The sequence below is a fragment of the Pinus tabuliformis genome, chromosome 3_2, assembly GCF_031772625.1.
Source record: "Pinus tabuliformis cultivar Carrire ecotype Pingquan chromosome 3_2, CPIR1, whole genome shotgun sequence".
In the NCBI taxonomy this organism is placed as follows: domain Eukaryota; kingdom Viridiplantae; phylum Streptophyta; class Pinopsida; order Pinales; family Pinaceae; genus Pinus; species Pinus tabuliformis.
The window spans coordinates 1,249,526,696-1,250,103,411 of NC_142302.1; the positions used below are offsets into that span (position 1 = coordinate 1,249,526,696).

The 576,716-nt window shown below is 40.0% G+C and overlaps 2 protein-coding genes and 1 pseudogene across 8 annotated transcripts; 2 read left to right on the forward strand and 1 right to left on the reverse strand.

The window, feature by feature from the left end:
• Positions 1–5,247: 5,247 nt before the first annotated feature.
• LOC149185263 (putative ABC transporter C family member 15) lies at positions 5,248–11,764 on the forward strand. The gene is made up of 10 exons (XM_089417866.1): positions 5,248–7,754; positions 7,945–8,031; positions 8,177–8,875; positions 8,979–9,143; positions 9,424–9,718; positions 9,833–10,047; positions 10,142–10,447; positions 10,591–10,654; positions 10,998–11,237; positions 11,342–11,764. Exons 1-10 carry the CDS (start codon positions 5,373–5,375, stop codon positions 11,431–11,433), a joined length of 4,545 nt encoding a protein of 1,514 aa, XP_089273992.1. The 5' UTR covers positions 5,248–5,372; the 3' UTR covers positions 11,434–11,764.
• Positions 11,765–113,381: 101,617 nt separating this feature from the next.
• On the forward strand, positions 113,382–475,293 carry LOC149185264 (uncharacterized). Of its 7 annotated transcripts, none has more exons than XR_016257369.1 (12): positions 113,384–113,637; positions 191,733–191,828; positions 206,255–206,434; positions 206,663–208,204; positions 269,882–271,711; positions 323,124–324,317; positions 366,998–367,102; positions 367,492–367,581; positions 417,856–417,966; positions 418,143–419,276; positions 473,690–473,800; positions 474,042–474,157. XR_016257369.1 is itself a non-coding variant. In XM_089417868.1 (10 exons), the coding sequence occupies exons 2-10, from the start codon at positions 206,336–206,338 to the stop codon at positions 474,081–474,083; spliced, it is 5,124 nt and encodes a 1,707-aa protein (XP_089273994.1). In that variant the 5' UTR covers positions 113,383–113,637; positions 206,255–206,335; the 3' UTR covers positions 474,084–475,293. The 7 variants fall into 7 exon arrangements, 3 of the variants coding, with proteins under 3 accessions (XP_089273995.1, XP_089273994.1, XP_089273993.1); XR_016257371.1 differs by lacking the exon at positions 191,733–191,828 and adding an exon at positions 452,700–452,796; XR_016257370.1 differs by lacking the exon at positions 191,733–191,828 and having other exon boundaries at positions 113,384–113,645.
• Positions 242,110–242,643, reverse strand: LOC149185265 (xyloglucan endotransglucosylase/hydrolase protein 9 pseudogene; annotated as a pseudogene).
• Positions 475,294–576,716: the final 101,423 nt, after the last annotated feature.

The window sequence follows — 576,716 nt, forward strand, 5'->3', positions numbered from 1 at the left end:
CGAAGAAGGGAGCTCCAACATTATTTTGGGAGGCGATTTCAACCTTATCCTCCATGCCAACGAAAAGAGAGGCGGCAATTTCACTTCTGACCCCTATAGCACACATCTGGAAAACATCATGTAAGAATCTGATCTTGTGGACATTGTACCCAAAAACCAGCAATACACATGGAGCAATCGCAGGATTGGCGCAAGTAATATTATGGAGAGATTAGACAGAATTTTAATCAACGTTTCGCTTCTTTCCATGTTCTCTGTTGGATATGCCAGCGTTTTGAAATGCTCTGTCTCGAATCATTTCCCTATCACGCTAACGCCGGAAAATCACAGCAACTTTGGGCCTATTCCCTTCAGGTATAGCTCCCTTTGGAACGACATACCAGCAGTGGCTGAAATCGTCCTCAGTACCTGGAGACAGCATGTTGAAGGGTCCCCTGGATTCATCTGGGAGTCCAAATTAAAGAAAACCAAACAGGCAATTAAAGAATGGGCCAAAACGAGCTACAAAGAGCCTGAAGAGGTAAAAAAGGAGCTTAAAAACAACCTCAATAGCACGCAAAGGGCAATAGAGGAGTTTGGCCTCTCTCAAGAAAGCAAACAATAGGAAAGTGACCTCTATTCACAATTGTGCCGAGTTAAGAGAGCAGAGGAATTAAAATGGAGGCTAAAATCGAGGCAATTGTGGCTGCAGGGAGGAGACAGGAACTCAGCTTTTTTTCATAAACAAACAACAGCCAGAAAGATATGGAACAACGTGAGCTCTATTACAGATGTTGAAGGTAACACACAAGTAAACCAAGATGCCATCCGGAGGACAGCAACAGAGCATTTTCAAGACCTCTTAACAAAAACTAAAGATCAGGAGGATTATACTGAGCTATTACAACATCTGCCTGCAGGTATAAGTAAACAAATAAATGACAGTTTAACCAAAGAGATTGATGAGGAAGAAGTTACCAGAACGTTATGGGCTCTTCAGTTGACAAAGCCCCAGGCCCTGATGGCTTTCCCATATGTTTCTATCAAACATTCTGGGGAATCATAAAAAAAGACCTGGTAAAAATGTTAAATTGGATCCAGCGAAAATGAAAAATAGGGGGGTACACCAACAGCACTCATCTAGCCCTCATACCCAAAGAAAACCGGTCCTCTTCATTTGCCAAATTCCGTCCTATATCCCTTTGTAATTCTTCCTACAAAATCCTGTCCAAAGTCATCGCCTCTCGCCTCAAACCCTTTCTTCCATCCCTCATTTCTGAAAATCAAGGGGGTTCTTAGCCAATCGACATATAACTGACTCCATCCTCCTAGTACAAGAAGCCATTCATTCGAGCCAATCCAGGAAGGAGAAAGGATTTGTTCTTAAACTTGATTTGGCCAATGCTTTTGATAGAGTGAGACACTCCTTTCTCTTAGCCGTCTTGAGGAAGATGGGTTTTGATGCAAGCTTCCTTAACCTCATCAAAGCCTACATTTCCGGGCCATGGATCACCCCTCTTGTAAATGGCAGACCAGGTGAAGCTTTCCAATCCACCCGTGGTCTAAGACAAGGTTGCCCTCTTTCACCTTATTTTTTTATTTTAATGGCTGAATCATTTAGCAAAGCGTTGGATTTCCATCGGAGGGTCGGTCTCATAATAGGAATAAAATTTGGGAATGGAGTCAAGAATATAAATCACTCTCAATTTGCAGACGACACCTTGCTAATTGGAGGGGCTTCTATCACAATAGCCAGGCGTTTCAAAGTTCTTCTGGATAAATTCATGGATTACTCTGGTGGTCTGGTCAATCAGCAAAAAAGTTGTATTTACGGTTGGAATACAACATCGCAGGTCCTTCATAATATTGCTGCAACATTTGGGGTCTCATGCCACTATGATTGGACTCATTTTTCATATTTGGGCATTCCGGTAAGCGCAGGGCCCTTGAGGGCAGAAGTCTGGGACACCATAATCGATAAGATGAAAAGGAAAGTACAGCAGTGGGGTTCAATATGGCTTAACCCAGCTGGTCGCCTCATCCTTCTGAAATCCAGTATATCCTCTTTGCCTTTATACCAATTTACTCTCCTTCAAGCCCCTGCTTCCTTTCATCACAAAATGGAAGGCATCCTCCGCCATTTCTTGTGGCAAGGAGGGAAGCAAGACAAAAAGAAGTTTAATTTGATCAGCTGGAAGCAAGTAATTCAGCCCCAAGATCGAGGTGGCCTTGGCATCAGATCCCCCAGATATCTTAACTTAGCTTTTGGAGGAAAAATGGTTTGGAGATTCATAACTGGTCTCCCTGCATGGTGGAAAAGGGTATTGGAAATTAAATATCTGAATTTTCCAAGGCATCAGCTCCTCGATCAAGACATCCCCAACAGAGACTCCACCAAAATCTGGCGCTTATGCAAAAAAGCAATTCCTATAATTGCCCAAAATACTTCCAAAATTCCTAAGGGAGGAGCAAGCATCAATATTGGAGCGGACAAAATCATGGGACAACAACCTATTAATACGCAAGCTGGAGTCAATCCCATCCTCTCCTTTTTTGAAAGAACTGGCATCCATCATTTGGATCAAATCTCACAGTGGGATCCTTCATCCCTACTCTGGTCTGGATGGTCCTTCCCCATTACACCCAATGATCTCAGAGATAGTTTGTCAGCTCTCCAATCTCACTTGCATAGCATAGCCCCTGTCAAAAAGAATACCTCAGATGGATTCAGTTGGGACCCTTCTGGATCTACTTACACCATTAAGGCTGCCCATCAATTCCTCTGTAGCAGCAATCATCCCATGCCAATCTGGAATCATTGGAAGGCTATTTGGAAGTCTCAGGCCCTCCCAAAAATCAATTTTTTTATATGGACTCTTCTCAAAGGGAAAACTCTTGCAGTCGAAAACTTGGAAAAGCGTGGAATTATCGACCCCTCTCGCTGCCCCAACTACTTGGCTGCTGAGGATCCGTCCACCGTCTCTTTATTGACTGCCCCTTCACTACCGAATGTTGGGGAAAATTGTCTCAGAACAATCAGACTCCATGGACCAGCCAAGATACCATAGGAGAAATTCTGTACAAGTGGAAAAAGAATTACCCCTGGCAGCGAAGGAAGAATAGCATTGCGAAGAGGGTTTGGGATATTCTCCCTTACACCATGTTATGGAATATTTGGTTGGCCCGCAATCGAAAAGTTTTTAAGGACAAGGGTTCGAACACCAGAAGTCTATGCAGCAAAGCAAAGGGTCTCGCCCTTGAAACCATATCAGCTAAGAACCAAAGGAATGTAGACATCACCGAGCTCAATGTGGAAGAACGAAGCTTTATTGGTCACTTGTTGGACAAAAACAACAGCAGACAGATAGGTAGCACCGCTCACAATAGGCAAAATGTTGTCCCTCTCAATTGGAAAATTAGACTCAAAGAAAATGAGTTTGTTGCTTGGATCCAAAATTGCAACAGGTACTGTCTTTTTTTCGACGGAGCTTCAAAGTCGAACCCTGGGGCTGCAGGGGCTGGAGGAGTGATACTAAATGCTAATGGGGACATTGTTTTATCATATGAATGGGGTCTCGGCCACATTTCCAACAACAGGGCAGAAGCCCTGGCCTTATACCAAGGACTTATTCAGCTTGGGAAGCTTGGTACAGAGGCAGCCTTCATCTTCGGAGATTCGACAATGGTTATTAGTTCAATGGTCCAGAAGAGAGATCCCATATATGTGTTTCTCCAGCAGATTTTAAGTCGCTGCCACATTCTAGCTCAACCTATGGAAGATCTGCACTTTCATCATATTCTGCGCAGTTTAAACAAAAATGCTGACAAACGGGCCAACAAGGCATGTGCCAGTCCTCAGGGATGTCTAGTTTGCAACGGAGAGGAGACCTATCACCATTTGCCATGACTGTGAAAAGATTTTCCCTCAATCAGCTTTGCAATAAGCTTGTAAGTTCTGACACGATAGAAGATCCAATGAATTATAAATCTCTCACTGTGACCAAGACATACAGAGGTACCTGGCGCACTCAGGAATTTCATTTGCATGAAATATCAGTCAGTCGACTGTTCCCTCTCTCCCTTCAGGCCCTCCCTTGCACGCTCCCCTGTCTCAGCCCCCTCTCGCCCTTAATTCTTCCTTTTCCCCTTTCTGTCCAATTGATCGCCCGATTCCTGCGGACCTGCATAAAACTTCTGTCCCAAGAATCCCCTTCCTATGGAATTTTTGGACGCTCCTCCTTCAATGATCCTCCCTTCGGGCAGCTCATTCCATTTGCATCGCTCAAAGCTCAAAGTCACCAAGCCAGCGCTCCAGGCCTCTTCTTATCTGGATCTTTTCTCAGATATTTCCTTGACGCGGGTCAGACAGGCATTACAAACAGGGATATCATACATCTCTTCATTTTTTGACGCGGATCAGCCAGGCGTCTCAAGCAGGCACATTAGGTCTCTTTCCATTTATCATAGTCAGGCTATCAACCATTTCATTTTTTGACAGATAATGTTCTGCAAATGTCGTCTTTTAGTGCTCCAATTTGTCAGGATATATCCCAGTTTAGCTTTCATTTTAAAGCCTAAGTGGCAGGAACCCGGAGGATCCTGTTGTTGTAAATCCTTCTTCCCTAGCTTCACTCGGTGAATAACTATGTACTATAGGGGAGCAGTTTCCATCTCCCTCTTTTTTCGAAAAGCAATATAGCGACCGATGATGTTAAAAATAAATAAAATAAATTTTAATGTAGTTGTAAGTAATAAATTTAATAAAATTTATATATATATAGAAATTATCAATTTAATAAAATTTGTATATATGTATTTTATTTTATTTTATAAATTGTTAAATTTTATGAGAAGGGTTGAAATTGGAAATTGTAAACATTATAATCATTTAAGTCAATTTAATTTAATAATAATATTAAATAAATGCAGCACCGCCGCCACCACCTTCGGCGCCGCCGCCAAGAGGTTCACCCTACTCGCAACTCAATGCCGTTAAAGGCAGAATTTGATGTTTCCCAGAGGTATAGTATACTAGTTATGGCTGGATTTGACTTAAGTATAATACTGACCCAGCTGCCAATTCCTTCGTTAAAAATAATAATATTATTAAAAAATAAAATAAAATAAATATTTTAACAAAGCAAATCAATTGATACTCCAATTTCTCTGTTCTTTTAAAAGGTTGAATATTGCCAACCACAATGAAAGAGGTAGAGCGCATTAGCCAGGTGATTCAATCTCACCATCACGCAGTGCTAGTATCAACCTGTATGTGCATTTATAAATGGTAATGGTAACCAAGAGCTCTGTTACAAGTTTTTTCATGTGGGAACTGAAGTAGATATACTCAACGCACTTCGTTGATATTGTTAGTAAATTATTTGCTTGCAGTCATGGAAGCCATAGGGACATTAAACAAGAATAACAATACCCTCTGGCTGGAAATGGGTGAAACAGTTGGGTGGGGCGGACTAGGGCCTATTTTTGTAGGGCAATTCTGTCGGCATTCACTTGCAATTGGGCTTGATTTGCTCTTTCTTGTTTCTGTCATCCTTGAATTGTGTTGGAGAAGGTGTAAATTTCGCACACCTCGGCCACCTACACCTGCTGTTCCATTTGACAGCTTTTCCAGTAAGTTTAAACTGGGGATTATGCAAAATCTGGCTTTAGGTGGTTGCATTTTTCTATGTATATGCTACAGCGTTCTCGGGATATGGGGTCCTGTGTATTGGTGGCTGAAGGAGAGGCCTGAAGGTTTTGCAAACGTGGGCGAGTATATTGTCCAGGCTCTGACTTGGTTTACAATGTCAACTTATGTTCATCGCTCCATCAGAAAAGAAGGTAAGCAGAAGTTTCCACTTTTATTGCAGTTGTGGTGGAGTCTATCATTCATTCTGCAGGCTTTCTTCATCGTCCTCGACATTCAACGGTTGACAAAACAAAGAAGCGTTGCTGTTGATATCTTTGTTGAAACTATGGTTGTTCTTATTTTGGCTTGCTTGTGTTATACTAGTTGTTGTGCCAGAAGTGGTGTAGAGTCCCCCTCACAGACCATTCTAGAACCTCTCTTGAAAGACAATTCCCAAAAACGTGGAAACATTAAGGCAGTCTCTACTTATGCAACAGCCAACCTTCTCAGTCGGTTGTCATTTTTTTGGATGAGTCCTTTGCTTGCTGCTGGTTATAGGAGCCCTTTGCATATTGATGATATACCCCAAGTTGCAGAGGTTGACAGGGCAGACCAATTATACCATAAATTCAGAGATCAGCTAGAGGCCAAAGGTCATACCGGGTCATTAGCAAAAGCCGTATTCCTATCTTTTCCGAAGGCAGTACTTTTGACTGCATTCTTAGCAGCACTGGAAACTTGTGCATCATTTGTAGGTCCAGTTTTGATCAAAGACTTTGTTAACTTTCTACAAGGAAATAAAAAGTTTGAAAGTCAAGGCTATGTGCTAGTTTGTGCATTTTTTGTGGCAAAGGTATTAGGGTCTTTGTCGCAGCGACAAGGGAATTTCAAAAAACAACAATTAACTTTACGGGCTAGAGCAGCATTGACAGCTATTATATACAGGAAGGGCTTGTTGCTTTCCAGTCAGTCAAGACAGAAGCATACAAGCGGAGAGATTATCAACTATATGAGTGTAGATGTTATGAATGTTTCATCTTTCTGTTACTATATTCATCAGATTTGGATTGTGCCTCTTGAAGTTGTTCTGGCCTTTATTATTCTGTATCAATGTTTGGGCTTGGCAGTATTTTCAGCGTTGGCAGCCTCATTGGCGGTTATGTTGCCAAATTTCCCAGTTGCAAAATTGCAAAAGAAATTTCAGAAGAGAATCATGGAAGAAAAAGACAAAAGGATGAAGGCCACATCGGAGACATTAAAAATTATGAGGATCTTAAAATTGCAGGCTTGGGAGACAAGATTTCTTCGCAAACTAGAAATTTTGAGGCAGGCAGAATATAGTTGGCTACAAAAATATGTTTACGCATCAACTATCACAACATTTGTTTTCTCTGTAGGAACAGCATTTGTCTCTGTTGCAACTTTTGGTACATGTATGCTTATAGGAGTGCCTTTGACAGCAGGAAATATTTTCTCTGCACTTGCAACCTTTGGGTCACTTCAGGGAGCTATAGGCGTTCTTCCCTTCTTAATCTCCATGTTTGCTCAAGCTAAAGTGTCAATAGATCGCGTTGTGGCCTTTCTGCGGGAGGAAGAGCTGCAACACAATGGGGTAGAAAAGGTATCAAAGGAGTCAACAAACTTCGCGATTCAAATCCAAGGAGGGATATTTTCTTGGAATCCCGATTCCTCTAGTCCGACTATAAGAGGTTTAGATGTCCAAATAGAGAGAGGCATGAGGGTTGCAGTATGTGGAACTGTTGGTTCAGGAAAATCGAGCCTTTTATCCTGCATATTAGGTGAAATACCAAAAATATCAGGCTCTGTTAGCTTAAGTGGTACGAAAGCTTATGTTCCTCAGTCTCCTTGGATACAAAGTGGGAAAATTAAAGACGCTATTCTCTTTGGGAAGCAGATGGATAATATTAGATACAATAGTGTACTTGAGGCTTGTGCATTGAAGAAAGATCTTGAACTTTTTCCCTACGGGGACGAGACAGACATTGGAGAAAGAGGGTTAAATTTGAGTGGTGGACAAAAACAGAGAATACAGATTGCCTGTGCTTTATATGAAGATGTAGACATTTATATTTTTGATGACCCTTTTAGTGCTGTGGATGCACATACTGGAAAACATATTTTCCAAGTACGTTTCTCTTATCCTTTACATACTGTAGGTTTCCTGAATTAAGTAGTTTTAATGTTTTGATGAAATGATGAAGCTCTACAGTAGCACTCTGCAATTCATTGTTCAGTCTGAATAATATACATTGCTGGTTGTGCTGCTGCAACTTCATGTCCATAAACATCTAAGAAATTGAACTTCCTTGTTATAGGAATGCATACTTGGTATTCTGGCTTCAAAGACTGTAGTCTATGTAACTCATCAGGTCGAGTTTTTACCCTCAGCTGACATCATTCTGGTAGGTTTGAATTTCTTTCATCCTGTGCTATTGGTATTAAATTTTTCAACGTAATTGGTATAGAGACAATGGGTTTACTGATCATTTATTGAGAGGAGGAGAGAAGGGATCCATATTTTGTTGATGTAAATGATATTCTTCACAGGTAATGCGAGATGGGGAAATTACTCAGGTCGGTAGATATGATGACATCTTACAATCAGGCACAGATTTTGTTGAATTGGTTGGTGCACATCAGAAAGCTTTGAAAGCTATTTCTGCTATGGAGAAATCTGAAGTGTACACATCAGAGAGATTTGTTGAAAGCTCATGTCCTGGCAATAAAGCTGCAGTGAAAAATGTCACTGCCAGTGAGACACAGAAGCAGTGTGGTGTTCAGAACTCAATAGATGTAGAGGAAAAGATTGAACCAGAAAACCACAAAGAAAGATTGGATAAAGAGAATAAAAATTCACAGCTTGTACAAGAAGAAGAAAGAGAGAGAGGCAGGGTAAACATGTCGGTATACTGGTCTTACATTACTGCTGCATACAATGGTACTCTGATACCTATAATATTACTGGCCCAAATAATAAGTCAGGTACTACAAATGTATAGTAGCAACTGGTTGGCATCGGAAGCCCCTACAAAAGAAAATGAGAGTTCCTCTGTGAGAAAGTCCCTTATTCTGGTTTATGTTGCTTTGAACTTAAGCAGCTCCCTGTGCAGTGTTGTGAGGTGTATGATTCTTTCATTGGTTGGACTTAAAACTGCCAATCAGCTTTTCAGCAATCTGCACAGGTGTATATTTCGTGCACCAATGTCCTTCTTTGATGCAACTCCATCTGGGCGAATACTCAATCGGGTCAGTTGACATTTATTGTTTTAATAGGCTAATACCTTCCCTGGGAGAAAAAGAAATCATCTGATTCTAGTGGGTCAATAACAAACTCTCTGTTTCTTGGCAGGCATCATCTGATCAGAGTGCAGTGGACAGAACGATTCCTACTGTACTAGGATATTTGGTTGTTGAATTGATACAACTTTTGGGGATCATTGCAGTGATGTCTCTCCCTGCTTGGCAGGTCTTCATTGTGTTTATACCACTGGGTGCGATTTGTATATGGTATCAGGTATTCTCTTACTTCTCAATAATAATAAATACAAACTTCGCAAATTTTAGTTTTTTCAGAGGAACATAAATTGGAGATAAGAGAGTTTGATCTCTACTTCAAGGTTTGGTGTAGGTAGAGCCCATAATCTGATTGAAAAGGATGTTATCAAAAAGATAGAGTTGCATCAAGATTCTATCATGGCAACTTTTTATCTGTATTTCTGTGTTTCCATGCTTTTGGGTTTTTAGGCAACGAGTAAAAGAATTCTTGTAACTCCTCTGACCTTCCTTGCATGCAGAAATATTACATACCATCAGCTAGGGAACTGGCTCGGTTGGCATCAGTTTGTAGAGCTCCAATCGTACAGCATTTTGGAGAATCAATCTCTGGAGCAGCCACCATTAGAAGTTTTGACCAGGAGTCTCGATTCATGGAAAGAAATCTCGATTTGACTGATATATATACTAGACCTAGTCTCCACAATGTTGGAGCCACTGAGTGGCTTGGTATTCGGATAGATTTTCTATCAAATCTTCTGTTTGCATTCCTTTTGGTGTTCCTCATTCTCTTTCCTGAAGGTGTAATTAAACCAAGTAGGTATAGAAGGACTATCTTGGCATGCCATTATTTTTCCTAAACTGATCTCAGCAGACTAGACATATTCTTTATAATAAAATATGAAAGTAAATCAAATGGCACCTTAACAGGTATTGCAGGGTTGGCAGTAACATATGGTCTACAACTGAGCACGACACAATCCTACGTAATAATGTTCCTTTGTTCCGTGGAGACCAATATGATCTCAGTGGAGAGAATAATGCAGTATTCACGTATTGCCAGTGAGTCACCAGTGATCATAGAGAATTGTAGACCAAACTCCAACTGGCCTTCTAGGGGAACAATAGATCTAACTGATTTGCAGGTCAGAACTTAGTACAAATAGACTATTTTTTTCACGCATTTACAGCTCATAATTTGCATGTCAGTTCATCTATAGATTCGATCCATACAATCAGGTGCGTTATGGACCACATCTTCCGCTTGTCTTGAAAGGCCTTACATGCACTTTCCCTGGAGGTACGAAGGTGGGAGTTGTGGGGCGAACAGGAAGTGGCAAATCTACTCTTATTCAATCCATTTTTCGCGTTGTGGAACCAACGAATGGCAGAATTGTCATTGACGGAGTCGACATCTCATCCATAGGCCTCCATGACCTAAGATCCAAATTAAGCATTATTCCCCAAGAACCAACAATGTTTGAAGGCACTATAAGAAATAATTTGGATCCTCTCGAAGATTACTCGGATGATGAGATTTGGGAGGTTAGTTCTGCTTCATATTCTATAAGCATTTGTATCAATTTTAGCGCCAATTATTCTTGCCTTGAAGAATATAGATATTTCCCGAGGATCTTGCTGTAAGTTAATTGTTTATGAATCTACTTCGATTTTGCTTGTGCTTTCAGGCTTTGGACAAGTGCCAACTTGGTGAGATTGTACGAGCAAAAGAAAAGAAACTCGATTCCTCAGGTCTGTATGTCTTTATCACATTCAATGGAAGTCCTGAAGGAGAAGAGGAGAAGCTTTTACAGTGGCTAATTCTGCTATTTACTTTCCATCTTAGTGTTGAGGTTTATGTTATCTTTTAAGGTCCTTTGATTCCCACCTGTTCTCTCCGGCGCTTTTCTTGGAATGAAAATCGAGAATCTAAAGCCTCTGATTTCACAGTGTCTAATTTGTTATTTGTTTTCCATCTTAGTGCCGATGTTTAAGTTTACCTTTTTGTTTCCTTGAGACCTACCTGGTCTCTAGGACCCCCTTATTTTAGAATCAAAATTGAGAAACGAATCTAATGGAATGTTCTCTTGTACAGTTGCTGAGAATGGAGGAAACTGGAGTGTGGGTCAATGCCAGCTTGTCTGTTTGGGACGGGCACTACTAAAACAAAGTCGGATACTGGTCCTTGACGAGGCAACTGCTTCAGTTGACAGTGCGACTGATGGATTTATTCAGCAAATAATTCGCCACCAATTTTCTACCTGCACAGTCATTACTATAGCACATCGGATTCCATCTGTTATTGATAGTGATATGGTTCTCCTATTAAAGGATGGTATACCATTTATAAGCTGTTTATTTCCTATTGTTTTGTTACAGTTACTATTTTTTTTGGACACATTTCATTTTTACTTATACTATGTATTTGTTTTGAATCAGGACAAATTGCTGAGTATGACACTCCATCCAAACTACTCAGCAACAAATCTTCTGCATTTGCAAAACTTGTTTCAGAGTATTCCATCCAATAGATATAAGTAGAGGTTTGGACATTGGTCATATTGGGTTCACAATAGAATGGAGAAAAACCTTCATTTCCCTGAAACTCAAGCAGAATAAATTCAATTATTCAGCCTCTATAACATCGCTATGAGTATCATGTAAGCTCATTATTTTCTGATAATATTCTATATTTAGGTCGTTCAGAAGAGTTCAATTAGTTTTATCAGTGACTTTGACTTCAGACTTAAGTTATGATTTTTCACTTGTTATATACCAATGGAAATGGAGTTTAGCCTTTTTCCAAGGTAACTTTCTTCACTTTAACAAGGTAATCAGAACTCCAGACAACTTGGATTTGTATGTGCAGTGCAGTTTGCTATAAGGTGTCTCTAACTAATTTGTATCTTTTAGCTCTAATTTTGTTATTTTCTGTTTCAGTTTGGCATTTTTTTTGTTTTATTTTAATTCTGACTAGTATATGTAATAATACTGTGCCAATTCACATAAACATATTATTCTCATTTCTGCAAGACAAGCTATGTTATACTTGTCAAGATTTATAGGTCTTGTTAATAATAAGTGATGGCTTGTGTTTTTTTCCTTAATCCAGGAGCCAACTTAATTTTATTCATAATATTTTGTAATCATAAATTTTTTATCTAATATTTCAATAAATAAGAATTTGAGAATTCTACCATCTAATTACTAGATATGGCCAAAAAAGGAAAAAAAATGGGAGAGGTACAAAATGGCTATTTGAGTTTAAAAAGTACTTGTTTTTTTTTAATTTATTTTTGTCAATTTCTTCTATAAAAAAAAAAACTTTTCTTTTGAATATGGATGAAAATCTTGCTTTGAGCAATTGTTTTAATTAATTTTCAGTTTAACAAGTTTAATTTAGTTTGGTTGTTTTTTATTTCAACTTTAAAAAAGATATTCTACATCAACTTTTAAAAAAACTTCTAATTCACCTAGTGGAAGTAACCTTTCACTTTTATCAGAGTTAAAACTTCACTTTAGCCACGGGAGGAGCTGTGATAGAAGTTCAAAATTATAAAGAGTTAAAACTTCACTTTAGCCACCGGAGGAGACTTCTAATTCACCTAGTGGAAGTAACCTTTCACTTTTATCAGAGTTAAAACTTCACTTTAGCCACGGGAGGAGCTGTGATAGAAGTTCAAAATTATAAAGAGTTAAAACTTCACTTTAGCCACCGGAGGAGCTAGATAGAAGTTCAAAAATATAAAGTATCTTGCTGAAATGAAAAGTTTAGAATGCACAAAGAGTTAAAATTGAAAGTTTGAAAACAATTCCATGAGACTGTAGGGAGTTATCTTCTTAGTTTAATGTTCTTTCCATGCAAATTGAAATGTAATAAGATCATTCCAAAGTTTCCATGGAGTTCATACCTCACTTTCTCCTCTGTTTAAAATTTTTTGTTAAGGGTTTTTTCTTTCCATGCCAATTGAAATGTAATGGGATCATTCCAAACTTTCCATGGAGTTCATACCATACTTTCTCCTTCATTTAAAATTTTATCATCATTGCCAAGGGTTTCCTTTATTTTTAGGTTTTATTGGAGTGAAATTTGGAAATTAGGACTATTGAAGTTCAAAAGTCACTTCCTTAATATTGCTAAGTTATTTAATGGTGTTCCTTCACTCCCTTATTATTGCTAACTTATGTAATAGTGCTCCTTCACTATAATTGTTTTTTCCCATTAACAACTTGATGGTTTTGTCTAAAACAAACGCATTTCCATAGCTTCACATTTTTCTCCATCTATTGATTACATAATTCATCATTGCTATCATTTGAATCAAAGTTTATTTAAATATCAAATACACATATTTGTCTTCAAAGGAAAGCTATTTAGTAAAGTGTCGTATCAATGGAGTGACTCAAAGTGTTTGGTGTTCTAAGTGCTTTCACACTGGAGTAAGCTCAACTCTTGTATTTTCTTGTGATTGTCTATCAATAGAAGTAAGTATCACTACATCACATCTTTTTCATTTTCATTACTAGATCTTACTGTTGATGGTTGAATCTAACATGAATTTTGTTGAAATCCTTGCTATGAAGGTTCTTTTCTATTAGCAATGCACAACTAGATGTAGTAGGTTTTGGTTAGAATAAAATTTTGTGTAGATAATAATTTTAGGATTAATTTTCATCATAGATAGTATGTCTCTATTAGGTCCCAATACAATCAGAGCCTACATAACAATAATATTGTAGGGGCACAACAATAACAATAGTGGGCTTCTATGGGGCATAATTATAACAACATGGGGACTATATGGGCACAATAATTGGGACCTAACAATCTCCTATAAGATCCACTTTTAAAACTCCGAAACAATCTGCCAAAGAGAAAAATTGGTCCATATTGGATAATTATATTGTTTGTCATCTATCTCAATGCTTTTAGAGTGGAAAAAGTGGAGGAAATCATTTCTCAGGACCATTTTTACCAATGGGACCTAGTTTGGAAAATAGGGGTTTGAAACCTTTCGGGAGTGTTTTGAGGCATCAAACGAAGTTTTTTGGGGGTAAAAATTTGCCACTTTAGCACGACGCCTTTTTTTCCTGTTATACACATAGAGACCTTTCCAACAATGCAAGAATCACATCAATTGGAGTTTGTATGTGAAAGTTATTCCACTCAGATGTTGACCTTCATGTTTTCACCACCATAATTCAAAAGGATGCCACGTCAGCCTCCATTATTCATGAAAAAAGGGTTTCACATGATTACGATGTGTACGTCTCTAGAAGAGTCTATATTGTAACTTTGGTTAAGATTTTTGGTAGTTAAACCTAATCACTAGTAGGCTATCAGGTTGTGTTATAACCGAGCCACTAGGAGGATAAGGGGTTCCATTCTTTTGAGTTCGTTTGTTCCATCATTGAGCAAAACTGGCCAAGAGAGATAGGAGGTAGAGCACACAGAGGATTTGTGCGCTGTAGAAGCCAACGAGTCATGGGTCCTACTTCTTTCTACTCACTCACAACCATATTTCCATTCAGAGAAAGAGAGTGGAGCGACCTCACCTTCTAGTTGGGTTTTTTTCATGAAAGGGTTTCCCAGGTCACGTCTTATGTCAAATGTGTGTGTGAGCCTTTGTTTCACTATTCTCTGTTTTCTGCATAATTTTAATTTGCGTGCATACATTATCAACAATAATCTACAGATCTATAAACCTATAAATCGAAAGAGAAATAAAATTGTAATAGTGTAATCTTTGATTTTTAAGTATATTTTATCAGATCTATTATGACAAACTATCATGTAGAATATCCATGTCAATTTACGGATCACATTGGAATCAGAGCAGGTTTCTTTGGATATATTGTGGAGATTTGTAGGGGATCTAGATCAGTTGGGTCAAGAGTCATAAAACCCTAATCATGGCTGACAAATTTGTGAATAACCATCATGACCATGCAGAGGAGAGGGTTTCGTTGCTAGAACAACAAGTTGCAGATATAAATCATGATGCAAATATCCTCATGGCATCCTTGAACATAAGCTTGGGATATTCAGAGACGAAGGGGATTTTTTATCCGGATTTAAACAGGAACGCAAAAAATTATAGATATAACCAGAAATATAGAGATGCAGCAGCAATAACACTTCATTTCATTAATATTAAATACTGAAGTATGCTTACAAATAGAATGGAAATAACGCTAGCTCGGATGATGGTAGCTTATCTCTCAGAAGAGATGTGGTGGCTACATGGCTCTGAACTCAGTTACAATGAGGCTCAAGGGCCTTTTTGTTAGTGAACAATAAGAGAAAATCCTAAACAACCAAAACCCTAACCTAAGGAGATGTAACACGGAGAGTTTATGGGCCTCGTCGGGGTTAGTTGGGAAGCCAACTTCCCAGGGTCGTAACTTGATCATATTATCTCTATTTGACGTGTATGATACCTCGTTGGAAAGATATCTCCGAGGACTACAACTTTTGATGTGATTTCTTTAAAAATTCTGAACAAATTTTACCAAAAAAAACATTGTTTAGGGCCTCAAAACGGCTCTGAAAGTTAAGGACCCGAAAAAACTGCCAAAAATATTAAACTGTGCTACAATTAAGGAAACTGAAAAGAATGAAAGAAGCAATAGTGAGGGTCAAAGTGGAATAGGTGGGTGGCCACCAATATCCACTTGGATCAGTCCTCCCCCCTTATGAAGTAATGGCCCCCATTGCATTGAGTTCCTCCATGAGATGAATAAACTTCTGTTTTACTTGGTCCCTGGTGAGCCATTTGCCTTGGTGTAGGAGTTGGTCGACTTTGAAAACTGATGTTTGGATCTTCCGCTGACAAGTGTTCTTGATTTGCGTGTCCATGATCCAGTCAGTTGCAACTTGTTCCATGGAGTCTAGATTTAACTCTGTTGGTGTGAGTTGTTCTACAATGTCAGATGTGTCGAGTAAAGGTAGAAAGTATGGTTGAAGGCTATCCACATTGAACATTGGGTGCAGGCCAAGGTATGGGGGAATGTTGGGCTCAAAAGAATTATCTCCAACAACCTTGGTGATGGTGTATGACCCATATCAAAGCGGGTGAATCTTGCAGTGGGGCCCAACAAGGCGCTCCTTCTACAAATGTAGCCAAACTTTGTTGCCCGCCTGGAACTTGTGTGGCACCCGATGCTGATCAGGTCGTTGCTTGTACTTAACATTGGCTTTGTCCAATATGTCATGGACTTGTTGGCGGATGTGTTGAATGTGCTCAATGAAGTTATTTTCCTTGTCAGCTTCGGATTAGACATGAGCTGAATCTGCCTGAGTTGCTGCAAATGGTATGGCCACATCAATGGGACATAGTGGTTGGATTCCCAAGCCCACCTGAAAGGGAATGTGGCTAGTCAAGGTGTGGAGAGCCCGGTTATAGTTGTGTTGCACATAGGGCAGGTTTTCATCCCATGTGTGTGGATGCTCTGGGTTGTACATGCGCAAAATGTGTACGATCATCCTATTGACGACCTCTATCTGGCCATCCGTTTGGGGATGGAAAGTTGTGGACTTAGTGAGCTTGGTGTCCAACATCGACCAGAGACTGGACCAAAATGTACTGAGGAACCCGCTGTCCCGATCTGAGATGATACACTGTAGGATCTCAAAGTGTACCAACACTCATTCAAAGAAGAGTTTAGCAGTGGCTTCTACTATGATATTCTTCTTGCAGACCGCCATAATGGCCATCTTCGAGAATCCGTCGATGACCACAAAAACACATTCGTTGCCATGCTTAGTAGAAGGAAGGCCCAACATGTAATCCATGGAGATGGATTTCCAAGGTCGACTTGGGGTAGGTAGTGGAGTATAGAGGCCTTGCTTCTTGATGGTTGGTTTGGCAATGACGCAGGCAGTGCAATATCTGACGTACTTCTCGGACATCCTATTGAAGATTCGGCGAATAGAAATACTTTTGTAGTACTGCCACCATTTTCTCGACCCTGAGATGCCTAGTGGCCCGACTATATTGCGCTTCCCAAGTCATCTTGGCACACTCGCTTGAGGGAACACAAAGGTGTCCCAGGTGGCATAACAAAGCATCTTGGAGGTGAAAATTTGGAACTTTTTGACCCTCCAAGAGCGTATGGTACGTGTGACCAAATTTTGGGTCACTTTTGTAGAGAAATGGCCAATCAGAAGTCTCGTGCCCACAAGAGTTGAGCACGGTGGTTAACGCCATGATCAGCGGTTCGCTGAGGCAGTCTGCAACATTATTTGTGCTGCCCTTCTTATACTTGATATTCAAATGGAACTGTTGCAGGTATGTGGACCACTTCTGACAGCGATCATTCTGCAACTTCCCTTGCGTTTGTATGAACTGCAGGGGTTGGTGGTATGTGTGGATGACTGTTTCCTTCCCCAAAATGCAATGCTTCCATTGTCGGCAGACCTGCACAATGAAATACATCTCTTTGTCATAAGTGGGATACTTTCGTATTGTGTCTGAAAGTGTTTCACTGTGATATGCCACTGGATGCCCCTGTTGAGTAAGGACTTCGCCAATATCATAGTCAGAGGTATCTATCTCGATCTCAAATGGTTGTTGTATGTCAGGTAATGTGAGCACTGGTGCAGAGAAGAGACGATGTTTCAACTCTAAGAATGCCTTCTATTGAGATTCAGACCAAAAGAATTTTTCTTGCGCTCCTCCCTTGGTGACTTGACTCAAGGGCCAAGTGATATGAGAGAACCCCAACACGAACCTGTGGTAGAAATTTTCAAGACCCAGAAAACTACGGAGCTCTGTCAGAGTGGTTGGGGTTGGCCAATCCCAAATGACTTGGATCTTGGTTGGATCCACATGCACCCCACTTTCATCAATAATGTATCCCAAATACCGAACCTAGGTCATGCCAAAATTGCATTTCCCCAAATTGGCACACAACTTGTGTTGCTGCAGTTTTTGGAGAACCGGTCAGATGTGGTTGAGGTGCTCTTCCCAATTCTAGATGAAGATTAGGATGTCATCCAAGTATACCACCACAAATGAGTTAGTGAATGGTCGCAAGATGTCATCCATTGGCCTCATGAAGGTTGCATGAGAATTCATCAACTTGAAAGGCATAAACAACAATTCGAAAAGGCTCTCCTTGGATTTGAAGGCAGTGTTCCACATATCAGAGGGTTTGATTGGTACCTGGTGATATCTAGACTTCAAGTCGATCTTGCTAAAATATTTCCCCCACCCTTGACTTGGTCGAGAAGGTCATCAATCCATGGGATTGGGTACCTATTCTGGATAGTGATATTTTTTAGTGCCCGATAGCCAATACAGAGTCTCCAAATTCCATCATTCTTCTGTATTAACACGATCAGGCTCCCACAAGGTGATGAACTCAGCCGAATGTGACCTTTCTATGGCAGCTCCTGAATCTGCCTCTTGATTTCATCGTTCTCTAGAATGAAGCATCGATAGATTGGTCCATTTGGAAACAACACACCTGCGGTCATATTGATGGACTGCTTGACTTGACAGTGTAGAGGCACCCCTACAGGGGAGGTGAAGATGTCCTCGTACTCCTCCACGACCTTGTCCATCTGTTTTTGTCGTGCGGAGGGGCCCTTTCTGGTGGCCGTGGCCACCGTCTTCTACTTTCCCTGAGGGTGTATCATCAAGAAAAAAAATCTCAGTTTGGAATGAGTTTACTGCATTATTTTGTAGTAACCAGAGAGATGGCAATACGTGGTGCTACCTCCGGTATCTTTTACAACTTCTTTCCCAAGGTAACAATAATAGTGTGAGGCCTTGACTCATACACAACATGTCACTTCCACAAGTATGGTTGGCCTAATAATACATCACAAACATCAAGGAGAGAAACGTCACATAATACCTCATCTGTGAAGGGTTGATGCTATATGGAAAGCGACACTATTGGCTCACGCGAAGATCCGTCCTTAGTGAAGCCACCCGATGGTGTACGACTATGGGTGTTCTGTGGTCGGTAAGCCCAGCCACTTCACGACCTATGCTGAAATGAAGTTCTTTTAGCTCTCGTTATCGACAATGAACTATACCAGGGAACCCTTTACCCACATTTGGGAGTGGAAGAGACGCTCCTCCTCCTCTGGATCTTCGAGTTCCTCCTTTTATCTTCGTGGTGGCAACGGTGGCGTCGGGCTCCGCATCGATAATCTGCTTCCCTTTTTCATTCCACTTGTCGGGTTTTGACTCAAAGTCGGAACATGCATCTGATTCTGAAGCCTTCATCTTGGCCACTAGTGACTGCTTGGCCCGACACTCACTTGTGTTGTGAGTGGAGCTCTTATGGAAATCACACCACTTTCGAGTGTCCTTCTTCGGTTTCGCAGTGTTTTCCTTTACTTGTGGCCTTGGTGAGTTGTCCTGGGATGTCCCGCCTTGGCTTTGTCCTTTGTTCTGCAGTTTGGGGTACCTTTTCCTTGCTTCAGATTCACAGATCGAAAGTCTCGCTTCTTCTGTTTAAACTTCTGCTCGATCTTGACGGTGTGTCGATACGCCATGTCGAGCGAGGAGATGTCCAGGAACTCCATCTCGTCCTGGATATATCTATGTAGGAAGCTACGATACTTGAGTACCAAATGTTTCTTAGAATCTTTGATACCCAACTTCGTGTAAAGGGTATAAAAAACATTGGTAAACTCTGACACATCTTGTGAGTCTCCTACTCAATTTTTCCATTCACCTTCTTGGTAAAACCCTGCAACTTGCATTCCATTAACAAATAAATGCAAATAGATGTGATACATTTCTTTTCACATAAAAAGATCTGCAACTTTAATTAGATAAGAATTCTAACCATTTCTTACCAATCCATTTCAAAGGTGCTACCTTTGTCTGCACATCAACGTAAACATGTGAATCATCCTGAAACACATCAATCATGGAATCTTTCTTTCCATTCCTTCCATTCTCTCTTTCCACTTTCCTGCAGGTTTAGTTTATTTTCCATAAACTCTTCAGATCCGCTTGCTTGTAGGTTTAGCTGTAAAATGTGTTGATCTCCTTTTGATCCGACAGCTGACAATGCTCATCGCAATTGACCCATCGCAAGTCTTCATGCCTTTGGTTAAGTCCTCCTTTTGGCTTTTTGCGATGCGATAAAATATTGCCCGATTTCCTTTTTTACCAATAAAATAGGGCCACGTGGCCCAATCCTAGCCTGCCATGTGTCATTTGTGGATTGGCCTGTGACCCTATACCAAAAATCAACATTTTCAATATAGTTTGAAGATTAATGAAATTGCCTCCTTTTCTAAGGACATTGGACAATTTTCATTTTACTATAACTCCATCCGGAGTTCGTTTTGGTCCATTCCAATTGCAGTAGATTCAGAATGAAGAGATCTATGCAATGAGACTATTTCCAAGAGCATCCTTTGACTTTCATTTTTATCATTAAAATTCATCAAGGATCATTTTATGATCAGTGCAATACCAAGGCTCACCACTTTTTGGTGTTGTTTTTGGGGAGGCGTGTAAGTAGATGTTGTTTTTGCTTAAGCATTGTTTTTTTTTTCATAAAGTTTTTGCAAAAGTAAAAAAAAATTGTAAAAGAATTTTTCTTTCATGCCTCGTATGAGTAGGGATAATCAAGGAAAATTCTTACCAAAAACCCCCACACCCTCAAATAGTCAACCTTCACTCTTCTTCAGTGACTATGAGCTTCTCTCTTTAACTACAAGGGAGTTAGAAGACCCTCTAGGTGAGCAACCTAAAAAATTTGAAGAACCTATTCGGGAAGAAGAAGAACCCACTTTACCTACCCAAAGTATGGCTGAAAATAGGGACAATGAGGTTTTCCCTATCAGGGAGACCAATGGAGAGGCTAGAATGAAGAACATAAGCCCTACTACCCTTCCACATTTCCATGGCTTAACCTCTGAGAATCTTGATACCTTCATGTTTGAATTTGTTGTTGTCTGTAGGACCTATGAATATGCCATTGATGAGTAAGAATTGAATTTATTCCCCTCTACCCTTAAAGATGTAGCCTTGCATTGGATTATGGGTCTGCCCGGGGGTAGCATCACTACTTGGGCCAAAATGCAACAGGCATTCAATAGAAAGTACAGGGAATACTGTACGTTCAAAGAAACCAAGGAAGAAATATTGAAGATCACTCTTGGACCTAATGAATCCCTAGAAGACTATGAGGAGAGATTTTAAATCAGTTATAGGAGGGCCAACTGCGCCCTTAATTCTGAATCACTTAAACTAGTCCTTCTCTAAGGGATCACAGAAGATATGTTTTAAACCCTCAACATGTTGTTTAGAGGAGATATCTATCAGTTATCCTATGATGAAATTAAAATTGTGTTCAAGAATCACTCTAGGGCTACCAGGAAGAAGGGTAGGGCTAGTCAATTCTTGGTTAGTTCCTCTCCCTCCACAACATCCATTAAGAATGAGATAGGTAACATGTTGGAGGATTAAAGAGTGAAATGTTTCATACCTTTGCATTGCAAATGGATAGCATGCCAATCAAAAGAAAGCAGGAGGAATAAAAAATGGCACTAGCTATTTTCTGCCTAAGATGCACCAAAAGGCATCCTAGGAATGAGTGCCCATTGAATGTCATAGAGGTCTACCTAGTCCGTGAAGAAAATCATGCAACAGAAAAATTCCCTTCTTTGCCAGAACTAAAATCTATATATCAAGGGGCAAAAGGAGGGTCAAAGCAACTCTATTTCATTAAACAAAGAAGACCTCGACCATATCAACAAGGCATGCAAGGTGCACACTACTCTTATTATAATCCAAATCAGAATGCACCCTTGCAACCTTGGTACTCTTCCACTCATCCATCATGGCCCACACGTCCTTCTTGGCCTTATGCTCCTCCACATCCTCCTTGACCTGTCAACCATCCTTTTCAACCATATCCACCCCAATCTTCTCAATGGGGAAACCCATCACAAGGGTGGAGGCATCAAGTTAACCAAACTCATGATTTACTATTTCCACCCCAACCTCAACCACAACTCACTCATACTACTCCACCTAATCAACGTCAAATGCATGCTCAACCAAATTTGAACCCGAATAACAAACAAGCACAACAGGTCTACAGTGGAGGGACATCTTATCCTGCTGATGCTGTAGAAATCTAGGAGATCAACCTTCGGTCTGGGAGAGCACTTCCAGATAACCATCCACCTTCTCCACCCGAAGAGATTGAATAATAGAATGAAGAGAGTGTTCCTAGAGTCAATCCACCTAATTTTCCTCAGAGGTTGATCCACCAGAGAAGGAAGAGAGTGTTCCTAGAGTCAATCCACCTACTTTTCCTCAAAGGTTGATCCACCAGAGAAGGAAGAGAGTGTTCCTAGAGTCAATCCACCTACTTTTCCTCAGAGGTTGATCCACCCTAGCCAGCACACCCCAAAATAGGTTGAACTTCTGGGAGAATTGAAGGATTTGTGTGTTAAAATACCCCTTATCTAGGCTATTAAAGATGTTCCCATCTATAATAAGCTCATCGAGGAAAAATGTTTCAAAAAGCCTGGGAGAAGAAAAAGAGACACCTCGCCATAAAAGTTGTTGGAAAATTATCTAATTTGATGCTTGGGAGGGTGATCTTCTCGAAATATCTAGACCGTGGAATCCCTGTAGTAGATGTGCACATTGATGGCCTTATAGTCCCTAACACCCTGATTGATATTAGGGCTACAATCAATATGATGACTAAGGAAACCATGCTAAAGCTAAACCTCCAAGGGGTTTTGAGAAAGACCACCACAGTGTTGCAACTTGCAGATAGATCCATAGTAGCTCCAGAGGGAGTTGTTGAATATGTTATGGTCTCCATTGACTCCTTAGAGTATCCTATTGATTTCATGGTTCTCCAACCCAAAAACAAGTTTAATGGCTATCCTCTCATCTTGGGAAGGCCATGGTTAGTCACTGTTGATGCTTACATTAATTGTAGCGTTGGGAACATGACCATTAAGAATGGAAATTTGTCTAAACAGTTGGTATTGTATTCTCCTACTCAGCCTTCTATTGAACATGACTTACCCTTGTGGCTAGAATAGGAGGAAGAATATGAACTGTATCACACCATCCCCCCCCTGCACTTTGGATATTATTACAGGAGGGGGGAAACCTGATGAAGATGATCTCATTGACCATATCCTTCAGAATCAACCTCCCACTCCCATACCAATTGATGAGTTGATGAAAGAATCTGGGAGTAATCCTTGGGATGACTTATGCCCTATTGACTCAAGTCCAAACCATGTCAATATTGTAGAGTTTGGCCCATCCAGAACCTTAAAGATCAACCCTTCTCTCTCGGCCAAATAGGAAGAACAATTGTGCAAAGTGTTGAGGCAACACCTAGATGCTTTTGCTTGGGACTATAAGGAAATGAAAGGTGTGCATCCCTTAGTTTGTACTCACCATATTTACATCAAGGAGGGATGCAAGCCTATGCACCAACCCCAGAGGAGGATGAACCCAACTCTTAAGGACATTGTGAAAGAAGAACTGCAAAAAATACTGGATGCAGGGTTCATATACCCCATTTCAGATAGTGAGTGGGTGTCACCTCTTGTGTTAGTTCCTAAGAAGAATGGGAAGTGGAGAATCTATGTGGATTACCGGGAACTCAACAAGGCTAAAAAGAAGGACCATTTTCCCTTTCCCTTCATTGACCAAGTCCTAGATGGCCTTTTAAGGAAGAAATTCTTCTCCTTCCTGGATAGATTTAGTGGACACAATCAAATCCATATCAACCCCAAAGACCAAGATAAGACCACATTCACATGTCCTGGGGTACCTTTTCTTATAGAGTTCTTCCATTTGGTTTATGCAATGCCCCTGTTACTTTCCAGAGGGTAGTTTTGAGTATTTTTGCTTAATTGGTTCATGACTTTGTTGAAATATACATGGATGATTTCAGTCCTTATGGATGTGAATTCCATGAAGCTCTCTCCAATCTGTATAAGGTTTTGAAGAAATGCATTGAAATGAATCTCTCTCTAAGCCTTGAGAAATTTGAGTTCTTAATGATGATAGGACTACCCTTGGCCATTCCATCTCCAATCAAGGGATACAGGTAGACCCAAACAAAATCGCCATCATCAAAAGGGTCCCTACCCCTCAGAAGCAAAGAGATGTCGGGATCTTCTTGGTACTAGTTGATGATTATAGGAGATTCATCTGAGACTCTAGTAAAGTGGTTTCACCTTTGTTTGGTCTACTGGCCAAAGATTTAGATTTTCGTCGCCCTTGAAGTGTTGAAATAAAAGTGTGCCATTACACCCATCCTAAGAGGTCCCAACTCGACATTGCCTTTCCATATCCATATTGATGCATCAAATAAAGTTGTGGGGGGAGCCTTGGGACAAGTAGAGCATAAGTTTCCTTATGCTATTTACTTCATTATTAAGAATTTGTCTAAAGATGAGCTAAATTACACTGTCATTGAAAAAAAACTCTTAGTTGTAGTACATTCTTTAAAAAAAATTAGGCTCTATATCACTGGGTACCAAATTTTTGTTCATACTAATCATGCAGCCATTAAATATTTGATGAACAAGCTTGATGTTAATGCTAGGATAATTAGATGGTTTTTATTGTTACAACAGTTTGATTTGACTACTATTGACAAACTAGGGAAAGAAAATGTGGTTGCAGAATTTTTGTCCATGTTAACCTTACCTGCATGTAATGAAGAGATGGTGGATGATCAACTGCTAGATGAGCACCTATTTGCCATCTCTGTGTTTTATCCTTGGTTTGATGACATAGCAAACTACTTGATTGCTGGGAGGCTCCCTCCTAATCCATCATCCTAGGAGAAAAGCAAGATTGTAAGGAAAATCGCTCCTTTCACTTGGATTAGGGGCAGTCTTTTTAGATTGGGATCAAATGAAATCTTGAGGAGATGTGTAAGATAATATGAGGTCTTTGACATCCTCTCAGCATGTCATGATGGTCCTTGTGGAGGTCATTTTGCTGCAAAAAGGACAACCTTTAAATTTTTACAGGTTGGTTACTATTGACCCACTTTACATCAAGATGCAAGGAGATATACCACTAGATGTGATCAGTGCCAAAGGATGGGAAAACCCACACCTAGGGATGAAATTCCCCTACAACCTCAAGTGGCCTTAGAGCCATTTGACAAGTGGGGAATGGATTTCATTGGGCCAATTGATCCACCATCAGGACAGAAAAAGTACATCATTGTGTGCATTGATTACTTGACAAAGTGGGTTGAGACAAACGCAATCAAAGCAGCAATTGAGCATAAAGTGGCAAAATTTTTAAGAGAAAACATCTTCTACAAGTTTGGGTATCCAAGGGAGGTATTCATTGATCAAGGAGCACAATTCACATCCAATTTTATTGAATATCTCATGAGGCAGCACCATATCAAGCACAAGATATCCACTGCCTATCATCCTCAAGAAAATGGGCAAGTAGAGGTCACAAACAGAGAATTGGAGAGCATTGTCACCAAGGTTGTTAGCAGCAGCGGGAAAGATTGGGCAGAGAGGCTAGTAGAGGCCACTTGGGCCTACAATACCACTTGGAAAAATACCACCAAATTACTCCATATGATTTGGTTTATGGGAAGAAAGTTTTTCTTTCTATTGAGTTTGTATATAACACTTTGAGAATGGAAACTCAGTTGGACTTAAATGTCACCACAGCACATCAAGAAAGGTTGCTCCAAATAAATGGCTTAGATGAGTTTAGAACGCAAGCTCTCTTACACAGTGAAGTCATACAACTGCAAAGGAAGGTCTGGATTGGGCTTGGTTATATGATTCTAGGTTCAAATATTTTAAAGGGAAGCTAATGACAAGATGGTTGGGTCCATACCTAGTGGAAAAGTGTCATGTAAATGGATTTGTCCAGATCATAACCATTGATGGGGAAGGCATTCCCTTCCTTGTAAATGGTTATAGGGTGAAGTTATATAGAAGACCTTTGTCCGAGGAATTTATCAATTCAGTCAACAAAGAATTAAATGTGATTGGGAGTTTCATAGCTTCCAATCCACAACATTCCTAGAAATTTGAAAAAAAATAAAATGGCTTGGATGAAAACCTATATAAGGCATCTGAGGCCAACTCCAGGGTTGAAAACCTCTATGAGGCATCCCAGGAAAAAAAATAAAAGATCCCTAGGTGAAAACCTCTTTTGAGGCACCTAGGAAAGGCATGCAAGTTTAAAACCTCCTCTGAGGTAGGCCGTGTGTCTCAAGAAAAAGAGAAAATAAATAAATAAGAGAAAATAAAAAGAGAACAAGGAAGAAGCTTATATGATATTTTCTAACCTTTTTTTTTTCCAAATTGTACACAATGGATGATTCCATGGCTATAGGCCAATACCTACAAGCTATCATTCATTCCTCCATCCATACACCTCATATCCATCCTCTCCATTCATATTACTATCTCTCTCCACCATCCCATCATCAAGAAATCCAAATTTCATCTCTTCTTTATGATGCTACAAGAAGGACATGTATTGCTACAGGAAGGTCATGTAATGTTATATGAGGAGCATTTGGAGCTACAAGAGGGAGATCCAAAGAGGAAAACAATCCAAATTACCATCCTAACTCTAAGAATTGATAAATAATGTCCTCTTATGGATTTTCCATCGTCCATCCATCATCCATACACTCATTTCACCAAAAAAATTGCTCAAATTCTCCACTTTTCCCTACCTTAAGAAAAAAACACAGAATCCATTATTTTCTATCTCTACAGTGTCTACACTACTCCTCCATGACTCTAAACCTATCCTCATAGCTTATCATCATCTCTCTCATCTCCCTCACGCAAACTAAAGACTTCAAGGGAAGAACAAAAGACTACTACAGGAAGAAACTCCTCCTATAGCAGCCTGTGCATCCACACAACAATAAATGATATTATTTTTTTCCACCACCAAAAATGATGTTGAAGATTTGTTTGCGGCTATAAAGAGACACCTAATTCTCAGGGGGGCTTTCCACCAATAGCAGCAACTTGGATATCAAAAGAGGCACATGCAAACACACAACAAAAGCAACAATCAGGGTAGCATCAAGAATGAAGATATGCACAGGAAATAATTCAAAGAGGTCAACCCCTTGATCATAATTATATATGGTCCAGCTCTAGCATGCAACCCTCTGCAGCAAATCGATCCACAAGTATGCTAAGGTATGGCAACCCTAACCTCCTCCCTCTGCATAAAAATGACAAAAATGTGTTTTAAATGAGAACAGGTGTTTTAATAGGATAGAGATGGCGAGTGGACTTGGCCACCCTCGACTAGTAAACTCAAGTATGAGTTAAGTCAACCATGCAACATGGAAATGTCAACTCAAAACGAAGTGGTGTCCTCAAAGAGTGGGGTGATAATCATGAGGAGGGTGAAATGATTACAATTAGTGGGGACAATGGTCCAAAATAGGAAACTCGTTAATGCCAAGTCACTAGAGCGCTCCAATATTTTAACCAAAAGAGGATATTATGTGTTGGATCAACTTCATTTACACCATCACTCATTCCAAAAATAGGTAGAGGAATGACGAGCTAGTGCATCGAGCATCTTAGAGTGCCACTGAGGAGCTTCAAACCCTGCCTGCAAAGTGTTATAGGAGAAAGCTACATGGAGGCTTGCAATTACTACAGGAGGGCCGAGAGGAGCTACAGGAGGAGTTGGGAGCAGAAGAAGGAGTCACAGTGGCTCGATATTGTCTCAAAACTTTCATGCACACCCACAATTTCTCTAATAAGAAGTAAGTGATACCCCCCTTCTTTTTTCTACACCCAATTTCATGAGAAGTTTGCATAAAATTAAGAGCCTATAGCAACCAATTGATCATTAGGGGATCCTTTTGGAAGTTTGATGTGGTTAAGACAAGAGAAAATAATTTGGTTCATATTGATTCGATCACCCTTCTTCCTCATTATCACCAAGCATTGTGCCACTGTTTCATCATTTTTTGTGCCATTGTTTCACCAATAAGACTATTTGAATTTTTTTTTAATTTTGTGCCCACATAGCATCAAGGAGTAATAGAGAAGAGATGGTGAAGTATTTAACAGAAGGGAACCCTCAGACACCAAGAGAATTCACCAACACCCTCTCATAGTTGACATCTTCAAAAACCACCAGTGGTTGGGTTTCTTTGAGCTGCTAAAGGGGTATGATGATGATCTTGCCCATGAATTTGCCATGGCATTACACTCTCAAGAGGAATATAGTGCCACAACTGTTGTCAGAGGGTTGGCCATCTCTCTCAATCCTGAAACCATCATTAGAGTGCCCACCTTGCCTCTAAGAATTAGATGGAGCAAAGAAAACAAGTGTCACAACTATGAAAAACTTCTTCCTTTCTAAAGAGAAGCCTGTAGAAGACAAAAATGGAGTGAGAAGAGAAAGTCTTCCATACCCTTAGGATGAGGTAGCTTATCATATCCTTAAATATATATCTTGTGAAGGTAGATTAAGTGTGGTTTATGCCTACCACTTCAGGCTGCTCCAGGAGCTAAGATTCAAGGCAAAATTACCCCTTTCTCAAAGACTTAGTGTCCCTCATTTCCTTCTGCAACCAATCATGGAGATGAGTCAGAAGGTAAAGGAAGGAAACACCATCATTGAGCTCACCATGGCCTCATTAATTTGATAGTGGTGGATGCTCTGAACCACTTGAGAATCACAGTCATATGTAACAAACTTGTGGACATGGATAGGGAGAGTTTCATAAAAACACAAGCCCTCACACCAGGAGAGACTCCAGCCTTTAGTATTGGAGGAAGAGAAGGAAAAACATAGGAAGAAGAAGGAACAAAGACAGAGGAGGAAGACGCAACAAGAACAGAAGAAGAAGAAAGAAAAATAGAGGAAAAAGAGGCAGCAGAGATAGAGGAAGGAGAAGCAGAGATGAAAGGAGAAGAGGAGGAGAAGAAAGGAGAAGAAATAATAAGCCCTGAGGAGACTTTTCCACCCCAAGGAGCAGAAGACACTGAAAAGGAAATAGCTGCAACCTTGGCTACAAGCAATCAAGACCAAGTCAAATGTATCTCAGAATCAAAAAGAGCACTAGAATTAGACAAGGGAAGCCACAAACTCTTGCAAGGGTTCCTATAATTATTGATGAATCACCAAGAAAAAAGGAAGAAATAGGACCCAGTGAAGGAAAAAACGAGGAGGTCACTACTCCTAAAACCAAAACCAAGTCACCAATAGCGCATGTGAGAAGGTCTACCACTAGGTTTGTCACCTTCAAGAAGCCAAGGACACAATCTGCCTTTTAGGAAGAGGAAAAATAGAAGCTACAGGAGGATCAAGGTTTGCTACAGGAGAGACAGGGTTTGCTACAAGAGGGGAAAAGTCTGCTACAGGCAGGACAGGGGAAGCTATAGGAGCACAAAAAATATGCATAAGAGGAAGCCACCACCTCAAAGACTTTTGTAAAAGACCTACAAGAGCTCCAAGAACCTATTCCACAACTTAGCTTGAGTGCCTACTACAAATTCATTGAAGGAGGAAGGATTATCCCTGAAAAGTTTGCAATCCCACTACTTTATGAGCTGGAGATAGAGAGAGGTAGAACCCACAAGTGGATGCAAATTGCTAAATCTCAAAAGGTAGAGGATGTAGGCGTCATGGAAGAAAATGTCATTGAAATGGATCAACAAAATAAAAGAAAAGATAGATCAACGACTGCAAAATAAGCCTCTTCGAGGGGGAACCTCATTTACATTACACAAATGAAAAATTCTTGGATGATTCAAAAGACAAAACCTCCTTTCTATATATAAGAGTCCAAGGCATCACAATATAATCAGATTCGACATAACAATAATAATATAAGGGCACAACAATAAGAATAGTGGACTTTTATGGGGCACAATAATAACAATATGGGGACAACAAGGGCACAACAATAACAATAAGGGGCTACAATTACAATAGTAATGGGGGAATCACTATTATTATAGGGACCTAATATGCCCCTCTCCTTCAAAAAAAGTTTGTCCTCAACGCTTGAGTAGTTTTGGATGCTTGTGTATAAAATTCTCATCCTCCCATGTGGAATCTTCAGTGGGTAAGTTCTGCCACGATGAGATACTCTGAAATTGATCGATTTCGTAGTTGCCAAGTTCTTGTTTCTGTGAGTCCTTCAGGTTCTAATATGATTTTTCCTTCCTCATCAATTTCTTGAAATATTGTTTGAACTGGGAGTTTGTCACCTATAACCTTCTTTAAGCATGAAACATGGAAAACTAGGTGCACTTGGGAAGATGCAGAAAGCTCCAACTTGTATGTCCTAGTACCAATCTTTTGCAACACCTTGTACGAACCATAATACTTTGGTGATCATTTATTATCCTTCTTAACTTGTTTGAGGGACATTTGTTTGTATGGTTGTAGTCGTAGAAATACCCAATCACCTACATCAAAACTTCTTTCACTGCAATGTTGATCTGCCTGTTGTTTCATTCTATTATGTGCCAAAGTGAGGTTATCCTTTAAGAGTTGGAGAAACTATTGTTGATGCTCAATGTGATCTGCCATTGCTTGAACCTTAGAATTTTCTCTTAAAGATGTTGTGATAGACGGTGGATGATATCCATAACGTGCCATAAATGGGGTCATTTTTGCTACAGTATGAAAGGAAGTGTTATACCACCATTCAGCCAGAGACAACCACTTGACCCATTGTGTTTGTTTATCAGATACAAAGCAACAAAGGTATCCTTCCAAACATTTGTTCACTATCTCAGTTTTCCCATCAGATTGAGGATGATAAGATGAGCTATGAGCTAGCTGAGTAACCAGACAAGAAAATAATTCGGTCCAAAAATTTCCAGTGAAAATGGGCTCTATGTCGCTTTCAATAATCTTGGGGTTTCCATGTAGCTTTTGAATTGTTTCCGTAAATGCAGTAGCAGTTGTACTAGCTTTAAATGGATGAGATAATTCACAAAAGTGTGCATACTTGGTAAGTCTATCAACTACCACCATGATGACACTCTTTCCTTTGGACTTTGATAAACCTGTGATAAAAGCCATTGAAACCTCCTCCCAACGTTGACTTGGAATGGATAAAGGTTTTAACAAACCTCGAGCCTTAATTGTCTCAATTTTATTTTGTTGGCAAACCAAACATTCCACCAAAAACTTTTGAATATTAGATTTAAGGCCATCCCAAAAAAATTCCTTCTTAATCCTATGGTAATTTTTTTTAAATCCTCAGTGCCCTCCTAAGGGAGAGCTGTGAAATTCCAGAAGAATCTTTTGTTTGAGTTGGGAATTCTTATAGAGGTATAAGTGATCTTTGTACTATAACGAAACATTTTTCCAGCTAAATGTATCAGATGTACTCGGATCTTGCTGCAACTTTTGAATGAGAGCCCACACTTCTTCGTCATTCTTCCATTCATCCCTTACTTCATTTATCCAATCTGGTTGGATGATAGATATGGCATAAAGCAATGCTTTCACATCCTCATCCTTTCTTGAGAGTGCATCTGCAGCAACATTTTGCTTCCCTTTTTGTAGATGATTTCAAAGTCATAACCCAACATATTTGTGACCCATTTTTCCTGCTCTTCTGAACATAATCTTTGTTCTAAAAAGTATTTAAGACTATCATAATCTGATTTTACTTGGAAGTGTCTTCCCATTAGGTAAGGTCGCCATTTCTTAAGTGCATGTAGTATTACCAACATTTACTTCTCATAAATAGCTTTTAGTAAATACTTTCCTTTGATTTGACGACTTTCAAAAGAAATGGGCATTCCTTCTTTCATTAAAACATCACCAATTCCATTTCCTGAGGGATCACATTCCACAATAAAGGTTTTTGTGAAGTCTGGCGTAGCTAAGACCAGTGCTTGGCACATTGCCTCTTTAAGATGTTCAAAGGCCTTCGTTTCTTCTGGAGTCCGTGAAATTGCATCTTTCTTCAGTAATGTTGTTAGTGGTGCTGATATTTTCCCATAATTCTTAACAAACTTGATATAATACCATGTCAACCCGAGAAATCCTCGCAGATTCTTTATGGATCTGGGGATTTTCCATTCCTTAATGGCTTTAATTTTGCTAGGGTCTACCTTAACACCTTCATGAGATACAATACGACCCAGATATTCCACTTCCTGTACTCCAAAGAAACATTTGGAGGTTTTTGCATGTAATTGTTTCTCCTCCAATAGTTTGAGCACCCTGTCAACATGTTGAACATGATCCTTCCAAGACTTGTTGTAAATAAGTATATCATCAAAAAATACTAACACAGTTTTTCTAAGGGTGGGTTTGAAAATGGAATTCATCAAACCTTGAAATGTAGAAGGTGCATTGGTAAGGCCAAAAGGCATGACCAAAAATTCATAATGACCCTCCTGAGTTCTAAATGTTGTTTTCAAAATGTCTTCAGTCTTCATTCTGATTTGATGATATCTTGAACGAAGATCCAACTTGGTGAAGTAAATTTCTCCATGTAAGTCATCCAATAATCCATCGATGACAGGAATGGGAAATTTATCTTTAATAGTGATCTTGTTGAGTTCCCTATAATCCGGACACATGCGCCATGATCCATCCTTCTTGTGCACCAATTCTACTGGAGCAGAGAAAGAACTTTGACTAGGTTGAATTATACTAGCCTCTAACATTTCTGCAACCATACATTTAAGGCCTGATGTTTGGATGAACACTTACTGGAATAAAATGAATAGCATGATCATGATCACAAATAAGTGGGATGCCTTTGGGAGTCTCAAACACCTTGGAATGACTGTCCAAGACTTTTTGGAGATCTGGATAAATAGATGATTTCAATGTGGGAACTTCTAGTTAACATAATTGTGCAATTACGCCCCTTTTTTCTTTCTTTAGAAGCTTTGTCATGTCGTTAGAGCTAATTATCTTTCCTGATTTCCCTGTGATACCCCTTAATTCAACTTCCTTTCCTTCCCAAAAAAAAATCAAGAAAAGTTCTTGAAATGGACTCCTAGTACAACATCAGCACCACCCATTGGAATAGAAATCATAGGACTATTCAATACATATTCTCCCATGGATAGGATAGGTTGATATTATGGCACTTTCCCGAGCAATTTATGGTTACTCCATTTGAAACCATCACTTGAAATTTTGATGCTGGATATAGGAAGCAATTCAATTCCTTGGCTATCTTACAATGAATAAAATTATGGGTGCTACCCGAATCAATCAACATTATTACCTTTTTATTATTCATATGTCCTTCTATCTTGAGAGTTTGAGGAGTGGTAATTCCTGCCAATGCATTACAAGATATGGTCAGATTCATTTCTTCTTTCTCGAGGATTGATTCTTGGTGTATATCCCCTTCTTTTGACGTTTCTTGTTCTTTTTCTTCCTCCTCTTCACAATCTATGTAAAATAATATATTCTCATCACACTTATGACCTTTAGTGTATTTGTTATCACAACTATAACAAAGCCCTTTTGCTATTTTTTCTTCCAATTGTTGTGGTGTCAACCTTGTAGGTTGTGGAAGGCTAGGGGAAACAACACTTCCATCTTTAGAGTTGTGAGTGGTAGACTTCCTTGTTGCCATAATTTTGCTTTCAATTTTTCTTGCAAACCTGAATGCCTTCTCCAATGAATCAGGTTCCCAAAGGCGAAACTCATGTTTTATGTTATCTTTTAAAGTCCCTATGAACACATCAATCCTATTCTCCTCTGGAATATAATTTACCCTTATATTCAATATTTGGAAGTCTTCTATGTGCTCCACCATTGAACCCTTTTGTTTGAGATTTATCAATTGGATAAAGAAGGTGTTGCTCTTTGTATCCTCATAATGTGTTATCATTTTCTCCGTAAAAATTGACCAAGTGACAATTTGTTTACAAGAGCAAAGTCATCGATACCATGCAAACTGATTGGTTTCCAAATATAAAGTTGCAATGCGTACCTTTTGTGTGTTTTTCACATTATGGAGATCAAAATATTGTTCCATCTGTAATATCCATGTTACAGGATGCTTGCCATCAAACTTTCTCATATCGATATTTGGAACATGGTGGGTTTTCATTTTAATGTTAGAGTCTATGAAATCATGATTAACATTTCTTTTGTTCTCATCATGAGTTTCCTCTACTACCTTTTCGCCATTAGGAATCCTTTCATGTAGCAACTTTGTAAAACCTTCTTTCAAACCTTCCACGTCTTTCTTCAAATCTTCAATGTTGTCATTCTTCAAATCATGATTGACATTTCTTTTGTTCCCATCATGAGTTTTCTCTGCTACCTTTTCGCCATTAGGAAACCTTTCTTGTAGCAACTTTATCAAACCTTACTTCCAACCTTCCATATCTTTCTTCATATCTTCAATGTTGCCTTTCATACCATTGATGCCATTTTTCAAATCATCCATCTTAGCTTCTGTTACTTTTTGTGAGGGCGAAATTTGTTGCACTTACTCTCGTAATTTTGATATATAATGTTGCATTTATTCCTCTTGTTCATGTGTCATAGTAGATATTTCGGGTTGCTTACTAGATGTTGCCATTTTCTTTCTTCGGGGCATAAACTAATGATAATTTTCTTCACTATTCCCTTTTAATCACTTCAAACTAATTTTTCAAACAAAACTTATGCAAATTTTTAAAAGACTACACACATTTTTTCATTTAGTAGGAGCTTGATATTGAATCTATTGTATCTCTATAATTTCTGATTTCCAAGGTATGAAATTTCATCCTGCAGTATCCCTTAGAGTCCTCTTTCCAATGCCATGAGTCTGATCAAAATGGGATTTTCCAAGAAAGAGTTATGCCCATTCTCCCACAATGACCTCAGTATAGATTAGTTTAGTAGAGTGAACTTGTACGAAGTGCCACATGTCACTGTTTCAACCTTAGCCCCTAAAAACAATACCCAAAAACCTACAATCCATCCTATTTCTATCGCTTTTTACAAATTTGAATTTGATGCTCAGATAGAAAGTTATGATGATTTTCCCAAGGCCACTTGTTTGAGATGGAATTCGGGATCCTGAAAAAACCCTAACTTCCTCAGTTCATATCTTCGACAATATAGTGAGAAACAGTCTGAAATTCATCCACGACGTTCATCACGATTTCATCTCAAATGGGTTTTTTTCAGCTTCTAAAGCTTAGTAGAACAAAGGTTACAACAAAAATTCCACGATGACTTGTTTGAAGCAGCAAAACCTTAGAATTCAAAGCTCCAATACCAAACGTTATGCAACCAATGCCCAAAATAGAAGAAAAGATAGATCAACGACTTGAAAATAAGCCTCTTCGAGGGGGGAACCTCCTTTACATTACATAAATGAACAATTCTTGAATGATTCAAATGAAAAAACCTCCTTTCTATATATAGGAGTCTAAGGGGTCACAATATAATTAGAGCCGACATAACAACAATAATATAAGAACACAACAATAACAATAGTGGGCTTCTATGAGGCACAATAATAACAATATGGGGACAATAGGGGAACAACAATAACAATAAATGTAGAAATTTTGAATAATATGACACTTATTCACAGAGATTATCCTGTTTATACACTATTGCGGAATACATGCATAATACATAACCTCCTCTACGTTGATCATCAATTTACAGAATCAGAAACAATAACATGCGCACATAGGAGCATCAATCACACATATCAACACAGTATTTTCCCAGGGAAAGCATCTCGCTAAAAACCCCAACTATCTGTATATTATATTGATTGAGAACATGTAACAAACATAGTACAATACTCCTCACAAGTACTCAGTACTATCTCCACCTGTTACACACAATACAGCTTAGATCTGATCTCCAAATCTCCTCCGCTACTTGCCTGCCTCCACTGCGCAATCCTGCAAGAGAATGAATAAGAATGGTTGATCCAAACTCCTATTTACCTTGTGAAAATCACCCACACTGTAAATCACGTGAGCACAAGCTATATTTCACTTGGTATTGGCCCACACTACGCAGAGATCATTGGCATAACTCAATCCCATGCATGTGCACAATCTCATGCACAACTGATAGCAATCTCAACCTCTAACACCTGTCTCCACTGAACTGTACATGCACTGAGTTAACTGATGTATTCTTCAGTTGCATTATGAGTTAATAATTAGTGAATTAATTAATAACTAATTCACACAACTCATCACTTAGTCTATTGATCAGTTAGACTAAATACAACTAGTTCAACTAAGTCAAACTGAACACAACTCCATTAACTGCTCATCCAACTCCACAGAACTCAACCACATGAGTTCTAACTGATGTCATGCATGCAACAACTCGATTAACTCATAAGGAAAGCGTATTTCCTTATGACAGTTGCATGTGCCACATCTGTAGCTCAAACTGAAGTGCTCCAAGAGGATAAGATAAAGTTTATAGTCTAAATATTATTATGAGACAATAATATTTGACTTTTCTATTTTTGACTAGCAGTCTAAAAATAGACTCTGATCACTCCTGTTGTGATCACTCCTGTTGTGGTCACTCCTGCTATGATCACTCCTGATGTGATCCAAAAATAGACTTTGCGCCATAATTTGCCTACGGGCCCACTTAGTGAAGGCGACTCCTTTCCACTAAGCTCCATCATCTTGTTGCATTCTCAACAAGCATTTCTTGTTGCACACTTTTCAACACTCCCTCTCAACAAGAAAGGCTTCCTCTCAAACCCGATCCTGAAACTCTGGAATGTTCTGCATGCAACACATCTGCCCGGTCCACTTTGCTCCAACAACACTTGGAACAAAAACACTCCCAACTGACCACTCTGTTGGGCTAGGAACATACTCTGATGTTGAAGCTCTACCTGTTGCTGACAAGTGCTCCCTCTCTGACATCTGTGCTACTGCAACATCTCCATGCATCTCACACCATTTCACACCTCTCTATGCCACCTAGCACTGTGAAAAACACTTGTGCCTCTCGCATTGCTGCAGCCTGCATGTTATGCGATGTCCTGGGATTCCCTACACTGTTGCTCTCTCTGCCGCTCCATCTGCATCTGTCTCTACCCAATCAATCAGTTCCTGCTACTCCACATCGGGGCTCCCATAGCAAGGCCTCATCCAAGAGGTTGGGTACCTCAAGGATCTTGCCCCTCCTCCTTGGGACGATCACTCTATATCGCCCCACCTCCTACCTGGAGGTATGGCTACATGTGATCCCTCAGCCCACCTGGCTTGAAGTTTCCCCGTACTGGAGGTCTCTAGATGAGTAGATGTCTCTACTCGATCTCCTCTCAGCTTCCCCTATTGTGGCTGCTCCACAACCTCCTGAAGTTGCTGCACCAATCGTGGCTCCTCCACAATCGTCTGAGACTTCTTCTGACTCTGCATGTTGGGAAGTAGTATGCCCTCCCTCTCAACCACCTAGTCTCCATCAATTGCCTCACTACTCAAGGCTTTTCATGCATCTTGAACCTCAAGAGCATACAGGTTCTTGACTCGTGAACCCTCCTCATGACAATGAAAGCATCTCACCTTCGACTTGTCAACCTTCTTCCCATCATTGGAAGAACTAGATTCGGAAAGAGAAACCTTCTTCTTTCCCTTCTTCACCTTACTCGCTAAGGCACAACTCTCCTCATCATGCATAGATGAAGAACTGTCTCTGGTGCTCCATCTAATCTCCTCCTGCATCAAATCTGACCATAGTCGTTCCCAATTTGGCAGTTTCTCCCTTCCATTCACCGAGTCCTGGTAGCTATACCAACTCTTAGGAAGTTCAAGGAGTGCTAGACTCACCATCCTCATCCGACAGTCACTCCCACACTTCCCAGTTCATCCCAGCATTGGGTGAACTTCGTGAGATACTAGGGCATACTGTCTTCGTTCTCACACTTAATGTTTCTGAGTTTCTCTCTTGCTTTGGAATTAAATTCGAATTCCACCAGTTCAAAACTCAACCTCTTCTGATCTAGCATTCGTGAGAACAAAGTATTTCTTGTATAGAGATTGACTATCTGGGCATTCACTGGATATCTCACCTTCCAAAAGAAGGATGAATCCAGAAGCTATCTGGCCTGATTACAGACTCTGCCTGAAGAAATAGAATGTAAACACTTCCTGAATAATAGATCCAATGATCAATACAGCATCGATATCATGTAGAACTCCTTCTGCAAATCAGTTCGCTCAGATACCATGTAAAATTTTGAATAATATGACACTTATTCACAGAGATTATCCTGATTATACACTATTGCAGAATACATGCATAATACATAACCTCCTCTATGTTGATCATCAATTTACAGAAGCAGAAACAATAACATGCGCACATAGAAGCATCAATCACACATATCAACACAGTATTTTCCCAGGGAAAGCATCTCGCTAAAAACCCCAACTATCTGTATATTATATTGATTAAGAACATGTAACAAACATAGTACAATACTCCTCACAAGTACTCAGTACTATCTCCACCTGTTACACACAATACAGCTCAGATCTGATCTCCAAATCTCCTCCGCTGCTTGCCTGCCTCCACTGCACAATCCTGCAAGAGAATGAATAAGAATGGCTGATCCAAACTCCTATTTACCTTGTGAAAATCACCCACACTGTAAATCACGTGAGCACAAGCTATATTTCACTTGGTATTGGCCCACACTACGCAGAGATCATTGGCATAACTCAATCCCATGCATGTGCACAATCTCATGCACAACTGATAGCAATCTCAACCTCTAACACCTGTCTCCACTGAACTGTACATGCACTGAGTTAACTGATGTATTCTTCAGTTGCATTATGAGTTAATAATTAGTGAATTAATTAATAACTAATTCACACAACTCATCACTTAGTCTATTGATCAGTTAGACTAAATACAACTAGTTCAACTAAGTCAAACTGAATACAACTCCATTAACTGCTCATCCAACTCCACAGAACTCAACCACATGAGTTCTAACTGATGTCATGCATGCAACAACTCAACTGACTCATAAGAAAATCATGTTTCCTTCTAACAGCTGCATGTGCCACATCTGAAGCTCAAACTGAAGTGCTCCAAGGGGATAAGATAAAGTTTATAGTCTAAATATTATTATGAAACAATAATATTTGACTTTTCTATTTTTGACTAGCAGTCTAAAAATAGACTCTGATCACTCCTGTTGTGATCACTCCTGTTGTGGTCACTCCTACTGTGATCACTCCTGCTATGATCACTCCTGCTGTGATCCAAAAATAGACTTTGCGCCATAATTTTCCTACGGCCCCACTTAGTGAAGGCGACTCCTTTCCACTAAGCTCCATCATCTTGTTCCATTCTCAACAAGCATTTCTTGTTGCACACTTTTCAACATAAGAGGGGCTACAATGATAATAGTAATTGGGGAATCACTAGTATTATAGGGACCTAACATCCTACTACAAATTCATTGAAGGAGGAAGGATTATCCCTGAAAATTTTGCAATTCCACTCCTTTATGAGTCAAAGACAGAGACAGGTAGAACCCACAGGTGGATGCAAATTGCTAAATCTAAGAAGGTAGAGGATGTAGGCCTCATGGAAGAAAAGGTCATTGAAATGGGCAAAGAGTTAAGAGATTTGAGAATGAGAGAGTCTATGATGAAGGAGCAACTATAGGTAGAAAACATGAGGTTGAGAGAGAGGTTGTAGGAGAAAGAAACAAAACTTGCCACCATGGCAAGTCTCTCCATGGAAACACTGCAATGCAAATAGCCATCAAAGTCTTATGCCCTCTTTCTCAAAGAACAATGTCTGTAGTTCTAAATCCAAACTTTGGCACAATATGGATCTCTGCCTTTTCAAGACTACAGGCAGTTCATTGAATTTTGCAAACAATCTAACATGGAAGATAAAGAAAAATTGGTTGAATTTTACATACAAAACCTCACTTTGACAAATATGAACTTTTGGGATCCCAATTCAAGATTGGGAGATATGTAGCTAATGGACTGATATCTAATTATGTTTCTTTGCCACCCAAATACATTGCTACCTAGGGGCAAGCCATTCTACACTTTGAAGACACATTCAAGATGTTGGGAACAGAAAATCTACAAGCTTTCTAGAGGAGATGGCATGCCTCACCCCATAGTTTATAGATCAGAGAATATCACTCTTCTGAAAGGTTAAGGAATGCCTTAAAGAGAACACCATTGTAAGAGAGGATCATGCTGAGGATGAAAATCAGGTGGATAGGACTCAAGCTCAGTCCACCCTTGTTGATAGGCTTACAAGAAGGAAGAGATGAAGCAAAAGAGAAAAAGGACAGGACAAAGATAAAGAGGAATGCAGTTTTTTACCCCCAAGAGGGCACACCATCCGAGGAGCCTTGGGATGTCAGGGAGGCCACCAGGGCCATGAAAAATTTGCACATGGACGACTGAGTTTCTTAGAGGATGAGCAACACCTTCAACAGGTGGGTGATGATGAGTCTCATCAATAGGTACATTTTGAATATCAACATGCCATCCTCCAACCTTAAAACTATCCTTCTCTTACATTAATTCACATTTTTTATTATATTATTCTTAGTAAGAGGAGTAAAAGGTGTTTGTCATAGTATGTGGCCTAATGTGGTTTAATTGCAGGAAAGTGAATCATTTTTAAGGCCATTACCATGCAGGGGCTTGATGGAGACAACTAGGAGAGAATACAGGGGGGTTTTCCACCTCCTTAACTCCCTAAAATCGGCTTGGGATCACAATATCCTCTCTCACCAGTTCGAGTTCCTTGGCAACCAATTGACTCCTAGTCCAAGTGAAGATCAAGAGGGACAAGATCCATCATTTTTTAGATTAAGGAGGGAACCACTCCTACTTTCAAGGGAGTTGCTTCAATTTCCCTTTTGTATAAATAAACTATAAGAAGAGATCATTATGATTCAAAGTTTATGTTTAGGTAGGTGTAGCTATTGAGCTTCAATCTTGACATTGTTATTTTAAAATTTTATGTGATGTATTAGACCTACACTTTTTGATAATGAGAAGTTGGATTTTAAGTTGCATTTGAGTTAGTTCAGAGGGCTAAGACCCTTGGGTTTGGGCCCAACCCAAAGGCTTTGGTCCGTCTTCTTGTACTTATGTTTCTTCTCGATTCCAAGCAATTCATAGTTTCTTGCATTTCAGTATATATTAATCTATAAAATCTCATGGTTGCAGCCTCTACATCACCTCTCTTGTGGGAGAATGAGTGGAAGGATTCACAACCACAGTCCAAAAAGATTGTGTTTATGATTTCTTGGAAATAGATTAGTGTTAGTTTTCCTATTTTACATTTGCTTTTTGTATCTTAGAAGTCAGTTTAGTGATAAGATAAGTGGTATTGCATGAATTAGATGTTATTTAAATTCAACTCATCTTTTCCATCATAAGTTATTTCATTTTGTTAATGATAAATGGATGCATGCACGTGATTGATTGTAGGGTTGGTTGATCTGCAGGTGTAGTGTTGTTTTAATCAACCTTAATTGACTCAGACTGCAACATTAATTATCAACCCAGGGTAGGTATTTCTCTTTCAACGGAGTTCGCACTGTTAGTGCCGATACACTCCAACCAAACAGAAGAAAATGCAGAAAATTCTAAAAGATGTCATTGATCTAAATTGCTGAATCAAACCATGTGTGTAGATATAAAAAAAACACTCTACATAATTAAATCACAACTCACAGCTATTAAAGTAAGGGCACACCACACAAGAACTAACATCTACTCCAGCTGGTTACTACCACTCTGTTGATTAACTCAGTGTAACAGCATAAGATAAATAGAAACAACAACGAATGTAATCCATGATTTGTACAGCAACAACGAGAAACCATAAATCAATGAACTAAACTAGAATGTACACTACCTATATCATTGCAATCCCTACCAAAGAGGAGGGCCCTTCCTCCTTAGTAGGGCGCAGGAAGAACACGAAAGTGATTAACGAATCAGTTGGAAAGCAGTAACAGCATCACTGTGCTAATTGATATTAAAATAAATTTAGAATTATAGAAACAAAGTAACGGTACTCTTCTATATGTTGTCCCTTGATACATAAAAAGTCGAGTCTTTTATAACTATTACAACCCAAAAATTAGAAACAGATCAGTCATGAGAATCTCCCGATTCTCATGCTGATCAAAAATAAAGAAGTTACAACCTATTGCTAAATAAATATACATCAGTTGCAACTGCTGGATTTTTGTTGCTTAAAAAATAAACAATCCCTAATGTCGTCAGCTGTTATGTGGAATAGTACCCACATTTCCAGCTTCGGTGCAACAATATTGAGCAAATGGTGGTTCAGGATGACGCAGCATAACTGACGACAGCACTGTTGGTGTGACGGTGGATCAGCGCGAGGTGTAACAACATCCAATGTGTAACAGCAATTTGTAACAACATCCAATGTGTAACAACAATCTGTAACAGCAACAACCTGTAATAGCACCTAGTGTGTAGCAGCAACCTGCAATAGCACCTAGTGTGTAGCAGCAACCTGTAACAGCACCTAGTGTGTAGCAAAAACCTATAACAGCACTCAGGGTGTAACAGTGAACCGTCCTACCCTTTCCCGCAATTAATCCTTGTTTCTTGTCTACTTCATAGCTTCGTTCTCACGAGCCAACACCTGAAAAGATGAACTTCCCAAAATACTTCTTCAATGCTCTCCCAGTTAGCCACAAAAAGGAATAAAGCCTCACATTATTCGGTAAAATATAGCAAAGTAACATGACGATAAAATGGATTAAAAGAGTAAGAAAACGGGGAGTTTGGTCATATAAGGGCACATGTTTGGAGGACAAAAAGTTCAAAACAGGGGAAAGAATGTGCAGAAAACAGGTAAAAAACCACACCCAACATCTCCCCCCGACTGAAGCAACTGCATGTCCCCATGCAGAATGTCAGTTCCTTCTACTGTGCCCCCGATGGAAATATGTGAAATTGTTGGCACCAATAGTATCATCGCCGAGAGCTCTGAATCCTTGATCATCCATTAACTCCCGTGGCAAATATTCCTTTTCGTAATCACATAACCGATAATCGGGCTGATACTCCTCTAATGGCAACCATATCAAAGGAAATTTGAACCTAAGGCCAATCCAGGACGCCCCCAGTGTCAGTACAATGTGAGCTTATTCCAGCACCCGTGTAACAGCAGCCACAAAGTTCTTGTACTCAAAGGGTCCCATTCCTGCAACTCTGCACTACAGGCCTCAGTACACTTGAGACATTCGACTAGCGCTTGGCTCTTCATATTTGCAAACAAGTTGATGCGGATCCTCACGATTCTTCTTCTGTAAATGGTCAATTGATCTCTAGTTTTTGGATTACTCAGGAACTGCCCGAACTCTTGCCGGAGTTCGTAAGCCATTCCTGGTTCAGCCCTGACCAACAATGTTGTCTTTTCCTTGTTGGCCTCTATTGTTTTCTTGGCTAGTTTCCACTCAATCTGATTCCTCATAAATGAGAGGAATGCCCGCAACTGCAAGTCTCCCATGAAATAAAGGACACTCGCCACCATCCTCGTGCTCACATGTTCACACATCATATTGTGCAAGAACAGCTCGCACAACAAACTCTGATCATCAAAATCACAGGAACAGAAAATTTCCAAAAAGGTGTGGGTTAAAGAACCCATATAGGACATGTTCTCATAAATTGCCCTTAACTGAAATAAGTAGTAATGTTCCCATAGGAACATAGGGTATGACAGGGACAGTCGCCTACATGCTAGCAGGTTTAGAGCAAGGTCACGGAGTTTGGTCTTATCAAACGTCAGGTCGGAGACCTCCCGATGCAGCTGATACAACTGTTCATCCTTTTTCTTCATAATTTATTTATGCCTTTGTGCCTCCTCTTCTCTTTCCCATTCTTCTTTTAGCCATTTTTCTCTCAGGGAATCCATCATTCTTTTATGCATCTTGAGTGGAATCACTCCCTCCTGTAGAGAGAGCGCCAGCTGCTTCCACTTTTGCAGCTCTGCCAATAACAACAATTTCTCAGAACGCCATCCTTCATCAGGACCCTACATTCTTCCACATGCACTATCAATTGAGGGTGTAGCAGCCTCCTGAGGGTGAAACTGTCCCACCTTGGCTGCTGGTTCTTGTGTAACAGCAGCTTCGTCAGTGGGTTTTATCACAGTTTCTTTACCTTCCTAGTCAGCTTCCATTTTCACTACTAGTTCTTGTGTGGCAGCAGTGATATCCTCGGGCTTTTATTCATCGATTTCCTCCAGACCAGCTTCGGTCTCTATTGCTAGTTCTTTTGTAACAGTAGCATTGATCATCGGCTCATGGATATTATATTTATCTTCCTACTCTTGGCTAATTTCCTCCTCCACTACTGGTTCTGATGAAACAACAGTGTCAGCCAAGGGTTCCTATGTATCCATTACTTGATCACTCTCTATGGATTGTGTTGTCTCGGTTGCTGGTTCTTGTGTAGCAGCAACGTCCATGACAACATCTGGTATAACAACTTCCCAGATTTCAGTTTGAGTCCCCCTCGAGGTAGTGTCTGTTGCACAGACTTTGAATCCTGCTTCCACCAACTTCTCAGCATAGGCTACACACAGAGTGCCCAGGATTTCTCCCCTTCTGGCCCTGTCCATGGCCTCTGCCAAAGTATCTAGCCCTGGGGCTCTTGGCTCTACCTTTCCTACTGCTAGCTGTTCCCTCAATTCTTTAATTTCTTTTTCTAAAATTTCAATTTTCGATAGCAAAGACTGGGTTTCGCTCTTACCAGGTGAAGGAGGTTTTTCTGGTTGAGCTTGCTCCTCATCCTTCTGCTCGACTGCTTCTTTGTTCTTTCTCGACATGGATGGGGACTCTAGGTGCCCGCTAACCCTTATTCTCTGCTTTGGCCTTCTGTCGCCAATCATTTTATCAACCGACTTCTTGCTGACCCTCACTGTTGAGGACTGGGGTTGCTCCTTTGTCACCTCTGGAGTTTCCCCAACCGTCTCTGTTTGCCTTCTGCGAGTGGTCTTGGGCCTTTTCCACATGAACTCTTCCCAATTTTTTCCCTGTCGGCTCAAGGCGTCGAACACAATGAGTTTAATAAGGCCATGGTTAGTAACACACGTTTCTGGATGTGCAACCATTTTCATAGCTACGGCCATGTGCTTAATATTGCCCAGCAAGAAATAAGGAAGCTTAATCAGTTGTTGATGCCAAAGATGGTTCAACAATGGAAAGTGATAATTAAACATAATTGTTGCCCTTCCCTCACAAGTAATGTACTTGATGATGAAGAGAGAAACATCCGCCCATGGCTGGGGGAGTGACAGTATACCAATTCCCTTGCCTTTCTTAACCAACGACTCGCTTCCTGGAGAAAATCCCCTTTCAGTGAGGGGTCATTAACCTTCGTAGTAAACCATCTCTTCCCTTTCGCTGGCAATCTTATTACTCTGGAAATAACTTCTTCCTCGACCTCCAATTTCAACCCTTTGACTTCCGTCTGGTTTCTCTCCAGATTCTTTGCAAATTCCATGGCTATACCACTGTCTAATCCTTCCAATCTCCAAAAGAATTTGAACCAGCCTGCATCTTTGAAAACCTGGCATGCTTCAGGGCAATCTTCCAGGGCTTCTGTAGACCCTGGCTCGTGTTGTATTGCTTCTCCTCCCATTTCTTATGCAATTCAGTGTTGTTTCACTTGCTTATCCTTCCCTTTGACACACACTCTAGCTGTTTCAACATGTACTATTATCTTCCTCCTCTTTGAACACTTTGAATGGGGATTCAGCGCTTCCAGCAGGGGTAAATGGTAGGGTGGCAGGGTGGCGCAAGTGAAGATTTTGGATTAGGATTTGGCACGCATGGTTCATACTGCACAATGAATTTTGCCTTAATGGTGAGTCATGGGGAGGTCTCGTCGATGGTGCACTTACCCTTTTTGGTATGATTCGACATTAAGTAACAATAACTACTGGGTCACATGCCTTAATTGCTAGATTTTTCAAATAATTACAAATCATGTGACGGTCATGTCGCAATATGATTCGTTCCCCCCCATCTTAATTATGACAGTCGTCCTCGGCCGTCAATAGTCATGTTAAGTTGCCATAATTACAAAATAAAATGAATTCAATATTACCTTTTTGATGACATACCTAGGTGACGTGGGGTGAAGTAATGCGCGGTGTGACGTCGAATCATACTCGGGAAGTGGGACACGCAAACTTAATTCTGATGACGAGGATCACAGTGATGTTCTTGATATTTATTACAATAAAATATCTTGTTTTATTCTTGAAAAGTCGCCAGTTGTTACAGATGTAACAACCAAGGCGACTGATATATATTAATTTAATTTCTACAAAAAGATAAAGAAGAAAAGATCGTGTAACAACACTTATCGCATGATATACTTTGGAATAACAAATGTTGTTACAGAGGGTGTAATAGCCGCCACCAAGTGGTTTTCAACTGCTACAAAAGTGTATGTTTGCACCTGAGAAATATTTTCACATCCAGATTATTAGTATTATTACATTTTTATTTTTTTTTAAGTTTGAAGGTGTAACGGCCGCCACCAAGTGGTTTTAAGCTGTTACACTTATTGGAAAAATTAAAATTTTTGCAGCACAAGGGGGCTTTCCCCTGTTCCTGTAACCTATAGATCCGAATTTGTGACAATGTTGACAAATGAATCCTTCGAGGTAGGTTTGTGATACAACCAAATATAGTGCCCATTTGCAAGTAATGGTGTCCTCGCAATGTCAAGGGTCACCATATTTACAATCCCATTGGAAAAGACTGCATTTACCCCATAAGGGCCTAGCCATCTGGTGCAGAGCTTACCCTTGAAGTATTTAAACCTTGAGTCATATAAGAGAGCCCAATCTCCTTTCTAGAACTTCTTCTTCTTTATAAATCTGTCATGCCACTTAGCTCTCTGCTACTGGATAATCTTTGTTTGCTGGATAGCAGCCAACCGTTTTTCCTCCAATTCATTGAGCTAGTTCAATCTCTGCCTTTGTGTTGTAGCCAAATCCAAATTGACCTGCAATGTTGTCCTTAGTGTCTTAATTTCAAATTCAATGGGGAATAAAGGGTTCTTGCCATACACAAGTTCATATGGTGAGAATCTAGTGGTGTTCCTCCATGTAGTCTTGTATGCCCATAACACTTCTGGAAGTTTGTCAGCCCAATTTCTTCGATGACTGGCCACAGTCTTAGTAAGGATCCCCTCAATGACTTTGTTAGTGCTTTCTACTTGGCCATTTTCTTGTGGATGATAAGGCATTGTGATTCTGTGATGGATTTTATATTTCTCAACCAACTCCTAGATCTTATGAGATGTGAATTGTGGCCCTCCGTCTGTGACTATCTCCTTGGGTATGCCAAACCGGACGAAGATGTCTTCAAACAGAAAGTCTGAGACAGCCTACTCTGTGGCTCTGGTTAGTGCCTTTGCCTCAACCCATTTTGTGACATAGTTAGTACAGACCAAGATGTAGGATCTCTATCTAGATGAAGGATTTATTGGTCCCACAAAATCTAGAGCCCACTTCTCAAAAGGTTCTATGATGATCTGGGCTGTAACAACATCTCATTTGATTGTAGTGGTTGGCCCATCCTTTGACAACTATCACATCCCTTCACAAACTTCTTGGCATCCTGGAATATTGTCGGCCAGTAGTACCCTGTTGAAAGGACTTTGTATCCTATCTGTTTGTCTGCGAAGTGTCCTCCGCAAGGTTCCTCATGGCAGGCTTTGAGAATATCAAAGACCTCGTCCTCTCTAACACAATGTTTGATCTGGAAATCAGGTCCAGTGTGGTAGAGGTTCCCATCTATCCAGGTATATGTATCACTTTGTTGTATGATTTTCCTTTTCTCCTTGGAGAACAAATACTGGAGAAAATTCCCTGCAGCAAGATAATTGGCTATATCTGCATACCAAGGTGAGTGGGTAAAAATAGCAAAAAGATATTCATCAGGGAAAGAATCTTCAGTAGGAGTGAAAATGTCATCAATAGTTAGCCTAGAAAGAAAGTCAGCTACTACATTATCTTTTCTACGCTTATCTACAATAGTGATATCAAATTCTTGTAACGTCAATCACCAGTGTGTAATCCTACCATTTGTAATTGGCTTATTAATTAGAAAACAAATGGCATAATGGTCAGTGTGTACAAATACTTGATACTCGGTGATGTAATGCTGGAATTTATTGATGGCATGCACGACTACTAAGAACTCCTTCTCGGTTACTGTGTAGTTGAGCTCAACTGGAGTTAGATTTTTACTTAAGTAGTAAATAGCGTATGATTTCTTATCCTCCAGTTGGCCCAAAACAACACCTACAGCAATATCTGATGCATCTGTAGCTATGTGAAATGATAGTTCCCAATTAGGTCCTCGCAAGACCGGAGCTGCTGATACATAGCATTTTAGCTTGAAGAAGGCCTGCTCACACTTCCCTATCCACAAGAAATCAACATCCTTCATGAGCAAGGAAAATAATGGCGATGCAATTCTTGAAAAAAAATCTATAAATCTTCTGTAATACCTTGCATGCCCCAAGAAACTACGTACCTCTTTCTGTGTTTTGGGGGTTGGGATTTTTAGAATTACCTCTATTTTTGCAGGGTCTACCTTGATTCTGTCAGTAGAAATGTAATGTCCAAGCATGATCCCTTCAGTCATCATCATGTGACATTTCTCAGTGCTCAAGGCAACATTATTCTGTACACATCACTCTAGCACTTTTTCCAAATTAACTAATGTTTTTTCAAAAGCATCTCCATAAGGTGTGAAATCATCCATGAATATTTCCAGGCAGTCATTCAATAAGTCCAAAAAAAAAATCCCAGTATTGCCCTTTGAAAGGTTGTTGGCGTATTATAGAGCCAAAAAGGTAGCACTTTGTATGCGTAGGTTCCCCAAGGACAAGTAAAGGTCATTTTATCCTGGTCGTCCAGGGCAATCTGTATCTGGTTGTAGCCACTAAATCCATCCAAAAATTAAAAGGATTTCTTTCTAGATAGAGTATCAAGGACCTGATCTATAAATGGCAATGGAAAATGGTCCTTTTGAGTGGCCTTGCTGAGTTCTCTATAATCAACACAGACTTTCCACTTGCCAATCTTTTTAGGAACGATGACAAGCGGTGCCACCCAGTGACTGTCAGATATAGAATAAATAAAATTAGCACTCAGGAGTCTTTGCATTTCTTCTTTCACCACTTCCTTTAGTGCAGGGTTCATGCGGCGTTGTGGCTGTCTGACTGGTTTGCAGCCATCCTTCAAATAAATACGGTGAGTGCATAGGTTAGGGTGGATCCCTTTCATATCTATATAATCCCATGCAAATGCCTTTTTATACTTCTGTAACAACTGTAACAGCCGTTGATTTTGTTCAGCAGTCAAATTGGGATTAACATTCAAAAACTTTCCAGATTCAATCTCAATTAGACTGCTAGCAATATTCGGAGTGGTTCTCATTTGTTCAAAATCTATATCTTCCACCTCTTCCTCCTCATTTTCATTTTTAACAGAAGCAATAGAAAGTGAATTACTAATAAAACCATTAATAACATCATCTTCTATCTCATCTTTGAAATACTGGGCTTTCCCCAGAGTGAGGAGTGGCAGGGAAAGATCTGACTTAGGCTCAAACTCATCCCACCAAGGGTTGTACACATCCATATTTGGTTTTGGGGGATAAATATTAAGGTTCTGTGTTTCCTGGCCATCCGATATCACCATGGATCCCATCCTGCAGCCTATAAATGCATCTGCAGTGGCCAGCCAAGGTCTCCCTAGGATCAAAGGATGCCCCCCCAAATTGGATTTGGGCTGTAGGATAAGGAAATCAGCTGGATATCTCCAGGAAGCTATCGTAATCACTATATCTTCTAACATCCCCTCGGGTTTAACATGGGACCTATCTGCCAATTCCAGCACAGTAGGAGTGTGTCTGAGTCCCTGTAGCCCGAGAGCGATAAAGAGATCTTTCGTCATTACATTAATGGCAGCCCCAAGATAAATCAATGTATTGGCTATGGGTTGATCATTAATGTAGACAATGATTGTAGGATTTCCTGGATCATTGTACTTAGTAAGGAGAGGCTGATAAGAGATTAATTCGGATAATTTTCCCATCACATGTATGGTGGCAGGGTCTTTAGGCTTCCTCCCAGGCTTCTTGATGCACAAATCTCTCACTGTCTTGGCATAGATGGGTACTTCTTTAAGGGCTTGCAGCAGAGGAATTCGTACATACAAATTTTGCAACTCCTTAAGAAAATCATATTCAGGTTGTGAAGCCATCCTAGGTTCGGCCAGTCTCTGAGGGTATAGGGGGTCCTGCGTAACAACAGTCGAATCTGTTGTTACAGGTGTATCAGCCTTCCCCGAATTAGCTGTTACAGATGTAACAGTTCTTCGCAGGTTGGTTGTTACAGATGTAACAACTTCCTCTATATCAGTTGTTGTAGGTGCAGTAGCCGCCTCAGAGCCTCCGACTTCTCCTCTGGATGGTTCACAGTCCTCCTCTGTAATGATAGGGGAGTGACTAGGGTTAATTATCATGCCCGATCGCAATTGTATTTCATTAAGTTCCATGGGGGTAATAAGGTAGGTCTGGAAGGTCATAGGAGCCTCCGTCGCCTGAGTTGCTTTATTGTTTGGGTTTGGGTTAGGTTGCACAGGTAGTTGGGGTCGCATAGGTGGTGGAGGAGCAGGAGCTTGGAAAGGAGGTAACTGCAGCTATTGCTGCATGGGTGGTGTAGGCAGAGCTGAATTCTGGGCATTTCCTCTCCAGTTCTGGTTCCACGGGTATGGTTGGGATTGAGGATATTGAACAGGAGGAGATGGAGACCATTGGTTCCAGGGTGAAGGGAACTGTGCTGAAGGAGGGGCAGAATATTGCCATGGATATTGTTGGTTATTATATGCATTGTTCCACGAATTGAAAGAGGAAAAGTCTTGAGACATACCTGGAGGTCGCGGTTGCCATGGCCTCCTTGGTGTGATGAAGTAAGAGGACTGCACCTCTTTGCTTGATTCTTTGAGTACTGCCTTTAGTCTAGGAAGCTCCGAACACTTCTCTGTCGAATGCTCCAGCTCGCAGATATTACACAGGCTGATGTTGTTCAATTCGCATTCCCTATAAGGATGTTTCTTTCGACAAGTCAGACAGAACATAGCCAGGGGTGTATCAGCTTTTGCTTGTGTCTTTTTGATATGTGTTGTTGTTATCTGGGCTGAGAGAGTACTGAGGATATCGGTCTTGAAATTTTTGAACAAATTTCTGATCTCCGCTCTAGTTACTCCTCCGCCTGCAGATTTTTGTATGCGAACAGAGGCATCCCGAATTGTACTTCTTCCTTTAGACGATCCTCGAGAGTATCGTAGGCAGAGCTTTACGAATTCAGTGAATGGCTCTTGTGATATATCCCCTTTTCCTAATAGGTTCAAGGTGTTAAGGCAGTCATCCCTCATTCCTCTCATGAATATAGTCTTCAAGATTACCGAGTCTAAATCGCTATGTTTCGACCTCCGCAGATTTTAGTGTAACCATTCCACATAATCTTCCAGGCTTTCTTCCTCCTTCTGTGTCATTCTAAATATCTCTTCCCTTAAGTCCCTGGTCCCATAATAGTCCTGGTACTTTGACAAGAACGTCTCCTTCATAGCATTCCACATTGAAATGGAAGCGGGGCCTAATCCCATGAACCATCTCAAGGCTGCTCCTTTTAAGGTAGCAGGAAATAGCTTTAACTTCTGAGCATCTGATGTATAATCATAACTTCTACATAGGATATCAAACTCAAATAGAAATGTATCTGGATCTTCCACAGTCATTCCCTGAAAGGATGGTAAGGGTGATAGAGGAATATTTTTCGTAGGAGCTTCACCTCTGATATTCCTGATTGGGAACTCAAAGGTAGTGTTAGTGGTGTCTGTTTTAGCATTGTTATCATTGTTTTCTCCCATCATTAATTCTTCTAACCCTTTTTGTAGCAGACGTTCTTCGAGCTTCGTTTGTGATGGCCCTACAGACGTGATCAGTGCCTCAGATACCCCTGGGGCTGGCCGTTTCACTACACTACCCGTATCCGGAGATTGATAAATCAATAGTTTCTTTTCCATCTTAGGTGTCCTATGTTCCCCCTTGGTCCTCAAATTCTAATCCGAATTGGATCCATAGAAAGACTGTCGAGAACCATGATTGAATCAGGTCGAATAGAACTCTAAAGAAATCCAAAATAGTATCAAAAACACCCTGAACCAGTGTCCATGGCAGCCGACATGGGACGACGAGGACCTCGGTCAAAGCGCACTAACCGAGACCCATGGAGACTACGCAGTCGGCCAAAGTAGCCCCTGGGAGCCCTGGAATGGGAAAAGGACAAGGTTTTTGATGCGCGATTAGCGCTTAGGCACTAAGCGCTGGGCGAACAAGGCCCTGAAGGGGAAGCCCCAGCACTCGGTCACATCGGGAGCGAGGAAATCGTTGGCAGAAAAGCGAAAAATGCTAACGTACGAAGGCGGGACCTGCGCACTAGAAAATCGGCGGTTTTGATCGAGGCACCCTTGAAAGGTAAGAGGTTTTGGACAAGAGCAGAGCGATTCCATACACCAATCGACGCATGGCAGACGGAGGTGAGAGAAAACCATCGTTGATCGCGCGCTATCAGTCAAGCAAGTCAACCGCACGAAACGTGTGTATGACGTCGGATCTGGAGGGCTCAAATCAGACGGCTGAGATTGCACCCAATGGAAAGAAGCAGAATCGACAGGAAATTAAGCCGCATTTGAAGAGATTTGGAATCCGTTTGACCACCACGATGGAGGAAGAACGCATCCATGGCGTAACTGAAGAAACAAACTGACGAAGCATGTTGGCGCCATTTAGAGGAGGACAAGTGGCCACTCCCTGAGCATTCATGATGACGCCGAACACAGGGAACTCCAAGCGCAGCCGTAGAAGGTGAATCGGCACAGGCAGAAAAGGAACCGAACAGGCATAGGGATCGAATGGCTAAAGCCATGAACAAAGACAATCGAATCAAGAAAAAATAAGAGATAGAAGTCGAGAGACGAAGAAGTGAACAGTGAACCCTGAGAGGAGGACTGAACACAGAGAACAGTAAAGCTAAGCAGAAGAGACAGAGGGCCGAGCTAACCATAGGCGGCGTCAAGCACCAGAGAGCTTGAAGATTCAAGCCTTCCCATAGAGGAATCTGTCCGGATTGAGCATCACATTTGGCTCTTTCCACTGTAGACCAAAAGGTCACAGAGCTAGTAGGAAGAAGAAGAGTCTGTGTACTCCAAGTGGCTGGAGAAATCTAAGAACCACCCTACCAAGCAAAATCTGCTTCAGGAGAACTCATATTGAGTCCCTGTATTGTAATTTCTCTGCTTAAAGACACAATAAAATAAGGCCACCACTGAAGCTGGACCGGAGACGTAGCCCTGGAGAATAGGGTGAACTCCTTATTAAAATTGCTTGTGCCTTTATGATTGCTTACTGTATTTCTCTGTTGTCCTTCCATCTTATTTTTCTTTGTATTAGCAATCTGATCGATCTTTTGTTTCAATAACACAGAACACACACACCAGCGCATGAGTCTGTAATACCTTATTTTAATAAATCGTCAACTGATGTCACTCATAGGGTGCATATCAGATCAAGTGGTATCAGAGCTGCAGGCTGTAAGGTTAGACAAGCTTGTGTTGGTATAGCTGTGAATGCTCACAAGATCAAAGCTCAAATTAGGAGAAGGAGAGTTGGTGGAAACTAATCCTAAAATTGGGAGAGTCTATCCTCAAAAGACCATGTCAGAAGAAAGTTCTATGGGGCCAGACCTTCAATTCATAAAGAGTTTCCTAGCTATAAAGTCTATGGTTGAAGAAATGTACAGAGACTTTAGAAAGAAAAAGGTGGAAGATGCATTAGGCTCTAAGCAAGAGAAAGAAGAAGATGAGTCTCACTTCCATGACAACTCCAAAGGAAAGGGGAAAGAGGAAACTTTCTCACACCTCCTAATAGCCCTGTACATAATAAGAAAGCATCTTTGGTTAAGTTAGATGTTAAATTTGATTTGCCTATATATGATGGAGAGCTAAATGCTGAAAAATTGGACAATTGAATTAGACAAATTGATGTGTATAGCAAGGTACAAAACAAAGACTCAGACAAGAGTAAGATTCAGCTGGCAAGCCTACACCTAGGAGGCACTGCCTTGGTTTGGTGGGAAGGTAGAACCCAAGCTGACATGAAAAGACATGGCAAGACCATCTTTGTCTGGAGTGACTTTGTTTCTGCAATCAAAAAGCAGTTCTATCCATTGGCCTACATGAAACAAGCCATGATGAGTTGGCAAACTCTTCGGCAGCTAAAGGGGCAAAGTGTACAAGGGTATACTCAAGAATTCAGAAAGAGAGCATTGATGTTGGGTATCTCACTAGATTCACCGGAGACTCTTTTGAAGTACACTGGTGGTCTACACAGCGACATGAGGCATACCATCCTCATGTTTAATTCCACTAGTATATATGAGGTATCTGTACAAGCTACTCATCTAGAGGCTAGAGGAAAGAATGGAAATCCAGAAGTTGGGGGACCATCGCAACCCATTGTAAGCAAGAGCAACGAGAAAAGAAAACATAAGTGGAAAGCAAGGAAGGCTAACACTGCACAGAAAGCTAAAGCTTCATGCACTCACTGTAAAAAGGAGGGGCATGATGATGAGCATTGTTGGATTCTGCATCTAGAGCTGAGACCTAAGAAGTCCGAGGGCAAGAAGAAGAAGACAGCTGTAGCTATTTAGAGAGATTTGGGGTCAGACTCGGGAAATGAGACAACTATAGCAACCACAGGTATAAAAGGTAAGAATTCTGAAGCATCTACTAGTAATTATGCTCAATCTGTTATTGATGAATAAAATGAGAGAAAAAGACATGAGCTTTTCCATATTCGAGTTATTTCCAAAAATCAAAATATTGATACTTTGTTTGATAGTGGCTCTCAAGTAAATTTGATTTCTGAAGCAATTGTAAAGAAATTGGGATTAGCAACTACACCTCACAAGAAACCATACCCATTAGGATGGTTGAATGATAAAGCACAACTACAAGTGACTAGACAGTGCAAACTCAAGTTTTCTTTTGGGTCAGCGTTTGTAGATGAGGTTGAGTTAGACATAATTCCTTTGGATATATGTGGAATTGTTTTAGGAAGTCCTTACTTGTATGACAGAAAGGCTATTTTCTATAGATCTGAGAACAAGTATCTACTGGTTAAAGATGGAAGCGAATACTTTGTAAGAGCTCATAAGCTCAAGAATAATTATACTCTCATAAACTCAGGACAGATGAAAAGAATAATTAATTCATGCAAACAATTCTTACTGATGGTTGTGTTATCACCCCAAGAAACTCTCCTAGGTTGTATCTCGGAGATGCTCGGGAACATTACAAACTCAACATGATGTTGGAAATGGATGAATGGAAGGAATGATGCTTGTTCAAGCCAGATAACCACTTCTACTATGCTTAACTATAGACATGGGTGAACACCCCCAGACTACAAGGCTTTAGACCACCAATTACTCACAGTTTGAGGATTAGGTGAAAATGGAGAATACTGACCACACCAGCAGATGCACAAGACCATGTGATGGCCGGCTGAAACCAGTAAAGAGGTCTGCAAATCTATTTCTTAATACACAGACAGGATGACATCTCTCTGGCATTAAGTAAATAAAACCCTAAATAACGCATTCAATGATACATACTAGACTTCAACACAAAGGTGGGATGACATCCCCTGAAATGTTAAATATCAAAAGCACATGAAAAATGCATTACAGGCACAGCCTGTAACAGAGAAGAAGTGGAAAGTGAGCAATTAACAGCAAAAGAAGCTTATATTAGCTGAAAATGAAGACCAGATGTTGCAAGTATCAAAGTAGTTACAGTCTCTAGAAGTTGAGCCTTACATAAAATACAACAACCATCGACCCTGATTACATTTAGTTTTCAGCCTTTTATAGGCCTTTTACAATGATACTAACCCCTCTGAGGCTTCAGAGGTCTTTATCTGTCCCCCTATCTCATTAATTGTTTGATTCCCTCAATCGGCAAGCCTAGCTCGACAGTTTTCCTCCTCTGACAAAGGAATAACCACATTCATACATTTTGGGTAGTTGTTGCGCCGCCTGGGAGCTCTCTTGTGCCAGAGATGCCCCATAATCGATTCTGTTTGTTTTGGGCAAGCTGCGTTGTCTGCTCCATGACCATTATGTTTGTTTGGATGTGTTGTGCATGTTGTGTTGCGTTGTGCTACTCCATGACTGCTTTGTCGGTTTGGGATGCGCTACGTGTGTTGTGTTGTCGCCTTTCCCCTTCCAGCCTTCTGTCTCTTTCTTGAAATGGCTATTCGGGTTTTTGTTTTCCCTTTAAAATGTTTAATAATGATCGTTTTCTGTTTTACACAGAAAACACTGTAATAATGTAAACCCTGCCCTTTTCTGCCTCTTTCGAACTTCAAAAGTCCTCAAGTATGGTTTAATTTTCTATCGGGTCCGCCCTTGGGTCGCTGTCGCATGTCGCACTTGGCATGTTCCCTTTGTTCCCTTTATTCCTTGAAATACTTGAAAAAACACGAGAAATACATAAAAAGGCCTCCCTCCGGACTTCAAATATTATCAAATAATCTTTTAGAATACCGTCGGGTCCGCATCATTGCACCACTTTTGGAGCTTAGGCGGTAATCGTACGCGGGCTCGCGATACGAGTCACCGGGCGACGCGTGGCGGATGTGACGGGAGGAAAACCGCCGTGCTCGTGAGTTAATGTGTGGGCAGCTTACGAGAGCAGGAGGAGCGAATGTCGTTGGATCGAATGGATGGACGACGAAGATCTGACGGTAGGAGGTATCGGGAGATGTGAGAGTGAAGCATATCACATCGGACCTCCGCCGATTAACACACAAAATACATTGAAAATGGGCTTTGGCGGACGTGAAAGATTATACATTTTTCTTCTGAAACCCATCGGGTCTGGGTCTTATCGCATCGCGCACATACATGTAAAGGTCGTGCCCCTTGGTTTTCCCGATAGCGATACTGCGATGCGATCTGGGCCATCGATCTGCACGTGTGCGATCGATGGTCCACATTGCATCGTTGATCGCAATCGCAATGCCCCTCCTGTCTGCGCCGATTGCCACTACCTGCCTGCCGATTGCGATCCACCGATTAGATCTGGACCGTTGATCGGCCAGATCGAACGGCTGTCATGCATTTGGACTGTTAAGCCTACGATTTGGGTTTTTGACTGTTTAAATGCGTTTTTTGCCTCCCGATAGTGTATTTCTGCCCTTCCAAGGGCTCTTGGCATGCGATGGTTTTGACTTTGAATGGTCCTTAAGAGGATCTTGAAGACTTCAAGAGCATATATGGATCCATTGGCATGATTTCAAGCAAATTTGGAGACTTTGGGGCATATTTGGATCCATCTTTTGGGCCATTTGCCAACAAGGCTAACAGGTTGAAAAGGAAAAGAAACCTAATAAAACCAATGTATTTAAGGGTTGTAATGTTGAACAGCAAGCTGATATAGAAAAGGTTGTTTCAGAGTATGATGTCTTGTTTCAAGAATCTAAAGGTCTGCCACCCAAAAAGGGAATAGTACATGATATTATTTTGCAGCAAGATGTTCCATTGCCTAACATTGGGATGTACAGGTTGTCTGCTTTAGAGAATGCTGAAATCAAGAAGCAGGTGCAAGAGTTGCTCGAGAAGAGCTTCATCAGGCCTAGCACATCACCATGTGGATCACCAATTGTTTTGGTGAGAAAGAAAGATGGCTCGTGGAGGATGTGTATAGATTACCGAGCACTAAATAAGATAACAATTAAAAACCGTTATCCCATTCCTCACATAGATGATCTTGTAGATCAATTAAAGGAAGTTGTTTACTTCACCAAGCTGGATTTGCATAGTGGATACCATCAGGTCAGAGTTGCAGAGAAAGATGCATGGAAGACTACTTTCAAAACAAAGCAGGGATTGTATGAATGGCTAGCTATGCCTTTTGGCTTAACCGATGCTCCTACTACTTTCATGAGATTAATGAATGATGTACTCAGACCTTTTCTTGATGATTTTGTTATTGTGTATTTGGATGACATTATTATTTTTAGTAAAACGTGGGAAGAACATTTAAAGCAGGTTAAGCAGACATTAGATGTTTTGAAAAGAGAAAAACTTTATGTTAAACTCTTAAAATGTGAATTTTGCAAAACATCTCTAAACTACTTGGGTCATATAGTAGGGGGAGGTGAATTGAAAATAGATCCCTCTAAAGTGGCAGTCATTGTGAACTAGCCTAAAACCAGGTCTGGTACAGAAGTGAGAAGCTTCTTAGGAGTAGCACAATATTGGAGGAAGTTCATTTCTAACTTCTCCTCGATTGCGGCTCCCTTACATGCTTTAACAGGATTGAATAAGGTGTTTTAGTGGGGAGGCAAACATCAGAAAGCCTTCGACACCTTGAAAGAGAAAATAAGTACAACACCTATACTAGCACTGCCAGATTTACAAAGACCATTTGAGATCCAAACTGATGCTAGTGACTATGCCATGGGAGCTGTGTTGACACAGCACGGTAAACCCATATGTTATCATTCTGAGACTTTTAATCCTGCAGTATTTAACTATCCTACATATGATAAAGAATTGTATGCATTAGTTCAGAGTGTGAAAAAGTGGAAACATTACTTAATGGGCAAAGAGACAGTAATACATACTGGTCATCAGCCACTTCAATATCTACACTCCCAAACTAAGTTGCAGCAATCAAGACATTACAGATGGATGGGTTTTCTACAATAGTTTAACTTAGTCATCAAATATAAAAAGGGTAGACATAACAAGATTGCAGACATGTTATCTAGACCCATTATAAATGCATCTACCATACTTAAGCATAATTATGTGCTACATGAAAGCTACATAGAACAATATGCTCAGGATATGGATTTTAAAGATGTATATGCAACTTTGAGTCAAGGCAAAAGAGTAGAAGAATTGGACTATCATATAAAGGACCGACTCTTATACCATTGTGGGAAACTCTACATTCCACAAACTGGGAGGATAAAGATAATTAGGGAAGCACATACTTCTTTGATATCAGGTCACTTTGGGGTAAGAAAAACAGTTGAACAACTGCAAAGATTCTACTATTGGCCGAAAATGAATGAGACAGTTTCTAGATATGTAAGAGGGTGTGCTATGTGTGCTAAAAGCAAGCCCAGCAATAGAAAACTAGGCTTGTACACTCCATTGCCAGTTACTTCTCACCCTTGGGAAAGTGTTTCCATGGATTTTGTTGGAGGACTGCCTAAATCTAGGAAAGGTCATGATTATCTATATGTTGTTATGGATAGGTTCAGAAAAATGTGTATTTTGATGCCTTGTAGTAAGCAGATCACAGTTGAACAGACTACAAAATTGTGATTTGAACATGTATGGGTTCATTTTGGATTATCGACTTCCATTGTATCTGATTGAAACACCCGATTTGTGGGGAAGTTTTGGTCTAGTCTGTGGGAACTAATGGACACCAAGTTAAAGAAAAGCACAGCTTTTCATCCACAAACAGATGGCCAGACAGAATTAGTAAAAAAGACTGTGATCCAGTTACTGAGAGGTTATTGCAGTAAACATCCTAAGCTTTGGGATGAACACTTGTGTTATGTGCAGCATGCTTACAACAAAGGCAAACACTCTTCTACACAGAGATCTCCTTTTGAGACCTGCTTTGGTTTCACACCAAGGTATCCTTTAGATTTTGTCTTTGGTAAAGATACCATGGTTGATGGACATAGTGATGTGGACAAGGCAACTAGGTTCATTGAACAGATCCAGGAGATCCATCAGGCACTACAGGAACAGCTGGGAAAGAGCCAAGCCAAGTACAAGGCTAGGCATGATAAGCATCGGATGGAACATAGTTTTCAAGTTGGAGACCAAGTCTGGCTGTATATCAGTGAGGACAAGATGCAAGGTGAAGGTAAAAAGCTAAAGCCTATTAGGTATGGACCTTTTAGAATACTTGAGAAGATTGGTGAAAAAAAATTTCGCCTTGATCTACCAGCTTACATGCACATCTACTCGGTCATAAATGCAGACTGCTTGAGACTATTTGAACCTTCAATGATTGAGGACCCTGAAGAGAAAAGTCAATTGCCTTCTATTGATGACCTGCTACATGAATACCTCAATGAATTGCAGAAAGACACAGTGCTAGATAGGAAGGTGAGGACAACACACAGGGGAGAAGTTGAGTACCTCAGGATTGGGCTCAAAGGTTCAAAGCCGAGCAGCGCAAAGTGGATTGAGATTGGACAAGTGAAGAAACAGTATCCTCACTTAGTCGATGCTTGAAAACCAACTTTTCTTGGTCCAAAAGCTTTTCAGTAGGGAGGTCGTGATCTGAATTGGATCCATATAAAGACTATCGAGAACCATGACTGAATTAGGTCGAACAAATCTCTAAAGAAATCCAAAACAGTATCAAAAACACCCTGAACCAGTGGCCATGGCAGCCAACGTGGAATGACGAGGACCTCGGTCAAAGCGCGTTGACTGAGGCCCATGGAGACCGCGCAGGAGGCCAAAGTAGCCCCTGGGAGCCCCGGAATGGGAAAAGGACGAGGTTTTTTATGCATGATTAACGCCATCGCTAGGCGAATAGGGCCCTGAAGAGGAAGCCCGAGCACTTGGTCACATCGGGAGCCAGGAAACCGCGGGTGGAAAAAGCGAAAAACGCTAACGTACGAAGGCGGGACCCGCACACTGGAAAACCGGTAGTTTTGATCTGGGCGCCCTTGAATGGTAAGAGGTGTTGGATAGAAGCGGAGCAATTCCATACACCGATCGACACGTGGTAGGTGGAGGTGAGAGAAAACCGTCGTTGATCGTGTGCTATTGGTCGAGCAAGTCAACCGCGCGAAACGTGCGTATGATGTCGGATCTGGAGGGCTCAGATCGGATGGCTGAGATTGCACCCGATGGAAAGAAGCAGAATCAACAGGAAATTAAGCTGTGTTTGAAGATATTTGGAATCTGTTTGACCACCACAGTTGAGGAAGAACGCATCCACGGCGTACCTGAAGAAACGAACCAACGAAACATGCTGGCGCAATTTAGAGGAGGACAAGTGGCCACTCCCTGAGCATTCATGATGACGCCGAACACAGGGAACTCCAAGCGCAGCCGCAGAAGGTGAATCGGCACATGCAGAAGAGGAACTGAACAGGCATAGGGATCGAATGGCTAAAGCCATGAACATAGATAGTTGAATTGGGAAAAAAGAAGAGACAGAAGTCAAGAGACGAAGAAGTGAATAGTGAACCCTAAGAGGAGGACTGAACACAGAGAATAGTAAAGCTAAGCAGAAGAAATAGAGGGCCCAGTTGAACATAGGATGCTTCGAGCACCAGACAGCTTGAAGATTCAAGTCTTCCCATAGAGGAATCTGTCCGGGCTGAGCATCACATTTGGCTCTTTCCACTATAGACCAAAAGGTCACAGAGTTGGTAGGAAGAAGAAGAGTCTGTGTACTCCAAGTGGCTGGGGAAATCCAAGAACCACCCTGCCAAGCAAAATCTGCTTCAGGAGAACTCATATTGAGTCCCTGTATTGTAATTTCTCTGCTTAAAGACACAATAAAATAAGGCCACCACTAAAGTTGGACCATAGACGTAGCCCTGGAGAATAGGGTGAACTCCTTATTAAAATTGCTTGTGTCTTTATGATTTCTTATTGTATTTCTCTGTTGTCTTTCCATCTTATTTGTCTGTTTATTGGTAATTTGATCGATCCGTTGTTTCAATAACACAGATTACACACACCATCACATGAGTCTATAATACCTTAGTTTAATAAATCTTCAACTGATGTCACTCATAGGGTGAATATCAGATCAAATTCTATCTACTAACTTCGCCTTCTTGCTCATAAATCAAATCTTTTATCTTGGGGGTATGAGTGCTAGCCTTAGAATGATACGGTCCCGAGATGGAGGGATTGGAGGTTTCTGCTTTCACTATGGGAGTAACAGCCTTCTGCGGCCTTGTTTTCTTTGCATTCCTTTGAGAGCTGGACTGTTCTTTTTCTGCCTTGGAGATTAATTCCTGGATAAATGTCTTCCTTCCCAAATCTTCACCCTTCTTTTACTTTTTTCGACCCATCATTCCTGTGACTTATTATACTGGGGGTGTTTTCAGTATCTATGTAAGTCCTACAAGTGCACACATGGACCCTCTTTGTATTAAATCACACTCTAAGTGTCTCAGTCTTCGACAGTGGTGAGCCCGCCCAGGTATGTTAGAGCGATGCGCAGGGTCTTACCTCTTGTCTTACTGCCCAACGATGAAAGAGCTGAAGACACACTAAAAAAGCATCAAAATGTCCTAAGTGTCCTAGTAATCACAATGGTGAGCCCGCCCAAGTATGTTAGAGCGATGCGCAGATTCTTACCTCTACTCTTACCACCCAGCAACTGTGGAATAGGAGCACTCTATATCAAACAAATGACTTGGATGACTATATCGTCAACTTGCCATCCCCGGAAACGGCGCCAAAATGTAGTTTTGTTTTAATCAACCTTAATTGACTCAGACTGCAACATTAATTGTCAACCTAGGGTAGGTCTTGATATTTCAATGGAGTTCGCATTGTCTGTGCTGATACACTCCAGCCAAGTAGAAGAAAATGCAAAAAACTGTAAAATATGTTGCTAATATATTGTTAAATCAAACCATGCGTGTAGGTATAAAAAAACACTCTACAGAATTAAATCACAACTCGCAGCTATTAAAGTAAGGGCGCACCACACAAGAACTAACATCTACTCTAGTTGGTTACTACCACCTGTTGATTAACTCAGTGTAACAACATAAGATAAATAGAAACAGCAGTAAATGTAATCCACGATTTGTACAGCAACAACGAGAAATCATAAATCAATGAACTAAACTAGAATGTGCACTACTTATATCAATGCAATCCCTGCTAAAGAGGAGGGCCCTTCCTCCTCAGCAGGGCGCAGGAAGAACACGAAAGTGATTAACGAATCAGTTGGAAAGCAGTAATAGCATCACCATGCTAATTGATATTAAAATAAATTCAGAATTACAGAAACACAGTAACGATACTCTTCTATATGTTGTCCCTTGATACATAAAAAGTCAAGTCTTTTATAACTATTACAACCCAAAAATTAGAAACAGATCAGTCATGAGAATCTCTCGATTCTCACGCTAATTGAAAATAAAGAAGTTACAACCTATTAATAAATAAATATACATCAGTTGTAATTACTGGAGTCTTGTTGCTTCAAAAATAAACAATCCCTACTGCCGAGAGTTGTTATGTGGAATAGTAACCACATTTCCAGCTTTGGTGCAACAACATTGAGCAAATGGTGGTTCAGGATGACGCAGCATAACTGACGACAACACTGTTGGTGTGACGCCAGATCAGCACGAGGTGTAACAACAATCTTTAACAACATCTAATGTGTAACAACAATTTGTAACAACAGCAACCTGTAACAACACCTAGTGTGTAGCAGCAACCTGTAACAGCACTCGAGGTGTAACAGTGAATCGTCCTACCCTTTCCCACAGTTAATCCTTGCTGCCTATCTACTTCACGCCTTCGTTCTCTCGAGCCAACACCTAAAAATATGAACTTCCCAAAATACTTCTTCAATGCTCTCCTAGTTAGCCACAAAAAGGAATAAAGCCTCGTATTATTCGGTAAAATATAGCAAAGCAACATGACAGTAAACTTGATTAAAAAGGTAAGAAAACAGGGAGTTTGTTCATATAAGGGCACAGGCCTAGAGGACAGAAAGGTCAAAACAGGGGAAAGAATGTATAGAAAATAGGTAAAAAACCATACCCAACAGCAGGGAAGGGCACCTTCACCACTTCCATCTTAAGCTCCTTCATATTCTCCTTCCACTCCCAAACTCTTCCCAAACCCCTGTTTCATAAAACATTATGCCTAGTACATTGAGAGCACTCATCCTAGTGCAAGACAGGCCTCTAAAAGGTCCTGATCTTGGCTAGGGGCTCAAATCAACCTCCCTCCATTTGCTTCAACTTCCATCCACCTCTCCATACCCTCAAGATAATGTTTTCACCTTCAAAACCACTCGGATGCCCTCCTGTAGCATTATAGGCCTACTATAGAAATCGCTACTAGAAAACTTGTAGTAACATTTTTCTTCATTGGTTTTGATCCCCACTACAACTTTGACTTATTATAGAAGCATAATAACCCGCAATTGTTATTTATGATCTGTTAGTGTCAGTCTTTCCAGCCTTCCTACAGTGATCAAATGTGCTCTTACAAAGTGATTTTGAAGTGTCAAGGTCAAATTTTGTCATTTCAGTGAGTCTTCAAGCAAAATTTGGTCACTAGGCATTAGGTCTAGGGTTTGCCCAAATGTCAGTCCATGTCACCATTCAGCTGAGTTTATCATCATTCGTAGGGTTGTCATTATCATGTCAGTGTCTAATGAGTCATTTTACACCTTGTTCATGCTTCATGTTGCGCCCAGGCAAGGTCATTTCCCTCTCCTAGGGTTTTGAAGGCAATTTCTCTTGGATGGTCAAATCACAGGCAAAACTTGTTTCCTGATGTTCATACACCTTCCCCTATCCTTAAAGTACCTTATCAAACACTTCCAATCCCTCAGATCCGCCAAATTCCTCATTTTTGCACAAACCCTAGTTTCTAGCTACAACCTGGCAATTTTCTAGGTTTGGCCTGTGTTTTGTCCTTTTCGACCCCTTCCCCTCACTCAATCTCTGAGATTCCACTTTCCCCTGCTTCCTAACATCCCTCCCCACTCCCAAAAATTTCCCCAAGAAATTAGAAGCCCTCTATCCCCTTCATTTCGCTCCATTTCGACAAAATCCCTTGTTTCACACATCGGGACAAGTTTCACTCAAAAGCTGTTTCTGAGCAATCAAAGATGAATTTTGCAAAACTGAGAGAGGTTTTTGTCCACAACATGACGAGGAAGAAAAACCTCTTTCACTTTTTACACAGGTGTCATGGTTTGAGAGAAATGTCAAAAATACCGGCGAGAACGAAGGTGCTCCAAGGACGGTTGGCCAAAGCACAAAAACGAAGGAAAACGCCTGATCCACTCCAAATTTTGGCCAAAGCCTCTTTGACTGAGCATGGTTTTGGCCGTTGGAGTGGTCTCACCCCGCGCGCGACCACTCGTGGGGACAGCTCAGAACAGGGAAAACTCTACATTTTTGGAATTGTCATGCAAAAATGCACTTGCCTATGGATGGACTTCAAATTTTATGGAGATTTGGGCTTCCAAAAGCTCAAAATACATGCAATTTTTGACTTTCTGCCCCTATTTAGAGTTGCAGAAAGCTGCCTTGGGAGAAATGACTTTTGAGGGGTCAAATCAACTCCAAATTCAGAAATTCCAGTGGGGTTGGAAAGTAGACTCATAGACCTTTCCAACAAGCTATCTTGCACTTGATTTGGACACCAAGAAGGCCCTCAAATACAGCTGCCAATGTGCACGACCACTCCAAGGGAGGGGCGCGACCACTCAGGGAAATTTCACCATTTTGACTATTTCGGCCTGCAAAACACTGTTTTTACTTTGGTTGACTCTTAATGCATGTAAATGATGGATTGTTGGGTAATTTTCATGGCACATGGATACATTTACTCTCCTTTAACACTTCTAGAAGTTTCCTTGATGTAAATAGTGAATATTAAATGCATGAATGGGTTACCTAAGTTTTAGAGGCAAGTTGTTTTGTCTGCCTATTATCTAGTGCTCAGTTTAGAATTAGTTCAAACTGCTCCTAGGAAGCTGAGCTCGACCCCTAGAGGTGGGGAAAGGAGTTAGATTATCTATATTATGCCTTCTCTTGCTCATTTTCATGGTTGGACTCTTGAGGGAGAAGCTCTATTGTATATTTTACTTATATCTCTGCAATTTGAGGAAAAGGAAGGCCAGGGTTTTGCAGACATCATTGTGGATTCTTGTGGATTATTGTGTTGATGGTGTGTTTCCTACTTGTCATTGTAAGTGTGTTTATGTGTTCCATCTCTTATTCTATTGCTGCTAATTAAACAAAGGAAGTGATAAAGTTTGAATTCATGCATGCCATGCTCAGCTTTCAATTTTGTTTGATATTTATGTTTTCCACTGTCTAAAGAGGATTCAAAGCCATTGTTTTCCCTCTTTAGCTCCCTCTCTTTCTTCCTTGACCATCCATCTCAGCTTAAGGCATCAGCACAAACTCCTACCTTGCCCCAAAGACCCACCTGCAAAAACTGAGCTCAATCCCCGCACCCTGAATTGCACTCCCTCCAATTGCAGTGGGGTTGGAAAGTAGACTCATAGACCTTTCCAACAAGCTATCTTGCACTTGATTTGGACACCAGGAAGGCCCTCAAATACAGCTGCCAATGTGCGCGACCACTCCAAGGGAGGGGCGCGACCACTCAGGGAAATTTCACCATTTTGACTATTTCGGCCTGCAAAACACTGTTTTTACTTTGGTTGACTCTTAATGCATGTAAATGATGGATTGTTGGGTAATTTTCATGGCACATGGATACATTTACTCTACTTTAACACTTCTAGAAGTTTCCTTGATGTAAATAGTGAATATTAAATGCATGAATGGGTTACCTAAGTTTTAGAGGCAAGTTGTTTTGTCTGCCTATTATCTAGTGCTCAGTTTAGAATTAGTTCAAACTGCTCCTAGGAAGCTGAGCTCGACCCCTAGAGGTGGGGAAAGGAGTTAGATTATCTATATTATGCCTTCTCTTGCTCATTTTCATGGTTGGACTCTTGAGGGAGAAGCTCTATTGTATATTTTACTTATATCTCTGCAATTTGAGGAAAAGGAAGGCCAGGGTTTTGCAGACATCATTGTGGATTATTGTGTTGATGGTGTGTTTCCTACTTGTCATTGTAAGTGTGTTTATGTGTTCCATCTCTTATTCTATTGCTGCTAATTAAACAAAGGAAGTGATAAAGTTTGAATTCATGCATGCCATGCTCAGCTTTCAATTTTGTTTGATATTTATGTTTTCCACTGTCTAAAGAGGATTCAAAGCCATTGTTTGCCCTCTTTAGCTCCCTCTCTTTCTTCCTTGACCATCCATCTCAGCTTAAGGCATCAGCACAAACTCCTACCTTGCCCCAAAGACCCACCTGCAAAAACTGAGCTCAATCCCCGCACCCTGAATTGCACTCCCTCCAATTGCCACCAAAAACCCCAAAAACTTTAAATCAACCCTCCTTATCAGTTTACTAGCCTAATATCAGTGTTCCTAATTGGGTCAGCTCATCCTATTGAAAGATCTACCGAGTTTGACCGGAGAGAGCCTTCTCATACCCCGTAGGGCTAGCTACGAGGTGAAATGGTTTGATGTTGCCTTGAAGGTTTACCTTCTTCAGCCTAGGGTGAAATCTCAAGCGCTAACATGATCAAGGAAATCTCCTAGGCCACTCCAACCCTTCCTTTTCTTCACTGCAAAAACAAAGTAGAGATAGTTTCTTTATCATGCAAGTAGGTTACTGATTTATAAGCAAGTGTGAACTAGGTAGATGGTACATGCAATTTTGAATGGTAGTTTGATGAATTATGCAAGATAAATTAGCTTCTTTTCTGTAGGTAGATGTGGTAATTTGATGAATTTTACAAGATAACATAGCTTTATTTCTGCAAGTAGATTAGCATTTGTCCTTTCATGAATTGATAAGTTAGCATTTACAAGTTGATTCAATGGCATTTCTATTTTCATAGATAGAAGCAACTTCCAATTGTACCTTTATCAGCAAGCTTTCATTCTAATTAATTAGAAGGAAAGGTCTCTAGCACTTTTGATATAATGTCATAAATGAGGGTGTCATGAGTGGAATCTTATCTGCTGTACATATAACATTGTCACCTTGAAGTTTATACAAACCCCGAGTTGATAATTTGGGTTGAGTAGCCCTTGGGAGTTGCAACATTCTTGGTGCAATACTAGGGCTCACTAATAATCATGCCTACACAAGTTTAAAAATAGGTCTTTTATAAAAACCATCAACATTAACTACAATTAACCTCCTTACCAAGGCTAGCAACAACAATCGAATACCAATATCTTTACCAAGCCTATCATTATAAAATTTTAAAACTCACCCTTTAGCATTTTTTTAGTCAACCTTCTTTTCCTAGGTCAAGAACCATTGCATCTGCAATCTCAAGGGGGTCTGTTAAAAAAACATGTCACATTAGCATCTACCATCTTATAATAGATATACCACATTTATAAATGTATCATGGTTATGTATGTAACCAACTCATGACCATTCCATCACAATGATACACCCAATATTCACTTACACAAGGAAACAATCAACAAGCAAGCCATGACCATAGTGTTGTAACCAACACCTACAACAAGTAATGCATTTTCATAGTCAACCTTCTTTTCCTAGCTCAACAACCATTGCATTTGCAATCTCAAGGGGGGTGGTTAAAAAAACATGTCACATCAACATCTTCCATCTTATAATATATATATCACATTTATAAATGTATCATGGTTATGTATGTAATCAACTCACGACCATTCCATCACAATGATACACCCAACATTCATTTACACAAGAAAACAATCAACATGCAATCCATGGTCATAGTGTTGTAACCAATGCCTACATCAAGTAATTATCAAACCACTTGACTCTCTAATAGTTTCAAAAACATTATGCCTTCATTTCTTCTGTAATAGATCCCATCTCGTCCAAATGTTGGACCTGGAAGCTCTAATACCACTCTGTAGCATACCCCTTACTATCCCTAGCCCCCACTAAGGGTAGAAGGAGGTAGTTATTAGAATGACCCAACCTCCAAAGTCATGTGATGGAAACAAGGTCTAAATTTTCTCACCTTTTTCGACTCCCTCAAAACCAAAACAAGCGACATTGTTGATGTATGTCTCATCGAGGCCTTTCCAATGATATAAAATTTTCCTCAATCTGACTCCCAGATCAAAAGATATGGTCAATTTAAGTCTTCATTAATGAGATTATGCCATGTCATTAGTCATGTCATTAGTCATGCCACATGACACCCATGTGGCTATCCATGTCATAGGCCACGTGGAAGCTACAAACTTGCTCATACACCATACCCTTCCAAACGATTGAACGCTCGATTCTTTCGGGGGTAAACCTTTCTCGGGGGGGTGTGGATATCCCTGTGGAACCTCCTCCACATGTTACTTTGATAATCGTTGTGGCTTCACTCATGGCTTTTCCATGCCATGTCTTCCCAACCCGTGCTAATTTTGCCATCGTTCATATATATTAGGGTTACTTGGAAACTTGCCATGTTTATCGTCACCTCAAAACAATTTAGGCAATTGTTGTTGTTGCATTTTTCCACGCATGTCTATGTGGGACTTAATCTCCACATCAGCCTGGGGGAGAATCCCTACAGGGCTACACCCGACTCCTTGAGAAATTATAGGGGAAAAAGTGTCGAGGTGATGTCACCGACCTTTTATGTTAGGGTGACGTCACCCTCCACATGGCTCCAATCTAAGCATGCCATGTGTCACTCACTTTTAGGCCACTTTGGGACCCTCTAACCCTCAAAATTGGTTGCCACATGTCTCGCTCTTCAAATACCATGTGGCTTTGAGACCATGTGACCTGCCATGTTGGGCATGGGTCTGACCTGGTCCTTCGCACGACAAAATTAAATTTTCCACATTATAAGTGTTTTAGGTTTTCTGCAGTGTATTATGCCAACAATTTAACATCTGAGCCTCACCGTACTAAGTCACCACATGAATAAAATCCTAAGAGTTTCCACTTGGGGATCCCCTCAAAATTTTCAGGGTACCAAACCTTTGGGACACATGGGAAACTCTAAGATCAAGACATCTAACGACTAGGATCCCTCCCTCCTATGCCCTTAGACATGGCCCCTGGCCATATGGCGCTTATGACATGAGTCTCCATGCTCCACCAACCCTAGAACCATGACACAAGTGTAAGGTTTTGGGCTTTTTATCCCTTGTTGCTTGGTTACAGTGCCCACACATATGGACAAGACCAAGCCCCTTAGCGCCTTCAACATTGGCCCTACTCGTTTCCATACTTGTATAAATAGGCATAAAGCTTAGATCTCATGGCTTTTCAAGGGCTTATCCCTTAATGCTTGGCACTGTTAACAGACTTATGAGGAGCCCTTACCCATATATCTTACACACAATTCATAGATACATATATAAAAATAGATACACAAGCCCATCGGAGCTATCCTCCTGAGCTTGAACTACTTTAGCCCAAATTCAGCCAACAAAGACGGAAATGGACTATGAGTTCATCATATAGATATATAGCCATCACTTCCGATTTTAGTAATATTTAGAAAGGGCTTGAATAACAATTTCCTTTGATTCTATAACACATACACAAGGGTATACCCTTTCATTTTCATTATGACCCTTTCAATAAATTTTGAAATCATAACAATTCAACAGGCTATAAGACTCTTGACTAATAATAAATAGAAAACAAGCCCACAGGTACATACATGAAAACTTTTATTACTCAGGACATATACATAAATTCACCTTTCCTTAAGCAAGTAGAAAATAATTTTTCATGTCATATCACACGTATTGAACCAACACATTAAATCCATATCAATACAAGCCTTAGGCCAACATACGAACTTAAACCATTCCACATCCATGTTAGTTTTTGTAGCATCAGATGGTGTTCTAGTCTCAAACTTTGTGGAGAGGCTAAAACACATGAATCTCAAGAACCCATAAATCGTTTCTCGAAATTCCACCTAGAGATAGCTCAATTAAATTAATTGATTGACAAATAAAAATACCTAACTCTAACTTAGGCAAACTGATTAATTAATAGGAATTAATTGAGAAAGGTGATAATTCTCTAGAAACTCACATGGATCGACTTAGAGATGATCTCAACCATCGATACCCATTTAATAATGGTCGTTGAAGACTCAATTAGAGATTATAACAAGAGGTCGATGGGGTTTATGGAGAACACATAGAGTGCATATACTTAGTGATCTAGGTAGATCTATTTTCTAGTAGTTGGTGATTCAACAATGAGATCAATCCAGTGATCAAGTAACAGGTGGCAAAGGGGCAAAGTATCAGATTTTCGAAGGAGTTTTATAATTACAAAAGAGTCAGGAGAGGAGGATGTATTGTTTCTCTAGGAGGCTACATAGGGGTTGCACAAAGCCTCAAGAGGGTAGTTCGGTTTAGATGAGCAGGAGGAGGATTCAATTACCATATTCCAGGATAATTTTCCAGTGGGCTAGAGAATTCTTTCCAAATAAATCTATTTATTGTCACCTACTACACCTTTTTCAAATTGTGTAAAATGATGTCAAATGGTGGCCAAAAAGGGGAGCTGAAGTGGAAAAAGATCAAAGAGGAGAGCAAATATCGAAGGTCGAAATCGAAAAAGGAGTGTCGAAATTTGGGACCCAATCACGTCAGGATCCAATATCTGGAACACTGGCAAGAAGGCATTTTGGAGGACGTTTTATCGGATGTTGGTGGCATCAGAACCTTTTTAAATCTCTTTTCGAATAGGTTCTGATGAGAGGGGTTTCGATATAGGCTGGAACTTGGTCACAAACGTTCCAAAGGATCAAGAGCATAAAACAACGCAGGACCTCAGAGCATATGCCATCGGAACATCGGATTTTTAGAAATCCTTAACAAATGCATCTCTTTGGAATGCACCAAAATCATGGAAGAAAGGGAAATACAAAGGGGACTTTGAAAATCCAAAGTCCCTAGGGACCTTTTCTCTCCCCTCCGAATAAGGCACCTGGAAGATGGTGAGCAGTCCTGAAAAGCAGACATGACTGGTGACATCAACATGACGTGGCAGAATGGTCAACACGTGGCAGTCAATTTTGGCATTTTTTAGGGCCTAAAGGGCTAAATCTAGGTGACACGTGTCAACACTCTGGATGTGGCACGTGGAGATGATGACGCCAGCATGATGTCACTTCAGAGGTCTGCATTTCAGAGGAAGAGGCCATCGAAACTCTTTTAATTCCTTTTTGAAAATATTCTGATGAAGAGGGGCTTCGATGTATGCTGGCACTTAGTCATGAAGACTTAGTAGAACCAAGGGCTCGGACCAAGTCCAAGCACCCAAGCATTACAAAGCATTTCGGGGGGAAAGGCCATCAAAACTTTTATTAGAAGAAAATATGATAGAAAGAGCTCCGAAATCATGTGGTAGTTGGTCACGCAAGCTCCAGAGAACCAAGGGCGCAGAGCTGGGGCCGAGCACAGAGAGATATGAGCCCATTTGAAGTGGTAGCTTTCATAACTCCAATATTATTTCTCAATTTGAAAACTTCCAATGAAGGGGGATTTGATAATATATGGAGCCTGATCATGGGAACTCTAGAGTACCAAGGGTTGAGGGAAGATTTAGCACCTAAGCACTATTTGCCATATCAGGGATGTGAATATCGTAACTCTTGTGTAAATTCAAATTTGGAAAAGTTACGATGAAGAGGAGCTCCGATATGTGGTGACACTTGGCCATGACCATCTAAATAAACAAGGGTGAAGCACAAATTATAAAGGGAGATAGGCCCCTGATAGGAGCCCAAAGGATTTAGCACCCAAGCGTTGAGCATAAACTCATGACACCTAGTCCCATGGTTTAGAAGCGATAAAGGAGCTTAAGCAAGAGGAGCTAAGAGTGATTAGAGTTCTGTGTTTTTGTAATGATCTTTTATAAGAGTTACGAGATATTGGGTTTCGATATTATATCCTAGAGTGTATGCAGATGGATGGGTCAACAACTATGTTACAGAACACCGTTAATTCCACCACAAGTTGATCGCTTCCAATTCTAGAAAGGGGAATTCAAGAAGTTAAGGGGAGAAAGCGACAGGCATATCGGCTGGTAGCTACAAAGGAACATCGTGGCATAGACGTGGCCTGATCAGAGGTGATCACAGGAATTGGCATGGAGATATTTTGTTGTGGCCATCATTCAATTTTTCCATGTTTGTTATTTTGTAGTTTGTTGTATTTTAAAGAAGGAATCAATATGTTGTAATCATTTAAATATGCGCACGTCGAGAAAACTAGTCGATCAAACAACTGTAACATTAGAAGATATTTTGTAACTATTGTTTCAATCTTCCCCTCTCCTTATAAATAGGGGGAAGAAACTCATTCTAAAGGTTCCCAAATCCTATTCCCAGAGGTCTGAAATTTGTTTTTGTAGGTGTTCTGAGTTATATGTATAGAAAGAGGTTCCAACTCTTGGTTAAATGACTTGTTCATGAGGTGTTAATGCTTATACAAATGTCAAATATGTTGGACCTATGACATGGACTCCAATAACAAATATTAATGAAGCAGATTTGGTGATTCCAAGCAGAGTAATGTGTAGTATGTGTTCCCCTTTGTTTTTCATTTCATGTATGTTTATCTTCCTCTAAAATTGTGTAAAGAATTTGTTGGCTTCACCCTAAAATTATGGATTTACTTATGTTATAGGGTAGTAATGGTACCTGTTTAATTACAGATTTACTAGCTTTATATTGTAGCCAACATTACTTGTGAGATCACAGATTTCCAATGCTATATTGTGACAGAATGTACCCATGAAAATATAGAGCTCGAAGCCTTAATGCGCTCCACAATTTATGCACTTACATCTCCTTATTCTTCCATACTTTTGTTGGGATTTGTTGCTTAGGATTATGCGTTCTCCAACCCTCTGCATTGAATTATTTTCCTTACTTTCTCTCTCTCCATTTGTACTACAACAACAAATATTAAGCTGCATTTTATTGTGTCTCGGCCACCATATCAGGATATTTATCCTTCGGATGAGCGTTATCTGCGTACATATACATATGTGTATGTTTAAGTCTACCTTGGTGAAGAGTGATTGAACCAAATATTGAATCAATCTATTTCCAATTATATTAAATATGGAGTGCAATACAAATCTCAGCAAATCCTCAAAGCACTCCTCTAAGATGTCCTAGGAATTGACCCTTTCCTCAACCCGGGGGTTGTCTCTAGGAGCTACAACACTATTAGAGGCAAATTCAAGGCAGGATTGGGTTGAGCGTTTGAGGGGTTGCATAGAGGAGTCTGATTTTTCTAGTTTGGGTGGCTAGACTAGGCCAAGATTGCTTGTGAAGGAGGGTAAAATTCCCTCAGTTATTTTGCCATTATTTCTCTAAAAGAGGATCACAAATTTGGCATCCATTTTGGTGTACTCAAAATTTTTGCTGACACATAATAATAAAACCCTCATCTATTGCACTGGTTTTCCCATGTGGGTTTTTTTTCTATTGGGGACAATTGTCCAAAAACCATGATGTCAATTTGTGTGTGTAATTGCTCTAAATTTCTCAGTTCCACATATTTTATTTCTGCAACGTAATTTTATTTGTGAAGAATTTCAGTGTGAATCGTTCGTTGTTTATCGTAGAAAATAAAATGCTTAATAATTAACCAATTAGAAGAATGATTTCCAGTGGTTCAATTTCAAGGAATTTTCACATAATATCAGAGTGATTTTGATTGGATCAATAACTCAGAGATGAAGAGGTAGAAATTTGTTATTCAAAGGGAGAAACAACACAATTTATTTAGGGTTTTCATAGGGCCTAGCTAGGCAGTGCGAGTAGTAGAGAAGAAGTTCAATTTCCAGTTGCAGAGTGGCACCAAAAGTTAAAATTGCTTAGAATAGAGCTCCAATAGGTAGAGGTGGAGTTGGAAAGTAATTCCAAGGAGAAACACAACATAATTGTTTAGCATATTTGAACGGAAGAGGAAGGGAACAACACTCAGAATTATACTTGGCATGTCTTCAATAGATTCCTCATATTTATCCGGTATGGTCATAGATAGATTTGATATTCAATGCGCTGCAAAATTCTCTTCCATATTGGAAGACAAAGTTGCTCAGATAACTTGATTATCTAGAACAACTTCATAGGGTGTCTAGTACATAGACAGTAGAGCGTCAACTCACATGATAGGTGGTAGATAATATTTATCTAGTTACAATGCAGAGCAGATGTACTTCCAAATAACAATGGGTAATAGGACCAAGTGTACTCCAGTGGGGAGAAGTACCATCGATCTTCAGAGGGAGTCAAGAGCAAGTCAATGTTACAAATGTACTACATGTGTCGAGATTGCGTACGAACTTGATTTCAGTATCTCAACTACAAGATAAGGGATATGATGTCCACTTCATAGGGAAGAAGGTGTTCATCAAACACACAAACTGGAAGAGGGTGAAACATATTGGAGTTCGAAACAACAGGTTGTACATGTTGCAGCTTGATTATCCATGAAACTAGTAGGTAGCAATAATAATAGTGGGAAAGACCTAAATGAGATATGGAATAAAAGGATGGGACATTAATACCATGGGGGTACTCAGAATGCTTAGGGAGATAGTGACAGGTGTGACAGAACTTGGCATAAAACACGATGATGTGTGTAGAGGGTGTGTGCTTAGGAAATGTGCTAAGACAACATTCCCAAGAAGCGACAATAGAGTAGATGGTGTGTTGAAACTTATACACTCAAACATTTGTGGCCCTTTGTCCAGTAGATATCTCAGTGGGGCCAAGTACTTTGTCACCTTTATTGATGACCATTCTAGGAAAACCTAGATCTACTTCTTGAAGACTAAGGATGAAGTCTTCAGTCACTTTAGGGAATTTAAGGGCTTAGTAGAGAATGTGACAGGGAAGAATATCAAGGTGCTTCGCTCCTATAATGGTGGAGAGTACACAAATAAGGACTTCAAAAATTTCTGTCCAAAGGAAGGCCTCGAAAGTGAGTGGAAAACTCCATACAATCCACAAAGGAATGGGGTAGCATAGTGGAAAAATAGATCTATAGTCAAGGTTGCAAAAGTGATGGTATATGACAGGGATTTGCCTAAGTTCTTGTGGGAAGAGCCATGTAACACAAAAATGTATATTTAGAACATGATTCCTTGTAGGGAATTGGGGAAGATAATGCCACACTGGGTCTTCTAAGGAAAGAAGCCAAAAGTTAGTCTGATCTAAAAATCACCCTATGAGTGATCTCAATTAAAGATTTATTAAATGAAGGTATTACAGACTCATGTGCTGGTGTGTGTTTATGTTATTTAGGCAATGGATTGATCAGATGGCAAATACACAGACACTTGAAATGGAAAACAGCAGAGAAATACAGTAAGCAAATACAAGACACAAAATAAATTAATAAGGAGTTCACCCTATCCTCTAGGGCTACATCTCTGGTCTAGCTCTCAGTGGTGGCCTTCTTTTATTGTGTCTTAAAGCAGAGAATTACAATGAAGGAGCTCAATGTGAGTCTCTTGAAACAGAATTTGCTTGGCAGGGTGGTTCTTGGATGCCCCAAGCCACTAGAGTGCACAAAATCTTTCCCTTACCAGCTTCTTTGACCTCTCTGATCTTTAATGGAAGGAGCCCAATGTGGTGCTCAGTCCTGACAGATCCTCTCAGGGATGGCTTGAATCTCTCAAGCTCTCTAGCACTCGATGCTGCCTTTGGTCAGCTCGGCCCTCTGTCTTCTTTCTACTTTTAGCTTCACTGTCTTTTCTTTGTTTCCTCTGTCTTCTTTCCTTTCTTATCTTTCTCTGTCTTCTAACTTCACGTGTCTTCTACTTTTTCTGTTCATGGCTTTAAAGCTATTCGATCTCATGGCTGTTTGATTCCCCTTCCACTTCCATCAGATCGCCTGCTGCAACTTCGTTTGGAGTTCCCTGTCTCAGCGTCATCATCAGGCTCACAGGGAGTGGCCACTTGTCCTCATACGACTGCGCCAACTTACTAAGTCGGTTCGGTTTTTCAGTTACGCCGTGCAATGAGTCATCTACCACCTTGGCAATCAAATCAGATGTCAAATTATTATAGATCGCGGCTTAATCCCCTATCGATTCCGGCTTTCCCATCGGGCACGATCTCAGCCGTTAGATCTGTATCCCCCAGATCCAATGCCATTCGCTCATTTCGCGCGATTGACTTGCTCGACTATTAGCGTGCGATGAGCAGTGGTTTTCTCTCTCCTCCGCTTGCCACGCGTCAGGCGTTGAGTGGAATCACTCCGTTTTCACCAAATGTGCTTACTTCCCAAGGGTTCCCCCGATAAATACTGCCGTTTTTTTTTTGGAGCCCGGGTACCGCCTTAGCCTTTAGCCTTTTCCCCATGGTTTTCCCGGCTCCTATGCGACCGAGCGCTCTGGGCCTCTCCTTCTCGAGGGGTTTTTCCGCATCAAAAACTGCCTCCATTTCCCGATCTGGGCTTCCCATGGGCTAGTTTCACCTCCTGCGCAGTCTCCATGGGCCTTGGTCAGCACGCTTTGACCGAGGTCCTCTTCATTCCACACTGGCTACTAACTGCCACTGTTTAGATGTGTTTCTGATCGCTGCTCTTAATTCTTTGAAGTTGAAGTTTTGTCCTGATTTGATACAGTCATGGTTCTCTGGTTTTTATTCATGGATCCAATTCGGATCACAACCTTCCCACTAAAAAGCTTTTGGACCACCAAAAGTTGGTTTTCAAGCATCGAATAAGTGAGGGTATTGTTGTCTCACTTGTCCGATCTCAATCCACTTTGCACTACTCGGCTTTGAACCCTTAAGCCCTATTATGAGGTACTCAACATCTCCTCTACGCGTCGTCCTCACCTTCTTGTCCAAGATGGTGTCTTCTTGCAATTCATTAAGATATTCAGGTAGCAGGTCATCAATAGAAGGCAATTAACTCTGCTCTTCAGGATCCTCAATCAGTGAGGGTTCAAACAATCTCAAGCAATCTGCATTTACAACTGAGTAGATGTGCATGTAAGCTGGTAGATCAAGGCAAAAAACATTCTCACCAATCTTATCAAGTATTTTGAAGGGTCTATACCTGATAGGCTTTAGTTTCTTACCTTCACCTTGCATCTTGTCCTTGCTGATATGCAGCCAGACCTGGTCACCAACTTGGAAACTATGCTCCATCCGATGCTTGTCATGCCTAGCCTTGTTGGCTTGGCTCTTTTCCAGTTGTTCCTATACTGCCTAGTGGATCTCCTACATTTGTTCCATGAACCTAGTTGCCTTGTCCACATCACTGTGTCCCTCAATTGTGGTATCTTTACCAAAGACAAAATCCAAAGGAGACCTTGGTGTGAAACCAAAACAGGTCTCAAAAGGAGATCTCTGTGTAGAAGAATATTTTTCTCTGTTGTAAGCATGTTGCACATAACACAAATGTTCATCCCAAAGCTTAGGATGTTTGCTGCAATATCCTCTGAGTAATTGGATCACTATCCTATTAACTACTTCTGTCTGACCATCAGTTTGTGGATGAAAAGCTGTGCTTTTCTTCAATTTGGTGTCCATCAGTTCCCACAGACTTGACCAAAACTTCCCCACAAATCAGGTGTCTCGATCAGATACAATGGAAGTGGGTAATCCAAAATGAACCCATACATGCTCAAAGAACAATTTTGTAGTCTGTTCAGCTGTAATCTGTTTATTACAAGATATCAAAATACACATTTTGTTGAACCTATCCACAACAACATATAGATAATAATGACCTTTTCTAGATTTAGGCAGTCCCCCAATGAAATCCATGGAAACACTTTCCCAAGGGTGAGAAGGTACTGGTAATGGAGTGTACAAGCCTAGTTTTCTGTTGCTGGGCTTGCTTTTAGCACACATAGTACACCCTCTTACATATCTAGAAATTGTCTCATTCATTTTTGGCCAATAACAAAATATTTGCAACTGTGCAACTGTTTTACTTACCACAAAGTGACCTGATATCAGAGAAGTGTGTGCTTCTCTAAATATCTTTACTCTCTCAGTTTGTGGAATGCAGAGTTTCCCACAATGGTATAAAAGTCGGTCCTTCACATGGTAATCCAATTCTTCTACTCTTCTGCCTTGACTCAAATGTGCATATAGATCTTTAAAGTCTATATCTTGAGCATATTGTTCAATATAGCTTTCGTGCAACGCATAATTATGCTTAAGTATAGTAGATGCATTTATAATTGGTCTAGATAACATGTCTGCAACTTTATTATGTATGCCCTTTTTATATTTGATGACTAAATGAAACTGTTGTAGAAAACCCATCCATCTGTAGTGTCTTGATTACTGCAACTTAGTTTGGGAGTGTAGATATTGAAGTGGTTGATGATCAGTATGTATTACTGTCTCTTTGCTCATTAAGTAATGTTTCCACTTTTTCACACTCTAAACTAATGCATATAATTCTTTATCATATGTAGGATAGTTAACTACTGCAGGATTAAAAGTCTCAGAATGATAACATATGGGTTTACCGTGCTGTGTCAACACTGCTCCCATGGCATAGTCACTGGCATCTGTTTGGATCTCAAATGGTCTTTGCAGATCAGGCAGTGCTAGTACAGGTGTTGTATTAATCTTTTCTTTCAAGGTGTTGAAGGCTTTTTGATGTTTGCCTCCCCACTAAAACACCTTGTTCAATCCTGTTAAAGCATGTAAGGGAGTTGCAATTGAGGAAAAGTTAGAAATAAACTTCCTCCAATATTGTGCTGCTCCTAAGAAGCTCCTCACTTCTGTAACAGACTTGGGTTTAGGCCAGTTTACAGTGACTGCCACTTTAGAGGGATCTATCTTCAGTTCACCACCCCCAATCACTGCCACAATAACAAAATCATCAAGAAAAGGTCCGAGTACATCATTCATTAATCTCATGAAAGTAGCAGGAGCATTAGTTAAGCCAAAAGGCATAACCAGCCACTCATACAATCCCTGCTTTGTTTTGAAAGCAGTCTTACATGCATCTTGTTCTGTAACTCTGACCTAATGGTATCCATTGTGCAAGTCTAGCTTGGTGAAATAAACAACTTCCTTCAATTGATCCAAAAGATCTATGCGAGGAAGGGGATAACGATTTTTTATTGTTATCTTATTCAGTGCTCGGTAGTCAATGTACATTCTCCACAAGCCATCTTTCTTTCTCACCAAAATGATTGGTGACCCACATGGTGATGTGCTAGGCCTGATGAACCCCCTCTCGAGCAACTCCTGCACCTGCTTCTTGATTTCAACATTCTCTAAAGCAGACAACGTTTTATACCTGTGGCTACAATGGTTGTTTCATCTCTCGAGTCTGACCCCAAATCTTTTTGAATAGCTGCAACAGTCTTCTTCTTCTTGCCCTCGAACTTCTTAGGTCTCAACTCTGGATGTAGAATCCAACAATGCTCATCATCATGCCCATCCTTTTTACAGTGAGTGCATGAAGTTTTGCTTTTCTGTGTAGTGTTAGCCTTCCTTGCTTTCCACTTCTTCTTTCTTTTCTCCTTGCTCTTACTTACATTGGGTTGGGATGGTCCCCCAACTTCTGGATTTCCATTCTTTCCTCTAGCTTCTAGATGAGTAGCTTTTACAGATACCTCATCTATACTAGTGGGATTAAACATGAGGATGGTATGCCTCGTGTAGCTGTGTAGACCACCAATGTACTTCAACAGAGTTTCTGGTGAATCTAATGAGATTCCTAGAATCAATGCTCTCTTTCTAAATTCTTGAGTGTACCCTGTAGAAGTTTCACATGTAGAACAAACCGATATATTCAATGTCCTAAAGCATAATACTTGTTCTACTTCTACAAAACATTAAGCGGAAGAATAATCGAATTCATGAGCAACATCAAGTAGAAACATGCATAACTGATCAAGAAAATTAATCACACATAACACAAGATATATCTAGGGGAAAGCAATAGCATAAAACCCCAACCATGTATTATCAATCAAGTGGAAATCCTCTTCACAATACAAAAAGAATTATCTCTCAAGCTATTCAGTTCTCAATGAACTATGAAGATATGAAGATATGTCTCATGAACCAACCAAGCCCTATTTATATAGGCTTTACCTATGGTCCTTGCGTAGTTTGCTTAGCAAATAATAGCAAAAGCATATGCTATTAATTCCAAACCTACCAAATTAACCAATGGTCCAACTACGCAATCCTTGAGGACACTAGTTCCTCAACCATGCAAAAACTACTTACTAGAAATAGTCAAGCATCAGATAGTACACTATCCCACATCTGATCTCAACTGGGTCTCTGACAGAACTAACATGCAACAGCTATCCATGAGTGAATCCTCAGTTATCTAAAATAATAGTTGTCACATGCATACAAGCATTAACAAACTATATTTTATTATTTTAACAACTTGTTAAAATAATCTAACTAGACTTGACTAGTTAGAACTAAGTCAACTCATTCTCTCATTATAGAACTCATACTTATTCCCTCAATCAGTGGAGGAAATTAAGGATAAATTCCTCAATCAGTTGGACAACTCATGTGCATGCTCACAAAGACTTCAAATTCGAATTTCCTTAACTAATTAACTCAACTGAATTAATTAATTAATATTTCCAACTGCTGTTAAGACCAAAATTAATTTTACTTCCTATAGATAGACTAGGGACTGTTATAAATAGGAAGGGACCTAGAAATTCTATTTTTATAACTTTCTATTTTTAGCAGTTTCACCTCTCACCCAATGTGGCCAATGACCTCACTGGCCAAACTGCTATTTTTAGACATGCTATTTTTAGCAAGTCTATTTTTAGCACATTCTAAATTTAACATTTCTTGTTGCACATTTTTCAACATACCTTTGCACACTTTTCCCTTTCAATTGCTGAAGAGTTTGCCAACTCATCATGGCTTGTTGCATGTAGGCCAATGGATAGAACTGTTTTTTTACTACATAAACAAATTCACTCCAGACAGAGATGGTCTTACCATGTGTTTTCATGTCAGCTTGGGTTTTGCCTTCCAACCAAACCAAGGCAGTGCCTCCTAGATGTAGGCTTGCCAGCTGAATCTTACTCTTGTCTGAGTCGATGTTCTGCACTTTGCAATAAACATCAATTTGTCTAATCCAATTGTCCAACTTCTCTGCATTTAATTCTCCATCATATATAGGTAAATCAAATTTAGCATCTAGTTTGATTAAAGATGCTTTCTTGTTATGCACAGGGCTATTAGGAGGGGTGAGAAAGTTTTCCTCTTTCCCTTTTCCTTTGGAGTGGTCATGGAAGTGAGACTCATCTTCTTCTTTGTCTTGTTTAGAACCTGATGAATCTTCATCCTTATGCTTTCTAAAGTCCCTATACATTTCTTTTACCATGGATTTTATGGCTAGGAAATTTTTTATGAATTGAGGGTCTGGCCCCACTGAACCTTCCTCTGACATTGTCTTCCGAGGATAGACTCTCCCAATTTCAGGATTAGTTTGGACCAACTCTCCTTCTCCTAATTTGAGCTTTGATCTAGTGAGCATTCAACAGCTAAACCAACACAAGCTTGTCTAACCTTACAGCCTTGAGCTCTGATACCACTTGATCTGAAAATCACCCTATGAGTGATCTCAGTTAAAGATTTATTAAATGAAGGTATTACAGACTCATGTGCTGGTGTGTGTCTATGTTATTTAGGCAACGGATCGATCAGATTGCAAATACACATACACTTGAAATGGAAAACAACAGAGAAATAAAGTAAGCAAATACAAGAACATGATAAATTAATAAGGAGTTCACCCTATCCTCCAGGGCTACATCTCCAGTCCAGCTCTCAGTGGTGGCCTTCTTTTATTGTGACTTGAAGCAGAGAATTACAATGAAGGAGCTCAATGTGAGTCTCCTGAAACAGAATTTGTTTGGCAGGGTGGTTCTTGGATGCCCCAAGCCACTAGAGTGCATAGACTCTTTCCCTTACCAGCTTCTTTGACCTCTCTGGTCCTTAATGGAAGGAGCCCAATGTGGTGCTCAGTCCTGACTGATCCTCTCAGGGATGGTTTGAATCTCTCAATCTCTCTGGCGCTCGACACTGTCTTTGGTCAGCTTGGCCCTCTGTCTTCTTTCTGCTTTTTGCTTTTTGCTTCATTGTCTTTTCTTCGTTTCCTCTGTCTTCTTTCCTTTCTTCTCTTTCTACGTCTTCTGACTTCCCGTGTCTTCTACTTTGTCTGTTCATGGCTTTAAAGCCATTCGATCTTATGGCTGTTCGATTCTCCTTCCACTTCCGTCAGATCGTCTGCTACAACTTCGCTTGGAGTTCCCTGTCTCAGCGCCATCATCAGGCTCACAGGGAGTGGCCACTTGTCCTCCTACGACTGCGCCAGCTTACTTCGTCGATTCGGTTTTTCAGTTGCGTCATGGAATGAGTCATATGCCACCTTGGCGGTCAAATTGGATGTCAAATTCTTATAGATCACGGCTTAATCCCTTGTCGATTCCAGCTTTCCCATCAGGCACGATCTCAGACGTTAGATTTGGATCCCCCAGATCTGACGCCATTCACTCATTTCATGCGGTTGACTTGCTCGACCATTAGCGCGCGATGAGCGGCAGTTTTCTCTCTCCTCCACTTGCCACACATCAAGTGCTGAGTGGAATCGTTCCATTTTCGCCAAATCTGCTTACCGCCCAAGGGTGCCCCCAATAAATCGCTGATTTTTTTTGGAGCGTGGGTCCTTCCTTAGCCTTTAGCCTTTTCCCCACGTTTTTCGCAACTCCCATGCGACCAAGCGCTCGGGGCCTCTCCTTCTCGAGGGGTTTTGCCGCATCAAAAACTGCCTCCTTTTCCCGATTCGGGCTTCCCAGGGACTAGTTTCGCCTCCTGCACAATCTCCATGGGCCTCGGTCAGTGCGCTTTGACCAAGGTCCTCGTCATTCCACGTTGGCTGCTAACTGCCACTGTTTAGAGGTGTTTCCGACCGCTGCTCTTAATTCTTTGAAGTCAAAGTTTTGTCCCAATTTGATACAGTCATGGTTCTCTGGTTTTTCTTCATGGATCCAATTCGGATCATAGTCACTTCAGGATATTCAACAACATAACTTATTGCCATTTTCCAGATGAGAAGCACACCAAATTGGATCAGAATGCAGAGAATGGGTTCTTTGTTGGGGATTGTGAAACCTCAAAGGCATACATGATCTGCATTCCTAACAATAAGAAGATTGTAGTGAGATGGGACATAAAGTTCATGGATGATAGAGCCTTCAAGAGATCTCGTGAGATGCTTGCAGGTGATCGGAATCAACTAGTGGATGCTCCATTGGTCTAGGCAGGGTCTAGTGCAGATGCGACAAGGATATTAGTTCCAAATTGTTGCAGCAGGACCATATCCTTGCTACAGGGTCCAAAAATATTCAGTAGTAGGAGGATTAATGTTAGTTGGTGCAGTCAATTCTAGAGTGATAGTTGCATACTAGTTGCAGTCAGATACTGAGGGGCGCATAGCAGTGTTGATAACAGTGTGGGAGGCACAATGTAGAGTCAATAACAATGCAAATTTCCTAGTGGAAAGTGTAGAGGCTAGTAGGAGTCAGAGACTCAGGAAATAGTTGAAGCACAGAGACACAATTGATTCAGATTCTTCTCATTTGCAGCAACAACAACAACAATGAGAAAGTGTGTTAGTTGGGATGTAGTGTAAATGTAGGGTTGGCAGCAATACAAGTTGTATAGTGCAGTGTTAGCAACAACACAGATGAAGCATGGTTCAACTACAATCAGTAGCAGATGAATTAGAGTTAGCACAGTGGTTGATGGACAGTGGTAGGGAACTACAATTGTCAGACATCAGCATCGTGTATGGGAGGATGATGCAGAGACATGGCGTTGTACCAGTGCAACACTAGAACACCTTCCTCGCTAAGAGGGAGTGTTAGTTTTTGTAGCATCGGTTGTTGTTCTAGTCCCGAAACTTTCTAGAGATGCTAAAACACATGAGATCTCCAAAACCTAGAAATCGTTTATGGAAATTCCACCTAGAGATAACCCAATTAAATTAATTGATCGATAATTAAAAATGCCTAAGTTTAACTTAGGGAAATCAATTAATTAATAATAATTCATTGAGAAAAGTGATAATTATTTAGGAACTCACATGGATTGACTCAGAGATTATCTCAACCATCGATAATGATTTAATCATGATCGTTGAAGACTCAACTGGAGATTATAAGAAGAGGTCGATGGGGTTGATGGAGAGCATACAGTGCAGATACTCAGTGATCTAGGCAGATCGATTTTCCAGTAGTTGGTGATTCAACAGTGATATCGAGTAGCAGGTAGCAGAGGGGAAAAGTAGAAAATTTCTGGAGAAGTTTCTAGTTCCCAAAGAGTCAGGAGAGGAGGTCGCATTATTTCTCCATAAGGATGCACAAATCCTCAAGAGGGTAGTTTGATTTAGCTAAGCAGGAAGAGGATTTAGTCGCTGGAGTCCGAGATAATTTTCCTATGGGTTAGATAATTCTTTACAGAGCAACAACAGTCAATCAGAGGTAGATTTGAGGTAGGATTGGGTTGATCGTTTGAGGGATTGCGCAGGGGTGACGCAAGGGATGCGCATAAGAGTCTGAGTTTGCCAGTTCGAGTGGCCAAACTGAGCCGAGATTTCTTGTGGAGGAGGGTAAAATTTCCTCAGTTATTTTGCCAATATCTCTCTCAAAGAGGATCACCAACTTGGCGTCCATTTTATTGTACTCATAATTTATGTTGTTGGATAATAATAAAACCCTCATTTGCTGCACTAGTTTTCCCACATTGGTTTTTTCCGAGGATAATTGTCCAAAAATAACTGTGTCAATTTATGTGTTTGATTGCTCTAAATTTCTCAGTTCCACATATTTTATTTCCACAACTTAATTTTTGTTTGTGAAGAATTGTAGTGTGAATTATTTGTTGTTTCTCGTAGCAAATAAACTACTCAATAATTAACTAGTTAGAAGAATAATTTCCAGTTGCTGCATTTCAAGGAATTTTCACAATCCATTCCTTTAAGGCAACAATGTTCAATTAGTTAGGGATACCTCATTATTCAGCATTACAAGCCATGACAAAACAATGCATTAAACAAGCATAAAACATATAGACATGAGAGTCATAAGCAGACACTTACCTTTTATAAATTGAGCTGACAACTAAGATTGTGACTTCAACCCTCCACCCAACTTTAAACACACTGCAACCAAGCCTTTCTTGCAACTGTCATCCCCGAGCTAGATTCCAAAGCTTGAGGTAGAGTGATTTCAGAGGAGTTTTAAAACAATAATATCATCTGAAACATGGTGTCTCGAGGCTGCCTCACCTTCACCCATCATTTATAAAAATCAAATAACAATGTGAACCACTTCACTCACATACTGACATCATCCACTCAGGGGATAAAACCAATATCATCAACCGAAATAGGTGTCTCATGGCTACCTTGCCTTCACTTACCAACTATTCAACAATTTCATATCAGAGAAGGAACATTTTATTTTATTTAGAGGGACTTACAACATCCCAACATCTCTAGGGATTTAGACACAGAGAGTATCAATTCATATGTGGGGAGAGAGATATAATTAATGATAAGGAGGTTTTATCCATTGTATTACCTCTAATGGAACAAGGGTGCACTCTCTAGTAGCTTAATGGAACTTCAACCTGTGTTCTTAGCCCAATCTCATGGAACTACCATTAGGTGTTATCATCTCGCTAGCCCTGGTGCCTCCACCTCTCAAAATTTATCAACCAACATAGTCTCTAATGGATTTATTAGCCTTCCAAGGCACAATCATGGCTTTGTGATTACTAGTTTAAAAGCCTCATGGGTTTCTCAACTAATATCATTAGAGTTATTCTTTGTCATTGTCAGTCAACAAGCCTCATTGGTTTCTCAACTATCTATCGTCAAAGCTACTCTTGTCCGTAAATTCTCCATGTCCTCATATCTTTTCCTATCCTCTCATTGAATCATCTTACTCACCAGGAACCCCTTGCCCTCCCTTTTTCCTGTTCCCTTGCTTCTTTGCCTGCATGTATGAGTCATGAACGATTGCTTTTCCCCATAGGAGCCTCTCAGCCTCCACTTCTTTCTTCAATAGGAGCCTCTCAACCTCCACTACTTTCTTCAACAAGAGCCTCTTGACCTCCTCTGTTCATTTCCACAAGAAACTCCTGGTCTCCTCTCTTGGTCCTTATTTCTTTATGTGAATAGGGTCACTTCCTTTCGCGCGTGAAAGAATTTCCTCCTCCAATGTTCTCCTGCCTCTTGACCATGATGGTTCTATCATTCTGAGTGGTGTGCACATTCTAACCACCCCTGACAGAGCAACCCATAATTTGCATCAAATGTTTGTCCTTTCTTTGCTTGTAACTATTGCCCAAAGAGAACATGGGCACATCCTTATTTTCGGCAGACTTAATAACACAATCAGGTTGATTAAAAACCACTCAGTCAACCCATGAATGTGGTTTAAACCAACTAACTTCCTCAAGTAATCTCCCTCCTCAATAAATGGAATTTTTGTCCCTCTCTCCGCCATTTTAATTTATAATTACATAATTAAAAGGAAAAAGTTTTACAAGGGGAATTAACCAATATGGGATGTCACACTCTCCCTCTCTCTCTCTCCTCTCCTTCTCTCTTTCTTCCCTCCTTCTCACCTCTCTCCCTCACTTTATCTTCATCCCTCCCTTGTCACTCCCTCTCTCTCTCCACCTCTTTCTCTCTATGCGGTGCAGGTAAATTCTAAGTGAAGACACAAACAATTCCTCTAGCCCAAGAGCGGGTCTAGCCACAAACACGACATTCTATGGAATATTTCCTTAGGTTAGAACCAATTAATAGGGCCTACCTCTTATTACGCTATCCGTTTGATGATGACCTTGCTTCCTTGCTCCAACTATCTTCTGTTTCTTCTTGTGAACACCTGAAACAAGTAAATAACAACCATGATAATATACAAATTGTATTCAACCTACTTAACAAGTCAAGAAAATTTAAGCCATAAACATGTGAAATGACATCTTATGTAGGAAATCAATTGACAGTTGCATATTTATTAAATCAAGAAGATATTACAACTGGCGTTTTGACGTTGTTGTTCTCCTTTGACAAATCTAGGTTCCCACACACTTCTGCTAGCATTCCATGTATGGCCTCAACAATGATAGTCTCAAGGCTCTTCCCTTTAGGCTTCAAACCAAACCAACTCACAATTCTCCCTTAAACACAAACTAGAGAGCTACAAAGTATGGATAACTTGCTGATTATTCCAAGCAAAACTTAATTAGCACTGGCACACACACACTAACACTAGCTTGTGCTTGGGAAAAGTGGAGGTTTATATAGCTTGAAGGGATGGGAGAAGGTCTTATCTCTTGAGGTAGTTCCATCCTAATAGGGGAAAGGAGTCCAATCTTACCTCCTCGGCTCCATCCGGCCTAACCATTTACCAGACTTCCGTTACGAAGCTTCAAGAGTTGGAAGCTTCGGCTCCATATTTAAAAAACTTTCCAAAAGAGGATCAACGCGACTGAGAAAGGGCTCAGTCGATCCGATTAGCGCTAGGGACAATTGTAAACCTTGCATATCAGCGTGAGGAGGACACGGGTCATTAGTGCCGGTCTTGTAAACTGGCATAAACAGAAGATTTTTGGGAAATGATGGAAAAGGGAATTGTTCTGCTCATGAAGAAGGACAAAATGGGAGTTTCTTCATCATGTGAAAGCATGAAGCGCTCACTGTAGAGGTCCTCCAGGATCAAGGAACTGGGAGTACAAGGACAGTGACAAAATGTTGTGTAACAGATGCCCCCTAAAGCGTGAAGGTCGAACTAGAGTGAGGGGTTAAATGCTTTATAACCCAGTGCGGGGAACCAGAGTTTGTTGTCGGAAAACATGCAAGCAAGTACAGATACATATACATTACTGAAAACTTTGTCAAATGATACATGAATCATGGTATCGATGCAACCATCCAGAGAATGATCATGTAAATGGATCTAGGCATGGACGCAGCCATCCGATAAAGGGGATCATATCAAAACCAAGGTATGGTCGCAACCATCCAATAATGAGAAGGATCACATATGACAACTCATGGTATGGTCGTAGCCATCCATATGAAAGAGACATGTATATCAACATGATCATGTCACATCGCCTTGCAACCTAGACTTTTGTAATATGAGCCCAGGGTCTTGCACTCCAACACAACCCAATCAAAGTACAGATTCTAACATGTGAATAGATGCATTAGGGTCGAACATGCTAGAAAATCACTTGATTACAAGTCAATGATGTAAACTGTTAACAAGCGTGAGAGAAGCCACCAATAATGACAATGGTTCTCAAGGTACTAGCAGCACAATTCACGGAATGTGAATCAAGGAACTGAAGTCGAACACCCATGAAATCACCCGATCGAAAGCGAATGATGTGAAATTATCATCGAGTGCAAAGAACTTGTCGTTAGGGCATGCAAGCTTTAAGGTACTAGAACGGAGTCTCTCAGCCAACTTCCTGGATAATGAGTTGAAGTAGACAGGAAGTGACCGTGTCGAAGAAGGGCCATGATGTGTCCCACATCATCGACACGAGACAAAGGGATGAAAATGATTTGGGATGATACAGAGAATTAGAGGTAAGGGTAACTGTAGAAGGACAACCCTTGAACATATCAGCGACACGACGTGGAGTTTGGCAGCCTTTAGATCCATAGGATCGGTGGTCATGATGACGTGACAGAGATCAAATGGATGGAAAAAATGAACGGCCCAACCCAGGAAGGTCAATGTCTCAACCTGATACGAAGTAGAAAGTGTCATGTTCAATAGTGAGCCACCAACACGACTAATAAAATTTCCCAATTCCCCCACCATTTCTGGCACGTACCCCAATTATTTTTTAATCGCAAGCTTGAAGGGGATAGCATATGCTTGCACTATAAGTTCATCCTTTGGATGAATCCGACCTAGTAACTTTAATGAGTCATGGGAAGGAGAAGCTCATGATCATCATGGAAACGAATTCAAAGTCGTTTAATGTTTTAACGAGTCCAACAAAGGTGTAACTCAGTATCTTTTCAATGTTTAGAGAGTTTGAAAAAGACACGAAAAAGAAAACACCACATGGTCCCTTTTCGTACATTTGTGTCTCTTGAGCCCGAAAAGGTAGAAAACAATACTTGAGAGAACTGCTTGACCATGTCAGCCAAGGAGTACCTTTTTCGTAAATAGTGCATCCCAGCCCGAAAAACGGGTAAACGTATATGGGTAGGCGACATTTTGTAGCCTTTAACGAGTTCAAAACGACAAGAGCTCAGCAATTTTTTCGTGTTTAAAGGGTCGAAAAAGAGCTTGAAAGCGGACCCCCCATTGTATTCTCTTTTACAAGTCAAAAGGGAAAAATACTCGGCAATCTTTTCATTTTATTTTTATGAGTTGAGAAAAGAGCTGAAACGTGACTCAGTACCATCGTCGAAAATCCGTGACCTGTCGCTGCACAAAAGGTAAATGCATTATCCAATTCCTAAGGCAAAATAGGTCAAAAATACTTAAAAACCCTAATATTTCATGAAAAAATGAATAAAAGGAGGGAAAAGTAATTATTTTTTACCATTTACCATTTTACCTTTGTGTGAAGAGCTTTTAACCCACTTTTGCCCTAATTTTTCCGTAGCAAATTGTGGGAGATCCAGGAGGTCATTCATCGAGTTGTCAGTTGCATGTAAGAGCCAAGACCTTAAGCTTCATTTTCACACTACTTTTTCCTATTTTTATCCATTTTTTGGATTTCTGAGGGAGGTTTTAGCAAAAAAATTGCCCTCGGCCGATGCGATTTCTGGGCACGGAATCGCGCCGATCGAGGGTGGCTAAAACTGCCAATCACGCCGTCGGTGTCGTGAACAAAGGAATATTTGTATTTTCTCTTTAATTCATTGTTTACATCCAAATCTCTGTCAAAAAATTATCATTGACTTGATTGAATGGTTGTTACAGGAAGAAAAGCGTTGAAAATGGTCGATTGGAAAGAAAGAGAGCATGAGGATATCGATACCCAAGCCATCGTTGATCCAAATTGCTTAGAGGCTTTGAGGAACTGTGGGCTCTTCAAGTTCTTTCTCACACCAGGGATGCAGGCTCAACTTGAGCTACTACAGTACCTGATTAGTCTCTGGGACATAAATTGGGAAATTTTTATCATTGGCGACCAAGAGCTAGAGCTAGAGCTGGAGACTTCAGATATTTATTTCATCATAGGACTGTCCCAGAGAGGGGAACCAGTCAACCTATATGGGTCGAGGTCGATTGGGGCAAGCGTTTCCATGTTACTTGCCGAACATTGCCCAGAAGCCCTCAAATCCAAGAGTGGCAAGATTGAGATCGCGACTGTTCGGGATCTTGTATTGAGAGTGTTACTGTTGACCATCAACAGAGTGGTTGGGTCCCAAGCACCACATGATACTAACAAATCAAAGTTCCTATATGCTATCGAGTGCACAACGCCCACTATTTTTAACTCAGCGGAATCTATGAAATTCAACATGAAGCGCTAGCTATCAAAAGCTAAGGCGAGAAACCTGAAGCAGTTTTGCTTTGGGCCGGTGCTAGTGACATCTTCTTGGAGCGGGTTCCGTTGTTCCAATACCAGCTGACCGAGGTGGATCCGTTAAAGTCACAAGACCTGCGGATGGTCCATTGGAGCGAGTTGATGCCCAACGTTACAGGGCGCCAACAGATGTCTTACAAGCCCGCCTTCTTCTCATGGATACGATGATAGCTGATCGTAGTGGAGGATTGGCCTTACAGCGATACCGACTTTTTCAGAGATCCAGATATGTCGCTCCTAGAAGGAGAGAATTTTGATGATGGAGGTAAAAGCAAACAATTTTTGAGTTTTTGATGTTTTTACTGTTTTTGAAATATATGTGTTCATGACACTTCGATTTTATGAATGCAGATGTTGGACCAGAACGCCTTGTTGGGATGTCCCCTATCAACAAGCGCGTTGCTCGACAGTTTGATGTCACTCCTTATCAGGAGGAGAGCAACAACGAGGAGGAGATTGCACGGAATCTCGAGGGTTTGACCCATGGGATCCTGGAGTACGCTCGAATGGGCGATGTCCTACGCCAGTACCAGAGGCATACGGTGGGGGTGTCAGATCGGATCCACCAACTGCTCACTGGCGTAGTCCAAGAAGTTACATGCTATCATGAGCATCATGTTGTTTAGTGCATAGGTCTAGCATAACATTCCATATTTTTTAGGCCTGCGAGCCACGGATGCATAAGGCCTGCGAGCCACCAATGGATTTTGGACACACATATTATTTTTTGGGGTTTTGGATTTATCAAACACTATATATATGTGTGTGTGTGTGTGTGTTGTATTTTCTTGCTTAATATGGTACAAATGATTTGTACTTGCTTTTCACATGTTTCGCAAATGTCTATCCAGCACATAATTAACAAATGCATCTGTCAATGTATTCGTATGTCTAGGAATATGATGATATGTAATATAATCAAAAGTTCTCTCCAGTAGACGAATACGTAGATACAAGTTCAATATCTAAGGATTTTTTACGGAATATTACCCATTGAGTTGAAGGATGACAAGCTATGAATCTAGGTTGACAACCAATTCCTGAATGTCAAGAGTGATGGCTTCTGACAACAATTCGACAATTTCGTTGTACTCAACAATGTTATTGGTTGTTCGACCTAAACAAATACCTTGAAGATCAGTCAACTCACCATGGGGGTCATAAATGGCCCATGCTGCGGAGGATAAATTTCGGGTACTACGACAAGCACCATCAACGAAACCAATGTGAGGAGTCACAGACATCTGCAAAGAAGGCAAAAACATAGTGAGCATGAAAACTGCTTGAAAACCAACACACCAAACCACACTACACAAAAATGAATGACACACTAATGTACATAAGTGACCATGCAAGATAACCTAAGCATAATACTTTTTAAGATAGAGCCCATTTCGGGGCTTATCTAAAGGATTGCCTTCATAATCAATTAGCTCATAGGCCCCTTTTTGTAACACATGTTTAACTATGTAGGGCCCGTTCCACATAGGTTTGAACTTGCTTGGCCCCAGCTTATCATTAGTCTAATCGTATAGTAAAACCAAATCTCCTTCAGAAAACGCGCGAGGGGAGACCAATTGATTGAAATGGGACTTGACTCGCTTCTTTTGTGCTTCTATGACCAAAGCAGCAAGACGACGAGTCTCATCCAGCCGTTCTAAATACAAGAGGCATTCTTCTTGAGGTGAGGTTTTGGGGAGAAGTTCGATAGCTAGCTTGAGTGAAGGGATTTTGCACTCAATTAGTAACATTGCTTCCAGACCGTAGATTAGTTGGAATGGTGTGAAACCAGTTGCGTCCTTGGTCGAGGTTTGGTAAGCCCACAAAGCTAAAAAGAGCATGAGATGCCAATTTCACTTATGCATCTCGATGGTACGTTAAAGCATTATAACCAAGACCTTGTTCACAGCTTCAACTTGGCCATTGGCCTGAGGATAGTACAGGGTTGAGCCATCATGGCGCAAACCCAATGTAGAGGTCAGCTCAGCCATCATGTATTCTCGGAAATGGGAGCCATGGTCGGCGACAATGGCTTGAGGGACGCCGAACCTAGAAATAACGTGATTGAATAGAAATGGAGCCGTTGTTTTACAGTCTGCAGAGTATGTAGGCATCACTTCGTCCCATTTGGTGAAATAATTCACAAGAATGATAATATAACCATGCCCCCCATTCGAACGAGGGTTACATGTCATATAGTCAATACCCCATTTGGTAAAAGGACCAATGGTAATAATGGGGTGTAGGTGAGCGGGCAGGGCCCGCATCTTTCACTAGTAAATTTAGCATTCATGACACTTGCGATGAACAAGGATGCAATCCTTAAAGATGGATGGCCAGAAATAACCGGCGGGAAGGATATTTTGAGCAGTAGCATATCCAGATATATGACCGCCACATGCCCTAGAATGGCAGTCATTGAGAAATCGCTCAGCTCCTCAAGAGTAAGACATTGACGAAGAACTGAATCGACACCGACACGGTATAAAGTATCTCCAATAATACGGTAGGGTTGGGATTGATGCCGAATGCATCGGCGATCATCCTTAGTCAACGCGGACCGGAACGTGGACGTCTGGAGATACATTATGATATCACCGTACCATGGGTCGAGGGTGTTAATCAGCAAAAGAGTCTTGTCTGGGAGTTGCTCATCGACACCAGCGGGGAGAGACGTATAAGGGAGGGAGCAAATCAACTTGGCAAAAACTAGTGATTTCTTAGATTTGGTAGTAGTAAACACCAAATCGAATTCTTGAAGGATGACAATCCATTTAGAATACTTGCCCCCCAGCAACTAACGAGTCAAGATGTAGGTCATGGGGTTGCATTCAAAAATCACAGTGGTAGTGCGTAAGAGAATGTAGTGCCGAAAGCGTTGAACAACCTATACAGCAGCCAAAGCCAACTTCTCGACATGAGCATAATGTGTTTTGGTGTCGAGGAGATTGTGACTGAGGTAGTAAATAACATGTTCATTTCCTTCGTCATCGTCTTGTACCAACACCATAGCGATGGTACTAGAGGTTGCAGCTAGATAAAGGAAGTAATCTCGATGATAATTCGGGGGATGCAGCAAAGGAGAATTTATGAGGACAACCTTAAGGTCATTAAAAGACTTTTGGGCAATCTCATCCCAAACAAAGGGCATTCCTTGCTTGAGCAATTGGGTAAACCCTGAAGCTAGCTCAGCATAATTGGGTACGAAACGACAGAGGAAATTTGCTTTTCCCTGCAAGCTCTATAGTTGGTGCAACGAAGATGGAGGGGGTAAATTAACAATGGCCTCAACTTTAAGCGGATCAAGGCGAATGCCTTCCTTAGAGACAATAAAGCTGAGGAGTCATCCGGATTCGACACAAAAAACACATTTATGCGGATTCAACCGAATGTTGTAGTGCCTACAGTGAAGAAAAATCTGCCAAAGATGATCAGGGTGATCATGGTGCTTACGAGAATGAGCGAGAAGGTCATCCAAGTAAGGTTGAACAATGTTTCGAATGTCGTGAAACACATAGGACATCGCCCTCTGAAATGTCACTCCATAAAGGAAAAAATTTCGCTCCCAGCACATTCATTAATGATCTGATCAATGAAGGGAGTGGGATAGTTATCCTTTGGACAGGCACGATTGAGATCACGGTAATCGATGCAAACACGAATCGTTCTTTGTTTCTTTGCCACCGGTACAATATTTGACACCCACTCTATGAGAGGGATCAAATAAATAAATCCAGCTTTGAGAAGTATTTCAACTTCACCCTTGATAGTGGCCGCGTTCCTAGGGTGCACTGGGCGGATCTGTTGGCGAACAGGCTTTGCGTGAGGATAAGTCGGTATTTTGTGCACGACAATGCTAGGATCAATGTCAGGCATTTCCTCATATGACCACGCAAACACATCACATAATTCTTGGAATAAACGAGTATAGAGCTTGATCTCATCTGGAGAACAAGTTACCCCGATATGGACATTTTCAATGACACTAGGCTTGACAGAAATATCAATTGGCATTGTTTGGGTATTGTTACCCAAATTTCCTTCCGACCATACTTCATGAGTCATGATCGGTGCCTGAAGCGGTAGGGAATGGAACTAAGAAGAGAACTCTTCAAGACAAGTAGACATGACCGCCAGGCTAGGCAGGAACGAGGAACGATGATGAGTATTGTTCCAAGGTGGTTCCTCCAGAGACATTACTTCCACGATACTTTCATCAGAAAGAAAAGTATCGGCTAAGGGATCAAGAGATTCCGAAGCACTAAGCCACGAGGATTGAGAATATGTATTGAGAGATATCCTCAAAACAGGAAAATCAGAGGATACGAAACTTGAGGCCGAAACAATTTCCACATAATTGATTTCGGCAGGACTAAGTGGCATAACCTCGCCCCAGGTATCAACAAGATCTGGTGAAGGTATGACCCAAGGATCAGATTTGACCGAGATCATGTTGACAGAGGCAACATGATGAGGTGGGAGCGAAAAATTCCCATCAAATCAGAATCTTTAAAAAGTCTCACCCCCACACTCTCGTAAGGAGCACCAGTATGCTTGACATACGGAACGTTGCCATCTGAAGAGGAAGAGGTAAAGAAAGACAGTTGGTCAACTGTGACTATCTTCCCTTGATGGGGAAAACGAATTACGCAGAACAAGGAGGAGGCTACAACATACATGGCATGGGTCCAACTGCGTCCGAGTAGAAGATTATAATTGAGATCAACATCAACAATCTCTACCTTGACATGTACTATCTTGCCTTCCAAAGTAATGGCAAGGTTGGGTAAGACACCGAATGGTCGCAAATCGCGCCCGTCGAAAGCTTCCAAAGTGTTAGGGGATTGATTCAGAGTAGGAGAACCAATTGCCTTCCAACAATTGACTAACATGATACAGGTAGAGGCACCTTCATCCATGACAATCCTATGAATGGTTTTCTCATTAATGATTACCTGAATGAGAAAGGTAATATGATGAGGCAAACATGGAACGTGATTCTCTAGATCAAAACATATCAAATTAGAATCAGTAGGATCAATACCCCCAATAGTCGACAATAATGACTTCCACTGGGACGGACAGCTTTGAAGTACCTCGAGAGCAGACATAGCTAATGGCGCCTGAGCCAAATCCTCAACAATATTATAATGTTGAGCGGCTCGAGCATTGGGTAAATGTTTACCAGACTTTCGTTACGAAGCTTCGAGAGCTGGAAGCTTCGTTCCATATTTAAAAAAATTTCCAAAAGAGGATTGGCGCGACTGAGAAAGGGCTCAGTCAATCCAATCGGCACTAGGGATAGTTGTAAACCCTGCATATCGATGCGAGGAGGACATGGGTCATTAGCGTCGGTCTTGTAAACTGGGATAAACATAAGATTTTTGGGAAATGATGCAAAAGGGAATTGTTCTGCTCATGAAGAGGGACACAATGGGAGTTTCTTCATGATGGGAAAGCATGAAGGTTTCACTGTAGAGGTCCTCCAAGACCAAGGAATGGGGAGTACAAGGATAGTGATAAAATGTTATGTAACACTTTATGTGCTTAGTCGATCCGATCAACGCTAGGGACAGTTGTAAACCCTACATATTGGCGCGAGGAGGACACAAGTCATTAGCGTCGGTCATGCAAACTGGGATAAATAGAAGATCTTTGGGAAATGATGCAAAAGGGAATTGTCCTGCTCATGAAGAGGGACACAATGGGAGTTTCTTCATGATGGGAAAGCATGAAGGGTTCACTTTAGAGGTCCTCCAGGATCAAGGAATGGGGAGTACAGGGATAGTGACAAAATGTTGTGTAACACTCTATGTCTTTGTTCTTCTCTCTCTCTCTCTATCCCTCTTTCCTTCTCTCTCTCAAACCCTCTCTATTTTTCTCCCCCTCTCTCCTTGTTACACATCATTTTTTCACCATTAGGCAAATGACCACCAATCTAGATCTCTCGCTATCCAATGAAATGTTCCAAGCATTCCCCTACAAAGTTGGAAGTAAAACAATCCCAAAGACTACAAGAATTTTGGATTGCATTGCTCAAAAACCTATTTTTAAGCACATGCATAGTTTCCCTGGCCATTACTCGCACAAGCACAAATTTGACCATTGTGGCCTACGTAAGTCTACGCATTGTCTTCCACTATGAAGTGTGCAAATCTCTTAACGAGAGTAAAAATAAAAAGTGATTTCTAGAAGCCTTGTTGGAGGAATATTTCCCAACTGAAGGCCTCAAGCCTCTACATACTTGGGCCTCATCCCTTTGTTTATGGAGCAAACTCCCTCCCTTTGTGGAACCCTAGTCCCTATATTTATGGATCTCATCCCTTGAGAAGAGGATCTCAAACCTCCTCCTCTTGGCCTATAAATTCAACACAGACCAGAGGACGAAGAGAGGACTTCTAAATGTAAACTTACGTTATTAGAATAGGGCTAGAAAGCTTGTCACCTAAGGGGAGGATTGGAGACTATTGGGAGGAGGCATACATCATCAAGGCCAAGGTTGTAATGCTTCTTCTTGTTCAATAGTAATACAAGAACTGTTCTTCCTACTTGCACTTGTTCTAATGCACTTTGCAAAGCTCCTTGATCCTCTGCATGGTATATAACTGAATATTGGTTTAATCTTGTGATTTATGCTATGTTGCGATTTCCATTCATGTTATGTTTTACCTTTATCTATGTTATGCTTTTATGCCTTGTTTGTTTATGTTCATACAAATGTTCCTTTGAAGCAACAAGGGGAGGCTTTTGAAAGCATCAGAAGGACTTCCACAACCATTTCATAGAAAATGTAAGGGGCTCTTGCATACTTCACATTTCATTCTTCAGTTATGAATTAAGGAAAGGTAGCAGTTGTTTGTCTGTTTGTTACTAGATCTCTTTTGGATTTAGGGAGATCGCCCTTGTCCACAAGAGCAATTAGTCTGCCATAACAAATTGGCGACCATATTGGGGAATGATTTGTTCATCATTATGTCCTCTTGTGATCCATGATTGCTTTATGTAGCCTTGTTTCACTGTGATCTGAACCTTGGAAGCTTAAAGTTTTGGATTTTTAGCTTTGTTTGTTTTTTTTTTTGTTTTTTTGTTTTTAATTAAGTTTTATTGGCTTGCGCACTTTTTCTTTGGCAACAATATGCAAATTTGCACACTTTTCCTTTAGCGACAGTGCATCTGAGCACCGGACATAACTAGTTACTTGCGCAAGTCTCTTAAATTTTTGAAAAATTAGAGTTTTAATTTGTTGGGTCCAATTTTTTTTTATTGATGTACTTTCTTGGATCTGTTTACATTCTGGAAAAGTCCACTCTATTTTGATTTGATGTTTTGAGTTGCCTTCTTGAGAAATTACTTATCTTTGCAAACTAGGGTTCAGGGTTTGATTTGGTGAATTGTTGATTAATCAAAAGAAATATCAATCATTGTTGAGATAGCTTGAGTCTGTCCTTATTCTATCAAAAGATCAGATTAAGCACTTTGTTTTCATCATTGCAAAGAATCATTACTATTGGTAAAAAGTTAGGGGTTTTCAAGGCAACACTTGTGATTTGGCATTTGTTGTTTTTGTCGAAGTGAATAGTGGTTATTCCTTTCTATAAGGCAACACAATATTATGCTTATAGTGATTCGTAATTCATTACATCAAGTTGAAATTATGGCTTGTGTCTGTTGAAGGAAGAATTAATTATTTGATTTTGGGTATGCAAGAAGTTGTTAAGATTAAAATTTTGCATTTTGTAGCTTGGATTTTAAGGAAATTAGGTGCCAAGAATAATGTATTTTGCATTCGCTCTTATTTGCATTTTGAAAACGACTCATTGATTCTTGCATTGTTGAAAAGTGAATGAAACCTCTCTCCTTACTTTAGTTACGATTCATTGAAGTGAAAAGATTACATTATCATGCTCGATTGCATTTAGTTTTGAGTCAGGTTATAACACCACCAGTTTCACATCCATCAACCTACTAAGTAAACAACAACTTAAAAACAATGCTAATAAAATAAATTAGATTTTTTATATTTCTAGGGCTCATTACACCTACATTAGATCAGATTGTAGGGCTTTGGAATAGGAAAGTGAGTTAACTTTCCAAAGTTGCAAACAAACAATAAAATCTTGTGGTAGGGAGTAAATCCATCTATTACAATTTGACTCTAGGAAGCTCCTCTTACAAGGGAGTTAAGCACGAGATCATATCGGACCCATTGAAGTGATCGACCCCACTTCATTGGTTACGGTAGCGCGATTTGTGCGCATTAAAAATGGTGCTGAAATGTGCTTGGGAGTCACTTGAAGGATAAACCTCAGATTGACCATGTTGAGGAACCTTCAAGGGGATTGAGCTTTGTTACTCTGCCCTTGCATGTACGTCTGATCTGCGACTATTCCCCCAGGTTAAATTGTTGTATGTGGTAACCTTAGATACCATTATCTTAGGGCTTTTTACCCAAGATGACACCGAGGGGGAAGTCCCTGCTGTACTTGGAGTAGACATTGACTAGACTCACTTGGACCTTTTTGGAGGGTATTCTTCACTCGAGATGGCATAAGTGAAGTTACTTGCACCAGATCGTGCCCATTAAGCAAGTTGTCAGTGTAACTGATTCCACCTACTCTATATCTATCCACTTTTCACATTGATCTCTGCGACGTTGGGTTTCATCACCAACTAGTGATTTCGCTATGAAAAGGTTGTTTGCATGGTTTGAATCCTTAGATTTATTGGCGCATGTTGTTTTCTTGTTTTACTTTTTGTAGACCAGAGATGTGGATTGTGAATTTAGATTATTAATATTGTTTAAATTCTTATAAACTTATTAAAATTGAATCTTATGACAACAATTCCAAAATTAACTGATTAAGGAACCCCTTTTAACGGGAATCCTAGTCCTTTTCCTAGCTTTGGAAATGTCGTTCCTCCTTATATAACTATATTGTCACTTCCCAGATTCATGATAGGTTTACCAGTGTGGTTATTTTCAACTTCTTTTGTCCCAAATACCCAAAGTCATCCACCTCAACCGAGTTACAAAAAATAAAAATAAATAAAAGAAAAAAAATATGTAAATAAATATACTTAGAGTTACTTCCCACTATTATTTATGTTTTCCTCAACACTTATGTAGGAGTAAAATTGTTAATATGTAGACTTACTAGTGGTTTCTACCTACAAAAAGTTATGCAAGTTCTTCTGCTTGAGCAAACAATTTACTTATCCACTTCACATTTCAATTTATTAGTTCTTGCCAAAACAAGACTATACAATGATTTGCCTATGGACCACTATTAATTTAGCATTGACCAATGGCAATTATAATTATTTATGCAATTTTTTCCAAAGCATAATTTCTAAACTGAGTTGGAGGGGCTAAGTTACCCTGTAAAACAAAATTACAATATAACAAATTGAATTTTATTATTTTATTAATTTTAACTTTTTATTATTAACTGAGCCAACATTTAAATGTTTGCACTCATTTATGGACACTACAAAATCTCCCTCGTATTTTAATTGAGCCAATATATAAATGTCAAGTGTTTACAAACATTTACACCACTGCCATATAGGCCCGATATTAGACTATAGAACGCCACAACTCAAAGCAATGACAAGGATACAAATTCCTTTTTATGTCACTAAGTAAACTAAAATAATTTAAATATTATACAAATAATGTAATAAAAAATAACAAAATTACACTTAAACATAACTTATATTAATTATTTCCAATTTCTCCATACCCAACTGACAATTGTCCAAATTCTATAAATTTCACAAAATGAATGTAATAAAAACTAATAAGAAAACAACTAAAACCTAATAATAATGAAATTATAACATCTCCATTGAAACAAGGCCGCATAGCTAGCGTTTCCCTGCCGCTTAGTTCAATTATTGAATTTTGAAATGTATGAAATAACTATTGTATTTGAACAAGGGCTACTTTGTAGATATTTTTGCTTATTTTAAGTATCCTTAAATTAGAGTATGAATGTAGGAATTTACAGGGTAAGTTCCTCAGACAGAACACCAAAGGACACCTCTCACAAACAGATCACACATCAATACACCAGTATTCTTGATGTGGTTAAAACCCTCAAAGAGGAAAACAGTCCACGGCTTGAGCCAATGCGACCACTTCAGGCAATTTATTAATAAAAGAATGAAAATTTACATAAGCTTCTCTCATGAATGGTTACCCTACAAATGACCCTCCATGCTCTTTAAATAGAGATCATGGACCAATCGGGTGTTAAGCCACGGATCAAGTGTCGGTAATACTGAGGAGAGAATGAACAGTTGGATCACTTCATGTCTAGAACATATCGTGACTGTCAAATTGTAAGTTACAAAAGTAGATAGTAAAGAAATACACTTTACCTAACTCTACACTAGACCAAGTTATACTTAACTATTCCCTACGTGTCGGAATATCCTAACATCCCCCCTTAAGAACAACTTGGGATAGGATTGAAGGATGTACAAATATGACACAATAGGAGAAGGAAGGAGGCAGTAGAGCATATCCCCCCTTAGTGACAACTTCCTGAACTCCAACCATAAATCAAAGTTTAATAAACTTCGCCTCTGTGAGAGCCTTTGTGAAGATGTCTGCGACTTGATCAGCTGTTGAACAATATTGCGCTTCATGAACATGGTCACGAATGAGCTTTCTAATGAAATGCATCTGCAGTTCAATGTGTTTGTTGCGCTGATGTTGGACTGGATATTTGCATAGTTGAATGGCACTTTGATTATCACACCAAAGTGTAGTCAGATGATGTTGCTTAAAGCCAAACTCTGACAGGACCTGAAGAAGCCACAGGGCTTCCTTACTAGCTTCTACCGCACCACAATACTCTGCTTCTGCTGAAGAAAGATAAATGGCACTTTGTTTCTTGAAAGCCCATGTAATAGGTCCTGAACCAAGAGTGAACACATAACCTATAGTAGACTTCCGATCATCAGGGTCACCAGCCCAATCAAAATCAGTGAAACCAACCAATAGAGGATATGCTTCTGCACTGTAATGAATCCCAAACTGAACTGTACCTCAAACATAATGAAGTATTCTTTTAGTTGCTTTCTAATGACTTTCATGTGGGTTTTGCATAAACCGAGCAATAAGGCCAACAACAAAGGAAAGGTCAGGACGAATATGGTTCTGATACAAAAGTTTTCCTACAAGTTGACGATAAAAGGTAGCATCAACTTCAGAGGAAGTACAAGTGACTGAAAGTTTGGCTCCAGACTGAAAGGGAGAAAGGGTTGGCTTACAGTCTTCCATGTGAAAACGTCGTAGAATATCACATGCATACTTGGACTGGGAAAGGAAAATACCTTCCTTGGATTGCAAGACTTGAATACCAAGAAAATAATACACGTGTCCTAAGTTTGTCATTTCAAACTTCTTTTTAAGGCTGGACTTCACATGGTTTATAAGGTTGGGATCACTACCAGTAAGGATAAGATCATCAACATAAAGAACAAGAATGATAAGAGACTTTCCCACTTTCTTGGTGTAGACAATATTGTTAGAATGACACCTAGAAAAGCCAGTTTCTAAAAGAAAGCTATCCATTTTGGCATACCAAGTCCGAGGGGCTTGCTTGAGACCATAAAGAGATTTTTCAAGTCGACATACAAGGCTGGAATCTATTTGTATAAAGCTAGTAGGTTGTTCCATATAGATTTCTTCATGCAAGTCCCCATGCAAGAAGGCAGATTTAACATCCATCTGATGGACTTCCCATTTGAAAGAAACAGCAAGGGAAAGAACAAGGTAGATAGAGTTAATTTTGGCAACAGGGGAGAAGGTTTCAATATAGTCAATGCCTTCAACTTGTGAAAAAACCTTAACAACAAGAAGAGCTTTATGTTTATCAACTTTTCCATCTGGTCCATACTTGGTTATGTAAACCCATTTGCATCTAACAAGTTTTCGTCCCTTTGGAAGAGGAACAAGATCCCATGTATCATTTGCCAATAATGAATGATATTCTTCATTCATAGTTGTGTCCCAATCTGGATGGCCTAAAGCTTCTGCAAAGGTGTCAATATCATAATTCGCTAAAGCTTGAGCTAGTAAAGAAGAGGCTCTATAGAACTGAGAATGTGTACGTCGTTGATCTGTAAGATCACCGGCAAGAGCACCTGTTGCATCCCAAGTAGCACATACCCATTTTGGAAGCTGAGGAGTTGAAGGAGGATCCCGAGAAGGTGGGGGAGGATTGTCATCCTCGCTATCATCATCTGAAGAAGAAATATTTTCAGAAGTAGAAGGGATAGAGAGAGGTGGCACATTTGCCGAACTAGGCTCATAGGCCGATATATTTTCAGTAAACTTTACATCTCTTCTAATGATAACATTTTTGGACTTAAGTGGAATAAGTCTATATCCTTTTACATCTTCAATATATCCAATAAAAATATATTTTTCACTCTTAGGTTCTAAAGCTTTATGTTTCTCATCCGGAATATGGGCCCATGCTTCACTTCCAAAAACACGAAAGTGACTTACATCTAGTTTAATTGAGCTCCATGCTTTTTCTGGAGTGATATTCTTTAAAACCTTAGTAGGAGTGCAATTTACTATGTAATTTGCACAGTTAATTGCTTATGCCAGAAAACTAAGACTAAGTCCTTTAGATTGAAGCATACAATTAGCCATTTCCTTTAAGGTGTGATTCTTCCTTTCAGCTACACCATTTTGTTGTGGAGTATATGGAACAATATGTTGCATTTGAATTCCATTCTCAGTGCAAAAGTTGATGAATTTTTTGTTAACATATTCTTCGCCATTATCAGATCTTAGCTTAAGAATTTGATGTCCAGATTGTTTTTCAACAAAGGCCTTAAAGGCCAAGAACATGTTAAATACTTCACTCTTGAGTTTTAAGAAGTATACCCAAGTGTGTCTGGAGAAATCATCAATGAAAGTTAAGAAATACTTGTAGCTAGAGAATGGAACAACTGGAAGTGGACCACATAAATCACTATGCACAAGCTATAAAGGGGCTGAGGCGTGCCAAGAGGCACGTTTTTCAAAACTACCCCAATGATGTTTTCCGAGAACATATCCGAAACAAACACCATCTCTGCAAGATACCATTGGAAGACCTGTCACCATATTTTCTTTACATAGAGTCTGAAAGGAGCGATAGTTTAAGTGACCAAATTTCTCATGCCAAAGTTTGCTCTCTTCATCATTATGAGCAAAAAATACCGAGAGAAGATTTGATGACCCAAAGTTGTTAAACTTATACAACCTTGTAGAATCATCAGCAATGCCAGTAGCTAAAATCTGTCTAGGATCTCTTAGGTCCTTAATTACAACATCGTGAGGTAAAAATTCAACGATTTTACCTTCACCTGAATGAGTTATCTGATATACAGATAGAAGGTTACAGGATAAGGTTGGAACACATAATATATCATTGAGATGACCATTGTCTAGATGAACAGTTCCAGTCCCCACAACACTAAGAGATCTATCATCACCAACATATATATTTTTGGTGTTACAATCATTTAAAGAAGAAAACATGGCTTTATTTTTTGCCATGTGATAAGAAGTTCCAGAATCAAAGAGCCACTCATGAGAATGAGAAGAAGAAGATACATTTAGTGCATAACCAGACTGAGATGCTTGACAACCACATGCAGAAAGTTTTATTCCTGAAGATGAAGTTGAAGTTGAAGAGTGCTCCAAATGGATGTTATTCTTCTTCATCGCTGCTTCCAAGGCTTCCATCTTCTTAAAGCATTTGGATTCTAAGTGGCCATATCGATTACAAAAGTGGCAATCTCTATCAATCTTCTTCCCTTTGTTTTTATTTGTCTTATCATTTTGTTGAAATGATTTTTCATTTTGAGACTGAAATTGCTTAGGACCCTTGTTTGGTTTAGGACCATTCTTTTTATGATACTGCTTCTTAGGATTCTTTGAATTTGGTTGTTGCTAGGCGGCTAAGGCTTTCTTATAAGAGTTTCCAAGATTAAGAAGTCCAAGATGTAAGAGCTTTTTTTGTTCTCTTATTAAAGAATCATAAAAGACATCAAAAGAGGGGGACTTGTAGTCTTGTCTTCGAGAAATAAAGGCTTCTCTAGTAGAATGGAAGGTGGAAACAAACACAGAGTAGGCCGGTCCCAACTTAGTAAGAATGGAATAGATAGGGCTACCATCTTCTTTATTAACCTTAACACCTTCCAAGAGAAGTCTAAGGGTCTTGAACTTGGACAAAAAAATCTTCAATGGAAGAAAAATTATTAGGGTCCAATGTAAGCAACTCATTTTCGAGTTGATGGGCTCTAATTTCATTTTTAATTCCAAAAAAATTAGTGAGTTGTTTCATTGCTTCATTAGGAATATCAAGTTCTGCGATATGGAATCTAAGGTCTGGAGAAATAAACATCCCTATCAACCCACATGTTTGATCTTGCCTATTTTCCCATTTGGTTGTCTTATCTTCATCTTAAGGTTTAGTTTCTTGGCCTGAGGCTATTTTGTAAAGACCTTTACTTCTAAGTAAATCCACAATGTAGGACCACCATTGGAAGTAGTTGGTGCTGTCAAGAATAACTTGGCATGGAATTTCCGTTTTATCATAAACTGAAGCTGTAGATGTTGAAACTAAGTGTTCCAATGGAAATATCTTGAAAAATTAGGTTGATTAAATAAAAAGGGCTTTGAAAACGGCTTCTGGATGAAGAAGTTATGGCTTTTTGAAGAAAAGTTGTTGACGATGCCGACGAAGTGCATGAATGTGCAAAAATGAATGATAATGTTATATTTAAAAAAATCCCACCCCCTCCCCCCTTTCCAAACTTAATCTAATTAGCTCACTTAAAAAAAAAAATGTGTGACTCACTTTTATAAATAAGTGAAAGTCACTTTTACAATGGTACTTTATGAGCTACCCACTAAATTGTAACTTAAATAAAAGATAAAGAGACTTTAGAATTACAAGTGACTCACTTTTTATAATGGGTGAGAACACTTTTACATAAAGTAATTTTAAAACATAAGTTACATGTGCTTTTTAAAAAAGTAACTCAACAAAAAGAAAGACTTGAACTCTATACTTCTATTATCATAAAGTAACTTTGGACCAAGTGAGCTAATTTAAAAGATTAGTGATTTTTAGAAAAGAGGAAGGGTTTTTTTTTTTTTTTAGTCATTCAAAGTTGGGGTGCGTGCTTACTTGAAAAAAGCTATTTTTTTGCCTACAGAACAAAAACTACAAAATCCAACACGGACATACAAAAAAAAAAACCTTACGCTTTGAAGTTAGCTTTAGCCGAAAACTAAATATTTTCCTCAATGTTTCTGATTTTCCGAGATCACACTAAGGCGTGGCAGAAAAGAGCATATGCATGAGAAAAATCCTTCATTTCTATTTCTGATTTGCCCAGATCGCACAGAGTCGTGGGGCAAAGAGCATACGTAGAAATGAAAGGTATAGATCCGATAATAAAAAACAGAGAGCTAAATAAACCGAAATAAACAAATAAATGAATAGTTATCACTGCAAATAAAGGTTGTATACCTCCAGATCTTAAAAATGACATAGCTAGGGCTACCAGAAACCTTTGCACGTGAATCGAAAGGGGTTCCTCACTGGAACAGATGCTCCTAACACAATAGAGCAGTCCTCTCGGACTGAAAGCAATCAGAAACAATATATCTAGGAAACGACAGTTGGATGCAGTTGTACTGGCTTCAGATTTGGATCACCAACATATGCGCCTTCAAATAGCTCTAATACCATGTAGGAATTTACAGGGTAAGTTCCTCAGACAGAACACCAAAGGACACCTCTCACAAACAGATCACAGATCAATACACCAGTATTCTTAACGTGGTTAAAACCCTCAAAGAGGGAAATAGTCCACGACTTGAGCCAACGCAGCCATTTCAGGTAATTTATTAATAAAAGAATGAAAATTTACATAAGCTTCTCTCATGAACGGTTACCCTACAAATGACCCTCCATGCTCTTTAAATAGAGATCATGGACCAATCGGGTGTTAAGCCATAGATCAAGTGTCTGTAATACCGATGAGAGAATGAACCGTCGGATCATTTCATGTCTAGAACATATCGTGTCCGTCGGATTGGAAGTTACAAAAGTACATAGTAAAGAAACACACTTTACCTAACTCTACACTAGACCAAGTTAAACTTAACTATTTCCTATGTGTCGGAATATCCTAACAAAGAAACAAATAAGACATACATGAATGAAGGAATAAAAAGTTTTTAGTAGCCATAAAATATTGCTAATGACCGGAGACTTAGTACTTGAATGTTGAAACCAAAATTCTAGAACCATACTTCCAAACAAAAAAATGTTTCTACCAAAAGTGGTAAAAAAAATATTGATATCGAACATTGAAACCAAAATTCTAGAACCATACTTCCAAACCAAAAAATGTTTCTACCAAAAGTAGTAAAAAAAATATTGTTATCTTGCATTGGAAATCTGCTAACTAAAACTGCTAACATATACATATATATAACCTCTCATCAAATTCTATTTTTACACAATATTACATTTGTTTGAATACATATGAATATGCTCAAGATAAACATCACAAATATATATGAATATACTAAATATGAACAAAAAGTATATGTTCTACACAAGTGAAATGAACACTCAAGTAGAGATTTTTATCAAACACAATAAACGAACTAATAAATTAAGAAAATATTGACGTTGTAATGTTTTATGTAGTAAAGACACAATTACCTTATTAATTTTAGGTGATATAATTTTTAACAAAATTATGATATATATATTTTTAATAATGTGTTTTTGAATGCATAATAATTTAAAGATATTTCAATTAATTTTTATTTGATTTTAGGCAAAATTCACTAGTGACAATTTGACCATGACTTACATAACTAGATTCCAATGTATTGTAAAAAAATATAAAAAATTTACATTTGCATTAATTACCTTATGACATTTCAAAATGAATAAAGTATTTGGCAAAACTGATATTAAAAATGTCATTTAAACAATATAAAATTATAATTTAACTAACCATTATATCAAAGACTTTGAAAATAAATATGATTAAAATCTAATAATAATTTAGCTAACTATTACATTTTTAAATAATTTCTATATTTCTCAAAATGAAATGTATTATTTATTATTTGATAATTTATTTTTTATATGATGTAATATGTTATTTGATAGTATATATGACAATTTTATAATTGTATCATTCTAGAAATTGAAATTTAATATAAATTTTAAAATGCAAAACAATTAGATAAAGATTGAAAGATACAAAATAATTAAATACAACAAAAACTAAAAATATAGGGCATATTAAATTTTTTAGTTAAAAAAAAATAATTTCCAAAATATTTAACATGAATTTGGGGAGACACTTAAGCCCATTGCACCTTCTTACTTTTACTTTTAGTTGAAAACCTCTGCTTGACAATAGACAAAATTCACCAAATCCACTATTTAAAGAAACCTGTATTGCTGGCTTGAAAAATTGCTGAAACCATTTGTAGCATCACCAGTACAAAACATTTTATCGTGACTTCCCTGTCTAACCAGATTTATGATATTTGATATTTATTAAAAAGCTAGATCACTACAGAATAAGACTCTAACCAATTAGAATGTAGAAAAGTTACATTTAAAAATAAATAAATAAATAAATATTAAATTTTTTCAAAGGTAAACATTAGATAAGATCATTTAATTTTTGGTAAATTTAAAATTAATGTCAACGTCAATGTTTTTTGAATACGTTATTACCCTGCTACAGTGGTGAATAATAACAATGAAAAAACATAAATAGTAACCCTAATAACTATTCTCCTATCAAATTGAAACTCAAATTATAATAAGTTTTTATTAATTCAAAACACTATTAATATCGAAACTAAAAAACATAATTTAAAAATCAAAATAACTCGAATCCATATGATTCATATAATACTCAGGCATAACGTATGAACAACAATAAAATACTAATACGTGTATTTATAAAGTCCCTTAATGCCACATGTACTTGAGTTTGCTTGGCCCATTCATTCCACAAATATAATAAATGAATTCCTAATACTTTAATGTTATGCTGATTTCTAGTACAATGGAAGAATAAATGTAGACGTTGAGCTTGTCAGCGTACACAATACGAAACCGCTAATGTTAGCCGATGCTTGTGAAGGTACACAGTACGAATGTTCTTTCCTTTGATTTATGAAAAGGTTCAATCTGTCAACATACATATTATCATTACAGAATAAAACTCTAACCAATCAGAATGTAGAAAAATTACATTTAAACAAAATTAAATTAATATTTTTCAAAGGTAAACATTAGATAAGATCATTTAATTTTTGGTAAAGCTAAAATTAATGTCAACGTCAATGTTTTTTGAATACGTTATTACTCTGATGCGACAAGGAATAATAGTACAGTTTATATAATTTTTTTATTACTAATTTTAATGATAATAATCATATGTTTATATAATTTTTCTATATTTACACACATGCATTTACTCTGTGGACTTGGGGTGAGCAGATACTGTTCACCCCAACCAATAAGAGTCCCTCAATTTCGTCCTCCTCACACCTATTCAAAGTTGACACATGCCTATTTCTTATTGCTCCAATTACTTTTCGTTTTCTTCTCTCGCTAGAAGGTCCTTCTCGCGTTGAATTCATGTTTGAAGGCGCTAACGTCCATGGGTAGTAGACGATGTTCCCTCCTTGTAGAGGCATGACCCATCAGAACGCCTACTAGAACCTTGCCGCAGCACCAACCCCATGTTCGAGTTGCGATCAAGCACTAGCGTCAATACTTCGATGTTATTCGACGCCGTAGTGGCGTCGCCTAAGGTCCTAAGTGTGGGTAGGTCGGCACCATAGCGAGTGAAGTTAATCAGGCCTACAAATAACAAGAACAACCATTAAACTCTCAAATTGCTTAATCAAAACTGAATTTTTCTTATTTAAAACACAACATACAAAAATGGATTTGAATTATGTGAGCCATGAATTTTATTTTGATGTTTTGATGGTGCTAGAGATCCTTTCTTGTACAACCTAAACTTAATCTCATGATTCATTCAAATATGTTACTCTCGATCTAATCTTCTTTCTAAATATTCGAGATACCAATTGCACTTGCAAACAAAATAAAAGTTAATTGAAATCAATTCATAAAACTCAAATTAACGCAACTAATAGACCATTCCAGAGATTTGATGGCCAAATTCCTTGTTGGAAAACATTTTCTATTTGATTTTATTTAAAGTGCTCTGAATTGCCTCGGGAGGACAAAATTGCTCTCATAACCTTGTGCGATAATAGAAACAACAACCATAATAAATATTAAGCAAAATTGACAGGGCAAGTGGCGATGTGTATAATTATATTCTAACATTTTACAATCCACGTTTTATAATATCGATTTTTTATGATCATAATCTCACAAACATGGAGGAGGATTTGCATAATGACGAAATGTATGACAAGAAATATGGTGGGAGGTTATTGATCCCTTCTTCAAACTGCCACATGTTAGATCTGTAAAAACATTTGTCACCCTCATATCTCAACATGTCAATGCATAATCATTCTCAAACCGAATATTTGCATAGTTTCAATAGGATGAGGTGTTTTTGCTTGCGTTGTTATTCATTCTGGTCAAAGGTCAGAGCAGTGAGGGAGAAAGAGTAAGAACATGTAGTGACCATGGCAGTGGGAAATGGTATGATGGTTTCAACTTATTCCAAAACATATCTCAAATTGACTAGGCACATAAAAGATCCATTGGAAGTGTTTTGATAGGTTCATTGTCGTGTTAAATTAACCATTGAATATATATATCAATGCCCAGTCAAAGTTGACACTCATTGTAACCATATTTCATGAGAGCTTATTTGTAAAGACGTGCTCCTTCACATAATCTTTTGTGTAGGTTGGAAAATTCTATAATTTTTTTTCTTATTACGTAGACTTACTGTTGACATGAGCCTCACGACATATGACTAATTAACATCTCACATATAGTGGTGGTATTTGAAACAAGTTGCGAATAATATACTTAGTCAGTGAATGACATGGATGGTCAAAAGGAGTGCCAAAGAAAACTTTGTCCATGAAGTATAATTCGATGAACATCGTAGAGGGCGAAAATGTGCATAAAATTTGTTATAAACTATATTTACATATACCTCCACTTGTACGTTGAATATGAAGCAATGAGAAACAAAACACTACACATGATATTCACAAAAGGTTCAATCCTAAAATGGTTGGTCTGCCAAACATTGTCGGTGCTCTTTGAATTTCCTGCAAAATAAATGAAACCAATGTTAACTAAAATACTAGATTGATATAAACCTTGAATATTCACGTAACACAATTTATGACATAAGGTATGGTGTCATTTTGTTTCATTTAATAAATTTAGGGGTGATGAAGTGTTTGTAAAATGTGGATTAATAATGACTTTTATAACTCTTTGACCCTTTGGTTTGGTGATACCTGTAAGAGTATTTGAAGCTCATGAACCTATGGATTTACATTCTATCCCCATAAAATTTAACATCAAGTACATTTTTGAAATTATTATCACGTTGGCACATGGTCTTTAGATCAAACATTAGATACAAGCTAACTGGCCTAAGGGAGAGGTAGATCTGCTAATAGGCCTGACAAAGTTTTTCACAATTATCTTTTCCAATTTGGAAGATAAGGAACATATTTTTGAAGGAGGGTCGTATTTATTTAATAATGTAGGACTTTACATCAGGAACTGGGAAGTATGCATATCAACTAAAAAAGAAATATGACGAGCTTATTTAGATTTTTTAAAAGTTTGTGTGTGTGTGTATATATATATATATATAAAACTACCAAAATAAGATCTAGAGGCTAATCTAATTATTTATATATAAAATGATGCAAATTTTAAATTTTAAATGATTTTTTTTACTAAATCTCACCTACCCATCTATTTTTTTTTATTCCATATATTTTTTTTCTATTCAATAAATAAAAATTTTAAAAGCACTATTTGGAAATAAACATCCCTATCAACTAAAAGACAAATAAGACAAACTTATTTAGTTTTTTTAAAAGTTATATATATGTATGAGTAACTATCAAAATTAGATTTAGAGTCTAATATAATTATTTTATATGTCAAAACTATGCAAATTATAATTTTTAATATTTTTATTAAATCTAACCTATCCATCTAATTTTTCCTATTAAAATCACTTTTTCCAAATAAACATGTCTATCTACTAAAAGAGAAATATGAGGAATTTTTTTTTTTTTTTAAGTTATATATATATTAAAAGATTAATTATTTTTATAATATATATTTTCAAAATTTTAAGAAAAAATGTTTATCTTTTTAATTTTTTAAGTATAAATAAGGATAAATTTATTTTAAGTTTGGCTTTCTTAAGTGTAGAGATCAAATTTTATAGGATGTAAATCTTTTTTGAAGTATAAAATTTGAAGAAAAATTCTCATATAAAGAGATGTGATTCCTCTAAAATAAATCATAACTATAAACCTACAATAATTTTTAAATCCCTACTCCTCTTTTACACTTTTTTTAGTGTAATTGTTAATTAATAATGATCATATATTACACAAAATTTTGATTAAAAACACTATGCCTTAGTAAAAGATAAAGAAACCATATCATTCTTTAAATGAAGTTTTGGGAGAAGAAGAATGAAAATAAAGAAACCTTCTCATTAATGAGGTTTTGTTAGAAGAAGATTGAAGATAAAGAAACCATATGATCGATCATATGAAGTTTTGGTAGGATGCATATGTTTGATAACTATTTATATATTTTAATTGAAAAGGACGCTCATGCGGTTACTCATTCCCGCGCGGCTTTCTAGCAACGAAATCGGACGAATTTAGTTCAATTCAGCGGAAGGTATGTTTTGATTTTCACAGAGACAGTGATAACCTTCTGTTGTCCTCTGACCGCCTCTATCTCTTATCAACTCTGTGTCTGTACTTCGACACGGAGGAAAGACAAAAGGGCCTTCAGGCCCTGTTGGACAAACCCAAATCCGGACGAAAAACGTGATTCGGGGATCGATCTTGCGTCTCTTCCAGAAATTAACAGGTTAGTGGGTTAGCATCCTTATCTCGCTTGCATGCCTCAATTCATTTCTATGGGATTAAACACAACGTGATTAGAACCACCCAATACTAAAAGTTGCATGAGAGTATTGGAGTTACAGCTGAATCTGGCATTATACATGCTTACTGTCCTTTGTTAACGTACTTTAATTTGTCCTCCTTTTTTCTCCGAAATCTCCTTTAACTTTAAACCCTTTTGAACTGGAAAACGTACATAATTCTGTACAATACGTTTATGGCAAACTTTAGGCTGTAAAGCCACAAGCGAGGGGTTTCCATTTCTTCACTGATTTGGACCTTAGCCTCATCCTCAAGGATGGCATTAGCACAAGGATCAACACAAACTTTCGGCTATGAAGCCACCAAACCACCAGTGAGGTGTATCTATTTGTTCTTTCAAAATCACTCAGGACTTGCACCTGGCCTCATCTGCAAGGATAGGATTGGCATAAGGATCACCATTAACAATGTCTCCGCATTACCATGGAAAGGGTGTTTTTTGCTTATCAATGTTTATCTCATTAACATGAGCTTGCATCTTGGAGAAACAAAACTGGGTCAATTGCATTACCACAACCCAATAGACATTAGACATGCTCATGTTATGTTTCTACATAAAATTAATTTTCATTTCACTCTCCTGAGTTCCCCTAACCAAGAAGAGAAACGATATAGCAGTAATGTCTCTTGTCGTTTGCACTTATAAATCTGGCTTCGTTGTCATGACAATTACTTCAACTTATCGCTAAACCATAGCCAAATGGACATTAGACATGCTTAAGTAATGTTTACTCATACTGTTAATGTACATCCAGTCCTCTGCTATTGCTTTGATGGTGAAGATAAATCCTACAGCAGCAGTGTCTCTCGTTATAAGTTTGGTTTTTAATCACGGCAAACACTCTACCGCTAGACCACAATGCAATGGGCATTAGACATGCTTAAGTTATGTTTGCAATTACTGTTAATTTACATCCCGCTTTTTTTTTTTTTTATTATCCAGGTAGCATTCCCGAGGGAAACCTCCTGGGCACTTCCACTTATTTTGACACTTATTATGAGGATAGTACCCAGGGTAAATTCTAATTCTTTTGGGCACAATGCAAGGTCAACAAGAAATGAATAGATCGTATATGGCTCATTAAAAATCAGCTCACCAAGAGCAAATTGTCACAAACTGGGATTTGAACCTGAATGGGAAGGATGGCAGCTTTTCCTCAGAACCATTGGAGCTACACCCAATTGATTTCCTTCTTTTTGCTATTGTTCTGATTGAGAAGTGAAATTCTATGGCAGGAACTTCTTGTTTTTCACATCCACACCAGAGCATAATAAGGTCAATTAGGTTTCGTTCACACACTGATTTTTAAAAAATAGGATACTTATAAGTAATGAATTAATGCAAATTAAAGTAATTTTTATAGACATTACAGTCATCGTAATTCGTTCAACATAAATTTTGTGCTTGCATTTGTGATTAACATGGGGTATTGTTAAAATGCTTCAAGTGATGCTTTGGCAATGTTGGCTTCTGTGTGGCCAGATATCATCCGAGAGAAGCAAGATCATTTCTCCGTCCTGCATGGTGTGGGGGTGATCCATCAAGTCTCCATGTGTGTGTCTGCCTGTGGAACAGTGCATTGGATAGGGACTACCACAGATTCCATGTAAACCTGGGTCTCATAAGCACCTTGAGTTTGCAAGCTTGAGGCTATACCACACAAATATGAGGCCATTTATGACTCTGTGCTAGCTTAGTGAGAAAGGAGTCTTGAAGAAAATGAAATTTGCTGTATTCTGTACAAATTTATGCCAAAGGATATTCTGATTGGCCAACCCATGGCCAACTATTTCAGCAACGTATTCAGAAAGTGGTTGTTAGCTTTTACCAGCTGAGCCTTAGGTTGGAGTAGGTTATTTGCTTGAGCTGATTTTGTAGGCTGCAATGTCATAATTGATGGAAATTTTTGGCATTAGCACAAAACCGTTTTTAATGCAACTTTGCATTGTTGCCATAATTACTGATTTATGACACAGACAAATGTGTTATTATTGCTTGTATCTTGTTTGATAAGATAAGATAAAATAATTTTATTAATGTCCAATGGATGACCACAAAAGTAGGTCAATGGGACTAAAGGATACATCCAATACGAGTACAATGTGGGAGTGCAAATGCAACTACTAGAAAATGCCAAAGCTAAAACTAGGATAAAATGAAGTAAAGAAAGATACAACAATAGAATAGCCTCAAGGACGTGTATATAACCAGATCAAAGGCCCCCGATGATGCAAAAGACTAAGTGAATAAGTCCAGGGCTAGAGGTTGATGATGTCAAGAATGCTTGAGTCTAATAACTGATGGCAATGGTGGCAACAATGGTGCTGGCTCGTTATCGGAGTGCTCTAGATCCAATGAGGGGTCTGTCTGCACGATCTTGGGGGGTATGTAGGAACAAGGGATACTCCTAACATTGAGGCCAAAGGAAAGAAGCTTTGGATAAGTCTTTGGCTGTTCTGCTGGGGCTGGGGAGGAGTTTTTTGCGGGGGAGGAGGGCGGACCTTGCTCTGGAACCTTTTGGAACTAATCCCTCTAACGCTTTGGGTGTGAGTGAACTAATGTGATATCCAACACCTCCTTGGCAAAGGCATGTTCACATCCTTTATAAAGTTTCTAGAAGCATTTTGTGCAATATGGGATTGTGATTTAGGGAGTTGGCTTTCCATTATCCAAGAAATAGAAGGGATATATTTAGAACAAAAAATCTTAGAGGAGTGGTTCAAAAACCTAAAGGAAAGTAGTAGTGAAGAAAAAGAAGATTCCATGAAGATACTCAACCTACTTGTTCCCCTGAACCTTTATTGCAAGGCTTCGAGGATAATGATAAACATGACAATGTTACGACAAAATTGAATGTGACTCCTTAGGAAGAGAGTTGTAATGAAAAATCATGTCTTATTAAGGAGGATCGAGTGGTTGAAATAAAAGAAGATACTCTTACTTGTAGAGATGAAGAAGAGTCTCCTTGTCTTCCCATCAACAATCAGGAAATATTTGAAAAACAATAATATGAGGAGAGTCTGGATATCGAGACGATTCAAGAACCCACCCATCCTCCTCCAAATGAAAGCACTAGTTCAACAAGTTACTTTCCTTTCCAACCAATTGATCTTCATGACACATATCACATTGGTTTCAGAGAGGAAAGATTCAATGAATGAGCCTACGTTTGAAAAGGAGGAGGGTACAAAGAGCTTGAGTCTATTGATGTATTCCTCGAGATTACATATGTAAATGGGATTTTCGCTTCTCTATTATCACAAGTGGTCCTATATATGATACAAACACTGAGGGCTACCAAATTATGGAATTTTGGCACATGAGCAAGCAAGTTACCCCATTTATTATGTGTAGCCATATCAACTGATATAGGAGTAGGGATATGTACAAGTATAGAAAGGGGACTTCTACACTCGAGCTACAAAGGAGACTTTATAGTAGTGGATGTCCTTGACATGTGATTCTCAAATGTATAAGGATCCTTTTGACAATGACGATCTCAACCTTGCAGTGGTGGGCAGGGCAAATCATTTGCAGATTCCGACATACTTTAGCAGCTTTCAACCTCACATATCGAAACAATCAATTGTAAGCTATGTATTCCAATGTATTTTCAATTCTCATAATTTTTCTCATCATATTTATGTGCATGTGATTAGGGCCCAGGGTTAGCCAGGGAGGACAACAATTTTTATGTAGATTCCAGTTAGAGCTACCTTCAAAACCTCCCTTGCTTACTAGCATAACAAACAATGGTGGGGAATGGTGTGATGTGTATAATGAAAAATTTCCATATATTAGACCTACCTATTGACTTGTGGATGGAAGAAGCCTATAGTGGCATAGACAAACCTTAGTTTTTCCTTGATTTTCTTCCACATGATGAAGGTTTTCATGTCAATTTGGTATAAACTATGAAGGGAATTTCGAGAGACATCTACCATAGGTTTGATTTTTCATTAATAAAACCAAAGGTAATGATGAATTTATTTGTTGGTTACATTGATTGTATTGTTTTAACTAACATATTTTACATCTTAGATTATAGTAGGATAGGATGGATAAGCTCTTTAGCATGAGCATTAGATTAGTTCGTTGTCAATTTTGCTTGTGTGATTTCATTTTATTGATGTGTTATTTTCATGCTTTAGATTAGTTACGTATTTTGCCTTATCATATTTCCATTTTTGCTATTTACTTTATTATTGGTATAGTTGCTTTTTCATTTTGTTTTTTATTGCCATGTTAGGAAGGGATAGGACTTCGGTCCAACTCTCTCCCTTTATTTGATGTTGTATTGTCGAGCTTTTAGGTGACAGGTGGAGGTTCTAACATCCTCCTAGGTAGAGCATATGTCCCACATTTGGACACCACTGTCACCCCACATGTCAGTAGGGATACATATATATCAGTGCAACATTTGTCATCTCTATTGTAAGGCCAAGGTCACAGGGCAAAAGCGATGTAAAAACCATGTGAGGCCCTGTATTATGCATCCTAAACCTGTGTCTTTGTCATTGACCCTGTATTTTGTTGTCTTGGTTGGACCATGGCTGGTCCCTTGAAGTTTCACTTCAGGTTACTCTTGTCTTGTACAGGATTGGAGAGCCTTGGGTGGACTTTCTTGTGGACTCATGGTTTTTTGGGAGCTTGCATTTGTACGGGTGATCATCATTGTATGGGCTAGTCTAGTTCATGTCAAGGTGCACCTATGTCATTCCACATGGTTAGGGTTTATAGAGTCTGTAGATGGCCTTGGCTTGGTGCAGTATTCCTCATAACAACTCTTAGAGCATAACAAGCACATTTGCCAACATTTCACATCTTCCAAGGCAGTTCATGGTTTGCAATGCAAAGTGGTATGAATGGTAAAAAAGTCAACGTAGTCTTAGATTGTGCAGTTGATGAGAGGACTCCATGCCATGTGGAATTTTTTAGATCCAAACATCTAGTGGCTAGTTACAACTTGGTTAAAACTGGTCAATAAGTCGCAAAAAGTTTCCGAACAAGGGTAGCATTGGGTTGTTTGTGACATGCATTCCGTCAAAAGTGGTCTACTCATTGAGAGGAAAAAAATCCATGTTTCAAAGTTTGCAAATCCTCAAGAGTGTTAGAGATCATCCACTTGGGCGTGATGATGTGGTAGGACAAGTTTCCAAGAGACTTAATGGTGGCAAATCTTGATAGAATTTGACATGTGATATGTCAAAATTCGTTTATAGAAGAAGATGAACCAAACCTGTCTTTATGTTTTCCAAATTCCCAAGGGTATTAGAGGTCCAACACAGGGCATGATGATGTGGTACACAAGTGATGATGTGGCAATGCTGGACAAGATATGAGGATTTTGAGAGATACCCAATTTAGATCTAGGTCAATTTCAACAAATCGAGGTGTTAGATTTGTGAGAAAGCCAAGGGTTTTTGAGATCTAGCTTCCATGTAGTCAAGTAAAATTACTAAAGGGAAAATTCAAGTAACAAATAGTTGTTGGTAAAGTCAACTAGCCATTGGATGGTCTAACTAGTTGTTGAAGACCCAGTGGACCAATTAGTTGAGAAATGGACCAAGAAAGTAGTTGCTAGAAGATGAATATCTCCTCTAAAGGGCCAAGTCGAATTTTCAAGGGTGACCAAGTAAAACGTTAAGCTACTATTCTTTACTATTTTGACTATTGACCATCATGGACCATGAGCAAAGAGAATCTTGAGCTAAATTTTGGAAATATGTCCAAGTTGACTCTCTAGTGGGTGATTTAAAAATTATATTGTAATATTTTATGAATTATTTACTAAGTTTTCAACTTGTGGATCACTAGTAAAATATTTTCTTGAGGAAGAGTCAAAGCTCGTTGTTTGCTAGCCATTTTCTAGCAGTTGCAATTTTTTCTATAAAGGCTACCCTCATTGTATGGTGGTTGTCAATTGAGATAAGTGCTATCATAATAAAGGGCGCACATTCTACAAACCCTTGTGTAAATTTTATTTGTGCATTGTGTGGAATGATTGTTGTCTTTATTTTCTTTTTTAATATATATTTTGGGGCTAATTAAATCTATTTTTTTATGATGAAATAAAAATTTCTAATCTCGTGGGGGCAACTCAATTGGTTAATTCGAAATTTGTGAAATCGTTGAAAAAAGGAAGAACTAGGTTCAAATCCCCCCTGAAGTGACCCAGTTTATGGCAAGGAGGATAGGTCGTGAACCCCTAGAGGTTTACTAGTAGTTACGTGTCAGGCGGGCTGCTGGGTTCCTCTGGGATACAAAAAAATAAAATTTTTTATCTAAGACTAATAATTTTTGCTATTGAGGGGCTACCTAGTCATGTGAGGAGAGCCAATTAGGGGGCAACCTCACTTGAGTTTTCTTGGTTTTGTAGGTAAATTGATCCAAGCATTTGAATTTTCCCTTGAGGGAGCTTTAACTTGTTTTGAGATTTTGTATATACTACACACAACAATCGAAGGTTGGAGATGCCTATTTAAGGAGTGGTCGCTTCCAAGTGGATTTGAAAGTCATTAAGAGGGTTAAGCAATAGTGGGGGTGATTTCCATCTCGAACCAAACTCTCTACCTTGAAATAAACTAGCTATATTGATCCAATGAGATATCAACTTCACATTCCAACAAAGGTAATGCATAAGACATAGGTATTACACAACAATCACTCTAATTTCATAATATATATATATATATATATATATATATATAGTTCTTTCACTTGCTGATTTTTATTATTTTATCTTATTAACAACCTTATATCTTGGAGACAATAGAGTTTATTACCAAATCTTACCAAGAAAAGGTACAAGGTGATGCAGTCACAACCGCCTAAAGGCAATTTCCTTGGTTTCCACAATCACCTTATGTAAACATGTGGGTTATGGGCCACCTATACAAATCAGAAGCGTTTACATTGGTGGGTTTTAACACAAACCTGACCAATCACCAAACAACATTTCTACATATAATCCGCCAACAAACGCCGGTCCCACCTGAATGCACACAAGACTGGACCTCAAATCGCAATTGAACAACAATCGGGAATTGAACAACAACCACAATTGAACAACAATCACAATTGAACAACAATCGGGAATTGAACAACAATCGCAATTGAACAGCAATCGGGAATTGAATAACAATCACAATTGAACAGCAATCGCAATTGAACGACAATTGCAATTGAACAGCAATCGCAATTAACACTAGATCACTTTATGGCCGATATCATTGGATAACATGCGGTCATCAAATCTATGGCCTACAGGTCTTCAACTAGCACGCGGGTTAATTACAGGCCTAACCGTAGTTGACTGTGACGTAAGCATTGACTAGTGAGATCAATGGCTATGATTTAGTGCGAGCCTTCAACCACGGTTAGGGCATCCTGTACTCTCCTACCCTCGCTGCGGTTGCTTAACAGACTTCCTCTTGGTTTTGAACAGAGAATTACCATGTTGATTTCATTCCTAGAATGGTCGAATTCAAATGTTACCATAGATCTTCTTTCTTAATTCAACTGAGTTGTCTCTGAAAAAGAAATGCATGGATTCCATTTTAGTTCGACTTCCACCAATTATGTATTGTGTGAAGCAGAGTTCTCCTAGCTCAATCAGATCCAAATCTTTGATCCTCTCGATCCAAAGATCACTATAACAAATGGATTTAATGACTTAATATACACATAACTACTTTAACTTCGATCAAATCATCATGATGATCACGATCGCTCTCTCTCGTTCCACTGGATTCCTATACGGAGCTCTCGACTAATGATTCACACTAAACTTCACACAGACACAGATTCATCTACCAACCTTACCCAATCAAAGAATCGACATGTCATACATATATGATACTTTATTTGATTGTCGAACTCCTAACTTGATTTCACCTTCTTACTCTGCATAAAACAAAGTTCTCCTTCATGGATGTGACTCGATCTTCGTGGAAAGACAAGATACCTCCTTCAATGCTGTAAAGAAATTACCCATACGCACTCCAAATTCTTGAAACACTTTACACTGCTCCAATCACTAAGAGATCTCGTAATAGCTGGTCAAACTTCATGACCTCTGCAAATACCTTCTGCATTGATAACTTCAGCTCGGCGTCACAGGCTTCTTCAATGCATTTTTTCAGATCTAAAGATTCGACTTATTACAATGGTCTTTTAAAATGATAGAATTGCTTCAAAACGAACATTAAAGGAGCTAATCTCTTATCCAAGATTTCAACAGGAATTCAATCAATCAACAATCATCCAAGATGAAATAACCTAATGAAAACTTTCTTTCGTTTATCAAACTATATACATAAAATGCTTGGCCCGATTTCTACATTTGAAATGGCCCTCACACATTTCCTCACACCCATCTCCGTCTTTTTCTCTATCGCTACTTCTCCCTATCCTCTCTATCCTCTCTATCTTCATACGCAGGCTTACATTCATAGAATTAATTACATAGTTATGGATTATTCGACATCCATGATTTTCTCTATAGATCACTCAACTAAATCCCTAAAATATCTTATCCCTCTTTTGACTCAACTAATTTCTATTCAAGGAACTCATAATCCCTAACATATCTATACAACCCAACTCCTCTCATATTCTCAATTATAAGAGAATAAACCATACACTCAGATTTTCCTCTTAAAATGTACATAATTTATAAAATAATTAAGAAAAACATCACCCCCTAAATCAACCAAATAAACAATGACATTTGAGCAGGATGCTCCTGCATCACAAGGTTAATTTTAAGTTATTTTTACACTTGTATTTAACTTTTTGGCACTGCAGATTTGAAGATTTCAAGGCTGCACTAAATGGGATTTGCAATTTACAACAAGGTTTTCAACCCTTTAAGTTAGTAAAACCAACTTAGAACCTTGCTATTTTCTCTATAATGTCTAATAATATTTTCCATATTAAGAGTAAATTTTCATCATTTGCAGCCATTTAACTGCTAAATTTAAATCTGGAAATTTCTAGGTATGTAAACCAAGAGAGTTTACACGCAGATTTTTGAAAAGTAATTTTCAGCCTGTTGGAAATTCACTTTTCAGTCATATTTTGGTTGTGGAGAGGCTCCAAATGCCTCAATATCAACCCTCACACCATTTCTACCCGTAGACTAATCACCTGGAAGTGCTAAGGTACTTATATGGTGGATGTTATAGTTAAATCAGATTGCTGTCCCGATGGTTTTTTGCAAATTTTCAGTCTGCTACATAGGAAAGTAAGCTGTTGTGACTCATAACTCTTTAACTAGCAACCCAACTCATAGAATAATTACATATTTGGTTAGACATTTTCCCTTAGACCAAAATCCATAGGTCACACAACATATTTTGAGTGATTTGGTGCTACTAATTTTGCTGTTTAATTTTTTCTGCTATGGTCACATATTTTGTAGCTGACTGCTCATAGAAGTCAACACTTCCACTCTAGGTCACTGCATAAAAGGTACTGTTCTTATTTTGGAGTTATTTTGGGTTATATTAAGGATTTCTCCTTTGGCCATGTTACCGCTCAAACTAGCAAGGGGTCCTAGGAGGGGATCCTATAGAGCGACTACTAGGTCATGGGCTACAATTGAGCGATAATTCACTGTCACATCAGCTAAGGCTCCCTGCTCTTTACAGACTTTCACCGATGGGAGGAAACCCGACATGGGAGGAGTCACGATAATGAATATGTCAATGAAATGATGAAAGATGATTCCCAGGGCCTATTCTCAAGAGAGGCTCAATTGTATGGCTTTCTTGCTCGGGAAGCAAGATGATAGGCTCTGTAGAAAGGGCTAAAAGGATTCTCAAGGCTAGGGTTTGGGAATGTATCTTATAAAAGTGATTCCTAGACCTAGAAATCCTTGTGGAGGATTAGTCTTTGTATGATCTTTGTGAAATTGGAGTTGTTAAGTTGTGGGACACCACAAGGCCAAGCGGACCCAAAACTAGGTCAAGGGTATGGAGTTGAAACCAAAGATCTGATTAGGGAAGGGAGAGGATCAAAGAAATAACCTTCTTTTGATAATTTAATGCTATGATCATAATGAGGTTACTAGCCAATTGGGAACCAAGGGAAAAAATTGGTCTTCGTGCTAGGGCTTGAAATATCTCATGATCCCACTGTCGGAATTTCGTGAAATTTGGAGGGCTTCTAGAGGACACACTAGCGCAGTTGTGGGCAAGAGATCGAATTCTTTTGATGGCTAAATTGTGAGAAAAGTGATGCCCTAGGTGACCTATGGAGGCTAGGCCTAGAAAAGGAGGGGAAGGTGAGAGAAATAAGCTTTGAAAGTGATCACCTATGGAGGATTAGTGCCTTGTCCTTTGGGAGAGATGGAGTCAAGGAGAATTTATGGTTTGGAAAGAGTTCACCCAATCAAGGAGGCCTTCAAACAACTTCACATGGCATTAGGGCATGAGAGCAGTTGCTTCAAGGTCTTTATACTTCAATTTGCAATAAATGATGACTTTTCGAGATGTATTTAACATAAAATATCTCTAGGAACATTCACCCATTCATACATGGCCCATGACATGATGCAACGCTATAAAATATCACAATTTCCACCAATTTGTATAGAAAAGCAGTAAATTTTAGACTTGTATAGCAAAAATCCCAGCATCATTCATGTGACAAAAGTAAATAACAAGAAGAAGCACCAACAACATTCATGTGACAAAAGTAAATAACAAGAATAAGCATGAAAATAGCACTTACATGTATACAAGAGTATATCCAATCATCAAATTATGCTAATAGAGAAGCTCCAAGACAAGAGAGAATACCCAAACATCAAATTCTTCCATCTCATCCAAACTCATCCTACAAAAGGTATAGCGAAAATCTCACAAGAGATAATAACCCAATCCAAGTGATGATGAGAGAATGAATCACCTCTCATCTATTTATACAATCTCTAAAGAGTTTGATTTTTGGCCTAATTGAGTCTCTAAAATAAAATAATGTGCATAATAACAATACTTTTGGTGACAAGCCCACCAAATAGCTCAATAATACAAGAATAAACCTCTCAAGAGGGTCGAATGATCAATAAAGTGAGTCATTGGGCCTTTGAGGAGGCCTAATGAAGTCCAAGGGGTGCCATGATGTAGAAATGGACTCCAAACATAGTGGACAAGGGGTTGGCCCCTTGTTTTCCAAGTAAGAACCTGTGGTGCTCCCAAGTGGGTGTGGGGGCACAAGGACGTCCTCATGGTTCTCCAAATGGATCGAACATGCCTGTGGACCATTAGTAAGGGCTGGAATGATGACATAAGCCCTCCCTCTGCAGCGCGAGACAATGCTCTGGACCTTAGAACATTTGCCAAGTGTATGGTGCAATTGTGGAGTTGGCTGGGCATGGTGAACTAGGTGCATCATCCTCATCCAAAAGGTGGAACACGAGCAATCGATGAGCGCTGTTGGGGATCCATGAAGTAATCTCTGCTATAGTGGAGGCCCATGGCTCTTAATGCTCACCCTACAAGCGCTAATGTGATTGTTTGGAGGGCTAGGACCCCGTATAAGGATACCAAGCCCCAAATGGAGACCCACCTGCAATCCTACATAAGATCCAATGCGTCCCCTTTGTAACATTTTTTGGTTTTGGTAAGTTAAAATAAATTAGTCCAAAAAATGAAAATATTTTTCAAAAAAATGTTAAGCTAGGATATGGACAAAAAGAATACTGAATAAAAATGTTATGAAATATTTTGATAAATATGTCCATATCAAAGAAAATGTTAGAATAGATGCCCTAAAAAATGAAGGCAAAAATAAAATGTTAGGTTAGAGAGAAAAGCAAAAAGCAATAAACTCTAAAAGTGTTGCAAATCTAAATGCCACTACTTTTACTCTAATTCACTTTTGAAAATAATAGTTGTGTGCAATTTGTTTTTTTTTTACAAAATTGGTTGCTTGATATATTCAAAAAAGTTGGGGGAGTCTAAGCTCCGATTTTACAATAGATGGAATTACAGAAGTAGCTTGTTTTTGAATTTCATTGTGGCAGTACACATGAGTACCTTTACTGCTCACTTGTAAGGTCCTGGAACAAGTATAGATTCTTATGTATTGGGACAACAGAAGACTGGTTTTGCTGTACATTTAGACAATAGTGTTAGATCTGATGAGTCAATCGATGGAGGCCTCTGGCTGGCTGTTAAAAGTCACGAGTTCTGCTGAAGAGTATCTAATTTGATTTTTTTCCCAAGTCTTCAAGAATGAGAATAAACTGCGAAGACAGAGATTGCTGCAGATGGAGGTTAGATCAGACTCCTTGATAATAGTAGCGCAGTTCCTTGGAGAGTGGCGATTTGGCGCTGTCATATGGATCAAGGGATGAATTGGTGCAGGCTCGCTTGATTGCATAAGAGATTTCCTTTTTCCCGTGAGCTGGCATGACTAGCTCTCTTGTCCGCTTCCTGGTTGTTGGATCGAAGGACATGAAAAAATTGGCACTCAAAGTCCTGAGACAACATATTTTTACAACGGCTTATGATTTGATGGAGGAAGAGATTGGATGCTTGTCTGTTGCTATTCATTAAGCTGACTATTATAGCCGAATCGCCGAAGACGAGGGCTTTGTTGATCCTTTGGTTCTGAAGCTGCAAGAGACCTTGGAACAGACCCAGAGCTTCAGCTCGATTATTGCTTATTCTTCCCAGACCCCATTCAAAGGAGGACACCATTGCACCTGAAGGATCCAGAATGATGCCCCCTGCGCCAGCTGCTCCCGGGTTCGATTTGGAAGCTTCATCAAAAAATAAGGAATGAGTATTCTTTGAGAGAAGCCATTTACTGAAATCGTCTTTTGTGAGGCGGATTTTCCATTCTAGGTTGTCAGATTTGCCACTGTACTTACTGATCTTTGTTGCTGATATGGTGCTGGACCTGTCTACCAGACTCCAAATAAAGTTTCGCTCCTCTGTCCATAGACTGATGGGATTGATTCTCTTTGTTAGCTTGACTGCTATAGTTTCCGATGCAAGACTAGTAGCTTTAAGGATTATGTGCCTGGTTGTAGTAGCTTGGTCTCGGAAGATCAAACTGTTTCGGGCGATCCAGATGCGCCATAGAAGAACAAACGGAATGGCGTTCCAAACTCTTTTAACTGGGTTTTGGTTCGCTGAGTGCCAAGGATAGCATCTCCTCCAGTTGTTTAAGGCTTTGACAATTGAATGATGGGGATTCCAAATGGAGGGAGCAGAAGGTGCGACGCTGTTCCAGCAAGAGGCAGCAAAGGGACAAGATATAAATAAATGCTGTAAGGTTTCCTCCGCCGCTTGACAGTTGGGACACCTGGAGGGTCCGAAGATACCTCTTTTCCTGAGGTTCTCTGCAGTTAAAATTTTTCCATGGAGAAGAGTCCACATAAAAAATTTGATCTTTGGAATTGCTTCCGCTCTTTTTAGAATCTTCCCCTGAGCCCATACAGCAGTGGGGTATTCCTTGCTGCTCAGGTAGCTGTAACCTGCTTTGATGGAGTAGTTTGTTCCTGAAGGGTCCCAACGATACTCGTCCTCTGCGCCTTTGATGGTGGGTGCAATACTGTGTAGACTGCTACAGAGAGAGCCAAAGCTACCTTTGAGATGGTGGGGTATGGGTGGGAATTCCCATTGAACCCAGGCATTAGTTGAATCATTCCATTGAGAGATTTGACTCAGTTTGAATATGCCTTTGCTGTGGAGATAACGAAGAATAGGATCGATATCTGGAAGGCTGTTTATGGGAGGATTCCCCATGATTTTGTCCGAGCCTATATTCACTGTTTCACCTCCTTTTGGCACTTTAGAGACATTCTGCGCCATGAAGACAATAGCTTTTTTACAAAATTTCCATATCTTTGTACAGTGTCTATTAGGGATTTCAGCATTGAGGATTTGCGATCTTGGCTGGTTAAGATATTTTGATTCTAGGACATTTTTCCACCATGCTGGTTGATTGTCCATAAGTCTCCAAATCAGCTTCCCACCGAATGCTAAATTCATAATAGATGGGGACCTGATGCCCAGACCTCCATTCTCAGGGCTTTGTATAACCTGTTTCCAGTTTACTAAGTTGAATTTTTTCTTTTCATTCTTGCCCCCTTGCCAGAGAAAAAATCTAAGGATGCTATCCATTTTTCGGTGGAATGAAGCTGGAGCTTGGGCAAGAGAGAACTGGTATAAAGGAAGGGAGGAAAGCCCTGATTTTAGAAGAACCTGTCACCCAGCTGGATTGAGCCACAGAGTTCCCCATCTCTGAAGTTTCCTTTTCATTTTGTCCAGCGTTAAGTCCCAGACTCCAGTCTTTGCTTTCCCTATGGTTACCGGCATTCCCAAATAACTGAAACAGTCCCAATCTAACTTGCAGGGGACACCAAAAATATTGGCAATATTATGTATCATTTGGGATGAAGCATTCCATCCATAAATACAGCTCTTAAGGTAATTTATTTTACCTCCTGAATATCTCATGAACTTGTCAAGCAGGGACTTGAATCTTCTTGCAATAATGGTGGTCGCCCCCCCTAGCAGAAGGGTGTCATCTGCAAATTGAGAATGATTTATATTTTTAATGCCATCTTCAAACTTGATGCCCGTAATGAGGCCTGACTGCCTCTTTTGATCGAGGGCACAGCTAAATGATTTTGCCATGAGGATGAAGAGATAAGGGGATAAGGGGCAACCTTGCCTTAGTCCTCTTGAGGATTGGAAGGAAGGTCCAGGTCTTCCGTTGATGAGGGGGGCGATCCAAGGCCCAGAAATGCAGCATCTTATGACATTAATAAGAAGAGGTGAGAAGCCCATCCTTTGGAGAACTGCAAATAAAAAAGAATGCCTTACCCTGTCAAAGGCATTGGCCAGATCTAGTTTTAGAATGAAGCCTTTCTCCTTCCTTGCATGACTTGAGTGTATGGCCTCTTGGACTAAAAGAATAGAGTCTGAAATTTGTCTGTTTGCCATAAAGCCTCCTTGGTTGTCTGAGATCAGCATCGGTAGAAGAGGTTTGAGCCGAGAGGCTATGATTTTAGTGAAGATTTTGTATGATGAGTTGCATAAGGATATGGGCCTGAAGCGAGAAAAATTGGATGGCCGGTTCTCCTTCGGAATGAGAGCCAAATGGGTAGAGTTTGTATATCCGCCTATTTTGCCTTTTTTTTGGATCCACTTGATGTATTTTATGAGGTCTTTCTTTATCAACTCCCAGTAATCCCTGTAAAAGCTAATTGGGAACCCATTCGGACCAGGTGCCTTGTTGGGATGGAGGTTCCAGATTGCTTCAACGATTTCTTCCTCTTTTATTTCTGCTGTCAAATTTTTGTTTAGATCATCTGTGACTTTAGAATGCAAATGTTGTAACAGGTCATCATAAGATTCTTCCTCCTGCACTTCAGTTAAGAGGTCCTTGAAATGCTCTGTAGCTGCTTCTTTAATATCTACTTGTTCCACATGGTGTGTCCCTGCGCTGTCCGAGATGGCAGTTATGGTGTTTCTGACTTGTCTTGCGGTGGCTTGCTTATGGAAGAATGACGTGTTCTTATCCCCACTTTCCAACCATATTTGTCTTGATTTGGTGCGCCACTTTTCCTCCTCCTGCCTTTTAATTTTGCTCAGTTTATTGTACAACTCTTCTTCTTGAAATTTTTTACTGTGGCAGTAATCATTTTGCTCGATTGTGCACTGGAGTTCAGCGATTTGGAGCTTTAACTCATGCTTTTCCTGTTCTGGCTCCTTGTAGTGCGATTTGGCCCATTGTCTAAGCGCACTTTGCACATTCTTCAGTTTGCTCTCCCATATGTAGCCTGGGGAGCCTTCAACATGCTGCCTCCAGGTGAGCTGAATGATATTTCGGGCAGCTTGCTGTTCGCTCCAAATCTGATTATACTTAAAAGGCAGCGGACCAAGGGCGCAGTGGGTGTTCAAGGCGAGGGTAATTGGATAGTGGTCTGAGGCAGCAAAAGGCAAAATGGTGGAATTAACAGATGAAAAGGTTGACAGAAGTGAGATATTCACCAAAAATCGATCCAGCCTCTCCATGATATTGTGGCTGCCCAGCCTTCGATTGCTCCATGTGAACTTGCGATTTTTTGGAGCTATGTCTATCAGATCACCAATATGCATTACATTTTCCATTTGATTCCTGAATGGGTCTGGCAGAAAGTTCCCCCCTCGCTTTTCATTTGCATGCAGGATTAAGTTGAAGTCGCCGCCTACTATGGTGTTGTTGCTGTCTCCTTCCATGATGTGGTTACTAAGAGTTTCCCAGCATTTTCCTTTATCCCTATAGTGATTGGGGACATATACATTGAAGATGATAATCTGTTGATTGCTGATATTATTTCTCAGGACTGTTTTTATCCAATGCTGATCGATTATCTCAGCTTCACTTTGCCAGTCATTTTGATTCCAGATGGTTGTAATTCCTCCAGAAGCTCCTCTTGCTTCGCATATGCTTCCTTTGTAATTTTTATACTTTCCAATGATTTTGCTGATTTCTGATTCTCTTTGCTTTGTTTCCTGAAGTAATATGATGGATGGTTTCTCCTGCACTATAAGGTCTGTTAGAGCATTGATTTTAGCGGGGTGCCCAAGTCCCCTGCTGTTCCAAGAGAGTATTTTGATCATTTCAACCCTATGTTTCGAGGAGGTGCTCTGCCTCCCTTGTCTTTGCTTGCTGCTTCTTGATCTTTTGTGGCCTGAATGTAAGATTCTATTGGATGCTGCAGGCCAAGTGCTATGTCTTTCTGCGCGTTTTCATCCCTGTGCTGCTTTGTAGTCTTTCTCCCCGGCTTCTTTTGTCCATCAAAGGAGGGACCCTGGTCCTTAGAGTTGCTACGGGTAATTCTAGGGGGAAGAGGATCAGTTAAGAGAGGGGGATGGGCACTCATAGAATGAGGGGAGGAGGGCTGGTCAGGAGGGCTCGAAGTGGAAGGGTCATCTTCAGGGAGGGAAAGAACATGGAAAGGGTTGGTGGATGGAGGAGAATGAAGGGGGTTTTCAAGAACAGGGGAATGAGATTGATGAGGAGGGGAAGGCGGAGGAGACGGGATTTGGGCAGAGGTTTTAAGAGAAGAGGGACCAGGTTCATTGGGTAAAGAGGGACTAGGGGCAGATTTTTTTTTTTTAACCACTTCCCATTGCTGATCTTGAGTATTATTATCCACATTAATAATCTTAGTGCAGCGATTGGCAAAATGACCATACTCGTGACATACCTTACATTTGAAGGGGATCTGTTCGTAGTCGAGTTGTTGTATGTGCGACCATTCGTCGACTTTGATCTTGATAGCTTTTGGAAGTCCTTTGCCCAGATCGACCTCGACGTAGATACGGGCACATGCTTGCATGTTGTCTCTTGGTTCGCTTCTGTCGATATATTTGCCGACCGCATTTCCAATGGCTCACACAAAGTCGTCTTCCCAGCAGTGTAATGGGAGATGTGGGAGACGAACCCAAATAGGAACTGCATTAGGGATGTCAAGCTCTGGATCGAAATCTGACGTCCACTTGTTTAGGTACAGACCTCTGGAGTCCATAAAATATGGTCCATTGCGAAAAATCAGATCCTTGTCATTCTTTGTTTCGAAATGAAAGGTAAAGTAGCCCTTCCCGCAGAATCTAATAGCAATTTTTCCTTGGATTTTGTCCGACCAATTTCTTTCCACCCACCTCTGAACTGTTTTAGGTGAGGGCCAAAGACCAGTGAATTGTCCTATCAGACCCTTTTTCGGCCAGAGCTAGAGCAGCCATTCTAGGCAAAGTAGGAGGAAGGGAAACCTCTTGAAGTCCTTCTATTTTTTTAACAAATTTTGAAAGTGCTGGGCGATCTCGTTGAGGCGGCAGGGAGTTGACAAGGGCTGAGAAAGCCTGCTGCTGTACAACCTCCTCCGGAGGAGCCATCAGGATGAATGGGGGCGCAAACCAGAGGACTGTAGGCGGCAGGCGGCCGCGCGCGCGGTAGGTTTCTCAGGAGCGCGAAAAATTTGATGTAGTATCTTTTTAGTTGTGTGCAATTTGTTAATGTTTAGATGCCACACTAGTTTATTTAATCCAATTATACAGTTTAATCATAATTGGATTTGTTTTAAATTGATTGTCATAGGTAGAAAATAAAATTGGCTCAATAGTTTAATCTGAGCCAATGGAGAGAATAAGGTATAGAGGTAGATTATTCATGAAAAGAAATAAAGGGTCTGCTAGCTTAAATTCACCCAACTAAGTGAAGAAAAAAATGTTAGGGTAAGTAAAGGGTAGGTAGAAGAAAGGTTGCAAAAGTACAAGGTTGGTGAAGCATAAGCACATTCATCATGCTTGATCCAATGTTTCAGTGTTCAGGAGCAGTTATGAAAGTGAAAAGATGTTCACTAGCTGATTTGATTAACTTCCCTCATTTCATTTCACCCCCCCACTACATACTTATTAATTTCTCCATTATCCCATCATTTCTTAAGAATATACCCTTTTCCCTTCATTTTCACCTTTGCCTCTTGGTTTAACACATTTTCCTAGCAAATTACCCTCCAAAGCTCATTCTCCTACCCAAAAATCCCTTTTCTCTAGTGTGAAACCCTTTCCCTTTGAAATAATCACTTTTCCCTTATTAATTTCCCCATTTTTCCTAAAAAACCCATAAATACCGTTTATCCTAAAATTTATTCCCCCCTCTGCTTTATTTAATTAAACTTTGCCATTCATGTTTTTCCGACAAAACCCTTTTAACCCTTTTAACCCCTTTATCCTAAGTTTTGTCTCCCCCCACTTTATTTTAATTAACTCCGCAATTCACCATTTTCCCGATATAAAAACCTTTTAACCCACCTCCTTGGTGCGGTTAACAAACCCCACCGCTTTTTAACCCCGGTCCCACTGTATTAAAACCTGGTCGTTATATTTTTAACCTCGCCTTGTTCGTTAATTAATTACGGTTAAGTCTAATTATCCCCCGGGCCCCGCTAATCTTCGTCTGATTGCCCTCTGTGCAACTTTGTTGCGTGATAGCTGTTAGATCTTGCACCCCCAGATCCAACGACTGACATCCATATCGCGCACTCCCGATGTCTGACAGTTAAAAGCCGAGAGCACGCAAGAGCCGTGGTTTTGCTCGGGCCCCTTTCGGTTACGTGGTAGCTTTAGGTTAACTCGCGTGCTCTCATGAAAAAACCACCCGATGGCCAAAAGCGGTGCGATGAACCTTAATACCGCCTCCCCGCTTAGGCCGAAACCATCCACTGTTCACTTATCGATTTTCACACCAAATTTTAAACGTTACCCGTTTAAACGCTGAAGACCCTCGTTTTCACTCTTTTCGCTCGTTTTTTCACTGAAAGCTGCCTAACCCTTCCTGCACCACCTTGAACCTATGCAACCCAATTTGACCTCCGATTACCTTCCAAACACTGCCAAGACTCCGTCCACACACTTTCCTGTTCCCTGAAGCCATTATCACCTCCCTGCCAACCTGTGTTTTTATTAACTATTGGTTTATTTTTGCAGGTGATCATATAAGACCTGGACAAACAATTTTTATACTAGTTAAAAACTTGTTTGTTCCAGATTCTCAAGAAATGTATTCAAAAGGCTTCATTTAGTAGAAGTTTTGTGTACAAACCGAAAATCAAGTTTAAACCAGAGACAGAGGCAGTAACTGTTAAAACATAGATAAATCAGCGACAACATATCACATTTTCACATGAAGTCAAACAGGTCTTTAGTGAAATTCACTTTTACTAAAGTCATAAATGCAGGATAAGAGTAAAAGATACCAGATGATGTGATCTACTGTGACTGGTAAAAGTAAAAGCAGGTGACAGGGCATTCATGGTAAAAGACTAAAATAGGGGAGGCAGATAAAGACAAACAGATGAAAGTGTATCAGGTGGAAGGTCATCAATGAATATGACATCCAATGTGAAAATCGAACAACATTTAGCTTTTGGAGGAACAGTCAACCAGCTCCAACAATTTTCAGTTTTCCTTAGCGATAGTCACCAACAACGCAACATCAAAATAGTGCCAGATCAACTAGCAGTCTTTATTTTGATTTTATAATAATCTATTTTTGTAAAAATAGTTTAAGATATTTTCTTAGTTCTATTGTTGTATAAATAACTCTCTTCACGAGTTACTAAGGGTTGCACCCTTGATGAAGCATTTCTAAATATATGATGTACTGGACTTTTCTGGATCGTTAATACAAAGCAAAGGGTTTTGAATTCTGTTTTACACAGTTTGTGTTTCCTGTAAGTTTTTCCAGTATTACTCATTATGTTTTTCTTCGTATTCTTATGTCTTACAGAGATAACTAGGTAGGAATAATTAGGTTTCAATCTATTCCTATAAGCTTCTGAAGTGATAATCTATAAAGAGAATGAATTAATGGACTGTTTGTTGAATTAATTCCCTATGAATCAATAAATCATCAGCATCTTTTGTAAGCTTAAGCATATTCTCTTAAACCTTCTAAACATAGTTTAGAGGTTTTCATACTTATGATTATTTAATTTTCAATTTGAAAACTGTGATAGTCATATTATTTCTTTGTTTTTGCTCACCACCATACAAGCTATATCACTGTGTGAAATTTTATAGCAGCCCTTTGCTTTGATATTAATATTATTCAAAAGGTTAGGCATTATAGTGTTACATCTGTTACATTCATTGGTCCTCCAAATTAAAACAAAACCCCCAAAACAATTATCTTAGATACTCTAGCATAATAGCTGACCATTATCATCTCAGAGATACAACACCCTTGCCCTCCAATACAACAAATCATTAGAATAATCAAGTAAAAGAGCTTACAAGTCATGGAATCAATGGGGCATTTCACGGTGGCATGCCCTTCCATAGTGGGTTTTGGCATGTACAAGAGTCTCTAAGCTCAATAGGGGGTTAACTAAGGATCGTATTAGGTGGCTTCAACCTCTAAAGGGGGTAACATGTCCATGGTACATCCCTCAAATGGTAGGTGGCAGATGATATGATAATGGAGCGAAGTGGGGATTAGGGAAATCATCCAAATCACATGTCATGGTACAAGGGTAACTGTAATAGGGGAAGCTCACACCTAGGTATATGAGTGTAGGAGTGAACAAATCGTGGTACATGAGTTATCCTGGCCTTTGTTTTTCCACCCTTCCTCATATACCATTTGCCTTTCACTGATTTTTCTTCATAACTGCTTGGGGCTCTAGGGGATGAGAGCATGATGTGTAATATGTAGTAGTAGATACTCTTTCAAGGTGGGGCAGTTCATTGCCCACCAGGGGTTGGGACAATCATTGGTTCTTTAATGATGGAGAGGGCTCATTTAGGGCCCATAGGAATTGATGGCCATAGATAAGGGGTAGAGTTCATGTTTGGCTTTTGTCCACGTGCTAAATTTGTATGTCCTGGCCATCTTTTGCATTTTGTGGTACATTCCTGTTGAGAGTGGCCAAATTATGCTTTTTCTTTTCGTTTTAGCTGCATCAACCTCCGGGGCATCGTTTCAAGCCCAACCTAAGGTGTGGACAAGGGGAAGGGGAGGCTAACCTTATGTGAACCCAATGGAGACATGTGGACCCGAATGGGAAAATAGATGAATGGGGCTAAAATGAGTGGAAGGGGAGTGATGTAGGTGGTATCGGGATGCGGGCCCAGACATCCAAAATCGAGATTTCCCGTGTGGTGCCAATCCTGAAGCCAATGCCCAGTAAAGGAGATCCCACAGGACTAGGATACAAGGGTAACCACACAATCAGGCAGTGGAGACAAGAATATAGACCTAACCCATTCTTTCTAGCGAACCCCCCCACCAATCCATGCCCCAAAGGAAAAATGCGACATTGATGGCCATTCAGAGGAAAAATGTTGGAAGTTGCATCCAAAGCTAAACCCAAAGAACAAGAAGAAAGATAACAAGAAGAGAATCTCATGGCCACTGATTCGAGCAACCAAGTTGAAAGCAACTCGGTTGTGGATGAGAAGATTGTTTGTACGTCAGTACAGAAGGAGGTGGATCTGAGTAGCTTTCAGCAGCAAGAAGAGAAATAAATGACCAAACTCTTGCATATAAAGATACAGGCCAAGAAGACAAAGATTGATGTTCTATTTGACTCAGGATCACATGCAAATCTCATTGCAGCAGAGCTGGTCAAGGAGTTGGGGTTGGAAGTTTGTGATCATACAAACCCATATCCATTAGGATGGGTAAATAAGGATGCAAAGTTGAAGGTAACAAAAAAATGTAAAGTTAGATTTTCTATCAGTGTTGATTTTATTGATGAAGTAGACCTAAATGTGGCTCCCCTTGATGTATGTCGAATCGTGTTTGAGAGTCCATACATGTACATGCGTGATGCAATATTCATGAGGAGAGCCAACCAGTATCGGCTCGTAAGGATGGAATATTGTTCATCATCAACCCGCATAAAAGCAAGTAAAAAATCTCACTGGTAAGTGCCAACCAAGCCAAGAAATTGATCAGTGCCAGCAAGAAGTATCTTTTATTGTTTTTAAGAGAAAGTCAGTCTGAAGAGGAGTCAATAGGAGGCAAGGTGTCCCTGGAGGGGTGTACTAAGAAACAAAAACAACAATTGGAAGAGTTGTTAAAGGCATACAAGGATGTGTTTCAAGAGCCTAAAGGGTTACCACCTAAGAGAGAAGTGGAGCACGAGATCCAACTATTGCCAGACTCCCCATTGCCAAATATTGGACTTTATAGGCAGTCTGTTATAAAAGCAAGTGAGGTGAAGAAACAGTTGTAGTAGCTGTTGGAACAGGGTGTCATTCGACCGAGTACATCACCATGTGGGTCACCCATCATCATTGTGTCGAAGAAGGATGGGACTTGGCAAGATGTGTATAGATTACAGGGCATTGAATAAAATCATGCTCAAGAATAGATACCCCTTGCCCAGGATAGATGATCTGCTAGAGCAGTTGCAACAAGCAAAGTACTTCACCAAGTTGGACTTAAGTCTGGATATCACCAAGTTTGAGTCAAAGAAGAAGGTACATGGAAGACTGCCTTCAAAACCAGACAAGGTTTATATGAGTGGTTAGTCATGCCATTTGGCCTATGTAATGCACCAACTACATTTATGAGATTAATGAATGATGTACTGCGCCCATTTATAGATTTATTTGTTATTGTCTATTTGGATGATATACTGGTATATAGTGCTACCTAGGAGGAACATATGCCACATTTGACGGAGGTGCTGGAAACATTGAAGAAGCACCAACTGCTAGCAAATCTCAAGAATTGCGAGTTTGTGCAACAATCTTTTATGTATCTAGGGTTTGTGATCAGTGGAGGAGAACTGAAGATAGATCCTTCCAAGATGGAGGTCATCATAAAATGGCTGGTGCCTACTAATGTTTTTGAGGTCAAGAGTTTCATTGGGGCAACACAGTACCTAAGGAAGTTCATAGCCTCATTTTCAGCGGTAGCAGCACCGCTCCACGCCATAACAACAAGTGGCAAGAGTTTCCAGTGGGGAAAAGGTCAACAAAGGGCTTTCAAAGAGCTAAAGAAGAAGATCAGCCAAGCACCAATTCTGACATTACCAAACTTGCAGTGACCCTTTGAAGTGGAGACAAATGCGAGTGGGTATGCTATGGGAGCTGTCTTGATGCAGGGAGGAAGGCCTGTATGCTACCATTCTAAAGTATTTCATGGGACAATCCTTAACTACCCTACCTACGACAAGGAGCTCTATGCCATGGTGCAAGCTGTGAAGAAGTGGAAGCACTATCTGATGGGAAAGGAGACAGTAATCCACATAGATCACCAGCTGTTACAGTACTTGTAGGCCCAGAGTAAGCTACAACAGACCAGGCATTACAAGTGGATGGGGTTTTTACAACAGTTTCATTTGGTGATCAAGTATAAGAAGGGAAGCACAAACAAGTTGGCCGACATGCTTTCAAGGCCACCCACATCAAAGATTACAACTTTGGGGACTCTTATGCACATGGAACCATTCACCCATGATACATACAAAGAGGCATATTCAGAGGATGAGGACTTCAAGGAGGTGTATCAACAGTTGTAGAGTCATAGTCATGTGCATGATGGCGACAACACCGTTGGCTACCATCTCCAGGATGGGTTACTTTACAGGTTGGATAAGCTATGTGTTCCTAAAGGTGAGCGATTGTAGTTGATAGAGAGGCTCAATCCTCCAAGTTTGCAGGGCACTTTGGTGTAGGGAAGACCGCGACTAAATTGCAAAGGTATGTGTATTGGCCCAAGATGTAAGAGCGGGTAGCTAGGTTCATAAGATGATGCATGTTTTGTTGTACCAGCAAGCATAGCAATAGGAAACAGGGTCTATATCATCCCTTACCTGTACCTACTCATCCTTGGGAAAGCATTTCCATGGACTTTGTGGGAGGTTTACCGATAACTAGGAAGGGACATGACTACCTATTCATGGTAGTTGACAGGTTCAACAAGATGTGTGTTCTGATGCCCTGTAAAAAGACCATCAATGGGCAAGAAGCAATAAACTTGTTCTTTGGACAGGTTTGGGTGCACTTTGGGATGCCAAGGAACATCATTTCAAACAAGGATACAAGATTTCTTAGTGCATTCTGGACTACATTGTGGGAGAAGATGGACACAAAGTTGAAGAGATCTACAACATTCTATTAACAAACAGATAGATAGACAAAAGTAGTCAACAAGACTTTGGTGCAGCTTCTGAGGGGATACAATCAGAAGCATTCGAAGACCTAGGATGAAAATCTGGTATATATACAACATTCTTACAATAAAACAATCCACACTTCTACAGGAAAGTCCCCATTTGAGATTTGTTTTGGATATTTTCCACCTTCACCTTTGGATATTGCATATGGGCAACAAGGAGGAGTGAGGGCAGATCTTACAGGGGATGCTTTGAGGGCTGAAAAATTTATAGAGAAGATCAGGCAGATCCATTTACAAGTACAAGACACTTTAGAAGTCGTAGGAGAAGTATAAGCTAGGCATGATCAACACAGAACAGAGAAATTGTTCAAGGTGGGAGACAGAGTATGGCTATAATTGAATAAGGAGAGGCTGTAGGGGCTTGGTAAGAAAATCAAGGCTTTGAGGTATGGCTCCTTTGAGATCCTGGAAAAGGTGGGTGATAATGCCTATTGACTCAGTTTACCACCATATATGCGCATTTACTCAGTTGTGAATGTAGAGAATTTGAAACTCTATGAGCCTTCCATGCTAGATCAGGAATAGGAATAGGTCCTACCTTCTGTTGAGGATTTGGCACCAGATGCTCAGGCAAAGTTGACAGAAGATACAGTTTTGCAGAAGAGGTCCAAAACTACAAGACAGGGGCAGCATGACCTTTGGCAGATTGGATTGAAGGGACAATTTTCAGGCAAAGCTAAATGGTACACCAGAGAGAAGGTGGAGGAAAAATTTCCTCACCTCATTCAATAGAAGCTTTTGGGGACCAAAAGCCTCCCAAAATGGGGAGGTGTGATTCGAATTGGATCATTATATTGTTTTTCATCTGTCTCGATGCATTTAGAGTGGAAAAAGTGGAGGAATCAACTCACGAGATTGTTTTTACCGACGGGACCTAGTTTGGCAAAATGGCGTCCAGAACCTTCCTGGAGTGTTTTGAGACATCAAATGACGTTTTTTGGGGGTAAAACTTTGCCGCTTTAGTGCAGTACCATTTCATCCCGTTCTACACACAGATCTTTCCTACAATGCAAGAAGTGCTTCAATCAGAGTCTGTAGGCAAAAGTTATGCCACTAAAAAATTAACCTTCTTGTTTTCACACCTATAGTTCGGAAGGATGCCACGTCAGCCCTTGTTATTCATGGAAAAGGGGCTAGGCACATGTTTGTGATGTAAAAGACTCTAGAAGAGTCTATATTGTAACTCTAGTTAAGAGTTGATGTAGTCAAAATTAACCACTGGTAGGCTATCGGGCTGTGTTATAACTGAGCCACTAGGAGGAAGAGGCATTCCATTCTTTCGAGAGCATTTTGTTCCATAGCTGAGCAAAGATAGCCAGGAGAGATAGGAGGTAGAGCACACAGAGAGGATCTGTGCACTGTAGCAACCCACAGGCCACAAACATTACTTCTTTGTACTTGTAGCCATATTTCCAGACAAAGAAGGAGAGCGAAGCGACCTCACCTTCTAGTTGGTTTTCACCCGAAAAGGTTTTCCAGAGAGCATATATTGTGTCTGATGTGTGTGCATGAGCTTATTTTGTCGTTCTCTAATTTTTTGCATAATTTTCATTCGCATGCATGCATTAATTATAGTTAAATCTACAGATCTTAAAGTTTAATATAACTGTAATAGTCTAGAATCTCAAATTTTTAATATAATATTATCAAATATGTTGTGACGAACTGTCTAGTGGAATATCCACGATAGTTTATGAATGAATCTCTTACTAAGATTTTATTCTAAACCCTAGATCAAACATCAAACTCATACTAGGGTTTCTATTATGCGGAAGCTCATACAACTAGGGTTTCATTCCTAGGATTTTGACTATAGTAAGGATTTTTGTCATAAACCCTAAAAATCTATGGTTTCATCACATAACCAAGATATCAACGATAAACCCTAAAAGGCTAGGGTTTCTTCGTATCATTAACGAAATCCTAAACATCAAGATAGTAGGGTTTCATCATGAATTCTAAACTCTATGAAGACTAGCATTTCATTGTTAACATACCATAAGCACCAAAATACTAGGGTTTTGTAGCAAACCATAAAGATTAGGGTTTTATCAACATGAACAAATAACAAATGATAGTATGATAAGGGTAGATTCAATCTATTGATTAATCACCCTAACAAGAATCTTTATGATTCAAAACCCTAAACATAAGAAAGTTAGTAATACGAGACAAATTTTAAAATGACCGTACCCTATTAATGAAGAAGTTTAGCTACAAAACTTTATACATACCTTGAGATTCTTCCTTTACAAACCTTGTAGGGTTACCTTATTGAAGGACTCCCTTTGAATTATGACATCTTTATGGTTCATTTTCCTTATGATTCAATTTACGCCCAGGAATCTAATTAAATTTACCAAGTCTCCATTAATATACATCTGCAATATTTATTTGACAAACACAACCAAAATATACAAATACAATAGCGTAATATTTATCTAGTATTTTTATTACCTCTTAGAGAATGAATTTCAAGGGAATCTTGCCAAGGATAGTCATATATCTTGGACTATTTATACACCCTAGACAATTGTGAGATAGGGTTTTTAAGAGGCAGACTATCATAAGTACTAACCCTAGTCATTGACAATTTTAATGAGGATTTTCCATTCCTAGAATCATACTTGCAACTTTTTGTCGCTCAGATTGTACAGGCAAGACAACAACACTCAAGATGGGGTCTGTCACTCTAATCCCCGCTCTCTTCGTTCTAGCTGTCTCCCTACAACAAGCTATGGGGGGTAGTCCCTATGAAATGTGAAGATGGAAGATTCGTTGGCAACCAACAAATCCAGGAGACACAACTGAATGGCCTAACAACTTGGTTGATTTAGCAAGTTAAATGATTTGATTAGATTGTCGTGGAAGACCAATGCCTTAAATGGAGTCAATTACTTGCTTAAAACAAATTATTTACCAAGTCACCGGATGAATAGTTGTTGCTTTAAGGATGCTTCACTATCCTAAATGAGATGCAAATCCTACAATCTAGGTGAGATGTAGAATCTTGGTTTATTTTAAGTTATATGCCTATTCTAAATGTATCCTTCCTCTTAACTGTCTTGAAGCTAGTCTTTAGAGTAGGTTGTGAGAGAGAAGCCAAGGGGAAGCAAGCTAAGGCTTAATTAACGATACCTCCCCTTAGGTTCTAACCACCTGATGCCTTTGGCGCTGCAAAGACTGTGGCTCTGATGACTGCAAGGTCATCGTGTTAACCACTAAAGAGGTGCTAGACTTCTCAAGCTAGATGAGAAAGGTGGGCCTATTTCTCTATTGACAAGTTTATGTCTGGAAGTTAATTAATTAATGCAAGAGGCTACTCCTAAGATGCAAATGCAAGATGCAAGTGAATTCTCTTAAGTTGAGATTATTTAATTTCTTAAGTACTTATTCACAATGACCTTCAACTATAAACAATGAAGTACTTAAACAATAGATGAATGACAATCTCAACCACAAGAGAAAGTGCTCAAACTTATAGGTGCCAAAAAATGTTATAGGTAATATCAATAGATAGTTGCTCAAGTGATAAAGAAGACAAGATTAGTGCTTCTTAAGACAATTAGCAATCTTCAAGATTATAATTAATGAATCACCAATATGCCCATTAGATACAAAAAGGGATTCGAATTTCTTTATCACAACTATGATCCATGAGAGATATTCCAATTTAATTATATCCAATAATGTCAATAGTAATGAGAAACAATATCACAATGTCACTTAGAGCAATTAGCCAAACTTATTAAACACTTATCAACTTGATTAGAGCACTTATGTGTGTGAATGCAAGAGTGAAAATAGATGCCAATGACCAAATTTTAAGTCCAAATCACTTCAACCATAAATGATTATGAATTATAAGAGTTCTTTAGCCAATTTTAGAGACTTATATGTGATTTATTATTGCTGCAACCTTGTTTCCAGAGGTCTGCAAATTTATATTAGCAGTCAAGAAACAATGCAAGATGTCAAATATAAGCTAGAAAATCAATGCATTAAACTTATAATGATATCTGGTTGATTATGAGACTGCATAGAAGCTATCGATCAGACCTTTTATGTTCAGATCAGACCTCAAAATAACATATATTAGACTTGTTATAACTCAGAAAATTAATGATTCAGTCCTTCATAAGCCAACAGGATGCCAAATTATCAATGCCAAATAGGTTCCAATGATTAGCTAATTAAGTTAAGTGATTATTGAATGATATTTGGTCAATTTTAATGGTTTTTATCTGATTTATATGAATGCATAAATTGCTGTAGCAAAAACATAGAAGATAATGAGGGAAAAAGGGGCAAACCAAGAGGCCCAATAGCCTAGTTAAGGGTTAGTTTGACTTCCAATGAGCTTGGCTACCTGCAACCACCAGTTAGCTCTAATATTGCTGCAAAACCACAATTTTAGCCCACTCAAACAATATTAAAATCAGAGATGACTGAATACAAGGTTAAGGCAAGGCTTCAAGGCTAGGAAAACCCCAAGACTAAGGCTAGAAGAGGCACAAGGCAAAGCGAGAGGCCAAAGATAGGATGAATGAAGCCGAAAAAAGGGGCAACGAGCAGAGATGAGCCCACAAGGGCTGACATCAAGGGGTTTGAGGGGGCTCGAGAGCCTTAGGAGGCCCTCCAAGTCCACGACCAAGGGAAACCAAGGTGGCCGAGGCCTTTTTAGGCTTGTGGCTAGCCAAATCAAGGGGGCCAAGGCCTTGGAGGGGCCTCTAAGGGTTGCACTAGCCCTTAAAGGGCTAGCAACTCAAGGAAGAGGGAGGTCGAGGGCCTAATAAACCCTCTGGGCTCACGACTAAGGGAAAAGAGGCTAGACAACTAGGCCTAGGGCCTAAATTTTTTTCAAAACCCTGCAAACAAATTTTTTTCCACAAATTCGTTGCCAAAAGCGCTGAACGACTTCCTTCTTGGACTGGATGTTTAGCTTGGAAGCTAGATCTCGCCTTCCTAGGCCTAGATCTGCCTCAAAACCCTAGCAAAATTCTCTTGAGCAATTTTGAAATCCACTTGCACAAATGAACTAAAAAATGCCAATCCCCAAATATATATACAAAATGTAAAACTCCCAAAAAAATATAAAACCCCAAGTGCTGCAAAACATATGGGTTAGAAATAATTTACAAATAATTTACGAAATTTACAATTTTTACAAAATAATATTTTTTATGGCGAAATAATTTTGGATAAATGACAATGGATGAATATATTTCGAAAAATAGATATTGGCCAAACCTTCCTACAAAATTAAATACCAGAATGAAATCTCAGAGCCCAAACATAGTCAGCTCTTCCCCATAGTCTGTGAACTTGGAGCCCAAGGGCTAGTGTACCTGTAAATCTCTATAATATTCTCAAAGAAAATTGTTAGGTCATATGGTGAATTAGATCACCTAAGATAACATGTACCAATAAAATGTTCTTATCACCGACAAATGAAATAACAATTATTTAACAATATTCAATACAATATAGGATCACACATAGCTAACACATACCATAGATCAACGGAAGAAAAACACCATGAAATGAACCCCAAAGTCTTTCTATTATGATATAAAATGTTCCCAGCATAGCAACAACTCAATACCAACGTTCAAGAATTACATCATTCAAAGATACCTAATAGAAGAAAAATGACTTCTTTATATAGAGAAACCTTTTAAAGTGGAAAATAATGGCTAGTTGACTTAATCCTTGTCAAAACAATCTCGACCATTGAAAATAACTTGATCATCTTTTAATTTTCATCGTCGAATTTTTAATTTTGAGGAAAAATTCGATTTTTTCTTAAAACCTATTTTTAATTAATCCAAAAATAAATATTTTAGATTAATTTTTTCAAAAATTTGACTTTGACTTAACAACCAAGGTCTAAGGGCTTAAGTTTTCTTAAAATATCCATTTTTCTCTTGGTGGAGGCCTCCAAAAATTGACTTCTCTTTGACCCACGAATTTTTGATTATTTTCCACTTGGAGAAAAATTAATTTCTCTATAATTATTTTTCACTCAAAATTAATAAATTTTTTGGCTTAGGATTTTAATTTTATTTAGCCAAAAAAATTAATTAATTGACATTAGAGGGGATTAATAATTTTTTCTACCCTCAAATATTTTAGCCATGGTGTCTAAATATGAGGGACCATGCACTAAAATATTTTTTACATCAAATTATTACAATATCAACCCTTGAAAGGGGAAAACACATTTAGACTCAGACCCTCAATAATTTACGCAATTTTATGACACAATATGATCTAGTATAGACCAAGTGTGTTTGTAATAAAATAATTTAGCCAAATGTGCTAAAATTATTCCCAAACACACTTTTACAAAAGACTCGATATAACACTAGGATTCACCTAAGACCTTGTTAATGAATTCAACCCTAGCTTTGGGGTTTAAGCTAGAAGATAAACTCTGTCGATTATTTGTGTTTAGAAATGCACATAATTCAACGAGGTTAAAAAACTTCTTAGGATGAAACCCTTTGCCAAAATTAGAGGCTTACTTAAGTGTTGTTACATAATTAAACGGTCATACTAACATCATTTACAATACAATTTGCAGAAATTGGGTTTACAATGAGACAATAGTGTTGGCTGATGATTTTGAATTATGAAAAAAATTCTTCACGTCTTTGCATTCTGCTTCCTTGAATTGTTGACAAAGTATGGTCAACACAACTAACTCAAAAACATCACAATTTTAACAAATTATACACACCTCAAAACTTGCATACCTCTGTCTTTCATGCTCGAAAGATTGATATTCCAATGAGCATGATGCCTTTTCGTGGAAAACTGAAAAACATATGTTAGATGATTGAAACATAAAGAACAACAACGATACTTACTTGAATTCACTTCAAGCTTGTCTGCTTTCCAAGATATGTAGACAAGGTTTACTTCAACAAAAATCTGAAGTTGACTTCTTTGAATAGTGCTTCACCAATCACTGAATGTATAGTTATATATTATCACTTGGCCAAAGAATGTCCGCCAAGAAGTCGGTTCCTTCATCATATTCCTTTCTCCTTTGCAACGAATTTTTGGTTCGATGATCATGATATCATCTAGTGGGTCAATTACTTTTATTTATAGTCTTCTTCAAGGTGTTGGTTGTCCTTTATGAGGCCGACTTGGTGGAGGTGAGTATTTTGACATAAAACACATTTTTCTTCTTTGACATAATGATCCTATGAAAGGTCTTTTACATTATGACTTTGAATTTGGCTCAATATAAACAATCCTAGAGCACACAATGGGTGCTATGGCCTATGGACCAATGATCCAAGTATGAAACCTATGCTTTTATAAGTCAATAAAAAATTCTTTTCTTCCTTTTGACAAATACAATTATGAAGACCGACACTAGTTACATTCTTCAACATTGGCTTCTTCTCTTAGAAGACTTCTTTTGGTGTTATCTTCCCCAACACCTTGTGAGGAACCTTGTTTTGAATATACACAGCCGTGTTACATGCCTCTGCCCATAAGAACCTAGCCAGATCTTGGTCATATAACATTGCCTTTGTAGCCCCAACTATAGATTTGTTCTTCCGCTCTGCTACCCCATTCTCCTGTGGGTTGTATGGAGCTGTCCACTCCATCTTGATGCCTTCCTTTGCACATAATCTTGTGAAGTCACTATTTGTATACTCACATCTGTTATCTGAACGAAGCACCTTGATCTTTTTCCTTGTCGCATTCTCCACTAGAGCCTTAAACTCCTTGAAGTGATCGAAAACCTCATCCTTGTTCTTTAGAAAATAGATCCAGGTTTTCCTGGAATGATCATCAATAAAGGTGACGAAATACTCGTACCCCCTGAGAGATCTAGTGGACATAGGGCCACATATATCTAAGTGTATACGCTGCAACACACCATTTGATTTGCTGTCACTCCTTGGGAATGTTGCCTTAGCATATTTCCCAAGCATGCACCCTTTGCACACATCATCATGTTCTGTGCCAAGTTCTGTAACACCTATTACTGTCTCCCTAAGCATTCAAAGTTCTCCATGATGTAGATTTCCCATCCTCCTATATGCCATAACTCATTCATGTCTTTAATACTGTCACTGCTACTGCCAACTAGTGCAATTGGAGAGTCAAATTGCAACTTGTACAATCTGTGGCTTTGTACCCCAATCTATTTCACCCTCTTTTAGCTTTGGTGTTTGGTGAACACCTTCTTCCCTACAGAGTGGATATCATAACCCCTATCCTGTGACTGGGATACTGAAATTAGGTTCATACCTAATCTTGGCACATGCAATACATCTGTAACACTAGTGCTTGCTCCTGACCCCCTTTCTAAGTCAACAATACCCCTCCCTATTGGAGCACATTTCGTCTTGTTTCCCATTGTTATCTGGAAGTCCATTTTCTCCTCGTTATAGTTGGAGAAATATTCTCTAACTCCTGTCATGTGAGTTGATGCTCCACTGTCTATGTACTAGACCCCTGTGAAGCTGAGCTAGTTAAGCAAGCAAATTCGTCCTCTAATCTAGAAGACAATTTTGTAGCCTCTTGATTATTAAATTTGTCTATGGCCATACTAGAGGATTTTGGAAAATTTACTGGAGACATCTTGAGTATAATTTCGTGTGCTATTTCTCTTCCACCTGACATTAATTTGCTACTGCAATCACTGATGCAAATTAACTGTGCCCAAATCAAGAATCTGCTTTGCGAAAATACTAATATGCTCACCTCTGCCTGCTGGAATCACTACCTGGACAAATCAACCTTCCTGCACTTTGCAACTGGAAATTCGACCCTCTGTCCAACAATTTGCACTACCTGGCTAGGTCCCGTGTAGACTTGGAAATTGAACTGCTAGAATCCCTCTGAATCTGAACGATTTCCTCCTTCCGCCTCTAAGCTTCCTATTTGATCAAACTTGCTTTGATACCATGTGAAATTTTCTAATCTATTGCAGCAATTGGAAATTATTCTTCTAACTGATTAAAATTAAGTGCAATTTATTTGCTACGACAAATAAAGAATAAAATCACAACTGCAATTTTCACCATAAAAACACTGTAATTTTCTTTTGCTGAAAATTGACAAAATGCTAACACAAAATAAAATTGACACTGTTATTTTTGGACGATTGTCCTTGGAAAAGCCCAATGCATGAAAAGTGGTGCAACATATAAGGGATTTATTATTATGCAACAACATAAATTCCGAGTACAATTTGGATGCTTAATCTAGCAATCCAATTTGAGAGAAATACTAGCGAAATATCTGTGAGGCCAATACCTCAGCACCACAATTGATTCTACTCTGAAATCTGGCCAAACTGGTCCACACGAAATGCCCTTGCATGAACCTTTGCGCTACCTCCTTGCAGGTTAATTCGCATTACTTCCAGAACACGCTGAATCCTGTAGCTCTGTCTGTCTTTGCCTTGGGAAATGACTCGCTTGGCTTTCTGGAATTTATCTCGGCCCTCAACAACTGAATTGATGATTCCTTTGGCCGAATCAAACTCTCCTCTGAAGCCCTCATGCGCAGGCCTTGTGCAGCTTCTTGAGGAAAACTCGTCCTCCTCAACTGACTCTTTCTGATCTGGAATCTTCCTTTGGAAATCTGCGACTGATCTCCCTCTTGCTCCTGCTTCCTTCTGGATTAAATTCTTCCGGTTGAATGCTGCTCTCTGGAAATTCGATTTGCTAAGGAAACTCGCTCTTCTTGTGTCTCAAACCAACCCCATCAACCTCTTATAATTTCTCGTTGGCTCACCAATGGCTATGATTAAATCCTTATCAACGGCTAAGATCATCTCTGAGTCGATCCATGTGAGTTCTAGAGAAATCTCACCTTTCTCAATTAATTCCTGTTAATTAATAATTTTTCCTAAGTTAGACTTATGAAAATTTAATCACTGACTAATTAATTTAATTGAGGCATCTCTAGGTGTTTTCTCCTAAAAATTTTTCTGGGTTTTGGAGTTTTTGTGTTTCTAAACCTCTCTAACCAAAGTCGAGACTAGAACACTTGTCCGATGCTACTACCCAACCATAAAATACTAACACATATTTCATATGCCATAAGTGTGCCCAGGGTCCATGGAGTATTTGACCCATCTCCACCATATTTTAGCACCCAAACTTTGTTAACAATTTCACGGTCACGCAAACCTTGCCAACCTTTCATTTTTTTGGCAGACAGAGGGTGTCCCATTTGATCAACGACTATTTTTGCTTTAGTTGATTACCTCCCCATAAGAATGTTCTTTGCAAGTTTCTTATCCTCTTTAGAACCCATTTGGGCGCAACTAGGATTGAGAAGAGGTAGATTGGCATGGATTGGAGTGTTGAAAATGTAACTAGGTTCGGTCTTCATAATTATCTTTGTATTTGTATAAAAAAATAAATAAATTTATATAATTATTATTTTCCTAGTGAAATCATGTTCTTCATGCTCTTAGGGTCAATAAGAGTCAAATGAGTTTGTATTTGAGTCATGTCACATTTGACATTTGAAAGGAAAAAGAAAAGGATTTTATTTTGGTCAATAAAGTCAATCAAAACTCCAAGTCGGCCCTCTCTCTGTCAAGTTGGCTTGTATGGCAGTTATCCCCCTCTTGGACAACTATATAAAGGTGACACTTCGACATTAAGAGTCAAAGAAGTTTGTATTTGAGTCATGTCACACTTGAAATTTGGAAAGAAAAAAGAAAAGGATTTTATTTTGGTCAATGAAGTCAGTCGAAATTTTAAGTCAGCCCTCTCTCTGTCAACTCGGTTTGTATGGTAGTTTAGCCCCCTCTTGGACGACTATATAAAGGTGACACTTCGACCTCTTGAAACCAATCAATTTGAAGTCAGTTCATTGATGTTTTGAGGCAAGATGTGTGAATTTCTCGATGTCAAAAGATGTGAAGAGGATCCAAATTTCCTTTGACATGTGACTTGGAAAGGATGCGGATTCTTGAGGTTAGAACCCATGAAGATATGCGAGTTACTAAGGCTATCTCTGTGGTGACTTGTGAGCTCAATAAGGACTGTAATGTATAAAGAAGTGCGAGCTATAATGATTGTAATATGTGATTTAGAGGAGGACTGAAAAGACTGTAGAATGGAGCTATAGGAAGGACGAAGAATTTCTGTGGGACAAGATATCTTGTGACAGAGAGTGGAGGGTTGACTTGTAGCAATTGTGGAGTTATTGGTCTTGGTCTTGGTCTTGGCTCTTGGATATCTTACTTTGATTTGATTCTATAAGAATATGATTGTTTGGGTTTTCCCCCTTGTGTGGTTTTTCCCTAGCATGGAGCGTATATCTTGTGTTCATTGTCTCTTGTGATCTTCATGTTTACGTTTTGATAATTGTTTGATGAAAGAAGAACATAATAAACTAATAAAAGGCCAACAAATACTCACAAGCAATTATCACACAAGAGGAATCATCCCTAATCTACTAGGAACAAGATTTCTCAACATGGGATTAGACCTAAGTTGATGGAAGGACGTTTTGAAGATAACTCCTATTGGCATAGACAATTAGTTATTCCCTTTGTAATGGTTTTTGAAGAAATAATACAAGTTTTGTGGCTCCCTTTTGATGGAGTTCGAGCTCTCCTTTTGAGGTTCTGAAGCAGTCCAAATTACTTCTACTATCCGAGTTACCATTACTATAATACGATTTAACGGTGTTTTGTCATAAATATGCAAATGCGAGTTTTTTGTAGTTCTATCCTATCTGACAGAGATCCGAAATAAGGCTGACAAACAATTATGCGAAGAAGTAAGTTATGGCAGTTACTATAGTTATGCAATTTCTCCTCCTAGCTTTGACTGCAAGGCAAGTTTGTGATCCGAGTTTCTCCAAGGTTTTAATGGAATCCAAGTTCATCATTAAGTGATGTACTATGATACGAGATGCCTCTCCTTCTTGACAGTGATAAGAGTTCCTTCCAAGTAACAGGACCATGACAAGGAATCCGAAGTTTTTAGGAACACTTCTCTGAGGCAAAAATGAAGCAGTTGTATTATTCTTCCTATACAAAGAGGAAGGTCTTACCAACATCGATAAAGCAAACCTGTAGAATAGGACCGAGCTCCTAATCGAGAAGGAAAGAAAGAACGACACTGTGATAAGAGGTATCCGAACCCTCTATGAAACATCCTTCTTAACCATATATAATAGCGACAACATTTTTCGTAAAGCTAAAAGAAATGTAGTCTCAGAGTAGGTCGAGCTTGAGGCCAAGTAGGGCCACAAGGGAGGCTGAAGTTCTCCTCTAAAGTGCGATGTTATCTCAAGAAGGATGTCTAGCAAGTTGAATCTGTGAGCCTCATAATAGCCACAACATCAAGGGAGCAAGTGGTCCGTTTTGTTCTAAAGGTTGTTGGAGCTTAAGAGAGGTCTCGATTATGTTTCTTATTGCAGTAGAGTTCCTGTGAAAGAGAGGCTTGGTAATAGGCCGAGTTTCTATTAATATGTGGGAGGAAATAAGGTTGAAGATCTGTTGGTTTGAGTAAGGAGGGACAAAGCCCTAGTCTACTTGAAAAAGAAGCCTGAAAGGCTTGTGGGTTTGTGCATAAAGGAGCCGAACTATTCCAGGTACCAGTGCAGGAGAACAAGGGCTAGTTGGGCCAAGTTTAGGACTGCCATAAGCCTAATAGGCCAGGTCGTAGAATTGTATGAAAAGTTTGAAGTAATACAAAGATGTCAAGATGATTGGGTTTGTGGTAGAGCTGCAAAAGAGGATGACGTTCTGTGGAGATAGTTGCTAGGAGATGGAGGGATGTTCAAGCATTGAAAAGCAGAAGTAAAGAGCCCTAGTTAGGGTTTCTTCCCAGCTATATCATCTGTCTAAAGTAGCAGCCCTTAGATGTGTTTATCAACCCTAGGTTCTGTGCACAAAAGGAAGGCTAAGACCTTAAAAGAAAGGACATCTAATCTAAAAATTAGGGCCACAGTCTTCAAAAGTCAGTGTAGAGATATGAGTGGAGAGATTGAACCTAAGAAGGGCTGTAACTAGTGTTCCTTGTCAACTGTATGGTGTTGTTTGGACGAGTGAAAAAGGGTTGGCTTGAAGGGAAGAGTTTTGAAGTTTATGAACAACAACAAATTAGTGCAATTTGAGGGACAAATTGGAGAATAAGATCTGAATATTTGGAGCCGTATATCAGTCAACCATTCACTGTAGTTGTGTATATCTGGAGCCCTAGAAGCAGTCTTTCAGTGGAGTTGGAAGGATGTTTAGAGGGATGACTGTGCAAGCCTATGTGAGTGGCCAAATTGTTGACAAGATGAGTAGATTTGTAAGCCCTAAGGAGAGTGACAAGAGAAGTTGATTTGTCACAAAGTTAGGGCAATTTTGGTAGCCCTAGGAGCAATCTTTTGAAATGACCAGAAGAGTGACAAGTGGGAAAATCTGGAGGATGGGATGTCGTAAGTGAAGATCTCAAGTGCAAGATCATGAAAGAAGCCATGGACTGTTAGGAGGTAGCTTGGGAGCGCAAGTTTAGTGAATTGTAGTATGGAAAACTCAGCGATAAGAGGGTTGCTTGAGGAAAATACAATAGATTTCCATAGAATAACAAGTAGCTGATGTAAGGGAAGTATGAATACCACTGACACAAGCCGAGGCTTGTATATATGCTCTCCTTGTTTGAGAGGGAGTGAGTATAGATTTCTCCTCTTAGGGTGAGAGGGAGTAAGGTTGGACAAATGGTTCTCCTTGTGTCATGTACTACGATGGATTAGGATTGACATCCTAAGTCAAGTACATGGACATGGATAAGGAGAATGGTGGATTGGATAAGCATCTTGGACATACATTCTTGAGTCATGTACTATGGCAGATTAGGATTGACATCCTAAGTCAAGTACATGGACTTGGATAAACAATGGTTGAGTGGACAAACATTTCCTTGAGGGAAATGGTTTAGTGGAGGACATACTCCGGGTATCCTATGTGGAGTATGTGCCTTAGAGAGGCGATGTGCTGTCCTATGGAATACCTCCCAACGTTGTGCTTTGATCTTGTGGAAAGATAGAGTGTACCTATCAAAGGGTTGGTAATGTGACAATGTTGGCTATGATGATACTATCATCATTGATGCTTATCAATCCGAATCCCTTACGAATATTTCAACTTGAAATAGACGTGTTGAGTCATTATGAATACCTCCCTAGTTAAGAGGGAGTGTTGTAAATGTAACTAGGTTCAATCTTCATAATTGTATTTGTACTTGTATTAAAAGCAAAAAGAAATTTATATAGTTATTATTTTCCTAGTCAAACATGTTCTTCATGCTCTTAGGGTCAATAAGAGTCAAAGAAGTTTGTATTTGAGTCATGTCACATTTGACATTTGAAAAGAAAAAGGAAAGGATTTTATTTTGGTCAATAAAGTCAGTCAAAACTCCAAGTTGGCCCTCTCCATGTCAAGTTGGCCCTCTCCATGTCAAGTTGGCCTATATGGCAGTTTAGCCCCCTCTTGGACAGCTATATAAAGGTGACACTTTGACCTCTTCAAACGAATCGATCCGAAGTCAGTTCATTGATGTTTAGAGGCAATATGTGCGGATTTCTCTATGTCAAAAGATGTGAAGAGGATTCGAATTTCCTGTGACATGTGACCTGGAAAGGATGCGAATTTCTGAGGTTATAACCTGTGAAGATATGCAACAAGAGGTCGAGATATTCCACTAGAGGTTGTGCAGGCAGCTTTAGTGAGGTGGTTCAATTTGGCTGAGCAGGAGGTTGATTCGGAGGCCGGGAAAACTTTGTAGAGAGCCGAAGAATCACTTCTAGAGGTAGCAACAGGCAGGACGACTTGATCAGAGGCAAATTCAGGCTGTGTGTGTGAGGGTTTGCGCAAGCAGTGCATAGAGGCCTGCGCTAGGGTTCTTGGAGGGTTAGTTTTCTGAAGCAAGTTGTCTCGGGATTACTTGTGGAGAAGGGAAAAGTTTGCTTAATAATTTTGGCCAGATTATTTGAGGATTGGTTGTTTGGCATCCATATTGTACTCATAAATTTCATTGTTGCATAATAATAAGAATAAAACCCTCATCTACTGCACCGGTTTTCCCACAATGGGTTTTTCTAGGGACATTTGTCGAAAAATAATGTTGTCAATTTTATTGTGTGAGTGCTATCATTTTCTCAGTTTCCAATTTATTTCCACAATGTATTTTATTTGTGAAAAATCACATTGTGATTTATTCGTTGTTTGGCGTAGCGAATAAACTGCATAATTAACTAGCTAGAAGAATAAATTTCTAGTTGCTGCAGTTTTAAGGAATTTTCACATGGTATTAGAGCCAAGGTGAAGATAGATCAAGAGCTCAGAAGTGAAGGAGAAATTTTGTAGCTTCAGAGGGAGTCTCTGAGCAAAATTTCTAGGTCTGCGCAGAGGGCCAGCCAGGCAGTTCGAATTGCGGGGCAAGGGTTCGATTCCAGTTGAAGTTCAAACAAGCTCAGTGGCAGTTCCAACAAGTAGTGGTATTGCTGGGAAGCAGTTCCAGTGAGCAGATCAGATATTTCGTTGAGCAGATTTGGGCACAATTACTTTTGTAGCAGTTTTGCGGTTGCAAAATCAGCACTAGGTGGAAGAGAAAAGCACAGACAGAGGAATTTTCTGAGAGGGTTCCCAGAATTCTCGAGTATGGCCACACACAAATATGATATTCAGGGGGCTACAAAACTGTTTTCCAAATTGGAGAACGACTTTGCTTTCTTGACTAGTTCAACTTCACAGGGAGTCTGGTATATAGATAGTGGAGCGTCAACTCACATGACAAGAATTAGAGAATATTTCTCTAGTTACAATGAGGAGGAGATGGACTTCCAGATAATGATGGGAAACAGGACCAAGTGCACTCCAGTCGGGAGAGGTACCATTGACATTCAAAGGGAGTCAGGAGCGAGCACTATTGTTACAGATGTATTGCATATGCCAAGGTTAGGTATGAACCTGATTTCAGTATCCCAGGTACAGGATAAGGAATATGATGTCCACTTTGTAGGGAAGAAGGTGTTCATCAAACACCAAAACTGGAAGAAGGTGAAACAGATTGGGGTACGAAGCAACAAATTGTACAAGTTGCAGTTCAACTCTCCAATGAGACTAATGGGCAATGACAATAACAATGGGAAATACTTGAATGAGTTATGGCATAGGAGGATGGGACATTTACATCATGGGCCACTTAGAATGCTTAAGGAGACAGTAGCAGGTGTTCTAGAATTAGGCACGGAACATGATGATGTGTGTAAGGGATGCATGCTTAGGAAGCATGCTAAGGTAGTGTTCCCAAGAAGTGACAACAAATCAGATGGTGTGTTACAACTTATACACTCAGATATATATAACCCTATGTCCACTAGATCTCTCAGAGGGTACAGATACTTTGTTACCTTCATTGATGGTCATTCTGGGAAACCTTGGATCTTGAAGACCAAGGATGAGGTCTTTGGTTGTTTCAAGGAGTTTAAGGCTCTAGTGGAGAATGCGATAGGGAAGAAGATCAAGGTGCTTCGCTCAAATAATGGAGGTGAGTACATAGATAGTGACTTCACAGGTTTCTGTGGGAAGGAAGGCAAAAAGAGAGAGTGGACAGCTCCATACAATCCACAACAGAATGGGGTAACGGAGTAGAAGAACAGGTCTATAGTTGGAGTTGCAAAGACGATGTTATATGACCAAGATTTGCCCAAGTTCTTATGGGCAGAGGCGTGTAACATGACAGTGTACATCCAGAACAGGGTTCCTCACAAGGCGTTGGGAAGATAAAACCAAAAGAAGTCTTCTCAGGGAAGAAGCCAGGAGTTAGTCACTTGAGGATCTTTGGTAGCATAGCTTATTGCCATGTACCAAAGGAGAAGCGTACCGAGTTGGATCAGATTGCAGAGAGGGGATATTTCATTGGGTATAGCGAAAACTCTTAAGGCATACATGAACTATGTTCCTAGCAGCAGGAAGATTATCGTGAGATAGGACGTGAAGTTTATGGAGGACAAAGCCTTCAAGAAATCTCATGAAATGCTAGCAGGTGATCAGAGTGAGCCAATAGAAGTTCCATTAGACCAACAACAGGGGCAACCGCTAGGACCTCTGCAAGCACAGTCACAGGGATCTAATATAGTTACCAGTACCGACACGTCCTCAAGTGCATGAGATCCAGTGAGTTCACAACAGATGGAGCAACAGAGGCAGGATGAGGCGCTGGTTGATCCTCCCATCACTAGTGGTCAAATCAGTAGGGAAGTTCGTCAGACATTGAGAGATGCAAAGGAGTTCATTGGAGCTCCTAGGACGAACAAGAGAGAACACAGATAGCCAGACAGGTACCAAGATTTGGTGGCACAGGTTGTAGAACCTTCTAGCTATCAGGAGGTCGCACAACATTAGGTGTGCATAGATGCCATGGTGGAAGAATATAGTTCCATCATGACAAATGATGTTTGGGAGCTAGTGTTGTAGCTTGAGGATAGGTCAATTGTGGGCTCTTGATGGATTTATAAGATTAAGTACGTTGTAGATGACAACATGGAGAAGTACAAGTCTAGGTTCATGGCAAAGGGGTATGAGCAGAAGGAAGGCATAGATTATGAGGAGACCTTCGCTCCAGTTGCCAGATATACTTCTATCTGGTCAGTCATATCTCTAGTAGCTCAGATGAGTTGGCAGATTCACTAGATGGACGTCAAGACGACCTTCTTGAACGAGGTGATAAAGGAGGAGGTATATATAGAACAACTAGAGGGCTTTGAGACAAATGAGAGGGTCACATGTATGCAGACTGAAGAAAGCTCTATATGAACTCAAACATGCTCCCAGGGCATGGTATGGTCGGATTGACAACTACTTGTAGCAGATGGGATTCGACAAGAGTGATGCAGATCCCAACCTTTACTACTTGATGGTAGAGGATGAGCCATTCATCCTAGTGTTGTATGTGGATGACCTCTTCTTGACAAGGTCATCAAGGCTCATAGAGGACTGTAAGAGGAACTTGGCAACAGAGTTTGACATGAAGGACTTGGGGTTGTCGCATTACTTTTTAGACTTAGAAGAATGGAAGAAGGGTGGTGAAGAGATTCAGGATGCAAGAGTGTAGACCCTGTCTACACCTATGATCACAACTAGAGGAAGATCGGTGCATTAGAGGACGAGGACATTGACCCCACCTTGTATAGACAATTTATCGGTTCCCTCATGTATTTGGTCAACAGTAGGCTAGATATCTGCTTTGCGGTTAATGCTCTCATTCCATTTATTGTGGGACCAAAGGGAGTGCATTGGACAACAACGAGGCACATTTTGAGGTATTTGCGTGGCACAGTCGAGTATGGATTGAAATATACTTGAGGTGATAGTGTCAAACTATGTGGATTCACAGATGCAGATTGGGCAGGTAGTTTAGTGGACAGAAAGAGCACATCAGGATGCTGCTTCAGCGTTTGGTTAGGGATGGTTTCTTGGTGCAAAAGGAAGCAGAAGTTAGTAGCACTGAGCTCTGCAGAAGCAGAGTATATGGTAGCTAGCACAACCACGTGCAAAGCTATATGGATTTGGAAGCTGCTAGTGAGTTTGTTTGGTTAGAGGATGGAGGCGACCATTATCCACTGTGATAATCAAAGTTGCATCAGGGTCTCTGAGAATCGAGTGTTTCATGATAGGTTGAAACACATAGATATTTGATATCACTTCATCAGAGATTGTGTGCAGTGTGGAGTGGTCCGATTGCAACACGTTCCCACAGAAGAGCAAGTTGCGGATATACGTGTGAAATCTCTAGGGAGAGCTAAGTTGTATATTCCAGAGAACAAATGGGTTAGTGAAGAACTCCTTTCAATAGCAGGGACAAGAGTTTTGTTTTCAGTTGCAATAGTTGCAACAACAACAACATGAGATCAGTGAAGTGCAAAGTAGTGTTGGCAATAGTACATGTGGTACAATGCAATGTCAACAATAGTGAAAATGTAGCATGGTTCAACTACAAAGTGGCAAATGAATTAGAGTATGCGCAGTGGTTGGTGGGCAGTGGCAGGTTGTCACGGTTGTTAGACATCAACAATGTATGGGTGGATATTATGAGATAGAGAGAACACCTTCCACGCTAAGAGGGAGTGTTAGTTTTTGTAGCATCAAATGGGTGTTCGAGTATCGACTTTGGTCAGAGAGGCTAAGGAACACAGGATCTCTAAAACCCAAAAAAAGTTTCAGGAGAAAACACCTAAAGATTGCTCAATTAAGTTAATTGATCAACAATTAAATATTTCCTAAGTCTAACTTAGGAAAAGTGATTAATTAACTGTAATTAATTGAAAAAGGTGAGATTTCTCGAGAAACTCACACGGATCAAGTTGGAGATGATCTTAGCTGTTGATGGGGCTCTAATCATGGCTGTTGGTTCAGCAATGAGAGATTATAAGAGCAACTCGGTGGGTAGATGGAGAACACACTTGTGAGGTTGAGTTCCTTGGCAGATGGAGCTATCTAGTTGTAGAGATCGAGCAAGGGAGAGAGTTTGAGCTAGAAGGGATGCAAAGACAGAGAGGGAGCAACAAGAAGCCGAGTTATTCCACTAGAGGTTGGGAAAATTTCCAGAGCTAGAGAATCACTTCTAGAGGCAGCAACAGGTAGGACGACTTGATCAGAGGCAAATTCAGACTGTGCGTGTGAGGGTTTGCACAAGCACTGCGTAGAGGCCTGCGCAAGGGTTCTTGGAGGGCCAATTTTCTAAAATAGGTTGTGTCGAGATTGCTTGTAGAGAAGGGAAAAATTCCCTTAATAATTTTGGCTAAATTATTTGAGGATTTCTAGTTTGGCATCCATATTGTACTTAGAAATTTCACTACTGCATGATAATAATAAAACCCTCATTTGCTGCACTGATTTTCCCACATTGGGTTTTTCCAGGGACATTTGTCCACAAATAACAGTGTCAATTTTATTGTGTGTGCTATCATTTTCTTAGTTTCCAGTTTATTTCCGCAAAATATTTTATTTGTTAAAAATTGCAATGTGATTTATTTGTTTTTTGCTGTAGCAAATAAATTGCATAATTAATCAGTTAGAAGAATAAATTTCCAGTTGCTGCAATTTCACGAATTTTCATAGATATCGAGAAGCCCAAAATTTTGGTGATGTTTCTTTGGGTAATTGGGGAGTATTGAAGAAGAAGATCGTAGACTTTTCCAGATTGATGGTGATGCTTGATGCTTTTGAGAAGAGCTCAAGAATTGCTTTGATGGTTCTAGCTTCTTTGACTGAGGGGTGGTTTAGAAGAAGTGTATCGTCAACTAATTGTTGATGTGTCAGGGGGGTGTCATTGTAGAGCACCAGGCCTTTCAGGGTGCCTAGTTGTAGGGCTGCATTTATGCTTCGACCCAATCCTTCTGCCATCAGGATGAAAAGGAAAGGAGAGAGAGGGTCTCACTGTCTGATGCCTCTAGAGGGTTTGAATGTGTCAAAGGGATTTCCATTGACAAGGTTAGAGAAGGAAGTTGAGGAGACCAAAGACATGACCCAATTAGTCCATTCAATAGCAAAGCCAAAGGCTACACGAATGTTTTCCATGTAGACCTAGTTTAATTTGTTGGAGGCTTTAGAAAGATCAAGCTTGAGCAAACATGCCAGGTTTCTTAAGAGTTTTGAGGGAGTGAATGGTTTCATGGGCTAGGATGATTCCATCAAAGATTTGTCAGCCTTCCACATATCCAGTTTGCTTAGAAGAGGTGAAAGTCGACAGGATGGGCTTAAGGCGATTGGTGATCAGCTTGGTTATGATTTTATAAATGACATTACAAAGTGTTATAGGTTGGAATTTAATTGGGGAGGTCACATTTTCCTCCTTTGGTACAAACGTTAAGAAGGTGGCATTGAGGGCTGGAAGAATGTATCGGTTGGCTATGGAGTCTTCAATGATCTCTAGAATCTCATTATGGAGAAAATGCCAACATTGCTTGGAGAATGTTAACATAAAACCGTCATGCCCCGAGGCTTTTTCGTTCACCATTTGATGAATAGCCTCTTGGACTTATGCTACGCTAATAGGCCTCATAAGAGCTATGTTGTGGGCTTCTGTGACCAACTTTAGGATGTTGGCCGTGATTTTGCGTGGCTTCACAACATCGAGGCATAACATCAGAGAGCAAGTTTGTGTAAAATTTTACTAGTGTTTCTTCTATGCCTTCCTGTGTCTCCATATGTTCACCATTCTCGGATCTCAAAGAGGTGGTTCTATTGTTAGATCCGTGCTGGATGGTGGAGTGATGGAAGAAGGAAGTGTTGCATTCCCCTTCCTTTTGTTGAAGAATGTAACTAGTATTGGTCTTCATAATTATACTTGAGTAATGATGTATTATATTTATCAAAAGAAAGAAAAATAAATTTTATTATTAAATAAATTGACTTATTAAAGCATGGGTTTCATGCTTGGGTGAATTGTTTTCTAGGTCAAAGTCTCCATTGAAGACTTCTAAGGTTTATGTTAAGTGTCCTTGTCCATGTCACAATGTAAAGAACCCTTCTTGGGAATTATTTGTCAAGAAAGAAAATTATTTTAATGTAAATTAGGTCAATTAGGCCTCCTCTACCAAGTCAGCCTCAAGGAAGGACAAGTTGGCCTTCTTACCGCTCAAACTAGTAGGGGACCTAAAGGGGTTTCCTAAAGGGAAAATGCTAGGCCAAGGGCAACAAATGGAGACTTAGTCCACTGTCAGTTCAGCTAAGGATCCCTTCTATTTACGCTCTTTCACCGATGGGAGGAGGCTCGGTATATTATGGAGTCACTGATGAAGGATAAATTGACGAATGGATGTGAAGTGAACCAAATAATCCCCTTTCCAGAAGAGTTTGAAAGATGGAGCTTGCTTGCTTTCTAAGCAAGGTACTATGTCTTCTAGGAAAAGGAAGGGAGGATTTAAGGGTTAGGTTTATGGGATATGGCTTTTGAAGGAGTTTCTTAGTCCATAAAATCCTTGTTGAAATTGGTATCTCGGATGGTTCTTGAAGAATTGTCTCTCAAAGGAACGGGACCAAGTGGACCCAGTCTAGGTCAGGAGGAAGGAGTTTAGCAACCAATGATGTCCCTAGCCTAGACAAGGTAGGGGAAAGGATCAGAGAAAGAATATTCACTTAAAGGTGTTGAATTGATCTAGTAAGGTACTAGCCTTTGGGGATGCTAAGGCAAAGTTTGATCTTAGAGCTAGGGATTGGCTTTTCTCACAACTCCACCGTCAGAATGGCCTCAAATTTGGAGGAGGTCTTGAGGAAACACCAACACAAGAGGGGCTAGGAGATCGAAATTTTTGGAGGGTTAATGATGCCCTAGGTGACCCAATTTTGCTAGACCCAAGAAAAGATGAAATGAGTTCATTTAAGATGACCACTTTTTGGTAGATCAATGCCTTAGTTTTGGGAGAATGGAGTCTATGATGAATATGAGTGAGGTCCTTTGGTTCTTGGTCAAGGAGGCTTCAAGACTACTTCACTAGCCTTCTAGGTCAAAGAGAAGCAATCTTGCAACTTTTATACTTCGATGTGCAAGGGAGATGGCTTATCAAGGTCAATTCTTTGATAGAATTACCCCTAGGAGATTTCATTTACATTACATGGCCCATACATTGAGAGATGCTATAATAGAGACAAAATTCCACAATTTGAGCAGTAAATGCATGCAACAATTAGCCCTAAGAATAGCGAAAATCCCAGTCCAATGTATATGACAAAGTAAAACAAGAATAACATTAAAAGCATGTACGTACATGTAATAGAATATATCCAACCATCCACAATTGACAAGAGAGAAGTTCCAAGATAAGATAGACCAATATCAGCACATCAAAATTCATCCATAAAGCTCCAATTCATCCTCTAGAAAAAGCGCGAAATTCTTAAGAGAGAGAAAAGATCCAATCCTAGTGATCATGAGAGAATGAACTCATCTCACTTGTATTTATACACCAATGAGGAGTTCAAATTAGCCTCCTTGGCCTACACAAGCCCCAAAAACAAAATAATAATCTAACTTTTGGTGACAAGCCCAAAAAACTAGCTCATAAATGAAAGAATAAGCCTCTCAGGAGGTTAAGTAATAATATATGCATGTCGTAGGGCCCTCTAAGAGGCCTGATGAGGTCCATGGGTGCCATAATGAAGAGTAGGACCCTTAAAAGTGATGGACAAGGGGTTGGCCCCTTGTTCTCCAAACAATAAACATGTGGTGCTCCCAATGGGTGTGGGGGCACAATAATAACCTCATGGGTCTCCAAATGAGTTGAGGATGCCTGTAGATCGTCTGCAAGGGCTTTGATGATTGTGTAGGGGATGCCACATCATCTTACAAGTCCTGGGTCAGCTGTCAAGTGCATGGTACATCTTTGGGGCCGGCTGGTCAAAGGCGAGCCAGGTGCATCATCCTTGTCCAGTGGGAGTATCTCGAGCATATTTGACCATCCTCGGGTTTCCATGGAGTGCTGTCTACTGCTGTGGAGGCCCATGGCTCTCAACGCACACCCTACATGGGCCAATATAGTCCTCTGGAGGATTAGGACCCCGTATAGGGATACCAAACCCAAGATGGATACCATTTGCAATCTTGCATAAGATCCAATGCGTCCTCTAGCCTTCCAGTACAACAAGTCATTAGAGAAATCGAGTAAATGAGCGTACCAATCATGGACCACAGGTGGGGACTTCAAAATGGTCCGCCTTTCCATAATGGGTTTTGGGATGTGCCAATGTCTCCTAAACTCCAAATGGGGTTAACCAGGAATCCTATTAGGCAGTTTCTACTTCTAAAGGGGATAATATATTCAAAGTACATCCTTCAAAAGGTGGTGGCATGAGACAAATAGGTGGATGAAGTAAAGGATGAGAGGGGGTAACCCTGGGCCACATACTGGGGTACAAGGGTAGCTAATAAAAGGGAAACCCACACTTGGGTTTATAATGTATAGGAGGGAGCAATCGTGGTACATGAGGTGCCCCGACCTTGATTTTTCCACCCTTCTTTATATGCCTTTTGCCTTTTTATGATATTCTTTGATTAATTGCTTGGGGGCTCAATGGGTAAGAGCATGATGCATAAGATATAGCAGTGAATAACCCCTTTTAAGGTAAGGCGGTTCATTATCCACTAGGGGTTGGGACAATCATTGGTTCCTTTATGATGAAGGAAGTTCATAGAACTTGTAGAAACTAGAGTGATGGCCATGATGATGGGGTAGAGCTCATGTATTGGCTTTTGCCCACGTGCTAAATGTGTTTGTCCTAGCCATATTTTTCATTTTATGGTACATAATCTTGTTGAATGTGGCCAAATATGCTTTTATCTTTCTTTTTAGCTGCATCAACCTCCGGGCATCATTCCAGGCCATGACTAAAGGTGTGGGCAAAGGGAAGGGGCAAGCTAACCCTATGTGGACCTAGTGGAGGAATGTTGACCTAGGTGGGAGAAATGATGAATGGGGTAATAATGAGTGGAAAGAGGGTAATATAGGTGGATGAGGGAGTAGGACCACGCAACCAAAATCGGGGTTTCCCATGAAATACCATCCCTAAAGCCAAATGGTCAGTAAAAGAGATCCCATGGGACTAGAATACAAGGTTAATATCCAAAAGGGGTCTACGGGACAAGGGCACAGACCTAACCCATTATTTTTGCTGAATCCCGCCATTAATCCATGCCCAAAAGTGTCCATGATAAGCAAATTACAATACTCAATTACCAAATGACAGGGCATACCTTTAGGTTCAGGATGCCCACCTTCAAACTTACGATCAGGATAGATGGGCGAGGGACCACATGGCTGACTCAAGTGGTAGAGAAATGGCACAATGAGCTAGCTATTGGCTATCGGCTGAGGACCGTCTTGGAGAAAATATTTTCTCCTAGGGATGTTACCCACAAAATGGTGGGTAACAGGCCTCAATAGAATAATTCGATCACCTAAGATGACTATATATAAGCAACAACTCGACTCATTTAGAGGATATCTCACACAAGTTCAAATTGCAGTTGATGGGAAGCATAAAAAGTGTGAAGTTTAAGAAGGAAGTTGGAATCGAAGGTTTTGGGTCTCTCTTTCTCTCTCATGTGCAACAAAATTTTGAAGCTGCATCAAGTCGAAGCTCTGAAGCTGCATCAAGGTCGAAGCTCTGAAGTTGCTGCATCAAGGTCAAACTTGTGAAGTTGCTGCTTCAAGGTCGAAGCTATGAAGCTGTTGCATCAAGGTCGAAGCTGTGAAGCTGTTGCATCAAGGTCGAAGCTGTGAAGATGTTGCATCAAGGTCAAAGTTGTGAAGTTGCTAGGTTGAAGCTATTGAAATTGCTAGATCGAAACTGTAGTCCTGAAGTTGGGTCGAAGTTCTGTTGCTGGGAAGCTGAAATTTTTGGATTGTTGCTGGGTTGAAGTTGCTGGATAAGAAGAGACTACTAAATCATCTTGGAAGGCTGACTTGGTGGAGGAGGAAGGTCTGTTGGTCTAGGGTCTTGGTCTATCTCATTTGAATTACTGAAGGAAGAGTTCTTGACTGGGTTTTCCCCTATATAGGGGTTTTGCCTTGGCTGTGTGCCTACATCTGGTGTCCTTGATCTTCGTGTTTTGGTTTTGGTAATTGCTTGATGAACTAAGATAAAAGAACATTAAGAAAAACAATAATAACTCAAAGAAATCACAAGTAATTATCAACAAGAGAAAATCTTTTTGCCTTTCCGATTTTCCAACACCTTTAACCAGTTTATTCGGGACTACTGTTTCCAATATATTTCTTCCTGTTTGTGTCTTTCCTCTAGCCTTCTCGTGAGGGGAATTTCTTTTTCCTCTGCTTCCTTTGTTCTGCCATTGTTGATTATTTTCTGTTGGAGGGATTCCATTTCCTTTTCCAAAATTAGTTTCTCATAGGATATATTTCCAAAGTCTTCCTTGTTCCATTTTTTGAGGAGTTTTATTTGCTTAAGTTTCTATTGGAAGATGAACATTTTCAATCCCTCAATGAGGTTAATGTTTGCCACTATGCTTGGATTTTGCTAATTAAGGTAGGATTTGTTAACCAGAACTGTTCAACCTTGAATGATCTTTTTAGGGGTTTACACAAGGCCCTCCAAAAAAGACAGATTGGCCAGTGGTGAGAGCCAGTCGACGGGAAAATTTTTGCAGTGAATTCCTCTCCTCGGGTGACGAGGTACTCTGAAACAAGAAAGCGACGCAATTTGGAAGAGATTTGTGCGTTTCCTGTTCGCTTGTTATTCCAGGTGTAGAGCCCAGTGATGGTCTTCATATCCACCATATCCTTGTCTTCTATAAAGTCTTGGAAGTCCTCCGATTTATTTTTCAGGTTCTGTCGTTCCCTCTTTTTTTCACCTAAGAATGTAATCATGTTGAAATTCACACCTATTATCCATCTTTGCTTGTCAATTCTTGTGGACAAGAAGTGGAGGTTCCTGAGCATTTCCTGCTTCTGGGTGGGAGGTTGAGGGCCAAAGACGTTCGAGAGAAAGCCATACAAATTAGTGCCTAGGAGATGGAAGGAGACCATGAGAGTGAAGGACTCTGATCTGAGGAGAGAGCTTCAATATGAATCTTGGTCATATCCCAGGCTATATCTAGACTGCCTGGCGCCCCTTTAGCGTTCATAGTTGCAACTTTGTCTTTTTCCCAAAGGCGTGATATTATCAATTGAAGTTTGAACTAGTACATTTGGTTTCTTGGATTAGCATGATGGTTGGAAGTGCTTGTTGAATCTTCTGACAGAGAATGCGTTGTTTAGAGGGGGCTATTTAGACCCCTAATGTTCCATGATATTACCTCCATGAGGAAATTGATTTTTGAGAGGAGTAGCTCTCCGATATTTGCTTGTATTGGTTTGAGTCGACCAATGTCCTTCCTAGCGTATCAATTCTTTGGAGAGCTGTTTTTTCCTCTTTTCTTGAAATCTTTGTGTGACTTCTTGCCTTGTTTTATGGTAATACTTTGGACTCCTCGCTGCTGAAAGGCTTTGGCCTTTTGGAGTGCGATTGCTAGTGTTTTTGAGGGATCGCTTCTAGGCCATTGCGACGTCATGCATCTTCCATTGCCATTAGATCCAATCCTTTTTTGTCCATAAAGTCTTCCTTCGCAGTCAATATGGCCTCCTCCATCTGCCTTGGCTCATGTATCACCGGGCTTTTGCCAGGGATGGACTTGGGATTGTTTCTACTAGATGGTTCCATGGGTTGTTTGCCTTTGCTTTTTGAAGGTGCTTCTGGGGGAGGGTCTTGTGCTGGAGCCACTGAGCCTTCCAATAAGTTAGCTAGGACGTCAAAGTTGGTTGCTCGTAGCTTGTCTCTTGGGGGCATTGGAAGTGATGGCCTTTCTATTGTGGCGCCTTTTAATTGAGATTTTTGTAAAACCATCACCATCCTGGTCCCTTGATTCCTTAGTTTCCATTTTGGGCTCATTGAGAGGGCAGTCTCGGAACAAATATCCATAACATGACATTTTCTACACTTGTCATAGTCGAGGGTCTGTATCTAATCTATGTCCTCTGATTCTAGGGCAATGACTTCTAAGAGAGTGTTAGGAATGTTCATATATACACAAATACGAGCATAAGAGGAATGCATATCGTGTCTTGTTTGGTCTGATAGGCGCATGAACTCTCTCAACTTATTTCCAATCTCCTCCAATGTCTCAGGATCACAGTATTCATGAGGGAGGGAATCCATACGGATCCAAACCGATGCCCAGGAGAAGTCTTCTTTGTCTAGGTTGAAGCGTTCCACCCAGTGATGCATATACAACCCAACCGAGTGGAAGTAGGGCCCCCCTCTAGCATAACGCTTAAGTCTTTTGTTCTTGAGAAAGTTACTGTGAAGAAACTTTTGGATCCTAATTTTACCTCATAGTAAGCCTTTGGTTTCTATCTTGCAGCTACCCAGTGGAGGAGAGCTTTTTTCATTGGCCATATCCCTATAAACTTGCAAATCAATGCATCATCTTGCATGTGTTGGATTCTTGCATTTAACTTGGCAGGTTGGAGGTGATTCCCGAGATTTTTGCATACTTAGCGATGCAGGTGTTTGTGATATTTTGAGCTGGAGTTTGCTTAGGGTTTTGCTTGAGGTTCTCTGTAGAGCTGGACTTGATGGCCTTTATGGTGGTTGACTTGGCAATGTCAAGATTGACGAGCTTGGGGATTGGTTGGAGGGGTCAAGAAACCCTCCCGCTGGGGCCACCATTTCTCGAGGGTTGCCCAGTAGAAGATGACAGGAAGAGATAGGGTAGGCGAGTCGAGATGAGGATTGGGTTGCAGGCGTAGAGGGCATGAATCTTAGGGTTAGCTGCATCCAAAGCTGAGGTTGAAGCAGAGCGAATTTTCGATATATTAATATGATATTAATTATTATTATTATTAAAATTATTATCATCTAATAATATAATATAATAAAATATATTTAATCCAAGAGTATCTTATTTTGTTATAATTATGTAGTAATATATATATATATATATATATATATATATATATATATATATATATATATATTTGTTTGTTTTTTCGGAGGAATGAAATCCGCCTCCCTCTCAGCCCAAGCGCTAGAGTGAGGTTGTTGGTACTAGGCCAACCTACAGGTATACTCACTTAAGAGTTCACGAGGCTCGAAGCCAATACAACAACATTCACATGCATGAAGCCATTGCAACAATATTTATCAAGGGATTATTGCTCATCATGTCACTAGTGGGGATTTGAACTTGGGTGGGGAAGATAACAATAATTTTGCCCAACTGCCCGAGATAACCCCAATTAACTATGTAGTAAAATATAATTATGAATATATTGTTATTATTAATTAATATGTTAATAAGTTAAGTTAATATGTTTAACAAGTTATATTAAAGTAGTAATGAAAATAAATTAGTATAACGGTAAAATTAATAATATTAATAATACAATGTTAGGGTGATAATACTATTATTGAGTTATATAATTATTAGTTAAGTAATATAAGATGTAAAGATTTTATTTTTATTATACAAATAATTTTAATATATTATTATTATTAATTTATGATGATTATTATTATTATTAATGAGTATATGTCATAATAGAAAGTGTGCTTTTTTTTAGTATGTGGTTCACGGATGTTATGAATATAATATATAAAAATAATATAAATAGTAATAATAATCGCGAGATCACAAGAATAATTAATTAAATAATAATTAGTACTTAAGAGGCATGTCTTAAAGGACATGACCATTCATGAAGGGGCACTTGCCAAGTTATACATAAGCAGGCCCTCATTTGTAATCTCATATCATTTCATTTCTCTTGTACATTAACATTCTTACATTAATATATATCTTGTCCTATAATGGATATTACAATATTTCAGATATTCTGAATATTCCGTGCGTATACGAACCCTGTTTGTAACAGACTCAATGAGTTTAGTTTCCTTAACTTGTGGATGGATCAACAGATTTCAAAAACATTGTTTTTTTTTTACAAGTTTGCATTGATGGCTTCACTGGGATGACACAATTCGAAAAAGGGGCCTCTTTATGCTCGGAGGTTACTTGTAGATAATAGCCAGAGGCAAGCCCCCTTATTGTGAATCCATAAGACAACTGATGAACCAACTTATAAACTTTTGACCATATGCGTTTTTTTTTTTTTTTTTTTGTGTAAAGACTATTCTATTTAAATTAAAAAGAGAAAAAATATGTACAAAGAGGTTTGAACCTCTGAGGGCGCCATAGCCATCCCTCTGTCAAAAAACCGTTGCAGATATTGCTGTTCTCTCTGTTTACAAAAATATTGATCATAACCTTAAAACCTGAACAGACCTATATAGACCCAAAACTAAACAGTACATTACTGATTACTGTCCGTTAACAGTATTACAAGAAAGGAGGTCCAAAATAAAATCCCAGAGTATGAGCACCTACTAGCTAGTGTTGTCAGGTGCCGAGCGCACTGAGAATTAACCACGAGATCTGGAAATCCAAAAACTGATATACTGTCCTGAAACTGAAGGCAAAAGTGATTAAGCCTGCTGTGACTCACCAGTAGCATTATCGTTGGCCTTGTCCGGGGAGCGCTCCCAAGTAACCATTACCTCATCTTCGACTTCCATTAAATTGCCATCCGGAGGAGGCACAAGATGCAAGACACTTTCATATCTGTTCGCTGGCTCACAGGCAATGATATTCTCCTGTGGAGAGTCCATCTGAGTGCAAGCTTCACCCTGACAATCCTCTTCGTGCACCGCCGCAGAGACCTTGAGGACATCTTCCGCCAAGCTACTCTGAGAGGCACTGGCGTTCTGAGAAGGTGACTGATCCCCGGATGCGTCATCTGAGCTGGCGAGCTCATCTTCTTCCTCCGAGAAGATGACCGTGATTATCGCAGAGATGAGTGGTTTGTTGAGCCTGCTTTTGAATTTGAATCTGGAGGTGTGCAACGAACTGTTTAGGGATGGACCAGAATCATCTGAGGGCGGAGAAGAAGGCGAGGCCGTGGCTAACAGTGATATACGACGAGGTGCAGGGCTCCCCCTCCCCGGCGGCCCTCCCCGGGACCCCGAATTACTCCCGCGCCTGAGAATGCCCCGACGACGGGGGGCCATGGTCGAATAGGACAGCGGAGTGCAAAAACTCAAAGGCTGAGGGTAAGGGAAAAGCAACTCACAGATTGAAAGAATCTGAAATGAAGACCAGACTGTAACATATAAGACCCAGACTCTAAGCACACATGAGAAAGACCTGGCGAGCAGACAATACCCAGCCACGACCGAGAGAACCCAATTCCCAACCCAAACACCTACAGCAGGGGCAGAGACCCGATTCCTTACAGAGTATATGCCGAAGACTGACCTGAGACACCAGACACAACAGGCGAAAACTGACTTGGAGCACCCAACCCCGACGCAAAGATGCAGAATAGAATTCCTTAGGCTTATCAACTGGGGACTGTTATGAGTCCATGGCGGCTTCCCCTGAGACCAGGACCACCAGAAGAGACCTCTGCTTACCGAGAGCGGATACACTGCGATGCTTCCAGAGAGAACCAGAGCAATTGAGACCAGGAGAATGCGCGCCATCCTATTAACCTCCGTCTGCGTACCTTGGGCTCGTGCCGGCATTAATGAAACTTGAATGTCTACCTTATACCACCTACCCCTGCTTGTATGCTTGCCAGCTGCCGGCTGCGCATGCATGGGCATTAACAGCTATTGAAGACACCCGCATCCGGGTGACCATATGTGTTTTAACTACAATGCTCATAAAATAAAAGATGCTAAATGCAAAATATACTGAAAAACAGAATAGGACTGAAGACTCATCTTCACAAAATCTTGGCTAACAAAGTTCTGTTAAGTAATGCACTTAAAATATGTAGCCTTAAGTGTTGAATTCTCCTTTCAAAATGACCTGTAGAAATTTCTGAATGTAAGGCAGTTAATGCAAAACAGAAATTTCACCTCTAAACTAGAGGTTTATGGATCTTAACCCTAGTGCTGTTATGAAATATAAATAACACAGCAGCAACAACAGACATTATTTCACTTTTTACCAATTCTGATCAACATGGCGATCCAAGAGAAAAGATACCAAATGTGTGACAACAAGTTTCAACCCCCTATAGCAATCTTGTCATGCATAGCCATATCTGAAATTCAGTCTATGACAGCTGTAAACCTGCCATATCTTCTTCAATATTAATGTTAAACCAGTTAATAATTTCGGCCTTAACTTATGTTAAATCAACATGACATACTAGTGTGGGGAATTACCAAATCATGGAGAAATAGATAGCAGAAAATTAAATATACAGTGAGCAAATTATTGGGCAGCTGAAAAACTTCATATATGCATGTATAAAGATGAAGCTCATGTAAATACCATAGCCTCATCCCAAGGCTTGTACAATCATCTAGGTCTCCAAAACCCTTGCTAGGGAAAACCCAGAAAAACCCTAGCCAACACCAAGGAGCTCCAACAAGCAAGTATTACATTAACATGCCCTCTAAGGTAATATATCTTATTTTCTCTACTCGATACATACAATCTAGGGTTTAATCACAAAACCCTAGCCTTCACTGTCTCCAAGGATGAAACCCTAACCCAAATATTCAAGATGCTACAAAATCTTGAAGAAAGACTTGCGCCTCAAAGACAAGAGAGAGAAAGTACAAAGATGAAGATCTGAGAGGGAGAGAGGGAGAGTAGTGCATTCCTCTAGTCATATATCTAACATAAGAGTGATAAAAAATGAGGTATCATCATCATGTCCAAGGTCTTCTTCACAAGATTAAACCCTAGCATCTCAAAAGAATCCTCTAGCAAAGATGTCATTCTTCTTCATAATAACTCCTAGGGTTTTCTCATGAAACCTAACACCTTACTCCAAGAAGACAAGTACAAAGAAAATAATACATTGATAATAGTTAAAGGATTTACTCATTCTATATATATGAGAGGTAAAGAAGGCCAACAAACATATGTGGGCCTAAACCCTTATAAGCAACTTACAAAGTCACAAGTAGGCTCACATATGCGGAATACGAGACTCCAAGGGTACACATGTCAAGCTCGAAGGCCATGTCATATGCAAGCAAGGCTCCAATGCAAGGGCACTCCACGAGATGTGTCCAAAGGTCCTCCTACAAGCCTTCGAGGACACTAACACTCATTCTAAGCCATGTACTCCACCAGGTCCACTCCACTTGCATGAACTTTATCGTGTCTTGTAACCTAGGCATTCTCAAGTCAACTCTGTCTCTCCATCGATGCATTGAAGCTACCCCATGCTGTTTAGGGTTCAAGTATCTCCTATATAATGCAAAATACTCCTGCTCCAATGTAGGGCATTCTCCAAGCAAGCAACCTTTTTTAAGTGGCCAGCATGTAGGATCTCACCAAACTACCTGTAGTTCTTGAAGGAAGAATGCCATGCAGACATTCAACAAAGGTCAAGCAACCATTGAGTAAGTGTTCTCCAATGTGCAATTCTTGTTTGTCAACTTAGAGTTGCTTGTGGAAGCTTTTGATGTAGATTGTTGGTGCATTTCTTGTACAATTTTATCATCCTAGTTGTCTTCATGATTGACATCCAACCAATAATGCTCTGGCGATTGGATTACTTGAAGAGCTAAAAGCTAATCCTTTCACTTACTGCTGATGCTATAGCTTAATTGAAGAACTGTGCATATTGCCATATTCGTTATGCAATGAAACTGAGATACAAATTTGCTTATTCTATCAGCCAGAGAACCTCTTTGTCTTGCCCCGTCTTCCATTTCTTTGTGCATTGAATTTGAATTTATTATTTTCCCTCCAAGTTTTCAAGTCAACCTCAAATTGTCTTAAGTCCGCTGGCCCTGAGAGGCACCCAATCGACCCCCACAAAAGTCTATATAAAGAGATACTTCTCCATCATTTTTGATACATCGATATATCTTCTCTGTGAAAAATTATGCTGCAGTGATTGATTTATTTCTCCTACTTATTTACAATAATAAGTTATTTACCAATGCTTTAGTAAATATCAAAATAAATTCAGCTGCAGACTTCACAAATTATGAACTGAGAAAAGCAAGAGAAACACTAGCACATGAACAATCACATTGACACACTTGTTTTTGGACAATAGTCCCCGAAAAAACCCAATACGGGAAAATCGGTGCAGCAAATCAGAGGGTTTCTATTATTGGCAGTAAATTTCTGAATACAATCTGGATGCCCCAGAGAAATGGCAATCCATTCAGAGAAGATAACTGATAAAAAAATAGTGAGAATTTTCTCACACTGAATCTGGAGATTTTGCACTGGCCCCAGATCCTAGATGACCCACTGCGCGGTCTCTACGTGAGCCTACGCAATTACTATGTGGCTTCTGTGGGGAGACTCCCTCTGACTGCGTCACCCTTGCTACTGCTGCGTTTGTTGTTGAGAAATCGAGATTTCATCTGTCAATCACCCACACTGATTCTTGACACTGGTCTTTGCTATCCCCCAATAGTTTTGCGTCAACCTCCTCCAGTCGCTGCGCTGTCCCTCCTTGGCACTGCGCTGCCTCTCTGATTCTTCACTGTCTTCTCTGAAGTATATTCACTAGAACTGGAAATCACTTCCTTCTAGTACTGCCTTTGATCCTCGCTACTTGATCACTTGTTCGAATTCCTTAGCAAACCCTGCCCTAGGAATATCGAACTGATTGATCAACCCTTTGTTTGTTTTCAAATGAACCCCAAGCCTCCTTCTTATACTTTTCTCATTGAGACTTCAGTGGCTGAGATTAAGTCTCTAATCAACAACTAAGATTAAAACTTGACTTGATCCGTCTTCTAGAACATTTTCACCCATATTTTGATTAATACTCATTCATATTTTATTTTTTCCAAGTTTATACTTAGGAACCCCATGAAAAATATTAATTATCTTAATAAAATACAATCTAGGTGGGATTTCACCAGATGGTTTCTGGGTTCTTTAGAACTCACGTGCCTTAGCCTCTCCACCAATTTTCATGGCTAGAGCACATCTGATGCTACCAAAAACTAACATTCTCATGAGCTTTGCTCCATCAAAGTAGAGGAGGAAGAAGAGGGCTGAAATTGTAGGAAGAAGACTTGGCTTGGCATATCTCTTATTCTTTGGTACTTGTTGGGTTATTATCTTGATGATGGTGTTTCTGATGTATTGATGCATATTGATCTCTCTCTCTCTCATACACATAAGGAAGAATTTCGGGGCTTTCCCCTTGTGGGTTTTTCCCGGGCCTCAGGCCTAATTTTTGTCTCTTGTCTCATGGTTTCTTGGTGTTTCCACTGTGATTTTCTTCTACTCTATCATGTTCATGAATGGATTTTCTTATTACTGCTTCATGATGAAAAATGCTACATAAAACCTAGTGTGAATGATGATTATTTGAAGCTATTAAATTGTGCAAGAAAATTGTTCTAGCTTGTGCCCTAGTAAAAACTAACATGATATCAAAGCCAGGGGGCACTTAAGAGCAGGAGAATCAAACTTCTATGATCTCTAAGAGGGCCAAAGATTTATTGATTAAGGGTCCGAAGTCCTATACCTTGTGGTACAAATGTTTGCTCCACAACCTTTTACCTGAGCAGTCAAAGGATGACAAAAGTAGGTCGAAGTTCAGTGGTATCTCAAGAGGAAGGATGAAGGTATGGGTTTTTGTTTCATTGCAATCTGAGCATCTTGTTTTGTGATCGAAGCACTCCAAAGAGTGATATCTAGGCCGAGCCCTAAAGAGACAATGTAGGTCAAATATTCATTGATCCGAGTTTTTGTTGCATTAGGCCGAGCCCCAATACATCGATCTAAATGATTTGAGGTCTAATCTACATGATTTGAGGTCTAATCAGTGGTATGATCCACTTAATCCGAACATTGTTCTACTATAGGAGATTTGAAGTAATAAGGTCCAATCCAGTGATTGATAAATGGCCAGATATTATCTAAGGTCTATATCTCTTTGTCTTATCTCTCATGCGAAGGGTCTACTGATGGTTAGGTCTAGGGCATCTTCCTCTGTGATTGATTTAAGGCCAACTACTTTGAAGTTCGATCTTCTGAGGTTAGTTGCTCTACATGGCACCTTGTTGATATCTCTACTAGCTTCTTGTATCATGAATACGAACATCTCTGTTCGTTGTAGAGTGCTTGTGGCAAGCGAGGTTCTGTTGTGCAAGCGACCTATGACAACTGATTTCAAGATCTCTGTGGAAGGAAAAGGGCATTTTGGTCAAGGCTCATTGTACTATAAATAATTGTGAACCTATGTAAGTCTGAACTATGGAACTATTCAAGTCTGTGTGGCATCTGTGCTTCTATCCTAAGTAGTCCGAACCTTGAGAAATATGGTATATCTCTGGTTGACAAAGGTCTGAAGGTTTGAAGGTTCGAGGTAAGCTACAATAGTGATCCGAGTTTGCTATGGAATGATCCATCTAAGCTGTTACAGTGGATCGGTGACAACTATGCATATCTTTGAGGTATGTGTCTTTATATAGGCACAGTTAATGCAAGCCAGAGCCAACCTATCTAACTAGATGATAAAATTACAAACCTTAGCTCTTCTATTGATGTTCCTTACATATGATTCATCATAATGTTGCTTCTGGAGAACAATTCATTTTGTATGATGATCTAACCGTTGCATTGATATTAAATTGTGAGATATGTTTTTGAGCACGCTAGTGATTTAAGGCTTATTTCATATATGGACTACATCTTGGCATAGTTGTTACTTCATTTTGATTCATCTTTGTTATAACTCTTGCATATCTATGGAAGCACCAAATTCGAGTTTTTTGAAATTGATATCAAGATTGCAATATTGTGAAGGATTGAAAGATATTCATCAGGCCAAGAAAGCTTAAAATTTTGTCATACCTTTGTAGACCTAGAAATCTTGATATCTCTCAATTGCTATAAGAAGTTTGAGGAATCACTGAATTCTCCAATTTTTTAGATTTCATGGACTATCTCTCCTAGTGGAATGCTACTCTTGTGCAACCTAGCCCTAACCTGAATATGACACTTGATCTATTTTGTCAGCGTCTCAGTGGTAAGCTCTAGAACATATCTAGAGGAGAATTCTTTGGTAGCAAGGGTTTGAAAGGAGACTTAAAATTTGCCTCTGATATTCAGATAAGCCCTAGCCACATGATTATGGTCTGTCAATAGTAAATGTGTAAATTATATGTCTGATCTAATATCTATGCATAAGTGTTTGCTAATGTGTAGGTCATTGTCTTGAGAAACAAAAGTACTATATGGCAGATCGAGAATCTTGATAGCTAAAGAAGGTTTGAAAATTAAGGGTATTGTTGTATTTGTCTCTTGAGATTTTCTTGTTCTAATCCATTGTTGAGCAAGAGATACTCTTGATGTTTTGTATTGTTGTGATATATTCTGATGGGTCCTGATGACCAAGCAAAGTTGCACTTGATTTCATTCACCAAGGATAGTGGATGTTTGCTACGGTTATAAGAATTGATGCCTTGTATAGCTGTTGGTGCTAATATATGAGTGTAGAACAGTGTAGAGGATAGTATTGCTATTGGGTTTGTACTAACATATTGATGAGGATAGAATGTTATTGTTCTAATACTTTTTTGATGATCAAAGTTGCAAGTCTCGTATATCTTAAAATGAAAAGCCTTCACTATCATCTGTTGACATGGAATATGCCATATTACCTCAAAATAAAGATTGAAGATCATTGATGCCATCTATTGTTGTCTATGACATTATAAGATTGAAAGTCTTGGATTGCTTTGAAAACCCTAGAAAGGATTTAACTCTAGGGCTTGAGGACAAAACCCTAGGATTGTTGGATACAAAATGAATGTCTAGTATTTGTACACTCTAGACCAATCTTGAAGAATTTGTTAGAAACACTGAGAGGGAGGGTGAATCAGTATTCCTTTTTCCGACTATTGTTTTACCAGTTAAAACATATATATTCAGAACACAAGATGAACAACAAGAATAAATGCTTTTATAAATATAATCTTTGCAGTAAAATAGCTACAATATATAGATGGTTGTAATCAGTTGCCAAGCACCAACTTGGACTTTTGTGAGGCTCCAACTTCCAGAGCTCTAACTCTATTTCGCCAAGGCACCAATCTTGGACTTAGGAGCACCAACTCCCAAGGACTTCAATCCTTCCAGTTCCTGAGATACCAGTCCCAAGGACACCTATCCTTCTTACTTCTAAGGCACCAATCCAAGGACTCCAATCCCTCTTACTTCTGAGGCATCAACCCCAAGGACTCCTATCCTTCTTACTTCTGAGGCACTAGCCCCAAGGACTCCAATCCTACTTACTTCTGAGGCACCAGCCCTAAGGGTTCCGACCCAATCTTGTCAAGGCACATTTGATCGTAATGTTCTGCTCTCAGGACTCTTCATTACTAAGTTCTGTCTGTTTATGGCTTCACTGTAGTCTCCATGCTACAACATCAATGACAACCAGTCTTCTTATGAAGGAGTCTTTACAACTCCTCATACTGCCCCACACAGAGTCTCCAATAGCCTTCATGACCTCTGATAATGTCTTCACACAACTTTAGTCAGTCTACTATTAGCTGCACTAAGCTCTACATAAAGAACAACTTTCTGTTCAAGCATCTGTTCTAATGTCACAGTGAATGCTTCAGCATGACTGTTTCTCTGCTGGCTACTTCTCCCCTTCGACTATCTACTGTCCTGTTGGTCCTTCGACCCTCTTTCTGTTCTGCTGGACCCTCTTTCTGTTCTGCTGGACCCTCACTCTGTTCTGTTGGACCCTCTAACTTCTTTCAACAACGTTCAACAACACCTGTTCTCTGTTTTTTTGTTTTTATACATTCCTAATCCTTTGACTATTGGTTTCCTCTTTTTCGCTGGCTCTTTGGCTTCCTCACCGCTCACTTCAGCTCCCTCTGCGTTGGCTTACCCTTCGGCTTCCTGGCTTCTCGGTCGCTGTAGCTTCCTCTGTCTCTTCGTGCTCACAGGACACGTTCATTCATAAGAGAGGACCGAATAGCACATGGGGAACACATATTCCAAGTTAAACTGTAACAACATTCCTTTTTTTTTCAATCATCATGGACATACTCAGGACTTTACAATGTAATGGACATTCCACATCCCAATCGCAATCGCCATCGACTTTAGTTCAGCCTCCTGAACTATCGGAACCGTTATCATATGCATTTTTGCCTGCACACTGCGTGCAAGGCCAACATTCAAATACACAGAAAATATGAGAAAAACCATGAGTGAAGCGCTAAGGGCGGACTTCAAAAATATTACTCTCGCCTCTATCACTGCTTCGGGTCCGCCTTGTAATCGCAATCAGTAGTGGCCAATGGTCGATGGCCGATGGCCGATGGACACGATATGACATTAAGCCAAATTGCAATGTTCCATCGGGTCCGGTCTTGCAATTGCAATTGGCACTTTGCGAAGGACAGCCCTTTGGGCATTATGCGATGGGCGGATGTGATATCCATTAAACCAGAGCACAATGTTGCAGCGGGTCCGCATATATATATATATATATATATATATATATATATATATATATATATATACATAACAATATATATGAAATATTACCCAGACTTCACCTGTTTATATACCCGGACATATATGTCATTGGGTCGCATATATGTATCGCAATCGGGGGTTTGGGGTGATGGCACATAGCCGAACCGCCGATTTCCACTGTCGCCGATATTTATGCCCGCTCCGATACTGTATTCCGCGCACACATATATAAACCTGCCTTTCTGCTCCGATAGTGTATGTAGCCCTATCTATATATGTTTTTGCCGCCGATAGTGCATATAGCCCTATATATATGAGTTTTGCCGCCGATAGTGTTATATATATATATATATATATATATGGGTTTTGGCCTCTGATAGCTCCGTTATGCTCTTTGCTCCTCCGATAGCGTCCGATTGCTCTGTTTTGGCTCTGTTTGCTTCGTTTGCTCTGTTCTTCTTTGGCATATATATGGCATATATATATGGCTCCTCCTGTAGCTCTGATAGCTCTGTTTTGGCATATATATATATATATGGCTCCTCCTGTAGCTCCTCTTGGTTCTTCTTGGGCATGTATTACATGCAACGCTCCTTCGATATGGCTCCTCTTGCTCCAATGTGGCTCCTCTGGCTTGGCAGTGTCTTTCAAAGACCTCCTCTTATACCTTCATACCTTGATGGCTTCTGCCTTTTCCGATATGCCTCTCTTGCTCTGATATGCCTCCTTGCTCTGATATGCCTCCTTTGTTAACTCCTCTAGCTTATGGCTTAGCTACCCTAATGGCCTTGCTCCTGTCTCTTCATGGATCTGTTTTGCTTCCCCTTGGCTCCATATCATCATCTAGTATCTAGAATATTGCCATATTGACATCAATGACAACCTAGGTCAACAGAATTATCAAGACAAAAGGGATTGATTGCTTCCGTTTGAAAGAAGAAACCATAGCTTCTAGAAGATCTGACATCTTGATGATGAGTATTGTTGTCGCACAGAATGTCTAGGCACCGCGACAACGACTCAAATCGGGGGCTGTCACCCTGATCCCCAATCTCTCCGTTTAAGTTGTCTCCCTACAGTAGACTAAGGGGGTAGACCCTACAAAAATGAAATGAAGAAGGACCAGTTGGGAACCAACCAATCTGGGAGACACAATTGAGCGACCAAATACTTGTTTAGATCTAGCAAGACTTAAATGATTCGATTTAGACAATTGATACCAGTGCCTTGTGGAGTCAACTATCTTGTAAAAAATTTAGGACCAAGTATAGGATGGACAACTGCTGCTAAGGAAAATGTTATTATGATGAAAAGAGATGCAAGATGCGATTAGCAAAGGGATGAGTGAGTAGTCTTGAGGTAAGATCGTTTAAGGCTCAAGTACTTAGTATTGATTAACTTTATGACAAGAGTACTTAATGAAATAAAGAGACAATCTTATACAAGACAAAGTGCCAAATATCTCAAGTGCCAATAAGATACACAAGATAACCAAGATGACCACAAGATATATGCTCTTAAAGAAAGATCACTAATATGCCAAAAATTTATAATAACCACAAGCCAATAATGATATTAATGTCAAGAAAGAGAACTAGAGCATTTATCCAATTTATGCTTCAACGACAATTCTTCAATAAGATTATCAACGCTCCCTTTAGACAATTAGGATTCTTCCAAGATAATGCCAATGACAATTAGATTCAAACCATTCAATTATCTTCAGATTACTCAATATTATGCAAATGGAGTAAATCACCTTCAATGCTACTTAGCTCAAAGAGAATTATATTTCAATGCAATTACCATTCACAAGTCAAGGCACGAGAAATGCTTTAGAAAGATAAATATCGACTATTCCCAACTTAAATGTTCTTTAGGGCAGCAAGCTTATATATGTGATTTTGAAGTAGGAAATCAAAAGACAACAAACACTTAGACTTGAAATCCAAAATCCAAAAAACCACTAAAATTTGCTGATGTAATCTATGCAAACAACTACCCTTACAAATGAAACAAAAACACTTATTTTCAGAGATGATATCTATGACAACAGTTATGTTTTCAGAGACAATAAGAGCACCAAAAAAGAAAAAGATTTATGACTGTTAGTGTCAGTGTCTTTACATTACCATCAGTGATCAAAATCTGCTCTTTTGCATTTCATAGTAGGAGTCTCATTCTGATGAGGTTGCATTCCATTAGGTCATGGATCCACTGATGGTAGGGTTTGCCTCAGTTTTTTCCTCATAGTATGTACTTGTTGATCTACTTCCATACTTTTCAGTCATGATTCATGTTCATTTTGCAGTTCATTCCATCAATTACATAGGGTTTGGTGTCATTAGGTTTTAGGGTTCCACCATGGTTAAAATTTGATGATTACATGCCAATAATGATGAACAAGGACATGAGGTGGCCAATAATGACTGCTGCTCCTAAGCATCTAATGATGTTGCCAAACACTTGCGACTGCAAAAAAATCAAGTCGTCATGAGCACCAATTCACCTGCAAAAGCAAAGGAGAAACAAGCACTAAAACCTTAAATTCCTCTCCCACTGAGCTAGGGTTGGCTATGGGATCAGAGATATCTGAGCAAAGAAGGCATAAGGGATATTAGAAGGTATGAGGCCATCTCATATCATCAAACATCAGGTCTCCATCATTTGTTGCGAAATCATTCCAAGGAACAAGCCATTCACCACACATAAGGGACAATTTTTCTTCAAACTATGTTTCTGAGCAAGAAAAGATGAATTTGACAAAAGTGAGAGAGGTTTTTTGTCCATCATTGACCCAAGAAGAAAAACCTCTTTCAATTTTTACACAGGTTTCATGGTTTGGGAGAAATGTCGAAAACATCATTTGCCTCAGGAGGGTTACTGCACCTCTAGAGTGACCTTGGTAAAATCAATTTTTCTCCTAGATGGAATGACCAAATGACTTGCTTGATGAGTCAACTGATAAGTAGACACAAATAGCTTTCCAATGAGCTATCATGAGCTCAATTTGGAGTTGAGGAAGACCTTCAAAAGTTGACTGCAATAGCACTCTGCATTTAGGCAACTTCATTCTGTACATTTTGACCAGTCTTGAGAGATTTGACTTTTGGCAGGGCAAATGAACTCTAAATTGAAAAATTCAAGATGTTCTGGAAAGTAGACTCGACAAGCTTTCCAACGAGCTATCACACGCCCAATTTGGACATCGGGAAGGCTTTCAAAAGTGTCTTGCAAAAAGGTGCTACGCCTCTGGCAGACTTCCTCAGTGTTAATTTGAACGGGCGCTACGCACCTGGCAGCCAAGCCCCAAAACGCTCCAAAATCACTCAATTTGCTTCAAATCTCTCAAGTTACCTCGTGGCAAGTAAGTAAATCAATCCTTCTTGTTGAAAAGGGTTTTGCATCAAGTGTTTGGTGATGTTTTCAATGATAAATTTAAAACCCTAGTTTTGGCTCAAAACTGTCCCATAAAATTCACAAACTGTCTTATAAATTTGACAAGCTCACTCCCTCATTTGTTTTCCTATCTCATCCATTTCCTATTGTTCCCTAAACCCTACTACCTCATATATTTTCCCTAAATCCCATTCTCACATACAAATTTCCCAAACCCTATACATTCTCCCCAAACCCTACAAGCCCTACTCACATCACCAAACCCTACCCACTCTCCCTAAAACCCTACTCATCCCTAAACTCTATTCAACATACATTTTCACACTCCCTCTTTCATACCCTCTGCCCATTTCATTCCTTCACCTTATTTCCACACTATTATCCATAAAACATCCATATACAACCACATTTTGTAAAACCAAAGGAGAACAATGGAAAGAGACACTCAGTGATAGTTCCATGGAGAGACATAAGCAGGAAAGCAAAGGCAAAGAGAAGATGCACAAGGATGATATAGATGATGAACAAGAAAGAGAACAAACAATTGGAGGATGAGCAAAGCCTAATGGAACTTGAAATGTTGAAACTGAAGAGGCAAAATGACAAAGAGGACCTTGTCTCTTTGACTCCCATTGAGCAAGAGATTTGAACATGACCGGGAAACTCGGCTTGAGAGGGTAAACTTGCATCTTGAAGGACTAATCAACAAGGCCAATAGAGACAATAGAATGCTCCGGCACATGTCATATCATTTTATGACTCGAAACGAAATATGCAACATAAAGATGAGGAAGCTTAAGGCTAGGTTGAGGAAGGCCTTAAGGAGCAAAAAGGAGCAAGACAAATTGAAGATCTTGGCTGAAGCCTCACTAGCCCATCAAAGCAACTAATGATGGTGCCTTGTGCCAAATCTGGGCAAGTTTTGACAAATTTTGGTCATTTTCAATCTTTGAAATTGTAAACACAAAAAATTGCCCTAGGCGGTGGCGCTATGCTTTTTACTGGAGGACTTTTTGAAGAAATGGTTTACATATCTGGATTCAGCGTGATGAGAACACCAAACCCAGAAAATCTCAGCAATTTTGGAGCAAAACTTGGTCACCAAAAGGTAAAAAAACTATCAAAAAATGACTTCTCTGCCTTTTTCTAGACACACAGAAGCAGCCTTGGGAGATTTCACTTTTGAGGGGGCAAATGACATCCAAATGCAAAAATTCAAGATGTTCCAGAAACTAGACAGGAAGACCTTTCAAATGAGCTATCTTGGGCTTAATTTGGCTAAGGGGAAGGCCTCCAAAAGTGGCTGTGAAGCGGCGCTAGGCCCCTGGCTAGTGGCGCTACGCATAGAGCCAGTTTGCCCAAAATTCCAGTTTTCGCCTAGTTTCTTTGCAAATTGACTTTTTCTCTCTTCATGGATGAATTTATGATTGTAAATGATGCTATGCTATGTAAATGTAATTGTAAAATGACCTTAGAGGGTAGATTCATCATTTTGAGGTGGTTTGAGGGTCAATGAATCAGTTTCCATGCTTATAGAGGCAAGCTGTTCCATTGACTATATTCTAGTTCTTAGTTGGGAAATAGTTGAAACAACCCCTTTTCTCATGAATTCGACCCCTGAAGGTCAGGATGAGTTGTTTGATGTCTATATTATGTGTTTTCTTGGTCATTTGGTGAGGTTGGACTCTCTTGGATGCTCTGAGCTACATTGTACATCTTTACAGCAGTTTGGCAAGGAAATAAACCAGGATTTGCAGCTATTTTTGTGGGATACTTGTGATAAAGTGTTTTTGCATAGTTTCTTCTTCTGTTACTAGTTTTTCTTATGTGTTAGTGTGCCACAATCTTATTCATTCTTCTAACTAAATGAAATCAAGATAGATAGGTATAATACATTGGTTACAGTGCTCTGCCTTGGAAATCCATTTAGTTTTTGATGTTTTCTACTGTTTGAAGAGGGCTCATGATCTTTGCATGCTCTCCTTAGATCCTCACCAGTCTTAGACCTACCATCTCACTCAATTTCAAGTGCTAAAACACCTACCTACCTCGCCCCATAGAACACCCTGCATTCCTGACTTGATTTTCCGGACCCAAAGTTGCATGCTCCATTTGATCCAACAACAAAACCATCAAAATCAACCAAAAACCCTAGAGCTACTATACCTAGTCTAAAATCCATATTTGCAGTCATCTCGACTGAGATTGACAAGGAGAGAGCCCTCTCCCGACCTAGTAGGGCTAGCTACCAGGTTAAGCTTGGTTTGTGGTTATTCTAGGATTGTCTCCCTTCAGCCTGAGGTCGATCTAGGCTCTAACAATGACAACAAAGAAATGTTTGCTGCAAACAAATATATCAGTCCTCTGAAAACTTGTGACAGTCACCTTCACAATGATGTTAGAGCACTTAATTTTCAGAAATTGTTTTTTAGGACAGCAGTAAGAAAAACTTTAGGACAACAACAAACAAATGTTATGACAACAACAATATGACAATGAAAACAGTAAGTTATCAATGCTATCTTTATGCCAAAAATTTACCGAAATTTTTTCAAACTTGCCCACATGAACTATCAATTTTTTCAGCGTGTTATGATGTGATTTCCAGAATTATATCAGATCTGATATACTTATTACAGTCAGCAATTAAAATATGAAATAGGCTTAATGATGGATGCCCAACTCAAGAAATTAATTCCTTAATGTATTAGACAACTTAGGAACTGATTTTAGGCTAACCCACATGAAATTTTGCCACTGTTATATTTCAGACTTCAGAAATAGAATTATTCAGAGATAATAGTCACCCAAAAATGTAGATCTAGGCCAAATTTTTGATACCCATCAAACATAAGTGACTTATTAATATATTAGCAATATATATATATATATATATATATATATTTTTTTTTAATTAATTTTTTTTTTGTTTTGTTTTGTTAATTTCAAACCACTTATATATGTTTTTCACCATTATTAGAAAGGTATATGATTGACGTAGCAAACAGTGAGGAAAAAAGGGTTTAGAGATCAAACCCTTAGGCACTAGGCCTTGAAGATCACTTGCCCAAGTTGCCAAAAAAATTTCAATATTTTAAACACAATTTTTTACCAATTTTTTCTGCAAAAAACTACCAACAATCAACATCAAAAAATTTAAATACTCAGATCATAAATGGAGCAAGGGGAATCTAGGGCCAATGAGGGCTAACACTAGGCCTAATAGGGCTAGCATTAGGCTAAGAAATGACAGATTTGGGCTTAGGAGCCCCAAAACTTGAAACTCTTGTTTTGAAAAAAATTATTTTGCTTCAGATGCAAAATCTTCAATGGCTGGCCCTGTAAAAATTTTGGAAACTAGATCTTGCTCTCTAGGACCTAGATTTATCTTGAAAGCCAAAACTTCCTCAAATAATCTCAGATCTGAAGCCTTTAATGAAAGATATTATCGTTTCTTCCCTACAAACAAAAGTTTGAGGCTAGATCTTGCCCTCCAAGGTCTAGATCTAGCTCAAATCTGAAGATCTCCTTGGTTGATTTCTCAGATCTATTCCTACAAACAATCTTTGAGCCAAGATCTTATCCTCCAGGGTCTAGATCTAGCTCAGATTTGAAGATTTTTTTGGCTAATTTCTCAGATCTATTCCTACACAAGTGAAAAGAGAAAAACCCGATACCCAATATGTACAAAAATAGAGAAAATCCCAAAAACCCAAGTGTTAAAATTCAAAATTATGTTACAAAATTTCAGATCTACACAAGTAAATAACAAATCTATACAAATAATTTACATATCTATACAAAGAAGATAAATAATTTTTTATATTTTAGGTACCAGCCCAGAAAATCCCTGCAAAATATATTTCATTAGATAATCTCGAAGTTTTAATCTGAAAGGCTCTCCAGATCTTAAGTTTCAGGAGTTGGCTGGTCCAACCGAGGACTTCCCCAAACACCCAAAATCTTTGAATAAAGATGACTTTTGCACACTTAAAATATAAGCAGTCAAATTAATAGAGGTATAAAATAACAATTAAATCTTCAAAGATTGGAGATACCTGCCAATCAAATAAAAATCTTAATGCTATCTTAAAACCCAACAATTTAAGCAAGATACCTGTGCAATAAATTGATTTACAAGAGCTATTAACCAACAACTTATAAATAAGATCAACAAAAAATTAAACACACGTTACCATAAGATACCAGAGAGGAACATTGCCATCAAGTAAAACCCCAAAGACTTTGCGTTGTATTATTCCATAAAAGTTTACAAGAGCTTCAAGAGCTAGTACACGATCAAAAGATTGGATGATTTCAAATGACAAATGACCTCTAATTTATAGATTAATTCTCCAACGACTAGTTGACTTGATCCCAAATAAAGTAATATCGACCGTTAAAAAATATTTAATTATCTTGTAATCTTTTTTGTCGAAATTATTTTATTTTTCGAGGAAATTCGACTTTTTTATTTAATTGAATTTTAATCAACTCAAAATTAATTATTTTGGGTTGATTTTCTCAAAAAATTGACTTTGACTTAACTACCAGGCTCAAGGGTCTAAAATCTCTTGAAATTTTCAATATTCCCTTGGCCGGGGACCTCCAAAAATTAATTTATCTGGGACCCACGAATTTTTTAATTTGGAGAATTAATTTTTCCTAGGACACAAAATTAATTAAATTTTTGGCTTAGGATTTTAATTTATTTTTGCCAGAAAATTTAATTAATTAACTTAAATTTGACTCTAATTAATTAAATTTCTGGCTTAGGATTTTTTTAATTTATTTTTGCTAGAAAATTAATTAATTGACACATGAGGGGATTAATAATTTTTCCAACCTTCTAATATTTAGCCATGGTGTCTAATTATGAGGGACCATGCACTAAATATTTTTTACATGAAGATTTTACATTTTAATACGTGAAGAGGGAAAACCTGCTCGTTATAGACCCTCAACGTTTACCTATTTTTGCGACACAAAAAATGTAATCTAGTAGATCAAGTGACTTGTAATAAAATAATTTAGCCAATTAGCTAAAATTATTCCCAAGTCTCTTTTACGAAGACTCGATCTAAAACGCTAGGACTCACTTAAAATCTTGACGACAAAATCCACCCTAGCTTGGGGGCTAGGGTGGAGGGAAAATCTCTGGTGATCATTTGTGTCTAGAAACAGATGAATCAGTGAGACAAAAAACCTCCTAGAATGGAAACCTAGGCTGCTACATACAGACGTGGTCATACTAGCATTATTTACGTTATACATATGCAAATTGGGTTGACATCTTTACAAAATTGCTGACTAATGATGAAATTTGAAAGGCATGAACACTTAAACACGATAGATCCCTTTTGCGAAAAAAGGGGTGTACTGCTATGGGGTCGTTGACATAGAGTGGTCAACAAGAGGCTGAATTCAAGAAGGCTAAAGATTAAGAGGGAGCTGCTATGTTCTCAAAGATAAGTATCTTGATATTATTTTCTTAGATATCATCATTGATGATGTGAATTTTTGAAGTCCTTGATGATATGGATTTATGATGTGGACTCTTGATAATGATATGGACTCCATGATGATGCACAATTTCTTGAAGATGTGAATTTCATGATGATAAGAGGGAGTTGCTATGTTCTCAAAGATAAGTATCTTGATATTATTTTCTTAGATATCATCATTGATGATGTGAATTTTTGAAGTCCTTGATGATATGGATTTATGATGTGGACTCTTGATAATGATATGGACTCCATGATGATGCACAATTTCTTGAAGATGTGAATTTCATGATGATAATGTAGGCTCATTGATGATATGAATGATGATGTGGACTTATAATTCATTGATGATCTAAACTTTTTAATGTTGATGTGGATGACATTGACTCATTGATGAGTTGAACGAGATTGACTAGTCCCATAAAGACTAAGGTCAAGAGGGAGTTGACACACTCTAAAGAGATAAGTACCTTTTCTATTATTTCTATTATTATCTCTTGTCTTTGTATATCGTGCTTGGCAGTATCTCTTCCTCCATGGCTTCCTAGTGAGGATTGCAGGTGCATATTGAAGACTGCCAAGGTTGTGGCAGCAGATGAAGAAGGATGGAAGAACAAAGACAAGAAGACTCGTGATTGGATGAGTTTTTAGACTCAGAGAGAGTAGATAAGATCAACCCTTGTTCATGAAAAAATGAAGTCTGTCGTGACTTCCAAGATGTAGATGGCTAAAAGTTTGAAGAGCGACGCTGATCTGAATCAGCTAGAGATAAGCATGCCATGTGCTCATGACATGTTTTCGACAAAAGCATTCGTAAGATTGAAAGTATGGCATGAACTTGATCCTGGCATAATGGACTATGAGTCCATGAACACTTGATAAAATTTGCAGAAACTGCGAGACACTATCGCTGACTTGATTGATTCTCTCATTGCTGAATCTATCTGGATCAGATGAATCCTCGGCGCTGTATTGGTACGAATGACATGGATGGTCCTGATGCATGTAGCTCGTTTGAAGCTTGAGATGTAGCTGATTTGTTAAGTTAGTCGCTGATCTATTTGATCTTTCGTTGATGAGATGGTCTGTGTTATTTGCTTCTGTGAGAAACTTCTTATTGTTTGCTGGATCCAACCATGGTTGTTGATGTTTGCTCTTGGATTCGTCTATGACACACTTTTCTGCTGATAAGCAGGGAGCTGATACTTGCTTCTATGAGAAGCCACTTGTTATCTGTTGGATTGTTTGCTTCTATGAGAAGCCCCAATTGAAGCCGAATAGATGGATGTTGATTTTGCTGACTCTTCTGAGTGCCATGATAGCCAAGATGACATAGATGTTTCTGTTACATAGCTGATTTGTGATCATGATACAGATGCAGATTGATTGTTACCGGTAGGAGGAACACGTCAGGATGCTGCTTTAGCTTGGGATCTGCCATGGTTTCCTAGATAAGCAGGAAGCTAAGATCTGTATAGCTGACGTAGAGTATATTGCAACTAATATGGTTAGCTGCGAGGCAGAGCGGCTGTTATCACAATTTTAGTCAATAATTTTAAAGCGCTGACAGTTTCAGTGTCAATGCTGATTTGTAATAAATAGGGTTAAAACACTGACAGATAGAATATTAACGTTATTTTAAGTTCTAAAAAATAAAAATGCGTTGACATTCAAAGTAGTTGTGCATATTTTTAAAAATGGTCAGTGAAAACTCTGATAGCTGGAGTATCAACGGTAAAGGAAAAATTCAAATTTTGTTTTATGTCCAAATAATGTGCTGATGGAGCACACGTCAGCAGATGAATAATCATTTATCAAGCGAGCACTGACAAGTTAGATGGTGATGTGATGTGATCGGTATCCGGGTATTGCCGTTGAGAGGTAATGTTCGATTAAAAAGTCATGATTGCATGTTAAGATTTTTTGTAATTGCCTATCAACTTCGTTATATGATGTACCAGTTGCCACACTGTGAAATAATTTACTTCATGGTAAAACCCATATAACGCATGATTACGCTGTTGTATATTTTACGCCAAAAGAGGAAACCCCAGATCAAATCACAATCCCGCTTCTGGTGCTATTGTTTGACAGTGAGAGCTATGGCAAAGGGCGGAAAACTACACAAAAGCGAGCGCAAAGTACTCGACCTGCTTGAAGTCTATCCATAGATTCAACAATGTTTTCGAGAAGCAGGGTGGGAATAATTCTTCTCCCTCTGTACGGGTTATCATGATGGAGTTGCCAGAGCTTTCGTGGAGGGTTTCGATGGTTAGCAGGTTAGTGTTGGGGGAATCTTGTTTCCTGTCACTAAGGAGATAATTGGAAAAGTCATGGGCCTACTTGCAGATGGAGAAAGAGCCTTCAAGGGTCATGTTTTGGCCGAAATTGATGTGTCATTTTTCTTGAAGGATGAGTTTAAGGAGAGGAGTTGGCGCTCAGAAATTCAGAGGTCCTGGTTGAAGGACAAGTGGCATTGTCTCTTGCGCATTACTCATTCTTACTTTACATGCGAATGACACTACAATTGGGTGAACCTCTACCATTTCTGGTTCCTAGCTCACATAGCAGGTCAGTTAAGGATGAACACTCCCTATTTTCTGTTAGAGAGTTTGAAGCATATGTCTACTAGGGTTAGGGCAAGACCAAATGCATCTACTCATTTCATATATCATAAAGGTCTGATTAAACTATTGATTGAAAGCCACTTGAGAAAGGTAGGGAGGACTTGGGAACATTTTCTATTTTGGGGAGGGTTTGAACTTCAAACTGTAAAACCAAAAAGGGGTAGAAAGAAAGGAAGCAAAAAGAAAGCTAAACAACCCCAAAACCTAGAATAGGGGACCTCATCTATGCAAACAAGGAGTCAACAAAAAGTAGAACCGGTTCCTCCTTTAGTTCCCGAATTACCAAAGGTTTATACTAGAAAGAGTGATAGGCTGAGAAAAACAAAAGATGCCCCTTCTCCCACTGTACCTCTACCTGTAGAAACAAAAGTGAGCAAACAAACAGAGAAGGGCAAGGGCAAAATGATTGAGCCTGAAACAAAGCAAACACAAGTTGACAAAGAACCCACCTTAGCAGAAATGTTCAAAGGTGGTGTTGCACAATTTTTGTCAAAGTTCTAAGGAAGTGGAAGTACTAATTTTTTCAACAGGATCGAATCATCTATCAACAATTTATGTGTCATTGTAAACCCATTCTGCAAGTTATGTAATGTAAATGATGCTAGTAAGACCGTGAATATATGTAACAACTTAGGTAAGCTTATTATTTTGGCGAGAGTTTCATCCTAGGAGGTTTTTCATCTCACTGATTCATTTGTGTTTCTAAACACGGATGGTCGGCAAAGTTTTTCCTTTCAACCTCACCCCAAAGGTAGGGTGGAATTCTTCGTCAAAGTCATATGTGAGTCCTAGTATTCTAGTCGAATCTTATGAAAAAGTCATTTGGCAATAATGTAAGCTAATTGGCTAAATTATTTTATTACAAATCACTTGGTCTACTAGATCATATTGTGTCGCAGATTGGGTATATATTTTGAGGGTTTAGGTCGAATGGGTATTCCCCCTTTGTGGGTTGAATTGTAAAATATCTTATGTAAACAATATTTTAATGCATGGTTCCTCATACTTAGACACCATGGTTAAAATATTAGAGGGTGGAAAAAACATTAAATCTCCTCAAGTGACAATTAATTAATTTTTCTGGCAAAATTAGTTAAATCCGAAGCCAAAAAATCAATTCATTAGAGTCAAATTAAAATGACTTAGGAAAATTAAATTCTCCAAGTGGAAAATTCTTACGTATCAAAATAATTAATTTTTGGAGGTCCTCCACCAAGAGAATATTGGATATTTCAAAAAATATTGGACCCTTGGACTTTGGTGGTTAAGTCAAAGTCAATTTTTTGAGGAAATTAACTCGAAATAATTAATTAATTTTGAGCTAATAAAAATGGAATTAAATGAGAAATTCGAAAATTCCTCAAAATAACAATTCAACATGTAAGATTAAAAGATGATCAAGTTTTTTTCGACGACCAAGATTATTTTGACAAGGATCAAGCAAACTAGTCGTTATTTTTCCACTTGGAGCATTTATCTATAAATTAGAGAGTCATTTGAGTCTTTAGGCATTTGATTTCTGGCTAAGAAATTGCTGCTAAAACATTGATGTAACACTATTGTCCTGTTGAGAACTTTTATTTCTATGATAACAAAGACTTTGGGTGTAGTTCAAGGTGTTCATTGTTCATTGATTTGGGGTATGTGTTGGCTACGGGTTTTCCTATGTTGTGCTGGTAAATGATAATTTTTGTTTTTCACTAGATGGAGATAAAGTCATTCTATTGATAGATTTGGGTTAATCTTAGATGATTTGATTCGCCATATGATTAACATATTTTCTTGAGATATATACATAGTGTTTACATGTACCTTAGTCCTGGGTTTCAAAGTTCACAAACTGTGGGCGTGAACTGACTTTGTTTGGATCCCAAATATTTATGTGGTTGATTTAATCTTCGCTAAGGCTATAGTGTGCATTGGGTTTCTAAAGTATTTTTAGCCATTTATCAAAGAAAAAGCTCCATGATTTTTTTTGCAATTTTTTTTAAAACCATTGTATATTTGTAAAATAATTTTGTAAATTATTTTTTGCTAATTGGGGTTTTGAACCTTTTGTATATATTTGGGGATTTGGGTATTTTATCTCCATTGTTTGTTGGTGAAATCAAGAAAAGAATTTAGAATAGAGCTAGATCTAGGCCCTTGAGGGTATGATATAGTCTCTAGAATTTTTGCAGGCCCAATCATTGGAAAATTTGCAACAAAATTCAGATCTGGAAGAGAATTTTTTTTTTTTTTTTTGTTTGAAGCAAGGGTTTCATTTTTTAGGTCTCTCGAGCCTGAATCTAGCCCTCTTAGGGCCAGCGTCTTCGTCATCTTGGCCTCATGTCAGCCTCCCAACCCTCTGCGTCATCCTTTCAGCCCTTTTTAGGGCAGGTCGTACCCTCTAGGGGCCTCAACCTCCTTTTCTAGGCCCTACGTTGGAGTCTTTAGGCCTTAGGCCAAGAAGGTCTCAGCTGCGTTCCTTTTCCCCAAATGGCTGCCTCAAAGGCTAACTGTAGCCTTTAGGGCCCTCTTTGGCCCTCAAACCCTAGCCGTCCAACCCTTTAGGGCTTTCTCCCTCCAACGTTAGCCTTTCTCTGCCTCCTCTTCCTTCCTTTGGCTTCCTAGCCTCTTTTTCCCTCAATGCTAGCCCTGTTGGGCCTAGCGTTGGCTTCTTTTTTGGCCTTAGTTTGCCCTAAATCTATCTCTGAACTTTTTGGACTGAATACTTGGTGGTTTTGCAGGTTTTTGGCCTCTAAAACTTTGATTTTTAGTTGGCAATTTCATCCTAAAGTTTCAACAAATTTGGACCAAGGGATCTTCAAGGCCTTGGGCCTAAGGTTTGCTCTCTAAACCCTAGCTTTTCACTATTTTATTACTGCTGTAAATTCTCATTCATAATAGTGATATGTAAGGCCCTAAGATCACATTAAATTGGTCAAAATACTCTTAAATTGCAAATTTTAAATTTTCCTAAAATTTGGCCACTTGGGCATTGGTTATCTAACCTAAATCTGATTTTTTGGTTGTTGGAATTTTATTGCATAATTGAGTATATCAGATCTGAAATTTTCTGAGGAACATACCTAAAAATGCTCAAAAACTAAATTTTTTCAGTTTTGGCAATTTTTTTCCTAGTTTTGGGCATATTAAGCACATGTTGTAGCATCACTAACTCACTGATTTGCTGATTCGTTTACTACTGTAATAAGCTACTTCAGATCTGATATGTCACTGAATACTGCATCCTAAAGTGGGCTAAATTCATAAATTTACATCTGCTAATCATTGGAAAACATTTTGTTTCATATGCTTGGTAAATTTCATGACCTAGAGTTATTTTCTAATTGTTGTCATAAGACTAATAAGTGATGGAATTTTTGAAGTTTTACTCTTGATTTGGATATTTGAGATCTAACATTTGTTGGTCTTGTTTTAAGTTACAAGAATTTTTGAATGATGAACACTTGCCTAAACTGAGAGGGAGGGGAGGTGAATCGGTTTAGGATACTCATGGACAAGAATTTTCTTTCCTTCAAACTCATAATTGAAACTTTACATGAACAACTTAACAAATAATGACCAACATATTGAATATGTGAACAACAAGTAATAAGCAAACCAAACCATCACATAAACACATAATAACACCAGATATCTTGTGGAAACCCATAAAGGGAGAAAACCATGGTTTTATTATGTTAAGATTAGGTATGTTCTATGCTAGAGCAATTTATTTAAATTTTCACAGTTAGCAATCACATCAGCATTACGATAAACTGCAGATAGAACATAAATATAAAACGCAGAAGACAAGCCAAGACAAGAGGACACAAGATGTGGCGCGAGCCAGGGACAAACCCCACAATGTGTGGGGAAACCCTTTGATCAAATCTTCTTTTATCTTCAAAGTTCAGCAGAGAAAGAGAGAGAGAGATAGTACAATTACAATAGAAGTCAACACTTTGACTTGTCTAGATCTAAGCATAGATCATCTCCTATAACGACGAGATCAGTTGAAGACATTCTGCTTCAACTGATACCTATCATTGCGCTGCATCTCGTCCTCTAGTTGCACTACTGCATATGCTGCACTAATCATCATCATACTGCCCATGATCATGATCTCATGTTGCCCTTTATGTCCATGATCTCATACATCATCAAGCTGCCCATGCTTCATGCATCATGTCGCCCATATATCATGCTGCCCATGATCTACATCATGCTTCATTATGTTACTCATGCTAATGATCTCATCTCTGCTCTGATGAGTGATTACACACCATGATTGTTCCTAGAGGCTGAGATGATCTTTGAACCTTGAGATCATAACTGCATCTTACTGTACTGTAAGATTATGATCCTTGTCTCTTACCTTCTTCAGAGGTGATCACTACAGCATATAGAAACATCATCTAATACTTCAGGCTGCTGTATGTCAATGAGATCTTCTTTATCCAACTAAAATTGAGATCATTGTTCAACGTTTATGGCTGTTGCGATCTTAGCCCATCAAGACTAGATGTGCCCAGATCACATACATCCAGCTTTTCTGCTTTCTTCATACTAAGAATATCACCTTCAGATATTATATATGCTGAGACTTATTGTGGTGACATCATACAGGGTTTCATTTGTTGCTTCATGTATCGAGATTGTGACTGCACTTAAAACAACCAGGTGCAGTCAAACCTTACTGCGGCTTGCCCTAACATGGGAAGATCTTCAGAGGTATTGTCCCTTCTTGTTAGCAGATCTTTGCACCCATATTCTCATGAAATTTCAGAGATGAAACCCGAGTTCTGTTCCTCTCTTTGTAGCCCATACATGAGTCCAAAATATGCGAAGTTCTGTGTCTCCTTTTGACAGCGAGAACAGGTCTCCTCGCTGTGCTATGAAGTCTGCGTTGTAGGAGTTTCCATTGGCCAGCGTATATGTCTCCTTGTTCTGTGTATATGTCTCCTCATGCTGACTGCGTATTGTCTCCTTATGCTGCGTATATGTCTCCTCATGCTGACAGCGTTGAGACTTCTTCCATTGGCTGCGGTTATGTGACTCCATGATCTGTGTGATAGGTCTTCATGACTGCGTGGATATAGTCACCATCTGCTGTGTGGATAGATGTCCCTTCTTGTTAGCGTATTAGAGTCTCAACAGCTGCATCGAATATGTATATATATCATTTACAGCGTATCTATACTTCTCATATGCGTTGCGGCTTCATGAACTGCGTATTAGGCTATAGATCAACCCTTTTGACTGCGTGTTTATCATTAAGATCATAGCTAGGTCCTGCGGCTAGGTCTCAATGAACAACGTATATATTGAACAGCGTATTGATCGTGTGGTTCCATATGCTTTAACTGCGGTCTAGGTCTATCCCATTGTCTGCGTGAACAGGACTGCCTTTAGGCTGCTACAGGCAGCGTATGAAGGCTTCTTGGATAGCGTATCAATGTCACCCTTGACCGCATTTAGGGATGCTCCATTACTGCGGCCAGATCTCCTCTAACTGTGGCTCCATGCCTTGACTGCGTTTCCCTTTTATGACAGCGTATAACTGCATCTAGGCCATCACTTAACTGTTTCCATTGTTGTGCGTATAATTTCTCCATTAACGGATTAGGGCATCGTACTGTAGCTAGGGCATCATCTTGCAGCTGGGGCTCCTTTTAGGCCAGCGTATTCTTTTGGTTCTCTCCTTCTCCAAAAACCCAGACGTGGAGAGGAGATCACCTCAAGAATACGTGTGTGCAAATGATATCAAATCCTCATCTATTTATACCAAAATGAGGATGATGAATAGACACGTCGGATGGGCTTCTAGAGCCTACATAAGAGCTGGTCGGCTTGACTATAATTACATAAACAAAATAAATTCATATCTCCATAAATACTTATCGGAATCGGATGATCTTTGGATCAATCCTACACCTCTCGACGAGAGGGATCCAATAAAAATATCAGCTGCCAGAAATAAGCTAACCCACATGGAGTTTGGCCCTAGTTGCCAATTTAACATATTATTGTTTTGATTTCAAGGCAAGCTCCTACTCCTTATTAAATCTGATTTTTTGTAGGCCCCAACCTACAAGGGGATGTTACCTCAATTTTTTGCAAGCTGCAACATGCAAGGAAGCTCCAACTCCCATATGATTTCTGTAGGCTACAACGCACAGGAGGCTCCTACCTCAACCAACTCCAACTGGATATTTATCAAGCTTCAACTTGAAAGGAGACTCCTATTCCTTTATGCAAACACGAAATAACAATGTACCGGTTTACCTGGTCATAAACTTTGCATATCTACATCTTCATTTCTGCATCTTCTTCCCTTCAAATATTCTTCACATCAGCTTCATAAGTGCTAGGTAACTAATGCATAATAGTTCAATCAGCTCCCACACCTTCATCCATTCTCTAACTAGCATTTTTGCCTTCCAAATTCACATCTTTTATAAAGATAGTTTTCTGGCTGTTTGTATCCCACATAGGAATATGAAGTGAATAGGCTTGACTCTTTGCCTTCCACTTCATTCGTTTCCAAACTCTTCATATCTTGAATATTTAGAGAAAAAGTGAATAATCCATCCAATATTAATTTCAGCCACATGTAATGATTAAATGTATTAAACTAATGTCAGCATCAAATAACAATATTTGTCCTTAATGCATCACAACAATCTTTGCAACATTTTTGCCTTTGCCTTGGAGTCTTGCCTTTGCATCACAACAATTAAGCTTAATCAACATTTTCACATTATACATTCTTCAATATAGAAATTTTTGCAACGTTATCAAAACATTTTAATGTATCACAACTCCCTCTCCTTCTTCTTCTCCTTTGCCTTCTTTTGTTGCTTGCTGCTCCTTTGTTGCTTCCTCTGCTTCTTTAACATTGATCGCAACCATGCATGCTTGTTGTTGCTCTTTGCCTACTGCTGCTCCTGCATCCCTTGGTGCTCCTTGTGCTGCTCATTTGCCATCAATGACAATATTGCCAACACTGAATTTTACACTTAAAGCACTCATACACTTACTCTAAATTTATGATCTTGTTGATGGTATAAGCTGCTTCAGCATTTGAAATTTAATCGACATTGTGATAAGAACATTTTGAACAATTTTTATTGGTCATTGGCTAATTTGTTGAAGTATCTTGTGGATTCATTTCTTAATAACACTCGTATTCTTAAACACTTGTCTTGTTTTAAGATTGTCCTCTAATTGTTGTTAAGTACTATTGTCATAAAGAATAATCATAACTTAAGTACTTAAACACTTAAAAAGTCTTAACTCAAGTGACTTCACTCATAGTCATTGCATAAGCATTCTAGTCTTGGCTTTGCACTTAATAACTTACCTCCAAGCATAAGCTTGGTTGATAGACTCCTAGGACAACCCTTTCTCATCTAGCTTGAGGGATTCAACCCTTCTTAGTGGTTAACATAAAGACCTTGCAGTCGTCAGAGCCACAATCTCTGTTGTTGAAAAATCTAGGGCATTCAGAATTAAGGTGATTCTTCTTAACATGATAACAAATTTGAGAAGTTCTTTTACAATTCTTCTTAGCTTGATCTTCTTATTATTATTAGTGTGTATAATTACTTCATCAAACTGCTATCAAAGCAAAGAGACAAGAACACAAGATATTTGGCTCTCTGCCAGGTTTAAAATCTCTCCCTCTTGGAGAGGAAAACCTGCACAAAAATTATTCTTATAGAGATTCCAATTGACGAATACCAAGACCATGACCCTTGACACATTCCGCCACTCCAAGACCAAGCCATCAGTCCTCTTCTCTGTCACTGCTGAGATCATCATGATCGCTGCACCATTGAAACTATCACTGTTGCATCACTGAGATCTTCATTGATGTTTCTTCATCATGACACTCAGATCTCTTGTCTTCATTAAGATCATGAGCTTCAAGACCGGGATCATAACTGAGATAGGATCATGACTGTACGTGAGTCACTATGAGATCCTTTTCATCATCATCATGTTGAAACTATGATGATCCTTGTCATTCCTTCTCATTATGATGAGACTGATCTTCCTTGTCATTGCTTCTTCTAATTATGCTGAGACTATGGTATTGCACCTTCTCATTACACTGAAATTGTGATGGTCACTGAGATTAGGACTGCGTCTTCACCTTTGCCAATACTATAACCAAGTTTAGTATTGCATTTGAGATTTGTTGAGGATCTGCGAGGAGGTAGGAGCATAGATACACATATATATATGTTGAGACTATTAACAATGTTGTTGTAATAACACAGAGATGCGTATTAAGATTGCTAGGAAACAAATCCGTAACCTATGATCAAGACGGTAAGACTTCTTGTTGATATTGTCATGACTATGCCGAGAATATCTAGAACGCATGTCAATATTGTGTCTTCATCCGAAGTCCTCTCTGCTCCATCCATCCGAGATTTGCACCTTCAATTCATAGGTATGCCGAAATGAGATTAGCTCGGGTTCGTCTGCTCCTTATACCCCTCCGAGGTAGCAGTTAAACCCTAGATGTATCCCTCCTTTGATGCGGAGCTCTGCTCCTTTAATCACACGAAATTTCAGAGAGAAATGCGAGTTTTCCTTGTATGTTTTGCGCTGACCCTAGGCGGGTATTTATAGTGGTTCATGCTCCTATTTTGAGCTGACGTTACCAAGTGAAACGTTGTGACTATTTCTTCTAGCGGACATGTCTTCCTTTTATCTACGTAATTTTATTTTGGAGCCGACATGATGGATTCCTTCTTGTTTTTGCTTGCAAACTTCTTGGAGGATTATGCTTGGTCTTTGGAGGGCTTCTACACATTTTGTATACTACAGTACATTACACATAGGCTCATAAAGAGCTTTTTAATACATGACATGACTCTTAGACATATAAATAAAATCCTAAAGACATCAAGAAGGAGTCTTTGACCTAATGACACTTCTTGCTCATGAAACCCATGTAGCAAGATATACAAAAATAATTTATTGTCTTTATTACATCATTTACAAATATCATGTCATTATGAAGACCAAACCTAGTTACACTTTCTTCGACACTCCTTCTTAACTAGGGAGGTATTCATAATGGTACTTGGTCATTCTCAATCTAAAGAATTTCTCATAAGAAGAATCGGATTTGCAATCCTTTTGTTATAGCATCATTTCAACCAAACATTGTTTTCATTTAGCAAGGCCTTGACTAACAGCTCTATCTCTCACTTAGATCAGAGCACACAATGTTGGCGAGACCAATGACTGATAGACACACATCATCATTTTCTCTCTTAGGGTCATACCCACCTGGGTGTTCTCTGAGTATGCCCTACTAGGACTATTCTCATCTTGGGTTCCCAACCCTCAAGAATATCAGTCTTCTTGCCCACTCTTGTCTTGGATGCCCTACCACATCTGCAAAGAGTGTTGGATGCCAGATGATTACACAATCCTCCATTCTTTCTTCCAACCCGAAGATAAGAATGTCGTGTCTAACTCTCCCTGTTAACTAGGGATGAGTTTCGAGTTTCTCTTTACTTAGAAACTTACTCGGGTTCCTTTACTCATAGGAACCTCCCAAAGTTCCCTCTTACCTAGGGACTCTATCATCAATACTTTATAGGGTCTTCTAGTTGACTGATGATCCAAAACCTCGATGTCATCAATTTCTTCACATGTAGGGTTCATCCATCCATCACTTTCCTTCATAATGTCATTCCTTCTTTCCCAGAAAGTATCCTCCTTGGCTTCACATTTGAGGCTTCCTTCATAGGGCAATCTATCTTCACCTTTTCTTCAACGGTGATTGCTCTCGATCACAAGGTACATAGTTATGACATCCTTCACAACTCTTCTTACCATGGCCCTGTACACATACCCAAACTTTCTCCAAGAGGTCAGACACCAAAGACAAATCACATATTACCTTTTTGGTGATGGCCTTTTCTAGTGACATCTTCTTGTAGGTATCAACATCCTGCATACATGTTGACACATCTCCCAAAGATATTGGTTGTGAAGGGTCTTCATCTTTTCAGACTTCCATCAGAGTCTTCATATCTTTCCAGGAGATTTCCTAGTCAAATCTTCCTGTTCCTTTGGATGTTGATTGCCTTCATCATGGTTGCATATTTCACGATCTCTTCCATCCTCACATCTTTCATTCCCAGGAGCTCTCAGTCAGAGTTCTTCAATTGTAGTCAACCACTTCATACTTCATATGAGGACATATTATGTTGATTTCATCTAATTTGACTTATATCTTTCTGCATCCTTTCAGAGGAGGAGATCCTTTTTCTCTTGATCATGCTCGATCCATATTACCTGCAACCATATGTCATGACATTACAATATTAAATACAAATACAAGCATACATACCTCATTTTTCCTTCAGGCTTCTTCCAACTGCTTTCTTGATTGAAAAGATCTTCAATCCCTTGATCTACTTTATTTCTCAAGTCGTTAGTCCTTCATCTCATGAATTCCATAAGTTGGATTTCTTGATGCAACAATTGCTGCCTTCCCAGACTAGGAGATCCTTCGCTGAGGTTTCTATAAGAGAATCTACAAGATCTTGCATATCTCCATCTGGCAAATGTTTCCTTTGGCCTGGATGACTTCTTCCTTTCCTTTAATGTCCAATGAGATTCCCAAGAGCTATGTCCTTCATGTTTCTCATGGTGATATCACGAGCTCTTGTTCCTAATGCTTCCATGATGCCATGGTGCATCTTATTATCACGGTCATATCTGCAAAGACTTATGATAGGACCCTTTTGTGAGAGAGATACCATCTCATTCATAGTAAAGATCTGCTACTCCCTCTTTCCTTGGTCCTTTTCTTCAGCTTCCTCCACCCTTCCGGCGACGTGAGCTCCTCTCCATAATCTTTCCATAATACTATTCTGTCTTGTCAACCTTCCCTTTCCTTTCTGCAGATTTTTGAGTCCTTTCAACTTGTCTTTCTCTATCTGGCATAGAGACCACAAGCTGTTGATTGAAGTAGCCTTCTTGTTCATGGACAATTGTTACTTTGCTTATCAATATCAATATCAATGATGATTATCCTTTCATCATTTTTCCCAGATCTCAGAATTGAGATCTCATGAAGATATTCCTTGACACCTTGAATCTGTCTAATTGATATGGCCTACATCATTGTATTTCAGAAAGTATATCTTCTATATATTTCTTATTTGTCTCCTTTCTTGCTACATAGAGATGAATTCAAAGGAGACCCCTTTTATTGACTTCTTTTCTCCATAAGGATTTTGTCAATCCTTCTTATTCTATGCAAGGACCATAGATAACCCATCTATCTATAGATCTCCTTGCAATCATGAAGTCATTGAACTAAACTTGATTATAGAATGAAAAGATACTTACTTGATATGTGAAGATGAGATCTTCACCCTGATCATGATGACTGTTGATGAGGCAGATGTATTGATGTTTCCACCGGATGAGATCCTTGATAGGAAGATTGCATTCCTTGCCTTCAAGCTATCTTGATATACAAACTGTTGATATGTATCCAGAGATTTGAAGGCTTCATCTTTTGACTGTAGATCTCCTTGCTATTGTAGGCTGCCTTTTGGACTTCGACCTTTTTCGAGGTGATGTAATCTTTGATTGCTTTGTGGACATCTTGATGAGAGTCTTGGTGGTCTTTTAGTGATGACTGTGGAGACAAAAGGTTTTGTTGTTGTAAATTATCTCCTTGATCGAACAAACAACAACCCTTGTTACTATATACTGCTGTTGTAGGCTGATCCTTTGATCTAGAGTTTGATCAAGATGTAGATCTTGATATTCTTGAACTTGCTGAGATGTTTTGCTTTGATCTTTGCATGTCTCTTTTCTACCCTCTCTTTGACTTCTGAAACCATCGCTCTGATACCATGTTGAAAAATCTAGGGCATTCAGAATTAAGGTGATTCTTCTTAGCATGATAATAAATTTGAGAAGTTCTTTTACAATTCTTCTTAGCTAGATCTTCTTATTATTATTAGTGTGTGTAATTACTTCATCAAACTGCTATCAAAACAAAGAGACAAGAACACAAGATATTTGGCTCTCTGCCAAGTCTAAAACCTCTCCCTCTTGGAGAGGAAAACCTGCACAAAAATTCTACTTATAGAGATTCCAATTGACGAATACCAAGACCATGACCCTTGACACATTCTGCCACTCCAAGACCATGCCATCAATCCTCTTCTCTGTCATTGCTGAGATCATCATGATTGCTGCACCATTGAAACTATTACTGTTGCATCACTGAGATCTTCATTGTTGTTTCTTCATCATGACACTCAGATATCTTGTCTTCATTAAGATCATGACCTTCAAGACCGAGATCATAACTGAGATAGGATCATGACTGTACGTGAGTCACTATGAGACCCTTTTCATCATCATCATGTTGAAACTGTGATGATCCTTGTCATTCCTTCTCATTATGATGAGACTGATCTTCCTTGTCATTGCTTCTTCTAAGTATGCTGAGACTATGGTATTGCACCTTCTCATTACACCGAAATTGTGATGGTCACGAAGATCAGGGTTGCGTCTTCACCTTTGCCAATACTGTAACCAAGTTGAGTATTGCATTTTTGAGATTTGCTGAGGATCTGCGAGGAGGTAGGGGCATATATACACATATATATATGTTGAGACTATTAACAATGTTGTTGTAATAACACAGAGATGCGTATTAATATTGCTAGGAAACAGATCCGTATATTGTGATCAAGATGGTAAGATTTCATGCCGATATTGTCATGACTATGCCGAGAGTATCTAGAACGTATGTCAATACTGTGTCTTCATCCGAAGTCCTCTCTGCTCCATCCATTCGAGATTTGCACCTTCAATTCACAGGCTCCTTATACCCATCCGAAATATGCGAGTTTTCCTTGTCTGTTTTGCGCTGACCCTAGGCGGGTGTTTATAGTGGTTCTTGCTCTTATTTTGAGCAGACGTTACCAAGTGAAATGTTGTGACTATTTCTTCTAGCCGACATGTCTTCCTTTTATCCATTTAATTTTATTTTGGAGCCGACATGATGGATTCCTTCTTGTTTTTGCTTGCAGACTTCTTAGAGGATTATGCTTGGTCTTTGGAGGGCTTCTACACATTTTGTAGACTAGAGTACATTACACATAGGCTCATAAAGAGCTTCTTAATACATGACATGACTCTTTGACATATAAATAAAATCCTAAACACATCAAGAAGAAGTCTTTGACCTAATGACACTTCTTGCTCATGAAACCCATGTAGCAAGATATACAAAATAATTTATTCTCTTTATTACATCATTTACAAAGATCATGTCATTATGAAAACCGAACCTAGTTACACTTTCTTCAACATTTGCAGTGCTGGAGGCTCTAGGTGGTTGGAACACAGGGGGAGGTATCGTTAATCCGGCAACTGCCTGCTTCTCGTTGGCTTCCATCGCACAACCTACTCTGAAGATTGTTTCTCAAAACAGTTAAGGGAGAGGTTCAACTTAGATTAGGCATTTAATCTAAAATTAACCAAGATCCTTGCATGACACCTAGTTCTTAGGAGTTGCATCTTCATATAGGTTAGTTCATCATATAAGCGATAGTTGTCCATCTGTTACTTGGATATAATTCATAATAAGCAAGAGATTTTGACTCCATCAGGCACTGGTCTTAATATTAAATCTAATCAAATCTTTAATCTTGCTAAATTCTACAAAGTAGCTAGGCCACTCAACTGTGTCTCTCGAACAAGTTGATTCCCAACTTGTTTTCCTACACCTCATTTCCATAGAGACTACCCCCCATAGCCTGCTGTTGGGAGACAACTAGAACGGAGTGGGCAGGGATCAAAGTGACAAACCCCGCCCTGAGCAGTTGTCGCAGTGCTTTTACAATCCGAGCGACAATAGGCGGAAAGAGACCATGCACAAGACCGTAGAATAAGTTGAGATTGAACATCAAACTGAAGCAAAACCCTGAGTTGGCAAAAGAAGTCATTGATGTAGACAAAACCACTCAGAAGGACTTAATTATAAACAGGGAGGAGTCCACAAGCTCAAAGAAACCCAAGAAGACCAAAGGCTCAAGAAAACGGGTTGCTACAAAGGCCCAGAGGACTAAGAAACCAAGAAAATCTAATGTAGACATTCCACTGGAGGCAACTAGCACACTCAACTAGTTATTTTCATAGCTCAGTTTTGATTACCAACTTTTCAGATGGAATTTTGACTGAAGGTTGATAACTAGCATGTCAACAATTTGCATTGTGAAATTTCGATAAGCGCTAATTGTTTCATTGTCAACGCAATTTTGTATCGATTTTTTAAAGTGCTGACAACTAGCCTGTCAGAGATCCGACCATTATTTGGTTTTGAAAGAGTATCAGTGGATTGGTCAGCGTTGACAGATCAAGAAATCTCGAAAGGAGGAGCAACATAACGAATTCCATTTTTAGCATGGGGACGAGGCACAAATTCTAGGAAACTAGACAAAATATCAGTCAACGATTTTGACCACAGTTCCTTGTCGATATTTTAGCAGGCTGGTTTATCTTTAGATACAAATATTTTTGAGTTTATGTAGTATATTCATGTATTAGATATGCATGCTTTATGTTTAGCAATTTGTAATTAAGAACATATGAGAAACCTGGTTTTTAGTTTGTAATTTTTCCTATAAAGACAAGCTCTTTAGAATGAAGAAGGGTTGGTTTTTGATCATAAGACTTATTGTGCACTGTATATTTCTGAAATTTTAATGAAGGAAACCTGATTTTGCAATGGAGATTCTTGTGATGGGAAATTTGGATATGTGTTTTCTTGTTTATGTTTTCCTTTCTACATTGTCATATGTATGCTCTTCTATGACTGATAAGAGTGAATGAACAAAATTCATATGTACTATGCTTTGTTATGTTTTTAGTCATTTGTATCTTTCTGACTTATGTTTTGTTGAATTCATCCTTGCAACGCTCTTATAAGTATATTGTTACCCTCATAATCTTCATTCCATCTCATCAATTTAAAATCTTAAAGTATCTCAGCTACCCTGCCTCTGTGAGTCTTTTGGTTTCTTTTCTTGTTAAGCCAAATATTTGACTCCATGCCCAATGGAATTCTATCAAACCCTACCACATTTTTGAAAGCCTTGTTACAATAGATCTAGTCATTGTTTTAAGTACATAACTAGTCATATTGATTGAGTTATAGAAGGGATCCCCCTTCGAAATTGAAAGGGCTATCTTTCAATTCAAAAGTAGTTAGAGGTTACCTAGAGTTTTTTCCCACAGCCAGGGTTTTCTCTAAGTGATGATAGTGGCTATGGTAGCTCCTTGCAGAGTTGTTGGATCATTTGCCATATACGACCATGATATATTGTGACAATCCATGTAGGATCAATCCTTCAGAGAATCCAGGTCGAAGCACATCGAGATCAGAGATATGGTACAAAGAGGAGCAATGAGGTTCCGACAGTGACTCGTTGTAGAATTGAGGCAATAAGGCTTCAACAGTTGAGAAAGTTGTAGACATTCTCACCAAGCTTTTGTCGAAAGTGAGCTTCTTATTCTTCAGAGAGCAGCTTAGAGTGCAGGAGAATGTATCCCTCCTTGGGAGGGAACATTGCTGGTCCAAAACACTGAGCATACGCTCTCCCCCAGTCTTTCGACTAGCCATGGACTTGGTGGGGGGGGGGGGGGTGAGTAGCGAGGCTCCTGGGTGTGGGGGTACTCCTTAAAGCCATAGAATTGATTGAGTACATGCCCCAGTATACATCCTACCCGCAAGTCACCTTGTGTCCTTATTGACCAAGGGCCATGGACTTGGTTAGGCTTGCCAGGATTGCCACCCATTTGGCCAGTGGGTGAGGAGACTTAGCTGTGTGTCATATTTACCGAAGTCGGACGTGACTGCCATGGACTTGGTTAAGGTAAATTGATCTCCCCTACGTATTGGATGCAGGTGTTCTACTACTTAATCGCTGAGGATCAAGTTAGGTAAGGATCAGTCAGTGGACATAGGGTGTGTAATCTTTACCAAGGTCATTTATGACTGCCATGGACTTGGTTGTGGTAAGTCGATCTCCCCTATTGTCATTACGATCATTCTTCCGAGATGAGATGAGATGCAACTATCAGTTTTCCTTATGTTGACACATGCACATCTGAGATGAGATCTATGATATACTGTTTTAGGTCATGGAGCTTGACCTAGAGATCAGTAGAGTGTGTGCGATCTTTACCAAGGTTAAATGTGACTGCAATGGACTTGGTTGTGGTAAATTGATCTCCCCTATCATTTGTTGAGGATCAAGACATCATTGTTCAACCTAGATGAGATCTATAGAGCAGCCGGCAGAATACCTCCCTAGCTGAGAGGGAGCGTTGAAATTGGATTGTGATGCTATGATGAAAGGATAAAAATACCCCCTTGGCTAAGAGGGAGTGTTGAAATTGTAGCCATGGTTGGCATTTCCATCAATAAAAATTAAAGGAAGAAAAAGAAAATTAAATTTGTAAATTTGAATTTATTATTTTCCTTCCTACTTTTCAAAGTCAGCCTCAAATTGTCTTAGGTCGGCTGGGCCCAAAGAGGCACCCATTTGACCCCCACCAAAGTCTATATAAGGAGAGGCTTCCTGCATCATTTTGGATACATCGATCTATCTTTTCATGAGCTCTGTTCCAGTGAAGTAGAGGAGGTAGAAGAGGGCTGAAATTGCAGGAAGAATACTTGGCTTGGCATATCTCCTATTCTTGGGTACTTGTTGGGTTATTATCTTGATGATGGTGTTTCTGATGTACTGATGTATATTGAACTCTCTTTCTCTCTCTCACATAAGGGACAATTTCTGGGTTTTTCCCTTTTATGGGTTTTGCCCTGGCCTCAGGCCTAATTTCTGTGTCTCTTGTCTCATGGTTTCTTGGTGTTTCTACTGTGATTTTTTTCTGCTCTATCATGCTCATGAAAGGATTTTTTTATTACTGCTTCATGATGAAAAATGCTACATGAAACCTAATGTGAATGATGATTATTTGGAGCTGTTAAATTGTGCAAGAAAATTGTTCTAGGGTGCCCTAGTAAAAATTAACAATTGATAAACAAATCTTGCCTGTCTTTGTATTTATATGCATATTGGATAAATTCATAGTGGTGCCATATTTAGTTCTTTATCAATATAATTTATGACGTCGGCATAGTAGAAACTCAAAGAACATCGACAATATATTTATTACTGGTTGGTTGGTGCAGGAATATTTGGGCTTGCTTGTGTTCATTATCTTGAAGTATTTATTTTCATTTCCAAGAGTGCACTGCTAGTGATTTGCTGTCATGTTGGGAGACAAGGTGAAGACTCAGCCTATGGACACGATGGAGAAAAATGGCAGAGAGGCAGATGATGTTGGCTCTGGTTGGCTGGAAGTAAAAAAAGTAGATTATGCTTACACGCTCCTTTCTTTGGTGTCTTCATGTCTCCAGTTTTTTATATTGATTATCTCACAATCTTAGTTATTGATTAGACATTACGGATATAGTCTTGTCTGGCTTTCTTATTGTGTTCTATTTAGTTTTGGTTGCTGTGGACAGGTGTGCTGTGCTATCTATGAAGAAATGTGAGTTCTCACCAAAATTCCTTTCCTTGGTTGAATAATGTTGCAGAAACACAGATCAAACACAAAACTTGCCATGCCCAAGAATGTTGGAGCTAGCAGAGTCCGTCCTGACACTTTGAGAAAAGCACAGTCTGATGTTAGGAAGGGACATACTTCAGTACCTGGGCCAGCAAGGCAAAGCCCCTCCAACATACCTGTATGTCCAAGTGATCCACAAAAGATTGAAGATGGAGATAAAGATGTCTGTGATACAAAGCTTATGCCTGATAACAAGCACTCAGAAAATAAGGTGCATGAACAGAGTTATGAAGTCCCAGAGGAGAACCAATCACTTGAGCATTTGCTTCAGTTTGGTAAAATTGAGCATTCTGTTAAGTCAGCAGGTAATTCTTTGGAGAAAGCACAACTAAAGGATACGACAGCTTTAAGACACCATGTTTCAGACAGTTGTATGGGAGGCTCCTCCATTGTTAACCACGAATCAGAGGTTTTAAATCAGTCAATTTTAGGTTCACCCTTCACTCAGGTTCCAAAAATTAAATGGGGGAATCTGGATGAATATGAGCTGGAACAAACTCAGACCATGGGAACAGACAGTCAACCACTTAAGCCTCAAAATTCAGATGATAGGCCTATAACTGAGGATAATATGCCTTTAGCTAGGAGTGCTGTCTGTGTTATTAACAAGGATAATAGTTCAGTTATGCAGGGCAATTCAAGAGTTAGTGAAGATAAGCAAGAATTTGAGATTAGTGATGCACCTTCTAACAATTCAGAAATATCTAAAAAAGATTCAATGGAAGATGATTTTACGGTATGTTCAGCCAACATAATTGGAGGATCTGAAAGTTGTGTACAACAGCTCGATCATAAATCTAGTAATGTTGAAGATTTTTGTAAGGCACAAGAGGAGGGCTCTATTGATAATGCATTGGTAAAACGTGAGGGGTGTGGAAACCAATTATTGATCCTGGATGAAGCTGAAGGAACACCTATTCAAGAGACCTCTCTTAGTTGCATACAAAATCATCATAATTCTTTGGAAACAACTATGCCAAACAAGGTGTTTGTTGCAGGTGAATATATTCAAGAATCTGTTTCTTCTATAGATAACTGTGAAGGTAGGGAATATTCTTCTGAAAAATCATGTAGAACAGAGTTGATTACTGTTACAAGAGATACTGCACAATCAAAGGGGGATCTAGAAGTGATTGAAAGTATAAATGGTGAGAAGTTTAATAAGGATATGAGGATGGCTGCAAACATGTTGATAAATGCATATGAGAAAGAAGAGACAGGAGAAAGCAAAGAAAGATTCAGGCAACGGCTTTGGTGTTTTCTTTTTGAAAATTTGAATAGAGCCATCGATGAACTTTATCTTCTATGTGAACTGGAATGTGATGTAGAGCAGATGAAAGAGGCAGGTGTTGTGCTTGAGGAAGCACTCTCTGACTTCAAAGAATTAAAATCTAGAGTAGAAGGATTTGACAAAGTGGAAAATTTATCTTCTGCCTCCAAAACTTTCTCAAGCGCAACACCTTTGAATGCAAAGATTGAATGTCGTCGCCCTCATGCTCTTTCTTGGGAGGTGAATATTTGAAGTAACAATTTGGTTTTTGTTTGGTAGGCATTGCATTTGAATTCTATTCTGAAAGCATTTTGCAGTAGGAGAGATACTTTTAATACCTTGTTTGAATTGTTTGGGTGGAATCTCTTTCAGATTTAGTGTGATTTGAGTGGTTGTGGTTGTTTTCCATGCCTCAATAATCTAGTTTGGAGTGGATTAGTTGATCTGTTTTGAAGGAAATATATCTCTAGTTCTTGCAACTTGTAGGTTTGAAATTCTATCTAGAGGTTTCTATGAGCAAAGTGGATGTTGTCTAGATTCCCAAATAGAATTTATGCAGACAGACTTGACTCCTTTCCAACAATAAAAACCCTGGTAAGCTTGTGTAGAATATTTGAAGAAAGTAAATGTAGTGAGTAGATAGCTATAATAAATTGCCGTGTTTAGATTAAAGATAGGTTGTTGTGTTGTTGGACTAAGCTGTTGTTGAAATTGTAACTAGGTTTGGTCTTCATAATTATTGTACTTGTATCAGTATGTATTTCATGTAAAAACAAAAACAAAAATTACTATTATTATTATTATTATTTTATCAAGCACGTTCTTCACGCTTTATTTTTGGTCAAAAGAAAAAGTCAAGGGCATGTTCTTCGTGACCCTGTTAAAAAAAAGGAGAAGCAAAATTTGAATTTTGTAAATATCATTTGTTCCTCCAAGTTGCCAAGTTGGCCCTCCAGGATGACAAGTCGGCTTGCTTACGAGTTGTGTCTTTTGCATGTGGAAACAACTATATATTGGCACCTATCCTCCATCATTTGGCAACCATTTGGTGATCCTCTGAGGCAAAACAGTTCAGGTTTGTGGCATGGGTTCCTGAGGCATACATGACCGAGTTTCTGAGACACATCAACGAAGGTTCTGAGGATAAAATTGTCTGTAATATACAAATATCTAAAGGCTTTCTGTGATATATTTCTCTTTGTAATGTGATGATACTATGACATATCTCTCTATGAATGATGTGAGTTCCTATAGCACAATTCTCTGGGCTCATGTGAATTTCAGAAATACATTGTATTATGGTGATGCGAGTTTCTAGAAACACATTCTCTGTGTGATGCGAGCTGTCTGAAGCATCTTTTCTCTATGTGATGTGAGCTACAAGAAGACATCTTTGTTCTGTGAAATGTGAGCTACCTTCTTCTGTGTGATGTGGCATCTAAGAACAAACATGTGGCAGACTGATTGACTATATTATGGACAGAACATAGAAGAGGTTGGAGGGCTAACTTGGCACTTGGATCACTGGTTTGTTTGACTTGGATTTCTCCTGTTCATGAATGATCTATAAGGAAAGGATTGACGGGTTTTCCCCTTGTAGGTTTTTCCCTGTCCTCTAGCCTAATTGCTGGTGTTTCTTGTCTCTTGTGCACTATGATTTCTATTTTCTTGTATTTGAATGGTAATTGCTTGCTGAATAATAAAGGAAAAACTAAAGAACACTAAATAAATTCGCAAGTAATTGTCATGTTAAGAAATTCCCCCTTGCATTGGAATTTCAACCGCTGTAGCCACTTGCCTTTCTTTAAAGAATTTATTACATGATTGCTTGAGATGAAATTATATTATTTTTCACTAAAATGACCAAAATAGGTTAATGGGATTGGGAGGTGCATCTTGACAAAATTGGTGATAGGGGTAGTGAAAAGGTGATCTCCCAAACAAAAGAAAACCTATGTTGAGTGGAATTAGAGGAGGAAGGGTTCAGCTAAATTTAGAGCTGCACTAAATTTAGCGAGGGGGCCTGCGTGTGGGCCAAAGGCGTAGTTTATACTTTATCTCATTATTTTGACATAGGAAAAATTTAATTTTCCTATAGTAAAAAATTGAAGTGATCTCAACCATCCATTGAGATCTAATCTCAGCCATTCCTAGAGATGGTGGGCCCAAGTCGACTTCAAAGAAACAAAAGGGCACAAAATTGGCTCATTATGCACTAGACAACTTGTGTGTTCAGCTCAGCGGAAAAATGGTGTTCAGTTCAACGCCTAGATTTTTCAGTTCAGTGTAGCTAGGGCAAGAAAGAGAGGCCAAACAACCTCGGAATCTTCTAGCCAATGTTCATCTTCTGCCAGGCTGATTTCAGCTGCGTAGAGGGGCCATACTTAGAAATAGCGCAGATTAACTTTTGTTGAGAGATATGCAGAGTGAATGGAAGTCTTCCTTCCTTGTAATCATTTTTTGAATATTGTAAATCACTGAAGCATAATAAGAACAAACAAGTTTGTAGGTTTTCCCTGGAGTTGGGGTTTCTTGGGTAAATTTCTGGTGTACTTTTTTTATGGTATGTTTGTCTTCAATTTTTCTACTGTGCATGCAAGTTAGGAAACTCAGCATAACATTGAATTTAAATTAAAGTTCAGTTTCAGTTACTTTGTTTTAGATATTCAGTGTTTAGGTTCTGGGTTTCAAGAAAACTAACAACTTCAAGCTAGAAGAAGTAGAAGAAAAACTCCTTTCACTATAGGGAACCAACTATGAATACAATTTGGAAATGGTAGTGGAATAGATTTTAAGTAAGAAGAAGAGGTCGTTATCATCCTTACATTTAGGATGACAATGTTAACACTAGATCTTGCAAGTTAGGAAACTCAGCATAACATTGGATTTAAGTTAAAGTTTCAGTTTCAGTTACTTTGTTTTAGATATTCAATGTTTAGGTTCTGGGTTTCAAGAAAACTAACAACTTCAAGCTAGAAGAAGTAGAAGAAAAACTCCTTTCATTATAGGGAACCAACTATGAATACAATTTGGAAGTGGTAGTGGAATAGATTTTAAGTAAGAAGAGGAGGTCATTATCATCCTTACATTAAGGATGACAATGTTAACACTAGATCTTGCTTCATAATGTTACCAGGGATTGGTCTGGACTAATAGGCCCTTAAGTAGTGGTGCACGTTGCACGGTGGTCTTAAAAATTTCCCATTAGGTCAAGGAGAAGCAATAAGAGTTATGGTGGAAGCCAGGGTGGAAACTCTCCTAGTAGTTGAGGATGAGGAACACTTGGTGGTAGAGTGGAGAATGGTGATTTGTCATTAAGTTAGAGTATTGTGCTGGTTGTGTTGTCGAGAAACTCTAGTCCTCTTCCCAACAGTAAATATAGCCTAACTTGGAGGTTGGGTGGAGCTTATTAAGGGACAATGCTTGAGAACAACAAGACTTTGCTTACACGATCAAATTATAATGGAATGATTTGATCATCTCTAGGCATTTTTCAAGATATTAATAAAATATGTAACTTGGTTCTAGTAATTGGGATAGAGGAGAGCCCTAGAAAGATCTTCCATAGATAGGTGTGTACACCTAAGAGAGAAGGATGAAACACTAGAGGTGTTAGAGGCTTAAGAGGAAAGGCATTCATTATTCATGTGTTAGGTCAAAGTGAGAGGATGATAATTTTTTTTTTGTAGATCTCCATTGATAGGTTCCCTCCTTTACAAATGCTTTATGTCATTGTTTGCCAATTTTTTACATCATGAAGATTTGCCACCGATGCAAACAATATCTAATTAGTAAATGCATCAATTCATAGGCAAACTTATTTTTGGAGTACTCTATTAAGAGGTGGGTTCTCCAGTCTCTCATGAGCGTGCATATGTCAAGGCCAACGTTCTTTTTGCATTCCTACTCATAAGCTTGTAAAAGTGACGTTCTCCTTTATCTTTCATTTTCACCCTTTTACTTAAATTTTTAACATTACCTTGAAATGAATCAAGATGTTTGAGAGTGGTTAGTACCTCATCGGACTTCATATGGAGAAAATATAATTTCATATCCCATTCAAAATTCAATAGACTTAATAGTTTTCGGGATTTCAAGATCAATGGGATTGTGACATTTCATTAGATTATATCATGTATGAGGGTATGTGATTGGCATTTAATCAAGAGCACCAAGCCCTATATGTACCCTAGTGTTGGTGGTGTTGATTGTTGAAATCCTTTGTCATGGCCTTGGCAATCATGTTATTATAAGAAACTCGATGAGTTATTATCAAACAATCAAGTTAATGTGGAAGCCTGAGTTTGACAAGTGGTCATATTGATCAATGATTTGTAGTAGACTAGTGGCCTAGTAGCATGAGTTGTAGCATTGTTTTTGGACTCTAGAGGCCATTTAGATCCTCATTGCTTATGTAATTTGTTGATGATATGTAGTGCACTCGGTGCCATTTTGATATATGCACCCTTACATGGTATTTAGATGAGCAGACTTGTTTCTAATGGCTTGGAGTCATAGTTTGTAATCTTAAAATAATTTTTTCATTAAAAATTAATTATTTTATGTATTTTTTTCAATTCCAGTTTATTGAATCCGGTTCAATCTAGTTTGTTCCGAATTTGGTTCAAATCATAGTTAGATAGGCGGTCGGTTTGAAACCCAATTCCGATTTTTAAAACTATGGCCATGCATATGAACAAGGTAACGATGACAACATGATGTTGAAATCACCATGAGGAGAAGGGATTAACACCTTATAAACCAAAGAAAGTAATGAGAGGAATATGAGGAAACCTACTGAGGGAGAGCATTGATGAGTGTCAGAAATCACTCAGCCATTGATTGCTTTGGCTATGATGGATATAGTCGCGATGATGATCAAATGGTGAGTGGCGGAGAAACTTTAGCCTGTTCTGGGTATAATCATTGATGACTTCATGTCCTTTCAATTTTTGTAAGATAATCAATGTTGTATCTGCTTCACACTCTTCTTCTAGCACATATTTCTTTTCCTCTTCCTTTGGAGTAGTTGTAGCAGGCACAACTTCAAGTTTTAATTGCTATGTCGGGCATAGGCTATGAGACTACACTGAGCAAAGGATACAAGATAGATGTGAGGAATATGGTTGCTCTAGTGAAAAACTGGAATGGAAGAGATAACATGCATAGTATAAAACTTGCCCAGCAATAATAAATTGCTCAGTTGCATAAAGAGTAAAGAAGAGCACGCAAGTTGAGCAAGGCTGATCTCTATGTGGAAGAAGTGCCTAGCTCCAAAGCCACAAGCATGTAGCTCTGATGCAATAAAGTAGAGCAGGAAAACACTTGCTCTGATACCAATGTTAGACACATGAAAATGCAAGAGAGATTGATAAGGCATGTGTTCCATTATTCATTTATATGATACTAAAAAATACATTAGTTTAGGACCCTTGGTTTCATCTTCTAAGAGGTCTCTTGGACTCCTCACGACTATTCAAGTTCACTTGTGGCTTTTCGCCTTCCTCTTAAGTGAATAGTACAAATTTACATAATCCCTAAGGATTACGTATCCAATGGCTACTTTGTTATAACCCCAAAATATTTTGGTGTTGGTCTTTTCCCAAGAAACACAAGTTTCCTAAGTCACCAAATTCTTCCTCCCCCCCACATGTGATGAATCCATCATCTCGGATACTATTCACTGTTGACATGTTTGATTTGTTGCTGGTGCATGTTCGAATTTCGGGATTCGTTTTAGGAGTCTAATTCGTGTCCAGAAAGAATCACGATTTTCAGACACGTGTTCACCAAAAAGTGACTTTCAGGCTTAATAAAAGCCGGAATTAGGCTGCATTTGTCCAGTTGAATTTGTTGTTTGGGTGTTGTGGGACTGTGGGAGCGACCAATTGTTGAGAAATCAATACAAGTAGATTAGGGTTTGATTCCTCTTTCTTGATAATTACTTGTGAGTTATGTGGTTTCTTTTACTTCTTTATGTTGAAATTTGATAACTAAAAAAAAGTTTTCTGCAATCCCAACCCGGTTTTAATTTCACCTTATCACTCCCATTCAGTTAAATGCCCTTTCCCATAAACATACATTCAACATATAGAATTATGGAAATGAAATTTTCAGATTAAAACACATGGGATTGTCAACACATGATGAAAATAAATATGAACATAACCAGACCAGCAACACACATAAAAATACACACAGATTTTTGGTCAACTTAGACCCAAGCAAAACCCCTTCCATCTTCTCCGGGGAAAACTTGTTAGAGAGCTATTCAAATTTATTTATCTTTCAAGTTTAGGAAAAATACATTTGCAGACAAAACAAAACAATGAAATACAACTTATTTATTTAGCCCAAAACTCCTTGAAAATTGTGCCCACTTTGCCTCGATTTCCATGCCCACTTGAAGCTGAAAATATGTACTGTATGGATTTCCATATCGCTATACGAACTTAATTTTTTAATTTTTTGTTTGTTTGTTTGTTTATTTTATAACTTTTCTCAAATAGCGTGCAACTCATAACAATCAATGTTGTTCGTACTATACCTTCTGCGGTCTTCTATGCCTTGATTTCCATGCCCAACTTTGCCCAGAAATCACTCCTTCAACTTGCTGCAACAAATTTCTCCTTCAAAACGTTTCTCCAGTTCTCAGCCTCCTTTCTCCAATCTGCTCATGAAGAATGAATGCAGTCTCTCTTTTCTTTCCCCCTTTTGTTTTCTTAAATGACTTTTGGGCAACCCTAAGATCTAATGGCTCAGACTCATATAGATCAAGGGATGAGAATAAATGTGCATTTAATTTTCACTTTCTATTTTTTAACTCACCCATTAAATAAAGTACCCGCATTGTACTTTATGTCTAAAGTCACTTTTCGCTTTATAGTTTAACATTGACTTTACCACTTATAAAGTCACTTTCACTTTATAAATTCACACTTAGGAAAATAATTATTTTGGACACTTTTCCCTAGGCAGAGACTAACCCATGGGAAACCACTTGTCCAAGGTACATTAAAAATCAACACTCCCTCCTACTGAGGAAAGTGTTTCTCACCACACCCATTTTGTCCCTGAAATGGACATGCTTGCCTCTTGGTAAGGTCTTCCTGAGAACATCGACCACCTGCTCATTTGTTGATACATACTCCAGCTTCACTGCCCCCTTCTGAACATAGTCCCTGATGAAATGATATTTGATGTCAATGTGTTTTGACCTATCATGAAACACTGGATTCTCCGTGAGTTTAATGCAACTCTGATTATTACAGTGAATAATTGTTAGTCTCAACTCCTGATCAAATAGGCCATACAACAACTTGCGAAGCCAAATGGCCTCACAACTAGCTTGACTAGCAGCCATATACTCAGCCTCAGAAGAGCTCAAAGCAACTGACTTTTGCTTTCGATTGAACCATGACACAACTACCAAACCCAATCCGAAGCAACACCCTGAAGTGCTTTTCCTGTCAGAAGCACAACTTGCCCAATCTGAATCTGTGTAACCTGCCAACCTCACTCCATTTCCCTGCCTATAATCCAAACCATAATCAACAGTCCCCTGCACGTAGCGAAGAATGTGCTTTGCAGCTACCCAGTGCACCCTCCTGGGCTCAACCATGAATTGGCTAAGTGTGTTCACTGCAAAGCATATATCTGGCCTAGTGTTGACCAGATACATCAAGGACCCAATAAGCTGCCTATACAATGTGGGATCCACCAAACTAGAATATGAAGCATGAAGCTTCTTCCAGTTGGTGATCATAGGTGTAGACATGGGTCTATAGTTTGCCATGTGAAATTTGCTCAACACATCCACAACATACTGCTCTTGCCCCAGAAAGATATGCCCCTCTTCTTGCCACACCTCAAGCCCCAAAAAGTAATGCATTAGCCCAATGTCCTCCATCTCGAACTCCATAGCAAGATCCTCCTTGCAACCACTAATCAGTTTCTCTGCCCTAGTAATGAACAAGTCATCAACATACAACACAAGAATGAGTGGATCATCCCCTACAACAATGTAGTATAGGTTCGGATCTGCATCACTCTTTGTGAAACCCATTTGCTGCAAGTAAGTATCAATCCTCGAATACCAAGATCTCGGAGCTTGCTTAAGTACGTAGAGTGCTTGCCTCATCCGACATACATGGGTCTCCTGCCCAAGTACCTCAAAGCCCTGTGGCTACTCAACATACACCTCCTCCTCTATAACTCCGTTCAGAAATGCGGTCTTCACATCCATTTGATGGATTTGCCAACCCATTTCTGCAACAATAGAAATAAGGGACCAGATAGAAGTGTACCGAGCTATGGGAGCAAAGGTCTCATCATAGTCAACTCCCTTTATCTGTGAGAGCCCTCTAGCCACAAACCTCGCCTTGAACTTCTCAATGCTGCCATCCGCAACATGCTTGATCTTGTAGAGCCACCTGGAAGTTACAACTCACTTGCCCTCAGGCCTAGGCACCACTTCCCAGACATTGTTCTTAATGATAGAGGCATACTCCTCCACCATAGCCTCTCTCCATACCTCTTGGCTGGCAACCTCCTCATAGCTAGTAGGCTCAGAGTCAACAATGCTGGTAGCCTTGGCTACATAACTGCAAAACTACTCAGGTGGCACACTCTCCCTGTTCAACCTCTTTAGAGGACCAACAGACTCCGCTTCCTTCAAGGTGTCTTGAAGCCACTTGGGCCTCCTCCTCCCTGAAGAAGCTTCCCATAGGGAACCTCATCCTCTGCCCCCCAGTCTGGTGAACCTGAAGGTCTGCCAACTGACCCTAGTGTGCCTATACTAGCACCTGTCCTCAAATAACCTGTACTGGGACCTGTGCCTGTGTCAGCTAAAGTGCCATGTGAAGTCTGTACCAGTGGACTCCTTAAAGAAGTGCTCGGTGAACTCGCCACTGGTGCCCCAGATGTCATTGACATTGAAGTACCTCTTGTACCAGTCGATCCAGAGCCTTGAGGTCCTGCTCCCTGTACCTGATCTCCCTGCTGAGGAGAAGTCTATGACTCTCTCTCATCATACTCCCATGATCTCCGATAGGCCCTTTCCTCCTCGAACTTCATATCCCTCCTAATAAGCACTCTCTGTTTAGAAGGAATGAAGATCCGATAGGCCTTCAAAGTCTCGCTGTAACCCATAAAGATACCCTTCTTTGCCATGGGTTCCAGTTTCGTCCTCTGCTCCTTGGGGATATAAGAATATGTGAGACATCCAAAGATACGAAGATGTCCCACATGAGGCTTCTCTCCAGTGAAAGCCTCCTCCAGAGTCATATTCCCCAATACTCTGTGAGGACTCCTGTTCTGAAGATAAACAACAGTATTGCAAGCCTCAACCCACAAAAACAAAGGCAACCCCTGATCATGAATCATCGCTCTAGCAGCCCCAACAATAGCTTTGTTCTTCCTTTCAGACACCCCATTCTGCTGGGGGTTGTAAGGAACCATGAACTCTCTCCTAATGCCCTCCTGTGCATAGAAGTCAGAAAACCCACCATCGGTGTACTCACCACCATTGTCTGACCTCAAGACCCAAATCTTCCTACCTGTCTGCTTTTCCACAAGAGCTTTGAAATCTTTAAAGCGACTGAAGACCTCACCCTTGGTCTTCAGGAAATATATCCAAGTCCTCCTAGAGTAGTCATCAATGAATATAACATAATACTCATAACCACCCAAAGACACATGAGACATACGACCACTAACATCAATATGAATCAAGTCTAGTATACCTGTAGATCTGCTGTCGCTCGCTGGGAACAAGAACTTGGTGTACTTGCCCAAAGCACACCTTTTGCAGACCTCATAATGCTCGACACTGAAATCAGGAACTCCAGTAGTGATCTCCCTCAGTACTCACAAAGCTCCATGATGCATATGTGCCATCCTCCGGTGCCATAACTCGTACAAATCTTTGCTGCTAGTGGTACTAGCGTGAGTGCTACCAGATGTGCTACTCACCAATGCTCCCGCCGACTGAAAACTGAACCTGTATAGTTTCCCAGAGCGGATTCCAATCACTTTGGCTGAAGTGATGGAAGCTCCCCTGGGATGCATCAATACCTGCCCTCCTGAGAAAGTGACGTCAAACCCCTTCTCCTCCATAGCAGACACTGAAATCAAGTTCTTCTTCATCCCCGGAACATACAAAACATCCATGACCTTCAAAGGAGGCAAAGACTCCCTCTCAAAGGTCACAGTCCCCACACCAACAACTCTCATAGTGCGGTCATCTCCCAGTACAATCTCAATATCAAATGCCCTCCTTGCAAGCTCTGAAAAGAACTCTCATGCACCTGTCATATAGCGTGAAGCCCCGCTGTCTATATACGACACTTCGGATGATGTACTCCTACTAGATGTAGAAGCAATAAATGCAAAGTCCTGGTCAAACTATGAAGCAAACTGCTCTACCTCTGCTGAAGTTGCAGTACCCTTCTTCTCCTTGTTCTTCCTCTCATGACATGTAGCAACATAGTGTCCCATCTTCTGACATGCCCAACATTTGACTTTGGACATATCCGTATCTTTCTTCTTCTTCTTCTCCTTTCCCTTAGCCCAATCTGATGAGGCCCCTTTCTTGGCCTTCCCTTTGTTCTTCCCCCTGGCTGTCAAGGCTACATCCTCCTCATCCTCTATCTTCACCCCACCACTAAAAGTCTTCCATATCTCATGCTGCACACCACTGAAAGTCTTCCATATCTCATGCTGCACACAATCATCCCAGAAGTTGTCCCAATTGGGAAGATTCTCCCTAGATGTAACAACATCTCCAAAGACCTCCCAAGACTTAGGAAGTCCTGCTACAACTATTCTGACTAATTTTGTGGGTGCAACTGCCTCATCAATAGCAGTCAAATCATCATGTACCTGTTTGACCCTACCAAGATAATGAACTATACTTTCAACCTTTGTCATCCTGATGTTCTTCAATTGTTCTTTGAGTACCATCTTCTTGCTCTCATTGGTACTCTGATAGAGAGTGGTTAGAGTTGTCCACATCTGATATGCGTATGTGTTTCCTCTCACCTAAGGAACCACATGATCTTTCAAAATGTCCATCAAAATCCTTTTTGCCTTTGCATTATTTTTTGTGAATTCAACAAGTTCATCTGCAGCAGTAGGAGGTACAACCACTTGCCGCACTATGTCCCAAACTGCTGCCTCCTCAAACATTGTCTAAATTCTGTCCTTCCAAACGACATAGTTGAATATCCGATCCTGTTTGTCCTTTATCCTTAAAAACATGGCCATGACTGCTGTCCAAAGTTTACAAAACCAAGAAAATGGAGAAATGAACTTTCCAGCACACCTTGCTGTCCCAAAAGTTCAATCTGTGTGAAATTTCACCTTGCTGTCCCAAAAGTTCAATCTGTGTGAAATTTCACCTTGCTGTCCCAAAATATCAGTTTTCTGTCCAAACTGAGTTTGCTGTCCAAAAATTCAGTTTGTTGTCCAAATCACTATTTGCTACCCCAAACCACTGTTTGCTGTTCAAACTGCAATTTTCAGCCTGTACCTCTGATACCATTTTGAAATTTGATGACTAAAAAAAAGTTTCCTGCAATCCCAACCTGGTTTTAATTTCACCTTATCACTACCATTTAGTTAAATGCCTTTTCCCATAAACATACATTCAACATATAGAATTCTGGATACGAAAATTTCAGATTAAAACACATAGGGTTGTCAACACATGCTGAAAATAAATATGGACATAACTAGACCAACAACACACATAAAAATACGCAGATTTTTGGTCAACTTAGACCCAGGCAAAACTCCTTCAATCTTCTCCGGGGAAAACTTGTTAGAGAGCTCTTTAAATTTATTTATCTTTCAAGTTCAGGAAAAATATATTTGCAGACAAAAAAAAAACAACAAAATACAACTTATCTCTTCAGCCCAAAACTCCTTGAAAATTGTGGCCACTTTACCTCGATTTCCGTGCCCACTTGAAGTTGAAAATATGTATTGTACAAATTTGATTGTATGCACTGTATGGATTTCCATACCGCTATACGGATTTTTTTAAAAACTTCTCTCAAATGGCGTGTAGCTCACAACATTCAATGTTGTTTGTACTGTACCTTCTGTTGTCTTCTATGCCTTGATTTCCATGCCCAACTTTGCTCAGAAATCACTCCTTCAACTTGCTGCAACAAATTTCTCCTTCAGAACTTCTCTCCAGCTCTAAGCCTCCTTTTTCCAATCTGCTCATGAAGAATGAATGCAGTCTCTATTTTCTTTTCCCTCTTTTGCTTCCCTAAATGACTTTTGGGCAACCTTAATATCTAATGGCTCATATTCATTTAGATCAAGGGATGAGAATAAATGTGCATTTAATTCTCACTTTCAATTTTTTAACTCATCCATTAAATAAAGTACCCACATTGTACTTTATGTCTAAAGTCACTTTTCACTTTATAATTTAACATTGACTTTCACTTTACAAAGTCACTTTCACTTTATAAAGTCACTTTTAGGAAAATAATTATTTTGGACACTTTTCCCTAGGTAGAGACAAATCCATGGGAAACCACTTGTCCATGGTACATTAAAAATCAACACTTTATTATCTTATCTTTCATTAAGCAATTACCATATTATGTGTGTATGAAGATAACAAAACAAAAGACACAAGATGTAGGCCAGGGAAAAACCCCCCTCAAGGGGAAAACCCAGTTAAAAATTCTCTTCTTTCAATAGTATTCTGTGAGGCTCTTCAACTTGGACAAAGACCAAACCTTCCCTCCACACCAAGTCAACTTTCCAGATCTTCGACCCCAACAACACTTCCACCCTAAAAACTTTGACTATGCAGCAACTTACGACATCAGGCAACAACTGGTAGCAACAACACTTGGAAGACTTTGATCCCCCAAACTAGGACATGAAACAGAGAGAGAGTAGCTCCAAAACTTCGATTTCTTCCTTCTCCTTAGACTTGAACCAACTCACACTTCCTTTAGACAGAGAGAGAGTAGCTCCAAAACTTCGATTTCTTCCTTCTCCTTAGACTTGAACCAACTCAGACTTCCTTTAGACTTCTTTGACCCACTTCGCACTTCTCCAGCTTCCTTAGAGATATCAAACTTGCTTGAAATGAGATGCTCCAAATGAATTTGACTTCATTCTATTTATAGGTTCCAAGTGAGGTCGAATTGGTGTCCTTATGCCGACTTGATCTTCTTTAGGCCCACTTGGTGTGGAGGTTACATAAATTACATTTGACTCAATAATAAACCTTTATACATGATTCAAAAGCCCAAGAAGGGTCTTTTTAAATGTACAATGACTCTATTGACTCAATATTAATCCTAGGAGTCCACAATGGGGAATTTGACTAATATAATGATGACCCAAGCATGAAACCCATGCTTTAATAAGCCATTGATACAATAATAAAAATATTATCTTTATTCTTTTGACAAGTACATTTTTTGATGACTCAAATACATTAATGAAGACTGAATCTAATTACATTTTCCAACAGTCCCTCTTAACTAGGGAGGTATTCATAATATACAAATACAATGGAAGATCTCAAACTATATGAACAATGAAGAGTTTAGGCACAACAATGCCATTGGTTAAATTCCTGACTAGGGCAATCTATCCAAGTTGGAATAAGGTGGACTCAAGCTTTTAGCCTCTGTAGGTACCTTCAAGCTTACTTGCTAAGCACCAACCCAAGGACCTAGGTGCATATCCACGGTCAGAGCTCTATGACCCACGCCACCCTCCCTACTTTGGGACCTAGACATCAACACAAAGTGCCGGCCAGATGTCCTCCCAGACAATGCTTCACTCGCAAAGCCTCAACAAATCTCTTCCAATCTCTTATCATCAATATAATTGGCAATATCTATTAAACCAAGCATGTTCCTTAGATATTCAAACTGTTGAGAAATCTAGGGCATTCAACGTTAACAATTTCTCTGCTTGATAACTGCATGTGATATGCTTGTTCTTCTTTTACTTATGATCTTTCATTTTGTTAGCTTATTAGTGTGTTCTTTTTCATCAAGACAATTATCAAAATAAAGACAAGTGACACAAAATATAGGCTTCTCCAGCCAGGGCCCAAAACCTCTCACCTCTTGAGAGGAAAACTCGATAAAATTCTTCTTCTAGGTACCAAGACCATGACACTGAAACCCTGACTATAGTATCCTTCCAAGAAACTTGTCACCCACCTTGATCTTCTTCTCCCTTCTTCATCTTTCCTCCTAGAGAGACTCGGTCTCTATCTCTTTGTACTGCACCTCCATAGTTTCCTTAGAGAATCTTGGTCTCTAGTTCTTCCAGAGAGAACCTCGGCCTCTACTTTGATCACTTAGTAGAGTTTCTCTCTTGCTTCCCTAGAAGAATCTGTTGTCCAAACTTCGCACTGCCTAGACTTCGCACTTCCCAGAAGATTCTTCACTGTACCCAATAGATGATGACCCAAAAGAATCTTTGTCCTTCCCTTTTGTTGTTGCTTCGTCGTCCTCCTTCTAACCCTCTTTCTTTTGCCTTCTCCTTTGCACTTTTCCAGTGAATGCTTGTCTGAATTGTGTATCTCCAAATGAGGCCAAGTAGGGCTATGCCCTTTAGGCCGACTTAACAGCTAGAGTTTAGGCCGACTTCATCTTGCAGCTTCCTCATAGTTTGTAGGCTGACTTGAAGGGGTTTGGTGACAAGTTCTTGGAGGATACTTTATATAGACAATATTGACCTTTTGCTAAGTGTAACATGACTTCATTTACATGACAATGACTCTTTTATGACTAGATGAATAAACCCTAAAGACTCTCAATGGGAGTGTTGACTCATAAACAAAATCCCTGTTAATCAAGGTTGTCATTTATGTCAATATGGCATTATTGGGATGACAAATATTCTTGTGATGCGTGATGTTGCCCTAACTCTAGGGAAATCCTAGCTTTACATAATGCTCTAACCCTAGTAGAAGCAAACACTAATCCTATCATATCCCAACTATTGAAAAAGTTCCAAGTGTGAAGACCTTTCATATAAAGCCCTAACCTAATCCCAATCCTAATCCTTTTACATATCCTAATGAAACCCTAGTTCTACTATGTATTTTCAAATGAATAAAACTCTACATAGATGAATCTTTAGGCATTAAAATATTAATGCAAGTCTCATATAATATCCTAGCCTTATTGAAGCATTCACACCATATACATGAAATGACTTTGCTTAATTCCTAAAACAACTACACAAACATCATATACCCTATCCACTTTACCATTACCATATACATAAAATTGTTGAAAATAAGTGTAATTGGGTTCGGTCTTCATAATGATAAATCTTGTAATAATGTAATTTCTTTGTATCAAGAAAATTTTATATTGATTGCTTGAGTCATGGGTTTCATGCTCAAGAAGTTTCTTGATCTAGTTGTGGCTCCCATTGAGAGCCTTAGGTTAGGTCATTTAAGGTGAAGACAATCATGTATTGTTACACTTGAAAAATGTAATTTTTATAAGTCAAAAGTCCTTCAAGATCATGGTTGAAATACTCCAAAATGTACCCTTCGAAATGTTATCAAGAAGCTGCTCGAAATGATTTGTTTGGACAGTCTAGAAGCCTCTCATCAAGTCAGCCTGATCAAGGGTTCATGTCGGCCCAAAGGATGAGGACTAAGGCCTATATATAGGCAGCCAAGATACCTCCTCAAGGACACATTCGAACTCGGTCTCTAAGAGAAGAATAGTCGAAGTGAAAGGTCGAAGAAAGGAGCCGCAGTCCAGCAAAGAAGTCTGTCCTCTTATCCGAAATACCAAGAAGTCTGTTCACACGTGCGACAACAGATCCAAGACTAGGGCATCATCTTGTATGGTCATTTTGTGAAGTAAAGGGTTCGATCTTGAAGCATTTTGAAGGAGAAAAACACCAAGAAGAAGTCTACAAGAGAGCGAAGGCATAGGAGGGCTAGAAGAGCCCTAACACCTCTCTCATGTGTAACTGCTTCTGGAGAAATTGCAGGCTTGTCCTCGCTGTTCTAGTACAGTGATCCTCTCGACCTCAAAAAGCGTTGTTCCAAGGATAAGGTTAGGGGCATTGGTATAGGAAACCAATCTCCAAGGACAACGAAGGAATAGGAAGGCTAGGTGAGCCTCTCCTTAAGCTAAAGAGCAGTATATTACAGTAAAATTGCAGATAGAAGTTGCAGGAAGAAGAACTTGATTGGGTACATTTTGGAGGTATTGTCATCTTGATCTTTGAAGGTGTTCTTGAGTCAAAGTTTGGGTCTTGGAATTCGTCAATAAAGATTCTATAAGAAAGAGTTCAAAGGGTTTTTCCTCTCACAATTTGGAGAGGTTTTTGCCCTGGCTTGAAGCCTACATCTTGTGTACTTGTGCTTTGATGATCTTCTTGTTTTGATAGTTGGTTGATGATAACACATCATAATAATAAGCAAAACATAAGTAAGTGAAGAAAAGATATCACAAGCAGTTATCATAGTTAAGAGAAATCAAATTTTTAAATTGCCCTAGATTTCTCAACATGGTATCAGAGGGTGGTTTTACAAAGGGCATGAAGAAGAAGATCACCTCCCTCATGAAGAAGTTGGCAAGCATTAGATCATTCATCAATCAAAAGATCAAGCAAGTATGGGTTAATCTTATCTCCAAAATCGATAGATCTACAAAAGTTGATGGCTTATTCTCCGCACTCTCTGGCACGTTTCAAGATGAGAATATTTGGGTAATAGATAGTGGAGCTTCAAGGCATATGACGGGACACCATCACCAACTCAAGACTCTCTCCAAAGGAAAGTCTTCCTATTCTGTGGAACTTGGTGACAACAAAAACTATCTGGTAAAAGGTATTGGATCTACTTCCATCAAGCTTGAAGATGGAAGTAACATTCATCTCAACAACATCCTATATGTTCCAGGTCTGTGCAAAAATCTTATTTCTATTTCATCTTTAGAAGAAAAGGGTGATAGAGTTGCTTTTATAGATGGAAGGGTAGTTGTTTGGGCTAAAGATTCAAGCATTGAAAAAGCTAGAACCATTGGTGTCCGAGAAGGAAGATTATATAGATTGGCTTCTCCTGTCAATCAAGCACTTGTTCACATTGAAATTAGTCCATGTGAACTATGGCATAGAAGATTGGGCCACCTTCACTACAAAATTCTTCCAACCCTAAATTCCATAGTAAATGGAATCCAAAATCTTAAAGAAGAACATGAAGGTGTATGCAAGGGCTGTGCCTTAGGCAAGATTGCAAAGAAACCTTTTGGACTTAGCACATCTCGTGCCCAAGAGATACTTGATCTCATACACTCTGATGTTTGTGGTCTCATGACCAAATCTCTTGGAGGACATCTATACTATTTCACCCTCATAGATGATCACTCCAGGAAAACGTGGGTTTACCTTCTTAAATCCAAGGATGAAGTCTTTTCAAAATTTCAAGAATTCAAAGCTAAAGTGGAAAATCTCACAGAAAGAAAGATCAAGACTTTAAGATCTGACAACGGTGGAGAATACACTTCTAAAGAACTTATAGCCTTCTGCAAGGAGGCTGGGATTAAGAGGGAGCTCATAGTTCCATATAATCCCGAGCAAAATGGAGTAGCTAAACGGAAGAACAGGGCCATAGAAGAAAGTGTCAAGGCAATGCTTCATGACCAAGATCTACCAAAATTCCTATGGGAAGAAGCAACCAAGACTGCTGTTTATATTCAAAATAGAAGTTCCCACATGTCTCTGAATAATCAAACTACCGAAGAAGCTTTCATTGGAAAGAAACCTAATGTGGACCATCTCCGAATATTTGGATGTCCGGTATATATTCACATTCCCAAGGAAAAAAGGAAGAAGCTAGATCTGGCAAGCAAGAAGGGAATATTTGTGGGATATAGTAATTCATCTAAGGCTTACAAAATCTACATCAAGGAAGGACATCAAATAGAGGTAAGCCGAGATGTAATCTTTGATGAGAATATTGCATTCAAGAAGTCAAAAGATATCTCATCCGATTCTGATGAAAAGGGTCTTCTTATATTTGAGGAAGAAGTCAATAAAGAAGAAGAAGACGCTCATCAAGAAGAAGAAGTTCCAAGCGAACCTATCACTATCCCTGAAAAGAGGAAGAGACATAATTGGTTGATCTCTACACTTCAAGATGCTGAAAGACACCAGGCAAGTGGAAAATTTAGAGAAAGAAAGAAACCTAAAAGGTATTTTGGGTATGTAGCCTACATGTCAAAATTGATAGAAGATGAGCAATCCACATTTGAAGAAGCTTCCAAGCAATCTAAATGGAAGTCTGCCATGAATGAGGAATACCAATCTATAAATGAAGAATGGTGTTTGGGAAATCGTTCCTAGACCGGAAAACAAATCTGTGGTAACCTCGAAGTGGGTTTACAAGATCAAGCATGCTGCGGATGGGAGCATAGACAAATACAAAGCCAGATTTGTGGCTAGAGTTTTCTCTCATGAAGAAGGAATTGACTATGAAGAAACCTTTGCTCCTACAGTGAGATATACAATCATTCGTTCACTGATTTCTCTGGCAACATCCATGAAGTGGAAGGTTCATCAAATGGACGTAAAAACAACATTTCTGAATGGCACCATAGATGAAGAAGTCTACATTGAGCAACCTTTGGGATTCGAAGTCAAGGATAAAGAAGGCTATGTTTGCAGGTTGAAAAAGGCTTTGTATGGCCTCAAGCAAGCACCTAGGGCATGGTATGCCAGGATGGATGCTTATCTGCAAAGACTGGGCTTTATCAAAAGTTCGGCTGATCCCAACCTCTACATCAAAGTGGTAAAGGATGAACTTGTCATCATCCTATTGTATGTAGATGATCTTCTGCTAACAGGTGTAGAAGAACGTATTCAGGAATGCAAGAATCAATTGACTGCAGAATTCGATATGAAGGATCTGGGATCCATGCACTACTATCTGGGACTGGAAGTATGGCAAGAACCCAATGAGATTTACTTGGGTCAAGGGAAGTATGTAATTGAAATTCTCAAGAGGTTTGACATGATGGAGTGCAAGCCTATGACGACTCCTATGATAACAAACTTGAGACTGTTAAGAAACTCTGAATCCAATCTGGTGGATCCCACAAGGTACAAGCAATTGATTGGATCCCTAATGTACTTGGTAAATACTCAGCCAGATATATGTTTTGCAGTAAATGTTCTCAGTCAGTTCTAGATGGAGCCTCGTCATGATCATTGGGTGGCAGCCAAGCATATACTGAGATACTTGCGAGGAACCATATATCACTGCCTAAAATATGAGAAAGGAAAAGATGTACTTCTGACAGGATTTACTGATTCCGATTGGGGAGGCAGCGAGAAGGATGGAAGAAGCACTACTGGAGGATGCTTCAGTCTAGGATCCTCGATGGTCTCTTGGATGAGCAGGAAGCAAGAGACAATTGCCTTAAGTAGTGTTGAAGCCGAGTATGTAGCAGCATGTGAAGTCAGCCGGGAAGCGGTCTGGTTGAGGAAATTGTTATCTGACTTGTTTGCAGGACCGTTGGCCCCTACAACTATCTATTGTGATAATACCAACTGTATAAGACTATCTGAGGACCCAGTGTTCCATGGGAAGACAAAGCACATAAATAACAAGTATCATTATATTCGGAAGCTGGTGCAAGATGGTGTGCTGAAGCTGGAGTATGTTCCCACCGATGAGTAGACTGCCGACATATTAACGAAATTGCTTTCGAACAAGAAGCTTGTGTATTTTAGAGACAAGCTTGGTTTGGTTGATATGTCGTCCCTATTTGAGCAGGAAAGATAGACACTACATTTTTGTCTTCCGAGAATGAAGAAGAAATGGAGGATTGAGTTATCATTTGGCATTTGACACTCTTTGAGGATGTGGTAGGGCATCCAAGATAAGAGTGGGCAAGAGGACCAATATTCTTTGAGGGTTGGGAACCCAAGATAAGAATAGTCCTAGTAGGGCATACTCGGAAGAACACCCGGGTGGGTATGACCCTAAGAGAGACAATGACGAGTGTGTCTATAAGTCATTGGTCTCGCCAACATTGTGCTCTAATCTATTTGAGAGATAGAGCTGTTAGTCAAGGCCTTGCTATATGGAAACAATGTTGGTTGAAATGATGCTATAATAGATGGATAACTAATCCGACTCTTTGCTTATGAGAACTCTTGTATTGAGAATGTCCATGTACCATGTATGTATGAATACCTCCCTAGTTAAGAGGGAGTGTTGAAAATAAGTGTAACTAGGTTCGGTCTTCATAATGACAAATCTTGTAATAATGTAATTTCTTTGTATCAAGAAAAATCTATATTGATTGCTTGAGTCATGGGTTTCATGCTCAAGAAGTTTCTTGATCTAGTTGTGGCTCCCATTGAGAGACTTAGGTTAGGTCATTTAAGGTGAAGACAATCATGTATTCTTACTCTTGAAAAATGTAATTTTTACAATTCAAAAGTCCTTCAAGGTCATGGTTGAAATACTCCAAAATGTACCCTTCGAAATGTTATCAAGAAGCTGCTCAAAATGATTTGTTTGGACAGTGTAGAAGCCTCTCATCAAGTCGGCCTAATCAAGGGTTCTGTTGTAGTGGTTACAACCACCCTCCAAAATTTTTCCTTAGCTTTGTTTTGGAGTCTCCCTACCAACCTTTCACAGCAGCAGGTCTTGCTTTGTCAAGTACACAAGCTTCAATGATTTTCTTGCAGAAAGACAGCCTGTCCATCAGAATTTGTTGCACTCCCCTCACAAGCTGTTCTCCCGCACTTGGTCCAGCTGCAGGCTGAACAACTCCCTCAAAAATTTGCGCTATTTTGGAGGACAATCAACCTTCCCTCCAGAATTTGCGCAATTCTGTTTGGCAGCCTGCTGGGCTCCAGAATTGCGCAATTCTGCCAGTCAAGCTTCATCTAGAAAATTGCGCAATTCTTCCCAGCAGGGCTGCTCAGCCCAGGAATTGCACAATTCTTCCCAGCAGGGCTACTCAACCTAGGAATTGCGCAATCCTGGGCAGCAGTCAGTTGCTCTGCCCAGAAATTGCGTAAATCTCCTGGGTAGCCAACCCAACTCCGTTCCAAAAATGTGCATTTTCTCCCATCAGTTGAGCAGACTGTTGCATGTGCAGCTGAGTTGACCGGTTCCCTCCGGGACCAAGCAAAACTGATTTGCATGCATGAGTTGCTCCTCCCAAGGCAGCATGCAAAGGCATCCCTTGTTTCAGGGATCTATTTTTAGCAGTTGGAGGTTACATGCAAGGATCATTTTAGAAACCTCCCACCAAGTGTCGCCTTCCCTAGATTTGTGGCATGCACGTCCCAACCTTGATTTTATCAAAACTCACGAGCCGGACGCTGCAGAGCTCTTTCCTCATGTCGACCTTGTAGCTCTGACATCCCACATTGCATCTAGGAGTTGCTGACACGTTGAACTCAGCTGTTTTGGGGTAAGCCTGCTTTTCATGTCTTATGTTGCATTTCTAGTGCTTTTTGTGTTTCGCTTCATATGAATGCTGCGTGCTTGATTTCAGTGAGCGCTTGATACATACTAGCTTGTACTAGCACTATTTCAGTTTTCGTCAACATCTCATTGATGTCGCATGCATGAAAATGTTTTTCACGATTGGTAGCCGATTCAGCGACTCGCCTCACCCACATGCATGTTGTTCCGTTTTTTGAATCTTTCATTCATTGTTTGCATGCACGATCATTCACTTATGCTTACACTTAGTATTGCCATGCATTCGCATTCACATTCGCTTTCAGTTGCCTGTCGGCGAGTCTGGGCAGCCTTCACCCGGACTCTGCCTCAACAAGACAACATTGCACAATCTTGAGAGGGAAGGCTCTGTCTTCCTCTCAAGAAATGCACATTTTTGCCCAGTGACTGTCCTCCAGTCTTGCATTGCACAATTTTGAGGGACAGTTATTGCTGGCCTAGAAAATTGCGCAATGCAGTCACTGAGCCTGCACCCATTGCTAGATGAGATTGTGCATTGCGCAATTCCAGCAGTCAACAGTTAGACTGGACTGTGCATTGCGTAGTTCCAATAGTCAGTCATCCTCCCAGCAGCCCAAACTGTGCCTTGTGCAGTTTTGGCACTCAGTCTCTCGACCTCCCAGCCGAAATTGCGTGACCTTCATGATCAGTTACACAGGTATGTTGCAAGTCAGTTCTCAAGTTCATTTTGGTTTTCGACTGACAGATTGCTTGCCATGAGTGTTGCCATGTCTCCAGGTATCGCAGGTGTTCATCTGCCTCTCAGCAATACAGGTACAATGGTTTCCAAGAGAGTAGAGTCGAAGACACCATTTAGAGCACACTTGGGGATGTAGTCGATCAAGTGTCTATGAACTTGCCTACCCATGAAGACATCAAGTTGTTCGTAGACAAGGACATCAAGATATGACGATAGCAACATCATAGCAAGCAACACCATGAACAACAGCTGAAGGCAGCATGTCGGATGCAACGAACGCAATGGGAAGGTTGTTAACAACATAGAGGCGGAACAAAGTTGCAAGCTCAAGCAGATCCACTTGTGATGAAAGCAACTTTGGAGACTCAGGCTATGAGGTGACGACGTGACATGAAGATCACATGAGGGCAGAGAACAGAACAAGTTGCATGTGTTAAAGCAGCAACTCAAGAAAGAACATGAGCTACACAGACGAGCGAATGAGTTGCAAGGAACAGGTACAACAGGGGGCGCAACATGCATAGATGAATGAAATTGCGCTCGTACAAGTTAAAGATCCATCCCAGCAGCTGGCATGGAGTAGACATGGTGAGCAGTGTTGTTGATCGCATGCAAGGGAACTCAACAACATGCATGTCATTGTGCGCAGGCATGCAATCCCACCCATTTGGCACACTCACCAAGGCAAAGACAATAAGCAAGTCCGACTGGAGCTGAACATGTAGTTGACAGTTGATGCACATGACCACCGGCACACACTGGAAGATCAACACAGACACTATGCATCAGTGTGTTGCCGGTTCAGCTGCACCCAAGAAGACCATGCGCATGTTAGTAGATGAGTTGGATGGAGGAGCCACACCAATGCACTGGGATGTAATGAAGGCAAGAGTTCACTTTATCAAGATGTCACGATAGAGCGCATGCACACCATCACGGACGACCAAGCTTGGCATCAACTCACCAATTTCACCATCACAAGTATGTTAAGGAGTTGGTCTCACCACAACGGACCAAGTGTCAGTGATGTCTTACGTGGCTTGCTCAAGCCATTTTGTCTCACATGAGCACATGTGCATTGTAGTGTAACGTCTTGTCAAGTGGAAGTTCAAGTGTCGATAGTTAGATGTAATAGTCATAGAGTAGATGAAGAGTCATGAGGGTAGATGAATTGTCACAAAGGGGAATGTCAAGGGTCACCCCACCCTTTGCTATAAATAGAACCTCATAATTCGTTGTAAAGGCTTTTGGTCAGCCAAGCTTCCGATAAGACTATCTTAGAGAGAGCTTGGACAGTATTGTAATGAGCCTTAGCTTGTCCACTGCGCAAAGCTAGTACATCTCTTTGGAGGAGCAGGCGGTTGTGCTGTAACGTTCCACTATTGGAACTAGTGGTTGGAAATGGATGTATTGTATGACTGGAGCTTACACTTCTTAATATAACAAGAGCAACCATGTTTCATGCATATGTTGTATTGTATTCTTTGTATCTGGTTTACTCTAAATGATATATGTATTGTTTGCTTACGCATGCATGTATGGACTATTCTGTATAAGTATGCATGAATCTTTCTAAAATGTGATGTTGGTTTAACCATCACTTTGGATTGCTCGCTAACTTGCTTTCCAGCTTGTGATGCATCCTCGCTCATGTGTTCCCTTCCAAGCTGAGTACTATTACAGGTTTCTAAGGGGCGCACTCACCTCACCCTCAGTGTGTTAGAACCTCTCACACACCTTCCTCGTCTTACTGTAGCTGTCACACCCTTGCTAGCAACAAAGTTATCTTACTTGCCTCTGTGCGAAGTCGCAGTCAAGGCATTACCGTACGACCCACTGCTGGGACTCCTACACCAAAAGGTCTAAGGTCTAATTGGGACTTCTTACTGGGGAGATCCCTTTACATGTTGGCGGGTCCAGCACCGTCAACATTTCTAGCGCTAGAAGGAAGGCCAAATGACAAGCTGTGTCCTCTCATCCTGTTTTGAAGCTTTGCATATCTATCATGGATTCTTGCACTCTCCTCCCTCCACGATGTTTTTCCAATCACAAAGATGTCACCATCACGAGGGAGTTTTTCGATCACTTGTCCACTTACACGTATGATGGTGAAGGCGAAGTGGCTTGGTCGGAGTTTTTACATGACTTTCTTTCCATGGTTCATGAGGAAGATGGTTGTTCTGGCGAACATGCCAGCTTGCTGCTTGCATACACACTTCGCGAATCTCCACTTTGGTGGCTGTACAACCTACCGGCTGACAACGTGCACTCACTTGAGCACTTCTGTGATCTTATTAAAGACACTTTCTACCATTTTGATCCAGACCATCTTGACCAAAAACTGTTACAACAATGGAAGGCTCCGCATGAATCGATTATGGATTTTTGGTAGTGCTTCTATGACTTGCAGTTTTAAGCTTCGAAGAGCCAAATGAAATTTTTCTATCTTTGTGACTGATTCGAGTACTGTCTTAAGAAATTTGCTCGTTCCAAGAAGAAGTTTGAAATCAAGTCTCGCTCAACGTTCTTCACTAATGGGGCGGCGCAATCTCAGACGGAGGCTATTGCTGTCCCAAGTGACTGTCCGCCATCCCCTCATCAAACAACTCCACCCCTGCAGAGTGATGTTGAGGATCATGCTCACACACCTGTTCAACTATCACATCCTCCCAACATCACTTTGCTTAATTTTTGCTCAGATTTGGTTGTGAGTCCATCGAGTTGTCATATGCATCTTTTTCCACGACCTCTGTCTTCACACTCGGCTGTTCCTCCGGAAGATATTTTCGTGTGTTCTTCCATTTCGGACTTTACACTTGTTGTGAACGAGGAACAAGCCACTGACGGAGTTGGTGTTGCACAACCAACATGCGCTGTCATTCATGAAGAGTATGAGTGGGAGCTTGAGTATCAACACTTGGCGAAGGATGACTCCCTTCCGTCCGAGCCTCCTCCGTTCCTTCCTGACATCTTTGGTGAACTTGCCATCCATGATTTCGCATGTGTATCTTCATCCACAGATGCACCCATTGTTGATCACTCGCAGGACACACCGGATGTCAGTCCATCATCCAACAACGGAGAGGATAAGTTATTCATTAAAATTCCACTTGATCTTTCATTTGCCTTTTCTAGAAACACTAGGATAAATTTGTTCGCTTTTCATCTACCCCTTTGTTTGATTCATCTGATCATGAGGATGCCAATGAAATCATTGATTTTTCTGATCGTGGCTGTCGTGATCCATTTACTTCCATATTCGATCACGATCATGATTCTATCGCAGTTGATTTTTCGAAGCCACCGATTTATGATGATCTATCTAACGATGAAGTTGAAACACCTTAGACTGTCGAGCCACTTCAGCGCGAGCTAATGGTTATGTTAGGCCCTCGCTGTCCTGAGGTTGGTTTCACTTCCGGTCAGGAAATTGTTCAATCATCCGAGGCTCCTCATCACTCATCTGTATGCATTGAAGATCAATTTCACACACAGATCATACTTCCTCCACTTGAACTACATGATCCCATCGCTCATGCATTGGAGGAATCTTACATTGCAAGCATGTGTGCACGACACAAGTTGTCTTTGTTTCTTTCATTTGCTTGCATGTCACAGTGAAGAGTGTGCATATGCTTCAAAGCTGCACACGATGTCACACAACATTGTGATAAATCCACAGACTGCTAGTCATACACTCGCACTCACTTATGTCCTGTGGGCTCTTTGAAACACGAAGTATGGTTGTCTTCATTGTTGTATCTTTTTTGCTTGCTGGTTCGCACAATTGGGTTGCTCGCGGACCAAGCCTTCACCAACATGGGTCAACCAATGCAACGATGGCTGCATTGGAAATATGCTTTCACGTGATCATGCCCATGCGCCGTTAGGTTAGGAGTAGGAGAAGTGTTTTCTTTCAGTTAGTCTGCTTGCATGTTTGTTTGCTTACTTGCTTTGTTTGTTTGTTCATTTGCTTGCTTGTTTGCTTACTCGCTTGGCTTTCGCTTTCGCTTCTGCTTCTGCTTTGCTTTGTTGTTTGTTTGTTTATTTGTTTTGTTTGTAGGTTAGTTTTGCATGAAACCATGTATGGCTCTTGAAGCAAGCTGGGTAAAGTATAAGAGGCCTTGTACAACTATCACTACTTGGTTATTTGTCATCTTGCCTCTCTATGAAGAACTTGTTACTTTTAGTCCATGATACTTTGAAGGAAAATACGTACTCTTCGAGGTGAACCTTGGTAAAAACGCAACGCTTGCGCGCTAACTAGTGTCACCTACTCTAGTCGGTTGTTTTTGGGTTAACCCTTGTCAGCACAGTCAAGTAGAGTAAGGTGAGGGGGAAAAACTTAACAGGCACGTTAGAGGTATATGTCAGAGGTATAATAAACTACTTCTCTATTGGAACAACCTCTTCTGCTCTCAATAAGTCGGAATCCCTCTTTCGCCTCTGAAATGAATAAGTGTTATGCATAGTTATGAAAATGAAAAAATGAAAAAGTAAAAAAATTCAAAATGAAAATGAATAAGGCGAAAGAAAAGAAAGGCTTCCTACACAGAGAGGTGATGCAAGTAACTCCGCCGGGGTACTGATCAGGCTCGTTGGCAGCGAAGCCATGCTTGTGTTCCTATGTGACTCCGTCGAGGTACTGTCCAGGCCTGCTGGCAGCGGAGCAACACCAGAGATGAAACTAAGACTTTGACGACTATACTGCTTGTGCACCAATATACCCCTCAACCCCAATTGAAACAACTGTGTTGCCTTGGCTTGGAATGTGTGTCAATCGACCAAGAGCTTGGTAGATGCTACATCTTACAATCAAGCTAGTGTGAAACCAAGATGAGCTGAGAACTGAACAATACATCCAGAGGTGTTAGATTTGCTTTTCACGAACAAAGTCCATTCAGAGAGCTGGAGTTCTACTAGTGTGTCGCTAAGTGTTGTAGCGGCTACAACCACCCTCCAAAATTTTGCCTTAGCTTTTTTTTGGAGCCTCCCTACCAACCTTTCACAGCAGCATGTCTTGCTTCGTCAAGTACACAAGCTTCAGTGATTTTCTTGCAGAAAGACAACCTGTCCATTAGAACTTGTTGCACTCCCCTCACACGTTGTTCTCCCGGACTTGGTCCATCTGCATGCTGAGCAACTCCCTCAAAAATTTGTGTAATTATGGAGGGAAATCAGCCTTCCCTCCAGAATTTGCGCAATTCTGTCTGGCAGCTAGCTGGGCTCCAGAATTGTGCAATTCTACTAGTCAGGCTTCATCCTGGGCAGCAATTTGCTGCTCTGCCCAGAAATTGCGCAAATCTCCTGGGTAGCTAGCCCAGATCCCTTCCAAAAATGCGCATTTTCTCCCAGCAGTTGAGCAGATTGTTGCATGTACAGCTGAGTTGATCGGTTCCCTATGGGATCGAGAAAAACTGATTTGCATGCATGGGTTGCTCCTCCCAAGGCAACATGCAAAGGCATCCTTTGTTTCAGGGATCTATTTTTAGCAATTGGAGGTTACATGCAAGGATCATTGCAGAAACTTCCCACCAAGTGTTGCTTTCCCTAGATTTGTGGCATGAGCGTTGCAACCTCAATTTTATCAAAACTCATGAACCAGACACTGTAGAGCTCTTTCTTCACGTCGACCTTGCAGCTCTGACATCCCACATTGCATCTAGGAGTCGTCGGCACGTTCAGCTCAGCTGTTTTGGGGTAAGCCCGCTTTTCATGTCTTATGTTGCATTTCTGGCGCTTTTTGTGTTTCGCTTCATATGAATGCTACTTGCTTGATTTCAGTGAGTGCTTGCTGTCGTTTTGATACATACTAGCTTGTATTAGCACCGCTTTAGTTTTCGTCAACATCTCACTGCTATCGCATGCATGAAACTGTTTTTCACGAACAGTCACCGATTCAGCGACTCGCCTCACCCACATGCATGTTGTTCCGTTTTCTGAATCTTTCATTCACTGTTTGCATGCACGATCATTCACTTATGCTTACACTCAGTATCGCCATGCATTCGCATTCACATTCGATTTTAGTTGCCCGTCGACGAGTCTGGATATCCTTTACCTGGGCTTTGCCTCACCAAGACAACGTTGTGCAATCCTGAGAGGGAAGGCTTTGTTTTCCTCTCAGGAAATGCGCATTTATGCCCAATTACTATCCTCTAGTCTTGCATTGCGCAATTCTGAGGGACAGTGACTGCTGGCCTAGAAAATTGCGCAATGTAGTCACTGAGCCTGCACCCATTGCCATCTGAGATTGCGCATTGCGCAATTCCAGCAGTCAGCAACCAGAGTGGACTATGCATTGCGCAGTTCTAGCAGTCAGTGAACCTCCCAGCAGCCCAGACTGTGCCTTGCGCAATTTTGGCACTCAGTCTCCTAACCTCCCGGCCGAAATTGCTTGACCTTTATGAATAGTCACACAAGTATGTTGCAAGTCAGTTCTCAAGTTCATTTTGGTTTTCGATTGATAGATTGCTTGCCATGAGTGTTGCCATGTCTCCAGGTATTGTAGGTGTTCATCTGCCTCTCAGCAGTATAGGTACAATGGTTTTTAGGAGAGCAGAGTCGAAGACACCGTTTAGAGCACACTTGGGGATGTAGTCGATCAAGTGTCTATGAACTTGCCTACCCACGAAGACATCAAGTTGTTCGTAGGCAAGGACATGAAGATATAAGGACAACAACTTCATAACAAGCAACACCATGAAAATCACCTAAAGGCAGCATGTTGGATGCAACGAACGCAAGAGGAAGGTTGTTGACAACACAGAGGCGGAACAAAGTTGCAAGCTCAAGCAGATCCGCTTGTGATGAAAGCAACTTTGGAGACTCAGGCTATGAGGTGACGGTGCGACATGAAGATCACACGAGGGTAGAGAATGGAACAGAGGAGTTGCATGTGTTGAAGCAACAACTAAAGAAAGAACATGAGCTGCACAGACGAGCGAATGAGTTGCAGTAGGAACAGGTACAACAGGGGGCACAACATGCATAGATGAATGACACTGCGCTCGTACAAGTTAAAGATCCATCCCAACAGCTGGCATGGAGCAGACATGGTGAGCGGTGTTGTTGATCGCATGCAAGGGAACTCAAAAACATGCATGTCATTGTGCGCACGCATGCAATCCCACCCATTTGGCACACGCGAAGACAAAAAGCAAGTCCGACGATGTGCATGACCACCAACACACATTGGAAGATCAACACAGACACTATGCATCAGTGTGTTGCCGGTTCAGCCGCACCCAAGAAGACCATGTGCATGTTAGCAGACGAGTTGGACAGAGGAGCCACACCAATGCACTGGGATGCAACAGAGGCAAGAGTTCGCTTCATCAAGATGTCACGATGGAACACATGCACACCATCACGGACGACCAAGCTTGGCATCAACTCACCAACTTCACCATCACAAGCATGTCAAGGAGTTGGTCTCACCACAACGGACCAAGTGTCAGTGATGTCTTGTGTGGCTTGCTCAAGCCATTTTGTCTCACATGAGCACATGTGCATTGTAATGTAACGTCTTGTCAAGTGGAAGTTCAAGTGTCGATAGTTGGATGTAATAGTCATAGAGTAGATGAAGAGTCATGAGGGTAGATGAATTGTCACAAAGGGGAATGTCAAGGGTCACCCCGCCCTTTGCTATAAATAGAACCTCATAACTCGTTGTAAAGGCTTTTGGTCAGTGAAGCTTTCGATAAGACTATCTTAGAGAGAGCTTGGACAGTATTGTAACCAGCCTTGGCTTCTCCACTGCGCAAAGCTAGTACATCTCTTTGGTGGAGCAAGCGGTTGTGGCTGTAACGTTCCACTATTGGAACTAGTGGTTGGACATGGATGTATTGTATGACTGGAGCTTACACTTCTTAATATAACAAGAGCCAACATGTTTCATGCATATGTTGTATTGTTTGCTTACGCATGCATGTATGGACTATTCTGTATAAGTATGTATGAATCTTTTTGAATTGTGTTGTTGGTTTAACCATCACTTTGGATTGCTCGCTAACTTGCTTTCCAACACGTGATGCATCTTCGCTCGTGTGTTCCCTTTCAAGTCGAGTACTATTACAGGTTTACAAGGGGCGCACTCACCTCACCCTCAGTGTGTTACAAGTTAGAACCTCTCATGCATCTTCCTTGTTTTACTGTAGCTGTTACACCCTTGCTACCAACAAAGTTATCTTACTTGCCTCTATGCGAAATCGCGGTCAAGGCATTACTGTACGGCCCACTGTTGGGACTCCTACACCAAATGGTCTGAGGTCAAATTGGGACTTCTTGCCGGGAAGATCCCCTAACATGTTGGTGGGTCCAGCACCATCAACAGGTTTATGTTGGCCCAAAGGATGAGGACTAAGGCCTATATATAGGCAGCCAAGATACCTCCTCAAGGACACATTCGAACTCAGTCTCTAAGAGAAGAATAGTCGAAGTGAAAGGTCAAAGAAAGGAGCTGCAATCCAGCAAAGTAGTCTTCTTATCCAAAATACCAAGAAGTCTGTTCACACGTGCGGCAACAAATCCAAGATTAGGGCATCATCTTGTATGGTCATTTTGTGAAGTAAAGGGTTCGATCTTGAAGCATTTTGAAGGAGAAAAACACCAAGAAGAAGTCTACAAGAGAGCGAAGGCATAGGAGGGCTAGAAGAGCCCTAACACCTCTCTCACGTGTAACTGTTTCCTGAGAAATTGCAGACTTGTCCTCGCTGTTCTAGGACAGTCATCCTCTCAGCCTCAAAAAGCTTCGTTCCAAGGATAAGGTTAGGGGTATTGGTATAGGAAACCAATCTCCAAGGACAGCGAAGGAATAGGAAGGCTAGGTGAGCCTCTCCTTGAGCTAATGAGCAACCTATTACAGTAAAATTGCAGATCTACATTGTAGACAGAAGTTGTAGGAAGAAGAACTTGATTGGGTACATTTTGGAGGTATTGTCATCTTGATCTTTGAAGGTGTTCTTGAGTCAAAGTTTGGGTCTTGGAATTCGTCAATAAAGATTCTATAAGAAAGAGTTCAAAGGGTTTTTCCTCTCACGATTTGGAGAGGTTTTTTCCCTGGCTTGGAGCCTACATCTTGTGTACTTGTGCTTTGATGATCTTCTTGTTTTGATAGCTGGTTGATGATAACATATCATAATAATAAGCAGAACATAAGTAAGTGAAGAAAATATATCAGAAGCAGTTATCATAGTTAAGAGAAATCAAATTTTTTAAATTGCCCTAGATTTCTCAACAAAAATGACTTTGTTTAATAACAGACAAACATGTATAGACTTTGTTTAATGACAGATAAACATGGCATACATGTTCCCTATGATCATACATGGCAGACTTAATGTATAATGCAACATGGTGTACAAACATGGCATACATGTTCTTACATGGAAGGCATAATGTATAATGCAGGCAGCATGGTGATACATTACTCACATGGCATACACGTGCCTACATGGCAGACATAATGTATAATGCAGGCAGCATGGTGTAATACATTACTCACATGGCATACATGTTCCTACATGGCAGACATACTGTATAATACAGGCAACATGTTGTAATACATTACTCACATGGTAGACAAGGTCATTTGCATAGTTTTTTATATATATGATCCATCTTTCGCAGGGCAGATAGAGGTAATGCATGTGTGATATATCACATGGAAGACCAATATTTGACATGTCCTCTTCAAGTTGTTGTGCTGCGAATAAAGGATACTATGAGACTACTGATCATTAAGAAAAAAAAGGGGGACACTAAGTTTACGTATTTAAATATATTTATCTTCACATGTCGCCTTCCTCCCAAATAATCTTTGTCAGTTCCTTAAAACAAACTGCCATGTCCCTTACTAAAATGACTATATAAATAATGTGAAGCTCAGACCTTAAAAGTAGATGTATACACAACAGTCTCTGTGGCATAACTCGCGTACAATACAGGTATCGGTAGCATAACTCAGATATACAACATTTCTCTATGGCATAACTCGCATACACAACTGTCTCGGTGGCATACTTGGATGAAACTCGCATTTTAGCAAAAAATATTGCAGACCTGTAACAGTTGAGATCAAATCGATGTTTGTCATGAGCATGCTTTTGGAGGCCAGATCCGTGCGAGAAACTCTTAGCACGGACATGAAAACTGAAGACAATAAAATTGGGAAAGTTCCAGTGTTCAATGGCAACTTTGATGTATGGAAGGTAAGAATGAAAAATTTCTTAATGGCTCTGTTAGCGCTTGAGATTTCACCTCAGGCTGAGGAAGGTAAACCTTCAAGGCTACATCAAACCATTTCACCTCGTAGCTAGCCCTACGAGGTATGAGAAGGCTCTCTCGGGTCAGATTTGATAGATCTTATAATATAATTAGGCTGACCAAATAGAAATAAAGATTTTAGGCTAGTAAATTGATAGGGGGTTTGGATTTGATGATTTTTGGGGTTTTTTAATGGAATGACGGGGCTTTTCTGGGCTACATGGGCAAAATCACAGCTTCAAACAGAAAAATATAATGACTACACAGGTTATCAACTGAGGCAAGGTAGGCATGCAATTTAACACCAAATCTGGTTTCAAATGGGATGGCAAGACTGGTGAGGAGCTAAGGAGGGCAGACAATAACTCTGAATCCTCCTTAAACAGTAGAAAACATCGAATGCGAACAAACTTATAGGAGGAGCATATAATACTATGAATTCCTACCTAATCACTTCATTTGTTCAGCTTGAAAGGGTCATGAAATGAAATGGAACATACTGATTACATATGAGACAAAGGGAAAAACTTATGCTAAATCAACATACCACATGAATCTCAGCAAACAGAGCTGTGAAATTCCATTAAATTCTCTGCAGAAAACTGTACAATACAAAGCTCTCTGCTTCTCCAGCAGCTCCCAGCGCTCAGAAAAACTCCCTCTCTACCTCTCTTCTACTTTACAAAATTATTTTTTATACATTAAATCAACTAAAACAAAAAACCACAGATCGACCCCCAAAAGCAGGGGCGCTGTTTCAACTAAATCCATGAAAATAGAAAAGGATCCTCCATCTGCTCCCAAAGATAGAACAGTCTTCCATTATTCCAGCGTGAAGATTTCGAATGGCCCATGAAAACTGGCTGATGATAGAAATAAGTAATCGCACCTTTGAACGCCACTTTGCAACGATTGCCACGTTACTGATATATTTAATTCATATGCAGAAGGTTCTATAAAACAACGACTTATGTATAAACAACTCAATGCTGTTTAAAATCCTCTGATGGCCACTTAAAGATATCAATTGGGGCGTAGATCCACTTGGAGATTTAACTGAAGCTATTAATAGAAGATCGAATCTTATTTTTCTATTATGTAGGCTCTCATTGATGACACAATCCTCCCATGTTGACAACTGGCCAGCCACGCGGTCTTCACATCGCATACCACTCTGGAAGATGGCTTCTGCCAAAATGACCATTGAAAAGATGTTTGCCACTTTGAGGAAATTGCCATATTGGGAACGGTAATATTGAATTTTATTATGCTATAAAATTTCTATTAGTTGCTGCGTTTTGAATTTTTTCTATAACTTCATTGATGTTCATGGTCTCGAGTTCTCTTTTATCTTTGCCACTACCTTTCGACGATATTGAACCTGAGTGCCTGTTACAGGTTACAATACAGGCTTGCACTGGAGAAAGCCACAAAGAAACGTCACCAGCATAACGCTCTATCAATATGCCAAAGAACCTTTCAAGAGATCCTAGGATGGCCCTGTGAATCATGATGGGCCGTTTTTTTCTCTGAATTTGAATCAATATAGAATAGATCAAATCGCTGAGGCAAATTGAAATCAACCTGAACTGTAGGCAAACTAGGAAATACAAACCCACTGGTACTATACACTCTTTAGATTTTGACAAAATTAATGTACTGCTTGCTTTAGAGAACTAAACTGCCGCATTTTGGTGGAGGAACGGGATATCTGTTTTTGTCTCCGCAGTCGTCATAGATCATGTAATTTTTGCGCACCCACTTGGAGATGTGTCTATTTGATCTGACTTGGCACGCCCCCTCAACGCGGAAGTTTGTATAAGAAGCAGCAAAGGGAGCGTTGCTCCAATTGGTATTCACTTGCCCTCCTTGAGTAGCCCAATCATCCGCATTCCACCAGCTGGAGAAAACTCCCATGGCTTGGCTGTTCAGGAACGGCACCCACATTGCTTGATTGTTCTTGTATACTCTGATGGGAGTGGCGTCCACATAGAATATGATGTGATGCGGGTTCCACTCAATGGAATATGTGTGAAAGTCCGCAGTGGGGTCGAACCACAAATAAATGCGTTGCTCTCTCTTCCCAATTCCATGGGCGTATATGTTCGTCTGCACGATGTAAGGCTTCCCAGACACATTCTCCAGAAATTCAAAATCCATTTCATCATGCTTTGCCCCTGCATTCGAAGAGAGCTGCAACATATATATTCCATATCCAATGTCAATCAACCATAAAATGCACCATTTCCTTCATCAACAGAATAGTCCCACCCCTTGTCTTCAAGAGCATCTTTTAAAGCACGGGTTGCTTTCTCCCGAATAACATCACTGTCCACTGCCTTTTTAGGTTTTGTCGATAGGTTTATTTCATAATTTTTAAAATCAAACTGAGACAATATTGCTTCTGTCGGATCTAAAACACTTCTTATTTCTTCCTTGATCTGGCTGGGCAAACAGAAGACATGTGCATTATCCTGGATGAAACCCCTTACACGGAAAAGACCATGTAACCTTCCTGACATCTCATTTCTATATACAGTACCCAATTTCGAAACTTTAAAGGGTAAGTCCCTATAGGAGCGCAGGCTATGCTTGTACACATATCTCTCCAAAATATCAAAGCTGTCAGCTTTGTCTTCATCCTTGGTCATTAAAATCCCAGGTTCAATAGCTGGCTCGGTTTCATGGTTCTTCATAAGACTACGATTCTTTCCTGTTAACCCCATTAATGAGAGTCTTCCTGATTTCCTCTGTTTCGTCCCAGCATCACTGTTTCTTGATATATCATTTCTTAGGCTCGTTTGGGAAGTATGCTGACTAGAAGCATCAGAATTAATCTTCTCAACTTTTGTGTCTGCTATAGATTCAAGATGCAGTGGTGATAGAGTTCCCTCAGAATGGCATGCACTCATTTGAGTTGTAGACTGTGCAGCTGAATGGGGATACTTTACAGCCTGCAGAACCTCTGTGGCACGGCCATGTCTTTCTGAACCCCACTTTCTGTATACTTGCTCACCTCAACTTGCATTCCTATGTATTTAATAACTTTGCCTCTGATTGATGCTTTGAATTGTGCTTGTGCAGGAATAGGAGTTTGAAGTTGCTGCTAATTTTTGAAAAGCTGGAACATAAATTACATAATTTAAAACAATACATTATGATTTCTTCTTCAAAACAGGGTTTTGAAGAAGAATCAATCTCTGACGTGAGACGGAGTCTAACAGGCTCAAGGCATTGGAGTATGGGAATCAATGATTACTGATAGCATGATGGACGATGAATCCAAGGAATACAATACAAGAGCAATGAAGGCAATTTTGAATGGGCTACCAAATTCTGTAAAGGTGACCATGACCTCTAGGCAAGAAGATGATGGAAAGCAAGAAGGATATCCGGAACCCATCAAGGAAGCTGAAAGTAGGAATGATGACATCAAGGCCAAAGAAGACCTAGAAGAAGAAGAAAGCAAAGAAGACTTTGAAGAAGATCTCTTGACTAAACTTATAGTTGCCATGGAAGAGATTAACAGTTTGAAAAAGGAGAGAAACACCATAATATGCCAACTAGAAGAAAAGGAAGATGACATCACCAAGTTAAGATCGGAAATCACTTCTCTTAAGGCCATATCATGTGAAGCAACCAAGATGAAGGAAAAAATGGAGATCATTCTATCAAAGAAGGATGAAGAATGCAAGGAAATGAAGGAAAAAATTGTCTTTCTTAAAAAGGAAGTTGACTTGCTGAATAAGAACTTGAAAAGTTCTCAAACCCTAGATGACATCCTAAGTCATCAAAGGTCTCCCCTTGATAAATCAGGTCTTGGCTATGCAGGTGAATCCTCAAGCAAGAATGATAATGCTTCAAACATCAAGGATGTGAGGAAGCCTGGAAGAAATGTTGATGCTCCTAGTTCCAACAAAGGCAAGGAGAAGAATCAAGACAACATTAGAAGAAATCCTACTCCAAGAAGACTTGCAGATGGTGTCAAGAATACAAAAGGCAATGAATATCATCAAAGAATCCCAAGGCAAAAAGACTTCAGAAGTACATCAAGGAAATCTTCATCTCCCAGGTACCAAAGTATATTTCTTGGTTATTGCTATTCTTGTACAAAATTTGGGCACATGGCAAAAGATTGTAGGGCATATCACAAAGACAAATATAATGGTCCCCGTCAATCTCCTAGAAGCAATTTTGCAAGAAGTCATGATTCCTCATTCATGAACAAGATGGAGTGCTTCAATTGCCATAAAATTGGACATATGGCTCGTGATTGTAACTTGACTTGGGTCCCTAAACAAGCTAAAACCATAACATCCAAGCCAGAGAAGAAAGTTACACAAGTATGGAGAAGGAAGCAAATTGGATCTGAAAATCTCTTGATCACTCCAGACAACAACACATGTTGTTGATCTGATGAAGTCATCCTTGATATTCCAAGTGTTTGATAATGAGACTCTGCCAAAGGAGACCATGCATACTGTTAGGGGGAGCTTATGATTCTTAATCATTCTTGCAGAAGCTATTCGTGAATGGGCCCTATGAAATTCTTGATGAGTCACACATGGACAATCATTTTTTGATAGATCATCTCTTGGGAGCAACTCCATTGAAGAACATGATTCCTTACTTATCCGATGGACTATTGTTGAAGATTTCTCCCACTTGATCACAAGACATAAATCTTTCTTATCTAAAGAAGCTATGGGAGTTTATGCAGGCAGGGGGAGTGATGAGGTTCATCATTGGTAATTATATGGGCCTTAATTGGCCTTAATTCACCTCCTAGTTTAGTCAAACCAACTATTCTCACAACTTATTGCGTACTTTTGATTATATTTTGTTTATGAGATGAGTTAGAGTTGGATATTTTGCCTTGTGGTCTAATGTGCATGTAATGCAGGAATAAAGGATAAAAGCAAGGAAAAATGCAGTAGTAAAGGATAAAAGCAAGGAACTGTGGCAAAGACCTTGGTAAAAACTCGAATGGGACAAGGGAAAGGAATGAGGAGGTAAATCCTCCTCCTTTACTACTCCTCCATTCGAATATTCCTTCATCAGCTCGGAGTGCAAACAACCATCACTTTTTAACTAGAAGACAACCGAGCAAGTGAAAGTGACAGAAACCAATTTATTTTGAGTGGGGAGCCAAACCTCCCTAAGGGAAGGAAGTCGTTGGAGACTTCAAATGTATAAGTAGAGAGGCTTAGGACCTCAGTAGGATTCAGATTTTTATTGTAAAACTCTGCTTTATCTCTGAGCTGCAAGACTTGTGACAGTTTGTTATGTAATCCATGGTTTTGATAATGAGAATGAGTTTCGTTTTGAGCCAGCTTTGAGTTAACTCAAAGGGCTAAAGCTCTTGGGTTAGGGCCCAACCCGAGTAGCCAAAGCTCCTCTTTACTGTACATGTATGCTAGCATAGATTCCTGGTTTTCTGTTCATTTGCTTAAGTAGTTGCACTTTCATTACAACAATATAGCATAGATTTATGGTTTAACTGTTCATTTGCTTAAGTAGCTGCATTCCGCTTACAGTGGTGGAGAGTAGATCAGTTGTGCTTTCGTTTACTTCCATTTGTGCCTTCTTTCAGTTCACAGGTTAGCTAGGAGGAAAAGATCACCACAAGGTTGTCCACAGGTGTCTCGACCTCACCTCCTCTGTCTGGGACCATGACTTGAGGAAGAGACCCTTCAACAACCCCAAAAACACAGGTTTCTAGTTCTCGCATGATCTATGGAGTTTGTTGTTTGATGTAGTTACTTGTTCGCCCTCACTGGTTTTTTGTCGTTTTCATTGAAACCTCCTTTAGCACGTTCTTCATGCATAATCTCCTTACTGTCCGATCCACAACAAACCTGCCCAATCACTGTCCGATTCATTAGTTTATCTAACTGCCACCTTGCGTGAAGTCTTCCACTTACTTTATGTGCTTTAAATCCCCACCATCGATCTGCCTTGCCTGATCTGACGGTTGTCGCGTCACCTCAACACTTTATGCGCTTTAAATGCCCACTGTCGATCTGCCTCGTCTGATCCGACGGCTATCGCAAAACCCGATCGCCAACTAGCTTGGCCGATCTCCACCATTGATCAGCGCCGCCTGATCTGACGGCTATCACGCAATCTCGCGCGGATTCTTGCATGACCGTTATCTGCCCGAGAGCACGCGAGAAAAGTGGTTTTCTCGTGCTATGTGTCGTGCAGTTAGGCTAATCGCATGAAATTTCAAAATACAGCTCATACCTTTAAGGGCGCGCGAGAAACTACCTACCACCTTCGAAACCCGCTCCATCATTTCCACACGTTTTCTTCTCGCGATACGATCTCCGCCTTCCATTCTCCGATTAATCCTTTCCGTCCTTCTCTTGACTTAATCTCCGCGATAAGATCTTTGCCATTCATCTCTTGTTATCCTTGTTCGTCCATCCATTCACCTAATTCCTTGCGATAAGTTCTCCGCCGTTCATTTGGTTCATTACCCTTTTCGTCCATTTGTTCACTTAATTCCTCGCGATACGATTTTCGTCGTTCATCTACTTCGTTACCCTGTTCGTTCATCCATTCACTTAATTCCTTGCGATAAGATCTCCGCCGTTCATCCTGTTCGTTAACCCTGTTCATCCATCTATTCGCTTTAGTCCCTGCGATAAGATCTCCACTGTCCATCTTCTAGTCGTTGATCGATCCAACGGTCCTTATTCAGTATTGCGTCCTTACGTCCTCCTTTCACCAATTTCAATCTCCGACTGCTCTTCCACTTGAAAACAGATTTAGTTTAGTTCCTTTGCTTACACCGTAGTATAGTTTAATGCTCTTTACCTCTGCAGCTTAGATAGCAGCATTAGGTTAGTGTTGATTTAGCAATTCTCTTTAGTACAACTATTTAGATGGTTAGTTAGGTTATGGTATGGTTTAGCATTACATGCTATTTTCTTCATTACTGCAGTAGAGTAGCTTTCTCTTAGAATAGATTTGCTCTTCTTTCATCAAAGAACTAAGCTTCTTCTGACCCTATAGAAGCCTAGCTTGGAACCCTTGGGGTCTCTTGCCAGATGAGCAATGACAACAGGCAGGACCTTCACTTTTACTTGTGCATATAGCATTGTCACCTCCAAGTTTGTACGAACCCCGGGTTGATAAGTAAAGCTGGTAGCCTTGGGAGTTGTAGCATTCTTGTTGCAATACCTAGGCTCATCACTTTTTGGCGTCGTTGCCGAGGAGGTGTCAAAGTAGAATGTGATTACTGCTTTCTTCTATTTCTAGTCTCCAACTTTTTTTTCTTCTACTTCTTATCCTCAATTTTCTTCCATTAGTTTATTTCTGCAAAAGTAATCTAGTAGCTTCCTTTCTTTCATTTGTCATTATCTGCTTTTCTTTTCATTTTGCAAGTAGAATTTCAATTCAGCAAGTAGTTTTTCTTGTTAGTGGTTTTGCATTCAATCAACAATTTCCTTTCTCCAGAGTACTTTCCAGCTTAAAATTATCTTACAAAAACCAACCCAAAAACATTTCCTTTCATGTCTCGTAGGAATAGGGACAATTCTGGGAAATTCTTGTGAAATACCCCCACTACATCCAACAATCAACCTTCTCTCTTCTTCGATGACTATGATTTGGAGGAACCTTTAGGTGAACAACCTTACATATTTGAAGAACCTACAGGGGAAGAAGAAGAGGAAGAACCCATTCCTACTGAACCAATGGCTGAAAACCGAAATGACAGAGGAGATAGAGAGAGAATTGAGAGTGCCTTCCCCATTAGGGAGACCAATGGGGACACTAAGATGAAGAATATAAGCCCCTCTGCTCTAGCTCATTTCCATGGCCTGACCACAGAGGACCCTGACACTTTCCTATTTGAGTCTGCTGTTATATGTCGAACCTATGACTATACAGATGATGAGCAAAAGTTAAAACTGTTTCCATCTACCCTCAAAGACGCAGCATTACGCTGGTTCATGGGTTTACCTGGAGATGGCATCACAACTTGGGCTCAGATGCAACAGGTTTTTAACAACAAATATAGGGACTACTGCAGGTCAAAGGATACTAAAGGAGATTTTTAGGATGACCATAGGCCAAGATGAATCTCTGGAAGACTATGAAGAAAGATTCCAGCTTAATTACAAAAGGGCCAGGTGCACACTTGACCCTGAGTCACTAAAGCTAGTCCTGCTTAGAGGATTAAGGGAAGATCTTCTGGATACCTTACACATGCTAGCAGGAAGAGATATCTACCAATTACCCTATGAGGATATCAAGACTGTCTTTAGAAACCATTCTAGGGCAGCTAGGAAAAAGGGCAGGGGTAGTCAACCTATGGCCAGTACATCATCCTCCAACTTATCCATCAAGGGTGAAATTGGAAATATGCTGGAAGATTTCAAAAGTGATATGTTGCAAACCCTTGCCTTGCAGTTGGACACCATGAACATCAAAAGGAAGCAAAAGGAAGTAGAGAGAGCCTTGGCCATCTCGTCCTAGATGCACCAGGAGGCATCCTAGGAACGAATGTCTATTGCATTGTATTAAGATTTGCTCAGTCTGTGAAGAAAATCACTCCACAGACAAGTGCCCTTCTTTACCTGGACTCAAAGCTGTATATCAAGGAGCTGAAGGGGTCACTGAGCAACTTTTCTACATCAACCAAAGGAGACCTCTTGGGCCTAGACCATACGAGCAGGGTATGCAAGGGTCATCCCATGCATATTACGAACCCAACCAAACCACAATTATACCTTCTTGGGGACCCCCTGCTCATCCTTCCTGGTCCACACCCCCTCCTTGGTCCTATACATCTCGGTAGCATTCTCAGCTAGCCAATTAGTCATTTCAAACTTATGTTCAGCCACAACATCAGTGGAATACCCCACTCCAGGGGTGGAGGCCCCAATTCAACAATGTTCCAGCCCTATTGCCTCCACCACCTACCCAACCACAACTCCTGCACTTTGCTCCACCTAAGCAACCCCAGATGCTTGCCCAGCCAAATCCAGATTTCGAACCCAAACAATAGGTAGGCTCAACAAGTACACAGTGGAGAGACATCATACCCAACTTATGCTGTAGAAATCCAGGAGATCAACCTAAGATCTAGGAGAACTCTCCCAGACAACCAACCTCCCTCTCCACATAGGGGAGGTTGAGGAAGAGAGAGGAAAGCAACCTTAAAGCAAATCCACCCTTTCCTGAGAGATTAACCCAACCACTCCAGCCTACCCCAGAAGAAACTGAACTTCTGGGAGAATTGAAAAATCTGTGTAAAGATTCCTCTTCTCCAGGCAATCAAAGATGTTCCCATTTACAATAAGTTGATTAAGGAGAAGTGCTTCAAGCATCCAGGAAGAAGAAAAAGGGATGCCCCTACCATTAATGTCATTGGGCAGTTGTCTGACTTAATGCTGGGGCAGATAATATGTCCAAAATATTTAGACCCTGGAAGCCCTGTAGTAGATGCACACATCAATGACACCATTGTTCCACACACTCTGATTGATCTTGGGGCTGCCATTAATGTGATGACCAAGGACACCATGCTCAAGCTCAACCTCCAAGGGTCATTGAGGAAGACCACAACAGTTTTTCAACTTGCAGATCATTCCACAGTCACCCCTGAGGGAATTGTGGAGGATGTGATGGTCTCCATTGACTCTTAGGAGTACCCTACAGATTTCCTAGTTCTCCAGCCTAAGGCTAAGCTTACTGGTTACCCTCTCATCCTTGGGAGGCCATGGTTGGCCACAACTGATGCTTACATTAGCTGCAGAGCTGGGAATATGACCATCAAGAATGGGCATATGTCCAAACAGTTAGTCCTATACCCTCCTGCTCAACCTACCCTAGAGCATGATTTACCTTTATGGTTAGAGGAGGAGGAAGAAGATGAGGTTTATTCTGCCCAACTTTATGCTTTGGAAGCAACCATAGGAGGAGGACAACAAGATGAAGATGACTTAATTGAACACTTGCTCCAAAGTCCAACTCTTAGTTCACTACCATTAGAAGAAAAAGTAAGGGAAACCCAAAACAATCATCCAATTGACTTATGCTTGGTCAATTCCAACCCACTCTGTGTCAAAACCATAGAATTTGGCCCAGAGAAAACTTTGAAAATTAATCCATCTCTTTTTGCTTTAGAAGAGGAAAAGCCATGCAACATGTTGAGAGAAAACTTAGAAGCCTTCGCTTGAAGTTATAAGGAAATGAAGGGAGGACGCCCCTCAGTGTGTACTCACCACATATACATCAAAGAAGTTTGCAAGCCAGTCAGCAACCACAAAGGAGGATGAATCCAGCTCTTAAAGACATAGTCAAAGAAGAACTGCAAAAACTGCTAGATGCAAGATTCATTTACCCTATCTCAGACAGTGAGTGGGTCTCTCCTTTAGTGTTAGTTCCCAAGAAAAATGGTAAGTGGAGGATTTGTGTTGATTATAGGGAGTTGAACAAAGCCACAAAGAAGGATCATTTTCCCCTACCCTTCATTGACCAAGTGCTAGATGGCCTGGCAGGGAAGAAGTTTTTTTTCCTTCCTAGATGGATTCAGTGGGTACAACCAAATCCAAATTTGCCCAGAAGACCAGGATAAGACCACATTCACCTGTCCTTGGGGTACTTTTGCCTATAGGGTCCTTCCTTTTGGCCTATGCAATGCTCCTGCCACTTTCCAGAGAGCAGTCTTGAGTATTTTTGCTGAATTAGTACATGATGCTGTGGAAATCTATATGGATGACTTTACACCTTATGGCTGTGATTTTCAAGAAGCCCTGACTAACCTAGGCAAAGTATTGCACAAATGCATTGAAATGAACCTGTCTCTCAGTCCAGAAAAATATGAATTCTTAATGACTGAAGGGACCATGCTAGGTCATTCAATATCTCAGCAAGGACTGTAGGTGGACCCAAACAAAATAGCAATCATCCAAAGGGTCCCACCTCCACAAAAGCAGAGAGATGTCAGGAGTTTCTTAGGGTTAGTTGGATACTACCGAAGGTTCATAAAGGACTTCAACAAGTTGGCCTCTCCTTTGTTTGGGTTGTTGGCAAAAAATTCTGAGTTTATATGGTCAAAGAGCTGTCAAGAGGCCTTAGACATTCTAAAGGGTAAGTTAATCACTGCACCAATCCTTAAAGGCCCAAACTGGGCCCTCCCTTTTCATATTCATGCTGATGCCTCACACAAAGCCATAGGAGCACCCTTAGATCAGGAAGAAGAGAAATTGTCCTATGCCATCTATTTTATCAGTAAGAACCTGTCAAAGGCTGAGCTAAATTATACTGTGACCGAAAAGGAACTCTTGGCTGTTGTGCATTCATTAAACAAATTTAGGCATTACATTACAGGCTATCAAACATTTGTGCATACTGACCATGCTGCAATCAAATATTTAATGAACAAACCAGATGTGAATGCTAGAATTATAAGATGGTTGCTTTTATTACAGCAGTTTGATCTAACTATTGTTGATAAGCCTGGTAAGGAAAATGTTGTTGCAGACTTTCTATCTAGGATGAATCTGCCTGCAGGTGAAGAAGGAATGGTGGATGACCAATTACCAGATGAGCATTTGTTTGCTATTTTAGTTCTCTCCCCATGGTTTGCTGATATAGAAAACTATTTGGTATCAACACAGTTCCCACCAAACTTGCCCTCCAAAGAAAAGAGCAAGATAGTCAAGAAAAGCGCCCCCTTCACCTGGATTGGGGGCAATCTGTTCAAACTTGGCCCAGATCAAATCTTGAGAAGGTGTGTAAGGGAAGAGGAAGCTTTTGACATCCTTCTGACTTGTCATGATGGGCCTTGTGGAGGTCACTTTGCAGCAAAGAGGACATCATTCAAAGTGTTGCAAGCAGGCTATTATTGGCCTAGTCCTCATCAGGATGTGAAAAAGTACATTAGTTAGTGTGATCGGTGCTAGAGGATGGTAAAGCCTACTCCAAGAGATGAAATGCCCCTACAACCTCAAGTGACTTTCGAGCCATTTGACAAGTGGGGCATGGACTTCATTGGGCTTATCAACCCTCCTTCAAAGCAAAAACAGTACATCATTGTGTGCACTTATTATTTGACTAAGTGGGTTGAAACCAAGGCAATTAAGGTAGCAATAGAGGAGAAGGTGGCTGAGTTCCTAAGTGAGAATATATTCTACAAATTTGGGTACCCTAGAGAGCTAATCACAGACCAAGGCAACCAGTTTACCTCCAACATGATTGAAGAACTGCTCAGCCATCACAAAATCAAGCATAGGACCTCCACTCCTTATCATCCACAAGCTAATGGGCAAGTGGAGGTGACCAACAGGGCACTGGAGAACATCTTAACCAAGGTAGTGAGCAGCAGCAGGAAGGATTGGGTAGAGAGACTAGTTGAGGTCACCTGGGCCTATAATACAACATGGAAGACCACCACTGGATTTACACCCTATGAGCTGGTCTATGGGAAAAAGGATTTGCTGTCAATTGAGTTTGAATATAACACATTGAGGATGGCAGCCCAACTAGATTTGGATCTTAGTCATGCACAAAAGGAAATATTGTTCCATTTGAATGGCTTGGATGAATTCAAAATGCAGGCCCTCCTACATATAGAGATAGTTCAGCTTCAGAGGAAGATCTGGCATGACAAACATATTAAGGAGAAGCAATTTCAAGAGGGAGACTGGGCATTGTTATATGATTCTAGGTATAAAGACTTCAAGGGCAAGCTAAGGATAAGATGGCTCGGACCTTATGTGGTGGAAAGATGCCATGATAATGGTTCAGTGCAAATCAGAACTATAGATGAAGAAGCCATTCCATTGCTTGTTAATGGACACCAATTGAAAATGTACAAGAGGCCTTTATCAAAACAAGAGTTCATTGACAATATCAATAAGATAGTGATGATGGTGGAGCAAGTTCTAGCTCCTCCCTCATTAGGGCATTAAAAAAGAGAAAAAAGAATAAGGATTCAGGTGAAAACCTCCATGAGGCGCCTGAGTCCCATCTTTGGGTTGAAAACCTCGTGAGGCGGCCCAAGGATGAGAAAAAATGAAAAAGAGTAAGAAGATCCCTGGGTGAAAACCTTCCTTGAGGCGCCCAGGGCAGATATGTAAGGGGAAAACCTCTCTGAGGCACCCTAGGTGTTTTTCAAAAAAATAATATGTAATAATAAAAGAAAAAAGAAAAAAGACATAATTTTTATTTGCAGGTGGGTGAGAAAGACAATCAAGGAGCAAAGAGAAGATCCAAAGGGAACCCTGCCTCACATATATTCATCTCCTCCACTCCTTACCATGCATCCCTCCATCAATTCCATTGTTTTTCACTTCATTGCTTCAATTCAGAATATCAATCATCAGCTACAAAGTCTTCACTAGGATGATCCAGGAGCTCCACAGCAGTAGCAGCATTAGATCTTCAGTAATAGACACTTGCAAAAATCAATAAACTATCAGCAGGTAGCAGAGGAAGAAGAAGAATGACCATGCAGCAAATGAACAATGCAGCGCCTTTGATCCTCGACAAACTGCAGCATGACATCAAGACCATAGATAAGTATCCCACTCACTCACTCATATGCATCATTTGATCAAAAGCTGTAAAGGTTAAGAGGTAATTGGTTTGTAAGTGAAAAGGTGGCCAGTTAACTTGGCCACCTTCGTTTAGTCATCACATACAAAGCAGGGTGTCCTCTCACACGTGGCTGCAGCAAACTCAAAGAACAGAGGAGTAGGACAAGAAGTGGTTAACTATGGATTTAACAACTGTGGGAGCTAATTACAAGGAGTGGGAATGATGAGGTGGTATAAAGAGAAACAAAACATCGTTTGCATGCATTCATGCATTCCACCTCCTTGAAACTCGCTCACTCAAGTAACTCTCATAACTTTGGCCACCCATTGGAAGCAAGGATCCATCGTTCTACAAGAGAATTCCTACAAGAACAGTCTACAGGAGCAGTCTACAGGATACACAGAGGCAATCTACAAGATAGGCAAGGAGGGGTTCAAGAGGGAATATCAAGAGAATTGTCCACTGCCACCATTCTAGAGTGGTAGGATCTAAAAATCCATTCCCATTTACAAACAAATGAACTAGAAGTGCTCTAAAAGCTAGTGGATTACATACACAGGAAACTCTGTTTTCTTGTGAATTTAAAATTCTTGTGTCACACCTCTCATTTCCTCCTCAAGCCCCACAAGCAAGATGACAGGAGGGTTTAATAGGAGAGAACCCACAAACACTGTGAGGGTAGATACAGTGTTGTTTATGGCTACCATTTTAGGATGCTTGAAGAATTAAGATTTGGGGTAGAAACACCAACTCACCAACGGCTCAGCATACCATATTTCTTGATGCAATCACTCGTAGACTCTAGCAACAAAGTAAAGGAAGGGAATTCCCAACAGTTGGCTCACTATGGGTTGATCAGGATCCTCATTGAGGATGCCCTCCAAAACCTCAGGATCCCTATAACATGGTCAATCTTCAGAGACTTACCAGCAGAGGATGACATCAAAACCCTCACCTATAATGTTAGTCCTTCTGTCAGTGAAGAGGAGGCAAAACAAGAAGAAGAAGATACAAAACTAGATGGGGATGAGATGGATGAAGAAGAAACTAATACAGAGGAACATGATGAAAGAGAACACAAGGAGGATGATGCTGAAACAAAGGAGGAAATGAAGGAAGAAACTGACGGAGATGAGAAAGAACAACAAAAGGAAGAAGATAAGAAAAACAGAGAGGAAAACTGCAGGAAAAGGAAAACCAACTAGCATATATGGCTAGCCTCTCCTTGGAGGCCATCCAGTGTAGGATGCTAGCTAAATCCTATGCTCCTTACCTTAGAGAACAATGGCTGGAATTTTAGATTAAAACACTAGCATAGAGGGGTGCCATGCCATTTTAGGACTATAGGCAGTTTATTGATCTTTGTGATCAAACTTATCAAAGTACACTAGAGGATAGGGCCAAAATGGCTGAGTTTTACTTGCACAACATGGCCCTCATAGACATGAATATTTGGGATCCTATTGCCAAGCTAGGAGATCTACAATTAATGGCTTTGGCATCATCGATGAACCATGAGAAGTCAAGGGCTGTAGAGATGAAAAGAATATTGGCTAGAGAGCAAAATAAACTTCTTTTCATCAGAGTTGAACAATCAAATCCCATGGCCCTAATCAACACCCATAATCTAATTGCAAATGATCCTCAGCTGGCACCTAGATATCTTGCTACCCAAGAGCAAGCAATTTCACATTTTGAGGATATGTTTAGGCTGCTAAGAGATGATAATATACATGCCTGCTAAAGGAGATGGAAAACACTGCCACACAACTTGAAGATCAGAGAATATCACTCCCCTCAAAGGTTGAGAGAGGCACTCAACAAGACACCTATGTATAAGCAATCAATGCAAAGGTTGAAGGTCAATTGGATAGGCCTAAAACTCAGTCCACCACTACTCCTAGGGATGCTAGAAGGGAGAAAAGAAGAAGAGGAAAAGAGGTAGTGGGAAGAAGTAGAAAGGAAAGCAGGCTTCTATAAACAAGAAGAAGAGACCACAACAGAAGCATGGGATGTCAGAGAGGCTACCAGAGCCATGAAGGACATGGACATTGACTAAGTTGCTCAGAGGATGAGCAACACTTTCAGTAGGGGGTGATGATGAACCTCATCATTGGGTAATTATATGGGCCTTAATTGGCCTTAATTCACCTCCTAGTTTAGTCAAACCAATTATTCTCACAACTTATTGCATACTTTTGATTATATTTTGTTTATGAAATGAGTTAGAGTTGGATATTTTTCTTTGTGGTCTAATGTACATGTAATGCAGGAATAAAGGATAAAAGCAATGAAAAATGCAGGAGTAAAGGATAAAAGCAAGGAACTGTGGCAAAGACCTTGGTAAAAACTCGAATAGGACAAGGGAGAGGAATGAGGAGGCAAATCCTCTTCATTTACTACCCCTCCATTCGAATATTCCTCCATCAGCTTGGAGTGGAAACAACCATCACTTTTTAACTAGAAGACAGCCGAGCAAGTGAAAGTGAAAGAAACCAGTTTATCTTGAGTGGGGAGCCAAGCCTCCCTAAGGGGAAGGAAGTCGTTGGAGACTTCAGATGTATAAGTAGAGAGGCTTAGGACCTCAGTAGGATTTGGATTTTTATTGTAAAACTCTGATTTATCTCTGAGCTGCAAGACTTGTGACAGTTTGTTATGTAATCCATGGTTTTGATAATGAGAATGAGTTTCGTTTTGAGCCAGCTCTGAGTTAACTCTGACGGCTGCTGAGGCTCTTGGGTTAGGGCCCAACCCGAGCAACCAAAGCTCCTCTTTACTGTACATGTATGCTAGCATAGATTCTTGGTTTTCTGTTCATTTGCTTAAGTAGCTGCACTTTCATTACAGCAGTATAGCATAGATTTATGGTTTAATTGCTCATTTGCTTAAGTAGCTGCATTTCGCTTACAATAGTGTAGAGTAGATCGGTTGTGCTTTCGTTTACTTCCATTTGTGCCTTCTTTCAGTTCATAGGTTAGCTAGGAGGAAAAGATCACCACAAGGTTGTCCGCAGGTGTCTCGGCCTCACCTCCTCCCTTTGGGACCATGACTTGAGGAAGAGACCCTTCAACAACCCCAAAAACACAGGTTTCTGGTTCTCGCATGAGCTATGGAGTTTGTTGTTTGATGCAGTTACTTGTTCGCCTTCAGTGTTTTTTTTGTCGTTTTCATTGAAACCTCCTTCAACACATTCTTCATGCATAATCCCCTTATCCTCCGATCCACAAAAAACCTGCCCAATCACCATCCGATTCATTAGTTGATCCAACTGCCACCTCGTGTGAAGTCTTCCACCTACTTTATGCGCATTAAATCCCCACCGTCGATCTGCCTCGCCTGATCTGACGGCTATCGTGTCACCTCAACACTTTATGTGCTTTAAATCCCCACCGTCGATTTGCCTCACCTGATTCGACGGCTGTCGCGTCAACCGATTGCCAACTAGCTTGGCCGATCTCCATCGTTGATCAGCCTCGCCTGATCCGACGGTTATCGCGCAATCTTGCACGGATTCTTGCACGACCATTATCCATCTGAGAGGACGCGAGAAAAGTGATTTTCTCGTGCTACATGTCGCGCAGTTAGGCAAATCACATGAAATTTCAAAATACAGCTTATAGTTTTAATGGCGTGCGAGAAACGACTTACTGCCTTCAAAACCCGCTCCATCATTTCCACACGTTTTCTTCCCGCGATACGATCTTCGCCGTCCATCCTCCGATTAATCCTGTCCGTCGATCTCTTGACTTAATTGTCGCGATAAGAACTCTGCCATTCATCTCCTGTTAACCCTGTTCGTCCATCCATTCACCTAATTCCTCGCGATAAGATCTTCGCTGTTCATCTGCTTCATTACCCTTTTGGTCCATCCATTCACTTAATTCCTCGCGATACGATCTCCGCCGTTCATCTGCTTCGTTACCGTGTTTGTCCATCCATTCACTTAATTCCTCGCGATAAGATCTCTGCCATTCATCCTCTTCGTTAACCCTGTTCATCCATCTATTCACTTAAGTCCCCGCGTTAAGATCTCCACCATCCATCTTCTGGTCGTTGATCGATCCAACGGTCCCTATGCACTACTGCATCCTTACGTCCTTTCACCAATTTCGATCTCCGACTGCTCTTTCGCTTGAAAACAGATTTAGTTTAGTTCCTTTGCTTACACCTTAGTATAGTTTAATGCTCTTTACCTCTGCAACTTAGATAGCAGCATTAGGTTAGTGTTGATTTAGCAATTCTGTTTAGCATAGCTGTTTAGATGGTTAGTTAGGTTATGGTGTGGTTTAGCATTACATGTTGTTTTCTTCATTACTGCAGTAGAGTAGCTCTCTCTTAGAATAGATTTGTTCTTCTTCCATCAAAGAATTAAGCTTCTTCTGACCCTATAGAAGTCTGGCTTGGAACCCTTGGGGTCTCTTGCCAGATGAGCAGTGACAACAAGCAGGACCTTCACTTTTACTTGTGCATATAGCACTGTCACCTCCAAGTTTGTATGAACCCCGGGTTGATAAGTAAAGCTGGTAGCCCTGGGAGTTGTAGTATTCTTGTTGTAATACCTAGGCTCATCAGGGAGTTGGTTCATTACATGAAGAAATATAAACACATCTATCATGCACCACATTGCTAAAAGGAAGAGCACCATGACAGGGGGAGTAACATACCTATGAAGAACTACTATTGATGAAGAAAAGAAGTAGCTTGATAGGGGAAGTACTTGGGCACCCCGTTTGCCATTGATGTCAAAGGTGGAGAGAATGTTGGAAGGGCAAGAATATTGCCATCAATGACAAAGGGGAAGATTGTTAATCAAGATTTTCATTGATGTCAATATGGCATTATTGGGATGGCAAATATTCTTGTGATGCGTGATGTTGCCCTAACCCTAGGGAAATCTTAGCTTTATATAATGCTCTAACCCTAGTTGAAGCAAACACTAATCCTAATCATATCCAAACTATTGAAGAAGTTCCAAGTGTGAAACCCTTTCATATAAAACCCTAACCTAATCCCAATCTTAATCCTTTTACATATCCTAATGAAACCCTTGTTCTACTATGTATTTTCAAATGAATAAAACCCTACATAGATGAATCTTTAGGCATTAAAATATTAATGCAAGTCTCATATAATATCCTAGCCTTATTAAAGCATTCACACCATATACATGAAATGACTTTGCTTAAATCCTAACACAACGACGCAAACATCATATACCTATGCACTTTACCATTACCATATACATAAAATGACTTTGTTTAATGGCAGACAAACATATATAGACTTTGTTTAATGACAGACAAACATGGCATACATGTTCCCTATGATCATACATGGCAAACTTAATGTATAATGTAGGCAACATGGTGTACAAACATGGCATACATGTTCTTACATGGTAGACATAATTTATAATGCAGGTAGCATGGTGTAATACGTTACTCACATGGCATACATGTTCCTACATGGCAGACAATGTATAATGCAGGCAAGATGGTGTAATACATTACTCACATGGCGGACAAGGTCTTTTGCATAGTTTTTTATATATGTGATCCATGTTTCACAGGGCAGACAAAGGTAAGGCATGTGTGATACATCACATGGTAGACCAATATTTGACATGTCCTCTTCAAGTTGTCGTGCTGCCAATAAAGGATACTATGAGACTATAGATCATTAAAAAAAAAGGGGGACACCAAGTTTACGTATTAAATATATTTCTCTTCACATGTCAGTTTCCTCCTTCCAAATGCTCCTTGTCGGCTCCCTAAAACAAACTGCAACGTCCCTTATTAAAATGACTATATAAATAATGTGAAGCTCAGACCTTAAAAGTAGATGTATACACAACAGTCTCTGTGGCATAACTCGAATACATTACATGTATCGTTAGCATAAATTGAATATACAACAGGTCTCTATGGCATAACTCGCATACACAACAATCTCGGTGACATAACTCGCATGTACAACAGGTCTCGGTGGCATACTTGGACAAAACTCATATTTTAACAAAAAATATTATAGACTTGTAACATTTGAGATCAAATCGGTGTTTGACATGAGCATGCTTTTGGAGGCACAAACATGTGATAAAAGGCACACATCTAAGCTCGGATCTATAACACCTTATAGGGACAAAATTCAGACTGTTGTTTGGGTAAAAATCTGAAGAAGTGTTGAAGAGGACTTGTGAAAGAACAAACCTTGGATAACAAATCCTCTTTTGTTAAAAGGAATTGACCTCAAACTAGTTGAAAAGCAAGTAGTTGATTTCTTATATCTGTGCATCTATACTCTTGGGCATGTGAAGTTGCAACGAAACTTTGAGCATTGGATTTTTGTGATAGAGGTACTCTCCAAGAGAAGTAACTTGTGACAGTACCTGAAGAATATATAGGTATTCTTGGAGTATTCTTTGGACCAAACGTTGAAGGAGCATTGAAGACCATGTGTGAAACTTCTTGGAAGCCTTTCGTTGGAAACCTTAAAAAAGAAATCACTGAAGCATCTCTTAACATTGTTTAAGAACCTTTGAAGGTCAGATTTGAGTATGCCTTGAGAAATATTGATTGGATCTTTTTGGAGCAACCTATTGAAGACATCTTGTTTGAAGCTTTGTTAGAAGCAGATCTTGCAGTCATTTTTGGAGACCTTGATCATGATTGAAGCCCTCATGGAGTAACCTTGAAGATCTTTGCTTGGGTACGATGAAGAGCAATGATGACACCTTCTAAGAAATCAAGGTTGTCAGTGATGACGTGTCGTGGAGACTAAGTGAAGGGATAGCTGAAGATAGACAGGGCTTATTGAAGAAGACATTGGGAGCTATGAAGTTTAACCAAATATATCTTGAGCTAAGGTTTGGAGCCCAAGAGGTTGGAGCCTCGAAAAGACAAGGTTGGTGCCTTGGAAGATAGGGTTGGAGCCCTAGAGGATTAGAGTCCTCAAGAAACTAGGTTGGAGCCTGAACCGAATATAGGGTTGGAGCCCTTGGGGTTGGTGCCTCAAAATTGACAAGGTTGGATCCTCGGAAGACCAAGTTGGTGCGTGGCAAATATAGGTTGGAGCCTGGGAGACCGAAGATCAATGTCTTAATTTGGGGTTGGAACCCTACATATGTTGTACTTGATTTATTGTAAAGAAGAAATTAATAAAAACATTTATTCCTATTGTTCTTTTTGTGTTCTAAATATAAGTGATCTAATTGGTAAAAGTAACAATTGAAAAGAAACACTGATTCACCCCCCCTCAGTATTTCCAACAATCGCTTGCTCATGAAACCTATGAAGCAAGTCAATATAATAATTTCATTTTTCTTATTTATATCTCTTTACATAAAATGATAATTACATGTCATAATGAAGACCGATCCTAGTTACACTTTTCAACACAAACGTCTTATTAGGAAGAGCCTTTATAAGTATTTCTGCTACTTGTTCCTCTGTCGAGACATCCTCCAACTTCACGATCCCATTCTTCACCAGGTTCCTAATAAAGTGGAACTTATTGTTGATATGCTTCCTTCTAGCATGAAATACAGAATCTCCAGACATCTTGATACAACTTTGATTTTCACAATTAATCGCAGTAGGACCCAGAGACTCGGGACTCAGTACCTATGTGATACATTTTGATTTTGATGACTTAGTGAGAAAATTGCAATTTATGGTAATGTTCCACTGAGCTTCTGGGATAGGGAAGCACGCAGCGGGGATACACACAAGGGGGACGTATATAAGCAACCCCAAAATTTAGGGAAATTTTGGAGAAATGGGGGGACGTCAGAGTCCTAAAAATTATTATTATAAAAAATTTAATATATAAAAATAAAAAATAAAATCCCAACAATATGTCAATATCTAAATAGAAAATCTTAATAATTATGAAATGTACATCTAAAGGCTAAATATGATCATCATTTCGTATTAGACTATTATTATTTATGAATTATCATTTGACATTTCTACATTGTAAATATAAAAGTAAATTACTACGTTGAATCCATCATTTGACATTATGCAACGTTCCATCTAAATTCATAATTTTTCATTGAAATTATGCAATGCACATCGAAAACGATGAAAAGTAAATTCATCAGATGACAATGACAATGACATTATGTTGAAGTCTAAAATAGCCATAGAATACTAAACTAAAAGTAAACATAGAAAGCAGTGAAATACTAGTAAATTTCTCAAAACCTACTAAATAATATTAATAAATACTAAAAGAGTCAAGGACCCAGTCATCAACATCTAGAGTCAAAAGTTCAAAACTAGAACAATGAAAAGTTGCAAAAAGAAATGAACACTATGATCAACTTTTATCTTTTAAAGTTTAAAGTTTTAACATAATTTTTGTTGTTGTTGTTGTTGTTGTTGTAAGTTTTAAGTTTCAATATATTTATTTTTGTTTGTTTGTTTTATTTTATTTTTATATTTAAATTTGTATTTTTTAAAATTTTTAATGTTTATAGAAGTGATTAGACCCCCCTACAAACGAGTCACATTTCGTCGCCAAAAAAGGCCCCCCCCCAGAGTTTCCCCAAAAAGGAGACGGGGGGGAAATGTTTCCACAGGAGTTACTTCGTCTCGGGAGCATGGGGGCGCGTCCCTGTGGAACACTGGTTTTATTAATTTCTTGTGTTTATCTATTGTCAATTTATCCTATTCATCATTGATGTAGTAGTAAGTGCTTGTTGGAAATTTGTATCATTGATGAATCATGATTGTCTGCATAATGTTATAATGTACATGTATGATTGAATTTGTATCATTATGAGAATGAATATATATATATATATATAAAACATGTCCTATGTGTCATGTTCCAAGGGGGTCTCCATGTCCCATGTCAGACTCGTATTTGTGTTGCCTGCATGGCCTGTGTCCTTGTGTCAAGTGACTTAGCAAGTTTCCTTTTCAGATAGTCAAAGTTGGATAGCGTAAGCTGAATAACGATTTTTAATAATAATGTTATGTCATAATGAGTTATTTAATACAATGATTAATGTAATAGTTAAATGGTTAGGTATGTGGGAGTAATGTAATGTGTGAAAATTTGGCTAACCCCGAATCCTATCGTAGCAACTAATGTTAATTCTTCTAATTGTTAATTTAATTAAGCAATTTACTACCTGTGTGCTACGACAAATATCAAATTAAATACATTGCAACCTTCACAAATAAAATACCGCGGAAGAAATAAAAACACTAGAAGAATAGATGCACACAAACAATATGTCACCGTTATTTTTGGACTAAGTCCTTGGAAAAACCCAACTTGGGAAAACCGGTGCAACAATTGAGGCTTTTGATATTATGCAGTAGTGAAAATCTGAGTACAATCTATGGATTCTTAAACTAACAATCCAAACAGAGAAATAACTGGCAATAATAACTAATGAGAAAAAATTCTCACTCCACAGGCGATCCAACATTGACCTCAGCTTGAATTGAGTTGCTCCTTGCTCCCTTTGCGCAGTCACTGCATTAGCCTATGCAGTTACTATGTCCCACAAACTAGGAATTATGTCTCCTCTCACTGTCTTGTCAGCTGTTGTTTGGGAAATTGATACTCTTTGCCTCCAGATCCTCTGCCCAACTTCTAGCTCAAAATTTCTCCTTCTCCCCAACAAAACGAAAATCTCCCCAAGAGGGCTCTGTGTTGCCTCTGCGCTACCTATCGACAATGTACTTGCCAGAACTGGAAAAGCTTCCTCCAGCCTCACTATCTCTGCCCCTCTCTCACTGCTTCGCTCCCGCTAAATCACCTCTGACAACTGAATGCTGCTACTGTGGAGATCGATTTCCTAGCAAAATTGAATACTCCAATGATTTGGTGTGTCTTCTCCAAGCCCCATCGACTTCTTCTTATAATCCTTTGTTCAGACGTCAATGACCACGATTAAATCTTAATCGATGGCTAGGATTAAATAGAAATTGATCCATGTACTTTTCTAGAACGTTCTCACCATGAATTAATTAATTATGATTAATTAAACTGACTAATAAATCTAATTAAGTTGTCTCTAGGTGGAATTTCCAGAAACGATTTTTGGGTATTGGAGAATACATGTATTCTAGCCTCTCCACCAAATCTCGTATATAGAACACATCCGATGCTACAAAAACTAACACTCCCTCTTAGCAATGAATGTGTTCTAGCGCTGCAACCCACTGAAACAACACCCTGTCTTTGCATCATCTCCTGTCACATTGTTGATCTCTGGTTGCTGTTGCCCACCAACCTCTTTGAGTGTGAAGCACAGGTGGAATGCCAACATGTGAAGCTTTATCACGATCGGTTTAGTGCTCAGCCAACAGTACCATACCATATATGGAATAGATTTTAGAAAGGACAGAAAATGTTATTCGTGCATTAATGGATCGGGGTATGGAACGAGTAGAAGTTATGATAAGTGGCCCTGGTTGAGGGAGAGATACAACATTACGAACCATTCGTCATCTTGACACAACGACGACCCTTCCACTCGGCACCGTCGGATCACTAAGGCCGACTTTCGTCCTTGCTCTGCGAACATAGTAGCGCAATAATCCCATTGTGTTACATAGGGGAGATATTGTTCGGCCACCGGGAGAGGACCGGCAACGGGGCTCGACCACCACCCCCCCACCCAATAAGTAAATTGAAACTTTAGTTGCTCTTTAGTTACTTATTTGAGAGGGGAATAAAAAAGAATTGAGCAGGAGAGCCAAATGAATCGAAAGATTCGTGTTCGGTTAACACAACTTTGATATGTGCTGCATCTGTGCTGTTGTTGACTGAACTGCTGCCAACAATGCATCTACATTGCAACTCCCTCTCCATTTGCTACTGCTGCAACTGAAAAGCATCCTAAATACTGAATCAATTGTGATTAGTATGATACATCTGTCACCCCTATTTTTGAGTGCTGCTAGTATCTGTGCTGTCATTGAGGCATCTACGCTGCTACTGACTCTACACTGTTGCCAACTCTGCACTGTGCTCCTCAACATTTGACATGCAACTAGACTCTGCATCTGTCACTCTTGCATTTGACTGCATCTACTACGACTGATCCATCCTGCTACTGAAATATTGTGGGCTCCCGTAGCAAGGTTCTGATTCAAGAGGTGGACCTCCTCAAGAAGCTTGCCCATCTTTAGCACTCTAAGGCTACAATACCAATTCACCCCACTTTACTCCTGGGGGTATGTTAGCAAACATGGCGAAGTCTTCCTCCAGGCTATCAATCTCAGCATGAGCTGCCGCCTGGTCTTGACGTTTGACAGGTTCTTCTTCTTCTTTCGCTGCTCCCCCTGTCCTTGACTAGGACCCTTTGATGCGAGGGCCACATTCTCCTCCTGCTTCACCTGCTTCGACCCGCTGCTGCTGCCATTGATGGAGCTCTTTACTAAGTCTCGCCTCATCTCCTTTTCCTGCAAATTGGCCTACATCCTGTCCTACCTTGGCGAGGTTTCTCTGCCCAAAATTCTTTGGACAAATACCTACCACTCCTCGGAGACACTTTTGAGTGCCAATCGCACTAGCTCTGTGGCCTAAGGTGTTGCTCCAACAGCTGATCGCTGATCCCGGATCACCTGAATCTTGGTGAGGTAGGGGTTTTTGCGTTACCCTTTCTGCATCTTGGTGCATCTCAGCTTCTCCTCCAAGTACATCTTCCGCTGCTCGGAAGTGCACTGGTATAGCATGGAAAGTGTATCCCACATCTCTTTGGCTATTACCTGGATTGCTATGTGTGATACAATGTGATCTCGAACACTGTCAAGGGTCAACCTCTTTGCCCTCGTTATCTCCTTTCGGTATTCCTTCAACCGATCTGCATCTGTGGGGATAACTACCACTGCATCTATAAATGGCAAATGGCTTCAGGCCATATTCATCCAGAAGGAAGGACATCCTTGCCTTCCAGATGACATAGTTGGAAGCACCGTCCAACTTGTCCTCATCTCATAGTCCAACAGTGGTCATCTCAACAAAATAAGTCGAAATCCTCCTCTTCTTTTCTGTTCACCTGCTGCTAGGCTCTACGCACTCCCTGCAGGAATGAGTAATTTTGCTCACAACGACTGCTGATCTGCAAGAGAAAAAGGAACTTCTGAAGCTAGAATTCCCCTTAGGAAAATTTCCCTCAGTGTGTGCTCTTTCTTCCTTGTGACACTATTTTGCACTAGCAACTGCTGCAAAATACTGTGTCCATCTAGAGATCTTCTCGGCAAAGAAAATACCGATTGCTCCCTCTACCTTTGGTAATCCTCGAACTGGAGAAATCCGATTTCGTTCTCTCTGAGAAATCGATTTTTCCTCAAGAAATTGGCCCTCCTGGCCAAGAAACTGCACTGCCTCTAAGGGTTTCGAACTGCTACTTACGTAGAGCTACGAAATTCCTCCTCCCTTCTACTACTGAGCTCTCCGGCTTACAATCTGTGCTTTGATACTATGTGAAAATTCTGCTAACCCTGAATCCTATTGCAACAACTGATGTTAATTCTTCTAATTCTTAATTTAATTAAACAATTTACTTGCTATGTGCTACGACAAATATCAAATTAAATACACTACAACCTTCACAAATAAAATACAGCGAAAGTAATAAAAATGCTGGAAGAAATAGATGCACATACACACTATGACAACGTTATTTTTGGACTAAGTCCTTGGAAAAGCCCAACTTAGGAAAACCGGTGCAGCAGCTGAGGGTTTTGATATTATGCAGTAGTGAAAATTTGAGTGCAATCTATGGATGCTTAAACTAGGAATCCAAACAGAGAAATAACTAGCAATAATAACTAGTGAGAAAAATTCCTTAGTCCGCAGGTGATCCAACACTAACCTCAGCTCGAATTGAGTTGCTCCTTGCTCCCTCCAGTAGTCACTTTGTTAGCCTATGCAGTGACTGCGTCCCACAAGCTCAGAATTGCTCCTTGTGAAAATTCCTAAACCGGAATCCTTATTGCAGCAACTGATGATATTTATCCTATTTGTTAAATTCCTTTAAACAAATTACTTGTAGTTTACTACAGAAAATATCGAAATACATACACTGCAGCCTTCACTTAATTAATTTATATGCAGAAACAAGAGCCTGAGCAAGAAAGAAAATACAACACAATAACATCGTTATTTTTGGACAAATGTCCTCAGAAAAACCCAATGCGGGAAAATTGGTGTAACAGTTCTGAGGGTTTATTATTATTAAGCAGTAGCAAATTCTAAATACATCTCTGAATACCTCAAGGGTTATTCAGTTACAGAGAGAGAAATACTGGCAGAAAGATTTGTGAGATTACCTCACATAATCATTGAGAAAAATCTTGGCTGATCTGGTCATTGGATGAGGTGCCTCCGGTAGGCCCTGCGCTGCCTCTGCGCAGTCCTCACGCAGTCCCTACGTCAACCCCTCTAAGCATTGTGTCACCGAGCCAGTTGATTGATTTGCTGCCCGGAGTCACTGCTCTTAGCCTCTCGGTTTCACACCCCGGCTTCTGGCTTCTGAAACTTACTCTGATGCAAAATTTTAGACTCTCTCTCATCCTATGCGCTTCCTTTGTGTGGACCTGTGTCAGCCTCTGTGTGAGAGCTGTTGGATCACTCTTTGCCTCTTTCTGCTGATGATTCTCCGACTGAGAAAATCGCTCTCTCCGGATGTTATCCCCGCCCCTCAACTGCAAGAAAACTACTCGATCAGAATTTCCTCCTGAGAACTTCGCACTTCAGAAATTCGACCTCTTGATCTCTTAGTGTGTTCTCCAAGTGCCCATCAAGCTTCCTCTTATAATCCTCTCGTTGGTCAATCAACGACCCAGATTAGATTCTAATCAATGGCTAGGATCATATTGACTTGATCTCCACCTTCTTCTAGAAGTTTCACCCACAATTTATATTAGTATCTTATAACTATTTTAATTTTCTAAGTTTAGACTTAGGGTCCCATTAAAAATAATTAATTATTCTACTAAAATTGTTTCCGGGTGGAATTTCCCAAAACGATTTCTGGGTATTGGAGAATTCATGCGTCTAAGCCTCCCTGCAAAATTTGAGGCCTAGAGCACATCCGGTGCTACCCCAAATTAACATTCCTCTAACTCTCTTGTCAGCTGCTGTATGGGAAACTGATACTCTTTGTCTCTGGATCCTCTGCCCAACTTTTGGCTTAGAATTTCTCCTTCTCCCTAGCAAAACAGAAATCTCCCCAAGAGGGCTCTGTGCTGCCTCTCTGTGGCAAGCACCACCTCTCTACATTGTACTCGTCGGAATTGGAAAAGCTTCCTCCGGCCTCACTGTCTTTGCCCCTCTCACTACTTCGATCTCACTGAATCACCTCTGGCAATTGAATGCTGTTACTCTAGAGATCGATTTGCTAGCAGAATCGAATGCTCAACTAATTTGGTGTGTCTTGTCCAAGCCCCATCGACTTCTTTTTATAATCCTCCATTGAGACTTCAACGACCACGATTAAATTTTAATCAATGGCTAGGATTAACTAGAAATCAATCCATATATTTTTGTAGAACATTCTCAACATGACTTAATTAATTCTGATTAATTAATCATATTTCTTAAGTTTAGACTTAGGAAATATTAAAAACTGACTAATAAATCTAATTAAGTCGTCTCTAGGTGGAATTTCCAGAAATGATTTTTGGTTATTGGAGAATACATGTATTCTAGCATCTCCACTAAATCTCGTGGTTAGAACGCATATGATGCTACATAAACTAACATAATGTACCCCTCTTCTCTTACTATGTAGTATGTAATGAGACATTGCATAACCTAATTATGAATAAATCAATCCACTCTTTATCTTTCTTATGTGTGTGCCTGGCTACACTTGTGTGTAAATGTCACATAATTGAAGGAGCATAGACTTGAAGTATCTCTTTTAGAGTTTCCTTGTAACATATTGCAAGGCTTCCATAACTTCTTGATCCTCTGTTAAACTTTAAGTGGCCAATCACATATTCTAAAAATGGTGAACAGTCATCACGAGCAGGTTCTGCAAGGTTTCTGTCTAATACTGATTGTAGCCACAGACATGTTGATCTTCCCAATGTGCTAAGCATTTGATGTGTAAGGTTGCTGTCTTCCCTTCAAAAGCTAGTTTAAGGTTTTACCATAACTGAGAACTGCTTTCCATTTAAAAATTTCCACTATCAAGCATTTTAGATAAATATTGAACTATAAACTTAAATCCAATATGGCTTGTTTTCACGACACTCCACTTCTCTATACACTCAATAGACCTTCATACCTATTTTAAGTCGAGACGATATTTCAGGATTGATTAAGATAAACCTATGTACAGCTAATTGCTTTCAGGTGACAAGCTGCTTCTCATAAACTTAGTACCTCTCATTGTCCCGTTGGCCAATAATGGCCACCAGCAGACATTAATATTCAAAATACATAGGAATAAAATACCGTCTTTTCTTTTATCTTGAAATAATGATTCTTATTCTCTTTCTGTATCTTAAGCACCTTTCTTGTGTTGAGGCTTCTATCACAATGGTTTCTTAGCTAATCTTGTTTTCTGTTATAGACTAGTCAGAAGCATGGCATGAAAAGGTCATACTAGATCCTATGATTTGTTTATTCTGGTCATGCATTTTTGTGTTTGACATGTAATGACGATGGATATCTTTGTGATTTTTAACTCTTCCACTTCTTGAGAGGTGTATTTTTGTAGAATAAGCCTGTACATTTTTACTTTTAGTACAATAGTGTGAATCTTGTAATGGTATTGTATACCTTACTATATCTATGCCTTGATTTTGGTCTAATGGTTAGCATAAAATGTGATGCATTTTTATTCTGAAAGTGAAAACATATACGCCTTTGAATCATACCTGGTTCTTTGGCTAATTTGCAGGTGAGACGAATGACAAGTTCACCCCACAGGGCAGAAATACTTTCTTCATCTCTTGAGGTCTTCAAAAAAATTCAAGAAGAAAGTGCTGGTAAAAATGTGGCTCATCAGGGGAAGAGAAGAGACACTGTTTATCCTTCATTGACACAAAGTCATAGGGAGAATCTTCCAGCCAAATCACCTGGTGGGCGTGATTTTGGGTCTGCTTCTAAAGAACTTGGTGCGAAGGTGAAGGGAAAGCATGCGTACAGCTCTGAGTCTGCAAATCAGGGCTCCATGGGTGGAAAAAAACATATTGAAGTGACAAAGTCGAGTAGAGAAAATTCTTCTGAATTGAAAATGGCACAAAAAGGTTCACATTTGACACATCCTCAATTAACTGGTAAGAAGGAAGGAAATATCCAAACTTATGCTGCATCTAGTTCCAAAGTTGAAAGTTGTGGGCTGAATTCTGAAGCGAATTTTGGCAATGCTAGGAGATCCAAGTTGCCTTCATCTGAAATCTTGGTTGATAAAAATAATAAAGCTGGGGATCCCTTTACTCGTCAGGTTTCTATTGTGGACAAAGAGAAGGAGAAGAAGCCATTGCTGACAAAAACATCGTTGGATGCTTGGAAGGAGAAGAGGAATTGGGGGGATGTACTTGCATCGCCTCTGCGAAGTTCTTCTAGGACTATTCATTCTCCAATTGTTAACAGAAAAAGTACTGAACGTGTACGTGTTTTGCATGATAAATTAATGTCTCCCGAACGGAGGAGAAAGAGCCCACTAGACATGAAAAAAGATGTTGATGAAAAGCATGCAAGGGCAACAAGGATAAGAAGAGAATTGGAGAATGAACGTACACAGCGCTTGCAACGGGTATCCGAAAAATTGAACCGTGTAAGTGAGTGGCAGGCTGTAAGAAGCTCCAAGCTTCGAGAGGGCATGCATGCTCGGCAACAACGTGGTGAATCACGCCATGAGGCTTATCTAGCACAAATTGCAAGAAGAGCAAGCGACGAAAGCAGTAAAGTAAGTGAGGTTCGATTTATTACTTCATTGAATGAAGAGAATAAAAAGCTGTCATTACAGCAAAAACTCCATGATTCAGAATTAAGGAGAGCTGAGCGTCTGCAAATTATCAAGATCAAACAAAAAGAGGATATAGCAAGGGAAGAAGCAGTAGTGGAGCGTAGAAAATTACTTGAGGCAGAGAAACTACAGCGCCTTGCTGAGACCCAACGTAAAAAGGAGGAGGCTCAGGCTAGAAGAGAAGAGGAGCGAAAAGCAGCCAGTGCAGCACGTGAAGCAAAAGCTGTTGAGCAAGTCAGGAAAAAGGAAGTTAGAGCCAAAGCTCAAAGGGAAGAAGCTGAATTTCAAGCCCAAAAATTAGCTGAGAGGTTGAGGGAAAGTGAGTTTCGCCGGAAACTTTACTTGGAGCAAATACGTGAAAGAGCTGCAATGGATTTTCGAGACCAAGCATCTCCTTCATCTCGGCGCCCTCCAAGTAGAGATGGACAGCCAAGGTCTGTTGTGAATCAAATTGTTGATGGGTATTTAGGAAATGCCATCACAGGATTGACAGGTTTTGCGCCAAGTTCTTCTAGTAATCTTTCACAACAACAGTCTTTGAAGAAGAGAGTTAAAAAAATACGACAAAGACTGATGGCACTGAAGTATGAATTTGTTGAGCCACCAATGGGAGCCGAGAGCACTGGGCGTGGCTCAATGGCAACAGCAGCAGCTTCTAGGTCGAAAATAGGAAGATGGCTTCAGGATCTTCAAAGATTGCAGCAAACTAGGAAGGCAGGGGCTACAAGCATAGGTTTAATCATTGGAGAAATGATCAAGGTAAGGAGATACGCCTCTAGAAGTTTTGAAACTACTGCAGAATTTCCATTCTCATACATATTGTACCATAATTGATGTTTTATATGAATTCTGTGAAGGAGTTTAGCTTGGTTACTGCTTTTGGATTGGAATTTTTCTCATCTGTGGCTCTTCTTGTTACTTTGAATTTCCAGCATAAGGAAAGGAAAAGATTCTTTTAGTACCTGCCATTATTTTCCATCAACTTTATTTCTTCAACTATTTTCTTACTTCTCATTAGGCAGCTTCCTATTCAAAACATAATACTCATCATGGCAACGCTAAGTGGTAGAATATAAACACATTAAATTTGAAATCAAATTTTATATCAATATATAAAGCAAGCGTTATTTTGTTTCTCACTTTTACTAAAACTGTTTGTCCTAGCTTATTAGATTAGATAGATTTTCCAACCCTAAGGTTAATTTGGCTGGAGCTATTAAAAAGAATTATACTTCCTTGGTATTTTAGAAGTTGTGTCAAGCATCTGCATCTACTTGACGGATAAATTGAAAATATTTGAAGGTTACCAGCTTTTCTTCCTTTGAGTCTTACTAAGCCACACAGGCCATATATTGAAAAGCTGTCTGCTTTATTCCCCTTGACTCTTACTAGCCACACAATGTAGAATTCTTCTTCCCTTATTATCTTCAGATACTTGGTCTATTTCTTTTCAAATTGATCTTTAAAAAGGGGCCCATGTTTGTGCTTTTCATCTCACAACAGTTTCCTACGAAACATGCTTTTGTGGCTGATTTAGCCAAATTGCTAACCTTTTTAAGTATTTGAATCAGCACGATTGGCATCATCTTCATGCTTATCTTTATGCTTGCAAGCCTTGCCTATGCCCTTGAACTTAGTTGCTAAGGCCATCTTTGAAGCGTCGTTATCACTATTGCTACCAAACCACTTTTTCTCATGTCTTCAAAGGTTATATTCAAAATTTAAAAAAAAATTATTTTTTGAAGGAAGTAGGGTTCTCAACATAATTATCTCTAGATGTTCTTCATTTTATCTATCAATGGTGACAGAAACCAATTGAGGATCCCCTTGAGCTCCAAAAAGAAATTCTGAACATTAAAAATTAATAGGAACAAATGAAATCACAACAGACCATTTTTCAACAAGAGACAGAAATACAACAGAAAACCCTTAATTCTTGGGTTTAAATAGTCTGGAAAAGGGAGCAACGCCTTCCACTTACGATGGTTTAAGGGGTGGTAGGGGAAAAGCTAAACAAAGAATGCCTCCGGTGAGCCCGAGAGCTCAATATGAGAGCACATGGGTTGCCCCCACTCGTGGCCCCTTTGGGTCCCCTACAGCTAGGCACCTCTTTCCTCATGACACTTTAGCTCTGAAGGACCTCACCCTCTAGCACGCATGCGTGGGCTCCAACTCCACACTCATCCTTCATTTCTGGACACTCAAAGATTGACTCTGATTCTTTTGGGCTTGTTGCCTCAAAATCTAGGAGGTCTTGTAATGTGTAACCTACAAGGAAAAAACTAGACTAAGGGACAACAATCAGGCGTGGCCCATTGTCACCACAACCACTACCTTGTATACTCGGTGGACTTTCACCACTGGGAGGCTTCCCTTTAGATATGTCATCTAAGGATACATCAAATTCAAGGATCAAGGCGATGAGGGAGGCTTATAGAGGACAACTCTTCTTAAGTGCAAGACTCAATAAGCTAGAAAAGGAAATTCACATCCTCTAATAAGGCCTCTATTGGGCACAAATAATCTAGGGTTTGAGAGATAGCAAGCCAAATGGACTAACCTAGAATGAAGAGACCAAGAATAGGTTTTCCAACAATGTGTTGAAATTTGGTACCAGAGGACAAGTGGTTCCCTAAGGCTTTGATTTTTGGCCTAGGGAAAAGTGTCCAAAAGAATTTAATTTTTCTCCTAAAGTGACTTTGTAATTTTTTTTATAAAGTTAAATCTAATTTAAAAGTGACTTTAAGTGATAAAGTTACTAAGTCTAATTTTAAAGCGACTTTTATAAAGTCAATGAAAAATTGGAAAGGAAAAGTGACTTTGGAAATAAATGACTAAGTGGGTCTTTATTAAAGTGGGGTGAATTAAAAAATAAAAAGTGAGATTTAAATGAGCATTTAATCTCAGCCTTAGATCTCAATCTATTTCAGCCATTGGATTTAGGGATTATCCAAAAGTCCTTTGGATCACCCAAAAGTCACTTGGGGTTAGATTAAAGGAGGAAAAGGAGGAAAAGGTTATTCATTCTTTCATGAACAGATTGGGAGAAGGAGAGCAAGTGAGCAAGAGAGATTTCTGAGCAGGGAGGAGAATGAGACAGCAGCTTGGCACACATTCCAAGGCAGCAGTTGAGCAGATTTGTACAGCTGATTTCGCACACAGTGGAAGGCAGATTTTGGCATGATTTTCGAGGAGTGGTTTGCACAAAAATCGAGGAGCAGTTTGCTAGTTTTTCTGCACGCAAAACGAGGGCTGTACAATGCATTTATTGCAGGCTGTACAATGCATTTAATGCTGTCCGTACAACTACATTTAATGCTGAAAGTGGGCACGAAAATCGAGGAGGCTGTACAACATTTATTGCTGTCCTGTTTGCTGTAATTTCCAGTTTGCTGTGAGGCATGGGAAAAGAGATAAGTTGTAAATTTGCTTGCTGATTTTTTGCTGAATATTTCTCATTGTGAAAAAGGCAATTTTCAGAAATAAAGAAGAGCTCTCAAACTGGTTTTCCCCAAGAGTTGTAGGGGGTTTTTCCAGGGTCAAGTTGACCAAAAATCTCAGTGTTTAAATGTGTTTTAATGGTTGTTTATTACTGCTGATTTTTATTTCTGCAATTTCCAGCATTCTGTAAAATTTCCAGAATTTGTGTTTTCAGCAATATTTATTTTTTCAGCTTGTTAAATGTATGGTTATGGGAAAGGGCATTTAACTACATGGAAGAAATAAGGTGAAACTGAAAACCGGGGTGGGAAAACAGAAATTTCTACACAATGAATATTAGCAATCAGATGGAACAAGAAACCTTCAACAAGCCCCCATGTTGATGCCTAGGGCAAACTAGGGTTTCCTAGGGAAAAATCTACCTAGGGCAAGATAATTTAGCCTTAGAATGGATAGATTGGCCACTGAAGGGAGTTGATCTTGAGGAAACAAATACTCCTTTAAATTTTGATTCCATCCACAAGGCTTAATTCCCACTCCAGGTCAACTCACACCCTAGCCCTAGCTAGTGTCTTGAACTTAAGAGGCTTGAAAATCAGAAAAAAGGAGAGCGAAAGTGAGTTTAGGGTTAAATTTGTGAGTGATCAACCAAGTGACAAGGCCAATGCCTAACCCTTGGGATGATGGATTCTATGGGAGTGAAAGATTTGCTAAAACTTGGTGAGGATTAAGGGAATTTGAAGCCCTAGCTCAAAACCCTAACTATTACTTTGTGAGGGATCAAGGTCACTTGGGAGAGTTAGTTTAAAGATACGCCAAGGGGATTGCCATCCACACCTTATACATGAGTAATGCGTACGATGTCATTATCTAGATTCTATACAATTGATCTTAAATAATAAATGGCACAATGGAAAAATCCCAGATAACAATTCATTCCACACATTAGACATAAGAACAATTTTTTCTCAAATTCTAGGCTTACTCACAAGATAAAATGCATGAACAATCCTTTATTGATCCAAAGTAACATATCGAATGCCAAGAAATAGCTCCAATATATGCCAAAATACACCATAGAGTCACTTCTCCACAAGAATAGAAGAAGGACGAAATCTCTAAGAGGGCTGAAATATGTCACAAGAGATGATGATCTAACACAATGAACCTTACCTCCATTTGTATGAGGAGTAGGACTAATAATTAGCCTAATGAAATCTCCTGCCACAAGTTTGATGCTAAAACATGCTTGGATTACAAGCCAACGCATTAAATTCATGAAACATGCTCTAATTAACCCACATCTGTGAGCTGAAAGCTCTTTAGGATTGACGTCATCCAATGAAGTTGCTCCAAATGGCATGTCCAAGGGTGATGAGGTCTCCAAGGTGATGTAGAAGCATGCCAAGTCCACGATTTGAGGGTTGGCCCTCAAATCTACCTCATTGCTTCCTGTGGGGTCCCGAGATCCAGTCGGGGCACCAAAAAGTGGTCTCCATGGGTCTCCAACTGCTAAAAGTGGCCTCCTTTGCTCTAACATTGAGGGATTTTAAGGTGCAACAAGCCCTACCTAGTCTCTCATGATGAGACCATCCTCCTCTAGGCTCTAAATTAGTTCCCATCCATCAATTGGTGTCAAGGATGACCTCGGGCCATCTTGGGTCCTGTTGGAAATTGTAACTAGTTTTTGTCTTCATAATTGTCATTTGTCTCATGTCATGATGTAACTTTTATGTATTAAAGAAAATTATTTTGTAAAGCATGGGTTTCATGCTTTTTGTCATTTGGTCAATGGGTCAAGCATCCATTGTATGCTTTTAGGTTTTTGTCATGTGTCATGGTCATTATCACATTGTAAAAGTCGTTATTGGGCATTTGTAGCAAAGAAAGAAAATATATTTATAATTGTAAGTGTCTAGTATTGCTCCCAAGGACAAGTCGGCCAACCTAGATTGAAGTCGGCCTAGAGAAGGGTTATGAACTCACTTGGAAGGCTATGTTGAAGAATGTAACTAGGTTTGGTCTTCATATTTGTATTTGAGTCATTATGAAATGTACTTATTAAAGAATGAAAAATAAAATTTTATTATTATTACAATGACTTATTAAAGCATGGGTTTCATGCTTGGGTCATCATTTTATAGGTCAAAGTCCCCATTGAGGACTTCTAGGTTTTATATTGAGTCATTAGAGTCATTGTCCATTTAATGAGACCCTTCTTGGGCTTTTGAATCATGTAAAAAGAATTATTATTGAGTCAAATATGTAATTTGTCCCCTCCACACCAAGTCGACCCTTGCCTGATGTTGTCGGGCTCCATGAGGACAATTCGACCCACATAAGAGGCTATATATACAAGTGCACTTCAATCCATTTGCTCATCAACTCAACAAGTTCGATACACAAGAAGGAAGTGCAGAAAAGTGCGAAGTTCAAAGAAAGTGTAATATTCCTAATTAGCCATGGCTAATTGGAATATTTGATTTTGCTCAATTTTGCCTTGTATAGCTGTTTATAAATAAAAAGGTGAGGAGAGGGGGACATACTCACTTCATGAATAAAGACACTCCTTAGTAGCACAACATTGTAACTTAAAGGGTGAGCTAAGGGGGGCCAAAGAACCACGTAGAGGAGGGGCCCACGTAGACACATGGAGTGACTGCGCAGATGGTGAGAAACAAGTGGCAAGAGGAAAGCTACGTTGGAGGAGGTGAGCCTTGGGATTGAGAGAGGCCAATGCTATAAAGGAGAGAGGAGCCTCCTCATTTTGGCATTTGATTATGAGCATTTGAGCTAGTCACTTTGACTTAGAGCAAGCTGGCTGTTTAGCTAGTTTGCAGCATTGTTTAGTGCATTGAGTGTCTCCGTTCGGAGATCTCACCCTTAGCCCCAGGGAACTTCGAGTGCCTGCTCGGGCAAGGTATTTCCATCAGTGTTTTTGCATTAGTTTCATCAGCATTTTGGTTGGAGGATTGAGCATCTTGGATGACTGCGCAGTCTTGAGAGGGATGATGCAGTTCTTTCTGGCAGGAGTTTTGGATTGAGGTTTTGCAGGGGGATTTGTGCCAGGGGGTTGAGCAGGGGATCAACCCTTGCATATTGGAGGATTTTGGCTGAGTTTCAGGCAGAGTTGTGGTGGGTTTATTTCAGTGGCAGCGCAGAGCCTTGAGGGATTGCGTGGGTCCTCAAGGGGGCGATTTTCAGGGGTCAGCCATTTCAGAAAAGCTTTCTGGGTTTCTTAAGTAGAATCCGATACCAGAGTTTCAACATTTTCTGAGGAGGGGAATATCCCCAAATCCTCATTTGATTTCCAGTAGCAGCAGCACGATTGTTCTCCAGTAGCTTGGATGCAGTTCAGAGAGAGGCCATTCCTTTGCTATTCTGAGGGTATTTCTTCACTTGCCTTGTGCAAGTCGAGGTGCCATCCTTCTGATCACCTCCTGTACTCATTCCATTACTCAGTATAATAAAATGGCTTAGCATTTCTCGAGTATCTGCCTATATTTCATGCTTATATAATTATATGTTACACCACTGTTATTTTTATCGTTTTGAGTTTCTCGGTTATTATATTATTTGTGCGTATTTGGTTGGAGTTTACTGGGGTTTTGGGGAAAATCTCTGAAACGGGATATTACAGAAAGGAATGAGAATTGCAGAAGAAGAACAAGTTGAAGTTTTGGGCTATCTCTCTCTCTCTTTCATGCAAAGTTACTGGGCTATCGCTGGGGTTGAAGATTTGCTGCTGGGTAGGTCGAAGTTCTGGAGTTGCTGGGGTCAAAGTTCCGCTGCTGCATAGGTTGAAGTTTTGCTGCTGCAAAGGTCGAGGTTCTGCCGCTGCATAGGTCAAAGCTCTGTTGCTGCATAGGTCAAAATTCTGTTGCTGGATAGGTCAAAGTTCTGCGACTGCAAAGGTCGAAGTTCTGTTGCTGGATAGGTTGAAGTTCTATTGCTGTAGGGTCGAAGATCTAGTCGCTGGAAGGAAGGGTTGACTTGGTGATTGGAGGAAGTCTGTGTATAGGTCGAAGAGTCTTGGATTATCTCGTCTTGTCTTGAGAAAACTACTGAAGTAAGAACTTTTACTTGGTTTTCCCTTAGATAGGGGTTTTGCCCTGGCTGAGTGCCTACATCTTGTGTCTCTTGTTCTTGTGATCTTCATACGCACATAATTTGGTAATTGCTTGATGAAAGATAATATAATAAAGAAGTGAAAGAAGCCAACATAATTCAAAAGTAATTATCAAGAAAGAGAAATCAAAACCTAATACTACTAGCATTGATCTCTCAAAATGGTTTCAAAGCTATGGTGGAAGAAGGTTGATGTTCACCTTGTTGGAAAAAAGGAAAAACAATCTTGGAAGAAAAAGGTTACTCCCTGATCTATACAAAAAGGATCGAAGACATAAAACTTGTGTTTGAAGGATTGAATGGTTAATTAAGGAGTCCATGAAAAATCGAGTTGTTTGGAAAGTAAAGCGAAGGTGTAAGGCTCCTTTAAATAGTCTGAAATCATCATATTTTCTGTGCCACAAAACGTGTGAATATATCATCATCAGTCATCAAAGAAGCAAGCTATACAATGATATATTGGGTGATAGAAGATCCTCTGTTAAAAAAAAATATGAACCTCGAGAATGATATAGAAAGCTGACCTTGGAAGATGAGTATATATCTTATAAAGACTGTCATATAGATATATATTCAAAGGCAGAAATCCAAATGAAAGAGATTGATCTTGGTAACCAAAAGGGATAGTCATCCTAGGCACATTCAAAATATGGACAGTATCCAATCTTGAAGTCTCCTCAAACAAAGGACATTCAACGAACCAACTCAAAGAAATCAAGTAAGTGTTGTCACTGTTCCTTACTTAACAAATGCATATGCAACAAGTCTAATGGACTATCAAATCAAAGGTATGTAAACATGAGGTACATATATTTATTTTATTTAAATGAGTTTCTAAGATTTCAATATATCTAATATTATAAAATCCTAGATGGTCCATATAAAACTCCTTGTTTATAATTAGTCTAGGATAAAGACTGTAATCTGTAGGTGACATACAAAAAACTCTTATAAGAACCTTAATCCTTATCTTCTAGGGTTTGTAGGTAATCTAGGATGTCAAGTAAAACCCTAGTGTTGATTGAAAGAAAAGATAACTTGATTTTTGATATATATAGGGTTTATCCTAGGATTCCATCCTCCATTGTTGCATAGAAAATCTAGATTGAAAATTAACATCATGTTCTTGGTATCACATATTTTGCTTGGAAGTATTTGTTACAGGTATAAAAGATCATGGCTGAATTCAAAGAGAGCACTTCAAGGAATCCCTACAAGGTTTGTTAAGGAACATCTCTAGGTACGTCTTAGACTATACACTTTATTCTCTTAATATAAAAGGTATGTTCATTATCTTTTGAAATTTGCGTTACATTACTAACATTGTTATGTCAAAGGTCTTTTGAATCTTAAAAGATTCTTATTTGGGTGATTAATCATTAGATTGAATCTACCCCCATTAAAATCATTCATCTTTTTGTGGAACCCTAAAAAGGTTCTCTGTAAAACCCTAACCTAAGGGTATGTCAATGCTAATGTGAAAACCCTAGCCTACTTAGGGTTATTGATGAAATCTAGAAAATACTATTCTTTTGATGTTTGGGGTTTTGATGATGTCATGTTTAGAGTTTTGGTATAGAAACCCTTGTCCTCTAGGGTTGGATGGTAATCTTAGACCTTTAGGTTTTTTTGGTAATTTAAGGTTTATGAGCAAAACCCTTATGATATTTATAATAAGATCCTAGGAATGAAACCCTAGGTGTATGTTTGTCCATTTGATCGAAACCCTAGCCTGATCAAAATTGTTATATGTCTAACTTTAATGTATTGATATTTGTGTCATGGGTTTGTTTGATAAACATTGCTATGATGTGTGCATGATTATGAAATCCTAGATATGTATATGTGCTAACCTAATTATTAATGATCATAGTTCTAGGGTTTGTAACTAAGCCCTAGTCGAAGTGTGATATTCTAAGATATGATGTTTAGCCTTGATGATGAATCTAGGGTTTACAACAAACCCTAGTAGAAGTTGGTCATATTGTTGAAACCTTAGATTGTGCTATAATTGGTTTTGACTATTGATACCTAAGGCTTATTATCTCAAAGATGGAATCTAGGGTTTGCATTGCTTCTAAGGTTTGAAATATATCATTGAAGAGTCTGTCATATCTCTGAAAGAAATATTGAGGCCCTAGATATAATGAGATTGATATCTTGATTAAGTTACTAATGTGATCTAGGGTTTGTAACAAAAACCTGAGCAAGAAGCAAGTATAAAAGTATGTCTCGTGTTGACTATGAATCTAAGTTTAGGTATTTGATGTCTAAAGTCTAATGCTTCCATTATTGTATGATTTTGATATGGTTAACTTCATTCTTATATATATGCATTTTGTTGTACTCGCTGTCCAAGGTGTGCAAGTACATAATCTTCAAGATGTTGAAGATATTCGTAAGAAAAGTTGACTTGATTGGCAAGCATGATGAAGGAAGTTATATGAATGATGATGATCAAGATGACTCTGATAAGAAGGATGGAAGCCATAAAAGATTCTCTGATGTCATAGAAAGTAGTTGATCTCCCTAAGTTAAGAGGGAGCCTGGATAAAAGAAAGGGTATATCTCCCAAGTTGAGAGGGAGGGCATATTATAGTCATGATGGATACCTTGAAGAAGAAATTGGAGAATGTATATTGAGGTGCTGCTGAAAGAAGGAAAGCAGGATCCGGTTGTAGAATATGTTGCTGCATGTGAAGTAGGAAAGGAAGCTGTATGGTTGAGGAAACTTCTGTCAAGATAGATTTGTTTGGGAAGCCTTTAAGCCTTGCTGTGATAAATTGTGAAGCAACATCAAGATGTTTGAAGAGGCTGAAGGTTTGTGTTTACTTATGTATTTGAAAGGTTGTTACTGATTGGGGTTGTGGTTGTACAGGTAATCTCTCGGAGCTTTGGAAGCATGTTTTACATGCCTGATGTTACTGATTTTTCTGATCAGGAGAGATTTGTTACCAATTTGAATAATTAGGAGTGTTGAGGCTTTGTGTGTAATACACATTGCCTGGGAGGACATGGTGTTGGTGTTGGTCATAGAGCTATGACCTTGCATTACGCACCTAGTTCCTTGGGTTGATGGTTAGCAAGAAAGCCTGATGGTACCTAGAGAGGCTGAAAGCTTGAGTCCATCTTAGTCCCACTCGGATAGATTGCCTTAGTCAGGAATCTAGTCCATGGCACCGCGTGTGCCTAAACTATTCCTAGTTTTTGTGTTTTGAGATATTCCTTGTACTTGTATATACATGTGTAAATTATGAATACCTCCCTAATTAAGAGGGAGTGTTGAAGAATGTAATTAGGTTTAGTCTTCATATTTGTATTTGAGTCATTATAAAATGTATTTATCAAAGAATGAAAAATAAAATTTTATTATTATTACAATGACTTATTAAAGCATGGGTTTCATGCTTGGGTCATCACAATGTTTTTAAAACCGTTTTGAAAAACTGGTAACCGGTCAAACCGGCCGGTTAGCTAGCTGGCCGGTCCGAACCGGCCAAAAAACCCGGTCAGACCCTTCATTTCTCCGTTTTTGGGCCCTAACCGGTGAAAACCGGCCGGTTTAGGACGGAACCGGCCGGTTTGTATCAAACCGGCCGGTTCCGTCCTAAACCGGCCGGTTTATGGCATGCCCACCGAATCTTGGAAAAAGGCGGATTTGGTTTGTGGTTTAGGGGTTTTGGGGGGGAGGTAAAGGTATTTTCCCTCCAAAAACACCCTCTCCAAGCTATAAGAGACCCCTCTCACTCTCATTTGTCTCACACAACTGATTTGGAGTGTTTGTGAGTTTGTTTGTGAGCTTGGAGAGTGTGGAGTTTTTGCTGAAGTAGTCATCTTGGAGTTGGAGTTGGAGCTATTTTGGAGATAGTGTGTAGCTGTCAATGGAGTTGCCATCTTCAAGAGGAGGCTAAGGGAGCTAGTTTGCATTTCCAGGTAAGGATTTGCACTTGATAATTCCTCATTTGAGTCTGCTGTCCATGAATTTTTTTTTAATGTGTTATACTTATAAACTTCTCACTTCTATGATCTATCATGTATGCTATAAACTCTCTAGCTCTATGCTATCAAATTTTGTAGCTTGAGCCTTGCATGTGCATTTGTTTTCCTACATTTATCTTTGGTTTTCCATTTTGCTTAGCGGCAATTTTTTTTTTTTTAAATGGCAGATTTCTTTGCAAATTGTTATTATTTCAAGCAAACATGGCTCCAAAAGGAAAGGACAGTGCATGGGCTCATTGTGATGTAATTGATGGAAAAATGATATGCAAATTATGCCATAAATCTATTGGAGGTGGGGGTATTCTTAGGTTGAAACAACACTTGGCTGGGATAAGAGGCCAAGTAAAGCCATGTGATGCACCAAATGCACTGTTAGGTCCTATTAGGGCAGAATACATTTCCAAGCTTGAAAAATTTTATGAGGATAAGGCTAGGGAGAAGGCCATCCAAGATGACATTGCAAGGAAGAGGGAATTATTAGAAGCCATGAAAGAGAGTGGGTATGATGATTATGAGATTCAAGACTCCACTTCTATCCCTTCCACCAATGACCCCTTTCACTATGTTCATCCTTCTGTTGGACTTGGCCAACCATCAAAAGGAACAAAGAGAACAAACATCCAAAGTTATTTCTCATCTTCTGCCAACATTGCCTCTTCTAAATCTAATCCCACTTCCTCCCAGCCAAGTTCTCAACCCACTTTGGATCAACATTGGAAAAGACAATGCAAAGAAACTTCTCACCAATACATTGCTAGATGGTGGTATGATTCAGATATCCCATTTAATGCTGCTCGCTCACCTTATTACCAAGCTATGTGGGACTCTGTTATAGCTGCAAGAAAGGGCTTCAAAGGCCCTAGTATGCATGACTTGAGGGGAGCTCTTTTGCAAAAAGAGATATATTCCATTGATGAGTATTTGGTTGATTTTAAAGAGTCATGGCTCAAAACAGGTTGTTCCATTATGTCAGATGGATGGTCCGATGGAAAGAACCGCACTATCATTAATTTCCTTGTTTCTTGCCCTCAAGGAACCATGTTTTTGAAATCAGTTGATGCATCTGATAAGGTAAAGGATGCAATCCTTCTATTTGAGCTTTTGGATAACGTTATTCAGGAAGTTGGGGAGCAGCATGTTGTGCAGGTCATCATTGATAATGCCTCAAACTATGTTCTTGCTGGAAAGATGGTTGAGGCCAAATATAAGACCATATTTTGGACTCCATGTGCTGCACATTGCATAGACCTCATGCTTGAGGATATAGGCAAAGTGGAGTGGGTAAAAAACACTGTAGAGCATGCCAAGTGCATTACAAAATACATTTACAACCACTCATGGGTATTGAACCTAATGAGGAAACACACTGGAGGCAAAGAGCTTGTTAGGCCTGCAATTACGAGATTTGCAACTCACTTCCTCACGTTGCAATGTCTCAATGGTCAACATAAAAACTTGCAGAAAATGTTTTCCTCTGAAGAATGGTCTGAATCTCGGTGGGCTCGTAGACCAGATGGAAAAGACACCAAAAAGAAAGTGTTAGACACTTATTTTTGGAAAAGGTCTGTAGAGCTTGTGAAAATTACCGAGCCCCTTGTTAAGGTGCTAAGGTTGGTGGATGGGGAAAGATTGGCCATGGGCTACATTTATGAAGCTATGGATCAGGCAAAGGAGCAGATACGGGCAGCTTACAAGGACAGGTTAGCTAAATATGGCCGTATATGGGAGATCATTGATAACAGATGGAACAATCAACTCCATCGTCCTATACATACAGCCGGGTATTTTTTGAACCCAAGGTATCACTATAAAAATCGGCTAGGAGATCAGCATGATGGGGAGGTCAGAGCTGGATTGATTGATTGCTTGGAGCGCATGGTCCCTAACCATGTAGACCAGTTGGAAATACATAGACAGCTTACTATTTTCAATATGGCAAGTGGTACTTTTGGCAAAAACTTGGCAAAGATGGCAAGAGATGTGGACCAACCAGGTAAGCAATTCCAATTTCCATTTTGTTTTTCATTTCAAGTTAAAATTGTTTACGTTCTTTACAATTCAAATTATAAACTAAGTTACTAATTATTGTCTTTTTCTTTGCAGCACATTGGTGGGAGTCATTTGGTGGCCAGTGTTCTCAATTGCAAAGGTTTGCAATTAGAGTCCTCAGTCAAACTTGCAGTACTTCAGGTTGTGAGTGCAATTGGTCTGTTTTTGAGCGCATACACACGAAGAAGAGAAACCGTTTGGAACAAAAACGGTTAAATGATCTTGTTTTTGTGCAATACAACCTTCGACTGAGGAGGAACCAAATGATGAGCAAATCACCTGATCTAGATCCCATTGTGTTGGACGACATTGATCCAACATCAGAATGGGTGGAGGAGACTGAAGATCCTGTGTTTGAGGCTGATTTTGATATTGACATGGCTTTAGCGGGGGATGAGGCAGATTATGTGGCGGCATCAGAACCAGGATCAGTAGCGGCATCAAGGAAAGGCAAGGAACCAATGGAAGGCACTAGTCGTGCAGGTCGACAAACTCGTGCTTCCATTAGGTCCACTTCTATTGTCATTGGTGGCATTGATACTGAGGTTGCAGATCAGGCTGAGGCATCCTCAGACTCTGAACCAGATGATGTGTATGTAGCTCCTGATGATGATCCTGTGTCTAGTAGTGGTGATGGACTTGATGATTGATCATGTGTACACTGTAGACTTGTAGTAGGCCAATGGCCTCATAGCTTGCAGCATTGTTTTTGGACTTTATAGGCCATTTAGAGCCTCATTTCTTATGTATTTTGCTATTTTGTCGATGATGTGTATTGCACTCGGTGCCATTTTGATATATTCACCTTTGCATGGTATATAAATGAGCAAACTTTGCATATTTTGTCTCTATTGGCTTGGAATCATGGTTTCACATCTTAAAAATAGTTTTGTTTCATTAAAAATTAATTATTTAATGTATTTTTTTAAAACCGGTTCGTTTAGACCAAACCAGTCCCGGTTAGACCGGTTCCGGTCGGTAAACCGGTTCATTAGGTGGACCGGTCCGGTCACCGGTTCCAGTTTTAAAAACATTGGGTCATCATTTTATAGGTCAAAGTCCCCGTTGAGGACTTCTAGGTTTTATATTGAGTCATTAAAGTCATTGTCCATTTAATGAGACCCTTCTCGGGCTTTTGAATCATGTCAAAAGAATTATTATTGAGTCAAATATGTAATTTGTCACCTCCACACCAAGTCGGCCCTTGCTTGATGAAGTCGGGATACATGAGGACAATTTGACCCACAAAAGAGGCTATATATACAAGTGCAGTTTGATCCATTTGCTCATCAACTCAACAAGTTCGATACACAAGAAGAAAGTGCAGAAAAGTGCAAAGTTCAAAGAAAGGAAGGAGAATTGTAGAAGAAGAACAAGTTGAAGTTTTGGGCTATCTCTCTCTCTCTTTCATGCAATGTTACTTGGCTGTTGTTGGGGTCGAAGATTTGTCACTGGGTTGGTCGAAGTTTTGGAGTTGCTGGGGTCAAAGTTCTGTTGTTGCATAGGTCAAAGTTTTGTTGCTGCAAAGGTTGAAGTTCTGTTGCTGCATAGGTCAAAGTTCTGTTGTTGGATAGGTCGAAGTTTCGCTGCTGCAAAGGTCGACGTTCTGTTGCTGGATAGGTTGAAGTTCTACTGCTGCAGGGTCAAGGATCTAGTTGCTAGAAGGAAGGGCTGACTTGGTGATTGGAGGAAGTCTGTGTCTAGGTTGAAGAGTCTTGGATTATCTTGTTCTGTCTTGAGAAAACTACTGAAGGAAGAAGCTTGACTGGGTTTTCCCCTAGATAGGGCTTTTCCCCTGCCTGAGTGCCTACATCTTGTGTCTCTTGTTCTTTTGATCTTCATACACATAATTTGGTAATTGCTTGTTGAAAGATAATTTAATAAAGAAGTAAAAGAAGGCAACATAATTCACAAGTAATTATCAAGAAAGAGAAATCAAACCCTAATACTACTAGCATTGATTTCTCAACGGGCGATATATAAAGATGGAATTCGTCCTCCTTTGAGACTCAAGCAAGCTTGCATATCCTAAAGTCTAGTCTGTGGTTTGAAGAAGGAATAAAAGATACACAAAAGGAAGAAAAAGTCCAACATCGAAGGAGAAAGTTCAGATCCATGTCAGAGATAATTAGAAGTACTTTCTATTGAAGAAAATTTGACCTCACTGTCCTTAAAGATCTTGAAGAAAGTTTGGTTGGTTGACTTGTGTCATGGGGAAGAGCAAGAGGTCTTTTTTGGTCTTGGAAGTCTCCTTTGAAGTTGATAAGAAGAGTTTTGATGGGTTTTCCCCTTCGAGGGGTTTTGCCTTGGCGTGGAGCCTATATCTTGTGTTCATGTGATCTTTATTTGTTTTTGGCATTTATTTGATGATGAAGAACATAATCATAATTAAGAAAGAAAAACACTAATATCATAGGTAAATGTCATGAAATGAAAACATTAAATTCGAGAAGCTGCCCTAATCTGTTTTCCAACATGGTATCAGATAAGATAAGATAAGATAATTTTATTAATGTCCAAAAAATGACCATAAAAGGTCAATGGGACTGTCAGTTACAAATGATTACATTATGCAAGTCGGTGGACCAAACGGTCCCCTTTAACATTTCTATTTAAAAGCAAGAAATACATCTAAAAGTAAATGAAGAGTCAAGAAGCTTTGGAACAAAGCGCTACGATGAAGCAACGAAGGAGAAGAGGAAGAAGAAGAGGGGGGGGGGGCCGGGGGCCCTGTCTAACCCCTACTCCTAACATCTGAGGTCGAGAGAAGAAAACTGAGAGAAGCTCGTCAAAGTTTGCTGTCTTGTGGGCATACTTGGCTGTCGTTGATGTCTCCTAGAAGTTCTGAAACGCCTCACAGGGGTGGAACTGATCCTGGAGCGCTGGCGTAGTTTGGTGGGTCGGCCCCCCTGGGACCGCACTGATCTGGTTTCAGTGTCTATGGGTCGGTCTATGATTCTTTTGGTGCCTCGCGCTGAGGGTAGTGCTCTAAAGAAGTCCGTGATCTTTTGTGTGGTGTCCGGTCTGGCTGGTGGCTGAAGAAAGCGGGCCCGGAATCTGAAGGCCTCCTGGAGATAAAGTGCTAGGCATCTCTGGTCAACATATCTGAGGAAGCTGGACAGGGTCTGAGAAGACCTGAAGAGACAATGGAAACGGCCCCGGATCTCGTAGTATGCAGGGCATCCGAAGATGAAATGTGTCTCTGTCTCTATCTCCTGTAAGTGACAAAGCTGGCAGATCCTATCTGCTCTATCAGTGTGGTGGTCTGTTTCCACCCGGAGTCTGTGAGATCCGACTCTGAGCTGCCCGAGGGGGATTCTAAGGGCATGCATCCAATGTTGGAACGTGTATTGGGGTCTGATGATGAGCCCATCCTTGATCTCCAAGCAATGTTCCGCGTAAAAGGCCATTTTAGGGCACAACCCATTGGGAGGGTTGGTCCATGTAATCTGAATGTAACGTTTGTAAATATCTTCCTTAATGATTTTATTCAGCTCTTGCTGATTGGGAAGGAGGTGGCCTGGAGCATTCAGAGAGTATTGAAAAGGAGGGAGACGCTCAATCTGGATTCCTGAAGCCTCCAGAATCTCTGTCACATCGGTGTACCAACATTTGGATCGGCCTGTCTGTAAACGGGCGATGTTCTCTGAGGAGCAATATGCTAAATATGGGTATCTGTCACGACCCTCCCTCACTTCTGCCAGGCCACGGAGTCTGTGCAGGAGTGACACTAGCCTGAATATCACCTCTAGGCGGAAAGGTTGAGCCCCGAACTCGGCTAGAAGGATGTGCTGGGGAACTGTCTGCTTGCACCTAATAAAACGGCGTAGAAGGAGAGTCTGGACACGTTCCACTGAAGCCCAATCTGATTCTAGGAGAGAGGGGCCCCAAATTTCTGAGCCATAAAGCACTGTGGGCCGAACCAAAGTATCCATGATGCACATTTTGGACGAGATGTCCTGGAAATGGTGCCGGAAACACTGTCTCTCCAGAAGGGCTAGGGAGCCATACCCTTTGTTGATCCGAGGCTGAAGGGCTGGCCGCAGGCTGAATCGAGGTCCTGAAAACTGAACTCCCAAATATGTATAGGCGCTGACAATCTCGATCTCTTCTCCTTTAAATAGGAAATGTAAATCAGAGGTTTTCTTGACTCCATTGAAGATAATCACTTTGGTTTTGCCCAAGTTTACAGTGAGATGCCTCCGGTCACAAAAGGCTGCGAGCGCATCCAGCTGTCTCTGAAGGCCTTCATGGGAGGAGGCAATGAGGACAATATCGTCTGCGAAGAGAAGGATGGAAATTAGGACCTGGTTAAGAAGACATCCATCCGTATCCTGAGTATGCTCCCGGAGAAAGGACTCAAGTTCATCGATATAGATCCCGAACAGAGTAGGAGAAAGGGGGCATCCTTGCTTGACTCCAATGGTGCTTCGGATAAAATCCGACATTCCTCTGACTGTGCGGAGATGACCAAGGACGACCTCATATAGGCGCATGATAACATTTAGGAGAGTAGAGGAAATGCCAATCTCTCTTAGCCTTTGAAAAAGATCTTCCCTCGGGATTGAGTCAAAAGATTTCCGGAAGTCTACAAAATAGCAGTACACTTTAGAAGACCGATGCCTGGCCTCCTCAATTACCGCACAGAGAGTAAGGATGTGGTCGATCGTCTGGTGACTTGGGCAGAATCCTGCTTGGCCCTTGGCCCTGAGTTGTCTTTGCTCAAGGAAGTGGGAGAGTTTCCTGTGGAGTGCTGTGGCATATAACTTGGAGAATGTGTGCCCAACCATGATTGTCCTGTAGTTGTTGGGGTCGGAAGTGGGCCCTGACTTGTGGATCGGGTAGATAATGTGGTGTGACCAACTGTCTGGAAATCCATCTCGAACCACCTGGTTGAAAAGGTCCACCAGATATCCTACTAGGGGGCGAAGTCCATGTTTGAAGAACTCTGCCTGGAAACCTTCTTCGTCTGCTGCCCTGCTGTTATTCATTGTCCATATTGCTTCTCTGATATCTTTGTCGGAGAAAAGATGGCAGGAGGTGGGAGGGGAAGTAACTTGAATCAGAGGCTGCCCAGGGATGTCATACAGCTGGGAGGTGTGAGAAAACATTGAGGCAGGATCAAGGTCGATAGGGGTAGGTGAGCGCCGGGAAAGGATGGTTCCCCAGAAATCTTTAGGTGAGCGAAGGAGGAGAGTAGAAAGAACTTGTCTCCTATGGGCAATGAAAAGGCGCTTCTTGCGGCGAAGGAGGCGACGATAAGCAGAACAAAGGTCTGGGTATGTTGGCAAAGAGTTCCGAAAGGCGTGACGGAGGTCTTGATGCAAAGACTTGCAATCTTGGTCATACCAGTTGTTCATAGGGCATTTTCCCGACTTGCGGGAGGTGGTGGCTGAGCGAGTGGAGAAGGGGAAGGATTGGGGCGCAACTTCCCAGATAGCATAAGAGAGACACTGATATTTGTCCTTGGCGGAGTTGAGAGAGGTGAATTGGGACATCGATGGGAGTGTCTGTCTAACGATAGAGGAGAAGAGATCAGGGTCACCCTCTTCAAATCGGAAGGTGGTTCTGGGGGGGCTTCGGGGAAGAGTAGGGGGTGGATTCGGGAAATCAAACTGCAGTGAGAGTGAGAGGAGTGCGTGGTCCGCAAGGGGGATGGGGGTGATCGAGAATTTTTTGATGTAAGGGAGGAGATTTGGATTTGCAATAGCGTAGTCGACCACACTTGCCCTGCTTTCAAAAGGTCTGCAGGTAAAGAAGTGCGAGGAAGGGAAACAAGGTAGGCCATTCAAAATTATCAGTTCATCAGATTCTCCCAACTGTAACAGATATCTCCTGTAAGTTGTGGTGGGTCCCAAGTGATCCTCAGAGGTCCAGTGCATGCCAATCGTGGTCGAGATCCCCCGAGTGCAAAAATATATCTTCTGCCCTGTCGTGTATAGGGGTCTGGAGATCTTTGGTCCGGGCGTTGAAGTCTCCCATGAGAATGACGTCCCCTACTGTCGAAAACCTGGTGATGTCAGAGTACAGGTCTATAAAAGGGTCTCCATTTGAGCTATTGTGAATAGCATAGGAGGATGAGATAGGTGGGAAGTAACAGACTGCGACATAAATGTCTCTCGGTGGTGATGTTCTGGCTCTGATCTGGATCCACAGGAATCTGGCATGCTCATCTGTCGCAGCTACTGAAACTCTGCTCCTGAGGCTATCATGGACAAGGCAAGCAACACCCCCTGATCCTCTAACACCTCCTGAACTCCGTGTCTCTTGTCTGCTAACTGCGGTCCACTGGTATCTTGTAATGTCAGGGAGAGGACGAACTGGGCTCGCATGAGTCTTGGTAACTAGGAGGATGTCTGCTGAGCTAAGGGCTTCATAAAGTAGGCCTGGTGAGGACCAGAAGGAGCCATTGCCATTCCAGCAGTTAACCGAGAGATCCGTGCCCTGTCTCCTCTCCGCTCGGGCCCGTCATTTGGAGTTACCTGAGCGGGATACCCATCCTGGGGGGAAGGTGTCCCGAATAACTGCTCGAAGATTTCTAATCACTGCCCATTTCCCTGCCTGTCTTGCCGTTGCAACCTGCATCCTAGCTTGTTTCAGTTCAACTACTTGAGTTCTTGTGAGGTCTTCATCCAAAAACACTTTATTCGGGAGAGAAAATAGCTTTCGCTTGGCATGGAGTGCCCGAAGTCTATCCGAGGAGTTACGGAATCTGAGGAAGAGGGTAGAGTCCTGCCCGATCCAGGCTTTGTCCAAATTTATGTCTGGTATGTCAAGAGTGTCGCATAGAAATCTGTTCCCCAGTTCCATGGGGTCTGCAGAGGGGGGAGGTGTAGGGAGTCCTCTTACTTTAAGATTTAATTCTTTTGCTCTTCGAGTTCTTTCCTCCACTAGTTTTGCCTGTACTACTTCCTCCACTGCTATGAGCGGAGGGGCCTTATCCTTTCCTTTGACCACCTGTGCCCATGTGTTGATATGCGAATCCGTTTCCCTTTTAAGGGACATTTGTTGGGACTTGATTTCCTCCTGTTTACTTTTAAGATCTCTGATCTCTGCTTGTAAGGCCTCGTCAGAGTTCTTTCCTGCACATTGTTCTCGGTATTCCTGCAGTGTTTTTCTGATAAATGCATTGTCTTCCTCTACTGACAAAACTCTGTTCAATAAGGTGCCGATTTCAGCGCGCAGTTCGCGATTTTCTGTCTCTAGGTGTTCCATTTTCCTCATTAGGAGTTTAATTTGGGATGTCCAGAAAGTAAAATCTGTTTCTAATGCAATATCGGTGGGGCTGTATATGTTCTCATCTTTATTGTGGCACTGCTGTAAATACTTCAGCGGACCTCTGTTGTTGAAATCTGGCGTTTCAACTTCCCCGGGGTCCTTTTTGTGTTGCTGTTCTGTCATGGTGGCAGCCTGTACTTTACAATGGCACCCTACTGCATTCAGTACAAAATCGAAATCACCAAAATTTGTCAAAAACCGGGACAATGGACAGGTTGCGGGCTGTTAACGGGACTATGGAGCAACGGGACGGAGGTCCGTGGCTGCAGGAAGGCTGCGGGAGGCTTATCGGAAAGAAACAGGTTGCGGGAGCCAGCAAACGGGTGAGTAGGGAGGGTTACGGGAGTTACAGGAGACGGGTTGAGGATGGGACGAGACGGAAGAGGCAGACGGCTGCGGGGAGAGTCGAGACGGGACGGGGAAGGGTTACGAGATTCTCACAAGAATATCACAAGTAATTATCAGAGCTAAGGTCAAAACCATTGGCAGCTAGAAGATCACAAGAAGGTGAAGTCTGAGCCTTCTAGAGTTGGATCCGAACTATTATGAAGAGAAGACAAAAATTCTGTGCATCAGTCCACAATCTTAAAGGAAGAAAAAGAAACTACAGTCAAAGCCTTGTCCTAGATCGTAGACCTGGGCTTGAAACATCCAAACTCTGTTTGAAGTCTTATCTATGCTTGGTATATTAAACTTTGAATTGAAGCTACAAGGATGACATTTGAATCCAATTATAAGAAGATTGGAGAAAGAAATATCCCTGTGGAAAGGCCACACTTCTATTCGTAGAAGGTCAAAGACCTAAAGAAAACCCAGAGCACTGAAGGCCTTGTTGAAATATGTAACTAGGTTTTGTCTTCATAGTGACACGTAATCATGATTTTATGTATTTGATGTAAAGAAGAAAAATAAATTTATTATTGTCATTCTTGATGCATGGGTTTCATGCTCAAGGTTATTTTATTTAGGTCAAGCAGCCATTGAGTGCTTCTAGGGCTTGTCATTAAGTCAACAAGTCAATTGAGTCATTGTCATGTATGGAAGACCCTTTTGGGCATGTTGTATATTGTAAAGAAAATTTGTAAGTGTCAAATAGACCCTCAAAGACCTTGTTAACAAGCAAAGATCAAGTCAGCCTTCATGAAAGGACAAGTCAACCTCCAAGCAACAATTCGACCTAGAAGAGAAGTCTATATATTAGAGACTTTGACCTCACTTGAAGGACACTCACAAATCACACAAGAGATTCGATCAAGCAAGAGAAAGAGACCCAAAAGGGTGCGAAGAAGTGGAGGCAGTAGGACTGTTTCTGGGCTATTTCCTTCACGCGTGCGAGAAAGCTGGGGCTCCTACTACATTAGCTAAACCAAAATTGCAGAAGTCGAGTTTGGGCACCAATTGGCATGCCTTGCAAGCCGTGTTTCCAAGAAGAAAGGATCAATTCAAGCAAAGAAGAAAAGTGGAAGAAATCACCATCTTTCCCACATGTGCAAGAGCTAGGGTTTCTGTCGAAAAAACTGCTGGGGGTCGAAGAAACTGTTAGGGATTGAAGTTGTATAAGAAACTGTGTGGTCGAAGTTGCAGAAGTTGTTGGGGTCGAAGTTGCTAGAGAAGTTGCTGGAAGGAAAAACTCATCAAGGAGGGAGGATTGACTTGGCCTTGGAAGCGACTTTGACAATATTCTTAGGTCTTGGAATTCGTCATTTGAAGGTCTATAAGAAGAGAAGAGTTCTTGTGGGTTCTCCTCTCAAGATGAGAGGTTTTGGCCTTGGATTGTAGCCTATATCTTGTGTCCTCTTGTCTTATGTGTTTGGTAGTTGTTTGATGATAAAGAACACTAATATTAATCAAGTGAAAGAAGAAGCTAATCAAATTAAGTAACAATACATCACAAGCACTTATCAAAGTAAGAGAAATCATCTATTTAGCTGCCCCCAAGATTTCTCAACGGGCCCTTTACTTCATCCTTTCAGAGCACTAAGAAGCCTAAATTAAGTGAAAGTCTTGTGATAGAAAGTTGAACCCTAACAATTCTATGCATAAATAAGACCAAGACCTAACAATGTTTAAAGTCAGTGAAAAAGTTATCTTAAAGGAGAGAAGTCCACATGCCTTATATTACTGAAGGAAGAAGACCACATCAACTTCGCTATGATGAGAAAGAGAGGTCGAGACCTTTGTGACTATGAACAAAACTACAAATAAAAGGGCTACAGGATCTATCTCCTTAAGAAATTCATAAGGCATATTAAGAGGCCTGGTTTGGAAAATTCTGTAGGAGAAAACATCTTGTGGTTGCATTATGAACATGAGCCTTGATATAGTCCTTCAGGTCAGCATAAGAAATGCCTAGTAAAGGTATCAAGGCCGACTTACATGGAAGACCTTTTGGGCTTATTTTAAAAGGTATATACATTTATGTGGAACCCTAGTCTGAGGGCCTATGTTACAAATATTCTTATTTAAGAAGTTCACATTGAAGGCAATCATTGGTGAAAAAGATTCAAATCCTTGTTACTACAGTGATTGTGTTAAGTGCTGGAAAATGATTAGTACTACATATACTTCAACAAAGGTTTAAAGAAGTCCTATAGTTTGACAAAATTATGTCATCTCCAAGAAGAAATAGGTACTAGACCTATTGTCATTGATTTGAGAAGAAGGGATTTCTGAAGCTAAAAGAAACATAGAAGAGACTTTCGTGGAAGTCTTGGAGCTGGTAGAAGTGTAGAAGCCGAGAAGAGCATCTTGAGTTGGCAGTACCATTGGAAGCATCATGACATAAATGGAAGTTGTAGTAACTTTGAAGTCAATCCTTAACTTTGGCATTTTGGAAGGTTTTTGTAGCAGCTTCTGATCTTGGAAGACTAAGGTATGTGGTCTTGTTGTCGTTCAAATTGTACTCGAGAATGCGACAATGCTTAGGGTAGGGGTTGTCACTCTGATCCCAACGCTCTCTGTTTAAGCTATCTCCCTAAAGCAGGCTAAGGGGGCTAGTCCCTATGGATGAGATGATGAGTTCGGGTGACACATCTGAATGGCCGAGCAACTTTGTTAAGGATGATTGGAAAGTTTTAATTATTTAGCACAACTAGATTAGGTTTACTAAGATTATCAATTAGAGACTAGTGCCTTAAGAGTCAATTTACTTGCACAATGGAGATTAAGATCCAAGTTACCAGATGAACAATTGTTGCTAGGATGAAGAACTATGCTATATGAGATGCAATACCTAAACTAATTGAGATGCAAGCTCTTGGTTAATTTTAGTTAGAATGCCTATTTTAGATGAATCCTTTCTCCCAACTGTTTTGAAGTTAGTCTTGAATGTAGGTTGTAGGGAAAAATCCAGAGGAAGGAGGCTAAAGCCTCATTAACGATACCTCTCGTGGAGTTCTAATTGCTGGTGTACTCTTACCAAAAAATAAAGATAATACACAACAACTCGTTGCTTTTATGAGTAAAATTCACAGGGATGTCAAATCGATGTATACTATTACTGAAAATCAAACTTATGGCCTTCTGTAATCATTGAAACATTTCAAAAGTTATGTTGGGTATTCCGAAATTATAGCCTTTGCTCTTATGCAATTATTAAAGATGTCTCTTAGCACAAGAAGATTGTCTAGGAGTCAGAGGGAAATGGGTGTAAAAAATTCAAGAGTATCACCTAGACATTAAACCAATCAAAATCATAAGGGGACAAGGCTTAACTAAAATGTTGGTCAAAGGAAATGAGAGTTTTAGGGATGGATAATGTTGATCAACTGAGCGCTGTCCTAAATGAATTGGAAAATATTGAGTAGTATTCAAATATTTTTTATTGCTTTGAAAAATATTTCATGTCTTGACTTCTTAGCTGATCATAAAGAGGTCTCTAAAATTGGAAGCCATGAGATATTATTTGATTCAAGGCAGTCTTGCTTGGAAAAATCCCGATGGAATTATTGTTAGGGGTGTCGATAAAGATGAAGCCAATAGCACAGTTTAATAATTCCATTCCAGATACTATGGGGGCATTTTTTTAGCTCGAACTACTACAAACAAAGTCTTTGAGAGCAGGGTAATTTTTGCCTTCATTATTTATGGCTGTCTGTCAATATGTTAGATCTTGTCAACCATGCCAATTTTTTGTAAGGAAACAATGTTTGCCTTCCTTACCTTTCAAACTTGTTGTAGTAGGATCTCTTTTCAATAACGAGTTTTATATTTTATTGGTGAAGTTAAAGGTAACTTTAATAACAGTTACCACATATCACTTCACCAGGTGGGTAGAGGCCATACCTACAAAGAAGGCAATTGAAGAGGTTATGAGTTTCTTTGAAGATAAGATAATCACAATATTTGGTGCCCTAACCAAAATCACCACTAATAATGCAGAATTTTTCAGTTCATTAGGTCTATCTAAACGTTTGCTTCAGCTTCTTACTCGACACACATAGTTCTTGAGATTGGGTTCATTTGTTGTGTAACTTCTTACCAATCACAATTCTTTCTACTGGAAATGACAAAAGACAGAGTTATTGTTTACCAGTGTTGACAATGTTTGGATATCTTGAATTATTGAAACCAGACTTGTGGTAATATACCTAAGGAGTATAATGAATATATTGTTAGGTACTTCAGGAGGTCCATGGTACCTAAGTAGATAACTAATGTATCATGGCCATATTCATGGAGTAAGGCTTGTTACCCAACCCCCTGTGGGTATTGTATATAGGAGATTTTTTTTTCCTAGATGGTACTCAGCCAACAACCAATAGCCCCTTGCAGCCCCTAGATAGCTCGATGTGCCATTTTCTCTGCCACTTGAGCCAACCATGTGGTCCCTCACCCATCTATTATGAATGTATGTTTGAAGGTGGGCCTCTAGACCCCAAATATATGACTTTTCATTAGTTTGGTTGAGCAATTTTGTTTACTTTCATGGGCACTTTTGGGCATGGATTGGTGGGGGGATTCGGGGAAAAGAGTGGGTTAGGTCTATATTCTTATCTCCACTACCCAATTCCGTGGTTACCCTTGTATCCTAGTCCCATGGGATGTCCTTTACTGGACATTGGCTTTAGGGTTGGCATTACATGGGAAATTGATGCCGGGTTACCCCACACATATACCCACAGTATGCAAGAATCTGCATAAAAGCTTCTGTCCTAGGTCTTTGACTCTTCAAAGGATTCAAACTTCACTCCCTAAATGGTTAAGGCCCTCTATAATAGTTCCTTTGTATCGGAACACAATCACCCTGCCAAATCTCCTATCGGGATTAAATCCACCCTCAAGACTTTGTATAAGACTTAGATTAAGTCTTTTCATTAATCCTTCGTATCGGCACTTAAAACACCCTTCATAACCTTCAATAACCCTTTATGACCATATATAACCTTTACCTTCCTTAACTTTGCAATACATAAGGTTTTAACACATAAAACCCTTTATCGACGCTTTATTTCTGTTCTTTATAGAAATATACCCAAACACGCATAAACTTACCTTTCTCCGCTTTTATACGGACTTTTGCACAGTCCCCGAGGTTAAACCTCATCGCAATCGCTATCGGCTATCGGGACTTCCACAGGCCACATTACATATGTGCCTCATCACCCCTTCGATTTCGATATGTGACTATCGGAGTCATTAAACACCGCTTAAGCCTTAAAAGACTTGCCGTAGTTCTTTAACATAATACAAAGGAGACATGTTAAACTTCCACCCCGAACCATATATGGCAGACTTCAAAGTTTGTGTACCGTAGCTCTACGTAACGTCAGGTCCGTTCATCCATCGGTCCTTTGTATTATCGCAAGCCTCTTTCCATACGCCGATTCTCGATCTCCTGATACCTCCGATCTCTACTTCCCCGATAAGCGATGGCCGATTTAATCGTGACCGTCGATTAGGATCGCGATCCGACGATCGACGATTAATCGCGCGATCGCAATCGCTCTATTCCAAAGGCTCATTCTAGTCCTTGTTGCAATGGTTTTCGCTGATGCGACTTAATCTCGACCGTTAGTCTTTCAGATCTAATGGCTGTTGAGCATTACCACTCCATTCCTCCGCTCTTCACTTTACTTGTGTTTTTACGCCTTTTCTTCAGTTTTCTCCATGGTTTGGTTCTTCTGAAGGTTCTGATCCTTCACTATATCTGCTGCGCCACTCAAATCTGAGCTTAAGTCTTCGAACTCTCAGCTTCGCTGTCTCTCCAGAGCTTCGCTCTGCTGCTTCAATTGGACTTGATGGTCCATTACGATTCTTCTGAATCGATGTCCTTTCTCTGTGTGTTCTTCACTAGAATTCTGCCTGCAATCATAGTTATAGAACCTACGAGTTCACCATTTTTATGTAATTCAATCATTCAAGATAATTTCACGCATTCACATAGTCGGAATAGACTTCTGTGTATATATAAATATGAACAATTGATACATGTTGAGACTCTCTGTCTCTCATGGGCCTGTTCTTCAATATCAGTGGCCTCTCCGCCTCTGACTCTGCCCGTAGGCTTACATATATGCCAAGAGTTCTGTTGAACTGTCCTGGTTCGAATCCTATATCTGCTGAACCAACTCCTAAATCCTCTGTCCACTATGTTCACTTCAATTAATTCCTAAAAGCTCTCTCTCGTCCTCGAATCATGCAACTGTTTAAGAGTTATAGTTGACTTTCGATTCCTTTGGCATTATTGACCACTCATGTTCTCATTTATTCAAGAGCATTCACAATTTCCTCCCATTATCTAATTAAATCACTAAAAGGCCTAAGTTACATTAACTTGTCACTAGGAATCCAACTTCCTAAAAATACATGACCCCCTATGTCTACTATTTACAATGATTTTCCCTTGGGTGAATGTTCCTGCATCAGAAATCTCGATTTTGGTTGCGTGGTCCCGCTTCCTGATACCACCTACATCACTCCCTTTCCACTCATTTTAGACCCGCTCATCTATTTTCCTATCTGTGTTCATGTCTTTGTTGGGTCCACATGGGGTTAGCCTCCCCTTCCCCTTGTCCACACCTTGGGTCGAGCCTGAAACGATGCCTCGGAGGTTGATGCAGCTAAAAAGAAAAGAAAAAGCATAATTTGGCCAGTCTCAACAGGAAATGTACCACAAAATTCAAAACATGGCTAGGACATACAAATTTAGCACATGGGCAAAACCCAAAACATGAGCTCTACCCCTTATGCATGGCCATCACCCTGTTGGAATTTCTAAGTTTGACACGTTAGAAACCCTTCATGCACTTTTTTGATTTATTCCTACCTACTTGTTCTATTAATTAACAAGTCATTTACCATGTAAATACTGGAAATAAATACAAGTACATGCTCAACACATTATAGATCATTAATTGAAGGAAATAGAAACAAGCACACAAGTGACACCGTTGTTTTTGGACTAATGTCCCTGGAAAAACCCAATGCGGGGAAACCGGTGCAACTTTTTGACGGTTTGATTTATTAAGCAGTTTCAGAATACAATCTGGGTGCCAAATCCGGCTCACCCAACATCGAAAAATCTCGACAGTAGTACCTCTCTACTCGGAAGCAGATATTCCGACTGAAACCCCGGATAAACACTTCGACAGCTCCATAGCTCTAATCTGTCCCACGAAACCCCAGCGTTAGCCTCTCTCTGGCCCAGCGTTAGCCCAACGTCACTCTGGCTTGGCCTGCGTCAGCGTCTGGAGGCACTGCATCAGTCCTCTGGCCCCTTTGCATCACCCTTGCTGGCCCTCTGAGGCACTGCATAGCTCTTGGCTGGCTCTGCATGAGCCCTGGCTGGCTCTGCATGAACCTTTGGCTGCTTCTGCGTCCCTCTCTCCGGCTACTGCGCTGATCCTCCTAATGTTATCTTTGCCTCTCTGCTTCTGTATTCACTACCCCTCAGCCGCAACTTTGATCACTCTCTCAACTTTCTCAGCAAACTCAGCCCTAGAAAGTCAAAATCTTGATCTCTTTGGTGTATTCTCCAAGTGACCCTCAAGCCTCCTCTTATACTTTTCTTGTTGACAAATCAACGGTCGAGATTAAGTCCATAATCAACGGCTAAGATTAGATCTGGCTTGATCCATGACTTTTGGACCATTCTAACACAATTTTATATTAATTCACACTAATATTTTAATTTCCCTAAGTTTAGACTTAGGGACTCCATTAAAAATATTAATTATTTTAATATTCCCAATTTGTTTATAATTTGCCCAAACCCTTTCTGGGTATTGGAGATCTCATGTGCCTTAGCCTCTCCACCAATTTTCGTGGCTAGAGCACATCTGAAGCTACCCCAAATCAACACTTCCTCTTAGCGAGGATTGTGCTCTAGTAATATTCCTCACTAAGCATCACTATGATCATCAGGGATCGGTCCCTGTGCTGATGTTAGACCTACTGCCCAACATCCTCTGCACTGCTACATCCTGTATTGCTACCCATGGCCCTGCCACTGCCATTGTTGCATCCGTACTACAACTCCCTCTGCATCTGTGTTGCTACCCATGGCTCGGCCACTGCCACTGCTGCATCTGCACTGCAACCCCTCTCATCATGCTGCATCGTGCTGCCCATAGCACTACCATTGCTAACTGCTGCACTGCAACCCAGTTACTGAGCAGTAAGTAACTGATCTCCCAACTCTGACATTTCCGTCAGGCTAGAAACATTCTTGATGTTGAAGCTTCCTCTGTCACTGACAAGTGCTCCCTCTTTGACCTCTACGTTGCTGCAACAACTTTGTGCATCTCGCACTGTTGCACACCTCTCTGTGCCATCTTGCACTGGTGCAACACTCCCGTGCCTGTCGCACTGCTGCCTCACGCTGTCCTGGGAATCCTGCACTGTAGCTCCCTCTCTCGCTCCATCCGCATCTGTTTCTATTGACATCCGCCAACACTGCCACTCCTCTTCGGGGCTCCCATAGCCAGGTATAATCCGAGAGTTTGGGTACCTCAAGGATCCTGCCCCTCATCGCCTGTAGTCCGTCTGACTACCGCTCGATGCCTCCCCACATCCGCTCAAGTGGCGTGTGTGCACTCATGGCACAGTCATCGTCTGTCTCCACTTCCTTCTCTGCGCTTGCTGGCGCAACCTTGGTCTCGGAGGCCTCTCCCTTGATCTTCTTCCTTGGACACCGGGTCGCATAATGACCCATCTCCTCGCAGTGGAAGCATTTGACCTTGGAGAGGTCCTTCTTCTTCCGTTTCTCCTGCTTTCCTTCAGATGCTAGGGCAACATCCACCTCCTCCTCCTTCTTGATTATGATCCCCTTGCCACTGCTTCCCGCCTTGCTCAACCTTCTAATCTCTTCTTGGCGAAGAGCAGTCCACATTTCCTCCCAATCTGGAAGAGTCACCCTGTCCAGTATGCTCTGGACAAACACCTCCCAGTCTTCTGAGACTGCGTTCAGGGTTGTTCTCACCATCAATTCTTGATCTGGCGTGGCCCCTATGGAAGTCAGCTGATCCCGGATCTCCTTCAATCGATCGAGGAAGGGGTCGATCTGTTCTCCCTTTTGCATCTGGTATGATCGCAACTGATTTTCCAGTAACATCCTTCTCTGCACGGAAGTATGCTAGTACAATTTCTTTAGGGCCTCCCACATCTCATTTGCCGTTTCCTTTTTGGCAATATGTGGTACTACATGGTCCTTGACCCCATCAAGGATGATGCTCTTGGCCCCCGCCATTGCCTCCTCGTACTTGTCGTTATTAGCTGGGTCAATTGGGATAGCTATCGTCCTCAAGGCGAAGTGCTTGACATGATTCCTGTCTAGAATGGATAGGATTCTGGCCTTCCAGAGTACGAAGTTTGAGGCTCCGTCCAGTTTGTCCTGGTCTCTTACCCCGTTCAGCGTCATCTCGCTGCTCCTCTACTTCCCTCTTGGAAGTTCTCGGTATGACTCCCTTTGAGCCTCGATTTCACTCCTGGAAACCCTTCTGCCAATGTCGAGATGCCCCCACTCCGATCCTTAGTGCCGTGCACCACTGATCCGGATTTCTTGGCTTGAAACCCTCGGTAGCAACTCCCTCCTCCTTGGTTTTGCCCTGTTAGGCACTGTTCTGACTACAGTACCCCACCAGCTCCACTCTGCAACTTACCCATAGCCTCCTAAACCCCAGCAAACTGAAGGTTAGAGCTCCTAGCCTCTGCGCAATCCTGGTACTGGCAAATCAGCCTCCTTAGCCAACTGCGTCAGCCCTCCTGACGTCTACGTGGCTATGCGTGACCTTGGCTCTGCCTCCCTTAGCCTCTGCGCTGCCTCTTCCTGGCTCAATCTTGATGACGCAGGCACTGCATCACCCCTTCCTTGCTGCTACTCTGCTAGGAACAACTTCTGTCACTCAAGACAGCTGTTTTTTGCTGCTGCTGCTCTGCTCCGCTGATGTCCTCAGTTTTCCTGTGATTTGCAACCATGCTCTGATACCATGTTGGAATTTCTAAGTCTGACACGTTAGAAACTCTTCATGCACTTTACTGATTTATTCCTACCTACTTGTTTTGTTAATTAACAAGTTATTTACCGTGTAAACACTGGAAATAAATACAAGTATATGCTCAAGAAATTACAGATCCTCAATTGAAGGAAATAGAAACAAGCACACAAGTGACACCGTTGTTTTTGGACTAATGTCCCCGGAAAAACCCAATGCGGGAAAACCGATGAAGCTATCTGAGGGTTTGATTTATTAAGCAGTTTCAGAATACAATTTGGGTGCCAAATCCGGCTCACCCAACAGAGAAAAATATCGGCAGTAGTACCTCTCTACTGGGAAGCAGATATTCTGGCTGAAACCCCAGATAAACACTTCGGCAACTCCACAACTCCAATTTGCCCCACGAAACCCCAACCGCATCATTGTCTCTTTGGCCCAGCGTTAGCAACTTAACCCAATGTCACTCTGGCTTGGCCTGCGTCAGCTTTTGGAGGCACTGCGTCAGTCCTCTGGCCCCTCTGCGTCACCCACACTAGCCCTCTGAGGCGTTGCGTAGCTCTTGGCTGGCTCTACGTGAGCCCTCGCTGGCTCTGCGTGAACCCTTGGTTGCTTCTGTGTCCCTCTGTCAGGCTGCTGCACTGATCCTCCTGGTGCTATCTTTGCCTCTCTGCTTCTGTATTCACTGCCCCTCAGCTGCAACTCTGATCACTCACAATTTTCTCAGCAAACCCTGTCCTGACTACAGTACCCCACCAACTCCACTCTGCAACTTACTCACAATCTCCTAGAGCCCAACAAACTAAAGGTTAGAGCTCCTAGGCTTTGCGCAATCAGGTATTAGCTGAAGTGCTCCCATTGCCAACTGCGTCAACCCTTCTAGTCTCTGTGTGGCTCTGCGTGAGCCTTTTATGCCCTCCTCAGTCTTTGCGCTGGCCTCTACCTGGCTCAATATTGATGACGCAGGGATTGCGTTACCCCTTCCCTGCTGCTACTCTGCTAGGAACAACTTCTGTCACTCGGGACAACTGTTTTCTGCCGCTGCTGCTCTGCTCAGCTGATGTCCCATGATGGGCCTTAGATGAGCCCCCTCCATCATTAAGGAACCCATGATTGTCCCAACCCCTGGTGGGCGATGGACTCCCTCACCTTAAGAGGGTATCCATTGGTATATATTACACATCATGCTCTCATCCCCTGGAGCCCCAAGCAATTATGAAGAAAAATCAATAAAATGCAAAAGGCATATGAAGAAGGGTGGAAAAACAAAGGCCAGGGTAATGCATGTACCACGATTTGCCCCTCCTACACTCACATACCAAGGTGTGGGTTTCCTTCATTATAACTGCCCTTTGTCCCATCGCATGTGGTCTGGATCATTCCTTTGACCCCCACTCTGTGCCATCATTATATCGCTTGCCAGCTTCCACTTGATGGATCTACCATGGACATGCCACCCCCTCTAAAGGCTGAGACCACCTAATAAGGTCCTTGGTTAAACCCCTTATTGAGCTTGGAGACACTTGTACATGCTTAAGCCCACTATGGAAGGGCATGCCACCATGAAGTGCCCCATTGATTCCATGATTTGTAAACTCGTTTACTTGATAATTCTAATGATTTGTTGTATTGGACGGCAAGGGGACACATTGGATCTTATGCAGGATTGCAGGTGGGTCTCCATTTGGGGCTTGGTCTCTCTATACGGGGTCCTAGCCCACTAGAGGGCCACATTGACACTTGTAGGGTGAGTGTTGAGAGCCATGGGCCTCCAAAATAGAAAAGATTACTTCACGGATCCCCAACAACGCTCATGGATTGCTCATGTTCCACCTTTTGGATGAGGATGATGCCCCTGGTTCACCATGCCCAACCGACTCCACACTTGCACCATACACTTGGCAAATGTTCCAGGGTCCAAAGTATCTCTCCCGCTGCAGAGGGAGGGCTTATGTTATCATTCTAGGCTTTGCAGATGGTTCACATGCATTTTCGATCCTTTTGGAGACACATGAGGATGTCCTTGTGCCCCCACACCCACTTGGGAGCACCACAGATTCATTCTTGGAAAAAAAGGGGCCAACCCCTTGTTCACTATGTTGGGAGTCCAGTTTCGCATCAGGCACCATTTGGACCTCATTAGGCCTCCTCAAAGGCCCAACGACTTACTATGTTCATCATTCTGCCCTCTTGAGAGACTTATTCTTGTATTATTGAGCTATTAGATGGGCTTGTCACCAAAAGTATTGTTATTATGCACATTATTTTATTTTAGGGGCTCAATTAGGGAAATTTAGCTAAATCGAATTTATAAAGAGTGTATAAATAGAAGTGAGATGATTTATTTTCATCATCATCACTTGGATAGGGTTATTTTCTCTTGTGAAATTTTCACTATCCCTTTTGGAGGGCGAGTTTGGATGTTATGGATGAATTTTGATGTTTGGATATCTCTCTTGTCTTGGAGTTCCATTATTGGCATAATTTGATCATTGGATATGCTCTTTTATGCAAGTACTCTTTTAATGCTTATTCTTGTCATTTACTTTTGTCACATGAATGTTTCTGGGATTTTCGCCATACAAGTCTGAAATTTGCTGCTGCTTTATATGAAATTGTGGGAATTTTTGTTCTTTATAGCATTGCATCATGTCATGGGCCAGGTATGAATGGATAAATGTTCCTAGAGATAATTTATGTTAAATACATTTCGATAAGTCATCATTTATTTCAAACCGAAGTATAAAGTCCTTGGAGTAGTTTTTCTCATGCTCTAAATGCCATACGAAGTTGTTGAAAGCCTCCTTGATTGGGTGAATTCTTCCCAAACCATAAATTTTCCTTGACTCCATCTCTCCCAAAGGACAAGGCACTAATCCTCCATTGGTGTTCATTTTCATCACTTATTCTTTTCACCTTCCTCTTTTTCTAGGCTTAGCCTACATAGGTCACCTAGGGCATCAATTATCTCACAATATAGCGATCCAAACAGTTCGATTTTCGGTCCACAACTACCTCGATATTTTCTCTAGAGCCCTTCCAAATTTGAAGCAAATCCGACAGTGAGATCTCGAGATATAGCAAGCCCTAGCTCAAGGACCATTTTTTGCCCTAGTTTTCCCTTGGCTGGTGTCCTCATTAGGATCGTTGAATTCAAACCTTAAAGAAAATTTGTCCTTTGATCCTCTTCTCCTCTCTAATTAGGTCAAGCCCCTCATTGGGTGATCAACTCCATACCCTTGACCTAATTTTGGGTTTGCTTGGTCCCGTGTGGTCCCACAACCTATTGACACCAATTCCACAAAGATCACATAAAGACCAATTCTCCATAAGGATTTCTAGGCCTAGGAATCATCTTTGCTAGATATATTCCCAAACCCTAGCCTCGAGAATCCTCTTAGCCCTTCCTAGAGAGCATATCACCTTGCTTCCCAAGCAAGAAAGCCATATAATTTAGTCTCTCTTGTGAATAGGCCTTAGGAATCACACCTCGCCGTCTCATTGTTTCTTTCATCTAGTGAGTCCCCTTTATACTAGGTCTCCTCCCATCAGTGAAACTCTGAAAAGAGTAGGGAGCTTTAGCTGAGGTGCCAATGGGCTATTGCTCCATTGTTGCCCTTGACCTAGTAGTTGCTCTATAGGATCCCCTCCTAGGACCAATGCTAGTTTCAGCAGTAACATTTTTGGCATTGTTGCCAAGGGAATGAAATGTATGTTTTTGTTGATTTGGGGTAGCATCGGATGTGCTCTAGTCACGAAATTTGGTGGAGAGGTTGGGGCACATAAGATCTCCAATACCCAAAAAGGGTTTGGGCAGATTCTAAACACATCAGGAGATATTAAAATAATTAATATTTTTAATGGAGTCCCTAAATATAAACTTAGGGAAAATAAAATATTAATGTGTATTAATATGAATCTGTGTTAGAATAGTCCAAAATCATGGATCAAGCCAGATCTAATCTCAGCATCTCGGCCATTGAGATGTCAATAGAAAAAGTATAAGAGGAGGCTTGAGGGGCACTTGGAGAACACAGTGAGGGAGACCAGTCAGTTTAATTTCTGGAGCGAGGTTTGCTGAGAAATTGAACCAGTGGTCTGAAGAGCAATCAGGAGGCAGCAAGTACGGAACAGAGAGATGGCAGATCAACGTAGAAGAAGCAGATGCAGAGCCAGAGGAAGCCACGCAGAGGCAACAGACATTGCACAGAGAGCCAGAAGGGCCTGCATCAACCACGCAGAGGTTGCAGGAGTGACGCAGAAGCCCAGAGAGGCTGCGCAGAGCCTCAGTAGGCTGACGCAGAAGGTTTCAGACTGACACATAGGGTTTTAGGCTGACGCAGAGGGTTTCAGACTGACGCAGAGGGTTTTAGGCTGATGCAGAGGGTTTCAGGCAGTGGCAGAGGTCAGTAGGGCCTACGCTGAGTTTAGAAAATTGCTGGTAGTTTTGTCTATCGATGGGTAAGCCAGTTTGGCACCCTGTTGTACAAGAAAATTGCTGAATAATAAAATCCTCCCTTGTTGCACCAGTTTTCCCACATTGGGTTTTTTTCGGGGACATTAGTCCAAAATAACTGTGTCAATGTGTGCATATGTTCGTTTCTGTATTACGGTGTGATATCTGCAACAATATTTATTTTAATGTTTGTTGAAGTAATTTCATGAATAACTTATGATATAAGTAGGAAAAGTAAATCAGTTGCTGCAGTGATAGAATTTTCACAGTTTTGTTCCCCATACGACATTATTGATATATCATTTGGCGACTCCATTGGAAGGACGAAGCCCTAGTTCTTCATTGTACTTTAAGGTCGATGCTTGTAGGGTGAAGCAGGGATTTTTCTAGGCATCTTTTAATTCACCTGGCGACTCCTAGATAATTTACATGTATATCTCAATAGGATGTCTTTCTTTGATGATTTTCTCGCTTTAGACATCACTAGCATCCTTGGGCACCCTAATCATGTCACAAGAAGGATGGTACGGGGGGTGCCCATATTTGATGGTGATCCACTCTTCGCAATTGATCATGGGGAAAGATTTATTGCGCATGCTTCAAAGGAGAAAGTGGTGCACCAAGATGTCCTTATACTATTGTTCATGAGCTCTCTCCATGGTCATAACTCATGGTTACATAATGATGAACCTAGGAGCATCGCGTCTATTGAGGAGTTTGTTGATGGCTTTCTTAGTCATTTTCAAGTATGCCTCGCGTCAAGCATTCAAGAGGAATCCTTCATCAAGCACCATCAAAACCTTGAAAATATAAGTGATGAGCGGGAAGACAAGTCCTCCTTGGGGTCCACATGATGAAAACGACGATTTTGAGAACACATGTGTTGGGGAGGATGAGTCTATGGAAAGTCAAGTTGAGGCTGAGCTTACCTTTCTCAAGGATACTACTCCTAATGACTCTTTTTGAGAAACTTGGGGAAGGTAATCCCATTAGCCCCTTGGAAGTTGATATTGGAGATTATTTTCATATTGAAAAGGAGAAATGGGAAATTATTGGTCCTTAATTCGATTGTGCTCCCATTTATTATACTAATAGGGAGGATGAGGTTGGGATTCGTCTTCCCTTTATTTATAATGATATATCCATCGATATCCTTGGGAAGGAGGATCATTATTTTCCCTTGCATGAAAGAGGGCAGTTGGAAATAATTGATTCTCCTTTTTTGGAAAACCTTACCTTTGATACTAATGATGAGGCCGTTGCTCCTACCTGCCTTCCTTGTGTTTCTGGGAGTATATCCAAATCACCTAAGCCTTTAAAATATGATTTTCAGGAAAGGAGCACCATTGAATACAATACCTCACCGTCCCCATTGCCTTTCCTTCTTGTTCATCATTTTGTGTCATCCACAAGTGATTCCTTCACCCCCTTGTCATATGATCTCAAGTGACCATGAGCTGTTGATTTGGGGTAGCATCGGATGTGCTCTAGCCACGAAATTTGGTGGATAGGTTGGGGCACATGAGATCTCCAATACCCAGAAAGGGTTTGGGCAGATTCTAAACAGATCAGGAGATGTTAAAATAATTAATATTTTTAATGGAGTCCGTAATTCTAAACTCAGGGAAAATAAAATATTAATGTGTATTAATATGAATCTGTGTTAGAGTGGTCCAAAGGACATGGATCAAGCCAAATCTAATCTTAGCCGTTGATTAGGGACTTAATCTCGGCCGTTGAGATGTCAACAGGAAAAGTATAAGAGGAGGCTTGAGGGTCACTTGGAGAATACATCAGAGTGATCAATGATTCTATTCTCTAGAGCGGGGTTTGCTAAGAGAGATAGAATCAGTGATCAGGAGAGCAACTGAGGGGCATTGAGTACAAAGAAATAGAGAATGCAGAGATTGTGTCAGAAGAGCAACACAACAACGAAGGAGAGTGACACAGAGCTAGCAAGGGCTCACGCAGGGCCATGCAGAGGCAGCCAAGTGCTGCGCAGAGCACCAGAGAGGCCAGCGTGTCTGACGTAGAGGCCCAGAAAGCTGATGTAGGGCCTCCTAGGGCTGACGCAGGCGAGAAAAGGCTGACGCAGGGCCAGTGTGAGATAGAGAGGGGCTGACGCAGTCTAGATTGGTCAGACGCTGGGGTTGTAGAGCAGTTTTGTGATGAGGAGTTGCTGGAAGGATTTTCCGTGGTTTCAGCCAGGAGATTTCTCTCAAACTGTGAGGTATAGCTGCTAAGGAAATTCTCTGTTGGGTAGGCCAGTTTCAGCACCCAGATTTTACTCTGATACTGCTTAATAAGAAAACCCTCAGATCGCTGCATCGGTTTTCCCGCATTGGGCTTTTTCGGGGAAATTGGTCCAAAAATAATGGTGTCATGTGGTGTGTTTGTTCTTGTTTCTTTTAGTCGCTGATATGTAATATGTTGAGCATGCATTGGTGTTTATTTTCAGTGTTTACTTTGTAAATAACTTGTTAAAGAAAAATAACAAGTAGGTAGGAATAAATCAGATAAAGTGCATGGAGGGTTTCTAAGCTAAGTAAACTTAGAAACTTCAACATGGTATCAGAGCATGATTGCAGATCACAGGAGGACTAAAAGACATCAGCAGAACGGGGCAATAGCAGCAGAAAACAACTGTCCCGAGGTGACGGAAGCTGTTTCTAGCAGTGTAGAAGCCAAGAAGTGTGACGCAGAGCCAGCCAGAGCCACGCAGAAGAAGCCGGGAGCTATGCAAAGCCTTAGAGAGGCCAGCGTCGCTGACGCAGAGCGCCAGAGGGCTGACGCAGGGCATCCCAGGGTTGACGCAGACCCATTTGGGGTGACGCAGAACCAGCGTGAGGCAGAGAGTGGCTGACGCAGTTCACAGAGGGGCAATTGCTGGAGTCTAGAAGGCGACAAAAATATTGCAGAGTGGAGCTGGTGAGGTATTGTAGTCAGAACAATACCTGACAGAGCAAGGCCAGAGGAGTTGTTACTGAGGGTTTCTAGCCGAGGAACCTGGATCAGTAGTGTAGTTGCACAAGACGATCAGAGTAGGGGGCATCTCGACAAGTGGCAGGAGGATTTCCAGGAGGGAAATTAGGACTCAGAGGGAGTCTAGAAGAGAACTTCCAGACGGGAAGTAGAGACTCAGAGGAGTCGAACAGAGAACTTCCAGGAGGGAAGTAGAGGAGCATCATGGCACTACATGGGGTAAGAGACCAGGAAGGCCAGAATCTTATCAGTGCTTGACAGGAATTGTGTCAAGAACTTCTCTTTGAAGACACTAGCTATCTCAGTCGACCCAAATGATAATGACAAGTACGAAGAGGCGATGGCGAGGGCCAAGTGCATTATCCTTGACGGAGTCAAGGATCATGTGGTACCACATATAGCTGAGAAGGAAATGGCAGTTGAGATGTGGGAGGCTCATAAGAACCTGTACCAGCATACTTTTGTGCAAGGAAGAATGTTGCTCGAGAACCAGATGAGGTCGTATCAAATGAAGAAGGGTCAAACGATTGACTCCTTCCTTGGAGGACTGAATGAGATTCAAGATTAGTTGACTGTTATAGGAATGACACTGGATCAGGAGCTTATGGTGAGGACAACCTTGAATGCTGTCTCAGAAGAGTGGGAAGTGTTTGTCCGGAGCATCTTGGGCAGAGGGACTCTCCTACCTTGGGACGAGATGTGGGCAGCGCTTCGCCAGGAAGGGATTAGACGACAGTCAAAGACAGGTAGCAGCAGCAAAGAGATCAAGGTCAAGCAGGAGGAGGAGGATGTGGCCCTAGCATCTGAGGGAAAGCAGGAGAAGCGAAAGAAGAAAGATCTCTCGAAGATCAAGCGCTTCCACTGTGGGGAGATGGGTCATTATGCGACCCAGTGCCCAAGGAAGAAGAGTAAGGGAGAGTCTTCCGAGACTAAGGCTGCGCTAGCAAGGGCAAAGAAGGAAGTTTTGACAGACGATGATTGTGCCATGAGTGCACACGCATCACTTGAGCGGAAGTGGGGAGACATCGAGCTGTACTCAGGTGGACTATAGGCGATGAGGGGCAGGATCCTCGAGGTACCCAGCCTCTTGGATTAGAACTTGCTACGGGAGCCCCGACAAGGAGTAGCAGGACTAGCTGAGTGGGTAGAGACGGATGCGGATGGAGCGGCAGAGAGAGCTACAGTGCAGGAGTCCCAAGACAATGCAGAGCTAGTAGGCTGCAGCGGTGCGAGAGGCACAGGAGTGTTGCACTAGTGCAGGAAGGCACAAAGAGGTGTGCAATGGTGCGAGATGCAAGGAGGTGTTGCAGCAGCGCAGAGGTTAGAGAGAGGGAGCACTTTTAGCGGCAGAGGGAGCTTCAACATCAGTGGGTGTTTCTAGCCCAACAGAGAGGTTAGTTGGGAGATCAGTTACTTACTTCTCAGTAATTGAGTTGCAGTGCAACAGCGGGCAGCACGATGCAGCATGATGAGAGGAGGTACAGTGCAGATGCAGTGCTAGGAGAAAGGACTAACAGCAGCACGAATGCAGAGGGAACTGTTGTACAGATGCAACAGTGGCAGTGGAAAAACCATGGGCAGTAGTATAGGAGGCAGTAGTGCAGAGGATGTTGGGCAAGAAGGCCTAGCATCAGCACGGGTATTGATGCCGGATGATTAGAGTAATACTCAATGAGGGGTATTGCTAGAGCACAGTCCTCACTAAGAGGGAGTGTTGATTTGGGGTAGCATTGGATGTGCTCTAGCCACAGAATTTGGTGGAGAGGTTGGGGCACATGATATCTCCAATACCCAAAAAGGGTTTGGGCAGATTCTATACAGATCAAAACATATTAAAATAATTAATATTTTTAATGGAGTCCCTAAGTCTAAACTTAGGGAAAATAAAATATTAATGTGTATAAATATGGATCTGTGTTAGAGTGGTCCAAAAGACATGGATCAAGCCAGATCTAATCTTAGACGTTGATTAGGGACTTAATCTCGGCCGTTGAGATGTCAACAGGAAAAGTATAAGAGGAGGCTTGAGGGTCACTTGGAGAATACACCAGAGTGATCAATCATTCTATTCTCTAGAGAGGGGTTTGCTAAGAGAGATATAATCAGTGATCGAGAGAGCAACTGAGGGGCATTGAGTACAGAGAAACAAAGAAGACAGAGATTGTGCTGGGAGAGCAGCACAACAACCAAGGAGAGTGATGCAAAGTTTGGAAGGGCTCACGCAGGGCCACGCAGAGGCAGCCAAGTGCTGCGTAGAGCACCAGAGAGGCCAGCGTGTCTGACATAGAGGCCCAGAAAGTTGACGCAAGGCCTCCTAGGGCTGACGCAGGCGAAGAAAGGTTGACGCAGGGCCAGCGTGAGACAGAGAGGGACTGACGCAGTCCAGATTAGGCAGATGCTGGTGTTGCGGAGCAGTTTTGTGCTGAGGAGTTGTCGGAAGGATTTTCCGGGGTTTCAGCCAGGAGATTTCTCTCAAACTGTGAGGTATAGCTGCTGAGGAAATGTTCTGTTGGGTAGGCTAGTTTCGGCACTCAGATTGTACTCTGATATTGCTTAATAAGAAAACCCTCAGATAGCTGCACCGGTTTTCCCGCATTGGGTTTTTTCGGGGAGATTGGTGCAAAAATAATGGTGTCATTTGGTGTGTTTGTTCTTGTTTCTTTTAGTTGTTGATCTGTAATATGTTGAGCATGCACTAGTGTTTATTTTCAATATTTACTTTGTAAATAACTTGTTAAGGAAAAGTAACAAGTAGGTAGTAATAAATTAGATAAAGTGCATGGAGGGTTTCTAAGCTAAGTAAACTTAGAAACTTCAACATGAGCCCTTCCCCCTTTTGAGTATAGTGTTAAGAAAGAGCCCCTCATTGAATATACTTTATCTCCTTGGACACACCCTTAGGATTATGATCACTTCATGACCTCCCCTCTCCAATGTGATCATCACCTTGAGCAACCTATTTGTTGCACTTCTTCCTTCCCTCACCCTCCGTTCCCATCCCATCATGAACTTGTGGCATCTACAAAGCATGATATTATGAGCAATAATTGCAATAGGGAGTTCTTAAGGGCGATCATTCACTCCACCATTGTGTACTTAGAGGGGAGGCCCCACATTGTGACTTATTTTCCTTCTCCTAGGATTTCCTCTTACCTCGCATGGAAATAATATTTTCCCACCTCCCACCCGTCTCATCCTCCATGTGATTGTGTTTGCATTCATGTTGGGATTTGCTACACATGTAATCATATAGGCGGGCATGTGCATTTGATGATATGTTGGTTGCATTGGCTTTATGATTACACTTAGCATGTGCAGTACACTATATGCATGTTAGGGTAGGATGCATTGCATGCCCATTTTCTTATTAGAACTAACATCATATGATTGTTTTCATGATAGATTAGTTGCATCTAGATTAAAATTCCACTTTAGTTTCTTGTTGATTTTTGTGGCCTAATATTAAGCATGGGTGATTATAAGACACCACAAAAACACGTTGCCCCGTGTGGTTGGTCTTTGATATGTGTAGGTAGTTGGTCTACGGTACCAAGAGATTGCTGATGTTCTCATGACCTCCCGTTTGAGTAGCTTTGAGCACTTCCGAGAGATCATGTCCTAGTTGGAGCCAGATGTTACCCACCACCTATGAGTACTGTATATAGGAGAATATTTTTCTCCTAGATGGTCCTTAGCTGGGCATCCAACAGCCTTTTGCAGTGCCTAAATAGCTCGATGTGCCATTTTCTCCGCCACATGAGCCAACCATGTGGTCCTTCGCCCATTTGTTATGAATGTATGTTTGAAGGCGGGCCTCCCGACCCCAAAGGTATGACTTTTCATTAGTTTGGTTGAGTAGTTTTATTTACTTTTCATGTCTAATTTTGGGCATGGATTTGTGGGGGGATTTGACAGAAAGAGTGGTTAGGTCTGTATTCTTATCTCCATTGCCGGATTTTGTGGGATCTCCTTTATTGGCCGTTGACTTCAGGTTGGCTCTACATGGGATATCCCGATTTTGGTTGCGTGGTCCCGCTTCCTGGTACCACCTACATCACTCCCCTTCCACTCATTTTAGCTCTGTTCATCTATTTTCCCATCTGGGTCCACATGTCTCCATTGGGTCCACAAAGGGTTTAGCCTCCCCTTCCCCTTGTCGACACCTTGGGTTGGGCTTGAAAAGATGCCTTGGAGGTTGATGCAACTAAAAAGAAAAGAAAAAGCTTAATTTGGCCACTCTCAAGAGGAAATGTACCACAAAATACAAAAGATGGTCGGGACATACAAATTTAGCACGTGGGCAAAAACCAAAACATGAGCTCTACCCCTTATCCATGGCCATCACCCTAGTTCCTATGAGCCTTAGATGAGCCCCCTCCATCATTAAGGAACCCATGATTGTTCCAACCCTTGGTGGGCGATGAACTGCCTCACCTTAAGGGGGTATCCACTGCTATATATTACACATCATGCTCTCATCCCCTGGAGCTCCAAGCAATAATGAAGAAAAATCAATAAAATGCAAAAGGCATATGAAGAAGGGTGGAAAAACAAAGGCCAAGGTAAATCATATACCACGATTTGCTCCCTCCTACACTGACATACCCAAGTTTGGGTTTCCTTCATTATAACTGCCCTTTGTCCCAACGCATGTGGCTTGGATTATTCGCTTGACCCCCACTCCATTCCATCATTATATCACTTGCCACCTTCCATTTGATGGATCTACCATGGACATGCCACAACCTTTAAAGGTTGAAACGTCCTAATAGGGTCCTTGGTTAAACCCCTTATTGAGCTTGGAGACACTTGTACATGCTAAAGCACACCATGGAAGGGCATGCCACCATGAAGTGCCCCATTGATTCTATGATTTGTAAACTCTTTTACTTGATAATTCTAATGATTTGCTGTATTGGAGGGCAAGGGGACGCATTGAATCTTATGCAGGATTGCAGGTGGGTCTCCATTTGGGGCTTGGTCTCCCTATACGGGGTCTTAGCCCTCTAGAGGGCCACATTGACAATTGTAGGGTGAGCATTGAGAGCCATGGGCCTCCAAAATAGAAAAGATTACTTCATGGATCCCAAACAACGCTCATGGATTACTCGTGTTCCACCTTTTGGATGAGGATGATGCGCCTGGTTCACCATGCCTAATCGACTCCACACTTGCACCATACACTTGGCAGATGTTCCAAGGTCCAGAGTATCTCTCTCACTGCAGGGGGATGGCTTATGTCATCATTTTAGGCCTTGTAGATGGTTCATATGCATTTTCGATCTATTTGGAGACACATGAGGATGTCCTTGTGCCCCCACACCCACTTGGGAGCACCACAGATTCATTCTTGGAAAAAAAGGGGCCAACCCCTTGTTCACCATGTTGGGAGTCTAGTTTCACGTCATGGCACCATTTGGACCTCATTAGGCCTCCTCAAAGGCCCAACAACTTACTATGTTCATCATTCTGCCCTCTTAAGAGACTTATTCTTGTATTATTGAGCTATTTGGTGGGCTGGTCACCAAAAGTATTGTTATTGTTAAACACACATGGACAGCAAAGAATAGGAAAGATAAATCATGTGAGTTCAATTCTTTATTAACAGGAGATGTACATTTATAATACAATGTTGTGACTCTTGGGTTTCAGATCCCAAGGTCTCTTGGACTGCTTAGTCTTTTCGGCTTCCACACTAACTCTTTAGGATTAGGTGTCCAACATTCCCCCCCTTAATCCGAAGGGTTATGTATGAGTCCAAGAAGAGAGCTGTAATACAAAATGTGCAAAAATGCATGGCAGCACTAGGCTGAATGTGCTCTATGAAATGTTGGTAAAAAAGGGCGGTGGTTTAAGGATGACCACCAACACTGGAACGCTTAGTGCAGTTCCCGGAACTCTTCCAAAACTGGCAAGAAACTGAAGTTTTCTGCTAGAGGAAGTGTTCTCAATCTGTGATGGTTTAAGGATGACCAACAACTCTGGAATGCTTAATGCAATTCCTGGAACTCTTCCAAAACTGGCAAGAAGCTGGAGTCTTCTGCTAGAGGAAGTGTTCTTAATCTGTGATGGTTTAAGGATGACCAACAACTCTGGAATGCTTAATGCAATTCCTGGAACTCTTCCAAAACTGGCAAGAAGCTGGTGTCTTCTGCTAGAGGAAGTGTTCTCAATCTGTTCACGGGCATCTTTGTCTCTGGCTACAACTCTGAAACTGGTGTGGCAGGTTGTGGCTCAGGCTCGCTTGATGTGACTTTGAAGCTTGTAGATGACCATCATTTCCCCCCCTGTCAGGTACAAGGTGAGAAGATGGAGAAGACTCAACTGCAAGACTGTTCAATACTCTGGAACAAGTTCTAACATGTGTTTGGAATATCTTCTTGGCTGTTGATGCCCATTGCCAAGAAGCGATCCATCCAAGATGAATCTTTGTTCTTGCAGGACGTTTGTTTTTGAAGCATCTGTTTGAAGAATGACTAGTTTTATGACAGTGCTTACATGGATGAAGATCAAAACAGTGATCTTTCAAATGGCCAACTCGGTCACAGTGTTGGCATTTCACGATCTGTTGTTTTTGTTGTTGTTGTTGCTGTGGAAGAGGGGCAGAATCTGGAACAGCTGAAGCTGAACTGTCATAAATGAATCCAACACTCTGAAACTGAATGGGCTTGGCATAGTCTGGAATATGAAAGGACAAGTCCTTGTCATATCCAAGACCAGTTCTGTGCTTGTTGTGGACAAGTTGTTCCCAAGGTCTGATGATGGGCTTGGGAAGTGCAGATTGAGTTTCTGCATTTGCTTGTACACTTGCTGCTTTATAGGATTCTGGATCTGATTGAATTGTAATATTATTGTCTTGCTGTTTATGGGAGTCTGTTTCAATCTTCTGAACAGAAACAGGTTCAGAATGATGACTCCACTGCTGTAATTCTTTCTGCTGCAGTTTTGATTCAAGCTGCAAAAACTCTATCTTTTCTTGTGCATATTGCAGACATGTTTGAATGTCTGAAAGAGAGGCTTTGTTAATTTTGACTGTGTTGTTAGAAGTGGACATGATTAGAGTTCTCAATAATTCTAATATTCTTTCAAGCTTAGCCATTTTCTACACCTTAAAAATCTCCAAATCCCACAGAAAAATGTAAGCTGCTAAATATCTTCAAGTTGCACAAGAGAGCCCTATAGCTTAAAGGGAAAAATCAACCAGAGATATCTTGAAACTGTCAAAATTATACAAATATCACTAGACTTTCAGAGATTCTGTTCTTTAAATTCAGCAAATGTTAGGAAGAACAGTGGCTGTAGATAAGTGTAACCACAAAAAATACAAGTTTGTAGCCTTGGGGCTAGATCATTCTTTATGGAAGTCGCTGTAGAAAATACAAAGTTGACCTATGCAGGTCAGGAACCAACTTTAGAAAGATTGCTTTAGGTCTGGAACCAACTGTCTTCTCAAATTAAAGCCACAGAACTGAAACAAAGTTTCTGAAAATAAACAGGCAAGAACTCTTCGACTTCAATCACCAAAATCATTTTAACCAATTCAACTTGGCATCTCTAAAAGAGTCTGCTACAGCAAAGATAATATGGACTTGTGCAAAATACAAAGCATTCGACTTTCCAACAATAATTTATCAACCACCAAAGTATGCACTCGGCCTTTCTAATGGAGGAAATACATATCTTGTCAAAAAAAGTGGTGCGGTGAACAGTGTATGAATTTCAAAACCCAAACACGAGCCAGTTGATGGTTTCCTTCCCACACACGCTGCTTATCAGACTTCGGGCTTTTTTTGTTGAGACAGCAATCTTGTCAGCAACGACAGAAGTAGTATTGAATCTTGATTCTGGTAACGAGTTTCTTTCTGAAGATTTCGTGGAAAACTTGAAGCGGATGGAAACTCTGTACGGAGCAAAGGACTTCGTTTCAACTTCTCAGCTCAGTTTGCTGCGGCCTGGCGCTTTCTATTTGACTAAAGTAGATTCCGGCGTTTCTATTCCCCCAAAGTTATTAGTGCTGAACAATGCATAGACAACTCGGAAATAGATATGGACAGCGTTCAAAAACTGCACCAAACAATGTCTCAAAAACTGCGTCAACGTGCCTCTTAATACCGCTGCCTCTCTTAATACCAGTGTTCGAAAGGGAACGTGGTATGATGGTGTGTAATTGTATTCATCATAGAAGAATAAAATTACATTTAACTTATGTACAAAGTGAGTGCATTCTGGTAAGCATTCAACATCCACATTGAGGGACAATGTTTTACGTTCAAAACCTTAGGCCACGAGATTGTGAAAAAATAAAAACAGGCATGTAGACTTGCTTAAAAAACCCAAAGAAGCATCGTACAAAGGCCAAAGAAGGGCGCCCACTCATGCATTATTGGTCAACAAATCCAGCAGGAAAATAATAAGGAAAATGGGTGCAGACATTCCGTAATCAAAACCTTGAGAGGAGCAGAGGTGTGACCCACTAAGCCTCACGATGAACTGGCGGCAACCCCAGATCTAAAAGCGGTGAATGCAGTATAACCATCCCAGCATTCAAATGTTACGCGGATCCCATATTCGAAGCACTGAATCAGCCCCGCCTGCAGCAATTAGTGAAGAGCTTTCACCACCGATACATGTTCAGATAATTCTAGTATGGCTTGGTCAATTTCCGTCTCTATTATCCGGGGCGCATCGGTCATTAACAAGTTACTAAATTCTCTACCAACTTCTCCAGCAATAATCAACGCCTAGAATCAATATTTCTGGACAGATATGCGTATACCTGAATTGCAATTATTTAAATTTAACAGTTGGGAATATTTTTATACCTCCAGCCTTTATTATCACAACTGCGATACCATTATGATATTCCGCTGTTAATACAAACAGCAAAACTGCATTACATCAACACAAGACAACCAGCCTCCAATACGAATTACAACTATAACCGCGCTTATATGTAACAGCGGCCAGCAATATCATCACTATAACATATATGTTAATTGATAAGGGACCACGCCAAGCAATCGGAACCAGCTCCAATGGGAACGCATGACACGTTAATTAGATAAGGGACAGCTCCACGCGGAATAGAGAAGGGAATACATGATACCTCGGCATGTATATTTAGACTGATCGCGCCATGGGAAAACACCAACCAAGGATTCATATACAACAGTCGATTGCGCAATGGGAACAGCAACCACGGATTAATATACAGCTTCAACCTTCAAATTTAATGCCGGTTCTAACCTTCGTAAACGCCATCCAAATAAACATGATATCAACTCGACAGTTCCACAATCCCGCGCCGGTATAGGTTCAACCCATGACAGTAACATTGGCATACGAGGAGCTGGACCTTCATCAATGGTGGCATGTCAGCCTCAGCGCTAAAACTGGAAACGACACTGCTATGATTTAATATACAGCAGCGTCTTCTATGCAGAAAGCAGCATTTTGTATGTATGTGAATAATGCGTTCGCCTCAGAGCTGTCACGTTTCTGTTGCACGACCAACGCTTCTCACTCTACCTGGCCCGTGTTCACACTGGTAATTTTGTGCATGCAGCAATGCAATTCACTGAAAAAACGCAGAGGATAGAGGCGTTGATGACAGAGGCGTCAGAACAGTTAGCGCAGAGCGACCAGCGGAACCGATGGGGAGAGCGACAGGGTGAGCGTTAGACTCATTAGACTGAGAATGGCAGAAAAACGCATAGATGATAAGCGCAGAGAATTGTCAGACAGTAGAGGCGCAGGTGTAATGATGCTCTGTATTCAGAAGAACAGGCAGGCACAATTAATGGAGCGTTACAGGTAATGAAGACTAGGCCAGCACTATTCACGGGAGCTCAGACACAGAATTATGGGCAGAGGTGCAGGACTGACATGCACATAACAGGCCACAGAAAAACAAGCGGCTCTAATACCATGTTAAACACACATGGACAACAAAGAATAGGAAAGATAAATCATGTGAGTTCAATTCTTTATTAACAGGAGATGTACATTTATAATACAATGTTGTGACTCTTGGGTTTCAGATCCCAAGGTCTCTTGGACTGCTTAGTCTTTTCGGCTTCCACGCTAACCCTTTAGGATTAGGTGTCCAACAGTTATTATACACATTATTTTATTTTAGGGGCTCAATTAGGGAAATTTAGCTAAATCGAGTTTATAGTGTATAAATAGAAGTGAGATAATTTATTTTCATCATCATCACTTGGATAGGGTTATTTTCTCTTGTGAAATTTTCGCTATCCGTTTTGGAGGAAGAGTTTGGATGTTATGGATGAATTTTGATGTTTGGATATCTCTCTCTTGTCTTGGAGCTTCATTATTGGCATAATTTGATGATTGAATATCCTCATTTATACATGTAAGTACTCTTTTAATGCTTATTCTTTTCATTTACTTTTGTCACATGAATGTTGCTGGGATTTTCGCTATACAAGTCTGAAATTTACTGTTGCTCTATATGAAATTGTGGGAATTTTTTATTCTTTATTGCGTTGCATCATGTCATGGGCCAGGTATGAATATATGAATGTTCCTAGAGATAATTTATGTTAAATACATCTCGATAAGTCATCATTTATTGCAAACTGAAGTATAAAGTCCTTGTAGCAGTTTTCTCATGCTCTAAATGCCATGCGAAGTTGTTGAAAGCTTCCCTGATTGGGTGAATTCTTCCCAAACCATAAATTTTCCTTGACTCCATCTCTCCCAAAGGACAAGGCATTAATCCTCCATTGGTGATCATTTTCAACGCTTATTCTTTTCACCTCCCTCTTTTTCTAGGCCTAGCCTACATAGGTCACCTAGGGCATCAATTATCTCATAATTTAGCCATTCAAACACTTCGATTTTTGGTCCACAATTGTGTTTAGGTTTGCTCTAGAGTCCCTCTAAATTTGAAGAAAATCTGATGATGGGATCTCGAGATATAGCAAGCCCTAGCTCAAAGACCATTTCTTGCCCTAGTTTTCCCTTGGCCAGTTTCTTCATTAGGATCATTGAATTCAAACCTCAAAGAAAATTTGTCCTTTGATCCTCTTCTCCTCCCTAATTACGTCAAGCCCCCGATTGGGTGATCAACTCCATACCCTTGACCTCTTTTTGGGTACGCTTGGTACCGTGTGGTCCCACAACCTATTGATGCTAATTCCACAAAGATCACACAAAGACCAATTCTCCATAGGGATTTCCAGGCCTAGGAATCATCTTTGTTGGATTTATTCCCAAACCCTAGCCTCGAGAATCCTCTTATCCCTTCCTAGAGAGTTATCACCTTGCTTTCTGAGCAAGAAAGCCATATAATTGAGTCCCTCTTGTGAATAGGCCTTAGGAATCACTCTTTGCCCTCTCATTGTTCCATTCATCCAGTAATTCCCCTTTATACTTGGTCTCCTCCCATCGGTGAAAGTCAATAAAGAGCAAGGAGCTTTCGCTGAGGTGAGAGTGGGCTATTGCTCTATTGTTGTCCTTGACCTAGTAGTTGCTCTATAGAATCCCCTCCTAGGACCCATGCTAGTTTGAGCGGTAACAAGGCCCACTAGGGAGTTGGTGGGTAATATATGTAATAACTAGGGGTAGTGGGCATAGAACACTAGGGATACTCATGAGAGTATATATATACACAAGTATCATTGTACTGGGGATATGTTAGATATTGTATTCTAACAAGTGTAGTTTGTGGAGTGATTAGGTTTTTATCTATATTCTTTGTTTTTATTATTTGTATGGATCCACTTGTTATTTTGAGTTTAAGGGTTTTATCTTTCATCTATCAAGGTTCAAACTTTACCATTTTTTCTCCAATCTTATGCTTAGTGCTTTTGGTTGTGATGATCACTTGAATCCTACCTTCAAATGATGGGGAATGTGGTTGATTAGAATGTATGAATGTTATAGAAACTTAACTAGTCACTGAACCGGGAAAACTTCTAAAACAGGAACCTGTCAGAACCAGACCAAAACTGGTAAGAAAACCAAATAAAAAAACTGGTCAACCAAAAACACATAAAATATTCAAATTTTTGAAGAAAAACATATATATTCATGTCCATGTGAATCCAAACCATTTATTCACAAATAAGCAAAAATTCTCATTTATATAGCACGTAAAGGTGAACATAACCAAAATAGCACAGAATGCAATCCATCTCTGAACCAAAAATACATCAACAAATAGGCTTTAGATGGCCTCTAGCATCCCAATAAAAATCATGCTACAACAAATACCTACATATCATCATTTCATTGCCTATATTGGGATCTTCGTCATCAATATCACTCTCTAAGCATAAAAATAAGATAGAAAAAATGTAGCATGTCAAGACAAGATTATATTTGAGTGATGGGTGCATTTTTAATAGGTTCATGATAGAGGAGTTCGACAACCAATGCCACTAACATCAAGGTACATAGAGGGTTTGGTGCTCTTGATTAAATATTAGTTCCATACCCTCTTACATGACAAAATCCAATGGAAACGTTGCAATCCCCTGAATCCTGAAGTCCTGAAACACTGTTAAGTCTGTTGGATTTTGAGTGAGATCTAAAATTTTATTTTTTCTATATGAAATCCAATGAGGTTGGAACCACTCTTAAACATCTTGAGTCATTTTATGGTAATGTTAAAAATTTAAGTAAAAGGATGAAAATGAGAGATCAAGGAGAAAAAGGAGAATGCCAATTTTAGTAGGGCATACCAAGAATTGCATACCAATAGTAGGGCAGGTTTGACTATTAGGTTGCCCCAATGAAAATTTCTTGTTTTTTTTCAATTTTTTTTATGTTTGGAACGTCTTTGGTCACATTATATGGAACCCGCCAGTTTGGTACAAAACTAGCGGTTCAGTGAAAAAAAGGCCATTTCTGGCTCCAACCCTCGAACTGGACCAGTTTGACCCCCAAACTGGTTGGATTGGGTGGTTCCACCGGTTCTCATAACACTTGAGGATATAGAAAGAGAAAAGTCCAAGATTTTGGACTTAATGGTACATTTTGTAACATTTTAGGGTTTGTGTTGGCTTCAATTAGACCTTATTGACTTATTGTTTCCTGCCAGTTGTTGTCTATTTCTTTTCTTTATTGCACTTTAGCTGAACTTGTGAATCCTATCCAATGTGTTTTCAAGAAAACACTTGTTAACGTTAATGTTGATGGCAGCATTAACTGTATAGATACAGAAGTTGCAATAACTGCTATTTTCCAGTATCATTGAACTTTTAAGTTCTATTCAGATTTGTTGCATAGTGGTGCTTTGTGATATTTGTTGTTTGGACAATTTGAGATTGTATGCTATATAGACTGTTTATTTCTCTGAAGTGGATTTTGTGAAATTTCTATAAAAGAGCTATGTCATTTAATGTCTTTCACATTTGACTGTGTTGGCTTTTGACAGTATATTGAAGGGAAAGAAGCTGAACTTCATGCAGCTCGGCAGGCTGGTCTTATTGATTTTGTTGCTTCTGCACTTCCTGCTTCACATACATCAAAGCCAGAAGCTTGTCAGACAACAATCTCACTGCTCCGAATTCTGAAAGTGGTGTTAGCATTAGCTGCCAACCGTAGCTATTTCCTGGCCCGCAATCTTTTGCCACCTCTTATTCCTATGCTGTCTACAGCTCTTGAAAATTATTGTACAATTGCAGCATCAAATAATAGTTACAGTGGGGTTGCTGGAAACTCAGTTCCTACTTCATCGGATAAAATTTCCGATGAGAAATTAGAAACAATAGGTGAGGTGTTGCAAGGTCTTTTGTGGTCCGTTGCAGCTATAATGGCTCATGCTTGCTCTGATGAACGCCAACTACAGATGCAGGATGATATGGCTGAATTAATTGTGGCATGTAAAGTTATTCATAATTTGCGTGACTTGTTTTCTCTTTTTGACAGACCTCAGATAGAAGGAGCCCCATTCCCAGCTCCTGTATTGTTGGGATTAAATTTATTGAGGATTTTGACGTGTCCAAGAGGAAATATTTCTTCCATAGACTGGGAAGCACATTCAGCTACTATGGCCAGATTGCCAGGAGCTCAGACATTTGGAACTGCAGATTATGAGGGGAATGTGGCTTCCCTGCAGGGTTCCCATTCCAATAAATGCTCAGAAAAAGAAGCTGAATTTAGTTCCCCTCATCGCATTGTGAAGGATACCCAGATACCTGACCTCATCTATAATAAAAAAGATGAAACAACGAATGGAATGGCTAGTGTGGGGGAACATGATAGACTATGTAGTGCTGTCCGGGAAAATGATAAAGACATTACACTGATGGAGTCTGTGGTGTTAAATAAGACAATGGTTGATCTGGAAAGTGGTGTTGGTGGAGAATGCACAATATCCTGTGCCTTGCAAAAGAATGCTAATGCAAATCTTCTTGAAGAGACAACTTTTGAATCAAATAATCCTGTACCACCTAGTGCCGATGATAAGAAATTTTTGATAAGAAAGAAAAGCATAAAGGCTGGAGTAATGCCTGATCGTTCTACAGCATTTCTAGTTTCAGTTATAGCTGAAACTGGCTTAGTAGGTCTGCCATCATTGCTGACGGCTATTCTTTTACAGGCAAACCCTCGGTCAAATTCTGAGCAGGTATGCCGATAGATATTGGACCATGCACTAATGCATTTGACACTGCTCTCATGTGTGACTTGTAATTTTTTTTACAGGCTTTTCCAATTTTGTTTAATTTATGATGCTTGCCTCCTATTGTTTGTTTCCCCTTCATTCTGTAATCTTATTGACAGCATTGCAAAGTGCCATTATGACTTTGTTTCTATTTTGCTTTGCTTGTCAATGAGTTGATTACCACCCAAACTCTTACTTTTAGTGATGAAAGTGCTATAGCACAAGTAAGACCCCAGGGGTACCATAGACGAACTACTCACTATCACCATGGTCACCTCTTCACACACTTTTGGCCGGCTTTCGTCTGGTATGAGGGAGGTATCACTGAGAAAACTTAAACTTATAATATAATTGACACAAGGAATGATAATAAGACTTAGGAAGGAAAATGTGATTACTTCTTTGTTCTTGAATAAATTTCCGATTTGTTAACAGTGAAAGAGTTGAATTTATAGTTTGTAGGCTGTTTGAGTGTTTGATTTGTGCCTATTACAACAAAATGTAGTACCTAGTGCAAAGATTCATTGGGTGACCTAGACAATTGCAACACATGAGAGTGTTACCCCTGTCATCTAAGACACATGGCTATATATAATTTATCCATAATGTGAATTCTGCCCATACTGCATGGTGCTGGGTGCATAGTGGTATGCCTAGTCGACTAGACTCATTCTATGGGGTCGACAAGGCTTAGGCTTACAAGTGACGCAACAAAACTGCATCTTTACATAATTCGCGCGTGGACCTGTGGGTTATGGGCCCACGTATACATCGGAAGCATTTAAATTAGCGGACTTCACAACAAACCCTGACCAATCACCGTCGGTCCTTCTTTGACTTTTCCTTTTGTCAGGCGCTTCAATCCATGCCGTCGATTTCACTCCTCCAGATCCAACAGATATTGTGTCGTCCGCTCACCAACTAACCCGGATGATCCCCACTGTTGATGTGACCCGTCTAATCAAATGGCTGTCACGCAATCTCGTGTAGATTCTTGCATGACTGATATCAGGTTGAGAGCGCGTGAGATAAGTAGTTTTCTCGTGCTACGTGTCGGCCGCTAAGGGTAATCATGTGAAATTTTATAATACCACTTACAACTTTTAGGGCGCGCGAGATACTGCTTACCACCTACCGAATACTATCCACGTGCTTAAATCAAAACCTTTAAGAAAGACGCTTAACCAAAGGTTTAGCGCTTAATCTCAGTATTAACTCTTAAAGCTAATCAACTGTGATTTACCAATAAAATACATAAACAGAAATTAATACCCGATTAGGGTCCAGAACGTCGATACACAGTCATAAGAGAATTTCTGCACCAAAACAGTGCGTCCACACCACACTTCAATCAATTATTCAACAAACTAGAAATTACAGAAAAATTATTACATATGCCCCATGGAGTGGCGGCTTCTACCGGGTCTTACATTGATACTGGGCCTCCTCTACTACGCGCTCACACTTACAGTTAAATAGAGTAACGCAATACGGATCGGATCAAGTGAGATCTAATCAATCCCTATCTTCGCTCACATCCCTCAAAATATACGTAAAATAACAAATTGCAAACAAACTCAATCAGATTTAGAGGAAATCTCGTCCTCATGCCATGCATTCTCCTTTTGGAAGGTTCCAAAATTCAATTTTGACTTGGGTCGTTGATGCTCCTGCGTCAGACTCCCGAGGTACAAAAATTTTATGACCTCCTAGTCATATGCCTTCTTCATCCCCTAGCAATTCTACCCACATCCTCTGTGGAATTGTCTTTATGATCTTTCCGTGAGTTGCAACAAAACCTCTGCAGTAACAAGTCCTCCCTGCTACACGATACCTCACCAAGCTTCTCTCCTCTGAGCTTAGTCTTTCGGCATCTCTTTGGTTCTCTCTTCTTTGGAACCATTTGAGCACTCTTGGCTCTAGGTTGCTGCAATCTTCTCACCTTCTTCTGCCGCTATCTGTACGACAATATAAGGACCACAAACTCACCAATCTTCAACATAATTGTACCTCCTTCTTTTGCACTCGAACTCTTTCTCGCAGGAAACCTTTCCCTGCTCTGATACCACTTTGACACAACAAAACTGCATCTTTACATAATTCGCGCGTGGACCTGTGGGTTATGGGCCCACATATACATCGGAAGCATTTAAATTAGCGGACTTCACAACAAACCTTGACCAATCACCGTTGGTCCTTCTTTGACTTTTCCTTTTGTTAGGCGCTTCAATCCACGCTGTCTATTTCACTCCTCCAAATCCAACGAATATCGCGTCGTCCGCTCACCAACTAACTCGGACGATCCCCACCGTTGATGTGACTCGTCCAATCAAACGGCTGTCGCGCAATCTCGCTCAGATTCTTGCATGACCGATATAAGGTCGAGTGCGCATGAGAAAAGTAGTTTTCTCGTGCTACGTGTCGGCTGCTAAGGGTAATCGTGTGAAATTTTAGAATACCACTTACAGCTTTTAGGGCGCTCGAGATACTGCTTACCACCTACCGAATACTACCCATGTGCTTAAATCAAAACCTTTAAGAAAGACGCTTAACCAAAGGTTTAGCGATCTCAGTGTTAACTCTTAACGCTAATCGACTGTGATTTACCAATAAAATACATAAACAGAAATTAATAACTGATTAGGGTCCAAAACGTTGATACACAATCATAAGAGAATTTCTGCCCCAGAACAGTGCGTCCACACCACACTTCAATCAATTATTCAACAAACTGGAAATTACAGAAAAAATATTACATATGCCCCATGGAGTGGCGGCCCTCTACCAGGTCTTACATCGATACTGGGCCTCCTCTACTACGCACTCACACTTATAGTTAAATAGAGTAACACAATATGGATCGGATCAAGTGAGATCCGATCAATCCCTATCTTCGCTCACATCCCTCAAAATCTACGTAAAATAACAAATTACAAACAAACTCAATCAGATTTGGAGGAAATCTCGTCCTCATGCCACGCATTCTCCTTTGGAAGGTTCCAAAATTCGATTTTGACTTGGGTCGTTGATGCTCCTATATCAGATGGTGGCTCATGTCTCATGAGGGAGGCTCGAGTTGAGGATTATCAATTGCAACCATAGCCTATAGGGGTGCCAACAAGAAACATCAACTCGGGAGTCAGTGAAGATAGCGGCGAGGCTTGAGTTGAGGTAATTTTACAACAGTGCAAAGCTGCCAATAGCTAAAGGAGGATCGAGGTAGTAAGGCTGAACAAGTGTACCATGTACACTATAAACTTATAAAGAAGCAACTATAGAGAGAGTGAGGCTTAGTATATGCAGTGTTGAATGAGAGAAGTGACGGATGTGACAAATGGAGCGAGGATTTATACAGTGTTGAGTGTACACAATATAGGAGGTGGCAGACCGCCAACAGAGAACAGATTCTTGAATGGATTTGGATGCCAAAGCTTGGATAGCTAACAAACTTGTAGATTAATGATTAGAAGGGGATGAGCCAAAACTTGACGCATGCTTCATTTTTGAATTAAAAAAAAACCCTAAATTAACCTTTCTGTCGAACCTAAAATAAAAAATTCATTTAAGTTTGCCTTGGGGTTCGAATTCAGCTTGAGGTTTGAATTCATTTACGTTCGTTATTAGCTTCGACATTTAGGGTTGGCTAACCTAAACAAACCTCCAATTTTTTTCAAGTTTGCCAAATTTTGACCCTGAAGGTTTAGGTTCGGTGAAACTTGTGACTTAGACTATCACCTCAACAACTACTCCCATCCTTTTAATGAAAGACACACTCCAACATGAGGGAGGCTTCCTTGGGAGGATTTAGGGATCAGGTAAACTAAGGATCTTAATTTAAATGCCCATTAAGGACCTTACAACAAATTCCACTAGATAAGGGTATGGCAAATTAGGGTTCGCAATGGATGAAGTAACTTCAAGACTTGGGTTCAAAGGACCTATGGGGCAAATCTAAAGGCTAGGGTTATCCTAAGGAGTCTCGAGTAGGTTACTTGAACACACCATGTAATGAACAAAGTTCGTAGACACATGAATATTCAAAATATCTGGAATATAGGAATATCCATCATAAGACTAGTAATATTTATATATGAATGTTTGAATGTACAAGTGATATCTTTGGTTAGAAATGAGGGCCCTTATTTATATACCTAGGAAGGTGCCCTTCCATGAACAATCATGTCCTTTGAAACATGACTTTTCCTAATTATTAATTATTATTATTAACTATTATTCCTTATTATTTATACATATTTATGTTCATAACATTATCTTCCCCTTTAGAAAAGCTTTGTTCTTAAAGCTTATTGATGAAAAGGGTTGATGTCTTTTTCTATTTTGTAATGTCTTCTCATTTCTCAAAACTGTCATCTTTGATGATACAAAACGATATGAACTTTTGAGTGTGGTACATTGCTGTACTGTGAAATGATCTAACCATCCTAAATCAATTTTTTGTGGAATGTTGCAATTATAGGCCTTCCAAGATGAAATATTATCATGAGACTTGATGATACTGATTAATGTACATGCTCTTGGAATTAGGATGTTGATAAGGAGTTCTTGTGATGTGCTTTCCTTTTTAACATACTTTTAGCATTCTCTCGACTTATTTTTGGCATATGATATTCATCACATATTGGTGCTGTTGGTTTGATTACTGGGTTTGAGATGCTGCATTTGAGTATGTCTTCATTTAAGTTGGACTAGAATCTTTCCGAATAATGATACTATCTGGAACAATGTTTGTTACCTTTTATTCAACTTGGATTGTTACCTCTAAATAATTCGATGCTTCTTTTGTGATAAGTTCTTCTAGTATTTTCTCCAATGGTTTCTTATCATTTTTAAGTTTTAATTTGAGTGAGTAGATTTTGATTATGATTTGTGAGATGTAAGGGTTTTCGAGTTTTTGATTCAACCTTATGTTGACATTCAAACTTCTCATCTTTTAAATCTTTGATTTGTTTTGATAACCTTTGATTAAGGTATTTAAAGCACAAATTTTCTTCTTCCTTCTCCTATAAATTCTTGTTGAATTTCTTCTCGAGACATCCCTTTTCTTGTTCTAATTTTTGCTTTGTAGCTTTGGACTTCTTGACCTTCACAAGTAATTTTCAACTATGGTCCCTTAGACGGAAAATTTCCCCTTCCTTTTCTGTTGACTCCTTGTAAAACATATCTTTGAGATCTTTATGTTTCTTTTCTAATACCTCATTTTTATGTTGAAGTTTCGCGAGTTTGTTTTCTAATCCTCTTATATGCATATGTTCATTATCTTGATATTCTTCCATAATAAATATTTGTCCACATGCTGGACAACCACGTTTGTGGTTTTTGAATATCGATCGAAACATAAATTCTATTTCACTAAAAGGGCATTTAGTCCAAAATGTTGAATTATTTGTGGACCTCTTTTTCTCTTTCTTGGCTTTTTTTAACTTCTTAAATATTCACTTATATATATATATATATATATATATATATATATATATATATATAATGAAATGATATTTTAGTGTCCACGAGACTAAAAATAGTCTATGGGACCATTAGTTCCCTGCTTTTCGCCTTTTGCAATTCAATCCTTTTCTTATTCAAATTGGTGATGAACTGGCCCAACCTTCCAACAATCCCCTTGCTGAAAAGATAGTGCCAAGAAACCGATGCTAACATATTCTCTTAACTTTCTCTGATGTCTTTGAATGCATCACATTCTAAAATGACATGTTTTATCGATTCCACTGCCCCAAACGTGCAAAATGTACACACCCGTTCTTCCCAAGCTTCTTTAGGCCTTTTCCACTGCCCTATTTCACATCGAAGTTGATGCAAGTTGTTTTTTTTTTTAAGGGTGGTTCATGGACACTGGGTGGGTGCTAAACCCACGGGAAAAATCTAGGCAGATCAACCCGAAGGGATCTACCTGCCAGCCAAACAAGCAAGGCTTAACCCGAAGGGCATCGAGGAGATTTGACCTCATGACCTCCCAACTGGCGAGGTACTTACCAACAGGAACTTGACCAACTGAGCTAACCCTTGGTGCTATGCAAGTTGGTTCTTAATTGAGCAATAAGAACCTTTGCCCCCCATGGAATTCTAGCTCCAATGAACTCTTTTTGTTGTAGATCACACATAGGGTTGAATTCCTCAATGTAGTACTTCCTCTTTCTACCTAACTCTTTTCCCCATACCTGTTTATGAAACTTCTCCATAACAAAATTCCTTAGCTCCTTGCTATTTGTGGGACAAGCATTGAGGTAGATATTCCATTTTGCATCTATGTGTAGTTTTGTTTCATCCACGTTGTCTTTCTTTCACTCATGCCTTCATTGAAGATAACATTAGGCCATCTACCTACTCCCATTTGCTTAATTCTTTTTAGATATCTTATGAGCCGCACCATAGCAATTGCTTCGATGGGAGTTGCTCCTATTTCACTCAACATTATCTCATAAGGTATCGAAATTTTTATTTTTAACTTGCTCATGATCAATCGTTTTTGGATTTTCTCAATTTGTTTCCATTTTGAGATAGGGGTGCTGCTAGTCCACAATTCACACCGATATAGCATCATTGGACAAACTAGGAGTCCAAAAAGCACTTTAATCATTTTACAATCCCATAACTCTGCCTCTCTACATCTGTTTTGAAGAGCATATAACGCTTTTCACCCTCCTAAAATTCTCTTCTTTCTGCAATCCTCCCAATTAAGTTTGTTGTTGAAATCAATCCGAGGTACTTGTACTCATTTACTTCTTCAAGAATGTTGCCTTCAAAGAAGAACGTATGCTGGCTTTGCTTCCTTTTATTAGAGAAAATCATTATTTTGGTCTTGCTAGTATTGACTTGCATCCCCACTGCTCTACAAAAATGCTCAAGGGCATATAGGTGCATTTGCAATCCATGGGCTGATTTAGAAATCAATACAAGATCATCAACATATAAAAGAAGCTTTATCACAAACTCCCCAACCAAACACCATCTCCACCTTGCAGATTTAGCCACTCTTCCATTTTATCAATATATAAACCAAAAAGAGTAGGGGATAGAGGGCAACCTTGCTTGACTCCAATGTCACTTCTAAAGCTTTCTGAAATACTTGCTGAGGTTCTAATTTTGACTTTCACCTCTTCATAAAGTCTATGGACAATGACTTTATAATGAAAAGGAATTTCAAGTTCTTCCATTCTACGCCACAACTTATCTCTAGGGATTGTGTCAAATGCCTTTATGAAATGAACAAAGCAACATGATACTTCTTCTTTGTCCTCCCAAACCTTTTCAACAATGTGTCTCAACGTGATACCATGATCCACTGTAGAATGCTTCGGCCTAAAACCTGCTTGTCCTCTTGCCCTCTTTTCTTTTACTTCTACCCACTTACTGATTCTATTTTCTACCATGCTGCTGAAAAGCTTTGCAAACAAAGGATTGATCATAATGGTTCTATAGTTGGAAGGATTATTAATGTCTCCACTTTTAAAAAGGGGTATTGCTAGGCTAGTTGTCCAGTCTCTTGGGAATCCTTGTTGAATGATGTTGTTGAATATTTCCATGATGTGCGGTGCAAGAGTGTTCATTCCCCATTTTAGATACTTTGCTTGAAGTTCAACCAAGTCCTTTGCCTTTCCTATTTTCAACTTCTTAATTCCAATCTCCACCTCTTGTAACGTGAAGAGCTTTGTAGTTGTGTTGATCTTGGGGGAGGCTCTGCCTCTGATTCTTTCTCATAGAGTTGTCTTGCATATTCAAACCATTGATTGGCTGTAATATTATTTTCGATTTTCTTCTTCCTTGGTTGAAGTTCCTGCCAGAAAAGCTTTGGGTTATTCTTGCTTAGATATATTAACTCTTCTCGCCTTGTTTGCATGAACTCATCTTTTTTCCTTTTTAGTATTTGCTTATATAACTTTACATTCATCTTCTCCTTGCTTGCCTTTTTAAAGGTTCTCCTTGCCATTTTGCATTCCTCATCAAACCAAGCATTTATAGGAAAACAATTTGATTCTAATTTCCTATTTTTTGCTCTTTTGCACTTCTCAAGTGCACTTTGAATTATATTTGTTAACTCATGACTGTTGAAGCTTTTGAAACCAATTTTCTCCTTCTGAATTAATCTCTCTAACATTGTCTTGAAGATAGTGCAATTTTCTTGTGTTAGAAGAATTTTGCCCCTTGATAGTGATTGCTGAGAGCATTGGGTTTGCCTCCTATGTTGCCTTTCTTCGAACCATGATTGCTTTATATAAATTGGGTTATGGTATGATTTTAAGTCCCATATATGCTCTCTAATCTTAATTTCGTCTATCTTTTCTATCAAGCTTTATGAACACATCACATAGTCAACGACACTTGCCCCATTGTATGTGTTGCAAGTGAAGTTCCCAAACTTTTTCCATCTGTCTAGACCATTGCAAATAATTAAGTCGAAAGCCCCACACAGTGTAAGCAACTCCTCTCCAAAATGGTTGCTAACTTTGTTATCTTCTGAACACCTCACCCATTGGGGATTCTCCTCTTCAATGAGCCAAATAGGATTGTGATCCTCTTTGCAACAAAGAATACTAGCTTGATGATTTGCTGTTCTAGCATTGAAAGCACCCACTAAAAGAACTTCTCCCCGCTGAGAGTACGTGACAATATCTTGCTTTAAAGCTACATAGGGATCCTTGCTGTCTAGCCCCTTATTTTTGTAAGTTTTTTGAGACTTGAGGGGCAAAAGCATGCTGCAATTCTTATGTGATTCTCATTTTCTGATGTTTTGAACCATAAATATTGTTTATTTGCATCTTATTTAATTAACTGAATGTGATGGCCTTCTTTTTCTTTCACTAAAACTAGTATTCCCCCATACCCTTTGCCATTTTCTGCTACCTTGTTCTAAACTGCTAACTTCAAATAACCGTCAAACACAGGAGTTTTGCAACCATCATGTTCATGAGTTTTTGTGAGACAAATTATGTCTCTACCTTCCGCAATAGGCCCTAACCATGGCCCCCTCCTCCAAGGGTAACCTCTACAATTCCAACAAACTAAACTTAGGTAGACCTGGGTAGGATTTCACTGCTACGCAATTTGGCACATAAGACTCAAATTTGAGCCTTTACCCCTTTTCATCCATGCTGATCTTGTTGTTTTCTTCCCTATTAACGAATTCTCTATTTTTACTTTATTGTCAGCTTGCTGCCCTGTTTTGCCCGGAGGCCCAAACACTGCAATAACTGCTTTACCATTGTACAACCATGCCCTTTTCCCTTCATCTAATTTTCTCCACTTCTTCCCTTCTCTACTCTTGTTGTTTGCTAGTTAAATCTTCATCTAGGAAGAAGTATGAACCCTTCAAAAGTTTCTTTTTGCGCAAGAGTTGGTGTTTGTCTTGCATGCTTTCCATGGTGACTTTTATGGGTCGAGGTCTCTCTTCACATATTTTCCCCACCCTCCTTGCTTGGAAAATTTTCCCTTTCCAATCTAGTTTCTCTTTCAGAAAGTATCTTGTCAAATTGAGAGTACTTTCATTCTTCCCACAATCTCTTATTCCCCTGATAATAAAGTTTGTTTCTCTGTCCTTTCTTTCTGTGTTCTCTTCCCTGTGCTCTACGAGCACTTGCATCTTCTTCTTCCTCCGTCCTTATGTAACCATTAGCATCTTCAGCTCTAGCTTTGATTTCTTTTGGACATCTTTCCTATTGTTCTTTTTTGCCTTCTCTTTCGAAAGGTCTATTTGCTGAGATACTTGTGTATCTACTTGAGTTGCTTTAGAAATGATCACATCCTTGTTTGTTGTTATTGATTCTTTCATGCTTTGCTACGCTGTCTTCATGCTTTTCCATTCTTGTTTTCCTGTCTCTAGAGCCTCTTGTAATATTGTTACCTATTCTTCTAAAATTCCATTACCTTCTGTTAAACATCGATTTGCAATTGTGATCTCTGAAATTTTGCGAGTTCCTTTCATGTTCTTTGGCTTCCAAAATCTCCAACCTTGTCCTGGCCTTCATCAGTTCTTGAACATAGAGATCCGATGACCAAGTAAGAGGTGTAGATGTGAGACTGTAAATGGTTGATTCTTCTTTATTTTTGCTGCTCTTATTTATTTTCTTTCTCTAAAACAATTATTTTCTTCTTTGTTCCCATTTAAAGCGAGCAAGGCTAAGCCTTAAAATGGCCTGATATTGCTTTGCATTTACGCAAATCTACTTTCCTGTTTTGTCTGTTGAAGCAATTTTGACTTGACCCTGGTGATTTGTTTCCACAAAACTTGAGATTTCCTTGCCAATTTTAACATTTACTACTGATTTGCTTTCCATTTTAAGATGTAACAAAACACTGAGACTTGTCTGAAAACAAGCCGCAAGGACTCTTAGACGGATGAGTCTAAAAACCCATGAGACTGCTGCCCTTGAAATTTCAAATTTGCGATAGGTCGTGTGGGTATTAATGTATACTCTGCTGCAATACCTCTACTCTTTGTATATATAAGTGAATTTTTAGTTCCTTTTTTATTTATAAAGTTTTAAACACCTATATTTTCTCTTTTTAATTGATCCCATTTCTTTTTAAATACCTTCTGTTGTCGCGCAAACTGGCACGACAACGCTCAGACCGGGGGCTGTCACTCTGATCCCCGGTCTCTCCATTTAAGCCTATCTCCTACGGCTAAGGGGGGTAGTCCCTGGAAAAGGTGAAGGCCAACTGCCAAGCAGTTGGGCTGGGAGACGAGACGCACGATGGAAAAAAAGCACTAAAATGATTCGATGAATTGAGCAGACCAGTGCCTTAAAAGATCCAAATGACTGCTAGCTAGATGATATGAGAACATGAACCACGGACAGCAATCATCAGAGAAAAGAGAGCAATGCTTTAAATATTCAGTAAAACACAAAGTTCATCCAATAAAGATATCCAGCAAACCAAGAGAAATAAATTGCTTTTAAAAAAAAAGTGAAACCAGATATCTGCTTTGTATTCAGATCTCAGCACGAAAGATATATAATGACAAGCAACTGAAGGTGATAAAGGCAAATTCTCCACAAAGAAATTTTTTATGCTTTCCGAATTTTTTTTTTTTTTTTTTGCTTTTTATATTTTTTATGAAAATCTAAAAATTTAAATTTTAAAATTTTATTTTAAAACTGAACTATATCAAAAATAAATCTAAACATGAATAAACCTTTTTATTTTTTTATGTATTCATTGAAACCTAAGAAGTAAAACTATAGAATAAAATGAGACTACGATTTTGCATCTAAAACCCAAAGATATAACAAAAGAAATTACATAAAAAAAAAGAAAAAAAACGATTATGCGGGCTCCTCTTTTGTTTTTTCTTTATGTGAAAACATAAACAAGCTAAACCCTAACTGATGCGTAACCACAGCCCACGAGAAAGGAAAACGACTGCACTGAGAATAAACTCGGCTTCAGAAAGGCGAAAGACTATGCCTGGTGACGGGTTTCAGATATGCAACGAAGGCCGGAACAAATGCAAACGCTGAGACGGCAGATGATGCAATGACAGTCGAAATGCTGAACACGAGATCCTCAGCTACAGCAAACAAAAAAAATTTCGAAGGTTTAGGGTGATGCTGCGCAGGTGGAGGGCGGTCGATTTGCAGCCAATCCTGAAGATGCAAACGACTAAAACGCAAAAGATTTCAATGGCGTGATCAAAAGATATGAACGTAGCCTCGATAACGAACACAACTGATGCACAGACGGCGGCCAAGGAAAATACCAGGGCTCGGAAGCACACACTAGGCAAAAACGCAGTGATATCCAGGAACAATCCAAAAATGAAAACGACACTAAAGACTAAAAAAAAAAAAAAAAAAAAAATCGTGGCCCTGCTTGGATGCAAAAGACTGACGCGTAGGTGAAAATTTCAAGCAAAGGATTTCGAATGAGCGACTTAGCCCTAGCTCTGAGAAGAGAAAACGATGCATAAATGAGAGAAACCGACTGGTTCTGGAATAAAATCGATTTAATATTGCCTGGATTGATGAAATTACCCAATACGTTTCACCAGAAAACAAATCACAAACTGCCCAAATTGAAAACCAAAGTTGTGTATACAGTCACGCTTCTATTATGTTTTCAAAAAAAATTCCTGTCGTTTTTTAGTAATGTGTTTGCAGGTTAATGAAGACAGCAGGATTTTGAGGTACCTGGGATGATTTAATCATACAGAAAGCACCCTCATTCACGTTTAACTCTCACTTTGGCACAATGTGTTTTCAGCAGCAGTCGGAAATAACACGCTTAACCCACGACCTGGTCACTAAAATTGAGCTGCAACATCACCTGATGACAAGATATCCTGCAAGAAAAGAAACTCTGACAGATATACACAAAATTTTGCAATAAACCCTTGAAAATTTGCCCAAAGTCACAAAAATTTATAGCTCTGGTACAGCTAGATTTGACAATAATGACAGTAATGTTCTTGAAATATCAGAAGAAAATTCACTGTGAACTTCACTGTAAATCAGAAAAATTTCTCAATGTAAAACATGAAATGAACTTGAAATAATTAACCCAGGGCACAATCAGCTGGGCTTTGCACAGAACAGCCTGTGGGAGTCGGCTGGTTCAGCCCAGAACTTCCCCAAACGCCCACAAAATACCCTTCACCTAAAGTTTCCCTGCACACCTCAAGCAAACATCAGCAAAGACGGCGAGAAATGCTGCTAGATTTCAAGAAATGATGGAGATACCTGCCACATTTCCAGAAACCCTACAACATTCAAACCCTAGCACGTGAGCAAGATACCTATACTCACAATGCTCTGAAAAACAACTATTTTAACTGCTGAAAGCTGAAATATGCAGAAAAGAAAAAATCTCACAGCAAATCCCAGAGAGTAACACCAGCCAGTTTGAACCCCAAAGTCTTTTTATTAATCAGAAATCAGTTTACAAGAGAGCTTTCAGTACAGACTCACAGATCAGATGAACCAAAAATGACCCCCTAAGACCCTACATAAAGGAAATGATCCCAACGGCTAGTTTTGGGTGATCCACAAAAATATTATTATTTTATTGCTTAGGGTTTTTGCTTTATGCTTTTTATTTTTTATTATTTTTAATTTTTTCAAAATTTTTTAAATTTTTTATTATTATTATTATTATTATTATTTTTTTTATATATGAATTTATTATTTTTATTCATTAAAAAAAAATTTTAAATCTATTTTAAGACGGATCATCAAACCTAGCCGTTGGAATCATCACCTAGCACCTAGGACCTAGGACTCATGAGGGGATTTACAACATTTTCAACCCTCAAGACACATTTCATCATGATTTTACAATTTACATCTCAAAGGGATGAATCCACTTAATACAGACCCTCATAGACCACCCAGTTCTGCGACACAACTATAATCTAGCAGATTAACATGCTAGGGTTCTCCTAAAGTCCTAATAACAAAATGCATCCCGGCTTTGGGGTCGGGTTTGAAGGAAAACTCTGCCGATCCATGGATCGGTGAGACTAAAAACCTCCCGGGACGCAGATCATCATTAGAAAGTTAGGTCCACCTAGGCAATTTTACATACATGACTCTGATCTGCTTAGATTATTTACAATTCAAACATGCAGACTGGGTTTACAAAAAATGATCAAGCTGTCGATGACTGTAGGCTGGCACGGACATGTCGCTCAGGAGCTATCCTTCTCTGCCAATAGGAAGGAGGTGTGCTGCATGGGTAGTTGACCAGTAGTGGTCAACACCTTCAAAATTTTAATAGTAATTCTTTTTATAACCCCCTCTTCGAGCCTCAAATAATTTTTCACTTATTATAATGCCACTTTATATGTAAATGTGTGTGTACACTTTAGAAAAAGTTAAAGTATATAAATATCTGATAAGCCATCCACTTTTTAATACATCCCCACTTTTAATGGACCTAGTTTCTTTGATATACCTCTATGTGTTCTTTTTAATAGACCCCATTTCTTTTTAAATACCTTCAAAACTTTAATAGTAATTCTTTTTATAACACCCTCTCTGAGCCTCAAATATATTTTCACTTACTAATAGTTATTATAATACGACTATATATATTTGAATGATAAGCTATCCACTTTTTAATAGACCCCAATTCTTTTTAAATGCCTTCAAAACTTCACTAGTAATTTTTTTTTTTAAATTTCAAAGGAAAAAAATGTAACTTTATTTCGATAACGAAACAAAATTACATTTTGCATATCCTTAAAAGCATTCAAAAGAGGTAGCCTATACGACACTGAGCAAAAACTAGAGAGAAAATACAAATACAATGGGGAAGATCAAGTAATGCAGAAATCACTTATCTTCTCTTTCTTTCCTTTGTTTTTCTGGACTTGCTGTTATTCCCCAGATTTGGGACCAACTGGTACCAAAGCCATTTTGCTCATGGATGTCTCTAGAGGATGTCCTTTATTTGAATTTGAGCTTTTAGAGACATGGACACGCTTTGTGGCCACTATTCCATCCTCTTAATGTGTCACTTTGGTCTGATCATTTGATTCCTGGATTGCTATTGAATTTGCCCCATTTCGATTGTGGGTGGCATTGTCATGAACATCCACTTCTACTTGGACTGGTTGATGTTGATTTCTGGTAGCATCGGATGTGATCTAAGCCTCAAAATTTGCAGAGAGGCTAGGACACATGTATTCTAGAATACCCAAAAATCGTTTTCGGAAATTCCACCTGAAGACTGTTTTATTAAAATAATTAATTATTTTTAATGGATTCCTAATTCTAAACTTAGGAAATTAAAATAATTAAAGGGTTCTAATCAATCTGGGGGTGAAACTTTTAGAAGAAGATGAGGATCAAGCCAAAATGATCTAAGCCGTTGATTAGAATCTAATCTGGGCCATTGGTTATCAACGAGAAGATTATAAGAGGAAGCTTGATGGGCATTTGGAAAACACATCGGAGAGAGATCAAGAGATCGAATTTCTCAGAGAGGGCAGCGCAATAGTTGCTAGAGAGAAGATCGAAGATCGAAGTGATTTCTTGCAGTGAGGGGCAGGGATAGTTCCTTTTGGAGGGTTTCTTGATCTGGGAATACATTATAGAGGAGGTAGAGAGAGATCCAGAAGAGGCAGCGCAGAGGCCACGCCGGGCAGCTTAAGCTCACGTAGAGGCAGTGCAGAGCTTCAAAGGGAGTTTGAATTCCAACCAGGAGGGACAAGTTTCAGCGCAGGAAGCTGGGGTGTGAGATCGGAAGGCTTGAAGTTCGAATCTCCAGACAGTCGGAGATCTGGGAAGAGGTGATGCAGATCCCCAGAGAGGTTGATGCAGTAGCTGCGCAGAGCCAGTGTGGGGCCAGTAATCCAGGGCCTTGATCAGTGTTTGATCGCTAGTGATAGTGTGAGGTATTCTCACTCATCTCTCTGTCAGTCAGATTCTCTGTATTGGATAGCTAACAAGGCATCCAAAGATTGTATTCAGAAAACTATTGCTTAATAATACAAACCCTCAGCTACTGCACCAGTTTTCTCGCATTGGGTTTTTTTGGGGACATTTGTCCAAAAGTAACAGTGTAATGTGTTGTATATTTCTTTCTTGATCAGTTTCTTGTTTTCACATTTAATTTAATTGGTGAAGGCCGCAGTGTATTAGTTTCGGTATTTGCTATAGGATGCAGTAAATAATTTGTTTAGTAATTAACAAATAAAGGAACTTTATAAATTGTTGCAATAGACATTTGGGTCTACCAAATTTTCACATGGTATCAAAGCGTAGGTGAAGCAAGAGAGTAGAGTCGGAAGAGCGCAGTGGTGAAGAGAAGGAGGGTTGAAGTGCTGCGTAGGCAACAAATCGAATCCCCAGAGGGATTCGCAGTCCAAGCCAGGAGGGCAAAATTTTCGAGGAAAGTCTCTCTCTAAGTGAGTTGATAGAGAGGTAAGACTTCCAGATCAAAGTTTTTCAGTGTCAGAGGGAGCATCGTAGAAGCTTCAGCGCAGAGGAGGTTATTAGTGTAACAAAGTTTTCTATAGTAGTTGCTGAGCAAAAAACATGAGAAGGACGAAGAGAGACAATGTTGAGGGAATTTCTTACTCAGAGAATTCCTAGCCAGGGAATTTGATTTCTCATTTGCTGAGCAATAGTAGGGAGCAACAGATCTATTAACTCCAACAGGGAGTGCGTAGGCCAACCCAGCAACAATGTAGAGGAGAGAGGAGGTAGTTCGACATTTCTTTGGCAGAGATGGCAGCTAATGGGTTGTGAGATCAGGATTGGTTGGATGGTGCATCCAACTATGTGATCTAGAAGGCAAGGATCTAATGCCTTCTGAATGAGCATGATTTCAAAACCTATGTCGACAGTGTTGTAGCTGTACCCACAGATCCAGATCCGCTCAAGAAGTACAAGGGTGAGATGGAAACATCCAAGTGATTGATGCTCTACGGAGTTAGAGATCACGTAGTGTGTCACATTGCCGGCAAGGATACTGCTCGACAAATGTGGGAAGCATTGGCTACATTATACGAAGGATCTTTCGAGGAGCAGAAGATGTACTTGGAGCAGAAGATGAGATCCATGCAAGTGCAGAAGGGGGGATGCATTGATCCGTTCCTGACAAGGCTTCAAGAAATACGAGACTCGTTGACAGCCGTGGGGTCAACACCTCAGCCTACTGAGATGGTGAGGCTGGCCCTGAATTCAGTCTCAAAGGAATGGCAAGCATTTGTCCAGAGCATCTTGAGAAGAGAAATATTGTCATATTGGGAAGGGATGTGGGCCTCTCTTTAGTAGGAAGAGATGAGGAGAGACTTGGTCAAGTGCAAACTTGATAGCAACAACAATAGTGGAACGAAGCCCAAGGAGGAGGAAGAGAATGCAACCCTTTCGTCGAAGGGGCAGCAGGAGCAACGAAAGAAGAAGAAAGATGTCTCGAAGATCAAGTGCTTCCGATGTGGTGAACTTGGTCACTACGCTATGCAATGTCCTTTCAAGAAGGACAAGGACGAAAAGCATGATCCGAAGGCTGCATCTGCAAAGATCGAGGAGGAGTAGTTTGCCATTGCCTAGATACCTCCAGGGGAGATGGGGTGATCTAGTACTGTAGTTCGAAAGAACTACAGATGGACATGATCCTTGAGGAGTCCACCTCTTGGATCAACACCTTGCTACGGGAGCCTAGATCAAGAGTGGCATGATGGACCATTGTCAGTTGCTGCAAAGGAGTGCCAGAGTGATAGTTGCAGTGGCTAGGAACGCTAGAGACTGAGTAGTGCATAATAGAGTTGGCAGCAGTGCAGAGTTAGCAACAACGTAAAGGCTTCAGAGGGTCAGCGCAGAGACTAGCAATAGTTAGAACTCCAACAACAGATGCATCATACTGAACACATGTTCAGTAATTTTGGATGCTTTTTTGTTGCTGATGCAGTGGCAACAGTGAATGGAGAAGGTTGCACTACAGATGCAGTGTCGGCAGTGGCAGGGTCAGTAATAGTACAGATGCAGCATTTGTGCAGTAGTTGGTGGGCAGCAATGTTAGACATCAGCAGCGCAGAGGGAGATGTTACAGAGAAGGGTGATGCTTCAACAGGTTGCATTACTAGAGCACATTCCTCGCTAAGAGGGAGTGTTGATTTCTGGTAGCATCGGATGTGCTCTAAGCCTTAAAATTTGCAGGGAGGCTAGGACACATGTATTCCAGAATACCTAGAAATTGTTTTGGGGAATTCCACCCGGAGACAGTTTTATTAAAATAATTAATTATTTTTAATGGATCCCTAAGTCTAAACTTAGGAAATTAAAACAATTAAAGGGTATTAATCAAACTGGGGGTGAAACTTCTAGAAGAAGACGAGGATCAAGCCAAAGTGATTTAAGCCGTTGATTAGAATCTAATATGGGCTGTTGGTTCTCAACGAGAAGATTATAATTGGAGGCTTGATGGGGATTTGGAAAACACATCGCAGAGAGATCAAGAGATCAAATTTCTTAGAGAGTGCTGCGCAATAGTTGTTAGAGAGAAGATCAAAGTGATTTCTTGCAATGAGGGGCAGGGCTAGTTCCGGTTGGAGAGTTTCCTGATCTGGGAATACATTGCAGAGGAGGCAGAAAGAGATCCAGAAGAGGCAGTGCAGAGGCCACGCTGGGCAGCTTAAGCTCACGTAGAGGTAGCGCTGAGCTTCATAGGTTGTTCGAATTCCAGCCAGGAGAGATGAGTTTCAACACAGGAAGCCGGGGTGTGAGACCGGAAGGCTTGAAGTTCAAATCTCCAGACAGCAAGAGATCCAGGAAGAGGTGACGTAGATCCCCAGAGAGGCTGACGTAGAATTGCGTAGGGTGATGTAGTAGCTGCGCAGAGCCAACGTGGGGCCAACAATCTAGGGCCTGGATCAGTGTTTGATCACCTGTGATAGTGTGAGGTATTCTCACTCATCTCTCTGTCAGTCAGATTCTTTGTATTGGATAGCCAACAAGGCATCCAAAGATTGTATTCAGAAAACTACTGCTTAATAATACAAACCCTCAGCTGTTGCACCGGTTTTCCTACATTGGGTTTTTCTGGGGACATATGTCCATAAATAGCGGTGTAATGTGTTACGTATTTCTTTCTTGCTCAGTTTCTTGTTTCCGCATTTAATTTAATTGGTGAAGGTTGCAGTGTATTAGTGTCGCTATTTGTTGTAGCATGCAATAAATAATTTTTTCAGTAATTAACAAATAGAAGGAACTTAATCAGTTGTTGCAGTAGAAATTTGGGTCTACCAAATTTTCACAGTGGAATCTCCATGGTATTTTAATTTTCTTTGTTTGAGAGGTGGGGGTCTGGCCCCTGCCATCCTTTTGGCTTATGGGCTTGTCTCTTTTTCTTTTTGGGTTCTTTTTAGCCGTGGAAAAGTGTTCTGTAAGTGTTTTGTTTGGAAGTATATTTGGCATCTGAAAGTCGTGTTCTTGTAATCTAATACTTGAGTCCACTGGAATGTAATGTGGTTAGGAAGACCTTTGCTAAGGTCCATTTCAACACAAATTCTGGCAAAAGTGAATAGACGCCTGCCATCCTTTTGGCTTATGGGCTTGTCTCTTTTTCTTTTTTGGGTTCTTTTTAGCTGTGGAAAAGTGTTTTGTAAATGTTTTGTTTGGAAGCATATTTGGCATCTGAAAGTCGTGCTCTCGTAATCTAATACTTGAGTCCACTAGAAGTTTTTATGTTTAAATGTAATGTGGTCAGGAAGACCTTTGCTAAGGTCCATTTAAACACAAATTCTGTCAAAAATGAATAGACCTTTCTCTATTCTTTTAAGGTCCATCTTTTTGAATTTACACAAAGTATTTCCAATATCCTCTATGACCTTATAGTGCGACAAGGGTAGAGGGAGGTTTGGAAGTCTCACACATACCGACATTGTAGAGACCACCATATTTGTGGGATCTAAAACAGGAAACCATGGGGTAATAAAGAGCCCAACTCTATGCCAAAACCATGGCCCATCATTCAAAACATTCTCCATATCTTTCTGAGTATCGAATTGAACAATGAAAAAGCCTTTGGAACATAAGTAAATAGGAGAGTTAAGCATCCAAGAAGAAAAAACCCACTGGTGTAATACATCATATTTTTGTTAGAATCCATTAAACCTACAAATAACAACCTTGGATTGTAGGGCAAAAAATAATTAATTTACCTTTGAAAGCTTAACTTCCATGGCTGGTGCTTGTTCCAATTGTTCTACAATATAGGGTCCTAGAAAATTTTGAATCTTATCTACTGGGAGAGGAGACTTCTCTTTCACAACATCCTTAAAAGATATAGAGCTTTTGGGATTTCTAGGACTAGATGCTTCACCTCACAGTCTTAAATTCAGGGTAATGGTGGCATTCTTCGAAATACAATAGCCCTTCAATTAGAAGGAGTCTTGTAGGCTGTAGCACTTTTCTTTCAAAAAGCAAGCATTGGGAAGATGTAGGGATGCTTGTCCTAAATTGAATGCACTATTTTAAGTTTCCCACTAGGTCCGAGTTCTTGGTCCAAATTATGGGGGTCTTTCCATTTAAGTTTTTTAGAAAAATATGAGAAAAATCTTGTTTAGATTATGTCTGTCTTTTGACTTGCACAAAGAGGGAAGGAAGACATGTGCTTTTAAGGGTTGAAATGGCCTTTGTGAGTGAAAAGACTTCAAATCTGCAACCTCCGCATCAAATAGAGCAGACTGTACAAGCCTCACCTAAACCACAAACGCCAAAAAAAAAATCTGATGAACCAAGCAACTTGTTTGCAAAAAAATGGTCGCCGACCCAGCTAGGTGTTCCTGTAGTAGCATCTCACACTAGACAAACCCCGATCAAAGCATGTAACCTTAACCTTAGGAAGCTTGGAAAAACTCTGTACCAAGATTCCGAGAGAACCACGTGACTAAACAAAAAGAGAAAAAGAGTAACAACACCCTTGCTTATCGGCTGAGGCTCTTGGTACTCTGTTCTAGAATCTCATAAATTCCTTCAGCAACTGAGTCTAGGGCCAACATTCATCATTGCCTTAGGGCCAACATTCGTCATTGCCTTGGAGAGATAAGAGGGTGTCAACTGCAATGCAAGACCCTTCTCCTTTGAGAGTCACAATCTTAGAACTAGCAAAGGCGCCAATAGAGAGAATGCAAAACTTAACTCGGCTCACCGACTCCATCCTCTAAATTCAACATTCATCATATATATATATATACACACACACACACTATTACCCACCAAATTGGGTACCCCATAGGAGAAAAATTTTCAACTATATTTGATAGCCAGTCGGTCAGCCAGACTACCAACAGCCCCTGACAACCACCACTAGCTGATGATATGCTGGATATCTTTGCCACTTGCATGAGCAAGATATTCTCACCCATCCGGCATGAGCACATGGATGAAGGTGGGCTTCCACTCAAAAGGTACTTTGGTCATTTTGCAATCAGGCACTTATACTTGTTTGTTTATGGGCATTTAGTATGGATTATGGGGTGATTTGGAAGATTTATAGATTTTGACAATGATGTTGTTCTCTCACCTGAAATGGGGGGTTAATATTTGATCCTATTCTAGTGGGACCTCTCTTAATGGCCCTCTAGGTATAGGAAGGGCACTACTGGGAAGCTTCAATTGAGATAGTGTAGCTCCATCTTCCCCTACGTCATAATTAACACCTTCCATCTTACATTGCAAGCCAATATCGCACCTCCATTCTTGGGGTTCAACTTGTCATGAGTTCTTTGGGATTTGGCACCCATATGTCCACTTACCTAAGTAGGGCTCATAAACTTTGCCCCTGGGAGGTTGATGCATCTAAAAGAAACAAAAAGAGCAAATCTTGGCCACATCAAAGCTACAGAAAAGAAAATTAAAATGCAAAAGATGGTCAGGGACATAAATATTAGCACGTGGGAAAATGCCTAGCATGAGTTCTACCTCACTCATATGCCCATCACTTGGTTCTTGAGCACATTTTGCTCCATTACATCAAAATAAGGAATGCTTGCATGTCCCAACCTCGATGAGCGATGAATTGACTCATCATTAAGGGGTAATACAACTACTAAATCATTCAAAGCAAGCTCTAACCCTTGAGCTATGAGTAGTAATACAAAGAAAAATCAAGGAGAAGTAAAAGGCACACAAGAGGGGTGGAAAAAACAAAGGTTGAGTTGGTAACTCATGCATCTATGAATGCTTCCTCCTTACATCCATATACTCAGGATGTGGACACACCCATCAGCTAGTCCCTTTAAACATCGCACTTGGCCATGAAGTCTTATCCCATTTGTTATCATAATTATTATTCACTAACACCTTTCAATTAAACAGTGGACCAAGGAAATGTTACTTACCCTTAGGCGCTGGAAACACCTAATAGGGTTGACCTCTTGCGACCCCTACATAGGGAGAAAACACCATTGCAGATTAGGTTCCTGATTTTGGAAGGGGATCCTTATTTGAAGAATTCAGTAGCCCATGACACTCAAGTTTGGTTCACTTAGATGCAATAGTGACCTTTGTTCCTAATGACTGGTTGCTTTCACCAGAACCTTTGTTGTGATTGTCGGGTGGTTCAACAACCCAAGTCTTGGGCACCTTCTCCACAGGTCCCCAAGCCCTCCAAAGAAGTATACTCGTACAAACAAGTGAAGAGTTGAGACTCTTAGGCCTCGTAGTAGAAGCATCATGTGACATGTTCCTAGGCATCTCCTGCACCCAGGATGTTGGATCACTTTGTATCGGATTTGATGATTTTTCAAGATGACACACCTAGACCCAACATGCGCCTAAGCCGGCCTTGACACTCATTGATGGATGGTAGCTGATTCGAAGCCTAGATGAGGATGGTCTCACCTTGAGAGACTAGGGAGAGCTAGTTGACCTTGAGAAGCCCTCAATGTTGGAGGAGAGGAGGCCACTTTGAGCAATTAGAGACCCGTGGAGACCACTTTGTGGTGCCCCAATTGGATCTTGGGACCCCACAAGAGGCATTGAGGTGGATTTGAAGGCAAACCCTCAAATCATGGACTTGACATGCTTCTACATCATCTTGGAGACCTCATCTCACTTGGACATGCCATTTGGAGCACATCTGTAGCATGTCGTTGACCACAGAGAGTTAGAGGCTCACACATGTGGGCTAATTAAGGCATATTTATGAAAAGCTGGTGGGTTTGGCATGTAACCCAAGGTTATTTTGTCATCAAACTTGTTTTCAAGGGTTCTGTAGGCTAATTAGATGTTATCCTTCTCATATAAATAGAGGAGAGGATCATTCTATTTTGTCATAATCACTTGTGACTTGAATTCAACCTCCTTGAGAATTTTAGTCGAGCTTGTATCTTATGGAGATGTGATTATGTGGAGCATTTTTGTATAGTGGAGCTATTTCTTGGCATTGGAGATGTTATCTTGGATCAATAAAGGATTATTCATGCATTTTGTCTTGTAAGTGATGGTGAAACTTTAAACTAGCTCTCCCAAGTGACCTTGATCTTGTTGAAGAATCTAGGGTAAAGTAGTGTAGTCTGATTCTTCGTCGCTTGATAACAATTTGTGATGCACTATGACAATATATCTTCTTCTTCTTATTAGTGTGTGTGTTTCATCAAACTGCTACCAAAACAAAATAACAAGAACACAAAGTTTGGCTCTCTGCCAGGGACAAAACCTCTCCACTCTTGAGAGGAAAACCCTTGGTAAGTTTTCTCTTATTGAAGCTTCGTATTTGAACAACTGCCAAACCCTAGACACTTGACTAGGATATCCTCCAAGCATAAGTAAAATCCTTCCCCTTTCTACACTATAACTTCCGGCACATGGACCTCTGTCTTCCAGCACTTTGTTCTTCTTTCAATTGATGGTAAGTATGGGTATGCTTGCTCTAGAAGACATGGCTTTGATGAGGCCTTTCCTTATGATGATCGCTTCAGTCTCTTAGCCAACCAATGAACTTTTATGACTGTGATGGGAGGTGTGAAAAACTGCAGCAACTGATTTATTTTTCCAACTTATTCCACAATAAGTTATATACGAAATTACTTCAATAAACATTAAAATAAATACTACTGTAGATATCACACCATAATACATAAACAAATAAATGCACAAGCATTAACACATTGACACATATATTTTGGACAACAGTCCCCGGAAAACCCAATGTGGGAAAACCGGTGCAGCAAGGGAGGATTTTATTATTCAGCAATTCTTTAGTAGAACAAGGTGCCAAACTAGCTTACCCATAGAGATAAATAATTCTCCAGCACTTCTCCCAATCCCAGCGTCAGCTCGGTTGACCTCTGCGTGGCTCTCAAACCCTCTACGTCAGCCCTGGGCCTCTCTGCGTCACCCACGCAGGCCCAGCTAGTGACTGCACAGTCTTCTGCTGCCTCTGCGTTTGCCTAAAAAGCCCTGCGTCTGCCTCTCATGCCTCAGCGCTGATCTCTAGTGGCTGATCCCGCCTCTCTGCTCCATACTTGCTGCCTCCTGACTGCTCACCAAACCACTGGTTCAATTTCTCAGCTAACCCCGCTCCAAAAATTGAACTCACTGGTCTCCCTCAGTGTGTTCTCCAAGTGACGCTCAAGCCTCCTCTTATACTTTTCTCGTTGACAAATCAATGACCTAGATTAAGTCCCTAATCGATGGCTAAGATTAGATCTGGATTGATCCATGACTTCGGACCATTCTAACATAGTTTTATATTAATTCACATTAATAATTTAATTTCCCTAAGTTTAGACTTAGGGACTCCATTAAAAATATTAATTATTCTAATATCTCCCAAACTGTTTAGAATCTGCCCAAACCCTTTCTGGGTATTGGAGATCTCATGTGCCTTATCCTCTCCACCAATTTTCGTGGCTAGAGCACATTTGATGCTACCCCAAATCAACACTCCCTCTTAGCGAGAACTGTGCTCTAGTAATACTCCTCACTGAGTATCACCTTGATCATCCGGCATCGGTCCTTGTGCTAATGCTAAGCCTCCCTGCCCAACATCCTCTGCACTGCTGCATCCTGTACTACTGCCCATGCCTCTGCTACTGCCACTGCTGCATCTGTACAACAACTCCCTCTGCATCCGTGCTACTGCTTGTCCTTTCTCCCAACATTGCATCCGCACTGTAACTCCCTCTGCATACTTGTTGTTATCACTCCCATTTTTGCTACTGAAACGAGTTCTTTACCATCCCCATCTTTTCCCTGAAGTAGTCAAACTTTGTCCTTCCAAGGGCCTTGGTGAGGATGTCCGCCACCTGTTCTCCTGTAAGAGTGTAGCTCAATTGTACAGCTCCTCGTTGGACATAGTCCCTGACAAAGTGACACCAGATATCAATATGCTTCGACCTATCATGAAACACTGGATTCTTAGAGAGCTTGATGCAACTCTGATTATCACACATGATCCTGGTCGCCTCCATATTCCTTCTGAATAGGTTCACACAGTTTTCTAAGCCATATGGCCTCACACGAAGCTGTGCTTGCTGCGATATATTCTGCCTCAGACGAGCTTAGAGCCATGGACTTCTGTTTCCTACTGCACCATGGGGTCATTCCTGATCCAATGTTGAAATAGTACCCAGAGGTACTTTTCTGATCCACTAAACTTTTTGCCCAATCTACATCAGTGAATCCACCGAATCTAATATCCTTACTCTTGGTGTACAAGAGTGCATAATCGACTGCTCCCTGTAAATACCTGAGAACATGTTTGGTTGCTGCCCAGTGCGCCCTCTTCGGTTCCACCATGAACTCACTGAGGGTGTTGACAGTGTAGCAAATGTCTGGCCTGGTATTGACCAAATACATCAAGGACCCTATGAGCTGCCTGTATAGGGTGGGATCGTCATCCTTGTCTTCTGATGCATCAATATTCTTCCAGTTGGTGATCATTGTCGTAGCCATAGGTTTATAGTCCTCCATCCCGAATCTTTTCAGGATTTCTGTAGCATACCTCCCTTGCCCAAGAAAGATTTCTCCCTTCTGCTGCCAAACATCCAACCCTAGGAAGTAGTGCATTCATCCCAAATCCTTCATATCGAATTCTGTGGCTAGATTCTTCTTGCAGTCCCCAATGAGTCTGGATGATCCTGTCAGAAAGAGATCATCCACATACAATACTAAGATTAGCGGCTCGTTCTCTACAACCAGATAGTAGAGATTCGGATCCGCGTCACTCTTGACAAACCCCATCTTCTGCAAGTAGCCATCTATTCGACCATACCATGCTCTCGGTGCCTATTTCAGCCCATACAAGGCTTTCTTCAATCTGCATACATGAGACTTCTTCTCATGAGTTTCAAAGCCCTCTGGTTGTTCAATGTATACCTCCTCTTCTATTACCCCGTTTAGAAATGCCGTTTTGACATCCATCTGATGGATCTCCCATCCCATTTGGGCTGCAAGAGATATCACGGTCCTAATAGATGTATACCTGGCTACCGGGGCGGAGGTCTCAACACTGTCGTCTGCAGCGTATTTGATCTTGTAGATCCATCTTGAACCTACCACTGATTTGTCTTGAGGTCTTGGCACCACCTCCCAGACATCGTTTACCATTATGGAGTTGTATTCCTCTACCATCGCATCTAGCCAAACCTGATGTTGAGCTGCCTCTTTGAAACTGGCAGGCTCTCCATCCTGAGCTACTAATGCCTGATATATATCTGGCTGTTTTCGCTCCCTCTTATTGTTTCTTGGCGCACCGATGAAGTCCTCTGCATCTCGCCGAATCTGACGAAGTTCTCTGCTAGTTCTTCCTTTGCCAACCGGTGCTTCTGTTCGCTCCTCCTCCTCATCCTGAGAGTCTTCCTGTCCTGGGGAAGAATTCTTTACTTTTGTTGGTTGAAGAGGCTTAACCAATGGCTCCTCTTTCGACTGCTCCTCAGAAGGTATCTCGCGAGATCTTCTGAAAGCCTTGTCCTCCATGAACTTTACATCTCGTCGTACTACTACTTTCCTGCTCCCTAGAAGATAGATTCTGTATTCCTTAGCATTCTCGCTATATCCTACCACATATCCCTTTTCCGCAGTCTGATCCAACTTCTTCCTCTTTTCTTCGGGTATGCGGCAATATGCTAGACTCCCAAATATCTTGAAATGATTGACTTCAAGTGTAGTAATCTTGCCCACTGCCCGATGAGGAGTCCTGTTTTCAACATAGACTGCTATGTTGCATGCTTCTGCCCATAAGAATTTTGGCATATCCTGAACCTCTGCTTCTATAATAGTCCTGTTCTTTCTTTCTGCTACCCAATTCTGCTCTGGATTATATGGAGCTGTCCACTCTCTTCTGAGCGCAAAACTTTTATTTTCTTCCCAGTCAGATTCTCCACTAGAGCCTTAAACTCCTTGAATCGACAGAAAACCGCATCCTTGGTTTTTAGAAAATAAATCCAAATTTTCCTTGAGTGGTCATCAATGAAGGTAAGGAAATACTCGGTACCACTGAGAGCTTTGACGGACATAGGTCCGCAGATATCAGAGTGTATCAATCCTAGTACACTCTTGGCCCTGTGTTTGCTCCTAGGAAATGCTGCCGTGGCATACGTTCCTAGAGCACATCCCCTTCATACATCATCTCGTTCCGTACTCAGATTCGGAACTCTTGTTATAGTGCTCTTGAGAATTCTCAGAGCTCCATGGTGCAAGTGACTCATTCTTCTGTGCCATAGTTCGTTCAAGTCCTTGTCTCCATGACTGCCTATTAGTGCCATTGGTGATTCTAGTTGCAATCTATACAACCGATTACTTTTGATCCCGATCTGCACTTTATTTTTCCAGCGAGGGTGTTTGACGTATACCTTCTCCTTGATGAAGTAGACATCATAGCCCTTTCTTTGTAGTTGCGACATGGAAAGTAAGTTCATCCCCAATCTTGGTACATGTAGCACATTTGTAGCACATAACCGTTCTTCCGATTCTGTTTGAAAAACTATGGTACCCTTTCCTACTGGAGTACACTTTGCCTTGTTCCCCATGGTGATTTGAAAGTTCATCTTCTCTTCTCGATATTTTGAGAAACACTCCTTGATTCCCGTCATATGCCACGAAGCTCCACTGTCTGCATACCATACTTCTAATGATGCAACACTAGTCATACATGCCATTTCTTCTTCCAGCCTGGAAGCCAACATAGAGAAATCGAAATCTCTTTCTCTTATGCAATCTTCTAAAAGTCTGTGTGAGTTCCCTAACGTGCATGCCTCTGCATCGTGGTCTCGACCCATATCTGATTTTCCCTTTTTGTCCCTGATTACTCGCTCTGATACCATGTGAAAATTCTATCACTGCAACAACTAACATATTTTTCCTGCTTATTCCACAATAAGTTATTTATGAAATTACTTCAATAAACATTAAAATAAACACTGCTGCAGATATCACATCGTAATACAGAAACAAACAAATGCACAAGCATTAACACATTGACACAGATATTTTGGACAATAGTCGTCGGAAAAACCCAATGTGGGAAAACTGGTGCAGCAAGGGAGGATATTAGTATTCAGCAATTCTTCAGTACAACAGGGTGCCAAACTGGCTTACCCACAGAGAGAAATAATTCTCCAGCACTTCTCCCAATCCCAGCGTCAGCCCAACTGACCTCTGCGTGGCTCTCAAACCCTCTGTGTCAGCCCTTGCTTGACTGCGTCAGCCCTGGGCCTCTCTGCGTCACCCACACAGGCCCAGCTAGTGACTGCGCAGTCTTTTGCTGCCTTTGTGTCTGCTTGAAAAGCCTTGCGTCTGCCTCTCCTGCCTCAACGTTGGTCTCTAGTGGTTGATCTTGCATCTCCGCTCCAAACTTGCTGCTTCCTGACTGCTCACCAGACCACTGGTTCAATTTCTCAGCTAACCCCGCTCCAAAAATTGAACTGACTGGTCTCACTCAATGTTTCTCCAAGTGACCCTCAAGCCTCCGCTTATACTTTTCTCGTTGACAAATCAACGATCGAGGTTAAGTCCCTAATCGACGACTAAGATTAGATCTAGCTTGATCCATGACTTTTGGACCATACTAACACAGTTTTATATTAATTCACATTAATATTTTAATTTCCCTAAGTTTAGACTTAGGGACTCCATTAAAAATATTAATTATTTTAATATCTCCTAAACTGTTTAGAATCTGCCAAACCCTTTCTGGGTATTGGAGATCTCATGTGCCTTAGCCTCTCCACCAATTTTCATGGCTAGAGCACATCCGATGCTACCCCAAATCAACAGAAGGGCTATTATAACAATAGTGGCAACCTCCTTTTCTCGCATGTGTGACTGTAATGGGCTTTAGAACAACCCTCTTATCCCCACTTTTCTATTGATTTGGGGTAGCATCAAATGTGCTCTAGCCATGAAAATTGGTGGAGAGGCTAAAGCACATGAGATCTCCAAGACCCATAAATGGTTTGGATAGATTGTACCCGGTTTGGGAGATATTAAAATAATTAATATTTTAAATGGAGTTCCTAAGTCTAAACTTAGGAAAAATAAAATATTAATGAGTATTAATATAAAATTGGGTTAGAATGTTCCAAAGGATAAGGATCAAGCCAAATCTAATCTTAGCCATTGATTAGATATTAATCTTGGTCGTTCAAGGACCAACGAGAAAAGTATAAGAAGAGGCTTGAGGGTCAGTTGGAGAATACACCAGTGTGATTAGTCATTCATTTTGCTAGAGCGGGGTTGCTAAGCTAAGTTGAATCAGTGATCAGCAGCGAGGGGTAGTGAGTACGAGGCAGAGAGGCAAAGACAGTGCCAAGAGATCAACGTAGAAGTAGAGAGTGAGAGCAGTAGCTATATCAGGCCACACAGAGCCCAGTAGAGACAATGCAGAGGCCAGAGGGACTGCGTCATCCATGCAGAGGGCTGCAGGACTGACGCAGAGGGTCCCAAAGGCTGCGTAGTGCCTCAGAGGGCTGACGTGAGGGTCTTGGGGCTGATGCAGTGCAGCAGGAGGCTGACGCAGAGGCCAAAAGAGCCAACATTGAGCTTCAGAGTCGCTGGAGAGGGTTTCGTGGGATAGGTTTTCTGAATGTTGTTTCCGAATAGAGAGGTATTGCTGCCGTGTATTTTTTCTCTGTCGGGTGAGCCGGTTAGGCACCCAGTTGTACTCAAGGAAATACTGCATAATAATATACCCTCAGAATAGTTGCACCGGTTTTCTCGCATTGGGTTTTTCTGGGGACGAGTTGTCCAAAAATAACAGTGTTACTTGTGTGTTTGTTTTCTTTCAGCTGTTGGTCTATAGATGGTTGAGACTGTATTGTGTTTATTTTGTTATTTATAGGTTTTAAATAACTTGTTCGTAATTAACAAGTAGAAGAAATAAACCAGAAGAATACAGATTAAATTTCTAACAGCTAGACTTAGAAATTTCAACATGGTATCAGAGCATGGTTACAGATCACAGGAGAGCTGAAGGCACTAGCTGAAGCAGAGCATTTGCAGCAGAAACAGTTGTCCCGTGTGACAAAAGTTGTTCCTAGCAAAAAGCAGGAGGGTTTGCGTCATTAGTTCGAGCCAGGATGAGGGTTAGCGGAGAGGCAAAGAAGGGAAGATCAGACCTACGCAGTGCTCTGTCATCTTTCTCAACCAAGAAGGATCGACGCTATGGCCAGGAGGTACAAATTCAGCCAGTGCCGGGATTGCGCAGAGCCAAGAGGCTCAGTCCTTCAGTTGCTGGGGCATAGGAAGCTGTGGGCAGATTGCAGGGAGTGAAGCTGGTGCAGTACTGAGGGTAGAACAATACCTAACATCGCAAAACCAAGGTAGAGGGAGTCACTACTGAGGTGAATTTCTAGCCAAGGAATCTAGATCAGAGTTGCAGGTGCACACTTAGAGGCTTAGTCCTTCAGTCGCTGGGGCATAGGAGGCTGTGGGTAGATTGCGGGGAGTGACGCTGTTGGGGTATTGTGGGCAAAACAATACCTAACAGTGCAAAACCAAGGTAGAGGGAGCCGCTACCGAGGCAGATTTTTAGCCAAGGAATCCGGATCAAAGTTGCAGGTGCACAAAAGATCAGAGAGGTACAATTTGACGGTTGGCAGAAGGATTTCCAGGAGGGAAATCGAGACTCAGAGGGAGTCTAGAAGAGAACTTCTAGATGGGAAGCAGAGAGACTCGGAGGAGTCGAACTGAGAACTTCCAGACGAGAAGTAGAGAGACTCAGCAGGAGTCGAACTGAGAACTTCCAGGCGGGAAGTAGAGAGACTCGGAGGAGTCGACAGAGAAAAATAGAGAGATGGTTGTGAATGGGCTGAGGGATTAGGATAGGCTGGACGGAGCGTCCAACTTTGTGGTCTAGAAGGCCAAGATCCTGTCAATTCTAGACATGCATCGCATCATGGGCTTCACCTTGAGAGTAATGGCTATCCCAGTTGACTCGGTAGCTAATGAGAGGTACGAGGAGGCAATGGCCAAGGCAAAATGCATCATCCTTGATGGGGTCAAGGATCATGTGGTCCAACATATCGCTGAGAAGGAAACGACAAAGGAGATGTGGGACACCTTGAAGACGTTGTACCAGCATACTTTCGTGCAGAGGAAGATGCTCCTTGAGAATTAGCTAAGGTCATACCAGATGCAAAAGGGAGAGTAGATAGATCACTTCCTCAGTAGGTTGCCGGAGATTTGGGACCAACTGACTTCCATAGGGGTCACGCTTGATCAAGAGTTGATGGTAAGGACTGCACTTAACGCAGTCTTCGAGGAGTGGGAGATATTTGTCCAAATCATACTGGGTAGGGTGAGTCTTCCAGATTGGGAAGAACTGTGGGCGGCTCTTCACCAAGAGGAGATCAGACGGCTAACCAAGACGGAAGGTAGCAGCAAAGGAGTCTGGATCAAGAAGGAAGAGGAAGAGGATGCACCTCTGGCATTTGTGGGAAAGCAAGAGAAGAGGAAGAAGAAGGACCTCTCCAAGGTCAAGTGCTTCTATTGTGGGGAATTGGGTCATTAAGCAAACCAGTGTCTAAGGAAGAAGAACAAGGGAGAGGCGTTTGACTCTAAGGCAGCACCAATGAGGGTGGAGAAAGAAGTCGAGGAGGATGACGATTGTGCCATGAGTGCTCATGTGCCACTAGAGAAGAAGTGGGGAGATATCGAGTTGTAGTCAGGAAGACTACAGGCGATGAGGGGAAAAATCATTGGGGTACCCAACCTCTTGGATTATACCTTGCTACAAGAGCCTCGAAGAGAGAGTAGTAGGATTGGCGGATGTTAGTAGAGACGGATGCGGATGAAGTGGCAGAGAGTGCTACAGTGCAGAAGTCCCGGGCAGCGCAAGGCTAGCAGGTTGCAACAATGTGAGAGGCACGAGAGTGTTGCACCAGTGCAAGATGGCACAGAGAGTTGTGCAATAGTGCGAGATGCAGGGAGTTGTTGCAGCAGCGCAAAGGTCAGTAGAGGGAGCACTTGTTAACAGCAGAGGGAGCTTCAACATCAAGAGTGTTTCTAGCCTAATAGGGATGTCAGAAGTTGGGTGGATCAATTACTTACTTCTCAGTAGCTGAGTTGCAATGTAGTAGCAATATGTAGTAGCATGATGAGAGGGGGATGTAGTGCAGATGCAGTGTTGGGACTATGGACCAACAACAACACAGATGTAGAGGGAGTTGCTGTACGGATGCAACAATTGCAGTGGCAGGGCCATGGGTAGCAGTACAGGATGTAGTGGTGCAGAGAATGTGGGCGGGGAGGCCTAGCATCAACACAGGTACCGGTGCCAGATAATCAGAGTGATGCTCAGTGAGGAGTATTGCTAGAGCACATTCCTCGCTAAGAGGGAGTGTTGATTTGGGGTAGCATTAGATGTGCTCTAGCCATGAAAATTGGTGGAGAGGCTAAAGCACATGAGATCTCCAAGACCCAGAAATGGTTTGGACAGATTGTACCCGGTTTGGGAGATATTAAAATAATTAATATTTTTAATGGAGTTCCTAAGTCTAAACTTAGGAAAAATAAAATATTAATGGGTATTAATATAAAACTGGGTTAGAATGTTCCAAAGGATAAGGATCAAGCCAAATCTAATCTTAGCCGTTGATTAGAGATTTAATCTCAACCGTTGAAGGACCAACGAGAAAAGTATAAGAGGAAGCTTGAGGGTCAGTTGGAGAATACACTAGCGTGATCAGTCATTCATTTTGCGAGAGCGGGGTTGCTAAGCAAAGTTGAATCAGTGATCAACAGCGAGGGGCAGTGAGTACGAGGCAGAGAGGCAGAGACAGTGCCAAGAGATCAGTGTAGAAGCAAAGAGCGAGAGCAACAACCAGAGCAGGCCACACAGAGCCCAACAGAGACAACGCAGAGGCGAGAGGGACTGTGTCATCCACACAGAGGGCTGCAGGACTGACGTAGAGGGTCCTAGAGGTTGCATAGTGCCTCAGAGGGCTGATGCAGCGGGTCCTGGGGCTGACGCAGTGCAGCAGGAGGTTGACGCAGAGGCCAGAAGGGCGAGCGCTGAGCTTTAGAGTCACTGGAGAGGGTTTTGTGGGACAGGTTTTCGAATAGAGAGGTATTGTTGTCATGTATTTTTTCTCTATCGGGTGAGCAGGTTAGGCACCCAGTTGTACTCAAGGAAATACTGCATAATAATATACCCTCAGAATAGCTGCACCAATTTTCCCGCATTGGGTTTTTCTGGGGACGAGTTGTCCAAAAATAACGGTGTCACTTGTGTGTTTGTTTTCTTTCTGCTGTTGATCTGTAGATGGTTGAGACTGTATGGTGTTTATTTTATTATTTATATGTTTTAAATAACTTGTTCGTAATTAAAAAGTAGAAGAAATAAACCAGAAGAATACAGATTAAATTTCTAACGGCTAGACTTAGAAATTTCAACATTTTCTTCTGTGGTCCTTCGCTTGAGTGGGAGGCCTTTTAGGCCTATATTTCTAGGCCAAACAAGGTAAGTGGTGGTGCTGATATGGTGCTACTATTATGACTGCAGGGAGGCTCCCTTATCCTCGCACGTGTGGCTGTTGGTGCCCTAGAAATTGTCTCCTTACCTTTGTTGTTCTTCCTCCTTGCTTCGCTGCACCTTGGAGACCCTTTTAGACTTTCTTCCCTTCACTTTATCTCAGCTACTTCCTTCGCAAATTTTAGAGATGATTGAGTGCGTTTATAGAGGAGTGGATAGCCTCTATAAATAGAGGTTTGTCCCTCCTTTTCAGGCCAACTTGACTGTTCATTAGGCTGACTTGACTGTTTCATCATAATTCATCTTTTATTCATTATTTGGCTGCTTGGAGACTTCGTTGAAGCTAGGAGAGGATTTGACTTGACTTGGAGGTGTTCCCATGACCTTGTCCATTGACATACATGATGTAACATGCCCTCAAAGGGTCTCATCATAATTACATTTTGACTTTGACTCTCTAGAAGCACTTTAAAATGTGCTTGACCTATTTTCAATGAGCAAGAAACTCATTGACAAATAATATCAAAATAATTTCTCTTTTCTTGAATAAATACAAATATCAAAATTTCATTTATGAAGACCTAGCCTAGTTACATTTTCTTCAACAGATCTCACACAAAGATAATATCTAAGGTTTTGATCTAACGCATCAAAATTCCCTTAAAAAGATTTTGCTGATATTTAACATCCATACACCCCATCATCCCAAAAGGACTAGACACTAGCCTTGTCAATTTGGTGATCAAACACAAATTCATCCCCAAGCTAAAATTTCTCTCTTTTTCTAATTTTGACCCTCTTAAGGATAAGCAACCAATTAGGGCTTGGTGCAAATTAGTTTAGAGGAAGAGTCTTAGCTTGTGGAAGGACTCAACATTGAAGGAAGACTTGGTTTCCTCAAAATCAACCTCCCTTAGTGGCCAATCTCTCCATTTCAAGCCCTAATTCCCTTTCCCTAGGTAGATTTGCCTTAAGAAAACCGTAGTTTTCAAAGCTTCAACTTGACGGCTTATTGAAGGTTCCTTGTTCCATTTGTTTGCTAATATTCATTGCGGGAAATGTTTTCTTGGCCTATTGACTTTAGGATAATCTATTTGGCTTGCTATTCTCAAGCCCTAGGTCAATTGTTCCCGAATGTGGCCTTATTGGAGGATGTGATTTATGTTTTCCATGCTAGATGAGCCTTGTCCTTAAGAAGAGTTATCCTCTATAAGCCATTTGTCACCTTGATCCTTGAACACAACATATCTATTATAGGTGACCTATCTAACGGGAAGCCTCCCATTTGTTAAATTCCATAAAGAATAGGGCATAATGGTTGTGGTGACATTGGAACACACCTCATTGTTGGCACTTAGTCTAATGTTTTCCTTGTAGAGCACCCCTCTACAAGACCTACTAGATTTTGAGGCAATATCTCTGGCGCTGTTGCAAGGGAGGAATTGAGTCAACCTCCTCGTAACCCAAAGTATTAACTTCGTTTCCTTGATTGGGCTTATCCCATAGAGAAGGATACATATGCTCATTTGGCAACTCCATTAGAAGAATGAAACCTTAGTTCTTCATTGAGCTTCAAAGTTTCAATGCTTGTAGGGTGAAGCAAGCATCTTTTAAGGCATTTTGAATTCACCATGGCGACTCCAATGTGGCTAATATGCAAAATTCAACAAAACGATTTTTCAGGATTTTCATGTGTTATTCCTTGCTTTGGATATCATGGGCATTCCTAGATATCCAAATGATTGGGATGGAAATGCTATGATAAATCTGCCCAAATTTGTTGGTGATCCATCTTCAACAATTTATCACATAACAAGACTCATCAAGCATGCGTTAGAGGTCAATGTGATTCATCATGACACTCTCATAAAGTTATTCATTGTCTTGTTTCTCTTGGGCATAAGCATTGGGATTGGCTTGTTGATTCTTGCAAACCTAGAAGCATTCCCTCTATCATGGTATTGATTGAAAAATTTCTAAGTTATAAGGGGCCAAGGCTTGAAAATAATGATCCCTGTTGAAGTTTGGACACAACCCTTGAAAGGGAATTCCGTCCCTCTGAAGATGTTAATGCTGATAGGAAGATCATCGTCATCCAGGATAAGAATGCCATGAGCAAAGGAAAGTCTTAGATGATCTTCCTCAAGATGACCAAGAAATTAGTGAGGTCTTCAATCAGGGGAACTTTCATACCCTTCAAGAAATTGTGAATGAATACATGAAATGTTACAGGCAACTGACAAAGGATTTCCTTGATGTGAATTTGCTATCAAACTTATGCAGTGAGCGAAGGATGGAAGTTGATGAAGTGTTGCATGAGTATGACGAGAATCCTATAGATATCCTCCTTCTAGAACTTGCTTATTAGTACTATGTAGTTAACGTTTTGTGAGATGCTGTCCGATAAAAGCATTGCAATCCTCAACAGGGAAGCCAATAGTTTTGCTCCATTCGCAAGGAAAGTCTAGAGCTTGATATACTGGAGGAGGCTTGGGGTGATCTTGAAAAGGTCACAAATGTGGAAGATCATTGTCCCGTAGATAGTTAAGCAAGTGATGAATCTATGAGGGAATTTTGTGGTGTAGATTGGGGAATCGAATGTGAATCTGAAGAGAATATCATAAAATCCCTAAATAGCAATGGGCATGTTGGTCAACATGAGGCATCCTTATGTGCACCATGTTACCGCTCAATCTAGCAGGGTTCCTAAAGATCGACTACTAGGTCAAATGGAAACAATGGAGCAATAGCCCACTATCGCCTCAACTAAAGCTCCCTTCTCTTTATGGATTTTCACTGATGTGAGGAGTCTTGGTACAGGGGAATCACTAAGAATAATAGATCAATGATGGAGAGGAAGTGATTTCAAGAGCCTATTCAAATGAGAGACTCAGATGATAGGGATTGCTTGCTCAAGAGTCAAGATGGATGGCTCTCCAATAAGGGTTAGAAGGAAACCTAGACCTAGGGCTGAGGAATGTTTCTTGATATAAAGTGCCCTAGACCTAAGAATCCTAGGATGATAGGGTTTTCTAATTAATCCTTATGAAGTTGGAGTGTCAAGGTTCTGGGACCACAAAGAAATCCTAGTGGAGCCAAACAAGGTCAAAGGTTTGGGGTGAAACATCAAACAAAAGGTCTTGACCAAGTAAGGGGAAAGAAAAGGATCAAAGAGATTAAATTTGACTTGAATCTTCAATGCAATGACCCTTGCTGAAGCCACTAACTAGTGAAACCTGGGATCAAGAACGGAGTTGGAGCTAGGGCTTTGGATAATTCTAAATCTAGCCACGAGAATTCTCTCAAAATTTTGTGGAGGCCTAAAGGATACCCCAACACAACTATGGACCAACTCGCTCACTAGATGTATGGCTACAATAGATTCCTGTGATGCCCTAGCAAACACTAGGGTTAGGGCTTAGAGAAACAAAGAGAGGAAGGTGAAAAGATTTTCGTTGAAGTGATCACCAAGGATTAGACTAGTGCGAATTCTATTGGGAGAATGGAGTCAATGAGATTTCAACCTTTGGAGTATCTTGTGCCCAATCAAGGAGTTCCCTAGCAACTTCGTATGGCCCTAAGGGCAACAACTAGGTTACCAAGAAAATTTATACTTCTTAATGCTGCAATTTGATGACTTATCGAGGCAATTACATAGCTAAAATAAACCCCTAGGAACACTCATTCACCATACTAGACATGTAACATATGCAAAACCCTCACAAAATCAAATTCACACTTCAATTAGGGCAGACACATAGATTCCATGAGCGAAAATTCCATACATTATACATGTGATATTAAATAGAGAAACATACCATGAAATAACACTTACAGGTAAAGCAAATATATCCAATCATCAAAGAGAGACAAAAATCAAAGCTCCAAGGCCAAGAAAAGATTTCTAAATGTCAAAATGCATCAATGCTCATCCAATTCGTCCTCTAATAGCTATAGCGAAATTCCAGAAGAAATAAAGATCCAAGTCCAAGTGATGATGAGAGAATGAATAATCCTCTCATCTATTTATATGATCCATAAGGGGGTTCGAATAGCCTAATTAGCGTAATAATGCCCCTTAGTAATAAAATAATTTGCAAAAAATAACATAACTTGGTGACAAGCCCACCAAGATAGCTCCATAATAAAAAAATAAGGCTCCAAAGAGGGAAAAATGATAAATACAATAGGTCGAAAGGCTGTTGAAGAGGCCTAATGGAGTCCAATGCATGCCAAAGTGAAAGGATGGGCTCCAAACATAGTGATCAAGGGGTTTGCCCCTTGATATCCAAGCAAACAACCTATGGTGTCCCCAAGTGGCTATGGGGGCACAAGACATCCTCACGGGTCTCCAAATGGATCGAACAAGCACGCATCCCATTTGTAAGGGCTAGAAGAATGATGCAAACCCTCCCATTGTCTCTCGCGGTGAGACACATCCTCATCTCGGCCCTGGATCAGCTTCTAAGTGTGTGGTGCAAGAGTGGAGTCGATTGGTAAAGGTGGTCTATGTGCATCATCATTGTCCAATAGGTGGAACTCAAGCAAGCCATGAGTGAAATTGAAGGATCCCATGGAGTGGCAATCTGCTCTCTGCTATGGCGGAGACCCGTGGCTCCCAATGCTCACCCTACAAATGCCAATATGACCCTCTGTGTGTCTTGGACTCTGTATAGGGAGACCAAATCTCAAATGAAGACTGACTTGTAACCCTGTATGAGATCCAATGCGTCTCCTCACCTTCAAGTACAACCAATCGATAGTGCAATTGAGTAAATGAGCTTACAAATCATGGAACCAAGTGGACACTCCATAGTGGGCTTCAGAACGTACAAGTGTCTCCAAGTTCAAGAAGAAGGTTAACCAAGGACCCTATTAGATGATTTCTGCCTCTAAAGGGGGATGCCATGTCTTTGGTACATCTATCAAATGGTAGGTGGTATGTGAAATGATGATGGAATGGAGTGGGGCATCAATGGAAGGCTCCAAGCCACATGCCACAATACAAGAGTAGCTGAGATAAGGGAAGCACACACTTGGGTATGCGAGTATAGGAGGGAGTAATCGTGGTACATGAGTTACCCCAACAATTCTTTTTCTGTCCTTCTTCATATGCCTTTTGTATTTTACAGATTTTTCCTTTGTAACTGCTTGAGGCTTCAGGGGATGAGAGCATGATATGTAGGATATAACAATGAATACCCCCTTTAGGTAGGGCAGTTCATTGCCCATCAAGGGTTGGGACAATCATGGGTTCCCAAATGATGTAAGGGGCCAATGTGAGGGGCCCTAGGGACTAGGGTGATGGGCCATGATGATAGGGGTAGAGCTCATGTTTGGCTTTGGCCCACGTGCTAAAGTTGTATTTGAGAGCCATCTTTTGCATTTTATGGTACATTTCCTGTTGAGAGTGGCCAAATTCAAAATTTTCTTCTCTTTTAGCTGCATCAACCTCCAGTGGACAAATGTGGACCTAGATGGGAAATGCGGTGAATGGGGTTACAATGAGATGAGGGGAGTGATGTATATGGTATCGTGAAGTGGGACCTCGCTACCAAAATCGAGATTTCCCATGTTGTGCCACCCCTAAAGCTAGTAGGCAGTAAAGGAGATCCCACATGACTAGGATACCAGGTTAACCATCAAGTTGAATAAAGGAGACAATAGTACAAATCAAGCCCACTCTTTTCGCGGAATCCTTTCGCTAATCCATGCCCAAAAGTATCCATGATAAGTAAACAAAAGAATCCAACTACACAATGAAAAGGCATACCTTCAGGGTCGGAAGGCCCACCTTGAAACATATGATAATAATAGATGGGTGAGGGACCACATGGCTGGCTCAGGCGGTGAAGATAGTGGCATGTTGAGCTATCTGGTGGCTGCGAGGGGCCGCTGGCTGCCAACTGAGGACCATCTAGGAGAAACAAATTCTCCTATGAATACTACCCATAGGTGGTGGGTAACATCTAGCTCCAACTAGGACATGATCTCTCAAGAGAGTGCACGAATGTACTCGTATGGAGAGGTCATGAGAACACCAACAATCTCTTTTGACCGCATACCTGTTACTTGCACATATCAAAGACCAAGCACACGGGGCAACATGTTTTGTGGTGTCTTATGATCACCCATGCTTAGTGTTAGGCCATAAAATCAACAAGAAATAAACTAATACTTTAAATGCCATTTAATTTAGATGCAGTTATTCTAGCATGATAATATCATATGATGTTAGTTATAATGAGAAAACTCTGTATGCAATACATCCTACTCTAACATGCATGTTATATTACACAAGTGCTAAGTGTAATCATAGATTCAATGCAATCAACATGTTAATTGATCAATATGAGAACACGTGCTTCTATGATTATTCATGCAACAGATCCAAAAACACAAATGGGAAGAATAATATGAGGGATTATGAGGGTGAGAGGTGGGAAAATAAGAGACCCATATGTCATAGAAAGGAACCTTGGAAGAAGGGAAAGACACCAACTGAGATGATTGAATTTGTTCTTCTAACCAGAAGATGAAAATGTCAATGATTAAGTACATGAACCTTTGATGAAGAACTATCTCAGGCCTATCATCCTCATGGTGAGAGGCAGTGAATGGCTCAGACACATTTAGGATGATATTATCTTGGTGGCTGGGAAAACAAGAGGGGGAACTATTGAGAAATCTAGGGGCAGCTAGATTAGGTGATTTCTCTTACTTTGATAACTGCTTGTGATGTATTTTTACTTAACTTGATTAGCTTCTTCTTACACTTGATTATATTAGTGTTCTTTATCATCAAATAGCTACCAAACAATAAAATCAATGAGACATTAGGACACAAGATGTAGGCGATCAACCAGGGCCAAAACCTCTCCAATCTGAGAGGAAAACCCACAAGAATTGTTCTCCTCTTATAGAACTTCAATTGACGAATTCCAAGATCCTCCAAGACCAAGTCAAACCTTGCTTCCAACAACTTATGTGATTTCGACTTACCCAGTAGATGCTTTTGGAACTTCAACATGGCCAACAAATTCTTCTGCAACTTCGACCTGCCCAAGAAACTTTTTTGCAACTTCGACTTGCCCAACAAATTTTTCTGCACCTTCGACTTGCCCAACAAATTCTTCTGCAACTTCGACTTGCCCATCAAATTCTTCTATTCAGCAAATTCTTCTCCCCAACAAATTCTTCTGCCTAGCAAATTCTTTTGCCCAAAAAATGTAGAAACCCTAACACGAGAGAGAGAGACCCAAAAACTTCGATCTAGTTCTTCTCCTTCTTTTTCGTCCTTTTCCAACTTCTATCTTGAGAAGATCGAATTTGCTTGAATAAGTCTCCAAATGAGGTCGAGTTCCTTCTTATTTATAGGCTTGTGAGGGGTACGAATTGCTATCTTTAGGCCGACTTGTCTCTTCATGTAGGCCAACTTGATCTTTGCATCATGACGAGGTCTTGAAGTGTCTTTTGACTCTATTTTGACTCAAATAAATTCTTTTTACAATATGTAACGTGCCCAAATGAGTCTTCAGTACATGACAATGACTCAATTGACTTGTAGACTAAATAGCAATCCCTAGAAACACTCAATGGGTGCTTGACCTAAAAAATAAATTTCTAAACAAATGTCTTTCGAATTAATCACATCATTAGGATTTGGTCGATGTTTCGAACCAACTAATGTGGTTTATCCTCAGGACAAGGTGAAAAAATCAATCGATCTCATAGAATAAATAACATGGATGCATCATTGCCCATAGTTAGCCGTTAGTAAATTAGTTATTAAGGTAAATAAAATAATATTCTAAAATTGGTTGTTAGGAATTATTTATTAAAATATTATATTTTTAATTATAAAGTAGCTGTTAGGAATAATTAAATATAAAATTAATTTTTAATATAGCGAATGATGCTTAAATTAATTAAAATAATACTATATGGGTCAGGATTTGGTTACAAAATATTATTTATTTATAGAGTATTTGTTAGGAGTTAATTTATTTTAATTATATTAAATAAAATAATATATAATCTTGCAAAATTTTATAATAATAAAGTTATAGGGTTAAGAATTGGTTCCAAAAATATTATTTATCATAATTATACATAAAAATTCCTAATGTAGTAAGAATAATTCATAAATTAATTAAAATGATGTTGTAAGGGTTAAGAATTGGTTACAAATTATTATTTATATATAAAGTAGTTATTAGGAGTTTATATAGTTTAATTATATTAAATAAATAAATTATAATATTGCACAAATTAAATAATAATAAAGTTATAGGGTTAAGAATTGGTTCCAAAATCTTATATATTTATAAAATAGTTAGGAGTTTGTTTATTTATTTTAATTATAATAAATAAATGAATTTATAATATTGCAAAAATTAAATCATAATAAAGATATAGGGTTAAGAAAAGGTTACAAAATATTATTTAATTTATAAAGTAGTTGTTAGGAGATTAATTATTTTAATTTATGTTAAACAAATTAAATTAAAGTAGAATTTTAAATAGAAATAAAGTTATAGGGGGCCATAAATGGTAAAAAACAGAAGGTAAATAATATTACAAAAAAATAATATTTAGAAATAAAACTTAATAAAAAAAGAAAAAAAAGAGGGAAAGAGACAGGGGGTGGAATCACGAAGAGAAAGATGGAATCCATATCTTACTCAACTTCCAACCATCATCCCTGTTAAGATTTCTAGCATTCCTCTCTCAGCTTCCTATGGTGGAAGTGATCAACCCTAGCAATGACTCTGGAGTCCTCAATAGTCAATACATACATGGTGTTTGGATTTCTCCTGCTGCTTTTGTGATTATCAATGCACACTAGCAAATAAACAGTTCAACTTTGTCAATAGTAGTATCTGATTTGGATTTGGTTATGAACTCTCCCTTCATGATGCTAATGTGATGATTGCAGACAGAGATCACATCTTTATCAGTTGCCAATAACAAATAATCATCAAATAACATGATTTCAGACAGAGATGGTCGCATCTTTAGCAATTGCCAATAATAATGGTCATTAAATGATGGCTTCAACAAATATTTTTATCAAATAATCATTTAATACATCTATACAGCTGTTAGACTGTTTGCATAGCTGCTATATTAGTCTAGTATTGGAGGGTGTATGACATATTAATCGTTGGTAAGTCTGGTTAGGTATTTTTCATTATATCTATTGAAGCAACTAAAGTAGACACTAATGATTTTATCAGTAATTGCAGGCAGAATATGTGCTTCCACTCAATTTTGAAGAAGTGGCAACTGGTGTTTTGAAGATTATGAACAACTTGGCTCGATTGGATCTTATGCTGATCCAAAATATGCTGGTGAGTTGTAAAACATAATCTGTTAATGAGTTATTGAAGATAGTATTGAATATTCTGTATTAAGACAGCTGATTGGAAAATTAAGAATAATTGTTTTCATGTTCTTCTATATGCATGTTGTGTTCTGTTCAATCTCTTAGGTTACAAATTGTGAAGGTTATCCAGTAAAATATTTCATCAATCAAATAATATTCTGCTTTCAAGTCTTCTCTAAATTTACTAGTAACATGGGGATATCCATTGATGTTGATCTGTTTAACACTAGTTATTATTGCATCTCAAGTAACATGGACACATGTTATTGCCATGTTGCTAATTGGCATTTCTTTGGATGATGTTTTGTTTAATTATGCATAGTTGAACAAAGTTAGTATTTTTTCAATCTGCAGGCAAGGCCAGATTTACAAATGGAGTTCTTCCACTTGATGAGCTTCCTTCTTTCTCACTGTACCTGCAAATGGAAAAGCACGACTGATGAGGTACTTGCATGGTAACATCGTTTAAAGTTATATTGCATTTTTTTCATTATTTATTTGAGCCATACTGAATGTTCTGCCCCAATTTAATGTAGCTTGCTGTCATCCTTAACTATTAAAAGCAATGTTGTAAATATTGGTATCGGCAAAATATCGTCAAGGGTCTTGACAACATCTTATCGACAATATTGGCAAAATATCGAAAAATATCAGTAAACGTAAAAAATGCATAATATATTCATTTTTTTCAGATTTTTAAACATATAAAGCAATAGCAACATGAAATAAACACATTGGCACATAAATATGAAGAAAGCACTGATATATATGATGTAGTGGATGTAAAATAACAATGATACATGAAAGAGGATACCAAACCCTGCTGATCCCTGATAATTGTCCAATCAAGGACTCAAATGTGGATAAACAATACAAAATTTCACATATATAAAAGTATCTCATGATCATGAGTTATATGTAGCAAAACAAATAAAACTAGCAGCTAGCTATCTGAGAGTAGTGCCCTCTCCCCCTTTTACGGGAAAACATGATGGGCTGTTTGTCAGGCCTGCCTCTAGCAATAGAAGGCCCTGACTCTAACCTAATGTCAAATAATGACTGCTGGGTATGGAGCTGTGCTCTCCTATATCTATCGCAGATGGTGCTGACACTGATGCTCCCACAGTCTCCTCCTCCTCCTCGTGCTGCTCCTACCCCGAGTCCTCCTCTTGCTGCCCCTGTTCTAATGGTTCTTCTAACCATGTAGGTGGCTCTTCCAAGATGGGCACCTCAGACTCCACCCTCCATTGAGACAATACATCAATATTGTCTAAGGAAATGGCATCTGGATCCATTGGTGTTTCTATTTGCTTTACTCAAAGTCGGAGATTGTAATGCACATACACTAAATTATTGAGGCGTGAGAATTCCAACCTGTAAGAGTGTCAAAAAAACTGAGTCTTGATTCTTGACACTTGAGGGTCATAAATAAAAATAAAAATAAATGTTATTGCTCAACTGAAGGCTGAAGCTCAAAGTTATACCTGTTGTGCTTTTTTGAGTGTATTTTCTCAAATACACTCCAATTGTGCTCACACCCTGAAGAGCTACATGTTTGAATTTGGATTCTTATGGCCAATTTCTGCAAATTTGGTGCCCTTGCACGAAAGCTTCGCCACCAAATATCTACAACAAAATAAAGAAATAAAATACTTAAAAACTTAAAATGTAATTAAACTTTCAAATAAAATATATTGAAATTTAAAAATCTAGAATTACAAATAAGTAAATTTTAAATTGAAAATTCTAATGAGCCATGACTTGTCACTTACATGGCATGAGGAGGGTCATTTCCCTAATAGCATCATCAAAGCCAAAAAGGCTAACACAATCCCAATAAAACTGTATCGCACAATTGATTTTGCTACGAAGCTCAGGATCAGGTACCATCCTATGAATACAAAAATGGAGCCCTTCCATCAGCTTGCCATTAAAATCGAAACCATATGTGTATGAAAATGCGGAGTTGAGGAAGAGTGTTGCTACATGAATGGATCGATGAAGCATCCCTGTTCACCGACTATCAATCCTATCTCATAACATCATCTGTCTATTAAGCCTAACAGCACCCTTGTCTGCATAATAAGCACAAATGGCCTCCTTGGCCCTATCCATGGCCTCATACAAATAAGCCATTGCAAGCTTCTCCCCATCTACCAATCTCAAAACCTTTAATATAGGTTCACTAACTAAGCACACTTCTTCTACTCCTTGCCAAAATGTGTCAGTGTACACCATTTTTGCAATGGCTCTCCCACCCCGTCTCCTGCTATATCTACAATCATACCACTCATAAAAAACAAACTTTTGCTTCAACTCAAACTGGCATTGAAGCAAAGACTGAAGAGTAATAAAGTTGGTGGCAAAACACGTGATTGCAGAACGCCGCAACTCATTGTTTCTAGTGTATCTCCTCATCAGGCTAGGAGAAAAAGCACAATCATATATAAACTTGGGGATGTTCCTAGACATATCAATCACCTCCTTGATGGAGAGTTTCCCCATATCAAGTAGCAAATCGATACAATGTGCTGCAGATGGAGTTCAGAATGATGTGATGTGCCTCTCCATAAGCATCCTGCCGACAGACACATAATTAGCTGCATTATCTGTTATGACTTGCACCACATTCTGCACACCAATCTCTTGGATGAACCCATCTAACAACTCATATATCAATGCTGCATCTTTTATATGTGCTGATGCATCCACTGATTTAATGAACATGGTACTTTTAAGACAATGTACCAAGAAATTTAGAAGGGTCCTACCCTTCCTATCTGTCCAACCATCAAACATCATTGTGCATCCAGATACCTCCCATGTCTGTCTCAACTTTTCCAATATAGAGTTGATGTCTTGCTTTTCTGCTTGAAGGATTGGCCCTCGCAACTCCTCATATGTAGCACTTTTGTACCCTGGGCCCACAATAGCAATAACATCACACATTGGCTTCCAAAATGGATTAGTTTTGGTGATGTTGAGAGGTAAGTCGCTCAAGAAAAGACACCTCCCCTTAACTCTATCTACTTCTTGCTTCTCCTTTTTTCAACAATTGATTTTATGGAAGGTTGTGCTCCATGTTTGGTTCGTGGAACAGAAAAGGATGGCCTTCCACTCCCAGTGACATTAGCACTAGTAGGTGACGCTGTGGAGCCCTCCTACTACCCTCAACCTCAAAATCGAAAGAAGATATCCCAAACGATTTCCCTGCACGTTTAATCTTGTTTCTTTCTGCCTCTTCTTTGTTTCTTCCTTTTTTCTCAATTGCTTGAAGAGATTTTTGTATAAGCTCCACACTAGATTCCTTACAAAGCCCAGCTTCATGTCCAGGGAGTCTAGCTAGATGGTATTTCAATCGCGTAACCCCTCCTGTCATCTTGTCCCCACACAATTTGCATGTTAGATATGCCTGATTTGTCCCACCATCAAGTTTCCCATACTCCCAAAATGGGTCCAAGGGCTTTGGCATATTTGTAGTGGATTAATTCAAACTTAGGGCACCAAAAAAACAAAAAATTGGTATTAAACCCCCATACACAAAAAATAACAGCCACCTCATTTTAAAAAATATATTCTTTTACTACATTACTTGCAATGAAAAATGGCAATAAGAGGGTGCATAAGAAAGTTAAAAAATAAAAATGAAGCTTGCTGTCCAAATATGGAGAAAACCCTTGCATTGGCTCATGGGCATGAAAATCATAGCAAATGGAGAAAAACAAAGAAGCAATGTGTGTTTGTAAACACGCATAATTGACAGAGTTTTTCTTCTAGTTTAAACTCCAAAGCTAGGGTGGAATTTGTTGACAAGGTCTTTAGGTGAGTCCTAGTGTTATATCGAGTCTATTGTAAAAGTTTGTTTGGGAATAATTTTAGTGCATGGTCCCTTGCAGTTAGACACCATGGCTAAATTATTTTTTCACAAGCACACTTGGTTTCATACAGGATCATATTGTGTTGCATAATTGGGTAATGTCTTGAGGGTCTAGTTTAAATGTGTATTTCCCTTTCTAAGGGTTGAATTTGTAATTATTTTGATGTAAAAATATTTTAGTGCATGGTCCCTCGCAATCAGACAACATGGCTAAAATATTCGAGGGTGGAAAAATTATTAAATCCACTTTAGATGTCAAGTAATTAATTTTTATGGCTAAAATTAAATAAAAATCTTAAGCCAAAAAATTAATTAATTTTGAGTCAAAATAATTATAGAGATTTTCTTTTTTCTCTCCAAGTGGAAAATAATAAAAAATTCGCAGGTAAAAAAAAATTCAATTTTTAGAAGTCCTCCACCAAGTGAAAAATGGATAATTTAAGAAAATTTGAGCCCTTGGACTTTGGTGGTTAAGTCAAAGTCAAATTTTTGAGGAAATTAATCCAAAATATTATTTTTTGGATTAATAAAAAATAGTTTTTAAGAGAAATTTGATTTTTTCCTCAAAATAAAAAATTTGACGTTGGAGATTAAAAGATGATCAAGTTATTTTCAACGGTTGAGATTATTTTCACGAGGATCAAGCCAACTAGCCATTATTTTCCACTTAGAGGGGTTTCTCTATATGAAGAAGCTATTTAGCTTCTATTCATAATTTTATATGATGATCTTTGGATTTGAAAAATTTGTAACGTTGGTATTGAGCTGCTGTTCTGTTGGGAACATTTTTTATCATAATAGAAAGACTTTGGGGTTTAGTTCATGGTGCTCTTTTATCTACTGATCTGTGGTATGTGTCAGCTATGTGTTATCATATGCTATGCTAATAGTTTTTTAAACTGTTATTTCATTTGTTGGTGATAAGAACATCCTATTGGTATGAGTTATTTTAGGTGATCTAATTCAACATATGATCTAACAATTTTATCTTGAGAAAATTATAGAGATTTACAAGTACGCTAACCCTTGGGCCCCAAGTTCACAGACTACGGAGAAGAGCCGACCTTGTTTGGGCTCTAAGATTTTGTTGTGGTAAATTATTTTGCAGAAAGGTTTTGTCCAATCTATCTTTCGAAATTATTCATCCATTATCATTTATTTGAAAAATATTTGCAAAATTATTATTTGATCTTGGTCTAAAAGGAGTTAATATGCTAATGAGAGCTTGTAATTTTATTTTGTAAATATTGTACATTTGTAAATAATTTTTAAAATATTTTTTTGACCCTTGGTTATTTTCTAGCACTTGGATATTTGGGGTTTTATAATTTTGTATACATATCTAGGGATTGGAATTCTTCTTTTCATTTGTGCAAGTGATAGCTCAAGGGTTTGAAACAACAAATTTTTCTGGGCTACTCATCCAAGCAAGGAACACTGATCTAGGCCCTTGAGGGTAAGATCTAGCCTCTCCATCTTCCAAAAACTCAATGTCCAGTTGAAGAAGGGAAGTCGTCCAACTTTTTGAACTGATCATTGGCAATTTTGTACAATTGTAGGGGTTTCAATTTTTTTTTTAAGGCCCTTAGGCCTAGCCATCCTACTCTTTTGCCCTAGCCATGAGCCTTAGAGGGCCTTTCTAACCCTTGACCTTCCCTTTCAGCCTAGCCGCTAGCCCTTTAGGGCGAGCCATGAGCCCTAGCAGCTCCTTTGGTTGAGTTGCAACCCTTTTCAAGGCCGAGTGTTGCCTTTTAAGGCCCTTTCCTAAGGCTGCAACCCCATAAGCGGATTTCCCTTAGGCCACTAGCCTTTTAGGCTTAGTGGCAACCCTTTTTAGGGCCCTCGGCTCCCTCTTTGCCCTTGCCTCAACCCTTAGAGGGTTGCTCGCTCTAGTAGTAGGCCTTTAAGGCCTTGCCATGGGCCTAGGAAGGCCTCAAACCCTCTCGGCTCCCCTCCATTGGCTCTTTTCCCTTGGCCGTGGGCCTTTTAGGCGTTTCTCCCTCCATTGTTCCCCTTTTCCTAGCTCATAGCCTCATCTTTAGCCCTCTTCTAGCCCTAGCCTATCCTGCTATTCGTTGTTTGGCCCTCCTTTAGTCATTGATTGAGTTTTCATTAGTGTTTCATCTCTAACAATTTGTTTTGCACAGTGTTGCGGGGGAGTGCCCCCCCCTCGATCCCGCTCCCAATCCGCACTCCGGGCGGGAGCGGGTCGGGAGCGCGGTCCCGGAAAGGAAGCGATTTCTAGAGCATGCTCCCTAAAAAAAAATGCTCCCTGCCTTTTCGGGAGCGTTTTCGGGAGCATTTAGGCTTTTTTGCAAATTTTTTTTGCAGTAATGTTCCAAATGCAATTTTTTTCAAAGAAACAAATAAGTTTTGAGTGGGGCAACTTAATGATCAAGCCTATGGCCCTAGTATTGATATGCGATTCATGGTAATGTTAAATTCTTAAAGTAAAAGTGACATTCTCCTTAATCTTCATTTTCATCCTTTTACTTAAATTTTTAACATTACCATGAAATGACTCAGGATGTTTGAGAGTGGTTCCAATCTCATTGGATTTCATATGGAGAAAGTAGAATTTTAGATGTCATTCAAAATCCAACAGACTTATCAGTTTTTCAGGATTGCAATGTTTCCATTGAATTTTGTCATGTATTATGGTATGGAACTCATATTTAATCAAGAGCACCAATCCCTCTATGTATCTTGATGTTAGTGACATTGGTTGTCGAACTCCTCTATCATGACCCTCCTAAAAACGTACGCATCATTTAAACAAATTCTTGACTTGACATGCTATGCTTTTTCTATCTTATGTTAATGCTTAGAGGGTGATATTAATGACAAAGGTCCCTATACAAATACAGAGGTAATGACAAAGATACCTTTGGATATTAATGCTTAGAGGGTGATATTAATGACAAAGATCCTGATTTTCCAACAAGACAAAAAAATTAGACATTTCTCATGGTGGCAAGAGGCCCAAGCATAAGCAATAGATAATAGATTTACTTGTCTTTTCTAGTTTCTAGTAGTTTTTATAACTATTGACTCTTTCATATTTATTATGATATTTTTTTAAGCAATATATGACAATTTAAGTTTGAAGTTGGCAATTAGAACTCATTAGTAATGAATTATGAATATGATGTTTCATGAAAGTTGAAAGTTGTTTCATTTCATTTTATAACATTTCATTTCATGTTAGATATTATTTGTTGTAATGGTTACACTTAGCTTACAAGTACAACTTTGGTGATCAATGATGATAAATGTTATATATTGAATTTTGAAAGCTTGAAACTTTAAGATTGATGAATCACGAGACTCAATATGTTGTATGTTACTATGTTACTAACTTGTGGACGTGGTTGATGAAGATTATAACTTCTAGATGATTGTTGTTATATGGTTCAATCTATGTTTTTTTTATGTTTTTTATATCTAATTCATAATTCTACATGTTTTTGTTGACATATATGTATCAAAATATAAAAAATATATATTATATAAAAAACGCTTTGGGATTTGCTCCCAAACCGGGAGCTTTTGAAAATGTTGCTCCCGCACCCGTTTTCGCTCCTGCTCCCCACTTTCACTCCTGCTCCCAAGTAACACCGGTTTTGCAACGATTTTGGAGCTAACTTTGTGGTTGTAGGTGCTCAAGTCCATTGGAAGAGTAACTAGTTGCATACAAGGTCATTACGCCTCTTGGTTTGCTCTCTAATCCCTCTTTGTCATCACTATCTTCATTTATAATTTGAAGTATTTTATGACAAGAACGTATTCAGGGCCTAAACGCATCTAAGATAAGCCTAAATTCATTAATAAATGACCTAAGGCATTAAGAATATTTTGTAGTAAAATTGAATGCATATAAGTGAATTTTTGCGGACGATGGGTTAATTTCCATATCTGATATGTTTGCTACAGCCATTTAAAATCATCTACAATGGTGGTAGAATAACATAACATTGGTATAATAATCAATTTGCAAGCATATTTCTTCATTGGCATATCACTTGCATTAGTTGGTCTTGCATTTCTTGAAGGTTGTCATAGTAATTTGAGGTCTGATATATACTGCATAAGGTTTGCATATAAACATTACGGTGGTGTTAAAAGTGGTTGACAATCCTCTAATTTCACTTGGCTCTTGTTTCTTGCATCTTGTGCACACCATGAATAATCGTTTTCTAGTGGAATTGGGTGCTTTTCTTATTGCTGCAACCATTGGTCTCTTGGCTGCCCCATTTTGCATCTCTTGCATCATTGACATTCATTTGCACTCTTGCATAAGCATATCTTTGATTGCATTAACAAACACAAGTGCTCTAATTAAATTGGCAATCGTTTAATAAGATTGGCTTAAAGAGTAACATTGTGGATTAATGCTCTAGTTTCTTATTGCTGTCATTGGTTATTGGACAAGTGAATACATTGCTCTTCATTGGTATTGTGGAGATAAGTATCTTTTGTGGATTTAAAATTTTGTTAATCTAAGCCACGCTTAAAGCACTTTATCACTTGTGTAATCATATTTGTGATAAGAGAAATCTTGAAGTAAGTCAAAATTTGCTCATAAAGAATTCAATTTTTCTTGTGTATCTAATTGGCATATTGGCGTTCCATTGTTATAATTTTGAAGATTTGCTAATTGTGCATAAAGATCCTTATCTAATTGTTGAACGAAGCATTGATCCTGTCAATTTAATTGTCTATTTCATAAGCAATTGTCTATTGGTAATCTTGGCAACATTTTCTGGCACCATTTATTTTGAGAAGTTTCTCTTGTGGTGAAGTTTGCCATTATTTATTATTAAGTATTTCATTGTTCTAAATTGAGATATTATTAAGTACTTAAGAACCTTAACAATCTCACCTTAAAAATAATCACTCATATTGTGCACTTGCATTTTAGGACTAGCTTTGCACAAATTAATTTACCTCCAAGCATAAGCTTGGTTGATAGAGAGATAGGACCATCTTTCTCACCCAACTTGTGAAACCTAGACCCTCTTTAGTGGTTAACACGGTGACCTTGCAGTCATCAAAGCCACAATCTCTACAACGTCAGAGGCATCGGGTGATTAGAACCCCAAGGGAGGTATTGTTAATATAGCCTTTGCTATCTTCCCTTGAGTTTCTCTCTCACAACTCACACTAAAGACTGACTTCTAAATAGTTGAGAGGAAGGATTCACCTAGGTAGGCATCTAATTTAAAATAAACCAAGATTCTGCATTTCACCTAGATTTTAGGCATTGCATTTCATATAGGATAGTGAAGCATCCTAAAGCAACAACTATTCATTTGGTGACTTGGTAAATGATTTATCTTAAGCAAGTATTTGACTCCATTTAGGCATTGGTCTTCCATGATAATCTAATCAAATTGTTTATCTTGCTAATTTAACCAAGTTGCTAGGCCATTCAGTTGTGTCTCCCGGGCTTGTCGGTTGTCGACAAGTCTTGCATCTTCACATTTTATAGGGACTACGCCCCATAGCCTACTGTAGGGAGACAACTAGAATGGAGAGGGCAGGGATTAGAGTGACAACCCTTGCCCTAAGTGTTGTCGCATCTTTCCTGTATAATTTGAGCGACAACATGACCTAAATCTATAGTCTATAGATATCTGTTGAATGGTGTTGTCATTAATGTCAACTTCCGTTAATGAACACTCTTAATATTTGTTTGGATTACATCAAGTTGGAAGCTCCATTGGAAGGATGGTTGGAAACCCTAGTAGCCCCGCATTTATTGATGTTTTTGAAGATGAAGGGCAATGAAATTGACCTCAAGATCATTATAATTAGATCCTCCTCGTCGAGCTGTTTCCGGTTGTATGTGGCTCATCATGTGAGTCTTCATAGTTTGTAAGTTGCGCTTGATTAAATTTGAAGGACCAAATTTTTGGGCAAAAACCCTAAAGGATGGTGATGTGGCACCTGTACATTGGCCAACCCATTATACAAAGCAAGATTGAAGGGTTTTCTTCAAGGTTGTGGTTAAAATATGTTATAGAGGGCCCCAAATATTATTTAGAATTTACAAGGGGCACTAGACATTATCAAAGAACTCAAATTCTCATCCCCAAATGAGCACACGACCTATCTTTGGGCTCCAACTTTAATAAAATTCAAATTTCGAAAAGCCCCTCCAATGGCTCTTCTTTGAAGCCCCTTCCTAGGCATAAGAAATCTATAAAAGGGCATTGATTTTGCTGTCTAAGGTTTGAAATTTGAATGATTATCTCTTGAAGTATTTGAAATCTAACTCGGCCCTATGGAGACAATGATTATCTGACGAGTGGTTAGGTTTTATTTGTTTGGACTTGGGTTGAGGGATTCATTGAGTATCAATTGCAGGACAACAAAGGATAAAAGGGTTTGTTTCGCTTGGTTTTATTGGTGGTTTCGTTGGGATTGGTTTGCAGGGAATTGAAGACAATCATCTGAAGCAATCTTGTTAACTTTTTCTACAACTTCAACCCTCCTTAGGGCATTCTTCTGAATGGTACGTAACATTTTTCTGTGATCAAATTTGGGCTTCCAAATATCCCTGCGATTGTCCATTATGAGCACAAGCTAAACTTCGCTGGGTATTTGATAGCTTCTATTCAAATACAATGATATACTCTTATTCATTGACAATTGCATGTATAAGGACCTGCGTTATGATCTAAACAAACACGTATGGCTTGTCATTTGGAATTTTGAATTAGTATTTTGACAATAGTCTGTCCTAGAAAGAGGTTCTGTATTGCTCATCAAGAAATCTCTAGTGGCATTTAGGTTTACCTTGAAAGTCTCAACTTTACCCTATAAGAAGACCAAAATCTATCACTGAAAGAAGATTGAAGACTCATTATTTTGTGATTTGCGGCCTTGAAATTCCAGCTAGTATTCTGTGCTACAAGTTCTGAACTGTGTGAGGCTCTGAGCATAAAAATTGAACAAGTTACCATGCAGACTTTGCTGGAAGGAAGTGTAACCGATTATCAACAAGCCCTAGATCTGATCTTGCATCATTGTCTTTCTGAAGGACTCATTCAAATAGATATCTAGCATACACAAGGTTGGTCTTCCTTGGATCAAATGACACATATCTAAGCCCTTGTACGCAGAGGTTTGAGACATTTGAATTGGTTAGTAGATGTGAAAAGAAAGATAGTTTTGATTCACTGTGTTAGGACAAGATTTGAGCCCATCCAAAAGACAAACCTGAATTTCACATGACTGCTTGAAGTATTAATGCAAGCTGTGCACTTTTGAAGTTCTGAGCATTCTTGGATTCGCTCTAGACATCAAGGCATGTCGAACCTACTCAGTGGTGAAATATTAGTGAGCTTGCTCTAAAAGTTTATATTCACGGATTATTTGACGTTGAAGGAGAAATTGTGGTTCAAACATTTGTAGCTTAAGTTTATTAACACGTTAAATCATTGACAACTGGACTGGTGCCTGAATTGACACATACATACTTGTAGTGCTATGCTGAGTTGGCTGGAAATATTAGTTGTTCATAAATGCGTGAGCTGATAAAAAGTAACTGGACATCAAATTCAAATATAAGCGCATTATATGGTCACCAAAATTGTGGAGCCGAATTGGTTGTGGACTTCAATACGTTAGCCAAGGTCAAAGTCCAATCTTTCTCATTCTATCTAACAGTTAGTGGACAAGGTTTTACATTTTGTAGCTTCAGTGCCAGATCATTGCCATTTTGTAGAAGGGCATCTGAAAAGGGATAATTTGTCGAACATTTAATTTTACATATAGTATTTTTGATTTCTGGGAGCATTGGTTGTGCAAAATTGGAATTTGCATGAAGCACAACAATAAGGCTTTGAGGGTGCATAAACTAGGGTTTGACCAAGAGAGTGCAGGACAAATTATTGATGCCCATGCTACAACTAGGGCTTTAGCAAGATTTGTTCTACAAGTTGAGATGATGCCCATTTAGGGCTTCTTGTTGATCTACAAATTTGACATTGTTTGAAATTGATGATGTTGTTGAGAAGTGTTAGGGTCTCACAATTGTGAAGAAATCAGATTGATTACTTGTTGCAGAGATGCTGAGCAAGTGAATTGATTACTGATAGAGTTTGATGCAGAGACATGTTAAGGTTTTGGACATAACAAAGAGAAGACAAAGTTGTTCAACATCTAGGGTTTGATATGCAGTTTGAGTGGAGGTAGAATTGATTACACAATAGTTTCTTGTATTTTAGTTCCTTTGTATTGATATTGAGCACAGGTAAATCCAATCTGAAAATTGTGAAACGTGGCCTGTCGGTAGATGAGGGTGTGTTGACGGTGCTGGAAATTTGTCAACTAAGGTCTCTCCCCGATGTGAAGTCCCAATTAGACCTCACACCGTTTGGTGTGGGAGCCCCATCTGGAATATCAACCCGGTTGCCATATATCTTAAAGATATGCGTTGGCTTTAATTGTCAGCCAGAGAGGGATGCATTCTTCGAAAAAACAAGAAGGTGTGCATGGTGAGTGTTCAGTTATAAATGTGTCAAGGTTCTTCCACTGCAGAGAGGGGAGAAAAGTGAGCCTCTTCATGAGAGGTAGTAGTACCATCCAAGAAGAGACACACATGGACCAGAAGGATCTATCCGACGTCCAACGAAATAGTCCACAAAGGATGCGATGGTCATTACAACCAACAAATGAAGAAAGATTTGTCTAATATCCTGCAGAATAGTCCACAAGGATGGGACAACAATAACAACCATTACAACACATTCTCAATAAGATAAGTACTAAAATAACCGAAATAGTTCAACTATCTTAGCACATGTGAAAGCAAACATGAAATACAAATATCCACAGAATAGTCTTACAAACATTCATAATCCATGCATGAAGAACGTGTTGGCCTTGAAGGCTTCTGTTATTAAGTAAAAGTTCCAAGACACATGTTTACAATGTACATCACTATCTCTAGTAGTGGAGCATTGGAGCCACTCCTTGCTCCTCATGGACTAGGTTATCTCTCTAATGCCTTGCGGGAGGTGCCAAGGTGAAAAGTCCTTTGCTCATACAATGAGGTAATGTATATAAACAAGGGTGACTCGTTGAATACCCTCATGACTGTTTGACTTCCTATGACTTTTCAACTCACATGACCCTTTACATGCCATGTGTGTCCTTTGAACTTCCACTTTACAATACATTTTGAATACAATATACATGATCCACAATAATGATGTGGCATATGACCACTCATGAGTCATGTCATGTTATGAGTCTAAAAGGTCTAAAATATTTCCTAGAAGAAGTCTCAGCTACTTGCTTTTTAATGTCGACCATTTCATTGGACATGGTTTTAAGTACCTTTTGCAGACCTTCCAGATCGAAATGATCTTTAGGTGCTTTCTTCTTGGATTCGTCCTTGAAAGTGACCTTCTTGGATTTTCTTTCTTCTAATGCATTCTTCTTTTGTAAAGCTAAAATGCATTTTTCTATAGCTATGGCTTCTTTCATGTTTTTTTTCCAAAGTTGGTTTGGCAACTTTGTCTACAAAAATAGCTGCATTTGAGGGAAGAGCAAAAATGTACCATTCATTTTGAACTTTAGTGCTTGGCTTGGATGCCACTGGAATTTTGTTTAATAATTTGTTAAATCGGGAATTGAAGTCCTTAATTGACTCTTTAGATTCAACCTTTAGGTTGGAGAGATCATTAAGAAGAGTAGCTATTGAACGATCATCTCCAAACTTGGTTAGGAACTGTTCTTTAGAACTCATGTGCCTTAGACTCTCAACCAATTTTCATGGCTAGAGTGCATCTGATGCTACCAAAAACTAACACTCCCTCTTAGCGAGGAATGTGCTCTAGCAACAATGTCCAACTACATGCTACTCTGTCTTTGAAGCATCTCCTTTCCGCACTGTTGCTGCCACCAATAGTGTGTTGTTGCTGTTACTGTACTGCTTCCCATGGCACTACCATTGCCACTGCTGCATCTGTACTACCACTCCCTCTGCATCTGTTGTTAACACTGCCACTACTAGCTCTGCACTGCGTCATTTTCCAATTGCTGCTGCTCAGCAACAGAAAAGCATCCGAAATTTCTGAACTAACTGTGTTCAACATAATACCATGTGAATGTTGGAATTTGACTGCTACTAGTCTCTGACCCTCTGAATCTTCTGCATTGCTGCTGACTTCTGCACTGTGCCATCTACACTGCTGCCAACCTTGCTCTGCGCTGATCAGTCTCTGGTCTCAAGCTACTGCATCTGTCTCTCCAATCAACCCACTACATCATCTGACACTAAGTCCATCTCGATGCGGCTGAATATTGGGCTCTCGTAGTAAGGAATTGATCCAAGAGGTGGACTCCTCAAGGATCTTGCCCATATGTAGTCCTCTCAACTACAGTTCAATATTGCCCCATTTCCCTCCTGGAGATGCATGGGCACTCATGGCAAACCCATCTTTGTCAATTTTTGTTGGAGCAGCCTTAGGATCATGTTTCTCATCCTTATCCTTTTGTTTCAAAGGCCATTGGGATGCAAAGTGGCCCAACTCGCCACATCTAAAACATTGCATCTTTGAAATGTCCTTCTTCCGCTTTTGCTTTTGCTGTCCCTTTGATGCTAGAGTTGCATTCTCCTCCTCCTCCTTGGCCTTCGTGCTACTCCCACTGCTGCCATTGAGGTTGACCTTAACCAGATCCCTCCTTAATTCGTCTTGTTGAAGGGATACCCACATCTACTCCCATGAAGGTAGTCTTTCCCTGCCCAATATACTTTGGACAAAGACTTGCCATTCATTTGAGACTCCATTTAAGGCCATCCTTACCATTGCAGTAGACTGAGGAGTAGACCCCACTGCAGCAAGCTAGTCTCTGGTGTCCTGAAGACGTTGAAGATAGGAGTTAACCCCTTCTCCCTTCTGCATCAATGTCCACTGCAACTTTTGTTCTAAGTACATCTTCCGCTGTTCGGAAGAACCTTCATACAATGAAGACAAAGCTTCCCACATTTCTCTGGCTGTATCTTTCCCTACAAATGTGAGACCACATGATCTCGAACTCCATCGATTATGAACCTCTTCGCCTTTCCCTGCTCGGCCTTGTACTTCTTCTTCTGATCATTGTCTGCGGGAACAACCACAACACTCTAGACGTAAGCTTCGAGATCGTACTCCTCTAGAACAGCTAAGATTCTAGTCTTCCATAAGACATAGTTGGGAGCTCTTTCCAAACTGTCCTGATCTCTGAGCCCACGTGATGCCATCTCACCAAAACTATTGAATTGACTCCTCTAGTCACTGCGCAACACTGGTTTGTGGCCTGGCAAGTGAAAAATTCAGACTTTTGGAAAGAAAAGTCCTCTAAGGAGAAAATTCCCCTTCTATGCGTCTTTGCTCTTTTTCGACGGATTTCTGCCCCAATAGAAATTACGCCCTTCAAGCACTGTGCTGAGGCTCCGCGTCACTCCCTTTGCCTCTGCAAGCTCACAAACCAGAAATCATACCTCTCCATCGACTCTCTCAGAGAGATATTTCCTTAGAATCTCTGCTTTCTGGGCAAGGACTGCACAATCCCTTCAAGGGGATTCGAATCGTTGCCAAATGCAGCTATTGGCCTCTCTGCTCATCGCTAGATCTGCTCTTCCTATTTCAAAATCAATGCTCTGATACCATGTGAAAATTCCTACACTCAAGGAACCCCTACTGCAGCGAAACTGAATTTACTTCTCCTACTTGATTTTAATATACATTATCAAGTTATTTTTTGAAATACTGAAGTAAATTATTTTTGCAGCCTACACCAACTTAATTTGATTACTTGAAACAAGAAACTGAACAAAGAACAAGATACATAGGACACAATTATTTTTGGACAAAATAGTCCTTGGAAAAGCCCAATGCAGGAAAACCGGTGCAACAACGCTGAGGGTTTTATATTATTAAGCAGTAGTTTTGAATACAATGCCGATTGCCTTCCCAACGATCCAGTGACAGAGAAAAAATATAATGGTGGAAAACTGAGTGAGATTACCTCACTTCACCCGGCAATTTCCCTCTGAGCCGACAGCAGAAATGGCTAACCCTAACTATCTTTGCACTGGCTCTGCGTAGGCCCTGCATCAACCTTACAGGCTCTGCGTCAACTCTACGCTGTCTCTTCTGCCTCCTGGAGCTTCTGTGTCAACCTCTCCCGGCTGTTTCGACAACTCCCCAGTAGTTTCCGGCTTTCTGCGTGAGGGAAACCTCACTTCTGCGCTAGCCCTTCTGGCTTTGCCTCAGGCCTACGTGGGCCCAAATTGGCCCAACGTTAGTCCCTCTAGATGTTACATTTCCTCCACTAGTGGCTCTCCGCCTCTTTGCCTAGTATTCCCGAACTATCCCTGCCCTTCTGCTGCAGAATGATCACTCAATTCAAATTTTTCAACTTCCTAGCCTTAGAAATCGAACTCTAGATCAATTCTTTCTCTCCGTGTGTGTTTCTAAATGAACCCCAAGCCTCCCTCTTATACTTTTCTCGTTGAGACTTCAACAGCCGAGATTACGTCTCTAATCAACGGCTAAGATTAAAACTTGGCTTGATCCACTTTCTAGAACATTCTCACCTATATTTTGATTAATACCCATTAATACTTTAATTTTCCTAAGTTTAGACTTAGGAACCCTATTAAAAATATTAATTATTTTAATAAAATACAATATGGGTGGAATTTTACCAAACAAATTCTGAGTTCTTTAGAACTCATGTGCCTTAGCCTCTCCACCAATTTTCATGGCTAGAGCACGTCCGATACTACCAAAAACTAACACCTGGGAGACAGGAACTGCGCAGTGCCAGGCAGCAAGGTCACAATTAGAGGGCTGAGACTGCGCAGTGCATAGTTCAGAAGGGGCCGGTGAAGCTAGGTTGCTCGGTTGGGAAGTTTTTCAGAAAATGGCTAAGTGTGGGATCGGTGAGATAGGTGATGAACTGTGATGAACCTTGACGGTGATCACACACTTAGAATACTTTGACGACATGAAAACATAGATCATCTGAACATATGTACAAAGCATCTCCCTTTGTGTGACAACGTTACTACAAGGTACGACAAGTGTGACACTTAAGATAGACTTTGGGACAACCATGACAGCACTTGTGCGATAGTGCTAAGAACTTTGTGAATGAGTGCGACAAATATTTACATAGAACAAACCATATATGCAAAGACAAACCTTTGAAACCATCAAAATAGGGTTGTAAACATTTCGTGATAGCCAAACATGCCAAAAGATGACTATTAACCCAACATGCAAAAGTGAACAAAACACTACAAAAAAGCTCATGAAATAAGCTGTAATGTTTGTGACAACATTGTTCAAGACCAAGGAAGGCTCTGAAATTGAGTTTAAGCCAAAATTTTGGAGGGTGTTGCAATAGCTACAACAAGGTGGCAAAGTGAGGCAAGGTAGGAGAGTGGAGTCTCCTTTAGGTTGGAGCCTAGTAACACTTCAGGGTGGCAGGGTGGTGCTAGGGCATGTTGTTGCCTACACAAGGCATTGGAGCATTCTTTTGGTTGCAGCTTGTAAATAAGTCATAGGAGCATCCTACAGGTTGGAGCCTGTAAATCAGGGGGTTGGAGCCTCCTTTAGTTGGAGCTGAAAACTTGATGTAAATCTTTGAAAGACAAATATTAAGAAGCATTCGGTCGGTTTTGTCCCGTAGGGGTTTCCACCTAAAAATCTCTATGTCTACCCTCTCTATTGTTATGCATTGTTGATTGGTGTTGATGAGTGTTTATGTTTATCTGATGCTAATAACAATTAATGCTCTATGAAAATACTAATTGATAAGAAATATTGATTCACCCCCCTCTCATTATTTCCAACTATATCGTCTTTGACAGCCTGATTTAGTACCTATTGAGTTGACAAGAGATGGCTTGGTGCATCAAGCGAGAAACTAAATGCGGGAAGGTGCTATGGAGAGAAAAATAGCGATTGGAGAGTCGAGGTGCCTCTGAGAACTGTTGAAGAAAGTGTAACTAGGTTCGGTCTCCATAAATGTAATTTTGATCTTTGTATTTATAAAAGAAAATAAATATTATTTTGGTTATTTATATCAATGAGTTTCTTGCTCATTGTATAGGTCTAGCACATGCCAAAGTGCTATAGGGAAGTCAAAGAGTCAAAAGAAATGTTGAAGACTCCTTAAGGGCATGTTACACCATGTATATATATGTATTAGAGTCCAAGAAATACCTCCAAGCAAAGTCAAAAGTCTCCTCCATGCGACGACAACACTAAAAGAAGCAATCCTAAGTATAAATGACAAGTCGGGATTCAAGAAAGGATGATATGTAGGCAAGGAAAGATGTAGCTAAGCTAAGGGGATTGTGGTAATCTCAATCTAGGAAGCTGTCAAAGGAAGCTGAGATGATCAAGGAAAGAACTAAGATGAGGTATGTATGCATCTATGTTTTCAGTTTAAAAGTCATGTCATCATATGTGTTAATGAGCATGGGGAATGGCTCTAAAAGCATGGTCAAGAATAAGGAAGATCTCTTTCATTAAGAATATGCTCGAAGACATGATTCACACATTGATAAAGGTCAACATGAGAAATGTCCTCATAAGAAGTATGAGGTGGTTGACTAAGCAACCTATAAAGAAGCATATGGGAAAAGAGATCGGGGATAAAAAGGACACCATGGACACTAGGAATCAACATCCGACAGATTTGTTGAAGGCATCTCCCAGAAGAAGGCACGAGAATTCTGACTAAGGAAGAAAAAGATCAAAGGACCCTTGACACCTGGAAAGGCCTTGGAGATGTGAAAAATGTAGGATGCTGATGATTCAAGCCAATAAGATGTCATGATGAAAATCCATCTCGTAAGGTACTATTTGACTTAATGTTATTTTTGAATTCTTGAGTAATATCTAGATGGAGTCATGTAGGGCTACTGGAACAAGAGTTGTAAGTGCAAGTACAACTAGCATTCATGTGGTGGATGGAAATTCTTGAAAGAAGCATGAAGAAAAAGAAGTAGCCATATGACAAAGGTTCCAGATATGTATCAAGAAGGCCACTTTCCACAAAGGAAAGAATGACATGACAAACTAAGAAGGAAAGTGATCGATGGCTGATGCCCTACAAAGAAGAAGCACAACAAAAATCCATGACATCAAGGAAAGAAGGAGATCCAGCAGTTGAAGGACCCACAAAGAAGCTGTTGATATGTAGAAGAGTCCCTAGCTAAGAGGGAGCTCTGACAAGTTCTTGATTAAAAGGGGGAGCTTGGGCAAGTTCCTAGTCAACAAGAGCTTGGGTACATTCCTTCAAGGAATGGGCGTATCTTCCCCAGTTGAGAGGGTGAGATAGAAACAACATTCTTGTCTTCACTTTGGAAGAAAGAATGGAGGATTGGGTAATCATTTGGCATCCGATGCTCTTTGAGGATGTGTAGGGCATCCAAGACAAGAGTAGGCAAGAGGATCGATAATCTTTGAGGATTGGGAACCCAAGATAAGAATAGTTCTAGAAGGTCGTACTCAGTGAACACCTGGGTGGGTATGTACCTTGAGAGACAATGATGAAGGTGTCTATAGTCATTGGTCTCACCACCGTTGTGCTCTGATCTAATGAGAGATAGAGTTGTTAGTCAAGGCCTTGCAATGTAAACAATGTTGGTTACTATGATGCTATAATTGATGGATTGCCAATCCGATTTCTCTTATGTGAATTCTTCAGATTGAAAATGGCCAAATACCTTGTAATGATTTATGAATACCTCCCTAGTTAAGAGGGAGTGTTGAAGAAAGTGTAACTAGGTTTGGTCTTCATAAATGTAATTTTGATCTTTGTATTTATAAAAGAAAAGAAATATTATTTTGGTTATTTATATCAATGAGTTTCTTGCTCATTGTATAGGTCTAGCACATGTCAAAGTGCTATAGGGAAGTCAAAGAGTCAAAAGAAATGTTGAAGACCCTTAAGGGCATGTTACACCATGTATATATATGTATTAGAGTCCAAGAAATACCTCCAAGCAAAGTCACAAGTCTCCTCCATGCAACGACATCACTAAAAGAAGCAATTTGAAGTATAAATGACAAGTCGGCTCATGTCGACAAGTCGACCTCAAGTCGGCCTAAAGAAGGGACAAACCTCTATATATAAGAGGTTGTCCACTCCTCCAATGACAACGAAGATCACCTCTGAAATCAGCGAGAAGAAGGGACAAGTTAAGGGTGAGAAAGGGATGAAGAAAGGAGCCTCTAGTGCAGCGAAGGAGGAAGAAAAAGTACCAAGCCTTAGAGGACTATTCTAAGGTCAATTGCAGTCACACGTGCAAAGAAAAAGAGGGTCTCTCTACTGTCATAGCAGCCCTCCACCACAGTCATACATATCTCATTGTTTGGGCTAGAAAAGTAGGCCTATAAGGCCTCTCACTCAAGCGAAGAAGGAAAGAGGACTTTCACATAAGATTCTAGAAGGAATCCCCTCACACGTGTGAAGAAACAGGGCCACACTGCTATCATATCAGACTTGCAACTATATATCAAGAAAGAGCTCGTTTGGAGAAGGGATAAAGTTCTCTTCATATGTGAAGGAATCTACTAAGGATCAAAGAGGAATATCTCTTGTACAAGAAGCATAATAAGGACTACTATCAGTTAACGGAAGAAGAAGAATATAGACTTGACTTGTGCTTGGAGGATATCCTTTTCAAGGGTCTAGGGTTTGGCATTTATCAATAGAAGCTTCTATAAGAGAAATTTGAGAAAGGGTTTTCCTCTGTAAGAGAGAGTGGTTGTGCCTTGGTAGAGAGCCAACATCTTGTGTTCTTGTCTTTTGTATTTTGATAGTAGTTTGATGAAGTAAAAGAACATACACTAATAATAAGAAGAAGATCAAGCTAACAAGAAAAGTAAAAGTGCTTCACAAATTGTTATCATTGCTAGAATGCTATCATAACTAATTTCCCTAGATTCTTCAACAAGAACCAACCTTTAGCATGTTTGGGGGGCGAGGGGATTCAAGGTGGGAGACTCTGATGAGCAATGAGCAAGATAGGGGTACCTCTCTCTCTTGGTGGTAGCGTCTCTGAAAGCCCTGACTATATGAAGGAAAGTGACCAATTGGAAAAGAATCTCAAGGTGACATGGGTGGACACTAAGCTCTACTTCAACACTGGGCTATGGAACTGTCCGCTTATTGTTGAATTGGTTGTCATTGATGTCAAAGCGGGAGTAGTTGTAAGATGATTAAGTAGGTGTGCAGCAAGTCATTGATGTCAAAGCAAGGGCAGGTGCATGTATCTGATAGATGAGAGGTTGCAAGAATGAAACCCTAGCGCAAGGGTTTGAGTTCCTTGGATGATGAAGATATGATGTCTTTGTTAATGTTTTTAGAGCAACAGATTAATGTGCTTGCCTCAATAATCCTCGCCATCATATTCTACTCATCAAACTGATTCGAATGGTATGTGGAGCGCTTCTTAGGTCCTTATGGTTAGTGAAATATGGATGGTCAAAGTCAAAGCTCCAATTTGTGGTTCAAAACCCCATAGGGTTGTTGACGTCGCATTAAATTATTAAAGATATGGCAATGATATTACATTGTTTAATGATGTGGCTTCATGGATGGCGTGAAAACCCCAACAGCGAGTAGTGGATGATGTAGTGCCTTAACATATGGCACGTATCATAAGAAGGAGCCTTTATTCAAAAATATATTTAAGTTTTTAAGGAGGTTAAGATTTAAAAAGAAGGGCAATTTCCTTGGTTCAAATTTTTAAATTCAAAAGGTGTCTGCATTAGACTGTTGAAGTCTTCTCAACTGACATTTTGAAAAGAACCAAGGCTACATCCTATGCACAAAGGATTTTGGTTCCCCTTCTTTGAGATTCATCAAAACAGTGAAGTTTCTCTAGTTTTGATAGAGGGAAAAACTATGTAACTATCATAATATATTGAGCAAATATTGTATGTAAATCTATGATGACGCCTATGTTGGATGTTGAAGTAGAAACACTGTGAGTATGTAGTATTGATAGTAATAGAAAGGTAGGCTCATATGACAGTGGGACTGCAGTTTGAACTACTTCCTATAGCAGTAACCTTGTGGCAATAACTTATAAGCATTGATGTAAGGGCACTTGATATGATAACCTTGTGGCAATGGCTTAATGTTTGTTTTGATAACAGTTCCTTGTTGAGAAAGAAGCCTTAGCACTTGAGTAAATGACGAGGGAGCAGTATGACAGTAAGCTTATCGTGAGATAAAGAGACTGCATACTTGTGACTCTTACATATTTGTGGCTTGAAGCAGATTGTTGTGATCTAGGTTATGCTTGTTTGTTCTCAATAGAAGATTGTCATATGCTCTATTACAATATTGAATGACAACTCCTTGAGGATATTAATGCATGGCAACATCAATACAGCAGTAACCTGGAGGATGACAGTGAATTTAATATACACCTTACTTGGCAGTGATAGCGATGTGAACAGTGATCCTTTTACTAGGATGAGGGACAAGGGAAGAAAACAAGTGATGCATTAGAATGATCTTGTTGCATAACTTGGAAGTATGACAACTGTGATAGTATGTGTGCGAGCAACAGACAATAGTATGTGGGCAAGAGAGAGATTACAGGTAGATGCAGAAGTAGAAGGTGACAATAATAGTGCAGCAGTGAGAGCAGAGGCAGCGAGTGATACTATGTTGAATTTTCTAAGTCTATCTGTTAGAAAATTAATCTGTATTCTGCTAGTTTATTTCTTCTACTTGTTTAAATTCGAACAAGTTATTTAATACATTTAAATACCGAAATAAACACAATACAATTACAACATCTACAGATCAACAATTGAAAGAAAACAATCACACAAGTGACACCATTATTTTTGGACAAATGTCCCTGGAAAAACCCAATGCAGGAAAACCGGTGTAGCTATTATGACGGTATATTATTATGCAGTCTATCTGAGTACAAATGGGTGCCTAACCGGCTCACCCGATAGAAAAAAATACACGGCAACGATACCTCTATATTTGGAAACAGGTATTCAGAAAACCTGTCCCACGAAACCCTCTCTGGTACAACTGAAGCTCAGCGCTGGCCCTTTTGGCCTCTGCATCAGCCTCGTGCTGACCTGCGTCAGCCCCAAGACCCTCTGCGTCAACCCTCTGAGGCACTGTGTAGCCTCTGGGACCCTCTGCGTCACTCCAGCAACCTTTGCGTGGATGACACAGTCCCCCTGGTCTCTATGCTGACTCTGCGTAGCTTGGACTGGCTGCTGCTCTCGCTCTCTCTGCTTTTGTGCTAGTCTCTCAATACTGTCTCTGCCTCCCTACCTCGTACTCACTGCCCCTCGCTGATGATCACTGATTCAACTTTGCTTAGCAACCCCGCTCTAGCAAAATGAATGACTGATCATTCTAGTGTGTTTTCCAACTGACCCTCAAGCCTCCTCTTATACTTTTCTCATTGGTCCTTCAACGGCCGAGATTAAATCTCTTATCAATGACTAAGATTAGATTTGGTTTGATCCTTATCCTTTGGAACATTTTAACCCAGTTTTATATTAATACCCATTAATATTTTATTTTCCTAAGTTTAGACTTAGGAACTCCATTAAAAATATTAATTATTTTAAAATCTCCCAAACTGGTTAGAATCTGCCCAAACCCTTTCTGGGTCTTGGAGATCTCATGTGCTTTAGCTTCTCCACCAATTTTCATGGCTAGAGCACATCCGATGCTACCCTAAATCAACAAATTGGTGCAACAGTGACAATGGACGATGGCAACAATGATGGTAGCAGAAGCAAGGGTGAATGATAGTACTAGCAGCAGAGTGCAGTAATGGATAGAGTGTGTATCATTGGTAGCATTGACATCTATAGTATCTTGGACAGAGAGTGAGCCACTGAGCAGTGATCCGTTGCAGCAGGAGCAGAGGTGGCAACAACAGACTGTGGCAATGTGGCAACAAAAGAAGCAGTGGAAGTTGTAGTGGTAGTAGTGATTGTACTTGGGCCATTATCCTTGGTATGGGAGCCCAACCTTCAGGGAGCATTTTGCTTCCTTCCAGATTGCTAGAAACTCTTAGGAGTCTCACACTTCCTTCTAGGTCTTCCTGGTAAAGTATTGTATTTACATTGTACACTACATAATACGATGCTTGTTAAAGCTAAATCCCTTGTGTACTGCTCTTCATGTGATTTGTTTTATGGTTTTATAACGATGCTCTGAATTGTTTTTAAGAATTAACTAATTATGAAAAATAATAGGAAACACTGATTCACCCCCCTCTCAGTATTTCCAACACTTATAGTGAATGGTGGATTTGAGAAGTAGGGTTTAGACTCTCTCCAAGTAGGCCTAATCTCTTTGCGAAAAACTTGACCCCAACACTTAAGAGCCATTGTGGGTCTAATAATCACCTCCTTAATGTGTAGTTTGGACAAGATCTCTTGAAACTACCTTCGGAAACATTGTCTCTCAATGAGGGCTAGGAAAGCATATCTTTTATTGAGTCAAGGTTGGATGGCACACAAATGTATTGTGAGAGAGCGAAGTCAAAGGAAAAAGAAAGTATTATTTTTTGCCCTAACCTGTTCACACCTGTGAGGTTCTCTACAATTGTTACAGTGCCGAGATTTCAAGGAGGACGAAATTTTAGGGATTGGCTAGATAGATGTTTGAGCAACATTGAATTTGTTGACTTTGACCAACAAGAAGAAGGATTGAAGGAGGGATGACTTGTTGAAGTTTCTAATTTTCATTAGTTAGAAACCCTTCACGCACTTTTTTTGATTTATTCCTACCTACTTGTTATATTTTTTTTCCTTAACAAGTTATTTACAAAGTAAATACTGAAAATAAACACCAGTGCATGCTCAACATATTACAGATCAGCAACTAAAAGAAACAAGAACAAACACACCACATGACACCATTATTTTTGGACCAATGTCCCCGAAAAAACCGGTGTAGCTATTTGAGGGTTTTCTTATTAAGCAATATTAGAGTACAATTTCGGTGCTGAAACTGGCCTACCCAACAGAGAATTTCCTTAGCAACTATACCTCACAGTTTGAGAGAAATCTCTTGGCTGAAACCCCGGAAAATCCTTCTGGCAGTTCCTCAGCACAAAACTACTCTGCAACCCCAACGTCTGCCCAAATTGGACTCCGTCAGCCTCTCCTAGCCCAGCGCTGGCCTTGCGTCAGCCTTCCTTGGCCTACGTCAGCCTTAGGAGGCCCTGCGTCAGCTCTAGCAGACTCTGTGTCAGCTCCGCTGGCCCCTCTGGTGCTTTGCGCAGCACTTGGATGCCTCTGTGTGGCCCTGCGTGAGCCCTTGTTGGCTCTGTGTCACCCTCCTTGGCTGCTGCGCTGCTCTCCTGGCACAATCTTTGCCTTCTCTGTTTCTCTGTACTCAATGCCCCTCAACTGCTCTCTTGATCACTAATTCTATCTCTCTTAGAAAACCTCGCTCTAGAGAATAGAATGACTGATCATTTGGTGTACTCCAAGTGACCCTCAAGCCTCTTCTTATACTTTTCTTGTTGACATCTCAACGGCTAAGATTAAGTCCCTAATCAACTGCTAAGATTAGATCTGGCTTGATCCATGTCTTTTGGACCACTCTAACACAGATTCATATTAATACACATTAATATTTTATTTTCCCTATGTTTAGACTTAGGGACTCCATTAAAAATATTAATTATTTTAATATCTCCTGATCTGTTTAGAAAACCCTTTTTGGAGATCTCATGTGCCCCAACCTCTCCACCAAATTTTGTGGCTGTAGCACATCCGATGCTACCCCAAATCAACACTCCCTCTTAGCGAGGATTGTGCTCTAGCAATACTCCTCACTGAGTATTACTCTAATCATCTGGCATCGATACCTGTGCTGATGCTAGGCCTTCCTGCCCAACATCCTCTGCACTGTTGCCTCCTGTACTATTGCCCATGGTTCTGCCACTGCCACTGCTACATCTGTACGACAGCTCCCTCTGCATCCGTGCTGATGCTGATCCTTTCTCCTACCACTATATTCGCAGTGCACCTCCTCTCATCATGCTGCATTGTGCTGCCCACTGCTGCACTGCAACTCAGTTACTGAGAAGTAAGTAACTGATCTCCCAATCTGACCTCCCTGTTGGGCTAGAGACACCCACTGATGTTGAAGCTCCCTTTGCCGCTGACAAGTGCTCCCTCTCTCTGACCTCTGCGTTGTTGCAACACCTCCCTGCATCTCACACCGTTGCACACCTCTCTATGCCTTCTTGCATTGGTGCAACACTCCTGTGCCTCTCGCACTGCTGCAACCTGCTAGCTCTGCGCTGTCTCGGGACTCCTGCACTGTAGCTCTCTCTGCCGCTCCATCCGCATCCGTCTCTACCCACTCAGCCAGTCTTGCTACTCCTCGTCGAGGCTCCCATAGCAAGGTCTAATCCAAGAGGCTGGGTACCTCAAGAATCCTGCCCCTCATCGCCTGACTACAACTCGATGTCTCCCCACTTCTGCTCAAGTGGTGTGTGTGCACTCATGGCACAGTCATCGTCTGTCAAAACTTCCTTCTCTGCCCGTGTTGGCGCTGCCTTAGTCTCGGAAGACTCTCCCTTACTCTTCTTCCTTGGGCACTAGGTCGCATAATGACCCATCTCCCCACAGTGGAAGCACTTGATCTTGGAGAGATCGTTCTTCTTTTGCTTCTCCTGCTTTCCCTCAGATGCTAGGGCCACATCCTCCTCTTCCTTGACCTTAATCCCTTTGCTGCTACTACCTATCTTCAACTACTGTCTGACCTCTTCCTGGCGAAGAGCTGCCCACATCTCGTCCCAAGGTAGGAGAGTCCCTCTGCCCAGGATACTCTGGACAAACACTTCCCAATCTTCTGAGACAACATTCAGGGCTGTCCTCACCATAAGCTCCTGATCCAATGTCGTTCCTATAGCAGTCAACTGGTCTTGAATCTCATTCAGTCCTCCGAGGAAGGTGTCAATCGATTGACCCTTCTTCATCTGATACGACCTCATCTGGTTCTTGAGCAAAATTCTTCTCTGCACAGAAGTATGCTGGTACAGGTTCTTGAGAGCCTCCCACATCTCAACTGCCGTTTCCTTCTCAGCTATATGTGCTACCACATGATCCTTGACCCCGTCAAGGATAATGCACTTGGCCCTCGCCATCACCTTTTTGTACTTGTCATTATCATTTGGGTCGACTGGGATAGCTATCGTCTTCAAGGCGAAGTTCTTGACATGATTCCTGTCAAGCACTGATAAGATTCTGGCCTTCCAGACTGCGAAGTTCGATGCTTTGTCTAGTTTATCCTAGTCTCTTACCCCATGTAGTGCCATGATGCTCCTCTACTTCCCTCTTGGAAGTTCTCTGTTCGACTCCTTTGAGTCTCTACTTCTAGTCTGGAAGTTCTCTTCTAGACTCCCTTTGAGTCCTGATTTGCCTCCTGGAAATCCTTCTGTCGCTTGTCGAGATGCCCCCTACTCTGATCGTCTTGTGCAACTTCACTGCTGATCTAGGTTCCTTGGCTAGAAACCTTCGGTAACAGCTCCTCTGGCCTTGCTCTGTCAGGTACTGTTTTGACTACAATACCTCACCAGCTCCACTCTGCGATATTTCTGAAACCTTCTAGACTCCAACAACTGCCTCTCTGTGAACTGCGTCAGCCCTTCTCTGCCTCACGTTGGCTCTGTGTCACCCTAGATGGGTCTACTTCAACGCTGGGATGCCCCGCGTCAGCCCTCTGGCCCTCTGCGTCAGCAACTTTTTCCTCTCTGAGGCTCTGCGCAGCTCTCGGCTTCTTCTGCGTGGCTCTGGCTGGCTCTGCGTCACATTTCTTGGCCTCTGCGCTGCTAGGAACAACTTTTGTCACCTCGGGACACCTGTTTTCTGCTGCTATTGCTCCGCTTGGCTGATGTCTCTTAGTCCTCCTGTGATCTGCAACCTCGCTCTGATACCATGTTGAAGTTTCTAATTTTCCTTAGTTAGAAACCCTTCACGCACTTTTTCTGATTTATTCCTACCTACTTGTTCTATTTTCTTTTCTTTAACAAGTTATTTACAAAGTAAATACTGAAAATAAACACCAGTGCATGCTCAACATATTACAAATGAGCAAGTAAAAGAAACAAGAACAAACACACCACATGACACCATTATTTTTGGACCAATGTCACCGAAAAAACCCAATGCGAGAAAATCGGTGCAACTATTTGAGGGTTTTCTTATTAAGCAATATCATAGTACAATCTGGGTGCTGAAACTGGCCTACCCAACAAAGAATTTCCTTAGCAGCTATACCTCACAGTTTGAGAGAAATCTCCTGGCTAAAACCCCAGAAAATCCTTCTAGCAGTTCCTCAGCACAAAACTGCTCTGCAACCCTAGCGTTTGCCAAAACTGGACTATGTCAACCTCTCCTAGCCCAGCGTTGGCCCATGCGTCAGCCTTAGGAGGCCCTGTGTCAGCTCTGGGAGCCTCTGCGTCAGCTCCGCTGGCCCCTCTAGTGCTCTGTGCAACACTTGGCTGCCTCTGCGTGTCCCTGCGTGAGCCCTTGCTGGGTCTGTGTGATTCTATCTCTCTTAGCAAGCCCGCTCTAGAGAATAGAATGACTGATCATATGGTGTACTTCTCCAAATGACCCTCAAGCTTCCTCTTATACTTTTCCTGTTGACATCTCAACGACTGAGATTAAGTCCCTAATCAACGGCTAAGATTAGATTTTGCTTGATCCATATCTTTTGGACCACTCTAACACAGATTCATATTAATACACATTAATATTTTATTTTCCCTAAGTTTAGACTTAAGGACTCCATTAAAAATATTGATTATTTTAATATCTCCTGATCTGTTTAGAATTTGCCCAAACCCTTTTTGGGGATCGCATGTGCCCCAACCTCTCCACCAAATTTTGTGGCTGGAGTACATCTGATGCTACCCCAAATTAACATGACTTGGCACATTTGTGGAGGTTTTTGGTCTTGGATATGTCACTTTGGTCTAATTCTATAAGAAGAAGAGTATTTTGGGTTTTCCCCCTTGTGGGGTTTTGGCCCCGCCTTGGAGAGCCTAATTTCTTGTATTCTTTTGTTTCTTTGTGCTCTTCATCTACATTTTGGTAATTTTTCGATGAAGAAGAACATAACATAATAACAAAAAGTCAACAAACACTCACAAGTAATTATCATGAAAGAGAAATCAACCCGAATATGCTTACATCTTGGTTTCTCAATGTCTTCCACATCTATCATGATGACCCTAAGTAAGTTTTTATTCATGCTTACTATATCTTTAACTGCAATAACATATACCATTTCTTATGCTTGCACAATATGTTGCCTTTGTGTTTGTAATAACTCTTGACTTTCTTGCTCGTGTTGGTTCTTATCTTATACAGATAGGTGAGGGGAATCATTCAACTTTTAATATTTCAAGGACTTCTCCTTTACTCAAATAATGTATATTTTCAGTAAGGAAATGTTTCTAAAGCTTTGACCTAGTCCTTTCTAAACTTGGTCTGATGAAACAAACAACTCATTCAATGATCCATAATAATATCATTGTCCTTTGCAATAATCGATTCTATTGTATTGAAATTCAACCAATCAACAACGAGTTTCAAAATATCATGAAATAAACCATTCAATGTCATGTGACACATTAGTCAAGTTCTTTCTGAATGTACAATGCCCTCCACAGTCTAAGATTTACAAGCAAGTTTCATTAGACTTGAAACTTTCTATTGACTGAGGTATTTCAGACTACATAGGATCACCTTCTGAGATTCTTCTGCCTTTGTATCTTTCATCTGAGGTGTTCCAGCCCTACAAAGACATACCTGAGGCCCTTTTGGATTTCCTCAAATATCCTCAGCTTTCTTCTTACTGAGTTTCGAACTAGGGCTTCTTGTGGTTAGGACTGAGATAGGTAACTTGGCATACTCCTTCAACATAGAGATTAGATGATTGGGGATGCTTTTCCTTCATAACAGGCTGACTTGTCAAGGTTGCTCTTTCACCCAAGCTTTGATACCAAGTTGGTTTTTCATAGGTCTTCTAAATTGATAATTAGTTCTTATGATTTCTTCAGTTAATCTTTCATTGCATTCACATTCATCATAAAGCAATTACATAAAAGATCTCAACAGTAGAAACAAAATGCCAGTAGTGTTAATTTTCCACCGCTTTATGTTGCTACAATTACTTTAGCCCAATTTTTTAACTTCAATTAAATATCAATTCGATTTTCCAATAAAAAATAGCAATTGTAGATAGAACAATAAATGACAATGAGCAATAAGAGATAATCAGAAACAATGACAAGAGACACCAAGATTGGTCAAAGACTAGGGAAAAACCCAAGGGGGAAAACCCTTTCAAATTCTTCTTCCTATTAGATTGGCATAAAATGTTCAACAAAGAGTACAATAATCCAATTCAACAATGAGTCAAACTCAACCTTTGACTATCCAAATAGACAAACCAATATCCAACCAATGATGAGCCTCAAAAGTCAATTCTGGTCAACTGTCAAAGTTTGCAATTCTGTCGAAGTCAACAACAGTGAAAGTGTGCCCTAACCAGTCAAAGTCCATGGTCAAATCAGTCCTCCAAGAGCTCGGTCAATAGTCCACAAACTCGGCCTTCAATGCTGGTCAAACAGAGGGCAAAACAGTCCCAATCTGAGAAGTCAAACTTGGTCAACAGAGAGAGATACCTTGCAGTCAAAGTTTGCAATCAAGCCTGTTGTCAACACAGGTCAAAGTGCCCAGAATGCCTTGGCTTTTGTGCCAAGGAATGTGGCCTAGCAAGACAGAACTATCCCAAAAATATTGAAGTCAAAGTCAGCCCAAAACACCAAGGTCAACGCTGGTCAAAATGCTGGTCAGATCAGATTTTCGGCCTCTTGCAATTTGTCCTTCCTCCTCTTCGCACGTGTGAAAAGAACCTTGCAATTTTCAGATTGTATGACTATGAACCAATGAGAGAAGAGAAGAGATGCTTGATGTGATGCCAAATGAGGTGTGCCTCAACTTGTATTTATATGTGTTGGAGGAGGGCTAATTAGCTCTTTTAGGCTGACCTTAAATTTTGTGTCATTGTGGGTTTTCTCACCAAAAATATATTTTTCCTTAACTAAATTGAGTGCTTCCAGGAGTAATTTTGGGTCTCTTTGAATAAGGAATAGTTGAATGAAGAGAATTTATCTCTGAGCTGCCAAATTAACAGTCCCTCTTAGTTAGGGAGAAATTTCCGTCTGCAAAGTATGTCCCATCATAAATGTCTTGCCATCATCAAGTCGAATATTGTCTCTGCTGATCTCTTCTCATCTGTACTTTATATGCTGAACACTCAAATCTAAAAGAAGAAGAATTTGACATCATAGGGGAGCTCAAGCTACAACCCTCTATCCAATGATAATACGTGAGATCCATCTACCAACAAGGATCACAACCATCCTGTTGTTTAGTCAACAGGCAAGATCAAAATTGTTATATATAGGGTAGAGATCACATCCATCCTATCGTCTAGTGACAATTGGGCGAGATCCATCTACTAGCAAGGATCACATCCATCATGTTGTCTAGTCAATAGGCGAGATCAAACTTGCTATATAGGGTAGAGATCACAACCATCCCAATGTTTGTTGATCTTCCCAAGTTGACCCTGAAGAGTCAAGTGGTAGAACACCTGCATCCTCTATACTTGAGGGAGATCCACTTGCTATGCAAGGATCAAACCTACTCAAGTCATACTTGAGGGAGATCCATTTGCTATTCAAGGATCACACCTACTGAAGTCATCTCAACCCATTGACCAGATGTGTTGGAATTTCTAAGTCTATCCACTAGAAATTCTTCTTGTACTATCTGATTTATTTCTTCCTACTTGTTCAGTTACTTAACAAGTTATTTACCATGTAATTACTGAAAATAAATACAAGTACAGTATCAACACATACAGATCATCAACTGAAAGAAACAAGCACACAAGTGACACCGTTGTTTTTGGATTAATGTCCACGGAAAAACCCAATGCGGGAAAACGGTGTAGCTATTCAGAGGGTTTTATTATTATGCAATTTCAGAATACAACCAGGGTGCCAGAAATGGCTCACTTAACAGAGAATGCCCTCGGTAGTAGTACCTCTCAGCCGGAGATGGATATTCCGGCTAAATCACCGGATGAACGATCCCACAGCAACAAGACAATTCTGTTGCTCTGCGTCACCCTGATAGGCACTGCGTCACCCTATCTAGCTCTCCAGCTCCAATCTGTCCCACGAAAAATCTCCCAGCACTGCTTTTAGGGCCTGTGTCAGCCTCTCTAGCCCAGTGTTAGCCTATCTAGCCCAACGTCAACCTCTCGGGGCTCTGCGTTAGCCTTTGCATCTCACACACTGGCCCTTTCTGGCTCTGCACAGCTCCTGGCTGGCTTTGCATGGCCTCTGGCTGGCTTTGCATGGCCTCTGGCTGGCTCTGCGTGGCCTCTAGCTGGATCTGTGTCAACCTCTCCTAGCTTCTGCGTTGATCCTCTCGATACTAACTCTACCTCTTTGCTATGTATTCACTGCCCCTCAGCTGCAACTTAGATCACTTCACTCAATTTTCTCAGCAAACCCTACCTCAAAAAATCGAGTTCTTGATCTCTCTTGGTGTCTCCTCCAATTGACCCTCAAGCCTCCTCTTATACTTTTCTCATTGGTCCATCAACGACCGAGATTAAATCTCTAATCAACAGCTAAGATTAGATTTGGCTTGATCCATGACTTTTGAACCCTTCTAAACCAATTCCATATTAATACTCATTAATATTTTATTTTTCCTAAGTTTAGACTTAGGAATTCCATTAAAAATATTAATTATTTTAATATCTCCCGAATTGGTTAGAATCTGCCCAAACCATTTTTGGGTCTTGGAGATCTCATGTGCTTTAGCCTCTCGACCAATTTTCATGGCTAGAGCACATCTGATGCTACCCCAAATCATCACTCCCTCTGTGCTCTAGTAATACTCCTCACTGAGTATCACCCTAATCATCCAGCATCGGTCTCTGTGCTGATGCTAGGCCTCCCCGCCCACATCCTCTACATTGCTGCATCCTATATTGTTGCCCATGGCCCTGCCACTACCACTGCTCCATCTATACGACAACTCCCTCTGCATCTTTGCTGCTGCCCATGGCCCTGCCACCGCTAACTGCTACACTGCATTGCATGCCCTTCTCCTCACGCTGCATCGTGCTGCCCATAGCACTGCCACTAATAACTGCTGCACTGCAACCCAGTTACTGAGAAGGAAGTAACTGATCCACCCAATTTTGACATCCCTGTCAGGCTAGAGACTCTCCCAATGCTGAAGCTCCCTCTGCTGCTTTCCTACAGATGCTAGGGCAACATCCTCCTCTTCCTCTTTTTTGATTTTGACCCCCTTGCCATTGCTTCCCGCCTTGGTTAGCCTTCTGATTTCTTCTTGACGAAGAGTTGCCCACAGTCCCTCCCAATCCGAAAGGCATGCCCTGCCTAGTAAGATCTGGACAAATACCTTCCAATCCTCTGAGACTGTGTTCAATGCGGTCCTCACCAACATCTCCTCATCTGGCATGGCCCCTATGGAAGTTAACTGGTCCTGGATCTCTGTCAATCACCCGAGGAAGATATGTATTTGCTCTCCCCTTTGCATCTGGTATGACGGCCACTGATTTTCTAGAAGCATCTTCCTCTGCATGGAAGTATGCTGATACAACTTCCTTAGGGCATTCCACATCTCATTTGCCGTATCCTTCTCGGCAATATGTGGTACCACATGATCCTTGACCTCGTCAAGAATGATGCACTTAGCCCTGGCCATTGCCTCCTCGTACTTCTCATTTTCGACCGAGTCAACTGGGATCACTATAATTTTCAAGACGAAGTGTTTGATGCGATACTTGTCTAGAATGGACAAGATCTTGGCCTTCCAGACTACGAAGTTCGAAACTTCGTTTAGTCTATCCCAATCTCTTAGCCCATTCACTGCCATTTCGCTGCTCCTCTTTTGATTCTTTCGAGTCTCTCTACTTCCCTCCTAGAAGTCCTCTGATCGACTCCTATTGAGTCTCTCAACTTCCCATCTAGAAGTTCTTGGTTTGACTCCCTCTAATCCTCGATTTCCCTTCTCGAAATCCCTTTGCCAATGTTGAGATGCCCCACTCCGATCGTTTGTGCAGCTGCACCATTGATTTGGATTTCTTGGGTAGAAATCCTTGGCAACAACTCCCTCCTCCTTGGTCTTGCCCTGTTAGGTACTGTTCTGACCACAGTACCCCACTAGCTTCGCTTCGCAACTTACCCACAGCCTCCTATGCCCTAGCAATCTAAAGGTTAGAGTCTCTAAGCTCTGCGCAATCCCGACACCGACAAAATCTGCACCTCTGGCCACAACGTCGATCCTTCCTGACTGAGAAAGATGACCGGGCACTGTGTAGGTCAGGTCTGCTCCTCTCTGCCTCAACGCTAATCCTCCTCCTGGCTCGAACTGATGACGCAGGCTCTCTGTGTCACCCCTTCTTTGCTTCTTATTGCTAGGAACATCTTCTGTCATTTGGGACGACTGTTTCTGTTGTTGCTACTCTGCTTGGCTGATGCCTTCAGTTACCCTGTGATCTGTAACCACACTTTGATACTGTGTTGGAATTTCTAAGTCTATCTGTTAGAAATTCTTCCTGTACTATCTGATTTATTTCTTCCTACTTGTTCAGTTACTTAACAAGTTATTTACCATGTAAATACTGAAAATAAATACAAGTACACTATCAACACATACAGACCATCAACTGAAAGAAACAAGCACACAAGCGACATCGTTGTTTTTGGACTAATGTCCCCGGAAAAACCCAATGCGGGAAAACCGGTGAAACTATTCAAAGGGTTTTATTATTATGCAGTTTCTGACTACAACCAAGGTGCCAAAAATGGCTCACCCAACAGAGAATGCCCTCTGTAGTAATACCTCTCAGTCGGAGACAGATATTACGACTAAATCACTGGATGAACGATCCCACAACAACAATACAGCTTCTGCTGCTTTGCGTCACCCTATCCAGCTCTCCAGTTCCAATCTGTCCCATGAAAAATCTCCCAGTGCTGGCTCTAGGGCCTGCGTCAGCCTCTCTGGCCCAACGTCAGCCTATTTGGCCCAGTGTAAGCCTCTTAGGGCTCTGCGTTAGCCTCTGGAGCCTCTGCCTCTCACATGTTGGCCCTCTTTGGCTCTACTGATTCGGATTTAAACATGAACGCAATAAAGTACAAAAATTACCATAAATACAGAGATGCAGCAGAAATAATACTTCATTTCATTAATGTAAAATATTGAAATATGCTTATAAACAGAAATGGAAATAAACTAGCTCGGGCAATGGTAGTTTATCTCTGAGGAGAGATGTGGCGGCTACATGTCTCTGAATTGTGTTACAATGAGGCTCGAAGGCCTATTTATTGTTGAAAAACAATGGAAAACCCTAAACATCCAAAAGCCTAACCCTAGGAGATGAAATGCCAAACTGTGGGCCCCATTTGGGTAAATTGGTACATCAACTTCCTGGGGTCGTAACTTTGGCATACGATCTCCGTTTGACGCGCACAATACCTCGTTAGAAAGATCTATCCGAGGACTACAACTTTTGAGTGAGAAACATTGATTTACAACCCATGTTGCTCCCGATTTTCCCAAAAAACGTCGTTTAGGGCCTCAAAACGGCTCCGGAAGTTCAGGACCCGAAAAACTGCCAAAAATAGTAAAGTGTGCTACAATTAAGGAAACTGAAAAAACTGAAAGAGACAGTTGTGGGGGTCCAAGTGGGATAGGCCGGTGGCCACCAACATCCACCTGGATCATCTGCGTGACCTCTGGCTGGCTCTACGTGGTCTCTGGCTAGCTCTGCGTGGCCTCTAGCTGGCTCTGCGTCAACCTCTCCCGACTTTTGTGCTGATCCTCCCGGTACTTAACTCTGCCTCTCTATGATGTATTCACTGCCTCTTAACTGCAACTTAGATCACTTCAGTCAATTTTCTTAGCAAACCCTACCCCAGAAAATCTAGCTCTTGATCTCTCTTGGTGTCTCCTCTAATTGACCCTCGAGCCTCCTATTATACTTTTTTCGTTGGTCCATCAACGACCGAAATTAAATCTCTAATCAATGGCTAAGATTAGATTTCGCTTGATCCATGACTTTTGGACCCTTCTAACCCAGTTTTATATTAATACTCATTAATATTTTATTTTTCCTAAGTTTAGACTTAAGAACTCCATTAAAAATATTAATTATTTTAATATCTCCCAAACTGTTTAGAATTAGCCCAAACCATTTCTGGGTCTTGGAGATCTCATGTGCTTTAGCGTCTCCACCAATTTTCATGGCTAGAGCACATCCGATGCTACCCCAAATCAACAAGATGGGGAGGAAATCCCAAAAAGCCCCGCTTGTGGGTAGGATGCATACTGGGGTATACTATGTCAATCATGATAGGGGGAGATATCCATCATGTGATATATGATAAGGATCACACACCCTATGGTGACAATAGGTGAGATCCACTTACATCAAAGGGTAAGGATCACAACCATCCTATTGTCCAGAGATACCTTAAACCCAAGAACTCTCAGGCTCTATTCCTCTCCCTGTGAGCTCAAATAGGGTAGAAAAACATAGCTCAGTGTTCTTAATTAATCGAGACCCTTACCTAGAAGGGTCACATCCATCAATCCAAGCTTCTCTCTGAAGACCAAGAACTCCCCTTTCGGCAAAGCCTTGGTGAGTATGTCTGCTATTTGTTCATCTGTTGATATGTGATGGAGTCTTACAACTCCTCTCTGCACCATGTCTCGAATGTAGTGGTACCTGATCTTAGTGTGCTTGGACTTGTCATGAAATACGAGATTCTCTGCCAATCAGATCCCACTCTTGTTGTTGCAATATATCACTGTAGTATCCAAAATTGCTCAAATAGCTCTCCAAAGAGCTTTCTCAACCAAACTGCCCCATAGCTAGCCATGCTAGCAGCAATGTATTCTGCCTCAATCATGCTTAAAGTTACGAACTTATGTTTCCTTCTACCCCAAGATATCATAGCAGATCCCAAGCTAAAGCAACACCCTGATGTGCTATTCCTGTCAATAATGTTTCTAGCCCATTCAACATCAGTGTATCCATGCAGTCGTACATCTCCAACATAATATCTCAGAACAAGGTTAATTGTTCCATGCAAATATCTCAGAATGTGTTTGGCAACAACCCAATGTGCATGGAGGGGCCTAGTCATAAATTGACTCAAGGTGTTCACTAGAAACATCAATGTCCCAATCAGTTGTCAATACTCAAAAGGATTAGCTAGGTCAGGTCCAACAACATCTCCGCACAACTTCTTGAAATTCCTCTCCATCGAGGTGGCCAGAGATTTACATTTTGGCTTTCTAAATCTCTCCAATAGCTTCATGACATATTTTCCTTGAGAAAGGAAAATCTCACCAGGTTTCTGCCAGACTTCTAGTCCCAAGAAATAGTGCATCATACCAAGATCCTTCATCTCGAACTCATAGGCCAACTCCCTCTTACACTCGAGCATCAAGGGTTCACTACCTGTCAAGAATAAATCATCAACATATAGAACCAAAATCAAAGGCATACCTTGGACCACCTTGAAGTAGAGGTTGGGATCAACGTTGCTTCTCGTGAATCCAAGCTTCACCAGGTAACTATTAATACGAGCATACCATGCTCTGGGGGCTTGCTTCAAACCATATAATGCCTTCTTCAACCTGTAAACATGTGTCTTTTAGTCCTTCACTTCAAATCCCTGTGGTTGCTCAACATAAACGTCTTCCTATAATATGCCATGAAGGAATGTCGTCTTTACATCCATCTGGTGAAGGGTCCATCCATGACTAGCAACAAGGGCAACGATCGTTCTAATAGTAGTGTAGCGAGCAATGGGAGCAAATATATCATCATAATCTTTTCCTTCTTTTTGGGCCATGAACCTTGCCTTATACTTCTCGATGCTTCCATCAACTCCATGTTTGATTTTATATAGCCACTTTGAAGTCACCACTGATTTCCCCTTTAGTCTCGGAACAAACTCCCATACATCATTCTTCATAACGGATTCATATTCTTTGACCATGGCTTCCTTCCAGACTTTCTCTTTTACAACTTCTTCAAAGGTAGGTGGCTCAACCTGAATGATCGTACTCATGGCTACAATGTATCCTTGATGCCGACATGGCTTCTTGCTTTCTCTAAAGGTTCCTCTAGTGGGGATATGTCTCTTGGCATCTTGTAATGTATCTCGAAGCCATGGTGGTCTCTTCCTAGCAGGAGGATCACTTAGAGGAGGGTCCAAAGGATCCATGGGCTCCATAGGATCATCAACAATATCCTTCTCAGATTCAAGAACGGAAGGACCTTCTAGCAGATTCATATCATCACTCTTCTTCTCCGGAGGAGGTGGTGGAGGGAGGTCCCTTGCTTTTCCAAGGGCAACATCTTCTTTGAAAGTTATGTCCCCGCTAAACTCAATCTTCCTCTAACCAGGTATATATATTCTAAATGCTTTAAAATTTTCACAGTGCCCAACAAACGTACGTTTTCTTCTGGTGGCTTCCAACTTATTCCTCTTATCCTTCGGCACATGGAAATATACGGAGCAGCCAAATATCCTGAGATGTCCAATATCGAGCTTCACACCTGTTAATACTTCTTCGGGAGTCTTGTTGTACAAGGCTTGATGAGGGACCCTGTTTTGAACATATACCGCTACGTTTGTTGCTTCTCCTCGAAGGAACTTCGACAACTTTCGATCATGGAGCATAGCTCGGGCAACTTCCACATTGGACTTGTTCTTTGTTTCAACCACTCCATTTTCTTCAGGATTATAAGACACAATAGTCTCTTTCTTGATACCTTCCTTCTTGCAGAAGTCTATGAACTCATTCAAAATGTACTCTCCACCGTTGTTAGACTCGAAGACCTTGATTTTCTTCCCTGTTTGATTTTCGATCAATGCCTTGAAGTCCTTGAACATATTAAAGGCCTCATCCTTATGCTTCAAATAGTATATCCATGTCTTATTGGAGAAATCATCAATACAAGTAATGTGGTAGAGATGGCCACCAAGAGAATGCACAAGCATAGGTCCACATAAGTCAGAATGAATGAGTTGGAGAATATCGTTGGTCTTGTTCTTGCTAGAGGGGAATGGTCCCCTTGCCTTCTTTCCATTGGCACACCTTAGACATACTCCATCATGTCTTTCTTGAACATCAGGAATCCCAGAGGCTAACATCTTCAATTTCGGAAGAGCTTCATAATGTAGATGTGCCAATCTTCGGTGCCATATCTTGCTTTGATGATTGGTGTTGTGGACCATTGCCAACAAAGGTCTTCCAGTGACTCTATAGAGTCCTTCCACTCTAGATCCCAATATAAAGGCATCTTTCATTCGACATTCCTTTTTCAATGTAAGGACTTTTCCTTTTATGAAGGCTACTCTCATCCCTCTATCTTCCAAAGTAGAAATAGATACCAGGTTCTTCTTAGTTTTGGAACATACATTACTTCATGAAGAAGAACGAATTCCACGTAGTCCAAATCAAAATTGACAAATCCAAAGCTCTTCACAGGATGTTTAGTATTGTCTCCAAGAATGATCTTCAAACTTGTCTCCCTCTCAACCAGATTTGAGAGGACTTCCTTATACCCGAAGAAGTGTCTAGAAGCCCCACTATCTACTAGTCAATTATCATATGAATCCAGAGGGGAAGAACTAGAAAGGGCATGAACTAGAATATGTTCAAATTGACTAATAGTTGCATTACTTTTATACCTGGAGTTCCTTGACTTCTTTTGAGGACAATGGCCTTCTTCACGATCATTCGAAGCATCTCTTCTTCTTCTATCATCTCTTCCTCTTCGATCATCTCTTCTTCTATTATTGAACTTGCTATTGTTGAAGCCACGATTATTGTTGTTTCTTGACCTTGGAGCATCCCTCCTTTCTTAGCAATCTTGAGCATAGTGGCCAAACCTGTGACAATTATAACACTCAATCTTTGACATATCCTTGTCTCTTCTTGTTTTCCTTCTATGGGAGTCCTTGGGTGTTGGAGCAGACTTCCTTGAATTAGATGGACCTCCTCTACCTTTCCTCTTTTTGTCTTGAGCAACAAAGGCAGGTGACTCTCCTTCTTCATTGTTTTGAATTCTTCCACAGGTAATCATCTTGGCTTCTTCTTGAGTACATTGTTTAACGAGCTCATCAAATGTTGGAAGTTCGTTGTTGTTTCTTATGGTAGTAATGAAGGTTTCCCACATAAGAGGAAGACCTTGAAGAGTGATCATAACCAACTCTTTATCAAATACAGGCTCACCAACAATTTGCAATTGATCTCTTAGTTGAGATACCCTCATGATGTAAGATTGCACAGATTCCCCCTTGTTCATTTTCATTTCTTTGAGCTTGTTCTTCAAGGAGACGATGTGATTCAAGTTGTTGACTTGATACATCCCTACAAGCTTATCATACATATCCTTGGACTTCTTCAAGTTATCAACATAAACAAGTAAATGATCTTGCAAGCCATCAATAATAATTTTCTTAGGTTTAATCTCACCTTTCTTATACTTGGACTTGGTAGCAGCGGGCGCATTCTCCGGAGGTTGAGGAATCTTCCCTTGTATATATTCCAAAACATCATTATCGTCCAATATAACTTCTAACCTGATCTTCCATGCGACAAATTTTGATGAGTCACCCAAGTTCTCATTGTCCTCGAAGAAAGAGGTCGTCCTCTTGTCCAAATCAAACAATCTCCTTCAACTTCCTTCAGATATGATTGCTCTTGTCTCTTGAGTCCTTGGTTTTTTCTCTTCATCTTAGCTCTGATACCATGTTAATTTTCCACTGCTCTATGTTGTTACAATTACTTTAGCCCAATTCTTTAACTTCAATTAGCAATCAATTCAATTTTCCAATAAACAATAGCAATTGTAGATAGAACAATAAATGACAATGAGCAATAAGAGACAATCAGAAGAAATGACAAGAGACACCAATATTGGTCAAAGACCAGGGAAAAACCCCACAAGGGGGAAAACCCTTTCAAATTCTTCTTCTTATTAGATTGTCATAAAATGTTCAGCAGAGAGTACAATAATCCAATTCAACAATGAGTCAAATTCAACCTTTGACTATCCAAATAGACAAACCAATATCCAACCAATGATGAGCCTCAAAAGTCAATTTTGGTCAACTGTTAAAGTTTGTAATTCTGTCCAAGTCAACAACAGTAAAAGTGTGTCCTAACCAGTGAAAGTCAATGGTCAAATCAGTCCTCCAAGAGCTAGGTCAATAGTCGACAAACTCGGCCTTCAATGCTGGTCAAAGGTCAAACTTGGTCAATGGATAGAGATACCCTGCAGTCAAAGTTTGCAATCAAGCATGTTGTCAATATAGGTCAAAGTGCCCATAATGCCTTGGCTTTTATGCCAAGGAATGCGACCTAGCAAGATAGAAATATCCCGAAAAGATTGAAGTCAAAGTCAGCTCAAAACACCAAGGTCAACGCTAGTCAAAGTGCTTGTCAGATCAGATTTTCAGCCTCTTACAATCTGTCCTTCCTCCTCGCACATGTGAGGAAAATCCTGCAATTTTCAGATTGTTCAAACAAATGAGAGAAGAGAAGAGATGCTTGATGTGATGCCAAATGAGGTGTGCATCAAATTGTATTTATATGCGTTGGAGGAGGGCTAATTAGCTCTTTTAGGCTGACCATAAATTTTGTGTCATTGTGGGTTTTCTCACCAAAAATATATTTTTCCTTAACCAAATTGAGTGCTTCAAGGGGCAATTTTGGGTCTCTCTCTAAATGAGGAATAATGTCCAATGAAGGGAATTTATCCTTGAGCTGCCAAATTAACAAGTAGGATCATAAAAAGATAGCCAAACAAGATACACAAGTCTTAACCCTAGGAAAACCCACTTGGGGGAAATACCCAACAAATTTTTCCTTAAAGAAATCATTGAATTCAACAAGAGATACAAGCTTATCTTACAGTTAAAACAGAGTTACATAAAAGTCCAGGTCACACCTGGTCAAATTGCCCACAACTGGCCTCACTCAAAGGAGGTCAAACTGTACAGAAGATTTGTCCTCCTGCCTGTCTCAAAGATTTGGCCTTCTACAGAGACTAGGTCTATCTCAGAGTTCAGTTTGCCTAGATATGGTTTGCTGCCCAAGGGATGGATCTACTCAGAATTTGTCTTGCCCTTACCTTTCTCCTCCTTCGCTTGAACAAAAGTAACCTTCACTTAAACATAAGTGAATTTCTTGCTTGAACAGAAGTGATCGGAAATTGTATTTGAGGAGGAGGTCAAAGCCTTTATATATACTTCCTTCTAGGAAGTCGAATGGGTGCCTCTATAGGCTGGGCTGACTTGAACATTTGAAGGGGTCGACTTGGTATTTTAGAGCCAAAAATTCAATTTTGGAAATTCGAAATTCACTCCTTTTGAAGTCGACATGAAGAGCATGTCTTGAATTTATTATTATATATATTTGAATGGCTAAAAACATTAATTATGAAGATTGACCAAAGCTACAAAATTCAACACGAGGTACAAAATGGAAGTTACAGGACTGAAAACTCTGGTTATCTATTGCAGGACCGAAGATTTTGTTTTCTATTGCAGAAAGACCGTAGTTTTACAGAACCAAAGTCTAATAATATGTTGCAGAACCAAAGTATACTAAAAACCAAAATCCTTCAGCGTAGAAGAAGACTGAGACCCTGGACTAATGAAGAAATTTTCTTTGAATATCTATTGGAAGGCTAACTTGATGGTTGGAGAAAGTTTAGTCAAAGTTTGAGTCAAAGGTCTTAGAGTGTCTCAATTTGATTTTACTAGTGGAAGAGTTTGAATGGGTTTTCCTCTTCATAGGGGTTTTGCCCTCATTGAGTACCTACATCTGGTGTTCATTTGTCTTTGATGATCTTCATGTTTTGGTAGCTGTTTGATGATAAACAATAATAATGAGAACAGAAGGAATCTAATATGTCACAAGCAACAATCAAAGAAAAGAGAAATCAAAAAATATGTCCTAACTAAAGATGCTGTAGATTTCTCAACGTACTACACAACGATGACCTGGCTTTGTTTTCTTGAAAATAAGTTAAAAGCTTTTGAAAATTTCAAAATATTCGAGGAACTTGTTGAAAATGAAATTGATTTGAAAATCAAATGCTTGAGATTAAATAATGGAAGAAAACTTAATTCAAATTAAATAATGGAGGAGAACTTAATTCAAATTAAATAATGGAGGAGAACTTAATTCAAATGAATTCAATGACTATTCTGAAGAACATGGAATAAGAAGACATTTCTCAACAGCCAGAATTCCTGAGCAAAATGGAGTGGTTGAAAGAAAGAAAAAAATTGTGGAAGAGATGGCTAGAACTTTGTTGCATGAATCCAAGCTAAATAATATCTTTTGGGTACACGCAGTCTATACAGTTGTTCACATTTTGAATAGAGGATTGCTCAGAAGCAACAATGACAAAACTCACTATGAATTGTGGAAAGGAAGACTAGCAAGTTTCAACCATTTCAAAGTATTTGGAAGCAAATGTTGCACAAAGAGGGATGACCAGAAGTTAAGAAAGTTTGACTCTTGGACAGATGAAGGCATACTTGTTGGGTACTCATGTAAAAGAAATGCATACAAGTGCTCCAATCTTAGACTTAACAAGATAGTATAAAGCATCAATGTAAAAATTGATGAAATAAACTTGCTGAAGACCAAGAAAGAAAGCAAAAGTTCACACATCTTTGAAGAATAGGAAGAGGAAGTACCATAGCAAAAGGAAGAGAAAGAAGAAGAGGAACGTCAAGAAGAGAGGAAACCAGAGGTAGAAAAAAAAGAAGCAGATAATCAACAAGATTTTCAAACACCTCCCAGGACACCTAAACGCTAGTACCAAAAGAATCATCCACCAGAACAAATCATTGGGGATTAGAGTGCAGGGGGAGAAACTAGAAGAAAACAAGACGATACATCAAAACAGGAGCATCCATCACTAATGTCCATAATTAAACCAAGTAACTTTGAGGAAGCTAGAGATCATGAACATTGGATCAAGGCCATGGAAGAAAATAGAAAAGAATGAGACATGTGAACTTGTTCCAAGACGCAAGAACAAAAATGTGACTGGTAAAAAATAGGTCTTCTGAAACAAACTAAATGAAGATGGAAAGGTGGCCAGAATGAATGCAAGGCTAGTATGCAAATGATATGCCAAAGTTGATGGGATAGACTTTGGAGAAACTTTTGCATCAATAGCCAAAATGGAAGCAATCAGAATGCTCTTGGCCTATGCATGCTCCAAAAGAATCAACGTGTATTAGATGGATGCAAAATCAGTGTTTCTTAATGGGGGAGCTAGAAGAAGAAGTCTACCTAGAACAACCGGAAGGATTCCTATTATCAAAAGATGAAGATTATGTTTGTAGATTGAAGAAAGTCCTATATGGACTTGGGCAAGCCCCTATAGCGTGGTACTCAAGATTGGGTAGGCATTTGCAGCAACAAGGATTCAAAAAGGGAAATGTAGACAAAACTCTCTACATAAAGGAAGATCAAGACAATATGACCATCATTAAAGTATACGTTGATGATATCATCTTTGGAAGTGATGATGATATATTAAGTCAGAAGTTTGCAAAAGATATGCATAATGGATTTGAAATGTCTTTGAAAGGGGAGTTGACTTTCTCTTTGGGGCTCCAAATATCTTAGCTTAGCTAGATGGAGGTATTTTCATTTCTCAAACTAAGTACATCAAAGAAATGTTGAAGAAATTCAAAATGGAAGACTGCAAACCTGTGACCACTCCTATGGTCACTAGATGCAAGTTGAGAAAAGAAGATGAATCCAAGGAAGTGGATCAAAGACTATATAGATCAATGATTGGTAGCCTACTCTCTGTAACAACTTCAACACCCAATGTAATGCAAATAGTTGGTAAGGTTGCAAGATTTCAAGTAGCACCAAAGGAAACTCATGTTCTAATAGTGAAAAGGATCTTCAAATATCTCAAAGGAACAACAGACTTTGAGCTATGGTATTCGGAAGGAAAGGAATTGACAGTGGTAGCTTACATAGATGCAGAATGGGAAAGAAGTATAAATGACAAATGAAGTACAAGTGGATCAACCTTCTACCTGGGAGACTGCATAGTATCCTAGTTGAGCAAGAAGCAATCTTCATTGCCCTTGTCTATAGTAGAAGCAAAAGTATATTGCAGCATCAACATGTTGCACTCAGGTCCTCTGGATGAAGCAAACCTTGCAAGACATACAAGTAAAATAGGATGAGCCTATTCCAACACTTTGTGACAACACCAATGCAATAAACATGTCCAAGAATCTAGTGATGCATTTCAAGACCAAGCATATTCCTATCAAGTTTCACTTTCTAAGGGAGCAAGTCACAAAAAAGAATATCAAGCTAGAGTATGTTGGGATGAAGGAACATATTGCAGACATCTTCGCCAAACCACTTCCTAGAGAGACATTTGAGTATCTTAGACGGAAATTGGGAGTAATTTTTGCTCCAAATTGATTGGCACAATCTTCAACAAAGAAAAAGAAGGGGATAGTCAATGTTAGGGGGAGTTACCCTTTGCCATTGATGTCAAATGGGGAGGGAAGGCACAAAGACATGGGGAGCATGATGACAAGGGGAGTATGATGGTTGCCATTAATGACAATGGGGGAGATTCTTGAAAGAAGTCGTCGTTAATGCCAAAGGTTGTCAAATGAAAGAGAAAGTTACATATTTAAATAACATATTTTGAAATATTGTTTTTGGATTTTTGATGCCTTGTTTGGATACCTGATCTTTGAATGCATTTTTTCTCCATTTACCTAGCTCAAATGGAAGCATAACATATATGGTTAGAAAGCTTATTTCGAGACCTTTCCAATGGTATATGGCACTCCCTCTAACTCCTCACGATTGAGGAGAAATGATTTTTCGAATATTCACTATACATTCTACCAGTTGCACAACTTGTCCTAGATAATGGACAAGTCGGCCCAGTCTAGACCCTGGATGCACAATAAATTGGTGTGAGAAGGAGCATTTCAAGTCACTCGCTCAAGCATGTTTGGATCTCTTCAAACAAGTGAAGAAAAGGAGGAGCTTTGAGGTCGTCATGAACCAGAAGTGAAGAGGAGTTGATTTTGAGAGACTTTATGGGGAAGGATTTTTGGCACATTTTTTAAGGGTTTTTGGATTACTTTGGAAATATTTTTTGGCTTATTTTGGAAGGATTTTGGGCACACTTTTTGAAGGTTTTTGGTCCATGTTAGAAGGTTGATTGAAAACTTGTTCTTGAGGGATGAAATTTTCCCCCTTTAAACGCTGAATTGAAGATTTATGTAAAGGGACGAATTCTAGTGTGGAAGGCCAAGTTTCAAGCCTGTCTTGAGAGCAGTGACCTGTGCCTATTGAGGCTGAATTTCAGGACCGAAGCTCTGATACAAAGAAAGTCGAAGTCATTCTTGTTTTTAGGGCCAAATTGTTGTATGGTTGAAGGCGAGTTTCTGATCTGTTTTGAAGATCTAACACTATTCTCTGTTGAAGAGGCCAAACCCTGTGGAGGAGGCAAAGTTCTAGAAGCCAAGTTCTACTTGCTTGAGGTTTGAGTTTAGATGCATTAAAGTCCAAGTTTTTGCTATGGTTTGGGGCCTGTTGAGGCCGAGTTCTGTTGATAAGGAGGATGAGTTCAAGGATCATTTGTTAAGGGAATTTTGGTTGCTAAGAAGGTTGTGTTTGGGAGACCGAGTGCTTGTGTGAAGGATAGAGGAGAAAATGGAAAGAGGGTTGACTTTCTTTGACTAATATTGACTCATGTGCAAGATTTGGTTTTGATAAACCAAGAGTTGGTGCTGATAAACCAGGAATTGGTGCTAATAAATTTGAATGTACACTTTATATATATTAAGAAAAGAATTTTGTGTTTTTCTCTTGCTTTGGGCTTCCATATATTTATGCTCCATATATTTATGTGCTTTGTTTTATCTCTGTGGATGCATTTACAAGTTTTTGAAGTTAAAAATTGTTGATACTAATTCACCCCCTCGTTTTAGTATTGTTGAATATTCCAACATCATTATCTTCCTTAAATAATATTTTTCATCAAGTTCTTTGAGGTGACCGAAATGAAGTTCCCTCCCTTATTTATCCTTGAGGATTGTAGGATGTGTAGGTCAAACCTCTAAGGGACAGAAGTGAGTATCCCTTGGTCTTTGAACCTACATCCATTTCTTTTTCCTCCAAAATGTGTTGATCTTTGACTCCATATGTCCTAGATAGGAAAAGGCACTAGTCTTCTTCATGTGTCGGTTGTTACTATCCCAAAATAATTTTATTTATGTTTTTAGGTTAAATTCAGTGTTATTGGAATCGGTGGTACCAACCGGTTTGACTAGTTTGGGGGTCAACCCAGTCCAATACGAGGTCTGGAACCAGAAATGTCCAATTCGGTACCTTTTTTCATTGAACTAACCGGTTTTGTACCAAACCGGCTAGTTCCATACAATTTGACCAAAGACGTTCCAAATGTAATTAAAAAAAACAAGAATTTTTTAGTGTGGTAGCCTAATATTCAAGCCTATGGCTCTAGTATTGGCACATTCTCCTTTATCTTTCATTTTCATTCTTGTATTAAATTTTTTAACATCACCGCGAAATGACTCAGGATGTTTGAGAGTGGTGCCAACCTCATTGGATTTCATATGGAGAATTTTAGATCTCACTCAAAATCCAGCAAACCTAATAGTTTTTCAGGATTTTAGGATTGGGGGGATTGCAACATTTCCATTGGATTTTGTCTTGTACAAGGGTATGGAACTAGTATTTAATAAAGAGTCCCAAACACTCTATGTACCTTGATGTTAGTGGTATTGGTTGTCGAACTCCTCTATCATGACCCTACTAAAACTGTATCCATCACTCAAACAAATCCTTGACTTGACATGCTACAAATTTTCTATCTTATTTTAATGCTTAGAGGCTGATATGGATGATGAAGAACCCAATAGAGGCAATGATTTTGATGATATGTAGGTATTTGTTGTAGCATGATTTTTTTTATGCTAGAGGCCATCAAGAGTCTGTTTGTTGATGTACTTTCGTTTCAAAGATGGATTGCACTGGATGCTACTTTGGTTATGTGCACCTTTACATGCTATATAAATGAGAACTTTTGCTTATTTGTGTATAGATGGTTTGGATTCATATGGATGCACATGAATATATATGTTTTTATTTAACATTTGAATATTTTATGTGTTTTTTGTCCACTGGTTTTTTGGTTTGGTTTTTTTATCGGTTCTGGTCCGGTTCTCAGTTCAGAGAGTTTTGTGGTTCGATCATTGGTTTGGTTCCAATAACATTGGGTAAATTACTGCAAAATCTTGTATTTTCAGCATTAAATAACTTGGATGTCTTTTAGTCCTATGGTTGGAAATTGTTTGGAATGTATTCTAAAATGGTGTCATATTTAATGTATTTTCAGCCACTTTCTCAGGCTGAAGTATAGGGCTATTATTGCTGTTATATATTCTTTTACTTCAGAAAAATTGTTGTAGTTAAATATCTATTTTGCTTATATCATAGCCCTTATTTTTCCTTTTATTATCATAGATTACAGGGCTATTTATTACTGCTGTTATAAACTGGTATATTGTTGCAATTTTTCGTTTCTAGTTTGCAACAACATTGTGTAATTTATTAATTGTGTGTGTTTGGGGACCTTCCTTGAGCTTATATTGGTCAACCTAATGTTGGAAAATTGCAAAGTGGCAGCTATTAATTCTTATTTTTCCTTAACCTTAATATTTGCTTGTGAACTTAGTTAATCTTCTTTATGTTCTTTAGTTAGATCTTCTCATCAAACAAATATCAAGATCGAAACAACGATAACAGAGGACAGATAAATTAGGCTCTCAGCCAAGGCAAAACCCTTGCAAAGGGAAAACCCAGAAAACTCTTCTCTTTTTATAGAATCTGCTTTAGATGAGACACAAAGACCCAAACCCTAGACCAAGTCCTCCTCCAAGTTCCAAGTCAACCCTCCAACAAGTCCTTCCTTGATTTTGCACCAACCAACTTCCAACTGCAACTTTGACCTATCAGCTTCAATACTACAACTCGTCCTGCAACTTTGACCCTGCAATTTTGGCCTTATAGCTACTACAAAAACCCTAATTTAGTCTCCTCCTGAGACCTTCCTAGAGCAAAACAGATCCTCCCAAGGTCAACGAGGTCAAGGTAAGGTATACTTCCTTCCAACTACAAGATATTGCACTTCATCCTACTGCAACTCGGACCTGCAACTTCGGCCTCCTTCTTTAACACCAAAAACTCTAGAACTTCGCATGTGTGAGAGACATAGAGCCCAAAACAGGTTTTTTTGCTTCCTTCTTGGATTCTTCTTGCCTCTTGGATCTTCGCTCTCTTTTTCTCTTGCTTCCCAGCTAAAGATCAAACTTCCTCTTGTATCTTCGAACTTGTGGATGTGTGAGCCCCAAATGATGTCGAACTGCTCCTTTATATAGCCTTTCCAAGGGGTCAAATTCCCTTCTTTAGGCCAACTTGAAGCTGGTAGGGCCGACTTATACTTTTGGAATTTCCAAGACTTTCTAGACTCACTTTTTTTTTAACAATTATATTTTGCCCGGAATGGTCTTATAAACATGATGTTGACTCCTTTGACTCATGACAATAAATCCTAAGGCCTAACAAACCCTAGAAGCATAAAGAACATGCTTTTACCTAGAAGACCAACAATAAAGAGTATGAAACCCATGCTTTAATAATAATAACTTTTTCTTTTCTTCTCTTGTTTGTTACATAGGATACATATTGAAAAGAGTACAATAACAATTATGAAGACCGAAACTAGTTACATTTCCAACACCTAAGAGATTTTGAAACAGCCATAGGGCCCTTTGAACTCAAATCTGGAAATTACCTTTCAAAATCACCATAAATCCTAATTGTTAATTCTCTTGTGTAGTGGTGATAAAAGTAGAAGGTTTAGGGGGGAGGCCCTTGAGTTGGTGTGACTAGGCCATTTAATCACTAAGATATACAAGGGAAGCCTCCCTTGTTGGATTGCATACATCACTAAAATGAAGTTAGAGGTTGCTAAGGTGATAGTGGAAAGAGTGGTGACTCTCTCAAGTTACTCATTGTCTTAGTCACCTAGCGAGGCTTTGCACTAAAGTGCAAGATTTTGCTGTAACAGGATCCCTACCATGCCCCTTTTCTAGTTCTGAATCCTTGGGACAGACAGGATTTACTTGTCCTATTTGTTACGGGAATATGTTCTACACAGTATGGAAATGCCACTTGCATTAAATTTGGAAAAATACAAATCTGATGATTAAATTTAAAGATCAGCTACTCTAGTGCATTAAGTCCATGAGAGAGCTTTTTAGTGTTTTGGAAGCTTCTGTATGCCTGGGTAGGTAGGTACCAAACACAGGCAGTGTGTTAGTTATAGTTGGGAAACATTTATGGGAAGCACTTTGATGTTGGGGAGTATCGGATAGAGTTGAGTTGAATTATCTAGTAGAATGCAGACGAATCAAACTTTGAACACGCAATTAATTGTGTCAAAATATCATTTTCATGTTTCTCTGTACTTTGTTGTATTTTATTATTGAGAATCAGCATCAATTGAAAGAAACCTAATTGTTTTGTGATTTTGTGGTTCAGGTAGCTTTAGTATTGTTTGAAACTCTTTTACTTCTGGGATATTTTGCACTGCTTCATTCTGGCAATCAAGCAGTTCTTCGCTGGGGTAAGAGCCCCACAATACTTCACAAGGTGACTACACGATCTTATGCAACTTTGCTTTGTGGGCACTGAATGTCCAATAGTCAAGTCATTTTCTTTTATTAATTCTCTTTCAAATGAAATACAATTTGTTAAGAGTGTTGATGGTCGTAGGAGAGTATGAAAGAACACGTCACTTACACTAACATGTTGCAATCAATGAACAGATATGTGACCTGCCATTTGCTTTCTTCAGTGATCCACAGTTAACTCCGGTTTTAGTTGGGACACTATTAGCTGTGTGTTATGGCTGTGAACAAAATCGTAATGTGGTTCAACAGGAACTCAGCATGGATATGTTGCTTGTCCTGTTGAAATCTTCTAAACAAGACATTAGTGTTGTTTCTGATTCAAGACAAACAATTGTTCCAAGGGTTGGCATTCAGTTAGATGCACAGTCAAATTCTATATCTTATCAGAGTGGAAATATGGATGTGATAGAAGAAGAATCGGAGGAGGAGATGCAGAAAATACTGGGAAAAGACCATGGTTTTAGTTCGCAAGATGTATCAGCAAAGCCCTCTGAGGATTCACCAGTAGCTGACATTCCTGGTAGTTTGCATCAGCAGCTTAGTGGCAGGTCAAGTAAGACTCATCTCGTGAGTTCAGATCACGCAAACAATGTAAAGAGGTCAAATAGAACTGTGAATAAAACAGTTTTTCAGGGAGATTTGTCTTTAAAGGAATCAGTTGGTACAAAAACTAACAGTCTGGGTAGAAGTGTCAAGTCAAAACCAATTGGACCGAACAAAGAAACTTTTACACATCAAGCAAAATATTCCAAGGTTTCAAATCCTGACACTGCTCAAAAAATTTCTTCTCCAGTTTCCGCAAAGCGTGGTATTTCAGTAGTCCTGCCAGATCTTAAAACCAACTCACCAGCTGGAATTCAATTACGTGAATTCAAGTATGCTAGAGATTACCAGGACAATCCATTGCTTTCACCAGCCTTCATGCTGCAGAACCGATTCCCTATAAATCTTATAGATTGTGCACAAGAATTCTTTGCAGCTGGTCTTGAATAAGATGTGACTTTTGATCATAAGGAGACACTTATTGAATTTTTGGCATGCAATTTGGGGTGCTGCATTTTTTCTCTATCATTTCTTGGTTTGGCAGCTACCTTACAAACTCTGAGAATGGATATTTGGATATGGAACATATATTGGAGCCTTACATTGAATGCTCACCTAGAATATGTTAAAGCTTCAAATGAGACATAAAAGGTCCGATGGAATGAGGAAGGCTACACTCTGTGCTCATGAAAGCTGCACGTTGCTGTGAGGGACGGAAGTTTCTCAGTAAGTATTACTATTTGCAACTACTCTTGGAAGATAGAATAGGATTTTTCCATCCATTATGTATATAGCAGGTGGATGATTGACAGTCAGAGTGAAAAGTAATTACTAGCCCTCTGTTTTTGTGATCGCCACAGACAGAACCATGACTTTTAAGTGAAAAAGGAATTTTTTGTGTAGCGCTGAGCATTTAAAGTCACAGCATATAAGAAGTTGGAAAGTGAGTGGAATTCGTAGAGTATTGAAGCATCAGCATCCCAAGGTGGAATGGCTGTGTAGGTTGCAGTTGTTGGAGTATGCAATAATTTTGGTTTTGGCAAATGTTAAAATGTCTTTTCACTTCGTTGCCCTTCTTGATAGGGTCATATGTAGTTTTATGTGAAGTTCTCTATAGCCTGGTATACTCCTTCGGACTTGGAATGCAATATATTCTTAATGTCTTTTGTCAAAGTTTCTAGAGTGGCTCAGCAATTTTATTGCATTGGAAGGCTTACTAATGAATTCTTGGGAATAGCTGTGCAAGTTATTCTCATGTCTCTGCAAATCCTTTTTAAAATGTCTGTCCTTATGGAAATTTTGCTCCTCTCATAAAATCAGATCAGGGAATTTAGTTTTATTTCAGTGATAAAAATCACTGTTCCTTGAATATTTCATCTGCTTGCTGTTGTGGCAAGTTCTTTTGCAAACAACACAATGCGACTAGATAAATGTGACCTCAGAGACAATTCTATTCTTGCATAGCTTTGTTACTATTTTGTTTGTCTATTCATTATAGTTTGTTTTGTGATGAGCTGCTTTGATGTTTCTATTTGAAGGGGTAAATAATTAGCTTGCACCTTAAATTCCATAGTTAGGATAAAGGTATGAGAAGTTATTGTCCATTGTAACATGCAACTTTAAGATGCAATGAGGAGAGATACTTGAAATGAAAGAAACTGGGTTATGAGGCATACCTTGGTAAAACATTATCCAAGTCATCCTCAGTGACAAGTGAGGGGGGCTTTTCATGGAAGAAAAGGAATGGGAAGATGAAGTACTAAAATACAGCTTAGGAGAGATACGATTACAAATTCTCTTGCACATGGATCCTTGTCAATATAAAATGCCATATTTGGAGTACATGAAGCAGTTTGGAAGACAAAAATATAGATTGAATGATGGGAAATTTTAATATTGAAGTTGGGTAATAACATCTGTAAAGACCAGAATTATGCTACCTGTCACAACAAAATCTAGCACATTCACACGATGTAAAATTCCAACCTGACATATGTAACTTAGAAAGGCTATCCTGCTGTCTCTTTTTGTTGGCTTTTCTCCAACACAAGGGGGCTTCCCTTAGGATAGGATTATCAAGGCTTTGGAGTGGAGGCTCAGGGTGAAAAATGAAGAATAAGCCTTGATTAAAAAGTAGTGGTGAAGTAATGGTATGTGGTAGTGGAAATGGAAAAGGTGGTATATGTTGATTTTTCCATGACACTCAAGAATCTGGTTTGAGTCTAAAGTCATGATCACAAACACATTCAAATGCCACAACACTTCTACTTTGCACGGTGGAATAACATACATCAGGGAATCAACTAGCACATGAAAATTTCTAAACTTTTTAATTCATTACATGTTATATTACAAATTTTTGATACAACAGTCTTAGGGCTCCCGTACCAGGGATCATGGCCCTTACATACAACCTTGATACAAGGACACAACTAGGGCTGCTTGTCAACAACTATGGCCACCAATCTACCCTGAACAAGATACACTCGACCTACTTGCTAATGTAGCGCTCCACAACCCCTTCAGTCCACGTACCTTGAACACATCTGATGGGTGCTTTGCCTCCCCATCTGCTGATCACTGCAGTTGTATCTCCAACTGTCCAAGCTGCCACTATCAACCACACTTGGCTGCTCCAAGATGATTGAACTTTGGCCCACAGATCTGCCCACTAGTTGCTCCCCTGCTCCACTAGGATCATTAGCTCTTAGGGTCTTCCCCAAACTGCCCTCTTATTACCTCTCTGCTGCTCCAAAGAAGACTAGACTTAGGACTCAACAAACTACCCTCTTATCACTGGTTTACCCTCTTGCAACCCACTGAACTAGGGCTCACCAATTTGCCTCCTAACCAGTGTTGCATGAAACGCACCCGCCCCCCCAAGGATCCAAACTTGGAATTGTGTTTCGTACGGATCCATGGGGATCCGCCGTCGGATCCACGGTTTGGAATTTCGGAACCGTTGATCGGGTCGGCGAAGACAGTTCTTGGAAATTCGGAATCGTGTCGACCCGATCCGCGGTTCCGGATTTCCGAACCACGGATATGATGATGGATCCTCCCTGGATCCGTGGCAGATCGGGCACAGATCCGTACAGATCACAAGCAGATCCGAAGGGAGACAAGCGGTTCCATAGGGCTTGTTGTCGCGCGGATTGGCACGACAACGCTCAGACCGGGGGCTGTCACTCTGATCCCCGATCCCTCCGTTTAAGCCTGTCTCCCGCGGCTAAGGGGGGTAGTCCCTGTGGGATGATGAAGACCAACTGTCGGCCAGTTGGTTGGGAGACACGAGATACGATATAAAAGCACGTGATGGATTTAATTAATGAAGCAGACCAGTGCCTTAAAAGATGATTTCTTTAAAACCACCACAAAGATCAGTAACCAGATATTGTATTCATATCTCGACTTGAAAATTCAGCATGAAAGATATAACATGAGAAACCACTGAAACTGGCAAAATTGATTTTCCACAAAAATTTTATTTTTCAAAATTTTTTAAATCTTTTTCAATTTTTTGTTTTTTTTTATATTATGGAAATTAAAAATCCTAAAAAAAAAAGTTAAAATTCTAAAAACTAAATTCTAATCATTAAAAAAATAAAACTAATATATTTTTTATTTTTTTTTTATTCAAAAAAAAATAAAAAAAATAAAAATAAAAATAAAACAAAAATTAAAAGCTAACTTAAAGTTAAATCTAAAAAAAATTTAAAATCTAACCAAGCTTAACATCTAAATTTAACTAACCTAATGCAACTTGAAACTAAACTAAAATAAACAAATAAATTTAAATCTAAGTTACATTAAATTAAATTCTAAAATTTAAAAAAAACTTTAAAATCTAAAATCTAAAAAGGAACTAACCTAAAAATTAAAGAAATACATTAAAATCTAAAAATTAAAATACATAACCAATTCAAATCCTAAACTAATTCTATGCTGGCCTACGAATAACCAAAGGATTGAAATCGAAAACAAAAAGAAACTTACGTATCAACCAAAACGACTACAGACAGTGAACGTAAACCTAAAAATGAATTGCTAAACGAAAAAAAAGACGAGCTACCAGGGTGCCGGAAGTAAATAAAGTTCGATGGCAATATTCAACGCACAGCAGAACGAAATTTTGGCAGCGGCTTTACCTGGAGCTTACCTGAGCTGCGATTTACCAGTTCCGAAAATGATATGCAAGCTTCACCACGACATTACCAGTTTGCAGACGTTGAGAAACTGAGGATTGCGTGAGGCTGTGGCATTCTGTTCTTGAATCAATTTCACCTGGAGTGAGTTGTTTCTAAGCTTAATGAAATCACGTGAATGCCCTGACGTCCAGCGAAAATGTGTCGATTTAAATCGTGCAGATCTCAGGTAATAACCACGCGTTCAGGCAAAAAAAAAATTCGTGAAGCCCCGCGTGAGCAGCTCGGAATGCAGATGGAGGCTGGGAGGTATCCCTCTGCCACTGTAACTCTGAGGATTTCCGCTGTAATTATTTTTTGAGGTTTTATGCTCAAAACGCCACTGATCTTGATAATACGCTTATGCTTCAACGGTGCAGCATCTGATCGTGCCTTCTGGAGATTTCAACGATTTTCTGCTTGTTTGTTTGAACGGATGCAGGGTCACAGCAGATTTGCACCTTCTGTTGATCACTGGTTCATGTCATGGTTTCTGGTAACCTGAAAAGGACAAAATTACTGAAAACCCTAATCAAAATCACATAAAGCAAAGAAATCTAAAACCCTAGATCCAGAAAAGAATTACAGATATGGCCCCTTGACAGCCTGATTTAACAAATAATAACAGGAAATATTTAGAATATCAGATAATACTTCAGAAATCTCTCATGTAAACCAGAAAAGAAATTTAAATGAATAAACCCAGGGCCAAAATCAGCTAGGCTCTGCACAGAAAAGCCTGTGGGAGTCGGCTGGTTCAGCCTAGAACTTCCCCAAACGCCCACCAATATTCTCTATCAACAGGTTTTCCTGCACATCTCAAGCAACCATCAGCACAGAGAGAAGGAAAACTGCTAGATCTCAGTAAATAATGGAGATACCTGCCATTATTTCAGAAACCCTAGCAGCCTTCAAACCCTAGCAGGTGAACAAGATACCTGTGCTCACACTACTCAAAAAAACAAGCTATGATTAATGGTTGAAAACCGAAATAATGCAGAAAATTTTAAGATCTCACAGCGATTCCAGAGAGTAACACCAGCACAATTTGGACCCCAAAGTCTTCTTTTATTAACCAGAAAACCAAATTACACGAGAGCTTTTTCAGTACTGACTCACAGATCGAATGAATCTGAAATGACCACCTAAGACCCTATATAAAGGAAATGATCCCAACGGCTAGTTCGAATGATCCATGTAGAAATGATCTCGACCGTTGATGAAGATCAAGACATCTCTTGATCTCATCCGTCGATTTATTCAATTAATTTTTTATTATTATTTTTTAAATTTCTTATTATTTATTATTTTATTATTATTTTTTAAATTTTTAAATTTTTTTTATTATTTTTTATTTATTTCATTTTTTTAAATTTTTAAATTTTTAAATTTTTTTTTTATTATTTATTATTTTATTATTATTTTTTAAATTTTTAAATTTTTAATTTTTTTTTATTATTATTTTTTATTTATTTCATTTTTTTTTTTATTTTTATTTATTTTATTATTTTATTTCATTTTTTAAATGGATCATCGAACTAAACCTTTGGAAACATCACCCAGGACCTAGGACTTAGGACTCACGAGGGGATTTAAAACATTTTTCGATCCTCAAGACACATTACATCATGACTTTTACAACTTACATCTCAAGGGGACAAGCCCACTTAACACAGACCCTCATAAATCACCCAGTTCTGCGACACAACTATAATCTAGCATATTAACACACTAGGATTCTCCTAAAGTTCTAATGACAAAATCCATCCCGGCTTTGGGGTCAGGTTTGAAGGAAAACTCTGCCGATCCATGGATCGGTGAGACGAAAAACCTTCCGGGACATAGATTATCATAGAAAGTTAGGTCCACCTAGGCAATTTTACATACATGACTCTGATCTGCTTAGATTATTTACAATTCATACATGCAGACTGGGTTTACAATTGAAATGATCAAGCTGCTGATGACTGTAGGCTGGCACGGACACGTCGTTCAGGTGCTACCCCTTTCTGCCAAGAAAAGAGGGTGTACTGCATGGGAAGTTGACCAGTAGAGGTCAACATCTGGCTCTACTTGGGGACACGTTGCTGCTTGCAGGAATGTGAGAATCCAGAATCTGCATCCATGCAACACACAACAAAATATAAGTAGCGTCCGTCCAAAATCATCATATACATTAAGCACAGGAAAGATAAAAGCTCTTCATTTATTAACTATCTAAAGCAAAAATGAAAATGCGGAAAAAACAAGGAGTAGGGTTAGAAATACGATACAAAGGATGCCCTACGGCATCAGATGTGTTCAATATAGTGCATACTGAGCATTTGCCTGCTTTCAGGCAAATCTGTCGGCTGCTTGTCGGATGTGCCATGTCCCATTTTGCATATGGTAGGACTCTTTCCTATCCGAAAATCAAGCTGCTTGTGGCTGTCTGATGCGTCAAATCTTCTTCTCATTTTCTTTCTCTTGCGCTTTTTCTTTCTGGCTGGTTGAATTATTAATGACCTGGTACTTTCTGTTTCAAAGCTATCAGATGAAGTATGTAAGATATGCGTGCTACGTCTTTCTTCATCTTGCATCTGATCTTTATCATTCTTAAGTCTATCTGGATCACCTTCAATTAACCATCTTTCAATCGAATCAACAACCTCCCAATAATAAGATGAATCTTGTTGCAGCAAATGAGAAGACTCCTGATCTGTTGATGTTTGCTGGTTTCTCTTATCTTCCAATTGTTGAAACCTTTGAACCTGTATTCTAATGGCATTTATCTGTCTAGAGTGTTCAACTCTTATAGCACTGATTTGTATGGCATGGTGCTCTTGCATGTGTTTTATTACTTTATCATTCTTTTCTTTTATGTCCATCAAGCAATGTTGCATGAAATTTATTTCTTCTTCATGATTCGCTTGCATGTCAGCCAACTGATTGTTATGATTGAACGTTATTATAGTCATTTCCTCATCCATAGTTAATAAATTGTTTTGCATAGAGTCAATTCCCCTATCATGATCAGCTTTAATGGTCACCATATTCTCTTCTAAGACTGACATCTTGCTATGCATGTTTCCAATTTCTGTTTCATATTTAGTCTTCATGGCCTCAATTTCTTTAGCATGGTGACTTTGCGTGACCTCAATCTCCCTATTACGTTTTTCCAGATGGGTGCATAAAGTTTTCACATCATTAACATAATTAGTTTGATTGATTTCCATATTTCTCACCAGCATCATTAGGTTTCGTAAAATTTGCTTTTGCTCTTCCCTTTCGTTGTCATTTGTCCCTGATTTTTCACTATCATGAACTTGATCTGCAATATTTCCGGTGGATGACACATTCTGACATGATGAATCGTCTTGGGATCTTTCAGCTGGACCTCTTATCAAATTACTTTCATTATGTTGCACAATTTTAGAGGTAGAAGGCAAGCTGACCGGATAACAATATCTATCTTCAAAAGCATTGATAATATCAACCAAAGAAGTGAAAGAATCCTTAGGAAAATTGTTAAACCAATTCAAAGCATCATCTTCTAAAGAAAGGACAAATAGACGCATTTTGAAATCTTCATGATTATATTGAGGAAATCTACAATATAAGATCATTACACAAGTAAACCTGTTTAAATGCTGTTCAACAGTGACCGAATCACCACCCGAGAACTTAAATAATTTACCAACGGTCTCTTTCGGAAGATCATGGAGATTATCAGTAAAATGACATGGTTTAAATGAATAATCCATGATGAACAATGAAGGATCAAATGGATGATAGAAAGAGATTTCTGCTCAAGAAAATTAAGATATGAGAGAAGTGGAGTCGCCACTTGAACAATGAATCTGATTCTAGGATCCAAAAAGTAACCACAAGCAGATATGAGGAAAGCTTCTTGTCTGGGAAAAATGAGAAAGTGGAGTCGCCACCCAAACAAAAAACAGACCGAAGAGATGCTACTGATATGGCGAAAAATAAAGCAATAAAAGATCCAAATGATAACCCAAAAGGTTGAATTTGCCAGCTCAAAATAAGAGATGAGAAGATGATAAGGTGAATGTCGATGAAACTCCAGGAACAGAAAAACTCTGTCCCCGGCAACGGCGCCAAAAAATGTTGTCGTTGCCGGCTCAAACAAATGATATACGGATGAACGATGAATGATGAAAAGTCGTTGAAAAAACCAAGGACAGAAAAACTCTATCCCCGGCAACGGCGCCAAAAAATGTTGTCGCGCGGATTGGCACGACAACGCTCAGACCGGGGGCTGTCACTCTGATCCCCGATCCCTCCGTTTAAGCCTGTCTCCCGCGGCTAAGGGGGGTAGTCCCTGTGGGATGATGAAGACCAACTGTCGGCCAGTTGGTTGGGAGACACGAGATACGATATAAAAGCACGTGATGGATTTAATTAATGAAGCAGACCAGTGCCTTAAAAGATGATTTCTTTAAAACCACCACAAAGATCAGTAACCAGATATTGTATTCATATCTAGACTTGAAAATTCAGCATGAAAGATATAACATGAGAAACCACTGAAACTGGCAAAATTGATTTTCCACAAAAATTTTATTTTTCAAAATTTTTTAAATCTTTTTCAATTTTTTGTTTTTTTTTTATATTATGGAAATTAAAAATCCTAAAAAAAAAAGTTAAAATTCTAAAAACTAAATTCTAATCATTAAAAAAATAAAACTAATATATTTTTTATTTTTTTTTTATTCAAAAAAAAATAAAAAAAATAAAAATAAAAATAAAACAAAAATTAAAAGCTAACTTAAAGTTAAATCTAAAAAAAATTTAAAATCTAACCAAGCTTAACATCTAAATTTAACTAACCTAATGCAACTTGAAACTAAACTAAAATAAACAAATAAATTTAAATCTAAGTTACATTAAATTAAATTCTAAAATTTAAAAAAAAAAAACTTTAAAATCTAAAATCTAAAAAGGAACTAACCTAAAAATTAAAGAAATACATTAAAATCTAAAAATTAAAATACATAACCAATTCAAATCCTAAACTAATTCTATGCTGGCCTACGAATAACCAAAGGATTGAAATCGAAAACAAAAAGAAACTTACGTATCAACCAAAACGACTACAGACAGTGAACGTAAACCTAAAAATGAATTGCTAAACAAAAAAAAAGACGAGCTACCAGGGTGCCGGAAGTAAATAAAGTTCGATGGCAATATTCAACGCACAGCAGAACGAAATTTTGGCAGCGGCTTTACCTGGAGCTTACCTGAGCTGCGATTTACCAGTTCCGAAAATGATATGCAAGCTTCACCACGACATTACCAGTTTGCAGACGTTGAGAAACTGAGGATTGCGTGAGGCTGTGGCATTCTGTTCTTGAATCAATTTCACCTGGAGTGAGTTGTTTCTAAGCTTAATGAAATCACGTGAATGCCCTGACGTCCAGCGAAAATGTGGCGATTTAAATCGTGCAGATCTCAGGTAATAACCACGCGTTCAGGCAAAAAAAAAATTCGTGAAGCCCCGCGTGAGCAGCTCGGAATGCAGATGGAGGCTGGGAGGTATCCCTCTGCCACTGTAACTCTGAGGATTTCCGCTGTAATTATTTTTTGAGGTTTTATGCTCAAAACGCCACTGATCTTGATAATACGCTTATGCTTCAACGGTGCAGCATCTGATCGTGCCTTCTGGAGATTTCAACGATTTTCTGCTTGTTTGTTTGAACGGATGCAGGGTCACAGCAGATTTGCACCTTCTGTTGATCACTGGTTCATGTCATGGTTTCTGGTAACCTGAAAAGGACAAAATTACTGAAAACCCTAATCAAAATCACATAAAGCAAAGAAATCTAAAACCCTAGATCCAGAAAAGAATTACAGATATGGCCCCTTGACAGCCTGATTTAACAAATAATAACAGGAAATATTTAGAATATCAGATAATACTTCAGAAATCTCTCATGTAAACCAGAAAAGAAATTTAAATGAATAAACCCAGGGCCAAAATCAGCTAGGCTCTGCACAGAAAAGCCTGTGGGAGTCGGCTGGTTCAGCCTAGAACTTCCCCAAACGCCCACCAATATTCTCTATCAACAGGTTTTCCTGCACATCTCAAGCAACCATCAGCACAGAGAGAAGGAAAACTGCTAGATCTCAGTAAATAATGGAGATACCTGCCATTATTTCAGAAACCCTAGCAGCCTTCAAACCCTAGCAGGTGAACAAGATACCTGTGCTCACACTACTCAAAAAAACAAGCTATGATTAATGGTTGAAAACCGAAATAATGCAGAAAATTTTAAGATCTCACAGCGATTCCAGAGAGTAACACCAGCACAATTTGGACCCCAAAGTCTTCTTTTATTAACCAGAAAACCAGATTACACGAGAGCTTTTTCAGTACTGACTCACAGATCGAATGAATCTGAAATGACCACCTAAGACCCTATATAAAGGAAATGATCCCAACGGCTAGTTCGAATGATCCATGTAGAAATGATCTCGACCGTTGATGAAGATCAAGACATCTCTTGATCTCATCCGTCGATTTATTCAATTAATTTTTTATTATTATTTTTTAAATTTCTTATTATTTATTATTTTATTATTATTTTTTAAATTTTTAAATTTTTTTTATTATTTTTTATTTATTTCATTTTTTTAAATTTTTAAATTTTTAAATTTTTTTTTTTATTATTTATTATTTTATTATTATTTTTTAAATTTTTAAATTTTTAATTTTTTTTTATTATTATTTTTTATTTATTTCATTTTTTTTTTAATTTTTATTTATTTTATTATTTTATTTCATTTTTTAAATGGATCATCGAACTAAACCTTTGGAAACATCACCCAGGACCTAGGACTTAGGACTCACGAGGGGATTTAAAACATTTTTCGATCCTCAAGACACATTACATCATGACTTTTACAACTTACATCTCAAGGGGACAAGCCCACTTAACACAGACCCTCATAAATCACCCAGTTCTGCGACACAACTATAATCTAGCATATTAACACACTAGGATTCTCCTAAAGTTCTAATGACAAAATCCATCCCGGCTTTGGGGTCAGGTTTGAAGGAAAACTCTGCCGATCCATGGATCGGTGAGACGAAAAACCTTCCGGGACATAGATTATCATAGAAAGTTAGGTCCACCTAGGCAATTTTACATACATGACTCTGATCTGCTTAGATTATTTACAATTCATACATGCAGACTGGGTTTACAATTGAAATGATCAAGCTGCTGATGACTGTAGGCTGGCACGGACACGTCGTTCAGGTGCTACCCCTTTCTGCCAAGAAAAGAGGGTGTACTGCATGGGAAGTTGACCAGTAGAGGTCAACAGGGCTCTAAATATTTTTTATTTTATTTTTTCTTTGACTTAAGTTGGGTTGGGGCTTCTTGGACTCTCCCAAGGTGTTCCCTTGATGCTCCGTAGGTGCTTCCTAGATGTTCCCTCAAAATTCTTAAAGTAAAAGGATGAAAATGAAAAAGAAAGGAGAGTGACATTCTTCTTTATTTTTCATTTTCATCCTTTTACTTAAATTTTTAACATTACCATGAAATGACTCAGGATGTTTGAGAGTGGTTCCAGCCTCATCGGACTTCATATGAAGAAAATAGAATTTCATATCCTATTCAAATTTCGGTAGACTTAATAGTTTTCAGGAATTTAGAATCAAAGGGATTGTGACATTTCATTAGATTATATCATGTATGAGGGTATGTGATTAGCATTTAATCAAGAGCACCAAGCCCTATATGTACCCTAGTGTTGGTGGTGTTAATTGTTGAACTCCTTTGTCATGCCCTTAGCAAAAAATTACCTTTCAATCAAGTCAAAATCATCAATCAAGCATGTTAAGCTTTTTCTACCATATTTTAAGGCTTGGATTAGGTAGTTTGATCAAAATTGGGCAATGTTGACTAATATCCCTAGACAATCGAGGTAGAGGCAAAGGCTAGACAAGAGGAGAAGAATCTAGATTCTAGATGGTTGATGCATCTAAATGGTTGATGCTCGAATAATTAATCATTAATGTACAATGGATGCCATATCTATCTTGATTTATGTACAAATATGCATGCTTCCATATCTTCTACAACTAATTTGGTATTTTGGATGTTTTTTTTAATATAAATGCAAAAAAATATAATATGGGGACGCAAAAGCATCATTTCCCAAAAATCTAGGAACCGAAGCATCTTGGAAGCGTCTACTATATATATAGTAGACGCTTCCGAGATGCTTCGCTTCCTAAATTTTTTGGGAAATGACGCTTCTGCATCCCTGCTTCCAAAAAACGTCCCCGCTTCATCCCCGCTTCGTGCAACATTGCTCCTAACAGCCCATTAGCTCCTCTGTACATGAGGTCTTTTTACTGCCCACTTGTCAACATCCCAGCTGCTCCAGAATGCTGCTCCTAAGGCACAACAGATCTGCCCTCATATCAACCATCCAGCTGTTCCAGATGTCAGAACTCTGGCTCCATCAAATCTGCCCTCTACCTATCCCTTTGCTCCCCCAAGGATGACAGTCTTAGGGCTTTGATGGACTGCCCTCACACAGTGACAGATCAGCTCTTTGTCACTGTACTTAGAGCTAATTTCTCAGCCACTAACCGTTCACCAAGATACTGTACTTAGGCTGTCATCAACTGCTGTTCACACCTAGAACAGACCTCTGCCTTTCTCCTTGATTCTACCCACATCTCTTCACTTCATGACAGTTGTACAGCCCTCAATATCTTACCTTACTTCTGTCCACACTTTCACACTCATCCATCCACATTTTGAGAGTATTTTGGCTCCCTTACTCAGGTCTGATTTCCCACAGATCTGTGCACACAAACAGAGGCACAGCGGCCCTCAAACCAGGGAAGATCAAGCTCCCTTAGGGTCTAGGCCCTCTCCACTTGTGCACAGAACTAGAGCATATTTCATCAAGGGTATTAGGACAGACTTAAGGGCTGAACTTAGACTATTGTCCATGCATAGAAACAGATCTACCTAGGGCATCAAGGACTGCTGTTCAAAACCCTTGAACAACCCTCCATCACCTAGCAATCGTCACATAAAAAACAAGCCTACTCACCTCTCCAAGAAGTCCACACCAGCAGCCTTGAAGACTTGGTCCTGTGCATAGAATATCTGACTTCTTGGCCCTTTGTTAGGGCTTCTGCAATACTTTAGGAGTGCCCTAATTTGGCCTCCGCAGACCTCTCAAAACTCAGTGTAAGACGCCTCTTACTAGCCCTTCACCTCTGCGCTGTTACACAAAGAATCTCAGCCCTTTATCACTGCTCTTACTAGGCCATATATGACCACAGCCCAGCACACTTTTAGGGGCTCGGCCCTTCTTCAAACTACAGTCAGAGACTTCAGAGTTACCACAGAGAAATCTGCTCCTACGCATGCACAGAAACATCCTTGTAACTCGTCCAGCAGCTAGTTTGAACTCGGTCAGGTCAGACATAGAGGAATAGACCTTGACTTCGTCCTTCGCCACTTCATCTTGGCTCCTTTGATCTGTGGCTACATCAGACCTTCCTTTCCTTAGACGAATTGCACTTGGATGGATCTCAAAATGGCTTGAGGTCTCTTCTTCTTATAGTTTTCTACGAGGGTAAACATTAGCCCTCAAGGGTCTCTTCAAGCCTAGGCCGACTTGACTTTTTAGTCAAAACCCTAACTAACCAAGAAAATTAATTTCCTCCTCCATTTGATCAAGACACTCATTGGTTGCCTTAGGTTCCCTTGGTCCATTAAGGTTGCCCACATGCAAACAATGACTAAACAATTATTTTCTTCACTTAGTTTCGTAACAATGACTAAAAAATTATTTTCTTCACTTGGTTTTGTGCCCACACCTTGGGGAGCAAAACCCCCAACTTGGGTACTTCAGCCACAAAACCCTTTTGTGGTCAACCTTCTCACAAACCCAACACCACCTAGGGTTGTGGAGTACCTCCCAAGCTACATAAATCAACAATATATATTGAAATGAAAGAGAAATCAGGGAAATAAGGAAATGGAATGATGTAAGACTAGTGCCTATCAATCTAAGGGCTAATAGAGTCATGAAACATTTAATGGATGAAAGAACTAGTTTGTTGCAATCAACTACTTTGAGGTAGCCTCTATGCTTGAAATGGGTTATTTTACCACATTCAGCCTCTTGGATGAACTTATTTGATGCATTCATCACTTTGATATGTACTCAAGGTAAAATAAATTAGTTTAATGCAATTTACCCCAAAGTGATTGCTGAAAGTACTCTATAGAATCAAGCCTTGGAGGGCTAAGGATGCCATTCCTCAATACAAATGTGAAAGAGTTGTTTTATGGCTAAAATTTACTTCCAAATCTGCAACTTTGTTTGATAGAAAAATTGAAAACAACTGCAGAAATAAAACAACAAGGGACAACACTTGAGGTGGAGGCCGACTTTCACCACAACACACCACCTCCTGTTCTTTAGTGGATTTTCACCACAAGGGAGGCTTCCTGGTACTAGTCACCTAATAGTTATTCTATTTCTAAGGCAAAAGGTTGGAAGGTGATGGATGGGGATGGGAATGGGCTTAAGAAGGGTCCTCAAACTAAGGACAAGGTTCAATCCCAAAAGACAAGGAATAGCGTGCACTTCAAGAGGCCTATCAAAGGTACCTATGGCCTAGGGTTTAAGAGATAAGCAATGATAATGGCTTACAAAGGCACATAAGACCAAGAAAAGGCTTATGAAAAATTAATATGATCAACAAAAAAAGACACAAGCCTTCAACAAGCCCTAAGTTGAAGCCTTGGTGCTAGATTAGGGTTTCCCTAGGGAAAAATTACCTAGGGCTTGTGATGTCAGCCCTAAGGAGCAAAATTTGGCCATGGAAAAGGCTAGATTTTGATGCAATGAGACTCAATCCACATGAAGCACCTCACAATAGGCTAACATCCTCGTAGTTGAATTCGGCCCTATGCCCTAGCCTAACGGCTTGCCTTGAACAGCCAAAAATGTGTCTGAGAGAGAGAGAGAGAGAGAGAGAGAAATAAGGTTTGAAAATGATATTTGGTGAGGTTTGATCACTTATGTGGAAGCTAGTGCATGTTTGTTGGGTGATGGAGTCCAAGGGAAACTTACTATGGAGATATCAAACCCTAGAAGGGAGTAAGGGCAAGAAAAACCTTAGTTTTCAAAACCCTAGTTACCACTTTATGAGGGGATAAAATCAAGAGGAAAGCTTACTTGAAGGTCCTCAAGGGATGTCATACATTCTCTAGTTAAAACATACAATATTTTACCAAGATTCCATAGAAAGATATTCAATTTAACAAGAACATAGAAACCCTAGCAAAAATTATTCCATGCAATAACAATTAAAGGATAATCAATGATAAATATACTCACAAGATACGCATGAACAAATCCTCCATTATCCCAGAGGGATGTCTCCACAAGAAGAGCTAGCCTCCAGCAGAAAATTTATCCATAAAGATCACATCTCCACAACAATACAAGGCTACAACAGCTAGGCTGAAATCCTCTAAGGAGGCCGAAATATTCCACAAGTGATGATGAGAATCAAATGTGAGGTGACCTCTATTTATATGAGGTCTACCTCAACTAATATTAGCTTGAGAATCCCCTAAAACAAGTTTGACAACAAGTAAACCTTGGGTTGCAAGCCAGTAGACTATCATAATGCAAATAATGCCTCAGAACATCCACATGTGTGAGTCATAAGCTTCATAATGTTGATGTCATGCCCTTTTTGGGCTCCAAATGTCATGTCAAGGTGAGATGAAGGCTGAAAGTGTGTATATGTGGCAAGATCATCCATCATTTGAGTAATATCCCTCAAATCCACCTCAAAATAACTCCATGGGTCCCAAATCCACATGGGGTGCCACTATGTCATCTCCATGGGTCTCCAATGGTCAACGCAAGGCCTCATCTCTCCAACGTTAGGGCTCCATTAGGTGCAACAACCCTCCCTAGTCATCTCATGGAAGGTCATCCTCATCTGAGCTCTGAATCATGGCTTTCCCATCAGGTAGTGCTAAGGCCAACCTGGGGGCATGCTAGGTTTAGCGGTGGAATCATTAAGAATCCTCTGTGTTGGGTCAAAGAAGATCAATGCCTAGGGTCTTGGGGGTGCTCTGGGACATGCATCATCTGCTAAAGTCATCATAATGCCCAATGTGCTGATATAAGAGGGCAACACTACATTTGTTACGTCATCAACCCCTTTGAAAAGCCTAGGTACCTATGTACTGAGTACCCTCAAGGCCTAGGCTATTATGGACGACTTGACAAAAACCAACTTGAACTCCAGTGAAAGCAACCATCCATTAGAGACTAAGATAATATAAGCATCTAAGTGGACCTGTTAATGGCATGTTAATATTTCAAACTTGGATCACCTTCTGAAATCTAACTAAACCAAGTCTTGTAAAGGTGTTCCCTACCTTGATAGAAGTGGCCAATGGTCAACCCTATTAGGTGCTTTCAACCTTAATCCAAAAATGGATCCTGGATAAACCTCTAAGTCTAAAAGACTTCATATAAGAGGTAGAAGGTGCAAAATGGCACAAATCCTTTGTAAATCAGAGGAAAATGAAAATCGCAGGCTGCTCCTGGAAACAGTCTCATTGCAGAGATCTCCTCATTTTGAATCCAACGCAACTTGAATGGGCGAAAACAAACTCCAGATGGAGTTATTGTAAAATAAAAATTGCCCAATGTCCTTAGAAAAAGAGGCAATTTCATTAAATTTTGAACTATATTGAAAATTTTGATTTTATTATAGGCTCACGGGCCAATCCACAGCTGACACATGGCAGGTCGGGATTGGGCCACATGGCCCTATTTGATTGGTCAACGAAGAAATCACATCGCAACCTTTTAGCGCATCGCAAGCATCCAAAGGGAGGACTTAAGCCAAGTGCATGAAGGTTTAGCGATAAGCGATGAACGCTTTATGGCATCGCACATAACCAAAGGTTATGCACCATGGCCCATGGTACTGCAAAGGGCCAATGAGCGATATGCGATAAGCGTCGATCAGCGATCAGTGATCAGAGGAGCAAAGCCACAGACCCATGCCGATGCGATAGTGCAATTTATGACTGCGATCGCCAATATTGGCAGATCGCAATCGGCTTCGGTAGTGGGCACAGCATATGGCTTACCCCAGGTCCGCGCGATACGCGACTTGTGATATATATATATATATATGTGTGTGTGTGTGTGTGTGTGTGTGGACCCGACGGGGCTATGGATGCCAATACATAATATTTCAGATCTGCCAAATGCCATTTTTCAATGTATTCACGCATATTTCGTTATTTAACAAAATACAAAGGGGCAAGCCAATTGCGATAAGCGACAGCGACCAATAGTTGGACCTGATGGGAGTTTGGGATGCGATTATGAATATTTGAAGTCTGGGAACTGTGTTTTCTGCGGACTTTCCCGTGTTTTCACAATGTTCTTTGTGTAAACAGAGAACGATTGTTACTAAGGATATTTAGTGCCGATAGTACCATTCCGTTATGGAACAGGTGGCCCCTTGCCCTAAAGGCATTATGCATTAATTATTGAATGCTAGAAGAGGGAGTTGAGTGGACCGAAGTCGGAAGTTGCAGAGTTCGAAAGGGAAAACCAACAGGCAGCCCGATTTGGCTTTAAAGCCATGAATGTCAAAGACTGTTGGGTTGGTTGAGTCTGAGAGCACGATTAAGAGGCATAAGCAAACAACGCGGAGACAGAGGAAGCTCCAGAAGCGCAAAGAGGCTTGGACGCTGAGAATTTGCCAGGAGGGCAATCCACATCGTGAAGTGAATGCGTGAGCAGAGTTGGAGCGCTGAGGAACCCATTGGGAAGCTCGGTGTGCTAGAGCGCTTGATAGGAGATAGCCACCAGAGGTTGGAGGCAGCGCAAAAATGCTTCAGTGAAGTATCAGACAACAAAGAGACCGAATGATCGAGCTGTTGCTGGTGTTGTTTGAGTTGAAGACAGAAGGAGTCCAGAGACAGTAAACAATTCTGAGGGAGTCAGAGAAGCCAGAAGCTCAAGAAGCTCAGAGCATTGACTGAAGGAATTAGTCCAGAGAAGCCTAGATTTGTCTGCAGCTAAAGGACAACCAGGGGTAAGATGGTATTTTGAGCCCATTGGTTCATTTGTAAACCATATGGAGTTGAGTCACGGACTTGTAAAAGAATTCAGCCATAATCCCAAAGAGCCTAATCGAGTTGATTAGAGCTCAAGGAGACGTAGCCCAAGATATCAGGGTGAACTCCATATTACATTGTTGTCTCATGTGTTTGTTTTACTGCTGCATTATTCACTGTTATATGCATTTATATATATGTTCAAGCACATTTAAATATCAACATACACAACAGATTTTAAAGCAAATAAACAACCAACAATAAATACAAGCATATGCTTATATTTTCAAGCATTTCTTAATTCCACATTGGTTAATCATTAAAGACTTGGGAATATTCAAGCTTTGGAAGTGGGAGAGGTTTTTGTAAGCTAGACAAGAAGCCTAAGAGCTCCATTTTCAGATCAGGTGGTATCAGAGCTTAAGATTGATTAACCCTACCTTTAAGAAGGTTATATCAGAATGCTTGATTGACAGAGCAAACACTGCTTGTCTGAAAGGTGTTTGAACAACAAGAGGTTGATTGTATGCTTGTTTTGCGAACTGACTATTTTCTGAGTTTGCAAAAGTGAAGGGAAAGCTATTGAAAGCTCTGTCTAGGAAGGACAAGAAGGAAGAAGAGTTTAAGGCATTCTTCTATCCCAAAGGACCTCAAGGCAATCTTTGGAGCACAAGAGGTTTGTTGCAAAAGGTTGCTAAATAAGCTCTTTAATTATCTTGTTGAAGTTTTTTTTCATTGGCATAATGACAACTTCTACAAGTGGGTCCTCAAATTCTGCTCTCTTCACAAGACTCTTTGATGAAGACATGAAGCAAGAATTTTCCACCATGATGGATATGGTGAGAGAAATGTATGAGGATGGAAGGAAGAGCAGCATGCTTAGAAAGCAACTGAATTCCATGAAGGAAGAGAAGCAGTTGCTTGCTAACAAATTGCAGGAAATGGAGAGGCAACTTCATATTGCAAATATGAACCTGAAAAGGATGCATGAGTTGGAATCACAGCTCTTTGTTGCCAAAGAAGCCTTAGTCAAGTATCAGCTTGAAGAAGAGGTAAGCCATTCTAGTTTGTCTTCAAATTCTTCTGAGAATGCTTGTATTGGTTCTTTTGAGAAACATACTAAAGGCATAGGTTCCAAGCTAATGTCCAAGATGGGCTATGAAGGAAAGGGCTTGGGAAAGCATGCACAAGGTATTGTTGAACCAATAATGGTTGAGGAAAGGCCTAAATATTTGGGTCTTGGCTATGGACAGTCTTATGGAGAAAGTTCCAAAGCTGCCATGAAGGCCATTGAAACCATTCCAAGAAGGAGTTTCATTGCAGGTCCTCTATCTCAAGAGTGTGAAGATTGTGTTCAGGAGGAATGCAATGGCTTGAAACATCATTTGCAGGGTGTAGGTGTTCAGAAGCACACCCTTGAACTAGAGAGTTGTGGAAACTCTAACAACCTTGAAGAGATTGATGGGATTCCAAAGGGAGCCACTTCTTCATTTGCTTCACCTCCTTATGAAGACAATAAAGGTGAAAGAGGCAGGTATAAATCTGGTTCTAACCATAGTCCTTTTGATTTTGCAAAGCATGATAAATTTCCACATAGATATGGGAAAAGAATTGCATGTTCCTTTTGTGGTTTGGATAACCATCATGTTTCTAGATGTTGGAAGAGAATGGCCACATACAGGAAACTTTTGAAGGAAAGAAAGCAAGCAGCCAAAGGTCCATTGGACAAGGCAAATCATGCTGTCAAGAGGATGCACATGCAGTGCACTTACTGCCATAATGGTTGCCGGGGTGTAGGCGATATGGACAAGTGGCTGAGACTTGATATAATTTCTTCAATTTCTGGCTGAATTCCTCTTTCTGCTTCAATAGGTGTATCAGTCATCTATTGACAGCTTCACGAGTTCTCCTCTGATACACTCCAACCTTCTTTATCGGCGCAAAACATATCACAGGCCTGTTTTTACTCTATCGGAACTGTAATCCCATAGGAATTATGGTGATAGACTATCGTTGCTTTAAAACAAAGGAAATGCATTAAAAACGCTATACACAAAGGCGGAGGGCTTTTGTTCCCAAAGGAATGGAAATACACTATCGGCGCCTTATTATCACTATATTGTTAATTCTAAAGAATTAACTATCGGCGCTTTAAATTTCAAACTATGCGTTTGAACGCAATTAACACTATCGGTGATCTATAATCGGCCCTTCCAAGCTCCCTCCTCCGACGCAATAACACGTAGTGTTATCGGAGGTCGCAATTGGCAACTCTAGTGCTCCCAAGGCAAGGCTCCTTCCGCTTCGATTTGGCTATGCGATAACAATCGCGGACCCGATATCCTTTTAACTCTTCTCTATAGTGTTTCGGGTCCGAGCTATCGGAGTTTCAGACTTCGGTAGCTCCAAAGGCCCTTTCTAGTCCACTTGTGATTATGCGATGTGATCTTGGTTCGGACCTGATACAGGAATGAACTAGAGCTTATAAAATTTTAAGTCCAAACTCTGTTGCGGCTAAGTAATTTCATGAATTCTCTGTGTAAAACAGAGTTTCTGCTTGGAAGCTTAACAATGCGTGTAAGAGGAAATAGATGTGCCGATGTAAGGGAAAACATGTTAACAAGCTTAAAACCAATGTTAAGAGGAAAAACTGATCTGAATCACCATTAACAACGTTCAGAAGGCAAGAATCGCAACCAGATACAAATACAAATTACAGTTAACAGAGAACCATAACATCAGATGCACAGAGAGGGTTTTTTTTCAGATGATAATGCTTCCAGCTCGACTCCCTTTGAGCATCCCGTTATTTCATTTTATAAATAATAGATAAGCCCTCTCGGTCCTTATCCATACAAAAGCATGCCTTTTACATAGATTGATTTAAAGCAATCATGCATAAAACTTATTATCGCTTATCCATAAGCGATTATTACAGAATGCTTTTATTCTTAATTCTATCCCTATCTTAAACTAGAAAAGCATGGAAACTGCTAGCTAAAGGACCCCACTCCTTTGCCTGTAGATTTTTTTGGATTTTTGGAATAAGTTTGAAGACTTTCCCGCCAAGTCACATGCTCCTGCATCACATAAGCAAGGGCATCTTGCTGAAAGGTGTTGGACTCTGAATCCAACAATGCTTCCACAAAAGATGAAGAAGAAGGTGGAAAGAGAGAATGGCAGAAATGGAAAGGAAGATTCCATGAATGATGTGTCTCAGGATGATTCACATGTCGATGCTGATGTGCAAACAAAAGGACATTTGAAATGGATTGGTAAGAAATGGTTAGAGTTCTTATCCAATTAAGATTGCATGTCTATTGATGCATCTATTTGCATTTCTTTGTTAATGGAATGCAAGTTGCAGGATTTTACCAAGAAGGTGAATGGAGAAGTTGAGTGGGAAGCTCACTTTGTTGCTGCAACATTATATTTTATTTCAGCTTCGAAAGTACAATGTGCTTAAGCGAAAGTTGAAGGATGAAATGCATGCATGAGATGATGTGCATGAACATAGGGATGTTGATGTTTTCCTTGTTTTCAGAACATGTGTGTGTGATTGACTTGAAGGGTTGATTGCTTTGTTGTAAACATGCATGTAATGTCGATTTGGGAAAAGTTAACTTGGTCTCCAAATGGAGATAATGATGAAGTGTTTCATCTTTTGAAAAAGAGTCCTAATGGTCTTTTTCTACATGCTTGACTTGAAGGGTCATTTTCTTTAAAGGCATGTTTTGTGGGCTTGTTATCTAGTCCATCATTTGTATGCAAATGTAAGACATGGAGGTGTTCACAAGATGTGAAAATCTGTTCTTTTGTTGAAGCAGGAGTTTAGTCCATCCAGTTGTTGTCTGTATGCCTGTTGTTGTTAACCGCTGTTGTTGGCAGCTTGTCCAATAGGTACCAATGAAAGTTTTGTGGAACAGATGTACTTCATATTTGTTGAGCCACCTTGGATCAATGATGTTAATTTTAGGTAAGTTCTATGCTTAGAGCAATTTATTTCAATTTTCACAGTTAGCTCCATATCTTTTCTAGATTAGCAATCACATTAGCATTAAAGTAAACTGCAGATAGAACATAAACATAAATCGCAAAAGACAAGCCAAGACAAGAGGACACAAGATGTGGTGCTAGCCAGGGACAAACCCCAATGTGGGGAACCCTTGATCAGTTCTCCTTATATGTTCTTCAATAGTTTAGCAGAGAGAGAGAGAGTACGTTTACAATAGAAGTCAACACTTTGACTTATCTAGATAAGAGCATAGATCATCTCTAAGAAGATGATACATGAGATCAGTTGAAGACATGCTGCTTCAACTGATTCTCCAAGGTGACTCCTTCACCTATCGTTGTGCTGCATTTCGTCATCGTGTTGCACCTCACCATGCTGCACCACGCTGCACCCATCATCACTATGTTGCATCTCATCACGCTTCATTAATCATGACTGTACCCATCACTATACTGCATTATGTGCCATTGTTGCACCATGTTGCCATCCTGACCTATGTGTTGGTTGCACCTTGCTTGCTTGTTGTCCCTTGCTTGCTTGTTGTCCCTGCATGCTTGTTATCCTTAGCATGCTTGTTGTTGCATGCTAGTTGTCCCTTGCTTGCTAGTTGTAACATTGCATGCTTGGTGTATTTGCTGCTACAGATGCTTCGACTGTTTCGGTAGTTCCCGGCTGTTCCCGACAGTTCCCGCAATTCCCGGCAGTTCCGGCTTTTCCAACAGTTCTGGCTCTTCTTGCAGTTCCAACTTTTCCGGATTTTCCGGCTTTTCTAGCTTTTTCGACAGTTTTGACTTTTCTGGCTTTTCCGGATTTTCCAACAGTTCCGATGTTTCCGCCAGTTCCGGCTTTTCCGATAGTTTTGGCTTTTCCAGTAGTTTTGGCTTTCTATCCTCTAGATCAGGGCAGCGTTATCCCTTAGGATCTCTCCTCCTACTAAAACCCAAAGACAAGTAGAGAGGAAGAGATCCCAAGTGTGTGTTGAAATGACTTGAAGACCTCCTCCTTTTATAGTAAAACGTTGAGCACATGTGGGGTTTATTTGGTTGTTGGCCAACCTTGACGAATTGTCCCATAACACAAATAAATTCATATCTCCGTGAATATTTATCAGAATCGGATGATCTTTAGATCAATCCTACACCTCTCGATGAGAGGGATCCAAGAAAAATATCAGCTTCCATTAATAAGATGACCCACATGGAGTTTGGCCCTAGTTTCCAAATTTAACACTCCCTCTCAACTAGGGAGAACTCCATCCATTGATCCATATGTTCGACTGTACTATCTTTGCCATCAGTGCCCTGCACTGCTCTGCTCTGCCAAGCTCTACTCAGCTCAGCTCAGCTCTACTTAGCTCAGCTCTGCTCTGCTCAGCTCTGCTCTGTTGAACCATGAAGAAGAAGAATTGATCGAGAATGTCTCATACCATTCTCTACTGACCCGAAGTCAGTTTCATCTGAAGAGAGTGTCACATCACTCTTACTGACCCGAAGTCAATTTTATTGATCCCAGATCAATATCACAAGAGAGTGTCTCAAATCACTCATACTGATCCCAGATCAATGGAGGTCATCCTAGCATAGGGAGTACGGTAGATACAATGATGCGTCCATCGATAGAACTATTATGGTCCCTATCCTCATTTCCCTGCTCATTGATTAGATGAGAGGTACTTCCCATGAGTCCCAGACTGCATGGGTAGGATGCCTCGACAGGAGAACTAATCATCCTGTCCACAGGAGAACGAATCATCCTGTCAGTGGATGCCACGGAGAACGAATCATCCTAGCCCACAGGAGAACGAATCATCCTGTTCCACAGTTGTCACGGAGAACGAATCATCCTGGCCCACGGGAGAACGAATCATCTTATTCCACAGTCGCCACGGAGAATGAATCATCTTATTCCATAGTCGCCACGGAGAACGAATCATCCTGGCCCAAAGGAGAACGAATCATCTTGTTCCACAGTTGCCACGGAGAACGAATCATCCTGACCCACAGGAGAATGATCATCCTGTTCCATAGTCGCCACAGAGAACGAATCATCTTCGCCCACAGGAGAATGAATCATCCTATTACACAGTCGCCACGGAGAACGAATCATCCTGGCCCACAGGAGAACGAGTCATCCTGTTCCACAGTCGCCACGGAGAACGAATCATCTTGACCCACAGGAAAACGAATCATCCTGTTCCACAGTCGCCACGGAGAACGAATCATCCTGGCCCACAGGAGAACGAATCATCCTGTTCATAGCACACCACCAGGGGAGGGTGAGTCGCCATGTGGTCGTATGTTGCTCTAGTAAGTACCCCAAGCCCCTAGAGCTCCCAGAGCTCAATGCATGCAACATGTAGGACCCTTATAAGAAGGTCTCTCAACGACTCCAAGTCATTCGAGAAAGTCACAGATTTGACCTTTCCCCAGGGCTTTGACAAAATGTCTGCGACCTGTACATCAGTCTCAATGCGATGGAGCCTCCTCGCTCATTGACTTACCATATCCCAGATAAGGCAGTATCTGATGTCTATCTGCTGGAGAAATCATCAAATACGGGATTCCTCAATAATCGAATCCCACCTCTGGTTGTCACAGAGAATCACAGTGGTATTCATCATGTGTACAAACAACTCACTTAAGAGCTTTTGCAACCATGCAGCTTCACACGAGATCATACTTGTAGCTATGTATTCGGTCTCGGTGGTGCTTATAGCAACCGACTTCTGCTTCCTACTCATCCATGATATTGAAGTAGAATCCAAAGAGAACGAACACTGAGAAGTGCTCTAGTGATCCTCCACACTGCCTGCCCACTCAGCATTCGAATAATCATGCAGTTTCATACTTCCGGCAGTGTATCTCAATCCATGAGAGATTGTGCCCTGAAGATATCTCAAAAGATTCTTGGTACCAATCTAGTGAGTCTCAACCAAATATGAGCTCACCATGCTAACTGCAAAACATATGTCTGGACGAAAGTTCACCAAGAACATCAACGCGAATGAGTTTATGAATCTCAGAGGCATTTCCCAAATTTGGTCCAACATCATTACCATATAACTTCTGAAAGTTAACATCCTTGAGGTAGTCACAGGCTTGCAGTTTATCATTCCACATTCAGAATCCAACTCCCTCTTACTTTTGCAAATGAGAGGGTATGCACCTGTCAGAAATAGGTCGTCCTCATAAGGTGCCGGTATGAGAGGTCTATCATCCACAACCTTCGAGTAATCTTTGGATCAGTTTCACTCCTAGTGAATCTTAGCTTCATTTGACAGTTATCAATCGTCTCATACTACGCCTAGGGATTTTTGCTTCAAGCCATAGAGGGCTTTCTTTTACTTGCATACGTGAGATTCCTGATCATCAATCTCAAACCCCTTGGGTTGTTCCAAACCTGAGGACCTGCTACATGAGGGGAGTGGTCCCCTTGTAAGATTTTCCTTTGTTACATCTCAGACATGTACTTTCATGCTCTTTTTGAATTCAGGCATCCCTGTCACCATCTGACTCACAGACCTTCGGTGCTACGTGTCAATGGACATGGTCCCCAGTGGACTTCCTGCAACTTGATACAACCTTAAACTCAAAAACATCTTTGAAAATTCTATTTTCAAACGCTTACCTTTCCATCGATGAGTGCCACTTTGAAACCTTTGACTTCCATTGCCGAAATGGACACCAGGTTCTTCTTGCGATCAGGTACATAAAAGAGATTTTGTAAATGAATTGAGTTACCCTAATTCAATTGAGGGATAACATTCCCTACACCCTTTCCAGGATAGGTGGCATCAGCTCCAAGTATAATCCCACTATTGTTTCCATCTCTACGAAATTAGAGAGTGCACCCATCTATCCAATGAAGTGCCTTGAAGCACTACAATCAATAAGCCCGATTCCCAAAGAATCTGAAGGAGAGGATCAATATCTTTATCTTATGAGAAACAACATTTGATTCTTCATACCTGGGGTTCCTTGCTTTCTTTGAAAAAGTCGACCATTTCCTTGATGACCTGCATTACCTGTCATTCCTTTGATCATTGAAGATGTCCCTAGAATGATTGTTATCTTCATCAAGAGATGTGTCTTTTCCATTTGGACACTCCTTCGCATAATGGCCGAACTTATTGCAACCAAGGTATCTGCCTTTCCTTCCACCCTTAGATCCAAACTTCCCAATGAAGTGATCTTTAGGTAGGCCATCAGAAACTTCCATTGCGCCATTCTGATAATATTCTCTACTTCGACTTCACCCTCAGTGAATTTGAAGAGAGATGAGGAATCCATTGATCCTTTTGTCCTTTTCCAACAATCTTCGGTGATTGCTCTTTCACTCTTGCTTGGGCATTGTCTTCACCTCAGCTCTCATACCATGTCAATTTTAGGTAAGTTCTATGCTTAGAGCAATTTATTTCAATTTTCACAGTTAGCTCCATATCTTTTCCAGATTAGTAATCACATCAACATTAAAGTAAACTACAGATAGAACATAAACATAAATCGCAGAAGACAAGCCAAGACAAGAGAACACAAGATGTGGCGCTAGCCAGGGACAAACCCCAATGTGGGGAAACCCTTGATCAATTCTCCTTATATGTTCTTCAATAGTTCAGCAGAGAGAGAGAGAGTATGTTTACAACAGAAGTCAACACTTTGACTTATCTAGATAAGAGCATAGATCATCTCTAAGAAGATGATACATGAGATCAATTGAAGACATGCTGCTTCAACTGATTCTCCAAGGTGACTCCTCCACCTATCGTTGTCGAAAAAGCCAGAAGATCCGGAACTGTCGGAATTGCCAGAACTGCCGGGAACAGCTGGAACTGCCGGAACTGCCAGGAACAATCGGGAACTGCGGAAATAGCCGAAGCATCTGTAGCAGCAAATACACCAAGCATGCAATGTTACGGCTAGCAAGCAAGGGACAACTGGCATGCAACAACAAGCATGCTAAGGACAAAAAGCATGCTAGGGACAACAAGCATGCTAAGGACAACAAGCATGCTAGGGACAACAAGCAAGCAAGGTGCAGCCAACACATAGGTCAGGATGACAACATGGTGCAGCAATGGCACATAATGCAGTACAGTGATGGGTACAGTCATGATTAATGAAGCCTGATGAGATGCAGCATAGTGATGATGGGTGCAGCGTGGTGTAGCGCGGTGAGGTGCAGCATGATGACGAAATGCAACACAACGATAGGTGAAGGAGTCACCTTGGAGAATCAGTTGAAGCAGCATGTCTTCAACTGGTCTCATGTATCATCTTCTTAGAGATGATCTATGCTCTTATCTAGATAAGTCAAAGTGTTGACTTCTGTTGTAAATGTACTCTCTCTGCTGAACTATTGAAGAACATATAAGGAGAATTGAACAAGGGTTTCCCCACATTGGGGTTTGTCCCTGGCTAGTGCCACATCTTGTGTCCTCTTGTCTTCTGCGATTTATGTTTATGTTCTATCTGCAGTTTACTTTAATGCTGATGTGATTGCTAATCTGGAAAAGATATGGAGCTAACTGTGAAAATTGAAATAAATTGCTCTAAGCATAGAACCTACCTAAAATTAACAAATGATCAAGGCAAAGAAGCTCAAACTACCTTCTATAACCATTTCAATAGAAGTTCTATAGGAAGGCAAGGAGGAAGATAGTTCTTCTCAGGAAGATCAGCCCATCCAGAGAAGGGAAGTGGTCAGAAACTTTGGTTCAGAGGCACTATGCAAAGGCAAGTGTAGGGAGGCTGAAAGAAGAGGGTGAGTCACTCTCATTTACTGTTCAGATCAGTATATCAGTCTTTTGGAGACCAAAAGTTCTTTTAGTGGGAAGGCGTGATCCAAAATGGATCCTGGATAAACCTCTAAGTCTAAAAGACTTCATATAAGAGGTAAAAGGTGTCAAATGGCACAAATCCTTTGTAAATCAGAGGAAAATGAAAATTGCAGGCTGCTCCTGGAAATAGTCTCATTGCAAAGATCTCCTCATTCTGAATCCAACACAACTTGAATGGGCGAAAACGGACTCCGAATGGAGTTATTGTAAAATGAAAATTGCCCAATGTCCTTAGAAAAGGAGGCAATTTCATTAAATTTTGAACTATATTGAAAATTTTGATTTTAGTATAGGCTCACGGGCCAATCCACAGCTGACACATGGCAGGCCGAGATTGGGCCACGTGGCCCTGTTTGATTGGTCAAAGAAGAAATCACATCACAAGCATCCAAAGGGAGGACTTAAGCCAAGGGCATGAAGGTTTAGCGATAAGCGATGAACGCTTTATCGCATCGCACATAACCAAAGGTGATGGACCATGGCCCGTGGTACTGCGAAGGGCCGATGAGCGATATGTGATAAGCGTCGATTGACGATCGGTGATCGGAGGAGCAGAGCCACAAACCCATGCCAATGCGATAGTGCGACTTGTGACTGCGATCGCCGATATCGGCGGATTGCAATCGGCGTCGATAGTGGGCACACCATATGGCTTACGACGTGATTATGAATATTTGAAGTCCGGGAACTGTGTTTTTTGCGGACTTTACCGTGTTTTCACAGTGTTCTCTATGTAAACAGAGAATGACTGTTACTAAGTATTTCAAGCGCCGATAGTACCATTCCGTTACGGAACAGGTGGCCACCTACCCTAAAGGCATTATGCAATGATTATTGAATGCCAGAAGAGGGAGTTGAGTGGACCGAAGCTGGAAGTTGCAGAGCCCGAAAGGGAAAACCAACAGGCAACCCGATTTGGCTTTTAAGCCATGAATGTCAAAGACTGTTAGGTTGGCGGGTCTGAGAGCACGATTAAGAGGCATAAGCAGGCAGCGCGGAGACAGAGGAAGCTCCAGGAGCGCAGAGAGGCTTGGACACTGAGAATTTGCTAGGAGGGCAGTCCACAGCGTGAAGTGAATGCATGAGTAGAGTTGGAGTGCTGAGGAACCCATTGGGAAGCTCGGTGTGCCAGAGCGCTTGATAGGAGATAGCCACCAGAGGTTGGAGAGGCAGAGCCAGCGCTTAGTAGAGCGAAGCCACCAGAGGTTGGAGGTAGCGCAAAAATGCTTCAATGAAGTATCAGACAGCAAAGAGACTGAATGATCGAGTTGTTGTTGGTGTTGCTTGAGTTGAAGACAGAAGAAGGAGTCTAGAGACAGTAAACAATTCTGAGGGAGTCAGAGAAGCTGGAAGCTCAAGAAGCTCAGAGCATTGACTGAAGGAATTAGTCCAGAGAAGCCTAGATTTGTCTACAGCTAAAGGACAACTAGGGGTAAGATGGTATTTTGAGCCCATTGGTTCATTTGTAAACCTTATGGAGTTGAGTCACGGACTTGTAAAAAAATTCAGCCATAAGCCCAAAGAGCCTAATCGAGTTGATTAGAGCTCAAGGAGACATAGCCCAAGATATCAGGGTGAACCCCATATTACATTGTTGTCTCATGTGTTTGTTTTACTGCTTCATTATTCACTGTTATATGCATTTATATTATGTTCAAGCACATTTAAACATCAGCATACACAACAGATTTTAAAGCAAATAAACAGCCAACAATAAATACAAGCATATGCCTATATTTTCAAGCATTTCTTAATTCCGCATTGGTTAATCATTAAAGACTTGGGAAAATTCAAGCTTTGGAAGTGGGAGAGGTTCTTGTAAGCTAGACAAGTAGCCTAAGAGCCCCATTTTCAGATCAAGCCCCTAAGGGGAAGTGCCTTTTCCCAAGTCAACCCCTCAATCGATGGGTGTTAATTTAAATGAGTGGCAATGGAGGGGAAAGGCTTCATGGCCAAATACCATGGTTAAGGTGACCAACTGATGGGAATATCACATCCTGAGTGTATAGATGTGAAGTAGGGAGCAATCATGCAGTCGTGAGTTACCTTGCTCAACTTGCTTTTTCTACCCCTCTATTATGCCTTTACTTTTTCATAATAATGTTTTTTATTTTGGGTACATAGCTCAAGGGTTAAAGCTTGCTCTTTATGATGTAGCATTAATTTTATTGCTTAGGATGAGACAATTCATTGCTTGTCAGGGTTGGGACATGCAAGGGTTGCTTTTGATGGAATGGAGCATCAAGTGCTCAGGAACAAGGTGATGGCCAGTGAGGAGGGTAGAGCTCATGCTAGGATTTTTCCCACGTGCTAACTTATATCCCAACGATCTTTTGCATTTTGATTTTCTTCTTTTTCTTTTATTGTGGCCATATTATGTTGTTTCATTCTTTTAGCTACATCAACCGCTGGGGAAATGTTTCTCAACCATACTCAAGGAGTGTGGACATGAGGGTGCCAAATCCCATTGAACCAATTACAAGTTAGACCCGAAGAATGGAGGTGGTATTAGGGGCTTGTAATGTAGCATGGAAATTATCAAGTATGATGCAGGGGAAGATGAACACATTATCTCAATCTGCGTTTTCCAAGTAGTGCTCCTCTTATAACCCTAAGGCCTCAATGGATGCCCCACTAGACTAGGGATAAGGAATAACTCCCCTGGTAAGGTGAAAGAACATATTTACAGTCAAGATTGATCAATCTTCTATATCACCCCTTTATCCATACTAAATGCCCTAAACAAACAAGCACCTGATTGCAAAATGATCAAAGTACCTTTTGAGTAGCAACCCACTTTCATCCAAGAGGAAAGGTCGAATGGCGAGAGGTATGTGGCTAATGCAGATGGAGAAGCCACATGGCATATCATCATCAAGAAGCAAATATCAAGGGTTGTCTGGTTGGCTGCCCAATGTAGGAGAAAAGTTCTCCTATGGGATTACCATTTTAGTGGGTAATAGGATTCACGGTGATAATGTCACCCACCTCGGTTCCAATGTAGGATAACCTTGCTCGGTATAGTTTGTGGGCTATCATATTGGGCTAATGGGGTTTTTCTTGGCAACAATGCTATGTGATCCTTGGCAGCAACAATGATTGTATGTTCTAGTTATGGATTTCCTCCCTGACAAAAAAAAGAAAAAAAAGAGTAACAAGAAGATTCTACAACTATAAATAACAATTGAGAAGCATAAAATTACCATACAACAAAGCAGATCCATACCTTAATGCTTCATTGGTTTTGAAAGGTTTGATGCGCAAGGAATGATCAATATCATCTCCAAACCCCTACAATTTTCTTTATTGCTACACTGTCTAACACTAAAATTGTCAACTTGCCAATTACAAATGAAATGGAGAGCAAGTTCTTTTGATATAGAGTTATGTCTCTCACACAATAGTATATGTTATCTTTCTAACTAGCTTCATGACAAGTCAACAAATAGTAAAGTATTGGAGATGTTAGATCCATAGTTAACAATAGCGTGGCTTGTAGATGTTGGCCTCTTCAAGAGAGGTCGTCATCATTAAAAAAAACATAATATGCAATAATAAATTCCAAGAGAGGATGCACTATCTAGAAATAGGTATTATACCAAGTCAAATTCCTAATGGGTTCACATAGAATTCACCCTCCAAGGATGGATGCATCCAAAACATAATAAAGTACTCTTCAATCTAGGAGGATTTGCTCAAGAGTCCAAATAGAATGGCTCACAAAGTGCGCCCTCCAAGGTGCATGAGACATAATAATAAAATATTTCTGATAGGAGAATATTCCATAATTAACCTCCAAAAATAGAAAGTGGTCCACAAGACGCATGCAACCAGTCCACTTGTGTGAATTTTGAGGCAACCAACTCCATGTCTAAATGTGCAAATTACCAAATAGATGGGGCGCTCCACAAAGATATGCCATAGTGAAACCATTAAAATAGCGAATGGGCAATTTCCAAGAAAACAAATCCAAGGAGACAAGGAAAAATTAGGGGTTTTACCAAGCTAAAATTCCATGAAATAACAAATTATACACCTCCAAGAATAGCAATAAGTGTCTCCACAAGTTTTCCCTCCAAGGATATGCCCAAATATTGTAAGATGACTAAGTAAATGCATGCAATGTGCCACACATGTTCTACTTCTCCAAATCAGAGGGGTGAGGGCATTCTCCAATGAAGGTCAAAATATGCCAAGTGTAGCTGCAATATTCATACAATAAAAATGAGAGAGCAACTCGGAGAGTTGTGCCCTCAAAGAGTGTGCCATGTGACTACCTCAACCACCCACAAATAAAAACATACTCTCTAATGAAGTGCACCCCAGCAGATTTTTGCAAGGGTGGTTAGACCTCAATAACAAAATATTACATCACAACCACATCATAATGATGTCCAACTAACCCAAGAGTGTGTGCCCTAGAGAAGTGTGTCAACCTCTCCAAGTAGCAATAAAATAATGCATGCCTTGAAAACTGTGCCCAAGAAAGGACAGATGGATTCACTGACTTCATAGTGGACAACTAGATACTTACCTGAAATAAATTAAGGAAGGAAAAGGGTATATCATTGGTTGGTTTCATGTAAGGCAAATCTACAAGATGGCAGTGCTCAATATGGATAGTTGTCTAGGTGACTTCTGCTTTTGACATCAACATGAGGATTATAACAACCTAATGTTGAAAACAATAATGGTTTCTGGAGGAGAATGAAATTTTATCAAAGGTGTCAGAACTGGAATCAGACTAGAACTAGTTGACCTTAAAATCACGAAATGGCCAAATAATCGGTATTTAAACTTTTCAATGAAAAGAACTTAAAATATTCAAATTTTTTACATTAAAAAACTAAAAATAAATAAATTATACATCAATGTCAATCCAAACCATTACACACCAAATATGCAAAGTTTTATCATCTATATTGTGTGTAAACATGAAATAACAAAATTACATTGGATAAGTTTTGAGATAGATATAGCCCCAATGTTCATAATCTCACAGATGCTCAATGAGAAGGTTTGAGGCAAATATAGGGGGAGGGATGTCAATATATAGGTTAGGATTAGGGTTTAGGAAAGGGTAGGTACTTTTTCTTTTTCTTTTTCTTTTCCATCTATTTTTGGGGGAAACCTGGTTCAAATCATCGGTTTCACTAGTGAAGCCCAAAATTTGTTCAAACCATCCAGATCTAGTAATTCAACAAGTCTTGATTACTTCAGTCCTTGTTGTGTTGAATATACATTACATATCCAGGTAGCGCTTCTTGAAAATTGGCGGGCACCGTGTTTGATTGCCCAGGTGATCCAATGGATGGGAGTTGACCATATCTTGTCTTCACATCCACAATTTTGCTATAAAGGGCAGGTAAAACATAAAGTGTTATTTCATGTTAAGTGGGGGTGTTAGAATCATTCTCGACGAATGTTTTTTAAGAATCCTTAATGATTTTTTTTTTAAATACATCTTTATATTAACAGAAATATTTTCACAGAAATGAAAATAAGGCAGAAGGCTATATGCAAGATGAATAATGTCCTCTTCCTCGGCCCTTCTAGGGAAAAAATAAAACGAGAATATCTAGTTTTTAGCATCTTTGATCAGAAGATAGTCTTTAGCTAATGAATGCATACATATTGATATTACACACCTCTTCTGTTGAAAAAATATGGTAGCCATGGTCAGTATTTTCATTATGATGAAATTGGAAATTTAAAATGAAAGCATACATATTGATATTACATACCTCTTCTGTTGAAAAAATATGGTAGCCATGGTCGGTATTTTCACCATGATGAAATTGGAAATTGGAAATTATATTTATGCCTCCTAAAAAATGACAAGTTGGTTCCACTAAAAGTCAGGTTGGCTGGGCCCCTTAGAGGCACCCATTCGACCCCCTATGATGACTATATATATGTGTGTGTGAATTGCTCCTCATTTGGGTAATTCTTTTTTTGGAGGAACATATCTGTTTTTCTGTGAGCTGGAAGAGAAAAGAGGAGAGGATGAAATCCGTGGAAAATGTGGAGGCTTCTTTCTTGATATTGTTCTGGTCAGGTATCATGATTATCATTCTGTTTCTGGATATTTTGATGGAAATTGGATTCTCTCTCATAAGGAAAGCAGTTCTGGGTTTTCCCCTTGTGATTTTTGCCTTGGCCTCAGGCCTAATTCTTTGTGTCTCCTGTTCATTCTCACTGTGGATTTTACTGCTTATTTCATGTTTGATAGTTGTAATTTTCTTGTGTAACTGCTTGATGATACTATGAATAAAGCATAAATTCCGTCAAAGTAATCATTAGAAGTAGTTACCTGTTGAAGAAAAATTGTCTAGTTTGCCTATGCTAGAAAAACATCTTTCTGCCAAACATAAGAAAAAGATTGAAACAAACTGACCACATCAGAGAAAATGTACTTGCACCTTAATCTCCAACTAGCAAACAAAGTGGTGATTCTAAGGCAATGACAATATCCTGAGAATGTAGAGAATGCTTTGTAGCGGGAGTCTCCAAATGGCTCACCAATGAAGTTTCTCTTGAAACAATGTTGAGTGCTAATTTTTGAAATGTTTACAAAACTCTTGGCAAACTTGCCATCCCAAAGAATGTGCCTCACTACCTCTGGACCACCACGAGTGAGACAGTGTTGAAGAAAGTGTAACTAGGTTCAATATTTACAAATGTAATTTTGATCTTTGTACTTGTCAAGAAAAAGAAATATTATTTTTGTAAATTATAAGAATGAGTTTCTTGCTCATTCCATAGGTCTAGGAAAGTCAAAGAGTCAAGGACATGTGTAAAGAGCTCTTCTTGAGCATATATGTAATGTATATGAGTCAACCTAGTGTCTAGAACAACCCTCCAAGACAAGCACAATCCTCTTGAAGAAGGCAGCAAGCAAAACAGTCATGTCGGCCTGCAAAAATGAATTAAATAGCTAAAAGAAGTCATGTCGGCTCACATATAAAGACACACCTCTTTGTTGGTTCATGTCGGCTTAATATGGAGGGCAAACCACTATATATACCCGGCTGGGATCACCACAGAAAAGACAATTCGGATACCTCTGAAACTTCGGATGGTGCAGGAAACTTGGTCAACCACAGGAGTACAGAACTTCGGATTACTCTGAAATTTCGGATGGCACAGTAAGTACAGATCTCGGATAGCACACTGAATCTCAGACTAATCTGCAACTTTGGATGGGTGCAGGAAGACAGAATCTCAGACTAGTCTGCAACTTCGGATGGGTGCATAAGGTACAGGATCTTGGTGATGAAGTATTGTATCTCGGTGCAAGTAATAAGTGTCTCGGCCTCCTTATAATCACAATTTCAATACTGAAATGCAGTCACACAGTCTTGAGCAAGATCACACACTACTCTGTATAACAGCAATGATAAGGATCTCGGTGGTCCTACAGGAATACTCTCAATATTCATACATAAACCTTGTTATCTCCTGGAAGTGTAGAGATGATCACAGTGTTACAGCAATAATGACCTCCATGATAACTTTGATAATGCAGCAGTAGAAAGACCTTGGTGACACAGTGATGAAGCAAGCAATGGTGCAATTGTGAGGACCCCTGTGGAATCATGATGATGATCTCAATAAAGCAGTAATGATGATGTTGATCTCAACAATAAAGAAGATGATTGGTGTCTTGGTCTTGGAGTGGCCTAGTGGGTCAAGGTTCATGGTCTTGGTGTTCATCAATTGAAATCTCTATAAGAAGAATTATGTGCAGGTTTTCCTCTCCAAGAGGGAGAGGTTTTGGCCCTGGGAGAGTGCCAACATCTTGTGTTATTGTCTCTTTGTTCTTTGGTAGCTATTTGATGAAATAAGAAACACACACTCTAATAATATCAAAGAGAAGATTGTGCTAATAAAAAAATTAAAATGCCTCACAAATAGTTATCAAGTCAGAAGAATCTTATTAACTACATGTGCCCTAGATTCTTCAACATGGAATCAGAGCTAAGGTGCTGAAGTCAAAGGAAGGGCATCAAAGCAAGTTGTAGGCCTCTAACAAAATTTTAGGATCAGTCTACAACAACATTCTACATCAGCAAGGGTTTTTACCTATGCAATCAAGGAGACAGTCTACAACAGCAAGAGCCTTTATGTTCACAGTCATCATGAAAAGACCACCAAGTCCCTCGTCAAATTGTCTACAAAGTAAGGAAGCTCAAAGACCCTCAAAAACGAAGATTACATCATCTCGAAGAAAGTCGAAGTCCTAGAAGCGTCTTGATCTAAACTACAAAAGAAGGCAAATTGAAGACAATAAGGGATGGACATCTTCAAAGGATCATCTCTGTGCCCTAGAAGAAGACCATCTGAGGAAGCAACAAATCATCCTCATCAAGAAAGAGCAACCTTGTCTATTAAAAGGTTTTCTCACTTAAAAGAAGATCATCCAAGAAGAAGCCCTCATACATCTTCTTCATCAACATGATCTAGGTAGAGATTTTATCTTCACATGACAAGTAAATATCTTTTCATTCTATAATTAAGTTTGGATAAATGATTTCATGATTGCAAGGACATCTATAGGTTGGATGGGTCATCAAGATTCCTTGCATGGAGGATAGTCATAGTCCTCTAAGTTGAAGTCATTAAACATATCAATAGGTCTCCTCTGAATTTATGGAAAGGGATGCTTATGAAAGATCCCCTCACATAGCAATATTGGAGACATCAAAGTGATGTAGATGATAAACTCATTCTCTGAAGGTGCAATAAAGGTGGTCACATGAAATCTGATCTTCATGAAAGTAAAGGTATCAAAGGATGTAGGATATCTTCACAAGATCTAGGAAGGAAGATAATCATCATCCTTCTAAATGATAAGCAATGTAACGATTGTCCATGAACAAGAAGGTTACCTCATTCAACAATTTGTGGTCTCTATGCTAGGTAGAGAAAGGCAAGTTGATGGCAAAAATATTGAAGGTTAAAAGAACTCAAACATGTGCAAAAAGGAAAGACAAGTTTGGTCCTGAAGCGGACCGAATAAGTATAACTAAGATTCAATGCTATGGAAAGTTTATAGAAAGAAATTCATATCACTGGAAATATGGAGGAAGCTAAAGAAAGTAGTGTTGCAGGAACCGCTCCCCCCCCCAAGGATTCAAAGGCAGATCCGCGTCCCGTACGGATCCGCCACTGATCCTTAGTTGGAACCGTGGATCAGAAAATCGGATCTGCAGTTCCTCCTTTTTTGGCAATTCCTGCAAATTTGGATCCGTGGGGGCCGGATCTGCGGATCTGAAAAGGATCAGGTGCGGATCTGTGGAGGTTTGGGCGTGTATCCAATGCGGATTGCGAGCGGATTCGAGAGAAGGTGGGATTCGGCGAGGTTCTTTTTGTTTTTGGAAATTTCGAATTGTTCCTCGCGGATCTGAGAGAAGGTGGATGATTCCGCAGGTTATTTTTTGTTTTTGGAAATTTCAAACTGTTCTGTGAGGAACTACATTTTCTGAATACTCCCAAGGTACCCCTTGATGCTCCCTAATGGCAATGTTAAATTCTTAAAGTAAAAGTGACATTCTCCTTTATCTTTCATTTCCATCCTTTTACTTAAATTTTTAACATTACCATGAAATGACTCAAGATGTTTGAGAGTGGTTCCAACCTCATCAGACTTCATATGGAGAAAATAGAATTTCATATCCCATTCAAAATTCAACAGACTTGACAATTTTCAGGATCAATGGGATTGTGGTGTTTCATTGGATTATATCATGTATGAGGGCATGTGATTGGCATTTAATCAAGAGCAACAAGCCCTATATGTACCCCAATGTTGGTGTTATTGATTGTTGAACTCCTTTTTCATGACCTTAGCAATTATGTACCCTTCACTCAAGTCAAAATCATGGATCAGGCATGTTAAGCTTTCTCTACCATATTATAAGGTTTGGATTATGCTGTTTGATCAAAATTAGGCAATGTTGACTAAAATCCCTATAGAATTGAAGTAGAGGCAAAGGCTAGACAAGAGAAGAGGAATCTAGATTGTAGATGGTTGATGGTGGAATAATTAATCATTCATGTACAATGGATGCCATATCTATCTTGATTTATGTAAAAATATGCATGTTTTCATGTCTTATACAACTAATTTGGTATTTGGATGTTTTTTTTAATATAAATGCATAAAAATATAAAAAAAACTATTTATATATATAGTAGACCCTTTGCTTCCTAGATTTTTGGAAAATAACGCTTCCGCGTCCCTGCTTCCAAAAAATTCCCCGTTTCGTCCCCGCTTCATGCAACATTGAAAGAAAGGGACCAAGGAAAGAGGGAGTAACAAATCTATCCTATGAGTAAGATTTTATCCCTCACAAAGGGGTCCTATCATAAGCTCTTAAATCTTGTGTTATAGATATGACCAAGATAATAAGATGCATCATGGCATCATGGAAGCATTAGAAACAAGAGCTCGCGACATAACCATGGGAATCATGAAGGACAAAACCCATGGCAGACAAACATGAAGAATATAGCTCTTGGGAACCTCGGTGGACATTGAAGAAAAGCAAGGAGTCATTTGGGACAAAGCTCATCATAGATCAAGTCAAAAAGGAAACATCTGCCAGTTGGGGATATAGAAGATCCTCAAAATTCTCTGATGGAATCCTCATCGAAGGGTTCACTAATCTAGAGAGGAAGCAAGTGTTTCAACAAGAATCCCAACTTATGGAATCCATGAGATAATAATGTGATGACATGAAGCAAATCAAGGGATTGGGGATCTCTTCAATCAAGGAAGTTGTTGGAAGAAGCCTCGATGACGTGAAGGTAAAATAAAGTATGTATGCTTGTGTTTAATATTATAATGACATGTCATATGGTTGCAGGTAACATGGATCATTACTTCTATCTTGAGAAGCATGATCAAGAGAAAAAGGATATCCTCCTATGAAAGGATGCAGGAAGGCATAAGTCACACCAGATGAAATCAACATAATATGTCCTCATATGAAGTATGAGGTGGTTGACTACAATAAAGAAACTCTGATTGAAAGCTTCTGGGAATGGAATGTGTGAGGAAGGAAGAGATTGTGAGATATGCTTGATAAAGGTGATCAACATCCAAAAGACCAAGAAGACTTGACTAGGAAATCTCTCAGAAAGATATGAGGACTCTGATGGAAAAGATGAAGGCCCTTGACAATGTATATCTTTGGGAGATGTGTCAACATGAATGCAGGATGCTGCTACCTACAAGAAGATGTCATGATGAAGAGCCATCTAGTAAGGTACGATTTAATTTAATGTTATGTTTTGATTTCTTGAATAATATCTGGATGAGTGAATGCGGGGCTACTTGAACAAGAATTGTAAGTACAAGCACAACTGGCATTCATGTGGTGGATGGAAATTTCTTGAAAGAATCATGATGGGAAAGAAGTAGCTACATGATGAAGGTTCCAGATATGTATGAAGAAGGCCACTTTCCATGAAGAAAGGAATGACATGACAAACCAAGAAGGAAAGTGATCGATGGCTGATGCCCTACAAGGAAGAAGCTCAACTGAACTCTGTGACATCAAGGAAAGAAGTTGATCAGGCAGCTGAAGGACCCACGAAGAAGAAGCTGCTGATGAAAAGAAAAGTCCCTTGTTAAGAAGTGTTGATTTGGGGTAGCATCGGATGTGCTCTAGCCTCGAAAATTGGTGGAGAGGCTAAGGCACATGAGATCTCCAATACCCAGAAAGTGTTTGGGCAGATTCTAAACAGTTTGGGAGATATTAAAATAATTAATATTTTTAATGGAGTCCCTAAGTCTAAACTTGGGGAAAATAAAATATTAATATGAATTAATATAAAACTGTGTTAGAATGGTCCAAAAGTTATGGATCAAGCCAGATCTAATCTTAGTTGTCGATTAGGGACTTAATCTCAGCCGTTGATTTGTCAACGAGAAAAGTATAAGAGGAGGCTTGAGGGTCAGTTGAAGAACACACCAAGAGATCAAGATTTCGACTTTTTGGGGCTGGGTTTGCTGAGAAAGTTGAGAGAGTGATCAGAGTTGCAGCTGAGGGGCAGTGAATACAGAAGCAGAGAGGCAGAGATAGCACCAGGAGGATCAACGCAGTAGCCAGAGAGAGGGACACAGAAGTAGCCAAGGGTTCACGCAAAGCCAGCCAGGGCTCACGCAGAGGCAACCAGGAGCTGCGCAGTGCCTTAGAGGGCCAGCGTGGGTGACGCGGAGGGCCAGAGGGCTGACACAGTGCCTCTAGAGGCTTACGCAGGCCAAGCCAAAGTGACGTTGGGCTAACGCTGGGCCAGAGAGAGGCGGACGCAGTCCCTAGAGGCTGATGTTGGGGTTTCGTGGGGCAGATTGGAGCTGTGGAGCTGCCAAAGTGTTTATCCAGGGTTTCTGCGGGAATATCTGCTTCCCGATAGAGAGTTACTACTGTCGAGATTTTTCTCTGTTGGGTGAGCCAGATTTGGCACCTAGATTGTATTCTGTAACTGCTTAATAAATCAAACCCTCAGATAGCTAGACTGGTTTTCCCGCATTGAGTTTTTTCGGGGACATTAGTCCAAAAACAATAGTGTCACTTGTGTGCTTGTTTCTATTTCCTTCAGTTGATGATCTGTAATGTGTTGAGCATGTACTTGTATTTATTTCCAGTATTTACATGGTAAAATAACTTGTTAATTAACAGAACAAGTAGGTAGGAATAAATCAGTAAAGTGAATGAAGGGTTTCTAACTTGTCAGACTTAGAAATTCCAACATGGTATCAGAGCGTGGTTAGAGATCACAGGAGAACTGAGGACATCATCCGAACAAAGAAGCAACAACAGAAAACAGCTATCTCGAGTGACGGAAGATGTTCCTAGCAGAGTAGCAGCAAGGGGTGATGTAGTGCTTGCATCATCAAGATTGAGCCAGGAAGATGCAGCGCAGAGGCTGAGGGAGGCAAAGGTAGGCTCACGTAGAGGCCAGGAGGGCTGATGCAGTTGGCTGAGGAAGCTTATTTGCCGGTGTCGAGATTGGGCAGAGCCTAGGAGCTCTAACCTTCAATTTGCTGGAGTTTAGGAGGCTGTGGGTAAGTTGCAGAGTGGAGCTGGTGGGGGTACTATAGTCAATACATCACCTAATAGGGCAAGACCAAGGTAGAGGGAGTTGCTGCGAGGTGGATTTCTAGCTAAGGAATCCAGATCAATGTTGCAGTTGCACAGACGATTAGGGAGGGGCATCTCGACATTGGCAGAAGGGTTTCTGGGAGGGAAATCGAGGCTTAGAGGAGTCATATCGAGAACTTCCAGGAGGGAAGTAGAGGAGCAGCGAAATGGCACTACACAGAGTAAGAGACCAAGACAGACTGGACAGAGCCTCAAAATTCGTACTCTGGAAGGCCAGAATCTTATCCGTACTAGACAGGAATCACGTCAAGCACTTTGCCTTGAGTACGATAGCTATCCCAGTTGACCCGACTGATAACGACAGGTACGAGGATGCAATGGTGAGGGCTAAGAGTATCATCCTTGACAGGGTCAAGGATCATATAGTACCACATATTGCCGAGAAGAACACAGTAGAGGAGATGTGGGAAGCCTTGACCAAGTTGTATCAGCATACTTCCATGCAAAGGAAGATGCTACTAGAAAATCAGTTGCAATCATACCAGATGCAGAAGGGAGAACAAATCGACCCATTCCTCGGTCGATTGAAGGAGATCCAGGAACAACTGACTTCCATAGGGGCAATGTCGGATCCAGAATTGATGGTGAGAACAACCTTGAATGCGGTTTCAAAAGACTGGGAGGTGTTTGTCTAGAGCATACTGGGTAGGGCGACCCTTCCAGATTGGGAGGAAATGTGGGTTGCTCTTTGCCAAGAAGAGATCAAAAGGTTGAGCAAGGCGGGAAGCAGTGACAAGGGGATCAGAATCAAGAAGGAGGAGGAGGAGGAGGATGTTGCCCTAGCATTTAAGGGAAAGTAGGAGAAATAGAAGAAGAGGGACCTCTCCAAGGTCAAGTGCTTCCACTGTGGAGAGTTGGGTCATTATGCAACCCAATGTCCAAGGAAGAAGAGTAAGGGAGAGGCCTCCGAGACCAAGGCAGTGCTCGCAAGGGCAGAAAAGGAAGTGGAGACAAACGATGATTGTGCCATGAGTGCTCATGTGCCACTTCAGAAGAAGTGGGGAGACATCGAGCTGTAGTCAGGAGGACTATAGGCGATGAGGGGCAGGATCCTCGAGGTACCTAGCCTCTTGGATTAGACCTTACTACGAGAGCCCCGAAGAGGAGTAGCAGTACTGGCGATGTCAGTAGAGACGGAGGTGGTTGGAGCGACATAAGGAGCTACAGTGTAGGATTCCCAAGACAACGCAAGGCTAGTAGGCTGCAACAATGCGAGAGGCATGGGAATGTTACACTAGTGTAGGATGGCACAGAGAGGTGTGCAACGGTGCGAGATGCATGGAGTTGTTGCAGCAGCGCAGAGGTCAGAGAGGGAGCACTTGTCAGTGACAAAGGGATCTTCAGCATTAGGAGTGTTTCTAGCCTGACGGAGATGTAAGAATTGGGAGCTTAGTTACTTACTTCTCAGTAATTGAGTTGCAGTGCAGCAGTTAGTAGTGGTAGTGCTATGGGCAGCATGATGCAACATGATGAGAGGGGTTGCAGTGCAAATGCAGAACAGGGCAGTGGCAGGGCCATGGGCAGCAGCACAGATGCAGAGGGAGTTGCAGTACGGATGTAGCAGTGGCAGTGGTAGGGCCATGGGCAGCAGTATAGGATGCAACAATGCAGAGGATGATAGGCAGTAAGCCTAGCATCAGCACAGGGACCAATGCCGGATGATCGGGTGATACTCAATGAGGAGTATTTCTAGAGCATAGTCCTCGCTAAGAGGGAGTGTTGATTTGGGGTAGCATCGGATGTGCTCTAGCCACGAAAATTGGTGGAGAGGCTAAGGCACATGAGATCTCCAATACCTAGAAAGAGTTTGGGCAGATTTTAAACAGTTTGGGGAATATTAAAATAATTAATATTTTTAATGGAGTCCCTAAGCCTAAACTTAGGGAAAATAAAATATTAATGTGAATTAATATAAAATTATGTTAGAATGGTCCAAAAGTCATGGATCAAGCTAGATCTAACCTTAGTCGTTGATTAGGGACTTAATCTCGGCCGTTGATTTGTCAATGAGAAAAGTATAAGAGGAGGCTTGAAGGTCAGTTGGAGAACACACCAAGAGATCAAGATTTTGAATTTCTGGGGCTGGGTTCGCTGAGAAAGTTGAGAGTGATTAGAGTTGCAGCTGAGGGGCAGTGAATACAAAAGTAGAGAGGCAGAGATAGCACCAGGATGAGAATCAACGAAGTAGCCGGAGAGAGGGATGCAGAAGCAACCAACGGTTCACGCAGAGGCAGCCAGGCGCTGTGCAGTGCCTCAGAGGGCCAGAGGGCTGACCCAGGCCAAGCCATAGTGACCCTTGGCTAACACTGGGCGAGAGAGAGGCTGACACAGTCCCTAGAGGCTGACGCTAGGGTTTCATGGGGCAGATTGGAGCTGTGGAGTTGCCGAAGTATTTATCCGGGGTTTCAGCCGGAATATCTGCTTCTGGATAGAGAGGTACTACTGGCGAGATTTTTCTCTGTTGGGTGAGCCGGATTTGGCACCCGGATTGTATTTTGAAACTGCTTAATAAATCAAACCATCAGATCGTTGCACTGGTTTTCCCACATTGGGTTTTTCCTGGGACATTAGTCCAAAAACAACGGTGTCACTTGTGTGCTTGTTTCTATTTCCTTCAGTTGATGATCTGTAATGTGTTGAGCATGTACTTGTATTTATTTCCAGTATTTACATGGTAAATAACTTGTTAATTAACAGAACAAGTAGGTAGGAATAAATCAGTAAAGTGCATGAAGGGTTTCTAAAGTGTCAGAGTTAGAAATTCCAACAAGAAGGAGCTTTGACAGGTTCCTGGTCAAGAGGGAGCTTGGATTAGATCACCCTTGATTAAAAAGGAGTGACAATTGTTCTTTTCTATTTCATGTGTCATGCACTAGACCAGGACTAATAGTCATAAGTCTAGGTGAAGGCCATGAATGGAAATGAAGACACATGATAGATGTTAGCGCTTGAAATTTCACCTCAGGCTGAGAAAGGTAAACTCCAAGGCAACATCAAACCACTTAACCTCGTAGCTAGCCCTACGGGGCAGGAGAGGGCTCTCTCCAGTCTATCTCGGCAAAGATCTTCAACAGGCAAAGATAACCAATAAAGAACACTGATTTTAGGCTAGTAAACTGATAAAAAGGTTTGATTTGGGAGTTTTAGGGTTTTGGTGGAAAGTTGGGGAAAGGCAATTTTGGGTGCGGGGATCGGACACAGTTTTTGCAGGGGGTTCTTTGGGGCAAGGTAGGAGACTGTACTGATGCCTTTGAATTAAGTGAATGGATAGAAATGACCAGTGAGGAGCTAAAGAGAGCAAGAAACCTTCAAGAGTTCTCTTTAGACAGATGAAAACATAAATATTAAGCAAACTTAAAAGCAGTGCATGGCAATCATGAATTCTACTTTAACACTTCATTTGCCTAATTTGCAGAAGGAAAAGTGAGAAGATGAATCACATAACAAACTTACAAGTACAAAGAGAAACACACCATCAATACATGTAACCACAGGAATCCCAAAAAGGACTGCAAAACCCTGGTCTTTCTTCCTTTGCCAAAATTGCAGAGATACAATGAGTAATACAATAGAGCTTTCTCCCTCAAGAGTCCAACCTCTCCAACCATGAAAATGATTGAGAAAATACATAATATAGACCATGCCAACCCATTCCCTAGCCTCTAGGGGTCGAGCTCATCCTTCTAGGAGCTGTTTCAACCAATTCTAAACTGAGCACTAAAATCTAGGCAGTCAAAACAACTTGCCTCTATAAGCTAGGAAACCAATTCATTCATTAAATGTTTGCTATTTCATGAATGAATCTTCTAAAACAGGTAAATAAGTGTCATGTCAACATGAAAATACATTAATTACATCAAAGAGGGTGAAAAATCCCATCACAAGTCAAAACTGGTCAAAGCTGGGCGAATTCCTGAGCTGTAGATGAATTCCTGTGAAAACTGCCCAATGGGTCGCGCCCTCTTTCTGAATGGGTCGCGCTACTTTGGAGCTGATTTTGAGGTACTTCCAGGTGTCCAAATGAGGCAAAAGTGGGCTTGTTGGAAAGGTCTGGATGTCTACTTTCCAACCCAAGTGGAATTTCTGAATTTGGTGGCCATTTGCCCCTCCAAAATTGCAATCTCCCAAGACTGCTTCCTGTGTGTCAAAAAGGTGGCAGAAAGTCATTTTTTTGCTTGTTTTTGACTTTCTGGAGGCCCAAAACTTGGTGAAATTTCTTGGCAATGGCTGAGCAAGTGTAACTTTCCATGACAAATCCAGAAATGCTGAGTTTTCCCAAAATGGAGTTGCCCAACGAAAGGTTCGCGCGCCAAGAAAACCTGTGTTTGGCACAAAACATTCACAATTGACAAAATTTTCTCCAAATTTCTTGAAATTTGGGCTGGGAGTCCCCAATAAAGTACCATGCTCAATCAAAGAGGCTTTGGCCAAAATTTGGAGTGGATCGGGCCTTTTCCGTCGTTTTAGTGCCTTGGCCAACCTCCTTGGATCTGGCGATTGCAATTTTGACATTTCTCTAAAACCATGACACCTGTGCAAAAAGTGAAGGAGGTTTTTCTTCTTTGGCATGTTATGGACAAAAACCTCTCTCAGTTTTCCAAAATTCATCTTTTATTGCTCTGGAACATCATTTGAGTGCGACTTGTCCCAATGTGTGAAACAAGGAAATTTGTCGAAATGGAGCGAAATGAAGGGGATAGGGGGCTTCTAAATTCTTGGGGAAATTTTTGGGAGTGGGGAGGGATGTTAGGAAGCAGGGGAAAGTGGAATCTCAGAAATTGAGCGAGGGGAAGGGGTCCAAAAGGGCAAAACACAGGCCAAACCTAGAAAATTGCTAGGTTGTAGCTAGAAACTAGGGTTTGTGCAAAAATGAGGAATTTGGGGGATCTCAGTGAGGGGAAGCATTTGATAAGGTACATGAAGGATAGGGGAAGGTGTATGAACATCTGAATACAAGTTTTGCCAAGGATTTGTCCGTCCGAGAGAAATTAGCTTTCAAAACCCTAGGAGAGGGAAAAGACCTTGCCTAGGCACGACTGAAGCATGAATACACTGTAAAATGACCCAATGGAACTTTGACATGATAATGACAACCCTCTGAATGAGGATAGATTCAGCGGAATGATGACATGGACCGACATTTGGACAACTTTAGAAGGAGTGAAAGCGAACCCTAGACCTAATGCCTAGTGACCAAATTTTGCTTGAAGACTCACTGAAATGACAAAATTTGACCTTGACACTCTGAAACCACTTTGTAAGAGCATATTTGATCTCTGGAGGAAGGCAGGAAAGACTGACACTAACAATAGACACAACATTCTTTTCTTCATCTGGGAAGAAAGAATGGGAGGATTGGGTAATCATCTGACATTCGATGCTCTTTGAGGATGTGTAGGGCATCCAAGATAAGAGTAGGCAAGAGGACCGATATTCTTTGAGAGTTGGGAACCTAAGATAAGAATAGTCCTAGAAGGTCATACTCAGTGAACACCCGAGCGGGTATGTACCTTGAGAGACAATGATGAAGGTGTCTATAATCATTGGTCTCGCCAACATTGTAACTCATGGTCTTGTGGAGAGATGGAGCTGTTGTTGATTTTGGGTAGCATTGGATGTGCTCTAGCTCCGAAATTTTGTGGAGAGGCTACAACACATTAGATCTCCAAGACCCATAAATTGTTTGGAGAAATTCCACCCAGAGTGCATGTTAATCAAATAATTAATTATTTTTAATGGTGCCTAAGTTAAAACTTAGGAAATTAAAATAATTAAAGTGAATTAATGTAAATATGGGTGAGAAGCTTCTAAGTGACGAGGATCAAATCTAATTTAATCTTAGCTGTTGATTAGAGATTAAATCACGACCGTTGATTTCTCAACAAGAAAAGTATAAAGGAAGGCTTGGGGTCAGTTGGAGAACACACATAGTGAGAGCAACACTTGAGCTAGATCGAAATTCTGGGGTGTGGTTTGCTGAGAATTTCGGAGTAAGCTTCTAGTGCAAAGAGGGGCAGTTTGGTAGCGGGACTTTCGTCCAAGGCCGAGAATACATAACAGAGAGGCAGTGCAGCACCAGGGAGAGACAACGCAGCTCCAAGAGGGTGACACAAAACCTAGAGGGGTTGACGCAGTCATGCAAAGGCAACGTTGGGGTTTTTGTGAGGTAGATTGGGCATCAGTTCAGCAACTCGATTTCTAAGCTGGAAAGGCTCACTGGGAGGGTGACACAATGTTGATTTGGAGTAGCATCAGATGTGCTCTAGCCACAAAAATTGGTGGAGAGGCTAAAGCACATGAGATCTCCAATACCCAGAAATGGTTTGGGCAGATTCTAAACAGTTTGGGAGATATTAAAATAATTAATATTTTTAATGGAGTCCCTAAGTCTAAACTTAGGGAAAATAAAATATTAATGTGAATTAATATAAAACTGTGTTAGAAGGGTCGAAAAGTCATGGATCAAGCCAAATCTAATCTTAACAGTTGATTATGGACTTAATCTCGGCCGTTGAATTGTCAACGAGAAAAGTATAATAGGAGGCTTGAGGGTCACTTGGAGAATACACCGAGTTGATCAAGATTTTGATTTTCTGGGGCAGGGTTTGCTGAGGAAGTCGAAAGAGTGATCAGAGTTGCAGCTGAGGGGTAGTGAATATAGAAGCAGAGAGGCAGAGATAGTACTAGGAGGATCAACGTAAAAGTCGGGAGAAAGGGACACAGAGCTAGCTAGAGGTTCTCGCAGAGCTAGCCAGGGCTCACGCAGAGGCAGCCAGAAGTTGCTTAGTGCCTCAGAGAGCTAGTGTGGGTGACGTAGAGGCTCTAAGGGCTAACATAGTTCCTCCAAAGGTTGACGTAGGGCGAGCTATGGTGATGCTGGGCAAAAGCTGGGCCAGAAAGGGTTGACACAGTCCCTAGAGGTTGACGCTGGGGTTATTCGTGGGGCAAATTGGAGCTGGGAGCTGTCGGAGTGTTTATCCGAGGTTTCGACCGGAACATCTGTCTTCGACTGAGAGGTACTACTGCCGAGATTATTCTCTGTTGGGTGAAACGGTTTTGGCACCCAGATTGTATTCTGAAACTGCTTAATAATACAAACCCTCATATCGCTACACCGGTTTTTTTGCATTGGGTTTTTCCGGGGACATTGGTCCAAAAACAAGGGTGTTACTTGTGTGCTTGTTTTGTTTCCTTCAGTTGATGATCTGTAATGTGTTGAGCATGTACTTGTATTTATTTTTAGTATTTACATGGTAAATAACTTGTTAATTAATCAGAAGAAGTAGGCAGAAATAAATCAAAAAAGTACATGAAGGGTTTTAACAATTAGACTTGGAAATTCCAACATGGTATGAGAGGGTGGTTGCAGATCACAGGAGAACTGAGGGCATCAGCAATAGGAACAACTGTCCAAAGTGACAGACGCTGTTCCTAGCGGAGAAGCAGCAAGGAAGGGGTGATGCAATGCCTGCGTCATCAAGTTTGAGCCGAGAAGAGGATTAGCGCAGTGGCAAAGGGGAGTAGACCCGACCTACACAGTGCCCGATCATCTTTCTCAGTCAAGAAGGATTAACGCTCATGGCCAGGAGGTGCGGATTTTGTTGGTGTTGGGATTGCGCAGAGCCTAGAAGCTCTAACCTTCAGTTTGCTAGGGCTTAGGAGGCTGTAGGTAAGTTGCAGAGTGAAGTTGGTGGGGTACTGTAGTCAGAACAGTGCCTAACAGAGCAAGACCAAGGAGGAGGGAGTTGCTACCGAGGATTTCTAGCCAAGAAATCTGGATCAGTGGGGGCATCTCGACATTGGTAGAGGGGTTTCCGAGAGGGAAATCGAGGCTCATAGGGAGTCACACCGAGAACTTCCAGAAGGGAAGTAAAGGAGCAGCGAGATGGCATTGAACAAGGTAAGAGACCAGGATAGACTGGATGGAGCCTCAAACTTCATAGTCTGGAAGGCCAGAATCTTATATGTTCTAGACAGGAACCGTCTCAAGCACTTCGCCTTGAGGACAATAGCGGTCCCAGTTGACTCGGCTGATAACGATAAGTACGAGGATGCAATGGCGAGGGCCAAGAGCATCATCCTTGACGGGGTCAAGGACCATGTAGTACCACACATTGCCGAGAAGAATACGACAAATGAGATGTGGGAGGCCCTAAAGAAGTTGTATTAGCATACTTCTGTGCAAAGGAAGATGCTACTAGAAAATCAGCTCTGGTCATACCAGATGTAGAAGGGAGAACAAATCGACAACTTCCTTGGTTGATTAAAGGAGATCCGAGATCAACTGACTTCCATAGGGGCCACGCCAGATCAAGAATTGATGGTGAGAACAACTCTGAATGCAGTCTCAGAAGACTGAGAGGTGTTTGTCCCGAGCATACTGGGTAGGGCGACCCTTCCAGATTGGGGGGAAATGTGGGCTGCTCTTCGCCAAGAAGAGATCAGAAAGCTAAGCAAGGCGGGAAGCAGCGGCAAGGGGATCAGAATCAAGGAGGAAGAGGAGGATGGCACCCTAGCATCTGAGGGAAGCAGGAGAAACGGAAGAAGGACCTCTCCAAGGTCAAATGCTTCAACTGTGGGGAACTGGGTCACTATGCGAGCCAGTGTCTGAGGAAGAATAGCAAAGGAGAGGCTTCCGAGACTAAGGCAGCACCAGCAAGGGCGGAGAAGGAAGTGGAGATAGATGAACACTGTGCCATGAGTGCTCACATGCCACTTGAGCGGAAGTGGGGAGACGTCGAGCTGTAGTCAGACGGACTACAGGCGATGAGGGGTAGGATTCTTGAGGTACCCAACCTCTCGGATTATACTTGGCTACGGGAGTCTCGAAGAGTAGTAGTGCTGGCGGATATCAGTAGAGATTGATGAGGATGGAGCGATAGAGGGAGCTGCAGTGCAGGATTCCTAGGACAACGTGAGGCAACAGTGCGAGATGCATGGAGTGGTTACAGCAACACAGAGGTCAGAGAGGGAGCACTTGTTAGCGACAGAGGGAGTTTCAGCTTCGTGGGTGTCTCTACCCTGACGTAGATGTCAAAGTTGGGAGATCAGTTACTTACTTCTCAATAACTGAGTTGTAGTGCATTAGTTAGCAGTGGCAGTGCTATGGGCAACACAATGTAGCATGATGAGAGGGGTTGGTGTACGGATGCAGCAGTGGTAGTGGCAGGGCCATGGGTAGCAGTACATGATGCATCAATGTGGAGGATGTTGGGCAGGGAGGCTTAGCATCAGCACAGGGACCGATGTCAGATGGTCAGGGTGATGCTCAGTGAGGAGTATTACTAGAGCACAGTCCTCGCTAAGAGGGAATGTTGATTTGGGGTAGCATCGGATTTGCTCTAGCCACGAAGATTGGTGGAGAGGCTAAAGCACATGAGATCTCCAATACCCAGAAATGGTTTGGGTAGATTCTAAACAGTTTGGGAGATACTAAAATAATTAATATTTTCATGGAGTCCCTAAGTCTAAACTTAGGGAAAATAAAATATTAATGTGAGTTAATATAAAACTGTGTTAGAAGAGTCCAAAAGTCACAGATCAAACCAGTTATAATCTTAGTTGTTGATTGAGACTTAATCTCGGCTATTGAATTGTCAACGAGAAAAGTATAACAGGAGGCTTGAGGGTCACTAGGAGAATACTCCGAATTGATCAAGATTTCGATTTTCTAGGGCAAGGTTTGCTGAGGAAGTCGAAAGAGTGATCAAAGTTGCAGCTGAGGGGCAGTGAATACAGAAGCAGAGAGGCAGAGATAGTACCAGGAGTATCAGCGCAGAAGTCGGGAGAGAGGGACGCAGAGCGAGCTAGAGGTTCTCGCAGAGCTAGCCAGAGGCAGCCAAGAGCTGTGCAGTGCCTCAGAGAGCCAGCATGGGTGATGCAAAGGCTCTAAGGGCTGACGCAGTGCCTCTAGAGGCTGACGCAGGATGAGCTAGGGTGACGTTGTGTTGGGTCCCTATAATACTAGTGATTACCCCATTACTATTGTAGTTATACCCCTTATTTATATTGGTGTGCCCCTATTACCCCCATGTTGTTATTTATGTGCCCCATAGAATCTCTCTATTGTTATTTTTGTGGCTTTATATTATTATTGTTAGGTCGGCTAGATTATATTGTGACTCTTTAGACTCTTATATATAGAAAGGAGGTTTTGTCATTTGTATCATCAAAGAATTGTTCATTTATGTAATGTAAAGGAGGTTGCCCCCTCGAAGAGGCTGAATTCTAAGGCGTTGATCTATCTTTTCTATCTTTTCTTGTGCTGGTTTCATAACATTTAGTATCGGAGCTTTGGATTCTAGGGTTTCGCTGCTCCAAACAGGTCATCGTGGCATTTTCGCTATAACTTTTTTTCTGTGATGTTTCAGAAGTCGCAAAAAAAACCCATTTGAGAAGAAATCGCGCTGAACCTTGGGTCCAAATTTCATAGCTTTTCGCGCGATATTTGCGGAGATATGATTTGAGGAAGTTGGTCTTTTTGCAGACTCCTGAATTACATTCAAAACAGGTGACCTAGGGCTGACGCAGTCCCTAGAGGCTGACACTGGGGTTTTTCGTGGGGCAAATTGGAGTTGGGAGCTATCGGAGTGTTTATCTAGGGTTTCAACTGGAACATCTGTCTTCAACTGAGAGGTACTACTGCCAAGATTATTCTCTGTTGGGTGAGCCGATTTTGGCACCCAGATTGTATTATGAAACTACTTAATAATACAAACCCTCAGATAGCTGCACTGGTTTTCCCGCATTGGGTTTTTTCGGGGACATTGGTCCAAAAACAACGGTTGATGATTTGTAATGTGTTGAACATGTACTTGTATTTATTTTCAGTATTTACATGGTAAATAACTTGTTAATTAATTAGAACAAGTAGGCAAAAATAAATCAGAAAAGTACATTAAGGGTTTCTAACAGTTAGACTTAGAAATTCCAACACACAACTCCTAGAGTAGGTGACGCAGTTCCAGTGCAGAGCTGGGAGCAGCCATTGCTACACAACATTGGGGACAGTGCAGTCACCTGTGGGGTTTGTTCATCCAGTTACTGGATCCGCCAAAATATCTTTCTCCGGATAGAGGTACTTCTGTCGGGTTTATTCTCTGTTGGGTGAGCTGGATTTGGCACCCTAGTTGTATTCAGAGATCTGCTTAATAATAAAACCCTCATATCTACTGCATCGGTTTTCCCACACTGGGTTTTTCCGGGGACATTTAGTCTAAAAATAAGTGTGTCCTTTGTGTGGTTGTCTCATTTATTTTTTAGTACTTGATCTGTATATTGGTGTAGGCTGTAGTGTATTTGCATTAATATTTTCTGAAAAATTATGAAAATAACTTGTTAAAATGAATAACACAAGTAGGTAATGCAAATCAGTTTACGGCAGTAGGATTTCTGACTTGTTAGATTCAGAAATGTTCACAGTTGTTAGTCAAGGCCTTGCGCTGTGACAATGCTGGTTACTATGATGCTATACAGATGGGTTAACAATCCGATTCTTCTTATGAGAAATTTTTCAGATTGAGAATGACCAAGTACCATTAGTGTTGAAGAAAGTGTAACTAGGTTTGGTATTTACAAATGTAGTTTTGATCTTTGTAGTTGTCAAGAAAAAGAAATAATGTTTTTGTAAATTATACGAATGAGTTTCTAATTCTTGCTCATTCCATAGGTCTAGGAAAGTCAAAGAGTCAAAGACATGTCTAAAGAGCTCTTCTTGAGCATATAGGTAATGTATATGAGTGAACCTAGTGTCTAGAAAAGCCCTCCAAGACAAGCACAATCCTCTTGAAGAAGGCAGCAAGCAAAACAGTTATGTCGGCCTGCAAAAATGAATAAAATAGCTAAATGAAGTCATGTTGGCTCACATATAAAGACACACCTCTTCGTTGGTTCATGTCAGCTTAATATGGAGGGAAAACCACTATATATACCCCACTGGGGTCACCACAGAAAAGACAATTCGGATACCTCTGAAACTTCAAATGGTGCAGGAATCTCAGTCAACCACAGGAGTAACTTCGGATTACTCTGCAATTTCGGATGGTACAGTAAGTACAGATCTCAGATGGCACAGTGAATCTCAGACTAATCTGCAACTTCGGATGGGTGAAGGAAGACAGAATCTCAGACTAGTCTGCAACTTCGGATGGGTGCATAATGTACAGGATCATGGTGATAAGGTACAGGATCTCGGTGCGAGTAATAAGTGTCTCGGCCTCCTTATAATCACAATTTCAGTACTGAAACACAGTCATACAATAATGCAGTCACACAGTCTTGAGCAAGATCACACACTACTTGGTATAACAGCAGTGATAATGATCTTGGTGGTCCTACAGGAATACTCTCAATATACATACATAAACCTTGTTGTTATCTCGTGAAAGTGCAGAGATGATCGCAGTGTTACAGCATAATGATCTCCATGATCACAGTGTTACAGCAATAATGACCTCCATGATAACTTTGATAATGCAGCAGTAGAAAGACCTCGGTGACACAGTGATGACGCAAGCAATGGTGCAATTGTAAGGACCCCTGTGGAATCATGATGATGATCTCAATAAAGCAGTAATGATGATGTTGATCTCAACAGTAAAGAAGAGGATTGGTGTCTTGGTCTTGGAGTGGCCTAGTGGGTCAAGGTTCATGGTCTTGGTGTTCGTCAATTGGAATCTCTATAAGAAGAATTATGTGCGGGTTTTCCTCTCCAAGAGGGAGAGGTTTTGGCCCTGGCAAAATGCCAACATCTTGTGTTATTGTCTTTTTGTTCTTTGGTAGCTATTTGATGAAATAAGAAACACACACTCTAATAATATCAAAGAGAAGATTGTGCTAATAAGAAAATTAAAATGCCTCACAAATAGTTATCAAGTCAAGAAGAATCTCATTAACTACATGTGCCCTAGATTCTTCAACACAAAGGCCATCGGTTAAACTCACTTTTCGCCATGCAATCTTTATATGGCAGCCCCTGATAAGTAAAAAGTCATGCAAAGATGAAGAGACCAAACACTGCAGCCTATGAATCCGCTTGTCTCAGGATCAGAAGAGGTCCATTGGGCATTCAGAAAAGGAGATAGGAGCTTCCAGTAAAGAAGTGAATACAACTTTTCTGTTGTCTTGGAATTCAATTTGGAATTGGAATCATCAGGGCCTGTATTGTTGAGTTTCCACAGTTCTTGGCTTAAGCTAGGAAGGACTGAAGATTGTAGGCAAGAATCATTAATACTGTGACCTTATATGTTAAACATGTAACCAATGTCATGATAATGTTAAGGTTAAACCACCTAACCATTTGATATTTTCTCTTTCCACCATACTTGTTTCCTTCTATGTTCCTTTTCCAGTTTTCGATACTTGGGGACACTTGGGATTTACCAGTCCTAATTGTTACCGACTTCTGCACATTGTGGAAATGCCACTTGCATTAAATTTGGAAAAGACAAATCTGATGATTAAAATTTAAATGTCAACTACTCTAGTGCATTAAGTCCATGAGAGACCCTTTCATTGTTTTTGAAGTTTCTGGAGGATTGGGTAGGTAAGTACCAGATATAGTTGGGAAACATATATGGGGAGCACTTTGATGGTGAGGAGCATTAGACAGTGTGGAGTTGAATTATAGGGCCGAGTGCAGACAAATGAAACATTGAACACACAAATGGGTAGGTCAAAAGATCCCTTTTCATGTTTTGTTGTACTCTGTTACACAATTTTGTTATTGAGAATCAGCATCAAGTGAAGGAAACCTAATTGTGTTGTGATTTTGTGGTTCAGGTATCTTTAGTATTGTTTGAAACTCTTTTACTCGTGGAATATTTTGCACTGCTTCATTCTGGCAATCAAGCAGTTCTTTGCTGGGGTAAAAGCCCGACAATACTCCAGAAGGTGACATACACTATCTTATGCAACTTTGCTTTGTGTGCACTGAATGTCACATATTCAAGTCATTTCCTATTATTAATTCTCTTTCAAATGAATTGCAATTTATTAAAAGCCTTCATGGTAGTAGTAGAGTATGAAAGAACAAGACAAATCATTTCCTTCTATTGATTGCCTTTCAAATGAATTGCAATTTATTAAAAGCCTTGATGGTCACTTACACTAACATGTTGCAATCAATGAACAGATAGGTGACCTGCCATTTGCTATTTTCAGTGACCACAGTTAACTCCGGTCTTAGTTGGGACACCATTAGCTGTGTTATGGTTGTGTGCAAAATCAAAATGTAGTTCAACAGGAACACAGCATGGATATGTTGCTTGTCCTGTTGAAATCTTCTAAACAAGACATTAGTGTTGCTTCTGATTCAAGACAGAAATTTGTTCCAAGGGTTGGCATTCAGTTAGATGCCCAGTCAAATCTTTATCTTATCAGAGTGGAAGTATGGATGTGATAGCAGAAGAATCAGAGGAGGAGATGCAGAAATTACTGAGAAAAGACCATGGTTTCAGCTCTTAAGATGTATCACGAAAGCCCTCTGGGGATTCACCAGTAGCTGACATTCCCGGTAATTCGCACTGGCAGCTTAGTGGGAGGTCAAGACTCATCTTATGAATTCAGATCATGCAAACATAAAGAGGTCAAATAGAACTATGACTAAAATAGTTTATCTGGGAGTTTTGTCTTTAAAGGAATCAATAGGTACAAGAACTAACATTCTGGGTAGAAGTGAAGGGAAAACTATTTGAAGCAAACAAAGAAATTTTTATGGATCAAGCAAAATGTTCCAAGTTCTCAAATCCTGACATTGCTCAAAAAGTTTCTGCTCCAGTTTCATCAAAGCATGGTATTTCAGCAGTCTTGCTGGATCTTAAAACCAACTCACCAGCTGGAATGCAATTACGTGAATTCAAGTATGCTAGAGATTACCAGGACAATCCATTGCTTTCACCAGCCTTAATGCAACATAACCGATTCCCTATAAATGTTATAGATTGTGCACAAGAATTCTTTGCTTCTGGCCTTGAATAAGCTGTGAATTTGATCATAAGGTGACGATTTATTGAATTTTGGCATGCAATTTGGGCTGCTGGAACACTTTCCCCATCATTTCATGATTTGGCAGCTGCCTTCTAAACTAAAAGAATGGACATTTTGATATTGAACTTATATTCGAGCTCATCTAACAAGCGTCATTTTGAATGCTCATCTAGAATATGTCAAAGCTTCAAATGACACATAAAAGGTCGTATGGAATGAGGAAGGCTGCACTCACTTTGTGCTCATGAAAGCTTTACATTGCTGCGAGGGCTGGAAGTTTCTCAGTAAGTATCACCATTTGCAACTCTTCTTGGAAGATAGAAGAGGTGTTTGCGAGCCATTATGTATATAGCAAGTGCATGATTGACTGTCAGAGTGAAAAGTGATTACTAGCCCTATATTTCTTTGTGATCGCCACAGAACCATGACTTTAAGTGATAAAGAAAGTGTTCTGTGTACCACTGAGCATTTAAAGGTACAGCGTCTAATAACTTGGAAAGTGAATGGAATTCTTTGAGGATTGAAGAATTAACATCCCAAGGTGGAACTACTGTACATGTTGCAGTTCTGGGAGTATGCAATAATTTTGGTTTTAGCAAATATTAAAATGTATTTTCACTTCATTTCCCTCATTGATAGGGTCTTATGTAGTTTACTGTAAAATTCTCTATGGCCTGGTATACTCCTTTGGGCTTGGAATGCAAGGTATTGTTAATGTTTATTGTCAATGTTTTTCCAGTATCTGAGCAATTTTATTGCATTGCAAGGCTTATTAATAAATTATGGGTAAGGCTCCCAGGGGTGTAGATCAGTTGGTGATAGTGTACTATTAAGGCACTCTTGGTCACGTTGTTGGTTCAAACCTCAGCCAGCCTGTGTGTTGTGCTTGGGGGATGCATATTGCACTAGAAGTGGTAGTGGTCAGAATGAATCCTGTGTCATGTGAGTATGCAGATTCCTCTGGAGAAAATGAAATGAAATAAAATTAATTAATTCTAGGTAAGAACTGTGCAAGTTATTATTGTCTCGGCAAATCCTTTTTAAAATGTGTCTACTTGATTCTGGAAATCTTGTCCTCCTGACAGAAGCTGATCAGAAAATCTTAGTTTTATTTCAGTGATAAAGATATTTGTTACTTGAATATGTACATCTATGTACTTGGCAGTTATGGCAAGGTCTTTTGCAAAGAACACGTTGAGAATAGCTAAGGTGATCTCAGACGATTCTCTTCTTACATCGCTGTGTAACTATTTTGTATGCCTATTCATTAAAGCCTATTTTTAAAAGGGTGACTAGGGGTAAATAGTTAGCTTGCACATCGAATTGCCTTAGGTTAAAAGGATGAGAATTTATTTCCCATCTTGTGTGACATGCAACTTTAAGGATGCATTGAGGAGAGATACTTGAAATGAAAGAAATTTGAGTTATCAAGTATACCCTGGTAAAAATTATCCAAGTCATCCTCACTGATGAATGAGTCAGGGTTTTCATGGAGAAAATGGGATGCGAAAATGAAGAACTAAATTACACCGTAGAAGAGATACAGGTATAGAGAACTCTTGCAGGGAGATCCTTATCAATATAAAATGATTACATGAAGCAGTTCATAAGACAAAATGGAATGAACGGTGGGAAGTTTTAATATTGAAGTTCAGAAAACTTCTGTAAAGACCAGAATTACACTACCGAAATATAAAATAAAAGTATTTGATGATAAAACACTTTAAAGAAAATTCAATTATGCAGAATAAAATATCGAATTTTCAGGGGAGAAACCACAAAATGCAAAAGGTAATAATAGAGGAATAAAATACTTTCAGCGGAAAGCATTATTCATTAGTTTAAAAGGAAAGCATCCCTTTTGGATTTGATACAAAAACTTTAGGTATCCATTAAGTCAATTTGGGATAGCATGATACTTCTTCAAAGCATAAAAGCATGCTTTAAGATCAATATTGTCTTCAGTTCGAAGCTTTGGTATTCCGATATTTTAAGAGTAGGGTAAAATGTTCAATTCATTCATGTCACCATCAATTGGATATAACTTGGGTGGTTGGAGAAATGTTTTTATACTCTCCACTTGAGCTCAATATCTGCATGTAACATGTTGAGCTCAAAATGATCCCAGCCAGCCCCTTGTTCAACAATCAGCCGATGTGTTCGACTAGCCTCAGATTATATTCAACAGCCTTGGCGCCAAGCTTCCTTCGTTAGGCGATTTCTTTCTTTTGTCAACCCTGTCTATTGTTTGCTTTTACGGGGTTGGGTTCCCTAGGGAAAGCTTAATGACGAGTGAACTGTGTAAGATGGGGCAATGGGAAAGCAAGCAAACCATGGCAAGTTCATCTTCATCCCCAATGATAGCAAGATATCATTATAATGGTTTCAAGCTTTGTTTAAAAGTTTTTGAGAATGGAAACATGTATATCTCTCGTATAAAGATATTTTTTCAAGAAAACGAAATCTCACACATGTCACCACTTTTCTATATAATATGTTCAACTCACTCCGGTCACCACTATTCCATATAATTTGTTCAACTTACTCATGTCACCACTTTTTTATATAATATGTTCAACTCACTCATGTCACCACTATTCCATATAATTTGTTCAACTTACTCATGTCACCACTGTTGGCAAGAAAAGTTCCCTAAGGAAAGGGTTGAAAGCCTCAACATAGCAGGATAAGATAATCAACCAAGAACACTCAAACAAGCATGCCGAACATACGAATTATCAAACATGGATTTGGAGACATACCTAAAGGTCCTACGTTTGAAGATGTTCTCGTAGGGTCCAAATCCCTTGCTTCGTCCATGATGTGCAAACCTACAAATCAATCACATAAGCATATACATAATAGACAATTCAATGTGCATACATATTAATATGTTAGATCATCATATATAAACATATAAACTATCATTCATAAGATGACAACCTTTATCGGGAACAAGACACGAGCTTATTTATTGGTTAACATCAATAAGTACAGGAAAGATACACCCTAATCTAGGCCAAAGACACTGACGAAGCCTTCCTCCAGATCCATCCAACCCGAGGCACGAAAACAACCTATTTAATAAGTGCAAGTAGATGCTAGATAGGGATGCTGAGCATCTATGCAAAGGAAACCAAAGTTTCCTAAAGACTGGGAGTTCAAGAGGCATGGGAAAAACAAACTTGATCTGGGAGAAATCAAAACTAATGTCGATATCCTTCTTCTTGTATCAATTAGGCCTACCCAAGGGGTGTATATATACCAATGTTGCGGTAATTGTTATCGGGATAATATCGGCGAGGGAAAATACCAGGAAAAAATTGTAAAATACAAAAATATTCATTTTTTTCAATTTTTTTAATATCTAAAGCATCTACAACATAAAATAAATACATTGACACATAAATATGATAAAAGAACTAATATATAAGATGTGTAATATCATTTCTAGTGCTACGTCACACATAACAGTTAATCATGTCTTGAATAGTCAGTCCTGACTCTTTAGTCCCAACTCAGCCTCAAAATATCAACAAAAAATATAATATTGTATCTCATGTCATGAGTCATAATGTCATATACAATGAAATGAACCAAATAACTAATACCACTGATTTCCTTTGCCCCTCTTGCAAGAAAATGCAATAGCTTTCCCTCTAGATGTAGATGTTGGTGGAGTTGGCAGTGGACTCTGTTGTGCTTTAGAAGTTGAAGAACTAGGAGCTATAGGAGGTAGACCACGTTCTCTACTGGTGACAGGGGTAGGTTGGGTCACCTCCTCCTCATCAAAAAATTGGCCAAAAAAAAAAAAATTTAATCAAGATTTTTTTTCCCAAAAATCACGGTTTTTTTCATAAAAATCGCGATTATTTCAAGTTATCGTGATTTTTTCGTGAATTTTTGCGAAAAAATAAAAAATAAAAATAAAAATAAAATAATATATATATATATATAATAATAAATAAATAAATATAAATAAATAAATAAATAAAATATTAACGTAAAAACTAGGCGATAATATCGCCAAACTAAAAAATTCATGATTTTTCGATATTATCGTGATTTTCGCAACAGTGATATATACCACCTCAAATTGGTTATTTTAGTTAGGCCACGAGTTCCTGTAGGTGGACTCTCGGTAAAACTCATAAACTTCACCCCAAAAATAGCATTTTATTTTTTTCCATATTTTAAAATGTATATGTGGGTATAGTGTTATAGGACCTGTGTATGTACACGATTTAGTATGGGCAAAGTGGTGTATGGAATTTGAGATATTGTTTTTAAGTATAAAGTCAAGTTTGCATAGGGAAAGAGACTACCTAGGGCCATAAAAGAGCATCAGGTCTACAGGAGTGTTGAATGATACTATAACAGATACCCCCTAATATATGAGGTCAGAAAGGGAACATGATGGCCAAAATATATTAAGTATAGAGAGAGGATTAATCCGAAAACCTGGGAGGAGATCACCAGATTCCAACCCATCGAATACGAGTTAGAAAAAAAACTCATGTCTAAGGCAGGCATACCCATGTTCAGAAGTAGTAAAGCATGTTCACTGATCAAGTATAAAACATATCCAAAATGTATACATAAGCGTATAAAAGAAACTGAAGACTACATAGTGGACCCTCAGATCATGGTCGTGAAAAAACACATCGAAGCTTATGCCTCAATATCACATATAGAAGAATGTCTGATCAATGATGCTAGAAGACTGTCTGATCAATGATGTTGCATAACTGATCCTCATAAAAGTACCAAGTCATATAGGTGGAATAGTGGTACTGCATAAACTCGGGTGCCAACATATAAGATGCTGTTGTGAAAGACTGCAACATATAAAGCTGAGAGGTGTCATTGGCAAAACCCGGAAGGAGCTATCAAGTGAACCAAGATGCTGACACAACCCGAGGTCTTCATCGATCGTAGATTGTACATTTCTACACTATGGGAATAAATGAATTGAAGTCAACCATGTGAGAAATAATTTGATTACCGACCATTGATGTATACCGTTAATAAACGCGAGACAACTTACCAATAATGATAATGAGTGTCAAGGTACCCGAGTACAATCTAACAAGTGTGAATATATGTGTTGAAGTCGAACACTTGAAATAATCTATCAATCAGGAGACATTGATGTATTCTCATTGTCGATAGTGATGGAGTTTGTTGCTGATGACTGCAAACCTTAAGGTATTGAAAAAAAAACTCTAGACCTTGTTCCTAGAGCAATGAGTTGGAGTCAATGGGAAAAGATTCTTTGGAAGGAAGGCATTAAGGCATCCCACATCAACCAATGCGAGTGTAACCCACAGGCCAATAATTTGGAAGAATTCAGATGAAGTAACCATTCCGAAGTACATTTCTGGCGTACACAAGATGTTGCTAGCACACGACAAAAATCCTTTGAACCAACCAATAATGAAAGTCAACACAAAGGTGAGGAATCCACCAATAGGGTCAAATGGAAACCAAGGAATTGCACAAATCCCAATGTGTGATAACGTAAGTTGACGTCAAACATAAGGGAAACCACTCAGTCAAAGACCCATAATGTTGATCGACACTGAGAACAAGGTCACCTATCAATAATGTAAATAGGGTCAGGGTGAAACTCTAGGTGTACTCTTAGAGTAATTTTTCAAAGTCGATAAGGGCAAACCTGCCAGTAAGAAGTCAATGGGGACCTTCTTAACCAACATGAATAAAGGACCATGTCGTTGATGTGATGCTGAGAACAACTTGACAGATCGGGTATGGCTGACAAAAATGAGTTAAGAGACACCGTAGAATGGCTAATAATAGATTTACTTCCTCTGAACAAAAGCACGACTCAATGTGACTTTATGACAACATAAAATAACTTTGTATAAGTTCGCGATGTACGAGGCATTAACAAACTCTCCATATGATTAGAAGAGATAACCAACTAATGGAGGACTGACTCAAGAACTAATCAACCAGTGGAGGACTAACTCAAGAACAAGGTTATGGCTTCCCTAAAGTCAAACTAAGTCCCATTCTGATGGAGGAAATACTCATTTAAAGTGATTTGTTCAAGGGCGACACAAGTGACTATTGCTGCCATCAAATGATGAAGAAATTGTCTCATTCCTACTCTTCTTTTTGGAGTATTTAATTTTTTGTCTTTTTCATATTTAAAGCCTGAAAAAAGAATAAAATAATGCCTATAGTACAATGGAGAGAACGAGTGTCAAGGGAAAGTGCGCTAGTTCCTGGGATTGAAACATTCCTATGCTCAACGCAAGGTGGCAGATGCTAGTCATCGACACTCGAGGGATGTTCCCTCCACAGAAAAAGGTGTTAAGTTGCAAAGGCTAATGAATGCATGGTTTGAACTTGCAGAAAAGTCATGGTCAAAAGTGGCTTATACACAAGTCCAAATGAAGTCAGATTAAGGCCAAAAGGGGTGCAAGTGGTCAATATGCAATGCAATAGTACAACTCAACACATGGGAGCCTCTAGGGTATAAAGCCAAAATAATAGCGAAGAAGAAGAAGAATGAGGCTTCAATGCAAAGTCATGGCGGGACTAAAGAGGACTCCTGAGCCTACTCAATACTTGCAGCATGGGCAACATATGCTAGTGAGGTTCTAACTAGGAAGCCCATGGAAGGAAAGGCTCTACCACTATGTTACGATTTTACAAGACGACAAGTGAAAGAGGTTAAAAAATCGCAACATAATGGGGTCGACCCTGTGGCTAAATATCGCAGTATGAGGTCAAGATGCATAATGCAATGGAAAAGTGATATGTCTTAACCTATATTCCAGTTTAAAATGCGATACATGCTATGATAGGTCAACGTCGTGGAGTTGAAGCAACAAAAAAAAAGTGATAAAAAGCTTCGTCACCTTGAAAAGAACCTTTCCCAACACTCTAAGCAAAGGTCAAAAGTTCATAAAATAAAATAATAAAGTTAAAAAAATGAACTTTAGGAAAGTGGGTTTTAAATTTTGATTATAAAATAGAGTTTTAGACATACACAATTTCATTTTTACCATCCAAGTGTTGACAAGAGCACTTTTGGAGCAAATTTGGGCAAAACCGATCTAATCAATTCCACCAACGAATCTGACAAACACGAACTCCAAGTAATTCATAACCTTAAACCCTTTCATTTGATAAAAAATTTTGAGAGAATTTTTAAATTTTCTAAATTGCTCTTTGTACGCGGGGCTGGGCTTTGAAAGTCGCATATAGAAAGCCTTATACGCGAGCTAGTAAAGGGAAAGTCACATATATACGCAACTATCTCTTACAAAAGTTGTGTACGCACAGAGTAAAGTTAAAAAAAACAAATTCTATCAAAAGAAATCTATCAATTTTTTAGGATGGATATTGTTTGGAGGGAGAGAGCACAATGATGTGGATAATGAGGTTTTAGATGATCAAGAATCGTTGGATGGATTTAAAAATTGTGGACTGCTCAAATTCTTCATGATGCCCAATATGAGAACTCAAACTCAATTATTGGAGATGTTAATTCATCACTAGGACCCAGAGAAAGAACGATTCATCATAGATCAAATGGCTTTACAGATCGAAGTAGAAGATATCTATTTCATTACAAGACTCCCAAAGGGGAGAGGCAATAGATCTAAAGGGAAAGACGTTGTGGAGGCCTTAATGTTGTTGATTATATTGTTGTGTACTGTGCACCAGGGACTAACAAAGTTGGTTCACAAGTCCCGATAAAACAAATCACAAACCTGCCCATCAAGATAACCCTTTTCACTATTGACAGGATAGTAAGTTCAACTTCATTGTATCAGGCCTCACGACTGACTATGTTTTTGGTAGTAGATTGCCTAAAACCAGTAGTATATAACTAGTGTGTTAGAGTCCTATAGTGATAGGATTCATAATTTTGGACTGGTTAAGGTTAAGCCTTGTAATATTGTACATACCTTTGATTTCTGCAAATGTTTTACATATTAAAAATTTATGAAATGTAAAGAGGGCATGTCCTAAAAGAAATATCAAAGGACAAAAAAAATAAGAAAAGATCAAAAAATGAAAATATATGAACCCCAAAAACAAAAACAAATCATGAAAGTGTGCAAGTCTAAATGCCATTACTATTTTACTGCTTTACTATCTTAAATAATGGTTGTGTCTAGCTTGTCATACATGCCACAACCCATGGTAGGCAAACTGCTTAATCTTGACTATTTCATTCTTTGAATTATATGTTTATAGTTAGAGAATAAAATTTGACCAAACAGTTTAATCTTGACAGATCATTAGATAGGTAGAGAAAATAAAAGAAGTTCATCAGTTTAATTTGAGCCTTTGGATGATATAAGGTTAGAATTAGATAGTTTACTTTTCAAAAAAAAAATGAATGATAGGGGTCTGCTAGCCTAAATGCACCCAAATAAATGAAGAAAAATGTTAGGGTAAGTAATGGGTAAGTAGAAGAAAGGTTGTTGAAGTATAAAGTTGATTGGATAAAAGAACATTTATCATGCTTAATCATATCCATCAATGTGCATGAGTAGTTAACAAAGCAAAAACAATGGTTTACAACTTGATTTAAGTAACTCCTCTTCATTCATTTCATCCCTTTATTTACTAATTTCCCCATCCACAAGTAAGTTCTAGTACTAAAAATCCTTCAAGCCATAAAGGTTCAGAGCATTTCTTTGAATTTTGGTGGGACCGGACCCTTGGCTTAATGACATCATCAAGTGTTAGAATTCCATCATAAAATTCATTTTCCTTCATTGCCTTAATAAAAACCCTTTTTATAAGGTTAAACTCAATTTGCCTATGAAAAGTAAACAACCCGATATTAAATTCCATTTCATTCAAAATACCCACAAAAAGATTTTATCCTAAATATAAAATGTACGTGAATAAAATGCACAAATATTACATTATGCTTAGGGGTATGTTCACTCCGCTCATTTCATTTCATATTAATTTTTAACATAATACTATATCTCTCGATATACCTTTTCCCATATATAATTAAATCCCGTATATAATACCCCAACCCTTAGTTTAGCTATAAACTATACTTTTACCCCATATTCCCAACAAAACCCACTTAATTCACCACTTTGCGGTAAAGCTAAAATAATCCCATCATTAAATCCCGCCCGATCATTTAAATCCATGATTAACTCGTAATTAATCCCAAACCACCAAGGATTAAAGCCCCGACCCCCCTGAAACCTATGCTCCTTTCATCCGCGCACATCTATCACCCGACTGTCGTCCAATCATCAGCGCCCACATCCAACGGTCCACAGCCATATTGGGTTCACCTGATGTCTGACCTTTACCCACCAAATAAAGTGGTTTTGCCCGGTACCCCATTTTCTACGTGTCAAGCGCTAACATAGATCAAGTGACCCCTCCAAAATACTGCCTCCATAAAAGCGGTGTGATGGCTTGGGAAACCATTTCCCCGCCCAACCCGAAAATCGCCTACTGTTCATTTGTAATTTACCTGCCAAAAAGTGATCGTTGTTCAATAAAAAGGCCGAGAAGCCTTATTTTGCCTTTTTTCGCCAAATTTCTTTGAGAACCTCTGCAAACCATTGCGACCCCTGCAAACGCTAAAATCACCAATTGACCTCAAATTTCACTCCTGAAGAAGTTGTAGAGACCCAAATCAACCTCTCAGTCCATACCAGAGCCATGTTAATCAAGGTTGTCATTGATGTCAATATGGCAGTGTTTGTGATGGAAAATTCTTGTGATCATAATGTTGCCCATGAAGGACCCAAGGACTTAATACAACATATAGAATGAATATATATATACAGACATAATAGAAGTAATAGACCCAAGGAGGAAAGCTAAAGAGAAGCAGATCCGTGAAGTAACAGGAGCAAGAAGCCAAGGAGGAGAGCCATATCAGAGAAGCCATATGAACAAGAGCCATCAAAGAGTAGCCATCAGAAATCACAAAGAAGCCACAGGAAAGCCAAGCCAAGAGTAAGAATCTGTTACAAACTGTTTTTATTGAAATATCGCATATGCTCAAGAGTAAGAGCCATATCAGAGATATCACATGTAATATATGCCCAAGAAGAACCGATAAGAAGAAAACAACGAAGGAGCATAACAAAGCTATCCGAGCAGTGTATTGGAAGTCATAGGAGTGAAGAGAAGCCATAGGAGCGACAAGCCAAGACAAAGCAGATTTTTTGCATATGCCCAAGGGTAAGTACTATCGGAAGAAAAATAGGAACATTGCATCAGAGGAATTATATCGGCGGGTTATTGGTGGCTTTATCATTTTATTATGTGTCACGTTGAATCCCCCGATTGTGATATGTATTGCGGACCCAAAAACAGGTTATGGTAACCGCCGTATTGTAATATCGCATCCGCGTGTATCAAAACCTTCACATTGCAAGTCTTAAAGGAATGTCACACTCAAAATCTGCGATTGCGATATATAAGTTGCGGACCCGATGGTCCTATTACAACATGCCCTAAAGAAACATCGCATCCACCTATTAGAATTGTGATATCGCAAAGTCTTAAAGGATGTCACCTTAAAATGCCAATTGCGATATGTACTGCGGACCCGATGGTTCCATTATAATACACCTTAATACTATATCGCATCCGCCGTATGAACATTCATATTGCAGGTCATAAATGTCATGGTAAAACCTCCGATTGCGATATTATATTGCGGACCCACTGCACCACTATAACATGACTTTATACAATATCACATTCGTAGTATCGCTAGCTTCTAAGGGATGTCAAACTGTCGATTGCGATAAGGTTGTGGACTCGACACGTTTATTAACAACTGCTTAAGATCATATCGCATTCGCTCCGTTGGTAGTAGTGGAATCGCTATGTTATGTGAAAACCTCTGAAAGTTGTGATTGCGATTAATGTGGGACCTTCATGTGGGCATAGCCTCTCTTATAGGTTTCCGTAAATAATATGTCTATTGGATGAATATTAAAAAAAGGGCCTTTCTGAAATGATTTTAATATGCAACATCAGAAGTCGGCCTCTCCTCCAATAAATGTGTCTTTTGGGTATATATATACAAGTTGAAATGCTTCACTTCAAGTAATGGATTTCGGGCATCTATCACAGAGAAGAAGGTCAAGCGAGCGAAAAAAGGAAGCCAAGGGTTAAGCGAATGAAAGTGGAAGCCGAAGGTTGAGCGAGCGAAGAAGGAAGCCGAAAGGTCCAGCGGAAGAAGGAGGTCGAAAGTCGAGCAGTCTGTTGACTAGGTTATTTATTGAAATGCTCAGACCTGTGTTTGACAGTGATTAAGATAACAATTCAAAAGGACGCTCTACGGATCTAAGAAGATTATCTAAGTATGAATAGGGTTTTTTTTAATTGAATGCACAATATGAAACCGCAACAGTCACTCCTCTAAAGAAGTCACTCCTGATGCAGTTACTCCTGAAACAGTCACTCCTGAAGTATTTACTGTGATAGTGAGAATAGAGGCTTGAAACAGAGAGTTGTTTTTGTGCAAAGCTTAGTGTAGTTCATTGTATACACATTGAAGTTGTGTGAGGACTATTGTAGATCATGATGGCTATTTGAAATCATCATGAGGTAACTTTGCAGACTTTGTGTGGGAAATATGAAGAGTTGTGAAGACTCCTTCATATGAAGACAGATTGTCATTGATGATGTAGCATAGAGACTACAATGAAGTTGTAGATTGACAGAACATAGTGAAGAAGATTTTGAGAGCAGTGTAATACAATGAAAACAATTATTGACAAAGCAAAGATAGGGTCGGAGCCCTTGGGGTTGGTGCCTTAGAATTGGAAGGATTGGTGTCCTTGGAGTTGGTGCTCCTAAATCCAAGGTTGGTGCATTGACAAGATAGGGTTGGTGCCCTGGAGGTTGGAGCCTCACAAAAAGTCCAAGTTGGTGCTTTGCAATAGGTTGGAGCCTTATATATATTGTACCTGATTTATTGTAAAGATTATATTAATAAAAGCATCTATTCCTATTGTTCATTTTGTGTTCTAAATACAAATGATGTAACTGGTAAAAATAACAATTGAAAAGGAATATTGATTCACCCCCCCTCAGTATTCCAACAATTGGTATCAGAACCAGTACCTTCACTGAAAGCCTAATAGCTTGAAGGTTAATCATTAGAACACAAATGGCGAAGCCAAGGAAGAAAGTCTCCAATCGTCCTAAAGATGTGTCTCCCTCTACCACTGAAATAGAAATCAATCAATTTGTGAAGGCTCCATGGTTCAATGGAAACTTTGATATATGGGAAGCAAGAATGAGGAATTTATTAAAGACTCAAGGCATTGAAGTTTGGAAATCGGTGATTGTTGATAGCATGATGGATGGAGAATCCAAGGAACATAATATAAGAGCAATGAAAGCAATCTTGAATGGGCTACCAGATTCTATAAAGAACAATTTAGGAAAATGTTCGTCAGCGAAGGGTATATGGGACAAACTTCATGACCTTCACTCAAAAGGAGCATTGACCATGACCACTAGTCAAGAAGATGATGGAAACCAAGAAGAAAATTCAGAACCCATCATAGAAGCTGAAAATGAAAATGATGACATCAAGGCTAAAGAAGACCTAGAAGATGAAGAGAATGAAAAAGATTTTGAAGAAGATCTCCTCACTAAACTTATGGCTGCCATGATACTTCGGAAGAGGAGCGCGAAGGTGTTTAGGGTTTAAGTTTTCTGCAACGGTTTTCTCCATGGAAGGGCACAGAGGAGGGAGCTCCACTCCCTCCTACAAGGAGGCGGTAGCCAACAAGGGTAAGAAGCCTCTGGAAAAAGGCAGAGGGTATGTTGAGGAAGGAAGAAAAAACAGGGAGGAGGAATCAGAAAGTCCCAAATCGAAGGAGAAGGATGGCACAAAAGACAAGGAAGAAAATGACAAAATACAAGGAACAAAAGACAAAAATCAGAAGGGTCCGTGCAAACCCAGAGCTGAAATTACTCCTAGAGTAGTTTTAAATGATCCAGCACTGCAGGAGCACAGAGATCACATGCGGACTTATGCAATCATATGCAAATTCATGGGGCTATGGCCCACTGAAAAAGCTTTACAAGCTTGGATAAGATATCACTGGAAACCTAAAGGAAGCATTGATCTTCATCTAGGGTCTAAAGGATTCTTTACTGTGGTGTTCACTAACATTGAAGATAAAGACAGAGTGTTTGAAGGCGGGCCCTACTTCTATGCAGCGACAGGGCTCTACATGCGACCATGGATGATGAACTTTGTTCCAGAGCGGGAAACTTTTACTTCAGTCTCGGTGTGGGTAAGACTCTATTCTCTACCTCTTGACTATTGGCAATCTGAATCGCTTGCATCCATAGGCAATAAATTAGGACGGTTCATCAAAGCCTCTGAAGCCACAAGGAGGGGAAAATACACCTCTTTTGCAAGGATATGTGTGGAGATGGATCTATCCGGAGCTCTTCTGGATGAAGTCATCTTGGAGGTTTTTGATGAGGAATGGGTGCAAACAGTCGACTACGAACATATTCCATTTAGATGTCGCAAATGCCATGAACATGGGCACCTTCTAAGAGACTTCCCCCTCAGCAAAGCAGAGAACAAAAGCAAAATAAGCACAATGAAAAATACAGATAGCTTTCATAAAGTAGTTCATAAAGGAAAAAGCGGCAAAAAAGGGCCAAAGCAACACCAAACTGAAGGACAAAAGGTTAGTCAGAACTAGTTTCAAGTTCTTGAAGAGGATGAAGAAATATCAGTAGAAGATCAAGTAATGAATGAAGATTACGAGAAGAAGGATAAGGAAAAAGAAAGAGATTAGACACAAGAAAACGAAAAACTGAAGGGGATCGTGCTAAATGAATCAGAGCTGGAAATGGATCAAGAAATGACCCAGAGTGACATGGATATGGAGGACAATGAGCTATAGGAGATTTTGGACAGAGAAAACCTGGATCTAGAAGGGTTCTTGGCTCAGGGAACAACTGGCGGGGTGGAATCACTGCCACAAGAAGAGTTCAATCGAATAAAGTAGTCATTCTTATGGAAAACCCAAGTGAAGAGTTTGGGGGGAGTAAACAACATTGAAAGACAACGCAATGAAGGGGTGAAAGCAGTAAAAATGACTCCGGGGTTAGCTCTGAGAAATCCCGGAAAAAAAAAAGAGGTCAGAAAAAATAGAATGAGCTACTGATGGAATGTGGAAAGCTTATGGTAGACTCAGGTAAGATGAAAGACCTAACTAGTTACTCCTTTACCAATATTTAATCATGAAGTTCACAACTTGGAATATTAGAGGTCTTGGTAGCAAGAGAAAATAGATAATGCTGAATAATAGAATGAAACAGGAAGCTCCGGATATAATTTTTGTCCAAGAGATGAAATGTTCCATTCAAAAAGTAAAGTAAATCCATAGTAAATGGCTCAGTAGATTTGAGTTTTTAGAAGTTAGAGCAGAAAATACAGCAGGGGTAATCCTCACTCTCTAGAATCCCCAAAAAATTGGAATAATTGATGGGGAGGCATCAAGGAATTATTTATCAGTTGTTATACAACTAGTAGGAGACAGGGACACTTATCTAGTCACGAATGTTTATGGCCCTCAAAGGTTAGATGAAAAAATCAGGTTTATAGATTCCCTGGTGGATCTACGAGTCAAACATGCAGGACTACCTTGGGTCCTAGGAGGGGACTTCAATATGATCAGGTCTCTCTCGGAGAAAAACGGGGGTACAAGAGCTCTAAATAAAGATTCCTTAGCCTTCCAAATCTTTTCAAAAAGTATGAAGCTTGTGGATATTGAGATTAACAATGGCCTCTACACATGAAACAATAAAAGAGAAGGGGACTCATAGGTAGCCTCCAAGTTGGATAGATTCATGATCTCTGAGGATCTCATGCTTCTAGACAAGGAAATAATAGCAGGAATTCTTCCTTTTGGAGGTTCAGATCACTGGCTGGTTCAAATGGAGATCAAGGGCATAGGTACCCCAAGAAATAGACCTTTCAGATTTGAAAATATGTGGCTTTCTCACCCAGAATTCATCAGCAACATTGAAGAATGGTGGGCGGAGGATTTGCAAACTCAAGGATCAACAATGTTCCTACTTCACAAAAGATTAAAGCACATCAAGCTGAAGCTTAAAGCCTGGAACAAGGAGGAATTTGGTAATATTTTTGCAGGAAAGAAAGCAGTGGAAAATAAAATTTTGGAGCTCAACCAAGCTTTGATCAAGGAAGGCTTTGATAAGAACAAAAATGATCAAGTAGAGAAACATCACCAAGAATGGGAAAAGCTATGCAATCAAGAGGAATTTTTTTGGAAACAAAACTCAAGAGTTCAATGGCTAAAAGAAGGAGAGCGTAAAACTAAATTTTTCCATAATTCCACCATAGCAAATAGGAGTCACAACAGGATCTCTTCGATCAAGGATGAGGCTGGGCAGATTCATCAATCCCATGAGGAGATAGAAGCAGTTTTAGTTAAGCACTTCCGAGGTATTGCTCAGGAAAACACTTTAGACAGGGTTCCCTTCATCAAGGACCTCACTAAGCATATCCCTAAGTTGGTATCTAGAGAGGATAACAGTAATCTCAACAGACCTGTAACCGAAACGGAGGTCAGTGAGGTCCTCAAGGAAATGCAAAATGGTAAGGCTCCAGGTCCAGATGGATTCAATGTGGATTTCTTCAAAGCTTGTTGGAATATCGTCAAAGAGGATATTTTAAGGGTAGTGGAAGACTCCAGGCTGAACAGAACTATTTTGAAAGCTCTCAATACCTCCTTTATCTCCCTAATTCCAAAACAGGATAATGCCCAAACGCCAGAGAGGTATAGGCCCATCGCTTTATGCAATGTGGTTTATAAGATAATTTCCAAGGTTGTGGCCAATAGACTCAAACCTTTGCTGCCTACGCTAGTTTCGGGGGAATAGTCAGGTTATGTGGAAGGCAGACAAATTCTAGATAACATCATACAAGCCCACGAGGTAGTCCACTCGTTAACTAGTGAAAGGAAATCGGGTATGATCATGCAATTGGACATTGCCAAAGCATATGATAAAGTGAATTGGACATATATCAAGAAAGTGCTTGCCGCGTTTGGTTTTGATCATAATTGGGTCAGATGGGTCATGGCCCTGGTGACTTCCTCCAGCTTTTCAATTTTAATTAATGGCTCTCCCTCTGAAATTTTTCTTCCTTCTAGAGGACTCAGACAGGGAGATCCACTCTCTCCTTTTCTCTTCATCCTCATGATGGAAGGGTTGGGGCGGTCCATTAAGCATGCTAGAGCAACCGGAAAAATTCAAGGACTACAACTTTCGAAGAATGGTCAAGTTCTGACTCATCAACAGTTTGTAGATGATACCATGTTACAGGGTATTCCCACGGTCAAGGAAGCGCTAGCATACAAACAAATTTTGAAGGACTTTGCTTTGGCATCAGGTATGGAAGTTAATCTTTCCAAATCAAAAATATTTTTCTTTAATACCCATATAGCCATTCAGAGAAATGTCTCCAGAATTCTCGGATTTCAAAGAGACTCTCTCCCCTCTAAGTATTTGGGAGTTCCTCTAATGGCTAAACCTTTGCTCAAGAGCATATGGGAACCGTTAATCATTAAGATGCAAGACAAGGTCAGGAATTGGGCAAACAGGTCTCTAAATTTGGTTGGTAGACTGGTTCTCACAAAGGCAGTGCTCCAAGCCATCCCTGTCTTCATGTTATCAGCTCTCCCAGCTCCAAAAGGAATCTTACAGCAATTTAGAAATATCCAGAGAGATTTTCTTTGGGGCAAAGAGGAAACAAGGAAAAAATGGGCTTTAGTCTCATGGGAGAAGATCTGTAAACCCAAGAACCAAGGAGGCCTAGGCTTGGATGATATAGAGATTCTAAGTAAGGTTCTAGGGGCCAAACTTTGGTGGAGGTGGGTAAAGGATCCTAAGGCTCAATGGGCAAGCATCTGGAAGGAAAAATATGCTAGCGCTTGGCTTTCTTATGATATCATAAGAATGTCCGGGATCATAAAGGGCTCTCCCATATGGAACAAGGCCTGGGAGAACAGAGGGGTGGTTCAAAAAAACAGTTTCTGGGAAATCAGAGATGGAGATCTGGCACTATTCTGGGAGGACAAATGGAAACAAGAACCAACTCTTTTGAGAGAGGAATTTTTGGGCCTCAAACATGAAACAAACAATCAAGGATTAGTGAAAGTAAAGGATTTTTGGGAGCATTCTCACAATACAGAAAAATGGAGAACTTGGAAAAAAATAGATGGCAGAGAGAACAGGACCCTAAACAGTAGGGCAGAGACCCTTAAAAGGATGTTGGATCAGAGGATGATCGTAGTTACTGAAGGGTAGGATCAACTAATATGGGGCATCAACAAAGAGGGCAACTTTAATATTAAGGTAGCAAAAGGTATTCTCCTTGGGTTGGAATCCCAAGCTCCGAATAGAACTTGGCAGAAGCTATGGAGGCACAAGGGCTGGATGAAAATCAAACTCTTTATGTGGCTGGTTCACCACAGGAAAATCTTAACTTGGGATAATATCAGAAAGAGAGGTATGTTGTGACCCTCCAGATGCCAGTTCTGTGAAGTCCAAAAGGAGACTATTGAACATCTTCTCAATAGTTGCATTTTCACCACTAGGTCATGGGATTTTTTTGCCACCATCTTCAATCAGTCTGATAGAGACAAAGAAAGCATCACTAAAACCCTAAACAATTGGAGGAATGGGATCACCGCTTTCACCTATTGTAGCCAATATCTTCATGGAAAAGTTTGAAAAGAAGGCTCTTGACGCCTACCCGTTAAAACCTAAGTTTTCGATCAGGTTTGTGGATTGGCCCCATGGTTAGGTCGGACTTAAAAAAAAATTAAACCATCTCAATAGCATTTCCAAAGACATCAAATTCACTATGGAAATTGAAGAGAATAATTGCATCTCTTTCCTGGACATCCTCCTCATTAGAAACAAGGATGGTTCTATAGGTCACAAAGTGTTCAGGAAAAAGGCGCATACTGATAACTATCTCCATGCAGATTCCCACCACCACCCAGCCCAAAAAATGGGGGTTCTTCAAACCCTCTTCACTAGAGCCTGTAGAATTTCGGATGAAAGCCACACTGAGGAAGAAATCTCTTACTTAAAAAGAGCTTTTTCTAAACTAGGATATAATAAAAAAGATATCTTCAAAGCCATTCAAAAAGCCAAAACTGGAAACAATAAAAACAAAGCTAACAATTCCCCAACCGCTAGCGCCTACCTTCCGTATATTCAAGGTGTAACCGACAAACTAGCCAAAATCCTCTCAAAAAAGAATATCAAAACCTCATTCAAACCCTTGACAACTATTAGACAAAGAATGAAATCAGTAAAAGACATCCCAGAACATCTCCAGCAAAAAGGTGTTTATATTATCGACTGTTCCTGTGGAGAACAATATATCGGGGAAACAGGTAGATCAATCAGTATCAGGCTAAAAGAGCATAGTGCAGATATCCGTAGGGAAAGAACCCGTTCCTCAGCCTTGGCAGAACATGCAGGTAAAACTAACCACCATATATGCCTTGAAAACACAAAAGTCATTGCAAATGAAAAACACTATTTCAAGCGAAAAGTTCGAGAAGCTCTTGAGATCATAAAACACCCTCATAACCTCAACAGGGATGGGGGCTTGGAAATTAGTAGGAATTGGACCTCACTCCTCACCCCCAGGGATTAAATTAACCCTCCCTGTTACTCCTTGCCCTCCCTTCTTTAGATCAATTCAGCGCCTCTCCTAACCAAAAAACTTGACTATCATGCTTATATTAATTTAGTAACTCAGCATTAATAATTCATCTTCTTCCTAAGTAATTAAGAAACTTGCTAGAATTAAATAAATTAAATAAAAATAAACCAAAATTATCATAAAATTACAATTAGATAAAAAACTTAATACATAAACAAGCAATCAATTACTATATAATAATTATATACATGTATAATATATAAAATTAAAAGAACTTTAATTTATCCAAAATAATAATAATAATAATAATAAAATATAAATTAATAAATTAAATGAATATTAAAATATTAAAAATCATCCTAACCATAAAAACTTTTAGGCATTCATTAACAAACATATAAACTTAAGAACACAACATTAATAATACATTAACCTCCTAAGTAACTAAAATCTTGTAAAAATTAAACAAAATTACTATAAGTTACAATTAATTAAAACATAACCATTAGGATATATTATTAAATAAAATATAACAAAAAACTTTTTACACAAATAATTCACTTAAACTTTAATAATCATATCCATGTATAATAAATAAAATTAAAAAGAGCTTTAAAAAAAAAAAAAAAAAAAGAGCTTTAATATATTAGGACAGTTATAAAAAGAGCTTTAATATATTAGGACTGTTATTAAAATATTAAAAAATCTAGTTAATTCAAATCATTAGGCTGGTCGGCTCTCAGACTTGACATCTCAACCTAACCTTATTTATCTCTACTGTCTCTATCCTTTGTAAAGCAAGTCCTGATGATGAGTCTTGGTCTAGGCTCGAAACGTCGACAAAGCAAAGATGAAAACTGTGGAATATCCGAGTTCAGATTCTAAAAAACCTAACCACAGAAATCTACAATCCAATTGGAGGAATAATTTTTTGGATTATGAAGTTATTAACTCTGCCTGGACTCTCTTACCAAGTTTCATCATATGGAATGTGTGGAAAGAGCGAAACAGAAGAATCTTCAAAGAAGAGAAGATTTCCTCTCTTCGCCTATTGGAGCAGATCTTAAAACAGCTCAAGGAGACAGTCAGCACTACAGTTAGGGATCTCCCCAAAAATCCTCCCTCAGAAGCAGAGTTATCAATTCTCAGGCAGTTAGGCATGCAGGGGCTTACTCCACAAGGTATAGACAGGAAAATAAGCATGAGGGAAATGGTTAAAGATTTCTGGAATCCTCCCCCGGAAGGTTTCTTAAAATATAATATCGATGGAGCATCAAAACGTAACCCGGGCATGGCAGGCTTTGGAGGAGTTTTGAGGGATGAAAACGGAAACATTATCTCCCTCTTCTATGGTCATCTAGGAAAAGCCACCAACAACATGGCGGAATTAATGGCATTGGAGCAATGCTTAGAATTTCTAAAACAGAACAATTGCCAAAATGTGATAATAGACGTTGATTCAGAGTTAGTTGTTACAAAACATTGGAGGTTAATACGGGTTCTCCATAAAATTCAGGGGCATCTTCAGGGACTACGCACACTTAGATTCATCCATGTGCATCGCAAGGCCAACAAGTTCGCAGATATTCTTGCCAACCAAGGTGTCAGCTGTAAGGATAGCAGAATTTCATTGGATTGGCTCGCTATGTCGCCGAGCAACTTAAAAGAACTTTGCCATAACTAGAAGGAAGAGGACAAAGAATTGTATAAGAACATAACTAAGGAAGCTAATTCGCAAGGAGTAGATTTTGGCTAGATTCACTTTCTTGGTCTGACAGGCCTACGGTACAAGACTGGTCAGGGACGACCTCAATAGCCATGGGATCCCCTTCCCTGAAAATCCCTGGAGTCGGGTGCAAGTTTATTTCGATCAGGAGGGAGGGGGAAGGTAATAATCGATGGCATCTGGTTTGGCGACACTATTTCACAATTTTCAGTGGCGGAGAACAAAACCGCTTCCAAAGTGGTTTAGGCGCGATCGCACCGCTTTCAAGCCGATGGTGGTATTGAATTTTGGGCAGCGAATCCATTCAAATCTTGACGCGTGGATGAGGGCCGGACCTGAAAACCACCCTCGTCGCACACTAAAGTTCGACCTCTTCGGCAGTGCGATATGCAGCTCCGCCGTCCAATTGGGACAGGTCGTTCAACGTTCTAGATTGAATGTGCGGTTGGGTGGGGTCCGGGGGTTATCCACCTTGCTTCTTTGTGGTGCAAATTGTATCTTTGGCGTCGGATTTTAAAAGAAGAATAGACGGTAGTGATTTAGAGGCAAGTTAGGTTTTTTATGGTGTGGCTTTATGTGGGGAGGGTTCTCGGGCCCTGTGATTCTCTTTGTATATTGTTGCATGTACTCATATGGTATGGGAGGGTAATTTTTGGGGTTTGAGGGCTTAGTTTCTATTCAGCACGCTCTTAGCAAACCTAAGACCACACAGTTTGGTGGCTTTATGTAAATTTTGTAAATTATGTTCGTTTTAATGAAATAGAAGGCACGACTCTTGCTTGAGCCAAAAAAAAACTTATGGCTGCGATGGAAGAGATTATCAATTGGAAAAAGGAAAACAAGGAACTTAATGACAAAGCACTAGCTGGTGACTAAGACCAAACAAGGAAGAAAGTTGACCTTGTCAAGCTTCAAGTACAAGAAAGGGATGAAGAGCTTGCCAAGCTTAAGAAGGAATTTCATCAAAGCAAAAGAAAGCATCATGAAGAAGTAATATCCATGACAAATCAATTGGATAAAGCAAAGAAATGGGAAGATAACTTGTCAAACCACCTTGAACAAAGGCACCAGAGCTTGAACAAACTTGAAGCAGAGATTGGTCAATACAAGGAAGAGGTCTCCTCCCTTAGATCACAACTACAAGAAGCAAGAAAGTTAGCACAAGGAGCTGAGAAGACAATGGAAACATTGGTAATCATAGGAGGACAGGTTGATGAAGCAGAAAAGGAGAGAAACACCATGATATACCAACTAAAAGAAAAGGATGAAGAAATATTCAAACTAAAATCCGACCTCAACCTTCTCAAGGCCGAAACGTGTAAAAATACAAGGATCATGGAGGAAATGGAGAGCAGTCTAGCTAAGGAAAATGAAGAAATATTCAAAATGAAATCAGATATCATCTCTCTTAAAACAGAAGCAAATGAAGCAACTTGTATCAAGGAAGAGGTTGAGAAACAACTTGCTAAGAAGAATAAAGACTGCAAAAGATTGGAAGAAGAAATTGTCTCCCTCAAGAAAAAGGTTGAAGGGATGGACAAATTTTTGAAGAACTCTCAAGCCTTGGATGACATGCTCAGCCATCAAAGATCTCCATTTGATAAATCAGGTCTTGGGTATGCAGGTGAATCCTCAACCAAGAATGATAATGCTTCAAACAACAAGGATATGAGGAAGTCAGAAAGAAATGTTGATGCTCCCAGATCCAACAAAGGCAAGGAGAAGAGCCAAGGCAACAATGGAAGGAATCCTGCTCCAAGAAGACTTGTAGATGATGTCAAGAACACAAAAGGCAATGAATATTATCAAGGAATCCTAAGGCAGAAAGGCTTCAAAAGTACATCAAGGAAATCTCCATCTCCCAGGTACCAAAGCTTATTTCTTGGTTATTGTTATTCTTGTACAAACTTTGGACACATGGAAAAATATTGTAGGGCTTATAATGATCCCTGTCAATCTCTGAGAAGCAATTTCGCAAGAAGAAGCCATGAATTCTTATTCATGAACAACATAGAATGCTTCAAGTGTCATAACATTGGTCATATGGCACGTAATTGTAACTTGATTTGGGCACCTACTCAAGCTAGAACTATGCCAGATAAGAAAGTTACACAAGTATGGAGAAAGAAACAAATTGGATCCGAAAGTCTCCTGAACTCTCCAACCAACAACACATGTTGTTGACCTGATCTTCGACAATCTAAGCATTTGATGGGGAGACTCTGCCAAAAGGAAGATCATGCATACAGTTAGGGGGATCTTATGATGATTAAACATTCTTGCAGAAGCCATCTGTGAATGGGCCTTATGTAATCCTTGATGAGCTATATTGACAATAATTATTTGATGGATCATTTCTCAAGAACACTCCTTTGAAAGAACATGATCTCTTAACTATTCAATGGAATGTTGTTGAAGATGTTTTTTTTTTGTTCACTTGATCACTAAGCAGAAATTGGAGCAGCAGAGAAGGCCATCTAATGCTAATAAGGAAAATAGCTATGTTGTTGTCATTACAGAAGTTAAATGTCTCGACTCAGGGATCTGATGTAAGAACAGGTAAATTGTGGACACAAATAGATGCAACCTTCGAACAAATAGATCATCTGGAAATGGAGCTTGAATTTTTTGTTCACTACACAAGCAAGAGAAGTTGGCAGCATTTAACATAATTGAAGCATTGCAAAAAGTTGTTAGTCAGTAGAAAGAATTTAAAAGACAGTCACAGATTGATATCAAAATCTTCTAATGGAGATAACTTGCAAAGAACACAAGGAAAAGATGGTTCATCAAAAGGACTGTAGAAAGAAGAATGTCGTGCAGTCAAATATAGCTTAGGTTGATGCTGGTCACTTAGACAAATAGCAACAGTAAGGCACAACCTCTCACCATTTCATCAAAATGCAATGATGTTGAAATATTGGATGGCAATGACTTAAGGAGAAGCACAAAGATATAGAGGAACCCAAATCTGATAGTGAGAAAAACAATTTTAGTGGCATTTTCTCTTGATTTAGACTATGAAGACCTCTTAATTCTGATTGTGGAGACAACAAAATTTGGATTACAAAAGCATAAAAACTTGGACTTGAACATTTGGTTATGGCTATTTGGAGTCTATTTGGAAGCGTTGAAATTGAGCATATTTAAGTATTGTTGAAAGCATTATGAATAATTTATGAGACATGAAGAGGGGATAATGTGCTAGTTAATGATGAGGCAACAATCTTTCTATCTTGAGTAAAAAGAAAAGCACCATGATAGGGGGAAGTAACATACCCATAAAAATATACTATTCATAAAGAACATAAGCAGTTTGACAGGGGGAGTCCTTGTGCACTCCTTTGCCATTGATGTCAAAGGGGGAGAGAATGTTGAAAGTGAAAGAATATTGCCATCAATGACAAAGGGGGAGATTGTTAATCAAGGTTGTCATTGATGTCAATATGGCAGTGTTTGTGATTGCAAATTCTTGTGATCATAATGTTGCCCATGAAGGACCCAAGGACTAAATACAACATATGGAATGATATATATATATATATATACAGACATAATAGAAGCAATAGACCCAAGGAGGAAAGCCATGGAGAAGAAAATCCTTGAAGTAACATAAGCAAGAAGCTAAGGAGGAGAGCCATATCAGAGAAGCCATATGAATAAGAGCCATCAAAGAGTAGCCATCGGAAGTCACAGAGAAGCCACAAGAAAGCCAAGCCAAGAGTAAGAGTCTGTTGCAAACTGTTTTTATTGAAATATCGCAAATGCTCAAGAGTAAGAGCCATATCAGAGATATCGCATGTAATATATGCCCAAGAAGAACTAATAGGAAGAAAACAATGGAGAAGCATAAACAGAGCTATCAGAGCAGTGTATCAGAAGTCATAGGAGTGAAGAGAAGCCATAGGAGCGACAAGCCAAGACAAAGAAGATTTTTCGCATATGCCCAAGGGTAAGTACTATCGGAAGAAAAAGAGGAACATTGCATCGGAGGAATTATATCGGCAGGTTATTGGTGGCTTTATAATTTTATTATGTGTCACGTTGAATCCCCCGAATGCGATATGTATTGCGGACTCGAAATAGGTTATGGTAACCACCCTATTGTAATATCGCATCTGCGTGTATCAGAACCTTCACATCGCAAGTCTTAAAGGAACGTCACACTCAAGATCTACGATTGCGATATATAAGTTGCAGACCCGATGGTCCTATTACAACACGCCCTAAAGAAACATCACATCCACCTATCGGAATTGTCATATCGCAAAGTCTTAAAGGATGTCACCTTAAAACGTCGATTGCGATATGTACTGCAGACTCGATGGTTCCATTATAATACACCTTAATACTATATCGCATCCGCCGTATGAACATTCATATTGCAGGTCATAAATGTCATGGTAAAACCTCCGATTTCGATATCATATTGTGGACCCATTGCACCACTATAACATGACTTTATACAATATCGCATCCGCAGCATGTAGGTTTTAACCCCGTACAAAAATTACCTGCATACGAATTCTAAAACACAGAAAATAAACAATGCGAGAGCATAACAAATAAAACACATATACACAGAAATTTTCCCCTCGATCCCAAAACTGGGACTACCAGCTTGATTTTTCATTATATTCATTTCAATGTTACAATACATATTTATACATGCCGAAGCATCCAATACCATGGACCGAAAACCATCGCGTCCAAAACCATGGAACGAAAACCATTGTGCCCAAAACCATGTGCGAAAATCATGCACAAAACCATAGGTAGGTCCGCCCAACCTAATATAAGGTCCAAAAACAAACTTTTCCGAGGCGCTGCCCTAGACCCCATAGAGGGGGGCTACCTGCACCCCTCAAACCCCCTGTGACCCCCCTGCTATGCAATCGGCGCAACGAAGGGGGCACTCCACCCCCCCTCTAACCCCCTAGTTAACTACGTGGGCTAGTCATGGAAAGAATATAACACAACCCAGCATTCTCCCACTTGTTGTTTTCTTTCCATAGGGGGCCATAAGAGAGCTTAGTCATTTATCCAGCCTTGCAACATCCATTGTTTCTCTACACCAAGAGAACTTCTAAGAGCTCATAGATTTTTTCAATGCATCTGCAGTATTCTTCAAAGTGTCTACCTTTACTAGCAACACCTTTTTGTCTTCTATCATATCCCTCATAAAGTGATACTGAACATCAATGTGCTTTGTCTTTGAATGATATGCAGGGTTCTTTGCTAAGAAAATTTCACTTTGGCTGTCACAGTCGATCCTTATAGCTCCCTGTACTAACCCCATACTTGAACACAATCTCTACAACCAAACTGCTTCTTTGCTTGCATGAGTGGCTGCCATGTATTCTACCTTTGTAGTTGATAGTGCCACTACAGATTGTTTTTTACTCATCCAACTAACTGCACCTCCAAATAGGTTAAACACATACCCACTTGTAGATCTTCTCTGATCCAGATCTCCAGCTCAGTCTACATCAACAAAGCCACGAATATCCAACACTCTGTCCAATCCTGGTCTTCCTTGGTAGCACAAACCATAATCACTAGTGCCACGCAAATACCTGAAAACCCGCTTCACTGTTGTCCAATGCTCCTTTCCTAGTTTGACATAAACCTGCTCAATACTCCCACTGCATGTGCAATGTTTGGTCTAGTATAGACCATTGCATACATCAGGCTGCCAACTGCACTTGCATATGGAACATGGGACATGTATTCTTCCTCTTCTTGTGTCTTGGGAAACTGTTCAGCAAATAACCTCACACCTACAGGAATAGGAACCTTCACCGGTTTACTATCCTGCATATTAAACCTCTGCAGTATTGTCTCAACATACCTCCTTTGGTTTAACCAGAGCTTCCTCTTTTCCCGGTCTCTTTTAATTTCCATGCCCAAAATATAGTTTGTAGCACTGAGATCTTTCATGTCGAATTTGGAGGACAATTGTATCTTCAAATCCTGGATAATTTCTTTGTCATTTCCAACTAGCAATATATCATCCACATACAAGACCAGATAAATAACACGATCACCAATTAATTTAAAATACACACAGTGATCTGCTTTGCTTCTGGTGAAGCCAAGTCCTTGTATAAATGTATCAAATTTCTGATACCACATCCTTGGTGACTGTTTTAACCCATACAGAGGCTTCTTTAACTTGCATACCATTTCTTTCTTACCCTTCACTGCAAAACCTTTAGGTTTCTTCATGTAGATCTCCTCTTCTAGATCCCCGTGAAGAAATGTTGTCTTCACATCCATCTGTTCTACCTCAAAATCAAAAGTAGCAACAACATATAAAAGTAATCTAATAGAAACAACCTTGACAACAGGAAAAGAAATATCACCAAAATCAATTCCTGGCACCTGGGAATAACCTTTTGCTACCAACCGAGCTTTCTATTTCTCCACCTTTCCTTCTGCATTTTTCTTCTTCTTGAACACCCATTTTTTGCCAATGGGTTTCCTTCCAGCCGGCAACTCCACCAGATCCCAAGCTTCATTTTTGTGCAAAGATGTCATTTCATCAACCATGGCCTCTTTCCAGAGTTTGCCATCCTCTGAATCTACTGCTTCCTTCACAGTTCTAGGATCATCGTCAGTAATAGATAAAGCAAAATTTGAACAGAAATTAGATGGACTATACCTTTATGGCTTCTTTCTTTCTCGAACTGATTTTCTCACACTCGGAGTTTGTGGCTCTTCATCTTCTGATTCCTCCTTTGTTGTAGAGTTTGATTATTCCTCCTTAAGCTCAAACTCTATCTTCTCAGGTTCCTTTGGTTGGACTTCATGCTTAGTAACATCTTTTACCTCTCTGAACACCACATCTCGGTTGTACACAACCTTCCTTGTTAATGGGTTCCAAAGCTTATAATCCTTTAAGCAATCATTATAACCAATAAAGATGCACTTTTCATATTTACTATCCACCTTGGTTCGTTTCTCCTTTGGAACATGTGCATATGCATCACATCCAAATACCCTCAGATGTGAAAGAGAGGGTTTCTTACCAGTCCATACCTCTTTTGGAGTCTTATCCTCCAACGCTGATGAAGGTGATCTGTTGACCAGGTAACACGCTGTCTCCACTGCCTCTGCCCAGAATTCTTGTCCTAACTCGGCACCATTGAGCATGCTTCTTGCCCTTTCCATCAACGTCTTGTTCATTCTTTCACAACTCCATTTTGTTTAGGTGTGTATGGAGTAGTCTTCTTCCGTGCTATACCACACTTCTTACAGAATTCTTCAAATTCCTTACTGCAAAATTCTCCACCGTTATCTATCCTCAACACCTTTATCTTCTTCTCTGTCTGGTTTTCCACCAGAACCTTAAATTCTTTAATCCTGTCAAAGACTTCAGATTTTTTCTCAAGGAAATATATCCATGTATTCCTTGAGAAGTCATCTATAAATGATACATAGTACACATACTTACCCAATGATGGAACCTTCACAGGTCGAAACACATCACTGTGCACAAGTTCTAATATTTGTTTCGCCCTCTTACCACAAGAGGGGAAACTCACCCGATTCTGCTTCCCATATACACAATTTTTATAGAAATCAAAATCTAGAGAGCTATTACTCATACCTTCTACCATACCTCTACCATGAAGTATTTGAAGGCCCTTCTCTCCAATATGTCCAAGCCTTTGATGCCACAGCATGGTCTTCTCTCCAGAGACCACTGGATTTTTGCTCCACTTTTAGGAACCATAGAGCTATTACACCCATCAACAACATTGCTACCTTGTAGCTTGTACAAAGTTCTAATCAGAACTCCCTGCATCAATACCAGTGCTCCCCGAACCATCTTGTAGGTATCCTTCTCGAACATTGTTTTTACACCTGCATCATCCATCTTGCTTACAGAAATCAGATTTCTGGCCAATGCAGGAATATGCAGAACACTCGGAAGTGTTCTAACCCTTCCACCTTGCAACTTCAACTTTACTTTTCCACAACCAATGATTTTAGCCTTCCTATCATCCCTTAAGAATACATCACCACGATCATATTTCTCATACTCGCAAAACCACTCTCTATGGGGAGTGAAGTGAAAGGATGCACTTGAGTCAATCAATCATGCCTCATGATCTACATGTGTACTTGAAGAAGCCAAGTACACATCTCCACCTTCATCTGAGATGGTTTTCGCCTCTGTAGAAGGAGCATCATCAGATCCCTTTCCTTTATCAGGAGCTTTAGATTTACAGTCCCTTTTGTAGTGCCCTTCCTTTCTGCATTTCCAGCACATCACCTTTACAGGTTTTCCTGGAGATTTAGATCTCCCTCTAGATTTAGATCTCCGACTCAATGACTTATTTTTGTTTCTGTTCTGTGACCATCCTCGTATAGACAAGGCATCACCATTCTGGCTCTCCATATTTTTCCGTCTTATCTCCTACGTCAGCAAGGATGAGACTATTTCATCAAACTGTAAGGCAGTTGTATTGCTACCTATTGCAATAACCAGATTATCCCACGAATCTGGTAGAGAACACAACACACTGATGCACTTATCTTCATCTGAAATATTATTATCAACAGATAATAATTGACTTATCACAGTATTAAATGCATTCGAATGCTCTGTCACCAAGTCTCCATCTTTCATTCTCAGGTTATACAACTTTTTCCGTAGGAACAATTTATTCACCAGAGACTTAGATTGGTACAAAGTCCCTAACTTGTCCCACAAAGCCTTCGTCACAGCTTCCCCTGATACATTAAGCAATACTGAATCTGAGACACACAATCGTATTGTGCTCTTTGCTTTCCGATCCAACTTCTTCCATTCTTCATTGGACACTCCCGTTGGTTTAGTACTTGGATCTACTGCGATCCACTGATCTTTATCCACCAACAGATCCTCCATGTTGAGTTTCCATAACTCAAAACTCTGACCATTAAATTTCTTGATCTCTATCTTTCCACTGCTTGCCATCTTTTTTCACCACCAGAATCGATCCCGCAGATCTCCCACTGAACAGGGTCTACCACAGGCCCGAGCGAAACCCCTTAGCAACAAAGGGGTCCCCTTGAAGCCAAAACAGCTCCGATACCAAATGTAGGTTTTAACCCCGTACATAAATTACCTGCATACGCATTCTAAAACACAGAAAATAAGCAATTCAATAGCATAACACATAAAACACATATACACAAAGACTTTCCCCTGGATCCCAAAACCGGGACTACTGGCTTGATTTTTCATTATATTCCTTTCAATGACACAATACATATTTATACATGCTGAAGCATCCAATACCATGGACCGAAAACCATCACGTCCAAACCATCGCACCCAAAACGATGTGCAAAAATCATGCACAAAACCATAGGTAGGTCCGCCCAACCTAATATAGGGTCCGAAAACAAAATTTTCGGGGCGCTGCCCCAGACCCCATAGAGGGGGGCTACTGGCACCCCTCAAACCCCCTGTGACCCACCCGATATGCAATTGACGCAACAAAGGGGGTGCTCTGCCCCCCTCTAACCCCCTAGTTAACTGCGTGGGCTAGTCATGGAAAGAATATAACACAACCCATCATAGTATTGCTAGCTTTTAATGGATGTCAAACTGCCAATTGCGATAAGGTTGTGGACCCAACAGGTTTATTAACAACTGCTTAAGATAATATCGCATCTACTCTGTCAACAGTAATGGAATCACTATGTGCAAACCTCTGAAAGTTGTGATTTCGATTAATGTGGGACCTCCATGTGGGTATAGCCTCTCTTATATGGTTTCTGTAAATAATAAGTCTATTAGATGAATATTAAAAAAAAAGGCCTCTCTGAAATAATTTTAATATGCGACATCAAAAGTCGGCCTCTCCTCCAATAAATGTCTCTTTTGGGTATTGATGAGACTCATATATATACAAGTTGAAATGCTTCACTTCAGGTAACGGATTTCGAGCATCTAGCACAGAGAAGAAGGTTGAGCGAGTGAAGAAAGGAAGCCAAGGGTCAAGCGAACGAAAGTGGAAGCCAAAGGTCGCGTGAGCGAAGAAGGAAGCCGAAATTCGAGCAGTCTGTTTACTAGGTTATTTATTGAAATGCTCGGACCTATGTTTGACAGTGATTGAGATAATAGTTCAAAAGGACACTCTTCAGATCTAAGAAGATTATCTGAGTATGAACAGGGTTATTTTTAATTGAACGCACAATATGAAACCTCAACAGTCACTCCTGAAGCATTTACCGTGACAGTGAGAACAAAGGCTTGAAACAGAGAGTTGTTTTTGTGCAAAGCTTAGTGAAGTTCATTGTAGACACATTGAAGTTGCGTGAATACTATTGCAGATCATGATGGATATTTGAAATCATCATGAGGTGACTTTGCAACTCTGTGTGGGCAATATGAAGAGTTGTGAAGACTCCTTTATATGAAGACAGGTTGTCATTGATGATGTAGCATGGAAACTACAATGAAGTTGTAGATTGACAGAACATAGTGAAGAAGATTTTGAGAGCAGTGTAATATAATCAAAACAATTCTTGACAAAGCAGATATATGGTCGGAACCCTTGGGGTTGGTGCCTTAGAATTGGAAGGATTGGTGTCCTTGGAGTTGGTGCTCCTAAATCCAAGGTTGGTGCCTTGACAAGACAGGGTTGGTGCCCTGGAGTTTGGAGCCTCACAAAAATTCCAAGTTAGTGCTTGGCAACAGGTTGGAACCTTATATATATTGTACCTAATTTATTGTAAAGATTATATTAATAAAAGCATCTATTCCTATTATTCATTTTGTGTTCTAAATATAAATGACGTAACTAGTAAAAATAACAATTGAAAAGGAATACTGATTCACCCCCCTCTCGGTATTTCCAACAAGCCATTCAAACTTCTGCAGTTGCCGAGAACACCGAATTTGAAGTCAATTCACCCAAATTCCAAGTATTTGAAAACAAATTACTAGACACCCTTTCAAATTTGAAAACGTTCAATGTTTAAAGTGTTTTAATTAAGTAAAATTAATTGAAATTACTTTAAATTTAAAGCGCATACTCAAACCCTTTTGAAAGCTTCCGAGTTTCCTTCAAAACCTTTGAATAAACCTGTAAGGTCAAATTCAAATCCACAAGAACTGAATTAATGCTGCCCCCATCGCCGTGGATGTCAGACCTGTCACGACCCCCCATTTGGACCTTGACCACCTTGCCCTGGTGGGCAGGGATTTTCAAATCAAAGACACAAGTGCCTATGAAGTCCTGCTCAAAATTCATTGTTTGAGTAAGGACAAATATCTAAACCATACTGATGACATTGGCCTTTGGGACTCTAATTTGCCCAAATACCAGTAGGTGCCACAGCAAGAAGGAACCATGAGTACCCATACTATTTTGCAGACTCCTCAGAATGAGGAAAATAATCCTAAGAGGAATAGAGAGGGAGCCTCCAGTTCAGGTGTGGACACATCCAATGTACAATATGAAGCCAACCAAAGCAAAAGGCCAAGGCTCAATCCTGTTTCAGAACAGGAAGACATAAAAAGCTCAGTAGAAATAACTAATATTGAGTTAGATATATAAGGGCACAATTCCATCTGGAGAAACACAAGAGCCATATACATCACAGACTCAAATTTTAGAAAGGCAGCTTAGTGTAGAAGTCTCCTCATTTAATAAACCTGCTGATAGAGATAGAGACATAAAGGACAGGTTCAAGGAAATCAAAATGAGAAATGAGAAACTGAAGGCACAATCCTATGCATAGTATCTCAAACTTAAACCCACCAATCAAACTAGGTTGATGTCAGCCTTTGACATCAAGGAAGGAAACATGCAAATGTCCTTCATAAAGCCAACTATGTAACAACCAAGAACATCAGCAGATTTCAAGAAGATTGATTTTGAGGTATTGGCAATGGATATTTATCCCATTGACCAAATTGAATTTCACAAACAGGCTGGAGAAATGATTTACTCCACCCTTACAGGAAAATCCATAGTTGCCCATCAGTTGCAGAATTCATTGAATAACATCTCAGCCCAGTATCAGTTGGAAAAGGCCTCCTCATAGGCCAAAGACACTAGAATCAAGTCTTTGGAAGACTTGGTAATTGAGTTGGGACATTATCCCAAAGAAATCAAGGCCACTAAATAATTAATCAAGGGAAGAATGATGACTTTGCAGCGCTCAAGAAGCAATTGAAGATACCTCAACTACAGCACCCCCAGACACAGGAAGTCTTGGAAAACCAAACAAGGCATGAAGAATTGATGGACTTAGTCCTTAAACTAAATGATCAATTGAGGGAGACAGAAAAGGAATTGGACAACCTAATCCAATTAAAGCAAACAAATATTGGCACTAGCTCGGTGAATGTCATCTCAGTAGTCACCACGGCTATTCCTTCCACATTGGCAGCCTCATTGGCTCCCACAGCTCCTATGGCCGCAACACAACCAGTTTCCACAGAATCTACATCAGCAGCAGGTACATCAGGTGAAGAAGCAGCAAAGTTGGTTAAAGCTATGGAATAAATGTCCATAAGACAACGGAGATGAATAAGCTTAAAGAAAAGGTGACAAGCTTGGAAATTGATTACAAGCCTGCCAAAATCATGCACAAAGAAGTACAAAAAGTTGTCAGGATGAGTGAAAGATTGAAAGCCATGGAAAAGGACTTGACACTGAAAGGACCCCTTGGGCAGGCTAAGGAACTACTATGGGCCAATATCATTGACTTTGTCAATGATATTTGGCCATTTATTCAGGTGATTTTTTAGTAGATAGATTTAATAAATATGGCTACAGAGGCCATCCAAAGAGTAAAAGAAGAACTAGGAGAAATGCCAGAAGAGGCTGCCAAAATTATCCAGTTCCTTAACAGCAAGAATAAGTATGAGTTTTAGGAATTGGAAATAGAGGATAAAACATAAAAGTTTTGGAGGTTAGAAAGGTCCTCTCCAAGAGAAACTTAATGCAAAAATTGGAGGATAAGTGTCAGAATATGCAAATAGCCATTGACAGATTTATGACTAAGTTCCAAATTTTGAGAAAAAAGGGATTACCTAGTCCCTTAGTGATAAATGAAAAGCTCATGACATAAGAGGATTACAACAAGAAAATCTGAGAGCTAGAAAAATTGATCAAGTGAATAAATCATCAATGAAGGAATTGGACAACCTAATCCAATTCCTTCATTGGATTACAAGCTTGCCAAAATCATGCACAAAGAAGAAGTGCAAAAAGCTGCCAGGATGAGTGAAAGATTGAAAGCCATGGAAAAGGACTTGACACTGAAAGAACCCCTTAGGCAGGCTAAGGAACTACTATGGGCCAATATCATTGACTCTGTCAATGATATTTGGCCATCTATTCAAGTGATTTTTGAGCAAATAGATTTAATAAAGATGGCTACAAAGGCCATCCAAAGAGTAAAAGAAGAATTAGGAGAAATGCCAGAAGAGGCTACCAGAATTATCCAGTTCCTTAACAGCAAGAATAAGTATGAGCTTCAGGAATTGAAAATATAGGATATAACATAAACAAGTTTGGAGGTCAGAAAGTTCTTCTCCAAGAGAAACTTAATGCAAAACTTGGAGGATAAGTGTCAGAATATGCAAATAGCCATCGACAGATTTATGGCTAAGTTCCAAATTTTGAGAGAAAAGGGATTACCTAGTCCCTTAGTGATAAATGACAAGCTCATGACACAAGAGGATTACAACAAGAAAATCAGAGAGCTAGCAAAATTGATCAAGTGAATAAATCATCAATGAAGGCATTGCCAATAGGAAAAGTACTCTACCAGACATTTGAAACTTGTTTTATCTCCAGCATGAGGTAAAACACTTTTTTATCAATAAGCCTACTTTTTCCAAATACACCGAGGTAGATGAAATATATAGGAGGATGCTAAAAATCCAATTACTTGATGCTAAAACATGGAAGAAATTAACTGATTTACTATACAAATATGCAGTAAAAAGGTTAATGTACAGTGAAAATAAAACAACATGGTAAAAGGATGAAGACATATTAGCAGAGTCAAAGTGTATCAAATGAAAGCCTAAAGTAAATAAAACATCCAGCGTGAAAGATCAAACAACAAAGCAGCATAAAGGGCTAAAATTCAAACCATAAAAGCCAACAGTACAAAAATAAAAGGGACAACATGAAGCAGTTCAATAGTTGTCTCTATCTTCTTGCAAGAAGATATTTTTCTTTCCTAGATTAAATCTCAAATCAGTTTGAGATATTTTGTAATAAACTTTTGTATAAATACTTCACAATTCGAAGTATGTAGGGTGGATTCTAGTAGACATTTCTATAGACTTTTTTATCAAGAAGACCGAGAAGGTTATTGTATCAGTTGATGAGCCAGCACGTTGGATTAATTAATAAAGATCAAAATTTTCCAAGGATTCATGTGTTGAGCGAATTTCAGACAACTATTTTCATGTGTTATTGTCATTTTTCTCAAAGTTATTCATAATCTTATATGTGTTTCAATCTAAATGCTATAATTGGAATAATATTTCAGAACTTATTTAAATCACACTTTGTTTTAACAGTTAAGCATTTGAATGTTTTCTTCTGATATTTAAATTAAAGAATTCGTAATTTCTCTTTGATTTAGATTGATTTCATGAATAATGCATGTTAAAGGATTCTTAATTGCCCTTTGATTTTGATTACCCCTTCCTTCCTCATTCATTATCCGGGTCTGAGAACCCTTAACTACTCTCTCACCCCGAGTTAGACCCCTCTGTCTCAAACATCTGAAATACACTCTAGTATCTTGCCCTTGGAACATCCCCTTTAGTGAGTTAATCCAGTTTTTCTTCCTTATTAGTTGACTCCATAGCCTAATGGTCTAAAATACATAAATTTAACCACCTGCCTAAGTAGATCCCACTACCAAATCTCAAACACAAATCAAATACCCCTAGAACAATCATAACTAACTAAAACATCTTAACTAAAACAAAGTTAAATTTTAAAGAGAGGGCCCTCTCTGAGCATCAGGAAGGCTAGATCCTGATCTCCAAAAGAAGATTGTGGTTACCTTTGGTTTTTCCTTCTTATTACTTCAAAGGAATTATTAGAGTGATAACATTTCTGGCGACCATACTGGGGACATCGATTCTCAATCTCTTAAAAACTTTAAGGAAACCTTCAATCAAATCTTGAGCCCCTTCAAGGTCATTACCTAAAGTAAGTTTTCAAAAAATTTCATAAAAACAATTTAAAAAACTTAAAATTCTGGCTCCTGAAAAGATTCACTACACTAGGGCCAAACCAGATCCAAACCTGCAACTATAGTGGATGACCCAGACAAAATTCTAAGGAATCCAAAAAACCAAGAAACTCAAGCAAGTAGTAGCCATCTAGACAGAGCCAATTCACACCCTGAGGAGTTTTCAACTTTAGAAGAAGTCCCTTTTGATTTGTCATTTGACCTCTCACTATTTAGAACCAAATCTGAGAATGATATCCATGAAACAATTTTAGACCCTGAGTTTACTCAACTCATTGAATAAAAAAGGGTTATTCATCCAGATTTAGACAAATTTGTCTTAGATTCTTTTGACAAGTTAGAAGCCTTGACCTCTATGTTGATTAGTAATATAGATAGTGCTTATCTTCAGCAATCTATAGAGCTAGCTGCCCTTACTGCTGTTGCCTCTCAAATTTCTTCACAGTCTTCACTCACTGTAAATCCACCTTCCTTTACCACAACTTCATCAATTGTATCTTCCACAATTCAATCACCTAAATCACTTATTAATCAGTGATCTTCATCATCATCTAGTTTGCCTCCATCAGTTTCAAGTGCTTCTTCAACCACCACAACTTTACCCCTAAGTCAAACCAGAATCACAACAATGGAAAGCATATATGCTCTTGTTTTACCTACCCAACTCCATCCCTGCTTGCAGATTATCAGAGTAATATTTTTCTGTTTGATGCTACTGGTCATTACACTGCCCAGCAACATGTAAACAAGATGTCTGACTTTTTTGAATTACATGAAATAGATGAGGCAGATGTCCAAATGAAACTGTTTTCCCAAACTTTAACTGATGATGTCAAGAAATGGTTCAAAGCCTTTCATGCCAACCATATTGCAGAATTAGCAAATTTTTAAAGGTTATTCCTTGATAGGTGGGAAAGAAAAAATAACCCATTGCAAATACTTTCTGAATATGACAATATTAGGAGAGCTCCCAACGAGTCAATTCAAACTATTGCACTAGGTTTAATAATATCTATAATGCAATTCTAGCCAAAATTAAGCCTCCTCTTGACCTAGCATTAATTAAGTTCCTTGATGGCTTTGATGCTTATATGTCATACCAGCTAAGGGAGAGAAACCCTGAAACACTTGAACAAATGCAGAGTAATGTTTTCAGTGTAGAGGCCAACCTATTAGCTAAGAAAGCACAAATGAGGAATGAAAAGAAAGTTGTATTTAAAGAAGAAGCTTCAACTTCAGATGGAAAAGTAGATGTTTTAGATAAAAGTTTAGAAAGAATCATGGATAGGTTAGATATCATAGGTTAGATATCATGGATAGGAAAAATCAATGGGAGAATCAACAACAACTACCCCCCAATAAGAAACCCAAATTTTAGGAAGAACCCTAATACTGCAAAAAATGCTACACCAAACCAACAAATTAGGCCCCCCTTCCAAGAAAACTATGTTAAGGATTCATAAAACCAAGTAGCAGAGGATGATACCCAGATTAACTTACTGGAAACCACAGAGGAAGACATTGTTTTTCTTACTCAAGAAGAACAGGAGTTACATATGCTTCAACAGTTACAGTTAGAATCTAGTGAATTTTTTGATTTTAAGTAGGGATATGAGTCAACTATATATGAGGTACATAAAAAATATAGCATGAGAAGTAAGAACAATAACGAGACTCCCATTAAAAGATCCATCCAAACCTAGACTAAGATGATAAAAGAAGCTCCAGTTAAAAAAGTATTGCAAATTCTCCCTAGGGGAAGACCTGAAACTTCAACCCCCAGGATTGTAGATATAACCTCCACTGAAACCAAAACAAAGCCAATTACTAAAAACAATCAAGATAAAAGAAATCAAGGCAAAACAATATAAACACATACTGAAATGCTTACCACTGAGAAACAGGATAAATACACTCAAATTGCACACATTAAGGAAGATCTGAATCAAACAAACAAACCTCAGCTCCCTTTCAATATTAAAAATGAAATAGCTAAATTAAAGATATTAGTTCCTTTGACCGAACTGGTAAAGAATGAATCTTATAGGTCACAGATAACTGAGACTTTGAACATAGGAGAGGGAGAGGATTCTGTTAATTTGAATGATGACCAGCCTGAATTGTTGTTTGGCCCTGAGGCCAATGGAATTCATCAGCAAGGGGGAGTTCCTCCTTTTTACATCAGCCTAAACATTCATGATAAAATTTTGCATAATGCTATGTTGGACTCAAGAGCATCCCACAATCTCATGCCAAAGGCAATAATGGAAAGACTGAACCTAGACATTACCAGGCCTTATAAGGATTTATTTTCTTTTGACTCCAGCCAGGTTAAATGCCTTGGTTTAATCAAAGACTTATGTGTGACTCTTGTCCAGTGCCTTGCAAAGAGCATTCTGATGGACATTGTAGTTGCAGATATCCCACCAAAATATGGAATGTTACTATCTCGCTCATGGGGAGCAAAACTACAGGGATCTTTGCAGTTGGATATGTCTTATGCCACCATATTTGTTTTTGGCCAACCAAGAAAATTATATAGGGATACCTTGATGAAGTACATGGTCAGTAGTGAGGAAAAGCCCCAAAACTTTCCCATATACTCCATGCACTCAGATATGGACTCCTTCATCTTATACAATGCAGAAACTGATAAAAAGGAAATCACAGCCAAAGACCTTAAGTATAGGACAACTGACAGTGAGAACATATTCCATGAATCACTTTGGCATTTAGACTTTGATGGGTCTATAAATAGGTTAGGGGCTGGTGTAGGAGTGTGGATCCATAATATGGAAAATAACCATGCTGAGGGACATGCTTTCAAATTGAACTTCAAATGTACCAATAACATGGCTAAATATGAAGCCCTGATTCTAGGGTTACAATTGGTTAGGAAATTGGGAGCCAAAAGAGTTTCTATCATGGGAGACTCAGAGCTGATTATGAAACAGATCAGTGGTGAATATTCTATAAACAACCCTAGGCTTGGTATATATAGGGAATCAAACTTTGTTGCCATTCCTAGAAAACAAAAGATGTAGGCCCATAGTTTGGCTACCTTTGCTAGTACTTGTAAATTTCCATTTCAACCAAACCACCAGTACACTGCAGAAGTCAGACATAGGCCTGTTATACCAGACAACCTTAAGTATTGGCAGATTTTCTCCTAGGACTCTCAGATCTACGATTTCATGAACAATGAAGGAGAATTTCAGAATTGCAAGATAGATACTAACTCTACAATAGATAATAATATAGAAAGTAGCTTAGATGTAAATATTTTTGATGTACATGAACCAAATAAATTTACTAAAATAGAAATAGATAGTTTAGAGAATGTAGAGATAGATGAAATAATGGATGATGATCCAGAGATTCTTAATTTGAAAAATAATTTTTTTCCTAAAGGATTATTACCTTTAGAAGATTTATTTGACTCTAATGATGTAGCTAGAAAACCCAAGATGGAACCTTTAAGAGCTGACATAGAAGAAGTTAATATAGGAATTGAAGATAATCCAAAGCTCATTAAGATATCTAAAGCCTTACCCCAAAAGGAAAAGGTCAAATATATAAATCTGTTTAAAGTGTTCCAGGATGTATTTGCCTAGAGTTATGAAGAATTAAAATCTTATGACACCAGCATAATCCAACACAAAATACCTCTTAAATAAGATCATAAACCTTTCAAACAGAAACTTAGAAGGATAAAACCAGTTCTTATGACATCCACAAAAAAAGAGGTTAAAAGAATGTTTGATGCCCAAATAATAGTCCCCATTAGATACTCAAACTGGATTTCAAACTTAGTTACAACTAGGAAAAAGACAGGTGAAATTAGACTTTGTGTAGATTTTAGAAACTTAAACAAAGCCTCTTTAAAGGACAACTACCCCTTACCAAAAATGGACCATATATTGCAGAGGGTAGTGGGCTCATCTAGGATTTCACTGTTAGATGGATTCTATGGCTATAACCAGATATTAGTCCAACCTGAGGACCAAGCCAAAATTGTGTTTACTACTCCTTTGGGTACCTTCATGTATTTGAAGATGCCCTTTGGATTAATGAATGCAGGTGCCACATTCCAAAGAGCTATGGATGATCTGAAATGGGGCACTGTTAGGCCCCTATACTACTAGTGTAACCCCTTATTGTTATTAGTATAACCCACTTATTATATTTATGTACCCATGTAGTGCGCATATTATTACTATTGTTATTATTGTGCCCTTACATTATTATTGTTATGTCGGCTCTGATTATGTTATGACCCCTTAGACTCCTATATATAGAAAGGAGTTCTTTTCATTTGTATCATCCAAGAATTGTTCATTTATGTAATGTAAAGGAGGTTGCCCCCTCGAAGAGGCTGAATTCTAAGGCGTTGATCTATCTTTTCTATCTTTTCTTGAGCTGGTTTCATAACATTTGGTATCAGAGCTTTGGATTCTAGGGTTTCGCTGCTCCAAACAGGTCATCGTGGCAGTTTTGCTATAACTTTTTTCTGTGACGTTTCAGAAGTCGCAAAAAAAAACCCATTTGAGAAGAAATCGCGCTGAACCTTGGGTCCGAATTTCAGAGCTTTTCGCGCGATATTTACAGAGATATGATCTGAGGAAGTTGGTCTTTTTGCAGACTCCTGAATTACATTCCAAACAGGTGACCTGGGGAAAATTGTCATAACTTTCTTTTTGAGCATCGGATTGAAATTTCGCAAGAAGGTCACTGCAGGAGATTGTGCATAACTCTTTCTTGGAGAATCCAATTTGGATCAAACTAGTGGCATTGGAAAGAGGACATAGAAGGCTACTACAAGTTGCAATTTCAGAACTTAAAGATCCAAAAGTACAAAGTTACAGTCATTTCAAGGTCGAGCTTCTAAAATCAAGAAAAAGCAAGATGAGGAAGTTTGATGGCAAGGATCCGGTAAATTGGATACTTCAGATGGAGCAATATTTTGATCTACATGGTGTACAACTGTTACAAAAGGTATGTATTGCATCTTCATATTTAGAACCAGATCAATTTTTATGGTACAAAGGGCTTTGTTCTCGTAAACAACTTGTTACGTGGTCAATTTTCACAGAGGAAATGATAGCACATTATGAGGATACAAAGAGCAACACCTTCTTTAGAGCAACACCACAACAATTGGAAAGAGTAAAAGGGCTTTGTGACATAGTGGAAAGCAAAATTATGGAAACCAGGAAGCATACCCCTCACAACTATAAAGATGGAAGTGTTGTTTCTCCTAGCCTTCCACAACCTACAAGGGTTACACCACAACAATTGGAAGAAAAAAGAGAAAAAGGGCTTTGTTACAATTGTGATAACAAATGCACTAAAGGTCATAAGTGTGCTGAGAAGAAATTATTTTACATAGAATATGAAGAGGAGAAAGAAAAGGATCAAGAAACATCAAAAGAAGAAGATATACGCCAGGACCCCACTCCAGAGAAAGAAGAAACGATTCAGACCATATCTTGTAAAGCATTGGCAAGAATTACCACTCCTCAAACTCTCAAGATAGAAGGACATATCAAGAAGAAAAAGGTGCAAGAAGTGAAAGATCACATCGAGAAAGAAGAAATGAATCCAACCATATCTTGTAATTCATTGTTTGAAATTACCACTCCTCAAACTATCAAGATAGAAGGACATATCAAGAAGAAAAATGTTGAAGAAGTGAAAGATCACATCGAGCATCAAGAAATGAATCCGACCATATCTTGTAAAGGATTGGAAGAAATTACCACTCCTCAACCTCTAGAGATAGAAGGACATATCAAGAAGAAAAAGGTTCAAACAGTGAAAGATCACATCGAGCATCAACAACAAGTTCTCCAACTTTTAAAGGATAACGCCACTTCAGTGCAAAATCAAACAAAACAACAGGTAGATCAACATCGTAGTGAAAAATGTTTTGATGTAGGTGATTGGTTATTTTTACCGCTACATCTCAAGCAAGCTACTTATGAGAAGGAAATGTTGGCAATACTACATGCACTTAAAAAATGGCAACCTTACCGAATGGGAAGACTCTTCAAGGATGAGGATGTGAAAGCATTGTTTTGTGCTATTTATATTATCCAACTAGATTGGATAAACAAAGCAAGGGATGAATGGAAGAAGGACGAAGAAGTATGGCCACTTATTCAAAAGTTGCAAAAGATCCCAATTCAAACAATATTGCCAGAAATTGAAGAGGAAGGAAAAATCATATTGGAACCTGGAGCAGTCACAGAAACAAGAACCCGACAGCTACGAAATCAATCAATTTCAGAGTATCTCATCAAGTGGAAGAACTTACCCGCTGAATATTCCACATGGGAGGACAAGAATTTTATACAGAAGCATCAAGAACTACTCAAGCGTTGAAGACAATACTTTTTGAAGGAGAGGGGCATGTTAGGCCCCTATACTACTAGTGTAACCCCTTATTGTTATTAGTATAACCCACTTATTATATTTATGTACCCATGTAGTGCCCATATTGTTACTATTGTTATTATTGTGCCCTTACATTAGTATTGTTATGTCAGCTCTGATTATGTTATGACCCCTTAGACTCCTATATATAGAAAGGAGGTCTTTTCATTTGTATCATCCAAGAATTGTTCATTTATGTAATGTAAAGGAGGTTGCCCCCTTGAAGAGGCTGAATTCTAAGGTGTTGATCTATCTTTTCTATCTTTTCTTGAGATAACAGGCACTAAAGGCTTCTTGTCAAACTTACAAGAACCTCTCCCACTCCAAAGCTTATATATTCCCAAGATCTAGCTTATGATTGATAATTTGTGGAATTAAAAGTGCTTGAAAGAGGTGTATGCTTGTGTTTGTTTTTAGATTATTCAAGTGCTTATGTACATTTGCTTATGCTGATGTAAAACACACACAACGGTAAATACAATGCAGCAAATAAGCAAACACATGAGACAACAATATAATATGGAGTTCACCCTGATATCTTGGGCTACATCTCCTTAAGCTCTAATAAACTCGATTAAGCTCTTTGGGATTATGGTCTGAATTCTTTTACAAGTCTTTGACTCAACTCGAATGGTTTACAACTGAACCTATGGGTTTAGAATACCATCTTATCCTGTTGGTTGTCCATACTCTGCAGACAGATCTAGGCTCCTCTGGACTAGATTCCTTCAATCAGCGCTCCGGGCTATCTTGAGCTCCTGGCTTGCACCAACTCCCTCAGAATTCTTTTACTATCTTTGGAATTCCTTCTTCTGTCTTCAGCACACTTCGGACATCAGCAATAGCTTGATCATTTGATCTCTTTGCTATTTTGCAACTTCATTACAGCTCCATGGCTCTTAGAAGTCTGCTTTGAGCTCTTTGGCTCTGAGGCTCTGCCTCCAACCTCTAGTGGCTATGCCTCTGTCAAGCCTCCAACCCTTGGTGGCTCTTTCACTGTCCTCCCAACCTTTGGTGGCTCTCTTCGAATCCTCGGCTCTACAGCTCTCTGCAGCTATCGACCCTCTAGTTCTACGCAACTATCTTGCTCTCTGGTTCTACGCAACTATCTTGAGCTCTAGCTGTCTAGCTTTGCCTCCAACCTCTGGTGGCTCTGCCTCTACTCGGTCCTCTAGCTTTGAAGCTCTCAGCTTTCTGGCTCTCAACTCTCTGGCTCAATTCACGGGCTCTCTGTCCCTTCCTCATCCTGAGGAATCATCCCTGGGCAATTTGCCCCCAACCTCTGGTGGCTCTATGCCTCTATCAGCTCTGTGGCTATGGGATGTTATAGCGTGAGTTCTCAGGCTCTGCTTTCAGTCCAGCACTCCGACCACTACATTTTTGTCAGCGTCTTTCTCTCCACATTGTTGGCTCTCAGCCTTGGAGTTCTCTATTAAACTTTGTGGATTATCAAAATCCCTACACCCTTGCTTTCATGTGCCTCTCTGGCTTTTGTGAGGCATCCTCTCGGCTCTGTGGTTCCCTATCCGTTTCTCTGTGTGCAATAATGAGGAATCATTATTGGCGGCTCTACGTCTCTTCGACTGGCCCTCTGTCTTCCTCTCTGTGCAATCATCCCTTTGTCTCTGTGTCTGGCCTTCTGGCTTCTAGCTCTGTGGCTCTGCGCGTTACATAACGCATTCCTATTACAAAATGCTCGCTTACAGCGTGGCACAGGTGCGATGGACTATTTCTAATGGAAATGACACAGTCGACCGTTCTTCTGCCTACATTCCGAAAACGGTAGCATAACGGAAAACTCACGAAAAACACATCATGAGCCTTTAGGCCCGAACTTCAAATAATATGAAATCATGTTTATAATCCTTATCGGGTCCGTGCCTTGATCGCATATCGCAATCACACGTCGCATGGTGCATTGGCCCCTTTGTATCATCGCGATCTGATTTACCGACCTCCGATCACTCTAATCGGTGCCTCATCGGCTATCGACATTATCGCTATATCGCTTATCGGCGTATCGCAAATCACATTGCGTATGGCTAAACCCAAACAGAACTCCAATCAACAGAAATACAAAGAAATCCAATGAAAATCCGTTGAACAAACTTAATGGATCTCAAAGACAAATGAACCTGCATCTATAAACTTTCGGGTCCGCGCATATCGCAAGTCGCGATGTCATGGCCCCTTTGTATTGTGCGATCCTGATCGATGATCGCCGGTTGCCAATCGTTCTATCGGCGCATTGCATATCGCAATCGCAACGGCTCGGGGGTCTATACCACTTTCCATGGACTACTCCAATGCGATAATTATCACCGATCGTTGATCCACTTCATCGCAATTGCAAATCGGCTCACCCGAGTTCCGATATCATATGGCAATCTACCTCCGATGCGATATGTTGGAGATCGCAAATTGGGGAGTCTTCAGCCTTCAGTTTAAGTCCTCCCTTTGGAACCTTTCCGATGCGATATTTATATAAAACTCCACCTTTGACCCTTTTCTTTATCCGACTCGGATTTACAAAGGATTTGTGCCATTTAGCACCTTTTACCTCTTATATGAAGTCTTTTAGACTTAGAGGTTTATCCAAGATCCATTTTGGATCAATGGATATAGCTTATGCCAAGGAAACCCATGATTTCTTTGTAGTATACTAGGATGACATCACAGTCTTCTTTAAATCAGACAATGAACACTTAGACCATCTCAGAAGAGTATTTATCAAATGCAGGAAATGTGGGATTTCTTTAAATCCTAAAAAGACACTTTTCGGTCTTGAAGAGGGAAAGCTATTAGGACACATCATTTCTAAAGAGATTCATCTCAAATCTAGCATAATTAATTAGGGAGTTAAATAACATGCTAAGAAAGGACTCATCAATCAAATGGACATTGGAGGCCAAACAATCCTTTGAAGCCTATTAAGGAAGCATTAACCTGTTGACATGGAGAATTTTCGCTATATCAACAATGGGGAACTAACCCAATCACAGACCCCAATTAGGCCTGCTTTCATTTGGGATGGCTAGTTCCAACGGGTTTTAAGGTACCCTGTGAACTATAATAGGTGTTGAGAGGTTGTTTTTGGGTAGAAGGCCTTAATTAAATCAACAAACTAAAACAGCTAACCACTATGTATTAAATCCTATCTACACTTCCTTTAACTACTCTAGTCTATGTCCTAACTATCCTAATCTATACTGCAGGAGCATGACAAAGGGAGGTTAAACATCATATATGAATTCCAAGTCTAAATGAATCAATTACTGGTTCATATAAGAACAAGGCTGCATTAATACTTAATTACAATCCAATCATTCATACAGGAATACACATTCCATTTATGGAAGAGGAGCTTGCAACTGATGTCCAACAGAGTTTTGAGTCAGCAACCTTTCATGTTTTAACCATGATATTGAATCACATTCAAGTAACCAGGCATAACCATGAACTGTAAGTCATCAATATGCACAAAACAAATATACATTTGCATTTATACCAGCGACAACATTCTGATCAAAACACATGATAAAAGAGGAAAATCAATCTAAAACACAGGCTCTTTATTGAGCTAAACAATCTCTCTTTATTCACAATAATCAAAGTTGTCCTTCTCAAACCAAAAATCCCTTCTCTCCTATCCAGGGGTAATACTTATACAGCTCAAAATGACTCTCCCCCATTGACTTTTCACCTCCTTTCTTTTCATTACACAGATCCAAACATACAAAGGAGAACGGTCGGTGAGGCTATTAACACATCAAATTCATCTTTGCTAGAGCATTCTACTTCCCAGGGGAGGGACAGAGAATGACTGCGTATCATTTCATTGCATTTGTGTGGGATGGCTACTATTCCATGTCATTTCTTGAAGGAAACTGAAGATGCCGCGCTCATCATCCCACATCTGGCATGCCTTGAGGTTTATATGGAGAGAGTGACATCTTGGTGGATCAAGGTTGTGCCTCCCTTTTGACGTAGTGTGCCTTCATTATGCATTGTGGTGGTTCATCCCCCTTTTTACAGACTACGCTTTTGTAGTATCGACACTAGGGGTGCAAAGGTGTCATCTTGACATACATCACCTTTATCTGCTACTGGATCCACTCGAATTCGCCTACAGAGATAATTCATATTAGCTGTGATCATGAAAATATGATAAAAACGCCCTAGAACAACTCTCATCATCATTGAAACTTTAAATGATAAGGTGCAATGAAATCAAAAGGAGCGAGCGTGAAAGAATCGACCCCTGGCTTAGCCAACGTCGTGCTGCGACTGAGTCGCAATTGCACATCTCAACGGGAAATCATGTGCCATATCACCCCTATTGGATTTCCTTTGAGAACCCAGATCATGATATTTTATAGAAAACACAGGAATACACGGAAAACACTGCATTTGACCACAAGGCCGGATTTCAAAATTTATAAGCCCGGACACATAGTTATCGGCAGGTCCGCTTCATCGAATTGGACCTTATGCATAAGCGCTAGACCTCGCCGATAGCGATTTAGCGATGGGGAGGCGGACCCGATAACATATATATTTTGTTTAATAAGATCGGTGGGTCCTCCAAATCACATATCGCAATGTGCACAGGCCTAGGACCCTGCCAATTGTGATATGCGAATCAGTCGGACCCGATATATATATAGGTTGTATTTAATAATGTGGTGGGTCCGCTATACCACATTTTGTTTTGTATATGATCCCGGGCTCTGCTGATATGCAATATGTAGTGGGGGCTCCGGACCCGAAATTGTATACGCTATGGTTAATGACCCCAACGGATCTGATGCATTGTGGTTGCATTATGAATAACCCTTGGGTCTTGCCAATTGCAATATGTGATGCGATTGAGGACTTAATCGCATTGCAATTATTCATGATAAACAAGCCTTTGCCCTTAATCAAGGCGACGTGCAATAAGTGATAAACGAGTAAGTTAAACGTGTTTTGTGAAGCATTTCCCTTGTGAAGAGTTAAAAGGGGGATAAAGATGCGATAGAAGGTTTTGCGTGTTAAGTGCACGAACGACCATAGTAAAGGTAGGGGCGATTATATGTGTGGGCATAAATGTACCATGAATACTTATGAGGATTGAAACCCCTGATGAAGGGACTGAATAAAGGGCTAGGTTGGGTTATGAATGAACTATGCAGTAGAGATTTATTAAGGGGGCCTTAACCATTTAGACATTGAATATTTGGCTTGGCAAAGAGTTAAAATCCTTGGGATAAAACAAATCATTCGGAGGAGTGCAAGATCAACCTCTAGGGGACCCATTCAAAATTGCTACTAGGGAAAATTTTAATAGGGTGGTGGTTGTGGCCACAACAAATGGCGAACTGTTGGGCGAACCAGTTGTCTCTGTTTCCAAATAAACCTTGGATTCATAAAACATCAGGGTGTTAAGATAAACTTGAAATGCAAACTGTACAGATGAACAAGCATGGGTTCCACTTCAACATTAATTGTTTTGGGTGGGATAAATACAAATAGCTTCTTGTCACTGATAAGGTTTTGACAGGCATTCTCCAATGGTCATATTATGGGGTTTATTGACCTTCCTTTACCTATTTTCTACTTTCAAGATCCTTTCGGGGCCATCATTGGTCTGTCAATACCCATTTAGGTGTGTACCTCAGCTCTTTATTGCTCATCAAACTTGATGTAAATATGTTTATCTACACTTTATATAGAAATTTTAGTGCTATACTTTCATATGATTGAATGGGGCGCAGTCATGGATCTTGCCATATTTTTAAACCGCTTAAGCAAGGTTGGGCTTGCTGTATCAACCGGTACTCTGAGCCCAGCAACAATCCCTACTCTAACCAGCTTCCCAAACAACCTATCCTTCCAGGTTGGCACAAGGACTTGACATTTCATTTTCCTTTTAAATAAGTCCTTCTAGTTTCAGGCACAAGGACTAGAGCACAATTGGATTTGCCACAGGTATATGACAGTGAGTTTATCCCATGAAAGGAGGTTTACTTGTAGATGATAGGTATTGGGAAACTTAGTGTGGTGGATGGAACCAATGGAGAATGACTGCAAACCTTACAGCTAAGTATAGGCTAGGTCTGAGTGGGATTTATTCAAAATGCAGCGTCCCTCCATGCCAGTCCAGCTGTAGTTACACATTCTTGTTTTATAAAGATGCCCCTACATGCTCCAGATATCCAAGTTATCAACAAATCTTACCTAGTTCTCAACAGATGCCAAAGAGTGGCTTGGTTTGAATTCTACAACTGATTTTCAACTTCTCATGGGTTGATAGAAAGTTTGTTTGATTTGCAGGGTAATAATGGATTTAGGAACAACAAAATCATCAGCAGGTTGATGAGGAAGGGAAAGGTTGAAAGTGGTAAATGAGGGAAAATCTGAAAGGTAGAACGAGACTGGAGGACTGAAATCATCTGACTAAAACAGACTGCAATTCAAAACAGAAGGAAGATAAAATTTGCAGGGAACAAAAGAAAAAGACAGGAATGCAACTAAACTAACAACAAAACTAAAATGAATTCTAACTTACTAAGGAGGTAACCACCATGTGGTGGCTACTGGAAGTATCTCTTCAGATGTTGGCCATTAACAAGGAGTTTTTCAATTTCTCCCTGTAAAGTTTTCAACCTGTAAGTTCCTTGACCAATTTTTTCCACAACTTGGAATGGTCCCAGCCATAAGTGTTGGAATTTCGTGTGTTTACCTTTTGGCTCATTTAACTTGTCCCATTTCAGGACTAGCTCTACTATTTGGAAGTCTTTATCTCCTACCAGATGATGATCAAACCTTCTTTTTACAATCATTTGGTGGTTTTTGACTTTAATTCTGGCTTTATCTCTTAATTCCTCCAACCTCATCAGTTGGTTGATCCTTTCTTGAAGCAAGGTTGAAGGGGTTCCTCTTGAAGCTTGGGAGAGCTGTAAGGAGGGAAGGGTAATGTTTGGAGGCAAGATGGCTTCCTATCCATAGACGAGGAAGTATGGGGAGTTTCCTAAGGCCACTTTAGGGGTGACCCTATCGGCCCAAAGGGAATTTGTTAGGGCGTTGTGCCAGTTCCTCTGGTTGTCAGTGACAGACTTGCGGATTATGCGGATAAGGTTTTTATTTGAAGACTCTGCAACTCTGTTTCCCTGGGGGTAATAGTTTGTTGCATACCTTATGTGGATTGATTTATCAATAGCAAACTCAGTCAATTTCAGTGATGAAAAGTAAGAAGCGTTATCTAATATGAGAGCGTTAGAGATGCCATACCTGTTGATAATGAATTTCTCAATGAATGATATTACCTCATCTTCGTTCACCTTCTGAAGTAGGATGGCTTCGATCCATTTGGTGAAGTAGTTGGTCGTTGTGAGTATATACTTTTTCTACTGTGAAGAGTTTGGAGTGATCTCGCCTATGACGTCTAGGCCCCATTGCTGGAACGGTCGATAAATCGTAACAAGCCTAAGGGGAACAGCAAGCTTTCTTTCTCGTCCTGCGGGGGTTTGACACTCCTTTCATTTGCAAGTGTAGGTATGCGAGTCTCTGAACATTGTGGGCCAATAATACCCAACTCTTAAATATTTTGTGAGCAGTGGTCTCTCCGTCGTAGTGACCACCTGCTAGGTCGTCGTGCATTCCTTTCAATACATGGTCAACATCATCCTTTTCCAAACACCTCAGCCAGTTCCCATCATGATTTTTTCTGTATAAGACATCGTTGGCCAAATGATACTGATTGGATTTCAATTTGAGTGCTCTCCTCTGTGATGCATCCATGTGTTCAGGACACGATCCTTGTACTAGGTAGAAGCATATGTCGTAGTACCACGACTCAGGGTCCAAAAAGGCTTCTGACGTTTCTCGCTCATACATCAGCACTTTGTTAATCCATAAGGGCCCCTCCCTGAGTTCCATTTGTGCATATCACATGCTCAGCGTTTCTGGTTCTTTGGATGCCCCTTCTTTGTCCGCCAAGGCTTCTGCTGCTAGCCTGCAAAGTCCCTGCCCTCGAACTATCTGTGTCGGCTTTATCTCGAGGTCGAACTCTTGAAGGGCAGTTATCCAATTCCCTCTTCGTTCACCCATTTCCTTCTGCATGAAGAGGGCTCTTACAATAGGATGGGGGATGATTACTTTGGTCCTGGCTTTCAGTAAATAAGGGCGGAAATGTTTTACGGCCTTGAAAACTGCATAGCCCTGTTTCTCCACGTCTGGGTAGTTGAGTTCTACCCCTTGGAGATTAGAGCTCATATAAGAAATAGGGACTTCATTGCCTTTGTTATTTTTCTGAGTGAGTATTGCAGCATATGAAACATCAGAAGCAAAAGTGTACAAGAAGAATTCCTTGCTGAAATTGGGGCTGACCAATGCAGGAGCTTCAACGATGGTTTCCTTGATTCGCCGAAACGCTTTCTTGGCTTCATCGCTCCATTTATACACAACGTCCTTCTTCATCATCAGCTGCATGGGGCGCACTATTTCCGCAAATCCTGAGACAAATTTTCTAACAAAATTAATCCTCCCAAAGAAAGATTGCATGGCCTTCTTATTGGCAGGGGGTTGTATTCTCATGATGGTCTCTATTCTTTCAAGATCAATAACAATCCCTTCTTTAGAGAGGATATGACCCAGTAGTTTCCCCTCTGTGATTGCAAAGATGCTCTTCTTGGGATTCAATGAAATTCCATACCTTCAGCATCTTTCAAAAATCTGTCTCAGGTGATAAATATGATCGCTTCTGTGATATGAATACACAGTGATACCATCCATTAAACCATTACTGATCTGTTAATCAACCCTCAGAAAGCTATGTCCATAGCTCTCTGGAATGTGGCGCCGACGTTAATGAGTCCAAAAGGCATTTTACGATATGCGTAGGTGCCCCATTTACTGTTGAAGGTTGTCTTAAGCTTATCCCCATGAGATACCAATACTTGATTATATCCTGAAAACCCATCTAATAGGGACAACATTTCAGACCCAGAAACACACTGAAGGATGTGTTCCATAGAAGGGACAAGATAGTTATCCTTTTGAGATGTTTTATTCAGGTTTCTAAAATCAATACATAGCCTGATGTCTCCATTTTTCTTTCTTACTGGCACAAGATTGGCTACCCAGCGGGTGTGTCTAACCGAGAAGATGATTTTGGCATGCAACATTTTGTTTAATTCTTTCTTCACCAACAGTTCTAGGCTTGGATGCATCTTACGCAGCTTTCGTTGGTAGGGCCTAACCTCCTTTTCCAAAGGGATTACATGCTGCATAACACTGGTATCAAAGGTATTTAGGTCTTCATATGTCCACGCAAAGGTGTCATTGTAGTCTTTAAATAGCTTGACGAATGTAGCCTTTTCTTGTGGAGAGCACCCAAGGCCCAGATTGACATTTTTTGGGTATTCTTTGGTCCCAAGGTTGACCGTTTCATACTTCATGGAAAAGTTATGCATTTTGTAGTTAGTCGGTTTCTTGAATTTATCATGCAAGTCATACAAGTGCTCCATCTTAACAACCGATATGGGAATCACATTGGGCTTATCCTTTTCCTCATCTTCCCTCTCGTTCATAAGCCTGTCATGTTCTCTCTCATCAATGATTGAAGTGGGCAGAGGGATTACATGCAGCCATACCTTCAGGTGTGAGGCGGGGCGATGTAAAAAGATAGTCCCAAGAAGGCTGAAATAGGGGTAGGATCCTGGAGGTACCCAACCTCTTTGATTAGACCATGCTACGGGAGCCCCGACGAGGAGTAGCAGGACTGGCTGAGTGGGTAGAGACAGATGCAGATGGAGCGACAGAGGGAGCTTCAGCATCAGAGGGTGTTTCTAGCCCAACAGGGAGGTCAGTTGGGAGATCAGTTACTTACTTCTCAGTAACTGAGTTGCAATGCAGCAGTGGGCAACACGATGCAACATGATGAGAGGAGGTGCAATGCGGATGCATGCTGGGAGATAGGACCAGCAGCAGCACGAATGCAGCAGTAGGAATCAGTGTGATTGATGCAGTTAGAGATCAAAGTGACAGAGGCTAGAGCAGTCAGATACTGAAGAGCACAGAGATGCAGAGTTTTCAGTCGACAGAGGCAATAGCAGTCAAAGATTTTGATGACAGAGGCATCATTCTAATTCAGGTTGGATATTTTTTTTGTTTCTGAGTTGCTGGAGCAACGACACTTGAGAGAAGTGTTGCATGCAGAACATTCCAAAGGTTTAGGATTGGGATCGAGTTGAATTTCTTTCTTGTTGAGAGGGAGTGTTGAAAATAGCAACAAGAAATGCTAAAAATAGCATTGCTATAAATATCATTTCAGGATATACTCCAACTCTGTTGGAAATACCAAAAAATAGAAATGCTATAAATAGCATTTCAGGATATATTCCAATTTTGATTTGTCCTTGAATCAAAATTGAGAATTAAAATTTGAATTTAATCTCACTAGCTGTTTGAAAAATAATTAATTAATTCATCTTGAGTTAATTAGTTGGTGAAAATCAAACATGAAGTCTTTGTGAAGACATGCAACAGTTATCCCTTCGATTGAGGAAGTTATCCCTTAATTAAGGAGATAAGGATGAGTTGTATTTGATTTGTAATTAGTTAGCTCAATTAACTAAGTTAAGTCTAGTTAGATTAGTTCCAAACAGTTTGTGGAACTAATTGTGAGTTCAGTTAGTTAATGCATGCATGCATGCAACTAGTGTTCTCCAGATAACTGAATATTCTCTCATAAATAACTCATGCATGTCAGTTCAGAGAAAGACCTAGTTGAGATTAACGACAGGGACATTGTACTATTAGTTGGAGGAATTTTCCTATATAGGAAACTCATCCATGCAGAAGGAATTCATTCCTTCAGGATTGCGCAATTATTGCATAGGTCAGAGCAGTGTGTGAGGTGAGAATCACACAAGTTGCAGCTGGAGGACCCAGGAGAAACTGCGTAAGGAAATAGGAGGCTTGGAGGACTGAAGGAAGGCATATGTGTTGTCTATTCTGTCTATGAGCAGCAGTAAGGGATTGTACTGAGAGCTGGATAGCTTGAGAGCTAAAGCTTTGTGTAATCCTAATATATTTCCACTTGTATGATAATACATATAGTGGGGTTTTTTGCTGAGGCTTTCCCCAAAGTATTCTTTTGTGTTTCATGTGTGATTGAATATTCTTCTCTGTTATATGTGTTCTATTTGATCTTGCTCAAATCGATTAAGCTTCCGCAAGTTTGATAGTAGAAGTAGATTGATTATTTTGCTTTAGTACATTACATAATCAGTTTAATCTATAGTTTCTCTACAAGATATGTAGAGAACATAATTTCTACAGGTTGTAAGCATGGTTATATGACTGGTTCATGTCATGGTTATTTCGTGTATTTACTTGTAATTGCTAAAATGATGGATGCAAGACCTAATTATGTTATAACAGTTCAATGGAGAAGGTGGTGATTCTTTTGGTTATGTTTCATAAGTGTTTTCAGCCATTCATGCTCTGTCTTGTATCCTAGAACTGTAGGTTGCATTGATGCGAAGTGTTTGACATAATGTTAGTCCCGATTGAAGATTCTCATGCCTAATCATGAGGTTGATTTTGATTTATTAGTATTGTCATCATGTCTTTGATGGACTCTAGAGGTTGTAACAAGTTCTATTCAAAGGCCAAGATTTTGGGCTATAAAAGTGGCTCAATTCTTGGGGACGCTAGCACATAGGCCTTTGAGAGTGACTATGGGTTTCTGAACATTTTCATGTGTATATCATGAGAGCAACCAGGGGTTAAAAGGATTAAAACATCAGTGGGACCCAAGGGCAAGATATCTGAGTGGTTGACATGTCTCCTTAGGGTGTTGTTGCTGATGTGGATGGGTTTGATTGATGTGTTTCGTCAATTCCATTTCCTTAAGTTCACCAAGGAGGTTGAATCCCTTGTAGTGGCCTCTCGCGTCGCATGTTTACCCTGGCTGGTCGGTTGCTTGGGTAGACCTGGGAGGAGGGGGTGTTACAGATTGGTATCAGAGTGTGGTTGCACTCTCCTTCGGTGAATTTTTTTGTCATGCATTCATGCCAGTTTCATGTGTGTCTCTTACACTTTCATTCCATGCACTTGTTTCATTGCATCATGTTGATCATGATTGTAGTAAGGTTGTCACGAGGAACTTGATGTTGATTTTATGGGATGCATCGTCAGGAGTATATAACTGGTTACATGATTATATGCAGTTTGATTACATCCTTGTATGTTAGGTTGCCTTCTTGGTTGTTTGATTACACGTATCAGTCTTGTAGGTTGGTTACAAGAATTGATCACTTATGCTCGACTACATGCGTTCATATGTATTTGTAGTTTATTATGCATTGCTTATGCATATTGATAGTTGCATGTGGAAATGTGTACAATGGAGTAATGATTGTTGTCATGCATGAGGTCATAACATGCATTGTTGATATGGCCTTGCATTGATGACTGGACCCTAACTAGAATGATGTTTATGCATTGATGCACTTGTTCGATATATGTTGTTATGATTATGTTATACATGTATCACGTTGATTTGATGATCTTGTAGATAAGGTATCTTCCTTGAATTATGCTAAGGTACGTTGGTTTATTGTGATTTAGTTTAGCTGACATATTATGCCTTGCAGGAAAGAGATCAAATGGCTAGCAAGGTGACAGACTAGATAGAATCTCTATATGAATCAGATGGGCAGTGTGGTGAGGGTCATAGGTTAGATAGATCTTCCATGGTAAGAGATGGCAGGTTGTTGGATACTCCGAATATGAGAGGTGATATACACAGGTAATATTCTAGTTCTGGTTCTGACAGACAACATGATCATGATCGTTATCATTATCATCCTTACCAGAGGAGTGATAGGGGATACTTTCCAGCTGATTTTAAGAAGGAAAAGCCATGTACCTTTGATGGAGAGATGAATAAATCATAGGATGCGGAAGCATGGTTGCTTGGTATGAAGAAATTCTTCTGATTTCATGATTATTCAGAAAACATGAAAGAAAAGATAGCCACTTTCAGTCTCAAAGGTAAAGCGGATATTTGGTGGGAAGACGTGAAGAATCTCAAAGGGATACATGAGGAAGATTTGATTGACATGTGTTTGAAATGTTGTTCAATAAGAAGTATTTGTTGGAAAGGTACTTTGATGACAGAGCTAAGGAATTTTATGAGTTGTGGATGGTTTCTATGAAAGATGATGAGTATACTAGCAGGTTTTTGGAGTTGTTGAGATATGTCCCTTACCTCAGGCAGGAGAAGGCCAAGGTTCAGAGATTGATCAGTGGACTGCCAGTAGCATATAGAGACCGAATTGAGTTCGATGAGCCTAGATTGTTGGAGGAGGCCATCCAAAAGTTGAAACGTTGTTGTGAGAAGTCGAAGCGCAAATTTAATCCTAGGCATGACTTGAAAAGAAATGAGAAAGCTAAAGGAAAATGGCCACGAAAGAGAGGAAGACCTCAAGATGCAAGTGATAAAGAAAATGAATCTCCTTACAAGAGATTCAATACAACTGAGAAATGACATGGAGAGCAGCAAGTTAGAGGTGGTGGTAGGGAACCATTGCAGTGTTGTATATGTGGTAAGGATCATCGTAAGAGGGATTGTCTACAGTATCAGGGTGGTGGTAGACCCTAGATCTATAGTGCTCAGGAGGCTCATACAGTTGGTGATGTTGGTCATATCATTCCTCATATCTATGCAGTTGTGGACAACAATCAGGCGGATCATCAAGCATCGATCATTGAGATGGACGGTAAGCTTTGTCATCAATTTTTTTCTATTTTGATTGATCCTAGATCTAACTATAGTTATATTAATCCTGACCTTGTGGATAAGTTTGGTTTTAAAAAAGAAGTGCATGCAGAATCTTGGTTAGTATAGTTGGATACAGGTACAAAGAAGCAAATTCAATATTGGGTAAGAGATTGCGTATTTGAGTTAAATGGTATGCCTACAACAACACATTTGAATGTATTTCGATTGGGATCGTATAGTATGCTTTTGGGTATGGATTGGATATACCTTCACAGAACCAAAGTAGATTGCTTTGACAAGGCCATTGAGTGTGTGGATGATAGTGGAGAAAAGAGGACCTTGCAGGGAAAGAAGAAGCCTACATCAGTGAGGATGGTTACCGTTATGCAGGCTAAGCATAGTTGCAGAAAAGGTTGTGTGATGTTTGTAGTGCACATTTCTAGTGATAAAGGTAAGGAAGTTGAGGATGCATATGTGTTAAGCAGGTACCCAATTTTGCAGTAGTTTTAGGATGTATTCCCTGAGGACATTATAGAGTTTCCACCTCACAGGGAGGTATACTTTTCTATTGAGTTGGTGCCAAGGGCAGTTCTGGCATCAAAAGAACCTTACAGGATGAGCACACCTGAGTTGGTAGAGTTGAAGTTGCAGTTAAAGGAGATTCTTGACAAGGGATACATTAGGCCAAGTGTATCACCTTGGGGTGCACCAGTGTTGTTCGTAAAGAAGAAAGATGGTACTCTTAGATTGTGCATTGACTACATGCAGTGGAACAAAATGACATCAAGAATAGGTACCCTTTGTCGAGGATTGATGATTTGTTCAATCAGTTGAAGGGAGCAGCAATTTTCTCCAAGATCCACTTGAGATCGAGATACCATCAGGTATGCATCAAGGAAGAGGGTATCTTCAAGACTGTGTTCAGGACCAGGTATGGGAATTATGAGTTTGTTGTAGTTCCATTTGGTTTGACTAATGCTCCAGCTACATTTATGTGTTTGATGTGTTGTGTCCTTATCTAGACAAGTTTGTTATTGTATTCGTTGATGACATACTGGAATATTTTAAGAATGACAAAGAACATGTCGAGCATTTAGCAACAGTGTTGAGATTTCTAAGAGAGCATTAGTTATATGCTAAACTCAGCAAGTGCAGCTTCTTTCATACTAAGGTACATTACTTGGGGCATGTTGTCTCCAAGGACCGCATAGCAGTGGATCCATAAAAGATAAGTGCTATCATGGAATGCATAGCTCCTAATAATGTGGATGAGGTGAGATATTTCATGGAATTGGCAGGTTACTACAGGAGGCTCATCAGGAACTTCTCATGCATTGCATATCCTATCACATAATTGTAGAGGAAAGGTAAGAAGTTCGAATGAACAGAAGAATGTGAAGCTAGTTTTGAGAAACTTAAGCAGTTGTTGACACATGCACCAATTCTAAAGATTGTGGATCCGGACAAGGAGTTTATAGTGTGTACAGATGCTTGCAAGAGAGGACTTGGTGGAGTTCTCATGTAAGAAGGACATGTAGTGTGCTATGAGTCACGGAAACTGAATGAGCACAAGCAGAACTATCTGACACATGATCTTGAGCTAGCAGCGATCATACATGCATTGAATATGTGTAGACACTATCTTCTCGATAGGATGTTTACATTGATGAGCGATCATAGTGGGTTGGGGTATTTGTTTGACTAGCAGAATATAAATCCCATGCAATCTAGATGGTTGGCTACCCTTAGTGAGTTCGACTTCGAGATCAGATACATCAAAGGGAAGGAGAACTAGTTTGCAGATGCTCTTAGCAGGAAGGTACAAGTAAATCATATAGCAGCTATGAGCTCTTATGGGACAGAGTTACAGGATAGGATCTTGCAAGAAGGAAAACGGGATGACAAATACATGGAAATCATGCACAGGTTATAGCAGAGTACAGGTTCAACTACAGGTACAAGTCAGGATGTAGATTATAATCTCACGATAGACGGTTTGGTGAGATTTAGGGACAGGATCTATGTGTCGAATTGCAGTGAGCTCAAGAAGCTTATCTTGAGAGAGTTTCACACCAAGCCATACTTGGGTCATCCAAGATATCAGAGGACGTTGACGGCGGTAAAGAAGTTATACTGTTGGCTGAATTTGAATAAGGAAGTGGGAGAATTCATGGCTATATGTTTAGATTTCCAGCAGGTAAAGGTGGAATGTAAGCATCCAGGTGGTTTACTACAACCTATAGTGATTCTGGAATGGAAATGGGAGGTCATTTCCATGGATTTCATTATATGTCTTCCGAGGATAGCGAGGCATCATGAGTTTATTGTGGTTGTGGTTGACACATTGAGCAAGGTAGTTAACTTCATTCTAGTAAAGACTACATATTCAGCGAGTGAGGTAGCATAGGTGTTCATCAGAGAGATAGTGAGACTGCATAGTGTTCCAAAGAAGATTGTGTCGGACAAGGATGCAAAGTTCACTTCCAAGTTTTGGAAGGAGCTATTTGCAGTCTTGGGCACAGAGTTGGCCTTCAGTACAGCTTATCATCTGCAAACAGATGGACAGACAAAGAGGGTCAACATGATCTTGGAGGATATTTTAAGGATGTACGTGATGAAAGCAGAGGAAATGGGAGGTGTATCTTCCATTGGTTGAGTTCTCATACAACAATGGTTATCAAGAGTCATTGAGGATGAGTCCTTTCGAGGTATTGTATGGACAGAGTTGTAACACTCCCATCAGGTGGAGTGATCCAATGATCAAGGTACTTATTGGACCAGATATGTTGGCAGACATGGAGCAGGAAATGCAGGTTATAAAGAAGAATCTAAAGACAACATGGGATAGACAGAAGAGTTATGCGGCTCAGCATACGGTGTTCAAGGAGTTTCAAGTTGGGGAGCATGCGTATTTGTGCATCAATCCCAAGAAAATTTCTTTGAGGATTAGATCATTTGCCAAGTTGGCACCACGGTATTACAGGACTTTTGAGATCCTTGAGAGGATTAGACCAATGGCATATCGACTTGCATTGCCTCCAATAGTGAAATTCCATGATGTTTTCCATATTTAATTACTTAAGAAGTATATAAAGGATGTTGATCATGTTATGATTGGTCTTTATTGCAAGTGGAGCAAGAAGGAGAGTTCCAGCCGAAGCCTCAGTGCATATTATAGTAGAAACATATCATGCTCAGAAATAGAGCCATCGAGAAAGTTAAAGTACAGTGGAAGCACTTTTGGCCTAAAGAAGATACATGGGAGATGGCGATCATATGCGGGCCCTGTATCCTTCATTATTTGTTGGTTGAGGCAAAGCGGTTTTGGTTTGATGTTGGTGTATGTTTGGCATATGTTTTGGTATATGTATGTATATGTATATGGATGTAAATACCGCCATGAGCTAAGTTATAAAGATCCAATAAGCGGTATGGGTGTCATGTTATTATGGTTGTTATCTCTTCATGTTGTCATGATGTTTTTCTTTTGAGCAAGTCTTTCAGTGTAAATACTGCAACGAGCTAAGTTATAAAGCCCCATGGGCAGTATGTTTTCTTTTTAGTGGTTTTGTTGAGGTCATGGTGTGGTTTAACATCGAAGATGGTGTTCCCCAAGGGGGAGGGTTCTGTAACAGCCCTAATGAAAATTTTATGTAATAAAATTTAACAAAGGCAAAATAAGACCACGGTTAAGGGACACTTGTTCCAAGCTAAATGTTGGGAAAATAAATCCTCGTGGGCGTCACTCGATGTGTTTTTTGGCTAAGGAAAATTGGAAAAGGCATTAAAAGGCAAAAAAGGCATTTTTGGCACATTTATTTTTGAAAATAAAGGAAATTAGGAGAAAAGTAAGGTTAAAGATCAAAGGTTGCATGTGAGGAGGAAAATGAAGGAAAATAATGGAAAATGAAGAAAATAGAGGCCTCACTCATAAAAAGGCTTCTGAGGATCAATGAGAAAGCTTTGGCTAACTTTTTTTTAGTTCAAGTTTGGAGATATCTCATTATTCTCTCTCTCTCTCTCACTCTTGGTCACTCGGAGTTTTCTTGGACCACTCTAGTTTTGGAGAAAGGAAGGAAAAGCAAGCAAGGATCAAGGAAGGAAGATCTGGATCAAGCAGCTTCAATAGGAATACTTGCAGGTAACCCTTTTCATGTGTGATTTCCTAGCTGGTTTAGACATGCATGGCCTTGCATGTTGGTGTATGGTTCTCTTGTTGTCGGTGGCATGGTTTTGTCGGGTTATGACAGTGGTTATCAGCTTAGCCTTGCCTTTTTCCAGATGCCATGGTGTTAGGATGTTTATTTTGGTTTTTGAGATTTGTTTTCCCAGATGGATTTCAGAATCTCGGGTGGAGGTGGTCTCATGTTTTATTTCCAAAGGCCTAGGAATCCCTTGACTGGTTTTGGCGAGATACACGTAAATCCTAAGGGAGGAGTATTGGTTTAGGGCTTAGTTATCTGGGTTTGTATTGCGGTAAATCCTGAGAGACTGGTCTCGATTTAGGGCCTAGTGATCCGAGATTGGATTGCGATAAAGCCTGAGAGACAAGGAAACAAAAAATTCTTCAAGGATAGTGATGGATTCTGGATGGCATTCCAAGTTTGGTTCGGTTGTGATCGAAGCACTGGGTTTGGTGTGATCATGGTTTGGTGAGGGTGGAGATGGTTTAACCTCTGGATTCCTTTGGTTTTTCTTGGATTGGCTGTTCTATGAGATCCCACATTCATGATTGGAATATAGCATGGGGGTGACTGGCTGAAAGAAAGATTTGGTTTAGCCATGTCTATGGTCGGGTGGTATGTGGAAGCCCCGAACTTGGTCAGATCTGCATATGATTAATACAATCTAAGTTCTCTTACTTTTGTACTTGTTTATATGTGGATTTAATGGTTTTCATATCTCTGATATTTATGTGGTTTTATGCTGGTTGTAAGCATGGTTATATGACTGGTTCATGTCATGGTTATTTCATGTATTTACTTGTAATTGCTAAAATGAGGAATGTAAGACCTAATTGATGTTATAACAGTTCAATGGAGAAGGTGATGATCCTTCTAGTTATGTTTCATAAGTGCTTTCAGTCATTCATTCATTGTCTTGTATCCTAGACCTGTAGGTTACATTGATGCGAAGTGTTTAACAAAATGTCAGTCCTAGTTGGGGATGCTTATGCCTAATCTTGAGGTTTATTTTGATTTATTACTATTTTCATCATGTCTTTGATGGATTCTGGAGGCTGTAGCAAGTTCTAGGAAGAGGTTGGGGTTCTGGGCTAGAAAAGTGGCTCAATCCCCAGGACACTAGCACAGGTCTGCTGAGAAGATTCCATGGACGCTGCCACATAGGCCTGTGAGAGCAACTCTGGGTTTCTGGACACTATCATGCCTATAGAATGAGAGCGACCAGGGGTTAAAAGGCTTAAAACATCGGTGGGACCCAGGGGTAGGATGTCTGAGTGGTTGACATGTCTCCGAAGGGTGTTGTTGCTGATGTGGATGGGTTTGATTGATCTGTTCTATCGATTCCATTTCCTTAAGGTTGCCAAGGAGGTTGAATCAATTATAGTGGCCTCTCTCGCCGCATGTTTACCCCAGTTGGCCAGTTGCTTGGGTAGACTTGGGAGGAGGGGGTGTTACAAATAATTGCAATCATCTTTTCTATTTGTACTCTTTTTTTTACAAGCGAAAGAAACAAAATTCCATTACTAAAACAAAAGATAATCACATATACAGAATTTTGAATAGCATCCAATTCCCTAATACCAAAGTTTCTATTTGTACTCTAAAGCATATGAAGACCTTGTTATTTGTACTCTAAGGTCTTCATACACATAAATTTCAAATGAGGGAAAATTGATGAAGTTAGAAGTTGATATTTACATTGTAACGAGTTTCAAATTTAGCTGGGTAGAAAACTTAATAATTTTTCTTTTCAATGAACTTTTTCCTAGCTTAAGTAACTAATCACCTAACTTAAGCAACTAATGACCTTCAACGAATCATTCTCTACACATTTCTCTTTGTCACCTTTTTGGTATATTTCCTTCTTACCACTTTCGTGTGTATGTTTGTTGTGTTTTTATTTAGTTGGTAAGTTAAAGGTATTATAATAGATTAATTAAGATAACTGAAATTAAATTTTAAGAAAGGTTTAATATAAGATATACATATGAAATAAATTTGGGTGTAATATTATAAAAAAGTCGTCACATAAATAAAAATTTTGAGGAAGTGCAACATAATATATGAAAACAAACTTTGATCTTATGTAATATAGGAAAAATTGTTGTAGAATTAAAAATGTTGATTTCAAACTTTCCTTTGTCATGATATATTGCATCACATCAAAGTTTATTTCTGTGTGACACATAAATTTTCTTAAACTTTCTACTTGTGCTACATTATCATAGAGGATGAAGTTTTCCTCCCTTGCAATATATTGCACAAATTTTTTCTTTGTGTGACATATCACATCTCCTCAAACTTTCAATCTCTATGACACAACACACCATACCAAAGTTTTGTTTTGTGCAATACATAAAGGACAAATTGTTTTTTAAAGGGGGAGAATGAAAACAAGCTTTAAATTGGTGTGCATAAGAGAAAGTTTATGTGGTTGCAACACAATGCATATCACGCCTAAAATGCTTTTGGGCATTATATATTGCATCGCTCCAATATTTCCTTTCTCATGACATATCATGTTGTGTCAAAGTCTATGCTTGTGTGACACATCACACTTTTTCAAACTTTCCTTCATTATGACAAATAGAAATTTTTTTATTGCAAGTAATTGCATAAACAAGAAATTTTCACATGTATGGCATATCTCAAAGTATGAAGTTATCTTCCCTTGCAAGAGGACAAGTTGTTTGCTTTGAATCCTGGAAATTAAATGAGCATGAACAAAACTATGTGACTGATGACTTGGAGCTTATTGTCATTGTTCGTGCCTTAAAAATGTGAAGCCATTATCTCCTGGGAAGAAGATTTGTATTAATGTTAGACCATGGAGGTATGAAATACTTGTTTGCCCAATCAAAATTGAATGTCAAGTAGGCTTGATGGTTAGCCTTAATTAGTGAGTTTGATTTCGAAATCAAATACATCAAAGGGAAGGAGAAATGAGTTATTGATGCACTCAGTAGACGAGTTCAATTGGATCATATATATAACCATTAGTTCCTGTGGAACTAATCTTAGAGAAAGAATTAAAATTTTTGCACAACAAGATGAAACATATCAATAGTGAAAGGAAAAGTTACAGCAAGATCCTCGAACGTGAGAAAGACAAAATATTTCATCTCATAGAGGATGGACTGATTAAATTTAAGAACATAATTTATGTCCATAATAAAAATGGCTTGAAAAGGCTCATATTGAAATAATTTCATGCAAATCCATATTCAGGCCACCCAGCCTACCAAAAGACATTAACAACATTAATAAATTTTATTATTAGCTCAAATTGAAGAAGGAGGTGGTTGATTTCATTTCAAAATGTATTGTGTGCCAACAAGTAAAGGTTGAGTGCAAGCACCCAACTAGGTTTATTACAACCTATCCCTATTCTTGAATGGAAGTGTGAAGTAATCTCAATGGATTTTATCAAAATATTATGTGAACAACCGAGCAACATGATGCCATCATGGTTTTGGTGAACAAGTTGAGCAAGGTTGCTCACTTTGTAGTTGTTGTATCAACTTATGTGACTAGTGATGTGGCCAAAAATTTGATGAAGGAGATGGTAAGATTGCATGGAGTGTCCAAGAGAATTATCTCGGATAGAGCTACAAAATTCACTTCTAAATTTTGGAAAGAATTGTTTGTTTGTCTAGGGATAACTTTGGTATTTTGCAGAAAATATCATCCATAGACTCATGGGTAAACTGAGAGAAAAAATAGAATCCTTGAAGATATGTTGAGAATGTATTTAATGTACTAGCTAACAAGTTTGAAGAATACCTTACACTGGTGGAGTTTGCCTACAATAATAGGTACTATGAAGCATTATAGATGAGTCTGTTTGAGACTCTCTATTGGAGAAAATGTAATACTCCTATCAGCTAGAGTGATCTAGTGAACAGGGTTCATGTTGGACTTGATATGTTAAAAGAGATGGAACAAGAAATCGTAAACATCGAGAAGAATTTAAAAGTGGCTCAAGGAAAACAAAAAAGCTATGTAGACCAACATAGAGTTTATAAAGAACTCAAAGTGAGAGAGCATGTCTACCTATGAGTTAAACCTAAGAGGAGTTCCTTGAAAAATGGGTCTTGTGCTAAGTTTGCACCACGGTTTTGTGGTCCATTTCATATTTTAAGGAGAGTGGGGTCAGTGTCATATAGATTGGCCTTACCTCCCACTATAAAATTTCATGACATTTTTCATGTTTCTTTGCTTAAAAAGTATATATAGGATGTTAATCATGTGATTAATTGGTTAGTGCTATAGGTGGAAATAAAAGGAAAATTCCAACCAAAGAATTTGTGTAACTTAGATCAAAGGCAAATTGTAATCCATAATTGATCTATCAAGCAAATCAAGGTAAAATGGAGGCACTTTGGGATCGAGGAAGCCACATGGGAGATGGTTGATCAAATGCAGGTGACATATCTGATTTTCTTTGGTGGTTAAGCAAATGTATATATATGATTGTACAAAGTTGTGTATATAAATCTCATTGTTGTTTGTGCCAAGTTAAAGCACTATTGTAAATGTGTTCAAATATAGATCACTGAGGACGGTGTTCCTTTAAGGGGTTGGGGTCCGTGACATACTCGTTTTTCAAGTTCCCACTTGTAAACATTGTAAATGTTACTTGTAATTATTTAGACAAAATTAATTGGCTGAGAGAAAAGGACGTAGATTTCAGTAGCTTGAGGAAGGAAATTGCTTGAGAAACTTGGTTATATTAAATTCTAGTCATGGAAATTGACTATTTTGTCTAATGAAGCTGGTTGTGCTTTTAATTTAGCTTAAAATAAGGGTGTTCCCCTCTTCCTGTTGGGAAAAACTACAAGCAAGAAAAGGACAAAAAATTAATAAAGGTACGGGTTGCGTCGTCCAAGAAAAGGGGTACGTGTAGACCACGCAGGGGAGATGGTTTCTTTGTGAAAATGACGAGGAGAAAATATCCTCAATTAGTTAGAATAACGACGAGAAGTGGAGACCTAGGGAGGTATGTGAAAAACATAGAGGATTCAATTGTTCAAGTAGAGCAGAGCATTAAGAAACAAAGCATCGTGGGATTGAGAGGATCAAATGTGAAAATATTATTCAAAGGGGAAAACTTTGTTGATAGCCAATTGAGTAACCCAAGAGAGATTGATGGGTGAATATCATAGAGCAGTGGCTTACCTAAGGTTGAGGAGCCCACTAGGAATCTTGTGGATTGATGAAGTTATTGGTTAGGAGATAGAGACACTTAGGTATTTATGAGGGTTGATGAAATGCTAGATGTTGCCTTCGGGCTGATGAACTAGTGCTTGACTACTGAGGAAGTGCCTGGAAAAGGTTATATGTGTACTCTCATGGCAGTTTATCCACCTGATGAATCTTTCCATATTAAAGTATAATTTATTCTCCTGGAAGTGAGTTTAAGACTCTGTGTTAGAATACTGATGTTGATGTTGGTTGTACTCTAAGATACTTAAATAGCTAGTGGGTGAAGGTGGCGTAGCCTTGAGATTCCTTGTTTTAGCTGATATGGTTGGTTATTTCTTATGTTGATGCCTACCATGTGTAAATTAATATGTTCCACATCTTCATCGTGATTGTTTTTATACTTGGTGAGTGAAGGTGGTGTAGCCTTGGTACACCCTGATTCAGCTGATGCTATTAGAGGTTTCTCTGAAAGCATTCATCGTCAAGCTCTGAAATCTAGCTTGGGGGTGACAGCTACAACAAGGAACTGGTTATAGCTTGTTTATGATTGGGTGGAGAGTGGAAGTCTTATTCTCAATTTCCAGTTTATGTTGCTACATAAGATAAGTATTCACTTGAGCTCCCTGAATTTAATGATATGTGCAATTTTATTATGTCGGTTGCATGCTTGTGCTATCTGTTAGCGCTTGAATTTGGCCTCAGGCTGAAAAAGACAAAATCCAAGGCAACATCAAACCACTTAGCCTCGTAGCTAGCCCTACGGGGACAGGAGAGGGCTCTCTCCGGGTCTATCTCGGCAAAAGTCTTCAAAGGGCTGAGATGACCAATAAAGAACACTAATTTTAGGCTAGTAAACTGATAGGGAAAGGTTTGATTTCATATTTTTAGGGTTTTGGTGGAAAACAGGGGAAGAGCAATTTTGGGTGCGGGGATGGGACACAGCTTTTGCAGAGGTCTTTTTGGGGCAAGGTAGGAGATTGTCTTGATGCCTTTGATTTAAGTGAATGGATAGGAATGACCGGTGAGGAGCTAAAGAGAGCAAGAAACCATCGAGAGTTCTCTTTAGACAGAGGAAAACATAGATATTAAGCAAACTTAAAGGCAGAGCATATAAATTATGAATTCTACCTTAACACTTCATTTACTTAATATGCAGAAAAGAGAAATAGGAAATTGATACACATAACAAATCTTACAAGTACATGAGAGAAGCACACCATCAACACAAATAACCACAGGAATCCCAAATAGTGCTGCAAAACCCTGGTCTTTCCTTTGCCAAAATTGCAGAGATATAAAGTGTAATACAATAGAAGCTTATCCCTCAAGAATCCAACCATGAAAATGACTAAGAAAATACATAATATAGGCAAGCTAACACCTTTCCTTGCCTCTAGGGGTCGAGCTCATCATCCTAGGAGCTGTTTCAACCAATTCTAAACTGAGCACTACAATCTAGGCAATCAAAACAACTCGCCTCTATAAGTTAGGAAACCAATTCATTCATTAAATTTTTGACTTTTTATGAATGAATCTTCTAGAAGAGATAAATAAGTGCCATGACATCATAAAATTACATCAATTACATCAAGGAGGATGAAAAATCACTCCAAAAAAGTCAAAACTAGTCAAATCTGCGTTTTGCTGAGCTGTAGGTGAAAATCTAGCAAATTTCCCTGATGCGTAGCGCCCCAATTCTCAACGCGTAGTGCGCCTTTGAGCCAACTTTTGAGGCACTTCCCGGCATCCAAATGAGGCAAAAGTAGGCTTTTTGGAAAGGTCTAGAAGTCTACTTTCCAACCCAAGTGGAATTTCTCAATTTGGTATCCATTTGCCCCTCCAAAATTGCAATCTCCCAAGACTGCTTCCTGTGTGTCCAAAAAGTGGCAGAAAGTCATTTTTTGCATGTTTTTTGACCTTCTGAGGGCTCAAAACCTGATGAAATGTCTTGGAAATTGTTGAGAAAGTGTAATTTTTCGTGACAAATCCAAAAATGCTGAGTTTTTGAGAAATGAACTTGCCCATCTTCAAGGTAGCGCGCAGCGCGCTACGCGTTGAGGGCAAAAACCTACTTTTTGACCAAAAAATTCAAAAATGACCAAAATTGCTCCAAATTATCTGAAATTTGAGCTGAAAGTGTGTCATTTAGTACCATGCTCCTCCAAGGAAGCCTCAGCCAAAATATGGAGGGGATCGGACCTTTTCCTCTGTTTTAGTGCCTTGGCCAACCGTCCTTTGAGCACCTTCATTCTTGCTTTACACACATGCATTCGAGCCCAATAGTGATTCTTCATGTGTCGGAGCATGTCTTTTTCCGTGTTTGCCTTGGCCAGCAACTTTTCCAAATGAGTATTGACCCGGATGAGCATAGCCTCTCACTCAATGGGTGTCAAATCACCGGGTCTCTTGCGAGCCAAGTTGCGGTCTTCATGGATCCTCCGCAACTTATCAAGAGAGTGTTCATCCTCTAATTGCTTGTTGCGCTGCTCTAAATAAGTAATTGTCCAATTTTCCATCTCCAATTTTTGCTGCAACAAGTCATTTTCAGCCCTTAGTTGCTGGATGATCTCCTTTGACTCTAGGCTAGGAGAAATGATATCAAGGTCAACAATATCTATGCCTGGAACACCTGATGGCCCCTCATCAATCTTGGGCTGCTTGCCTCTCTCTGGTACCTGTGCTGCTGTCGAAAGCGAGGCCCCTTCCACCTGATGTGGAAATAACACTCGTTGTGCTGATGAAGAAGGCGAGACCCCTTCCACCTGATGTGGAGATAATACTCGCTGTGCAGATGCAAATAAGACCCTATGGCCTCTCTGATATGTAACATAAGGAGGAGTGCTGACATGTTCGGGCTCTGGAATATCAAACTGATGTGAAGGCCCTCCCTCATCACTGACAACCTCAGGAGGTGGCTGTGGCACTGTGAACAAGTCACGAGAAATGAAATCCTCCCATGGAATACCCTGTTGTGCCAACTGATGCATGACCACAATCTTGGTCAGTGCATAATGATAGATGCTCTTGTGTTGCTGTGTTGGGCTCTTTCTTTGCACCAAGGGCACCATCCTCTCTATATTTCGGCACATGAAGAATGGAATGTTCATCTACCCGTGTGAAATGCATCAACAAACAGATATGGTACGAATATAAACGTGAAAATCTTCCCTCGCAAGTGAAATAGCGAATGATGATCCTCATCAAAGGTGCATACTCGTCTCTTAAGAATCTAAAGGGAAAAACACCAGTTAGGTGCCTCATATATACAGGTTTGATATATGGCTCATAATGAAATCTGTCCAACTGCTGGCACTTGTTCCACTCTTCTCCAATATTGGGTATCCCTGTTGCTTGAGCAACAATCTCGGGTGACAATGTGAAGTCCACTCCTGCAAGATTCACATGCCCATTGTGCAAATGTAGGACAAACAAGCGGGCCAATTCCTTGTGGTGTTGAATTTGGGAGATTCTCTCACAATATTCATAGCATGATAGATATCGGAAACATGACACTGCAAGTGGACAAGCTTGTAGATAAGCCAAAGAGGTGGGCTCCTCCCTGACATGCTGACCACCTTTACCACCCCTGTGATGCCTCCTTGGCACCTCTACCTCTGGTGTTGATTCACGGTCATCACTTTGCTCATAATCTGTTTTAGTTTTTGACATGGTTTTGGAGGCAAATGACTGAAAAATAATGCTGACTGTGCACCCAATGAACTGTTGTTTTGACTTGTTTAAATGTTGTTACCAAGGGGACAAACACACATGGGAAATGTTAGGGAAAAGGGAACATTAAGGGGATTAGGGAAAACAAATGGGAAAGGAAATTTTAGGAAAGGAACATGGAACATATATAATCATAATTTGTGGGATTTTAATGGGAAGTAGGGTTTAGAAAATTTACATAGGGTTTTAGGAATTAGTAGGGTTTAGGGATTTTAATGATTTTTAATAGGGAAATTATATGATTTGCATGGAAAAATGTCAAGGAAAATGGTGAGGAAAATATGGGGAAAGAGGAATGGAAAATGGGTAACCTTGGGCAGCAAATTTCAATGAAACCCTAGCACATTTGCATTTTTAAAATTTGATACAGCAAGGTAGGGTTTTTACTTCATATTAGCATGGCATTTTTTTGCATGTTCATTGCTCATTCATCTTAGCCAAACCAAAATCACCATGGATTGGAGGCCTACCTGAAAAGATTTTGAGAGAGAAGTAGTTTTGGTGGCTTGCTGGCGATTTTCTGAGCAAGAAACCCAACGCGTAGCGCGCCCAGCCTGATGCGTAGCGTGCCTCCAACGCGTAGCACCTGAGTTATTTAGCACTGGAAAATGCACACTGATGCGTAGCGCGCCCCCAACGCGTAGCGCGTCCCCAACGCGTAGCGCGCCTCCTCTGATGCGTAGCGCGCCACTGCAATTGCCCAATTCGCCCAATGAACTTTGAAATCGACTTGACAAGTATTCTCTTGAAGTGTTGAGAGGCAAATGAGTTACCAATGAGGAGGGAGGGGCTTTTATAGGCTCACTTTTGAATTTAATTTGCCCAAAACCCACTTTATAATGTTTTTGAAATGACACTTTTTGAATTAATTGCTGCTGACTTCTGGTTTCCTTTTTCAAAATAGAGTGGTTGAAATGATGATTTCTCTTGAAAAATTTTGCAGGGATAGCTTTCAGAGAATTTGAACTTTTTACAAATTTTTACAAAAATGAGATAATGACCTTTGTATTCAAAAACAGGGTTTTTGAAAACAAGGAAAAAATTAGTTGTACAATGATAAGAGTTATCAAAATGATGCTTTATGACGGACATCCCTCTGGCCTGCTGGTCCTTTATGATATCGCAAGAGAAAGCTTGACTCAACCCTAGACCTAAGACCTTGACATTGAAAATAGGGAAATGACCTTGTGAAGATTTTATTTACTCAGGAAAACATGATCCAGCAGTGCCAAACAAGAGGGGAATAAAAGACACAAGCTTCTCCACCAGGGTTATGGCATGCCTAACAGGATGCAACATGACCACACTGATGAGACACCTAATTATGAAATGCAAAGAGTTTTGATCTCTGGTGGAGGGCTACTAGACCGACTCTAACATTGGCTCCAATGGGGATGGTAGCTCCTTGGAGATACCAAGAACCTTTGACCTCTGGGAGAGCAGACCAGTGCCTTCCAACCATTGGGCAATGGAGTCATTATTTACATATTTGACCTAAGCTTGGACAGCTTTATTGACTGAACATCTGACTACAAATTGGACACAATTTTGACCCAACATGACTGAAAACCGACTCATAAATGACTCATGACTGACTTAACGAAAACAAGAACTTACAAAGCTTATTGAAGGGCAGCAGTCCATCAAGATTTGAAATCATGATGACAACCACCTGTGTTTTCTTACAAGACAATATACCATCAAACTATATCAAAATGCCAATGCAACCAATCAAGCAGATGCCTTCTTGATTGATTCTCCTGATCAGATCTTCTGGTCAACAATACAAACTGATAACTAGGCATCCAAAAACATAGCTGACCATGATCTCCTTCATCACTGAACACTGCAATAATCACTTTCACTGCTGACTGTAACAAATCTGCCATTGGATCCTGAAAAACATGAAGATTTATCTCCTGTTGAAGAAACAAGTCTTTCTCTTCTGATTCTGATCTGTCTTTATCATGTACTTCAGTAAAAGTATGCTCTTGGGCTTCAAAAAACTCTGAACAGGTAGATGAGCAGATCTCCTCTTGTAAAAACATTTCAACACATGAAACATATGAAGAATCTAAAAGGTAATCCTGTATGCTCTGATCTTCTGTAGTCTGACAATATGGTAGGTCATCTTCATATGATATCATAACCAAATTATCAAGTTCCTTATTACATTCTTCAATCATAAGGAAAGAAACTTCAGCTGATTCTTGAAGTGCAAAAATGACATTTCTATCATCTACCATAAATTCATCCAAAGGAACTGTTTCACTTACTTGAATGAAGATGTCATCTTGCTTTTCATGAACTGACTGAATTACCTCCTCATGCAGGCTCTGTTCTGATGGCATGAGAACATTTGGATCAAAAACTCTGTCTATGGTCTCAACAACAAAACCCTCCTTTTCAGGATTCAGCACAAGGTATGCTTGGTCATCACAATCTGAATCTAGAACTGAAGTAGTTGTCCTGTCTTCTTCAATCTGCATGCTGTCTTCTTCTGTGGGCAGATCTGAAATAAGCTCTTCTCTTTCATCAATTTCAGCCATATAGAAAATTTCAACCTGCTGATCTATAAAGCTGCTTATAGGGCTGTCATCCTTTTCAGAAGAGGAAGAAGGTCCACCATCACCTTCTTGACCATGTGCACACTGCAGATCTGCGTTAACTTGAGCTGGAACAAGACCTCTCAAAAGTAGATCTATCTCATCTTCAGATAGAGGAGATAATACCTTTTGTTTTCTTTTGTTCACACAGTGAGTGTCTTCATTGATTTCAAGTGAAGGAGTATACAGATTTTCCTCATACTGTTGATCCATTTCATGCAATTCCTGTTGACTGTCAAGATGCGAAATTGTTTCATTTCCCACCGTACTAAGATCTTGGTCCTGCTGCAAATTTTCATGATCGTCTCTATGGGAATCCTCTAGGTTCTCTTCATGTTGCTGAAATGGATTCTCGTACAGAGCCTCCATGATCTCAACATCCATAAAATTATCATCTTCATAATATTTCTCAAGGCTTTCAATAAAAGTAGAAGCATGTTTGCAACAGTCATGAACCAAATTTAATGATGGATAAGATGCTTGATATCTTTCAATGAACAAGGCATGAAAATCCTTTAAACAGTAAATACAGGCCAGCGGAAAATTTTCATACCAGGATTGGGCTTCACCTTCCAGAGTGGCCAGGAATATCTTCATCAAGCAATCTTCAGGAAAATCAACCTTCAACTTGCGAATATGCATGTGAAATCTAACCAAATATAGAGCCGCGTCCTTCCTACCATCATCTTTAAATGTAGGCAAATTCCTTGACCAATCTACCTTGGGAATCTTATTTGGAAAACCTGGAATGTGATCTCGGCTCATGGGAGCATATCTTCTTGCAATTCGGTCCATCTTGAAAATCTCACAGCTACTGATCTCCCTGCAGTGAAGTCACCATGAAGCACAGGTTGTTGGATTCTTCAGTGAAAGGAGTCGCCAAGTGAATGATTTCAACCTGTGAAAACTCTCAACTTATCATCAAAAGTTCAGAGCTTACAAATGAACTGGGGTAAAATGCAATCGAAGTGACCGTATTCACAAGCTCACGGAGATTGACTGAAGCAGCGTTTATCTACTTCCGCTAATGCAAAGCAAAAGCGTTTTGAAGGCTACCTGGCATAACTTCAGGCTCCGTCTGTAGCTTATAAAATAAAACAAATGACATCAACAAGCAAACCATTTGTTCTTCCCCAGTATGGTCGCCAATATGTTAGCGCTTGAATTTGGCCTCAGGCTGAAAAAGACAAAATCCAAGGCAACATCAAACCACTTAGCCTCGTAGCTAGCCCTACGGGGACAGGAGAGGGCTCTCTCCGGGTCTATCTCGGCAAAGGTCTTCAAAGGGCTGAGATGACCAATAAAGAACACTAATTTTAGGCTAGTAAACTGATAGGGAAAGGTTTGATTTCAGATTTTTAGGGTTTTGGTGGAAAACAGGGGAAGAGCAATTTTGGGTGCGGGGATGGGACACAGCTTTTGCAGAGGTCTTTTTGGGGCAAGGTAGGAGATTGTCTTGATGCCTTTGATTTAAGTGAATGGATAGGAATGACCAGTGAGGAGCTAAAGAGAGCAAGAAACCATCGAGAGTTCTCTTTAGACAGAGGAAAACATAGATATTAAGCAAACTTAAAGGCAGAGCATATAAATTATGAATTCTACCTTAACACTTCATTTACTTAATATGCAGAAAAGAGAAATAGGAAATTGATACACATAAAAAATCTTACAAGTACATGAGAGAAGCACACCATCAACACAAATAACCACAGGAATCCCAAATAGTGCTGCAAAACCCTGGTCTTTCCTTTGCCAAAATTGCAGAGATACAAAGTGTAATACAATAGAAGCTTATCCCTCAAGAATCCAACCATGAAAATGACTAAGAAAATACATAATATAGGCAAGCTAACACCTTTCCTTGCCTCTAGGGGTCGAGCTCATCATCCTAGGAGCTGTTTCAACCAATTCTAAACTGAGCACTATAATCTAGGCAATCAAAACAACTTGCCTCTATAAGCTAGGAAACCAATTCATTCATTAAATTTTTGACTTTTTATGAATGAATCTTCTAAAAGAGATAAATAAGTGCCATGACATCATAAAATTACATCAATTACATCAAGGAGGATGAAAAATCACTCCAAAAAAGTCAAATCTACGTTTTGCTGAGCTGTAGGTGAAAATCTGGCAAATTTCCCTGATGCGTAGCGCCCCAATTCTCAACGCGTAGCGCGCCTTTGAGCCAACTTTTGAGGCACTTCCCGGCATCCAAATGAGGAAAAATTAGGCTTGTTGGAAAGGTCTGGAAGTCTACTTTCCAACCCAAGTGGAATTTCTCAATTTGGTGTCCATTTGCCCCTCCAAAATTGCAATCTCCCAAGGTTGCTTCCTGTGTGTCCAAAAAGTGGCAGAAAGTCATTTTTTGCATGTTTTTTGACCTTCTGAGGGCTCAAAACCTGATGAAATGTCTTGGCAATTGCTGAGCAAGTGTAATTTGTCATGAAAAATCCAAAAATGCTAAGTTTTTGAGAAATGAACTTGCCCATCTTCAGGGTAGCGCGCAGCGCGCTACGCGTTGAGGGCAAAAACCTACTTTTTGACCAAAAAATTCAAAAATGACCAAAATTGCTCCAAATTCTCTAAAATTTGAGCTGAAAGTGTGTCATTTAGTACCATGGTCCTCCAAGGAAGCCTCAGCCAAAATATGGAGGGGATCGGGCCTTTTCCTCTGTTTTAGTGCCTTGGCCAACCGTCCTTTGAGCACCTTCATTCTTGCTTTACACACATGCATTCGAGCCCAATAGTGATTCTTCATGTGTCGGAGCATGTCTTTTTCCATGTTTGCCTTGGCCAGCAACTTTTCCAAATGAGTATTGACCCGGATGAGCATAGCCTCTCGCTCAATGGGTGTCAAATCACCGGGTCTCTTGCGAGCCAAGTTGCGGTCTTCATGGATCCTCCGCAACTCATCAAGAGAGTGTTCATCCTCTAATTGCTTGTTGCACTGCTCTAAATAAGTAATTGTCCAATTTGCCATCTCCAATTTTTGCTGCAACAAGTCATTTTCAGCCCTTAGTTGCTGGATGATCTCCTTTGACTCTAGGCTAGGAGAAATGATATCAAGGTCAACAACATCTATGCCTGGAACACCTGATGGCCCCTCATCAATCTTGGGCTTCTTGCCTCTCTCTGGTACCTGTGCTGTTGTCGAAAGCGAGGCCCCTTCCACCTGATGTGGAGATAACAGTCGATGTGCTGATGAAGAAGGCGAGACCCCTTCCACCTGATGTGGAGATAATACTCGCCGTGCAGATGCAAATAAGACCCTATGGCCTCTCTGATATGTAACATAAGGAGGAGTGCTGACATGTTTGGGCTCTGGAATATCAAACTGATGTGAAGGCCCTCCCTCATCACTGACAACCTCAGGAGGTGGCTGTGGCACTGTGAACAAGTCACGAGAAATGAAATCCTCCCATGGAATACCCTGTTGTGCCAACTGATGCATGACCACAATCTTGATCAGTGCATAATGATAGATGCTCTTGTGTTGCTGTGTTGGGCTCTTTCTTTGCACCAAGGGCACCATCCTCTCTATATTTCGGCACATGAAGAATGGAATGTTCATCATTCGTACCCGTGTGAAATGCATCAACAAACGAATATGGTACGAATATAAACGTGAAAATCTGCCCTCGCAAGTGAAATAGTGAATGATGATCCTCATCAAAGGTGCATACTCGTCTCTTAAGAATCTAAAGGGAAAAACACCAGTTAGGTGCCTCATATATACAGGTTTGATATATGGCTCATAATGAAATCTGTCCAACTGTTGGCGCTTGTTCCACTCTTCTCCAATATTGGGTATCCCTGTTGCTTGAGCAACAATCTCGGGTGACAATGTGAAGTCCACTCCTGCAAGATTCACATGCCCATTGTGCAAATGTAGGACAAACAAGCGGGCCAATTCCTTGTGGTGTTGAATTTGGGAGATTCTCTCACAATATTCATAGCATGATAGATATCGGAAACATGACACTGCAAGTGGACAAGCTTGTAGATAAGCCAAAGAGGTGGGCTCCTCCCTGACATGCTGACCAACTTTACCACCCCTGTGATGCCTCCTTGGCACCTCTACCTCTGGTGTTGATTCACGGTCATCACTTTGCTCATAATCTGTTTCAGTTTCTGACATGGTTTTGGAGGCAAATGACTGAAAAATAATGCTGACTGTGCACCCAATGAACTGCTGTTTTGACTTGTTTAAATGTTGTTACCAAGGGGACAAACACATATGGGAAATGTTAGGGAAAAGGGAACATTAAGGGGATTAGGGAAAACAAATGGGAAAGGAAATTTTAGGAAAGGAACATGGAACATATATAATCATAATTTGTGGGATTTTAATGGGAAGTAGGGTTTAGAAAATTTACATAGGGTTTTAGGAATTAGTAGGGTTTAGGGATTTTAATGATTTTTAATAGGGAAATTATATGATTTGCATGGAAAAATGTCAAGGAAAATGGTGAGGAAAATATGAGGAAAGAGGAATGGAAAATGGGTAACCTTGGGCAGCAAATTTTAATGAAACCCTAGCACATTTGCATTTTTAAAATTTGATACAGCAAGGTAGGGTTTTTACTTCATATTAGCATGGCATTTTTTTGCATGTTCATTGCTCATTCATCTTAGCCAAACCAAAATCACCATGGATTAGAGGCCTACCTGAAAAGATTTTGAGAGAGAAGTAGTTTTGGTGGCTTGCTGGCGATTTTCTGAGCAAGAAACCCAACGCGTAGCGCGCCTAGCCTGATGCGTAGCGTGCCTCCAACGCGTAGCGCCTGAGTTATTTAGCACTGGAAAATGTGCACTGATGCGTAGCGCGCCCCCAACGCGTAGCGCGCCTCATCTGATGCGTAGTGCGCCACTGCAATTGCCCAATTCGCCCAATGAACTTTGAAATCGACTTGACAAGTATTCTCTTGAAGTGTTGAGAGGCAAATGAGTTACCAATGAGGAGGGAGGGGCTTTTATAGGCTCACTTTTGAATTTAATTTGCCCAAAACCCACTTTATAATGTTTTTGAAATGACACTTTTTGAATTAATTGCTGCTGACTTCTGGTTTCCTTTTTCAAAATAGAGTGGTTGAAATGATTATTTCTCTTGAAAAATTTTGCAGGGATAGCTTTCAGAGAATTTGAACTTTTTACAAATTTTTACAAAAATGAGATAATGACCTTTGTATTCAAAAACAGGGTTTTTGAAAACAAGGAAAAAATTAGCTATACAATGATAAGAGTTATCAAAATGATGCTTTATGACGGACATCCCTCTGGCCTGCTGGTCCTTTATGATATCGCAAGAGAAAGCTTGACTCAACCCTAGACCTAAGACCTTGACATTGAAAACAGGGAAATGACCTTGTGAAGATTTTATTTACTCAGGAAAACATGATCCAGCATTGCCAAACAAGAGGGGAATAAAAGACACAAGCTTCTCCACCAGGGTTATGGCATGCCTAACGGGATGCAACATGACCACACTGATGAGACACCTAATTATGAAATGCAAAGAGTTTTGATCTCTAGTGGAGGGCTACTAGACCGACTCTAACACTATCAATAATGAATGTTGAATTCCTATGAGGAGGGACGTTGATTCGTTATAAAATTTATGAGAAATGGTTGAATTCCTGTATATGTTGAGAGTTTGAACCTCAATGACTTTCACTAATAAAGAGATGGTGAATCTTGGTATTTGTTTCATTAAATTTGTTGATTATGATTTTCTAGTGTTGAATTTTACATAGTCTTCTAAACTGATAATTTATTTTGATCTTTTAACTGCTCTTTTTTGCAGATTTTAAACATGATCACATCATTAAGCAAATTATACAAAAGGAATCAACACTACAATGACAATGGAACCATGAATAATAAATCAAACTAGGAACAAACGATATTACCTAGGGAAAATCCATAATGGAAAAAACCCAACCAATCTTTTCTTTAGTGAATAAATGCAATAAGAGACACATCAATGTCAACTAACTAGCAAGATGGCCAACCACCAAAGACAAAGTCATCCCTCCAAAATTTTGTCTACAAGTATCCCTGCAACAAGGTCTCCAAGAGAAACAAAGCGTGCAACGACTCTACATCAGAAATGCACACTCAACTATAGAGATAAAACACAGAAAAAAGACCTCGAGAAGGATGAACCTCGACCTCTGTCTCAATCTCAGCATTCAGATCACATCATAAAATTTTCATGCCTCAAAACCAAATGAGATTCACCTAATTCCTCAAAAGGACATTACCTCAGACCTCACATTTGTTTCGCATAAAGATAGTGCCTCAAGCTTCAGATATACCTCAGACTTCATATACATTGCATAGAAGATGTGCTTCATGCCTTTCATATATGCCTGAGATCAAATCATATGAATTGTGTCTTTGGAGAAGAGCGAATAAGATCTATTTATAGTGATTCATCAATGTTGTTGGGTTGTGTTATATTCTTTCCACGTAGTTAACAGGGGGTTTGAGGGGCACCTGTAACCCCACTTTATGGGGTTCGGGGCAGCGCCCCGAAAAATTTTGGTTTTAGACCCTATGTTAGGTTGGGCGGACCCACCTATGGTTTTGTGCATGATTTTCGCACATGTTTTTTGGACACGATGGTTTTTCGGTCCATGGTATTGGATGCGATGGTTTTCAGTCCATGGTATTGGATGCTTCGGCATGTATAAATATGTATTATAACATTGAAAGGAACAATAATGAAAAATCAAGCTGGTAGTCCCGGTTTTGGGATCCAGGGGAAAATCTCTGTGTATATGTGTTTTATGTGTTCTGCTCTTGCATTATTTATTTTCTGTGTTTTAGAATTCATATGCATGTAATTTCTGTACGGGATTAAAACCTACATTTGGTATCAGAGCTGTTTTGGCTTCAAGGGGACGCCTTTATTGCTGAGGGGTTTCGCTCAAGCCCGTGGTAGACCCTATTCAGTGGGAGATCTGCGAGATCGATTCTGGTGGTGAAAGAAGATGGCAAGCAATGGAAAGATAGAGATCGAGAAATTTAATGGTCAGAGCTTTGAGTTGTGGAAACTCAAGATGGAGGATCTGTTGGTGGATAAAGACCATTGGATCGCGGTAGATCCGGGTACTAAACCAACGAGAGTGTCTGATGAAGAATGGAAGAAGTTGGATCGGAAGGCAAAGAGCACAATACGATTGTGTGTCTCAGATTCAATATTACTAAATGTATCGGGGGAAGCTACGGCGAAGGCTTTGTGGGACAAGTTAGGGACTTTATACCAATCTAAGTCTCTGGTGAATAAACTGTTCCTGCGGAAAAAGCTATATAACCTGAGGATGAAAGATGGAGACTCAGTGACAGAGCATCTGAACGCATTTAATATTGTGGTAAGTCAGTTAGCATCTATTGATATTAAAATTTCAAATGAAGATAAGTGCATCAGTTTGTTGTGTTCTCTACCAGATTCGTGGGATAGTCTGGTTATTGCAATAGGTAGCAATGCAACTGCCTTGCATTTTGATGAAATAGTCTCATCCTTGCTGACGGAGGAGATGAGACGGAAAAATATGGAGAGCCAAAATGGTGATGCCTTGTCTGTACGAGGGCGGACCCAGAACAGAAACAAAAATAAGTCATCGAGTGGGAGATCTAAATCTCCAGGAAAACCTGTAAAGGTGGTGTGCTGGAAATATGGAAAGGAAGGGCACTACAAAAGGGATTGTAAATCTAAAGCTCCTGACAAAGGAAAGGGATCTAATGAGGCTCCTTTTGCAGAGGTGAAAACCACCTCAGAGGAAGGTGAGGATGTGTACTTGGCTTCTTCAAGTACACATGTAGATCATGAGGCATGGTTGATTGACTCAGGTGCATCCTTTCACTTCACTCCCCATAGAGAGTGGTTCTGCGAGTGTGAGAAATATGATGGTGGTGATGTCTTCTTGGGGGATGATAGGAAGGCTAGAATCGTTGGTCGTGGAAAAGTAAAGTTGAAGTTGCAAGGTTGAAGGGTTAGAACGCTTCCAGGTGTTCTACATATTCCTGCATTAGCCAGAAATCTGATTTTTGTTAGCAAGTTGGATGATGCAGGTGTAAAAACAGTGTTCGAGAAGGATACCTGCAAGATGGTTCGGGGAGCACTAGTATTGATGCGGGGAGTTCAGATTGGAACTTTATACAAGCTGCAAGGTAGAACTGTTATTGATGGGTGCAATAGTTCTGTGGTTCCTGAAAGTGGAGTAGAAAATCTAGTGGTCTCTGGAGAGAAGACCATGCTATGCCATCAAAGGCTTGGACATATTAGAGAGAAGGGCCTTCAAATACTTCATGGTAAAGGTATGGTAGAAGGTATGAGTAATAGCTCTCTGGATTTTGATTTCTGTGAAAATTGTGTATATGGGAAGCAAAATCGAGTGAGTTTCCCCTCTGGTAGTAAGAGGGCGAAATAGATATTAGAGCTTGTGCACAGTGATGTGTTTGGACCTATGAAGGTTCCATCACTGGGTAAGTCTGTGTACTATGTATCATTTATAGATGACTTCTCAAGGAATACATGGATATATTTCCTTAAGAATAAATCTGAAGTCTTTGGCAGGTTTAAAGAATTTAAGGCTCTGGTCGAAAACTAGACAGAGAAGAAGATAAAGGTGCTGAGGACAGATAATGGTGGAGAGTTTTGCAGTAAGGAATTTGAATAATTATGTAAGAAGTGTGGTATAGCATGGCAGAAGACTACTCCATATACACCTCAGCAAAATGGAGTTACAGAAAGAATGAATAAGACGTTGATGGAAAGGGCAAGAAGCATGCTCAGTGGTGCCGGGTTAGGACAGGAATTCTGGGCAGAGGCAGTGGACACTACATGTTACTTGGTCAACAGGTCACCTTCATCAGCGTTGGAGGATAAGACTCCACAAGAGGTATGTACTGGTAAGAAACCCTCTCTTTCACATCTGAGGGTATTTGGATGTGATGCATATGTACATGTTCCAAAGGAGAAACGAACCAAGTTGGATAGTAAATCTGAAAAGTGCATCTTTATTGGGTATAAGGATGGTTTAAAGGGTTATAAGCTTTGGAACCCAGTCACACGGAAGGTTGTGTACAACCGAGATGTGGTGTTCAGAGAGGTGAAAGATGTTATTAAACATGAAGTCCAACGAAAGGAACCTGAGAAGATAGAGTTTGAGCTAAAGGAGGAAGAATCAGACTCTACAGCAGAGGAGGAATCAAAAGATGAAGAGCCACAAACTCCGGCTGTGAGAAGATCAGTTTGAGAAAGAAGGCAGCCTGAAAGGTATAGTCCATCTACTTTCTGTTCAAATTTTGCTTTATCTATTACTGATGATGATCCCAGAACTGTGAAGGAAGCAGTAGATTCAGAGGATGGAAAACTCTGGAAAGAGGCCATGGTTGATGAAATGGCATCTTTGCACAAAAATGAGGCTTGGGATCTGGTGGAGTTGCCAGCTGAGAGGAAACCCATTGGCAGCAAATGGGTGTTCAAAAAGAAGACAAATGCAGAAGGAAAAGTGGAGAAATTGGTAGTAAAAGGTTATTCCCAGGGGTCGGGAATTGACTTTGGTGATATTTTTTCTCCTGTTGCCAAGGTAACTTCTATTAGATTACTTTTATCTGTTGCTGCTGCTTTTGATTTTGAGGTAGAATAGATGGATGTGAAGACAGCATTTCTTCACAGGGATTTGGAAGAGGAGATCTACATGAAGCAAACTGAAGGCTTTGCAGTGAAGGGTAAGAAAGAACTAATATGCAAGTTAAAGAAGTCTTTGTATGGGTTAAAACAGTTACCAAGGGTGTGGTTTCAGAAATTTGATACATTTATACGGGGACTTGGCTTCACTAAAAGCAAAGCAGATCACTGTGTGTATTTTAAATTAATTGGTGACCGTGTTATTTATCTGGTCTTGTATGTGGATGATATGTTGCTGGTTTGAAATGACAAAGAAATTATCCAGGATTTGAAGACCCAATTGTCCTCCAAATTCAACATGAAAGATCTTGGTGCTGCAAACTATATTTTGGGCATGGAAATTAAAAGAGATCAGGAAAAGAGGAAGCTTTGTTAAACCAAAGGAAGTATGTCGAGACAACACTGCAGAGGTTTAATATGCAGGATAGTAAACCGGTGAAGGTTCCTATTCCTGTAGGTGTGAGGTTATCTGCTGAGCAGTGTCCCAAGACACAAGAAGAGGAAGAGGACATGTCCCGTGTTCCATATGCAAGTGCAGTTGGTAGCCTGATGTATGCAATGGTCTGTACTAGACCAGACATTGCACATGCAGTGGGAGTATTGAGCAGGTTTATGTCAAAACCAGGGAAGGAGCATTAGACAACAGTGAAGCGGATTTTCAGGTATTTGCATGGCACTAGTGATTATGGTTTGTGCTACCAAGGAAGACCAGGATTGGACAGAGTGTTGGATATTCATGGCTTTGTTGATGCAGATTGGGCTGGAGATATAGATCAGAGAAGATCTACAAGTGGGTATGTATTTAACCTATTTGGAGGTGCAGTCAGTTGGATGAGTAAGAAACAATCTGTAGTGGCATTATCAACTACAGAGACAGAATACATGGCAGCCACTCATGCAAGCAAGGAAGCAGTTTGGTTTCAGAGATTGTGTTCAAGTATGGGGTTAGTATAGGAAGCTATAAGGATAGAGTGTGATAGCCAAAGTGCAATTTTCTTGGCAAAGAACCCCGCATATCATTCAAAGACAAAGCACATTGATGTTCAGTATCACTTTGTGAGGGATATGATGGAAGACAAAAAGGTGTTGTTGGTAAAGGTGGACACTTTGAAGAATACTGTAGATGCATTGACAAAATTTGTGAGCTCTGAGAAGTTCTCTTGGTGTAGAGAGACAATGGGCATTTCAGGGCTGGAAAAATGACTAAGCCCTCCTATGGCCCCCTGTGGAAAGAAAACAACAAGTGGGAGAATGTTGGGTTGTGTTATATTCTTTCCACGTAGTTAACAGGGGGTTTGAAGGGAACCCGTAACCCGACTTTATGGGGTCTGGGGCAACGCCCTGGAAAATTTTGGTTTTGGACCCTATGTTAGGTTGGGCGGACCCACCTATGGTTTTGTGCATGATTTTCGCACATGTTTTTTGGACAAGATGGTTTTTCGATCCATGGTATTAGACGTGATGGTTTTCGGTCCATGGTATTGGATGCTTCGACATGTATAAATATGTATTATAACATTGAAAGGAACAATAATGAAAAATCAAGCTGGTAGTCTCGGTTTTAGGATCCAGGGGAAAATCTCTGTGTATATGTGTTTTATATGTTCTACTCTCGCATTATTTATTTTATGTGTTTTAGAATTCATATGCAGGTAATTTCTGTACGGGGTTAAAACCTACAAATGTGAAAAGGTGTGTCCCATGGGTAAGCCAACTTGACACTTGGAAGGCTGACTTGATCACTTGTGAGGTCAAAATACAAATTCGAATTTTATTTTTTCCACTCTTGATGAGCCTCGTAATATTTTTCTTTTTTAATACAAAATAAATCATTTTCTTTTACTTCTAAGCATGAAGAACATGCCTCAAATAAGTTATTTTTTTAGAATATAATTCACAAATATTATGAAGGTCGACCATAGCTAAAAAAATTCAACACTTCCTCTTAGCTAGGGAGGTATTCATAGTGACTATCTATATGTTCTTGACATACATGATCTCTCTAAGAAAAGGTTCAACTCATCGATAACATCATGATCTAGGTCAACATCCTTGGCCAACATCAACATCATCATTATTAGCATCATTTACTATAATCATCTGCTAGTAGCAATATTTGTGGTGGTAACTAACCCATGGCTTCCCATCAACATACCAAGACTCACTCCTCCAGAGTGATCATTCTTCAATGTTAAAACTCAAGCATCCTAAGGAGTACTAGTAGGCACTCTCTCAACCCTCCTAGTGAGTAGTTTCTCAATCCTCCTGATGAGTACTCGCTTAACCCTCTTTGGGAGCACTTCCTCATCCTCACCCCTCTTAGGAAGCACTCTGGTTCAATACCTCACTCAACCCTTACTTATTGGTGATTATATCTAGATGTTGAAGGACCTTACTACACCCTTCCCCATTGTCTGATTGGGTCTAGATGCTGAGAGACCACACTTGACCCTACACAGGGAGTAATCTGGGTCTTGATGCTGAGAGACCATCCTCAAGCCTACACAAGGAGTAATCCAAGTTTCTTCCCTGAGAGGCACTCACTAGACCCTATCTAGGGATATTTTTGGGCCTTTTAGACTATTCTCTCTATTTGGAGAATATCCATCCATGCTGGTATTAAATTAGCATTCCCTTTCAACGAGAGGGGTAATCTCCATAAGCCCCAACTTATCTCTAAAATAATAAAAACTTTTCTGGACAACGACTTTGTCAAAATATCAGTTGTAAGCATCTCAATGAAGATGTAGTCAAGCCTTAGTTCTCTCTTCTTATACCACGTATTGGTACTAGATCTCAAGGTGCCCTAGCTTGTCATCCTATTGTCACCTACACCTGATAAACCGCTCCTATAAGCTACAGTTATATTGCTTGCCTTTCACGTTACAACATACTTAGCCTTTGAGTGCAACAGATGTCTACTTCCTCATCATCCAAAATATCGGAGCCCAATCATAAGCAATATACAAAATCTCTTTGTTTTTCACCACTCGTACCCAATTTGACTTTTTGCAACTGTACTTCTCTATTTGAGACATCTCTCAAACCATAATTCATTATTCCATGACCAACTGTACCATGTTGGTACTTCAGCACATGTTGAGTTATATTCCTTGGCTCAACCATAAATTGATCTGCTTTGTTTTCTTGATCTTGTCTGGGTAGTCTTCCTTAAACAGATCCTGCCATAGCAATATTGATTTTCTCTCTTTATCATTGGTGTTATCAGACATCTAGTCAAGAAACTTCTTTAGAGGTCAACTCCCTTTGAAGCTAAGCAAGGATTCCAAGAGAAGCCTTGACTTCTCCCTCTAAAGCAATCTTCCGATCAATGCAACTTTTTTTGACACATGATCTCTTTTGCTTTCATCAAAGAATAATTCATATAGGATCAACCTTGATCCATTAACCCAAATGCATCAAATATGAGGATCATGTACAAAGCCTTGTTTCTGCAGCATAAGACCTCTCATACACTTCTTCGGGAAAAATGTCCCTTTATAGTCATTTTCTCTCTCTATGAGGTAATCCATTGCTTTGTACTTCTTTCCATCAAATCATATTTTGTCTTGACGTAAAGCAAAGGCATTATGAACCATATGAGTCCATATCTCGTTCAATAAAACATTTCTCATCACATAGTGCCTCTTTGTCACAACTTTTCTATGTTCTTCCATCTGCTACCAAAGCCTTGGAAACCTTCATTATGTACCTGCAATCCTCATTAGGAGGCTATGGAATGAAAATCACAATCAAGAAAATAATTCAAAGACAACAGATTATCTAATAGTAACAATAATAATAATAAATAAGGTAGATAAAAAATACCTATCCTTGAGAAGAATATCAACTCCCTCTAGATCTTTAGATTCCTTACATTCATCTTGCACCTTATCCACATCATCATCTTGATGCCATTTATTCCTTGCAAAGGCTAGGGTCTCTACTTTCAAAAAAACTGTTCAATCCTATAAACCCTAGGATTTTCTTCTCCAAATATTTTTGTTAGCTAGGATTTACAAACCCTAGATGTCAAATGCTAAAACTCAAGAATGCTCTATACACATCCTATCATTGCTATCAATCAATCAAGGATTTTCAATGATGATCTAAGAGCCTTTTATTTCTTATAATGATTGTAGTAGAACAATATCTTCATTTTAATGTGCAAGGAATGAATCCAAGTACTTATGCAAGAATGACCTAATTTATTCATGAACTTCCATTATATCATTTATGTCTTTATTTTGTTGCAAATAATATTACCTTTCCAAGAGAGTCTAAATAGGGACTCAACCTCTTTTACATTGATCCTTCTTGTCATCTTGAACTCAGTCATTCATAATTTATGTCTTATCACGGGCACATATAATGCATCTTTCAAGGACCCGCTTCTAAAAACAATGCAACATTTTTCAAGTGAACAAGCAGATCAGTTATAAACGTTTGATTTGTCTTTCCTAGATTATGATGGTATCATATGATGTTGTCTTATTATTAAGACTCATTGTGAGTGAATGGAATCCTTCAATTATCATGATTTACCTCTAAGGTTTCTCTGAGAATACTTTACAATCTCTTGACTAATCCATGATACACTCAAATGTAGCGTTACTAATAGTTTCAATGAGAACTACAAGTCTAAATATGTATCCTTTTAATTAGACTCGTACCTGGTCCTTTAACAAGAATTTTTGAATGTCACCTAATGGTACATACCTTGCATACTTTATTACAATCCAGATCTCTAGCTTCTTAGTCCTTGTACTCTGTTGGTCATTATTCATATGGAAAACAAAGTCATTTAATATTAGGAAATATTGTATTCTCGAAACACATTCAAACTTGTAAATAATGCCAAGACATTAGATGATCTGAAAATCACTTGTGAATGACCTCAGTTAAATAATTAATGAATGAAGGTATTACAAACTCATGTGTTGGTGTGTGTCTATGTTATTTTAGGCAACGGATCGATCAGATTGCAAAATACACAAACACTGGAAAAATGGAAAATAGTAAGGAGAAACACAGTAAGCAAATGAAAGAACACAACAATTAATAGGGAGTTCACCCTATTCTCCAGGGCTACATCTCCGGTCCAGCTTTCAGTGGTGGTCTTCTTTTATTGTGTCTTTAAAGCAAAGAATTACAATGAGAAGCTCAATTTTGAGTCTCCTGAAACAGAGAATGTTTGGTAGGGTGGTTCTTGGATTCCCCAAGCCACTAGAGTGCACAGACTCTTTCCCTTTCCAAATCTTGACCTCTCTGGTCTTTAATGGGAAGATCTCGCTGTGGTGCTCTAAACCCGATAGATCCTCTCAGGGATTGCTTGTCTTCTCGATGCTACCTTACGTTGCAGGTCAACTTGGCTCTCTATTTTTCTGCTTCTTGCTTCATTGTCTTCCTTTCTTTTTCTCTCTTCTCCTCTTTTTTTTTTCTTTTTTCTGCTCTCTAGTTGTTCATGGCTTAAAGCAAATCTGTCTCATGACTGCTCGCTTCCTCTTCTGTCCCTTCGGTTTGCCTGCTGTTGTTCGCTTGGAGTTCCCTACTTCTGCGTCTTCGCCAACGTCTCACAGCGAGTGGCCACTTGTCCTCTCACGAACTGTGCCAGCTCTTCCTTAACAGTTTGGTATTTCTAGTTAGGTTGTGGAATGACTCATCTGCCAACTCAGAAGTCAAATCAGATGTCAAATTATTATGTGTCGCGGCTTAATCCCCTGTCAAATCTGGTTCCTCCATCGGGCGAAATCTCCACCGTCAGATCTGGGACCCCCAGATCCTACGACATTTGCTTATTTCGCACGGTTGACATGCTCGACCGTTAGCACACGATGAGCGGTGGTTTTCTCTCTCATCCGAAGGACACGTGTCAGGCGCTGAATGGAATCGCTCATTTTTCTCCAAACCCGCTTACCACCCAAGGATGCCTCCAATATATACCGCCAGTTTTGGAGTGCGGGTCCCGCCTTTCACCTTAGCACTTTCCCCACGGTTTCCCGGCTTCCCATGTGACCGAGCACTCGGGCATTTTCTTTTTGAGGGGTTTTTCCCATAACCGCTAATCACGCATCAGAAATTCCCTCTGTTTCCCGATCCGACCTTCCCAAGTGCCAGTTTTGCCTCCTACGCAGTCTCCATGGGCCTCGGTCAGCGTGCTTTGACCGAGGTCCTTGTCGTTCCTTGCTGGCTGCAAACTGCCACCATTCAGAGGTTTTCCTGATCGCTCTTGCATAAATTTTGAAGTCTTTCCTGATTTGATACAGTCATGGCACTGTGATAATTCTTATGGATCTAATTCGGATCACGACCTTCCACTAAAAAAGCTTTTGGACCACCAAAAGTTAGTTCTCAAGCATAGACTAAGTGAGGGTACAATTGTATCACTTGTCCAATCTCTATCCACTTTGCACTGCTCAGCTTTGAACCCTTGAGCCCAACTCTGAGGTACTCAACATCTCCTTTGCGCGTCATCCTCACCTTCCTGTCCATAACTATGTCTTCCTGCAATTCATTAAGATATTCAGGTAGCAAGTCATCAATAGAAGGCAATTGACTCTACTCTTCAGGATCCTCAATTAGTGAAGGTTCAAACAATCTCAAGAAATCTGCATTTACGACTGAGTAGATGTGCATGTAAGCTAGTAGATCAAGGTGAAAAGCATTCTCACCAATCTTCTCAAGTATCATGAAAGGTCCATATCTAATAGGCTTTAGCTTTTTACCTTCACCTTGCATTCTGTCCTTGTTGATGTACAGCCAGACTTGATCACCAACTTGGAAACTATGCTCCATCCGATGCTTGTCATGCCTTGCCTTGTATTTGGCTTGGCTCTTTTCTAGCTATTCATGTACTGCCTGGTGGATCTCTTGGATTTGTTCAATGAACCTAGTTGCCCTATCCACATCACTGTGTCCCTCAATTGTGGTATCTTTACCAGAGACAAAATCCAAAGGAGACCTTGGTGTGAAACCAAAACAGGTCTCAAAAGTAGATCTTTGTGTAGAAGAATGTTTTCCTCTGTTGTAAGCATGTTGCACATAACACAAATGTTCATCCCAAAGCTTAGGATGTTTGCTGCAATATCCTCTGAGTAACTGGATTACCGTCTTGTTTACCACTTCTGTCTGGCCATCGGTTTGTGCATGAAAAGCTGTGGTATTCTTCAGTTTGGTGTCCATCAGTTCCCACAGACTTGACCAAAAATTCCCCACAAATCGGGTGTCTCGATCAGATACAATAGAAGTGGGTAATCCAAAATGAACCTATACATGTTCAAAAAAATAGTTTTGCAGTTTGTTCAGCTGTAATATGTTTATTACAAGGTATCAAAATACATATTTTGCTGAACCTATCCACAACAACATATAGATAATCATGACCTTTCCTAGATTTAGGCAGTCCTCCAACAAAATCCATGGAAACACTTTCCCAAGGGTGAGAAGGAACTGGTAATAGAGTGTACAAGCCTACTTTTCTATTGTTGGGCTTGCTTTTAGCACACATAGTAACCCTCTTACATATCTAGAAACTGTCTCATTCATTTTTGGCCAATAACAAAATCTTTGCAGCTCTGCAACTGTTTTACTTACCCCAAAGTGACATGATATTAGAGAAGTGTGTGCTTCTCGAATTATCTTTACTCTCTCAGTTTGTGGAATGCATAACTTCCCACAATGGTATAAGAGTCAGTCTTTTACATCATAGTCCAATTCTTCTACTCTTTTGCCTTGACTTAAAGTTGCATATACATCTTTAAAGTCTATATCTTGAGCATATTGTTCAATGTAACTCTCATGTAACACATAATTATGCTTAAGTATAGTGGATGCATTTATAATAGGTCTAGATAACATGTCTGCAACTTTATTATGTATGCCCTTTTTATATCTGATGACTAAATGAAATTGTTGTAGAAAACCCATCCATCTAGAGTGTCTTGATTGTTGCAACTTAGTTTGAGAGTGTAGATATTGAAGTGGTTGATGATCAATATGTATTATTGTCTCTTTGCCCATTAAGTAATGTTTCCACTTTTTCACACTCTGTACTAATGCATACAATTCTTTACAATATGTAGGATAGTTAACTACTGCAGAATTAAATGTCTCAAAATGATAACATTTGGGTTTACCATGCTTTGTCAACACTGCTCCCATGGCATAGTCACTGGCGTCTGTTTGGATCTCAAATGGTATCTGAAGATCAGGCAGTGCTATTACAGGTGTTGTACTAATCTTTTCTTTCAAGGTGTCGAAGGCTTTCCGTTGTTTGCCTCCCCACTGAAACACCTTGTTCAATCATGTTAAAGCATATATGGGAGCTGCAATTAGGGAAAAGTTAGAAATGAATTTTCTCCAATATTGTGCTGCTCCTAAAAAGCTTCTAACTTCTATAGCAGATTTGGGTTTAGGCTAGTTCACAATGACTACCACTTTAGAGAGATCTATCTTCAATTCACCACCCCCTACTATATGACCCAAATAATTCAAGGATGTTTTGCCAAATTCACATTTTGAGAGTTTAGCATAAAGTTTTTCTCTTTTCAAAACATCTAATGTCTGCTTAACATGCTTTAAGTGTTGTTCCCATGTTTTGCTAAAAATCAGAATTTCATCCAGATACACAATAACAAAATCATCAAAAAATGGTCTGAGTACATCATTCATTAATCTCATGAAAGTAGCAGGAGCATTAGTTAAGCCAAAAGGTATAACCAGCCACTTATACAATCCTTGCTTTGTTTTGAAAGAAGTCTTCCATGCATCTTGTTCTGCAACTCTGACCTGATGGTATCCATTATGCAAGTCTAACTTGGAAAAATAAACAGCTTCTTTCAATTTATCCAAAATATCATCTATGCGAGGAAGGGGATAACGATTTTTTTTGTTATCTTATTCAGTGCTCGGTAATCAATGCACATTCTCCACAAGCCATCTTTCTTTATCACCAAAACGATTGGTGACCCACATGGTGATGTGCTAGGTCTGACGAACCCTTTCTCGAGCAACTCCTGCACATGCTTCTTGATTTCAGCATTCTCTAAAGCAGACAACTTGTACATTCCAATATTAGGCAATGGAGCATCTTGCTGCAAAACAATATCATGCACTATTTCCTTTTTGGGTGGCAGACCTTTAGGTTCTTGAAACAAGATATCATACTCTGAAACAACCTTTTCTAAATCAACTTGTTGTTTAGCATTGCAGTGCTCAAATACATTGGTCTTATCAAGTTTCTTTTCCTTTACAACCATCAGTAAGAATTGTTTACATGAATTTATCATTCGTTTCATCTACCCTGAGTTTATGACAGTATAATTATTCTTGAGCTTATGAGCTCTTACAAAGTATTCGATTCCATCTTTAACAAGTAGATACTTGTTCTCATCTCTATAGTAAATAGTTTTTATGTCATACAATTAAGGACTTCCTAAAACAATTCCACATATATCCAAAGGAATTATGTCTAACTTAACCTCATCTACAAATGTTGACCCAAAAGAAAACTTGAGTTTGCACTATCTAGTCACTTGTAGTTGTGCTTTATCATTCAACCATCCTAATGGGTATGGTTTCTTGTGAGGTGTAGTTACTAATCCCAACTTCTTTACAATTGCTTCAGAAATTAAATTTACTTGTGAACCACTATCAAAAAAAGTATCAATCTTTTGATGTTTGGAAATAACTGGAATATGGAAAAGCTCATGTCTTTTTCTCTCATTTTCTTCATCAATAGTAGATTGTGCAGAATTACTAGTAGATGCTTCAGAATTCTTACCTTTTATACCTGTGGCTGCAATAGTTGTTTCATCTCCTGAGTCTGACCCCAAATCTTTCTGAATGGCTGCAGTAGTCTTCTTGTTCTTGCCCTCGAACTTCTTAGGTCTCAGCTCTGGATGCAGAATCCAACAGTGCTCATCATCATGCCCCTCCTTTTTACAGTGAGTGCATGAAGCCTTACTTTTCTGTGCAGTGTTAGCCTTCCTTGTTTTCCATTTCTGTTTTCTTTTCTCCTTATTCTTGCTTGCAGTGGGTTGGGATGGTCCCCCAACTTCTGGACTTCCATTCTTTCCTCTAGCTTCTAGATGAGTAGCTTGTACAGATACCTCATCTATACTAGTGGGATTAAACATGAGGATAGTGTGCCTCATGTAGCTGTGTAGACCACCAATGTACTTCAACAAGGTCTCAGGTGAGTCTAATGAGATTCCTAGAATCAATGCTCTCTTTCTAAATTATTGAGTATACCCTTGCACACTTTTCCCTTTCAACTGTCGAAGAGTTTGCCAACCCATCATGGCTCGCTGCATGTAGGCCAATGGGTAGAACTGCTTTTTGATTGCAGAAACAAATTCACTCTAGACAGAGATAGTCTTACCATGTCTCTTCATATCAGCTTGGGTTCTACCTTCCCACCAAACCAAGGTAGTGCCTCTAAGGCGTAGGCTTGCCAACTGAATCTTGGTCTTGTCTGATTCAATACTCTACAGTCTGCAATAAACATCAATTTGTCTAATCCAATTGTCCAGCTTTTTTGCATTTAACTCTCCATCATATATAGGCAAATCAAATTTAACATCTAGTTTGATCAAAGATGTTTTCTTTTTGTGTTCAGGGCTATTAGGAGGTGTGAGGAAGTGTTCTTCTTTCCCTTTGCCTTTTGAGTGGTCATGGAAATGAGATTCATCTTCTCCTTTGTCTTGTTTAGAGCCTGATGCATCTTCATCCTTATGTTTTCTAAAGTCCTTATACATTTCCTCTACCATGGACTTTATGGCTAGGAAAATATCTATGAATTGAGGGTCTGGTCCCATAGAACCTTCTTCTGACATTGTCTTCCGAGAATAGACTCTCCCAATTTCAAGATTAGTTTTGACCAACTCTCCTTCTCTTAATTTGAGCTTTGATCTAGTTAGCATTCAACAGCTAAACCAACACAAGCTTGTCTAACCTTACAGACTAGAGCTCTAATACCACTTGATCTGAAAATCACTCGTGAATGACCTCAGTTAAATAATTCATGAATGAAGGTATTACAGACTCATGTGCTGGTGTGTGTCTATGTTATTTTAGGCAACGGATCGATCAGATTGAAAAATACACAGACACTGGAAAAATGGAAAATAGTAAGGAGAAACACAGTAAGCAAATGCAAGAACAGAACAATTAATAAGGAGTTCACCATATTCTCTAGGGCTACATCTCCGGTCTAGCTTTCAGTGGTGGCCTTCTTTTATTGTGTCTTTAAAGTAGAGAATTACAATGAGGAGCTCAATTTTGAGTCTCCTGAAACAGAGAATATTTGGTAGGGTGGTTCTTGGATTCCCCAAGCCACTAGAGTGCATAGACTCTTTCCCTTTCCAAATCTTGACCTCTCTGGTCTTTAATGGGAGGAGTCTGATGTGGTGCTCTATTCCCAACAGATCCTCTCAGGGATTGCTTGTCTACTCGATGCTACCTTACATTGCAGGTCATCTTGGCTCTCTGTTTTTCTGCTTCTTGCTTCACTATCTTCCTTTCTTTTTCTCTCTTCTCCTCTTTTTTTTCTTTTTTCCGCTCTCTAGTTGTTCATGGCTTAAAGCCAATCTTTCTCATGACTGCTCGCTTCCTCTTCCATCCCTTTGGTTCGCCTGTTGTTGTTCGCTTGGAGTTCCCTACCTCTGCATCTTCGCCAACGTCTCACAGGGAGTGGCCACTTGTCCTCTCACGAACTGCACCTACTCTTCCTTGACGGTTCGGTATTTCCGGTTACGTTGTCAAATGACTCATCTGCTAACTTAGCAGTCAAATCGGACGTCAAATTCTTATGTGTCACGGCTTAATCCCCTGTCAAATCTGGTTCCTCCATTGGGCGCAATATCCACCGTTAGATCTGGGACCCCCAGATCCTATAACATTCGCTCATTTCGCACAGTTGACTTACTCGACCGTTAGCACGCGATGGGCAGCGGTTTTCTCTCTCATCCGCCGGACATGCGTCAGGTGCTGAATGAAATCGCTTGTTTTTCTCCAAACCCGCTTACCGCCCAAGGATGCCTCCAATATATATCACCGATTCTAGAGCACAGGTCCTGCCTTTCGCCTTAGCACTTTCCCCACAGTTTCCCGGCTTCCCATGCGATTGAGCACTCAGGGCCTTTCCTTTTCGAGGGGTTTTGCCCAGCGAATCGCGCATCAGAAATGCCCTCTATTTCCCGATCCGGGCTTCCCAAGTGCCAGTTTTACCTCCTGCGCAGTCTCCATGGGCCTCGATCAGCGCGCTTTGACCAAGGTCCTCATCATTCCTCACTGGCTACAAACTGCCACCGTTCAGAGGTTTTCCTAATCGCTCTTGCATAAATTTTGAAGTCTGTCCTGATTCGATACAGTCATGGCACTGTGATAATTCTTATGGATCCAATTCAGATCATTAGATCAATCAAAAATAAGAAAAAGGACTACAAACATCTCCTCATTTTTTATTAGTTTCTTGTTGAAAAGATATATCGAATCATCTACTCGCAATGCACCACAAACCTTCTTTTATGACCAAGATCTTTTCGAGGTAGCATTAGATAGACTTTTGAATGAATTATGCTCCTTTTAAATTATTTGGTATTCAACTCACAAAGACCAATCATCATTGAGGAATGGATTGTGGTCACTTCTTATATCCTTAAGAAATAGCTAATATTTTCAATTTGGTCGCTTTGATCACTTTTCCTGAGGCTCTTGGTCTCATGAATAGGTCCGAGGTTAGTGAACAACTTCAGAGGTCTTGAGGTACCCCTTTCTCAGCGTTATTTGTAATAATGCAAGCATTTTAAGCAAAGAGTGTTTCATCCTTAAAAATGTAGGCAGATTTCTTGGGTCTCCTTTAAAGAACCAAACCAAGGTAGATCCTTCGAGCTACAAAGGAGAGACTTAAGGCCCACTTAATATATGAGGAGGTATATTACTAGGGCAAGATATATTTGGTTCATAAATACGGATTCCTTTTACATCATATCTAAGGTAACCTTTATTCATGCAGAGACTTTGGCCTTTGGATAATAGTGCACAAAAGGCGGATCTTAGGCTTATCGTCTTTAGCTCTGAGTTGAGTTTTTGAAACTTAACAGAGGCATTTTTTCTAATATTTCTCAAACTCTAGGACTACTCTTTGTACCATAACTCTAATACCATATTGAATTTTGCATAGTATTCTAAACTGATAATTTCTTTTGATGTTTTAACTGATCATTTTTTCACATTTTAAACATGATCACGTCATTAAGGAAATTATACATAAGACATCAACAATACAATGATAGTAGAACCATGAAGAAGAATACAAAAGATATTACCCTGGGAAAACCCACAATGGTAAAAACCCAACATTACTTTTCCTTAGAGAATCAATGCAACAAGAGATACATCAAATTCAACTAACCAATAAGATGACCAACAAACAAAGATGAAGTAAACCCTCCACAATTCTCTCTACAGTTATCTCTACAACATGGTCTCCAAGAGAGCCAAAGCATCCAACAACTCTGCCTCATAAATGCGCACTCAACCATAGAAATAAAACATAGAAACAAGGCCTCAAGAAAGCCGAACTTCAGCCTTTATCTCACCCTCAAAGTTTGGATCACATCACATAATTTTCATGCCTCATAACCACATGATATTCACATCATTCCTCAGAAGGACAAGGCCTCAGACCTTGCAAATGTTTCACCAAAAGACAGTGCCTTAGACTTCACATATAACTCAAACTTCATATACATTGCATAGAAGATATGCCTCAGACCCTTCGTATATGCCTCAAATCAGATCATTCGAATTGTTTCTTTAGAGAAGATTAAATAGGATCTTATATTGATTTGTCCATGTGAAAAGGTGTGTCCCATGGGCAAGTCGACTTAATACATAGAGGGTTAACTTGGTCACTTGTGGTGTCAAAATACAAATACAAATTTTATTTTTCCCGCTCCTAATGAGCCTCATAATATTTTTCTTTTTTAATACAATATAATATTTTTCTTTTTCTTCCAAGCATGAAGAACATGCCTCAAATAATTTTTTATTTTATAAATATAATTCATAAATATTATGAAGACAGACCATAGCTACAAAAGATCAACAACTAGCATGTATTATTGTTATTTCATTATTTGTTATGTGTATGTGAGTTATGTTGAATGGAAAGAAATGCATAATTATGTTATGGTTGGGAAGATGGATTCAATTCCCTGTGATGTTGTGAAGTGCACTTATATGTATGTTCTCTGTGTACTTTACTGGAAAATTTAATGTCCTGATCTTTCATCCAATGAATTTTGGGAGTAAGATGTTTGTGTGTTTCAATGAATTTTAGTTGACGCTTGAACAATTTGAATTCATGGCTTCCATGGCCATGGTATGCTGGAAGGGAGTTTGAAATATCTTAGATATTCATCCTCAATCTCATTGAAGGCAATTCAATATTCAACAAGAAGGTGAGTCGCAAAGGATTCAGGCTTGGGTAAACTTCTTGTGTAAAACTAGAAAAAATTTGGAAAATCCTTCTTAGTGAAAAACCTTGTTGATCCGGATTTAAATAGGAATGCAGCAAATTACAGATATAACCATAAATACAGATATGCAACAGAAATAACACTTCATTTCATTAATATCAAATACTGAAATATGCTTACAACCAAAATGCTCACCCGAGGAGATGTAACGCCAAGAGTTTATGGGCCCCGTTGGGGTTAGTTGGGCAACCAACTTCCCGGGGTTGTAACTTGGTCATATTATCTCTGTTTGACGCGTATGATACCTCATTGGAAATATTTATCTGAGGACTACAGCTATCGTTGCAATTGCATTCGCAATCACCGAGGCAATTTTTCCAAGAAAAAAACGACGTTTAGGGCCTAAAAACGGCTCCGGAAGTTTAGGACCCGAAAAACTGCCAAAAATAGTAAATTGTGCTACAATTAAGGAAACAAATGAAATTGATTGGGAGATCTAGGTGGAATATCCGGGTGTCCACCAATATCCGCCTAGATAATTCCTCCCCCCTTAGGAAGCAATGGTCCTCATTGTGTGTAGAGCCTCCATGAGATGAGGAAATTTATGTTGAACCTAGTCCCTGGTGAGATGTTCTGCAATCTCTGATGTGTCCAATAATGGTGGGAAGCATGGTCGAGGGCGGTCCACATTGAAAAATCAATGCAAGCTAAGGAATGGGGGAATTTTTTTCTCCAAAGTATTGTTTCCCACAACCTTGGTAATGGTGTAAGGACCATATTGGAGTGGTCTGAGTTTCCGATGGGCTCGTGTAAGGCGTTCTTTCTGCAAATGCAACTAGACTTTGTCACCCACCTGAAACTTGTGTGGCACCTAATGTTGATCATGTTGCTACTTGTAATTAGCATTTTCCACAATGGAGCGATGATATATCGACCCATTGGGCAGAGGTGCTCCGGGACTTAGATCGAATGAATGGTTGACCTGGCAGTGCAACGGTACCCCTGTGGGTGAGGAGAAGATGTCCCCATATTCTTTCATGATTGTATCCACCTACTTCTGTTGCGTGGAGGAAACCTTCCTGGGTGCCATGGATGTGGCTACGATCTTCCCCTTACTTTGAGAGCGAACTAGAAATAAAATAAATTTCCTAGTCTAGAAGATGATCTTACCGCATTTCTTAGCAGAGATCAAAGAGGTGGCGGGAGGTGGGGCTACCTCCAGTATGTTGTATAACTTATTATCCAAAGAAATAATCATAGAGAAAGGTCTAGACTCATATACAGCATGTCATTTCCACAAGTATGGTTTTCCTAATAATACATCACAAACGTCGAGAGGAGCAACATCACACAATACCTCATCTGTGAAGGGCTTAATGCTATAGGGAAGGCGACACTGCTGGATGACTCGAAGATCTTGTCCTTGGTGAAGCCACTCGATGTTGTACGCATACACGTGTGGTATGGTTAGTAGACCTAGCCGCTTCACGACCTCTACTGAAATGAGTTTCTTTTGGATGCCATTATCGACAATGAACTATAGCGGTGAACCCTTCACCCACATTTGTGAATGGAAAAGACACTCTCCCTCCTCTGGATCTTCGGGCTCATTCTTCTTTATCTTTGCATTGGCAACAGTGGCGTTGGGCTCCACATCAATAATATGCTTCCCTTTGTCATTCCTCTTGTCGAGTTCTGACACAGGGTTGGAACATGCATCTGATTTTGAAGCCTTCAACTCAACCACTAGAGACAACTTGGCCTGACACTCACTTGTGTTGTGATTGGGGCTCTTATGGAACTCACACCACTTTCATGTGTCCTTATTTGACTTCATGGTGGTGTTCTTTTCTTGCAGCTTCGACGGGTTGTCTTAGGTCACCCCGCCTTGGCTTTGTCCTTTGTTCTTTGGATTTGCAAATCCAAAGCGCTTCTTTTGTTTAAACTTATGCTCGATCTTGACAATGTATCGGTACGTCGTGCGAAGCGAGGAGATGTCCAAGAAATCCATCTGGTCCTGGACATACCTATGTAGGCAGCCGCGGTATTTGAGTACCAAATGCCACTCAGAATCCTTGATACTCAACTTTATGCGAAGCGTATGAAAAATATTGGTAAACTCTGGCACGTCTTGGTCCCTTCCCTGCCGCAGCATGGTCCACTTTATGTATTTATCCTCATAGCTTCCGACATGGTAGTACTGCTCCTTGATGTCATCCCGGAATGAATTCCAAGTGGGTGCGGCTGAAAACAGCGAGGTTGTAATTTCATCCTTCTGCTCGTAGTAGGTTTCCCACTAGTCCTTGACGTGTGGGGCAGGTTTGAGAAGTGAAAACATGATCTTTTCCTCACTGGAAAAATCATGAATAGAAAAATATCCTTCTAGCATATTTAACCATTTATCTATGACATTCGCATCTATCTGACCCTCAAATATGGGAATGTGTTGACAGTGTTGGTCCCCCCAACATGTCAAGGGGATCTCCCCGATAATAAGTCCCAATTAGACCTCAGATAGTTTGGTGTAGGAGTCCCAGCAGTAACAAGGGTGTGACTATTGCAGTGACTCAAGGAAGGTGAATGAGAGGTTCTAACACAAGTGGGTTGGGTTGAGTGTGCCCCTTGACAACCTGTATCAATACTCAGCTCGGAAGGGAACACACGAGCGAAGATCCATCACAAGCTGGAAAGAAGATCAGTCGATAATCCAAAGTGATGGTTAAACCAACAGCACATCTACAACAAGATTCATATAATTGGATGTGAAGCAGTTCATACACAAATACGTAAGTTAAACAACATACATCATTAAAGCAACCAGAGCAGTCCAACTACAATAACAACATATGCATGAAAATGTGTTGGCCCTTATTATATAAAGAAGTGTAAGTTCCAATCATACAATACATCCATGTAAACCTGTTAGCCCCAATAGTGATACGTTACAGCCACATCTGCCTGCTCCTCCAAAGAGATGAACTAGCTCTGTGCAGTGGAGAAGCCAAGGCGTGTTACAATATTGTCCAAGCTTTCTTCAACATAGTCTTAACAGAAGCTTAGCTGACCAAAAGCCTGTATAATGAGTTATGAGGGACTGTTTATAGCAAAGGGTGGGGTGTCCCTTGACATTCCCCTTTGTGATTGTTCAACTACCCTCATGACTCTTCACCTAATCTATGACTGTTACATTCACTATTGACACTTGACATGACTCAACATTACAATGCACATGTACCCATGTGAAAACAATGGCTTGAGCAAGCCAAACTAGACATCACTCTGACTTAGACAACTATAGAAGTCCAACTGCTCAACATCCTCATGTTGATCAATAGTAACATATTGATTCCAAGATTTGTAGTCTCTAATAGTATCTGTGTGTTCCATGGTGACATACGTTTGAAACCTGACCTTCGCCTCCATAACATCTAGGTACACTGCTCGGGCTCCTCTGTCCAACTCGTCTGAAAGCATGCGCATCATTATCTTCAATGTGGACGGACCAACAACATACTTCTGCATGATGTCTGCACTAATAGGCAAGTCTGGGCTGGTGGCGATGCACATGAACTTGTCAAAGTATGAGTCAAACTCTAGTCAGACCTGCTTCTTGGTCTTCGCCTGGGAAGAGTCCTAAGTGATGGGATCGCATGTGTGCGCACCACAACGTCCATGCTCTTGAATACTCGTGCATGGGAAGCATGTATGCTAGTGATGAGTTACAGGAGGTCCTCATAGTTCTGGATCTAACTCTAGATACATTCTTTCAGCTCGACCGCATTTGGCCTCATCATCTTTGGCAAGTGAAGTGGGGCTCCCTTGTACTTCATCGTCCATGTTTTCATGTCATCAACAGCAGCGTGTATGTTCGTCAAAATGTGTGCTCTCCTAGCACATAGTTGCTGCCATGTTTGCATGTCATCAACAGCAGCGTGTATGTTCGTTAAAATGTGTGCTCTCCTAGCACATAGTTGCTGCCATCCATTGAGATGGACAACCGCCTTGTGCATGGTACCAAACTTGGAGTGCAATGTCGCATAACTGTGTCAAGGGACAATACTTCATCTAGTATTGCCTTCTTCAATTCAGCTCAGGCGGACATTGTCACCAAGTCTCCTCCTTGCTTGGCCACCTGTACTTCCTTCGCCATTCGGTCATTCTCGGCTATAAGAAAACGAACACTTGAGTTAGTGGCTTCGGCATATACTCTGGTTGCATTGGCTAAAGCAGCTAGATTCTTGCGCACATTAGTAACGATCACTTGTTCTTCAACTTGCGCAGGGGATGTTTTATCCTCCAGAGTTGACACTCTGCGAGACTGCACAACTCTATGTTGGGATTCATCAAACGAGATGTTGTGCATTTCTTCCTCTAGCTGATCACCAAGGATCTTTGTGCCTCCTTGGTCATCCGAGACTTGCTCTTCTTCTAGATGCATTAAAGCGAGTGAGTCGACCTCTCTGTGGTGAGGCCTGAGGTTGGCGTCCTGTTCCAACTCCTGCTGCTCCATGTATGCATCCAACTGTTGAAGTGCATGTTCTATCTCATGAGAAAAGTCTTGCCCCTGCAATGGTTCACCTTGTTCACCTAATGCCAACTGTTTAGATGAATTGACTATTTGTACGGGCGTTGCTTCATCTGTTTGCATGTGATGCACCCCCTATTGTATCTATTATTGCTGTTCTTCCCTCTCCTATTGGCGCAGCTCTTGTTCTTTTCGGAGTTGCTCCCTCAACTCATGCAACTCCTTCTCTGCTTCTTCCATTCTCTTCTTATCCCTCTGCCTTCACGCGATTCGCTTGTCACACTACTGCCTCTATAGCCATAGTTGCTTTCTCTACAAGTGGATCTGCTCGAAACTTGTAGCTTTGTTCCTCCTCCATGCGATCGACAATCTTCCTCTTCCCTTTGTTGCACACTGGTATGCTTGGCTCTGCTGCCACTGTTGGTGCTCTCTGTGGTGCTACTTCACAGTGCTTCGCTAACCACTACACAGTAAATCTGATTGGTTCATTGGGTCTGGAGAAATTATAGCAGTATCTCCATGGGTACTCCTCAGCCCAATGAAATGCCCCGTAGATCCAGTTGAATTTAACTCTCGTGCAGTGATCCTTCACAATGCAATGTGCGTCATACAGATTGTAGCTTTGGAGGTTGAACGGGTATTTCTTCATCAGTTCTGCTTCGACATCCGCTTGCTTGATACTCCAGATCTCATATAACCCAACCCGCAATGGAAGAGTGGGCCAAGGTGCCTTCTTCTTCCGCTGCAGTCTAGCTGTCAATCCTGCCAAGATGTGATAAGCTACTTCCTGCATGACAAGTACATCCAAGGCAAACTTTGGTAGAACATGCGAAGGCTTCTCCGCACTGAACATTCAGATGAAAGTGTCAGATGGTGAGGCATACCAATCTACAATACCTATCAATGCCTTCATTCCTTCCTTTGACATGCAGGGTGGATCTTGGTCGAATATCATCTTTTACAAAGGGATGAAAAAATGATCGAACAGCTGAGTGATTACTCCTTTGAAGTTGCATTCGGACAACAACTTGAAATATGTGTTCACAACAGTCTCCGTCGGTGACCATGCCCACTCCAAGCCCGGAAACTCATGTTGGGCACAGACTGCATCTAAGATGTAGGCGGACATGTAAACCTCTGCATGCATGCCTCTGGGTGACTGTTGAGCCTTCGTGACTTACTCCTTTAGATGAGCCAGTAGGCCAGACCAATTACAAGGTTTTCCTTCTCTAGACACTTGGTCTAGTGCAACTACCCAAATCTATGGGAAGGTTTCCATGCTTGCTTGGCCACACAGTCGACAAGCAAAAATGATCAAGTATTGGTACGCCTTCCTCAGTATCTTTGTCTTGTAGACCTGGTTGGGTGTCATCCTTAAACGTGTTGGCTCCTTTACCCAATCCTTCATAATGTCTCTGCTGTTGGGTAAGTTGAATGGAGTCTCCATGATAGTCACAGGCTTTGACATTTGATACATCTCATCA

What these genes read in the sequence shown, in the direction of transcription:
- LOC149185264 (XM_089417867.1), top strand. Translation starts at nt 206,336, where the DNA reads ATGTTGGGAGACAAGGTGAAGACTCAGCCTATGGACACGATGGAGAAA. An exon ending in GTTGGCTGGAAGTAAAAAAA is followed by an intron (nt 206,435 to 206,662) that starts GTAGATTATGCT and finishes ATAATGTTGCAG; the next exon opens with AAACACAGATCAAACACAAA. An exon ending in TCATTGGAGAAATGATCAAG is followed by an intron (nt 271,712 to 323,123) that starts GTAAGGAGATAC and finishes GGCTTTTGACAG; the next exon opens with TATATTGAAGGGAAAGAAGC.
- LOC149185263 (XM_089417866.1), top strand. Translation starts at nt 5,373, where the DNA reads ATGGAAGCCATAGGGACATTAAACAAGAATAACAATACCCTCTGGCTG. An exon ending in CCTCAGCTGACATCATTCTG is followed by an intron (nt 8,032 to 8,176) that starts GTAGGTTTGAAT and finishes TATTCTTCACAG; the next exon opens with GTAATGCGAGATGGGGAAAT. An exon ending in CGGATGATGAGATTTGGGAG is followed by an intron (nt 10,448 to 10,590) that starts GTTAGTTCTGCT and finishes TTGTGCTTTCAG; the next exon opens with GCTTTGGACAAGTGCCAACT.